The 576,716-nt window shown below is 40.6% G+C and overlaps 3 protein-coding genes across 4 annotated transcripts; 1 reads left to right on the top strand and 2 right to left on the bottom strand.

Moving 5' to 3' along the window:
* Positions 1–106,313: 106,313 nt before the first annotated feature.
* On the bottom strand, positions 106,314–441,858 carry LOC137256621 (autophagy-related protein 9A-like). The gene is made up of 21 exons (XM_067794505.1): positions 441,603–441,858; positions 402,702–402,855; positions 389,501–389,609; positions 377,943–378,086; positions 369,699–369,834; positions 362,632–362,734; positions 360,837–360,936; positions 333,193–333,242; positions 308,365–308,449; positions 300,112–300,211; positions 266,081–266,121; positions 261,789–261,851; positions 235,387–235,461; positions 212,546–212,655; positions 203,090–203,130; positions 199,890–200,024; positions 142,615–142,794; positions 132,439–132,522; positions 125,179–125,245; positions 124,324–124,427; positions 106,314–107,198 (listed from the first exon to the last, which is right to left on the bottom strand). The coding sequence occupies exons 2-21, from the start codon at positions 402,823–402,825 to the stop codon at positions 106,728–106,730; spliced, it is 2,322 nt and encodes a 773-aa protein (XP_067650606.1). The 5' UTR covers positions 402,826–402,855; positions 441,603–441,858; the 3' UTR covers positions 106,314–106,727.
* A 6,700-nt stretch (positions 441,859–448,558) lies between these two features.
* LOC137255360 (uncharacterized) lies at positions 448,559–452,384 on the bottom strand. The gene is given in 11 exon segments (XM_067792803.1): positions 448,559–448,601; positions 448,603–448,717; positions 448,720–448,985; positions 449,230–449,299; positions 449,864–450,265; positions 450,268–450,390; positions 450,393–450,545; positions 450,548–450,774; positions 450,776–450,841; positions 450,843–450,937; positions 452,373–452,384. Coding segments are annotated over 11 exon segments (1,572 nt in total).
* A 109-nt stretch (positions 452,385–452,493) lies between these two features.
* LOC137256620 (CCR4-NOT transcription complex subunit 9-like) lies at positions 452,494–562,938 on the top strand. Of its 2 annotated transcripts, XM_067794502.1 has the most exons (10): positions 452,494–452,628; positions 469,076–469,138; positions 475,756–475,877; positions 513,470–513,590; positions 527,605–527,692; positions 531,399–531,505; positions 534,423–534,518; positions 537,471–537,569; positions 543,569–543,660; positions 561,808–562,932. In XM_067794502.1, exons 1-10 carry the CDS (start codon positions 452,596–452,598, stop codon positions 561,986–561,988), a joined length of 1,002 nt encoding a protein of 333 aa, XP_067650603.1. In that variant the 5' UTR covers positions 452,494–452,595; the 3' UTR covers positions 561,989–562,932. The 2 variants fall into 2 exon arrangements, with proteins under 2 accessions (XP_067650603.1, XP_067650604.1); XM_067794503.1 differs by lacking the exon at positions 469,076–469,138 and having other exon boundaries at positions 452,498–452,628; positions 561,808–562,938.
* Positions 562,939–576,716: the final 13,778 nt, after the last annotated feature.

Here is a 576,716-nt window from a genome sequence, read left to right as displayed (position 1 = left end):
GTGTGTTAATGTGTTTGTTGTGTGTAGGTGTGTTGATGTGCGTTGGTGTGTTTCTGTTAAGGTGTGTGTGTTGGTGTGTTTGTGTCAATGTGTGTGTGTTATGTGTCTTTTGTTTTTGTGCAGGATTGTGTGTGTTGGTGTGTGTTGCTGTGGGGCTTTTTGTGTTTTTTGTGCGAGTTGGCGTGGGTGGGTAGCTAGGTGAGTTCGTGTCTTAGTGTTTGTGTGTTTGTGTGTGTGTGTGTGTTGGAGTGTGTTGTATGTACTGCTGAGTGTGTTGGTGGTATTGTGTGTTGTTATGTATGTGTTTTTGTTTTTTTGTGCGAGTTGGCGTGGGTGGGTAGCTAGGTGAGTTCGTGTCTTAGTGTTTGTGTGTTTGTGTGTGTGTGTGTGCTGGAGTGTGTTGTATGTACCGGTGAGTGTGTTGGTGTTATTGTGTGTTGTTATGTATGTGTTTTTGTTTTTTTGTGTGTTGGTGTGTGAGTGTGTGTGTTGTTGTGTTGGTGATTGTGTGTTGCTGTGTGCATCTCTGTGAGTGTGTGTGTGTGTGTGTGTTTCGGAGTGTATTGATGTGTGTGTTGCTGTATTTTTGTTGGTGTGTTGGTGGGTGTTGGTTTGTGTGTGTCGGTGTGTCTGTCTGTCTGTGTTAATGTGTTGCTTTGTGTGTTGGTGTGAGTGTATGTGCTTGGGTGTTGGATGTGTTTTTGTGTGCAATGGTGTGTTAGTCTGGGTTTGTTGGTGTGTGTGTTGGTGTGTTTTCGTGTGGGTGTGTGTGTTGGTTTGTGCGTGTTTGTTTGTGGATGTGTTGGTGTGTGTGTTGTGGTGTGTGTGTTGTGTGTTCTTGTGTTGGTGTGCGTGTTGGTATGTTTTTGTGTGTCTGTTGGAGTACGTATGTGTGTTTGGGTGTGTTGGAGTGTATGTGTTGGTATGCTTTCGTGTGTGTGTGTGTTGGGTTGTGTCTGTTGTGTGTGTTTGTGAGTTGGTTTGTTGGTGTGTGTGTTGTGTTGTTCCTGTGCTTCTCTGTGTTGGTGTTTAGGAGTTTATGTCTGTCTGTTGGTGTGTGTGTTGGTGTGCTTGTGTGTGTGTTGGCGTGGGTGGGTTGCTGGGTGAGTTCGTGTCTTAGTGTTTGTGTGTGTGCTGGAGTGTGTTGTATGTACCGGTGAGTGTGTTGGTGTTATTGTGTGTTATGTATGTGTTTTTGTTTTTTTGTGTGTTGGTGTGTGAGTGTCTGTGTGTTGTTGTGTTGGTGATTGTGTGTTGCTGTGTGCATCTCTGTGAGTGTGTGTGTGTGTGTGTGTTTCGGGGTGTATTGATGTGTGTGTTGCTGTATTTTTGTTGGTGTGTTGGTGGGTGTTGGTTTGTGTGTGTCGGTGTGTCTGTCTGTCTGTGTTAATGTGTTGCTTTGTGTGTTGGTGTGAGTGTATGTGCTTGGGTGTTGGATGTGTTTTTGTGTGCAATGGTGTGTTAGTCTGGGTTTGTTGGTGTGTGTGTTGGTGTGTTTTCGTGTGGGTGTGTGTGTTGGTTTGTGCGTGTTTGTTTGTGGATGTGTTGGTGTGTGTGTTGTGGTGTGTGTGTTGTGTGTTCTTGTGTTGGTGTGCGTGTTGGTATGTTTTTGTGTGTCTGTTGGAGTACGTATGTGTGTTTGGGTGTGTTGGAGTGTATGTGTTGGTATGCTTTCGTGTGTGTGTGTGTTGGGTTGTGTCTGTTGTGTGTGTTTGTGAGTTGGTTTGTTGGTGTGTGTGTTGGGTTGTTCTTGTGCTTCTCTGTGTTGGTGTTTGGGAGTTTATGTCTGTCTGTTGGTGTGTGTGTTGGTGTGCTTGTGTGTGTGTTGGAGTGTTTTGGTGTGTGTGTGTGTGTGTGTGTGTTGGAGTGTTGTTGTGTGTGTTGGTGTGTGTATTGGTTTGTCTGTGTGTCTCTGTGTTTGGGTGTTGTTTGTTTTTGTGTATGTCGTTGGGTGTGTTGGTGTGAGTGTAGGTGGGTTCTTGTGTGTCGGTGTGCGTATGTGTCTTGGGTGTGTTCGTGTGTTCGAGTATGCGTTGGTGTGTGTGCGTTAGTGTGTGTGTTGTGTTAATGTTGGTCTTTTTGTGTGTGTTAATGTGTTTGTTGTGTGTAGGTGTGTTGATGTGCGTTGGTGTGTTTCTGTTAAGGTGTGTGTGTTGGTGTGTTTGTGTCAATGTGTGTGTGTTATGTGTCTTTTGTTTTTGTGCAGGATTGTGTGTGTTGGTGTGTGTTGCTGTGGGGCTTTTTTGTGTTTTTTGTGCGAGTTGCCGTGGGTGGGTAGCTAGGTGAGTTCGTGTCTTAGTGTTTGTGTGTTTGTGTGTGTGTGTGTGTGTGTGTTGAAGTGTGTTGTATGTACTGCTGAGTGTGTTGGTGGTATTGTGTGTTGTTATGTATGTGTTTTTGTTTTTTGTGCGTGTTGGCGTGGGTGGGTTGCTGGGTGAGTTCGTGTCTTAGTGTTTGTGTGTGTGCTGGAGTGTGTTGTATGTACCGGTGAGTGTGTTGGTGTTATTGTGTGTTATGTATGTGTTTTTGTTTTTTTGTGTGTTGGTGTGTGAGTGTCTGTGTGTTGTTGTGTTGGTGATTGTGTGTTGCTGTGTGCATCTCTGTGAGTGTGTGTGTGTGTGTGTGTTTCGGGGTGTATTGATGTGTGTGTTGCTGTATTTTTGTTGGTGTGTTGGTGGGTGTTGGTTTGTGTGTGTCGGTGTGTCTGTCTGTCTGTGTTAATGTGTTGCTTTGTGTGTTGGTGTGAGTGTATGTGCTTGGGTGTTGGATGTATTTTTGTGTGCAATGGTGTGTTAGTCTGGGTTTGTTGGTGTGTGTGTTGGTGTGTTTTCGTGTGGGTGTGTGTGTTGGTTTGTGCGTGTTTGTTTGTGGATGTGTTGGTGTGTGTGTTGTGGTGTGTGTGTTGTGTGTTCTTGTGTTGGTGTGCGTGTTGGTATGTTTTTGTGTGTCTGTTGGAGTACGTATGTGTGTTTGGGTGTGTTGGAGTGTATGTGTTGGTATGCTTTCGTGTGTGTGTGTGTTGGGTTGTGTCTGTTGTGTGTGTTTGTGAGTTGGTTTGTTGGTGTGTGTGTTGTGTTGTTCCTGTGCTTCTCTGTGTTGGTGTTTAGGAGTTTATGTCTGTCTGTTGGTGTGTGTGTTGGTGTGCTTGTGTGTGTGTTGGCGTGGGTGGGTTGCTGGGTGAGTTCGTGTCTTAGTGTTTGTGTGTGTGCTGGAGTGTGTTGTATGTACCGGTGAGTGTGTTGGTGTTATTGTGTGTTATGTATGTGTTTTTGTTTTTTTGTGTGTTGGTGTGTGAGTGTCTGTGTGTTGTTGTGTTGGTGATTGTGTGTTGCTGTGTGCATCTCTGTGAGTGTGTGTGTGTGTGTGTGTTTCGGGGTGTATTGATGTGTGTGTTGCTGTATTTTTGTTGGTGTGTTGGTGGGTGTTGGTTTGTGTGTGTCGGTGTGTCTGTCTGTCTGTGTTAATGTGTTGCTTTGTGTGTTGGTGTGAGTGTATGTGCTTGGGTGTTGGATGTGTTTTTGTGTGCAATGGTGTGTTAGTCTGGGTTTGTTGGTGTGTGTGTTGGTGTGTTTTCGTGTGGGTGTGTGTGTTGGTTTGTGCGTGTTTGTTTGTGGATGTGTTGGTGTGTGTGTTGTGGTGTGTGTGTTGTGTGTTCTTGTGTTGGTGTGCGTGTTGGTATGTTTTTGTGTGTCTGTTGGAGTACGTATGTGTGTTTGGGTGTGTTGGAGTGTATGTGTTGGTATGCTTTCGTGTGTGTGTGTGTTGGGTTGTGTCTGTTGTGTGTGTTTGTGAGTTGGTTTGTTGGTGTGTGTGTTGGGTTGTTCTTGTGCTTCTCTGTGTTGGTGTTTGGGAGTTTATGTCTGTCTGTTGGTGTGTGTGTTGGTGTGCTTGTGTGTGTGTTGGAGTGTTTTGGTGTGTGTGTGTGTGTGTGTGTGTGTTGGAGTGTTGTTGTGTGTGTTGGTGTGTGTATTGGTTTGTCTGTGTGTCTCTGTGTTTGGGTGTTGTTTGTTTTTGTGTATGTCGTTGGGTGTGTTGGTGTGAGTGTAGGTGGGTTCTTGTGTGTCGGTGTGCGTATGTGTCTTGGGTGTGTTCGTGTGTTCGAGTATGCGTTGGTGTGTGTGCGTTAGTGTGTGTGTTGTGTTAATGTTGGTCTTTTTGTGTGTGTTAATGTGTTTGTTGTGTGTAGGTGTGTTGATGTGCGTTGGTGTGTTTCTGTTAAGGTGTGTGTGTTGGTGTGTTTGTGTCAATGTGTGTGTGTTATGTGTCTTTTGTTTTTGTGCAGGATTGTGTGTGTTGGTGTGTGTTGCTGTGGGGCTTTTTTGTGTTTTTTGTGCGAGTTGCCGTGGGTGGGTAGCTAGGTGAGTTCGTGTCTTAGTGTTTGTGTGTTTGTGTGTGTGTGTGTGTGTGTGTTGAAGTGTGTTGTATGTACTGCTGAGTGTGTTGGTGGTATTGTGTGTTGTTATGTATGTGTTTTTGTTTTTTGTGCGTGTTGGCGTGGGTGGGTAGCTAGGTGAGTTCGTGTCTTAGTGTTTGTGTGTTTGTGTGTGTGTGTGTTGGAGTGTGTTGTATGTACTGCTGAGTGTGTTGGTGGTATTGTGTGTTGTTATGTATGTGTTTTTGTTTTTTGTGCGTGTTGGCGTGGGTGGGTTGCTGGGTGAGTTCGTGTCTTAGTGTTTGTGTGTGTGCTGGAGTGTGTTGTATGTACCGGTGAGTGTGTTGGTGTTATTGTGTGTTATGTATGTGTTTTTGTTTTTTTGTGTGTTGGTGTGTGAGTGTCTGTGTGTTGTTGTGTTGGTGATTGTGTGTTGCTGTGTGCATCTCTGTGAGTGTGTGTGTGTGTGTGTGTTTCGGGGTGTATTGATGTGTGTGTTGCTGTATTTTTGTTGGTGTGTTGGTGGGTGTTGGTTTGTGTGTGTCGGTGTGTCTGTCTGTCTGTGTTCATGTGTTGCTTTGTGTGTTGGTGTGAGTGTATGTGCTTGGGTGTTGGATGTGTTTTTGTGTGCAATGGTGTGTTAGTCTGGGTTTGTTGGTGTGTGTGTTGGTGTGTTTTCGTGTGGGTGTGTGTGTTGGTTTGTGCGTGTTTGTTTGTGGATGTGTTGGTGTGTGTGTTGTGGTGTGTGTGTTGTGTGTTCTTGTGTTGGTGTGCGTGTTGGTATGTTTTTGTGTGTCTGTTGGAGTACGTATGTGTGTTTGGGTGTGTTGGAGTGTATGTGTTGGTATGCTTTCGTGTGTGTGTGTGTTGGGTTGTGTCTGTTGTGTGTGTTTGTGAGTTGGTTTGTTGGTGTGTGTGTTGGGTTGTTCCTGTGCTTCTCTGTGTTGGTGTTTAGGAGTTTATGTCTGTCTGTTGGTGTGTGTGTTGGTGTGCTTGTGTGTGTGTTGGAGTGTTTTGGTGTGTGTGTGTGTGTGTGTGTGTGTGTTGGAGTGTTGTTGTGTGTGTTGGTGTTGGTGTGTGTATTGGTTTGTCTGTTGTCTCTGTGTTTGGGTGTTGTTTGTTTTGGTGTCTGTCGTTGGGTGTGTTGGTGTGAGTGTAGGTGGGTTCTTGTGTGTTGGTGTGCGTATGTGTCTTGGGTGTGTTCGTGTGTGTGTTCGTGTGTTCGAGTATGCGTTGGTGTGTGTGCGTTGGTGTGTGTGTTGTGTTAATGTTGGTCTTTTTGTGTGTGTGTTAATGTGTTTGTTGTGTGTAGGTGTGTTGATGTGCGTTGGTGTGTTTCTGTTAAGGTGTGTGTGTTGGTGTGTTTGTGTCAATGTGTGTGTGTTATGTGTCTTTTGTTTTTGTGCAGGATTGTGTGTGTTGGTGTGTGTTGCTGTGGGGCTTTTTGTGTTTTTTGTGCGAGTTGGCGTGGGTGGGTAGCTAGGTGAGTTCGTGTCTTAGTGTTTGTGTGTGTGTGTGTGTGTGTGTGTTGGAGTGTGTTGTATGTACTGCTGAGTGTGTTGGTGGTATTGTGTGTTGTTATGTATGTGTTTTTGTTTTTTTGTGCGAGTTGGCGTGGGTGGGTAGCTAGGTGAGTTCGTGTCTTAGTGTTTGTGTGTTTGTGTGTGTGTGTGTGCTGGAGTGTGTTGTATGTACTGCTGAGTGTGTTGGTGGTATTGTGTGTTGTTATGTATGTGTTTTTGTTTTTTGTGCGTGTTGGCGTGGGTGGGTTGCTGGGTGAGTTCGTGTCTTAGTGTTTGTGTGTTTGCTGGAGTGTGTTGTATGTACCGGTGAGTGTGTTGGTGTTATTGTGTGTTGTTATGTATGTGTTTTTGTTTTTTTGTGTGTTGGTGTGTGAGTGTCTGTGTGTTGTTGTGTTGGTGATTGTGTGTTGCTGTGTGCATCTCTGTGAGTGTGTGTGTGTGTGTGTGTGTGTTTCGGAGTGTATTGATGTGTGTGTTGCTGTATTTTTGTTGGTGTGTTGGTGGGTGTTGGTTTGTGTGTGTCGGTGTGTCTGTCTGTCTGTGTTAATGTGTTGCTTTGTGTGTTGGTGTGAGTGTATGTGCTTGGGTGTTGGATGTGTTTTTGTGTGCAATGGTGTGTTAGTCTGGGTTTGTTGGAGTGTGTGTTGGTGTGTTTTCGTGTGGGTGTGTGTGTTGGTTTGTGCGTGTTTGTTTGTGGATGTGTTGGTGTGTGTGTTGTGGTGTGTGTGTTGTGTGTTCTTGTGTTGGTGTGCGTGTTGGTATGTTTTTGTGTGTCTGTTGGAGTACGTATGTGTGTTTGGGTGTGTTGGAGTGTATGTGTTGGTATGCTTTCGTGTGTGTGTGTGTGTTGGGTTGTGTCTTTTGTGTGTGTTTGTGAGTTGGTTTGTTGGTGTGTGTGTTGGGTTGTTCTTGTGCTTCTCTGTGTTGGTGTTTGGGAGTTTATGTCTGTCTGTTGGTGTGTGTGTTGGTGTGCTTGTGTGTGTGTTCGAGTGTTTTGGTACGTGTGTGTGTGTGTGTGTTGGAGTGTTGTTGTGTGTGTTGGTGTTGGTGTGTGTATTGGTTTGTCTGTGTGTCTCTGTGTTTGGGTGTTGTTTGTTTTGGTGTCTGTCGTTGGGTGTGTTGGTGTGAGTGTAGGTGGGTTCTTGTGTGTTGGTGTGCGTATGTGTCTTGGGTGTGTTCGTGTGTGTGTTCGTGTGTTCGAGTATGCGTTGGTGTGTGTGCGTTAGTGTGTGTGTTGTGTTAATGTTGGTCTTTTTGTGTGTGTTAATGTGTTTGTTGTGTGTAGGTGTGTTGATGTGCGTTGGTGTGTTTCTGTTAAGGTGTGTGTGTTGGTGTGTTTGTGTCAATGTGTGTGTGTTATGTGTCTTTTGTTTTTGTGCAGGATTGTGTGTTGGTGTGTGTTGCTGTGGGGCTTTTTGTGTTTTTTGTGCGAGTTGGCGTGGGTGGGTAGCTAGGTGAGTTCGTGTCTTAGTGTTTGTGTGTTTGTGTGTGTGTGTGTGTGTGTGTGTTGAAGTGTGTTGTATGTACTGCTGAGTGTGTTGGTGGTATTGTGTGTTGTTATGTATGTGTTTTTGTTTTTTGTGCGTGTTGGCGTGGGTGGGTTGCTGGGTGAGTTCGTGTCTTAGTGTTTGTGTGTGTGCTGGAGTGTGTTGTATGTACCGGTGAGTGTGTTGGTGTTATTGTGTGTTGTTATGTATGTGTTTTTGTTTTTTTGTGTGTTGGTGTGTGAGTGTCTGTGTGTTGTTGTGTTGGTGATTGTGTGTTGCTGTGTGCATCTCTCTGAGTGTGTGTGTGTGTGTGTGTTTCGGAGTGTATTGATGTGTGTGTTGCTGTATTTTTGTTGGTGTGTTGGTGGGTGTTGGTTTGTGTGTGTCGGTGTGTCTGTCTGTCTGTGTTAATGTGTTGCTTTGTGTGTTGGTGTGAGTGTATGTGCTTGGGTGTTGGATGTGTTTTTGTGTGCAATAGTGTGTTAGTCTGGGTTTGTTGGTGTGTGTGTTGGTGTGTTTTCGTGTGGGTGTGTGTGTTGGTTTGTGCGTGTTTGTTTGTGGATGTGTTGGTGTGTGTGTTGTGGTGTGTGCGTTGTGTGTTCTTGTGTTGGTGTGCGTGTTGGTATGTTTTTGTGTGTCTGTTGGAGTACGTATGTGTGTTTGGGTGTGTTGGAGTGTATGTGTTGGTATGCTTTCGTGTGTGTGTGTGTTGGGTTGTGTCTTTTGTGTGTGTTTGTGAGTTGGTTTGTTGGTGTGTGTGTTGGGTTGTTCTTGTGCTTCTCTGTGTTGGTGTTTGGGAGTTTATGTCTGTCTGTTGGTGTGTGTGTTGGTGTGCTTGTGTGTGTGATCGAGTGTTTTGGTGTGTGTGTGTGTGTGTTGGAGTGTTGTTGTGTGTGTTGGTGTTGGTGTGTGTATTGGTTTGTCTGTGTGTCTCTGTGTTAGGGTGTTGTTTGTTTTGGTGTCTGTCGTTGGGTGTGTTGGTGTGAGTGTAGGTGGGTTCTTTTGTGTTGGTGTGCGTATGTGTCTTGGGTGTGTTCGTGTGTGTGTTCGTGTGTTCGAGTATGCGTTGGTGTGTGTGCGTTGGTGTGTGTGTTGTGTTAATGTTGGTCTTTTTGTGTGTGTTAATGTGTTTGTTGTGTGTAGGTGTGTTGATGTGCGTTGGTGTGTTTCTGTTAAGGTGTGTGTGTTGGTGTGTTTGTGTCAATGTGTGTGTGTTATGTGTCTTTTGTTTTTGTGCAGGATTGTGTGTGTTGGTGTGTGTTGCTGTGGGGCTTTTTTGTGTTTTTTGTGCGAGTTGGCGTGGGTGGGTAGCTAGGTGAGTTCGTGTCTTAGTGTTTGTGTGTTTGTGTGTGTGTGTGTGTGTGTGTTGAAGTGTGTTGTATGTACTGCTGAGTGTGTTGGTGGTATTGTGTGTTGTTATGTATGTGTTTTTGTTTTTGTGCGTGTTGGCGTGGGTGGGTAGCTAGGTGAGTTCGTGTCTTAGTGTTTGTGTGTTTGTGTGTGTGTGTGTTGGAGTGTGTTGTATGTACTGCTGAGTGTGTTGGTGGTATTGTGTGTTGTTATGTATGTGTTTTTGTTTTTTGTGCGTGTTGGCGTGGGTGGGTTGCTGGGTGAGTTCGTGTCTTAGTGTTTGTGTGTGTGCTGGAGTGTGTTGTATGTACCGGTGAGTGTGTTGGTGTTATTGTGTGTTATGTATGTGTTTTTGTTTTTTTGTGTGTTGGTGTGTGAGTGTCTGTGTGTTGTTGTGTTGGTGATTGTGTGTTGCTGTGTGCATCTCTGTGAGTGTGTGTGTGTGTGTGTGTTTCGGGGTGTATTGATGTGTGTGTTGCTGTATTTTTGTTGGTGTGTTGGTGGGTGTTGGTTTGTGTGTGTCGGTGTGTCTGTCTGTCTGTGTTAATGTGTTGCTTTGTGTGTTGGTGTGAGTGTATGTGCTTGGGTGTTGGATGTATTTTTGTGTGCAATGGTGTGTTAGTCTGGGTTTGTTGGTGTGTGTGTTGGTGTGTTTTCGTGTGGGTGTGTGTGTTGGTTTGTGCGTGTTTGTTTGTGGATGTGTTGGTGTGTGTGTTGTGGTGTGTGTGTTGTGTGTTCTTGTGTTGGTGTGCGTGTTGGTATGTTTTTGTGTGTCTGTTGGAGTACGTATGTGTGTTTGGGTGTGTTGGAGTGTATGTGTTGGTATGCTTTCGTGTGTGTGTGTGTTGGGTTGTGTCTGTTGTGTGTGTTTGTGAGTTGGTTTGTTGGTGTGTGTGTTGGGTTGTTCCTGTGCTTCTCTGTGTTGGTGTTTAGGAGTTTATGTCTGTCTGTTGGTGTGTGTGTTGGTGTGCTTGTGTGTGTGTTGGAGTGTTTTGGTGTGTGTGTGTGTGTGTGTGTGTTGGAGTGTTGTTGTGTGTGTTGGTGTTGGTGTGTGTATTGGTTTGTCTGTTGTCTCTGTGTTTGGGTGTTGTTTGTTTTGGTGTCTGTCGTTGGGTGTGTTGGTGTGAGTGTAGGTGGGTTCTTGTGTGTTGGTGTGCGTATGTGTCTTGGGTGTGTTCGTGTGTGTGTTCGTGTGTTCGAGTATGCGTTGGTGTGTGTGCGTTGGTGTGTGTGTTGTGTTAATGTTGGTCTTTTTGTGTGTGTGTTAATGTGTTTGTTGTGTGTAGGTGTGTTGATGTGCGTTGGTGTGTTTCTGTTAAGGTGTGTGTGTTGGTGTGTTTGTGTCAATGTGTGTGTGTTATGTGTCTTTTGTTTTTGTGCAGGATTGTGTGTGTTGGTGTGTGTTGCTGTGGGGCTTTTTGTGTTTTTTGTGCGAGTTGGCGTGGGTGGGTAGCTAGGTGAGTTCGTGTCTTAGTGTTTGTGTGTTTGTGTGTGTGTGTGTGTTGGAGTGTGTTGTATGTACTGCTGAGTGTGTTGGTGGTATTGTGTGTTGTTATGTATGTGTTTTTGTTTTTTTGTGCGAGTTGGCGTGGGTGGGTAGCTAGGTGAGTTCGTGTCTTAGTGTTTGTGTGTTTGTGTGTGTGTGTGTGCTGGAGTGTGTTGTATGTACCGGTGAGTGTGTTGGTGTTATTGTGTGTTGTTATGTATGTGTTTTTGTTTTTTTGTGTGTTGGTGTGTGAGTGTGTGTGTTGTTGTGTTGGTGATTGTGTGTTGCTGTGTGCATCTCTGTGAGTGTGTGTGTGTGTGTGTGTTTCGGAGTGTATTGATGTGTGTGTTGCTGTATTTTTGTTGGTGTGTTGGTGGGTGTTGGTTTGTGTGTGTCGGTGTGTCTGTCTGTCTGTGTTAATGTGTTGCTTTGTGTGTTGGTGTGAGTGTATGTGCTTGGGTGTTGGATGTGTTTTTGTGTGCAATGGTGTGTTAGTCTGGGTTTGTTGGTGTGTGTGTTGGTGTGTTTTCGTGTGGGTGTGTGTGTTGGTTTGTGCGTGTTTGTTTGTGGATGTGTTGGTGTGTGTGTTGTGGTGTGTGTGTTGTGTGTTCTTGTGTTGGTGTGCGTGTTGGTATGTTTTTGTGTGTCTGTTGGAGTACGTATGTGTGTTTGGGTGTGTTGGAGTGTATGTGTTGGTATGCTTTCGTGTGTGTGTGTGTTGGGTTGTGTCTGTTGTGTGTGTTTGTGAGTTGGTTTGTTGGTGTGTGTGTTGTGTTGTTCCTGTGCTTCTCTGTGTTGGTGTTTAGGAGTTTATGTCTGTCTGTTGGTGTGTGTGTTGGTGTGCTTGTGTGTGTGTTGGCGTGGGTGGGTTGCTGGGTGAGTTCGTGTCTTAGTGTTTGTGTGTGTGCTGGAGTGTGTTGTATGTACCGGTGAGTGTGTTGGTGTTATTGTGTGTTATGTATGTGTTTTTGTTTTTTTGTGTGTTGGTGTGTGAGTGTCTGTGTGTTGTTGTGTTGGTGATTGTGTGTTGCTGTGTGCATCTCTGTGAGTGTGTGTGTGTGTGTGTGTTTCGGGGTGTATTGATGTGTGTGTTGCTGTATTTTTGTTGGTGTGTTGGTGGGTGTTGGTTTGTGTGTGTCGGTGTGTCTGTCTGTCTGTGTTAATGTGTTGCTTTGTGTGTTGGTGTGAGTGTATGTGCTTGGGTGTTGGATGTGTTTTTGTGTGCAATGGTGTGTTAGTCTGGGTTTGTTGGTGTGTGTGTTGGTGTGTTTTCGTGTGGGTGTGTGTGTTGGTTTGTGCGTGTTTGTTTGTGGATGTGTTGGTGTGTGTGTTGTGGTGTGTGTGTTGTGTGTTCTTGTGTTGGTGTGCGTGTTGGTATGTTTTTGTGTGTCTGTTGGAGTACGTATGTGTGTTTGGGTGTGTTGGAGTGTATGTGTTGGTATGCTTTCGTGTGTGTGTGTGTTGGGTTGTGTCTGTTGTGTGTGTTTGTGAGTTGGTTTGTTGGTGTGTGTGTTGGGTTGTTCTTGTGCTTCTCTGTGTTGGTGTTTGGGAGTTTATGTCTGTCTGTTGGTGTGTGTGTTGGTGTGCTTGTGTGTGTGTTGGAGTGTTTTGGTGTGTGTGTGTGTGTGTGTGTGTTGGAGTGTTGTTGTGTGTGTTGGTGTGTGTATTGGTTTGTCTGTGTGTCTCTGTGTTTGGGTGTTGTTTGTTTTTGTGTATGTCGTTGGGTGTGTTGGTGTGAGTGTAGGTGGGTTCTTGTGTGTCGGTGTGCGTATGTGTCTTGGGTGTGTTCGTGTGTTCGAGTATGCGTTGGTGTGTGTGCGTTAGTGTGTGTGTTGTGTTAATGTTGGTCTTTTTGTGTGTGTTAATGTGTTTGTTGTGTGTAGGTGTGTTGATGTGCGTTGGTGTGTTTCTGTTAAGGTGTGTGTGTTGGTGTGTTTGTGTCAATGTGTGTGTGTTATGTGTCTTTTGTTTTTGTGCAGGATTGTGTGTGTTGGTGTGTGTTGCTGTGGGGCTTTTTTGTGTTTTTTGTGCGAGTTGCCGTGGGTGGGTAGCTAGGTGAGTTCGTGTCTTAGTGTTTGTGTGTTTGTGTGTGTGTGTGTGTGTGTGTTGAAGTGTGTTGTATGTACTGCTGAGTGTGTTGGTGGTATTGTGTGTTGTTATGTATGTGTTTTTGTTTTTTGTGCGTGTTGGCGTGGGTGGGTTGCTGGGTGAGTTCGTGTCTTAGTGTTTGTGTGTGTGCTGGAGTGTGTTGTATGTACCGGTGAGTGTGTTGGTGTTATTGTGTGTTATGTATGTGTTTTTGTTTTTTTGTGTGTTGGTGTGTGAGTGTCTGTGTGTTGTTGTGTTGGTGATTGTGTGTTGCTGTGTGCATCTCTGTGAGTGTGTGTGTGTGTGTGTGTTTCGGGGTGTATTGATGTGTGTGTTGCTGTATTTTTGTTGGTGTGTTGGTGGGTGTTGGTTTGTGTGTGTCGGTGTGTCTGTCTGTCTGTGTTAATGTGTTGCTTTGTGTGTTGGTGTGAGTGTATGTGCTTGGGTGTTGGATGTATTTTTGTGTGCAATGGTGTGTTAGTCTGGGTTTGTTGGTGTGTGTGTTGGTGTGTTTTCGTGTGGGTGTGTGTGTTGGTTTGTGCGTGTTTGTTTGTGGATGTGTTGGTGTGTGTGTTGTGGTGTGTGTGTTGTGTGTTCTTGTGTTGGTGTGCGTGTTGGTATGTTTTTGTGTGTCTGTTGGAGTACGTATGTGTGTTTGGGTGTGTTGGAGTGTATGTGTTGGTATGCTTTCGTGTGTGTGTGTGTTGGGTTGTGTCTGTTGTGTGTGTTTGTGAGTTGGTTTGTTGGTGTGTGTGTTGTGTTGTTCCTGTGCTTCTCTGTGTTGGTGTTTAGGAGTTTATGTCTGTCTGTTGGTGTGTGTGTTGGTGTGCTTGTGTGTGTGTTGGCGTGGGTGGGTTGCTGGGTGAGTTCGTGTCTTAGTGTTTGTGTGTGTGCTGGAGTGTGTTGTATGTACCGGTGAGTGTGTTGGTGTTATTGTGTGTTATGTATGTGTTTTTGTTTTTTTGTGTGTTGGTGTGTGAGTGTCTGTGTGTTGTTGTGTTGGTGATTGTGTGTTGCTGTGTGCATCTCTGTGAGTGTGTGTGTGTGTGTGTGTTTCGGGGTGTATTGATGTGTGTGTTGCTGTATTTTTGTTGGTGTGTTGGTGGGTGTTGGTTTGTGTGTGTCGGTGTGTCTGTCTGTCTGTGTTAATGTGTTGCTTTGTGTGTTGGTGTGAGTGTATGTGCTTGGGTGTTGGATGTGTTTTTGTGTGCAATGGTGTGTTAGTCTGGGTTTGTTGGTGTGTGTGTTGGTGTGTTTTCGTGTGGGTGTGTGTGTTGGTTTGTGCGTGTTTGTTTGTGGATGTGTTGGTGTGTGTGTTGTGGTGTGTGTGTTGTGTGTTCTTGTGTTGGTGTGCGTGTTGGTATGTTTTTGTGTGTCTGTTGGAGTACGTATGTGTGTTTGGGTGTGTTGGAGTGTATGTGTTGGTATGCTTTCGTGTGTGTGTGTGTTGGGTTGTGTCTGTTGTGTGTGTTTGTGAGTTGGTTTGTTGGTGTGTGTGTTGGGTTGTTCTTGTGCTTCTCTGTGTTGGTGTTTGGGAGTTTATGTCTGTCTGTTGGTGTGTGTGTTGGTGTGCTTGTGTGTGTGTTGGAGTGTTTTGGTGTGTGTGTGTGTGTGTGTGTGTGTTGGAGTGTTGTTGTGTGTGTTGGTGTGTGTATTGGTTTGTCTGTGTGTCTCTGTGTTTGGGTGTTGTTTGTTTTTGTGTATGTCGTTGGGTGTGTTGGTGTGAGTGTAGGTGGGTTCTTGTGTGTCGGTGTGCGTATGTGTCTTGGGTGTGTTCGTGTGTTCGAGTATGCGTTGGTGTGTGTGCGTTAGTGTGTGTGTTGTGTTAATGTTGGTCTTTTTGTGTGTGTTAATGTGTTTGTTGTGTGTAGGTGTGTTGATGTGCGTTGGTGTGTTTCTGTTAAGGTGTGTGTGTTGGTGTGTTTGTGTCAATGTGTGTGTGTTATGTGTCTTTTGTTTTTGTGCAGGATTGTGTGTGTTGGTGTGTGTTGCTGTGGGGCTTTTTTGTGTTTTTTGTGCGAGTTGCCGTGGGTGGGTAGCTAGGTGAGTTCGTGTCTTAGTGTTTGTGTGTTTGTGTGTGTGTGTGTGTGTGTGTTGAAGTGTGTTGTATGTACTGCTGAGTGTGTTGGTGGTATTGTGTGTTGTTATGTATGTGTTTTTGTTTTTTGTGCGTGTTGGCGTGGGTGGGTAGCTAGGTGAGTTCGTGTCTTAGTGTTTGTGTGTTTGTGTGTGTGTGTGTTGGAGTGTGTTGTATGTACTGCTGAGTGTGTTGGTGGTATTGTGTGTTGTTATGTATGTGTTTTTGTTTTTTGTGCGTGTTGGCGTGGGTGGGTTGCTGGGTGAGTTCGTGTCTTAGTGTTTGTGTGTGTGCTGGAGTGTGTTGTATGTACCGGTGAGTGTGTTGGTGTTATTGTGTGTTATGTATGTGTTTTTGTTTTTTTGTGTGTTGGTGTGTGAGTGTCTGTGTGTTGTTGTGTTGGTGATTGTGTGTTGCTGTGTGCATCTCTGTGAGTGTGTGTGTGTGTGTGTGTTTCGGGGTGTATTGATGTGTGTGTTGCTGTATTTTTGTTGGTGTGTTGGTGGGTGTTGGTTTGTGTGTGTCGGTGTGTCTGTCTGTCTGTGTTCATGTGTTGCTTTGTGTGTTGGTGTGAGTGTATGTGCTTGGGTGTTGGATGTGTTTTTGTGTGCAATGGTGTGTTAGTCTGGGTTTGTTGGTGTGTGTGTTGGTGTGTTTTCGTGTGGGTGTGTGTGTTGGTTTGTGCGTGTTTGTTTGTGGATGTGTTGGTGTGTGTGTTGTGGTGTGTGTGTTGTGTGTTCTTGTGTTGGTGTGCGTGTTGGTATGTTTTTGTGTGTCTGTTGGAGTACGTATGTGTGTTTGGGTGTGTTGGAGTGTATGTGTTGGTATGCTTTCGTGTGTGTGTGTGTTGGGTTGTGTCTGTTGTGTGTGTTTGTGAGTTGGTTTGTTGGTGTGTGTGTTGGGTTGTTCCTGTGCTTCTCTGTGTTGGTGTTTAGGAGTTTATGTCTGTCTGTTGGTGTGTGTGTTGGTGTGCTTGTGTGTGTGTTGGAGTGTTTTGGTGTGTGTGTGTGTGTGTGTGTGTGTGTTGGAGTGTTGTTGTGTGTGTTGGTGTTGGTGTGTGTATTGGTTTGTCTGTTGTCTCTGTGTTTGGGTGTTGTTTGTTTTGGTGTCTGTCGTTGGGTGTGTTGGTGTGAGTGTAGGTGGGTTCTTGTGTGTTGGTGTGCGTATGTGTCTTGGGTGTGTTCGTGTGTGTGTTCGTGTGTTCGAGTATGCGTTGGTGTGTGTGCGTTGGTGTGTGTGTTGTGTTAATGTTGGTCTTTTTGTGTGTGTGTTAATGTGTTTGTTGTGTGTAGGTGTGTTGATGTGCGTTGGTGTGTTTCTGTTAAGGTGTGTGTGTTGGTGTGTTTGTGTCAATGTGTGTGTGTTATGTGTCTTTTGTTTTTGTGCAGGATTGTGTGTGTTGGTGTGTGTTGCTGTGGGGCTTTTTGTGTTTTTTGTGCGAGTTGGCGTGGGTGGGTAGCTAGGTGAGTTCGTGTCTTAGTGTTTGTGTGTTTGTGTGTGTGTGTGTGTTGGAGTGTGTTGTATGTACTGCTGAGTGTGTTGGTGGTATTGTGTGTTGTTATGTATGTGTTTTTGTTTTTTGTGCGAGTTGGCGTGGGTGGGTAGCTAGGTGAGTTCGTGTCTTAGTGTTTGTGTGTTTGTGTGTGTGTGTGTGCTGGAGTGTGTTGTATGTACCGGTGAGTGTGTTGGTGTTATTGTGTGTTGTTATGTATGTGTTTTTGTTTTTTTGTGTGTTGGTGTGTGAGTGTGTGTGTTGTTGTGTTGGTGATTGTGTGTTGCTGTGTGCATCTCTGTGAGTGTGTGTGTGTGTGTGTGTTTCGGAGTGTATTGATGTGTGTGTTGCTGTATTTTTGTTGGTGTGTTGGTGGGTGTTGGTTTGTGTGTGTCGGTGTGTCTGTCTGTCTGTGTTAATGTGTTGCTTTGTGTGTTGGTGTGAGTGTATGTGCTTGGGTGTTGGATGTGTTTTTGTGTGCAATGGTGTGTTAGTCTGGGTTTGTTGGTGTGTGTGTTGGTGTGTTTTCGTGTGGGTGTGTGTGTTGGTTTGTGCGTGTTTGTTTGTGGATGTGTTGGTGTGTGTGTTGTGGTGTGTGTGTTGTGTGTTCTTGTGTTGGTGTGCGTGTTGGTATGTTTTTGTGTGTCTGTTGGAGTACGTATGTGTGTTTGGGTGTGTTGGAGTGTATGTGTTGGTATGCTTTCGTGTGTGTGTGTGTTGGGTTGTGTCTGTTGTGTGTGTTTGTGAGTTGGTTTGTTGGTGTGTGTGTTGGGTTGTTCTTGTGCTTCTCTGTGTTGGTGTTTGGGAGTTTATGTCTGTCTGTTGGTGTGTGTGTTGGTGTGCTTGTGTGTGTGTTGGAGTGTTTTGGTGTGTGTGTGTGTGTGTGTGTGTTGGAGTGTTGTTGTGTGTGTTGGTGTGTGTATTGGTTTGTCTGTGTGTCTCTGTGTTTGGGTGTTGTTTGTTTTGGTGTCTGTCGTTGGGTGTGTTGGTGTGAGTGTAGGTGGGTTCTTGTGTGTCGGTGTGCGTATGTGTCTTGGGTGTGTTCGTGTGTTCGAGTATGCGTTGGTGTGTGTGCGTTAGTGTGTGTGTTGTGTTAATGTTGGTCTTTTTGTGTGTGTTAATGTGTTTGTTGTGTGTAGGTGTGTTGATGTGCGTTGGTGTGTTTCTGTTAAGGTGTGTGTTTTGGTGTGTTTGTGTCAATGTGTGTGTGTTATGTGTCTTTTGTTTTTGTGCAGGATTGTGTGTGTTGGTGTGTGTTGCTGTGTGGCTTTTTTGTGTTTTTTGTGCGAGTTGGCGTGGGTGGGTAGCTAGGTGAGTTCGTGTCTTAGTGTTTGTGTGTTTGTGTGTGTGTGTGTGTGTGTGTTGAAGTGTGTTGTATGTACTGCTGAGTGTGTTGGTGGTATTGTGTGTTGTTATGTATGTGTTTTTGTTTTTGTGCGTGTTGGCGTGGGTGGGTAGCTAGGTGAGTTCGTGTCTTAGTGTTTGTGTGTTTGTGTGTGTGTGTGTTGGAGTGTGTTGTATGTACTGCTGAGTGTGTTGGTGGTATTGTGTGTTGTTATGTATGTGTTTTTGTTTTTTGTGCGTGTTGGCGTGGGTGGGTTGCTGGGTGAGTTCGTGTCTTAGTGTTTGTGTGTGTGCTGGAGTGTGTTGTATGTACCGGTGAGTGTGTTGGTGTTATTGTGTGTTATGTATGTGTTTTTGTTTTTTTGTGTGTTGGTGTGTGAGTGTCTGTGTGTTGTTGTGTTGGTGATTGTGTGTTGCTGTGTGCATCTCTGTGAGTGTGTGTGTGTGTGTGTGTTTCGGGGTGTATTGATGTGTGTGTTGCTGTATTTTTGTTGGTGTGTTGGTGGGTGTTGGTTTGTGTGTGTCGGTGTGTCTGTCTGTCTGTGTTAATGTGTTGCTTTGTGTGTTGGTGTGAGTGTATGTGCTTGGGTGTTGGATGTGTTTTTGTGTGCAATGGTGTGTTAGTCTGGGTTTGTTGGTGTGTGTGTTGGTGTGTTTTCGTGTGGGTGTGTGTGTTGGTTTGTGCGTGTTTGTTTGTGGATGTGTTGGTGTGTGTGTTGTGGTGTGTGTGTTGTGTGTTCTTGTGTTGGTGTGCGTGTTGGTATGTTTTTGTGTGTCTGTTGGAGTACGTATGTGTGTTTGGGTGTGTTGGAGTGTATGTGTTGGTATGCTTTCGTGTGTGTGTGTGTTGGGTTGTGTCTGTTGTGTGTGTTTGTGAGTTGGTTTGTTGGTGTGTGTGTTGGGTTGTTCCTGTGCTTCTCTGTGTTGGTGTTTAGGAGTTTATGTCTGTCTGTTGGTGTGTGTGTTGGTGTGCTTGTGTGTGTGTTGGAGTGTTTTGGTGTGTGTGTGTGTGTGTGTGTGTGTGTTGGAGTGTTGTTGTGTGTGTTGGTGTTGGTGTGTGTATTGGTTTGTCTGTTGTCTCTGTGTTTGGGTGTTGTTTGTTTTGGTGTCTGTCGTTGGGTGTGTTGGTGTGAGTGTAGGTGGGTTCTTGTGTGTTGGTGTGCGTATGTGTCTTGGGTGTGTTCGTGTGTGTGTTCGTGTGTTCGAGTATGCGTTGGTGTGTGTGCGTTGCTGTGTGTGTTGTGTTAATGTTGGTCTTTTTGTGTGTGTGTTAATGTGTTTGTTGTGTGTAGGTGTGTTGATGTGCGTTGGTGTGTTTCTGTTAAGGTGTGTGTGTTGGTGTGTTTGTGTCAATGTGTGTGTGTTATGTGTCTTTTGTTTTTGTGCAGGATTGTGTGTGTTGGTGTGTGTTGCTGTGGGGCTTTTTGTGTTTTTTGTGCGAGTTGGCGTGGGTGGGTAGCTAGGTGAGTTCGTGTCTTAGTGTTTGTGTGTTTGTGTGTGTGTGTGTGTTGGAGTGTGTTGTATGTACTGCTGAGTGTGTTGGTGGTATTGTGTGTTGTTATGTATGTGTTTTTGTTTTTTGTGCGAGTTGGCGTGGGTGGGTAGCTAGGTGAGTTCGTGTCTTAGTGTTTGTGTGTTTGTGTGTGTGTGTGTGCTGGAGTGTGTTGTATGTACCGGTGAGTGTGTTGGTGTTATTGTGTGTTGTTATGTATGTGTTTTTGTTTTTTTGTGTGTTGGTGTGTGAGTGTGTGTGTTGTTGTGTTGGTGATTGTGTGTTGCTGTGTGCATCTCTGTGAGTGTGTGTGTGTGTGTGTGTGTTTCGGAGTGTATTGATGTGTGTGTTGCTGTATTTTTGTTGGTGTGTTGGTGGGTGTTGGTTTGTGTGTTTCGGTGTGTCTGTCTGTCTGTGTTAATGTGTTGCTTTGTGTGTTGGTGTGAGTGTATGTGCTTGGGTGTTGGATGTGTTTTTGTGTGCAATGGTGTGTTAGTCTGGGTTTGTTGGTGTGTGTGTTGGTGTGTTTTCGTGTGGGTGTGTGTGTTGGTTTGTGCGTGTTTGTTTGTGGATGTGTTGGTGTGTGTGTTGTGGTGTGTGTGTTGTGTGTTCTTGTGTTGGTGTGCGTGTTGGTATGTTTTTGTGTGTCTGTTGGAGTACGTATGTGTGTTTGGGTGTGTTGGAGTGTATGTGTTGGTATGCTTTCGTGTGTGTGTGTGTTGGGTTGTGTCTGTTGTGTGTGTTTGTGAGTTGGTTTGTTGGTGTGTGTGTTGGGTTGTTCTTGTGCTTCTCTGTGTTGGTGTTTGGGAGTTTATGTCTGTCTGTTGGTGTGTGTGTTGGTGTGCTTGTGTGTGTGTTGGAGTGTTTTGGTGTGTGTGTGTGTGTGTGTGTTGGAGTGTTGTTGTGTGTGTTGGTGTGTGTATTGGTTTGTCTGTGTGTCTCTGTGTTTGGGTGTTGTTTGTTTTGGTGTCTGTCGTTGGGTGTGTTGGTGTGAGTGTAGGTGGGTTCTTGTGTGTCGGTGTGCGTATGTGTCTTGGGTGTGTTCGTGTGTTCGAGTATGCGTTGGTGTGTGTGCGTTAGTGTGTGTGTTGTGTTAATGTTGGTCTTTTTGTGTGTGTTAATGTGTTTGTTGTGTGTAGGTGTGTTGATGTGCGTTGGTGTGTTTCTGTTAAGGTGTGTGTGTTGGTGTGTTTGTGTCAATGTGTGTGTGTTATGTGTCTTTTGTTTTTGTGCAGGATTGTGTGTGTTGGTGTGTGTTGCTGTGGGGCTTTTTTGTGTTTTTTGTGCGAGTTGCCGTGGGTGGGTAGCTAGGTGAGTTCGTGTCTTAGTGTTTGTGTGTTTGTGTGTGTGTGTGTGTGTGTGTTGAAGTGTGTTGTATGTACTGCTGAGTGTGTTGGTGGTATTGTGTGTTGTTATGTATGTGTTTTTGTTTTTGTGCGTGTTGGCGTGGGTGGGTAGCTAGGTGAGTTCGTGTCTTAGTGTTTGTGTGTTTGTGTGTGTGTGTGTTGGAGTGTGTTGTATGTACTGCTGAGTGTGTTGGTGGTATTGTGTGTTGTTATGTATGTGTTTTTGTTTTTTGTGCGTGTTGGCGTGGGTGGGTTGCTGGGTGAGTTCGTGTCTTAGTGTTTGTGTGTGTGCTGGAGTGTGTTGTATGTACCGGTGAGTGTGTTGGTGTTATTGTGTGTTATGTATGTGTTTTTGTTTTTTTGTGTGTTGGTGTGTGAGTGTCTGTGTGTTGTTGTGTTGGTGATTGTGTGTTGCTGTGTGCATCTCTGTGAGTGTGTGTGTGTGTGTGTGTTTCGGGGTGTATTGATGTGTGTGTTGCTGTATTTTTGTTGGTGTGTTGGTGGGTGTTGGTTTGTGTGTGTCGGTGTGTCTGTCTGTCTGTGTTAATGTGTTGCTTTGTGTGTTGGTGTGAGTGTATGTGCTTGGGTGTTGGATGTGTTTTTGTGTGCAATGGTGTGTTAGTCTGGGTTTGTTGGTGTGTGTGTTGGTGTGTTTTCGTGTGGGTGTGTGTGTTGGTTTGTGCGTGTTTGTTTGTGGATGTGTTGGTGTGTGTGTTGTGGTGTGTGTGTTGTGTGTTCTTGTGTTGGTGTGCGTGTTGGTATGTTTTTGTGTGTCTGTTGGAGTACGTATGTGTGTTTGGGTGTGTTGGAGTGTATGTGTTGGTATGCTTTCGTGTGTGTGTGTGTTGGGTTGTGTCTGTTGTGTGTGTTTGTTAGTTGGTTTGTTGGTGTGTGTGTTGGGTTGTTCCTGTGCTTCTCTGTGTTGGTGTTTAGGAGTTTATGTCTGTCTGTTGGTGTGTGTGTTGGTGTGCTTGTGTGTGTGTTGGAGTGTTTTGGTGTGTGTGTGTGTGTGTGTGTGTGTGTTGGAGTGTTGTTGTGTGTGTTGGTGTTGGTGTGTGTATTGGTTTGTCTGTTGTCTCTGTGTTTGGGTGTTGTTTGTTTTGGTGTCTGTCGTTGGGTGTGTTGGTGTGAGTGTAGGTGGGTTCTTGTGTGTTGGTGTGCGTATGTGTCTTGGGTGTGTTCGTGTGTGTGTTCGTGTGTTCGAGTATGCGTTGGTGTGTGTGCGTTGGTGTGTGTGTTGTGTTAATGTTGGTCTTTTTGTGTGTGTGTTAATGTGTTTGTTGTGTGTAGGTGTGTTGATGTGCGTTGGTGTGTTTCTGTTAAGGTGTGTGTGTTGGTGTGTTTGTGTCAATGTGTGTGTGTTATGTGTCTTTTGTTTTTGTGCAGGATTGTGTGTGTTGGTGTGTGTTGCTGTGGGGCTTTTTGTGTTTTTTGTGCGAGTTGGCGTGGGTGGGTAGCTAGGTGAGTTCGTGTCTTAGTGTTTGTGTGTTTGTGTGTGTGTGTGTGTGTTGGAGTGTGTTGTATGTACTGCTGAGTGTGTTGGTGGTATTGTGTGTTGTTATGTATGTGTTTTTGTTTTTTGTGCGAGTTGGCGTGGGTGGGTAGCTAGGTGAGTTCGTGTCTTAGTGTTTGTGTGTTTGTGTGTGTGTGTGTGCTGGAGTGTGTTGTATGTACCGGTGAGTGTGTTGGTGTTATTGTGTGTTGTTATGTATGTGTTTTTGTTTTTTTGTGTGTTGGTGTGTGAGTGTGTGTGTTGTTGTGTTGGTGATTGTGTGTTGCTGTGTGCATCTCTGTGAGTGTGTGTGTGTGTGTGTGTTTCGGAGTGTATTGATGTGTGTGTTGCTGTATTTTTGTTGGTGTGTTGGTGGGTGTTGGTTTGTGTGTGTCGGTGTGTCTGTCTGTCTGTGTTCATGTGTTGCTTTGTGTGTTGGTGTGAGTGTATGTGCTTGGGTGTTGGATGTGTTTTTGTGTGCAATGGTGTGTTAGTCTGGGTTTGTTGGTGTGTGTGTTGGTGTGTTTTCGTGTGGGTGTGTGTGTTGGTTTGTGCGTGTTTGTTTGTGGATGTGTTGGTGTGTGTGTTGTGGTGTGTGTGTTGTGTGTTCTTGTGTTGGTGTGCGTGTTGGTATGTTTTTGTGTGTCTGTTGGAGTACGTATGTGTGTTTGGGTGTGTTGGAGTGTATGTGTTGGTATGCTTTCGTGTGTGTGTGTGTTGGGTTGTGTCTGTTGTGTGTGTTTGTGAGTTGGTTTGTTGGTGTGTGTGTTGGGTTGTTCTTGTGCTTCTCTGTGTTGGTGTTTGGGAGTTTATGTCTGTCTGTTGGTGTGTGTGTTGGTGTGCTTGTGTGTGTGTTGGAGTGTTTTGGTGTGTGTGTGTGTGTGTGTGTGTTGGAGTGTTGTTGTGTGTGTTGGTGTGTGTATTGGTTTGTCTGTGTGTCTCTGTGTTTGGGTGTTGTTTGTTTTGGTGTCTGTCGTTGGGTGTGTTGGTGTGAGTGTAGGTGGGTTCTTGTGTGTCGGTGTGCGTATGTGTCTTGGGTGTGTTCGTGTGTTCGAGTGTGCGTTGGTGTGTGTGCGTTAGTGTGTGTGTTGTGTTAATGTTGGTCTTTTTGTGTGTGTTAATGTGTTTGTTGTGTGTAGGTGTGTTGATGTGCGTTGGTGTGTTTCTGTTAAGGTGTGTGTGTTGGTGTGTTTGTGTCAATGTGTGTGTGTTATGTGTCTTTTGTTTTTGTGCAGGATTGTGTGTGTTGGTGTGTGTTGCTGTGGGGCTTTTTTGTGTTTTTTGTGCGAGTTGCCGTGGGTGGGTAGCTAGGTGAGTTCGTGTCTTAGTGTTTGTGTGTTTGTGTGTGTGTGTGTGTGTGTGTTGAAGTGTGTTGTATGTACTGCTGAGTGTGTTGGTGGTATTGTGTGTTGTTATGTATGTGTTTTTGTTTTTTGTGCGTGTTGGCGTGGGTGGGTAGCTAGGTGAGTTCGTGTCTTAGTGTTTGTGTGTTTGTGTGTGTGTGTGTTGGAGTGTGTTGTATGTACTGCTGAGTGTGTTGGTGGTATTGTGTGTTGTTATGTATGTGTTTTTGTTTTTTGTGCGTGTTGGCGTGGGTGGGTTGCTGGGTGAGTTCGTGTCTTAGTGTTTGTGTGTGTGCTGGAGTGTGTTGTATGTACCGGTGAGTGTGTTGGTGTTATTGTGTGTTATGTATGTGTTTTTGTTTTTTTGTGTGTTGGTGTGTGAGTGTCTGTGTGTTGTTGTGTTGGTGATTGTGTGTTGCTGTGTGCATCTCTGTGAGTGTGTGTGTGTGTGTGTGTTTCGGGGTGTATTGATGTGTGTGTTGCTGTATTTTTGTTGGTGTGTTGGTGGGTGTTGGTTTGTGTGTGTCGGTGTGTCTGTCTGTCTGTGTTAATGTGTTGCTTTGTGTGTTGGTGTGAGTGTATGTGCTTGGGTGTTGGATGTGTTTTTGTGTGCAATGGTGTGTTAGTCTGGGTTTGTTGGTGTGTGTGTTGGTGTGTTTTCGTGTGGGTGTGTGTGTTGGTTTGTGCGTGTTTGTTTGTGGATGTGTTGGTGTGTGTGTTGTGGTGTGTGTGTTGTGTGTTCTTGTGTTGGTGTGCGTGTTGGTATGTTTTTGTGTGTCTGTTGGAGTACGTATGTGTGTTTGGGTGTGTTGGAGTGTATGTGTTGGTATGCTTTCGTGTGTGTGTGTGTTGGGTTGTGTCTGTTGTGTGTGTTTGTGAGTTGGTTTGTTGGTGTGTGTGTTGGGTTGTTCTTGTGCTTCTCTGTGTTGGTGTTTGGGAGTTTATGTCTGTCTGTTGGTGTGTGTGTTGGTGTGCTTGTGTGTGTGTTGGAGTGTTTTGGTGTGTGTGTGTGTGTGTGTGTGTTGGAGTGTTGTTGTGTGTGTTGGTGTGTGTATTGGTTTGTCTGTGTGTCTCTGTGTTTGGGTGTTGTTTGTTTTGGTGTCTGTCGTTGGGTGTGTTGGTGTGAGTGTAGGTGGGTTCTTGTGTGTCGGTGTGCGTATGTGTCTTGGGTGTGTTCGTGTGTTCGAGTGTGCGTTGGTGTGTGTGCGTTAGTGTGTGTGTTGTGTTAATGTTGGTCTTTTTGTGTGTGTTAATGTGTTTGTTGTGTGTAGGTGTGTTGATGTGCGTTGGTGTGTTTCTGTTAAGGTGTGTGTGTTGGTGTGTTTGTGTCAATGTGTGTGTGTTATGTGTCTTTTGTTTTTGTGCAGGATTGTGTGTGTTGGTGTGTGTTGCTGTGGGGCTTTTTTGTGTTTTTTGTGCGAGTTGCCGTGGGTGGGTAGCTAGGTGAGTTCGTGTCTTAGTGTTTGTGTGTTTGTGTGTGTGTGTGTGTGTGTGTTGAAGTGTGTTGTATGTACTGCTGAGTGTGTTGGTGGTATTGTGTGTTGTTATGTATGTGTTTTTGTTTTTTGTGCGTGTTGGCGTGGGTGGGTAGCTAGGTGAGTTCGTGTCTTAGTGTTTGTGTGTTTGTGTGTGTGTGTGTTGGAGTGTGTTGTATGTACTGCTGAGTGTGTTGGTGGTATTGTGTGTTGTTATGTATGTGTTTTTGTTTTTTGTGCGTGTTGGCGTGGGTGGGTTGCTGGGTGAGTTCGTGTCTTAGTGTTTGTGTGTGTGCTGGAGTGTGTTGTATGTACCGGTGAGTGTGTTGGTGTTATTGTGTGTTATGTATGTGTTTTTGTTTTTTTGTGTGTTGGTGTGTGAGTGTCTGTGTGTTGTTGTGTTGGTGATTGTGTGTTGCTGTGTGCATCTCTGTGAGTGTGTGTGTGTGTGTGTGTTTCGGGGTGTATTGATGTGTGTGTTGCTGTATTTTTGTTGGTGTGTTGGTGGGTGTTGGTTTGTGTGTGTCGGTGTGTCTGTCTGTCTGTGTTAATGTGTTGCTTTGTGTGTTGGTGTGAGTGTATGTGCTTGGGTGTTGGATGTGTTTTTGTGTGCAATGGTGTGTTAGTCTGGGTTTGTTGGTGTGTGTGTTGGTGTGTTTTCGTGTGGGTGTGTGTGTTGGTTTGTGCGTGTTTGTTTGTGGATGTGTTGGTGTGTGTGTTGTGGTGTGTGTGTTGTGTGTTCTTGTGTTGGTGTGCGTGTTGGTATGTTTTTGTGTGTCTGTTGGAGTACGTATGTGTGTTTGGGTGTGTTGGAGTGTATGTGTTGGTATGCTTTCGTGTGTGTGTGTGTGTTGGGTTGTGTCTGTTGTGTGTGTTTGTGAGTTGGTTTGTTGGTGTGTGTGTTGGGTTGTTCCTGTGCTTCTCTGTGTTGGTGTTTAGGAGTTTATGTCTGTCTGTTGGTGTGTGTGTTGGTGTGCTTGTGTGTGTGTTGGAGTGTTTTGGTGTGTGTGTGTGTGTGTGTGTGTGTGTGTGTTGGAGTGTTGTTGTGTGTGTTGGTGTTGGTGTGTGTATTGGTTTGTCTGTTGTCTCTGTGTTTGGGTGTTGTTTGTTTTGGTGTCTGTCGTTGGGTGTGTTGGTGTGAGTGTAGGTGGGTTCTTGTGTGTTGGTGTGCGTATGTGTCTTGGGTGTGTTCGTGTGTGTGTTCGTGTGTTCGAGTATGCGTTGGTGTGTGTGCGTTGGTGTGTGTGTTGTGTTAATGTTGGTCTTTTTGTGTGTGTGTTAATGTGTTTGTTGTGTGTAGGTGTGTTGATGTGCGTTGGTGTGTTTCTGTTAAGGTGTGTGTGTTGGTGTGTTTGTGTCAATGTGTGTGTGTTATGTGTCTTTTGTTTTTGTGCAGGATTGTGTGTGTTGGTGTGTGTTGCTGTGGGGCTTTTTGTGTTTTTTGTGCGAGTTGGCGTGGGTGGGTAGCTAGGTGAGTTCGTGTCTTAGTGTTTGTGTGTTTGTGTGTGTGTGTGTGTTGGAGTGTGTTGTATGTACTGCTGAGTGTGTTGGTGGTATTGTGTGTTGTTATGTATGTGTTTTTGTTTTTTGTGCGAGTTGGCGTGGGTGGGTAGCTAGGTGAGTTCGTGTCTTAGTGTTTGTGTGTTTGTGTGTGTGTGTGTGCTGGAGTGTGTTGTATGTACCGGTGAGTGTGTTGGTGTTATTGTGTGTTGTTATGTATGTGTTTTTGTTTTTTTGTGTGTTGGTGTGTGAGTGTGTGTGTTGTTATGTTGGTGATTGTGTGTTGCTGTGTGCATCTCTGTGAGTGTGTGTGTGTGTGTGTGTGTTTCGGAGTGTATTGATGTGTGTGTTGCTGTATTTTTGTTGGTGTGTTGGTGGGTGTTGGTTTGTGTGTGTCGGTGTGTCTGTCTGTCTGTGTTAATGTGTTGCTTTGTGTGTTGGTGTGAGTGTATGTGCTTGGGTGTTGGATGTGTTTTTGTGTGCAATGGTGTGTTAGTCTGGGTTTGTTGGTGTGTGTGTTGGTGTGTTTTCGTGTGGGTGTGTGTGTTGGTTTGTGCGTGTTTGTTTGTGGATGTGTTGGTGTGTGTGTTGTGGTGTGTGTGTTGTGTGTTCTTGTGTTGGTGTGCGTGTTGGTATGTTTTTGTGTGTCTGTTGGAGTACGTATGTGTGTTTGGGTGTGTTGGAGTGTATGTGTTGGTATGCTTTCGTGTGTGTGTGTGTTGGGTTGTGTCTGTTGTGTGTGTTTGTGAGTTGGTTTGTTGGTGTGTGTGTTGGGTTGTTCTTGTGCTTCTCTGTGTTGGTGTTTGGGAGTTTATGTCTGTCTGTTGGTGTGTGTGTTGGTGTGCTTGTGTGTGTGTTGGAGTGTTTTGGTGTGTGTGTGTGTGTGTGTGTGTTGGAGTGTTGTTGTGTGTGTTGGTGTGTGTATTGGTTTGTCTGTGTGTCTCTGTGTTTGGGTGTTGTTTGTTTTGGTGTCTGTCGTTGGGTGTGTTGGTGTGAGTGTAGGTGGGTTCTTGTGTGTTGGTGTGCGTATGTGTCTTGGGTGTGTTCGTGTGTTCGAGTATGCGTTGGTGTGTGTGCGTTAGTGTGTGTGTTGTGTTAATGTTGGTCTTTTTGTGTGTGTTAATGTGTTTGTTGTGTGTAGGTGTGTTGATGTGCGCTGGTGTGTTTCTGTTAAGGTGTGTGTGTTGGTGTGTTTGTGTCAATGTGTGTGTGTTATGTGTCTTTTGTTTTTGTGCAGGATTGTGTGTGTTGGTGTGTGTTGCTGTGGGGCTTTTTTGTGTTTTTTGTGCGAGTTGCCGTGGGTGGGTAGCTAGGTGAGTTCGTGTCTTAGTGTTTGTGTGTTTGTGTGTGTGTGTGTGTGTGTGTTGAAGTGTGTTGTATGTACTGCTGAGTGTGTTGGTGGTATTGTGTGTTGTTATGTATGTGTTTTTGTTTTTTGTGCGTGTTGGCGTGGGTGGGTAGCTAGGTGAGTTCGTGTCTTAGTGTTTGTGTGTTTGTGTGTGTGTGTGTTGGAGTGTGTTGTATGTACTGCTGAGTGTGTTGGTGGTATTGTGTGTTGTTATGTATGTGTTTTTGTTTTTTGTGCGTGTTGGCGTGGGTGGGTTGCTGGGTGAGTTCGTGTCTTAGTGTTTGTGTGTGTGCTGGAGTGTGTTGTATGTACCGGTGAGTGTGTTGGTGTTATTGTGTGTTATGTATGTGTTTTTGTTTTTTTGTGTGTTGGTGTGTGAGTGTCTGTGTGTTGTTGTGTTGGTGATTGTGTGTTGCTGTGTGCATCTCTGTGAGTGTGTGTGTGTGTGTGTGTTTCGGGGTGTATTGATGTGTGTGTTGCTGTATTTTTGTTGGTGTGTTGGTGGGTGTTGGTTTGTGTGTGTCGGTGTGTCTGTTTGTCTGTGTTAATGTGTTGCTTTGTGTGTTGGTGTGAGTGTATGTGCTTGGGTGTTGGATGTGTTTTTGTGTGCAATGGTGTGTTAGTCTGGGTTTGTTGGTGTGTGTGTTGGTGTGTTTTCGTGTGGGTGTGTGTGTTGGTTTGTGCGTGTTTGTTTGTGGATGTGTTGGTGTGTGTGTTGTGGTGTGTGTGTTGTGTGTTCTTGTGTTGGTGTGCGTGTTGGTATGTTTTTGTGTGTCTGTTGGAGTACGTATGTGTGTTTGGGTGTGTTGGAGTGTATGTGTTGGTATGCTTTCGTGTGTGTGTGTGTTGGGTTGTGTCTGTTGTGTGTGTTTGTGAGTTGGTTTGTTGGTGTGTGTGTTGGGTTGTTCCTGTGCTTCTCTGTGTTGGTGTTTAGGAGTTTATGTCTGTCTGTTGGTGTGTGTGTTGGTGTGCTTGTGTGTGTGTTGGAGTGTTTTGGTGTGTGTGTGTGTGTGTGTGTGTGTTGGAGTGTTGTTGTGTGTGTTGGTGTTGGTGTGTGTATTGGTTTGTCTGTTGTCTCTGTGTTTGGGTGTTGTTTGTTTTGGTGTCTGTCGTTGGGTGTGTTGGTGTGAGTGTAGGTGGGTTCTTGTGTGTTGGTGTGCGTATGTGTCTTGGGTGTGTTCGTGTGTGTGTTCGTGTGTTCGAGTATGCGTTGGTGTGTGTGCGTTGGTGTGTGTGTTGTGTTAATGTTGGTCTTTTTGTGTGTGTGTTAATGTGTTTGTTGTGTGTAGGTGTGTTGATGTGCGTTGGTGTGTTTCTGTTAAGGTGTGTGTGTTGGTGTGTTTGTGTCAATGTGTGTGTGTTATGTGTCTTTTGTTTTTGTGCAGGATTGTGTGTGTTGGTGTGTGTTGCTGTGGGGCTTTTTGTGTTTTTTGTGCGAGTTGGCGTGGGTGGGTAGCTAGGTGAGTTCGTGTCTTAGTGTTTGTGTGTTTGTGTGTGTGTGTGTGTGTTGGAGTGTGTTGTATGTACTGCTGAGTGTGTTGGTGGTATTGTGTGTTGTTATGTATGTGTTTTTGTTTTTTGTGCGAGTTGGCGTGGGTGGGTAGCTAGGTGAGTTCGTGTCTTAGTGTTTGTGTGTTTGTGTGTGTGTGTGTGCTGGAGTGTGTTGTATGTACCGGTGAGTGTGTTGGTGTTATTGTGTGTTGTTATGTATGTGTTTTTGTTTTTTTGTGTGTTGGTGTGTGAGTGTGTGTGTTGTTGTGTTGGTGATTGTGTGTTGCTGTGTGCATCTCTGTGAGTGTGTGTGTGTGTGTGTGTGTGTTTCGGAGTGTATTGATGTGTGTGTTGCTGTATTTTTGTTGGTGTGTTGGTGGGTGTTGGTTTGTGTGTGTCGGTGTGTCTGTCTGTCTGTGTTCATGTGTTGCTTTGTGTGTTGGTGTGAGTGTATGTGCTTGGGTGTTGGATGTGTTTTTGTGTGCAATGGTGTGTTAGTCTGGGTTTGTTGGTGTGTGTGTTGGTGTGTTTTCGTGTGGGTGTGTGTGTTGGTTTGTGCGTGTTTGTTTGTGGATGTGTTGGTGTGTGTGTTGTGGTGTGTGTGTTGTGTGTTCTTGTGTTGGTGTGCGTGTTGGTATGTTTTTGTGTGTCTGTTGGAGTACGTATGTGTGTTTGGGTGTGTTGGAGTGTATGTGTTGGTATGCTTTCGTGTGTGTGTGTGTTGGGTTGTGTCTGTTGTGTGTGTTTGTGAGTTGGTTTGTTGGTGTGTGTGTTGGGTTGTTCTTGTGCTTCTCTGTGTTGGTGTTTGGGAGTTTATGTCTGTCTGTTGGTGTGTGTGTTGGTGTGCTTGTGTGTGTGTTGGAGTGTTTTGGTGTGTGTGTGTGTGTGTGTGTGTTGGAGTGTTGTTGTGTGTGTTGGTGTGTGTATTGGTTTGTCTGTGTGTCTCTGTGTTTGGGTGTTGTTTGTTTTGGTGTCTGTCGTTGGGTGTGTTGGTGTGAGTGTAGGTGGGTTCTTGTGTGTCGGTGTGCGTATGTGTCTTGGGTGTGTTCGTGTGTTCGAGTATGCGTTGGTGTGTGTGCGTTAGTGTGTGTGTTGTGTTAATGTTGGTCTTTTTGTGTGTGTTAATGTGTTTGTTGTGTGTAGGTGTGTTGATGTGCGTTGGTGTGTTTCTGTTAAGGTGTGTGTGTTGGTGTGTTTGTGTCAATGTGTGTGTGTTATGTGTCTTTTGTTTTTGTGCAGGATTGTGTGTGTTGGTGTGTGTTGCTGTGTGGCTTTTTTGTGTTTTTTGTGCGAGTTGGCGTGGGTGGGTAGCTAGGTGAGTTCGTGTCTTAGTGTTTGTGTGTTTGTGTGTGTGTGTGTGTGTGTGTGTTGAAGTGTGTTGTATGTACTGCTGAGTGTGTTGGTGGTATTGTGTGTTGTTATGTATGTGTTTTTGTTTTTGTGCGTGTTGGCGTGGGTGGGTAGCTAGGTGAGTTCGTGTCTTAGTGTTTGTGTGTTTGTGTGTGTGTGTGTTGGAGTGTGTTGTATGTACTGCTGAGTGTGTTGGTGGTATTGTGTGTTGTTATGTATGTGTTTTTGTTTTTTGTGCGTGTTGGCGTGGGTGGGTTGCTGGGTGAGTTCGTGTCTTAGTGTTTGTGTGTGTGCTGGAGTGTGTTGTATGTACCGGTGAGTGTGTTGGTGTTATTGTGTGTTATGTATGTGTTTTTGTTTTTTTGTGTGTTGGTGTGTGAGTGTCTGTGTGTTGTTGTGTTGGTGATTGTGTGTTGCTGTGTGCATCTCTGTGAGTGTGTGTGTGTTTGTGTGTTTCGGGGTTTGTTGATGTGTGTGTTGCTGTATTTTTGTTGGTGTGTTGGTGGGTGTTGGTTTGTGTGTGTCGGTGTGTCTGTCTGTCTGTGTTAATGTGTTGCTTTGTGTGTTGGTGTGAGTGTATGTGCTTGGGTGTTGGATGTGTTTTTGTGTGCAATGGTGTGTTAGTCTGGGTTTGTTGGTGTGTGTGTTGGTGTGTTTTCGTGTGGGTGTGTGTGTTGGTTTGTGCGTGTTTGTTTGTGGATGTGTTGGTGTGTGTGTTGTGGTGTGTGTGTTGTGTGTTCTTGTGTTGGTGTGCGTGTTGGTATGTTTTTGTGTGTCTGTTGGAGTACGTATGTGTGTTTGGGTGTGTTGGAGTGTATGTGTTGGTATGCTTTCGTGTGTGTGTGTGTTGGGTTGTGTCTGTTGTGTGTGTTTGTGAGTTGGTTTGTTGGTGTGTGTGTTGGGTTGTTCCTGTGCTTCTCTGTGTTGGTGTTTAGGAGTTTATGTCTGTCTGTTGGTGTGTGTGTTGGTGTGCTTGTGTGTGTGTTGGAGTGTTTTGGTGTGTGTGTGTGTGTGTGTGTGTGTGTGTTGGAGTGTTGTTGTGTGTGTTGGTGTTGGTGTGTGTATTGGTTTGTCTGTTGTCTCTGTGTTTGGGTGTTGTTTGTTTTGGTGTCTGTCGTTGGGTGTGTTGGTGTGAGTGTAGGTGGGTTCTTGTGTGTTGGTGTGCGTATGTGTCTTGGGTGTGTTCGTGTGTGTGTTCGTGTGTTCGAGCATGCGTTGGTGTGTGTGCGTTGGTGTGTGTGTTGTGTTAATGTTGGTCTTTTTGTGTGTGTGTTAATGTGTTTGTTGTGTGTAGGTGTGTTGATGTGCGTTGGTGTGTTTCTGTTAAGGTGTGTGTGTTGGTGTGTTTGTGTCAATGTGTGTGTGTTATGTGTCTTTTGTTTTTGTGCAGGATTGTGTGTGTTGGTGTGTGTTGCTGTGGGGCTTTTTGTGTTTTTTGTGCGAGTTGGCGTGGGTGGGTAGCTAGGTGAGTTCGTGTCTTAGTGTTTGTGTGTTTGTGTGTGTGTGTGTGTTGGAGTGTGTTGTATGTACTGCTGAGTGTGTTGGTGGTATTGTGTGTTGTTATGTATGTGTTTTTGTTTTTTGTGCGAGTTGGCGTGGGTGGGTAGCTAGGTGAGTTCGTGTCTTAGTGTTTGTGTGTTTGTGTGTGTGTGTGTGCTGGAGTGTGTTGTATGTACCGGTGAGTGTGTTGGTGTTATTGTGTGTTGTTATGTATGTGTTTTTGTTTTTTTGTGTGTTGGTGTGTGAGTGTGTGTGTTGTTGTGTTGGTGATTGTGTGTTGCTGTGTGCATCTCTGTGAGTGTGTGTGTGTGTGTGTGTTTCGGAGTGTATTGATGTGTGTGTTGCTGTATTTTTGTTGGTGTGTTGGTGGGTGTTGGTTTGTGTGTGTCGGTGTGTCTGTCTGTCTGTGTTAATGTGTTGCTTTGTGTGTTGGTGTGAGTGTATGTGCTTGGGTGTTGGATGTGTTTTTGTGTGCAATGGTGTGTTAGTCTGGGTTTGTTGGTGTGTGTGTTGGTGTGTTTTCGTGTGGGTGTGTGTGTTGGTTTGTGCGTGTTTGTTTGTGGATGTGTTGGTGTGTGTGTTGTGGTGTGTGTGTTGTGTGTTCTTGTGTTGGTGTGCGTGTTGGTATGTTTTTGTGTGTCTGTTGGAGTACGTATGTGTGTTTGGGTGTGTTGGAGTGTATGTGTTGGTATGCTTTCGTGTGTGTGTGTGTTGGGTTGTGTCTGTTGTGTGTGTTTGTGAGTTGGTTTGTTGGTGTGTGTGTTGGGTTGTTCTTGTGCTTCTCTGTGTTGGTGTTTGGGAGTTTATGTCTGTCTGTTGGTGTGTGTGTTGGTGTGCTTGTGTGTGTGTTGGAGTGTTTTGGTGTGTGTGTGTGTGTGTGTGTGTTGGAGTGTTGTTGTGTGTGTTGGTGTGTGTATTGGTTTGTCTGTGTGTCTCTGTGTTTGGGTGTTGTTTGTTTTGGTGTCTGTCGTTGGGTGTGTTGGTGTGAGTGTAGGTGGGTTCTTGTGTGTCGGCGTGCGTATGTGTCTTGGGTGTGTTCGTGTGTTCGAGTATGCGTTGGTGTGTGTGCGTTAGTGTGTGTGTTGTGTTAATGTTGGTCTTTTTGTGTGTGTTAATGTGTTTGTTGTGTGTAGGTGTGTTGATGTGCGTTGGTGTGTTTCTGTTAAGGTGTGTGTGTTGGTGTGTTTGTGTCAATGTGTGTGTGTTATGTGTCTTTTGTTTTTGTGCAGGATTGTGTGTGTTGGTGTGTGTTGCTGTGGGGCTTTTTTGTGTTTTTTGTGCGACTTGCCGTGGGTGGGTAGCTAGGTGAGTTCGTGTCTTAGTGTTTGTGTGTTTGTGTGTGTGTGTGTGTGTGTGTTGAAGTGTGTTGTATGTACTGCTGAGTGTGTTGGTGGTATTGTGTGTTGTTATGTATGTGTTTTTGTTTTTTGTGCGTGTTGGCGTGGGTGGGTAGCTAGGTGAGTTCGTGTCTTAGTGTTTGTGTGTTTGTGTGTGTGTGTGTTGGAGTGTGTTGTATGTACTGCTGAGTGTGTTGGTGGTATTGTGTGTTGTTATGTATGTGTTTTTGTTTTTTGTGCGTGTTGGCGTGGGTGGGTTGCTGGGTGAGTTCGTGTCTTAGTGTTTGTGTGTGTGCTGGAGTGTGTTGTATGTACCGGTGAGTGTGTTGGTGTTATTGTGTGTTATGTATGTGTTTTTGTTTTTTTGTGTGTTGGTGTGTGAGTGTCTGTGTGTTGTTGTGTTGGTGATTGTGTGTTGCTGTGTGCATCTCTGTGAGTGTGTGTGTGTGTGTGTGTTTCGGGGTGTATTGATGTGTGTGTTGCTGTATTTTTGTTGGTGTGTTGGTGGGTGTTGGTTTGTGTGTGTCGGTGTGTCTGTCTGTCTGTGTTAATGTGTTGCTTTGTGTGTTGGTGTGAGTGTATGTGCTTGGGTGTTGGATGTGTTTTTGTGTGCAATGGTGTGTTAGTCTGGGTTTGTTGGTGTGTGTGTTGGTGTGTTTTCGTGTGGGTGTGTGTGTTGGTTTGTGCGTGTTTGTTTGTGGATGTGTTGGTGTGTGTGTTGTGGTGTGTGTGTTGTGTGTTCTTGTGTTGGTGTGCGTGTTGGTATGTTTTTGTGTGTCTGTTGGAGTACGTATGTGTGTTTGGGTGTGTTGGAGTGTATGTGTTGGTATGCTTTCGTGTGTGTGTGTGTTGGGTTGTGTCTGTTGTGTGTGTTTGTGAGTTGGTTTGTTGGTGTGTGTGTTGGGTTGTTCCTGTGCTTCTCTGTGTTGGTGTTTAGGAGTTTATGTCTGTCTGTTGGTGTGTGTGTTGGTGTGCTTGTGTGTGTGTTGGAGTGTTTTGGTGTGTGTGTGTGTGTGTGTGTGTGTGTTGGAGTGTTGTTGTGTGTGTTGGTGTTGGTGTGTGTATTGGTTTGTCTGTTGTCTCTGTGTTTGGGTGTTGTTTGTTTTGGTGTCTGTCGTTGGGTGTGTTGGTGTGAGTGTAGGTGGGTTCTTGTGTGTTGGTGTGCGTATGTGTCTTGGGTGTGTTCGTGTGTGTGTTCGTGTGTTCGAGTATGCGTTGGTGTGTGTGCGTTGGTGTGTGTGTTGTGTTAATGTTGGTCTTTTTGTGTGTGTGTTAATGTGTTTGTTGTGTGTAGGTGTGTTGATGTGCGTTGGTGTGTTTCTGTTAAGGTGTGTGTGTTGGTGTGTTTGTGTCAATGTGTGTGTGTTATGTGTCTTTTGTTTTTGTGCAGGATTGTGTGTGTTGGTGTGTGTTGCTGTGGGGCTTTTTGTGTTTTTTGTGCGAGTTGCCGTGGGTGGGTAGCTAGGTGAGTTCGTGTCTTAGTGTTTGTGTGTTTGTGTGTGTGTGTGTGTTGGAGTGTGTTGTATGTACTGCTGAGTGTGTTGGTGGTATTGTGTGTTGTTATGTATGTGTTTTTGTTTTTTGTGCGAGTTGGCGTGGGTGGGTAGCTAGGTGAGTTCGTGTCTTAGTGTTTGTGTGTTTGTGTGTGTGTGTGTGCTGGAGTGTGTTGTATGTACCGGTGAGTGTGTTGGTGTTATTGTGTGTTATGTATGTGTTTTTGTTTTTTTGTGTGTTGGTGTGTGAGTGTCTGTGTGTTGTTGTGTTGGTGATTGTGTGTTGCTGTGTGCATCTCTGTGAGTGTGTGTGTGTGTGTGTGTTTCGGGGTGTATTGATGTGTGTGTTGCTGTATTTTTGTTGGTGTGTTGGTGGGTGTTGGTTTGTGTGTGTCGGTGTGTCTGTCTGTCTGTGTTAATGTGTTGCTTTGTGTGTTGGTGTGAGTGTATGTGCTTGGGTGTTGGATGTGTTTTTGTGTGCAATGGTGTGTTAGTCTGGGTTTGTTGGTGTGTGTGTTGGTGTGTTTTCGTGTGGGTGTGTGTGTTGGTTTGTGCGTGTTTGTTTGTGGATGTGTTGGTGTGTGTGTTGTGGTGTGTGTGTTGTGTGTTCTTGTGTTGGTGTGCGTGTTGGTATGTTTTTGTGTGTCTGTTGGAGTACGTATGTGTGTTTGGGTGTGTTGGAGTGTATGTGTTGGTATGCTTTCGTGTGTGTGTGTGTTGGGTTGTGTCTGTTGTGTGTGTTTGTGAGTTGGTTTGTTGGTGTGTGTGTTGGGTTGTTCCTGTGCTTCTCTGTGTTGGTGTTTAGGAGTTTATGTCTGTCTGTTGGTGTGTGTGTTGGTGTGCTTGTGTGTGTGTTGGAGTGTTTTGGTGTGTGTGTGTGTGTGTGTGTGTGTTGGAGTGTTGTTGTGTGTGTTGGTGTGTGTATTGGTTTGTCTGTGTGTCTCTGTGTTTGGGTGTTGTTTGTTTTGGTGTCTGTCGTTGGGTGTGTTGGTGTGAGTGTAGGTGGGTTCTTGTGTGTCGGCGTGCGTATGTGTCTTGGGTGTGTTCGTGTGTTCGAGTATGCGTTGGTGTGTGTGCGTTAGTGTGTGTGTTGTGTTAATGTTGGTCTTTTTGTGTGTGTTAATGTGTTTGTTGTGTGTAGGTGTGTTGATGTGCGTTGGTGTGTTTCTGTTAAGGTGTGTGTGTTGGTGTGTTTGTGTCAATGTGTGTGTGTTATGTGTCTTTTGTTTTTGTGCAGGATTGTGTGTGTTGGTGTGTGTTGCTGTGGGGCTTTTTTGTGTTTTTTGTGCGACTTGCCGTGGGTGGGTAGCTAGGTGAGTTCGTGTCTTAGTGTTTGTGTGTTTGTGTGTGTGTGTGTGTGTGTGTTGAAGTGTGTTGTATGTACTGCTGAGTGTGTTGGTGGTATTGTGTGTTGTTATGTATGTGTTTTTGTTTTTTGTGCGTGTTGGCGTGGGTGGGTAGCTAGGTGAGTTCGTGTCTTAGTGTTTGTGTGTTTGTGTGTGTGTGTGTTGGAGTGTGTTGTATGTACTGCTGAGTGTGTTGGTGGTATTGTGTGTTGTTATGTATGTGTTTTTGTTTTTTGTGCGTGTTGGCGTGGGTGGGTTGCTGGGTGAGTTCGTGTCTTAGTGTTTGTGTGTGTGCTGGAGTGTGTTGTATGTACCGGTGAGTGTGTTGGTGTTATTGTGTGTTATGTATGTGTTTTTGTTTTTTTGTGTGTTGGTGTGTGAGTGTCTGTGTGTTGTTGTGTTGGTGATTGTGTGTTGCTGTGTGCATCTCTGTGAGTGTGTGTGTGTGTGTGTGTTTCGGGGTGTATTGATGTGTGTGTTGCTGTATTTTTGTTGGTGTGTTGGTGGGTGTTGGTTTGTGTGTGTCGGTGTGTCTGTCTGTCTGTGTTAATGTGTTGCTTTGTGTGTTGGTGTGAGTGTATGTGCTTGGGTGTTGGATGTGTTTTTGTGTGCAATGGTGTGTTAGTCTGGGTTTGTTGGTGTGTGTGTTGGTGTGTTTTCGTGTGGGTGTGTGTGTTGGTTTGTGCGTGTTTGTTTGTGGATGTGTTGGTGTGTGTGTTGTGGTGTGTGTGTTGTGTGTTCTTGTGTTGGTGTGCGTGTTGGTATGTTTTTGTGTGTCTGTTGGAGTACGTATGTGTGTTTGGGTGTGTTGGAGTGTATGTGTTGGTATGCTTTCGTGTGTGTGTGTGTTGGGTTGTGTCTGTTGTGTGTGTTTGTGAGTTGGTTTGTTGGTGTGTGTGTTGGGTTGTTCCTGTGCTTCTCTGTGTTGGTGTTTAGGAGTTTATGTCTGTCTGTTGGTGTGTGTGTTGGTGTGCTTGTGTGTGTGTTGGAGTGTTTTGGTGTGGGTGTGTGTGTTGGTTTGTGCGTGTTTGTTTGTGGATGTGTTGGTGTGTGTGTTGTGGTGTGTGTGTTGTGTGTTCTTGTGTTGGTGTGCGTGTTGGTATGTTTTTGTGTGTCTGTTGGAGTACGTATGTGTGTTTGGGTGTGTTGGAGTGTATGTGTTGGTATGCTTTCGTGTGTGTGTGTGTTGGGTTGTGTCTGTTGTGTGTGTTTGTGAGTTGGTTTGTTGGTGTGTGTGTTGGGTTGTTCCTGTGCTTCTCTGTGTTGGTGTTTAGGAGTTTATGTCTGTCTGTTGGTGTGTGTGTTGGTGTGCTTGTGTGTGTGTTGGAGTGTTTTGGTGTGTGTGTGTGTGTGTGTGTGTGTGTTGGAGTGTTGTTGTGTGTGTTGGTGTTGGTGTGTGTATTGGTTTGTCTGTTGTCTCTGTGTTTGGGTGTTGTTTGTTTTGGTGTCTGTCGTTGGGTGTGTTGGTGTGAGTGTAGGTGGGTTCTTGTGTGTTGGTGTGCGTATGTGTCTTGGGTGTGTTCGTGTGTGTGTTCGTGTGTTCGAGTATGCGTTGGTGTGTGTGCGTTGGTGTGTGTGTTGTGTTAATGTTGGTCTTTTTGTGTGTGTGTTAATGTGTTTGTTGTGTGTAGGTGTGTTGATGTGCGTTGGTGTGTTTCTGTTAAGGTGTGTGTGTTGGTGTGTTTGTGTCAATGTGTGTGTGTTATGTGTCTTTTGTTTTTGTGCAGGATTGTGTGTGTTGGTGTGTGTTGCTGTGGGGCTTTTTGTGTTTTTTGTGCGAGTTGCCGTGGGTGGGTAGCTAGGTGAGTTCGTGTCTTAGTGTTTGTGTGTTTGTGTGTGTGTGTGTGTTGGAGTGTGTTGTATGTACTGCTGAGTGTGTTGGTGGTATTGTGTGTTGTTATGTATGTGTTTTTGTTTTTTGTGCGAGTTGGCGTGGGTGGGTAGCTAGGTGAGTTCGTGTCTTAGTGTTTGTGTGTTTGTGTGTGTGTGTGTGCTGGAGTGTGTTGTATGTACCGGTGAGTGTGTTGGTGTTATTGTGTGTTATGTATGTGTTTTTGTTTTTTTGTGTGTTGGTGTGTGAGTGTCTGTGTGTTGTTGTGTTGGTGATTGTGTGTTGCTGTGTGCATCTCTGTGAGTGTGTGTGTGTGTGTGTGTTTCGGGGTGCATTGATGTGTGTGTTGCTGTATTTTTGTTGGTGTGTTGGTGGGTGTTGGTTTGTGTGTGTCGGTGTGTCTGTCTGTCTGTGTTAATGTGTTGCTTTGTGTGTTGGTGTGAGTGTATGTGCTTGGGTGTTGGATGTGTTTTTGTGTGCAATGGTGTGTTAGTCTGGGTTTGTTGGTGTGTGTGTTGGTGTGTTTTCGTGTGGGTGTGTGTGTTGGTTTGTGCGTGTTTGTTTGTGGATGTGTTGGTGTGTGTGTTGTGGTGTGTGTGTTGTGTGTTCTTGTGTTGGTGTGCGTGTTGGTATGTTTTTGTGTGTCTGTTGGAGTACGTATGTGTGTTTGGGTGTGTTGGAGTGTATGTGTTGGTATGCTTTCGTGTGTGTGTGTGTTGGGTTGTGTCTGTTGTGTGTGTTTGTGAGTTGGTTTGTTGGTGTGTGTGTTGGGTTGTTCCTGTGCTTCTCTGTGTTGGTGTTTAGGAGTTTATGTCTGTCTGTTGGTGTGTGTGTTGGTGTGCTTGTGTGTGTGTTGGAGTGTTTTGGTGTGTGTGTGTGTGTGTGTGTGTGTTGGAGTGTTGTTGTGTGTGTTGGTGTTGGTGTGTGTATTGGTTTGTCTGTTGTCTCTGTGTTTGGGTGTTGTTTGTTTTGGTGTCTGTCGTTGGGTGTGTTGGTGTGAGTGTAGGTGGGTTCTTGTGTGTTGGTGTGCGTATGTGTCTTGGGTGTGTTCGTGTGTGTGTTCGTGTGTTCGAGTATGCGTTGGTGTGTGTGCGTTGGTGTGTGTGTTGTGTTAATGTTGGTCTTTTTGTGTGTGTGTTAATGTGTTTGTTGTGTGTAGGTGTGTTGATGTGCGTTGGTGTGTTTCTGTTAAGGTGTGTGTGTTGGTGTGTTTGTGTCAATGTGTGTGTGTTATGTGTCTTTTGTTTTTGTGCAGGATTGTGTGTGTTGGTGTGTGTTGCTGTGGGGCTTTTTGTGTTTTTTGTGCGAGTTGCCGTGGGTGGGTAGCTAGGTGAGTTCGTGTCTTAGTGTTTGTGTGTTTGTGTGTGTGTGTGTGTGTTGGAGTGTGTTGTATGTACTGCTGAGTGTGTTGGTGGTATTGTGTGTTGTTATGTATGTGTTTTTGTTTTTTGTGCGAGTTGGCGTGGGTGGGTAGCTAGGTGAGTTCGTGTCTTAGTGTTTGTGTGTTTGTGTGTGTGTGTGTGCTGGAGTGTGTTGTATGTACCGGTGAGTGTGTTGGTGTTATTGTGTGTTGTTATGTATGTGTTTTTGTTTTTTTGTGTGTTGGTGTGTGAGTGTGTGTGTTGTTGTGTTGGTGATTGTGTGTTGCTGTGTGCATCTCTGTGAGTGTGTGTGTGTGTGTGTGTGTTTCGGAGTGTATTGATGTGTGTGTTGCTGTATTTTTGTTGGTGTGTTGGTGGGTGTTGGTTTGTGTGTGTCGGTGTGTCTGTCTGTCTGTGTTAATGTGTTGCTTTGTGTGTTGGTGTGAGTGTATGTGCTTGGGTGTTGGATGTGTTTTTGTGTGCAATGGTGTGTTAGTCTGGGTTTGTTGGTGTGTGTGTTGGTGTGTTTTCGTGTGGGTGTGTGTGTTGGTTTGTGCGTGTTTGTTTGTGGATGTGTTGGTGTGTGTGTTGTGGTGTGTGTGTTGTGTGTTCTTGTGTTGGTGTGCGTGTTGGTATGTTTTTGTGTGTCTGTTGGAGTACGTATGTGTGTTTGGGTGTGTTGGAGTGTATGTGTTGGTATGCTTTCGTGTGTGTGTGTGTTGGGTTGTGTCTGTTGTGTGTGTTTGTGAGTTGGTTTGTTGGTGTGTGTGTTGGGTTGTTCTTGTGCTTCTCTGTGTTGGTGTTTGGGAGTTTATGTCTGTCTGTTGGTGTGTGTGTTGGTGTGCTTGTGTGTGTGTTGGAGTGTTTTGGTGTGTGTGTGTGTGTGTGTGTGTGTTGGAGTGTTGTTGTGTGTGTTGGTGTGTGTATTGGTTTGTCTGTGTGTCTCTGTGTTTGGGTGTTGTTTGTTTTGGTGTCTGTCGTTGGGTGTGTTGGTGTGAGTGTAGGTGGGTTCATGTGTGTCGGTGTGCGTATGTGTCTTGGGTGTGTTCGTGTGTTCGAGTATGCGTTGGTGTGTGTGCGTTAGTGTGTGTGTTGTGTTAATGTTGGTCTTTTTGTGTGTGTTAATGTGTTTGTTGTGTGTAGGTGTGTTGATGTGCGTTGGTGTGTTTCTGTTAAGGTGTGTGTGTTGGTGTGTTTGTGTCAATGTGTGTGTGTTATGTGTCTTTTGTTTTTGTGCAGGATTGTGTGTGTTGGTGTGTGTTGCTGTGGGGCTTTTTTGTGTTTTTTGTGCGAGTTGCCGTGGGTGGGTAGCTAGGTGAGTTCGTGTCTTAGTGTTTGTGTGTTTGTGTGTGTGTGTGTGTGTGTGTGTTGAAGTGTGTTGTATGTACTGCTGAGTGTGTTGGTGGTATTGTGTGTTGTTATGTATGTGTTTTTGTTTTTTGTGCGTGTTGGCGTGGGTGGGTAGCTAGGTGAGTTCGTGTCTTAGTGTTTGTGTGTTTGTGTGTGTGTGTGTTGGAGTGTGTTGTATGTACTGCTGAGTGTGTTGGTGGTATTGTGTGTTGTTATGTATGTGTTTTTGTTTTTTGTGCGTGTTGGCGTGGGTGGGTTGCTGGGTGAGTTCGTGTCTTAGTGTTTGTGTGTGTGCTGGAGTGTGTTGTATGTACCGGTGAGTGTGTTGGTGTTATTGTGTGTTATGTATGTGTTTTTGTTTTTTTGTGTGTTGGTGTGTGAGTGTCTGTGTGTTGTTGTGTTGGTGATTGTGTGTTGCTGTGTGCATCTCTGTGAGTGTGTGTGTGTGTGTGTGTTTCGGGGTGTATTGATGTGTGTGTTGCTGTATTTTTGTTGGTGTGTTGGTGGGTGTTGGTTTGTGTGTGTCGGTGTGTCTGTCTGTCTGTGTTAATGTGTTGCTTTGTGTGTTGGTGTGAGTGTATGTGCTTGGGTGTTGGATGTGTTTTTGTGTGCAATGGTGTGTTAGTCTGGGTTTGTTGGTGTGTGTGTTGGTGTGTTTTCGTGTGGGTGTGTGTGTTGGTTTGTGCGTGTTTGTTTGTGGATGTGTTGGTGTGTGTGTTGTGGTGTGTGTGTTGTGTGTTCTTGTGTTGGTGTGCGTGTTGGTATGTTTTTGTGTGTCTGTTGGAGTACGTATGTGTGTTTGGGTGTGTTGGAGTGTATGTGTTGGTATGCTTTCGTGTGTGTGTGTGTTGGGTTGTGTCTGTTGTGTGTGTTTGTGAGTTGGTTTGTTGGTGTGTGTGTTGGGTTGTTCCTGTGCTTCTCTGTGTTGGTGTTTAGGAGTTTATGTCTGTCTGTTGGTGTGTGTGTTGGTGTGCTTGTGTGTGTGTTGGAGTGTTTTGGTGTGTGTGTGTGTGTGTGTGTGTGTGTTGGAGTGTTGTTGTGTGTGTTGGTGTTGGTGTGTGTATTGGTTTGTCTGTTGTCTCTGTGTTTGGGTGTTGTTTGTTTTGGTGTCTGTCGTTGGGTGTGTTGGTGTGAGTGTAGGTGGGTTCTTGTGTGTTGGTGTGCGTATGTGTCTTGGGTGTGTTCGTGTGTGTGTTCGTGTGTTCGAGTATGCGTTGGTGTGTGTGCGTTGGTGTGTGTGTTGTGTTAATGTTGGTCTTTTTGTGTGTGTGTTAATGTGTTTGTTGTGTGTAGGTGTGTTGATGTGCGTTGGTGTGTTTCTGTTAAGGTGTGTGTGTTGGTGTGTTTGTGTCAATGTGTGTGTGTTATGTGTCTTTTGTTTTTGTGCAGGATTGTGTGTGTTGGTGTGTGTTGCTGTGGGGCTTTTTGTGTTTTTTGTGCGAGTTGCCGTGGGTGGGTAGCTAGGTGAGTTCGTGTCTTAGTGTTTGTGTGTTTGTGTGTGTGTGTGTGTTGGAGTGTGTTGTATGTACTGCTGAGTGTGTTGGTGGTATTGTGTGTTGTTATGTATGTGTTTTTGTTTTTTGTGCGAGTTGGCGTGGGTGGGTAGCTAGGTGAGTTCGTGTCTTAGTGTTTGTGTGTTTGTGTGTGTGTGTGTGCTGGAGTGTGTTGTATGTACCGGTGAGTGTGTTGGTGTTATTGTGTGTTGTTATGTATGTGTTTTTGTTTTTTTGTGTGTTGGTGTGTGAGTGTGTGTGTTGTTGTGTTGGTGATTGTGTGTTGCTGTGAGCATCTCTGTGAGTGTGTGTGTGTGTGTGTGTGTTTCGGAGTGTATTGATGTGTGTGTTGCTGTATTTTTGTTGGTGTGTTGGTGGGTGTTGGTTTGTGTGTGTCGGTGTGTCTGTCTGTCTGTGTTAATGTGTTGCTTTGTGTGTTGGTGTGAGTGTATGTGCTTGGGTGTTGGATGTGTTTTTGTGTGCAATGGTGTGTTAGTCTGGGTTTGTTGGTGTGTGTGTTGGTGTGTTTTCGTGTGGGTGTGTGTGTTGGTTTGTGCGTGTTTGTTTGTGGATGTGTTGGTGTGTGTGTTGTGGTGTGTGTGTTGTGTGTTCTTGTGTTGGTGTGCGTGTTGGTATGTTTTTGTGTGTCTGTTGGAGTACGTATGTGTGTTTGGGTGTGTTGGAGTGTATGTGTTGGTATGCTTTCGTGTGTGTGTGTGTTGGGTTGTGTCTGTTGTGTGTGTTTGTGAGTTGGTTTGTTGGTGTGTGTGTTGGGTTGTTCCTGTGCTTCTCTGTGTTGGTGTTTAGGAGTTTATGTCTGTCTGTTGGTGTGTGTGTTGGTGTGCTTGTGTGTGTGTTGGAGTGTTTTGGTGTGTGTGTGTGTGTGTGTGTGTTGGAGTGTTGTTGTGTGTGTTGGTGTGTGTATTGGTTTGTCTGTGTGTCTCTGTGTTTGGGTGTTGTTTGTTTTGGTGTCTGTCGTTGGGTGTGTTGGTGTGAGTGTAGGTGGGTTCATGTGTGTCGGTGTGCGTATGTGTCTTGGGTGTGTTCGTGTGTTCGAGTATGCGTTGGTGTGTGTGCGTTAGTGTGTGTGTTGTGTTAATGTTGGTCTTTTTGTGTGTGTTAATGTGTTTGTTGTGTGTAGGTGTGTTGATGTGCGTTGGTGTGTTTCTGTTAAGGTGTGTGTGTTGGTGTGTTTGTGTCAATGTGTGTGTGTTATGTGTCTTTTGTTTTTGTGCAGGATTGTGTGTGTTGGTGTGTGTTGCTGTGGGGCTTTTTTGTGTTTTTTGTGCGAGTTGCCGTGGGTGGGTAGCTAGGTGAGTTCGTGTCTTAGTGTTTGTGTGTTTGTGTGTGTGTGTGTGTGTGTGTTGAAGTGTGTTGTATGTACTGCTGAGTGTGTTGGTGGTATTGTGTGTTGTTATGTATGTGTTTTTGTTTTTTGTGCGAGTTGGCGTGGGTGGGTAGCTAGGTGAGTTCGTGTCTTAGTGTTTGTGTGTTTGTGTGTGTGTGTGTTGGAGTGTGTTGTATGTACTGCTGAGTGTGTTGGTGGTATTGTGTGTTGTTATGTATGTGTTTTTGTTTTTTGTGCGTGTTGGCGTGGGTGGGTTGCTGGGTGAGTTCGTGTCTTAGTGTTTGTGTGTGTGCTGGAGTGTGTTGTATGTACCGGTGAGTGTGTTGGTGTTATTGTGTGTTATGTATGTGTTTTTGTTTTTTTGTGTGTTGGTGTGTGAGTGTCTGTGTGTTGTTGTGTTGGTGATTGTGTGTTGCTGTGTGCATCTCTGTGAGTGTGTGTGTGTGTGTGTGTTTCGGGGTGTATTGATGTGTGTATTGCTGTATTTTTGTTGGTGTGTTGGTGGGTGTTGGTTTGTGTGTGTCGGTGTGTCTGTCTGTCTGTGTTAATGTGTTGCTTTGTGTGTTGGTGTGAGTGTATGTGCTTGGGTGTTGGATGTGTTTTTGTGTGCAATGGTGTGTTAGTCTGGGTTTGTTGGTGTGTGTGTTGGTGTGTTTTCGTGTGGGTGTGTGTGTTGGTTTGTGCGTGTTTGTTTGTGGATGTGTTGGTGTGTGTGTTGTGGTGTGTGTGTTGTGTGTTCTTGTGTTGGTGTGCGTGTTGGTATGTTTTTGTGTGTCTGTTGGAGTACGTATGTGTGTTTGGGTGTGTTGGAGTGTATGTGTTGGTATGCTTTCGTGTGTGTGTGTGTTGGGTTGTGTCTGTTGTGTGTGTTTGTGAGTTGGTTTGTTGGTGTGTGTGTTGGGTTGTTCTTGTGCTTCTCTGTGTTGGTGTTTGGGAGTTTATGTCTGTCTGTTGGTGTGTGTGTTGGTGTGCTTGTGTGTGTGTTGGAGTGTTTTGGTGTGTGTGTGTGTGTGTGTGTGTTGGAGTGTTGTTGTGTGTGTTGGTGTGTGTATTGGTTTGTCTGTGTGTCTCTGTGTTTGGGTGTTGTTTGTTTTGGTGTCTGTCGTTGGGTGTGTTGGTGTGAGTGTAGGTGGGTTCATGTGTGTCGGTGTGCGTATGTGTCTTGGGTGTGTTCGTGTGTTCGAGTATGCGTTGGTGTGTGTGCGTTAGTGTGTGTGTTGTGTTAATGTTGGTCTTTTTGTGTGTGTTAATGTGTTTGTTGTGTGTAGGTGTGTTGATGTGCGTTGGTGTGTTTCTGTTAAGGTGTGTGTGTTGGTGTGTTTGTGTCAATGTGTGTGTGTTATGTGTCTTTTGTTTTTGTGCAGGATTGTGTGTGTTGGTGTGTGTTGCTGTGGGGCTTTTTTGTGTTTTTTGTGCGAGTTGCCGTGGGTGGGTAGCTAGGTGAGTTCGTGTCTTAGTGTTTGTGTGTTTGTGTGTGTGTGTGTGTGTGTGTTGAAGTGTGTTGTATGTACTGCTGAGTGTGTTGGTGGTATTGTGTGTTGTTATGTATGTGTTTTTGTTTTTTGTGCGTGTTGGCGTGGGTGGGTAGCTAGGTGAGTTCGTGTCTTAGTGTTTGTGTGTTTGTGTGTGTGTGTGTTGGAGTGTGTTGTATGTACTGCTGAGTGTGTTGGTGGTATTGTGTGTTGTTATGTATGTGTTTTTGTTTTTTGTGCGTGTTGGCGTGGGTGGGTTGCTGGGTGAGTTCGTGTCTTAGTGTTTGTGTGTGTGCTGGAGTGTGTTGTATGTACCGGTGAGTGTGTTGGTGTTATTGTGTGTTATGTATGTGTTTTTGTTTTTTTGTGTGTTGGTGTGTGAGTGTCTGTGTGTTGTTGTGTTGGTGATTGTGTGTTGCTGTGTGCATCTCTGTGAGTGTGTGTGTGTGTGTGTGTTTCGGGGTGTATTGATGTGTGTATTGCTGTATTTTTGTTGGTGTGTTGGTGGGTGTTGGTTTGTGTGTGTCGGTGTGTCTGTCTGTCTGTGTTAATGTGTTGCTTTGTGTGTTGGTGTGAGTGTATGTGCTTGGGTGTTGGATGTGTTTTTGTGTGCAATGGTGTGTTAGTCTGGGTTTGTTGGTGTGTGTGTTGGTGTGTTTTCGTGTGGGTGTGTGTGTTGGTTTGTGCGTGTTTGTTTGTGGATGTGTTGGTGTGTGTGTTGTGGTGTGTGTGTTGTGTGTTCTTGTGTTGGTGTGCGTGTTGGTATGTTTTTGTGTGTCTGTTGGAGTACGTATGTGTGTTTGGGTGTGTTGGAGTGTATGTGTTGGTATGCTTTCGTGTGTGTGTGTGTTGGGTTGTGTCTGTTGTGTGTGTTTGTGAGTTGGTTTGTTGGTGTGTGTGTTGGGTTGTTCCTGTGCTTCTCTGTGTTGGTGTTTAGGAGTTTATGTCTGTCTGTTGGTGTGTGTGTTGGTGTGCTTGTGTGTGTGTTGGAGTGTTTTGGTGTGTGTGTGTGTGTGTGTGTGTTGGAGTGTTGGTGTGTGTGTTGGTGTTGGTGTGTGTATTGGTTTGTCTGTTGTCTCTGTGTTTGGGTGTTGTTTGTTTTGGTGTCTGTCGTTGGGTGTGTTGGTGTGAGTGTAAGTGGGTTCTTGTGTGTTGGTGTGCGTATGTGTCTTGGGTGTGTTCGTGTGTGTGTTCGTGTGTTCCAGTATGCGTTGGTGTGTGTGCGTTGGTGTGTGTGTTGTGTTAATGTTGGTCTTTTTGTGTGTGTGTTAATGTGTTTGTTGTGTGTAGGTGTGTTGATGTGCGTTGGTGTGTTTCTGTTAAGGTGTGTGTGTTGGTGTGTTTGTGTCAATGTGTGTGTGTTATGTGTCTTTTGTTTTTGTGCAGGATTGTGTGTGTTGGTGTGTGTTGCTGTGGGGCTTTTTGTGTTTTTTGTGCGAGTTGGCGTGGGTGGGTAGCTAGGTGAGTTCGTGTCTTAGTGTTTGTGTGTTTGTGTGTGTGTGTGTGTTGGAGTGTGTTGTATGTACTGCTGAGTGTGTTGGTGGTATTGTGTGTTGTTATGTATGTGTTTTTGTTTTTTGTGCGTGTTGGCGTGGGTGGGTTGCTGGGTGAGTTCGTGTCTTAGTGTTTGTGTGTGTGCTGGAGTGTGTTGTATGTACCGGTGAGTGTGTTGGTGTTATTGTGTGTTATGTATGTGTTTTTGTTTTTTTGTGTGTTGGTGTGTGAGTGTCTGTGTGTTGTTGTGTTGGTGATTGTGTGTTGCTGTGTGCATCTCTGTGAGTGTGTGTGTGTGTGTGTGTTTCGGGGTGTATTGATGTGTGTATTGCTGTATTTTTGTTGGTGTGTTGGTGGGTGTTGGTTTGTGTGTGTCGGTGTGTCTGTCTGTCTGTGTTAATGTGTTGCTTTGTGTGTTGGTGTGAGTGTATGTGCTTGGGTGTTGGATGTGTTTTTGTGTGCAATGGTGTGTTAGTCTGGGTTTGTTGGTGTGTGTGTTGGTGTGTTTTCGTGTGGGTGTGTGTGTTGGTTTGTGCGTGTTTGTTTGTGGATGTGTTGGTGTGTGTGTTGTGGTGTGTGTGTTGTGTGTTCTTGTGTTGGTGTGCGTGTTGGTATGTTTTTGTGTGTCTGTTGGAGTACGTATGTGTGTTTGGGTGTGTTGGAGTGTATGTGTTGGTATGCTTTCGTGTGTGTGTGTGTTGGGTTGTGTCTGTTGTGTGTGTTTGTGAGTTGGTTTGTTGGTGTGTGTGTTGGGTTGTTCTTGTGCTTCTCTGTGTTGGTGTTTGGGAGTTTATGTCTGTCTGTTGGTGTGTGTGTTGGTGTGCTTGTGTGTGTGTTGGAGTGTTTTGGTGTGTGTGTGTGTGTGTGTGTGTTGGAGTGTTGTTGTGTGTGTTGGTGTGTGTATTGGTTTGTCTGTGTGTCTCTGTGTTTGGGTGTTGTTTGTTTTGGTGTCTGTCGTTGGGTGTGTTGGTGTGAGTGTAGGTGGGTTCATGTGTGTCGGTGTGCGTATGTGTCTTGGGTGTGTTCGTGTGTTCGAGTATGCGTTGGTGTGTGTGCGTTAGTGTGTGTGTTGTGTTAATGTTGGTCTTTTTGTGTGTGTTAATGTGTTTGTTGTGTGTAGGTGTGTTGATGTGCGTTGGTGTGTTTCTGTTAAGGTGTGTGTGTTGGTGTGTTTGTGTCAATGTGTGTGTGTTATGTGTCTTTTGTTTTTGTGCAGGATTGTGTGTGTTGGTGTGTGTTGCTGTGGGGCTTTTTGTGTTTTTTGTGCGAGTTGCCGTGGGTGGGTAGCTAGGTGAGTTCGTGTCTTAGTGTTTGTGTGTTTGTGTGTGTGTGTGTGTGTGTGTTGAAGTGTGTTGTATGTACTGCTGAGTGTGTTGGTGGTATTGTGTGTTGTTATGTATGTGTTTTTGTTTTTTGTGCGAGTTGGCGTGGGTGGGTAGCTAGGTGAGTTCGTGTCTTAGTGTTTGTGTGTTTGTGTGTGTGTGTGTTGGAGTGTGTTGTATGTACTGCTGAGTGTGTTGGTGGTATTGTGTGTTGTTATGTATGTGTTTTTGTTTTTTGTGCGTGTTGGCGTGGGTGGGTTGCTGGGTGAGTTCGTGTCTTAGTGTTTGTGTGTGTGCTGGAGTGTGTTGTATGTACCGGTGAGTGTGTTGGTGTTATTGTGTGTTATGTATGTGTTTTTGTTTTTTTGTGTGTTGGTGTGTGAGTGTCTGTGTGTTGTTGTGTTGGTGATTGTGTGTTGCTGTGTGCATCTCTGTGAGTGTGTGTGTGTGTGTGTGTGTTTCGGGGTGTATTGATGTGTGTATTGCTGTATTTTTGTTGGTGTGTTGGTGGGTGTTGGTTTGTGTGTGTCGGTGTGTCTGTCTGTCTGTGTTAATGTGTTGCTTTGTGTGTTGGTGTGAGTGTATGTGCTTGGGTGTTGGATGTGTTTTTGTGTGCAATGGTGTGTTAGTCTGGGTTTGTTGGTGTGTGTGTTGGTGTGTTTTCGTGTGGGTGTGTGTGTTGGTTTGTGCGTGTTTGTTTGTGGATGTGTTGGTGTGTGTGTTGTGGTGTGTGTGTTGTGTGTTCTTGTGTTGGTGTGCGTGTTGGTATGTTTTTGTGTGTCTGTTGGAGTACGTATGTGTGTTTGGGTGTGTTGGAGTGTATGTGTTGGTATGCTTTCGTGTGTGTGTGTGTTGGGTTGTGTCTGTTGTGTGTGTTTGTGAGTTGGTTTGTTGGTGTGTGTGTTGGGTTGTTCTTGTGCTTCTCTGTGTTGGTGTTTGGGAGTTTATGTCTGTCTGTTGGTGTGTGTGTTGGTGTGCTTGTGTGTGTGTTGGAGTGTTTTGGTGTGTGTGTGTGTGTGTGTGTGTTGGAGTGTTGTTGTGTGTGTTGGTGTGTGTATTGGTTTGTCTGTGTGTCTCTGTGTTTGGGTGTTGTTTGTTTTGGTGTCTGTCGTTGGGTGTGTTGGTGTGAGTGTAGGTGGGTTCATGTGTGTCGGTGTGCGTATGTGTCTTGGGTGTGTTCGTGTGTTCGAGTATGCGTTGGTGTGTGTGCGTTAGTGTGTGTGTTGTGTTAATGTTGGTCTTTTTGTGTGTGTTAATGTGTTTGTTGTGTGTAGGTGTGTTGATGTGCGTTGGTGTGTTTCTGTTAAGGTGTGTGTGTTGGTGTGTTTGTGTCAATGTGTGTGTGTTATGTGTCTTTTGTTTTTGTGCAGGATTGTGTGTGTTGGTGTGTGTTGCTGTGGGGCTTTTTTGTGTTTTTTGTGCGAGTTGCCGTGGGTGGGTAGCTAGGTGAGTTCGTGTCTTAGTGTTTGTGTGTTTGTGTGTGTGTGTGTGTGTGTGTTGAAGTGTGTTGTATGTACTGCTGAGTGTGTTGGTGGTATTGTGTGTTGTTATGTATGTGTTTTTGTTTTTTGTGCGAGTTGGCGTGGGTGGGTAGCTAGGTGAGTTCGTGTCTTAGTGTTTGTGTGTTTGTGTGTGTGTGTGTTGGAGTGTGTTGTATGTACTGCTGAGTGTGTTGGTGGTATTGTGTGTTGTTATGTATGTGTTTTTGTTTTTTGTGCGTGTTGGCGTGGGTGGGTTGCTGGGTGAGTTCGTGTCTTAGTGTTTGTGTGTGTGCTGGAGTGTGTTGTATGTACCGGTGAGTGTGTTGGTGTTATTGTGTGTTATGTATGTGTTTTTGTTTTTTTGTGTGTTGGTGTGTGAGTGTCTGTGTGTTGTTGTGTTGGTGATTGTGTGTTGCTGTGTGCATCTCTGTGAGTGTGTGTGTGTGTGTGTGTTTCGGGGTGTATTGATGTGTGTATTGCTGTATTTTTGTTGGTGTGTTGGTGGGTGTTGGTTTGTGTGTGTCGGTGTGTCTGTCTGTCTGTGTTAATGTGTTGCTTTGTGTGTTGGTGTGAGTGTATGTGCTTGGGTGTTGGATGTGTTTTTGTGTGCAATGGTGTGTTAGTCTGGGTTTGTTGGTGTGTGTGTTGGTGTGTTTTCGTGTGGGTGTGTGTGTTGGTTTGTGCGTGTTTGTTTGTGGATGTGTTGGTGTGTGTGTTGTGGTGTGTGTGTTGTGTGTTCTTGTGTTGGTGTGCGTGTTGGTATGTTTTTGTGTGTCTGTTGGAGTACGTATGTGTGTTTGGGTGTGTTGGAGTGTATGTGTTGGTATGCTTTCGTGTGTGTGTGTGTTGGGTTGTGTCTGTTGTGTGTGTTTGTGAGTTGGTTTGTTGGTGTGTGTGTTGGGTTGTTCTTGTGCTTCTCTGTGTTGGTGTTTGGGAGTTTATGTCTGTCTGTTGGTGTGTGTGTTGGTGTGCTTGTGTGTGTGTTGGAGTGTTTTGGTGTGTGTGTGTGTGTGTGTGTTGGAGTGTTGTTGTGTGTGTTGGTGTGTGTATTGGTTTGTCTGTGTGTCTCTGTGTTTGGGTGTTGTTTGTTTTGGTGTCTGTCGTTGGGTGTGTTGGTGTGAGTGTAGGTGGGTTCATGTGTGTCGGTGTGCGTATGTGTCTTGGGTGTGTTCGTGTGTTCGAGTATGCGTTGGTGTGTGTGCGTTAGTGTGTGTGTTGTGTTAATGTTGGTCTTTTTGTGTGTGTTAATGTGTTTGTTGTGTGTAGGTGTGTTGATGTGCGTTGGTGTGTTTCTGTTAAGGTGTGTGTGTTGGTGTGTTTGTGTCAATGTGTGTGTGTTATGTGTCTTTTGTTTTTGTGCAGGATTGTGTGTGTTGGTGTGTGTTGCTGTGGGGCTTTTTTGTGTTTTTTGTGCGAGTTGCCGTGGGTGGGTAGCTAGGTGAGTTCGTGTCTTAGTGTTTGTGTGTTTGTGTGTGTGTGTGTGTGTGTGTTGAAGTGTGTTGTATGTACTGCTGAGTGTGTTGGTGGTATTGTGTGTTGTTATGTATGTGTTTTTGTTTTTTGTGCGTGTTGGCGTGGGTGGGTAGCTAGGTGAGTTCGTGTCTTAGTGTTTGTGTGTTTGTGTGTGTGTGTGTTGGAGTGTGTTGTATGTACTGCTGAGTGTGTTGGTGGTATTGTGTGTTGTTATGTATGTGTTTTTGTTTTTTGTGCGTGTTGGCGTGGGTGGGTTGCTGGGTGAGTTCGTGTCTTAGTGTTTGTGTGTGTGCTGGAGTGTGTTGTATGTACCGGTGAGTGTGTTGGTGTTATTGTGTGTTATGTATGTGTTTTTGTTTTTTTGTGTGTTGGTGTGTGAGTGTCTGTGTGTTGTTGTGTTGGTGATTGTGTGTTGCTGTGTGCATCTCTGTGAGTGTGTGTGTGTGTGTGTGTTTCGGGGTGTATTGATGTGTGTATTGCTGTATTTTTGTTGGTGTGTTGGTGGGTGTTGGTTTGTGTGTGTCGGTGTGTCTGTCTGTCTGTGTTAATGTGTTGCTTTGTGTGTTGGTGTGAGTGTATGTGCTTGGGTGTTGGATGTGTTTTTGTGTGCAATGGTGTGTTAGTCTGGGTTTGTTGGTGTGTGTGTTGGTGTGTTTTCGTGTGGGTGTGTGTGTTGGTTTGTGCGTGTTTGTTTGTGGATGTGTTGGTGTGTGTGTTGTGGTGTGTGTGTTGTGTGTTCTTGTGTTGGTGTGCGTGTTGGTATGTTTTTGTGTGTCTGTTGGAGTACGTATGTGTGTTTGGGTGTGTTGGAGTGTATGTGTTGGTATGCTTTCGTGTGTGTGTGTGTTGGGTTGTGTCTGTTGTGTGTGTTTGTGAGTTGGTTTGTTGGTGTGTGTGTTGGGTTGTTCCTGTGCTTCTCTGTGTTGGTGTTTAGGAGTTTATGTCTGTCTGTTGGTGTGTGTGTTGGTGTGCTTGTGTGTGTGTTGGAGTGTTTTGGTGTGTGTGTGTGTGTGTGTGTGTTGGAGTGTTGTTGTGTGTGTTGGTGTGTGTATTGGTTTGTCTGTGTGTCTCTGTGTTTGGGTGTTGTTTGTTTTGGTGTCTGTCGTTGGGTGTGTTGGTGTGAGTGTAGGTGGGTTCATGTGTGTCGGTGTGCGTATGTGTCTTGGGTGTGTTCGTGTGTTCGAGTATGCGTTGGTGTGTGTGCGTTAGTGTGTGTGTTGTGTTAATGTTGGTCTTTTTGTGTGTGTTAATGTGTTTGTTGTGTGTAGGTGTGTTGATGTGCGTTGGTGTGTTTCTGTTAAGGTGTGTGTGTTGGTGTGTTTGTGTCAATGTGTGTGTGTTATGTGTCTTTTGTTTTTGTGCAGGATTGTGTGTGTTGGTGTGTGTTGCTGTGGGGCTTTTTTGTGTTTTTTGTGCGAGTTGCCGTGGGTGGGTAGCTAGGTGAGTTCGTGTCTTAGTGTTTGTGTGTTTGTGTGTGTGTGTGTGTGTGTGTTGAAGTGTGTTGTATGTACTGCTGAGTGTGTTGGTGGTATTGTGTGTTGTTATGTATGTGTTTTTGTTTTTTGTGCGTGTTGGCGTGGGTGGGTAGCTAGGTGAGTTCGTGTCTTAGTGTTTGTGTGTTTGTGTGTGTGTGTGTTGGAGTGTGTTGTATGTACTGCTGAGTGTGTTGGTGGTATTGTGTGTTGTTATGTATGTGTTTTTGTTTTTTGTGCGTGTTGGCGTGGGTGGGTTGCTGGGTGAGTTCGTGTCTTAGTGTTTGTGTGTGTGCTGGAGTGTGTTGTATGTACCGGTGAGTGTGTTGGTGTTATTGTGTGTTATGTATGTGTTTTTGTTTTTTTGTGTGTTGGTTTGTGAGTGTCTGTGTGTTGTTGTGTTGGTGATTGTGTGTTGCTGTGTGCATCTCTGTGAGTGTGTGTGTGTGTGTGTGTTTCGGGGTGTATTGATGTGTGTATTGCTGTATTTTTGTTGGTGTGTTGGTGGGTGTTGGTTTGTGTGTGTCGGTGTGTCTGTCTGTCTGTGTTAATGTGTTGCTTTGTGTGTTGGTGTGAGTGTATGTGCTTGGGTGTTGGATGTGTTTTTGTGTGCAATGGTGTGTTAGTCTGGGTTTGTTGGTGTGTGTGTTGGTGTGTTTTCGTGTGGGTGTGTGTGTTGGTTTGTGCGTGTTTGTTTGTGGATGTGTTGGTGTGTGTGTTGTGGTGTGTGTGTTGTGTGTTCTTGTGTTGGTGTGCGTGTTGGTATGTTTTTGTGTGTCTGTTGGAGTACGTATGTGTGTTTGGGTGTGTTGGAGTGTATGTGTTGGTATGCTTTCGTGTGTGTGTGTGTTGGGTTGTGTCTGTTGTGTGTGTTTGTGAGTTGGTTTGTTGGTGTGTGTGTTGGGTTGTTCCTGTGCTTCTCTGTGTTGGTGTTTAGGAGTTTATGTCTGTCTGTTGGTGTGTGTGTTGGTGTGCTTGTGTGTGTGTTGGAGTGTTTTGGTGTGTGTGTGTGTGTGTGTGTGTGTTGGAGTGTTGGTGTGTGTGTTGGTGTTGGTGTGTGTATTGGTTTGTCTGTTGTCTCTGTGTTTGGGTGTTGTTTGTTTTGGTGTCTGTCGTTGGGTGTGTTGGTGTGAGTGTAGGTGGGTTCTTGTGTGTTGGTGTGCGTATGTGTCTTGGGTGTGTTCGTGTGTGTGTTCGTGTGTTCCAGTATGCGTTGGTGTGTGTGCGTTGGTGTGTGTGTTGTGTTAATGTTGGTCTTTTTGTGTGTGTGTTAATGTGTTTGTTGTGTGTAGGTGTGTTGATGTGCGTTGGTGTGTTTCTGTTAAGGTGTGTGTGTTGGTGTGTTTGTGTCAATGTGTGTGTGTTATGTGTCTTTTGTTTTTGTGCAGGATTGTGTGTGTTGGTGTGTGTTGCTGTGGGGCTTTTTGTGTTTTTTGTGCGAGTTGGCGTGGGTGGGTAGCTAGGTGAGTTCGTGTCTTAGTGTTTGTGTGTTTGTGTGTGTGTGTGTGTGTTGGAGTGTGTTGTATGTACTGCTGAGTGTGTTGGTGGTATTGTGTGTTGTTATGTATGTGTTTTTGTTTTTTGTGCGAGTTGGCGTGGGTGGGTAGCTAGGTGAGTTCGTGTCTTAGTGTTTGTGTGTTTGTGTGTGTGTGTGTGCTGGAGTGTGTTGTATGTACCGGTGAGTGTGTTGGTGTTATTGTGTGTTGTTATGTATGTGTTTTTGTTTTTTTGTGTGTTGGTGTGTGAGTGTGTGTGTTGTTGTGTTGGTGATTGTGTGTTGCTGTGTGCATCTCTGTGAGTGTGTGTGTGTGTGTGTGTTTCGGAGTGTATTGATGTGTGTGTTGCTGTATTTTTGTTGGTGTGTTGGTGGGTGTTGGTTTGTGTGTGTCGGTGTGTCTGTCTGTCTGTGTTAATGTGTTGCTTTGTGTGTTGGTGTGAGTGTATGTGCTTGGGTGTTGGATGTGTTTTTGTGTGCAATGGTGTGTTAGTCTGGGTTTGTTGGTGTGTGTGTTGGTGTGTTTTCGTGTGGGTGTGTGTGTTGGTTTGTGCGTGTTTGTTTGTGGATGTGTTGGTGTGTGTGTTGTGGTGTGTGTGTTGTGTGTTCTTGTGTTGGTGTGCGTGTTGGTATGTTTTTGTGTGTCTGTTGGAGTACGTATGTGTGTTTGGGTGTGTTGGAGTGTATGTGTTGGTATGCTTTCGTGTGTGTGTGTGTTGGGTTGTGTCTGTTGTGTGTGTTTGTGAGTTGGTTTGTTGGTGTGTGTGTTGGGTTGTTCTTGTGCTTCTCTGTGTTGGTGTTTGGGAGTTTATGTCTGTCTGTTGGTGTGTGTGTTGGTGTGCTTGTGTGTGTGTTGGAGTGTTTTGGTGTGTGTGTGTGTGTGTGTGTGTGTTGGAGTGTTGTTGTGTGTGTTGGTGTGTGTATTGGTTTGTCTGTGTGTCTCTGTGTTTGGGTGTTGTTTGTTTTGGTGTCTGTCGTTGGGTGTGTTGGTGTGAGTGTAGGTGGGTTCATGTGTGTCGGTGTGCGTATGTGTCTTGGGTGTGTTCGTGTGTTCGAGTATGCGTTGGTGTGTGTGCGTTAGTGTGTGTGTTGTGTTAATGTTGGTCTTTTTGTGTGTGTTAATGTGTTTGTTGTGTGTAGGTGTGTTGATGTGCGTTGGTGTGTTTCTGTTAAGGTGTGTGTGTTGGTGTGTTTGTGTCAATGTGTGTGTGTTATGTGTCTTTTGTTTTTGTGCAGGATTGTGTGTGTTGGTGTGTGTTGCTGTGGGGCTTTTTTGTGTTTTTTGTGCGAGTTGCCGTGGGTGGGTAGCTAGGTGAGTTCGTGTCTTAGTGTTTGTGTGTTTGTGTGTGTGTGTGTGTGTGTGTTGAAGTGTGTTGTATGTACTGCTGAGTGTGTTGGTGGTATTGTGTGTTGTTATGTATGTGTTTTTGTTTTTTGTGCGTGTTGGCGTGGGTGGGTAGCTAGGTGAGTTCGTGTCTTAGTGTTTGTGTGTTTGTGTGTGTGTGTGTTGGAGTGTGTTGTATGTACTGCTGAGTGTGTTGGTGGTATTGTGTGTTGTTATGTATGTGTTTTTGTTTTTTGTGCGTGTTGGCGTGGGTGGGTTGCTGGGTGAGTTCGTGTCTTAGTGTTTGTGTGTGTGCTGGAGTGTGTTGTATGTACCGGTGAGTGTGTTGGTGTTATTGTGTGTTATGTATGTGTTTTTGTTTTTTTGTGTGTTGGTGTGTGAGTGTCTGTGTGTTGTTGTGTTGGTGATTGTGTGTTGCTGTGTGCATCTCTGTGAGTGTGTGTGTGTGTGTGTGTTTCGGGGTGTATTGATGTGTGTATTGCTGTATTTTTGTTGGTGTGTTGGTGGGTGTTGGTTTGTGTGTGTCGGTGTGTCTGTCTGTCTGTGTTAATGTGTTGCTTTGTGTGTTGGTGTGAGTGTATGTGCTTGGGTGTTGGATGTGTTTTTGTGTGCAATGGTGTGTTAGTCTGGGTTTGTTGGTGTGTGTGTTGGTGTGTTTTCGTGTGGGTGTGTGTGTTGGTTTGTGCGTGTTTGTTTGTGGATGTGTTGGTGTGTGTGTTGTGGTGTGTGTGTTGTGTGTTCTTGTGTTGGTGTGCGTGTTGGTATGTTTTTGTGTGTCTGTTGGAGTACGTATGTGTGTTTGGGTGTGTTGGAGTGTATGTGTTGGTATGCTTTCGTGTGTGTGTGTGTTGGGTTGTGTCTGTTGTGTGTGTTTGTGAGTTGGTTTGTTGGTGTGTGTGTTGGGTTGTTCCTGTGCTTCTCTGTGTTGGTGTTTAGGAGTTTATGTCTGTCTGTTGGTGTGTGTGTTGGTGTGCTTGTGTGTGTGTTGGAGTGTTTTGGTGTGTGTGTGTGTGTGTGTGTGTTGGAGTGTTGGTGTGTGTGTTGGTGTTGGTGTGTGTATTGGTTTGTCTGTTGTCTCTGTGTTTGGGTGTTGTTTGTTTTGGTGTCTGTCGTTGGGTGTGTTGGTGTGAGTGTAGGTGGGTTCTTGTGTGTTGGTGTGCGTATGTGTCTTGGGTGTGTTCGTGTGTGTGTTCGTGTGTTCCAGTATGCGTTGGTGTGTGTGCGTTGGTGTGTGTGTTGTGTTAATGTTGGTCTTTTTGTGTGTGTGTTAATGTGTTTGTTGTGTGTAGGTGTGTTGATGTGCGTTGGTGTGTTTCTGTTAAGGTGTGTGTGTTGGTGTGTTTGTGTCAATGTGTGTGTGTTATGTGTCTTTTGTTTTTGTGCAGGATTGTGTGTGTTGGTGTGTGTTGCTGTGGGGCTTTTTGTGTTTTTTGTGCGAGTTGGCGTGGGTGGGTAGCTAGGTGAGTTCGTGTCTTAGTGTTTGTGTGTTTGTGTGTGTGTGTGTGTTGGAGTGTGTTGTATGTACTGCTGAGTGTGTTGGTGGTATTGTGTGTTGTTATGTATGTGTTTTTGTTTTTTGTGCGAGTTGGCGTGGGTGGGTAGCTAGGTGAGTTCGTGTCTTAGTGTTTGTGTGTTTGTGTGTGTGTGTGTGCTGGAGTGTGTTGTATGTACCGGTGAGTGTGTTGGTGTTATTGTGTGTTGTTATGTATGTGTTTTTGTTTTTTTGTGTGTTGGTGTGTGAGTGTGTGTGTTGTTGTGTTGGTGATTGTGTGTTGCTGTGTGCATCTCTGTGAGTGTGTGTGTGTGTGTGTGTTTCGGAGTGTATTGATGTGTGTGTTGCTGTATTTTTGTTGGTGTGTTGGTGGGTGTTGGTTTGTGTGTGTCGGTGTGTCTGTCTGTCTGTGTTAATGTGTTGCTTTGTGTGTTGGTGTGAGTGTATGTGCTTGGGTGTTGGATGTGTTTTTGTGTGCAATGGTGTGTTAGTCTGGGTTTGTTGGTGTGTGTGTTGGTGTGTTTTCGTGTGGGTGTGTGTGTTGGTTTGTGGATGTGTTGGTGTGTGTGTTGTGGTGTGTGTGTTGTGTGTTCTTGTGTTGGTGTGCGTGTTGGTATGTTTTTGTGTGTCTGTTGGAGTACGTATGTGTGTTTGGGTGTGTTGGAGTGTATGTGTTGGTATGCTTTCGTGTGTGTGTGTGTTGGGTTGTGTCTGTTGTGTGTGTTTGTGAGTTGGTTTGTTGGTGTGTGTGTTGGGTTGTTCTTGTGCTTCTCTGTGTTGGTGTTTGGGAGTTTATGTCTGTCTGTTGGTGTGTGTGTTGGTGTGCTTGTGTGTGTGTTGGAGTGTTTTGGTGTGTGTGTGTGTGTGTGTGTGTTGGAGTGTTGTTGTGTGTGTTGGTGTGTGTATTGGTTTGTCTGTGTGTCTCTGTGTTTGGGTGTTGTTTGTTTTGGTGTCTGTCGTTGGGTGTGTTGGTGTGAGTGTAGGTGGGTTCATGTGTGTCGGTGTGCGTATGTGTCTTGGGTGTGTTCGTGTGTTCGAGTATGCGTTGGTGTGTGTGCGTTAGTGTGTGTGTTGTGTTAATGTTGGTCTTTTTGTGTGTGTTAATGTGTTTGTTGTGTGTAGGTGTGTTGATGTGCGTTGGTGTGTTTCTGTTAAGGTGTGTGTGTTGGTGTGTTTGTGTCAATGTGTGTGTGTTATGTGTCTTTTGTTTTTGTGCAGGATTGTGTGTGTTGGTGTGTGTTGCTGTGGGGCTTTTTTGTGTTTTTTGTGCGAGTTGCCGTGGGTGGGTAGCTAGGTGAGTTCGTGTCTTAGTGTTTGTGTGTTTGTGTGTGTGTGTGTGTGTGTGTGTTGAAGTGTGTTGTATGTACTGCTGAGTGTGTTGGTGGTATTGTGTGTTGTTATGTATGTGTTTTTGTTTTTTGTGCGTGTTGGCGTGGGTGGGTAGCTAGGTGAGTTCGTGTCTTAGTGTTTGTGTGTTTGTGTGTGTGTGTGTTGGAGTGTGTTGTATGTACTGCTGAGTGTGTTGGTGGTATTGTGTGTTGTTATGTATGTGTTTTTGTTTTTTGTGTGTGTTGGCGTGGGTGGGTTGCTGGGTGAGTTCGTGTCTTAGTGTTTGTGTGTGTGCTGGAGTGTGTTGTATGTACCGGTGAGTGTGTTGGTGTTATTGTGTGTTATGTATGTGTTTTTGTTTTTTTGTGTGTTGGTGTGTGAGTGTCTGTGTGTTGTTGTGTTGGTGATTGTGTGTTGCTGTGTGCATCTCTGTGAGTGTGTGTGTGTGTGTGTGTTTCGGGGTGTATTGATGTGTGTGTTGCTGTATTTTTGTTGGTGTGTTGGTGGGTGTTGGTTTGTGTGTGTCGGTGTGTCTGTCTGTCTGTGTTAATGTGTTGCTTTGTGTGTTGGTGTGAGTGTATGTGCTTGGGTGTTGGATGTGTTTTTGTGTGCAATGGTGTGTTAGTCTGGGTTTGTTGGTGTGTGTGTTGGTGTGTTTTCGTGTGGGTGTGTGTGTTGGTTTGTGCGTGTTTGTTTGTGGATGTGTTGGTGTGTGTGTTGTGGTGTGTGTGTTGTGTGTTCTTGTGTTGGTGTGCGTGTTGGTATGTTTTTGTGTGTCTGTTGGAGTACGTATGTGTGTTTGGGTGTGTTGGAGTGTATGTGTTGGTATGCTTTCGTGTGTGTGTGTGTTGGGTTGTGTCTGTTGTGTGTGTTTGTGAGTTGGTTTGTTGGTGTGTGTGTTGGGTTGTTCCTGTGCTTCTCTGTGTTGGTGTTTAGGAGTTTATGTCTGTCTGTTGGTGTGTGTGTTGGTGTGCTTGTGTGTGTGTTGGAGTGTTTTGGTGTGTGTGTGTGTGTGTGTGTGTGTGTTGGAGTGTTGGTGTGTGTGTTGGTGTTGGTGTGTGTATTGGTTTGTCTGTTGTCTCTGTGTTTGGGTGTTGTTTGTTTTGGTGTCTGTCGTTGGGTGTGTTGGTGTGAGTGTAGGTGGGTTCTTGTGTGTTGGTGTGCGTATGTGTCTTGGGTGTGTTCGTGTGTGTGTTCGTGTGTTCCAGTATGCGTTGGTGTGTGTGCGTTGGTGTGTGTGTTGTGTTAATGTTGGTCTTTTTGTGTGTGTGTTAATGTGTTTGTTGTGTGTAGGTGTGTTGATGTGCGTTGGTGTGTTTCTGTTAAGGTGTGTGTGTTGGTGTGTTTGTGTCAATGTGTGTGTGTTATGTGTCTTTTGTTTTTGTGCAGGATTGTGTGTGTTGGTGTGTGTTGCTGTGGGGCTTTTTGTGTTTTTTGTGCGAGTTGGCGTGGGTGGGTAGCTAGGTGAGTTCGTGTCTTAGTGTTTGTGTGTTTGTGTGTGTGTGTGTGTGTTGGAGTGTGTTGTATGTACTGCTGAGTGTGTTGGTGGTATTGTGTGTTGTTATGTATGTGTTTTTGTTTTTTGTGCGAGTTGGCGTGGGTGGGTAGCTAGGTGAGTTCGTGTCTTAGTGTTTGTGTGTTTGTGTGTGTGTGTGTGCTGGAGTGTGTTGTATGTACCGGTGAGTGTGTTGGTGTTATTGTGTGTTGTTATGTATGTGTTTTTGTTTTTTTGTGTGTTGGTGTGTGAGTGTGTGTGTTGTTGTGTTGGTGATTGTGTGTTGCTGTGTGCATCTCTGTGAGTGTGTGTGTGTGTGTGTGTTTCGGAGTGTATTGATGTGTGTGTTGCTGTATTTTTGTTGGTGTGTTGGTGGGTGTTGGTTTGTGTGTGTCGGTGTGTCTGTCTGTCTGTGTTAATGTGTTGCTTTGTGTGTTGGTGTGAGTGTATGTGCTTGGGTGTTGGATGTGTTTTTGTGTGCAATGGTGTGTTAGTCTGGGTTTGTTGGTGTGTGTGTTGGTGTGTTTTCGTGTGGGTGTGTGTGTTGGTTTGTGCGTGTTTGTTTGTGGATGTGTTGGTGTGTGTGTTGTGGTGTGTGTGTTGTGTGTTCTTGTGTTGGTGTGCGTGTTGGTATGTTTTTGTGTGTCTGTTGGAGTACGTATGTGTGTTTGGGTGTGTTGGAGTGTATGTGTTGGTATGCTTTCGTGTGTGTGTGTGTTGGGTTGTGTCTGTTGTGTGTGTTTGTGAGTTGGTTTGTTGGTGTGTGTGTTGGGTTGTTCTTGTGCTTCTCTGTGTTGGTGTTTGGGAGTTTATGTCTGTCTGTTGGTGTGTGTGTTGGTGTGCTTGTGTGTGTGTTGGAGTGTTTTGGTGTGTGTGTGTGTGTGTGTGTGTGTTGGAGTGTTGTTGTGTGTGTTGGTGTGTGTATTGGTTTGTCTGTGTGTCTCTGTGTTTGGGTGTTGTTTGTTTTGGTGTCTGTCGTTGGGTGTGTTGGTGTGAGTGTAGGTGGGTTCATGTGTGTCGGTGTGCGTATGTGTCTTGGGTGTGTTCGTGTGTTCGAGTATGCGTTGGTGTGTGTGCGTTAGTGTGTGTGTTGTGTTAATGTTGGTCTTTTTGTGTGTGTTAATGTGTTTGTTGTGTGTAGGTGTGTTGATGTGCGTTGGTGTGTTTCTGTTAAGGTGTGTGTGTTGGTGTGTTTGTGTCAATGTGTGTGTGTTATGTGTCTTTTGTTTTTGTGCAGGATTGTGTGTGTTGGTGTGTGTTGCTGTGGGGCTTTTTTGTGTTTTTTGTGCGAGTTGCCGTGGGTGGGTAGCTAGGTGAGTTCGTGTCTTAGTGTTTGTGTGTTTGTGTGTGTGTGTGTGTGTGTGTTGAAGTGTGTTGTATGTACTGCTGAGTGTGTTGGTGGTATTGTGTGTTGTTATGTATGTGTTTTTGTTTTTTGTGCGTGTTGGCGTGGGTGGGTAGCTAGGTGAGTTCGTGTCTTAGTGTTTGTGTGTTTGTGTGTGTGTGTGTTGGAGTGTGTTGTATGTACTGCTGAGTGTGTTGGTGGTATTGTGTGTTGTTATGTATGTGTTTTTGTTTTTTGTGCGTGTTGGCGTGGGTGGGTTGCTGGGTGAGTTCGTGTCTTAGTGTTTGTGTGTGTGCTGGAGTGTGTTGTATGTACCGGTGAGTGTGTTGGTGTTATTGTGTGTTATGTATGTGTTTTTGTTTTTTTGTGTGTTGGTGTGTGAGTGTCTGTGTGTTGTTGTGTTGGTGATTGTGTGTTGCTGTGTGCATCTCTGTGAGTGTGTGTGTGTGTGTGTGTTTCGGGGTGTATTGATGTGTGTATTGCTGTATTTTTGTTGGTGTGTTGGTGGGTGTTGGTTTGTGTGTGTCGGTGTGTCTGTCTGTCTGTGTTAATGTGTTGCTTTGTGTGTTGGTGTGAGTGTATGTGCTTGGGTGTTGGATGTGTTTTTGTGTGCAATGGTGTGTTAGTCTGGGTTTGTTGGTGTGTGTGTTGGTGTGTTTTCGTGTGGGTGTGTGTGTTGGTTTGTGCGTGTTTGTTTGTGGATGTGTTGGTGTGTGTGTTGTGGTGTGTGTGTTGTGTGTTCTTGTGTTGGTGTGCGTGTTGGTATGTTTTTGTGTGTCTGTTGGAGTACGTATGTGTGTTTGGGTGTGTTGGAGTGTATGTGTTGGTATGCTTTCGTGTGTGTGTGTGTTGGGTTGTGTCTGTTGTGTGTGTTTGTGAGTTGGTTTGTTGGTGTGTGTGTTGGGTTGTTCCTGTGCTTCTCTGTGTTGGTGTTTAGGAGTTTATGTCTGTCTGTTGGTGTGTGTGTTGGTGTGCTTGTGTGTGTGTTGGAGTGTTTTGGTGTGTGTGTGTGTGTGTGTGTGTTGGAGTGTTGGTGTGTGTGTTGGTGTTGGTGTGTGTATTGGTTTGTCTGTTGTCTCTGTGTTTGGGTGTTGTTTGTTTTGGTGTCTGTCGTTGGGTGTGTTGGTGTGAGTGTAGGTGGGTTCTTGTGTGTTGGTGTGCGTATGTGTCTTGGGTGTGTTCGTGTGTGTGTTCGTGTGTTCCAGTATGCGTTGGTGTGTGTGCGTTGGTGTGTGTGTTGTGTTAATGTTGGTCTTTTTGTGTGTGTGTTAATGTGTTTGTTGTGTGTAGGTGTGTTGATGTGCGTTGGTGTGTTTCTGTTAAGGTGTGTGTGTTGGTGTGTTTGTGTCAATGTGTGTGTGTTATGTGTCTTTTGTTTTTGTGCAGGATTGTGTGTGTTGGTGTGTGTTGCTGTGGGGCTTTTTGTGTTTTTTGTGCGAGTTGGCGTGGGTGGGTAGCTAGGTGAGTTCGTGTCTTAGTGTTTGTGTGTTTGTGTGTGTGTGTGTGTTGGAGTGTGTTGTATGTACTGCTGAGTGTGTTGGTGGTATTGTGTGTTGTTATGTATGTGTTTTTGTTTTTTGTGCGAGTTGGCGTGGGTGGGTAGCTAGGTGAGTTCGTGTCTTAGTGTTTGTGTGTTTGTGTGTGTGTGTGTGCTGGAGTGTGTTGTATGTACCGGTGAGTGTGTTGGTGTTATTGTGTGTTGTTATGTATGTGTTTTTGTTTTTTTGTGTGTTGGTGTGTGAGTGTGTGTGTTGTTGTGTTGGTGATTGTGTGTTGCTGTGTGCATCTCTGTGAGTGTGTGTGTGTGTGTGTGTTTCGGAGTGTATTGATGTGTGTGTTGCTGTATTTTTGTTGGTGTGTTGGTGGGTGTTGGTTTGTGTGTGTCGGTGTGTCTGTCTGTCTGTGTTAATGTGTTGCTTTGTGTGTTGGTGTGAGTGTATGTGCTTGGGTGTTGGATGTGTTTTTGTGTGCAATGGTGTGTTAGTCTGGGTTTGTTGGTGTGTGTGTTGGTGTGTTTTCGTGTGGGTGTGTGTGTTGGTTTGTGGATGTGTTGGTGTGTGTGTTGTGGTGTGTGTGTTGTGTGTTCTTGTGTTGGTGTGCGTGTTGGTATGTTTTTGTGTGTCTGTTGGAGTACGTATGTGTGTTTGGGTGTGTTGGAGTGTATGTGTTGGTATGCTTTCGTGTGTGTGTGTGTTGGGTTGTGTCTGTTGTGTGTGTTTGTGAGTTGGTTTGTTGGTGTGTGTGTTGGGTTGTTCTTGTGCTTCTCTGTGTTGGTGTTTGGGAGTTTATGTCTGTCTGTTGGTGTGTGTGTTGGTGTGCTTGTGTGTGTGTTGGAGTGTTTTGGTGTGTGTGTGTGTGTGTGTGTGTTGGAGTGTTGTTGTGTGTGTTGGTGTGTGTATTGGTTTGTCTGTGTGTCTCTGTGTTTGGGTGTTGTTTGTTTTGGTGTCTGTCGTTGGGTGTGTTGGTGTGAGTGTAGGTGGGTTCATGTGTGTCGGTGTGCGTATGTGTCTTGGGTGTGTTCGTGTGTTCGAGTATGCGTTGGTGTGTGTGCGTTAGTGTGTGTGTTGTGTTAATGTTGGTCTTTTTGTGTGTGTTAATGTGTTTGTTGTGTGTAGGTGTATTGATGTGCGTTGGTGTGTTTCTGTTAAGGTGTGTGTGTTGGTGTGTTTGTGTCAATGTGTGTGTGTTATGTGTCTTTTGTTTTTGTGCAGGATTGTGTGTGTTGGTGTGTGTTGCTGTGGGGCTTTTTTGTGTTTTTTGTGCGAGTTGCCGTGGGTGGGTAGCTAGGTGAGTTCGTGTCTTAGTGTTTGTGTGTTTGTGTGTGTGTGTGTGTGTGTGTTGAAGTGTGTTGTATGTACTGCTGAGTGTGTTGGTGGTATTGTGTGTTGTTATGTATGTGTTTTTGTTTTTTGTGCGTGTTGGCGTGGGTGGGTAGCTAGGTGAGTTCGTGTCTTAGTGTTTGTGTGTTTGTGTGTGTGTGTGTTGGAGTGTGTTGTATGTACTGCTGAGTGTGTTGGTGGTATTGTGTGTTGTTATGTATGTGTTTTTGTTTTTTGTGCGTGTTGGCGTGGGTGGGTTGCTGGGTGAGTTCGTGTCTTAGTGTTTGTGTGTGTGCTGGAGTGTGTTGTATGTACCGGTGAGTGTGTTGGTGTTATTGTGTGTTATGTATGTGTTTTTGTTTTTTTGTGTGTTGGTGTGTGAGTGTCTGTGTGTTGTTGTGTTGGTGATTGTGTGTTGCTGTGTGCATCTCTGTGAGTGTGTGTGTGTGTGTGTGTTTCGGGGTGTATTGATGTGTGTGTTGCTGTATTTTTGTTGGTGTGTTGGTGGGTGTTGGTTTGTGTGTGTCGGTGTGTCTGTCTGTCTGTGTTAATGTGTTGCTTTGTGTGTTGGTGTGAGTGTATGTGCTTGGGTGTTGGATGTGTTTTTGTGTGCAATGGTGTGTTAGTCTGGGTTTGTTGGTGTGTGTGTTGGTGTGTTTTCGTGTGGGTGTGTGTGTTGGTTTGTGCGTGTTTGTTTGTGGATGTGTTGGTGTGTGTGTTGTGGTGTGTGTGTTGTGTGTTCTTGTGTTGGTGTGCGTGTTGGTATGTTTTTGTGTGTCTGTTGGAGTACGTATGTGTGTTTGGGTGTGTTGGAGTGTATGTGTTGGTATGCTTTCGTGTGTGTGTGTGTTGGGTTGTGTCTGTTGTGTGTGTTTGTGAGTTGGTTTGTTGGTGTGTGTGTTGGGTTGTTCCTGTGCTTCTCTGTGTTGGTGTTTAGGAGTTTATGTCTGTCTGTTGGTGTGTGTGTTGGTGTGCTTGTGTGTGTGTTGGAGTGTTTTGGTGTGTGTGTGTGTGTGTGTGTGTTGGAGTGTTGGTGTGTGTGTTGGTGTTGGTGTGTGTATTGGTTTGTCTGTTGTCTCTGTGTTTGGGTGTTGTTTGTTTTGGTGTCTGTCGTTGGGTGTGTTGGTGTGAGTGTAGGTGGGTTCTTGTGTGTTGGTGTGCGTATGTGTCTTGGGTGTGTTCGTGTGTGTGTTCGTGTGTTCCAGTATGCGTTGGTGTGTGTGCGTTGGTGTGTGTGTTGTGTTAATGTTGGTCTTTTTGTGTGTGTGTTAATGTGTTTGTTGTGTGTAGGTGTGTTGATGTGCGTTGGTGTGTTTCTGTTAAGGTGTGTGTGTTGGTGTGTTTGTGTCAATGTGTGTGTGTTATGTGTCTTTTGTTTTTGTGCAGGATTGTGTGTGTTGGTGTGTGTTGCTGTGGGGCTTTTTGTGTTTTTTGTGCGAGTTGGCGTGGGTGGGTAGCTAGGTGAGTTCGTGTCTTAGTGTTTGTGTGTTTGTGTGTGTGTGTGTGTTGGAGTGTGTTGTATGTACTGCTGAGTGTGTTGGTGGTATTGTGTGTTGTTATGTATGTGTTTTTGTTTTTTGTGCGAGTTGGCGTGGGTGGGTAGCTAGGTGAGTTCGTGTCTTAGTGTTTGTGTGTTTGTGTGTGTGTGTGTGCTGGAGTGTGTTGTATGTACCGGTGAGTGTGTTGGTGTTATTGTGTGTTGTTATGTATGTGTTTTTGTTTTTTTGTGTGTTGGTGTGTGAGTGTGTGTGTTGTTGTGTTGGTGATTGTGTGTTGCTGTGTGCATCTCTGTGAGTGTGTGTGTGTGTGTGTGTTTCGGAGTGTATTGATGTGTGTGTTGCTGTATTTTTGTTGGTGTGTTGGTGGGTGTTGGTTTGTGTGTGTCGGTGTGTCTGTCTGTCTGTGTTAATGTGTTGCTTTGTGTGTTGGTGTGAGTGTATGTGCTTGGGTGTTGGATGTGTTTTTGTGTGCAATGGTGTGTTAGTCTGGGTTTGTTGGTGTGTGTGTTGGTGTGTTTTCGTGTGGGTGTGTGTGTTGGTTTGTGCGTGTTTGTTTGTGGATGTGTTGGTGTGTGTGTTGTGGTGTGTGTGTTGTGTGTTCTTGTGTTGGTGTGCGTGTTGGTATGTTTTTGTGTGTCTGTTGGAGTACGTATGTGTGTTTGGGTGTGTTGGAGTGTATGTGTTGGTATGCTTTCGTGTGTGTGTGTGTTGGGTTGTGTCTGTTGTGTGTGTTTGTGAGTTGGTTTGTTGGTGTGTGTGTTGGGTTGTTCTTGTGCTTCTCTGTGTTGGTGTTTGGGAGTTTATGTCTGTCTGTTGGTGTGTGTGTTGGTGTGCTTGTGTGTGTGTTGGAGTGTTTTGGTGTGTGTGTGTGTGTGTGTGTGTTGGAGTGTTGTTGTGTGTGTTGGTGTGTGTATTGGTTTGTCTGTGTGTCTCTGTGTTTGGGTGTTGTTTGTTTTGGTGTCTGTCGTTGGGTGTGTTGGTGTGAGTGTAGGTGGGTTCATGTGTGTCGGTGTGCGTATGTGTCTTGGGTGTGTTCGTGTGTTCGAGTATGCGTTGGTGTGTGTGCGTTAGTGTGTGTGTTGTGTTAATGTTGGTCTTTTTGTGTGTGTTAATGTGTTTGTTGTGTGTAGGTGTGTTGATGTGCGTTGGTGTGTTTCTGTTAAGGTGTGTGTGTTGGTGTGTTTGTGTCAATGTGTGTGTGTTATGTGTCTTTTGTTTTTGTGCAGGATTGTGTGTGTTGGTGTGTGTTGCTGTGGGGCTTTTTTGTGTTTTTTGTGCGAGTTGCCGTGGGTGGGTAGCTAGGTGAGTTCGTGTCTTAGTGTTTGTGTGTTTGTGTGTGTGTGTGTGTGTGTGTTGAAGTGTGTTGTATGTACTGCTGAGTGTGTTGGTGGTATTGTGTGTTGTTATGTATGTGTTTTTGTTTTTTGTGCGTGTTGGCGTGGGTGGGTAGCTAGGTGAGTTCGTGTCTTAGTGTTTGTGTGTTTGTGTGTGTGTGTGTTGGAGTGTGTTGTATGTACTGCTGAGTGTGTTGGTGGTATTGTGTGTTGTTATGTATGTGTTTTTGTTTTTTGTGTGTGTTGGCGTGGGTGGGTTGCTGGGTGAGTTCGTGTCTTAGTGTTTGTGTGTGTGCTGGAGTGTGTTGTATGTACCGGTGAGTGTGTTGGTGTTATTGTGTGTTATGTATGTGTTTTTGTTTTTTTGTGTGTTGGTGTGTGAGTGTCTGTGTGTTGTTGTGTTGGTGATTGTGTGTTGCTGTGTGCATCTCTGTGAGTGTGTGTGTGTGTGTGTGTTTCGGGGTGTATTGATGTGTGTGTTGCTGTATTTTTGTTGGTGTGTTGGTGGGTGTTGGTTTGTGTGTGTCGGTGTGTCTGTCTGTCTGTGTTAATGTGTTGCTTTGTGTGTTGGTGTGAGTGTATGTGCTTGGGTGTTGGATGTGTTTTTGTGTGCAATGGTGTGTTAGTCTGGGTTTGTTGGTGTGTGTGTTGGTGTGTTTTCGTGTGGGTGTGTGTGTTGGTTTGTGCGTGTTTGTTTGTGGATGTGTTGGTGTGTGTGTTGTGGTGTGTGTGTTGTGTGTTCTTGTGTTGGTGTGCGTGTTGGTATGTTTTTGTGTGTCTGTTGGAGTACGTATGTGTGTTTGGGTGTGTTGGAGTGTATGTGTTGGTATGCTTTCGTGTGTGTGTGTGTTGGGTTGTGTCTGTTGTGTGTGTTTGTGAGTTGGTTTGTTGGTGTGTGTGTTGGGTTGTTCCTGTGCTTCTCTGTGTTGGTGTTTAGGAGTTTATGTCTGTCTGTTGGTGTGTGTGTTGGTGTGCTTGTGTGTGTGTTGGAGTGTTTTGGTGTGTGTGTGTGTGTGTGTGTGTGTGTTGGAGTGTTGTTGTGTGTGTTGGTGTTGGTGTGTGTATTGGTTTGTCTGTTGTCTCTGTGTTTGGGTGTTGTTTGTTTTGGTGTCTGTCGTTGGGTGTGTTGGTGTGAGTGTAGGTGGGTTCTTGTGTGTTGGTGTGCGTATGTGTCTTGGGTGTGTTCGTGTGTGTGTTCGTGTGTTCGAGTATGCGTTGGTGTGTGTGCGTTGGTGTGTGTGTTGTGTTAATGTTGGTCTTTTTGTGTGTGTGTTAATGTGTTTGTTGTGTGTAGGTGTGTTGATGTGCGTTGGTGTGTTTCTGTTAAGGTGTGTGTGTTGGTGTGTTTGTGTCAATGTGTGTGTGTTATGTGTCTTTTGTTTTTGTGCAGGATTGTGTGTGTTGGTGTGTGTTGCTGTGGGGCTTTTTGTGTTTTTTGTGCGAGTTGGCGTGGGTGGGTAGCTAGGTGAGTTCGTGTCTTAGTGTTTGTGTGTTTGTGTGTGTGTGTGTGTTGGAGTGTGTTGTATGTACTGCTGAGTGTGTTGGTGGTATTGTGTGTTGTTATGTATGTGTTTTTGTTTTTTGTGCGAGTTGGCGTGGGTGGGTAGCTAGGTGAGTTCGTGTCTTAGTGTTTGTGTGTTTGTGTGTGTGTGTGTGCTGGAGTGTGTTGTATGTACCGGTGAGTGTGTTGGTGTTATTGTGTGTTGTTATGTATGTGTTTTTGTTTTTTTGTGTGTTGGTGTGTGAGTGTGTGTGTTGTTGTGTTGGTGATTGTGTGTTGCTGTGTGCATCTCTGTGAGTGTGTGTGTGTGTGTGTGTTTCGGAGTGTATTGATGTGTGTGTTGCTGTATTTTTGTTGGTGTGTTGGTGGGTGTTGGTTTGTGTGTGTCGGTGTGTCTGTCTGTCTGTGTTAATGTGTTGCTTTGTGTGTTGGTGTGAGTGTATGTGCTTGGGTGTTGGATGTGTTTTTGTGTGCAATGGTGTGTTAGTCTGGGTTTGTTGGTGTGTGTGTTGGTGTGTTTTCGTGTGGGTGTGTGTGTTGGTTTGTGCGTGTTTGTTTGTGGATGTGTTGGTGTGTGTGTTGTGGTGTGTGTGTTGTGTGTTCTTGTGTTGGTGTGCGTGTTGGTATGTTTTTGTGTGTCTGTTGGAGTACGTATGTGTGTTTGGGTGTGTTGGAGTGTATGTGTTGGTATGCTTTCGTGTGTGTGTGTGTTGGGTTGTGTCTGTTGTGTGTGTTTGTGAGTTGGTTTGTTGGTGTGTGTGTTGGGTTGTTCCTGTGCTTCTCTGTGTTGGTGTTTAGGAGTTTATGTCTGTCTGTTGGTGTGTGTGTTGGTGTGCTTGTGTGTGTGTTGGAGTGTTTTGGTGTGTGTGTGTGTGTGTGTGTGTGTGTGTTGGAGTGTTGTTGTGTGTGTTGGTGTTGGTGTGTGTATTGGTTTGTCTGTTGTCTCTGTGTTTGGGTGTTGTTTGTTTTGGTGTCTGTCGTTGGGTGTGTTGGTGTGAGTGTAGGTGGGTTCTTGTGTGTTGGTGTGCGTATGTGTCTTGGGTGTGTTCGTGTGTGTGTTCGTGTGTTCGAGTATGCGTTGGTGTGTGTGCGTTGGTGTGTGTGTTGTGTTAATGTTGGTCTTTTTGTGTGTGTGTTAATGTGTTTGTTGTGTGTAGGTGTGTTGATGTGCGTTGGTGTGTTTCTGTTAAGGTGTGTGTGTTGGTGTGTTTGTGTCAATGTGTGTGTGTTATGTGTCTTTTGTTTTTGTGCAGGATTGTGTGTGTTGGTGTGTGTTGCTGTGGGGCTTTTTGTGTTTTTTGTGCGAGTTGGCGTGGGTGGGTAGCTAGGTGAGTTCGTGTCTTAGTGTTTGTGTGTTTGTGTGTGTGTGTGTGTTGGAGTGTGTTGTATGTACTGCTGAGTGTGTTGGTGGTATTGTGTGTTGTTATGTATGTGTTTTTGTTTTTTGTGCGAGTTGGCGTGGGTGGGTAGCTAGGTGAGTTCGTGTCTTAGTGTTTGTGTGTTTGTGTGTGTGTGTGTGCTGGAGTGTGTTGTATGTACCGGTGAGTGTGTTGGTGTTATTGTGTGTTGTTATGTATGTGTTTTTGTTTTTTTGTGTGTTGGTGTGTGAGTGTGTGTGTTGTTGTGTTGGTGATTGTGTGTTGCTGTGTGCATCTCTGTGAGTGTGTGTGTGTGTGTGTGTTTCGGAGTGTATTGATGTGTGTGTTGCTGTATTTTTGTTGGTGTGTTGGTGGGTGTTGGTTTGTGTGTGTCGGTGTGTCTGTCTGTCTGTGTTAATGTGTTGCTTTGTGTGTTGGTGTGAGTGTATGTGCTTGGGTGTTGGATGTGTTTTTGTGTGCAATGGTGTGTTAGTCTGGGTTTGTTGGTGTGTGTGTTGGTGTGTTTTCGTGTGGGTGTGTGTGTTGGTTTGTGCGTGTTTGTTTGTGGATGTGTTGGTGTGTGTGTTGTGGTGTGTGTGTTGTGTGTTCTTGTGTTGGTGTGCGTGTTGGTATGTTTTTGTGTGTCTGTTGGAGTACGTATGTGTGTTTGGGTGTGTTGGAGTGTATGTGTTGGTATGCTTTCGTGTGTGTGTGTGTTGGGTTGTGTCTGTTGTGTGTGTTTGTGAGTTGGTTTGTTGGTGTGTGTGTTGGGTTGTTCTTGTGCTTCTCTGTGTTGGTGTTTGGGAGTTTATGTCTGTCTGTTGGTGTGTGTGTTGGTGTGCTTGTGTGTGTGTTGGAGTGTTTTGGTGTGTGTGTGTGTGTGTGTGTGTGTTGGAGTGTTGTTGTGTGTGTTGGTGTGTGTATTGGTTTGTCTGTGTGTCTCTGTGTTTGGGTGTTGTTTGTTTTGGTGTCTGTCGTTGGGTGTGTTGGTGTGAGTGTAGGTGGGTTCATGTGTGTCGGTGTGCGTATGTGTCTTGGGTGTGTTCGTGTGTTCGAGTATGCGTTGGTGTGTGTGCGTTAGTGTGTGTGTTGTGTTAATGTTGGTCTTTTTGTGTGTGTTAATGTGTTTGTTGTGTGTAGGTGTGTTGATGTGCGTTGGTGTGTTTCTGTTAAGGTGTGTGTGTTGGTGTGTTTGTGTCAATGTGTGTGTGTTATGTGTCTTTTGTTTTTGTGCAGGATTGTGTGTGTTGGTGTGTGTTGCTGTGGGGCTTTTTTGTGTTTTTTGTGCGAGTTGCCGTGGGTGGGTAGCTAGGTGAGTTCGTGTCTTAGTGTTTGTGTGTTTGTGTGTGTGTGTGTGTGTGTGTGTTGAAGTGTGTTGTATGTACTGCTGAGTGTGTTGGTGGTATTGTGTGTTGTTATGTATGTGTTTTTGTTTTTTGTGCGTGTTGGCGTGGGTGGGTAGCTAGGTGAGTTCGTGTCTTAGTGTTTGTGTGTTTGTGTGTGTGTGTGTTGGAGTGTGTTGTATGTACTGCTGAGTGTGTTGGTGGTATTGTGTGTTGTTATGTATGTGTTTTTGTTTTTTGTGCGTGTTGGCGTGGGTGGGTTGCTGGGTGAGTTCGTGTCTTAGTGTTTGTGTGTGTGCTGGAGTGTGTTGTATGTACCGGTGAGTGTGTTGGTGTTATTGTGTGTTATGTATGTGTTTTTGTTTTTTTGTGTGTTGGTGTGTGAGTGTCTGTGTGTTGTTGTGTTGGTGATTGTGTGTTGCTGTGTGCATCTCTGTGAGTGTGTGTGTGTGTGTGTGTTTCGGGGTGTATTGATGTGTGTGTTGCTGTATTTTTGTTGGTGTGTTGGTGGGTGTTGGTTTGTGTGTGTCGGTGTGTCTGTCTGTCTGTGTTAATGTGTTGCTTTGTGTGTTGGTGTGAGTGTATGTGCTTGGGTGTTGGATGTGTTTTTGTGTGCAATGGTGTGTTAGTCTGGGTTTGTTGGTGTGTGTGTTGGTGTGTTTTCGTGTGGGTGTGTGTGTTGGTTTGTGCGTGTTTGTTTGTGGATGTGTTGGTGTGTGTGTTGTGGTGTGTGTGTTGTGTGTTCTTGTGTTGGTGTGCGTGTTGGTATGTTTTTGTGTGTCTGTTGGAGTACGTATGTGTGTTTGGGTGTGTTGGAGTGTATGTGTTGGTATGCTTTCGTGTGTGTGTGTGTTGGGTTGTGTCTGTTGTGTGTGTTTGTGAGTTGGTTTGTTGGTGTGTGTGTTGGGTTGTTCCTGTGCTTCTCTGTGTTGGTGTTTAGGAGTTTATGTCTGTCTGTTGGTGTGTGTGTTGGTGTGCTTGTGTGTGTGTTGGAGTGTTTTGGTGTGTGTGTGTGTGTGTGTGTGTGTGTGTGTGTTGGAGTGTTGTTGTGTGTGTTGGTGTTGGTGTTGGTGTGTGTATTGGTTTGTCTGTTGTCTCTGTGTTTGGGTGTTGTTTGTTTTGGTGTCTGTCGTTGGGTGTGTTGGTGTGAGTGTAGGTGGGTTCTTGTGTGTTGGTGTGCGTATGTGTCTTGGGTGTGTTCGTGTGTGTGTTCGTGTGTTCGAGTATGCGTTGGTGTGTGTGCGTTGGTGTGTGTGTTGTGTTAATGTTGGTCTTTTTGTGTGTGTGTTAATGTGTTTGTTGTGTGTAGGTGTGTTGATGTGCGTTGGTGTGTTTCTGTTAAGGTGTGTGTGTTGGTGTGTTTGTGTCAATGTGTGTGTGTTATGTGTCTTTTGTTTTTGTGCAGGATTGTGTGTGTTGGTGTGTGTTGCTGTGGGGCTTTTTGTGTTTTTTGTGCGAGTTGGCGTGGGTGGGTAGCTAGGTGAGTTCGTGTCTTAGTGTTTGTGTGTTTGTGTGTGTGTGTGTGTTGGAGTGTGTTGTATGTACTGCTGAGTGTGTTGGTGGTATTGTGTGTTGTTATGTATGTGTTTTTGTTTTTTGTGCGAGTTGGCGTGGGTGGGTAGCTAGGTGAGTTCGTGTCTTAGTGTTTGTGTGTTTGTGTGTGTGTGTGTGTGCTGGAGTGTGTTGTATGTACCGGTGAGTGTGTTGGTGTTATTGTGTGTTGTTATGTATGTGTTTTTGTTTTTTTGTGTGTTGGTGTGTGAGTGTGTGTGTTGTTGTGTTGGTGATTGTGTGTTGCTGTGTGCATCTCTGTGAGTGTGTGTGTGTGTGTGTGTGTTTCGGAGTGTATTGATGTGTGTGTTGCTGTATTTTTGTTGGTGTGTTGGTGGGTGTTGGTTTGTGTGTGTCGGTGTGTCTGTCTGTCTGTGTTAATGTGTTGCTTTGTGTGTTGGTGTGAGTGTATGTGCTTGGGTGTTGGATGTGTTTTTGTGTGCAATGGTGTGTTAGTCTGGGTTTGTTGGTGTGTGTGTTGGTGTGTTTTCGTGTGGGTGTGTGTGTTGGTTTGTGCGTGTTTGTTTGTGGATGTGTTGGTGTGTGTGTTGTGGTGTGTGTGTTGTGTGTTCTTGTGTTGGTATGTTTTTGTGTGTCTGTTGGAGTACGTATGTGTGTTTGGGTGTGTTGGAGTGTATGTGTTGGTATGCTTTCGTGTGTGTGTGTGTTGGGTTGTGTCTGTTGTGTGTGTTTGTGAGTTGGTTTGTTGGTGTGTGTGTTGGGTTGTTCTTGTGCTTCTCTGTGTTGGTGTTTGGGAGTTTATGTCTGTCTGTTGGTGTGTGTGTTGGTGTGCTTGTGTGTGTGTTGGAGTGTTTTGGTGTGTGTGTGTGTGTGTGTGTGTGTTGGAGTGTTGTTGTGTGTGTTGGTGTGTGTATTGGTTTGTCTGTGTGTCTCTGTGTTTGGGTGTTGTTTGTTTTGGTGTCTGTCGTTGGGTGTGTTGGTGTGAGTGTAGGTGGGTTCATGTGTGTCGGTGTGCGTATGTGTCTTGGGTGTGTTCGTGTGTTCGAGTATGCGTTGGTGTGTGTGCGTTAGTGTGTGTGTTGTGTTAATGCTGGTCTTTTTGTGTGTGTTAATGTGTTTGTTGTGTGTAGGTGTGTTGATGTGCGTTGGTGTGTTTCTGTTAAGGTGTGTGTGTTGGTGTGTTTGTGTCAATGTGTGTGTGTTATGTGTCTTTTGTTTTTGTGCAGGATTGTGTGTGTTGGTGTGTGTTGCTGTGGGGCTTTTTTGTGTTTTTTGTGCGAGTTGCCGTGGGTGGGTAGCTAGGTGAGTTCGTGTCTTAGTGTTTGTGTGTTTGTGTGTGTGTGTGTGTGTGTGTTGAAGTGTGTTGTATGTACTGCTGAGTGTGTTGGTGGTATTGTGTGTTGTTATGTATGTGTTTTTGTTTTTTGTGCGTGTTGGCGTGGGTGGGTAGCTAGGTGAGTTCGTGTCTTAGTGTTTGTGTGTTTGTGTGTGTGTGTGTTGGAGTGTGTTGTATGTACTGCTGAGTGTGTTGGTGGTATTGTGTGTTGTTATGTATGTGTTTTTGTTTTTTGTGCGTGTTGGCGTGGGTGGGTTGCTGGGTGAGTTCGTGTCTTAGTGTTTGTGTGTGTGCTGGAGTGTGTTGTATGTACCGGTGAGTGTGTTGGTGTTATTGTGTGTTATGTATGTGTTTTTGTTTTTTTGTGTGTTGGTGTGTGAGTGTCTGTGTGTTGTTGTGTTGGTGATTGTGTGTTGCTGTGTGCATCTCTGTGAGTGTGTGTGTGTGTGTGTGTTTCGGGGTGTATTGATGTGTGTGTTGCTGTATTTTTGTTGGTGTGTTGGTGGGTGTTGGTTTGTGTGTGTCGGTGTGTCTGTCTGTCTGTGTTAATGTGTTGCTTTGTGTGTTGGTGTGAGTGTATGTGCTTGGGTGTTGGATGTGTTTTTGTGTGCAATGGTGTGTTAGTCTGGGTTTGTTGGTGTGTGTGTTGGTGTGTTTTCGTGTGGGTGTGTGTGTTGGTTTGTGCGTGTTTGTTTGTGGATGTGTTGGTGTGTGTGTTGTGGTGTGTGTGTTGTGTGTTCTTGTGTTGGTGTGCGTGTTGGTATGTTTTTGTGTGTCTGTTGGAGTACGTATGTGTGTTTGGGTGTGTTGGAGTGTATGTGTTGGTATGCTTTCGTGTGTGTGTGTGTTGGGTTGTGTCTGTTGTGTGTGTTTGTGAGTTAGTTTGTTGGTGTGTGTGTTGGGTTGTTCCTGTGCTTCTCTGTGTTGGTGTTTAGGAGTTTATGTCTGTCTGTTGGTGTGTGTGTTGGTGTGCTTGTGTGTGTGTTGGAGTGTTTTGGTGTGTGTGTGTGTGTGTGTGTATGTTGGAGTGTTGTTTTTTGTGTTGGTGTTGGTGTGTGTATTGGTTTGTCTGTTGTCTCTGTGTTTGGGTGTTGTTTGTTTTGGTGTCTGTCGTTGGGTGTGTTGGTGTGAGTGTAGGTGGGTTCTTGTGTGTTGGTGTGCGTATGTGTCTTGGGTGTGTTCGTGTGTGTGTTCGTGTGTTCGAGTATGCGTTGGTGTGTGTGCGTTGGTGTGTGTGTTGTGTTAATGTTGGTCTTTTTGTGTGTGTGTTAATGTGTTTGTTGTGTGTAGGTGTGTTGATGTGCGTTGGTGTGTTTCTGTTAAGGTGTGTGTGTTGGTGTGTTTGTGTCAATGTGTGTGTGTTATGTGTCTTTTGTTTTTGTGCAGGATTGTGTGTGTTGGTGTGTGTTGCTGTGGGGCTTTTTGTGTTTTTTGTGCGAGTTGCCGTGGGTGGGTAGCTAGGTGAGTTCGTGTCTTAGTGTTTGTGTGTTTGTGTGTGTGTGTGTGTTGGAGTGTGTTGTATGTACTGCTGAGTGTGTTGGTGGTATTGTGTGTTGTTATGTATGTGTTTTTGTTTTTTGTGCGAGTTGGCGTGGGTGGGTAGCTAGGTGAGTTCGTGTCTTAGTGTTTGTGTGTTTGTGTGTGTGTGTGTGCTGGAGTGTGTTGTATGTACCGGTGAGTGTGTTGGTGTTATTGTGTGTTGTCATGTATGTGTTTTTGTTTTTTTGTGTGTTGGTGTGTGAGTGTGTGTGTTGTTGTGTTGGTGATTGTGTGTTGCTGTGTGCATCTCTGTGAGTGTGTGTGTGTGTGTGTGTTTCGGAGTGTATTGATGTGTGTGTTGCTGTATTTTTGTTGGTGTGTTGGTGGGTGTTGGTTTGTGTGTGTCGGTGTGTCTGTCTGTCTGTGTTAATGTGTTGCTTTGTGTGTTGGTGTGAGTGTATGTGCTTGGGTGTTGGATGTGTTTTTGTGTGCAATGGTGTGTTAGTCTGGGTTTGTTGGTGTGTGTGTTGGTGTGTTTTCGTGTGGGTGTGTGTGTTGGTTTGTGCGTGTTTGTTTGTGGATGTGTTGGTGTGTGTGTTGTGGTGTGTGTGTTGTGTGTTCTTGTGTTGGTGTGCGTGTTGGTATGTTTTTGTGTGTCTGTTGGAGTACGTATGTGTGTTTGGGTGTGTTGGAGTGTATGTGTTGGTATGCTTTCGTGTGTGTGTGTGTTGGGTTGTGTCTGTTGTGTGTGTTTGTGAGTTGGTTTGTTGGTGTGTGTGTTGGGTTGTTCTTGTGCTTCTCTGTGTTGGTGTTTGGGAGTTTATGTCTGTCTGTTGGTGTGTGTGTTGGTGTGCTTGTGTGTGTGTTGGAGTGTTTTGGTGTGTGTGTGTGTGTGTGTGTGTGTTGGAGTGTTGTTGTGTGTGTTGGTGTGTGTATTGGTTTGTCTGTGTGTCTCTGTGTTTGGGTGTTGTTTGTTTTGGTGTCTGTCGTTGGGTGTGTTGGTGTGAGTGTAGGTGGGTTCTTGTGTGTCGGTGTGCGTATGTGTCTTGGGTGTGTTCGTGTGTTCGAGTATGCGTTGGTGTGTGTGCGTTAGTGTGTGTGTTGTGTTAATGTTGGTCTTTTTGTGTGTGTTAATGTGTTTGTTGTGTGTAGGTGTGTTGATGTGCGTTGGTGTGTTTCTGTTAAGGTGTGTGTGTTGGTGTGTTTGTGTCAATGTGTGTGTGTTATGTGTCTTTTGTTTTTGTGCAGGATTGTGTGTGTTGGTGTGTGTTGCTGTGGGGCTTTTTTGTGTTTTTTGTGCGAGTTGCCGTGGGTGGGTAGCTAGGTGAGTTCGTGTCTTAGTGTTTGTGTGTTTGTGTGTGTGTGTGTGTGTGTGTGTGTGTGTTGAAGTGTGTTGTATGTACTGCTGAGTGTGTTGGTGGTATTTTGTGTTGTTATGTATGTGTTTTTGTTTTTTGTGCGTGTTGGCGTGGGTGGGTAGCTAGGTGAGTTCGTGTCTTAGTGTTTGTGTGTTTGTGTGTGTGTGTGTTGGAGTGTGTTGTATGTACTGCTGAGTGTGTTGGTGGTATTGTGTGTTGTTATGTATGTGTTTTTGTTTTTTGTGCGTGTTGGCGTGGGTGGGTTGCTGGGTGAGTTCGTGTCTTAGTGTTTGTGTGTGTGCTGGAGTGTGTTGTATGTACCGGTGAGTGTTTTGGTGTTATTGTGTGTTATGTATGTGTTTTTGTTTTTTTGTGTGTTGGTGTGTGAGTGTCTGTGTGTTGTTGTGTTGGTGATTGTGTGTTGCTGTGTGCATCTCTGTGAGTGTGTGTGTGTGTGTGTGTTTCGGGGTGTATTGATGTGTGTGTTGCTGTATTTTTGTTGGTGTGTTGGTGGGTGTTGGTTTGTGTGTGTCGGTGTGTCTGTCTGTCTGTGTTAATGTGTTGCTTTGTGTGTTGGTGTGAGTGTATGTGCTTGGGTGTTGGATGTGTTTTTGTGTGCAATGGTGTGTTAGTCTGGGTTTGTTGGTGTGTGTGTTGGTGTGTTTTCGTGTGGGTGTGTGTGTTGGTTTGTGCGTGTTTGTTTGTGGATGTGTTGGTGTGTGTGTTGTGGTGTGTGTGTTGTGTGTTCTTGTGTTGGTGTGCGTGTTGGTATGTTTTTGTGTGTCTGTTGGAGTACGTATGTGTGTTTGGGTGTGTTGGAGTGTATGTGTTGGTATGCTTTCGTGTGTGTGTGTGTTGGGTTGTGTCTGTTGTGTGTGTTTGTGAGTTGGTTTGTTGGTGTGTGTGTTGGGTTGTTCCTGTGCTTCTCTGTGTTGGTGTTTAGGAGTTTATGTCTGTCTGTTGGTGTGTGTGTTGGTGTGCTTGTGTGTGTGTTGGAGTGTTTTGGTGTGTGTGTGTGTGTGTGTGTTGGAGTGTTGTTTTTTGTGTTGGTGTTGGTGTGTGTATTGGTTTGTCTGTTGTCTCTGTGTTTGGGTGTTGTTTGTTTTGGTGTCTGTCGTTGGGTGTGTTGGTGTGAGTGTAGGTGGGTTCTTGTGTGTTGGTGTGCGTATGTGTCTTGGGTGTGTTCGTGTGTGTGTTCGTGTGTTCGAGTATGCGTTGGTGTGTGTGCGTTAGTGTGTGTGTTGTGTTAATGTTGGTCTTTTTGTGTGTGTTAATGTGTTTGTTGTGTGTAGGTGTGTTGATGTGCGTTGGTGTGTTTCTGTTAAGGTGTGTGTGTTGGTGTGTTTGTGTCAATGTGTGTGTGTTATGTGTCTTTTGTTTTTGTGCAGGATTGTGTGTGTTGGTGTGTGTTGCTGTGGGGCTTTTTTGTGTTTTTTGTGCGAGTTGCCGTGGGTGGGTAGCTAGGTGAGTTCGTGTCTTAGTGTTTGTGTGTTTGTGTGTGTGTGTGTGTGTGTGTTGAAGTGTGTTGTATGTACTGCTGAGTGTGTTGGTGGTATTGTGTGTTGTTATGTATGTGTTTTTGTTTTTTGTGCGTGTTGGCGTGGGTGGGTAGCTAGGTGAGTTCGTGTCTTAGTGTTTGTGTGTTTGTGTGTGTGTGTGTTGGAGTGTGTTGTATGTACTGCTGAGTGTGTTGGTGGTATTGTGTGTTGTTATGTATGTGTTTTTGTTTTTTGTGCGTGTTGGCGTGGGTGGGTTGCTGGGTGAGTTCGTGTCTTAGTGTTTGTGTGTGTGCTGGAGTGTGTTGTATGTACCGGTGAGTGTGTTGGTGTTATTGTGTGTTATGTATGTGTTTTTGTTTTTTTGTGTGTTGGTGTGTGAGTGTCTGTGTGTTGTTGTGTTGGTGATTGTGTGTTGCTGTGTGCATCTCTGTGAGTGTGTGTGTGTGTGTGTGTTTCGGGGTGTATTGATGTGTGTGTTGCTGTATTTTTGTTGGTGTGTTGGTGGGTGTTGGTTTGTGTGTGTCGGTGTGTCTGTCTGTCTGTGTTAATGTGTTGCTTTGTGTGTTGGTGTGAGTGTATGTGCTTGGGTGTTGGATGTGTTTTTGTGTGCAATGGTGTGTTAGTCTGGGTTTGTTGGTGTGTGTGTTGGTGTGTTTTCGTGTGGGTGTGTGTGTTGGTTTGTGCGTGTTTGTTTGTGGATGTGTTGGTGTGTGTGTTGTGGTGTGTGTGTTGTGTGTTCTTGTGTTGGTGTGCGTGTTGGTATGTTTTTGTGTGTCTGTTGGAGTACGTATGTGTGTTTGGGTGTGTTGGAGTGTATGTGTTGGTATGCTTTCGTGTGTGTGTGTGTTGGGTTGTGTCTGTTGTGTGTGTTTGTGAGTTGGTTTGTTGGTGTGTGTGTTGGGTTGTTCCTGTGCTTCTCTGTGTTGGTGTTTAGGAGTTTATGTCTGTCTGTTGGTGTGTGTGTTGGTGTGCTTGTGTGTGTGTTGGAGTGTTTTGGTGTGTGTGTGTGTGTGTGTGTGTTGGAGTGTTGTTTTTTGTGTTGGTGTTGGTGTGTGTATTGGTTTGTCTGTTGTCTCTGTGTTTGGGTGTTGTTTGTTTTGGTGTCTGTCGTTGGGTGTGTTGGTGTGAGTGTAGGTGGGTTCTTGTGTGTTGGTGTGCGTATGTGTCTTGGGTGTGTTCGTGTGTGTGTTCGTGTGTTCGAGTATGCGTTGGTGTGTGTGCGTTGGTGTGTGTGTTGTGTTAATGTTGGTCTTTTTGTGTGTGTGTTAATGTGTTTGTTGTGTGTAGGTGTGTTGATGTGCGTTGGTGTGTTTCTGTTAAGGTGTGTGTGTTGGTGTGTTTGTGTCAATGTGTGTGTGTTATGTGTCTTTTGTTTTTGTGCAGGATTGTGTGTGTTGGTGTGTGTTGCTGTAGGGCTTTTTGTGTTTTTGTGCGAGTTGGCGTGGGTGGGTAGCTAGGTGAGTTCGTGTCTTAGTGTTTGTGTGTTTGTGTGTGTGTGTGTGTTGGAGTGTGTTGTATGTACTGCTGAGTGTGTTGGTGGTATTGTGTGTTGTTATGTATGTGTTTTTGTTTTTTGTGCGAGTTGGCGTGGGTGGGTAGCTAGGTGAGTTCGTGTCTTAGTGTTTGTGTGTTTGTGTGTGCTGGAGTGTGTTGTATGTACCGGTGAGTGTGTTGGTGTTATTGTGTGTTGTTATGTATGTGTTTTTGTTTTTTTTTGTGTTGGTGTGTGAGTGTGTGTGTTGTTGTGTTGTTGATTGTGTGTTGCTGTGTGCATCTCTGTGAGTGTGTGTGTGTGTGTGTGTGTTTCGGAGTGTATTGATGTGTGTGTTGCTGTATTTTTGTTGGTGTGTTGGTGGGTGTTGGTTTGTGTGTGTCGGTGTGTCTGTCTGTCTGTGTTAATGTGTTGCTTTGTGTGTTGGTGTGAGTGTATGTGCTTGGGTGTTGGATGTGTTTTTGTGTGCAATGGTGTGTTAGTCTGGGTTTGTTGGTGTGTGTGTTGGTGTGTTTTCGTGTGGGTGTGTGTGTTGGTTTGTGCGTGTTTGTTTGTGGATGTGTTGGTGTGTGTGTTGTGGTGTGTGTGTTGTGTGTTCTTGTGTTGGTGTGCGTGTTGGTATGTTTTTGTGTGTCTGTTGGAGTACGTATGTGTGTTTGGGTGTGTTGGAGTGTATGTGTTGGTATGCTTTCGTGTGTGTGTGTGTTGGGTTGTGTCTGTTTGTGAGTTGGTTTGTTGGTGTGTGTGTTGGGTTGTTCTTGTGCTTCTCTGTGTTGGTGTTTGGGAGTTTATGTCTGTCTGTTGGTGTGTGTGTTGGTGTGCTTGTGTGTGTGTTGGAGTGTTTTGGTGTGTGTGTGTGTGTGTGTGTGTTGGAGTGTTGTTGTGTGTGTTGGTGTGTGTATTGGTTTGTCTGTGTGTCTCTGTGTTTGGGTGTTGTTTGTTTTGGTGTCTGTCGTTGGGTGTGTTGGTGTGAGTGTAGGTGGGTTCTTGTGTGTCGGTGTGCGTATGTGTCTTGGGTGTGTTCGTGTGTTCGAGTATGCGTTGGTGTGTGTGCGTTAGTGTGTGTGTTGTGTTAATGTTGGTCTTTTTGTGTGTGTTAATGTGTTTGTTGTGTGTAGGTGTGTTGATGTGCGTTGGTGTGTTTCTGTTAAGGTGTGTGTGTTGGTGTGTGAGTTGGCGTGGGTGGGTAGCTAGGTGAGTTCGTGTCTTAGTGTTTGTGTGTTTGTGTGTGTGTGTGTGTTGGAGTGTGTTGTATGTACTGCTGAGTGTGTTGGTGGTATTGTGTGTTGTTATGGATGTGTTTTTGTTTTTTGTGCGTGTTGGCGTGGGTGGGTTGCTGGGTGAGTTCGTGTCTTAGTGTTTGTGTGTGTGCTGGAGTGTGTTGTATGTACCGGTGAGTGTGTTGGTGTTATTGTGTGTTGTTATGTATGTGTTTTTGTTTTTTTGTGTCTTGGGTGTGTTCGTGTGTGTGTTCGTGTGTTCGAGTATGCGTTGGTGTGTGTCCGTTTGTGTGTGTGTTGTGTTAATGTTGGTCTTTTTGTGTGTGTTAATGTGTGTGCTGTGTGTAGGTGTGTTGATGTGCGTTGGTGTGTTTCTGTTAAGGTGTGTGTGTTGGTGTGTTTGTGTCAATGTGTGTGTGTTATGTGTCTTTTGTTTTTGTGCAGGATTGTGTGTGTTGGTGTGTGTTGCTGTGGGGCTTTTTTGTGTTTTTTGTGCGTGTTGGCGTGGGTGGCTTGCTGGGTGAGTTCGTGTCTTAGTGTTTGTGTGTTTGTGTGTGTGTGTGTGTGTTGGAGTGTGTTGTATGTACTGCTGGGTGTGTTGGTGGTATTGTGTGTTGTTATGTATGTGTTTTTGTTTTTTGTGCGTGTTGGCGTGGGTGGGTTGCTGGGTGAGTTCGTGTCTTAGTGTTTGTGTGTGTGTTGTATGTACCGGTGAGTGTGTTCGTGTTATTGTGTGTTGTTATGTATGTGTTTTTTTTTTTGTGTGTGTGTTGGTGTGTTGGTGTGTTGGTGTCTGTGTGTTGTTGTGTTGGTGTGTTGTGTTTATGTTGGTCTTTTTGTGTGTGTTAATGTGTGTGTTGTGTGTAGGTGTGTTGATGTGCGTTGGTGTGTTTCTGTTTAGGTGTGTGTGTTGGTGTTGATGCGTTGGTGTGTGTGTGTTCGTGTTTTGGTGTTTTGGTGTGTTTATGTGTTGCTGTTGGTGCTTTGGTGGGTCTTGGTGGGTGTTGGTGAATGGGTGTTGCTGCGTCTGTCTGTGTGTGTTTGCTTGTTGTGTGTGTATCGGTGTGTGGGGGTGTGTTGGTGTGAGTATATTGGTGTGTTGGTGTGTGTATGTTTTTGTGTTTTGTTGCGTAGATTTGTCTGTTGGTGTGTGTGTCTTCGTCTGTTGAAGTGTACTGAAGTGTGTGTGTTGCTATGTTGGTGTGTGTGTTGGTATGCGTGTGTTGGTTTTTTGGTGGGTGTTGGTGCTTGTTGCTGTGTGTGGTGGTGTTTGTTTTGGTGTGTGTGTTGGTGTATTTGTGTGTGTTTTGGTGTGTATGTGTTAGTGTCTTAGTTTCTGTGTGTTTGTGTTTGTGTCTCTGTGTATGTGTTGGTATGTTGGAGTGTAGTGGTGTGGGTGTTTGTGTTGGTATGTTGGTGTGTGGGTGTGTTGGTGTGAATATGTTGTGTTTTGATGTTGGTGGGTGGGTGTGTTGGTGTGAATATGTGGTGTATGTGTTTTGGAGTGTGTGTCTCTTTATGTGTGTATGTGTTATGTGTGTCGGTATGTGTGTGTGTGTGTGTGTGTGTTGGAGTGTTGTTGTGTGTGTTGGTGTGTGTATTGGTTTGTCTGTGTGTCTCTGTGTTTGGGTGTTGTTTGTTTTGGTGTCTGTCGTTGGGTGTGTTGGTGTGAGTGTAGGTGGGTTCTTGTGTGTCGGTGTGCGTATGTGTCTTGGGTGTGTTCGTGTGTTCGAGTATGCGTTGGTGTGTGTGCGTTAGTGTGTGTGTTGTGTTAATGTTGGTCTTTTTGTGTGTGTTAATGTGTTTGTTGTGTGTAGGTGTGTTGATGTGCGTTGGTGTGTTTCTGTTAAGGTGTGTGTGTTGGTGTGTGAGTTGGCGTGGGTGGGTAGCTAGGTGAGTTCGTGTCTTAGTGTTTGTGTGTTTGTGTGTGTGTGTGTGTTGGAGTGTGTTGTATGTACTGCTGAGTGTGTTGGTGGTATTGTGTGTTGTTATGTATGTGTTTTTGTTTTTTGTGCGTGTTGGCGTGGGTGGGTTGCTGGGTGAGTTCGTGTCTTAGTGTTTGTGTGTGTGCTGGAGTGTGTTGTATGTACCGGTGAGTGTGTTGGTGTTATTGTGTGTTGTTATGTATGTGTTTTTGTTTTTTTGTGTCTTGGGTGTGTTCGTGTGTGTGTTCGTGTGTTCGAGTATGCGTTGGTGTGTGTGCGTTTGTGTGTGTGTTGTGTTAATGTTGGTCTTTTTGTGTGTGTTAATGTGTGTGCTGTGTGTAGGTGTGTTGATGTGCGTTGGTGTGTTTCTGTTAAGGTGTGTGTGTTGGTGTGTTTGTGTCAATGTGTGTGTGTTGTGTGTCTTTTGTTTTTGTGCAGGATTGTGTGTGTTGGTGTGTGTTGCTGTGGGGCTTTTTTGTGTTTTTTGTGCGTGTTGGCGTGGGTGGCTTGCTGGGTGAGTTCGTGTCTTAGTGTTTGTGTGTTTGTGTGTGTGTGTGTGTGTTGGAGTGTGTTGTATGTACTGCTGGGTGTGTTGGTGGTATTGTGTGTTGTTATGTATGTGTTTTTGTTTTTTGTGCGTGTTGGCGTGGGTGGGTTGCTGGGTGAGTTCGTGTCTTAGTGTTTGTGTGTGTGTTGTATGTACCGGTGAGTGTGTTCGTGTTATTGTGTGTTGTTATGTATGTGTTTTTTTTTTTGTGTGTGTGTTGGTGTGTTGGTGTGTTGGTGTCTGTGTGTTGTTGTGTTGGTGTGTTGTGTTTATGTTGGTCTTTTTGTGTGTGTTAATGTGTGTGTTGTGTGTAGGTGTGTTGATGTGCGTTGGTGTGTTTCTGTTTAGGTGTGTGTGTTGGTGTTGATGCGTTGGTGTGTGTGTGTTCGTGTTTTGGTGTTTTGGTGTGTTTATGTGTTGCTGTTGGTGCTTTGGTGGGTCTTGGTGAATGGGTGTTGCTGCGTCTGTCTGTGTGTGTTTGCTTGTTGTGTGTGTATCGGTGTGTGGGGGTGTGTTGGTGTGAGTATATTGGTGTGTTGGTGTGTGTATGTTTTTGTGTTTTGTTGCGTAGATTTGTCTGTTGGTGTGTGTGTCTTCGTCTGTTGAAGTGTACTGAAGTGTGTGTGTTGCTATGTTGGTGTGTGTGTTGGTATGCGTGTGTTGGTTTTTTGGTGGGTGTTGGTGCTTGTTGCTGTGTGTGGTGGTGTTTGTTTTGGTGTGTGTGTTGGTGTATTTGTGTGTGTTTTGGTGTGTATGTGTTAGTGTCTTAGTTTCTGTGTGTTTGTGTTTGTGTCTCTGTGTATGTGTTGGTATGTTGGAGTGTAGTGGTGTGGGTGTTTGTGTTGGTATGTTGGTGTGTGGGTGTGTTGGTGTGAATATGTTGTGTTTTGATGTTGGTGGGTGGGTGTGTTGGTGTGAATATGTGGTGTATGTGTTTTGGAGTGTGTGTCTCTTTATGTGTGTATGTGTTATGTGTGTCGGTATGTGTGTTTGGGTTTTGTGTGATGATATGTGTGTTGGTGTGGTAGTATGGGTGTGTTGGTGTGTTTGCGTTTGTGTTGTGTGTGTGTTGGTGTGTGTAATTGAGTGGTTTTGTTTGTGTTTGAATGTCTGTCTTGGAATGTTTGTGTTGTGTGTTGGTGTGTTTGAGTGTGTTTTAGCGTGTTCTGTGTTTTTGGTGTGTGTGGGTGGATTTGTTGGTGTATGTGTGTTCGTGTGTATGTCTGTGCTGTGTGTTTTTTTTTCTTTTGTTGGTGTGTGTATGTTGGTGTGTGTGTTGATTGTTTTTGTGTGTGTTGGTGTCCGTATGTGTGTTCAGGTGTGTGTGTGTGTGTTCGTGTGTTGGTTTGAGTATATGTGTGTGTGTGTGTGTGTTGTTATGTGTGTTGCTGTCTTAGTTTGTGTTGATGTGTTGTGTTTTTGTGTTTGGGTGTGTTGGTTTGTTGGTATGCGTGTGTGTGTTGGTGTGTCTGTGTTGGTGTTTTGTGTGTTTTGGTGTGTGTGTGTGTGTGTTGGTGTGCAAATGACTTGCTCACTTTGTTCATTGATTTTATTAGGGTGGGGGTGGGGTCATTCACATTGTACATGCAACTCCATAAATATAACCATCACACACCCTTAATTAACAATTTAATAATTGATTAATTATCACATCCACAAGGACACAAAAAATGTCGAAAGTTTTTATCAAGTAACAATAGGTTCCAGGATATAGTATCATTTGCAATTAAATTGCTGTAATAATGTGATGATCATGAGTATTTTGAGTATACGTCTCAGGAAACCTCAAATACAGGACCAAGGTAAATCCCTGTGGATGTGGAATGATCATGCAGCTACCATTGATAACACGCTCTATATTCTTGGAGATATATGGACAAACCTGTGGCCTATAGTATTGTGGGGCAATTAAACTAATGATTCTGGATGTGTTTAAAATCACGCATGAAATAATTTCCAATAGTGGCATCACAATGTGCACAACATGCACACTTTAATTCTCAAGCCAGAGCATTAGAGCTTTGCATACTGTTTTCATTGGTTGTCGGGTGATCATGCTGTAACCAAAGCTGTTAGGAGACCTACAGTAAGTGAGTAGAGATTAAGGTGCTTTCAGAAATATTCCATGAATATGATGGCACAGGACACCAGATATGAACTTCAAATATTGTACACATGTGGGGAAGAGAAACCGGATCTTCAGTGTGATGAGGGAACCATAGCCATAAAATTGCCAATAAGGTCACTCGTTGATAAGCTACAGTCCTTTGCACCACACCGTCTCGTTTGAAGTGGTGCATCTACCTAATTTTGCAAAACGATATATGGGCTTGACCAACAGACTTGCAGTAGGCCCGTCCGTTCCTAATTCAATAGACAGGATTTAGTTTACAAACAAAGAGACCTGATTGGTCAGATGAAGAGCCCTCACCTATGGTATGGTTACAGGAGCAGTAGCAAGTAAGCTTTGGTGACTATTGCTGGCCAGCAGTACTCTGAACAATGGAGGCATATGCACAGTAAACATCAATATTTTGTTACAGGCTTGCCAGCAAGCTAGCAGTTGGTGCTGGTGCAGTGTATGTGAGCATGCATGGTAACCGATCTATTTCATTCAGGAAGAATCAAGAATATCCTCTGTTAAATTATTTTCTTCTTTAGTTTCAGATTCCATCTTTAGATGATATCAACAATGCAGTGTTAAGTGGCTGGAACTCAGGTACGCTTGTTACTTTTTGGTACTGATGGATAGTAACTCTCACATCAGTGTCACGTGTTGTATTTGGGATTACACTTTCTCAGTAAAGTACAAATTGTAGTACCTTTGGTTGTGTTGAGGCATATCTGGGATTTGAACCCACAGCCTCAGAGTGGGGCAAGTCATTGCAAGCACATAAGTCAGAAGCTTAACCCCAAATATAATGTGTTGCATTTGACCACTTTCTAAATGCCATTGTGTACCCTCATGTTAGTGTACTATGAATTGTAATCTTTTCTTGTGTTGCTTAACTGTTGATGACCACAAAGTCTAAGGATGTGTATGTATGGTCATCTATGAGGTATGTGGAGAGGGTCAAATGGAGAGATTACTAAGCTGTCCTGCCTTTCATTCATATGTATACATTTAGGATCATTTCTGTAGTATGCATCACCATGATTTCAGTTTCTGGAACTTTCTATCTTGGACTGACTGTTAGTGCCAAAAGATCCTTTGATTTGGGAGGTCTGTTGGAAAAAGGGTCAAGGCAGGAACGTCCAACACTTACATATGGTGACTTAGCTCTGTTTAGTCCTGTGACCTTTTCACTGATGTTGATTATATGACGTGTTTCAGGGGTGAAGACTGTGTGTCATCAGCACCAGATACACTCGGGGAGTACAGCAAGAAGGCCGTGTCATCATCCGTCAACTTCGTACATGGAAACTGATGAGGACTTGTTATTGTGTGGCAGATAGCTGAATGACTGGGACTAGAAGCATGTGTAAACAAAGGACATTGATCAGTGTATATAGCAGGGTGTGTTCTCCTTCAAACCAACACTAAACTGTTTGGTTTGTGCTCATTACCTAAACTGTAGAGTGATGTAATGGACAGTTCTCCATACCATCATATCCTAAGGTATAAAATCCTGTATATTTAGGACACCTGTGATCTGGTGAAGCAAGGATGACTTTGTTTTCGGTAAACACTTGCAAAACCAGTTGTTTTTGTTTTGTTCTTCTTTAGAGTGGTTACGTGTAAACCATCCATCTCAGTGAATGGCAGTTCACTATCGAAGTCTAGTTACCATTCTTGCAGGACCAGGTTAGAATATCATAGCTTCATTGTAGTATGACAATATATTTCATTGCCTTGTTGACAGCATACCTTTTTCGAATTCTGCGAACCATGTTGTTTGTTGATTCCTTTGGCTGGACAATATATAGACCCTTCCGGCAAGACATTTTTCTCAGAAATGCCATCCTTCTCCTACAAGGGTGGAAACTGTACTTCAGCTAATTCCACCTGGGGAAGATGTTCTTCGTCACTGTGATACAGTCACACTTCATATTATCTAAACAAACTTTTCATGTCATTACCATGACTTTTGCATGTTCAGCTCACTTTGACATTGTCAAATATCCATTTACAAACAACAGTCTAACCTGTCCTACATGTCACTTGCTTCACAACAAAAGTGACCAGCTTCGGCAGCAATACTGAAAAAGAACTTCACTGTGTCTTTATTAAAATGAACCACAGGCACAACCAAAGGCACCAATACAAGGGACACCACAACCACTACTACATACGACATCACAATCACTGCCACCAATACTGGGACATCACAACGACATCCATCACTACATGAAACACAACAGCCACAACCACCACTCCATGAGACATTAGAACTACAGTCACCACTACAGAGGACACAAGAAACACAGCCACCACTACATGGGACATCAGAACCACAGCCATCACTACATAGCATACCAAAAGCACAAACGTCACTAGATGGGACATTACAACTACAGCCACAAATACATGTTACACCACAATCAGAGCCACCACTAAATTTCACATCACAACGACATCAATCACTACATGGGACATCAAATCCACAGCCAACACTCATCACAACCACAGACACTACCATGTGGGACACAAGAACCACAGCCACAACTACATGGGACACCACAACCACAGCCAATACTCCTTGGGACATCACAACCACAGCCGCCACTACATCGGACACCAGAACCACAGACACAACTACATAGGAGATCACAAACATAGACAGTCAATATATGGGACATTACAACATCAGCCACCACTACATGGAACAACAGAAACACAGTCACCACTACACAGGACATCACAATCACAGACAAAAACTAAATCGGACATCAAACCACATCCACCACAACATAGGAAATTACAACAACAGCCAACAAAACATAGGACATCACAACCACATCCACCACTACACGGGATATAACCAACACATCCACCACTACATGGGACATCAGAACTACAGTAACCACTACATGAGACACCACAATCACAGCCACCGATGCATGGGACATTGCAACCACATCTACCACTACAATGGCAATCACTACCACAGCCATTACTACATGGGACATCACAATCACAGAAACCACTACATGGGACACCAGAAGTACACCCACCACTACATGGGACACCAGAAGTACACCCACCACTACATGGGACATCACAACCACCTACACCACTACATGGGACACCGGAAGTACACCTACCACTACATGGGACATCACAACCACCTACACCTCTACATGGGACACCACAATCACATCCACCACTACATGGGACACCGGAACCACAGCCACCAGTACATAGGACATTACAATCACGGTAACCAGTGCACGTGACATCAGAATCACAGCCACCACTACATGAGACACCACAACCACAGGAACCACTCCATGAGACTTCAGAACCAGAGCCATCACTACATAACACACCAGAAGTACTGACGCCACTACATGGGACATTACAACTGCAGCCACAAATACATGGAACATCACAATCAGAGGCACCACTAAATTTCAAATCACAACGACATCCATCACTACATGGGACACCAAAACCACAGCCAACACTCCATGAGACATCACAGCCACATCCACCACTACACGGGACACCAGAACCACAGACACAAATACATAGGAGATCACAAACACAGACGACCACTATATGGGACATAACAACCACATCCACCACTACATACGACATTACAACCACAACCACAACCACTACTACATGGGACACCACAACTACATGGGACATCACAACCACAGCCACCACTACATGGGTTTACCACTACAGCCACCACTACATAGGACACCAGAACAAAAGCAAACACTACATGGGACAATTCAACCATAGCCACCACTACATGGGGCACAAACAGCCACCACTACAAGGGACACCAGAACTACAGCCAAAAGTACATGAGACATCATAACCACAGCCACTGCTATATGGGATATAAGAACCACAGCCACTACTACATTAGACATCACAATCACAGCTACCACTGCATGGGACATCACAACCACAGCACCCAATATATGGGACACCACAACCACAGCCACCACTAAATAGGACATCACAACCACTGACGCCACTACATGGGACACCACAGGCATATCTACAAGTAGACATGCTTTAACGTTACATATAGAGATGCTTGAACATTCAACTAGATATCATGGAACGTTACATGTAGACATGCTGAAAAGTTACATTTAGACATTGTGGAATGTTACATGTAGACTTGCTATAACGTTACATGTAGACATCTTTGAATGTACCTGTAGACAAGCTAGAATGTCCATGTAGACATGCTGGAGTGTTCATGGAGATATGCTGGAAAACACAAGTAGACATACTGGAATCTACAATAAGACAAGCTGGATGGTTACAAGTAGACATTCCGGACAATTCTTGTAGACATGCTGCAAAGAAAATGTAGACATACTGGAAAGATAAATGTACACATCTTGGAGCATACATGTAGACATTGTTGAACGTTACATGTAGACATACTGGAATGTTCATGTAAACATACTGGAATGTTACATGTAGACATCCTTGAATGTACATGAAGACATACTGGAAAGTTAATAGTAAAAATGCTGGAATCTATATATAGACATTCTGGTGTGTTCATGTAGACATGATGTATTTTATACTTGTAAACATGCTGGAGTGTTCAGGAAGACATGCTGCTATGTACATCTGGACATGATAGAAAGTTGCATATAGACATGTTGTAACAATACTAGTATGCATATTAAAAGGTTACATGGAGACATTCTGGAAAACTACATGTAGAAAGGCTAGGACGTTCATGTAGACATGAACACATGGAATCTACATGTACACATGCTAAAATGCTAAATGTAGACATGTACACATGCTAAAACGTTACATGTAGACATGTTGGAACGTTACATATAGACATGCCTGAACGTTACATGGATACATGCTGAAACGTTACATGTAGACATTCTGGAACCTTACTCGTAGACATGCTGGAAAACTACATGTAGAAAGCCTGGAACGTTACATGAAGACATCCTGGAGCGTTACATGTTGACATGCTGGAAAACTACATGTAGAAAGGCTGGAACGTTCATGTAGACATCCTGGAGTGGACACGTAGACATACTGGAGCATTCATGTAGACATGCAGAAACGTTTCATGGAGACATGGTGGAACGTCACATGGAGTCAAGCTGCAATGTTCATGTAGACATGCTGGACCATTCACGTAGACATGCTGCAAAGTACATGTAGACATCCTCGAACGCTGGAGACATCTTGGAGTATCCATGTAGATATTGTTGAACGTTACATGTAGATAGACTGGATTGTTCATATAGACATGCTTGAACGTTACATGTAGCCATCCTGGAACGTTACATGTATACATGCTAAAATGTTACATGTAGACATTCCAAAACGTTACATGTAGACATGCTGAAACGTTACATGTAGACTTTCTGGAATGTTGTGTGTAGCCATGCTTGAATTACATGAAGACATACTGGAAAGTTAATTGTAAAAATGCTGGAATCTATACATAGACATGCTGGAACGCTACATGTAGATATGTCGGGGTGTACCTATATACATTCTGCAACGGTAGATGTAACTATACTTTGTCGTTACAAGTACACAAGCTGGAATTTTCATGCAGACATTCTGGAACGTTACATGTAGATATGCTGTAACGTTACACGCAGAAATCCTGGAAAGTTACATGTAGACATTCTGGAATGTGCATGTAGACATGTTGGAGTGTTCATGTAGACATGCTGGAACGCTACATGTAGACTTGCTAGAGAGTTGCATGTAAACATGCTTGAACATTACTTGTGTTCATGCTGAAACGTTACATGTAGTCATGTTGAAACGTTACGTTACATGTGGACAGTCTGGGCATTGCTGAAACGTTACATGTAGACGATTTATTATGTCAAGACATTCTGGAACGTTACATGTAGACATCCTGGAACGTTCATGTAGACATGCTGGAGCGTTACATGTAAACATTCTGGAACGTTACATGTAGACATGTTGGAACATTCACGTAGACAGTCTGGATGGCTATAAGTAGACATGCTCAAAAGGTTACATGCAGAAATTCCTGAACGTCACATGTAGACATGCTTAATTGTACATTTAGACATGCTGGAGGGTTCAGGTAGACATGCTAAAATGTATCATGCAGACATTCTAGAGCGTTTATATACCCATGCTGGAACGTTACATGTAGACATGCTGGAATGTTACATTTAGACATGACCTGACCTTACATGTACACATCTTTGAGCGTACATGTAGACATTGTGGAACGTTACATGCACACTTGCTGGAACGTTACATGTAGACATGTTGAAGCGTAAATGTAGACATTCTAGAACGTTACATGTACGTATACTGGAACGTTACATCTAGACGTGCTGGAACTTCCATGTGGAAATGCTGGATGGTTTCAAGTAGACATGCTAAAACGTTACATGTAGACATTCTGGAACACTACATGTTCACATGTTTCAATAATCATGAAGACATACTATAACGTTACATGCAGACATCTTGGAATGTACCTGGAGACATGCTGGACCGTCAATGTAGACATGAAGGAATGTAGATGCAGGCATGAGACTTTACATGTGGACATGCTTGAACGTTAGACCTAGAGATTCTGGAAAGTTACAGATCGAAATGCTGCAAATTACATGTAGGCATGTTGAAACGTTACATGTAGACATTCTCGAGAGCTACATGTAAACATGCTGAAACGTTACACGTACACATTCTGGAACCTTCTATAAAGACATGCAATGGAATGTACATGTAGACATACTTGAAACTTAGATGCTGCAGCACGTCTACATGTCTAAAAGTGCTGTATGTCTACATGTACTTTGCTGCATGAACGATCCAGCATGTCTACATGTAACCATTCAGCTTGTCTAATTGTACATTCCAGTATGTATACATGTACATTCCAGCATGTCTCCATGAACGTTCCAGCATGTCTACATGGACGTTCAAGCTTGTCTACAGGTACATTCTACATGTAACGTTTCCGCATGTCTACATGTAACTTTCCATGATATCTACTTGAATGTTGAAGGATGTCTACATGTAACTTTAAAGCATGTCTACTTGAAACGTTAAAGCATCTCTACATGTAGTGTTCCAGCATGTCTGTATGTACATTCCAGCATGTCTACATGCACATTCCAGTATGTCTACATGAACGTTCCAGAATGTCTACATGTAACGTTCCAGAATGTTTTTGGATAATGATCCATCATGTCTACATGAAATTTCCAGCATGACTACATGTAACGTTCCAGAATGTCTACAAGTACCGTTTCAGCATGTCTACTTCTAATGATCCAGCTTATCTACATGAAAGTTCCAGCTTCTCTACTTGTAACAACAAAGTATAGTTACATCTACCGTTGCAGGTTGTATATATGTACACCCAATCATATCTACATGTAACGTTCTAGTATATCTACATGAACCCTCCAGCATGTCTATGTATAGATTCCGACATTTTTACAATTAACTTTCCAGTATGTCTTCATGTAATTCAAGTATGTCTACATGCAACATTCCAGAAAGTCTATATGTAACGTTTCAGCATGTCTACATGTGACGTTCAATGATGTCTACATGTAACGTTTTGGAATGTCTACATGTAACATTTTAGCATGTATACATGCAATGTTCCAGCATGTTTACATGTAACGTTTCAGCATGGCTACATGTAACGTTCAAGCATGTCTACATGAACAATCCAATCTATCTACATGAAACGTTCAACAATGTCTACATGGATACTCCAAGATGTCTCCAACGTTCCAGGATGTCTACATGTACTTTGCAGCATGCCTTCGTGAATGGTCCAGCATGTCTACATGAACATTGCAGCTTGACTAGATGTACATTCAAACATGTCTACGTGTAACGTCTCCGCATTTCTACAAGTAACATTCCGCAATGTCTAAATGTAACGTTTCAGCATGTCTACATGTAACGTTTTAGGATATCTACTTGAATGTTCAAGAATGTCTACATCTAACGTTGCAGCTTGTCTACATGAAACGTTAAAGCATGTCTACATGCAACGTTTCAGCATAACTGCATGTAACTTTTTTTCACATGTATCCATGTAACGTTCCAGCATGTCTACATGAATGTTCCAACATTTCTACATGTAAATTTCCAGGATGTCGACGTGTAACGTTTTAGCATATATGCATGTGAAGTTCCGCCATGTCTACATGTAACGTTTCGGGATGAATACATATACTTTGCAGCATGTCTACATGTAACGTTCCAGGATGTTTATATGTAGCGTTTTAGAATGTCCACATGCAACGTTTTAGCATGTATCCATGTAACGTTCCAGCATGTCTATATGTAACGTTCCAGCATGTCTACATGTAACGTTCCAGCATGTGTACATATACATCTCCAGAATGTCTCCATGAAACGTTTAAGCATGTATCCATGTGACGTTCCACCATGTCTCCATGTAACGTTTCACCAGGTCTACATGAATGCTACAGTATGTCTACATGTACATTCCAGCATGTCTACATGAACGTTCCAGCCTCTCTACATGTAGTTTTCCAGCATGTCTACAAGTAAGGTTCCAGAATGTCTATATGTAACGTTCCATCATGTCTGCATGTAACGTTTTAGCATGTGTAAAAGTAGATTCCAGCATGTCTACATGAACGTCCTAGCCTTTCTACAAGTAGTCTTGCAGCATGTCTACATGTAATGTTACAGGATATCGACATGTAACGTTCCGGAATGTCTACTTGTAACCTTTATGCATGTACCCATGTAACGTCTACATATAACCTTTTTAACATGTACACGTGTACAGTGTTCCAAAAAATTATTGAGAAAATCTTTGTTTTTTTCTAATGATGCTAAGATTGGAAAAAGGGCTTTCACTATGCAGTAAGCATACTAAATAAGGGAGACAACTCTTGAAGGCTTAGAAGGCAGCTCATTACGTCAAGAGTTATCTCCCTTGTCTGAGCAGACGGCTTCCTGTGATGACATGGCAGAATTTACAGCAAGAGAGAAAAGAAAGCTCATTCTAGATGATTTTGAAAGGGGTGAGGCTGATGCTAAAGTGTTAGCTTGTAGACATGGTATTCCTCTGTCTACAGTATACAGAACTTTGAAGAATATTCAAACAGGAACCGGGATAGAGCACAAAGCAGGGGCAGGTCGGCCTAGGAAATTCAGTGTTGTGGATCGCCCAAGACTTGGGCAGATTGTGAGTAGGGGCAAATTGAAAAGTGTTGAGAACATCAGAAATGAAATGATTAGCAGAGGAAGTCCTCAGGTATGCAGTGAAACAGTTAGGCAGGAATTACAGAGACTTAATTGGGTGAAAAAACGTGGAATTCCCTCGCCGTTGATGAAAGATGCACAAAAGGAAAAACGTTTAAACTGGTGTCGGGCTCATGAAAATCAAGATTGGGATAATGATTTCTTTTCGGATGAAAGTTCTGTTTGGCTTTTCCCTAATTGTGTGAAAATTTGGACGAGAGATACTGTCAAACCTATCTACCAGCGACCAAAACATAGCCCGAAGTTTCACATGTGGGGTGGCATATCGTCTCGCGGAGTGACGCCATTGTGTGTTTTCACGGGAAACTTGACAAAAGAAAGATACGTTGACTTTCTAAATGGTCACCTTCTTTCGGCAGCACAAACATTGTATGAAGATGATTGGATTTTCCAGCATGATAATGACCCAAAACACACTGCGCGCTACACAAAACAGTGGTTGTCGGGCGAAAATGTTCAAGTTTTAGACTGGCCCAGTTACAGCCCAGACCTAAACCCAATTGAGAATGTGTGGGGAGTTATGAAGGACAGAATAAACCAAAAGGGACTGAGAAATATTGAAGATATGAAGGCCGAGGTGGTCCAGTATTGGGATACCCTGTCACACGATTACCTACAACCAACTTTGATGGGTAGTGTGCCTAGGCGTATTCAGGCATGCATTGCTGAGCGAGGAGGTCTAACAAAGTACTAAAACAAGACTGAGACTGTAAAAGGATGATGTTTTAACATGTTTATGTAAGTAAAACGACAGAAGTTAATAAACGTAATGAGTTACATGACGCAACATGATTCTCAATAATTTCTGGGAATACTATACATTCCAGCATGTCTACATAAATCGTCCAGCATATCTACATGTACATTTCAGCATGTCTACATGAACGTTCCATCATGTCTACATGTAACGCTCAAGCATGTCTACATGAATATTCCAATATGTCTACATGTAACGTTCAACAATACCTACATGTATACTACAAGATGTCTACATGTAACGTTCCAGTATCTCTACATGTACTTTGCGGCATGTTTAAATGAACGGTCCGGCATGTCTACATGAACAATGCAGCTTGTCTACATGTACATTCAAACATGTCCGCGCGTAACGTTCCATCATGTCTAGAAGTAATATTCCACAATGTCTAAATGTAACTTTTCAGCATGTCTACATGTAACGTTTTAGGATATCTACTTGAATGTTCAAGCATGTCTACATGAAACGTTAAAGCATGTCTACATGCAACGTTTCAGCATGAGTACATGTAACGTTTTAGCATGTATCCATGTAACGTTCCAGCATGTCTACATGAAGGTTCCAACATGTCTACGTGTAAATTTCCAGCATGTCGACGTGTAACGTTTCAGCATATATCGATGTGAAGTTACGCCATGTCTCCATGTAACGTTTTATCATGTCTACATATAACTCTCCAGAATGTCTACATGTAACGTTTTAGAATGAATACATGTACTTTGCAGCATGTCTACATGTAACGTTCCTGCATGTCCACGTTTTAGCGTGGATCCATGTAACGTTCCAGCATGTATCCACGTGACGTTCCACCATGTCTCCATGTAAAGTTTCAGCATGTCTACATGAACGTTCCAGCCTCTCTACATGTAGTGTTCCAGCAAGTCTACATGTAACGTTACAGCATATCTACATGTAACGCTCCAGGATGTCTACAGGTAACGTTCCAGCATGTCTACAAGTAAGGTTTCAGAATGTGTACATGTAACGTTTTAGCATGTGTTCATGTAACTTTCAGGAATGTCTAAATGTAACGTTTTAGCATGTGTACATGTCTACATATAGCATTTTAGCATATGTAGATGCATATTCCAGCATGTTTAAAACCTGTAGCTCCGATTCACCTTTTTGCCTATTTGCAAACCAGGATGTATCCACTATTACCCTTTCACGGGATTACCCTTCCTGGGGTGCCAAAGTTGACTTTCACAAAACTGTGTTTTGACCCTCTAGCACTCCACCAGGAACCCTCCTCTATCATTTGAGCTGATTTTAAAACCTGTAGCTCCGATTCACCTTTTTGCCTATTTGCAAACCATGATGTATCCACAATTACCCTTCCTGCCCAGCGCTGGGGGAAAAGTGGTGTCAACAGCTGTGTCTGTCTGCTAAAGACAATATATAATACACAGCTTCAATCATTGACCACATACAGTTTGAGCTTAACACCAAAGAGGCTGTACTCCATTAACAAAACAAATTGATTTATGACTCGTGCACCCGAGTCCTGTCTCTGCTACGTTGTGTAATTAGGCAGGTGTGATACTTGTACACATGACATATTTTTATGTCTGTGGGTTGGAAACAAACTACATCCATTTTTGTGGGATGACTGGATCTGGCGGGAACTGGAGCAAATTATTGTCAGTTTCAAGTCCTGCTTTGTACTTAGACGAATGCCAGTTTCCAGCCACGCAGTAGTTCACCATCTCTACTGAGATGATTTTTTATTGGATCGAACGCAAATTCAGACATGTATTTGCAAACCCAACATCTCTATATACATTCTTTATGGATAACAACTTCTTCTAGTGTATATGATTTTGTTTGGCAACGGTATATGAATCCATACTGAAAGGACGCATCAAGTACAGTAAAAGAAGCTGTTATCCATAAAGAATATTACTCTCTTGTGACCCACACTTCTAAAATGCCCATCAAACAGATCATCTTTCAGAACACACAAGGAGCCCTCAGCGTTATCAGCAATTAAACCAACCAATCGGAAGCCGCCATTACACTTGAGTGCCCACCCTCCCGCCATGACTTGTTTCAGTCTCCGAGGGATGTAAAAACCCAAGAACAAAATATTGCACCTTTGAATCACGATTGTACGCTTATAAATTTGTTTGTTTTTCACAAGCAGCAATGTACATTATATGTCATGAATAAGTGATAATTGTGTTTTAAATATGTCTGATTTTTCGGTTACATGTGACTTTAAAAGGGGCACTGATGCGGAGCAATTTCCGTGGACTGGTAGTTTCTTTTGTTATTGTTTTTCTCCCGTGAGTACCCGAATGATATCCCAGATTTCGTGACTGACTGGTTCGTGATCTCTGCTGCGCCTCCCATATGCGCAATTGATAGTTTATGTGTAGACTGATCCACAAAAATGAAGTCATTTTACTTCGTTATTATCAAAACAAATCCAACACCTTGAAGTTTACTCATCTGCCAGTGAATTTCAGTGAATTTCAAACATACATTTAATATCTAAACATTGTATAGATTGCCAATGTGAATCATATTTCACACACACCCTATTCGCGACCTAGTGCATGTTTTCTGTAATACAGATTCTGCTGAATGCTACAAGAAATAAATTAAAACAAAATGCAAATATTAAATTTAAGACAGACGAAAGTTACAGCAACAGTGTCAGGCTATTACCTCGTTCAGGAATGTATCCATCAATATCCACATAAAAGAACGATATTCCATTCATCTGCAGCTGGTAAATAATCCTGCTTTATGTCTTGCGTCTTTCAACAGTCTAATATGCGAAAAAGTGACACATCGTTTGAGAAATGTTCGCACTGGTGTATACATAATCTCACTGGTCACCCAGGACAGCTCACCTGGCAACTAACTGTTGTATGTCCGCCATTAGTTGGTCAATAATGAGCAACAATCAATCAATCAATCAAGGCAGTGGCGGTTAATTCTTTGTAGGAAGGATGTTGTTTATACACTCGTACTTTACGTATTCAGTATAGATTGCGTAAATCTACACTCATAAACACTACCTTCTTGACAGATTCGCTGTGGAAGTAATTAATCAATCAGTGTGTTATCGGTTAATCCTTTGATCAATGTTTGTTTTTGTAACTAAGCTGATACACCCTCTTGCATCACTTACATGCACATACATGTATTACATAACATGCAATACCTTTGCCACTACAAACCTTAATATACTGAACATCATTGAAAACGCACCACCTGTAAATTTTGAAATAAGGCAATAGAATCTTTTGGAAATGGAAAATTAATGGTGGGAATTTTGATAATAACACACTAGATCGTAAATTACGCTCTACAGTAAAAAACGGATCGTTCGAACACATCATCGAACACATCACATGAAAACAACAAAATTCATGCACATCACACACGAAGGGCACAAATTGCATGCAGAAAGCATGCTGTTCAGGGGTATAAATCACCTTCGGCACAAAACCGTTCTCATTTTCGCAGTACTTTCGTAAGTAAAGTTTTTTCGCCATGCCAAGATTGTCACCAGAGGAACGAGAACAGGCCTTGGGTATGTTGCAGGTCGGCGCTTCAAGCAGAAACATTGCACGACGATTTGGGTGTCATCATTCGACCATTCTGAGGCTTGCTAACAGATACCAACAAACACGTGGTACCACCCCTCGTCAAGATCGAGACATTGTACGGCGCCATATTCGGGATCGAACCTTGCCCGCTGCCAGAACCGCCAACGCTGTCCAGGGTCGACGTGGTTTGATCAGCGCTTCCACCGTCCGACGCCGTCTCCGTGCGGCAGGGTTACGTTGTCGACGCCCTTACGTTGGACCCATCCTGACTGACAGGCATCGCCGTGAACGCCGACAATGGGCTGAAGAGCATCGTGTGTGGTTGTTACGACGTTGGCATGGTGTGGTGTTCTCCGACGAGTCGCGTTTTCACTTGCGAAATGCTGACGGGCGTCTACGGGTATGGCGTCGACGGGGTGAACGTTATCATCAGGATTGTGTTGTGCAAACCGATCGGTGGGGTGGGGGCAGCATTATGGTGTGGGGAGGGATAAGTTATCACCACAGAACCGCTCTGATTGTTTGTCGTGGCAGAGTGAATGCCGTTTACTACCGTGACAACATTCTTCAGAATAACGTCGTTCCCTTCTTTCACCAGCATCAAGATCTGCACACATTTCAACATGACAATGCACGAGCCCACACTGCACGTGTTTCGATACAGTATCTGGCTAACAACAACATTCCTCTACTTCATTGGCCTGCATTGTCACCAGATTTGTCACCCATCGAACACTTGTGGGATTACATCGGCCAACGCCTCGCACGTCGTCCGCAGATCAACAACCTTGGGGAACTCGACAATGCCTTGCAGCAAGAGTGGAATGCAGTGCCTCAGGACTTTATTCAGAGACTTATCCGTTCAATGAGGAGACGTTGCATAGCTTGTGTTGCTGCTAACGGGGGTCATACACGCTACTGACTTTCCATTTTGACCCCATCTTTATTTCATTGTCAGCTGCATTAAATCTTCACTGTTTTGCTTGATTGTTTTTTGCTTCTTTTCTTTATCAAACATTGGTCTACACAAATATGTAAAATTTACATAGATTGCTCACTTCTGCTCTTAGAAATCCACAATTTTAGGGGTGGTGCGTTTTCAATGATGTTCAGTATATATAATGTTGAGTATTTACTCCAGACATGAGAAATGCCAAACGGGAACCTATGTCGAGTAATTTTAGTGGTGTTACCTCTATTTATACCCGTTATAAATTCATTAACTGACCATCAAGTGAATGATGACAAATAACACGTGTAGGTTTATACAATCAAGCGCGAGATACAGCAAGGAAGTTGCAATCTCTGTGTTGCATGCAGCCTGAAGACCCTTTTGGGCCGAAACTGTTTTGAGGATGCCAGCGTAACTTCGTTGTTAAATGAGAAATGCACATAGATATTTGCTGTGTACTTGGGTAAAAGGGTATAATCAGGTTTTTCACGTAAGAAAATTTTCAGATTTCTCTACCAATGGTAAAGTCGTTGTTATTAGTTTACAAATAAATCAGCTGTGTTTTTTTTATTATCATAGATAACAAACCAAGATCGTCGTGCTAGTGGTGGAAGTCGCGGTGGCTGAGCGGGTTAGGCGGCTGACTTTGTGTGCTGGCGATTAGGTGCCTGACTCTGAGGGTGCGGGTTCGAATCCCGGATGCGACTCAACCAAAAAAGTACTAGAATTTGTACTTTACTATGAGCGTGAAATCCAAAATATGACATATGTTGCATTTGACCACTTTCTAAATGGCATCGTGTAATCATTGCTCTCTCTTTGCTAAATAATACAAAAATTGAATATTTTAGACTTGCCTTCGTTCTGTTTTGCTGGTTCACAAGGGATTTCTTACACCTTTTGTCAGGGCCAATTCTTAACCGTAACACCTTAAATATACTTTCTACATAACCAGCGTTGGACACGATTTCGGCCAAGTTCGAGGGCGCTCAAAAACAATGAAATGCCTAATCTTTTTATAAAAGCCTTTTTCTGTGCGTACATACCAATGTTTCTTACCTAAATATCAATTTCTGTCACTTTCGAATAGTGCTTAAAAGAAGCAGACGGCTCATTTTGTAAGTCGCTTCCCCAAAATTTAAACACTTTCTACTTGACCAGCGTTCGGCACAATTTCATCCAGTTTCGAGGACGTTCAAAAACAATGAAATGCCACTTTTGGTGTGAAAAGCTACTTGTGTGAGTACATTGCAGTGCTTCGTAACTAAATATCAATTTCTGCCACTTTTGAATACTGTTTCAAAGAAGCAGACGGCTTGGAGTGTAAGACCCTCGCCCATCATTAAACTATTTTCTCCTTGACCAGCAATCGGCACGATTTCGCCCAGGTTCGAGGGACGCTCAAAAACTATTAAATATTAAATGTGTTGTACCCAAATGTCAATTTCTTCCACTTTGGAACAGTATTTAAACGAAGCAGACGGTTCGGAGTGTAGGTCGCTCGCTCATCACTTAAGTATACTTTCTACATGAGCAGCGTTTGCTCAAGTTCGCCCCATTTTGAGGATGGTCAAACACAAAGGCCGTCTTACATGCGTACACAGTAATGTTTTCTACGTAATTTTGCTCTTTTAAATGGTATTTAAAAGAATCAGACGGCTCGGGGTGTAGGTCTAACTTGCCACTAATTAGTCACGACAGTGGAAGGCGTGGTGGCTGAGCGGGTTAGGCGGCTGACTTTGTGTGCTGGCGATTGGGTGCCTGACTCTGAGGTGCGGGTTCAAATCCCGGATGGGACTCAACCAAAACAGTACTAGAATTTGTACTTTACTATGAGCGTGAAATCCCAAATATGACATATGTTGCATTTGACCACTTTCTAAATGGCATCGTGCAATCACAGATAAGGAATACCATGGATATTTTTAAATAGCAGCATGTGATGGGCATCCGGCCTCCTCACTTTTTAGGGTGAAGATATTCTGCTAATGTGGACAGGAGTCCAGTCCCTTTGTCCGTCACGGTCGAGGGAGCGGGTGCTGACAAATTCGCTGCTTGGTTTCGTAATTAGACCGCCGGCGAGAAACGTTATTAGCTCCGCATCAGTGCCCCTTTAAGAGGTAAAGATCGAAATGAGAAATTTTAATGGCGGGGTTTCATTTCTGACGACCCCAATGAGTGATTTATGTATCTGCACCCCTTAGAGTATATATGATCTTGGATGAATAGGATGAACAAGGTATGAGCTGCGCACCTGTCCCAAAGAAATCATATAGATGCTCAATCAATCATATATTGCACTCAGCAATATACCAGCTACATGGTGGCGGTATGCAAATAATCGAGTCTGGACCAGACAATCCAGTGATCAACAGCATGAGCATTGATCTGCGCAATTGGGAACCGATGACATGTTTCAACCCAAGTCAGCGAGCCTGACCACCCGATCCTGTTAGTTGCCACAAGCACAGTCGCCTTTTATGGCAAGCATGGGTTGCTGAAGGCTTATTCTACCCCGGGACCTTCGTATATGTAACCCAGACTTGATGTAATACTTCTTTGAAATCACTGAGGAGGTGATCAATGTTTGAAGACTTAGTCGTCGCAGTATTTATCAAGATGTTGGTTTTGGACAAATTGCTCAAGGTAAGTTGATTGTTATTTGGAAAATTGTCAGACACTCTCAGCAGCAGGCCTGAGACAATTATTCATCGGGCATGTAACTCAGTTTTACTCGCCAATTATAATGTGTCAACTAAGATATATTAAAAATAAAATATACATAGTTTTCCTCCTTATACATCATTCACAAACGATGGATACCAAAGTATCACAAGCAGAATTCACGAACACTGTTCTCACCTCTCACGTTTCGCCTGTAGCGATGCCATAGTGACTTGTCAGTACTTGTCCCCTCTAACCTCAAAAACTGGAATTGGAAGGGATTTATCGACCGGGACTGGCTCGGTCTATTCATCGCTCTCACATGGAATAAAACGGACTGTTCATCCCAATCAGTCACAATACGTATTGCAACACAGGTACCTAAACCACGTGCACAATGTATAGCAATATGAAATATAGCTGCGAGCAGCGATGAGGGCTTCTTGGATGTTATGCAATACAGCTATTTGCATCTGTGATGTACTTCCAAAAGTAGTCTTTGCTACAGATAATATAGATACATACTACTGTCAGTAATGGAAATGTGTCATTCTTTAACTTTGAATTGATATTGGCTTTAAATACAGATGGTACCTGTATTGGGATATCAAATGAACAAAGATAATGCCTGTCGCTTTGAATTATTTTTTTTTTAAACAGATGCTACTTGTAAAAGAACATAAAAAGAGAAAAAAAACCTTAGTGGTTGTCCATTCAGTAATCAAAGAATGCATACGGTACAACGATCTGTTCATAATGCCTAAAACATGGTAGCCGAAGCTGAATGTGATTAAGTAATATTAAGTAAATCTATCTCAAGCAGCATAGCAAACATTTCCACTGATCTAAATTCAAAAACATACAGGAAAAATTACCATTGTCTTAATGACATATGTGAACTTGAATTGTTCCTGAGCTTGCGATGAATCTTGTAAATTCGCTCTACTAGCACAAACATAGAACCAGTCCAGATGGATTCAGTGTGTTCATTTTCGTGGTTCAACTGATGTAATTTTGACTTAAAATATTCATACCATCATACAAGTATCATCTGAATGCTCAATACCATAGGATGATAGTACATTACTATAGTCCAATTCAAATTGGCTGTGACTTTATAAATTTAAAAAACAAATTAACAGCAGCTTTTCCTGCTTCTATGACAACATTTCGCTAGATCATCAGCACGAGATACATCAGGTGCTAGATATAATAAATCACACAGAGTATTTTAAATGACTAATAAAACCTGAACAGAATGACTATTTAAAGGGGCACTGATGCGGGTATAACAGGTATAATTGGTGGTGACACCACTCAGATTCCTCAACAAAGGTTTCCATTTGGCATTTGTTCTATATGGAGTAAGTACTCAACATTAATTATTAATCAAGGTCTGATGTGGCAAATGTATTACATGTTATATAATATGTGCATGTAAGGGTTTATCAGCTGAGTTACAAAACCTAACATCGATCAAAGGATTAACCGATAACACGCTGATTGATTAATTACATTTATCTTCAACAGCGGATTTGTCAAAAGGCAGTGTGTATAAGTTGTTGTCACTTCACCTGAAGAAGAGACTAGAATCTGTCTCGAAACGTTGTGACCTTGTAGAATAAAGAAGTTGAACCATAAAGCACTTTTAGTGTAGTTAGCAGTGTGTATAGATGTACTAGTCTATGCTGACTACACTCTGTCATAAAGTGCGAGTGTAAAAACAACATCCTCCCTTCAAAGAATTAACCCCCATTGCGTTGACGGATTGATTGCTCATTATTGGTTAACTAAATTACTTAGAATGGCGGATATCATACAGTTAGTTGCCAAGTGTGCTATCTTGGGTGACCTATGTGAAAGACCTGAAACGATGTGTCACTTATCGAAAATTAGACTGTCGTAAGACACACGACATAGAGCAGGATTATTTACCAGCTACAGTTGAATGGAATATCGTTCTTTCGTGTGGATATTGATGGATACATTCCTGAACAAGGTAGTAGCCTGACATTGTTGCCATAACATTAGTCTGTTTTAAATTCATTATTTGCATTTTGTTTTAATTTAGTTGTTGTAGCATTCAGCAGAATCTATGTGACAGAAAACTCACACAAGATCGCGCATAGGGTGGGTGTGAAATAGGATCCACACTGGCAGTCTATACAATGTTCAAATGTTACAGTCATGCTAGAAATTTACTACAAGTATAAGCAGACGGTGTGTTCTTTTATTAATTTCAGTGACAACAAAATGCCATTTGTGATTAATTACTTCAAATGACACCAGCAAGTCAGCCTATCGCACCGGTGCCTGGCGAGACGCTCCCGATTTGTTTACTCGCGGCCTGGAATGAATTTCACGTGCATTACATGTTCAAGCAGAGATGATGAGGGTGAAAAAGAGAGAGGTGCAAGGAAATGGATTTTTAATTGATCTTGATCTTGAAATCCATTCAGATGCACGTAAAATTATTTATGATACTGAAAGAATACGAAAGTTCGACCGAAAATATAGCATAAGTAATTATAAGTTAAATTCATGGTTTCCTCGCTGCATCGGTAAATATCCACACTGTTTTAGGCAAGAAAACTCATCGGAGGCCGCACGCCTAGAACAGAAAGAATATTGACCGATACACTTCGGCCTTTGCTTGTTGATGAATTTACTTGTATGAATCCACGTATGCACTACAAAACACACACAAAAACCTTTAACTTTTTCGCATTTTCAGTTAGTTGTTAGATATATTCATAGGCCTATAAAAGGAGTTATAGCAAATTACTCTAATTAATTTCAACTGAAGCTGACATCAAATGTATCTGGTAAGCGTTAGTACTTTTGACATGCACAAAGGCACGTCATACTTATTATATACACAGAACTCATACATATCGCCAACTTTGAACGAAACGACTGAACTTACAGACAATAGTGAGTGCTGGTGTGCGATCCTGTGAGACAGATGTTTGAAGGAGCGGCCGTAATTGTCCTCCCGCTTTCCTTCAGATTTTCGTGCTATTTCCAAGGGTTAAACGTTAAATGCTGCACCAACTTTTGGCACATTCCGCCGTGTATTCCTGTGCCGTCGGCGATAAAAAGAAGTGCCTATTTTCTTAATATGCAGAAACTTCGGGATTTTAAAGGCTAGTATTGTTTATGGTCATATGTACATAGAGGCACGCACTTTCGATAGATATTTTACAAGGTACGAGTACAAGTATTAGTGACTTTGCTGCGTACTCCTTCCTTTCTTTCGGGGCACGTCTCAAACCTTTTCTCCTCTTTTAAAAGGTAATGCAGTCTCTATCACCGTCAAAACAGTGCAATGATGTAAGTGCGTAGGGAGGTGCCTAGAGGTAGCTGTTGTAGTTGTAGTGCAGTAGATTTTGGGAGCAAAGTAGTCAGAATTTAGCTGAAAAACAGCAGCAAAAACTTCAACCCCAAATAGCAGCCAAACGGTGCATTTGAGCGACTCGGCCCATGCAGATGAAATTGTAGACATTTGATCAGTAATTACAATTGGTCTTCTGCCTCATGGCAAGAAGATCTAAATTCTTTGCCAATACATAGCCATGAAGACCACAAGTGGCAGGTCAACATTCTGAAGTACATACGTTACTTCAGTTTCTACACAATCCCGTGATAGCAAGTGTTGATTGTATTTCCTACCAAATGTGGTTATTTTTTAAAGCCAAGTCATCAAAGGGAGATATCAAAACATCAAAGGTAATTTTGCTCAGGTCTTGATCTTTTAATCTATGAAACAATGTCACTGTGCATTATTGACAAAATTAAATGTTACAAGCATTATCTTCCCATTCAAACTGAGAGGATATATATTTAATCACTTCTAATTTTGGGAAAAAATTCTGCCACTGGTGATCTGAGAAGGCTTAGAATGTGTATCCTATTGCATAAAACTTCTGTCATATAGTTAGGAAAACAATACATGTTGCTTTCCAAGGATGACTGTCCTAACCACTGAATGTGTCAAGTTCAGTCATATTTCAGCTTATATTTGAAAGCATCACTGCACAAAATAGAATAAGTATGTTAAACACAAACATACCTGTAAACGAAAAGTACAGTTTGATCTTAAACATGTCTACCTCATCAAAGTAATATTACAACTGATATGGTTATGGAAGAGCATCAAGATTTGGCAACCTGTCTTATGGTATAAAAAATGTTTGGAGCATCTAGTAAGAAGTCATGATCATCTAGATACTATCCAAGCTGAAAACCAAAACAAATACACAAAGCCATCCATGGAGTATTTGCTGATCTGAAGTCAAAGAGATACTGATAGTTTGTTGCATTCAATGTATTCTTCCAGTGATCTGCATCCATAAGGATAAATCAAAGTGTAAATAACAATACCGAACACTGACAAGTTTTCATCAGATATAATTGGTCGAAACATGCACAAAAGAATATGGTAAAATACATGTACATCAGTTCTTTCAAAGCAGGTAGAATATAACACACCACACAATATCTGACATTAACAATTCTTGGCCAAAGGGGCAAAATAAATAATATCTTTTTACTTATCATTATGAAACCTGCAGACAGTTCTTCAACTTTGACCGAACATGGTACAGTGCTCTTCTGTGTGGACCATATTATTTTTTATACTGTTATATTTCTTCCTATCAACATCAAGTCAGGGTTTTGATACTGTTCATCAAACTTATCTCCCTACGGAGGTACATCAATGAATAAATACATGTAATGACAAGTGCCAATAAACTGGCTTCTCATCTTTCTGTAAGACTCACATCTTCTCAATGTTGATAATGTTTTCAGCATGACTTGGTAATCCTGTGCTGCTCATTAAGAGCACTTGTATCAATTTCCTTTTCTTCCTCCACTGGCCTTTCCACTATTTCAGGCATAGAAGGTGTATGGGGGGAATTATGGGGTGTATGGCTGTCCTGCCGCTGCCACTGAACACGGGTACGAATATCTTCCAAATTTTCACTAGTCCTTGTACGTCTATTTCTCATTTCATGCATATATAATGCACTGAAACTCATATCAGCTGACATCAACTCCCGTGTACCTTCATCAATAAAACGGGATGAGGCAATTGTACTTAGCCCACTACAGAGAAGATCTGAAGAGCTCTGTAAGCTGCCCATACTTGAAGTATACAGAGGTCCATCTATGCTGGTGAGCGCTCCCCGCAGACGAGCAGGAAGTTGTACTGGGTGTGAAGGTCCAGGAGTGGTCACTGTGCTCTGAGTAGCATTACTTGTCACCATGTTGCTGAACTGAAACAGTTTTACAACAGAAATCTCATCAACATCAATAATATCTTTTTGACCATAACACTACAACATAGAACTATGCCATTGCAGTCAACCAGGTACATTAATAATCCAAGCAGTTTATTTTGAAAGTTGCCATATATGAAGTAATATAAAATATGTTCCTTCACAGTGGTAGAAAGTGAGGAGCTTCAACTATACTTTCTATTTCATAGTAAACCTGCAAACAATCAGCTTTTCAAGAAGAGAGCTAACTCTACTTTCCTCATCAAAAGTGCAAGTGTGACCCACATTCAAAAATACTTGTTGTATAGAATATACTCTAGCTAAGCTTAGCAAAATCTAGATATTTTTTCATGTTTGTATACTTATCCTGCATTACTTGTTAATGCATTTAATGATCTCCCTTGACAATCTGTGTGATGGAAACATCAAACAGAAGTTGATCCAACTACGTGAGTCACCATGTCATCAGACTGCACCCACAAGACATGGAAAGTGCTGACATCACAAATCTTCACATTACTGCTGGAATGTAACATTGAAATCCATCATGGGGAGGTAGCACAGTAATGGGCAGGTGCAAAGACTGAATAATGCAGGATAAGTATACAAATATAAGAAAATACCTAGATTTTACTTGATTTTTACCTCATCATGCATTACTCCTTAATGCATATATCTGACAGAAAGGAGATGGGCAAACCTTAAGATGAGATACTCTTTGAGGAAAAGAGATAAAATGTCAGTGCCCCCGACCCTCCCGAATCCCAGAGACCAACCTACTGGCAAAATGACAACAAATGTGACATGGAAGGCGTCCAGGGCTTGCAGCTCACTCACCCTTGTGCCATGGCCAATGCAAGCATCTTCTTCGTAAAGTTGTAAAAAGATATGGCATGAAGTGGCTCAAATGGCGACTTCCATAAGAGCCGAAGCACCACATTCAGGTCCCACGCGGGTGGCCTGAACTTGGTCCTCAAGACAAAAAGAATGCAACAAAGCTTGCAACTCCAGAACTTTGGTCATCTTCCTGTCCCCAGGAACTGCCAAAACTCAGTCCAAAGCCACCAAATATGACATAATAATGCTACCTCTGAGGCAGGGTGATTATGCAGAAAAAGGAGAAATTCAGTCAGGATGCAGGCACAGGATCCTGGTGTTTGGCGTCACAAAAACTCTCAAAAGAGCTCCATTTCTTGACATACAAACCTCCAGTGGAGGGTCTGTGTGTCAAAGTTATGACCCTGTAGCTCTAGTTGAATAACCCTTGCCACTTAAAGCCCTTTGCAAATGTACCAAGCATGCAGAGGAAATCGAAAGGGAGCCAGGTGTGGGAGCCTCCTGTGAGGGTGTATCAATAGACTTGGCCACTCTGGCAGCTTTAGTGGATCGTGGGAGACAAGCTTTCAAAGATCCACGAATCAACTCTTGGTTGACCATCAAGGCACTATCAAAATCAGAGAGAGGTGGTGGGTTGCTCTGACCTTTTGAAGGACCCTGGGCAGAAGGGACTTGCAGTGGAAAAGCATACATGCTTAGGTTTTCCCAAGAAATGCTGAGCATGGTCCCTCGCTCAAACTTGTGGATCTGGAACTGGAGAAATGTAAGTTTGGATCTGGAAGTTCTTGCTGCAAACAAATGTTTGCTGGGATAGGCAAAAAGGCGACATGCAATGTTGATATCTTCTGGGGGAGCTTCCACTCCCTGGGTGCCATCTTTTCCGGTCTGGACATATCATCCACAAGAATGTTCCTGCAGCCGGGAATATGCTGGACGTTGAACTTCAAGATGAAAAAATTGAAATGCCTGATGTAACAGTGATGGAGAATAAGTCATTACCTGGTTGCGAAGACATCAACTACACTGGTGTTGTCTGTTGATATGATGAGCTCGGCATTCTGAAGACGTGACTGCCAATGAGACATGGCCAGAATGCTAGTCTCCAACTCCAGACTATGGATATGCCACAGCCGTTGGTCAGTGGACCTCATCCTGAGATGACCTTGCCCTCAGGATAGGCTCCCAAACCCTTGAAAGACACACTGATGAAGAGGCATAGAGATGGTGTTAGCTCAGTCAAGGAGAAGCCTCCTAAGATGTTCACCTTGATTGTCTGCCATTGTAGGTACACCGCAAGGTGAGATGGGAGAGAAATGGAGATTGACTGATCCTGCAGTTGAAGGCGATCCCTGGTCATCAGGTCCTGGGCTGACTGACGTTAGCTACCCTGGAAGTACCTGCCATTGGCACAGAGTACAAGGCTGGTGGAGAGCTGGGTAAAGATGTTGCAGAATCTTGAGCCAGCGGTCCCTTGGCACAGATAAAAGGTCCAGATTTGTCTGGAATAATCCCTCATGAACTGCAGTGTGCAAGATAGAATGAGTGCCAATTTCTGCCTGTTGACAATCCATCCCACTTGATGAAGCAGATGTCTGGTGAAGTCCATGTCACAGACCAGAGTTGATGGATCCTGCCTCCTGAGGAGACAGCCATCGACGCAAGACTCTAACTGAATGTTCCTCAGGTGTAGAAAGGCTGCTATGGACTTGGTTATTCATGTTAAAAGCCACGGGGCTGGAGATATTATGAATGGGAGTAGCGACCACTGGTAATAGATGCCATTGAAAATACACCTGAGGAAACACCTGTTGCTGGGGTGGATTGGCACATGCAAATAAGCGTCCTGCAAGTTGGGACTGATCAGGCAATCATGAACGCTGATCCTGAAGCAGTCTCAGCATTGTCATTTGAAAGTGAGCCTGGAGTTCAAGATAACATTCGTTGGATCCAACAAGATTGTGGCTCACTCTGAACTTGTTGGAGTCCTTTTGGGGAACCAAAAACACTGGGGAGTAAAAACCTGCTATTAGTGTCGGCCCCTGAACAATCTCTATGGCTTTCATGTGCGACAAAGAAAATGTCAAATAAAATGTGATGTTTGTTGGGCGAGTGGACATCCATTGGAGGTGTGATTGTTAATGGTGGATTGTCTATCAGAGAGAGGTGATCACCCCAACGATGGATGCTGGTGATGAATGGGTCCCTAGTATGCGCCAGTTCTTCCAATAACGACCCAGTTTAACACCTACAGGGGTGTCTGTGACCTGAACAATGGGGGATGGGAATTCCCAGTCATCCTGGTCCAACGCTTCATGGCTTGCCCCTCTGGTTCTTGCCTGTACCAGAGCCCTTGTAATGGTGGTGGGGTGGGGGGTGGGCCTCTACCCTGTAAGGGCTGGCTGGGTTGATAGTTTCCTACCCAAAGAGTTTATAACCCTGAATTCCTCAAAACCTGTTCCAGGGATCTCAAATGATTACTCATATGTTCAATATTTCCCCTGTTGAAATGTCATCACAGTGTTGAGATGGTCTATACGATTTGAACTGTCTTCAGACAAGTCCAGAGTAATCGCCCTTAAAAAGGAAGCCAGTGCTGACAAAGGTTTAAGGGACTGTCAAATTTCTGTCTCAATAAAGGTCAATCGAGTGTTTAGCATCCAAAGCGTTGCCCCTCATGCAGGATGTAAGTTCTCATTCAATGTAGGAGGCAAACATCAAGTGCATGAACAGGAATTATATATATGTGTGTGTGTGTGTGTGTTTATATATATATATGTGTGTGTGTGTATGTACCATCCTGTCTTATCTGCCTCTTACTTGCTTGACAACGATACAAGAAGCTGTATCAAAACGTTGCTCCACCTGATCAAAGAAGTTGCTCATCCATAAAGTTTTGTCCTTATCTGATAGCTTGGCTGTTATCAAAACCTTAATCACGTGGTCTGAGGAAGAGATGTTGGGTCTGACCAAATAGTATCCCTCTTGTCAGTGTCTGGACCTGGGGAAGGAGCCCCCATGGGAAGTCCTTCCACTATTGAATCTGGGACCTGTCAAAGTCCCAGTGAGTGTCCTCATAAGAGAAGAAGTCCTCATCATCCAGAACTTAAGCGCCTTCCAAGGAATCCAGATGCTAATAATATAACACCTCCAAATAGGAAAAAGACTCCTAGATCTTTGTCTCTGCTTAGTGGATTTCCTGCTATGGCGTGGACTGATCCCTGGTGAAGCCGAATTACAATAACTGGAAGCGCTAGACGTAGAGGCACTACCTGTAACTGTAGGCGGCACTACAAGTTTTGACGGAGACGGAGGAGGCGCCGGGTGCTGATTGTGTAGTTGGCAACAGAAGTAACGCATTTGCTGGACAAAGTGATTGTAGGGAGAGGCCAAGTGGCTGTAGTTGCTGCAAAAGCTGTCTGTCCTGGAAGGGTGGAGAAAACCAACAGTGGAGGGGGAAAGTCTAAGACAATGTTAACACTTTGATATTAGGGAACACTGCCAAGTACAATTTAAACACCTCAGATGGGGGTTATCCTTGACTTGCAACCATTGAAGGCAATACAATGAGGCATAAATCTGCAATACAAGCAGATGTCTAAATCAGTTAAGTGTGTAAGAAAAAACACGCGCACAACATAAATAAACATAGATTTCCACTTACCAAATTATGGTTAAGGGAAAAAACTATACCCTGGTAACAATATACTAAACAAAGCATAAAAGCCAAAAGGAATTTACCAAAGAATAATACATGAACAACAGAGTGAAACCTGATCCTGTGTTCAGGTGTATTGAAACCAGCATGGCTTAATAGAATAAAAAACCTGCATGGACATAGCGCATACCCGATAAATAATGTGCAGACCAGGCAAATACACAAAATACTTCTCTTCAAATAAATGTAAAAGGAAAAAAACACAAACAGTTCCTAAAGAATGAAAACAACAAAACCCATAAAAAGAAAACCAATATAAAGCTGCAAGTTTAATCCCAGAGCAAATCGCACTGTCTGTTAGGCAGATTGACAAGCAGTAATGAGAAGATTCATGATGTCAGCACATTCTGGGTCACATCGAAGTGCGATGGAAATATGGCGGCTCGTGTAGTTAGATCAACTTATGTTCGATGTTTCCTTCGCACAGCTTTGTCTTGTCAAGGGACAACAGTAAATGCATTAAGGAGCAATGAAGGATAAGGCAAAAATAAATATATTACATTCTTTTTTTACAGAGTAAGATGCAATGCAACAGAGAGGATTCGGGTGATCCTGGCACATTCAGGCCGGTAAGGCTCATCATCAGCTCAGGGCCCTTGCCCCCTCTACACGCAGCCCAGACAGCGAATGGGACTTCTCCCAGGAAACACTGCCTAGTCGAACCCACCAAGAAATTTCCGGAGAATATGGAGGCTCTCCAACACTGCAGCCTTCTGCATTACCCAGATTGTCAGAAGGACTGTGCTCCCGGTGGAGAACCCGGGCACTCTCCTGAGTACTAAACCAAGGGCACTGAGAACAATGGGGAGCCTGACAACTGTACTTGGGATGCAAGCGAGACATTTCAAAGGTCCGCATATTTATCATGCTTTTCCTGAATCTTGCCAATCACATTGCTGTCAAAAGGGACAGAAAATTCAATGATATAAATAATTTCATTGGTTTTATCAAAAAGAACAAGATCAGGTTTGTTGACTGGAATTGGTCTCAGGCTGTATATTGGCCTATTCCAGAGAAGTTTGAAAGAATCATTTTCCAGAACGCCCTGGACATGTTCAGGGTCGTACCATGGATGGACCTTGGGGTCAAAGCCACAGGCATGGCAGAGACAATAGTAAAAGCAGCGACCCATGCCATCATGCCTTTTAAGATATGTTGTTTGTGCCAAGGAAGGGCATCCACTGACAAGGTGTTGGACAGTCTCTGTGAATTCATTGCAAAGACGACAGGCATGGCAGAGACGATAGTAAAAGCAGCGACCCATGCCATCATGCCTTTTAAGATAGGTCATGTTCAGATTTTGATTAAGAATCACATTTTGACGATTGCGAGTGGGAAGTGACTGGTTCTGAGCAGCAAAAAGGAAGCCTTCAGTTTCACATTTGAGACCAGCCGACTTCATCCAGGCGAAGGAGTCAGTTGGATTGCTGTTCTGTTCCACACACTGCATGTACACACGATGCAATGGCTTCTCAGACAGCTTCTCCACAAAGGACCGACTCTGGACAGACTTGGTAAAGGACTTCACCTGGTTTACTCCCATTGTTGTACCGTCCCGCAGTACATCGCCATGAACAAAATCAACTTCAAATTTCAGATTGTGTCCAACAACCTTGGCACGCTTTAAATAGCTGTGGAATTCCTTGCTTTCATCATGAGTCTTGACGTGCATCACCAGAGGATCATCTGACAAATAAATGTGTGCAAAAGTATACAATAAACTTATTATTACTATTATTTTGTAAATATGAAGTAAGTTTCCTACATGTTGATTTCATGATGATGTACAAATGGGTAGAATTTTCTCGTAACTCATTTCTACAAACGTGCATCAAAACTAGGATAGCATCAGCAATGACAATGCTGTGTTTTAGATGCTATGTAAAAATGAGACACTATTGAAGGGCAACAATCTCCAGCTTTGAGAGCATCAAAATATGGATTGGCTGTGCCTACGGGGAATAGAAAGTTGATTATTCAAGACACAGGTTTGCCTTGGGTTCTTACAGTGTTGCACAAAGTGACACCGTAAACTGTAACCTAGCAAACTCTAAGTTCATTTTTGAAAAATCTATCTGTGATTTGGTAAAATATAGTACCCCAAATATAAAAACAATGAATTTTGGTGCAGTGATTGAATGAAAGCGTTATTTCATCAGACATTTTATATCCCAATAGTGAGTCATGTAAGTTGCCCCTTCTACTAAATATATTTTACAGAATGATAGCACTTTGGAATAACTGATTGCTACAGCCAGATAATTTGTTCAATTGGAACAATTTTATCAGGTAGTTTTCTAATTTGAGAAATATATGTGTCAATATCAATAACATCTAAAGTTGTACAACAAAACTTGTTTGATGTCCTTGTAACCATCTAATATTTAGAATTATCTACTTAGATGACTAATCGGACCTCAAACCAATGAAAGACAAGCTGAAACAAACTTAAGTCATCAACTGAGAGATGAACATGGGATGTAATAGAAACACTTTGTGAGGAGAGGTCTGTTCATCTCTCCACTCATGACTTAAGTTTGATTCAGCTTGTTTCTCATCAGTTTGAGGTCTGATTAGTCAACTGATACAGCACACTGATAAGGTCTATGTTCACGATATCCATAGTTCTTGACAATGTTTTTAATTTTGTAAAACCACAGTGAACATTATACCTTAACAAGTGAGTCAGCAAGTGTGCGAGTAAATATTTTTGTCACATCTGTAATATTTAAGCCATAGTGATGACAAAAAGTCACATACTGAGAACAAATAAGTTCATATTTCATCAACCTCTCAGCTAAGAACAATGTAACAACTAGATTATCACAAATAAATTAAAACTAGTTTGAGTTTAATGTAAAAGCTTATTAATCTCAAAACAACACAATACAAGACTGGGATATGGATTGCCAGTAACTGAAGGTAGATCACCTTGCTAGGGACCATTATTCATTCGATCAGCTTTAAAAAGAACTTATTAATAATAAAAGCACATGATAAAAAATTATGAATCAAATCAATTTCCTAAAAGAAAACCTAAGAAATTAATGAGAACTTAAATTAAAAAAAATCCTTTAATGCTGAAACTGTGAAACATAAATCTCATGTACCTTAATGGAAAATTCAATAAAGCAGGACATGCCTGACTGTGATTACTTCTTAGTGCACTGTAGCCATTTTCTACTTATCAGTCTGGGCCCCGTTTCACAAAACTCTCGTAAGCTTAAGATCTCGTAACTTCTCTCGCAGCATTCCCACTACCTATGTTACAGTATAGGCAGTAGGAATGCTACGAGAAAAGTTACGAGATCTTAGGCTTACGAGAGTTTTGTGAAACGGGACCCTGTTTAAACAATGGGTAATAACGTAATGCAACACTGTGTGGCGATTGCTGTCTTCAATTGAGTCCAATGTTGCAAACAACTGTGCATAAATGTAAAACATGATTTTTTTTTTTTCATGATTGGCAAACCATTCAAGGTTCATTTTTTCGCTGAATTTTCCTGTATGTATACTATCTTAATACTTCATGTAATTCAAGCTGTGTGCTAGTTGCTCTTTGTCTGTTGCAGTCACAAGTTGTCAATATCAATGTAGTATTGCATTTGCTATTGTTAATTCAGATTGCAGGAGACGTTGAGTTAAATCCAGGGCCATGTTCACGTGCAGACTATGACAAATCCCTTTCAGTCTTCCATCTCAGTGTGAGAAGAGTACACATTAAACTGAAATACCCGTCTCAATAATTATCTGAATGTGACATTTTATGCCTAATAGAAACCCATTCCAATGTTGATATTGATACACTCAAAAGGGTGAATTTTAATGATCCTTTACAGAGAAATGCTTTCGGGAGTTACAATGTATTTTAATTACATTCTCGGTGTTATGAGATTATGTCATCATGAAAACAACTGTGATGGATCTATACCAGTCAAATTATTTATCCCATAAAATTTGCTGGTGTTATGTGTAACTTACAGACCACAATACCATGGTTTGGAATACTGGTGTCGGCTTGATAGTAGCAATGAGACTGCATCAGATGGCATAGTTTGTTTACACTGATGAGTTCTACAAGTGGCTAAACACACAAGCTATGAAACAAATTAACAAATTTAACATTGATGAACAACAGCACACCCTGGAACAATGATTTGTGACCTTTCTGTCATCTGTATCAATGCCCGCTTTCCTAATCATAGTAGACAAATACTCAAAGTGTTCACACCTATCGATTGCTGAGAATATTTTGGAGTGTTGTCAACCCTTGAAAGGGATTGGTGGTATTCAAGGCCCACAGTAGGAACTAATTTAAAGTAGGTTTCAAACAGGTTAACATCATCATGAGTGATAGAAACATCACTATACTGCACTACATGTTTCGGCTCTTCTTTTTCGTGATTGAGACTCCCTTGATTTTACTCCCATCTTCATGGTAGATAGGCTGAATACTCATCATAATGTTGTACAATGTTTCAGGCAGGTAATCACTCCTATCCTTGCAACAAACTTCCATAACAAAACATGTCTGCCTGTAGGTAATTTCTATTTCCTCAGTGTTTGCCAAATTAGATGGAACAGAATAATAATCCTTGATAACGGCTTGCATCTTTTGATTCAGAGGGCTTGCTCACTTGCCAAAATTGTTTACTGCAAATTTGTTCTTGGTCAGCATTTTCTTTGATGTCTGATCTTTTTAGGCATTCTGTCATTTCATCACTCAAAATAGCTGGACCAAAACAATCACTATTATCTTGGTCTTAGAGTAGATCTTCTCTCTTAAACAACAGGGGCTGTGACATCCAAAATATCTGCAGTATCAAGATCTTATGTGATTATTTTGTTCAGATGTCTTCAGCAATTTCCATTTCAGCAGTGAACTGTCAACATGTCATTACCTTAGAAAAGCTCTAATTTGAATGAAATTTGCAAGATATCACAGTTTGACGTTAATATTTTATAGTGCACTAAATTAGATGGTTTACAGGTTCCTGACACCAAGCACTTTGCTGGATCAAATTGCTTGTTGTCTTGAACCCTTGAACCATCCATTACTTACAAACCTCCAGGGATGTCACTTTTTTTCTTGCCTGGTTCTCCTTTTACCAGGTAAAACCTTTACAGGCAATTTCACACGCATTCTCCAGAGGATTTTTTACAGAATTGCCCAGTCTCAAGGATTTTCTTCCAAATTGCCCAGTGATTTTCTGAGTAACTGTCCCCGTCTTTGAATTATACTACTTGGACAAGTTTTGCATACGATCATAAAATATCTCATTTATGAAAAATTTACATGTAATGTGGTGGTCCTTGGTTTCGAACATGCAACCCTTCACTTACTAGCATGGCAGGTATATCTAAGGGCACAAAGTAACGCTGTGAAGAATGTGATTTTTTTTGTTTGTCACAATGAACCAGGTGTTCCTCAGAAGACTGGTAGAGCATGCAGTTGCAGGAATCAGCTGGAGGTCACATCCCAAGTTTATTTCAACAGTAAATGCCTAACATAAAAATTACATCTATACTATATCTTCGGGAGACCTTGTGAAATTAGTTCAGACCTATCAGTCCTCTGTAATTTCACTCTGCAAAGGGCTTACTTTCTAAAGAGAACCTTGGAGTCAGAACTACTTTTTCACATCACAAGGGATAAAGAATGGAGGATCTTCACCTATTAACAAATATCAATGTGTACTTCTTGCATGGCTAAAGTGACATCATTGCAGAATGACCTCTTCAAATCTGGACTTACAACCCAGTAGGTATAACCAGTAATTGGTTTTATTTGATGTAACTTATTGACATTATTAGGCTACTTCGGGCGTCGAACTTCTTTTGCATTAGATCGCATATACAGTCGTGTTGTGTCACCCCAGTCCCGAGAAAAATCCATCAAAATATACCATTTGTCAAGCTCTTTTAACTTGATTCAGGAGTGTTGATATTTTGGATGTCTTGATATAATTTCATGTCCCAACAAGCAAAATTACGCTCTTTAATTTAATATTTGCAAAGAAATGCGATATTAGCCTACCTTTCATGGGCCAGTATCCCTCTGAACTGAGGCTGTTTCCACACCTTTACACTTGATGCATCTTGAATATGAGGGATGTGGTAGTGCAAATTAATTAGGGCTAATTGAAATTGATGGTGTTACTTGTTTGTTAATTAATTAGCACTACTTAAGAAGGAAGTACTCACTGTATGACTAAACATGACTGATAACGGATTATCATTTCGATTCAAAACATACTGAGAAGGAGGACTTTGTGTAATCATGTGACTAGCATGTTGTTACGAAAGTCTGCTTTCTGTAATTTATTTTGTATTGATTAAGTTATATTTATTAATGGATCACAATGTGATTTCTTATACCTTTTGTCAAGGCAAATTATTAACCATAACAAAATTGGAGGCTCGTCTGGAATAGAATTCATTTGACATTTGAGACCTATTGTGAAAATTTATATAAAATTTTTTAACTTTAGCAAAATGGTTAATTGTGGAACCAGCAAAATGATGTCTGAACTTGAGAAGTCTGTATTGTCCCTTGACACAAATTGCACAAATCAGATTTATTGCAAATTTTTTACATCTCAAACTTGATGCCAAATCTGCAATGAGGAAATTTCAGATTTTGAAAATTGTGTTGAATCACCATATTGATGAGGGAGTTTTCGAACAAGATGTTTTGGAAATGGTTCAAGAGGAATGTTCAGACCAGTTGGAAATTAAAAAATTAGAACTGAAAATGGATGGAAATGGAAAAAGTAAAGGAAATGGAAATGAAAAAGTTTGAGATGGAGAAAGAAACAGAAATAGAAATGGGACTGAGAAAATTGGAAGTTTACAAAGAAACTGAACAACTGAACTCAAAAACGTAGAAAATTCATCTCAGCCCTCACTTTTTTTACTCTTTTGTCATTCCAAGGCATGCTAGATTTGTACTCCCTTTTAATGAGGAAGAAGCAGACAACAATTTTCTGCATATTGAAATAGTTGCTGAAAATCTCAAGTGGCCTATTCTAGGAAGTCATGGATTATGCTACTGCAAACTGTTTTGAAGGGTAAAGCTCAGGATGCATATTTAGCCTTGCCAATACAGCAAAGCTCAGACTATGATCTTGTCAAGAGTGCATGTTTGAAGGCTTATGAGTCAGTTAAGTTCAGATATGCTCACAAATTGGGCAATGAGACTTTTGTAGAGTTCATGTGATAGGTGGTGTGGGTCTAAGGATGTCACAGATTTTGATGGCTTGAGACAGTTTTGATGGAAGACTTATTTGGATGAACAAAAGATTGATGACTTAATGAGGGAGCAATGCTGGTAGATGATTATTGTTTGACTCACAAGTTCTTTTAGGTCTCTGGGTAATGCAAAGTTTTCTGGCTACCAAATGGGCTTTTCCCCGCATAAGACCTCAGGACATGCAGGTTACAATGGTGTTAGAGCAGGTTCAAATTCTAGTGGTAAGCAGTCACATTATTTTCAGTCTAAGCCTAAGACTACCAGTGGTTCTAATCCTGTTTGTGTATATTGTAAGAAACCCGGTCATTTGATTTCTGCATGTTGCAAACTCCAGTTTAAAAATCAGGCTACAGGTTCGCCAAATGCTTTTGTGTCCCTCGCACCTAAGCCTTCCTTTCCAGGTGGTTCTGAGGAGAGTTTCATTCGACAGAGTAAGTCCCCAGATTCTGTAGTTCGGAAGGAGTTTTGGCCCTTTGTTTCTAAGGCTTTTGTGTGGAGATAATTCCACCCCATTGCCTTCTTGAGGGATACTGGTGCTCTTCAAACTTTGATTTTGCTTTTTTCGGATGTGTCTTCAGCTAACTCGGAAGTTTTGCTTCAGGGTATAGGTGGCAGCTCTTCTGTTCCTCTCCATTTTGTGAAACTGACGTCAAATATGATTTCAGGTGAGGTGAAAGTTGGTGTTCTTGACTCTCTCCCACTTCGGGGTGTTGATTTGTTGATCGGTAGTGATCTTATGGGGGTCAAAGTTGGTGCTGATCCAACTGTCACTTCTTCACCAGAGAGTTCAGTTAATACAGAAAAGTTGGAGGATGAATTTACAGGTATTTTTCCTTCTTCTGCAGTGACTCCTTCAATGTCAAAAGGCATTTCTTCCAAGACTTCTTTGCTGAATGATTCCATTTATGATTTGTCAGGTACTTTCATGAATCGTTCTTTGTGTGAGGTAGAAACAGATGACTTACCTTCAAAGAGTAGTAGCTCTTCAGGTCCTTTTGGTAAGTCTGATAGTTTGTTAGGTGGGGATCACATTCTTTCCAGAGAGCAGCATATTAGTGTGCAGAGTGAGGATGTTGAAGTACAGAAGTGGGCTAGTAAGGCTGTTTCTTTAGAGGAGGTTAGCAAGGTTCTAGTTTGTTATTACTACAAGGATGGTGTTCTGAAATATAGGTTGCCGAATGTGTCTTCAGAGGATGAATGGATAAATTGTGGTACCAAAATTATTTTGAAAACATGTACTTTCATTGGCACTTGAAAATCCCATGGCAGGTCATCTCGGGGTAAACAAAATTAGGGAGAAAGTTTTGGCACATTATTTTGGCCCAGTTTGGGACAAGATGTGGCTGAATTTTGCAAGACCTGTCATGCATGCCATATTGTTATAAAACCAAATCAGAAAATTCCTTCTGCTCCTTTAAATCCTCTACCGTCTTTAGGAACCTTTCCGTAGAGTTCTTATTGACTGTGCTGGTCCACTACCTAAGACAAAGTCTGGTAATCAGCATCTACTCACTATCATGTGAGCTTCTACCAGATTTCCTGAAGCAATTCCACTTTGTAGGATTGTCGCGGCTTTGATCAAGTTTATCACCTTAGTTGGTTTGCCAGATGTTGTTCAGTCTGATTAGGGCTCAAACTTTATGTCTAAGGTGTTTCAACAAGCTATGTACTAGTTGGGTATTACGCAAGTTAAGTCTAGTGCTCATCATCCGGAGTTGTAGGGAGCTTTAGAGAGGCTTCATCAAACATTGAAGAATATGATCAAGACTTATTGTTTCAGACAGAGAAAGATTGAGATGAGGGTGTGCATTTGTTGTTGTTTGCTGTCAGAGAGTCAGTTCAGGAAAGTTGCGGGTTTATCCTCCTTAAGCTTGTATTTGGTCACAGTGTGCATGGGCCACCAAAACATTTCAAAGAACAATGGCTCAATGACAGACCTCAGATCAATCTTTTAGACTATGTGTCAATATTTCAGGACAGACTTTCAAGAGCATGTGAGTTGGCCAGTGACGTTGTTGATTGGACATTTTCCGATTAAGTTATCCACAGACATTCATTTAACACATATCTGCCAGTTTACATCTATATATGTTGACATTTGTGTGAATAAAGAAAGTATGAATGTCAAATTGCGTTTTTAATGGCTTTCACTATATTATTATTAAGTTACAATTACTGGGTCACAATGTTTAGAGCTTTGAGTGATAGTTTTTTGGGTCACATTTTGTATGATCGGTAATAGTGTTTTCACGGCATGTCTTTAAGGTTGTGCTTGAGAGTTACCTCCCTTTGGTGTGTTTTGACTGTTGCCGATTGCGAAGGTACCATACTTCGCTGGAATGCTCGAGAATCAGTGACCGTGTATATAAGGCTGGTTGTTGTGTTGACCACACACACTCAGACTTACACGCAGTTATACCGGACTTGTGTCATTATTCGGCCTATCTACATCTGTCTGGCTCTTTGTCAACTTTCAACCTACATTCAACACCGCCTGCTGCAAAAAGATTTTTTTGTGAGACTTTGATGAGTTACTATACTATGCTATACTATACCACTAGATATTTGTATAGTGCCAGTATCCAGATGGTTCAACTGCTCAAGGGCGCTTTGTTTTTCCCTCGATCATTGGATGTCCATCACGGCACATAGTATTTCTAACCTCAACTCCTTGGGGAGTGTTTCAAGAGTAGATATTATATTTGTGACCAATTACTTCAGATTTAATTCATTTGCATTCTACTAGAAACCTCAACTGGGAATCGCTATATCTTGCTCTTTGGTCAATATATTTTATGGAATATAATAGACTAATGTCTGTGTTATATTTTGCTGCTTCTGAGGGGACTTCATATACCTTTTGTCATGGCAAATTCTTAACCGTAACACTGATTGTTGAGTTGTTTCTAAATTTCCAAAGACTCGTCAGTCAAAAGTTTCAGAATTTATTTGTTTCATTTGTCTGAATAAATCAAACTTTCCTGTGATTAATACTGTACTTGGAATCTACCTTTTCGTTGTTTTTTTTATTCTTGAGTATATATATTCTAATGACAGCTTTACAGTTGGAGTATGGGATAAGAAGTGGTGTGACAGACCTGTTGAGTGCTGCCTGAATTGGCTACTGTATTACCAGAAATTCCAACATGGCTGGGTAACCAGCAGAGTACAATGTCTTAGTGGCCATTAGCAAGATCATTACATAATTCATTCATTTCAATTAAAAATTCATATTGAGAAGACAAACTTTTAACACTCTGAAGGCAAGAAAGAGTGTCTGAATTGTTCATATTTACAGTGTTTACAGTGTTTATTAATATATTTAAGAGGATATTGCTCTAGATCCAGAGACAATAGCACAAGAAACTGTGTCACCTTCCTTGGATCCATCAGTAAATAAAGATATGTATGTATTAAAATTATTTCTTAACTGATTTCTTCCTGTCTATATTGTAATACATTTGTGTCTGACTTTTTGAATGTGGCAAATGAAAGGTTGACTTGGGGCCTTACTAAATGCCATGGAGAAGAAAGAAAATAGGAATTAAGTATGTTGCAGGAATTTAGATCTGCGTGTATTCAGTTTGCTTTTCACATGTCTGATTAATCAATCAATATATTTTCAATATATTTTTCAAATCCTTTGACTGAAGGATTTTTTTAAAACTCTGGCTGCACAAATTACACAAGGTGTCATGAATTGACCACATCAAAGCTTCTTATCTGATTAATCTTAGATAGACTAATTTCTTCAGTGATAGGAAATGATAAATGCTAATAACTGATTGCTCTGTAACCATGATATTTTCAGACTGGGATGAACTTTTGTGAGTTATTTTGCACTTACAACTAAGTACATAATTGTACATATGCACTGATAAATGCTTAAGAATTTGCAAATCAAAAGGTTTCGGTAAACAGATCAATTATGGTAACTCAAGGGTATTTCCATGGCAAGGAGGCATGCCTTTGCTGGTTTGTTGTATAGCTGGCACCTGATGCTTACATGGGCTAATCAACTCTGCTGAAACTAGAGCTAATGTCTCTATTTGGAGAAAAGTGATGTGCTAGTAGCTTATAATTAAGTAAGAAGTTGTAATGATCAGACTCCAGGAAAATATTTCAGAGCTCAATGGTCAAACACCACAATTGTTATAATTGGGTGTCTTTTCTCTTCAGTCTTTAATCCCAATCAATTTTGAACAAGCATTGTCACCGAGGTGACATAATCCACTGCCACAAATCAAACTTAAAAGGAAATGAAAGTGAAGCTTGTAGTTCAAGATGTCAACAAAAGGTTAAGAAACTGAAACATTCAATGTGTCAATGTGAGTTTGAAGAATACATGAAGGTCACAAAAAAAGCAACTGGGCCCTGTACCTAACCCTAGGTGAAGACTGGTGTCACATATGAAGAAATTCCAATTAATGGTTCTTGAGGTACCTTGCTGATAAGCTTAACATGCAGGGTAACATGCTGAAATCTTCAAAGTATCGCTTTGACCTTGAAAATTAAGTGAAGGTCATCAAAATCGACTGGGCCCCTCGTCCTTCCCTAGTTGAAGCTTGGTGTTGAATATGACGAAAATCAAGTGAATGATTATTGTGTTATCTTGCTGACAAGCCAAACATGGGTTATATGCTGAAACTTTCTTCAGTGTCGCTGTGACCTTGAAAACTATGTGAAGGTCTCCAAAATGAACTGGCCCCTCAGCCATGCCTGGATGACCCTTGGTGTCAACTATGAAGAAAATCAAGTGAATGCGTGAGATATCTTATTGCCAAGGGTAAAATGTTAAAGTACCATTGTGACCTTGAAATGAAGGTCAATATCACCAAACCTGACAACAACCTTTCTGATACTACGGATGAACCTAGGTACTAAATATGAAAAGAATCTGGTCAATGGTTCTGATTCGCATATACTCATAACACTATATCCAAAACTTCACCCTAAAAGCTTGGCTGGGGTTAAAAATATTTGATTGTAACATTTTTAATGAACCTATTAATGAACAGCATAGAGTTGTATTTTATGTCAGGTATGTATAATTTCCCTTGTATCTGCTTTAAAATGTCATTAAAACTGAAAAAAATAAATAATATATACATGCAAGATCTATTGAACATTTCTTAAAAGTATATAATAATAATAGACCAGTGAACAGAAAAGAGGAAATGAGAACTACATTCTGTAACTGCGAACAAAGTCCTTGGAGGCATGTTTTCAGAAGTCTTTAGGAAGCTGCTATTATACCAGAAAATATCTGCAATGTGCATTACAATGATAAAACTTTACTTTCATTGGCAGATTCTTACCCCATATCCGACACCAATCCCAAGACTTGGCATTGGACTGTACAATGAGGAAAATGCTGCATTTTCCTGCTGCATTACACTGAGTGAAGCCACATCCTTCTGGGCTGAAATGCAAAATAGTATTAGCATATATGGCAAGTGTATATACAAGCTTTGGTGTTGACAGGGTGAGGTGTATGCCCTTGGGTATGTCTTAGAAATTGATAAATTCTTCAGGAAATACTTGTATCAGATTTACAAAAAGACTTACAAAAAGAAACTTTATTAACAATGGTTAATTGGCATCCTGATTGTCCAGAAAATAAAGAACATTTTGGGCTAATCTTTTCAGAGAAAGTAATAACCAAGATGTTCTGTCCTTTAGAAATTCCAGATTGCAAAAGAACATTCCATTCAAAGCCCAAAGTGTGCTGGGTCAAGTTGCTGGTGGGAAAAAACAACAACAATCAATAAACTCAAAGCTAAAATGTGCAAATATGATAGAATGTTTATCAAAATCAGTTGGCACAAATGAAACAACAATTTAATCTCATATGAAACTTAGTCAGTTACATATAGTCATGTACATTCAAGAACATTTACGAACCATCTACACTTCATTTTAGATTTTTTAAGGTTTGAAAATGTGACATATTTCTTTAAATGATATCTGTTTTTCAATATTTATAAGATGGTAAGTATTTGAGTGATAGTCTTTTGATCAAAGAAACCCTAACATTTGAAATCAGATACAGTGCCTTGTGCTTAAATTGATTTGGCACTTATGAAGCTAGAATGGAAAAGACTGAAAGTTGAAATACCAACTTTTTACAGGTGAATATACATAGATAAGGGACTAAAAAAAATCCCACATACCTTGTTCTTTTATTGTGTTTACAAACACACTGCAGTTGTCTGGAAGTTTCCATTCAGGATTTGTAAGCTGAAGCAGAGTGACAACAAGTCAAGTTCTAAAACCAAACATACCTTATTTAGATGGCTAACAAATAAATACATGTTATTGAAGCTGAATATGTAGCCAAAAGAATATTCAATGTTGTTTTCTTAACATGTAAAAAAATTGCATCTGGAGTATTCTTTTACTGATAATTTGCTCCTTGTATACTTCTAATGCAGAATGTTAGCAGTATACTATTAGATGTCAGTTCTTCAGCATATAATGGATGGCTGTCAGTCTACCGTATTTGCAGCTTTGTGACTGAAATAAACTGGGTTTATCTAGAAACCTCAACAATCATACACCATGAATGAACCCCTTAGAGGTCACTGCAGTACATATGCATTGAAACTACACATGATCAAAGTTGAAATAATTTCCAGGAAAAAATATACCCATCTGGTTCCATGCAATGACATCATCTATCTCTATACATACCTTATGGTGCTAGGATTTCCATGTGTCATTTACATAAAAAATATGTTCAAGTCTGGGACACTTTTCAGAAAGCAATTTTGGCAGAAAGCAACACCTTTATTTCCTGAAACATTCATTTAATCGCAAAGGTATTGCCAAGAAAGTTTATACTGAAACATAATATTTTGTTCAGTTTTAAAAGAATTGTTTATTGCATTTGAATGGATGTCTTGCAATTCAAATGCTTAAACGGGTGGGGATGGTAGTTAATTCCTTGTTACATTGTTTACTCTACCATGACTCAACAAAATACTGGATTCTGATTGGTTGTTCAGAGAAATCAGACGGCATCAATTCTGGATTGATGCTATCTGGTTTTAGGCCATTTCACCGTTCATTAACAAGTCTTATTGTGAGAACTACTTCCATTTGACCACAATGATGGTAGGTCATAACAACAACTCCATGGATTTAGATGCTGACTCAGGAATTGCCCCATATGCAGTTCGAAATTTTTGGATTGAACATGCGTCTGATTTCACTGCGCTTCACTATGCACAACATTGCTGCACTACTGGCGAAACACCAAATTTATGCTACTCATACTCCATCATGTCACTCGTAGTTCGTAAAAATCAACATTTTTTGATGAGTTACAGATCATAGGTCCATCAGACACGGATCTATTCTTCGATTCTGGGGAGGTTCTGATTCGAAAGCAAGTCAAGTATTTTCCACATGCATGTCAAATTTCAAATTTTCGCAAAATGTGATCACGGTCGTCTCGTCCACCATTTAGAGTTGTTGCACAACTCTACTTCCACGAAAGTAAGTGGGTCAGACAATTCCATTATTGTGTAACCAAGGGGGTATAGTATCATGCCAAACAAAACAACAGGCTGGTTTCAGTTGTATAGAGTTGTATAAAAACAAGCTCTTAGGCATTATATATTGCATTGAATAATATATTTTTTGTTGAAATGTTTAAACAATATGAAAGGCACCAACCACTTCCTTCACAGATGAGTTTAACTTGCCTTTCATCCCTTGTCGGAACACGCAGCATCTTCCGCGGAGTGAGGAAGTTCAATTCTAAATGGGTCATGGTAGAATGGAGATAAACATACTGTGTTTGAAAATCAGAGACATGCTGTACTGAATTGATGGCGAATAAATATTACAATTGAAACCTCACACCACATATTTGGTTCCAATTGAAACTGAGTCACCATCAATTCAGTACAGCATGTCTCTGATTTTCAAACACACAAGGTTTATCTCCAAAATTTTGTGTGTTTGATCGTACATTTGAGATGGTTTTTAAGGCTCTCTTTCATGTGGATATAAAACAGAAAGATGCTGGTGTGGAGTATGCCAGAGTTAGGCTTCGAGGAAAAACTCAACTTTGAAATATTGCAAATAAGAATAGTGCCACAGCAATATGTGCCTACTTCAAGGATGGCAGCTATGTAAAACATTCATTTTTATATTGAAACTGGAAGGAGAGACAAAACCTTGAACTGAAAGGGTTTTATCATTGTTGAGAAAATTATGAATCAAAACTGTCAAATTTGTTGCATACATGTCAGGAAACTACATATAAAACTCATGAAGATAGCCAGTTCAAAATAATTGCCATCCAGGCCATGAATTATAATTTCCTTAGTTTTAATACATACTGACATATAATACCGCTACACAGAAGCAAACTTGGATTTTCAAATTCATAAAATAAATAATACAGTAAATATCATATTGCAAGGTATAAAACAGATCTGCGAACTGTTTACGCAAAAATTCTTTTTTTTTTTAAATGTAGGTATCAGGAAATAATTGAGGCTGTCGAAGTGACAATAATACTGTAAACAGTGTTAAGAGAGTGTATTTTCTGTAAATTGTATTATTAATTAAGTAATAATTATCATTACTTAACTCTTAGGGTTTTGAATAATACTTATTATTATTCACATATGAGTACTTTTTATATATTCGGAGCAGGCTTTTCCAGTAGTGCTTTAGAGTTACCTCCCCTTTACCTTTATGTTTAATTATTTGTGTTATTTCCAGGAGAGTGTTCTAGAGCTTTCCCCGTTAGTGGTGACGGTGGTAAGTGTTCGAAAGTTCCAGAATGAATGACTTTATACATATTAAGGCTGGTTTCTGTGTTGTTGGACACAAAAATATGTGCAAATACATACAGATAGCTTCAGTATATTTGCCTATATCCGTCAACGTCTGATCTACATAACTGCTGCCTGACTGCTCGCCATGTTACATACTGCATATCTGATTATCACTCTTACATCAAGACTTCGGTGAGTTGACATTATAATTGTGACCCATTACTGTAGATTTCACTTATTTGCATTGTATATGAAACCTCTCTTGTGAATTTTTGTATCTTGGTTTTACTTTACTACCAGTAGAAAGTAGCTCAGATTTTTTAACTCCATGAAAACAATCCTAAATAGCATTTATTCTCAGACTGGCAGATGCTTGTGACAGGGTGCCGCCATTATTAACAAGAGTCATCAGAAGATGACATATCCCACCGGCCCCCACATATTTGAAAGGACAAATTATCTGACAGTTACTTATTGTGTTTTTAAACCAAGTCTGAATTGTTTCCATAGAATTCATGAAAAATATAAATGCCATATATCTGTAATCAGAAAAAGTCACCATTTCAAGATCTGTCTCATATATATGCCAAGATCTTTTGAAAGATATGAAATGGTTTTGGAGTTGTGCTCTGGAAACGAATTCAGCAACGTGTTCATGGAACCGAGAAAATAATACATCATAAAAACCTGCAAATAGCAAAAGGCACCACTTTGGGGTCTGCCACACATATCTACCAAGTTTTACTGACAGATATTAAGAAGTTTTTGAGTTCTGCTCCTGAAACGGAACACACCTCTCACTTTTGAGAGTAAGTGCGAAACATTTCCATGGAAACCGAGAAAATAATAAATCACAAAAAACCTGTAAGTAGCAAAAGGCACCACTTTAGGTTCCGACAGATATATCTACCAAGTTTTGCAGAAAAATATTGAACGGTTTTTCAGTTCTGCTCCAGAAACGAAACCCACCCCACCATAAGACAAACACTAAAATATAAATGCCAAAACTCTGTAAATAGCAAAATCCACAACCATAGGCTGAGATTACTATATCTATCAAGTTTGGTCTAAACATATTGAACGGTTTCTGAGTTATGCTCTGGAAACAAAATGATTACGGATGGACGGACAGACGAGACGTCGATTATATCCCTCCACATTACATGCCTGGGGGATAATAACTCACAAAAACATGTACATAGGAAAAGGCACCACTTCAGCTTCTGACTGACATATCTACCAAGTTTCGTAGAAAAATATTGAACGGCTTTTGAGTTCTGCTCCAGAAACGAAACACACCTCTCAATTTTGAGACTATGTCCGAAACGTTTCCATGGAAACCGAGCAAATAATAAATCACAAAAACCTGTACATAGCAAAAGGCACCACTACAGGTTCAGATTGATATATCTACCAAGTTTTGCAGAAACATATTGTACGGCTTTTGAGTTCTGCTTCGGAAACGAAACCCACCCCACCATAAGACTAACACCAAAATGTTCCATGGAAAAACAAAAAAAAATATAAATGCCAAAAGTCTGTAAATAGCAAAAGGCACAACCATAGGCTATATCTATCAAGTTTGGTAAAAAAATATTGAACAGTTTCTGAGATATGCTGCACAAACAAAATGATTACGGATGGACGGACGGAATGTTATGCCATTATGAGGCCTCTGTTTGCCAAGCTAAACAGGCCACAGTTACCACCCCTTGATTATGACGTAATTGGTGCCCGCTGATTTAGACTAATTTTCAGTCGTAAGATGTAAATACTGACATTAATCATGTGAAAACACAGATGTAAAAACCCGAATAAACTGTAAGCAGCAAGAGAGAATGATTGTGTGTATTTTCATTCACAACCTCACCTCAATGAAAATGTCAAATATGAATAAAAACGCTGACGCACGTATGAAATCACTATTGGTAAGCGACTTTCTCAAAATGGCCTGTTCATCGACACACATATGCAGGATGTTTAGAAGGAAACATCCGTCATTTCAAGCAACGTATAACCATAAATGTGACATGTAAGTAGTCTGACATACTGTAAACCAGGAAATTTTTGCATCGATAAAATTTTGCAATTGAACAGTCAATACCATAAATGCGACAATAAAATTTGCAAGTTGTAAGATTTTGATCAGTATACTCGCTCTGCTAGTTTTTGTTATAGAAGTAACAACACCGAGGCATCACTTCACATAATCGAAAAATTATTATTAAAAGATTATTAAAAAATGATATCTATGGTCGTCTTTTCCCCAATATAAATGGCTTTCCGCTCTGTAACTGGATACAACAGGGGCAAATACCTCCGTTTTCGAAGCTCTGTACAAATAACGTGAGCCGATTCGTTTGATGGCGAGTATCGTTTGAAAGCTCTGAACATCAACCTTGCCAAGGGTATATTACGATTTGTAAGGAGCAATCTTCTTGAATAAAAACTAGTTTCTAATGACACTTATTTGCTAAAGTCTGCTCTAACGATCATGAATGGTCAAAATCATGAATGACCCACTTAGGCAGCCAATCAGATAACAATAACAGATAATGTTCCTGTAAACACAGATTCAGACGAAAGTGTTTGGTAAAATTATGTTATTTTGAACGTGTTACACAACACACCACCACCTATACACTATGGACCTTAGTGCATGTATCGTGCTAGGTTATGGCCTGTGACAAAAATGCTTTATGCATATTTTTTAGCATTAAACATCGGGTCCGAGCGTCAAGTTTGAGGTGACGAGCCGAGATGTCACTTGAATTACGGCACACAATCGCTCAAAAAAGATGGAAGTAGAAAGTTATTATGTTCATTTGACAAATTTTACGAGTACTGTTGCTGATTGTGTACTTCAGCTTATTCACTCGATTAATTATCTCCCCGAAACACCGTTACTCTCTCTTTGACAACTTGATGATATGGACCCGTTTATGAAGCACGTGTACGAGAAACATACATCTTGTTTGTTGTTTGAATCAGGAAAACTATTGATCGTCGACATGAGAAAGCAGCTTTAAATAAATGCAACAATTTATTAATGCGACACAATAAACATTGCATTTTTTGCATTAATTTATTGCTCGCAAACAGTTCCTCGTTTACAGTATTCCGACAATCTGATGGTTGTTATTTTCGTTTTGTGATCAAGGGCAATAATCAGAAATGCGGAGAAGTGCCAGTTTGCATCAGTCATGGCGTCACACTTAGAGAAACGATACATATTGTGTTGAATAGTGGAAATAATTGGAATACACCTAGTTTTATTTAACTATCTCTTGCTTTGATGGTCTTCAGATGCATGTTCTAAAATGCATGAGCTACTGTATGCAATGAGTAGATGAATACTTAGGTCACAGAGGGTGAAAACAATACATGGTGTAAAGGTTCTTTTACATTTCAAATGAGTGGTCCTTTCACAGTTCGACACTGATATAGTTTACTACTTAGTTTTGGTGACAGAGACCATTTGTCATTGCATTTTGAATGGTATGAGGGATTCAAGGATTCATATAAGGAAGATGGTTTTGAACCATAGTTCGGACATACATATGAAGTCATTTTGAAAACACAACTGCTGAGAGAAGACTACAGTGTTCGTGTAGTCGCCTAGACATTCTAAGTGATTCTGTGATTCCTCCAAAAAAGAAAAATACTGGAGATCACAATGATACAGTTTTCTTTTCTCTCTTTTTTTACATTGATTTTTCATGTGAAATTCAACATTTCAATCAAGACATAATATAAATTACAAAAGATGCAATGAATGGTGATTTTGTGATTTAAGACTGCCTAGATTTATGAGCCATGTAATTTTCCTTTAATTTGCCACACAGTGAGTGGAGGAAATCATAGAAAATTGAATTTTTCAGACAGAATTCAAATCTTCAGGATGTGTTCGGACATGGTTTCGAACAAAGGGAAGGTTGGAAAGGAGGGACATATATTGTACGATTTATGTAGTATTGTACCAAACATAGAATGCCTTTGCATTCACTGATGGCAAACTAGACGTAGTGCATAGATATGTTCGAGTTTGGTGAAAGAATATTAAGTTACTGTTGGTTGGAAACATAACTGAATGTTACACAATTTGGTTATGAGGTGACACTTTAGGCACAGTATAACAGTGTGGGCCTGGCCACATTGCCAGTAGCCTGTGCATCAAGACATGAGAACCACCTCTATAACTGCACCGCATAAAATGGGTCTAATAAGGTGTAACAAAGTCATTCATTTATTATTTGGGCACCAATGACATCATTTCCAAGGGATGTAAGCCATGGTGTGTGCACTGCAGACATAGAACTCTTGGTTAAAGTAGAAACTTTGACTCGATATAATGCAAAAAATAAATTAGTTACTTCTGATATCTGTTTTGTTTTGGCTGTAAAACTACTTGATTATCATTTCTTTTGATGAAAAAGTGGAAGGCAAATATGTTAATTTTTTTTGTAAACTTGCCGAATAAATCTGATTCTTCATGCTACTTGAAAAGCACTTTGGTGGCTAAATAAAATATTTCAATAAAGTTCAATAAAAACAGTAATATATGGAGGAACTTTTGTGACAGACTCAGAATTCTTTTACCATGGATGAATGTGGATCACATTTAGATACTGTACTCACATGAAAATGCATCAGGCTAAGTTCTGTCTTGCCATCCTCTGCTTGCTGGTACTTGCTGACAGGTGTCTCAGTCTCAGCAACCCACTTAAAACACAACAAATGAATTACAAAGAGATAATTTTGTCAAAGTCGCAGTTACTAAACATGGATGGGGATGCTTAATCCTCTCAATGCAACTGTCAAACCCATTCGTCAGGAGAGCAGGATAATGACATCTCCAAATAAAACTTTCAATAGTTATTCAGCAAGTCAGATTTATGTGTCATTTCAATTATGGATGGAATGCACTAATTCTCAGCTTTGTAAATATATAATCTTCAATTAGTTTATATACTTAAAAAATGAATTGCTCCCTAATTGAATATTTCTCAGCAGAAAGTTGCAAATAACGGCCATTATTGACTTCAGGCACATAACCTCGAGTGGTACCCAGTCTAATGTTTCCTTCATAATGAAATATTTTTCTATAATTTGATCAATATATTTTGTTCTTTGGTGAAGAGAAAACACTGAAGTTTTCTGTTTTCTAAAAATGAGTAACTTTCAGTTCAATTAGTTAAAAACAAAAACAATCTCAGTGTACATCGCCAGCTACAAGAATACAAACAATCGTGACAGTGGTGGTAAACAAACAACTCTGTAGTGTTTTATTCCTCCAGGCAACATAAATTCAAGCTTAAAGATCACATATACTCCAGAGGGTGCAAATGCATAATCACTCATTGACATAGTTATAAATGAAACTCCGTCATTAAAAGTGCTCATTTTGATCTTTAATTACCTTAAATCAACCTTTTGACAATGGTTCTCAACCGCAAACAAAATTTCAACCAATCAGAGTGGCGCATCTCCATGACGTAATAGTAGGTATACATATGAGGGTCTATGCAGAATTCATCTACATTTCAGGGGTAAACTATTTCGTTTACAGGTTTGTACAAACCTGAAATCGTGACAATTGTGAAAAATTAAAGCTATATGTTCTTACAATCTACTATCATTTAGCTTTGCCTCCTGCTTTGCTCCGTTTCTGAGTTATAACCCTTGTTTTAATAGACAATTCTGTCAAAATCACTTGGTGTCGCTAGGTTGTAATCCATGTTAGGTGGTATAAAAGAACACATAATTTGTCATCATTCACTTGATGCTCAATTAATGAATTCATAACAGGTATAATTAATGGCAATGCCACGTAGACAACCAACAAAGGTCCCCATTTGGCATATCTTGTGTCTGGATTGATCAATTACTTTTATGCGGATTTAAATGGGGATTTGTCAAAAGGTAGTGTTTATGTATGTACATTTACTAATCTATACTGAATACACTCTGTCGTGTCTGTGTCTATGTAAAAATAACACCTTTCTTTCAAAGGATTAACCGCCAATACATTGATTGATTGTTCATTATTGGCTAACTAAATTACTTTCATAACAGAATGGCGCATATTATGCAATTAGTTGCCAGGTGTGCTATCTTGGTTGACCAATGACACTATACAGCAACGTGAAAAACCTGAAACGATACATCATGTTTTCGTATATTAGACTGTTAAAAGACACATCACTTGGGAAATCTGCAGATGTATGAATGAATGAATCATCTGCATTGTGGATATTGTTGGATACACTCCTCAAGCAAGGTAATAACCTGACATTGCTCCTATAACTATAGTTTGTTTTAATTTTAATATTTGCATTTTGTTTCTATAACGTTTTCGTAGCTTTCAATAGAATCAATTTTCATCATGAAGTGTAATGATACAGACAACATACACTAGGGCTTGAGTGCGAATTATGATTCATATAGGCAAACTATAAAATACCTAGATATTACATTCCTGTTACATATTCGCAGATCGCTTCTTTTTATTAAGTTTCAAAATGCATACAAGTATGATTATAAAGTAATTAGGATTATGAGACCAAATGTAAAGACGTATATGGACAAGTGTCCATATACTGGTGAGTAAATGTTACAAACCAAGTAAATTTAGCGAGTGAAGAAATTTATCATGCAGTATTTTCACTTTGACCCCGACCTTAGTTATGTTACAGGCTGTGTCATGCAAACTCCTCTTCGTCATGATTCAAATACATATTTAACTACTTGAAGAAAGTAGTTTTGATTTTCTAACTTGATGAAAACAAACCATAATCTCATTACTTGAGACTTTAGTCCGTGACTTCATGATTTTCAAAAATTACTTTCTACTGGTATGGACAATAGGATTTTGCATGACATTGCTTATAACATAACAATTTCACTCTTGGAAACGAGGTGGCAGTCAACATAATGTTGCTTGCAATATTAATGTCACTGCGACCCCCACCTTGCTTCCGTAGAAGTCGTTATGTTACAAGTTGTGTCATGCAAAAGCCTTTTGGCCATGATTCAAATGCAAAGTAGTTTCGATTTTCTAACATGAAGAAAACAAACCATAGTCTAAATAATTCTAATGGTCTTCAGCCTGTGACTTCACAATTTTCAAAAATGGCAGCGCCCTGTCTGAGGATAAATGCCATTTAAGTCTGTTTTCACCAAAATCAAAATTGGAAATTTTAACTGTAACTTGTATTTATATACTTATCCTATCTCACGTTATGCATCTCTCTTCATCACTTCGACCATGTGTGGAAACGTGCTGTCAGCTAAGTTGAATCAAACCTTGGCTTACATGGCACAAAAACTCTAGGGAGTGGGCGTTCCCGAATTAATGTAGTTTTCAGCTGCAACTTTTGCTAAAGTAAAAGGATGCGGTTTGGCAAGAAGGCCTCTCCGCCCCATGATTTATCAGGTGACCCCAGTGATCTGGCATGTCCATGCTTCGGTATACCCTCTACAGTCACCCGCCCGGAGGGCCATGAAAGAAGGAGTGGCCTGGTTGCTTAACTAGTTTAACATTCAGTACCGCTCTCCCCAACTTGCCAAAGGTGAGAAAGGACCTAGGAGCGGAACGCTTCAAAATCCATTAGGTAATTGGAAATTAAACACTTCACTGACGTAATTGCTCAGAGAGTAGAGGTCAGTAAGCACAGTGTCGATCATCTCTGCCTTTCTGCCATTGTTAATAACTTTGGAAACGAGACCATTTTGATTAAAAATGATGTAAGAGTTGGTTAGTGTTATTTTAATTACCCATTCAAGTTCTGTAAAATCTGCTAGTGGAGTTCGTTTGTATACACTATCTTAAAGTATAAGACGTATGGGTCTTCCTCACCAGGTAAATCAAATTCATTTGTGTCTCCTAGATCACTGAGTGTTATATTGGATACCATTGTTTAAATAATACTGTATCAAAGCGTTTCAGATTGTTTTTCTGATAATGCCTCGAGTATGAACTTCAAACCAATAAAACTGATGTGCTCTGTTAGAAAAATCACCGGGTTTCCCACTATAACTGTGACACCTCGCAAAGTGTGTGAAACACCATCCACTCATATGTAAACTGAGCAAGCAAATGTGACCCTGGTGTTTTTTAACCTCCAGAGTTTGATTCCTTTCACGATCTCAATATCGCTCTGCAGTGGCTCACCTAGGATATCTTGTATGGCCAGTGTGGTATTATCTGAGAGGCTTTCTAGGAGGGTGGTTACACCAGTAAATTCAGTAACCAAATTCAGTTCTCTCTGGGTTTACACGACAACATGTGGACTGCTCTAGTAGAGGCTGACGTGATGATTACACTGTGTCTCTGTGATGGGACGTAAGCCACAAGCAGGGTTCCGTTGTTTATGACTTTGTTTGGGTAGTGGTCTTTGTTTTCCATGAAAACATATGGGGAGATTAGTGTTATGTTGAGAAGCCAGTTGATTTGAGCTGGTAACATCGTCCACTTGACTTCGTCAGTGCATATTAGATGGTATGGTTTGTTTTGTTAAAGGACTGTTGGCCTATCAAAGTCTTCTAAATCAAACAATTTACCGCCGAACGATGGGTATATTAACCATTCATCCGCATTGTTGCGAACTATATTATATCGTGTGTTGATGTCAGATCCTGATGTATCCAGGTTAAAATTACAACCAGATCCACGGGCGGCTGTAAATGTTGTTCATGAGCTTAAAAGCTTATATTTTACCATCTATTCCTGCATCATCAAACCCTCTAGTATCAACTATATCTGATAACCAACATTAAGACAGCTTTCTATCCGCATTCCTGGTCCTTGATTACTAGCCATTATTGTATATGCAGTGTTATGCTTAGGTAACCTATATTTATAGTATTATTTCTTGCATCTAAAATTGATACTCTTAATTCGAAAATGTTACTTGTCAATTATTTATACTGATGAAAATGACTGCGACCCTCATTGTATTTTTCTGTTTTAACCGGGACAGCTCTCAACAACGTGGAAGAGCGCTCACTTTGTATATTATCCCTTGTGCTATGCTGGTTGAGATGAATGCGTAACTCGTGGTATGGAATTAGATCTGGTAATTTCGAACCACTGATGCTCTGGCCAGGGTCTATTGAACATTTTTGCAGCCCTAGCGTCTCCACCAACGGTTTAGTGATTATCAGTCTGTTTTTCCCCTTGTTTTCTGCCACTGTTCCGTACGAGTCATTTATTTTAAGCTCAGCTCGTAAGGGTTTGAAAATTTCATTGTTGAGAGAACACACGCTGTAGTAACCATCTTCTATTGTGTTTTGTGAACCATTGACGTAATTAACAGATTATATTTTTTATTGATTGTTTGTCCATTGTGGGTAGTAGGTTATATAGCATAGCGCTATTTCGAGTTGCCCAGATGTGTTATCAATGGCATGTGTAAGTTGAACGGACTCCCCATCTGTTATATCAGGAAGCGTAATATACATATTATAATATCAAAAGGGTACACTCGCACCGGCATTATTCGTTTAAACAATTCGATTAGAAGTAAGTGTGGGCTATTGTTGGCGCTGAATCGCAGACACGCTCCGGCATCAAAGCTGAGGGAATTGCTTATGACGCTCAGAGATAGTTCATGGTTAATATTGAGGATGCTATTGCATCACCGGTAGATCTACCTAGTTCTATAAAACGATACCAGGACACCTTACAATATGCCAAGTCAAAGGCTGACTACGTGTTTGGTGTGGGATTGTACATGGCTCCTAGTGACGTGCGTCTGAGAATCAATAACATAATGGGCTACAACAATGAAATAATCATTGCAACAGCAGATAAATACCAAAGAAAATATCTCCCACGTACCTCACTGTGCAGGCATCAAATCAACAGCATATCAATTATAAAACAGCGGTGACTGTTGGAGGTGTTGCGTTAATGTTTTATATGGCTAATTATGTGACCCTAAGTTTATTTATTAGTCTCCCCGTGTCAGAACATTCTTTGAAAAAAATAGACCGTGAATATCATCGACTTCGGATTTGCTAAACTAAAGATCAACACATCAATGGCTAACTTGAGGAGAAATACTACAACACAAGCAACAAATGACAACTATTGAACACAACTAACAGTAAATAACTGAGGATGACTGAAAGGTAATTCTGGTGTATAGTATGGATCTTACGCAGGAATTTAAATCAGTTTTGAAAATGTATCAATGGTCATTTTCCAACTCGTTCAAATCTTACTTCCACGAGTGCCATGCCGTGTACGTGCTTCCGGTTTCATCAAGGGTGGGTACAATTACAAATATTGTGATATTGTTTCATGATCTGCATTATACAGGTATTGAGTCGTTTTCTTTCAATGTATATGTGTTCAGATTCTGCTTATGAACGCGTATTTTCAAACGTCCTTCGTATCTTGTCACTTAGACCGCGAGTGTGGCCACGCCCTTTCAGGTCACCTACGGCTGTCAACTTTGTGAATGTTGGAAGGTTTATCAAACAAAATCAAAATAAACTCGCTAAATCTGGTAATTTCTGTACAGAGACAATAACATTTACCTATTCACACCGTGTAATTAATTCCAGATAAAATAGTTGGATATGTCAAAAGGATGGCACATTTTCTTCGGCATCACGATACATGTAGAGTTGTTTGTTTACCGTCGTTGCCATGATCGTTCCTGTTCGTCCAATCGATGATGTAAAATTGAGATTGGTTTTGTTTATAATTATTTGAGCCGAAAGTTACTAATTTTTATACAATAGGAAACTTATGGGCTTTCTCTTCGTCAAGGAACAAAAAATATTGATTAAACTATCAAAAAATATTTCATTATGAAGAAAATATTAGACTGGGTACCACACAACGTGGTGCGATGGAAGTCAACAATGGCCATTATTTTCGACTGTGTGCCGAGAAATTCGGCATTCTCATTTTTATTTCGCGGGCGTTTTGTTTTAAGGTATATAAACGTATTGAACATTATATATTTTAAAAGGTGAGGATTAGTACATTCCATACATAATTCATATGACACGTAAATCCGACTCGTTGAATAATTATTGCAAGTTTTATTTGGAGATGTCATTATCCTGCACTCCTGTCGAATGGGTTCGATGGCAGCATTGAGATGATTAAAGGCACTGTATCACACCTGGTGATGTGTCAATGAACAGTGGTGACTGGGATTGTGAACTCATGAAGAAGAGACTCCTGCCTAAACAGTCAGTTCACAGAGTCACCAACAAAGATACTGCTGGATCAACAAAGGTAAATGAATCTAAGTCTTCAGAAATGGAACTAGAAACCTCTGGATTGGTTGTAGTTGGAGTAGACCTCTGTACCTAAGGGCTTGGGCTGACGTTAACAAGCCAAGGAGTCCCAGCCACTGCCATAGTGATCTCTCTTGCGCAGCACTAGAGGTACCAAGCATTTCATCTTGGCTCATCTGTCTAGGGAAATGAACATCTTTCCCATATGGTTGTCGAACATGGAACTGATGAACTGAAGTTGTTGGGTTCGGATCCACTCTGACTTCTTTTAGATTGACGACCCATCCTAACTGGTGAAGAAGATTGGTGATGATCTGCATATGCTGAAGAACATCTGCTGGACTTGAATGTAATCATTGATGTAGGCCTTGAACATGATGAATGTGTGGTAGGCTTCGTCCTTTGGGTGAATTATATAACCACTGCAGAAATGCAAAACGGGATGACTTTCCAGTGGTAGTGGATGCCCTGAAAGATGACCTGCAGATACCTGGGATGATCTGGATAAATCGAGATGCATAGATACACATGCTGGAAGTCAAAGCTGATCATGCCATCACCTGGTTTGAGAATGGTTCATAAAAGGTTAATGAATATCATTCTGAAGTGTGGAGATGACTGTAGGTACATGGCATTGTAGAGATTTATGTTGAAAATCAATCAAAGCTTGTCCACTTCCTTCTTCAGTACAAGAAAAATTAAGCAGTAAAAGACCAGAGAATCTGATGAAGGCCTGAGAAACTTGACTGCTATCTCCTCTATGAGTGTACCTAGGATTGTTCGTAAGAAGTTGTCATTCAGAAAACTGATCGGAGACTCTAATATAGGCAGATTGTTGCCCAAGCTAAAGTATGGATAAGATGAAAGGTCCAACGTATTGCAGTATCTATGCGCAAAAGTTCTCTGTCCTGCAAATTATTCAACTTAGGACACAGTGTAAACATGTCTCCATCAGCAGTAGGTGCAGTGACAGGGTGAACCTTGGAGAGGAAATCCCATTATGAACCCTCTTTAACTTCCTAAAGGCCTTATCTAATTGAGCCGCCATCTGAGTGATACACCGATATGATGATAAAGTAATGGAAGACAAAGGTACAAGAGGTGAGACATTAAAACTGATACACTGTCCCTGACTATTGTTTTCAAGGCACAATTATACAAAAAAAAATCAATTCCCACCTCTTATATATTACACATGCAACATTTATGTTAAGATAGTAGACAGGTTATGTTGTTTCTGTCATTCTCTAAGATTGGCAATAATTTCACCTGAAAAAACTGCCAACATATAAATATCTTAACCATTTATGTTAAGATGGTAGACAGGTTATGTTGTTTTTGTAATCCTCTCAGATTGGCAATAATCTCACCTGAGAAAATTGCCAATATATTGGGGAGTTTTTATTGCAAATCAACAGATGTTGTAATACTCAGATACTGTTTTATCAAAATTTGGGGGAAAAAATCATGTGATTTCATGTGATTTTATCTATCCAAAGGTTCCTCAGAAAAATATGGCACCTTAGATGATTGGACTACCCCTGCCTTTAAAACGCCTCATAATTAGCAGAGATGCCACTCACAGAGTGTTGCAAAGAGTAATTTCATGGATAAAATGAGTAGTTTGACCATAAAATTAGTAAACAACTAAAATCTTGATGGAAATCATGATGGATTCTGAGAGAGAAATATGACACTAATCAAGAGTAAGCTAAAATTTCACATACCTCCAACAGCACATTTCCAAATTATTAGCATTACATTACAAAAATGGACTTAACTCATTAAGCCCGAGAGCCACTTCACTGCTCAACACCTGGAACCAAGTGCTGATTGCCTGGCCGGCTGTGGCGAGACTAATTAGGGCTAATCACACCTGATATCCCTGACTGGTTTCGTAGATTACAGGAAACTGTCTCGTCATACGAGCAAGTCCTGATTGTTTAATTGTTTAATTGCGTTGTAAAGGTATATGTTGAAAGAAAGCAGGAGTGAATACAAGTCATATATGTAACGTTTTACGTAATTTTATTACACATTCTCTTGTAGACTTTTCTTAACACATGTTTGCAGTCTTTGTATGTAAGACACACTTAAACAAATAGTCCCTCTCATATCATTGTGTGAGGTTAAATTGTTCAAAACATCTATGTCAATGGCAGTACAGAAGAATTTAAGCACGTGCCCAATAATCTTCTATGACAGAAGCATTTTCCCTGATGCGTTCCTAGTATATACTGAATATTTTAAGATAAGTACTTATAAGCTAATTCGTGACTTACATGGAACAGATTCACAGTTTGTCACTTTGGTTCATCTAGATTTAACACAGAAAATATACATTATCACACGAACATGCATGTATGCATATTGTATAATGCTATTCCTTGCACATACATAAGACAAAGGGTCACGGGATGGGCATCATCAAAGTTCCCAAATAGGACGTTTTGTATCTCAACTGTTCAATATAGTGGCTGATTTCTTTTCTATGACCAATTGTATCATGAGATACCTGTCATAGAGGAAATGACAGGTGATGGGGCGTGGGCTAAATTTCTGAAGAGCATGTTCAGTCACTAGACAGCTTGGATACAGATTGACTTATCATTGGTTAGATCGTTGACCAATCGATATGCTGGATTTCGGTTTTATCAACTCTAGCTATCATGAAAAAGTTTGTGTATCGTGAACATGCACAATCGTAAGGATGCCTGAAATGTACACGTAGGACTAAGAAGCACTTTGACGAGTTTATTTTTCTTTAAAGCGCTCAAATCGCCACAATCCAATTGTTTTTACCCTGGATAACCCAATCCAACCATTGAGTAGGGATAGTTTTTATTTGGATATGCATTTTGCGCACACTACTTGTACATCAAACATAATGGCTTGCTGAACATTTCAATTTAATCTGCACATTGTTACGAATAAATATCACAATTCAAGTACATGTATTATAGAATTAAAATAAGTTACACGATACTGATTTATTGTGATGTATACACTTGCAGTTGAATCTCCCCAAATATTTATGAAGATGGGCATACTTATATTTGTTTTGAAAGCAAACGAATTTCAGAAGATTGACAATGGACTCCTCAAAATGAATGAATGAATGATTTAATTTAGAAGAAGGTTTTGTAACCTTGTCACCGTTAATTCAATGTGCAAACAGGGTATCTTAGTATTCACTCGAGTGACGAGTAACAAACACTTACCTCCTGTAACAACATCTCATAATCCCCTTTCTTGCAGACGTGTTCATTTGCCTGTATAAACCCCCGACATTGCAAGCAATTGTTATCAAAACACATTAATAGCTCTTCTGATTAACACAGAAAGTAACCTCTCTCGTAAGAAAAGCTAATCTTTGATCATTACTGCTAAATTGAATGAAATAATAGGTACAATACGAATTTAGAATTTATAACTTATAACTGACGTACAGATAAGAAATGACAGTCCAGCGATTACCCTGAAAGGAAACACTTTCGAAATACTTAACTGCTAATATGTTGCTGAGGTTGTTACACAAATTCCACGCATTCTCACCTGTGGGTTTCCATGTTTCCTAATGTCCATCTGAGCAAAGGAACAAACATCACCAACCCCAACAACCTCCACTGTGAAGTTCCGAAAAAAATCAACAATTTCAAGTGATTTTTTCCTCAGACAAAAGCAAAGGATGAATGGCGTAATGATGGGGCTCAGGAGCTCTTCCACAAGGTATACCTGTAAAATAAAATGTATACACATGTACCTTGACATATGACAGAATCAAGGTAGCCTGGTGTTGACTGATTTGGAAAGTGCTTTGATCTTTCAGACGTGAATAAGGAATATCTTCTTGTATAGGCTAATAAAATCGAAATGCACCATTACAATTAAACATTTTTAATACAGCTAAACGAGTCAACTCCTTCATTAATACAGCACATCTACTACAATCATCAAGTTAAAACCGAAAATGTTTAACACTGGCAGTGGCACTAAATGAGACACCAAAACTCCCAACATTACAATCAGTGAAAAAGCACATAATTTAGCCCAGCATTTCTTCAGTGTTACAGTATGACCAGAAATTACTGACAATTTAAAGATTGTATTGTATTTTTTTCATTTTTTTAAACTCATTACTCATGTATTAAATGTGAATATAAGCAGAGTATAACTCCAGATTAAAAGACCAGTGAACAGTTAGTAACTTGTCAAGTCACCATGGGGAGTAATGCAAAGACTTCAAAGAAGTCGGGCATACCACTGATAAAAAAGTTAGAAAGTCATGGTCCATGCTGTCCCAATATCAGACGACCTCTTCTTTCAAGACATTTTGTTTATCACTGAGTCTTGGCTAAAGGCTTGTGGTAACGAGGCAGTCATGGCAGAGATGACCCCTCCTGGATACTCACTCCTACATGCCCCCCCGGACTAACTCCACTGGCGGAGGTATAGCAATCATCCACAGGAACTCTGTTCAAGTCAGTGTAACGAAGTCGGCAGACAACGTGTACAGTTCCTTTGAGTGTATGGATATTCTAATGTCATGTTCAGATATTAGCCTACGCACAGTTTGTATATATAGACCTCCACCCTCTAAGACTAATCGGATTCTTAAAGCAGATTTTCTTCAGGACTTTGCTCTTATTCTTGACAGACATTTACAGAAGAATTTCCTTCTTCTTGGTGATTTCAATATCCACTATGAGTGTTGTGATAATGCAGACGTCAAGAAGTTTCTCAAACTTCTAGATAGTCATTCCTTGACCCAACATGTAGATACCGCAACTCACAGAAATGGTCATGTTATTGACTGGGTCGTATCTAGAGGTCTGAGTGATCTTGTTACTGATGTAGCGGTCCAAGATAAACAAATGTCAGATCACTTCTTTGTAACGTTCAAATTATCTTTAACAATACCTCCCCATCGAAGCTCGTGTCCAGTATAAAATCTTGACTCTAACATATCAGTGCTTCCATCAGACTGCACCAGAATACCTGACAGAGTTAGTTGAGCAGTATGTCCCATCTCGTGCATTGAGATCAGCGGATCAGCTCCTCCTTAAAGTGCCTAAAGTAAACCTAAAAAAGTTTGGACATAGGTCATTTTCATTTCTCGCCCCATCACTCTGGAATGATCTACCTTTTCAACTGAGGGCGTCTACATCATTGCCTATCTTCAAAACCAGCTTGAAGACATATCTCTTCAAAAGACTCTACAATGTATAATACATCCAATGACAATGCATTTGTACATATTCTGTAACGCATAGAGCAGGCACTTAGTGCCTGGAGATTCTGCGCATTATAAATTTACTTTACTATTATTATTATTATTATTATTATTATTTCAGCAATATTTCTCAGATTTTCCTTATTGACACATTCCTTCGTAAGTCCCCAAACATTTTCTATTGGAATTAGGTCAGGGCTATAGCTTGGCCAATCTAATAATGTCATATTTTGGGTCCCAAACCAGGCTTGTGAATGCGTCTTTTGGGTCATCCAGCTGGAAAAAGCAAAAGTTTCCATAGAACACTTGAACAGATGGTAGAAAATGTCTCTCAAGAATATCTATGTACCACTCACTGTTCATATTCCATTCAAATACAAAGAGTGGCACTGCCCCTAACACAGATATGCTACCCCACATGTTAAATTTCAGACTGTACTATGGGTGCTGATACAAAGGTTTTTCAGTTTGTTTGTCCAGAATTTCAGTGTATTAGGAAACAGCTACATAGAACTGTGAGAAAATCACATTGTCCCAGTAAAAATTTATATGCTGCAAGAACCAGATCAACTTTCGCTCCTTTTGTTCAGGTGTCAAGATCTATGTTTGTCAATCATTAATTGTTTGGGTGTGAGTAGGTAACGGGTGCAATTCTTGGGGGTACTCCAGGGCAACTTTGAGTATGCTGCCTTTCTTTGGGCCCAACGTAATACTGCTGATACCCATGTCGGGGGAAACCCATGCAAACCCCCCAGTGGGTAAAGATTATTAGTGCAGAGATTATTAGCATCGAGATACAGCATATGATTCACCGGTTTAATCAGGTCATAGCCTTCTGTGTATTTATTGTTGGCTCCTATTGTATTGTTTAGCAGCCATAAAAATTTCATCTTGCAGCCCTTTCTTGATAAACAGGTGCATATTGTAATCCGAGAACAGTTTCAACTATAAAGCATTTTTTTAAACAAGGAATCCCAAGAGAGATCCGGGGTGGAGAAATACAATGCTGGGTCTAGACTGTACTGCTTCAGATGTTTTTCTGAAAATCTCAAATACATCAGCTAGCTGCAGTATGTCGTTCTTAAAATAGAGATTGTGATAACTGCCAAAATTCTTACAGCCTAGTTTATCCCACACATTGAGGGTGTGCTCATAATCATCCTGTGATATGTTCGAGTCAGTTAAGTGGCTATAAAATGATTCAGTGGGGGGTAATTGCATGTCCTTTCCCAAAACCAAAAGTTAAGTTGATGTGTTGGTGTATCCATTCATGTTAGCGAAGGCATCTGGGTTGACTAAACCATCGAGTGACGATAGTAGAAACAGAACACTGTTGATGAATATCAGACCGTCTAAAGATAACAATATGTCCATAGTTTCCATTGTTCGAGTGACTTCATCCATGGTCAGATACAATTCCATCTCGAGCATAAAATAGGTTATGAAATAAGCTTTAATTGGTTTTCCGACAATTTTAATGAATATACTTTAAGCTGATAAGGTCCCTCATTATTTCTAAGTTCGTTGACATTACACTCGGCATCTGTGACAAGATAGGGGTAGGTAAGGATAATACTGATTATCCAGTTTCATTGAAATTTGGTTATCACTTCTTGTCAGCTGTCATTTATATATGCAATACTCATAAGGCAAGGATTGAATCCTTGTGTGTCCCGGAGAGTGGGAAACCTGATGGTAGTACATAGACTCAAATTCTGCATGTTTGAAACGTCAACCATGATTATACTAAAAATATGGAAGTCTTCAATGAAGACAAATTCTCTGACAAATTCTTGTGTGTAAACTTTAAGCTGATGGGATTGATTTTTATATTTAAAAATATCTTTGTGAACCCGATTTTTTTCGAGAAGTTAATCATGACTCCTTTGTGACTGACAAGACGTTGGACGCCCTTCTGTGTATAAATTGCGCAAACAGGATGTTGATGTTTTCGAGGCCAACGAGGTTTGAAATAATTTCAACATATTGGTTGGACGACGCCTCATTTGCAAAGACTTTGATAAAAAGAGTACAACTGTTTGGAATCCCATGTATGATATGTCTTTATTCAAGCATCAACTGTTAACTTGCGTTTTGGCTATCTGGTCAACAGGCTAACAAAAGACACACTTTTCTTGAGATGAGGTTCACGAACACACTCCTTTTTTGTGATGGAACATAAGGTATGATTAGAATCCCTTTTTTGAGGACTTTCATTAAATAAAGATCCTTTGTCTCCACAAACAGATAGGGAGAAATGAAGATGATATTTAGGAGCTAATCTGGTTTGAGTGAGTTCAACATCTACTGGTTATCATCAGCAGGATTTGTATAACTATGATTTGCTGGTTTGCCATCAGGACCTACAGCTGCCTGCAGGTTTTAAAACCTACAGGTCCAGAATGAAATCTACAAGCCCACTTCATTAAATTCAAACCAATGAAAGCAAACATTGTCACTATGGTGACATAATCCCTCGCTGCAAAACATCATATCAAACTTATAAAAGTAATGACAGTGAAGGTCATAATTCAACATGAAGCTAACCCCTGGATGCCACAGGGACATATGTGTCCCTCGTCTTCACCCCTCACTTTGAAGTCCATTAAAATTCTAAATATACCACGCACATATATACACTTCACAGTTTTGAATTCTGCGAAAAAAATCCCTTTTTCGTGATGCCATCCACTATTATCTCAGACCAAGCTAAAGTGCTTAAAATCGCCTTTCAAAATAGGCTTCATCGTAAATGTCGCCATTTTTCACACTATACAGAATCACAATTCCAAGCGCTATTTGCTGTATATTTTGAAATGTGAAAAACAGATAATTACTGGGAGTGTTGAATTTCAAAAATAGTATAGTAATGATGACTGATATCAAGTTTTTATGTAACAACAATGATAATTCTGAAACGTCGCCGATGAACCCAGAATCAGTTGGGATGTTTACGAAAATACACTTACACAAACGCCGAAGTGCGCTTTCCGCCATATTGGATAGTGTTTACAAAATCACGCCAATTACATCATGTATATTTCATATTCGGCTGTGACAAATGCAACATTGAATTCCCCACACATCTTAGAATCAAATTACAAATGGTCTTTGTTACCAATACCAACTGTCTTGATAAATGAAACGAAAGATACATGGCATGAAAACGAACGCTGTGCTCGAAAGACAGCCCTTGACTGAAATGTAAACAAAGAAAAATTCTGATTTGACACCACATAGCATTTTAGGAAAATTTCTAGCATCCAGCCGTGTAATGATTGCTTACAATGGCTCAATACGCTTAGAATATTCAGGGGAACAGCATCGCAGCAAGAAATAGCAAATTAAATAGAGACACAATGCAATCATTTGATAATTCATAAGAAACTGTCAAACTTTTAGTGCAGCGTGACGCCATGACTGATGCAAAATCACGCAGAACGACAACGGTACTTATCGGCATTTCTGGCTTCTTCTGTCATTTACAATGTAAACGATAAAAACATATAACAATACACGGATAGTCGGAATAATTCTGATTACTTACATCTCACATTTATGCACAAAAGATCCCTAATCAAGGAAAGAGTCCTCAAAAAAGCCTGTGTACCCTTGTCAGCGAAGCCGCCATTTTGAAAGAAATCAGTCATCGGTAGTGATGTCACACATCAACATTGTTGCACATATTAGGCAATTTTTTTAGGTGAAGGTCGGTGGAACATGAGTGTACACAATGGCCATATCATTCCGATTGCACTTTTAGTATTCTGATGTATATTTATGTATCGATCAGATATTTTTTTCATGAAACTGATTTCAGTATCTATATATATCCATGTTCAACACCATGTCATATGTGGATATAAGGTATGCGTTTGTATTCTTTGAAAGCTTCTGATTGTTTGAATGATACTTACATGGGAAATTGACTCAGTAAGTGTATTATATCACATTGTAAGCCTTTAAACAAGTATTGGAAGATCACACGTTCCCATTATGGCAACGTGTGCTTTAGTTAACTTTGATGTACAATATTCAATACGTTGGGATAAATATTGAATTTTCATATGAACAGGTTAATAAACAGTGACTTAATTCAACCTTGCAGGTAAAACTGATAATATTAATGCAAATGATTTGTACATTTTATGAAATGTAGAGGCACACATATTTAAAGGAATTGTCTTGTTCATTGCATTGGTCTGTGTCGTTTTTATAGACAAAACAATTATGAATATTGATTGACCAGGTGCGAGTTTGTCAAAAACGTTTTATAATTCATTATCATTTTGTAGATAATGAAGTCAATTCAAATTTGATTAAAACATATCTGATGGCAGAATATCTAACTCAAACAATACTTAAAAATATATAAAACAGGTCATGTCCTAATTCGGACAAACCTTACGTCCATATTCTAATAGTTCGATACTGGAAAAACAATCTCTTTGTACCTTTCATTGCATACTTATGAAGTGAAATAATTACATAATCATAAGAAGAAAAGTTTGTATCTTAAATGAATATTCAAGGAATATTCAGGTGTTGTGAAATTTTCATTTACGCTAAATTGATGCCAGACAGGTGTGCGGGTTACTCACAATAAGGTACGTAGTAAAACCGTCTTAATTGTAGACATATTCAGGGCAATGTTTCAGTGGCAAAACCATTCATTGTATGTTTTGTCTAAAAAGTGTTGAATTCTGTCACTGAAGTCGAGACCTTTTACACATTCAGTGTGAATTAGGTTAGATATGTCCTTATCAGCAAACCAGTGTCTTCTTTTTCCGATGTCACAAAATGCACAAAACATGCCATGACGTCAACTAAAATGTCACATTAGTTTCAGTTATTTCATTACATTTCAAAATGTGTCTGTTACTCCGTTAATGATGCAAAATTAATCAAAATACATCCATACATAACAGGAGAATATGGGAATCTCAGATCTAAATTATGTATCGGATAGGGTCATCCACATCACTATTGTCTGCTTTCTGATGTAGTGCATTGGCATCTTTTCTGTCAAATTGTGAAACTACCAAAAGATATCCTTTCACACTGGAGGACTTTGTATTGGAATACTTTCGTCATTGTGAACAAAACATAACGAAACTATACTGTCCGTATCTACACCAAATTCTCTCCGTGTGATCAAAATTACATTGACCTAATGTAAACCATAGCGGAGTATTGCCCCCTTGTCTTTATATGTGCATGACCTCTCTGTCGACGTTTGACGTCATAGAAGAAAATCGACAACTTTTAGCAATTTCTCAAACCCCTGAGGTAGCAGTTATATTTATACCAATAGGAAATTAAATATTCTACATTTCTGTGCAATTGTATAGCCGTACGCAGATCCAATACCACGCGAGCCCAAATCTCGCACGTTCACTTTTCAAACCTTACGAAAATGTACACCTGAAAAAAAAACTCGGCATCTAGGGGGTTAAAACAACCAACACCACATGTATCATGATGCCGAAGAAAATGTGCCATCCCTTAGACATATCCAACTATTTTATCTGGAATTAATTACATGATGTGAATAGGTAAATGTTATTGTCTCTGCACAGACATTACCAGATTTAGCGATTTTATTTTGATTTTGTTTCATAAACCTTCCAACATTCACAATGTTGACAGCCGTAGGTGACCAAAAAGGGCGTGGCCAAACTCGTGGTATTTCTAAGTGACAAGATACGAAGCATGTTTGAAAATACACGTTCATTAGCAGAATCTGAACACATATATATTTTAAGAAAACGACTCAATACCTATATAATGCAGATCATGAAACAATATCACAATATTTGTAATTGTACCCACCCTTGATGAAACCGGAAGCACATACACAGCACTCGTGGAAGTAAAATATGAACGAGTTGGAAAACGACCATTGATACATTTTCTAAACTGATTCAAATTCCCGTAAGATCCATACTATAACACCAGAATTACCTTTCAATCATCTTCAATTGTTTGCTGGTAGTTGTGTTCAATACCAGTTGTCATTTGTTGCTTGTGTTGTAGTGTTTTTCCTCCTCAAGTTAGCGGCTGATGCGTTGATCTTTAGCAAATCCGAAGTCGATGATATTTGCCGTCGATTTTTTTCCAAAAATGTTCTGACACTGGGAGACTTATAAATTGTCAGTGTGTCATAGTAATAACATTATATTGTTTTGTGTATGTCGTCACAAGAAGTATAATTTTGATGATCGAAGATGTCATGAATGAAATCTTGTTTCCTTTTGCAGAATCTAACGAAACCAGAGCTAGTGTGAGAGTGTAACGTAAATGGATTTCATAAAAAAATTAATGACTGGTTAGAAAACAACTGTCATCGTCTGTGTGAATCAGTATTTTGTTTAGGCATTAAAACAGCTAAACAAAACATCTTTTGTTCACGAATTTGGAGCAAAATATAAATATTTCTATTACTTCAAAAAACAAAGCTTTCTGAGTTAAAATCTACCTACTGTACTGCAGGTAATGTTTCAGATCAAATTGTTCAACGTGTGTGCATATTTGTATATAAAAAAATAATGTCATGTGACGCCATGGCTCCATACAGCTTTAGATATTGCACTAGTGCAACCTGTACTGCAAAATGTAACGTCATATTTATGGCCATACTTTTACCTACTTGCACACTGTCTATATTCATATTTTACCGTAAAACAGACTTCATGTTGGAAACAGACTGATGATCCAAACTCATGGAACAATGATTACACTGACAGTGATTGAAAGAGAGACTTTTTTTCAGGTGATGAAATTTTATGAAGTAATATGAAATTTTCATTCCAGACCCAGAATAATTTTGTTGTGATGTTGTGAATATGGAATATCAAAACTACCAGTGACAGATGATTAACTGTTGAGCAGAAGGCGCAACCTGTGTTAGTCTGTGGCATCAAGGGAATCATGTAAGGTGGCACCAGGGACAAATAGATTTCTTTTTCCTAATGCTGAGCTCTGCAGTGAGTGTGTTTTGTTGGAGCTATTTCATTAAGATTTCAATTTGGAATTTTTCATCTCTATATGTATGTGGCAAAGACATATATCTAATGCTTCCAGATTCTAAAGGAAAGGCTGCTCAGTCCTTGGCATTTGGTTATTCAAAGAAGACTGTTCTTGACATTTCTTGTTTTATGATGGTTTAGGCTATTGAACACTAAATAATTGAAGTATATCATTATCAGACACTTCAGCAAACAGAAACCATCCTTGAAAGGTCAGCAGATTCACTTCATATTGTGACATTGCTCCAAAACCCAGGAAAAGGTAAGGTAGGATAATTTCTATTTACAGAATATGAGGCCTGTTTACTTTCACCACAGACAATATAACTTATTACATGTATATAGTGTAATTTTTCATCAAACGATAACATTTTCTGATAAATATACTTTTACTTCAACAGCATAAATGACATTAGCCATGTGTGATTCAAAATAATTCGGAAAAATTTCCGCCCATAACCCACGTTTTCGGTTTTTAAATTCATTCTATGTCTTGTAATAGATGGTTTTATAGACGGACTATCCTTAACCTGATCCTAATCCTAACATTAAACCTAACATAATGATAAATCTAAACCCTAAACCCTATCCCCTAGAAATAATCCTATTACATTTCAAGCGGGGGTTACGGGTGGAACTCTTGCCAACAATTCACGAAACAAAGATGTACTGTTGAAAACAAAAATAATTCATCACCCATTTGTATTTGATGTACATTTTAGCAAGATATTATAAAGAAATAGAATACACACAATAACATGTATCCATATATTTTATGGTATACATGTAGTTGCATTAAAGAATTGTGTAAAATTGTCAGTTTTCCACATAACTGAAAGACATTAATCAAAATTTGCTTTTTTACACGTTGCTAATGCATTGACAGATCCTGAGTGTCTATGCCCATGATTATTTAGGAGAGAAAAATACTTGTCATATTATTAATATCAATTAGCATATGAGAATATACGAAATATATAGTATTGACAAATGTATCATAATCATTCAGCAAGAACGTTAATTTATTGTATAGAATTATGGCTGTAATTCAACTTCTTCTGAAGTGGGACATATCATTTTTGCATACATCATATGAACGCAATATTTATTAAATCATCCCCCATTTCATGTGAAACTACAGCTGAAAATATATTTTATTTTATGAAACATGTATAAAGCATGAATGTTATTTTGAAACAAAAATGCCATACCCATATCCGCGCACCTGTTTTTGAGGCTGATGTTTGTAAACATGTCACAAAAAACAAGGCTGGATCAACATGCATCACAACTATATCTTTGCTATCTTTGTATTCAGTGGCCAATAAAGTAATGTGCCTAATATGAACAAAAATTCAAATAAAAGATACTGAAAAACTTGCATCTGTAGTGTTGATCGACTGGTGTTTCCGGGTCACGGGTGCATACAAGGTCAAACTGGTTCGGCTATGTGCGAATTATATAGTCAAAAATACACCAAGAAATTGCTATGAGCGCTGATTAATCATTTTTAACAGTTATTTGTGCTAAATTTGGGTTTGCCAAACGAAATCTATCCAACCTTTCTGTTAATATTCAATAACGAATGAATTTCACTTGGCAGTACCTGTCTGTGACATCACATCTGGTGACCTTTGCATTTACTGGAAAACAAGTTAGACTTCATGATCTTAATTTTCGTCTGTCTCTAGTAATACTAAACGGAAAATGATACATGGAACACTTGTAGAATGAAAAATTCTCCCTCTTTCGCCAGGTCGTACACAGAAGAGTTCTGTAATCTTTCTTTTGACCAAAAAAGCTATATTTTATGTAGGAGTTGGACGAAGCGTGCCATGTTTGTTTGTCGTATCTAACACCGGCTTTTTGTGGGTTTGTGCAAGAGTTAATGAACCATAGATCTAACACTGGAAACTTGCACTCATGAATGTTTATATATCATGTATTTTATTCGGCTGTTTTCATGACATGACACGTTTAAATAAACGTAATAGTGCCATTTCAGTGAGACCTGTCCTGACATCGAAAATATGACTTGTTTATGATGAACATTTTTCATACAAGACACTATTATGGATGACAACTTCTTTAATTCTTTTAACACGACGTTTCAAGGCTTATTCTTGCCCCTTCGTCAGGTGGATAATGAACATAGGTAACATAGCAGAATATATACAGGTATACATGAAGCCAGAGAGGTAAGATGTATATACAAGCACATAAATGTAATTAGGTATGTACAATCACAGAGGAGAGATGAAAGGAGGGAAGTTTTAACAGTACATAGTTGTTTACACAGCTGATAGATTGAGAGTCTACGAGTCCTTGTTGACACACCAGGCAGAGGGTAGGTACACGCCTTGATCTCTATTGATCTGAGGTTCTAATCTTCTGATGTTGATTGCTTCCCAAAGCTTCCTTCTCCGCCAATCACTGATGTTGGAAGCCAGGATCTCGGTGTTTTTCCAGTTGATGGAGTGGTTTGGATAGTTGACAATGTGTTCAGAGAGGGCCGATTTCAGATCTAATTTTCTTACTGAAGTTTGGTGCTCTTTGAGTCTGATGTTGAATGGTCTGCAGGTTTCACCTATGTAGCTGCTGCCGCAATCACAGTTTATCTTGTAGATGCAGCCTTTGGGGTTGGGGTTGGTTTGATCACTGCCTCTTCTTCCATTTGCTCTAAGGATGTTTTTCAATGTCTTATCAGAATAAAAGGTCACATCAACACTGGCAGTTTTTTTTAGGAGTCGGCTGATTTGATGACTTATCTTTCCTTGGTATGGAATGTTGACTCGGATGGGTGCAGGCTCAGGTTTAGGAAGGTGGTCGTTTTGATGCTGGAGAGTTGTGGCTATAGTCTGGTCAACGAGTTGGTTTGGGTATCCATTGAGGGTGATGAATAGGTACCCTCTTGAGGTGGTCAATTTCGTCTTGGAGGTGGGCTGGGTCACAGATGGCTTTGGCACGTCTGGCTAGGGTGGAGACTATGGCTTGCTTTATTTGTGGATGGTGGTTGGATAAGTAGTGGATATACTGGTCAGTGTGGGTGGGCTTTCGATAGACAGTGGGAACGATTTTTTCAGATGAGTTGTCAAGGGATACGTCAAGGAATGGCAGCTTGTGTTGGGCTTCTACTTCCATCGTGAACTGGATGCGGGCGTGTTGTTTGTTAAGGTGGTGAAGGAGTTCTGCAGGGCTGTGGTTGGGATCTAGGATAGTGAAAGTGTCATCAACTTTCCTATACCAACATAACGGTTGGAATGGCGATGTAGATAGGGCAGATTCTTCAAAGCTGGTCATGAAGATTTCAGTTATCAGTGGAGAGAGAGGTGAGCCCATGGGTAGGCCATGGATCTGCTGGTAGATGCTGTTCTGCCATGTGAAGTACGAGGTCTGGAAACAGCTAGACACAAGGTTGATGATACTGTCAATGGTGAGTTTGGTGTCAAGGGTGTCAATACAACTAGTTAACTTAGCACGGAGGACATCAAGAGCTTCAGGTAGAGGGATGTTAGTGAACAAATCAACAACATCATAGCTGACCATACGGCCAGATAACTTAGCGTCCAAGAGTTTTTTCACAAAGGATGAGGAGTCACTGATGAAGGATTTACCTTCCTTCCCCAAAGGGGCAAGCAATCTGGCAAAGATTTGGGCAGTGTTATAGAAGACTGACCCTCTGGAACACACAAGGATTCTAGTTTTTACAGGTTGTTTGTGAATCTTAACGGTAGCACGAGCATATGGAGATTGGTAGTTGATGGGATTTAACTTATTATACATACTGTCATTAATCTGGTTGCTGTCATGGAGATTTCGGATCTAATATTTTTTTTTTTTTTTGGCTGCATCTACAAGATAAACTGTGATTGCGGCAGCAGCTACATAGGTGAAACCTGCAGACCATTCAACATCAGACTCAAAGAGCACCAAACTTCAGTAAGAAAATTAGATCTGAAATCGGCCCTCTCTGAACACATTGTCAACTATCCAAACCACTCCATCAACTGGAAAAACACCGAGATCCTGGCTTCCAACATCAGTGATTGGCGGAGAAGGAAGCTTTGGGAAGCAATCAACATCAGAAGATTAGAACCTCAGATCAATAGAGATCAAGGCGTGTACCTACCCTCTGCCTGGTGTGTCAACAAGGACTCGTAGACTCTCAATCTATCAGCTGTGTAAACAACTATGTACTGTTAAAACTTCCCTCCTTTCATCTCTCCTCTGTGATTGTACATACCTAATTACATTTATGTGCTTGTATATACATCTTACCTCTCTGGCTTCATGTATACCTGTATATATTCTGCTATGTTACCTATGTTCATTATCCACCTGACGAAGGGGCAAGAATTAGCCTTGAAACGTCGTGTTAAAAGAATTAAAGAAGTTGTCATCCATAATAGTGTCTTGTATTACCTCACCAACTTCTAAATGCCTTCGAAGAATCTCAACATTTTTCATTATTTTTTTTCAGAATTAATTTTTAATTTGTCGTCGCATGGATATTTGCCGATACAAATATACAAAATTAAAGTCAGATACTTATGAAATATCAGTAGTAAGAATATTGAAATCGGTTTGCAACAATTGGACAATTTATACGTTCCTAATATAAAACGCATCTGGCTGTCAATCGAGTAACTCAGGTAAATTCAGGAAAATTTACTCTATTTATTTTTGTCTTGTAATTAATATCTGTACGTTTGAAATTATCTGGATATTTTTTTATGATAATGTTTATTTTTCTATCTAGTATTAATGAGCTGAATACTTTTTCAGTTGTTTCTTTACTTAGTGACACACCGACTGTTTGAAATCACCCACCCTCTTATCAGCGCCTTATGCTGAAATTCTTAAGGTATCTCACTGACAATATTTACATGCAGTTTAACATGCTGAAATCTTCAAAGTGTTGCCATGACCCTGAAAATTAAGAGAAGTTCAGCATAGTCGATTGGGCTCTGCGCCTTCCCATGACAAAGCTAGGTCTTGAATGTGAAGCAAATCCTGCAACCGGTTCTTAACAAAGTGTGTCCCCTTGTGACCTTGAAATGAAGGTCAAGGTCTCCAAATCTGATTGGGACCTTTCTTATACTGGGTTCCTAGGTAAAAAATATGAAAAGGATGTAGTCAACGGTTCTTGAAATATTACAATTCGTAAGTACACTCGGAAGGACATACGGAGCGAGCCTAATCTATATTTCCCACTTCTCGTGAAATGCAGAGCAGGGGGTAACAAATAGACTACACTGTACACAGTTTCACTTTGTTTCTACAAGTTCAATTAGCGAAGTCCATTACACACAGAGAAGTTTTTTATTTGCTAAAGACTGGTATTGACATCCCTACATGCATTTTAGCACTGAATTAACAAGAAGTGAAACTGTAAGTTATCAAAACATGATGGATCATGCATGATTCCCATACTGCTGAAGGTCTATTCCAAAATACATGCCAGGAGTGATTTATCTTAACCGCTACTGAACTCACACAAATGAAGATTATGGTGAATGTGGATGGTTCAAACTTTCAACACCTCTGTTTAGCAATGTATCTAAAAAGTATCAGGAGGCTTTCAGTTACAAGTGTTGAGGCTATACATGCATGGTTGATGATCCTGATGCAGTCCTGTGAAAATCAATTCAATTTTGATGTGTGGTGTATGACAAACGGATGTGGTGTGACACTGAACGACACTCATCGGCATACACTGAGTCGGTCCGTGTTCTCATTTCACACATACTACCAGATCAGACATATTTAGACAGACACTAGTGCCCCGATTCCGCAGGACAAGTGATGATTTACTGAATAAAGGTTTAGTTCATAGGGGCTTTGCTGTGTCTAGTAATGAATGGAGAGATAATCTTTAACATCTGAACATTAAAGGCGGTGTTGCTTTCACCCTTCAAAAGGTTGAGTAGCCTTGATACGTCGATGATGAGTGGAAAAAGGATTTACTCGCGTGTAGTGCGCTTGGACGATTTGATTCAAATGTACATGTTGGCCTTGCTGGGCACGCAAGCGCCTATGCATTCCAGCTTCATAGGTAAAGGAACGGAAACAGTCTATGTTTAACATCAAGGATGCCATTGTGCCTCCAATCGATCTGCCAGTGCCATTGAGCACTATCAAAACATGCTGGAATGTGCCCGGTTGAAAGTTGACATGTCCGGTGTAGGGTTGTACATGGCTATGAGCGGCATGCAACTGAAGAACCACAAAGTGGTGGGCTACAATAACAAAATCATCATCGCTACCATCAATCAGAAACTAGGGGTCAACCCCAATATCAACGTGAGTCACATCTCACTACCCACAAGTACAGGTGAAACGAGGATAGTGACACCATCATCACTGGAGTCAGCTGTTAACCCTGCACCACTTCTATCAACACATGAAGTGGTCAAAATTCCTTTCAGCTGACATGGTGTTTTCAGGCAGGAGTTGCTTCTAAACAGCTTGATATTTTGCCTTGCAAGTGTCATAGCCTTTCCTTGATAAGCTGGTCTTGAAATTTTCATCATCCGCTTGTTCGAGGTTTGTTTCCTCGTAAGTGATACGATTATCATGGAATAATAACTTATAGGCAAATTCATTATTAATTATAACTACTACAAGTGATACATTAGGAATCGGATATTAGGAAAATATAAATATAGAATGAGAAGACAAAGTCATCAATATCCCCTGCAATGGCAAAATATCCGGATAGTAGAGTGTTGGGTTAAAAAATGGAGTTACATCCCTTACCTTGACAGATATATGTACATGTGACAAATACAACAGGAACACAGATAAACAATTCATTTCTTTTTATTGACATACATGTACTACTTAAAGAAATCTGTCAGCAAGGATTGAGACCTGGTTGTCAACTTTTGTTTGATGACCATATTTTCAATGACAGATTCTAGATGTGCGACATTATGAAGCAGATGTTGTCCATTTTTCACCATGGCAAAATGTTTGATCTCTCGGAACATTTTCTATACTTGTGCGTATGTTAGGTCTTTGACTGGTGGCTCATCATGATCACCTGCATCATCACAATCCTGAATACATTTTGCATCATCAGTAAAACTTGACAAAATGTCATTTTCCCATTTCTTGTCATCTGGGTCTTCCGTTGGAATATCTGCGTCGCAGTCAACAAAGTCTTGAGCTGTACAGGCTGTGTTTGCCATGTTTGCAACAAGCATTGCCAACCGAATGTCATCATCCTCACTGTAACTATCAAGGTTAGAACCACGATCAATGGAAAATCCCCTGCACTGAAACAGTTGGTGATGGTCAAACTCGTAGTTTCCTGCCACGAAGTAGGAATCCATTGCACAGCATCCAACACGGTGATTGATTTCAAAAGTTCAGTAGCACTCTCACAATCATCAATATGTGACAGCAAAGATTTCATTAACAGCTTCCTATAACGATGCTTGAAAGCACGGATAATGCCTTGGTCAAGCGGCTGAAGCACAGATGTGGTTTTTGGTGGGAGATACTTCACGTGATGAGGGTGTGATGGTGCATTGTCAATAAAAAGTAGGATCCGCCTCTTTTGTTTCTTCATCTGTCTGTTAATTTGGTTCAACCAATCAGTGAAGAGATAGGATGTCATCCACACCTTTTTATTGGCTCTCCAAAAAACTGGGAGTGCCTCTTTCTTGACATTCTTAAAACAAAGTGGATTGTCTGATTTTCCAAATACGAGAGGTTTCAGTTTTTCACCCCTTGCACTGCAACACAATAACACTGTCAGTGTTTCCAGATTGTCAGATGGACTGAGCTCCTGGTGGAGAACACGGTCACTCTCCTGATCTGTGCCAAGAGTTCACAAGGTACCAAACCAAGGGCACCGAGAACAATGGGGAACCTGACAACAGTGTACTTGGAAAGCAAGTGAGACATTTCAAAGGCGAGGTCCGCACATTTATCATGCTTTTCCTAAATCTTGCCAATCACATTGCAGTCAAATGGGATAGAAAATTCAATGATAAAAATAATTTTATTGGCTTCAGCGAAAAGGACAAGATCAGCTTATTAAGCCTCCTTTCTTGGGGAGAAGTATTGTGCAACCTATGCAGAACCATGGAGGAACATCACCTGTGTCCATAAGAGTTTTGAAACAATGAATTAATGGTGTTTGGACATGGGAACACTGTTTCAAATACCTGTTTCGAAGGCCATTAGGCCTTGGAACTGTTCTAGATTTGGACTTTTTAACCTTTAGCCTGCTGAATTAATTTCAGCACAAAGCGTTGTTAAGAGAGTGGGTGATTTCAAACAGTAAATACTTAAGACAGACATATGAACATTATTATCTAAAAATATCCTGATAATTTCAAATATAGAGAGGTTAAGAACAAGGCAAAACATGACAAATGTAAATTTTCCTGAATTACCTGAATTACTTGACCAACAGTTGAGTGCATTTCATATTAGGAACTGAATAAATTGTCAAATTAGTGGAAAATGATTTTAACATTCTTATTAGCGATATCTCCTAATTATCTGACCTTAACTTCATGTTTTTGTATTGTGGCCGATATTTGATATTGTATTTTTACAATTATGTACATATTAGTTTTAACTCATTTAGCAATTTTATGAATGTTTGTATATTAAGAGTTTATTGCAATTGCAGAGATATTACTTCACATTTGTATAGTTATTCACAATTGTATAACAATCACTTTGCATTCCAGGTATAACGTTCCGTATTTAGAGTAATGAATGCGTTACTATCAACAGGTATAACATTTTGAAACAGACTATACTCAGTATTGTCAGTCAGAAACATATCTATTAATAGCCATGAGGTCAGTGTTATTCTAGTTTCATTAAGGGTGGTTAGGTACGGTCATTACATTATTATGTGCGCTTAATTGATCCAATCTGATTGGATCATTTAAACTCTTGTCCTCTTTCACTAACCCAAGTCTTCACTCCACTCTCTTTGCCTGCACTGACAAGACATTTATAACGTGCTGGAGAATACCATCTTAGAACATCACCAAAGGTCAGTTTAATATTTATATCAATTAATTAGTGTGTATACCTTTAAATGCTATATTGTTGATGTTTATGTGTTAATAAAAGCTGTAATTTATGTGTAAATATAAACTGCAACTTGTATGTATTTGTACAAGTTAGTCTCGGCGTGTTAGGGTTACAAAGCTTACTAATAATTCAATAATGTTTTAGTGTGTAATATTTAATATGAATTCAAATAAGTTATCCATTTCATTGAAGGGTTTTCAGTCTTCCATGAGTAAAGGTTGCACTTTTGGATGGTTGATTGATTGATTTTATATACGAGAGAAAGTATGGTGTGTGTGTGTGTGTGCATGTATGTATGAATGTGATAGAAATTTGAACTAGTTATATTATGTCCTAGGCGTTGAAATGGTAGAGTGTATATGTATAGTTTACGTTATCTTAACTTTAACGATGATCATTGTTTATACAGATTATACGTGCGATTGACTGGCTTGGCGGCTTGACAGGGCTGTACTGTGTACCCTAGTGCCATACACCGGGTAGGAATGTATATTTATGTTGTATTGCGTAGTGTATATACTTTATCGGGGCATGTTTACTGTATTTATATGTCTCACTAACTTAATATTCATGGCAGTTACGATCACCCTTGTAGTTTATATGTAACGATAGTATTTCACCTAAACAACTCCTTTTACAACTCCTGTATATATTATGACTTATGTATTTCTTGAATCGTGTTCTTTCAGGGTGATGTTATTAGAACGGGAATAAATATTCTCACACCCGTAACCAGTGTCCTGGAGTCATTATCATCCACTCACAAACCCGGTTACAGTATCAGCAAATATCAGCGTGCACGACAAATTAACAAACATTTCTGAAAAAAATCAATTGAAAATATCTGTCGTAAACAAATCATATTTCCAATGTCACATGTTTTATTTAAATGGCACTATTACTTTTATTCCAAAGTGTCATTTAATGAAAACTGCAGAGTAAAATACCTGGTGTTGCATCATGTTTCACATATGAAAAACAAATAGGGCGCGCTTCGTCCAACCACTTCATTAAATATAGCCATTGTGATCAGAACAGTTTATAAGACTTTCCTGTTTGTTTCTGGTAAGTGCAAAGGTCACCAGATGTGATGTCAGTGACTGGAATTACCTGCTAAAATTCATTCATTATTGAATAGCAACATTAAATTTGAAGATATTTCGTCTGGCAAACCCAAACTTGACACAAATCACAGTTTAGAATGATTAATCATAACTCATATAGCTCATATGAATATTTTGATGACTTATAATAGGCACTGAACCAGTTTGACCTTGTATGCTATGGTGACCCAGAAAGAGTAGTCGATCAGCACACCACATTCAAGTTTCTTAGTATCTTTTATTTGAACTTTTGTTAATATTAGGGCCATCACTTTATTTCAACCTGAATATGCAAATAAACATGTAATTGTGAAACACATTCATGCTAGCTAGCTTCCTTGACTATTTCACAAGGTCTGATGAAACAACTTTTACAAACACCAGCCTCAACAACAGCGAGGAAATGGGCGTCACATGTTTCAAAATAACCTTTATGGTTTTCTTATTGAGGCGATATATTAGCAACTGCATGAGGCATAGGTATAATAAACTAAAATAATGCATTATTTATAGTTTCATGATGATTTAATAAATATTACATGTATGCCAAAATTATAGGTTTCACTTCACAACAATATGATTTACATTTAAAAATTTATGCAATATATCAAAATTCTTGGTGAACAGTGATGACAGATTTGTCAATGTTTAATGTTTCAGAGCTGGTTGGAACTTTAAACATTTAAATGTGTTAACTTTTGTTAAGAACTAAAGTATTTTTCTCGCCCAAATAGTCATGGATAAACACACTGAAGATCTACCAAAGTGTAATTAACCAGTTTTCAATCTGCCTTTCAGTGATGAAGTAAACTGACATTTTACATAATTCTTTAATACAACTCTATCATAAAATAAAGGGTAGATGTTTCATATTATTTCGTCTATTTTGTTTCTGTGCAACATCTTCCTAAAATATACATCAACTACAGAGAGATGATGAACTATTTTTGTTTCAACAGCACATCTCTTTACTCACATATAACTAATGCCATTTCTGCTGTTGGAGTAATAGCATATTTATCAGAAAATATTGTTATTTGATTAAAATAGAGACCATATACATGTAATAAATAATACTGCCTGTGGTGTAAGTAAACATACCTCATATTCTGTTAAATACTGCCTGTGGTGTAAGTAAACATACCTCTTATTCTGGTAAAGTTGAAATAAGAAATTATCTTACCTTTGTATCTTTTCCTGGATGTTTGAGGAATGACATAACATGAAATTAATTGGCAACAAAAATAAATTATTCATTGCAGAGCTGGATTTAGGGAAAAGAAATCTTTTTGCCCCTGGTGCCATCTTACATGATAACCTTGATGCCTTAGACAAAGACAGGTTGCAACTCCTGCTCAACCTATTATTATCTATTACTTCTGGTTTTGATGTTCTATATTCACAACATAACTACAACAAAATTATTCTTGGTCTGGTATGTAATTTTATATTTCTTCATAAAATTTCACGACATGAAAACAATGAGACACTCTTTCAATAACTGTCCCTATAATCATTGCTCCAAACCAGTTTCCCAGATGAAGTCTACTGATTTTAACACTAAAATATAAACATGGACATTGTGCAAGTAGGTATAAATATGACCATAGATATAGGAGGTTTCATTTTGCAGGTTTAGCATGCCCCAGAGCAATTTCTAATGGCTAAATCAATTGACCAGTACTTATTTTAAAAAAGAAAAAAAAATACAAACATGTCAAACAATGTAAAAAACGAATTGGTAGAATTGAATCACCAACAGCTCTGCTTTTTGAAGAAATAGAATTTTTTCAACTTTGCTCTCACCTCGAGAACAAAAGATGTGCTGTTAAGCTGTTTTAAGTCTGAAATAAATACCAATTTTGAGTAAAATACAAAATCACACTGATGATGACTATTTATTTAAACCATCATTCAGGTTTTTAAGAAATCCATTTACATTAGATTCTTACACCAGCTCTGGTTTCATTCGTTTCTGAGGCAGGACCAAAAGATTTCATTCATGGCATTTTCAGTCATGAATATTGTCCTTCTGATGATGATATACACAGAGCAATATTATGTTACTGTTATGGCATGCTAACATTTTATTGTTATGACATGTGATGTTGAGTGCATCAGTGAGCCAGGACCTCTCCAGCATGAGTAACCTCCCCTTTGTACATTAATGACTAGGATGTCACGGGTCCATGTGTATCCGCCATTATGTCAGAATGTAGCCTTATGTTTTGCACAGCTGATTAAACTGGTCGAAGAAACTACCATTCATTCTTCACTGACAAAATGACATACTAACATTTCATGATATCTCCATGTGTCAGAACATTCTTTGAAAATCATTTGTGAAAATTTGTGAAAGTAAAGGCCGATGCAATGGCAGCTAAACTGAGAGGGGAAAATATGAACCACGAATAAATAAAGGCAACTGATGTTTAAAACAACTAACAGTAACCAGCTGAAGGTGATTAAAAGGTTAACTCTGGTATATGGTATGGACTCTATGGGAATTTAAATCAATTTAGAAAATGTATCAATGGTTGTTTTACAACCCATACGTATTTTACCTCAAGAGTGCCATGGCGTGTTCGTTATTCTGGTTTCATCAGAAGTGGGTACGATTACAAATACGGTGATAATTTTCCACCATCTGCATTATTTAGGTATTGAGTCATTTTCTTTCAGTGGATATGAGTTCAGATTCTGCTTATGAATACATATTTTCAAGCATCCCCCGTGTCTTGTCACCTAAACAAACCATGAATTTGGCCATGCCTGTATTGGTCACCTAGGGCTGTAAACACTGTCAATGTTGGAAGGTTTATCTAACAAAATCAAAATAAGCTGGCTTGATATGATAATTTTTGAGCAAAGACAATAACATTTACCTAATCAGACCTGATGCAATTAATTCCAGCAATAGTTGGATCTATTGACAGGATGCCACATACTTTTCGGTAATTACGATGCATGAGGACTTGTTTGTTTCCCGCCGTTGCCATGATCATTCTGAGTCATCCAATCGGTGATGTAACACTGAGATTGGATTTGCACATAATTAATGAAACTAAAAGCTACTAATTTTTAGAAAAAAAATTGATCAAATTATAAAAAGAAATATTTCATTTTGAATAAAATATTAGACTGGGTACCACTTGACGTGATGTGCCTGAAGTGAACAATGGCCATTATCTGTGGCTGTTAAAATGCTACTATCTTGTTGAATGGGTTCCACAGTAGCATTGAAAGGATGAATGACACTTTTCAGCCAATCTGGTGAGATGTAACAGACGAACGACCTAGTTACTTTCTCATGCATTGCATGGTTATGATCACTGACCCATATTGCCTCAAGGTTACAATTGCAGGGTACAGACCACAGCTGTTTCCATAACTTTTCATTGGCATCCATGCCGTTTATGAAGCTCAGCATCACCATTTGGTTTAAGTTGCCTGTAAAAGTGTTTTCCATAATTCCTAAAAAGTTTATTATGTTTGATGAATTTGTTTTTCTCTTTCCATTTTTTCTTTCATTCAGTCCAAACATTTACTTGATAATTTGGAGAAGTATCTCTTCTTTAACAGTCTTATACTGGAATTTAATTCTCACCAAACTGCCTTTTGGCATTTAAACATGTGTCTGACATATGTTCGTAATTTCAGGCACAGCTCTTTCCAGGAAATGTACTTATTAGTTTCCGTTCATTTTACTTGAAACCATTTTTTCTTACGTGTATTCTTTGTAGTATTTGTAGTATTATTTTTCTTTTGAAAGTGTGTAAAGTTCCTGCAAGGTTTGGGTGGCAAAATAGATACAGCAATTAACTTCTAGTTGTGAACAGTCTCAAAGTTTCATAGAAATAATGCCATTCAATACATTAATTTCATGTTTGGGAAAAGATGCACTTGTTTGATATTTCATCATAAACAGAATGAAAGAATATGTGCACAGGATTTTCAGAAAGATCTGTGACTGACGAAGAGAAAGAGTGAGGGTTCAGATTTTTGGGGACAAATGGCTCAATGCCAGGAGAATTTGTTTCAGAATGACGAAAGATGTCACACGGATGTCAGTTTGAAGTTTTGGGTCTGCTGCCACTTCAGCATTCTGCTCATGCAAAGGTTCCTGGATCACAGCGTCTGAGATTTTTAAGACCCCGAAGTTGGTCTCTGAGATTTTGCTTCATCAGGCTATTATTCTTCTAAAATATTTATTTAGTGGGTATATCCAGGTAATTAGCGCTTTCTCAAGACACTGGCAGATATTTCCCTCAATCAACGGATGTCAATCTCAATGGACCATTGTATTATCAATCTCAACATGCTTGGGAGCATACAACTCTTGCTGCCTCTAGGTGCACTGAGTTATATGTGGCTTACTCATCCTAACGAGCTTCCCATTCACAACTGGGTGGACTGGAACACAATAGTCACAGTACTTTGTCCAAGTTCACTGCACGCTGCTGTACCCACAACTTGGTGTGGTGATGGTAGGTGCCTTCCATCTTGTCATATGCCAATGGATTTGTGGATTCTTTTAAGTACACAGGGTTGAGTACTGTACACTTGGGGTTGTGATAACACAGAAAGTGTCTGCACACAAAGTTGACTCAAAGGTTTTTACACACGGTCACAGGTAGGCTCATCCAGACACCTCAACCTCACTGGATCACTAGTCTGGCACTTTAGTCAGCTCGCCCACAGCGCGAGCACATAACTTCAAGACACAAAAGTCCACTTTTAACCCCAATATACCATGTAAAGCAAACCTCATAACTGATCACCGCCTAAATAAAGTTGAATAAAACCCTAATCCATGCAGTATCTTCACACCTAAACAAAAACCCTAAAATCTCTTCTGAAATTAGTAAACAAACAAACCCAAACATTGCCAAAACACCAACTAGCTAACATACATAAACAATGGCCAAATTGTTATCACATTAACATCAACAATAATAATAATAAATATAGCTGCTAGCAGCGATGAGGGCTTCTTGGATGTTATGCAATACAGCCACTTGCATCTGTGACGTACTTCCAGTAGTAGTCATGGCTACAGATAATATAGACACATACTACTGCCAGTAATGGGAAATTTGTAATTCTTTATGTTTGAATTTATGTTGGGTTTGCAACAGATGCTACCTGCATTAGAACATCAAAAGAAAAAATAACTTGGTGGTTGTCCATTCAGTAATCAAAGAATGCATACGGCACAGCGAATTTCACGTGCATTTCATGCTCATGCAGTGACAATGAGGGTGAAAAGGAGAGAGATGCAAGTAAACTGATTTTCAATAAGTCTTGATCTTCAAATTCATTCAAATGCACGTAAAAGTATTTATAATATTGATAGAATACGGAAGCTCGACCGAAAATATTGTATAAGTAATCATAAGTTACATTCATGGTTTCCTCGCTGCATCGTTAAATATCCACACTGTTTTAGGCAAGGAGACTCATCGGAGGCCCCACGTTTAGAACAGATGGGATATTGACCGATACGCGTCGGCCTTTGCTTGTTGATGTATTTACTTGTATGAATCCACGTATGCACTACAGAACACACAAAACCTTTATCTTTTTCGCATTTTCAGATAGTTTTCAGATATATTCATAGGCCTATAAAAGGCGTTTCAGCAAATAACTCTAACTGATTTCAATTGAAGCTCAGATCAAATGCATCTGCTAAGCGTTAGTACTTTTGACGTACACAAAGGCAGGTTATACTTATATACACAGAACTCATACATATCGCCAACTTTGAACGGAACGACTGAAATGACAGACAAGAGTGAGTGCTGCTGTGCGGTCTTGTGAGACAGATGTTTAAAGGAGCAGCCGTAATTGTCCTCCCGCTTTCCTTCAGATTTTCGTGCTCTTTCCAAGGGTTAAACGTTAAATGCTGCGCCAACTTTTGGCACATTCCGCCGCGTATTCATGGGCCGTCGGTGATAAAAAGAAGTGCCTATTTTCTTAATATGCAGAAATTAGGGGATTTTGATGGCTAGTATTGTTTATGGTGATGTGTACATAGAGGCAAGCACTTTCGATAGATATTTAACGCGGTCTAATCAGAAATATTAGAATATTTCCACCACACTCTTTCCTTTCATTAGGGGGCACGTCTCAAACGTTTTGTCTTCCTTTTAGCTAATGCAGTCTGCATAGCCGTCAAAACAGTGCATTTTAACAATGATGTCTTTGCGTAGGGAGGTGCCTAGAGACAAAGTATGGCAAGTTTGAAAGCGGTAGCTGTTGTAGTTGTAGTGCAGCAGATTTTGGGAGCAAAGTAGTCAGAATTGGGCTGAAAAACAGCAGCAAAAACTTCAATCCCAAATAGCGGCCAAACGGTGCATTTTAGCGACTCGGCGCAATAGATGAAATTGTAGACATTTTGATTGCGCATCTGCTCAAGAAGTTTGGTAGTCATTGCAGCAGTAGTTTTGGAGATAATTGCATTTCAAATTGAAAATTTTGAATTAATTTTGATTTATCTGCCCTTTGCTATTGGACCCACAGCCTAGAGATTTTAATGGGGAATATCTACACCTCGGTGCGCATCTGCCTGATTTTTTTCAAGCGATTCTGTCCACTGGTGCTCTTTGTATCGCTGGCACAAAATACGGCGGAAAAATAAATAATAGTAGTATATACAATGGGGGTTTTAAAACACTTTCAAGAAAAGTCTCTACAAAGCCTTATTTAGTAAATAAGGCTTTGGTTGGGCCCTTAGCTCTTGCTACTATTACCCCTACTACTTAACGTGTGTTGGAGGTAACACTGTGCCTATGTCACGTTTATATCGATGAAACAGTTTAACGTGAACCGCCTATGATCTCTTTGGTGTTCATAATAAAGGCTTGTTGGGCTTTTTGTATCCCCTGTTCTATGTACTTTTTTTTCTCGTCCTCACTGATAGCAGACTTACGAGATTTGGACCGAATATCTTGTTTCATTCCGTTATATATTGTGAGTTCAGAGAGGATTGAACGAAACTCCTCTTCTGAGATCTTACTATCAGAGAGTGCCGTGGAAATACGCCCACTTACTGTGTTGAGCTTTGCTTCGGCCAGAACCCTGATCTCGTCGTGTTTCAATGCCTTACGATGCAGTCTGCGTGATACTAACTTAAGCGCCAACCCTAACACCCCTGCCACCCCAGCTGTTATTTCAATACCTAGCACTATAGGTGCAGCCACGATGGTAGCCAACAACCCAACACCTGCCGCCCCTAGTCCCATGCTGGTTGCCATAAGGGTAGTGTCAGCCCCATCCACGATATTGAAAGCTCTATGGTACTTTTTATATAGTGCTTTCCGCGTGTCACGGTCTTGTTCTAGTTGGCGTTTCACATCACATAACTGCCTCAAGCGGAACCCATCTACGGTTTCCAGCGTCTTCGCTACTTCCTCTACGACTGGGTACAGACCCATCCTATAATATATATTATGAAAGATATTTTAATTGGGTTTCAGTTAAAAATCTATTAATGAATTTGAAGTCTACAAGATCTAGATTATTAGTCAGGGTAATAGGTGAGAGTCTAATAGAATTTCCTGTTGTAATAAAAACCCCACTGAGGCTTATTAAGCGGTTTATAGGGTCCGCGTGGGTATCCTGTTGTATAACAATACGACAATATTGGTCTCGGTGTTCGTCAAACCAGTGTATTGACACCCCGGGTAAAATTTGGTGTGCTCTTGAGGTGTTTTCATTGTCTAAATAAAAGAAGACTTCTATGATGAGTGTGAAAGGGACTAATATTCTATCAAGATATCTGCTATAAGCATTATTGCTAAATGTTAATTTATTTTTTTTTACAGACTTTAACCTATTTTTTTCGATACCAATAGTTATCATGTATAATTCACTCTCCGGAATGAAATCCCCGGGCCAGATACCGTTATTCCTAATCTTAGAGACCAACTCCAATTCTTCCACCCCATCTTTTAATGTGATATAAGGTGAGGCGAATGTTAAGTTGATCAGCCATTTGGGCTCTTTTAAATCTGATAACGACACCCGTCTGTACACGTTGTCTTTGAAGTGCAGGATATATAAGGTGTCTTCCTCACCAGGCTGATCGAATCCCTCCGTATCTCCTAGGTCGTTAAGCGTAGTGTTGGGATGACTGGTCATTATTATACTATTACGATATAATTTCCAACTGGTTTTCTGATAATAATTCAGGGGTGAACTTCATACCCATGAAGTGTATGTTGTCAGGCAGGAAGATCTTGGTTAGTGATATCTTGTTTTCCACGATCACGTTGACCCCCTGCAGACTGGTGTTGGAGCCGACACTCACCCGCACGTAAACGTTGCAAACTTGATACTGGTGTCGTTTCACCCACCCGAGTTTGATCCCCTTCACGATCTCGACATCATTCCCCGATGGTTCCCCTAGGTAGACTTTGATGATCAGTGTTGAGTTTGCCGGTAGACTCTCTAGTATACTGACCACGCCTTCGAATTCAGACACCAACTGCAATGTCACGTTTTGTATGGCCGGTTTACTCGATAGCATGTGGGCTGCCATAGTGTTGAGTGGGCTGACGACTACGCTACGTCTCTGAGTTGGGACGTAAGCCACGAGCAGGGTTCCATTGTTCACGACTTTGTTTAGGTGGTTGTCTTTATTATCCGTGAACACGTAGGGGGAGCCGAGTCTAATATTGAGAAACCAGTCGTTATCGGGTAACAACACCCACTTATCATCTTCGGTGAAGACGAGCATATATGGCTTGTTTCGGGCGACGGTAGTGCTCTCAACATCGTCTAAGTCGAACAGTTTACCCCCGAACGATGGGTATATTATCCAGTTATTATTACCGGTGTTGACAAGGGCGTACTTAGTGTTGACTGTTGCTCTTGTGGTATCTACTATATCACTTAGGGTTCCACCGGAGGGGACTTCAACGCGTTTGTAAATGTTGTTTTTCAGTTGCAAGGCATACGATTTACCATCTACTCCGGGAGCGTCGAAACCGCGCGTGTCTCCGAGGTCGGAGATCCCGATATTAACGCATTTTTTCACTCCGGGCCCTTGTGCGCTGGTCATTTTACATGAAGCGTTAAGCTGAGGTATCCTATATTTACAGGATTATGATTTATATCTAACACCGATATTATCAGCTCAGGTATGTTGCCCTGGGTTAATCTCTTATACTGCCGTGGTGAAAACGACTCGGTTCTACCGTCGTTGTATTTCTCAGTTTTCACCGGCACTGCTCTCAGTATAGTGGAAGGGTGACCTCCTTGAATGTTGTACGTTGTGCTCACCTGACCGAGATGAATGTACAGCTCTCGGTACGGTACTAGGTCGGGTAACTTCGTGCCTGTGACGGTTGTTGTTGGTTTTATCTCGTCAGGAGACATACCGAGTATCCTCGCTAATGGTCGGCCGAGCCTCAAGGAGGTTCTTCCGTTGTTGATTAACACCACTGTGCCGTTTGAGTCGTTCATCTTGAGTTCGGCTCCCAGGGGTTTGAAGACCTCGTCGTTTAGAGAGCACACGCTGTAGTAGCCGTCAGTTATCTGACTGCGAGTTCCACTGACGAACAGCTTATTGTTGCTGGCGTTGATGTTAGTCCATTGCGGTAGGTAGGTGATATCGCAGAGTGCGACTTCGAGTTGGCCTGACGTGTTATCGATCGCGTGCGTCAGCTGAACGGCCTCACCGCTCGTTATTCCTGGAAGTGTTATGTACATATTATAATATATGAATTATATATTATAATATGGACTTAGCACACTTGAAAATCGTGGTGGTAGGTAGTACGGGGTTTAAAGCAACCTTTATTAATATCTTTGAAAACTATATCGTGACCGTTAATAACGCGCAGGCGGTGGTAAACTGGAATCAAAACCCAATGCAGTTTGGGCAGAACCAACTCAACTTTGCTGTGTGGTGTGCGACGACAGGGTCGGGTGTGACACTAGACTACAGTATAGACGAACTGAGTAAGGCAGTCATTTTGTTTCATATTTATTATCAAACGAGACGAATATTGAAGGAAATAAGTGCTCCTCTTCCCCAAGATAAAGCGTGGAGTATGACGAATAACCCCTATGATAAACGCGCTTATGAACGTGTTTGTGGGGAGTTTGAGATTCCAACGAATAAAGACTTTCGCCTTCCTGGTGTGAACCATGGTCTCGGTATAGTTCTCGTGTACTTCTACAGGTCCGGAACATATAGGGCCGGTTCTAAAGATGGTTCATACAACCCAAACCGTCATACATTTACAGGCCCCACAACGAATGAAAAGATCCATGTCAGCTGTATAAAGCAAACCAATCCTGATGCAGCCACAGCCTGGACTAAAATGATCTCAAAAACATCGAAAGAATTCACTCGTGCTGGTACAATACGCTTGAACGACTCGATTCGAACGTACGTGTGGGCGCTGTTGGGTGCGCAGTCGATGACGCGTTCCAACATCCTCGGTAAGGGAACTGCTTACGACGCTCAGAAACAGTTCGTTGCCAACGTTGAGGATGCTATCAATTCTCCAGTTGATCTCCCGCGGGCCATCGACCGTTACCAAAACGTGTTAGAATACGCCAGATCGAAAGTCAATTACGTGTTCGGCGTGGGGCTGTACATGGCTCCGAGTGATATGCAACTGAGAGTAAAAAAAGTGGTGGGTTATGACAACAAAATAGTCATAGCCACGGCGGATCAAAAGTTGGGTATCAACCCCGATATTAACACCCCCTATATCCCACACATCCCACCACGTGAAACGGGTATAGTGGCGCCACCCCCAGAGTCTAAAGTTCATGTGGAGGTACCCCCCACACACCCCCACATTCAGGCCTCCAATCACATCGATAATAAAACGGCCCTGGTGGTTGGTGGGGTAGCTTTGGGACTTATTTGGTTAAAAATTTCTTAGCCGCTATGTACACCAGACCCGCCACGACGACGATGGCTGCCCACAGGTTTTGACTGAGCCACGTGGCAGTTTTAGCCAGAGCGCCCAACAACCACGAGACGATGCTACCCAGGATGCCGGGAAGGGCTTCGGCGGCTTTACCAGCCAGTTTAGCTAGGCCTTCCCCGAGTTTTTTTATCCAGTCTTTAACACCACCGCCACTTGGGGTTCCGCCGCCGGCAGGCCCTGTCAGTGACACCACCAAGGTTGATATGATGAAACCCAATGCAGTCAGAATGCTGGCGATGGTGATCCCTTGCTCCCGGAACAATATCCGAATCCTGTCTGCTAACGTGGTGCCTCGGTGGAGGACTTGATTGATGGTTTCCCGCACACGGCTGACCTGGGATCGAAGCTTTTCTTTGAAGCCGGACGCTGTCTCCAGCCAGGTCTGCCTTTCATCTTCCAAATTACGTATTCGTTCCTCGATGGTGGCTTTCATAGACTCGTCCTCAGTTTCACCGAGTTTGGTCTTTTCATGGGCGATGTGGTCGTCTATCTCACCAATTTTGGCCGTGCTTTTCCAGAGCTGTCCATGAAATGTTTGCATCAAACGGTCCAACCCCCGCAGTTCCCGAACGGTAAATTCGAGACCCGGGAAGGGCTCGTTCTCGTAGTCGACCAACAACTTATTAATATCATAAGTCATGTTTTGATCCGATGTGGCATCCCTGATGCCTTCCAGACTTTGAACTAACTTCGGAGGAATCTTAGGTCGCGCGCCACCGTAATCTCCGAAGTCTAGTTCATCGCTGACAAACTTACTCCCATGTTTACCGGCCAATGTTGATAAGGCAAGCGGTTCTCTCGTGCGTTTATTCATGAGATCGATCTCCGGGCGAGCCTTCAAACGCAGCGTGCCATTGCTATCGAGGGTAAACCTGGAATAGTACATTCCCGACGGCTTGAGTTTGGATTTATTTTCAACTGCGTTGTAATAACCGTCGACGGCGTCCTTAATGAGTGTGCCACCTAGCGAGAATGAGGTCTCCTGGTCATCATTGGATGCCTGGACACTATCGCCCGGCATCTCATCCATAGGTATGTCTTCATCCATTAGTATTAAAAATATATTTCATTTATATAACAATGTACGGCAGAAAATTAGATCCTTTCAGAAGATTGAGAGAGCCATTAGGCGCCAGAGCCGTGCGCCAGTCGGTGACCATCACCAACAACCCCAGCAAGATAGACCAGAATCAAACTCTGCTGGTTAGATTTCCAAACCTTGGTGAGAATGACCTCATTGTACCAGGCACTGTTCGACTGGCGTTCAATATCACGTTGACCTCCGACAACGACAAACGCGAGCTAGTGCGGAACGTGGGTCGAGCTATCATCAAGAAAACGACCGTCAAGATCAGCGGTAACGAGGTGCTGAGTATCGACGACAGCGACGTGTTTCACTGCTACGGGGATCTCTGGAAAAGCGAGGGAGAACGAGTCAATGATGTGTACCAGGGTATCAGCAAATCAACCCGGTCGCGCATAGGGTATGCCTTCACGACAGACCAGCTAGACAAGCTATCGGATGGTGAAAAGGCCATCGCTCGAGCATACGGGAATCGATTCTGCGTGCCGCTCGACTTCGAGTTGCTCACGGGACACGCGCCGTTTTACCAGGCCGCGCTGGGTGATAGGCTCGAATACGAGCTCACGTTTAACGACTATAGCAAAATAGTGCGTACGCCGAACGGTGATGAGGCCAGTTATGCCATAGACAACATCTCTTTGGAGTTCGACATGGTCACTAGCCCGGAGCTGGCCAGGCAGGTTCGAAGCCAGTACTCTGGGAAGATGGCTATCCTGTACGATCGCGTACTGAGGCATAGATCAGTCGTGCGAGATAAGAGCGACACTGTGTGGAATATCAACCTGAACGTGCCGGCGCGATCGATGAAAGGTATCCTGGTCGTCCCCGTGGAGGATTACGAGCCATTCCGGAGGGACAGCGAGAAGTTTTTCAACCCCGAGATTAAAAAGGTGGAAGTGACCATCGAGGGCGTGCCCAACCAGCTGTTCAGTCATGGTATGAGACCACACCAGCAGTGGGATGAGATAAAAAAGCTACCAGGGACAGTGGGGGGGACCCCACATTATATAACAAAGGACCTGGACCTCGGCTCCGTGCAGATCGGTGAATACCTGACCACCAAGTACGCCCTATGGTTGGACATGCGATCCACGGATGATGATAAACTGCACGGTAGCGGGCGCCGTATAGATAACGGCAGCGAAGGGATAACCATCCAGATTACTAAGAAGGCTCAACCCGCTGGTAAGTTGAAATTATATCTGTACGTTATTATGGACGCGCAACTTAATATAGACAATGGGAGATTCGTGCAAGCCATCTACTGATGGGGGGTACCCCCCACTGCCCACTGACCCACACTGCGCCATAGTGTGCGGGCAGACTGGCTGTGGGAAGACCGTTTTCGTCTTGGATATGTTGGAGGGTTACTACAAGGATGTGTTCGATAACATCGTTATCATGTGCCCTACTCTGAGCATGAATAAAACGTACGCGCGACCTTGGGTGATGACGGACCCGGACGTACACAAAATCGACCCTGGAACACGCCTGCAGGACTGGTTGAAAGCTCTTCATGAGAAATTTAAAGGGGAACCGACGCTGTTCATACTGGACGACTGCAGCGCTAATCGCGAGATAACAAAAAAGAGAGACATGCTATCGTACCTGGCCTTCTCCGGCCGGCATGCAAACCACAGCGTCTGGGTGCTAACGCAGAAGTTCAACTCGGTGTTGAAAGACCTCAGGGAGCAGACGCGATGGGTAGCCTTATTTCACTGCAAGGACAGGGATTCGTTCGAGGAGTGTTTGAGAGAGAACGATGTGATGAGCAAATTAGAACAGGAACGGGTGAAGAAACAGCTCGCTGAAACTAAACACGCTAAGCTCGTGCTCAAGACCGACCAACCAGTAGCATATAGAGTGTGCTAAAGTTAAGCAAAGCTAAGCAAAGCTAAGCTAAAGCTAAGCAAATGCTAAGTATAGCTATGATATTTGAAGTGTTTGTCGTGTGCAACTTAACCTTCATTTCTCTGTGTTTTGTCTGTATCGGGTATTATATAGTTAAAACTAAATCTTACTTGTTATATTATAAGATGGAGTGTGAGGAATTGCTCGAACAATTGTCTGGGGATGATGATAAGCGAGAGAAACTGGTGGCGTTGGCTGTTGGCGGCAAAGCCAAACATTACTTTGGAGACTACACTCCGGATAAAATTCACAAAATGTCAGCCGAAGAAATCAATAAGCTGTATGCCAGATACGAGTCCCGGCTCGGAGCAGAAATGACAAAGACAATAGGATCGGCTATGACCAAGATATACACCGGTATTGTATCATACTTCCTTCCCATTCCACCAGAGCGCCGACTTTACCTGTGGGAGGACCTCGAGAAAGACCCTTTTATCGAACACGCCGTGAGTTCTATCAGCTGCGGGCTGTACCACAAATATGGTATGTTGTTGGCTCCAGTGACGGCGGCGATTATCACGGCAAAGCATTGTCAATTTGAGAGAAAAAATAATAATAATGGTATAGATGGATGCTGCTCCCGAGGTGACGGTGGGGGTACCCCCCACACCCCCAACAGTGAGGGAAACCCCCACAGTGAGGGAAACTCCAGACAGAAGAATCCTAAGAGAGTAGCTGCCGGTAAAAAACGGTGGTGTAACCAACATAAAATTATTACAGTGACCAACCCAACCCGACTGTTGTTGGCTGTAGGCGTAACTGCTGCCTTGGCTATCTCGTGGTTATATAGTGAGGGAAACCCTCACCGTGAGGGAAACGTGGGGGTACCCCCCAACAGTGAGGTGGTAACCCCCACTGTCGACCCGCATATCATGTTATAATTTAAAATATTTTTATATATACATAATGTCTGAGGGGAAAACGTTCGTCAACGACGCATACCACGCCACAGTGGTCGCCAGTCTAGCAGTAGGGTACGCTCGGTTGACTAAAATGGTGCTTAAACAACCAACTATCAAGCTAGATTTCAACCTGCAGGATATGGGTATGCTCATAATGAACCTTGGTATGGCGATGGCCACAAAAGACATCCTAGTAAAACAAGGGATAATACCTGATAATATAATGAAATGAATATAGGATGGCCACGATAGCTATGATGGTCGGTGGGGCGTTAGTGAATGCCCTGGCATTTTCCGGGAGTAATTTCCTCTTCTCGAAACTACGAGATGATCATGCGGCTGAAATACAGGAAGAAAGGAAGCGGCACGATCTCGCTACTGAGAACTTACAAAAGGCACAGGCCGAGTACGCTAAAAAACGCCTCCAGAGGATCGATTTTATTAACGAACAACTCCAGCGTGAAAACCATGCCGTTCAAACATTCAACGATGTCGATGAAGCAATGAAAGAATACTACCTACTAACTGGTAAACGATTGGAACCGCTCAATAAACCCACACTCGCTCAGTACTACACACCATCCAAGGGACAAATGAATCGTGAACTGGGCTTCATAGTGTTGGGTATAGCAGCTACTGCGTTGGTTGCGAAGCAATTAAATTAAATACCTATATAAGTAAACATGAGACCCGCTCCATACCGATGCGAATACATACTTATGGGGAAGACCGAGGCCTGTGGTAGGAAATGCAGGAATCAGGGGTTCTGTTGTTTCCATATGGGAAGTCCTAACTACACGTGTTCTGTGTGTGGTATCGGGGTTAAAGGGCACTACTGTCTATGTAAAGCTCACGGAGCGAACGTAGTCAGACATCAACTCATCTACGAGAATAAAAAAGGCTACATAAAAGAACGTAGGCGACTGCTCAAGATAGACTCCAATTAGACATTGGTTATGTTAGGTGTAAACACATTGACTACTGTACGCGAGCTTAAGCGGGTCGCAAAACAGAGAGGTGTGATCGGGTATTCTCGAATGCGGAAGTCAGCATTGTTGAGATTACTAGGTTTAGAAGCCCCTCCTACGGTAAAACAATTAAAAGCTCAAGCAAAACAGCTTGGATACACGGGTTATTCAAACCTGGGGAGAGCCGGGTTAACCGCATTGTTATCACATGCCCCCGTTCCCACTGTAAAACAACTGAAAGCCGAGGCACACGATTTGGGTTTAGGCGGGTATTCCCGTATGAGAAAACCACAGCTTGTAGAATTATTACGACAGAATAGAGCTATTGACCTACAGTTCGTGCGCACTGAGCGCGCTGTAGGCAACTATTTGAGAGGTTGGCGTATGCACGTTGATAGAAACATAGACATTACAGATATCAAGCCTCTGATAGCTGATAAGGTCAACCAGGAACTAAATAACCTAGGAAGTATCAAGTTTCAGATCACAGTGAAAATGTCGCTCGATAAGCAGGATGAGTATGTTCAGCCTTACTTCCGAGGTAAACAAGAGGTCGTCACACATACAGAGACCATTGACACATCAATCGATACCAGTTTTCAGCAGATACGAGAATACCTAGAACGCTACACACACTTGGGGTCCGGGTGGGCTGTAGATAAAATCGATAATGTCTATCTAGACATAGCTAACTACGTGCCGTTCAGAGGCGGGTCATACCTAGCCTTGCCCCCCTACTATAGAAACAAACATGCCATAGTAAACGTTAAGAATAGAGGAAACGATTGCCTGAGGTTAGCTATCAGGTCAGCCTTATTTCCAGCTGACACTAATCCGAACAGGTCTTCTAATTATCCTCAGGATGATGGGCTCAACTGGGATGGTATAGATGAACCCACCCCCATATCCCAGATCACTAAAGCAGAAAAACAGAATAATCTGGCTATAAATGTCTTTGGGCACGAAGGTAACACAACAATAGTACACAGGGTCAGCGAAGTGAAGGATCGCCAAGTTATCAATATATTCATGATCCAGCGAGGTGACAAGTATCACTACACATGGATAAAACACTTTAGCAGGCTGTTGTATGACCAATCGGCACACAGAGAAAAGACCCACTTCTGTGAACGATGCCTACATGGCTTCACATGAGCTGATTTATTAGAATCCCACCGGGATGATTGTCAAGGTGTGGGGCAGACGGCCATACGAGTCAACATGCCTAAGGAAGGTGATAATATCCTAAAATTCAGTAACCACAAGAACCAAATGTCTGTGCCTTATATCATATACGCCGACTTCGAAGCCTTGGTGGTGGGGGATACCCCCAGTGGTGCCGCCGGCGAGGCTCCCATCACCCACAAAACACAAGAGCATAAAGCCTGTGGGTTTGGATACATTGTCGTCCGTTGTGACGGGGAAACGAAAGCTCCGGTAGTGTATAGGGGCCCTGACGCGGCTGAAAGGTTTCTAAAGTGTTTGCAGGAGGAAGAAAAAATTATTAGGAATGCATTGTATAGAATCGCTCCTATGCGTATGACCCGAGTCGACAGGCTAGCTCACGCTAGTAGCACTAACTGTCACGTGTGTGACTCACCACTTAACGGTGATTCGGTGAGAGATCACTGCCACATAACTGGTAAGTATAGAGGCGCCGCTCACAGCGCGTGCAACCTCAAGCTTAAAATCAACCCTAAGACAATAAACATCCCCGTTGTCTTTCACAACTTGAGAGGGTACGACTCACACTTGATCATGCAGGCCATCGCGAAAATCGATGGTAATATAACGTGCATCCCCAACAACATGGAGAGATACATCTCCTTCAGCTTAAACGGACTTAGGTTCATTGACTCGTTTCAGTTCCTCCTGTCGTCACTCGACAGTCTGGTCAAGGCCAACAATACCTTCCCTATCACCGATCGATACACAGACGCCGAGACTAGACCCCTGCTTATGAGGAAGGGTGTGTACCCCTATGAGTACATGGATAGTTGGGTCAAGTTCACCGAGACCAGACTACCCCCTATTGACTGCTTTTATAGCAAGCTGAATGAGGCGTCCGTCTCACGAGATGATTACTCGCACGCGACTAACGTATGGAATAAACTGGGTTGTAAGAACCCTGGGTGATTATCACGACCTGTACTTGAGGACAGATGTACTGCTGTTAGCCGACGTGTTTGAGACGTTTAGGCGAACGTGTTTCAAGCAGTATAAACTCGACCCCGCATGGTATTACACCAGCCCAGGTCTGTCGTGGGACGCCTTGCTTAAAAAGACCGGAGTTAATTTGGAATTGCTCACAGATTACGACATGCACCTATTCATTGAGAAAGGCTTGCGAGGTGGGATTTCCATGGCATCCAAACGATACGCGAAAGCAAATAATCAATACGTGAAAGGTTACGATCCTAACAAGCCAACCAATCACATTCTCTACCTCGACGCAAACAACCTGTACGGCTGGGCCATGAGCCAGTATCTACCTACAGGGGGATTCGAATGGGTACCCCACGTTGATGTTATGGGGGTTGCACCAGATTCGAACAAAGGTTATATCCTCGAGGTTGACTTAGAGTATACCAAGGAATTACACACATCGCACAACAGCTACCCCCTGGCCCCCGAACGTATGAGGGTTAACCCAGACTGGATGTCTGAGTACCAACATAACTTGTTAGGTGGGCGTGTGACAGACGTTGAAAAACTCGTGCCTAACTTAATGAATAAGACCAAGTACATCGTTCACTATCGCAACCTACAGCTGTACCTGTCGTTGGGTATGAGGCTGACCAAAATACACAGGGTGCTCATGTTCGACCAGAGCCCATGGATGGAGCCCTACATCAGAATGAACACAGACCTACGAAAAAAAGCCACCAGTGATTTTGAGAAAAATCTCTACAAGCTCATGAACAACTCGGTGTTTGGTAAGACTATGGAGAACCTGAGGAAACGCGTGACCGTGAAGCTGGTTCAGTCGAGTGAGGAAGACAAGCTCAGGAGATTGATAGCCAGTCCGGCATTCAACCGTAGTAAGATATTCACAGACAACCTGGTTGCCCTACACATGAAAAAAAGCCACATAAAATTCAACCGGCCTGTTTACGTGGGGATGAGCATCCTCGATTTATCCAAACACCTGATGTACGACTTTTACTACAACGAGCTCAAGAAACAGTACGGTGACAGGTGTGAAGTGCTGTACACTGACACGGATTCCCTGCTGATGGAGATTCGAACCGAGGACGTGTACGAGGACATGAAAAAACACCTCGATTTATACGACACCAGCGACTACCCTAAGACCCATGCCATACACAGTACGGTAAATAAAAAGGTCCTAGGTAAGATGAAGGACGAGTGTGCTGGCACGCCCATAGCCGAGTACACAGGTTTGAGACCTAAGATGTACTCCATACTGAAAGCCGACAATAGTGAGATCCGGAAGGCTAAGGGGGTTAAGAAGTATGTGGTGAAACAACACATCAAACACGCCAGATTCAAGGAAGCCCTGTTCAAGACCCGTACCTTTAAGCATAAAATGAACACACTTAGAAGTGATGGACATAAGATATACGGACTGACTATAAACAAGACGTCCCTGTCGCCTATGGACACGAAACGTTGGATAGCTATTGATGGGATAAACACATACGCGTATGGACATGAAAAAATTTGAGGCTATTTACTACAGCCCGCGTGGGTACTGGAAAGGAGCTAGCGCAGTAGATAAGCTAGCTAAAATAGCGCGAGTACCCCCGGAGGAAGCCAAAGCGTGGCTTGAAAAACAAGCCCTGTGGCAGATCTATTTGCCGGCACCACGCTACGTGCCTAGAAGGAGGTTCGGTATTAACATACCTAATAGCGTTCACCAGGCAGACCTACTGTTCCTACCCCACGACAAGAGGTACAAGTATACCTTAACCGTAGTGGACGTAGCCAGTCGTTACAAGGAAGCCGAACCCTTGACCACGAAAGATTCGGCCCAGGTAGCCAGAGGATTCGAACGCATATACAAACGCAGTCCGCTGACGTGGCCAACAGAGCTGCAAGTTGACCCTGGACGGGAGTTCATGGGTGCCGTGTCACAACTGCTAGCCAAACACGATACAAAGGTCAGGCGTGGCACGGCCGGAGCCCATCGCAGCCAAGCCATAGTTGAGAGATTTAATAGGACTTTGGCTGAGCGCTTGTTCGGCCATCAGTATGCTAGGGAGATGGTCACCCCTGGAAAACGATCGACTGAATGGGTCACGAGGTTACCCAAGGTGGTGTCGGCAATCAACCATGAAGTCACCCGTCTCATCGGTAAGAAACCGGCAGACGCTATCAAACTAAAATCAATAGTTGCAGAGTCGGCCGCTCCATTGCGTGGGAAGGAGAAACAGATACCAGATAGGGCCCTAGTGAGGTATCTATACCAGCCGGGGGAACACGAGGGTGATAGCCGTAAGCGGGCCACCGATCCTATATGGTCAGTCAAAACTTACAACATAGATAAAGTGGATATAAAAGCCGACGAACCTAACTTGTACTACTTGAGGGATGGGCCGGGTAGGGGGTTTGTAAGAGAAGAATTATTGATCGTACCTTACGGCACAGTGTTACCTCCAACACACGTTAAGTAGTAGGGGTAATAGTAGCAAGAGCTAAGGACCCAACCAAAGCCTTATTTAGTAAATAAGGCTTTGCAGAGACTTTTCTTGAAAGTGTTTTAAAACCCCCATTGTATATACTACTATAATAATAAAAACATCAGTAATTACAATAGGTCTTCTGCCTTATGGCAAGAAGCCCTAATAAGAAAAATCGTTATTTTTGAGTTTTTCGGGGTTTTGACACTTGCATTTGATAGCATGCCAAACAAACATTTTTTTAGTCAAGGTCACCAAGGTCACGTGTCAAGGTCATTTAACTGGTTAGACACAACAAAAAGCACTTTTTTTCGCGAGCTAAGGCGACATTGTTATGGCATCTAGGCTGAAAGGAATTAGTGTTTCTGCTTTGCCCGGACCCGCTGTATCATATGCGCTGGTTAGATTTGCTGACAAACTTGTCCGTTGTCTGTTCATATGTCTGTCCGTCAAAATACTGTATCTCCATTATCTCGGACACTATTCAATGTACGGAGTTGAGATTTTGCACACTGCATCCCCTTGACTGTGTGTATCAATGCTGTAAAAATCAAGTCATTCGGATTTCAACTTTTGTTTCTATGGCAACCCCGATAAACGAAAAACTTCAATCCAAGATGGCGGCCAAACGGTTAGAGATATTGAATTTTGACCCCGCCCAAAAATGTTCGGATTCACATGACCAAGCAAAATATGGAAGCGATTGGATTAATAGTAATGGAGTTACATGCTGTTTTATGCCGTTTTAGACGCATATTAGATTTCTCCAATTTTCAAAGCCATATGACCGCCAAATGATGAAACTTTTGATATACATGTAAGAACAGGAAATTCTTCAAGTTAAGCATCTCATGCTGATGCACTATGCCGATTTTCACGTCATTCTGTGTAGAACTCTAGTAGCTACAGCGTTTCAAATGTAGTGTCACCAGAATCTGCTGAAATCCAATATGGCGGCCAAACAATTCACATTTTGACATGCATCAAAGAACAAAAAATGTTCAACACATCAAGTTACAGCACACTGCAAGATTTTAGCTGCATAGCTGTAATAGTAATGGTGCTGCGATTTTTTGAAAATACATCTGAGTTGAAAATAAACAACAAAAGTAAACATCTGAATATGCGTAACTAAGCAAGATATCGCAATATACTTCCACTTGGTACATATATCAGGCACCTGTTCTATATCTGCAAAATCACAATGTTCTGCAGTAAATATTTTCAGAGTTATGGATTGCGGAAAATGCGTACTTCACAAAATCTGCAAATTTCCTTTCAACAGCTTCAATCCAATATGGCCGCCGCATCACGTGAGTTTTGATATATGACTAAGAACAAAAATTGTTCACCAGCCAAAAACATCTTCAGAACATGTATTTGAAGTGTTGTAGCTGCTAAGTTTGCCTTGCAAAAAAAATCACAGAGAAGCCTGTATACGTTTTTGAAGACAACTTTTGCCCCGAAGTAGTATTCAATATGGCGGCCATCAAATCCACACTGTCACATTTGACGATGTCGTTGCGTAGGGAGGTGCCTAGAGACAAAGTATGGCAAGTTTGAAAGCGGTAGCTGTTGTAGTTGTAGTGCAGCAGATTTTGGGAGCAAAGTAGTCAGAATTGGGCTGAAAAACAGCAGCAAAAACTTCAATCCCAAATAGCGGCCAAACGGTGCATTTTAGCGACTCGGCGCAACAGATGAAATTGTAGACATTTTGATTGCGCATCTGCTCAAGAAGTTTGGTAGTCATTGCAGCAGTAGTTTTGGAGATAATTGCATTTCAAATTGAAAATTTTGAATTAATTTTGATTTATCTGCCCTTTGCTATTGGACCCACAGCCTAGAGATTTTAATGGGGAATATCTACACCTCGGTGCGCATCTGCCTGATTTTTTTCAAGCGATTCTGTCCACTGGTGCTCTTTGTATCGCTGGCACAAAATACGGCGGAAAAATAAATAATAATAAAAACATCAGTAATTACAATAGGTCTTCTGCCTTATGGCAAGAAGCCCTAATAACAATAGGTCTTTTGCCTTATGGCAAGAAGCCCTAATAAGACAAAATCGTTATTTTTGAGTTTTTCGGGGTTTTGACGCTTGCATTTGATAGCATGGCAAAAAACATTTTTTTTTAGTCAAGGTCACCAAGGTCACGTGTCAAGGTCATTTAACTGGTTAGACACAAGAAAACACACTTTTTTTCGCAAGCTAAGACGACATTGTTATTGCATCTAGGTTGAAAGCAATTAGTGTTTCTGATTTGCCCGGACCCGCTGTATCATATGCGCTGGTTAGATTTGCTGACAAACTTGTCCGTTGTCTGTTCGTATGTCTGTCCGTCAAAATACTGTATCTCCATTATCTCGGAAACTATTCAACGTACAGAGTTGAGATTTTGCACACCGCATTCCCTTGACTGTGCGTAACATTGCTGTAAAAATCAAGTCATTTGAATTTCAACTTTCGTTGCTATGGATACCCCGATAAACGAAAAACTTCAATCCAAGATGGCGGCCAAACGGTTAGAGATATCGAATTTTGACCCCCGCCCAAAAATGTTCGCATTCACATGACCAAGCCACATGCAAAATAAGGAAGCGATTGGATCAATAGTAAGGGAGTTATATGCTGTTTTATGCCGTTTTAGACGCATATTAGATTTCTCCAATTTTCAAAGCCATATGGCCGCCAAACGATGCAACTTTTGATATACAGGTAAGAACACGAAATGTTAAGCATCTCATGCTGATGCACTATGCCGATTTTCACGTCATTCTGTGTAAAACTCTAGTAGCTACAGCGTTTCAAATGTAGTGTCATAAGAATCTGAGGAAATCCAATATGGCGGCCAAACAATTCACATTTTGACATGCATCAAAGAACAAAAAATGTTCAACACATCAAGTTACTGCACACTCCACGATTTTAGCTGCGTAGCTGTAATAGTCATGGTGCAGGGATTTTTTGAAAATACATCTGAGTTGAAAATAAACAACAAAAGTAAACATCTCCATATGCGTAACTAAGAAAGATATCGCAACAAACTTACACTTGCTACATATTTTAGGTAGGTATTCTATATCTGCAAAATTTCAATGTTCTGCTTGCAAAACTTTCAGAGTTATGGATTGCGGAAAATGCGTACTTCACAAAATCTGCAAATTTCCTTTCAACAGCTTCAATCCAATATGGCGGCCGCATCACGTGACTTTTGATATATGACTAAGAACAAAAATTGTTCACCAGCCAAAAGCAACTTCAGAACATGTATTTCAAGTGTTGTATCTGCTACGTGTGGCTTGCAAAAAAATTCACAGAGAAGCCTGTATACGTTTTTGTAGACAACTTTTGCCCCGAAGTAGCATCCAATATGGCGGCCATCGAATCCACATTGTCGCATTTGACGATGTCGTTGCGTAGGGAGGTGCCTAGAGACAAAGTATGGCAAGTTTGAAGCGGTAGCTGTTGTAGTTGTAGTGCAGCAGATTTTGGGAGCAAAGTAGTCAGAATTGGGCTGAAAAACAGCAGCAAAAACTTCAATCCCAAATAGCGGCCAAACGGTGCATTTTAGCGACTCGACCCGTCCAGGCGAAATTGTAGACATTTTGATTGCGCATCTGCTCAAGAAGTTTGGTAGTAATTGCAGCAGTAGTTTTGGAGATAATTGCATTAATTTTGATTTATCTGCCCTTTGCTATTGGACCCACAGCCTAGAGATTTTAATGGGGAATATCTACACCTCGGTGCGCATCTGCCTGATTTTTTTCAAGCGATTCTGTCCACTGGTGCTCTTTGTAGGGCTGGAACAAAATACGGCAGAAAAATAAATAATAATAATAATAATAATAATAATAATAATGGGAAAAGAGAAACAAATTTATCAAACAAAATAAACTTTTCAAAAATAATGAAAAGCAATTTTACAGGCAACTCAAGACAAGTGGTGTTGATGAGCATGATAAACGGCCTCCCATGGCTGCCAGTGAAAGGTTCTGGAAACAGTTGTGGTCTGTACCCAGCGACTGTAACCTGGAGGCACCATGGGTCAGTGATTATGACCATGCAATGCATGAGAAAGTAACTAGGTCATTTCTCTGTTACATCTCACCAGATTGCCTGAAGACTGTTATAAAGAAGTCCAAATCTAATACAGCTCCAGGGCCTGATGGCATTCGAAACCGGTACTGGAAACTGTTTCCCTGTGTCCAAGCACCACTCCGTCACTGTTTCAATTCTCTTGTGGATACAGGTGATGTTCCTCCATGGTTCTGCAAAGGTCGCACAATACTCCTTCCCAAAAAAGGAGACTTGACTGATCCAAAAAACTTCCGCCCTATCACATGTCTAAATACTCAATATAAATTATTCACAGGGTGTTTGTCAAACCTCGTGTCATGTTACTGCTCTTCCAATGAGATAATTTACAGAGAGCAGAAGGGGGCGAGAAAGGGATGTTGGGGGTGCAAGGATCAACTTCTTGTACAGAAAATGATTTTGGAAGAGGCTAAAACATACCACCGCAACCTCTCCATGTGCTGGATAGACTACAAAAAGGCATACGACTCTGTCCCTCACGAATGGATTCTGAAGTCTCTTCAGTGTATTGACCTCCCTGAGCGACTACTTCATTTACTCAAGTCTTTAATGAGTTGCTGGTCGACTCAACTTGAGATGTACTCGCAAGGAGAGGTGCAGACATCGGAATCTATTCCAATCAGAAGGGGAATATTTCAGGGGGACTCCTTTAGTCCTTTGCTTTTTTGTCTGTCTCTAAACCCGTTGAGTTTCCTGCTCAACGGGGAGGAAGGGTACCATGCCGGACCTCCTCAGCACAGATCCCCAACACCTCTCACTCATCTCCTCTATATGGATGACATCGAGCTCCTTGCCAAAGGAGAGACCAATTTGAAAGAACAGGTTCTCCTTGTCGAGTCCTTCTCTAATGATATTGGCATGACATTTGGACTCGACAAATGTAATACTCTTCATCTGAAACGTGGCAAGGTAACTAATGATGGATCGGTCGAGTTACAAGGGGGAGGAGTTATTGAGCATCTTGTGGAAGATCAGGCCTACACCTATCTTGGAATGCAAGTTCGAGACAAGCTCCAGAATGCCTTGATTCAAGATAAACTTCGGGCCGAGTATAAATCTCGTTTAAAGAAAATCTGGAGTTCAGAGCTAAATGCTCGAAACAAAGTCAAAGCCACCAATACTTTTGCTGTGCCAGTCCTCTCCTACTCCTTTGGAGTAGTTGATTGGACAAAACAAGACATTCAGAGTCTTGACCGCCTGACCAGAAGGATCATGTCTGATAACAGAGCACACCACCCTCGCTCCTCTCTTAATCGTTTATATATGCCAATCAATTCGGGAGGTCGGGGTTTGATTAATGTGGAAGCTCTTCATGACAGAATTTTATTGTGTACTTTTGCACATATTTATTTGTCAGATGATCCTCTGGTGATGCACGTCAAGATTCATGATGAAAGCAAGGAATTCCACAACTACTTTAAGCGTGCCAAGGTTGTTGGACACAATTTGAAATTTGAAGTTGATTTTGTTGATGGCGATGTACTGCTGGACGGTACAGTGATGGGAGTAAACCAGGTGAAGTCTTTCACCAAGTCTGCCCAGAGTCGGTCCTTTGTGGAGAAGTTGTCTGAGAAGCCATTGCATCGTGTGTATATGCAGTGTGTGGAACAGAACAGCAATCCAACCGACTCCTTCGCCTGGATGAAGTCGGCTGGTCTCAAATGTGAAACTGAGGGCTTCCTTTTTGCTGCTCAGGACCAGTCACTTCCCACTCGCAATCGCCAGAATGTGATTCTTAAAGAAAATATCAATATGAAATGTCGTCTTTGCAATCAATTTACAGAGACTGTCCAACACCTTGTCAGTGGATGCCCTTCCTTGGCACAAACAGCATATCTTAAAAGACATGATGGCATGGCTCGCTGCTTTTATTATCGTCTCCGCCATGCCTGTGGCTTTGACTCCGAGGTCCATCCATGGTACGACCCTGAGCATGTCCAGGGCGTCCTGGAAAATGACAGCTACAAACTTCTCTGGAATAGGCCAATATACAGCCTGAGACGAATTCCAGCCAACAAACCTGATCTTGTCCTTTTTGATAAAACCAATGAAATTATTTATATCATTGAATTTTCTGTCCCTTTTGACAGCAATGTGATTGGCAAGATTCAGGAAAAGCATGATAAATATGCGGACCTCGCCTTTGAAATGTCTCGCTTGCATCCCAAGTACACTGTCGTCAGGCTCCCCATTGTTCTCGGTGCCCTTGGTTTGGTACCTCCTGATCTCTTGGCGCAGATGAGGAGAGTGCCCGGGTTCTCCACCGGGAGCACAGCCCTTCTGACAATCTGGGTAATGCAGAAGGCTGCAGTGTTGGGGAGCCTCCATATTCTCCGAAAAGTTCTTGGTGGGTTCGACTAGGCAGTGTTTCCTGGGAGAAGTCCCATTCGCTGTCTGGGCTGCGTGTAGAGGGGGCGAGGGCCCTGAGCTGATGATGAGCTTGACCAGCCTGACTGTGCCAGGATCACCCGAACCCTCTCTGCTGCATTTCAATTTTTAATCTGTAAAACATAATAATAATAATAATAATAATAATAATAAGGGCCTGATGATGTACGCCTCTCCGTGGTGGGCCTAGATAGGGGAATTTTATTCCCTGAACCAAACGTACATCACCCAGTTAGGGCTGACCCCCCCAAGCTGGTTTCACACTGGGTTACCAACAGACAAGAAGAATATAATCTTTCAACTCCGCAGCCCAGTCAGCCTTCCTCCGGTAATGCCACAAACCATACTGGAGATGGGACTTGCCCCAGGGGAAGGCACAGAACCCGACCAAGAATATCTTGGTCAAACCATCTCAAATCCACACTACTAGAGTGTGCGACAGCGACAGGATGGCCTGATAATCCACGCATAAATGGCAAGTCGCTTAAGCTGCATTGGGACAATGCCATGCCCATGTATGCTTACCTGACGGATCAAAATCTCCGAGATCAACTCCGGCGGCTAAAACATCTTATGCCCAGTGAGCCAGTTCAACCCACAACTGGTGCCCGTCAGGAACCTTTGCATGAGCAGGATGCTCAAGTGGCAGCAGATCCCAAACTTCTTATGGACGTCCGCGTGAACCTCTTTCCTCTTCCCGAAATAAACTCTTCCGGCGTAGAGCCAACTGGCCCCGTAATTTTGGACCCTCACTCTTCCTCTTCCTCAATTGCTGACCTTTCAGAAAACCCTGTGTATATTTTGTTTCACTCTATTTATGATGAAATATCTGTTGTACCTTTGGAAAAACGGAGGCCAATCAAACAAACCAGTCAGTCTTTTCCCAAAACTGAAATTGATTTATTAAATGACATTATTTCTATGAAACTTTCTGCGGACTGTTCATTACATGAAGTAAATTGTTGTGTCTATGCTGCTGCTCGAACCTTGGAGGAACTTCACACAGTTTCCAAAGAAAAGTCTTCTAATACTAAAAACAATAAACCAAGAAAAAACCGGTTTCAAGTAAAATTAAGAGAAACTAGAAAATATATTTCCTGGATAGAGCTGTGCCTGAAATTAAGATCATCAGGGAATCCCATGTCTTAACGACAAAAGGCAATTTGGAGAAAATTAAAATTACAGTACAAAACAACAAAAGAAAAGGTACTTCTCCAAATTGTCGATTCCCTTTAGGCAAAAATAAAAATCTGGACTGAAAGAAAGAAAAAATGGGAAAAGAGAAACAAATTTATCAAAGAAAATAAACAATTTAGAAATAATGAAAAGCAATTTTACAGGCAACTCAAGACAAGTGGTGTTGATGAGCATGATAAACGGCCTCCCATGGCTGCCAATGAAAGGTTCTGGAAACAGTTGTGGTCTGTACCCAGCGACTGTAACCTGGAGGCACCATGGGTCAGTGATTATGACCATGCAATGCATGAGAAATTAATCAGGTCGTTTGTCTGTTACATCTCACCAGATTGCCTGAAGACTGTTATAAAGAAGTCCAAATCTAATACAGCTCCAGGGCCTGATGGCATTCGAAACCGGTATTGGAAACTGTTTCCCTGTGTCCAAGCACCATTACTTCACTGTTTCAATTCTCTTGTGGACACAGGTGATGTTCCTCCATGGTTCTGCAAAGGTCGCACAATACTCCTCCCCAAAAAGGGAGACTTGACTGATCCCAAAAACTTCCGCCCTATCACGTGTTTGAATACTCAATATAAATCATTCACAGGGTGTTTGTCAAACCTCGTGTCATCTTACTGCTCGTCCAATGAGATAATTTACAGAGAGCAGAAGGGGGCGAGAAAGGGATGTTGGGGGTGCAAGGATCAACTTCTTGTACAGAAAATGATTTTGGAAGAGGCTAAAACATACCACCGCAACCTCTCCATGTGCTGGATAGACTACAAAAAGGCATACGACTCTGTCCCTCACGAATGGATTCTGAAGTCTCTTCAGTGTATTGACCTCCCTGAGCGACTACTTGATTTACTCAAGTCTTTAATGAGTTGCTGGTCGACTCAACTTGAGATGTACTCGCAAGGAGAGGTGCAGACTTCGGAATCTATTCCAATCAGAAGGGGAATTTTCCAGGGGGACTCCTTCAGTCCTTTGCTTTTTTGTCTGTCTCTAAATCCTTTGAGTTTCCTGCTCAATAGGGAGGAAGGTTACCATCCCGGACCTCCTCAGCACAGATCCCCAACACCTCTTACTCATCTCCTCTACATGGATGACATCGAGCTCCTTGCCAAAGGAGAGACCAATTTGAAAGAACAGGTTCTCCTTGTCGAGTCCTTCTCTAATGATATTGGCATGACATTTGGACTCGACAAATGTAATACTCTTCATTTGAAACGTGGCAAGGTAACTAATGATGGATCGGTCAAGTTACAAGGGGGAGGAGTTATTGAGCATCTCGTGGAAGATCAGGCCTACACCTATCTTGGAATGCAAGTTCGAGACAAGCTCCAGAATGCCCTGATTCAAGATAAACTTCGGGCCGAGTATAAATCTCGTTTAAAGAAAATCTGGAGCTCCGAGTTAAATGCTCGAAACAAGATCAAAGCCACCAATACTTTTGCTGTGCCAGTCCTCTCCTACTCCTTTGGAGTAGTTGATTGGACAAAACAAGACATCCAGAGTCTTGACCGCCTGACCAGAAGGATCATGTCAGATAACAGAGCACACCACCCTCGTTCCTCTCTTAATCGTTTATACATGCCAATCAATTCAGGAGGTCGGGGTTTGATTAATGTGGAAGCTCTTCATGACAGAATTTTATTGTGTACTTTTGCACATATTTATTTATCGGATGATCCTCTGGTGATGCACGTGAAGACTCATGATGAAAGCAAGGAATTCCACAGCTATTTTAAGCGTGCCAAGGTTGTTGGACACAATCTGAAATTTGAAGTTGATTTTGTTGATGGCGATGTACTGCTGGACGGTACAGTGATGGGAGTAAACCAGGTAAAGTCATTCACCAAATCTGCCCAGAGTCGGTCCTTTGTGGAGAAGCTTTCTGAGAAATCATTGCATCGAGTGTACATGCAGTGTGTGGAACAGAACAGCAATCCAACCGACTCCTTCGCCTGGATGAAGTCGGCTGGTCTCAAATGTGAAACTGAGGGCTTCCTTTTTGCTGCTCAGGACCAGTCACTTCCCACTCGCAATCGCCAGAATGTGATTCTTAAAGAGAATATCAATATGAAATGTCGTCTTTGCAATAAATTTACAGAGACTGTCCAACACCTTGTCAGTGGATGCCCTTCCTTGGCACAAACAGCATATCTTAAAAGACATGATGGCTTGGCTCGCTGCTTTTATTATCGTCTCCGCCATGCCTGTGGCTTTGACTCCGAGGTCCATCCATGGTACGACCCTGAACATGTCCAGGGCGTCCTGGAAAATTCCAGCTACAAACTTCTCTGGAATAGGCCAATATACAGCCTGAGACGAATTCCAGCCAACAAACCTGATCTTGTCCTTTTTGATAAAGCCAATGAAATTATTTATATCATAGAATTTTCTGTCCCTTTTGACAGCAATGTGATTGGCAAGATTCAGGAAAAGCATGATAAATATGCGGACCTCGCCTTTGAAATGTCTCGCTTGCATCCCAAGTACAATGTCGTCAGGCTCCCCATTGTTCTCGGTGCCCTTGGTTTGGTACCTCCTGATCTCTTAGCGCAGATGAGGAGAGTGCCCGGGTTCTCCACCGGGAGCACAGCCCTTCTGACAATCTGGGTAATGCAGAAGGCTGCAGTGTTGGGGAGCCTCCATATTCTCCGGAAAGTTCTTGGTGGGTTCGACTAGGCAGTGTTTCCTGGGAGAAGTCCCATTCGCTGCCTGGGCTGCGTGTAGAGGGGGCGAGGGCCCTGAGCTGATGATGAGCTTGACCAGCCTGACTGTGCCAGGATCACCCGAACCCTCTCTGCTGCATTTTAATTCTAATCTGTAAAATATAATAATAATAATAATAATAATAATAATCTGTAAAAAATAATAATAATAAAAACATCAGTAATTACAATAGGTCTTCTGCCTTATGGTTAGACACAAGAAAAAGCACTTTTTTTTGCGAGCTAAGACGACATTGTTATGGCATTTAGACTGAAAGGAATTAGTGTTTCTGCTTTGCCCGGGTCCACTGTATCATATGCGCTGGTTAGATTTGCTGACAAACTTCGTTGTCTGTTCGTATGTCTGTCCGTCAAAATACTGTATCTCCATTATCTCGGAAACTATTCAACGTACGGAGTTGATATTTTGCACACCGCATCCCCTTGACTGTGCGTAACAATGCTGTAAAAATCAAGTCATTCGGATTTCAACTTTTGTTGCTATGGATACCCAGATAAACGAAAAACTTCAATCCAAGATGGCGGCCAAACGGTCAGAGATATCGAATTTTGACCCCGCCCAAAAATGTTCGGCATCGCATGACCAAGCCACATGCAAAATATGGAAGCGATTGGATCAATAGTAAGGGAGTTATATGCTGTTTTATGCCGTTTTAGACGCATATTAGATTTCTCCCATTTTCAAAGCCACATGGCCGCCAAACGATGCAACTTTTGATATAAATGTAAGAATACGAAATGTTAAGCATCTCATGTTGATGCACTATGCCGATTTTCCATCATTCTGTGTAAAACTCTAGTAGCTACAGCGTTTCAAATGCAGTGTCATAAGAATCTGAGGAAATCCAATATGGCGGCCAAACAATTCACATTTTGACATGCATCAAAGAACAAAAAATGTTCAACACATCAAGTTACTGCACACTGCAAGATTTTAGCTGCGTAGCTGTAATAGTCATGGTGCAGCGATTTTTTGAAAATACATCTGAGTTGAAAATAAACAACAAAAGTAAACATCTCCATATGCGTAACTAAGCAAGATATCGCAACAAACTTTCACTTGCTACATATTTTAGGTAGGTATTCTATATCTGCAAAATTTCAATGTTCTGCTGCCAAAACTTTCAGAGTTATGGATTGCGGAAAATGCGTACTTCGCAAAATCTGCAAATTTCCTTTCAACAGCTTCAATCCAATATGGCGGCCGCATCACGTGACTTTTGATATATGACTAAGAACAAAAATTGTTCACCAACCAAAAGCAACTTCAGAACATGTATTTCAAGTGTTGTATCTGCTACGTGTGGCTTGCAAAGAAATTCACAGAGAAGCCTGTATACGTTTTTGTAGACAACTTTTGTCCCGAAGTAGCATCCAATATGGCGGCCATCAAATCCACATTGTCGCATTTGACGATGTCGTTGCGTAGGGAGGTGCCTAGAGACAAAGTATGGCAAGTTTGAAAGCGGTAGCTGTTGTAGTTGTAGTGCAGCAGATTTTGGGAGCAAAGTAGTCAGAATTGGGCTGAAAAACAGCAGCAAAAACTTCAATCGCAAATAGCGGCCAAACGGTGCATTTTAGCGACTCGACCCGTCCAGGCGAAATTGTAGACATTTTGATTGCGCATCTGCTCAAGAAGTTTGGTAGTCATTGCAGCAGTAGTTTCGGAGATATTTGCATTTCAAATTGAAAATTTTGAATTAATTTTGATTTATCTGCCCTTTGCTATTGGACCCACAGCCTAGAGATTTTAATGGGGTATATCTACACCTCGGTGCGCATCTGCCTGATTTTTTTCAAGCGATTCTGTCCACTGGTGCTCTTTGTAGCGCTGGAACAAAATCCGGCGGAAAAATAAATAATAATAATAATAAAAACATCAGTAATTACAATAGGTCTTTTGCCTTATGGCAAGAAGCCCTAATAAACCATACTGGATATGGGATTTACCCCAGGGTAAGGCACAGAACCCGGCCAAGAATATCTTTGTCGAAACATCTCAAATCCACACTTCTTGAGTGTGTGACGGCGACTGGATGGCCTAATAATCCATATATCAATGGCAAGTTGCTTAAGCTCCATTGGAATGATGCCATACTCATGTTTGTTTACCTGATGAAGCAAAATTTCAGACATCAACTTTCTTTTTTGTCATATATGTTCTCGTCACGATATGGCTGCGATATTGCCTATGTGACGTTAAATATTAACTCACTCACTCACTCGCTCAGACATCAACTCTGGCAGCTTAAACATCTCATACTCCATTAGCCAGTTCAACCTACAACTGGTGCCGGTCACGAACATTTGCAGGAGCAAAATGTTCAAGTGGCAGCAGATCCAAAATTTCTGATGGATGTCCACGTCAACCTCATTCCTGTTCCTGATAAAAACTCTCCTGGTACAGAGCCAACTGGCCCCGAAATTTTGGACCCTCATTCTTCCTCTTTATCAGTTTCTGAAAATCCTGTGTATTTTTTGCTTCAATCTATTTGTGATGAAATATCTACTATACCGTTTGAAAAAGGGATGCCAATCAAACTAACCAGTCACTCTTATCCTAAAAGTGAAATTGATTTATTAAATGATATTTTTTCTGTGAAACTTTCTGAAAACTGTTAATTGCTGTGTAATCTTTGATTACTAAGACCAATAAACCAAAGAAAAACTGGTTTCAAGTAAAATTAACAGAAATTAGGATTGCCTCAAAGGCAATACTGATGGCCTTCAGACTTCCCTATACACCCATCGTGGTTATCTTCACTTGAACAGATTTTTTACGCCAGCTGGACCATCCATTACAGTGTTTTTCACATTAATCTGGCACTGATTCAACGCTGCTGACACACACACAAAATTGACAAACTGCAGAAAAACAAAGATGAAGGCACAGTCAAACATACAAACTACTGGAAAGATTAGGGCCTGACATTTCCAGAACACTAATTGTTTTGATTGCAGACCTAAGAACAGCGGAGGTACAACCTGTCATGGGTTCCCAATTCCTCTGATTGATGCTCATGCTGTTGATCACTGGATTTTCTGGTCCAGACTGCAGCCATATAGCTGGAATATTGCTGAGTGTGGCGTAAAACTCCAATCACTCTGTTACAAAATTGACAATTTCCTTAACACTCATATATTTCTGTGAACATTCAGCGCTAACCCAGTGTAACGCAGGTGAAGAGAAACTTGAGTTCTAATTAGACTGTGCCATAGCGGTGTTAAAAATAGAAATCTCTTTGTCAGTGCGGGCGCGGGAACATTTTGTTAAAACTGAGTTGATTCTTGCTGCAAAAGTGAAAATTTTGTTTCCGGCATAAATATAATTCCCCAATGAATTATATACAGTTTGGTACCTTAACGAATGAAATCCAGTGTGTTTTAGCAGAGTTATGACATTCTTATGAACCCTATGAAAACATGTCTTCGAAAGTTTGACCAAATTTCAAGGGCGGATAACTCTGAAACTATTTAAGATATCAAGATGCCTTGAACAAATTAAGCTTTCCAGGGTATGGGCTTTCTATTGGTGTATCAAACGCAATTGTACTATATGTCATTCTGGAGAAGAAGATTTTCAAAGACAGGCACCATGCAAACGCAAAAATCAGCGAAAATTGCTGTTTTTTTTTAAAATAGCCAAAAATGTAACATACCGGCTAACTTTTTTGGCATGTTGAATCGATGGGGAATTGGGTTGTCTGCACTGAGTGAAAATTTGGTGAATTTATCTCTTATAGTTTTCGAGATATTCAGGGTGAAAGAATATCACATTTTCGGTTATCTGCCCTTGCTGGAAGTCGGGATTTTTTGTTTTGTTCATTGTGTACCTTTCAGCATACAGGCTATCATCCCTGAAAGTTTCACTGAAATCCATCCAGCGGTTAGGTCATGAGAGCTGGCACAAAATTTGTACAAATAATGTTATCTAGCCTCATGTAAGAATGTCAAGTTTTGATTGGTCCACGTGACTAAAACACCACATACATCCATCTTGATTTGCGAGTGGGAGTATAAAAGTCAAACAGTGGCATCTCACGTATACAAACACAAGTCGATTCAATGCGTGTTGTTTTGTTTTGATTTCATAAAAACATTCGGCTAGATAAATGCGTTATCCCATCGTGTCTAGGGAAATACAGGATTTTATATCAGCATCTCGTAAGGTTGTATTCCCCGAGTCGTCCCTTACTTGGGACTGATAAAACCCTGTATTTCCCTCGACACGATGTGATAACTTCTAATAATAATTCTGATAATAACAGGTCTTCCAGACTTTCGACGTCTTAAAAATCTCATACGCCGTGAGCCTCAACAAACAACTAGTGCCCATCAGGAACCCTTGCAAGAGCAGAATGCTCATGTGGCAGCTAACCCCAAACTCCTTATGGACGTCCGCGTCAACCTCTTTCCTCTTCCTGATGGAAACTCTTCCGAGAAAGAGCCAATTGGCCCCAAAATTTTGGACCCTCACTCTTCCTCTTCTTCGGTTGCAGACCTTTCCAAAAATCATGTGTACATTTTGTTTACTTCTATTTATGAAGAAATTTGTGATTTACCTTTAGAGAAACGGAGGCCAATTAAACAACTAAACGTGTCTTTTCCCAAAAATGAAGTTGATTTACTCAATGAAATTATCTCTCTAAAACTTTCTGCGGATTGTTCATTACATGAAGTAAATTGTTGTGGCTATGCTGCCACTCCAAATTTGGAGGAACTTCACATGGTTTCCAAAGAAAGTCTTCTACTACTAAGAACAATAAACCAAGGAAAACCCGGTTTCAAGTGAAATTAACAGAAACTAGAAAACATATTTCCTGGATAGAGCTGTGCCTGAAATTAAGATCATCAGGGAATCCCATGTCTAAACGACAAAAGGCAATTTGGAGAAAATTAAAATTACAGTACAAGACAACAAAAGAAAAGGTACCTCTCCAAATTGTCGATTCCCTTTAGGCAAAATAAAAGTTTGGAGAGAAAGAAAGAAAAAAGGGAAAAGAGAAAAAAATTTATCAAACAAAATAAAATGTTTAGGAATAATGAAAAACAATTCTACAGGCAACTTAAATCAAGTGGTGATGGTGAGCATGATAAACGGCCTCCCATGGATGCCAGTGAAAGGTTTTGGAAACAGTTGTGGTCTATACCCAGCGACTGTAACCTGGAGGCACCATGGGTCAGTGATTATGACCATGCGATTCATGAGAAAGTAACTAGGTCGTTTGTCTGTTATATCTCACAAGATTTCCTGAAAAGTGTCATTAAAAAGTCCAAATCTAATATAGCTCCTGGGCCTGGTGGCATTCGAAATCGCAATTGGAAACTGTTACCCTGTGTCCAAACACCATTACTTCACTGTTTTAACTCTCTTGTGGACACATGTAATGTTCCTTCATGGTTCTGCAAAGGTCGTACAATACTCCTTCCCAAAAAAAGGAGACTTGACTGATTCCAAAAACTTCCGCCCTATTTCATGACCACAACATGAAGGAGGGACAAAAAGAGACATTACCGAGATGTTCTGCCTTTTACCAACTGCTGACAATTTCACAGACAGAGGACAGAGCATTAAGTGATTTACTACCATAACAGTGTGTTTGGCAAGGTGTGAAAAGAAGCTGAAATATTTGTTTCGGGTTGTCTCCAATATACAGAAGAACAAGAATAGGAAAGTGTATATAATAAGTACAAAAAATAAACTCTATAGTTAAGATTTTCAATATTGCTAACAAACATCAATTGTGTACTAAACTGGAACTGGGGTAATCATTGCTGGTCATGTCATACGATTTCATATGAATTCCTTCCTTGATATGTGAGGTTGTGCCTGGCGAAAAAACCCGGCCATCTAAACATAAAGCCAAATTCCCCTTAATGTCATGGCATCCCTATGACTGACCAAACCTTGCCTCATATTATGTTGTTTTGTTTGGAATGCTAGTGATCATTGTGCATGAGTTGTGAATGCTCACCTCAAATAGCACATCTATAGCTTGCCTTGGGCTTTTCCCAACTGAACACTTCTGATGCATGATAATGAGGTTAGTGCTGGAGCTTTTGATAGAATAAGTGGTCAATTGATTGACTTTGCCTGCTTCGATGGTTATTGATGACCTCAGGAGATTACTCAATATTCAGGAAATATCAAACATCAAACTGAACTTAATAAGATAGGTCTCTTATTGTTATGTTCTTAGAGAGTGTGTTAGTTTAGTTTTATGCCTCACTCAGCCATATTCCAGCTATATGGCGGCGAGCTGTAAATATTGGAGTCAACATGAGCAACGATCTGCGCAGTTGGGAACCAATAACATGTGTCAACCACGTCAGCGAGCCTGACCACTGGATTCCGCTAGTTGCCTCTTATGACAAGCATAGTCGCCTCTTATGGCAAGCATGGGTTGAAGGCCTATTCTACCTAGTCCTAGGCCAAATGTTAGAAAAGTCCCTATCTTTTAGGATCTCTCAGCAGCAGTAAACGTGTTATTCAGTAATTAGTATGACACCTCCCACCCGCCAAAAATTCTTGTTGATGTGGAACTAGCAACAGGAGGTATCAGGTTACTAAAAACTAACTGGGTTCAGTCCACTGTTGAAACAGTGTCCACATGTTCATAAACAAACTGCTTGAGAATTGATCACATTGTCTAATGTGTGGTGACAAGCACTGGTGTTCAACATGGTCAAGATATGCCGTATGGGTGATAAGGCTAGGTGTATCATACTACCTGATTTTCATGATATCTCTACATTTGGCCTAGGAGTATACCCTGGGACCTTCATGGATCTGTTAGGTTCTAAACTTGTGTGCATGGCTGAACAGTAAGTATCCTCGATTATGTGGTAATAAATAATCAAAGCTTGTTTTATCATTTGCATAATGTTACGATTGCGTCCTGATATTGTTTTGTGGCAGGGTATGTGATTACAATCAACTGTTGAATGATTGTAGAGTTCTCATTATCGATCTCCATATTATAACGCCACTACCACTTAAGCTGAACTTGGGCATGTGCTGCAAGAACAGTGGGTCAGACTCCCTCAAATTGCCATTTGGCAACTTATTCGAACCATTCGTTCTTGAGTGAATGAATGCTTGCACCCACTTGCAGAACATAAGACTACTGACAAAAAAGGATAAGATGAGCATAAACCTGACAATTAGCATGTATTAACATGTTTGAGTGCCGAACTCTGGCACTTGCCATTGTGAGCAAACAGACCCCTGGATAAAGAGTAGTGTATATCAGCCAGGTGAAGGTCTTATGAGCAAGGCACAGAATCAGTTTCATCATCATGCACTACATGTCCTTTGTTAGCAGTAATCCCAAATAACAACTTTGAAATTTCCTATGTATGTTATACTTATCAGATTGTAATGTGTCTGATGATAATGTAACTGTCAACTGTACCCATTTTCTATGCATGTTTAAACAAGAGATCACTGATGCCATTATAGAAGATTTGATACACCATACTACAGACTGTGTTATGGACATAAAACCAACTAATGTCATAAAACTATTATATACTCACAGCTTTATACTGGAAGAGCAGAGCAAATTCATCGCGCACCTTGTATGTGTGTGCATTGCCATTCCAATGACTTGGCATGTAGTGAATATGAGCTAGAATGTTCTTCATCAGCCTTTCCGGTGAGTACACAGCATGCTGTAAGAAGATGTTCAAAAGTAATACCATGTTCTTTCCAGGAATAATTTACTCAGCAGAGAATATGCTGTAAGAAGATGGCATTTGTTCCCTGTTGAACACATCATCAGTGGAGGAACCCTGTTCATAGAAACTGCAGTTTTTGTTATAAGCATTCATATGTATGACAAAATAAGATCTAGTTATTGTCAATATCTATGTCCAAAATAAGGAAATTTGGGCTGGGTACCACAAATATTTCTATACCACTATATCATTATGGTTAAAGGTTTGCCCTGACAAAAGGTACAAGAAATCCCCTCAGAACCATCAAAATATAACAAAGACAAGTCTCAAATATTGATTAGTATGTACTGAGCACACAAAAGAATGATACTAAGATTCACAACAGAGGTTTCATGAACAATGCAACTGAGTCAAATTTAAAGTAATGGGTCACAAATATACTATTTACTCACCGAAGTTTTAGTTTGAAAGTGAGAAACAGTAATACTGAAAGTAACGTAGTGAGTGGTCAGGCAGCGGTTATGTAGGTCAAGTGTTGATGGAGAGGCAGGCAGGTTGATGTAGGACAAATGATGTACTCCAGTTATAAGTGTGTGTCTGTCACCAACACAACAACCAACCTTTATATACACAGTCAGTGTATATAAAGTGATTCACTGATCCTTCGCCATGTTTTGTGATCGACACAAAGGGAGGTAACTCTAAAGTGCCATCTAAAAGCCTGCCGTTAAAATACTGAACATTTATGATATGAAATGTGACCCACAAAACTTCTCATTCAGAACTCTAAACAATGTGACCCATAATAATTATCACTTAATCAACAAGAGTCATCAGAAGATGACATATCCCCCCGGCCCCCACATATTTGAAAGGACAAATCATCTCACAGTTACTTATTGTGTTTTCAGACCAAGTCTGAATTGTTTCCATGGAATTCATGAAAAATATAAATGCCATATATCTGTAATCAATAAAAGTCACCATTTCAAGATCTGTCTCGTATAGATATGATATGATATGAAATGGTTTTTGAGTTCTGCTCCAGAAACAAAGTCAGCAATGTGTTCATGGAAAAGAGAAAGTAATAAATCAGAAAAACCTGTAAATAGGAAAAGGCACCACTTTGGGGTCTGCCACACATATCTACCAAGTAACACTGACAGACATTAAGAAGTTTTTGAGTTCTGCTCCGGAAACGAAGCCCATCCCTCCATTTTGAGACTAAGTCTGAAACGTTTCCATGGAAACAGAGAAAATATTAAATCAGAAAAACATGTACATAGCAAAAGGCACCACTTTGGGGTCTGCCACACATATCTACCAAGTAACACTGACAGATATTAAGAAGTTTTTGAGTTCTGCTCCAGAAACGAAACACACCTCTCACTTTTGAGACTATGTCCGAAACGTTTCCATGGAAACCGAGAAAATAATAAATCACAAAAACCTGTACATAGCAAAAGGCACCACTTGAGGTTCTGACTGATATATCTACCAAGTTTTGCAGAAAAATATTGAACGGCTTTTGAGTTGTGCTCCAGAAACGAAGCTCATCCCACCATAAGCCTAATACCAAAATGTTCCATGATGAAGGTGTGAAGTGCATATTTACAAGGTCGCTCAAGTTCCAAATTCCAAATATGTAAGACAAATACATCTGTTCACAGATGTCATTTGTAACTTCATGTTGCTGAATGATGATGTACTAGGTCAATTAAGCTGGTGTAAAACAATTCCTGCTTGGGGTGTGACAAGCCCCCAGTGCAGAAAAATGATGTAATCTTCATTAGCAAACTGCTTGTAAAAGCAGTTCTTCAAGTTTGGGAACTTTAAGCCTTGATCTTCTTACAACTTAATTTGTAATATGCTTAAACAACTATGTAAGTAAGTGAGTGAGTGAGTGAGTGAGTTTAACGCACTCAGCAATATTCCAGCTATATGGCGGCGATCTGTAAATAATGGAGTCTGGACCAGACAATCCAGTGATCAGCAACGTGAGCATCGATCTGCGCAATTGGGAACTGATGACATGCGTCAAATATTTCAGCAAGCCTGACCACCTGATCCTGTTAGTCACCTCTTACGACAAGCACAGTCACCTTTTATGACTTGGTTGATGCATGTCATCGGTTCCCAATTTTTCAGATCGATGCTCATGTTGGAATATTGCTGAGTGCGGTGTAAGCGTAAATCTAAACTCACTCACTTACTCACTCACTTAAATAGTCGTTTAAGCATACTCTCAATGTTTGTTTATATTCCCTGAAGAGGAAGAGTAAGGGAACATAAACAAACATCAAGCGTACATCAGCCCATGGGCCCCAAGGGACCAGCGAATGATGCATTTAACATACCAAAACAACTCAATGTTAATTTTGAACTGTTTGAGGCATGGGTAATCCTACACTTCAGCCAACCTGTGTGAATCAAACAATTTGAATTTGAACAATTTGTTTTTCCTGCAGGTATTATCTCAGTAAAATCGCTGCTGTGTAATTCCCCTTTTCACAGAGACTACCATTTTATCAAAATTTATTTAATGATATGCGAGGCAAATCTTTTTGTAGGCATTGCTAGATTTTGCAGATGACAAAAGAAAAATACACTTAAAGTCTCCCCTCCTTCGACTTGCATTTGCAACACATCAGTAATTTCAGTGCATCGTGCGTGATTCAATGCTATTCAAGATAAAGAAGTACTACCACTAAGTACTGAATGAGTTGCCATTGGCAGCAGGGTACATTACAATGCACCTCACTTGCAAGTGGAATACACTGATATTAAGAAAAAACAATGTTTATGTGTGAGGTTACATAAAATAACATAATAGTGGCCTTTTCTTCTTCTGAGATGTTAGATGTTTCCACTTATAATGTTGTTTGTTGTCCATGGTCATACCGAGCTACCAATATCTGCACTATCTCATGAGAGATATATAGCCATAGTGACATGAGTCATCAATCATCCAGAATTCATAATGTATTTCAACATAATTTTTCTCAATGGTGGCAGATGAAGCTACTTACATTTAATCCACTTTCAGTTATCTAACTCACCTCATCAGGAATAAGGGCACTGCAAACTGTCACAATGAGACCTGAAAAACGAATTAAAGCAATTTGAATGTCAACAGGTAATGAATTACCATAGCAATATACACAAAAACTCACATAAATGCAGAAAACTATTGTTATAAACAAGACAAAATTGTGTGTGGAGACAAATTGAGTGTGCTCTGGTGATTAACTTTTAGTAAACAAGTTCAATAAACATCTATGCAACTATGAGATGCACATCTCTCGAGTCTCAATGAAACACATGAACATGCTTTAACAATTCTGTTCAGCAGTTCTCGTGCAGAAGTGGATAGACTAAATCCCCTATTTCACTATCACCAGAGAGAAATTCCACAATTTTTTTCAAATGTTTCTAAACATACAAAACATTATAAAACACAAAAACAAAACATGAGATGCATGCCTTTGGAGTCTCTATAAAATACATGTGTAAACTAAGTGAGTTTTCTGCAGTGACTTTTCAGGAGAAGTGGATAAAGTACACCCTCTGTTGTGTTCAAACATCTGTAGAAGTGACAAAATTAAGAAATTGGATGAACAAGGTATAAGAAGCACACAATTAGATTCTCAGTGAAACTCAAAATAAACAATTCAAACGGTACTGTCGTGTTAATCAACAACCGAGTAAACACCCTGAGACTCAGCCGGCTATTGCCGGAATACTTGGAATACTTGGGTTGCCGCCGGAAGAAATAAAACCTGCAACCAGCGTCACAGGTCCTAAATTACCAGGCCTCTTTCTGTATCGCAAACTGTGCATTCGTCTCGATCAGCTAAGCACGATGGACAACATTCAAGGCGAACGCCCTTCCATGCTGCCAAGAGCCATATTGGTGAAAACGGCAAAGCATACTGAAGGCAGAACCGAATCATTTTCAGCGCAGCAGTACAAGAAATTAATCCGAGGCACCATCTCAGAGTTTAAAATATCACTTTTAGATATAAAACATAATCCTGTGAATATAGGATACCTCAGTGTGACGCTGCACATACGATAATGACAAAAGCTTAAGGTCTCAAAATGCGACAAAAAATGTGTCAACCTAGCGATCTCCAACCTCGGGGACATTCGTGGGTTTGATAAACCAGAAATAGATGGTAAACTGTACGTTTTAAAACTGAAATATAATACTTATAAATGGTGGTGAAGGCAGTAATTTATGTGATATCGTTGATACCACAGAAGTGATAGACAACACCCAGTATGCTTTAGTTCATACTGGTGATGAATGGAGGATATACCCAGCATTCGGTGGTAAACTGTTAATTTTAAATGATCTTGTTCCCGTGGCTGTCACTCAAAACAAGTTATACAGCCATGTATTAACCGATGACAAGCGTTTTTTGGGAAAATCTGTCGATTGGTTAAAAAACAAAGACCACCTCTAGACAAGGTCATAAACAATGGAACGCTGCTTGTGGCTTACATCCCTAACTTGCAACAGTCTGTAATAGTCAGCGTACACTAAAGTTTAACAGCCCACATGTTATCAAGCAAACCTTGGGAGAACAATGTGGAACTGGAACTGATATCTGAATTCAACAACATATTTAAATATTCTGCTGTAGTTATTAAAGTTTTCCTCAGTGAATCACCCGCACGCGAAGTCGAAATGGTGAAAGGGATTAAACTTTGGTGAGCCAAAGAACAATATCACATTTGTTCTGTTTCAGTCTGCAGGGGATCAACATCACCATAGAAGACATGATATCTCTTACCAAAATTTTCCTATCCAACACATATTTTATGGGGTTGAAATGTACTCCTGATAAATTAACAGAAAAACAACTGGAAACTATTTTATAACATTTTATATATAGACGATGACCAATCATCATCCCAATGTCATGCTTGGTGATCTAGGAGACATAGAAGGATTCGATCTGCCCAGTGAAGAAAACATCTTGTATGTCATTCACTTGAAAGACAATGTGTACGAGCAGGTGCTGCTGGCAGACTTTAAAGAACCCGAAAGGTTGATCAACATGACTCTCACTGCACTGTGTATCTCATTTAATAAAGATGGTTATGTGTCCGAAATCAAAAACAATAGGATCATTCTCACATCTTTCCTTCCCATTCATGATAACATACAAGTAATAAAAATACCAGGTATCAGGGGAAACATGTAAGCTCCAAACACCGATATTTCAATTTCAAGGGCCAAATTCAGTAACCCGATTACCAACAGGATTTTATGAATATCAAAACAGACTCGGCACTTATTACAAAGTTCTATCTCCGAGATGCTTTTAACAGTTCAGAACCCTTAAGTGGGTTGTCAATATACTGGAACAACAGACACAATATAAACACTGTCATATCATCATACAACTAGGATTGGCACCCTTAGTAAGCCTCAAAGGGGTAATTGTTTTACCCTAAAGTTATCTTGGTTTCTCATATATTAACGTGTCTGAAAATTTAAACATAATAAGCCTCAAATACACTGATCAAAAATCAACAAAACAAACCAATTTAACTTCTTATAAAATATACATCAAATACAAACACAGAATGGGTAACAGCTAGAGTGTCACCGTTGGTGTTTTAAGTTTGCACCTCAAAAATGAAATTGTAAAGCACTGAAACATGACAAAATTAGAATTCTAGGCAAGTTAAACACAAGACGAGCATATTTCAATGCACTCATGGACTTATTGTGTACAGTTGCGCAGCTGTGCATCATGAGTTTGTATCCCGCCATTGCCTCCTGTGATCCCTTGCAACTTTCCTGAAGCAAAGGTACTTGATGACCCTGGCACTTTTGTGAAGTAAGGGATCAAGATGACATCAGTTGGGTCTCTGTAAAGGGCCTTTCTGAGCAGGGGCCTCTCAAGGTAAGAGAAGGCACTGACGCAATCCCCCAATGGGTGAAGTGCGCAAAAGATCTTTCAATACTTTACCCTTGGGGGACAGTGGCTACCGAACCCTTTCAATAATTTTATAACCCTTCTATCTTTCTGACACAGCAAAAATAACTTTTTTTCCGTTTTTGCATAAACACAATGGATACTGGGTAATGTAGGTTTCCGCTGGATTTCAGTATATGGAACCAAGCAATGAGAGTTTCCGTAGAGTTTACAAAACTGAAACTAACAAGTCTTAGCTTCCATCATATTTCTGCGACCGAAACTGTCTTTATGAGTTTCCACTTGGTTTCAGTTCGTTGAAACATTCATAGTAAGAAGAACTTGGTTTCTACAACACAGAAACCTAGTGGATACTGGGTAATCTAGGTTTCCACTAGGTTTCTGTACCGGGAAACTGAAAAAAAAGGACATTTCCACTTATCTGAACCGACAAGCTTGACTTGGTGCTGTTCCATTGGGGACTATATTTATGTACTGTTACATTTGCAAAATAGTTTCGATTATTTCTTATGATGCAACCATAATATCTAGTAGAATACACGTAGCACACTAAGGCTTGTGTTTCGCATAATTTCTACTTGATCATGTTGATCATGTTAATATATATTAATAGAAATCTTATGTTACCCTTTTAGTAATGCATATACCATAGTTACTTATTACTTTGTTTGATGCATGGTGAATATGATAATAAGGGTTGTGGGATTGTAATAATATATTATTGGAAAAATCAAAATGAACGCATATGCTTTTCTTAACAGAAACCTTCAGGGGAATATGGAGGAGCAAGAGGGACCATCGACATGAGAGAAGGCAGGAAAGAATGGAAATCAAACGGCAGATGTGAAAATAAAAGAAAGAATCTGTAAGTTCCTGAAACTGGACTGCTTAATACCACTTGTGCCAGTTGATATACACTACCTGACACTAGGGTTTGAAACACCGAGAGTCATTTTTCTGACATGTGCTGCGTATTGTCACATCACAACATAACTGTAATAAGATAACTTTTCTTATCTCAAGTCATTACCCATCATCATAATGTGTCATGATCTAATTAGACCAAGTTAGAATATATGATGGACATAACTTATGCATTAGCTGTATTTTTTTCCAGAAACTCCAACAGCGCATGAAGAATCTAGCTACTATTAAAAGAAAGGAAACAGAAGGTGGCTGTAGTCATAACCCCAGAACTGACATCACCTGTGGAGTTTGACACAGAGGATTGTAACGTTGTCTTCTCTGTTGGAGTTTTCATGAATTGCTACATTGTAAGACGTTACTAGACAATGAAGAATGGCTCCAGCGTGTTCCAGAGCCAGGGCAAAAGTGAAGACCTTCCAACGCCACCCAACAAGATGCATTCAGTCCCTGCCACTTAAAGATCTTCCAGTCTGGTCATTGAGAATATGACTCAGGATAGTTAACTCATTAAGGCCGAGGCCGCGTATATGCGGCAAATTAATTAGCTTCTCACAGCTAATTGTAGACATAAATAGCAATACTGTATTACACTCATGTTCGTGTTGATTTGAAATAAACCAAGTTACTAATTTAGACCTATTTCATTTGCGACTATTGATTTTTAAAGTTGACAATAATACATAATCGAATATGAAGTGATAACTCTTGCATCTACTCATAATATACATATATGGTACACATAAACCATACAAAGGTAACTGGGGTATTTTGTTCAAGCTGTTTCATGCTTGTTTGAAATGTGATTTTTCAATGCAATTTACATAAGCATTGTGTAAGAAACGTTTGTATTTGATCTCTGTAATTATCTTATCCCGTGTAATGATCACGTGTATCAGATCCATCGTCAATAAAAGGAGGATAATATATCAGTTACGGAATTGATGTGTCTAATCATTCAATCAGACAACACTAAATGAGATATGTGAACACCTCTTTCAACCTCAAATAACAGCCTCTGGCTGAATGCATGTCCAGGTAAACTTTTGTCACGTGACAAGTGTAAAACAAACTAAGGCGTTGTTACATCATTGGACAACCTGTTTTGTGGAGTCACGCCCATTGTCAATCTTCTGAACATCGTTTGCTTTCAAAACAAATATAAGTATGTCCATCTTCATAAATATTTGGGGAGATTCAACTTCAAGTGTATACATCACAATAAATCAGTATCGTGTTACTTTTTTAAATTCTATAATACATGTACTTGAATTATGGTATTTACTCGTAACAATGTGCAGATTAAGTTGAAATGTTCAGCGAACCATTATGTTTGATGTACAAGTAGTGTACGCAAAAAGTATATGCAAATAAATACCACCTCTACTCAATAGTTGGATTGGGTTATCCGGGGTAAAAATAATCGGATTGTAGCGTACTGAGTGCTCAAAGAAAAATATACTCGTCAAAGTGCTTGTTAGTTCTACGTGTACATTTCAGGCATCCTTACGATTATATATGTTCACGATACACAAACGTTTCATGATAGCTAGAGTTGATAAAGCCAAAATCTAGCATATCGATTGGTCAACGATCTAACCAATAGTCAATTTGTATCCAAGCTGTCTAGTGACCGAACGTACTCTTCGGAAATTTAGCCCACGCCCCATCACCTGTCATTTCCAATGTGACAGGTATCTCATGATACGATTGGTCATAGATAACAAATCAGGGAGTATATTGAACAGTTAAGATACAAAACGACCTATTCAGGAACTTTGATGACGCCCACCCTATGACCCTTTGTCTTATGTATGTGCAAGGAATAGCATTATACAATATGCATACATGTATGTTCGTGCGATAACATATATTTTCTGCGTTATATCTAGATGAACTAAAGCGACAAACTGTGAATCTGTTATATGTAAGTCACAGACTAGTTTATTAGTACTTTCCTTAAAATATTCAGTAAACAGTAGCAATGTATCAGCGAAAACGCTTCTTTCATAGATTATTAGGCATGTGCGTAAATTCGTCTTTACTGCCATTGACATAGATGTTTCGAACAATTTAATCTCACACAATGATATGAGTGGGACATAATTTGGTTTAAGTATGTCTTACATACAAAGATTCCAAACATGTGTGAAGAAAGGCACAGTTATATAATCCCTTACTTTATGTGCTATTGAAAGTTTCTTGACACTTCTCTGTAATTATCACATATAGCAACAAATCCGTTGATCCATCATCAGTAAAAGCAGGATAGCATATTAGTCATGGTATTGATACCCTTGCGTATCATCATTCAGACTACAGTAATAAGATTATTTAACGCTACTATTGGTCTTGAAACAACAGTTTCCGGTAAAATTTATACGTAGCCACGCCCCTACTCCCTTATTGAACGGACTGTCCCGGGACAAGCTTAAAATAAACATGTGTTGTTATTTTGTCGGACAACCCACTTGATGGTGCTACATACGCTTCATTCTCCTTACTGTATATGCACACATGGGTGCAGTCTGGTGAACCTTGATAGCGATACGATATCAGACAATACACAAATTGTTACATGATAGTTAGAATATACAACCAAAACACAACATATCCACTTGTCAACAATACAATAAAAAATCAATGTATCCAATCTGAATGACCAAACGTGCCCTTCAGAAATTTAGGCCACGCCCCATCACCTTGCCCTTCCTATGTGACAGGTTCTCACGATACGATTGGTCAAAGTATCAGCCAATATAATGAGTAAGTGAGATATAATGCGTTACATTCGTGATATTTTCTCCCATCACATGACAGGAAGCTTTGTTTAGCATCGAGTAATGATAAATGTATCATGCAGTATGTATGTGTATGAATGGTGATGTATGTTTACAGTGTTAAGTTAAGATGAACAAAGTTACTTACACACCTATTGATACTTTCCTTGAAATAGTCAGTAAGCACGAGCAATGTATTGGCAAAAAAATCTAGACGATTATAATGCAAACCCCCCTCTTTTTAAACTCTATTATAAATAATATATTATAATTCAGTCCATACGATGAGAGAGACAGGAGGAATTTGTATATTTGTTCATCTCGTACGTACAAAGACCGCGTAGGTGTTGATAAAAATACAGCACACACTGGCAAAGGGGTATAAGGGACACATGTAATAAATTACATGAAATGCTGTAATATATGTATTCACATCAGCCTCTTTTCCATCTTTACGACACAATTAAATAATCAGTACTTGTTTGTGAGACTAGACAGTTTCCTGTCATATCCGAGACCTGCCAGGGAAATCAGGCATGATTAGCACTAATTAGCCTCGTGGCAGCAATCAGTCAGCAGTCAGCGAGGGGTGCCAGGTGTTGGGCAGTGGAGCGGCTCCAGGGCTTAATGAGTTAAGGATAGGACAGAATGTCTAAATGTACATTTGATTAGGAAAGCAGCAACTAAAGATTCTGTTTCTGAGTCACCATTCTGTCACACATTCCAAACATGTAACTTTTGAAAGCACTTAACTGTTCCTAGAAAAATGATAAATAATGACTATAAATATGCATGTGTATAAGTGGTTTATGTGCTTGTGAGTGGGCAAGTCATTCCTCTCTGAATAAAGAGAAATCTACTGACAGGATTTTGTGATTTGTGACAATGTATATTTTCAACACTGAAACACAGACACTCTATGAAGACAATGTGATGTAAATATAGGTGGTATTGTTTTTGTTATGTGTGTGTATTCCTACATGTTAATACTATTGTACAAATTTTGAGATAGTTTCTAAATCAATCTTTATGATGAATAAAGAGGAATCAACTGACTGACTGATTTTTGTTTTATGTCCAGGTGGTGTTGAGATAACTGAAGTGAACATGTATTTGAATGTTTTGTCATATTATTTACACAATCATCGATCATGTAATCACTGCATGCTAATAAGCAATTATAAAACCAAATATAGCCACACAAATTCTGATTTACTGAAACATACGGAATATGGTTAATGTATTTAATAGATACAGAAATAGTGGGGAAACCCCATTGAATTAAGTAACTGTAACTATCTGGAATTTGGGTAACGGAAACCAAATTGCAACTGGAGCCTTACAGGAATATGGGTAATGGAAACTCACTTACTAAGCCTGTAGCCCTTCTGGATTGTGGGTACCTTGTGAGTTTCCATTTTCCGGAGACTTGATGGAAACGTAAAGAAACGATCCGGAAACCTACATGAAACTTAAGTTTCCATTTTGTTTCAGTTAGGTTTCCGGTAATGGAAACGCACTGGAGCCTATACTGGAACCTGGTTAACGGAAACACACTGGAGCCCATACTGGAATCTGGGTAATGGAAACCCACTGAAGCCTACCGGATTGTGGGTAATTTGTGAGTTTCCATTTAACGGAAACTTGAGGGAAACATACAGAAACAATCGGGAAACCTACCTGAAACTTTAGTTTCCATTTTGTTTCAGTTAGGTTTCCGGTGTCCGGAAACGAAGTTATTTTTGCTGTGTGAGTGGTATACACACAGGGGTGACTAAAGCTTTATTTACGAAAATATCATATATACTACTGTTGCAATACTTTTTCCAAATGTGTAGAAGCTGGGGGGTTTTGGTGAGGAACCTGATGACTCTATCAATAAGTTCTAATGGACATAAGGTGGTTGAAAGCATCGACTTGGCCACATGGCTGAATCCCTCCCCTGCATGGGCTTGCCAAGAGTGACAGTCCTAGAACTGGTGGAAGATGTTCTAGGTTGTCACCGGAATGGAACCTGTATCCTTTCATCGCATGAAAAGGTCTCAACTGGCTGGTGTGTATTGTACCAGAAGTCTACAAGAAGAAAAGTCCTTTATCTGCATCTTTGGAAGTGCCAAGTTTTCTTATACTAACAAATGAGCAGTAAGGAATGGCCACTGGAAAGTTGCACGAGGTAGCTCTGCAACCGCTGTAGCTAGACAATTAGGCTGTCATCTTACTACTATTACATGGAGCTCAATGTCATCAGCAAACTAGGACTGTTGCTGATTGTCCCTGTACCGGACAGTCACAAGTGACATCAAGTGCAACATCGGTTCAACAGCAGCCTTAGTTCATGGGTCAAGGGGAACAGTGTCCAGCAATATGGTATGAATAGGCATAGTCTTCTGGCTGCTGGAATCCACTGACGACAGACATATGTGGGACCAATTTTGATAAGTCAACAATGCCAACAGCAAGGGTGTTGATGGATTGTCTGGCTCAGAAGATCATCAACATTCTTCCATGGCTGTCTCTTTCCCCACATATTGCTCTCATTGAATATTCTGGGACATTGGACGTAAGATTGCTGCAGGTACACAGACACTCATACTGTCACAGTTGGAACAGAGACTGGTGTTTGAGTGGAACCACTTGCCCCAGGCACTCTTTCAGACTCATGTGAACTCAATGAGGTGATGTTGCACAGCATGTGTACAAGCTCAAGGGGGCCATATCTGCTACTGAAGAGACTTTCTGCGATCAGGGGTATCTGCTATTGACGGACTGTGATCAGTTTTAACGTACTGCAATTAAACGTCAACAGAGAAATGCCAGGCTCGCATTTCTTCTGCTGGTCAGTATATTTCACACATACCTGCTACTGTCATGGTGGTAAGGATGTGCTCCACACTGAGGACATCTTCATCAATAACAGTCAACAATGCCAAAACTGCTAAGACAGACCCAGCAAAGAATGCAACATTTCTGAAAGAAAATGACAATACAACAAACTGAATTCTTGCAGGAACTGATTCATTGGCATTACTTGTGTAAGGACATATTGAATTCACCATAGTGGACATAAGAAAAAGATATTACTATATTTATTATAAAAAACCCCAACCACCAAATTTTACTCAATTTTCCTTGTTCACAACTCCAGATGGCAGATGTGGTTCTGTGCATATGCCAATCACATGGGATTGATGTTACAGGAGAGGTATAAGAAGGTAACCCAGTTGGGGGAGTGAATATACATTTGCTTAAGGGAGCTAAGGAATTCAAGATTCCTCGCATGAGAAATAAGCATATAGAATAAGCATATAGCATGAGTGAGCATAATGAAAAATTAAACTGCTATAATGATTACACATTTGACTGTCTGTTGTCTGTAAATTCTACTTCCTGTTTGCAAGGTATGGCATTGAGGAAACATAGCTGTCAAAGCCTGACACAGAAGCTTCAAGTTTCTGATTTTTTTCACAGACAACATGATGTCTGAGATTTTTGCATGACCTAACTGTTACTGTAGCTGTTGCTGAAACCAATGCATTTTGTGAAGCCAAACAATGCAAAGTACCTTAGACAGTAGGGTAAATCATCTGAAACCATGTGTTTGGTAAACTTTGAGAACTGGTTAATATTATGAAACTGATTTTGTTAGTGGTTGTCGTTATGATTGGTTTTGTTACAGTAACAGGGCAGGACATATTTTGTGACAGCAGTGACATTTATTCAAGTTTATTGTTATCTGTATCTAAATTTTCAATTCAAAGATATCAAATGTTTTGGAATCTTATTCTACATAAACATTTTGTATCAAATGAATAAAATCAATAAGCATATAAGTATGAGTAGTCTAAGTAATAAGGGGACGAGACCAGCTCAAACAAATAAGTAATTAAAATCAGTAACATAGATCTAGACCCCCTTTCAAAATCCTTCCACACAAGGCCACTGCAGACAGGTGAGCTGACCTAATAACTAGACTACTCCAAATGTCTAAATGCCGGCAGAAATAGAAAGATTAGGAAGAATAAAAAAAGAGCAAAAGGGTCCGTTTGTAGCGACGGTCCTCCAAGGGAGAATTAAGAAAGATGGTGGTTGCGCGTTCTCCCAAGAGGGACTGTCTTCTCTCGCCATGAGAGTGCCCCACTCGGAAAGGCCCTTTTCACAGACCCAACTGACATGATCGTGATCCCCTTGCCCATGAAAGTTGCAAGGGCATCTTGACCCTTGCATAGATCCTCTTGACCTTCTTGACCGTTGCATCACGAAATTTCTGCAAGGGAGTCAAACTGAGGCAACAGCGGGATACGAACTCACAATGAACAGCTGCACAACTGAACACAAAAAGCCCGCACCTCAACCGCTTGAGCTACTCAGGACCGAGAGCAATAATCTAAGTTTAATGGGTCTCTCCTGTGCTACTAACACTGTAATCATGTGACAGCTCTATGGCAATGGCGAGACTCGATCAATAAAGTGCGCGCCTAGCTGAGCACTAATGTGCTTTATTTAGAGTAACTTTAATGATTATGGGCTCAGTGTCATACTGACTTTTTATTAAGTCTAGGATGTAACCTACATACCAAATTAAACGATTATCCCGGATTTCAGCCGTAAAAGGAAATATGGTTATCTCTTTATTACTAACAATTCCATTATTATACACAGGTGTGAACAAATCTCTAAGCAGGTGGTGGTGCGGTGGGTTGCAGGACCTGCGGTCGGCTGGGGGTCTCCACTCGGCTATCAGGGGTGTGGTAACTTTCAGTCGGCTGTCCACAGGGGTGTGGGGCATCCCCCACTACTATATTGATTTCAGCGAAGCAGTATAACATGTATCTTCTATTATGCTGTTGGTTTTCATGATAAATGCCTGTTGAGCTTGTTGTATCCCTTGTTTTATATACTTCTCGTCCTTGCTTATAGAGGTTTTATGAACCTTTGATCTAATTTCATTCTTCAAGTTGTAGTATTTTCCCAGTTCGCTTATGATCAAATGAAACTCATCTTCTGAGATTTTGTTATCATTGAGTGCAGTGGAAACGTGATCTTCTATCGCGTTTAACTTTGATACAGCAAGTATTCTAATTTCATTGCGTTTCTTTGCTTTACAGTTCAATTTGCAGGATACAAATTTAAACACCCACCCAATTATTCCTGTCACTTCGGCTGCTAATTCAAGTCCTAACACCACCGGTGCGGCTACGACTGTTGTCAACAACCCAGCTCCTACTGCTCCTAATCCCATGTTAGTTGCCATTAGGGTGGTATCAGCGCTATCTATGTAGTTTAAGGCTCTATTGTATTTTTTATGTAATGATGTCTGAATATTGCGCTCTTGTTCTAGCTGGCGTCTTATTTCACATATCTGTTTCAGTTGAAATCCATCTGTGCTACCTTTAATATTTCCTTCATCATCTACAGCCTGATACAGCCCCATTCTGTTTGTCTATGATATAGTTTATAAATTAGTTTTTAATTATATGTTATCTAATTTTTGACTGATATATTTTAAGCTTATAAGGTTTAAATTATCGTATAGGTAAATGGGAAAGATATTAATAGGTGTGTTTTCAACCATAATACGAACACCATCGAGGCTTATTGATGGTGGGTAGCCCTGCTTTATAAATGACAATTCAGCAACGTTTATTCTCATGGTTTTTAAACCAAAATATTCTCAGACCATCTAAAAGTATTCTTGGCTCGGAAATCTCTGTGAGATATATATCTATAATTATTAGTGTTGTGTATCGTTTCACACCATATGAATCCAGAAAAAAATCACGTTGGTAATCATATATACTAAACTGGCATTCGAGTCGACTGGTGCTAGCATGTTTACAGTGTGACCTGGAATTCGTAACACTTATATAGAGTTATCTTTTAAGGGATTAAAGGATGTGAGAAGTATGTCATTGTTAGTAATTTTGGAAATGAGGTCATTTTGATTAAAAACGATTGAAGGGTTTGTTAGTGTTATTTTAATTAACCATTCAAGCTCTGTAAAATCTCCCAATGGCATTCGTTTGTATACGTTATCTTTAAAGTATAAGAGGTATTGGGTGGCTTCCTCACCGGGTAAATTGAATCTCTTTGTGTCTCCTAGATCACCGAGTGTTACATTAGAGCTTACCATCGTTTACAACTGTTAGAAAAGTTTCCAACTGTTTTTCTGATAATGTCTCAAGCGTGAACTTTAAACTAATAAAATTGATGTGCTCGGTTAGAAAAATCTTGGTTGGAGATAAAGTGTCTTCTACCAAAACTGTGACACCTTGTAAACTGTAAACTTGTAAACCCCCCAACAACACTTAATTTGAGCAAACGCGACCTTGGTGTTTTTTAGCCCACCAGAGTTCATCAGCATCGTTGCGAACTATATCATATCGCGTGTTGATGTCAGATCCTGATGTATCTAGGTTAAAATTACTACCAGATCCACCGACAACGGGGACTTCAACGCGTCTGTAAATGTTCATAAGCTTAAAAGCGTATATTTTGCCATCTATTCCTGTGTCATCAAACCCTCTAGTATCACCTAGGTCTGATAAACTTGTATTAACACATCTTTTTATTCGCATTCCTGGTCCTTGAATACTAGCCATTTCGTATGTGTAGTGTTATGCTTAAGTACCCTATATCTATATATCTACTTTTTGTATCTAAAATTGATACTTTTAATTCGGGAATATTACCACTTGTCAATTTTTTATACTGTGTTTTATACTGTTGTAAAACGTCACTCTTCCGTTTGAGTCACTTATTATAAGTTCAGTTCCTACCGGTTTAAAAACTTCATCGCTGAGAGAACACACACTATAGTAAGCATCAGTTATTTTGTGTCACACTCCATCAACGAACAACACATGATTTTTGTGGTTGACGTTTATCCATCGCGGGTAGTAGGTGATATCGCATAGTGTTATTTTGAGTTGGCCTGACTTGTTATCAATCTCATCGATCGATATATCTGTAAGCGTAATGTACATATTATAATAAAAATATATATATAATAACATAATGTACAACATGAAGGCCTCCGATTTCACACACACGCGTTTTGACATCATAGGTAATAAGGGAACCGCTTAATATTGAGGTTAATATTGAGGATGCTATTGCATCACCGGTAGATCTACCTAGCGTTATAAAACGATACCAGGACACCTTACAATATGCCAGGTCAAAGGTTGACTACGTGTTTGGTGTGGGATTGTACGTGGCTCCAAGTGACATGCTTCTGAGAATAAATAAAATAAGTGGCTACAACAATGAAATAATCATCGCCACACCATTGGGTGTTAATGCTGACATAAACATCTCCAACGTACCACCCACACATACTGGTGAAATGGGTATAGTGCAATCACCACCAGAGCCAGCGTACAGCTGACTGCAAGTCACAGGGCAGCTCCATCCCACTGTGTAGGCGTCAAATCAACAGCATATCGATAATAAAACAGCGCTGGCTGTTGGAGGTGTCGCGGTCGGCTTGTGCTTTATTTGGTTAAGTGGGTGAACTCCCTAGCTGACTGCAGGTCTCCACAGGACCTTCCTAGGTCAACGTACACTAGTCCAGAAACGGTGACAATGAATGCCCACAGATTCTGACCGAGCCACGCAGCAGTTTTACCCAGCGTACTAAGCAACCATGATACGATACTACCTATGATACCAGACTGGGCTTCTGCGGCCTTACCAGGGAGTTTAGCCAAGGCTTCCCCGAGCGATTTCAGATATTTTTTTATCCAGTCTCTGATGTCACTGCTTCATGTGGGGACCTGCAGTCAGCTTGGGGATCCCCCTCTCGTCAGCGATAGGACTAGAGATGATATGATGAAGCCTAATGCCATCAGAAGGCTGACAATGGTGATGCTTTGCTCTTGGAACAATATTCGTATCCTGCTGGCTAAAGTTGTATTCTCGTTCAATATTCTGTCGAGTGTTTCCCGAATGCGACTGATCTGTGATCGCAGCTGGTCACGATTCGAGGAAGCAGATTCCAATCTCGCGCGTCTCTCGTCTTCTAAATTACTAATTCATTCTGTGATACGACGCTTCATATCCTTGTCTTCTGTTTCGGTGAGTTTGGTTTTTTCACGAGCTTGTTGGGTTCGTTCAGTTTTCCTATGTTGTTCACGAGTTCTCCGCGTATGTGTTTCAAAGGCTTCGTCTAGACAGTACAGTTCCCTCATTGGAAATTCAAATCCCGGCAATGGTTTGTCCCAGTATTTACTCAATAGTTTTTAGACGCTGTCTGACACTTCTGTAGCATGCTGTATAATGGTGGAGGGTTCCCCCATACCCTCTGAGCTGTCTGCAGCACCTGAAGAAGTTCGGATCTGGTAGCTTGAAGATCTTGAACAACTTTTGGGGGTAAGCCGTCCGCAGGACATTTTGGTTTTGCACCACCGTAATCCGGCATGTTTAGTTTTTCACGAATAAAAAGAGCTTGATGGAGACCGGCTAGAGTTGACAAGAGTGTGTTTTCTAGTGCGTTTGTTAAAGAGGTCAACCTCCGGGTTATCCTTAAGACACAGAATGCCACTATCATCTATGGTAAAGTTCGAATAATCTCGGTACATAGGCTCGACGTAGTTTTTATCTCTTTTTAATATGTCGTAATAATCAGCTACTGCTGTTTCTAACATTGTGGCTCTTACTTGTGAACCAATAAACAAAGTATCTTCATTGTAATCAACATCAGGAGTGTGGGGTTCCCCCACTCCAAAATCATCCATCTCAAAATCATCCATAGTTTTAAAATTATATTACACTAAATATTAAATATGTATAATGTCTTATGGTAGAAAGCTAAATCCTTTTCGAAGATTGAGAGAACCGCTAGGCGTCAAAGCCAAGCGTCAGTTGGGTACCATAATGAACAACCCAAGCATTACAGACCAAAACCAAACATTGTTGGTTCGTTTCCCAAACTTGGGTGAGAACGACGTCATAGTTCCAGGGACGGCACGATTGGTGTTTAACATCAAGTTGACTACAGTTGGTGATACAAGACCCCTCTGCGAAACTCAGTTCATGAGTTCATGAAGTCTTCATGAAGACTTCATGAAGAGTTCATGAAGTGTTCATCAACTTTCGCTTTAATCTTCATGAACTTACTTCATGAAGACACACTTCATGAAGACTTCGTCAACTTCATGAAGTGATTTCACACTTCATGAAGTTTTGTTACTTCATGAAGACATATTTCATGAAGAGTTCTTCAACTTCATGAAGTTATTTTACACTTCATGAAGTTATATGTTACTTCATGAAGTTTTTGTTCATGAAGTAAGTCTAGTCTTATTCACTACAAATTTCCAGAGTAAACTACATTAAAAAGAAAATACAGAATAAATATTACAAGCTACAATACTTTTATTCATGTTACATAAGTTGTTATGTAAATGATTACAGATGAGGCATAAACATACTTTCCACATATTTAATTAAGTTTAAATTATCTGTAAATCCAATCTCTCGTGGCATTACTAGTTTTTGTCTAGTAATTTTTGTTGTTGTTTCATAATTTATACAACAAACAATGCATGAAAGAACGCTAAACGATTCTGTGCCTAACAGGAGTTGTTTTAGTAACATAGGGACAGTTCAAGTTAAAACTTACCTTCCTAAAATAGCTGCGTAACCAGTTGGTACTGTGGAAGTTTTCTACTTGTCTTCCTTATTCATATTTACTCCATAAAGTAAAGTTTTCCTGTCAAAATCGTCTCATTTCTTTGAATTTCTCCCGTGATTGCTCACGATCGGACATGCATGCAGATACTTTACTATCGCAAGAACGTCTTCCGCAAAGTTCATAACGAAGCAAAAACATAAAACTGTCAAAAACATTAACAGTCGACTCGGTACTAGAAAAAAAAGAAACGTGGAAAAATATTTTGATATCGCCATGCTTCTGACAGCTTTCATAACCCGCAAGTTGATCTTTTCGTTGAAAACATTCAATGCTCTCGATTTTAGAACACATTCCACTGTCACTCCCTGTCCAGCACGATATGACCCTAAAACTACGTCAGTTTAGACTAATGAAATAAAATTTACGACCAGGGACATGTGCATTATCAACTATTCTTCCAAGTTATGATCGACAACGGAACGTGAACTCAGAACATGTTTTTACGGGATCCCCGCCGTTGACAATAATACGACATGTATATTGACAAGTTCTAATTTCGATATTGATACCTAAATATTGTAATTCTTGCCATTATTTGTTCATAAGATGAGAAATTATACACTGTCGGTATGATGGAGTAACTTTCGCGCCAAAACTGCCCCGCCCTTCGTTCTTCCGAAATCTATTGCGACTTTAAGAACGGATAACAATAATCATACATCTTATTTTATTTATAGACACGATTTACTCCTGATCTAAGCTTTATATTTACACTTAATTTTTCTTTTCTATCAAAAAATGTCTTTACTTCAAACTTGCAACATTCTATACAGAAAGACGCGACCGTTTCCCGGCATGACGCCATTGCTGCTGTCTTCGAGCGCGAGAGCGAGGCAGAAGGCGTCAAATGCAACTTCGCCAACAGACAACGCTTAAGGCGATGAATATCGCCTTAAGTGAATGTGCCACAATGTTTAGTCATCTATTTGAGTTGGAAATAGGTTCAGTTACATGAAGATACGTTTTTCTATTTTATGATGTGCTGATTATTTTAAGTGTTGGGAAATGCAGATATTTCAGAATATATTTGATTATGAATGTAGACTAGTGATTTAGAAGCCAGTTTTGTTACTTGATATGCACTCTTTGTATTAAAAAAAATAATTTAAGGTCATCAGTGTAAAATTAAATTATTAAATTATTTAAAATAGTTTAATTAATCAGGTGAAAAATTATCTGAAACAAGTTATATATACTTAACATTTTGAGCAATTTTTTTTTAAAACAACAAAGTTTCAGTATTTGCTTTAGACTCTTTGAAATGGAAAGACTATGATTAAATGTTGTTGGTTGCAATGTTTTTCAGATTTCCACTGGGCGATTCTGAGGAAATGGGGGCGATTCTGCAAATGTTGAAACACAAAGATGAAGTTCTCGATGATTATATTCCTGAGCCAAAGTGGTCACTCTTCGCACTGAAGACTTCGGTTTGATTCGTAACATGAGTACAATGTATGTAGCCCTTCTCTTGGGTTCCTTGTCGTGATATTGCTGGAACTCAACTCACTCAGTCACTAACCATTCTTAAACCAATGTGGGCATCTTCAGTGATGTTACCACTGCTCTTCCTGAAGGTTCTTCCATCCTGTGTCTTCTGAGATAAATTGTGATGCCCCATGTACAACTTCCAGGTAGATGATTAAAGGCCCTGTTGTAAATTCTCTTTTGGTTGTGACTCTCATTGTCTACTTAAAAAACATATAGTCTGAAGGGATTACACTTTCTGAAATTGTATATTACAATCTACTGCATGAAATGGTGTTCCTAATGAGTTCATTTTCCTGGATACAGACTGATTGACATCCAAGCTGTAGTAAAGATAGAACAAGTATATATGGATGACAGCTTCTTTAATTCTAGAGCACAATGTTTGGATACAGGTTTTTGTGTTGTTTTTAAATAATTAATCAGAATTTTCTGCTGAAGATTTGAATAAAAAGGAAATCCCATCAAAATCTAGTTTTCTGTTTGTGTCCTCTTTGCTGCTTGATATTTAATTTATGTTACATCTATTGGTGATGAATTTATATGTTGCCTGCCAGCTTGCATGGCATGGTCAGATTATGTGACTTGTGTTGCAGAAAAAGGCCGAAAAAGCTCTTCAGGAAGTCTTCACGAACAGTTCAGGGGGGTCTTCATGAACTCTTCAGGAAGTATCTTTATGAACTCTTCAGGAAGTATCTTCATGAATTCTTCATGAACTCTTCAGGAAGTATCTTCATGAACTCTTCAGGGAGTATCTTCATGAATTCTTCATGAAGTATTTCATGAATTCTTCATGAAGTATTTCATGAATTCTTCATGAAGTATCTTCATGAAGTATCTTCATGAATTCTTCATGAACTCTTCATGAAGTAGATGTCTCATTTAATGTTCATGAATTCTTCATGAAGTTTTCATGAACTCTTCATGAAGAAACTTCATGAAGTCTTCATGAAGAATTCATGATCTTTTCGCAAGGGACCAGCTCGTGAATAATGTGGGTCGTGCTACAGTCAAGAAGACCACCATAAAAATTAGCGGCAACGAGGTGCTTAGCACAGACGACAGCGATATATTACTGTTACACAGACCTGTGGAAAAGTGAGTTAGAACGAGAAAGCAGATCAAAACAGGGTCTTGGCAGCAAAAAAGCAAATATGTTATGTGCTGGGTTCGCCTTCACGCAAGATGAGTTAAGAAATATACCAAAAAGTGCAAAAGCAATCGCTGAAGCGTACGGGAATAGGTTTTGTATCCCGTTTGACTTCGAGTTGCTAACCTCACATGCGCCGTTTTACCAAGCTGTATTAGGTGACAGAATACGAACTCAAGATCAATGAACACTACAAAGTTGTGTACCAAGGTGATAATTCAACAAGTTCTCACAAGATTGAAAACATCTCGTTGGAGTTCGATATGGTGACTAGTCCGGATCTTGCCTGGCAGATTAGAAATCATTACTCTGGAAAAATGACCATCCTCTACGATACGATACTGCAGCACAGAATAAAAAAATGTGATAAAAGTGACACCATTTGGAATATAAATATGAACGTGCTGGCGCGATTGATGAAAGGAATACTGATCATACCCGTGGAGGATTACAACCTATTTGACAGAGACAGTGAGAAATTCTTCAACCCAGAAATCACCGAGGTAGAAGTGACCATAGAGGGAATGCCTAATCAGTTATTTAGCCATGGGATGAGACCGCACCAGCAGTGGGGTGAAATAAAGAAACTACCAGCAATCAAATGAAACTCAATAGTCAGTGAACACTTAAACAAAAAGTATGCGATTGGATATGAGATCGATGGATGATAACAGTCTGCACGGTAGTGGGCGATGTATTGAAAATGGAAGCGAGGGGATAACCATTCAAATAACGAAGAAGGCTCAAAGTGATGGGGAGTTGAATTTATATATATATATAATTATGGATGCGCAAGTTAATATAGACAATGGAAGATTCGTGCAGGCCATCTACTGACCGTGGGGGGGACCCCCCACCCCCCTGGGGGTAAGCCGTCTGCAAGACCCCCAATTCTCCCCCACAGTCCACAATGCATTATTATATGAGTGCAAATGGGTTGTGGTAAGACCATTTTCATGCTGGATTTGTTGGTGGAGGTATTATAAGGAAGTATTTGATAAAATCGTTATATTGTGCCCTATTATAAACATGAATAAGTCATACAAGGAAAGAGCTTGGGTTATGATGGACCCAGACGTACACAGAGTCACCCGGGGATACGGTTGCAAAAGTTTTTAACGTTGTTTCACTACCGATTGAAAGGAATAGCGATGTTGTTCATACTTGATGACTGTAGCGCTAACAGAGAAATATTAAGGAAGAGAGGCAGAGATGAATTTAGCCTTCTCTGGCCGACACGCAAATCACGGCATATGGTTGCTGACACAGAAATTTAACTTGGTGTTGCAAGATTTGAGGGAGCAGACACGTTGGGTGGCATTATTTCACTGCAAGGACAGGGATTTGTTCGAGGAGTGTTTGAGAGAGAATGACTTGATGAGTAAATCAGAGCGGGAACGGGTAAAAAAACAGCTCACTGAAAATAAACATGCCAAGCTAGTGTTGAAAACTGGCCAGCCAGTTGATTGGGGGCTCATGCGGTGACCTGCCGTCGGCTTTTCTTTTAATAAAATGTTAGCAATGACCTGCGGTCGGCCAAGTAATTACCTAGTAAATTTTAGTAATGACCTGCGGTCTGCCTTTATTTTTAATAAAATTTTAGTAAATGTTAGTAAAATGCCTGTTTTTGAAGTTCTTAATCGTGTGTAATCTAACCTTTATTTCTATGTATTTAGCGTATGTTGGTTATTATTTTTTAAAAATAAATACTAGAGTACTGTATTATAAAATGGAGACGGATGAATTATTGGAGCTGTTGTTGGTTCCAGAGGACAACAAGCAGCGAGATAGACTGATAACGCTAGTTGTGGGTGGTAAGGGAAAGCAATATTTAGGTGACAACATTACTGCTGATAAGATTCAGAAAATATCAAATAAGGAAATCAATAAATTATATGCTAGATGCCAGGCACAACTCAGGGGCAAGATGACAAAAGTCATAGGTTCTACTATTACCCAGATTTACACCGGCATAGCATCACACTTTTTACCGATCCCACTGGAACATCGTCTCTACTTGTCGGAGGACTTAGAGAAGGACCCGTTTATCGATAATGCCCTGAGTTATATCAGTTGTGCATTGTACCTCAAAAATGGCATGTATCTGGTCCTAATGATGGCAGCGATCATCACGGCAAAGCATTGTAAATTTAATAAAACAAATAATAACAATAATATTGGGGAGTCTTCATATTCTCCGGAAAGTTCTTGGTGGGTTCGACTAGGTAGTGTTTTCTGGGAGAAGTCCCATTCTCTGTCTGGGCTGCGTGTAAAGGGGGTGAGGGCCCTGAGCTGATGATGAGCCTTACCGGCCTGACTGTGCCAGGATCACACAAACCCTGTCTGCTGCATATCAATCTTAATTTGTAAAACATATAATATTATAAAAGAAGGACGGTCCTGTGGACAACCATGTGATGGAGAGCCAGACGGTGGAGAGCCAGATGGACAGCTGACTGCAAGTCTCCCTTGTGGAACCAGTGACACAAGTCACCAAGAAGAAGAACCCCAAAAGAGTTGAGGCTGGTAGAAAAAACGCCTTAGCCAGGCACAATAAACATAATTATAAAATATAGCCACGAGCATCGATGAGGGCTTCTTGGATGTTATGCAATTCAGCTCTTTGCATCTGTGACGTACCTCCAATTGTGGTCATGGCTACAGATAATATAAATGCATAGTACTAATAGTAATGGGAAATGTGTCATTCTTTAACTTTGAATTTTGATTGGCTTTGAAACAGATGCTACCTGTATTAGAACATGAAAGAAACAAACATTATGGTTGTCTATTCAGTAATCAAATAATGCATACGGTACAACGATCTGTTCAAAATGCCTAAAACATAACACTTGGTAGCCGAAGGTGAATGTGATTCACGTAATGTGAGTCACTTAAATATGTATATTAAGTAAATCTATCTCACGCAGCATAACAAACATTTCCACTGATATAAAGTCAAAAACATACAGGAAAATTTACCATTGATCTCAATGACATACGTGAACTTGAATTGTTCCTGAGCTTGCGATGAATCTTGTAAATTCACTCTACTAGCACAAACATAGAACCAGTCCAGATGGATTCAGTGTGTTCACTTTCGTGGTTCAACTGATATAAATTTGACTTGAAATATTCATACCATCATACCAGTATCATCTGAATGCTCCATACCATAGGACGATAGTACATTACTATAGTCCAAATCATATTGGTTGTGACTGTATGAATTTAAAAACAAATTAACAGCAGCTTTTCCTGCTGGACAAATTAGACTGTTGTAAGACACATGACATAGAGCAGGATTATTTACCAGCTACAGATGAATGGAATATCGTTCTTTCGTGTGGATATTGATGGATACATTCCTGAACAAGGTAGTAGCCTGACATTGTTGCTATAACATCATACCAGTATCATCTGAATGCTCCATACCATAGGACGATAGTACATTACTATAGTCCAAATCATATTGGTTGTGACTGTATGAATTTAAAAACAAATTAACAGCAGCTTTTCCTGCTGGACAAATTAGACTGTTGTAAGACACATGACATAGAGCAGGATTATTTACCAGCTACAGATGAATGGAATATCGTTCTTTCGTGTGGATATTGATGGATACATTCCTGAACAAGGTAGTAGCCTGACATTGTTGCTATAACATTAGTCCGTTGTAAATTCATTATTTGAATTTTGCAATGTATTTGTTGTAGCATTCAGCAGAATCTGTATGACAGAAAATACACAGTAGGACGCGCAAAGGGCGTGTGTGAAACGGGATCCACATTGACAGTCTATACAATGTTTAAATGTTACAGTCATGTTAGAAATTTACTATAAGTATAAGCAGACCGTGTGTTCTTTTATTTATTTCAGTGTCAACACAATGCCATTTGTCATTAATTACTTCAAATGACACCAGCAAGTCAGCCTATCGCACCGGTGCCTGGCGAGACGCTCCCGATTTGTTTACTCGCGGCCTGGAATGAATTTCACATGCAATTTACATGCTCAAGCAGAGATAATGAGGGTGAAACGGAGAGAGATGCAAGGAAATGGATTTTTAATTAGTCTTGATCTTGAAATCCATTCAAATGCATGTAAAATTATTTATAATATTGAAAGAATATGGAAGCTCAACCGAAAATATAGAAAAATAGTTATAAGTTACATTCATGGTTTCCTTGTTGCATCGGTAAATATCCACACTGTTTTAGGCAAGGAGACTCATCGGAGGCACCACACCTAGAACAGAAGGGATACGGACTGATACACTTCCGCCTTTGCTTGTTGATGAATTTACTAGTATGAATCCACGTATACACTACGGAACACACAAAAACCTTTAACTTTTTCGCGTTTTGAGTTAGTTGTCAGATATATTCATAGGCCTATAAAAGGAGTTTCAGCAAATAACTCTAATTAATTTCAATTGAAGCTCAGATCAAATGTATCTGGTAAGCGTTAGTACTCTTGTCATACACAAAGGCACGTTATATTTATATGCGCAGAACTCATACATATCGCCAACTTTGAACGGAACGACTGAACTTACAGACAAAAATGAGTGCTGGTGTGCGGTCCTGTGAGACAGGTGTTTTAAGGAGCGGCCGTAATCGTCTTCCCGCTTTCCTTCAGATTTTCGTGCTCTTTCCAAGGGTTAAATGTTAAATGCTGCACCAACTTTTGGCACATTCTGCCGTGTATTCCTGTGCCGTCGGTGATAAAAAGAAGTGCCTATTTTCTTAATATGCAGAAACTTCGGGATTTTGAAGACTAGTATTATTTATGGTGATGTGTACATAGAGGCAAGCACTTTCGATAAATAATTAAAGCGATCTGAGCAGAAATATTAGTAAATTTGATGCGCACTTTTTCCTTTTATTTGGGGCACATCTCAAATGTTTTGTCTTCTTTTTAGCTAATGCAGTGTGCATCACCGTCAAAACGGAACATTTTAACAATGATGTAAGTGCGTAGGGAGGTGCCTAGAGACATGTTTGAAAGCTGTTGTAGTTGTAGTGCAGCAGATTTTGGGAGCAAAGTAGTCAGAATGTGGCTGAAAAACAGCAGCAAAAACTTCAATCCCTAATAGCGGCCAAATGGTGCAATCTAGTGACTTGGTTTCACAGATGAAATTGTAGACATTTTGATTGCGCATCTGCTCAAGAAGTTTGGTAGTCATTGCAGCAGTAGTTTTGGAGATATCTGCATTTCAAAATGAAAATTTTGAATTTATTTTGATTTACTGTAAAATCATTTATTTTCGCGCGGCTTAATTTTCGCAGAAACAGAAAAATTGACTAATTCGCGCGGTTTAATTTTTGCGCATCATCAAAGTACAGAAATCACGAGAGTATAACACAGGTAACTGTAAACTGTAAAGAAAACACTGACCCTAGCTGTCGTCCTGTCACCTGCCTAATTAGCTGTGGAAACATGGGCCTTCCGCTACGTTGAAACACGCAACGGAGCACTGAAGAATCCATGTTGAGATTTGTGTAAGAAATCATTGACCTATATGTGACCTTGACCCGTGACGCGCTCGGCCAATCAGCTACTCAGAAAGCTCTGTGCATGTGTACCAGTATTGTCAAACCACTACATGCGCAAAGGATTATCCAGACCTACGACAACATATCCAAGAGGAAGGATTTAATCCAAAGTGGATTCCGCCAAGCTGGACTTTGGGACTAATTCACTAGTAGCAGGTGACCTGACATTTTTAATTTAGTAAAGTCGTGTGTATCGTGTCAATCAGAGACACTGAAAATGACATGTGTTGTATCAACTATTTAATTTGTTTTTATGTATCTTTTTGTTTCACTGAGTCATGAATGAATGAAGTGTACTTGTAGTCAAATTACTAGCAATACATAACTAAAACTCAAAGCTCTTTGTTTGTTTTTATTTACACAATTTATCATAATTATTCGCGGAGGTTTTATTTTCGCGGATAATTTTTTTGCGCGAAAAGCGCGAAAATTAACCCCCCGCGAATAATAATGATTTTACAGTATCTGCCCTCTGCTATTGGGCCTACAGCCTAGAGATTTTAATGGGGAATATCTACACCTCGGTGGGCATCTGCCTGATTTTTTTCAAGCGATTCTGTCCACTGGTGCTCTTTGTAGCGCTGGAACAAAATACGGCGGAAAAATAAATAATAAAAACATCAGTAATAACAATAGGTCTTCTGCCTATTGGCAAGAAGAGAAGACCTAATATGAAAAATCGTTATTTTTGAGTTTTTAGGGGTTTTGACATTTGCATTTGATAGCATGGCAAAAAACATTTTCTTTTAGTCAAGGTCACCGAGGTCACGTGTCAAGGTCATTTGACTGGTTAGCCACAAGAAAAAAACCTTTTCTTCGCGAGCTAAGACGACATTTTTATTGCATCTAGGTTAAAAAGAATGAGTGTTTCTGCTTTACCCGGACCCGCTGTATCATATGCGCTGGTTAGATTTGCTGACAAACTTGTCCGTTGTCTGTCTGCATGTCTGTCTGTCAAAATACTGTATATCCATTATCTCAAAAACTATTAGACGTACAGAGTTGAGATTTTGCACAGAGCATTCCCCTGCTAAATGAAAAACTTCAAGCCAAGATGGCGGCCAAACGGTTAGAGATGTCGAATTTTGACCCCGCCCAAAAATGTTCGACATGACCAAGCCACATGCAAAATATGGAAGCGATTGGATTAATAGTAATGGAGTTACATGCTGTTTTATGCCGTTTTAGACGCATATTAGATTTTTCCAATTTTCAAAGTCATATGGTCGCCAAATGATAAAACTTTTGTCATACATGCAAGAAGACGAAATGTTTAGCATCTCATGCTGATACACTATGCCGATTTCCACGTTGTTCTGTGCAGAAATGTAGTAACTACAGCGTTTCAAATGTAGTGTGGCTAGAATCTGCTGAAATCCAATATGGCCGCCAAACAATTCACATTTTGACATGCATCAAAGAACAAAAAATGCTCAACACATCAAGTTACAGCACACTGCACACTGTAGCTATAATAGTAGTGGTGCTGCGTTTTTTTTAAAATACATGTTAGTTGAAAATAAACAACAAAAGTAAACATCTGAATATGCGTAACTAAGCAAGATATCGCAACATACTTCGACTTGGTACATCTATCTGGTACCTATTCTATATCTGCAAAATTACAATGTTCTGCTGGCAAAACTTTCAGAGTTATGGATTGCGGAAAATGCGTACTTCACAATATCTGCAAATTTCCCTTCAACAGCTTCAATCCAATATGGCGGCCGCATCACGTGACTTTTGATATATGACTAAGAACAAAAATTGTTCACCAGCCAAAAGCAACTTCAGAACAAGTATTTCAAGTGTTGTAGAAGCCTGTGTACGTTTTTGAAGACAACTTTTGCCCTGAAGTAGCATCCAATATGGCGGCCATCAAATCCACATAGTCACATTTGACGATGTCGTTGCGTAGGGAGGTGCCTAGAGGCACTTAGAGGTGCCTAAGTATGGCAAGTTTGAAAGCGGTAGCTGTTGTAGTTGTAGTGCAGCAGATTTTGGGAGCAAAGTAGTCAGAATGTGGCTGAAAAACAGCAGCAAAAACTTCAATCCCAAATAGCGGCCAAACGGTGCAATTTAGTGAGTCGGTTTCTACAGATGAAATTGTAGACATTTTGATTGCGCATCTGCTCAAGAAGTTTGGTAGTCATTGCAGCAGTAGTTTTGGAGATATCTGCATTTCAAAATGAAAATTTTGAATTAATTTTGATTTATCTGCCCTTTGCTATTGGGCCTACAGCCTTGAGATTTTAATGGGGAATATCTACACCTCGGTGGGCATCTGTCTGATTTTTTTCAAGCGATTCTGTCCACTGGTGCTCTTTGTAGCGCTGGAAAAAAATACGGCAGAAAAATAAATAATAAAAACATCAGTAATAACAATAGGTCTTCTGCCTATTGGCAAGAAGCCCTAATTATGGTTGGGTGTAGGTGGTGTAGTAGCTAGCTGTTTGATTATATATTATCCTGTGAACATCCAACCGCAAGTCACCCCAAACACAGCCAGTTGCAGACGTTGGGAGTATGGGGTCCTACGGACAGCCGACTGCAAGTCCCCCAATCGACCCTCATATTATAATTTAATATTATATCTTTATTATTATATATTATGTCTGAGGGGAAAATATTTCTTAACAACGCGCACCATGCTCTGGTGGTTTCCGGGTTGGCAGCAGGGTACGCTCGGTGGACTAAAATGATTATAAAACAACCGACTATAAAACTCAATTTCGACATGCAAGACATGTTAATGCTTATTATGAACATTGGCAAGGCGATGGCCAACAAGGACGTTCTGGTAAAGCAAGGTATTATACCTGAAAATATTTAAAGTAATATATAACACATGGCCACGGTAGCAATGATGGTTAGTGGGGCTCTCGTGAATGCACTAGCATTTTCTGGGAGTAATTTCCTGTTTTCACAATTGAGAGAGTCAAACGAGGCTGAGACAGAGGCGGAACGTAAATGACACAATATAGCCACAGAGAAACTAATACTGCACAGGCTGAATATGCTGAGAGACGTTTGAAGAGACTAGATTTTATCAATAATCAGCTCCAGCGTGAAAACTATGCAGTCATAACTTTCACAGACATCGACGAAGCTATGAAAGAATACTACCTATTAACGGTTAAGCAACTAGACCTATTAAATGAACCAACTATGACACATTATTACACTTCTTCAGAGGGTCAGAAAGATCGCAAATTGATCTTCATCATACTTGGTTTAGCAGTGACAGTGTTAATCGTGAAACAATTAGACTAATCACACAAATTTGTATATCACAAAGTGAGACGCGTTTGCAAATGGGTATTTATGGGAAAAACGAACATTTGTGGTAAAATGAGCCACAGTCAGGGTTATTGTTCTTATCACCGTAAAGATAGTATTAATTACACTTGTTCAGTGTGTGGTATTGGGGTTAAGGATCATTATTGTTTATGTAAAGCGCATGGTGCTGATAGAAAGCGGTTTCAGCTTATTTATGAGAAGAAAAAGGACTACATCAAAGAAGTTAAATGCCTGTTTAAGATGAAGGCATGATTTGTAATTCCTCACACACGAACCCTCTACATTTACAAGGAAGTACAGTTTAGGCCCCACGTCTCAATCAATATTGTACATTTTCATAGACCAGACAGGATCTGTAGCACGTTTCCGGGTGTCTCCCTTGTATTCACCTGGTTGATATAAATATCTAACAATTGCGCGATCTGGAATTTTTTTTCTTTCCCCTGACAAGGTGCTGTTGACTCTACCACAACAGATTTCATATGGATTGCTTTGACCGGCTTCTTATTGAGTAGTCTAGTTGTTTCACGATTCATTGAGTCAACCACACGAGGAAGTCGTACCACCCATTTTCTGTTGCGGTCGGCTGTCTGCAGCTCACGTGAGTATTGGTGTGAAAACAAACGTTCGGCTAAGGAGCGATTGAATCTCTCGACTATAGCTTGACTTCGATGTTCACCAGCCGCACCCCTCCTTATCTCTACACTGTGTTTGGCTAACAGTTGTGACGAGGCACCCATGGATTCTCTACCTGGGTCAACTTGCAACTCGGAAGGCCAGGTCAGTGGACTGCGAACCACGTGTAACTTGTGTCGCGCCCCTGGTGGTTAAGGGTTCTGCTTCCTTGTAGCGACTCGTTACATCTACAATGGTCAGGGCATACTTATAGGTCTTACCTCTGACCCTATCATGTGGAAGAAACAACAGGTCAGCTTGGTGAACTTGATTAGGGATATGAACACCAAATTTTCTCCTGAGTATACATCTTGGTGGTGGTGAGTATACTTGCAATATAGCTTGTTTTTCTAACCAGGCTTTAGCCTTTTCTCCTGAAACGTGCGGCTTTAGCTAATTTTTTGACAGCGTCTGCCTCTTTCCAATATCTGCGCAGGCTGTAGTAAACTGTCTCCAATATATTTCCAAGGAGCTTAGATATTACTTAAATATCTTTATGTGTTGGGGGACACCACCACACCCCCTCCAATCAAAGAGTGATTGTAAGCGTAGGTACTGACACCATCCGGGGATATCCGACGTTTTGTGTCCAGCGGTGATAGAGATGTCTTGTGTAATGTCAACCTGTGTATCTTATGCCCGTCACTATGGAGTGTGTTCATCTGGTGTTTAAACATTTTTTCTCGAATAGGGCCTGTTTGTACAGGGTATGCTTGATATGTCGTTTGACCACATTCTTTTTCACACCCTTAGCCTTTCTTATTTCAGCGTCCTCTGCTTTCTTGATAGAATACATCTCAGGTCTCAACCCCACGTATTCAGCAATTGGTATGCCTGCACATTCAGTGATTCAGTATCCATGTGCAACACCTCACACCTGTCACCATACTGTTTATTATAACTCATTATAGTAGAAGTCATACATCAGACGTTTAGAAAGGTCTAGAATGCTCATGCCAACATAGACCTGTCAATTAAGTTTATTGTGGCTCTTTTTCATATATTGTAGCCGCCAGGTCATCACCGAATATAGTACTTCTATTGTACGCTGGGCTCGCAATCAGTTTCCTGATCTTGTTTTCCTCGCTCGACCTAGCTTCACGCTGACACCTTTTCGTAAATTCTCCATCATTTTATTGAATACAGAGTTTGTACAGGTTTTTCTCAAAGTCGTTAGTGGCCAGCTTTCTCAAGTCTGTGTTCATCCTGATGTAGGGTTCCATCCATGGGTTTTGATTGAACTTCAGTATTCTATGCACTTTAGTCAGCTTCATACCCAGCAACAGATATAGCTGTAAATTACGATGGTGAACGATATACTTTGTTTTATTCATCAAATTCGGTACCAATTTCTCTACATTCGTTAGCAGCCCATTCAACAGGTTATGCTGGTATTCAGACATCAAGTCTGGGTTAACCCTTAAACGTTCAGGTGCCAGGGGGTAACTGCTATGAGACTGATATAATTCCGCTGGATATTCAGTCCACTTCTAGGATATAACCCTCATAACATCCAGCTGTCCGCAGGACTCCCATTCGAATCCCCGTTGGTAGATATTGACTCATACCCCAGCCGTACCATAAGGGTAACGCTATTTTTCAGCATCCGTTTTCAAATATAAATCATGGTAATCACCTAGATTCTTACAGCCTAGTTGATCCCATACATTTTTAGCGTGTTTGTAATCGTCTTGCGAGACAGACATGTCTGACAGCTTGCTATAGAAGTAGTCAATGGGAGGTAACTCTGTCTCATTAAACCTAGACCAGTCATCTATGTATTCATACGGGTAAATACCCTTACATAGCAGCAAGGCTCAAGTTTTCTCTTCTGTGCATCGATCAGTTATAGCCAAGTCGTCTGGGTTATTAGCCTTTACGAAGTTGTCTAGAGACGACAACAGAAACTGAACATTATCTATAAATCTCAACCCATTTAGTGAAAATGATAAATATCTCTCCATGTTGTTTGGGATACAGGATATCTTGCCTTTAACCTTTGAAATAGACTACATAATCAAGTGTGAATCATACGCTCATAAATTGTGAAACACCACCGGAATATGAATAAGCTTGGAATTTATTCGAAGCTTTAAGATACACTCACTGTGAGCTGCACCTCTGTACTTCCCTGTCACGTGACAGTGGTCTCTCGCTGATTCACCATTCAGGGGTGTACAGCATACATGACAATGAGTGTTTTTGATATAGGCCTCCCTATCTGCTTGGGTCATATGCATTGGTGTTATGTTGTGCAATTTTTCCCTGATCTCTCTCTCCCCATGCTGTACATATTGGAGAAATTTCTCAGCCGCGTCTGGGCCTCTATAAATGACAGGAGGGTTAGTTTGACCATCACAACGAACAACCACATACCCAAAACCAGATGCCTTGTGCTCTTGATTCTTTTGAGTGTAACTTTGATTAGGGGATGGAGCCACTGTATCGATTGGTTTAATAATGGCTTCAATGTCTGCGTATATAATGTATGGTACTGACATCTGATTTTTACGGTTGATGAATTTCAAGATATTGTTGTTTTCAGTCGGCATATCTACCCATGGTATCTAAATGTTATGCTAAAGCTAACAACAAGTAAGTATGTGAAAGGCTATAACCCTAATAGACCTTCAGCTCATCTACTCTATCTCGATGCTAACAACCTGTACGGCTGGGGTATGGGTCAATATCTACCAACTGGGGGATTCGAATGGGAGTCCTGCGGACAGTCAACTGAAATACTTTTTCCATGTGTAGTGATATTTTTCACCTTGTTGTATCATAAATATATTGATTGTTTTATGACCATCCCTATACTATAAAGGACTTATCCTGTGCACTATTACATTTTTACCTTCGTGTCCGAATATGTTTATGGCTAAGTCTGGATTCTGTTTTTCTATTTTTATACCCTGAGAGATTGGTGTTGGTGCATCTATACCTTCCCAATTTGATCCCATCATCTTCTGGATAACTTGAAAGTCTGTCAGAATGTGTTTGAGCTGGAAATTTAGCAGATTTTATCGCTATCCTCAAACAATCATCACCACAATTTTTAACGTTAACCATAGCTTGTTCATTCTTAAAATGCTGAGGCAGGGGTAGGTACGATCCACCTCTCAAAGGCTTATAGTTTGCTATATCCAGGTAGATCATATTAATCATATCAACGACCCAACCAGATCCCATTTTAGTGTAATGTTCTAATGTTTCTTGAATTTTCCCGAATGATCTGTCTATAGAAGTGTTGATAGTATCTGGTTGTGTTGTAACTTCCTGAATACCTCTGGAGTAAACAATGGTGTGCTCAACTGTTTCATTTAGCTGTTGTTTCTCTTGTGTCATCTTTAATGTGAGTTGAAATTTGATACCTTTTAAATCATTCAGTTCTTCATTCACTTTATCAAATACCAACTGCCTTATACCTTCAATGTCTATGTTTCTTTGAACTTCCATCTTCCACCCTCTCAAATATTTCCCTATTATCCCTAATAAAGTTAACAATTCAGACTTCCTCATATGAGAGTACCCCCCGCAAACCAAGCTCCCTCACCCTTTTTTTCAGTTCACGTATCGTAGGCATATTGCAAGGTTCATACCGTACATAAATCATTTCCCTAAGTGGTTGTCAGACAACGCGACAGCGACTGCTTTGGCCTAGTTATCGATCGATTTCCATTTAGACATTTGGAGTAGTCTAGAGAGGTCAGCTCACCTGTCTGCAGTGGCCTCTTCATTTGTAGTCACTCTAGGCAGTCTTCTTCTGACAGAATTATTTGTAGCATAACATGAACATCAACCCACCCCCACCAACAAAAAAATTTAATTTCACTTACTTTGCTATGATTACTAAAATAGGAGTTGTGAATATAGTCATGTAGTACGAAGCAGGACCATATCCTCGATTTAACCTGAAAAATAAAGAGAATGGAGTTACAACTTGCATTTTACTCTGCAATATTTGAGAGTTTACACATGCATCAGAAACAAACATCACCTAACTTTGTTATAATCATTTCATAATCAAGGAAAACAGTTACAAGAAGATTATTAAGGAAAACCAAGTTCCATGGATAGTCAACTCCTTCACAGCAATGAGTGTGACATTTCGGTGTAGTTACAAACCCCATTATCACTGGTTGGGAACTTGGTTACAGTGATAGTGGAGCCTTTGTAATTTTCACAATGGAAACTTCGCGATATGTCAGAGTCTTTGATAAATAATCACTTTATTGTGACAATTGATCCCATAAAAAAAGTGCAAAAATAATACAGTGTGTTCCAGTGAAGGTTTATCCTCTTTCATCATAAAGCATGTGCTGTTTTATCTGTGAAAAGATCCATATGTATCAGTTTCAACGAACTGGTCAAATATCACAGACACTTTGTGATTACGAAATTGATAAAACAGAAAATTCATTCACTGTCACAGATAATTCCCAATCCCAAAACATAGCTGACAGGGTATGATTTGTACGGTGCGGTCAGTGAACCAGATTTGGACCAAATGTTAATAAACTGTAATTCAACTCTCTTGTAATATTCATTTTCTAGGTATACAGGCCAATTATTACCATACCCTTCCCTAAAATCATGGCTCTGTGACATATAGGAAAGATTCTATAATAAAAATCACAAAGACTCCACTCTCACTGTAACCAAGTTCCCTACCAGTGATAATGGGGTTTGTAACTACACCATAACGTCACACTCATTTCAATCAAGATTTTGACTATCCATAAAAGTTGGTTTTCCATCATCTTCACAATATTCACACCAAAATTCATTATTAATTATACCCAGGTTAATAAACTGTTTAGACATAACCCTTGTCTTACTGATTAGTTTGTCTTACAGTGTCCTGAATACCACAGGCTAGGATTTATCTAGAACATCTGTAAAATTGTGTAGTCATAACTTATACCTTTTTCAATAGTAAGTCTTTGAGATGAGTTTACTAGTTTTGACCTGAGTTTTTCTTAAAGTTATTACTGATACATGAAGACTCTTATATTCTATATTTGTATTTTCTTAATATCTAAATGCCAAAGTATTGCTTGTACTGATTATGATAATTACTGAATTTTGGTATGAATTATTACTTCATGATAACTTCCTAGCTGTCAACACTGTATATGATGTGCGATTTACCAGAGAATACTTTGACGAAATGATGAATGAATATATTGATGGAGACGAAGGCATGGTTGAGTTCAAACTTCTTTAGCTGCTTACACAAGACATGACAAACAAGTATACATGAATGTATACCTGCTCATGGTCATCCCTTCACTCCACACTCAATATAGATGTGAGCATGCATATATATACAGTTTTGAACAACAATGAACTGGCAAAGATTCAACAATGGACAGACAGAGAAACATCAGCACTTCCTTCTACAGTAGATGTGATGACAGACGCAGCCAAAGGAGATGACCAAAAAGGCCATAAATGTCATATACAGTAATGAATGGAAATAACAAAAAGGAACAAGGTAGCTGACAAGACACGGTATGCTGTGGTAGTGATAAAGATTAAGAATGCAGATTCAATGATGAGAAAAAAGTCCTATATGGCTTGGTTACATTGTTTGGGGTTTTTAGAAATAATTGGACAATGGCTGTCCTGAATTAGACACTATAACAACTTCCCAATGTTCCATAAAGCTTGGGACCCCAAGTTTAAATAAATTGAGTCCAAATTGACAGGAATGAATCTATGTAAATACCAAAAATGCAAATCACTACATATCATTGAAAAACAATTCTTGATGTTGTCATCCTGTGCAGCAAATACAGTCAGTCTACATGACGGAAACAGTTCTGAATGGTGGAGCTTTTTACTTCGGACCAGGCAGTTTTCTCTGTGCTTCACGGAGATTGTGCGTTTGTGGCCGGTCGGCACACTGGATGAAATGCTTGACGAGATATTACTTGTAGTGGGCCTTGAAAGTTTTCATGATGCCAGTATCCATTGGCTGAATGTGCGATGTGGTGTTTGGGGGAGTAGTATAGGGAATGGGGGTTCTGGACCACTTTCAAAAAAAGTCTCTACAACGCCTTATTTACTAACTAAGGCTTTGGTTGGGCCCTTAGCTCTTGCTACTCTTAACGTGTGTTGGTAGGAGGTAACACTGTGCCGTACGGTACGGTCAATAATTCTTCTCTTACAAACCCCCTACCCGGCCCATCCCTCAAGTAGTATAAGTTAGGTTCGTCGGCTTTCATATCCACTTTATCTATGTTGTAAGTTTTGACTGACCATATAGGATCGGTGGCCCGCTTACGGCTATCACCCTCGTGTTCCCCCGGCTGGTATAGATACCTCACTAGGGCCCTATCTGGTATCTGTTTCTCCTTCCCACGCAATGGAGCGGCCGACTCTGCAACTATTGATTTTAGTTTGATAGCGTCTGCCGGTTTCTTACCGGTGAGACGGGTGACTTCATGGTTGATTGCCGACACCACCTTGGGTAACCTCGTGACCCATTCAGTCGATCGTTTTCCAGGGGTGGCCATCTCCCTAGCATACTGATGGCCGAACAAGCGCTCAGCCAAAGTCCTATTAAATCTCTCAACTATGGCTTGGCTGCGATGGGCTCCGGCCGTGCCACGCCTGACCTTTGTATCGTGTTTGGCTAGCAGTTGTGACACGGCACCCATGAACTCCCGTCCGGGGTCAACTTGCAGCTCTGTTGGCCACGTCAGCAGGCTGCGTTTGTATATGCGTTCGAATCCTCTGGCTACCTGGGCCGAATCTTTCGTGGTCAAGGGTTCGGCTTCCTTGTAACGACTGACTACGTCCACTACGGTTAAGGCATACTTGTACCTCTTGTCGTGGGGTAGGAACAGTAGGTCTGCCTGGTGAACGCTATTAGGTATGTTAATACCGAACCTCCTTCTAGGCACGTAGCGTGGTGCCGGCAAATAGATCTGCCACAGGGCTTGTTTTTCAAGCCACGCTTTGGCTTCCTCCGGGGGTACTCGCGCTATTTTAGCTAGCTTATCTACTGCGCTAGCTCCTTTCCAGTACCCACGCGGGCTGTAGTAAATAGCCTCAAATTTTTTCATGTCCATACACGTATGTGTTTATCCCATCAATAGCTATCCAACGTTTCGTGTCCATAGGCGACAGGGACGTCTTGTTTATAGTCAGTCCGTATATCTTATGTCCATCACTTCTAAGTGTGTTCATTTTATGCCTAAAGGTACGGGTCTTGAACAGGGCTTCCTTGAATCTGGCGTGTTTGATGTGTTGTTTCACCACATACTTCTTAACCCCCTTAGCCTTCCGGATCTCACTATTGTCGGCTTTCAGTATGGAGTACATCTTAGGTCTCAAACCTATGTACTCGGCTATGGGCGTGCCAGCACACTCGTCCTTCATCTTACCTAGGACCTTTTTATTTACCGTACTGTGTATGGTATGGGTCTTAGGGTAGTCGCTGGTGTCGTATAAATCGAGGTGTTTTTTCATGTCCTCGTACACGTCCTCGGTTCGAATTTCTAACAGCAGGGAATCCGTGTCAGTGTACAGCACTTCACACCTGTCGCCGTACTGTTTCTTGAGCTCGTTGTAGTAAAAGTCGTACATCAGGTGTTTGGATAAATCGAGGATGCTCATCCCCACGTAAACAGGCCGGTTGAATTTTATGTGGCTTTTCTTCATGTGTAGGGCAACCAGGTTGTCTGTGAATATCTTACTACGGTTGAATGCCGGACTGACTATCAATCTCCTGAGCTTGTCTTCCTCACTCGACCGAACCAGCTTCACGGTCACGCGTTTCCTCAGGTTCTCCATAGTCTTACCAAACACCGAGTTGTTCATGAGCTTGTAGAGATTTTTCTCAAAATCACTGGTGGCTTTTTTTCGTAGGTCTGTGTTCATTCTGATGTAGGGCTCCATCCATGGGCTCTGGTCGAACATGAGCACCCTGTGTATTTTGGTCAGCCTCATACCCAACGACAGGTACAGCTGTAGGTTGCGATAGTGAACGATGTACTTGGTCTTATTCATTAAGTTAGGCACGAGTTTTTCAACGTCTGTCACACGCCCACCTAACAAGTTATGTTGGTACTCAGACATCCAGTCTGGGTTAACCCTCATACGTTCGGGGGCCAGGGGGTAGCTGTTGTGTGATGTGTGTAATTCCTTGGTATACTCTAAGTCAACCTCGAGGATATACCCTTTGTTCGAATCTGGTGCAACCCCCATAACATCAACGTGGGGTACCCATTCGAATCCCCCTGTAGGTAGATACTGGCTCATGGCCCAGCCGTACAGGTTGTTTGCGTCGAGGTAGAGAATGTGATTGGTTGGCTTGTTAGGATCGTAACCTTTCACGTATTGATTATTTGCTTTCGCGTATCGTTTGGATGCCATGGAAATCCCACCTCGCAAGCCTTTCTCAATGAATAGGTGCATGTCGTAATCTGTGAGCAATTCCAAATTAACTCCGGTCTTTTTAAGCAAGGCGTCCCACGACAGACCTGGGCTGGTGTAATACCATGTGGGGTCGAGTTTATACTGCTTGAAACACGTTCGCCTAAACGTCTCAAACACGTCGGCTAACAGCAGTACATCTGTCCTCAAGTACAGGTCGTGATAATCACCCAGGTTCTTACAACCCAGTTTATTCCATACGTTAGTCGCGTGCGAGTAATCATCTCGTGAGACGGACGCCTCATTCAGCTTGCTATAAAAGCAGTCAATAGGGGGTAGTCTGGTCTCGGTGAACTTGACCCAACTATCCATGTACTCATAGGGGTACACACCCTTCCTCATAAGCAGGGGTCTAGTCTCGGCGTCTGTGTATCGATCGGTGATAGGGAAGGTATTGTTGGCCTTGACCAGACTGTCGAGTGACGACAGGAGGAACTGAAACGAGTCAATGAACCTAAGTCCTTTTAAGCTGAAGGAGATGTATCTCTCCATGTTGTTGGGGATGCACGTTATATTACCATCGATTTTCGCGATGGCCTGCATGATCAAGTGTGAGTCGTACCCTCTCAAGTTGTGAAAGACAACGGGGATGTTTATTGTCTTAGGGTTGATTTTAAGCTTGAGGTTGCACGCGCTGTGAGCGGCGCCTCTATACTTACCAGTTATGTGGCAGTGATCTCTCACCGAATCACCGTTAAGTGGTGAGTCACACACGTGACAGTTAGTGCTACTAGCGTGAGCTAGCCTGTCGACTCGGGTCATACGTATGGGAGTGATTCTATACAATGCATTCCTAATAATTTTTTCTTCCTCCTGCAAACACTTTAGAAACCTTTCAGCCGCGTCAGGGCCCCTATACACTACCGGAGCTTTCGTTTCCCCGTCACAACGGACGACAATGTATCCAAACCCACAGGCTTTATGCTCTTGTGTTTTGTGGGTAACCAAGGCTTCGAAGTCGGCGTATATGATATAAGGCACAGACATTTGGTTCTTGTGGTTACCGAATTTTAGGATATTATCACCTTCCTTAGGCATGTCGACTCGTATGGCCGTCTGCCCCACACCTTGACAATCCTCCCGGTGGGATTCTAATAAATCAGCTCGTGTGAAGCCATGTAGGCATCGTTCACAGAAGTGGGTCTTTCCTCTGTGTGCCGATTGGTCATACAACAGCCTGCTAAAGTGTTTTATCCATGTGTAGTGATACTTGTCACCTCGCTGGATCATGAATATATTGATAACTTGGCGATCCTTCACCCCGCTGACCCTGTGTACTATTGTTGTGTTACCTTCGTGCCCAAAGATATTTATAGCCAGATTATTCTGTTTTTCTACTTTAGTGATCTGGGATATGGGGGTGGGTTCATCTATACCATCCCAGTTGAGCCCATCGTCTTGGGGATAGCTAGAAAGCCTATCTGAATGAGTGTCAGCTGGAAATAAGGCTGACCTGATAGCTAACCTCAGGCAATCGTTTCCTCTATTCTTAACGTTTACTATGGCATGTTTGTTCCTATAGTAGGGGGGCAAGGCTAGGTATGACCCGCCTCTGAACGGCACGTAGTTAGCTATATCTAGATAGACATTATCGATTTTATTTACAGCCCACCCGGACCCCAAGTGTGTGTAGCGTTCTAGGTATTCTCGTATCTGCTGAAAACTGGTATCGATTGATGTGTCAATGGTCTCTGTATGTGTGACGACCTCTTGTTTACCTCGGAAGTAAGGCTGAACATACTCAGTGAGGTCCCCAACCTGCTTATCGAGCGACATTTTCACTGTGATCTGAAACTTGATACTTCCTAGGTTATTTAGTTCCTGGTTGACCTTATCAGCTATCAGAGGCTTGATATCTGTAATGTCTATGTTTCTGTCAACGTGCATGTGCCAACCTCTCAAATAGTTGCCTACAGCGCGCTCAGTGCGCACGAACTGTAGGTCAATAGCTCTATTCTGTCGTAATAATTCTAAAAGTTGTGGTTTCCTCATACGGGAATACCCGCCTAAACCCAAATCGTGTGCCTCGGCTTTCAGTTGTTTTACAGTGGGACGTGCTACGGGGGGATGTGATAACAATTCGACTAACCCGGCTCTCCCCAGTTTTGAATAACCCGTGTATCCAAGCTGTTTTGCTTGAGCTTTTAATTGTTTTACCGTAGCGGCTTCTAAACCTAGTAATCTCAACAATGCTGACTTCCGCATTCGAGAATACCCGATCACACCTCTCTGTTTTGCGACCCGCTTAAGCTCGCGTACAGTAGTCAATGTGTTTACACCTAACATAACCAATGTCTAATTGGAGTCTATCTTGAGCAGTCGCCTACGTTCTTTTATGTAGCCCTTTTTATTCTCGTAGATGAGTTGATGTCTGACTATGTTCGCTCCGTGAGCTTTACATAGACAGTAGTGCCCTTTAACCCCGATACCACACACAGAACACGTGTAGTTAGGACTTCCCATATGGAAACAACAGAACCTAGTCCTGCATTTCCTACCACAGGCCTCGGTCTTCCCCATAAGTATGTATTCGCATCGGTATGGAGCGGGTCTCATGTTTACTTATATGGGTATTTAATTTAATTGCTTCGCAACCAACGCAGTAGCTGCTATACCCAACACTATGAAGCCCAGTTCACGATTCATTTGTCCCTTGGATGGTGTGTAGTACTGAGCGAGTGTGGGTTTATTGAGCGGTTCCAATCGTTTACCAGTTAGTAGGTAGTATTCTTTCATTGCTTCATCGACATCGTTGAATGTTTGAACGGCATGGTTTTCACGCTGGAGTTGTTCGTTAATAAAATCGATCCTCTGGAGGCGTTTTTTAGCGTACTCGGCCTGTGCCTTTTGTAATTTCTCAGTAGCGAGATCGTGCCGCTTCCTTTCTTCCTGTATTTCAGCCGCGTGATCATCTCGTAGTTTCGAGAAGAGGAAATTACTCCCGGAAAATGCCAGGGCATTCACTAACGCCCCACCGACCATCATAGCTATCGTGGCCATCCTATATTTATTTCATTATATTTTCAGGTATTATCCCTTGTTTTACTAGGATGTCTTTTGTGGCCATCGCCATACCAAGGTTCATTATGAGCATACCCATATCCTGCAGGTTGAAATCTAGCTTGATAGTTGGTTGTTTAAGCACCATTTTAGTCAACCGAGCGTACCCTACGGCTAGACTGGCGACCACTGTGGCGTGGTATGCGTCGTTGACGAACGTTTTCCCCTCAGACATTATGTATATGATATAAAAATATTTAAATTATAACATGATATGCGGGTCGACAGTGGGGGGTACCACCTCACTGTTGGGGGGGTACCACCTCACTGTGTGAGGGTACCCCCACGTATAACCATGTTATAACCACGGCAGCGCCTACAGCCAACAACAGTCGGGGGTTGATAATTTTATGTTGGTTACACCACCGTTTTTTACCGGCAGCTACTGTAACGCAGTGGAAATTAAACTAAAATATAAATTTCGACTTACCTTTCAAACCAAATCTTTTAACTAACTAAACATGAACTCCCCTTTAAACAACTAAACGTGAAATCCCCTTGTAATCAACTAAAAGTGAAATTCCCTTGTAATGTAATGAAATGTAAAATATATGCAATGAAAATTAAACTAAATATGCAAACCTGTCTATTTAGTTAATCCTGCTCTATCTATCTATCTGTCTCTCTAAATCTTATTCCTATTTCTATTTTACTGTTTTGTGTCACAAACTACTGGAGAGCTACTCGTCTATTCTGTCTCCAGCGCTCAACACTCAAAATCTGCCACATGTTCAAGATGCCCAGATGAACGGTGCACAAAATCCCGTGCAGCACGAAAAAGTCAATGACATGCTCCGAAACGGCTGCGTTTATGCCATCAAACCACAACCCCCGTGAACACAATCACAAACCCTTCAGAACATGCCCCCTTCCATGATAGACTCCTGTCTATCATCATCTATTAACAGCAATGCAATCTCAAACCAACGAAATAAATGCTAAAATATTCAACCTATTTACAACAAACACTGTTCTAAACTTGAACATTCTACTTTATTTACACTGGTAACTTGTTCTTTCTGGTTCAATTGCTATATTCCAGAGGACAAACCTTAGTCACTGGCCTAGTGAACCTCGATTGTCCAACTTGTACTTCAACCACCCTGACGTGGCCATCCTTTCCTGGGTATGTTTTTACTACCCTTCCCAGAGGCCAAGTTCCTCGTGGGTTATCTTGTGACACGTGAATAACAACATCATCAACTTTGAAATCTCTTGAGGGTGTGACCCACTTTTTTCTGACATTCAAAGTTGGAAGCCACTCTCTCATCCATCTCCTCCATACATGCCTGATGAGTTCCTGTATCCGTCGCCAACGCTTTTGAGGGGCATAAGAAGTGGAGTCTATTTCTGGAGCAAAGTCTCCCCCTAGTTGTCCATGAAGAAAATGGTTTGGAGTAAGAGGAACATCATCTTGAACGTGTGCACTCTGATATGTGAGTGGTCTAGAATTTAACAGAGCTTCAACACCCGTAAAGGCTGTCATCAATTCTTCATCAGTGACATCACTTGACCCAAGTATCACATAAATCGCACGCTTAGCTGACTTGATCATGGATTCAAAAATTCCTCCAAAGTGAGGAGCATTTGGCGGATTAAACCTCCAAACTATGCCTCTGTTTGACAACTTTGATTTCATGGTGTCTGAATCTAAAGATTTCACCAACTGTTTAAGCTCTTTTACGGATCCAACGAAATTTGTGCCGTTGTCAGATACCATCTCCTTGGGCCATCCTCGTCTATGTGCCATACGGAAAAGAGCATTTAAGAATGAATTTGTGTCTAGTCCGTAAGCAATCTCTAGGTGTACAGCTCGAGTAGCTAGACACGTGAAGAGACACAAATACCTCTTATGACGGCTTTTTCCTCGGCCCTGTACCGTAAGAAACGGACCAGCAAAGTCCACTCCAGTTTGAACAAATGCTCTCATTGAACTTACTACTCTACTTTTCGGAAGACTTCCCATGAGCTGTTCTGCTGGTTTTGCCTTTTGTTTTTTGCACCAAGCACATTCATTCTCCCATTCACGGATCTCCTCTCTTGAGGATACAATCCAGAACTTTGACGACAATGAGGCCAGTGTGGTGTTGGTTCCCATATGAAGACACTTTTCATGGTGGTGTTTCACTATGAGTTTCGTCACCCAGCTTTTCCTGGGAATGATTATTGGAAACCTAGCCTCCCAAGAGAGCACATCTGCAAATCTCAATCTGCCATTTAACCTCATCACTCCCGTTTCATCCAGAAAAGGCTGCAATCCAATGAGTTTACTCTTGGATGCTACTCTCTTGCTCTGTTTCAGTGCCATATACTCAGTTGGAAATGCTTCCTTTTGTTCATTTGCTATTATTTTTCTTTCAGCCTCCTCAAGTTCTTCTGGAACAAGACTGTTTTTCTGTCTGACATTTTTTGCTGTCCGACAGTTGTTTAGAAACCTGTAGACCCATGCAAAGATCCTACAAAGTCTATTCCAGTCAGAAAACCTACATGGATCTAAACGCCATGGCGTATCATCATGTTGAACATTCATAGTGACTTTGAAGTTTGATCTAGTTTTCTTTTCCAGATCTACCTTATCGAAATCATTTTTCTGCTCTGGCCATTGACTTTCATCGTGCGCTAAGAACTCAGGACCATGGTGCCATGCTGTTGTGCCCAGAGTTTCAGGTTTACTTCCTTTGGTAAGTATGTCAGCTGCATTCAGCTTTGTTGGTACGTGCATCCACTGACAAGGTTTTGTCATCTCCTGAATGTAACCCACACGATTAGCCACAAATGGCTTAAAACTTCTGCTGTGGTTCTTAATCCACCATAAAACATTCATGCTATCAGACCACAGCTTTGCATCATGAACTGACATTTCCAGACCTTTTGCAACAATCAGAAGGAGTTTCACTCCAAGAACAGCAGCCATTAATTCAAGCCGTGGAACACTTACAGCTTTAATTGGAGCAACATGGCTTTTTGAAGCAACAAGCTGACTAACTATTCTCTCTCCATGACCACTCACCAAGTATATCACAGCACCAAAAGCATCTTGCGATGCATCAACAAACACATGCAGACATGGAATGGCAATCTCTGAGCTAAATTCTATCCACCTTGGAAAACGTAATGACTTCAAATCTGCCAGTTCCATATACCACTGTAAGACCTTTTCCTCTAAGTCAGGACTCATCTTGTCATCCCATCCTACACCAGACAACCACACCTGTTGCAAAATAATCTTTGCCCTAATTGTAAATGGAGCTAGAAGCCCTAGAGGGTCAAATATCTTTGCAATTTCTCTCAAGAAAGCTCTTTTTGACACATTGAAGTGGCCATTAGTAACTTTGTAGCAGAACTGAAATTTATCATTCTCTGCATTCCAAAGTAATCCTAGAGCTTTCACAGATGGCAGCTCGGACATCTGAATATTAATTTCAGATAGTCTGTCTGCAACTGGAATGCATTCAAGCACCTTCACGGAATTGGAGACCCACTTCCTGGCATGCATACCAGCTGTTGTCCACAGTTCATTTATTTGATCATAAAGCTGTAGTGCTTTGTCTTCTGTCTCCACAGAATCCATTGTGTCATCCATGTATGTTGATTTCGCTACTGTTTCTGCTGCTAAAGGAAGATGACTCTCACATGACTTAGCATGTTCCTGTGTAACATACTGTGCAAGAAAGGGCGAACAATTCATTCCAAAGACTACCCGTGAAAATTCATACACATCTGGTTCTTTCTCCGTATTCATTGACCTCCAAAGAAATCTGAAGAAAGGCTGATCATGTTTAGGAATCTGAATTTGTAAGTACATTTCTGCAATGTCGCATATGATTGCAATAGGATGTTTTCTAAATCTTAGAAGTATTTCAACCAAATTGTTCTGCAGCTTTGGTCCTTGTTGCACAACATCATTTAAGGACACGCTGTCACATTTCGCTGAGGCATCAAAAACCATCCTAACCTTAGTTGTATTTCTTTCCGGCCGGACAACAGGAAAGTGTGGTAAGTACCAGGATTTTTTTGTTTTAATTTCTTTTTCAGGTACTTTTCTTATGTATCCCTTTTTCTCATACTGTGTTATCACATCCTCATATGCTGTTTGAATTGTCACATCTTTTGTTAACTTTTTCTCAATTTGTTTCAGGCGATTGAAAGCAATATCATAATTACTTTCAGGAAGTTTTGAACCTTCCTTCCATGGAACACCAACTGTGTACCTCTGTGAATCATGGGTAAGTGATTCTTTTACAGCATTCACAGCCATTTCCTCATCTCTTGTCAGCACAGGTTTGTATACCGAAATGGATTCAACCTCCCAGAACCTATCTACCAATGCCTCAAGTTCTTTATCATCACTTGTTGTTTTACCACCATGAATAAAGAATGAATCTGTCAATTGTCTGTTATCTGTCCCTGGGTCATGCACTTTACCAATGCACGTCCAACCCAATGGTGTTAACCTTGCTATTGGGTCACCAGGCTGACCGCAAACATCTGTTTGAGAACAATGGAGTTCCAAATAGTCCATGCCGATCAATATGTCCACAATTGGTCTGGAACTCAATTTTGGAAACTCAATGTCATGTAAGTGTTTCCAATCACGTGCATGTTTTTGCCAGTCAATAACCTTCATCATTCCTGTGACCTTTGTTGTAGTTAGCGCAGATATGTTTATGTCCACCGAACCATCAACACTTTCTAAACCTACTTCAACAGTCATGCTATTAAAGGTTTCCTGCTTGCTGTTCAGAACATTAACAGATACTGTCTGTCTTTGACCATGTACCCCTAACTCTGATACTACGTCTTCATTAATGTATGTCTGAGTGCTAGCATCATCAAGAAGAGCATTGACCTTTATTCTTCGCGAGCCATTCTTTAGAATAACTGGAACTGTTCTGAGGGAAGATACATAATATCCATTTGTTGTTGATGACATTGTGGTTGTTTGTTTATTTTCTGTTTTACATTTTTCAGAGTTGTTGCTACTGTTTCCACAGTTCCTTGTCTGTGATTTTACCCAGTTACTGTCATGTAGTAATCTATTATGTGTCGACCGACATCCTTCAATACCACATGGGATGTTTGTGCGACATAATTTCCCAACATGACGCGTACCTAAACACCGAAAGCACAGTTTCAGTTCTTTAGCTTTAGTCCATCGGTTTTGGATATCTAACTCTCTGAAACGTTTACAAATTCCTATTTGATGACCCTTCTCATGACAGAAGTTACAGAACTGTACCTGTGGCCTGCCAAAGAATGACCCTGACTTTTGACTGTACCTATGTTCCTTCTCTTTAGGCTTTTCAGTGATGCCTAGTTTTACCTCAGATGCAACTGTTTGAAATTCAGATTCTTTAAGCACCCATTCTCTTAAACATTCCACTGATTCCTGACGTTGGATTTCAAACAACCATCTTTGATAATTTGTTATCATTGATCCTGTCATTTTTCGCATCAGCTGGGAATACAGACAACCGTCACCCAGTTCTTCTATTTTATCAGCTTCTCTGAGACTGACAACAGTGATGTCTAAAAGGTCTGCGAAGTTCTCTAGATCTTTGGCGTTACCTGGACGAATTGGTCTGAAGTTATAAACTTCTTCCATTTTCAAAGCGATTTGCCTTCTCTTACCTCCATATTTTCTCTCCAGTCGTTCTAAAGCTACATCATAAGCTGCTGCAGTGTGCCCTAACCTTGAAATGACCTCAGAAGCCTCTCCAGCTAAGTATTGTTTTAGCTGTAACAACTTGTATTCATTAGTAGCATTGGCTTTGTCCACACATGCAATGAAGGCAGTCTTCCAGCTTTCATATTCTTTGATGTTGCCATGAAACACAGGAATTGAAACGCGTTTGAGTTTAGTCCGCATATCATCACCTATTCTGTCATCTTGTGATGCTGTATTAATTCCCTTCCAAGCATCATCTCTCTGATCTACATATGGAACACCTTGTTTATTAGATTCATTAACACCTGTAGCTTCATGTGTAACAGTGATGTGTTTCTTTGTGTCATTTGTGCGAAACAGTCTTGACATCCCTGATCTTAAACTAGTAGATGAACCTTCATCTGACCTGCCGCTCAAATGAATTCTTGCGGTTTGTATAGTCTCATCACTAACTTCCAGTACATCATCTATTTCTTTACTGGTTTTCTTAGCTTGATCACAATCATTACCTTGGTCGTATGCCTTGGAGAGTTCATACAATAAGCTAACAACCTTATCCTGCAGTGAACTCACCTTATCTATCTCATCCCTAACTGCTTTCTTTGTGGGAAGATGCTCTCCATCAATTAAACTCAGCATCGTGTTCTGAGCTTTTGTCAGTGCAGACTTAGCTGCTGTCTTTTGTTTTTTAAGCTGGGCAATTCTTAACTCCAGCTTGTTAACATCACAAGTAACCTTTACAGACTTCTTCACTTTATCTTCTGATTTGTCTATATCAGACATGTTTGTTGATTTATCAACCAATGTAATGAAACAACTACCAAAATAAAAGCATGTGTCTATGAAACCTATAAAAAAACTATTACTATCCCTAAGTGTAGCTAGTGCAGAGTCAGAGCAACCACGCTCTGCTACCAATGTAACGCAGTGGAAATTAAACTAAAATATAAATTTCGACTTACCTTTCAAACCAAATCTTTTAACTAACTAAACATGAACTCCCCTTTAAACAACTAAACGTGAAATCCCCTTGTAATCAACTAAAAGTGAAATTCCCTTGTAATGTAATGAAATGTAAAATATATGCAATGAAAATTAAACTAAATATGCAAACCTGTCTATTTAGTTAATCCTACTCTATCTATCTATCTGTCTCTCTAAATCTTATTCCTATTTCTATTTTACTGTTTTGTGTCACAAACTACTGGAGAGCTACTCGTCTATTCTGTCTCCAGCGCTCAACACTCAAAATCTGCCACATGTTCAAGATGCCCAGATGAACGGTGCACAAAATCCCGTGCAGCACGAAAAAGTCAATGACATGCTCCGAAACGGCTGCGTTTATGCCATCAAACCACAACGCCCGTGAACACAATCACAAACCCTTCAGAACAGCTACTCTCTTAGGATTCTTCTGCCTGGTTACTGTTGGGGGTTCCTGTGAAGGGGTCACTTCCCCCACTGGTTCCTGTGAAGGGGTCACTTCCCTCACCTCGGGAGGGGTCTCCTGTGCAGCATCCATCTATACTATTATTATTATTTTTTCTCTCAAATTGACAATGCTTTGCCGTGATAATCGCCGCCGTCACTGGAGCCAACAACATACCATATTTGTGGTACAGCTCGCAGCTGATAGAGCTCACGGCGTGTTCGATAAAAGGGTCTTTCTCGAGGTCTTCCCACAGGTAAAGTCGGCGCTCTGGTGGAATGGGAAGGAAGTATGACACAATACCGGTGTATATCTGGGTCATAGCCGATCCTATTGTCTTTGTCATTTCTGCTCCGAGCCGGGACTCGTATCTAGCGTACAGCTTATCGATTTCTTCGGCTGACATTTTGTGAATTTTATCCGGAGTGTAGTCTCCAAAGTAATGTTTGGCTTTGCCGCCAACAGCCAACGCCACCAGTTTCTCTCGCTTGTCATCATCCACTACCCCAGACAATTGTTCGAGCAATTCCTCACACTCCATCTTATAATATAACAAGTAAGATTTAGTTTTAACTATATAATACCCGATGCAGACAAAACACAGAGAAATGAAGGTTAAGTTGCACACGACAAACACTTCAAATATCATAGCTATACTTAGTATTTGCTTAGCTTTAGCTTAGCTTTGCTTAGCTTTGCTTAGCTTTAGTACACTCTATATGCTACTGGTTGGTCGGTCTTGAGCACGAGCTTAGCGTGTTTAGTTTCAGCGAGCTGTTTCTTCACCCGTTCCCATTCTAATTTGCTCATCACATCGTTCTCTCTCAAACACTCCTCGAACGAATCCCTGTCCTTGCAGTGAAATAAGGCCACCCATCGCGTCTGCTCCCTGAGGTCTTTCAACACCGAGTTGAACTTCTGCGTTAGCACCCAGACGCTGTGATTTGCATGCCGGCCGGAGAAGGCCAGGTACGATAGCATGTCTCTCTTTTTTGTTATCTCGCGATTAGCGCTGCAGTCGTCCAGTATAAACAGCGTCGGTTCCCCTTTAAATTTCTCGTGAAGAGCTTTCAACCAGTCCTGCAGGCGTGTTCCAGGGTCGATTTTGTGTACGTCCGGGTCCGTCATCACCCAAGGTCGCGCGTACGTTTTATTCATGCTCAGAGTAGGGCACATGATAACGATGTTATCGAACACATCCTTGTAGTAACCCTCCAACATATCCAACACGAAAACGGTCTTCCCACAGCCAGTCTGCCCGCACACTATGGCGCAGTGTGGGTCAGTGGGGAGGTGGAGGTCAGTAGATGGCTTGCACGAATCTCCCATTGTCTATATTAAGTTGCGCGTCCATAATAACGTACAGATATAATTTCAACTTACCAGCGGGTTGAGCCTTCTTAGTAATCTGGATGGTTATCCCTTCGCTGCCGTTATCTATACGGCGCCCGCTACCGTGCAGTTTATCATCATCCGTGGATCGCATGTCCAACCATAGGGCGTACTTGGTGGTCAGGTATTCACCAATCTGCACGGAGCCGAGGTCCAGGTCCTTTGTTATGTAATCCCCCACTGGTAGCTTTTTTATCTCATCCCACTGCTGGTGTGGTCTCATACCATGACTGAACAGCTGGTTGGGCACGCCCTCGATGGTCACTTCCACCTTTTCAATCTCGGGGTTGAAAAACTTCTCGCTGTCCCTCCGGAATGGCTCGTAATCCTCCACGGGGACGACCAGGATACCTTTCATCGATCGCGCCGGCACGTTCAGGTTGATATTCCACACAGTGTCGCTCTTATCTCGCACGACTGATCTATGCCTCAGTACGCGATCGTACAGGATAGCCATCTTCCCAGAGTACTGGCTTCGAACCTGCCTGGCCAGCTCCGGGCTAGTGACCATGTCGAACTCCAGAGAGATGTTGTCTATGGCATAACTGGCCTCATCACCGTTCGGCGTACGCACTACTTTGCTATAGTCGTTAAACGTGAGCTCGTATTCGAGCCTATCACCCAGCGCGGCCTGGTAAAACGGCGCGTGTCCCGTGAGCAACTCGAAGTCGAGCGGCACGCAGAATCGATTCCCGTATGCTCGAGTGATGGCCTTTTCACCGTCCGATAGCTTGTCTAGCTGGTCTGGCGTGAAGGCATACCCTATGCGCGACCGGGTTGATTTGCTGATGCCCTGGTACACATCATTGACTCGTTCTCCCTCGCTTTTCCAGAGATCCCCGTAGCAGTGAAACACGTCGCTGTCGTCGATGCTCAGCACCTCGTTACCGCTGATCTTGACGGTCGTTTTCTTGATGATAGCTCGACCCACGTTCCAAACTAGCTCGCGTTTGTCGATGTTGGAGGTCAACGTGATATTGAACGCCAGTCGAACAGTGCCTGGTACAATGAGGTCATTCTCACCAAGGTTTGGAAATCTAACCAGCAGAGTTTGATTCTGGTCTATCTTGCTGGGATTGTTGGTGATGGTCACCGACTGGCGCACGGCTCTGGCTCCTAATGGCTCTCTCAATCTTCTGAAAGGATCTAATTTTCTGCCGTACATTGTTATATATAAATGAAATATATTTTTAATACTAAATAATGGCTGAAGACATACCTATGATGGAGATGTGGGATGATACTATGGATGATACAGGGGCCGAGCAGGAGACCTCATTCTCAGGTGACGCACTCATGGAGGACGCCGTCGACGATTATTACAACGCAGTTGAAAATAAATCCAAACTCAAGCCGTTGGGAAGGGACTATTCCAGGTTTACCCTCGATAGCAATGGCACGCTGCGTTTGAAGGCTCACCCGGAGATCGATCTCGTGAATAAATGCACGAGAGAACCGCTTGCTTTATCAACACTGGGCAGTCGACATGGGAGTGACTTGATCCGCGATGAACTAGGTTTCATAGATTACGGTGGCGCGCGACCTAAGCTTCCTCCGAAGGTCCGTCAAGATCTGCAAGCTTATGATATTAAAAAGGTGTTGGCCGACTACGAGAACAAGCCCTTCCCGGGTTTCGAACTTACCTTTCGGGAACTGCGGGGGTTGGACCTGTTGATGCAAACCATTCGTGGTCAGCTCTGGAAAAGCACAGCCAAAGTGGGCGAGATAGACGGCCACATCGACTATGAAAAGGGCAAACTCGGTGAAACTGAGGACGAGTCTATGAAAGCCACCATCGAGGAACGAATACGTAATTTGGAAGAGGAAAGGCAGGTCTGGTTGGAGACAGCGTCCGGCTACAAAGAAAAGCTTCGATCCCAGACCAACCATGTGCGGGAAACCATCAATCAAGTCCTCTACCGAGACACCACGTTAGCAGACAGGATTCGGATATTGTTCCGGGAGCAAGGGATCACCATCGCCAGCATTCTGACTGCACTGGGTTTCATCATATCAACCCTGGTGGTGTCACTGACAGGGGGTACTGTGGGAGTTCCCCCCACACCCCCCGGCGGTGGTGTTAAAGACTGGATAAAAAAACTCGGGGAAGGCCTAGCTAAACTGGCTGGTAAAGCCGCCGAAGCCCTTCCCGGCATCCTGGGTAGCATCGTCTCGTGGTTGTTGGGCGCTCTGGCTAAAACTGCCACGTGGCTCAGTCAAAACCTGTGGGCAGCCATCGTTGCCGTGGCGGGTCTGGTGTACGTAGCGGCTAAGAAATTTTTAACCAAATAAGTCCCAAAGCTATCCCACCAACCACCAGGGCCGTTTTACTATCAATATGCTGCTGATTGGAGGCCTGAATATGAGGGGCCACCTCCTGTGGTGTTGGTTGAACTTTAGACTCCGGGGGTGGCGCCACTATACCCGTTTCACGTGGTGGGATGTGTGGGATATAGGTGGTGTTAATATCGGGGTTGATGCCCAACTTTTGATCCGCCGTGGCTATGACTATTTTGTTGTTATAACCCACCACTTTTTTTACTCTCAGTTGCATATCACTCGGAGCCATGTACAGCCCCACGCCGAACACGTAATTGACTTTCGATCTGGCGTATTCTAACACGTTTTGGTAACGGTCAATGGCCCGCGGGAGATCAACTGGAGAATTGATAGCATCCTCAACGTTGGCAACGAACTGTTTCTGAGCGTCGTAAGCAGTTCCCTTACCGAGGATGTTGGAACGCGTCATCGACTGCGCACCCAACCGCGCCCACACGTACGTTCGAATCGAGTCGTTCAAGCGTATTGTACCAGCACGAGTGAATTCTTTCGATGTTTTTGAGATCATTTTAGTCCAGGCTGTGGCTGCATCAGGATTGGTTTGCTTTATGTAGCTGACATGGATCTGTTCATTCGTTGTGGGGCCTGTAAATGTATGACGGTGTGGGTTGTATGTACCATCTGCAGAACCGGCTATATATGTTCCGGACCTGTAGAAGTACACGTAAACTATACCGAGACCATGGTTCACACCAGGAAGGCGAAAGTCTTTATTCGTTGGAATCTCAAACTCCCCACAAACACGTTCATAAGCGCGTTTATCATAGGGGTTATTCGTCATACTCCACGCTTTATCTTGGGGAAGAGGAGCACTTATTTCCTTCAATATTCGTCTCGTTTGATAATAAATATGAAACAAAATGACTGCCTTACTCAGTTCGTCTATACCGTAGTCTAGTGTCACACCCGACCCTGTCGTCGCACACCACACAGCAAAGTTGAGTTGGTTCTGCCAAAACTGCATTGGGTTTTGATTCCAGTTTACCACCGCCTGCGCGTTATTAACGGTCACGATATAGTTTTCAAAGATATTAATAAAGGTTGTTTTAAACCCCGTACTACCTACCACCACGATTTTCAAGTGTGCTAAGTCCATATTATAATATATAATTTATATATTATAATATGTACATAACACTTCCAGGAATAACGAGCGGTGAGGCCGTTCAGCTGACGCACGCGATCGATAACACGTCAGGCCAACTCGAAGTCGCACTCTGCGATATCACCTACCTACCGCAATGGACTAACATCAACGCCAGCAACAATAAGCTGTTCATCAGTGGAACTCGCAGTCAGATAACTGACGGCTACTACAGCGTGTGCTCTCTAAACGACGAGGTCTTCAAACCCCTGGGAGCCGAACTCAAGGTGAACGACTCAAACGGTACAGTGGTGTTAATCAACAACGGAAGAAACCCCTTGAGGCTCGGCCGACCATTAGCGAGGATACTCGGTATGTCTCCTGATGAGATAAAACCAACAACAACCGTCACAGGCACGAAGTTACCCGATCTAGTACCGTACCGAGAGCTGTACATTCATCTCGGTCAGGTGAGCACAACGTACAACATTCAAGGAGGTCACCCTTCCACTATACTGAGAGCAGTGCCGGTGAAAACTGAGAAATACGACGACGGTAGAACCGAGTCGTTTTCACCACGGCAGTATAAGAGATTAACCCTAGGCAACATACCTGAGCTGATAATATCGGTGTTAGATATAAATCATAATCCTGTAAATATAGGATACCTCAGCTTAACGCTTCATGTAAAATGACCAGCGCACAAGGGCCCGGAGTGAAAAAATGCGTCAATATCGGGATCTCCGACCTCGGAGACACGCGCGGTTTCGACGCTCCCGGAGTAGATGGTAAATCGTACGCCTTGCAACTGAAAAACAACATTTACAAACGCGTTGAAGTCCCCTCCGGTGGAACCCTAAGTGATATAGTAGATACCACAAGAGCAACAGTCAACACTAAGTACGCCCTTGTCAACACCGGTAATAACTGGATAATATACCCATCGTTCGGGGGTAAACTGTTCGACTTAGACGATGTTGAGAGCACTACCGTCGCCCAAAACAAGCCATATATGCTCGTCTTCACCGAAGATGACAAGTGGGTGTTGTTACCCGATAACGACTGGTTTCTCAATATTAGACTCGGCTCCCCCTACGTGTTCACGAATAACAAAGACAACCACCTAAACAAAGTCGTGAACAATGGAACCCTGCTCGTGGCTTACGTCCCAACTCAGAGACGTAGCGTAGTCGTCAGCCCACTCGACACTATGGCAGCCCACATGCTATCGAGTAAACCGGCCATACAAAACGTGACATTGCAGTTGGTGTCTGAATTCGAAGGCGTGGTCAGTATACTAGAGAGTCTACCGGCAAACTCAACACTGATCATCAAAGTCTACCTAGGGGAACCATCGGGGAATGATGTCGAGATCGTGAAGGGGATCAAACTCGGGTGGGGGAAACGACACCAGTATCAAGTTTGCAACGTTTACGTGCGGGTGGGTGTCGGCTCCAACACCAGTCTGCAGGGGGTCAACGTGATCGTGGAAAACAAGATATCACTAACCAAGATCTTCCTGCCTGACAACATACACTTCATGGGTATAAAGTTCACCCCTGAACTATTATCAGAAAACCAGTTGGAAATTATATCGTAATAGTATAATAATGACCAGTCATCGTCCCAACACTACGCTTAACGACCTAGGAGATACGGAGGGATTCGATCAGCCTGGTGAGGAAGACACCTTATATATCCTGCACTTCAAAGACAACGTGTACAGACGGGTGTCGTTATCAGATTTTAAAGAGCCCAAATGGCTGATCAACTTAACACTCGCCTCACCTTATATCACAATAGACGAAAATGCGTGGATCTCTAAGATTAGGAACAACGGTATCTGGGTCGGGGATTTCATTCCGGAGAGGATACCCATGATAACTACTGATACCGAAAAAAATAGGTTAAAGACTGGAGTAAAAAATAAATTAACATTTAGCAATTATTCTTTTAACATAATAAGTCTTGATATATTCTCCCCTTTCACACTCATCATAGAAGTCTTCTTTAATGATTTAGACAATGAAAACACCTCAAGAGTACACCAAATTTTACCCGGGGTGTCAATACACTGGTTTGACGAACACCAAGGCCAATATTGTCGTATTGTTATGCAACGGGATACCCACGGGGGTTCTATAAACCGCTTAATAAACCTCAGTGGGGTTTTTATTACAACAGGAAAGTCTATTAGATTCTCACCTATTACCCTGACTACTAGTCTAGAACTTATAGACTTCAAATTAATTTATAGAGTATTAACTGAAACCCAATTAAAATATCTTTCAAAATATATATTATAGGATGGGTCTGTACCCAGTCGTAGAGGAAGTAGCGAAGACGCTGGAAACCGTAGATGGGTTCCGCTTGAGGCAGTTATGTGATGTGAAACGCCAACTAGAACAAGACCGTGACACGCGGAAAGCACTATGTAAAAAGTACCATAGAGCTTTCAATATCTTGGACGGGGCTGACACTACCCTTATGACAACCAGCATGGGACTAGGGGCGGCAGGTGTTGGATTGTTAGCTACCATCGTGGCTACACCTATAGTGCTAGGTATTGAAATAACAGCTGGGGTGGCAGGGGTGTTAGGGTTGGCACTTAAGTTGATATCACGCAGACTGCATCGTAAGGCATTGAAACACGACGAGATCAGGGTTCTGGCCGAAGCAAAGCTCAACACAGTAAGTGGGCGTATTTCCACGGCACTCTCTGATAGTAAGATCTCAGAAGAGGAGTTTCGTTCAATCCTCTCTGAACTCACAAAATATAACGGAATGAAACAAGATATTCGGTCCAAGTCTCGTAAGTCTGCTATCAGCGAAGACGAGAAAAAAAAGTACATAGAACAAGGGATACAAAAAGCCCAGCAAGCCTTTATTACGAACACCAAAGAGATCATAGGCGGTTCACGTTAAACTGTTTCATCGATATAAACGTGACATAGGCCGGGTAGGGGGTTTGTAAGAGAAGAATTATTGATCGTACCGTACGGCACAGTGTTACCTCCTACCAACACACGTTAAGAGTAGCAAGAGCTAAGGGCCCAACCAAAGCCTTAGTTAGTAAATAAGGCGTTGTAGAGACTTTTTTTGAAAGTGGTCCAGAACCCCCATTCCCTATACTACTGGGGGCAAGAAATTAACTTCCACGTTGGTCAGTTTGACACTGGCACCCTTGTGACTGGCAGCATTGTCACGAAGTAAGATCACGTGTCAACCATGTGATTGCATCTGTCTGTCAAATGATCATAGCCAATCACAAAACATATCCGATGTCCGAAATTGTGCTCTTGCTGATAGAATGTCCGAATTCTTGACCAAAATGTTTACACATAAGATCAAATTTGGCTTTAGGGTTTTCTCTTTTTTGTGCGGCAGTAATTTCACATCTTTTACGCCTAGGGGCGGGACTTGTCATTATGACTGACAAGTGTCAGCTGACCTCATTTTGACACGATCAGTGTTTTATACAGGAAGTAAGTATGACAGGTATTACTCCAACTAACCAAAAGTGAGACCTACTAATTGATCAAAATCACAAACTAACGACATCTTCAACTCGCAAGTGTCAATTAACAATTACCACTGAATGGGGCTCATGGTGTGAAGGGATTATCCGAACCTTTTTGATGTTACGCCGGATTAATGAAGCAAAACTATGTGTAATTAGCTAATCTGTTACCGCTGATTAACGTTCGGATACGGAGAGTGAAGCACCGGATTACTGAATCAACAGGTAATGAGTTTACATAGTAAACAAGATTGGTTGCAGCTAGCTATTGTTCGGATATCGCGGGAATCGGATTGTCGGGGTCCGGACTAACGCGGCCTGACTGTATATCTATGTAATGACAGTATGAGAGCGATCATCTTGTCAATCTGACATCAGAAAAATAATCAAATGATCTTTGTTATGTACATTTCACATTTAGGTATTGGTTACTTCAGACAGTCAATAAATATTTGAGAGAAGGGTATTCAAATCTAAAGTCTGGCTTCGTGGTGATAATAATGATAATAATCAGCGTCATAAAAAGTATGCATTAATCATCTCAGCAAATATTTCACATTAAGAAATTAGAAACCCGGAGTCCAACTTTACCATGTAACTCAGATAGTAATTGTGGGTACAGTTGTCCTTTTAAGTATGATGGGTGCTCTTCTCGTGTCTGTGACGGAGCTTGCCCATATAGTGTGGGTGCTATGCCCAATAAAAAATATTGATAATAACCTTACTCTGACTTCAAAATTCTAAAATACTGAACACTGCCTTGCTGTTAATGTCTTAGTACTGACACATGATAACAAGAGTCATCAGAAGATGACATATCCCACCGGCCCCCACATATTTGAAAGGACAAATCATCTGACAGTCACTTGATGTTTTCTTAGATTAAGTTTGAATTGTTTCCATGGAAGTCATGAACAGTATAAATGCCATATATCTGTAAACAGCAAAAGGCACCACTTCAAGATCTGTCTCATATATCTGCCAAAATCTGTTGAAAGATATGAAATGGTTTTCGAGTTGTGGTCTGGAAACGAGGCCTATCCCTCCATTCTGAGACTTAAGTCAGAATTGTTTCATTTTATGGAAACCAGGCAAAAATAAAAATGCCAAAACATGTAAATAGCAAAAGGAACCACTTTGTGGTCTGCCTCAAATATCTGCCATGTTTTGCTGTACGATAGTGAATAGTTTTCCAGTTGTGCTCTGGAAACGAAGCCCATCCCTCCATTTTGAGACTAAGTCTGAAACGTTTCCATGGAAACTGGAACAAGAGTCATCAGAAGATGACATATCCCTCCGGCCCCCACATATTTGAAAGGACAAATCATCCGACAGTTACGTATTGTGTTTATAGACCAAGTCTTATTGTTTCCATGCAATTCTTGAAAAATATAAATGCCATATATCTGTAATCAGAAAAAGTCACCATTTCAAGATCTGTCTCATATATCTGCCAAGATCTTTTGAAAGATATGAAATATTTTTCGAGTTGTGCTCTGGAAACGAAGTCAGCAACGTGTTCATGGAACCAAGAAAATAATACATCATAAAAACCTGCAAATAGCAAAAGGCACTACTTTAGGTTCCGATTGATATATCTACCAAGTTTTGCAGAAAAATATTGAACGGTTTTGAGTTATGCTCAGGAAATGAAGCCCATCCCTCCATTTTGAGACTACGTCTGCAATGTTTTCATAGAAAAGGAAAAAATTATAAATCAGAAAAACAAACAAACAGCAAAAGGCACCACTTTGGGGTCTGCCACACATATCTACCAAATTACACTGACTGATATTAAGAAGTTTTTGAGTTCTGCTCCGGAAATGAAACATACCTCTCACTTTTGAGACAAAGTCTGAATCATTTCCATGGAAACCAAGAAACTAAGAAATCACAAAAACCTGTAAGTAGCAAAAGGCATAACTGCAGCTTACATGCCGGGGGAATAAAAATAATAAATCACAAAAACATGTAAATAGCAAAAGGCACCATGTTGGGTCTGCCACATATATCTACCAAGTTTTGCTGACACCTCTCGCTTTTGAGACAAAGTCTGTATCGTTTCCATGGAAACCGAGAAACCAAAAAATCACAAAAACCTGTAAATAGCAAAATGCACCATTTCAGCTTTTGATTGATATATCTACCAAGTTTTGCAGAAAAATAAAGAACGGATTTTGAGTTCTGCTCCGGCAACAAAGCCACCCCCTCCATTCTGAGACAATGTCTGAAACGTTTCCATTGAAACTGAGAAAATAATATATCACGAAAACCTGCAAGTACCAAAAGGCACCACTTAAGGTTCTGACTGATGTATGTCACAAGTTTTGCAGAAAAATATTGAAAGGCTTTTGAATTCTGCTCCGGAAACGAAGCCCATACCTCCATTTTGAGACAAAGTCCGAAACATTTCCATGGAAACCGAGAAAACGATAAATCATGAAAACCTGTAAATAGCAAAAGGCACCACTTTAGCTTCTGATTGATATATCTACCAAGTTTTGCAGAAAAGTATAGAACAGTTTTTAAGTTCTGCTCCGGAAACGAAGCCTGCCCCACCATTAGACTAACACCAAAATGTTCCATGGAAAAACTAAAAAAATAAAAATGCCAAAACTCTGTAAATAGCAAAAGGCACAGCTATAGGTTGAAATTATTATATCTATTAAGTTTGGTCTAAAAATGTTGAATGTTTCTGAGTTATGCTCTGGAAACAAAATGATTACGGACAGACGGACAGACAGACGAGACGTTGACTATATCATGTAATGCTGGGGTGGGGAATGTCGTTGTGGGTAGCTGGAGAAAAGAACATCCCTAGCCTCACTTCATTCTATAGAACTAAGAAGTAATTTGGAGCACATCGTTCAAATGTACAAAATGCATTATGGCATAGACATAAGAAGGTAGTAATGTACTGGTCTATGATCAAACATACCTGGTTACACTTATCAACTGTAATACACAGTATATCCTGAACTGAGTCCATTTAAGTACACACAGATAAGTAAGTCCTGATGAGGTGTTTTGTACACAATGTCCATCTCGAAGAGATCCGTGATGTGTTTTCTGCATGAATACAGGGTCTCCATATTCATACTCATATGCAAAAAGGTGAAATGTTCTCATAAGCATAAACTGATCAAATAAGAAAAATCGAGAGGATATCCCTGGTTTTCAGCATCGTACATCGCTTGTCCAACACCCAGTTTGTTAGTTGGCTACACCATCAGGCATTCGGTAATTAGAATGCAGGCTAATAAAAATGGAGGTTTGAAGCTCAATGACAGATTTCCTCACCTGGCAATAAAGGCATGGTCCACCTCATTGAAGTGTCGTAGGTAGAGTCGAGCATAGTTTGACCTAAAACATGAAAAAGAGTTCCAAATAACAGAACAGCATGTGTCATGAAAATATGAAGACAGGAAAGAAAGGTCATTCAGACAAAACCTAAAGGAGGGGGTATCAATACATGACAAATTACAGTTCTATTATCAAGGTCACTGATGAAGAGTCTGTGTACAATATTTAAAAATGTGTTTTTAGACATAATTTCCTTTGTGGATTCCTAAATTATAGCATTGAAAAATGGGCCTCATTTAGTTCCTGGCTTCAAATAAATCAAATGTGTGTTCTTGATATATCAGATCAATTGACGTAACATCATTAAATGACATGATTAAAGAGACACTTATTCCGAGCAATTCCCCATGACTGATTGTTGCCATTGTTATTATGTTTTTTCTCATGACTATCCAGATGATATCGCAGAGTTTTTGACTGGGTTCCGATCTCAGCGATCCATCTGATACTTTAAGTATAACATATGTATATCTTTACATTGCTCAGAAAATATTCAATCTGTTTTACTCATAAATATATATGTCTGTGGTAAATTTGTTTGGACTGAAAAAAAATAAAAATGTTTTGTCAATTTATGTCATTATATTTTTGTCTTACAATCCTAAAGAATCAATTATTTTTTGAGCATTTTGTAACTTCATAAAAATCACACAATCTTTTTTCAGTGAATTTATAACACAACTGTAATATATCAATATATTATAGATTGCCAACGTGAATCATATTTCACACAAACAAACACACACCTGTAACATATGTCATATTTGGGATTTCACTTTCTCAGTAAAGTACAAATTCTAGTACTTTTTTAGTAGAGTCCATCCGGGAATCGAACCTGCACCCTCAGATTCAAGCACCTAATCGCCAGCACACGATGTCAGCCGCCTAGCCTGCTCAGCCACTGCGACTTCCCCAAAAATGAATGTCGGACAACTGGTAGTCTAGACTGCGTACTTTGTGTACACCTCTGATAAGTGTGAATTGGCATGGCTCCCACAGCCGAAAGCTATGATTACACGATGCCATTTAGAAAGTGGTCAAATGCAACATATGTCATATTTGGGATTTCACTTTCTCAGTAAAGTACAAATTCTAGTACTTTTTTGGTTTATGCAGTCCCAGTCTAGACTACCAGTTGTCCGACTTTCATTTTTGTGGAAGTCACGGTGGCTGAGCGAGCGAGGCGGATGACTTTGTGTGCTGGCGATTAGGTGCCTGACTCTGAGGGTGCGGGTTCGAATACCGGATTGGACTCAACCAAACAAGAGTCATCAGAAGATGACATATCCCCCCGGTCCCCACATATTTGAGAGGACAAATCATCCAACAGCTACTTATTGTGTTCTTAGACCAAGTCTGAATTGTTTCCATGGAATTCATGAAATGTATAAATGCCATATATCTGTAATCAGAAAAAGTCACCATTTCAAGATCTGTCTCATATATCTGCCAAGATCTTTTGAAAGATATGAAATGGTTTTTGAGTTGTGCTCTGGAAACAAAATCAGCAACATGTTCATGGAACTGACAAAATAATACATAAAAAAAAAAAGGAAATAGCAAAAGGCACCACTTTGGGGTCTGCCACACATATCTACCAAGTTTTACTGACAGATATTAAGAAGTTTTTGAGTTCTGCTCCGGAGATGAAACACACCTCTCACTTTTGAGAGTAAGTAAAAAATGTTTCCATGGGAACTGAGAAAATGATAAATCACTAAAACCTGGAAATACTAAAAGGCACCGTTTTAGGTTCCGATTGATATATATATACCAAGTTTTGCTGAAAAATATTGAAAGGAAGCCCATACCTCCAGTTTGGGACTAAGTCCAAAACGTTTCCATGGAAACCGAGCAAATAATAAATTACAAAAACCTGTTAATAGCAAAAGGCACCACTTCAGGTTCTGACTGATATATCTACCAAGTTTTCAGCAAAATATTGAACAGATTTTGAGTTCTGCTCTGGAAACGAAGCACATCCCTTCAGTTTGAGACCGAAACATTTCCATGGAAACTGAGAAAATAATAAATCACAAAAACCTTTAAATATCAAAAGGCACCACTTGAGAGTCTGCCACACATATCTACATATCTAAGTTTTGCTGAAAGATATTTAGAAGTTTTTGAGTTCTGCTCCGGAAAAGTAACACACCTCTCACTTTTGATACAAAGTCTGAATCGTTTCCATGGAAACTGAGAAACTAAGAAATGACAAAATCCTGTAACTAGCAAAAGGCACCATTTCAGCTTCTGATTGGTATATCTACCAAGTTTTGCAGAAAAATATTAGACAGTTTTTGAGTTCTGCTCTGAAAACGAAGCCCATTCCTCCATTTTGAGACTAAGTCCAAAACATTTCCATGGAAACCGAGAAAATAATAAATCACAAAAACCTGTACACAGAAAAGGCACCACTTCAGGGTCTGTCACATATATCTACCAAGTTTTGCAAAAATATATTGAATGGTTTTTGAGTTATGCTCTGGAAACGAAGCCTGCCCCACCACTAGACTAACACCAAAATGTTTCATGGAAAAACACAAAAAAATAAAAATGCCAAAACTCTGTAAAGGCACAAGTATAGGTTGAGATCATTATATCTATGAAGTTTGGTCTAAAAATATTGAAAGGTTCCTGATTTATGCTCCAGAAACAAAATGATTACGGACGGACGGACGGACGGACGGATGAAGCGCCGACTATATCCCCCCGTATTACATGCCGGGGGGATAAAAAGTACTAGAATTTGTACTTTACTGAGAAAGTGAAATCCCAAATATGACATATGTTGCATTTGGCCACTTTCTAAATGGCATCGTGTAATCAAAACACTCACCTGCATTGTGACCAAGTGTATGTCTCATCGAATACCATGGCAAAACAAAATGACGAGGAATGATCATGTTGAAAGCAAATGAACTAAAACTAAATATAACCTCTGAACTTAAAACTGGCTAAAGTTATAGCAATAATATCAGGCTACAGCCTTGTTTGAGAAATGTATCCATCAATATCACAGAAAGGAAGAATGAAATGCCATTCATCTGCAGCTGACAAAGAAACTTGTGTCTTTTAACAGTCTAACATACAAAACGTATGCATGTACCTGGATATAATGTGATAGTTTCTCATCTGGTCACATAGCACACATGACTACTATCTGTATGATGTCCACCATGCTTTAAAAAAGTAACTCAGTTTGCTAATATGATTAATCAATCAATGTACTGGTGGTCTGGTTGATTTCATTTCAATACTTTATCACACTCAGTGTCAATATTTCTTAGTTCAGTCACAATCTTGGAGGTCTGCGTTTTGAGAGGGGTCTGCATTACGGTTGTAAACCAGTTTGCCAGATAAAAGTAATTAATCAGTCGGAGTGTCACTGGTTTCATCCTTTGATTGCTGTTTGTTTTTTAACATCTGATAACTCTTGCTTCACTTTCAAGCACATATTACATAACATGTAATACATTTGCCACATCAGACCTTAATTCATAATGTTGAATGTTTACTCAAGATGCGAGAAATGCTTAAGTGGGAACTTTTTTCCGGTTAAACTGAATGCTGTTTCCATTAATTATACAAGAAATAATTCACAAAATGACCATCACCTGAATGATGACAAATGAACAGGCGTAGGTTCATGCAACCAAATGCAGGTTATAGTAAAGGACTAACAATTTCAATTGCCTAAAACTACTTAGGGTCTCATGGCAGTTAAAGACAGCTGGGTGACTGAGCTTATTTTGCCTGGTTGAAGACACATATCAGTGCGTTTTTAACCCCAATAAGGGTGCATGTGGACTGTTATAAAAACTGTAAGGCACCAGACACCATTTCAGTTCAATGTATGGATGGCTTGCTATGAAAACTCAACACAATTTTCATCAGTTCCAGATGATATGACAATGACTGATAAGCATCGACTAATGTTGTGACACTTTGGTTCATAGGTAAGGTATGGTTAACAGAATGATAATGTAATGGTTATGCCATTTAGAAAGTGGCTCAGTGTAACACTTTTACACTTTCTCCATAAAGTATGGCTGACACTAAGGGTGTGGGTTTGAATTCCGGATAGGATCTAACTAACCCAACAAAAGTACTAGAATCTGTACACTATGGTAAGTGTGTAATTACAAATATAACAATGAGGGAATGTTTTCAGAAATTTATCAAACTAAAGATTCAAAACCTTTAAGGCACTGAATGAATTATCTTACCATCGTCTGGCACCCAGAGCACTTGGTTGCTTCTTGATAAGCTGAAATTAAACAGGTATGCATGAGTTACTGAAAGACAAATGAGATCATACTGCTGAAAAGTTTACTAAAATCTTGAAACTAGAATATGATAGCATATAATCAAAGTGTATGTAAGTATATGACTAAACATTCATCCTGCAAGTATTTTTCGTAAAAACTTCAAGGGATGATTTTAAAGAACTTGAATACTTAACTGTATGTCAAGGCAAATACTTTTGAGTCAGGACAATGTTTACATTTTCATCAAACAATTACATAAAAATTAAAAGGTATTCATGCTCATATGGCAGAGTGGATGACATGCACACAAAGTAACTGGGACTCTATGCCTCCATTATTATCTAATTATTTTGTTATATTCAGATATTTTGAGTGCCAGTCATATAATGAATGCTGTACTCAAGTACCAGTATCCAGAAGCTCTTTACAAGTCATTTTGCCAGGGTAGCACTGAAGGTAACAATCAGTTGTCTTCAAAATTCTCATGTAGCGGAATGAGACTCCAAACAATTTTTCTTGTATCATTTAGCAGTCACATAATTCTAGCTTTTGGTTAGGGTTTTCATTATTTTTCAGAGTACTTTTCTGTTTAAATTTACTTGCATCAAACCTTTAGTTCAAACGTTTCTACACTTTGCAGCCATGCCTCTTACTCATAAGTCTTTAATTGGGCCTATTTGTACTCCTATATCTGGACCAAAGTTATGTTCAAAAGTGTTTGTTACGTTTCTATGTGGAAACATATCATCTGTAACATATCATCGTGTCATCTAAAAGACCACTAGGTGTACTATTGTATATTTAGAGTGGACAAATATTAGCGCCCATCCTCTAAAAATCCAGAACATGAACTTGTTTTGTCCAAAGAACAATGGACCTACAGTGTGTTAGAGAAGAAACTCTTTCTTCAAGCAGATTGCTTAAAAGGGCCATACTCTGATAACTCGTGGTTATGAGTCACCAATTCCCCATGATCTCAAAAAACATGTTCTTGTTTCTCAACACATTTAGTCTGAAACAAAGAGTTTATATCTCAGAGATACTCTGTTATGAACCTCTTTCAACTTGATTTTCACAGCATGTAATGCAAGCATGAGGATTATGATTATTAATCGTAATCTCCCATTGCAGCATAATATTTGTGGAAACTACGAGGGTTGGCTGAAAAGTTCTCAGCCTGAGTGGTTTTTCCCCACCAGGTAGAGACATGTGTTTGCCACCAATGAGGACAATCATTTAGTGAATCATAGACACAAGAACTACAAACGTACTAATAGTTTTATCTCAACTACAGCTCTTTTGATAAACCTACCCTCTGAAATCATCAGAAATGGACAAAACTGAATACAGGGCAGTTATCAAGTACTTGCAAAAGAAAGGGATGTCCCCAACACAGATACATGCTGACATGGTCCCCACTCTAGGGGATGATGCTCCTTCATTTTCCACAGTAAAGAAGTGGGCTGCAGAATTTAAGTGTGGCAGACAAAGCCTTGATGATGATCCACGCTCAGGAAGGCCTTCAACAGCAACCACTCCAGAAAACATCACGCGAGTGCTCAATATGTTGATGGATGATCGACGATTGACTACTCGACATATTGCTAGTGTAGTGGGCATCTCTCATGAGGGGAATGACTAAAGTTTCTGCAAGATGGGTGCCAAAGCTCTTGAGAGCAGAACAGAAACGTGACAGGTTCCAGACGTCCCTTGACAATTTGCGTCGTTTTGAAGCAGATCCCGATGATTTTGTGGCACGATTTGTAACCATGGATGAGACCTGGATACATCACTTTCAACCAAAAACAAAACTACAGTCAAAACAGTGGAAGCATCCTGATTCACCAGCTCCGAAGAAAGCCAAGTCTGTTCCTTCAGCTGGAAAGGTGATGTCATCAGTCTTTTGGGATTCCAGGGGTATTCTGCTCATTGATTATCTTGAAAAAGGTCAAACTATCAACGGCAGATACTATGCTGATCTACTGAACCAGTTGCGAGAAGCAATCAAAGCCAAACAACGAGGGATGATCGCTAAAGGTGTCCTCTTCCACCAAGACAATGCGCCTGTTCACAAATCGGTGGTGGCCATGTCAACAATCCGCGATTGTGGCTTTGAACTCATTGACCATCCTCCTTATTCACTTGATTTGGCTCCTTCTGACTTCCACCTGTTCCCCAAAATGAAAAAGGAACTCGCCGGTCGCCATTTTGCAAGTAATGATGACGTCATTTCCGCTGTGACTGATTTTTTTAGGGTAGCTGAAGAAGATTTCGGGATTCGGGCCTTGCAGCATCGCTGGCAAAAGTGTGTGAACTTGGAAGGGGACTATGTAGAAAATAAATTACAAACGTGGCCTTTGTAACTTTTTTTCACAGTAAGGCTTAGAACTTTTCAGCCAACACTCGTACGAGGTGAAAGACATTGCTCTTGATGATGTAAGATAATTAAATTTGTTAAGGTTAAAAAATTGCTGTGACAAAAGGTGTAAGAAATCCCCTCAGAACCAGCAAACTACAACACAATATAAGATTTTCAATAATTTTGTATGGAAAAAAAGGTAAGATTCAAAAGATTCACGAGAGAGGTTTCACATACAATAAACCGAGTCAATTCTAAAGTAATGGGCCACAAATATAATGTCACCTCACCAAAGTCTTGATGTGAGAGTGAGAAACAGTTATGCAGAATGTAACACAGCAAGTGGGCAGGCAGCAGTTATGTAGGTCAAATGTTGACGGAGAGGCAGAGTTATGTACTCCATTTAATCTGTGTATCCGTGTTGACAACACAGCAACTAGCCTTTATACATACATTCAGCATTTCCTGAATGTTTGAGCACATACAACCATCGCCATCAACGTAAAATTCTCACGGCCAGCATCATGTTTACTTCAAAACATCATTTTCAAAGGGAGGTAACTGTAGAGAACTACCTTAAAGCCCTGCCAGTAAAATACTAATACCACTGAACATTTATGATACGAAAAGTGACCCATAATAACAATCACTCAAAACTTTAAACATTGTGACACAAATAATAATTATTACTTAATTAACACAGTTGGACCCCGTTTATCCAGACATTTTGTTTTCACTCGAAAATCGTCCGGATAGCAAGACGTCCGGTTAACTGGATGAAATAAGCAAAATGTGAAAATTTAATGAAAGCAAAAAAATTTCATGTATGTATATCAGTAAGTAATATTACAGTCAATAGTAATAACAGCAAATCATCATAACATATAAGTATTGATAATGCATGGAAGGCGGAAGGCAGGTTACCATTTGTCAGGTTGTCTCGTACGTAATCATGTAGTGCGAGGAGCTTCAGGTGGCAAGTTAGATGAAATCGATGACAAAAAGTCTCCATTTTGCCACTTGCATATTCTTTTTCTTTAATGTTAAAGGCCCTTAAACATATGACATCGCGTCGAACTTATGCTGTCTGCAGAAATTAAACTTCCGGATCATGATCATGTGGCAGGCTATTTTTAACTAAGATAATAGGGGTCCATTTATAAGTGTTATATACAGTACAATTACAGTGTAGTTTATTTTCATCCTACTTAACATGTGTTTTCGTTACTGATAAGATGTTCTCACATGTGCCAAATCCTAATGAACAACTCGAGTGACATGCGTCACTAGTGTTTTGATGGCTGATTAATTAATTCACATCAAATGCCTTCTGATAGTTTAAAAGTAAATTCACCTTGTCGTGCGGTAAACGATAGTGACGTGTCACATACACATGCATGTTGCACATATCTCCCCATATGGATAACTGGATCATTTTTCAATGGAAATCTATAGGAATGGTTTGAAAATTCATCGTCCGGGTCCGGAAGCGCAGGGTATGGTTAAGCGAGTACAATTAATGAACGTAAGTTTCACTTTACATAAAAATTGTCCGGAAGGTGGGGTTTCCGGAAGGTCCATTGTAAACTGAATTCGATGGAAGAAGAGACACACCAACAGCTTCCCTTCCTGGACATTCTTCTCCACCGACGCCAACAATCCATAGCCACCTGTGTTTACCGTAAACCAACACATATGAATCAGTATATTCATCACCAGTCCAACCATTATCCAATGATCAAGAAAGGCATAGTAGCTACCCTGGCACGAAGAGCAAAAGCGGTCTGCAGCCCAGACAGCCTCCACAGCGAATTAAAACACCTGAAATCAACATCCAAGACCTTAACGAGAACCCACCCCATCTAGTCAGCAACACCATCACCAAGACCCTGAAAGAAACTCCCAAGTCAACTAAACCAGAACCTTCCCCCATCAGGATTAACATACCATACCATGGCCAGATAAGTCATCGCATCAGCCGTCTCATCAAGAAAACAACAGGAATAGACGTCACCTTCCGTAGTGACACCAACCTGAAAACGCTACTATCAGCTAATGGACATGGGCCAACAACACCTAAATGCAACAATCCAGCAGGATGCATCTACCAGATCCAATTGGTGATCCAGATATTGGTGAAACTGGTCCACCACTGGCTATCAGGTTAAAAGAACACAAAACATCAGTTCAAAATTTGGATCAGAAGTCTGCTGTATGTGAACACATCATGCACAACCCCAATCACAAGATTGTTTGGGACAACACTAGGACATTAGTTAGGAACGCCAATGATGTAAAAAAAACGGAATCATCAGAATCAGCAGAATCCCTCAATCAACAGAGACGGAGGTGTTTACTTACCCAATGCATCGAACCACCTTTTCCTCAGTGACTAATCTTTCTCAAAACATTTTTACCTGTAACTCGTTAACCTAATCAACACAAGCCTGCACCCCAATCAGTTGAAGCCTGTACATAAGTTGAAGCCTGTACGTTAATCAATCGAAGCCTGTACATCAATTAATAGAAACCTGTATATCTTGTTACCCATTGTTATCAGTCTACTGTTATGTGTATATATACTACAACCCTTTAGTTTTACCCTCACTTCACCTGAAGAAGAGACTAGAATCTGTCTCGAAATATTGTGACCTTGTATAATGAAGAAGTTGAACCATAAAGCACTTTTAGTTAATAAATAGGATACAAAACTCATTCCCCTTTCATATCAAGTTTATGTCCTGAGTGAAATAATTTTGGTTTGTCACGAGCTTTATATGAAAGGGGATATGAAAGGGGAAGCTCGTTTAATATCCTATAATTATAATCTTTTCCGAACACTGAAATTGATTCATTAAAAGGCATTATTTCTATGGAACTTTCTGCAGACTGTTCATGACATGAAGTAAATTGTTTTGTTTATGCTGCCGCATGAACCGTGGAGGAAATTCACACGGTTTCCAAAGAAAAGTCTTCTAATAGTAAGAACAATAAACCAAGGAAAAATCGGTTTCAAGTAAAATTAACAGAAACTAGAAAATATCTTTCCTGGATAGAGCTGTGCCTGAAATTAAGATCATCAGGGAATCCCATGTCAAAACGGCAAAAGGCAATTTGGAGAAAATGAAAATTACAGTACAAGACAACAAAAGAAAAGGTACTTCTCCAAACTGTCGATTCCCTTTAAGCAAAAAAAAAAATTTGGACTGAAGCAAAAAATGGGAAAAGAGAACAAATTTATCAAACAAATTATTAAAATCTAAATATTTTAGATATTTAAATACTTACCTTACCATAGGGCTTACACATATTACCTCAAGCATCCCTTAGAGGAGATCAGACAGTTGTTGATACGCCATTCTACCGAATGGCTACCTCATGTATCGACGAGTGTACAGGAACGGAAGTGATGTGATCTCACCATTCGCACATGCGCGAACGATCCAAAAACTTCAATTTTACTGAAAAGAAATAAGTCCGACAAAATCCAGAGTGGGGAGGAAAAAACATCCATCGTTGGGTGGGCGTAACCTCCCTATGGTAAGGTAAGTATTTAAATGTCTAAAATATTTAGATTTTAATAAATTTTTAATTCACCTTACCATAGGGCTTATGCATACGAATTCGACAGACATGATGGTAACTGGAATAAAGACAGATAGTAATCCTCCGTAAGATCAACTCCGAACAAACAGCCACAGAAAAAAGTTTCACCAACACAAACACTTCCTTAAAACCCCCAGGGTAATAAAACTATAATTACCTAGTGGGTGGAAGGCCGAGAGAGTTGCTGAGCTACCACCAATGGACTGAAGGACTGGAGGCCCTCCACATCTTCCACTGCTACATCCCAAAGATAATGGCTTGCGAATACTGTGGAAGATCACCCAAAACAGCCTTCCATGATCACTAGAACAGAGCAGTTCCTCTGCAATGCCATGGTGGATGCTAAGGCCCAAATCTCATGCGGGTTGCTGGCTGACAGGTGTAGTAGATGCCTCGCATCATAGGCCGTGAAAATAGTTGACCGTAGCCATAACACCACAGTATTCCTGGACACCTCCGCTTTCACTGAAGCAGAGAATGGGATGAAAAATCTTTTCCTGGTCCGTCTTCTCGTTGGTGACTTGGAAATGTATAATTTCAAGCTGGTTTTTGGTGACAAAATCCCATAATAAGCCTAAATAAACCCGACCATGAGGAGTTTGATCAAACTTGACACAGGTCACATCCAGGGCCTGTATCTCACTGACCCTTGCTGCACTGGTCGACGAAACGTATATGCGTCCAGCCCCTCCCATAACCAGGACATAGCATCGATTGCCCAAGAAGGCGGATCCGGTACGGGAGACACGTACAATGGAAGGTGATTGTTGAGGCGTGTCGCAAACAGATCGACGAGTGGCTGACCGTGTTGTTGACACAGTAGGCGAAAAGCCTCCGGGTGTAACATCCACCCTGTTGGCAACGGTCTGCCGGGTCCGGAGAGGGCATCTGCCAGTACGTTCTTGCATCCTGGAATGTGACGAACCTGAACTCGAATGTTGCCGTAGTCGAGTATGTTGGCCAGCTGAAACATTTGATCCAACAGCTGCTGGGATCTTGTGGTGCCCTGATTCCGTATTACCTAGACGACTGTGGAATTGTAGGATGCTATGAGGAGACACGAGTCTCCAATGCTGCACAGCGAGAATCACTGCTTGAAACTCCAAGCTGTTTATGTGCCACCCGTGTTTGGCGTCAGACCACAGCCCCGAGACTCTCTGACCGTTGAGGTGAGCGCCCAAACCTTGAAGGGAGGCGTCAACTAAAAGTTCATGGTCGTGTCTCAAGTCTGTCAAAGAGACGCTGATGCAAACGTTCAACTCTTGAGTCCACCATCGCAGATACTAGTGAAGATGGTCTGGTAGAGGGAATTTGACTCGAAGGTTGTCGGCTTGTATGTGCGGGAGAAGAAAGTGCTGCAACAGTCGAAGCATCAGCCGTCCTCTTACCGTCAGGTACTGAGCCGATATGAGAAGGCCTAGCAGCGACTGCCACTCCCTGAGGGACATCGGCTGAGAGAGTCCACGATTGGCAAAGGTAGCTAGCTATCTTTTCCCATCGCGCCGGCGGGATTCTGACATGGTTGGAGCGTGTCAGAAACAGGCCTCCAATGAAAGTCAACTCCTGGTATGGTTCCAGATGGGATTTCTTGCTGTGACAATCCATCCTAGTTGCTCTAGAAGACGTGTGGTAAACACCAGCTGTTTGCATAGCCACTGACGATCAGAATGATTGAGAAGACAGTCGTCGATGTATGGGTCGAAATCTATATTCCGAAGATGGAGAAACTGTGATTGGCATTGTGATATGAGTGGAAATCGGTGAGTAAACCCCGGCTACTGTTGGGGGTCACGCACATCTCCAGAGCATTCTTGTCTAATAAAACCTGAATGCTTACACTTTGGGCTGGAGAGTATTCGCGTGACTGGGGCATCATTGTCAGAGGGGGCAACTCGGTAATGGGGAGCTTGTAACCAGTTCGAAGGATGTTGGTGTCAAATGAATATTCTAGAATTGTCCAGTTTCTCCAAAAGATCCCTAGTCTCCCGCCTACAGGAGTCTGTCGTATCGGGACGACTGGGGGAGGGAGGTCCCAGTAGCACTGGACCAAACTTTCAACGCACTGAGGAGGGGCACTTGCCCCTGCTCCTACTAGGCGTGGTAGGAGGCTCCCGGGAGCGCTCAGGCGCATGGCGCTGTCCATCACTGTCAGGTCTGCCATGGCCGCGTCCCCTGCCAAACGCTTCACGAACTGAGTCTCTTCTCGGAATGTAGCAGTGCTTCCCTTTTCCTCTTGATGCTGCACGGCCTCAAAAAGCACATCTGAGGGCCTCGAAGGTTGATAGCGACACCTCCATGTTGGTCTACTCTGCATGTTGCTTGTGTACCACTGGTATCATGTCATCAAAAAGATAACAGGATGAAAAAGGTGCCCTGAACAGCTTACACTTAAACTCCTCTTGCCGGTTACAGGGGTTGAGGAAACCGGAAAGCCGAACAGCTGTCATCATCGCCAGTGCCGCTTTCAAATGTGCCAGTAGGTCATACAGTACTTTACCCTGCCACTGGAACAACGCCGAGAGATGATCCACGCGAGAGGTGTTCTCTTCAGTAAGGTCCCAGACGGCTGCCAATGCTGCTGATGCTAAAGCTGAAATAGGTTTAAGCATCCTCTTCAACTTGGAGTCAATGGCCAACATTCTGGAGTCTTGGACTCTGTATGAATTCTGTGGAGAACTCGTTAGACGTTTCAACGAATGATCATGAGCTGATCCATTATCAGCGAAGTCCAAACTATGTATTTTATAATCTCCCTTCCTAGATTTCGGAGCCTTGATTGTGGATTGAAGAGGGAGAACTTGGCGAAATCTGCATCCAAGGAAGCAATTGCGTCTGCCACCATCAGATGCGGAGGGATAAGAAGCTCTGGAGAATAATGAATAGCTTTCTCGTCGTCCATACCAGGAGACGGGGAGGGACAGTCGGGAAGTCTGTCAGCAATCCAATCGTACACTGCTGATGAGGGTAGATAAGTATCCCCATCATCCCAGTCAGGAGCATCCTCATTACAGTCTGGTGAGAAAAATCTTTCCTCCATGTCGTCCCAAGAAACACAGTGACTGTGATGATGATGACCAGATGTAGATGTAGACAACCGAGGCTCCATACCAGCACACAAACAAGCATCAGGGGAGCGCGACCTGAGACGCTGCAGTGAACAATGAGTCAGCGGTGAACGATGAGTCAGTGGTGTTCGCGAGCGCGACCGGCGTGGGCGTCTGGCATAAGCCGGTGACCTGGAATGCCTATCCTTATCTGGTGAATGCCAAGGGGAGAGAGATCTGGAGCGTGAGCGATGACGACGACCGCGACGAAGGGCTTCTTAAACGACGATGGGTTCTCGGAGTAGTCAAGCGAGAGCGTCTGTCATGCCGTGAGTGTTCAGCTTCAACACGCCTAGCCTGCTCCTCCATAAGCTGCTGCTGAAGTATCTCTTCCCTAGAGAGTGTAGCAATATATAGACGAACGCTTGGGAACTCTATAGGTTGATAAAGGTGCCAGTATAGGCGTAGGCGCTGACAAAGGAACGGTGGATGAAGGTGTCAACATCAGAATAGGCGTAGGCGTAGGTGCTGTGGACAACAAATCATCCAAGGGCACAGCCACAGGCATCGGCGTCGGATGAGTAGAGCATAGTGTAGCAGTCAACGCCGATGGTGACGCTGGATCAGTACTTGGGTGCAGGAGGGTTCGTAACAACTTCTTGACCTCCAGATGAGCAAGGGCGTCCAGATGAGAAAGGTCGACAAAGGAGTCCGAACAAGGCACCGGGTCCGAGGAGGGCAAAGGAAGCGTCAGCGAAGGTGCTGACATCGGTGCTGGTGAAGGATGGTTATCCGGCGTCCGTGCGAGTGACGATCGTGAACCCAAAGACGAAGCAGGAGAAGACATTTTCCATTTCTTCTTTGCCGACAAGTAGGCCTTGAAATCCTGCACATTAAGAGATGAGCAATGATGGCACTGATCATCAAAAGTACAATTAACTACTGCACAGTCCGGACACCAGGCGTGGGGATCCTTTGCAGACTTCTGCACTTTACAGAGGGTGCAAAACTGCTGAGTCATAATCAAGCTGCAACATGCTGAGAAAACACGTAACTTAAAGATAACCACACCATAAAGCAACTTGTTAGCAAAAAAAACCCCCTAAAGCAGAAAATGGAGTAACACCCCTGCAGAAGAAAATGAACACGCCCTAGCGACGAGACAGCAGAGAGAAACAACCAACATGGCAGCCCCCACTGAAACACAAAAAGCATACAAAAAGCAGCGATAAAAAGGATATAAAGACAAATTACGCAAACAACAACGCACACGGGCAAGGAATAATGGTTAGACACCAAACTAAGCCCATGTGTGCCGGAAGAAACGGGGTAACAACATGTAAAACAGAATATAACATATACACTCGTCAATACATGAGGTAGCCATTCGGTAGAGTGGCGTATCAACGACTGTCTGATCTCTTCTCAGCGATGCTTGAGGTAATATACATAAGCCCTATGGTAAGGTTAGTTAAAAATATAAACTATTTAGAAATAAGGAAAAGCAGTTCTACAGGCAACTCAAGACAAATGGTGTTGATGAGCATGATAAACAGCCTCCCATGGCTGCCAATGAAAGGTTCTGGAAACAGTGTGGTCTATACCCACCGACTGTAACCTGGAGGAACCATGGGTCATTGATTATGACCATGCAATGGATGAGAAATTAACCAGGTCATTTGTTACATCTCACCAGATTGCCTGAAGACTGTTATAAAGAAGTCCAAATCTAATACAGCTCTCGGGCCTGATGGCATTCGAAACCGGTACTGGAAACAGTTTCCCTGTGTCCAAGCACCGCTCCTTCACTGTTTCAATTCTCTTATGGATACAGGTGATGTTCCTCCATGGTTCTGCAAAGGTTGCACAATACTTCTCCCCAAGAAGGGAGGTTTGACAGATCCCAAAAACTTCCGCCCTGTCACATGTTTGAATACTCAATACAAATTATTCCCAGGGTGTTTGATGAACCTTGTGTCATCTTATTGCTCGTCCAATGACATAATTTACAGACAGCAGAAGGGGGCGAGAAAGGAATGTTGGGGGTGCAAAGATCAACTTCTTGTACAGAAAATGATTTTGGAAGAGGCTAAAACGTACCACCGCAACCTCCCCATGTGCTGGAGTGACTACAAAAAGGCATATGACTCTGTCCCTCACGAATGGATTCTGAAGTCTCTTCAGTGTATTGACCTCCCTGAGCTACTACATGATTTACTCAAGTCTTTAATGAGTTGCAACTTGAGATGTATTCGCAAGGGCAGGTGCAGACTTCGGAATCTATTCCAATCAGAAGGGGAATAATTCAGGGGGACTCCTTCAGTCCTTTGCTTGTTTGTCTGTATTTAAATCCTTTGAGTTTTCTGTTCAACAAGGAGGAGGGATAACATCCCAGACCTCCACAGCACTGATACCTAACACCTCTTCCCCATCTTCTCTACATGGATGACATCAAGCTCCTTGTCAAAGGAGATATCAATTTGAAAGAACAGGTTCTCCTTGTAGAGTCCTTTTCTAATGATATTGGCATGACATTTGGACTTGACAAATGTAATACTCTCCATATGAAACATGGCAAGGTAACTAATGACGGATCAGTCAGGTTACAAGGGGGAGGAGTTATTGAGCATCTCATGGAAGATCAGGCCTACACCTATCTTGGAATGCAAGTTCGACAAGCTCCAGAATGCCCAGATTCAAGATAAACTTCGGGCCAAGTATACATCTTGTTTGAAGAAAATCTGGAGCTCCAAGCTAAATGCTCCAAACAAGGTCAAAGCCACTATTTTTGCTGTGCCAGTCCTCTCCTATTCCTTTGGAGTAGTTGATTGGACAAAACAAGACATCCAGAGTCTTGACCGCATGACCAGAAGGATCATGTCTGATAACAGAGCACAAGACCCTTGTTCCCCTCTTGATCGTTTATATATGCCAATCAATTCTGGAGGTCAGGGTTTGATTAATGTGAAAGCCCTTCATGATAGAATTTTATTTTTGTACTTTTGCATATATTTATTTATCAGATGATTCTCTGGTGATGCATGTCAAGACTCATGATGAAAGCAAGGAATTCCACAGCTATTTAAACATGCCTTGAGTCAGTCCTTGGTGGAGAAGCCATCGCATCATGTGTATATGCAGTGTGTGGAACAGAACAGCAATCCAACTGACTCCTTCGCCTGGATGAAGTCGGCTGGTCTCAAATGTGAAACTGAGGGCCTCCTTTTTGCTGCCCAGGACCAGTCACTTCCCACTCGCAATCGCCAGAATGTTATTCTTAAAGAAAATATCAATATGAAATGTCGCCTTTGCAATGAATTTACAGAGACTGTCCAACACCTTGTCAGTGGATGCCCTTCCTTGACAGAAACGGTGTACCTTAAACGACATGATGGCATGGGTCGCTGCTTTTATTATCGTCTCCGCCATGCCTGTGGCTTTGACCCCGAGGTCCATCCATGGTATGACCCTGAACATGTCCAGGGCGTCCTGGATAATGATGCTCTCAAACTTACCTGAAATAGGCCAATATACAGCCTTAGACGAATTCCAGCCAATAAACCTGATCTTGTTCTTTTTGATAAAACCAATGAAATTATTTATATCATTGAATTTTCTGTCCCTTTTGACAGCAATGTGATTGGCAAGATTCAGGAAAAGCATGATAAATATGCGGACCTCGCCTTTAAAATGTCTCGCTTGCATCCCAAGTACACTGTTGTCAGGCTCCCCATTGTTCTCGGTGCCATTGGTTTGGTACCACCTGATCTCTTGGCGAAGATCAGGAGAGTGCCTGGGTTCTCCACTGGGAGCACAGCCCTTCTGACAATCTGGGTAATGCATAATGCAGAAGGCTGCAGTGTTGGGGAGCCTTCATTTTCTCCAGAAAGTCCTTGGTGGGTTTGACTAGGCAGTGTTTCCTGGGAGAAGTCTCATTCGCTGTCTAGGCTGCGTGTAGGGGGGGAGGGGGGGGGAGTGAAGGCCCTGAGCTGATGATGAGCTTTACCAGCCTGACTGTACCGGGATCACCTGAACCCTTTCTGCTGCATTTCTATCTTAATGTGTAAAACATAATAATATGTGCATTTATATTGTGCCAAACTCATAGCACAAACAGTGAAAGCAAGCATATTTGCTTTTAATGTGTTTGATCACAAGATTGAAGCTTTGCAAGGTATAACATCTCCACCTCATAAGTCTTCGGTTCTTGTTCTTCAAGGGATTGTGATCAGTAAACACTTTAGTTGGCAAAGTAGTGGTATCTAGGTACACTTCAAAATGCTGTAAAGCTAACAACCCCCTGCGAAACTCAGTTCATGAGTTCATGAAGTCTTCATGAAGTTCATGAAGACTTCATGAAGAGTTCATGAAGTGTTCATCAACTTTCGCTTTAATCTTCATGAACTTACTTTATGAAGACATACTTCATGAAGACTTCGTCAACTTCATGAAGTAATTTCACACTTCATGAAGTTTTGTTACTTCATGAAGACATATTTCATGAAGAGTTCTTCAACTTCATGAAGTTATTTCACACTTCATGAAGTTATATGTTACTTCATGAAGTTTTTGTTCATGAAGTAAGTCTAATCTTATTCACTACAAATTGCCAGAGTAAACTACATTAAAAAGAAAATACAGAATAAATATTACAAGCTGCAATACTTTTATTCATGTTACATAAGTTGTTATGTAAATGATTACAGATGAGGCATAAACATACTTTCCACATATTTAATTAAGTTGAAATTATCTGTAAATCCTATCTCTCGTGGCATTACTAGTGTTTGTCTAGTAATTTTCGTTGTTGTTTCATAATTTATACAACAAACAATGCATGAAAGAACGCTAAACGATTCTGTGCCTAACAGGAGTTGTTTTAGTAACATAGGGACAGTTCAAGTTAAAACTTACCTTCCTAAAATAGCTGCGTAACCAGTTGGTACTGTGGAAGTTTTCTACTTGTCTTCCTTATTCATATTTACTCCATAAAGTAAAGTTTTCCTGTCAAAATCGTCTCATTTCTTTGAATTTCTCCCGTGATTGCTCACGATCGAACATGCATGCAGATACTTTACTATCGCAAGAACGTCTTCCGCAAAGTTCATAACGAAGCAAAAACATAAAACTGTCAAAAACATTAACAGTCGACTCAGTACTAGAAAAAAAAGAAACGTGGAAAAATATTTTGATATCGCCATGCTTCTGACAGCTTTCATAACCCGCAAGTTGATCTTTTCGTTGAAAACATTCAATGCTCTCGATTTTAGAACACATTCCACTGTCACTCCCTGTCCAGCACGATATGACCCTAAAACTACGTCAGTTTAGACTAATGAAATAAAATTTATGACCAGGGACATGTGCATAATAAACTATTCTTCCAAGTTATGATCGACAACGGAACGTGAACTCAGAACATGTTTTTATGGGATCCCCGCTATTGACAATAATACGACATGTATATTGACAAGTTCTAATTTCGATATTGATACCTAAATATTGTAATTCTTGCCATTATTTGTTCATAAGACGAGAAATTATACACTGTCGGTATGATGGAGTAACTTTCGCGCCAAAACTGCTCCGCCCTTCGTTCTTCCGAAATCTATTGCGACTTTAAGAACGGATAACAATAATCATCCATCTTATTTTATTTATAGACACGATTTATTCCTGATCTAAGCTTTATATTTACACTTAATTTTTCTTTTCTATCAAAAAATGTCTTTACTTCAAACTTGCAACATTCTATACGGAAAGACGCGACCGTTTCCCGGCATGACGCCATTGCTGCTGTCTTCGAGCGCGAGAGCGAGGCAGAAGGCGCCAAATGCAACTTCGCCAACAGACAACGATTCAGGCGATGAATATCACTAATGAATTTGCGATTCGCGCATTTCGTGGATAATACAACGATGGATATGTCAAGAACTGACTCAAGATAAAGGAAACGACTAGATTAACTGCCTATGGATGCATCCCAAGGTGATTTCCATGAGCGGTACGTAAATAACAACAATTTTGAAATTATTTTGAGTGCCGGAATATGCATAAACAAACATTGGTGAAGGGATAAGTAACTCTCTTTGAGGAGAATGACAGAAACATTTATTAAACATATAGCAGTGTATCAAGTGTTGTTTTTACACAGTGTATGTCTCTTAGTCTCAGAAGGAAAATCAGTAATGTGTACGGAATGATAATGTGAACTTTGTGTACGATGGGACTTACACAGGGGCATGTAACGCTGGTGACTTAAATCTGAGCACATGCAGATGGTGTCAGAGTTCAAGGTGCTAGTTTGGTGCTAAGTTTGTTTGGTTTAGATTATAAACAACAAAATAAATTCAAATGAAAAGGGAGATAATTGCTATAGGCACTTTCAGGGATGTTTCATTTTCTCTCTGTCGTTTTTGTATTCAGTTTTGGAATAATTACCGATTGTAAATTAAAAGTGAATGTGCCACAATGTTTAGTCATCTATTTGAGTTGGAAATAGGTTCAGTTACATGAAGATACGTTTTTCTATGCACATATTTCAGAATATGTTTGATTATGAATGTAGACTAGTGATTTAGAAGCCAGTTTTGTTACTTGATATGCACTCTTTGTATTAAAAAAATAATTTAAGGTCATCAGTGTAAAATTAAATTATTAAATTATTTAAAATAGTTTAATCAATCAGGTGAAAAATTATCTGAAACAAGTTATACATACTTAACATTTTGAGCAATTTTTTTTTTTTTAAACAACAAAGTTTCAGTATTTGCTTTAGACTCTTTGAAATGGAAAGACTATGATTAAATGTTGTTGGTTGCAATGTTTTTCAGATTTCCACTGGGCAATTCTGAGGAAATGGGGGCGATTCTGCAAATTTTGAAACACAAAGATGAAGTTCTCCTCGATGATTATATTCCTGAGCCAAAGTGTTCACTCTCGCACTGAAGACTTGGGTTTGATTCGTAACATGAGTACAATGTATGTAGCCCTTCTCTTGGGTTCCTTGTTGTGATATTGCTGGAACTCAACTCACTCAGTCACTAACCATTCTTAAACCAATGTGGGCATCTTCAGTGATGTTACCGCTGCTCTTCCTGAAGGTTCTTCCATCCTGTGTCTTCTGAGATAAATTGTGATGCCCCATGTACAACTTCCAGGTAGATGATTATAGGCCCTGTTGTAAATTCTCTGTTGGTTGTGACTCTCATTGTCTACTTAAAAACATATAGTCTGAAGGGATTACACTTTCTGAAATTGTATATTACAATCTACTGCATGAAATGGTGTTCCTAATGAGTTCATTTTCCTGGATACAGACTGATTGACATCCAAGCTGTAGTAAAGATAGAACAAGTAAATATGGATGACAGCTTCTTTAATTCTAGAGCACAATGTTTGGATACAGGTTCTTGTGTTGTTTTTAAATAATTAATTAGAATTTTCTGCTGAAGATTTGAATAAAAAGGAAATCCCATCAAAATCTAGTTTTCTGTTTGTGTCCTCTTTGCTGCTTGATATTTAATTTATGTTACATCTATTGGTGATGAATTTATATGTTGCCTGCCAGCTTGCATGGCATGGTCAGATTATGTGACTTGTGTTGCAGAAAAAGGCCGAAAAAGCTCTTCAGGAAGTCTTCATGAACAGTTCAGGGGGGTCTTAATGAACTCTTCAGGAAGTATCTTCATGAACTCTTCAGGAAGTATCTTCATGAACTCTTCATGAAGTATCTTCATGAAGTATCTTCATGAACTCTTCATGAAGTATCTTCATGAAGTATCTTCATGAAGTATCTTCATGAATTCTTCATGAAGTAGATGTCTCATTTAATGTTCATGAATTCTTCATGAAGTTTTCATGAATTCTTCATGAAGAAACTTCATGAAGTCTTCATGAAGAATTCATGATCCTTACGCAAGGGAAAAGACCCAATGTCTCTTTCTCAATGGTTGAATAATTTCTTTGGTGCTTGTCAAATTTCTTTGACAAACAACAAACTTGATGTTCAAACAGGACTGTCAATGAGCCATTGTTCTTCTAAATGTTTCAGTGGCCCATGCACACTGTTACGAAATACAAGCTCAAAGGGGCTAAACCCTAAACTTTCTTTAACTGACTCCATGATAGCAAATAACAACAAATGCTCACCCTCATCCCAATCTTTCTCTGTCTCAAAACAATAAGTCTTGATCATACTCTTCAAAGTTAGATGAAATCTCTGTAAAGCTCCCTGAGAGTCTGGATGATGAGCACTAGACTAAACTTGCTTAATACCTACCTGGTACATGACTTGTTGAAACACCTCAGACATAAAGTTTGAGCCCTGAATCAGACTGAACAACATCTGACAAAGCAACTAAGGTGAAAAACTTGATCAAACCTGTGACTATCACAGGAGCAACAATCCTACATAGTGGAATTGCTTCAGGAAATCTGGTAGAAGCACACGATTGTGAGCAAATACTGATTACCAGACTCAGTCTTAGGTAGAAGACCAACAGAATCAATAATGACTCTACTGAAAGGTTCCTCAAAAGCCGGTATAGGTTTCAAGGGAGAAGAAGGAATTTTCTGATTTGGTTTTTCAACAATCTGGCATGCATGGCAGGTATGCCAAAATTTTCTCCAACATTTTGTTTACACCCATATGACATGGGACTTTCATGTGCCAATGAAAGTACATGCTTTCGAAATACTTTTGGTACAATTTGATGATACAATTTCCACTCATCCTCCTATATTTCCTCATCAGAACACCATCCTTGTAGTAATAACAAACTGGAACCTTGGTAAACTCCTCAAAAGAAACAGCCTTACTAGCCAACTTCTGTACTTCAACATCCGCACCCTGCACACAAATACTGCTATCTGGAAAGAATGTAATCCCCACCTGACAAACTATCAGACTTACCAAAAGGACCTGAAGAGCTACTACTCTTTGAAGGTAAGTCATCTGTTTCTACCTCACACAAAGAATGATTCATGAAAGAACCTGACAAATCATAAATGGAATCATTCAGCAAAGAAGTCTTGGAAGAAATGCCTTTCGACATTTGAATTGTCACTGCACAAGAAGGAAAAAATACCTGGAAATTCATCCTCCAACTTTTCTGTACTAACTGAACTCTCTGGCGAAACAGTGACAATTGGATCAGCACTAACTGAGGCCCCAATAAGATCATTACAGATAAACAAATCGACATCCGGAACTTTGAAAGAGTCAAGAACACCAACTTTCAAATCACCTGAAATCATATTTGAGTGAGTGAGTTTAGTTTTATGCCACACTCAGCAATATTCCAGCTAATCGAGTCTGGACCAGAAAATCCAGTGATCAACAACATGAGCATCGATCTGCGCAACTGGGAACCGATGAAAAGTGTCAACCAAGTCAGCGAGCTTGACCACCCAATCCCGTTAGTCGTCATTTATGGCAAGCATGTGTTGCTGAAGGCCTATCCTACCCCAGGACCTTCACAGGTCTGAAATCATATTTGAAGTCAAATTCACAAATTGGAGAGAAGCAGAAGAACTGCCACCTTACACCCTGAAACGAAACATCTGACTTTGCTGAAGACTCATCAGAAAAAGGCAAAATATCCTTCAAAATCAGAGACTGAAGAGCATCAGTATCCCTCAAGATAATAACGGCCCATGGGGTAGAACTATCTCCCATAAGAGACACAGAACCCATAGAAACAGTAGGCAAAAACCCCCTCCATCATACAGAATCTGGGGACTTACTCTCACAATCAAAACTCTCCTCAGAACCATCTGGAAAGAAAGGCTTAGGTGCAATGGATACAAAAGCAATTTGGGGAACCTGTAGCCTGCTTTCTGCACTGGAGTTTGTAACATGCAGAAATCACATGACCTGGCTCATTACAATATGCACAAACAGGATCAGAACTACTCTTAGGCTTAGACTGAAGAGCATTTGACTGCTTGTACTAGAATTTTGAACCTGTTCTAACACCACTGTAATCTGAATGTCCTGAAGTCTTACCCGAGTAAAAGCCCTTTTGGCCAGAAACCTTTGTATTACACACAGATCTAAAAGAGCTCTTGTGAGACAAACAATAATCATCTGCCAACATTGCTGCCTTATGTAAGTCATCAGCCTTTTGTTCATCCAAATAAGTCTAAGTCACTGCATGAAATCTTCCATGAAAACTGTCTCAAACCATCAAAATCTGTGACATACTTAGACCCACACCACCTATCAAACAATGTTTCCTTTTCGCTAGCAAACTCTACTAAAGTCTCATTGTCCCTTTTGTGAGCATTTCTGGACTTTCTGATGCTAAGCCTCATTCACTAACTCATAAGCTTTCAAAAGTGTACTCTTAACAAGATCATAATCTGAGCCTTGCTGTACCGACAAGGCTGAATAAGCATCCTGAGCTTTTACCCTTCAAAACAGTCTGCAATAGCATAGTCCATGACTCCCTAGGTCACTTGAGATTTTCAGCAACCTTTTCAAAATGTAGAAATATAATATTTGTAATATAATATTTGTAATATAATATTTGTAATATAATATTTGTAATATAAAATAATGTAATATTTGTCTACTTCTTTCTCATTACCTGTCTTGGGGGTACCAGTCTAGCATGCCTTGCCACATCAAAAGAAGAAGAATCCGAGGGTTGAGATGACTTTTTCTAGCTTTTTCAGTTCAATTTCTAATCTTTCTAATTGTATGTCCTTTCTTTCTCTTTTTCTTTCAATTTCTTTCTCCATTTTAAACTTTCTCATTTCCATCGTTTCAGTTCCAATTTGTTCATCTCCAACTGGTCTGAACATTCCTCCTTAACCATTTCTAAAACGTCATGTCCAAAAACTCCCTCGTCAACAAAGTGATTCAAAACAACTTTCAAAATCTGAGATTTCCTCATTACACATTTGACATCAAGTTTGAAATGTGACGAAATTTTCAATAAATCTGACTTTCACAATTCACTGAATGTCTCAGGGTCAGGGGACTTAAGAAACTTTTCAAGTTTAAATACCATCTTGCTGGTTCCACAATTAACTTGTTGCAAAATTGCAAGAATTTGGAAAAAGTTTCACAAATGGTCTCAATTGTCAAATGATTTCTAACCTCTTTTGAAGTTAAAAATTTGCTGTAAGAAATCCCCTCAGAACCAGCAAAATATAACACTGACAAGTCTAAAATTTTCAATAATTTTGCATGGAGCTAAAACAAGGGTAAGTTACAAAAAGGTTCACAAGAATGGTTTCACATACAACACAACTGATTCAATTCTAAAGCAATGGGTCAAAATATATTGTCAACTCACTCTTGATGTGAGAGTGAGAAACAGTTATGCAGAATGTAACATAGCGAGCGGGCAGGCAGTGGTTATGTCTCGTTGAGTTTTGCTTTTAGTTCCTACTATTACATTTTTATACTTATCCATCTTTGACCACCCATGTTGAATGCGTTTAGGTATGAGGTGTTGTCGGAGCAATAGCTTATGTTTTTAGTAAAAGATTGTCACTGCAGAAAAGTGTCACAAGTCATGCCCCTGGAGGTTGTTTACATCTGAACATCGAAGTCGTGCCGATGAATCTTTTTTAAGTATCAAAATGTAATAGTAAGAACTAAAAACAAAACTCAGTGAGATGGGTGCTTCTTCCAACGACGCCATGTTTTGCTGTGTGAGTTTCGCTCGCGACTGAAAAATCTCCGAAGATGTCCGAGTGTGTTTCCAGTATTACTGACATTGCTTCCGATAGGGGCGTTTTGTTTCTGTTATTACCGCTAAACTACCAATATCGCTGCAATTGTTTCAGACAGACAGGCAGACATGAAGGTGTCCTCATTTTATGATGGTGTGGGGAATTGTTCTGCCAGTTACAAAACAAGTGTGGGGAAATGTCAAGATAGGGAAATGTCATGTGGGGTATTATCCTGATGGGGAGATGTCTGCACACCTGTAATGTTTGTGCATGCATTCACATCTGTACTCTTATGAACCTCATTTGCCTTCAGAATATATATTGGCATGCCTATCTTTTGGGGGCCAAGCGTCTGTGGTGATTCAACTGCAAGTTGATATAATACAATAAATAATTCATTATCATCTCACTTCGTGAATTCCTGTAATATACATGTAGTTTGATTTGGATATTCATTTATATAAAGGTGAAGATTATAATTTCAAGTACAGCAAACCATTATGCTGTGTGCGTAAATCGTATATGAAAATGAACACTGTGTCTACTCTATGGTTGGATTTCAATTGCTTTGTTTTACTTAGCGAAAAACACTAAAATGTGTTTTTGATTTCTGAGGAAAAATCTACTCCTATCTGTCTCATGTGTATATTTCATGCATCATTTCCTCTGCTTGTGTGTGTGTGTTTTTATGGTACACTTCCTGTTACATGATAGCTAGAGTTGATAAAGTCCACACCCAGCATATTGACTGATCAAAAATATAGTCAATATTCAATCCAAATATTGTTACCTTGTTACCTTGTTCAAGGGAAGTATCCATCAATAGCCACAAAAACAAGTGACATATAATTTATCTGCAGATTTCCCAAGTGATGTGTCTTTTAACTGTATAATATATGAAAACGTGATGTATCGTTTCAGGTTTTTCACATTGCTGTATAGTTTCATTGGTCACTCAAGATAGCACACCTGGCAACTAACTGCATAATGTGTGTCACTCTTTTCAAAAGTAATTTAGTTAGCCAATAATAATCAACGTACTGGTGGTTAATCCTTTGAAAGAAGGGTGTTGTTTATACATAGACACAATAATAACAGAGTGTATTCAGAATAGATTAGTAAATGTACTTACGTAAACACCATCTTTTGACAAATTCTCATTTAAATCCGCATAAAAGTAATTAATCAATCAGTGTGTTATCGGTTAATCCTTTGATCGATCAAGACACAAGAAATGCCAAATGGGCACATTTGTCGGGTAATCTAAGTGGCGTTACCACTAATCATACCTGTTATAAATTCATTAACTGAGCATCAAGTGAATGATGACAAATAACGTGTAGGTTTATATTACCTAACATGGATTACAACCTAGTGACACCAAGTGATTTTGACAGAATCGTCTATGATAACAAGGGTTGAAACTAGGCAAAGCAGGAGAAAAAATATATGATAGTAGATTGTGAGAACATATAGCTTTCATTTTTCACAACAGCTGTCGCGATTTCAGGTTTGTGCAAACCTGTAAATGAAATAGTTTACCACCTGAAATGTAGATGAATTCTGCTACCTACTATTACGTCATGGAGTTGCGCCGCTCTGATTCGTTGAAATTTGGTTGAGAATTGGGCACTGTTGTCAAAAAGGTTGCTTTTAAGGTAATTAAAGATTGAAATGAGCGGTTTGAATGACAGGGTTTCATTTATAACAATGTCAATGAGTGATTTATGTATTTGCACCCCCTAGTGTATATGTGATCCTTAAAGAGTTTGGAGAGGTATGTTTTTACATGGTTGATACAAGTCAAAATCATTTCTATAGTCAGCGCACCAGATAATTTTTCAAGATTTGGATATTTATTCCCATGTTTGTTTATGTTTGAGTAGTTGCATTTTTTTAGGAGTAACTTGCATTTTGTATACTCACACTAGTAAAAGGAACTGAGTACTGTTACACAAAGTTTCTTATGCTTATTGGGTACTTAACTCTTCTAAATATGTAAATTGGGTCCTTAACTCTTCTAAACATATACAGTCGTGCCTTGTTTATCCGAACACTAGTCCTTTTACTGAAATTTTCCGGGTAAGCAAATTTTCGGATATCTGAATCACGGACCATATGTACAAAGAAACGTACAAAGAAACGAACATAGTAGGCATCAGACATAATCTTTATTGATTACACATAAACAAATATCAGTGCATACAATGCCTCATACCTGTTCACGCAGTTATGCTCGCTTGAAGAAATCAGTCATAGCTTTTAGCACTGGCTGTGTAGTAAAGCGAGAGGACTTCCGCCGGTCAGTTCTCCACTGTCAACATTCACAAGCTCATTGGCATAGTTGCATCTTGTGCATAGGATCGTAGTGCATTGAGAAGTTTCGACAAGGCCATGTCTTCTTGTGGGTCCTCATTTGATTGGACAATATCCTCATGATGAAAGCAGTTAGCAATTGTCTTTTTCCTCACATCTGTCCAGGCTTACTTGATCATCCAGATTAATTAATTATAGTGACCCACAAATTGACACCCCTCAAAATTAACACCTTGTTACTCAGAGGTAGTTAATCTTCTCACGCTGCAAAGACTGCCAACTTCATTGTTATGGCGCGTGAGGCCCCCAGTAATTATGTGTGTAAACATGCAGGTGCTCAACCATCTGGATATGCGAGACAAAAAATGCACATAATTTAGTGTTTTGTATGTGAAAATGACCGTATGGTTACAGAAACTGGATTTCCGGAATTTTCGTTTGGAAGGTGATATCTGAGGTTTGGATAAACGTGGCATGACTGTAAATATAAATGCATCTCAATAGACTAAAAGTTTTTAGTAACTGTCATATTGCCAAACATTTGCCCGCCATTTCTAAATAGGAAGGAAGTCATGTGACTATTAGGGTAAGTCTGGACAGTGGCTTTGGCTATAATAGCATATGTATATATAAGTATCACATACCATTAGATAATGTAGAGCTTGTGCGCCATGACGAATCAGTGGCGCAGGGGCAGGTCTAACTTAGACTCTGTTAACCACTAGGCTACCATACTGCCCCTTGATCCTCATAAACAGGGTAACAAAAGTTGTCACGCCATTTCACACAAATATTCAGCTGATGGCATGTTTCCATGATGAACTTATCTTCTATAGGCTAGAATGATGTTCGTATGATTAATCAAGAAAAAGAGTCATCAGAAGATGACATATACCCCCCATCCTGGGCCCCATATATTTGAAAGAACAAATCATCTGAAGTTACTTCAAGTCCAGCCTGATAGTTTTTGACACTAATTCCAAATTGTTTCCATGGAAATCACGAAAAATATAAATGTTAAAAATCTGTAAAATGCACAAAAAAGGCAGTTCTTAAAGAAGTGCATAAATCTGCCAAGTTCTGTTGAAAGATACTGAATGGTTTTCGAGTTGTCCTCCAGAAACAAAAGCAAACTCTAGCTCTTGTGACTAAGTCTGAAACGTTTCCATGGAAACCAAGAAAAGTAACACGATTCATCAGAAATAGACGGCAAAAAGGGTATCTCAGCCAACAATCCTGTCATTGAGTCCTTGCGGTTGGAAAGTATGGAGCTCAAAAATCCACAATAATTTAAGAGACCATCTTTTCTTGAGTCTGAACTTTCTCTGAGTTGTGTGATGATGTCAAATTTTAGATCACTCTTGCCATGATGTTCCTGTTTGTCACCCTGTGAGTGATATCAGCATACTGTTCTTTTTGTTTCACCAATGTATTGTTTCTTGCAGCGTTTGCAAGTGAGGTATACTAAATTCTGAGACTGGCATGTGTAGCTACTTTTATTGGAGACCTTTTTTGTGACTGAACTTGTGAAAGTGTACATTGCAAATTTTGCAGTTTTCTCTGTCACACGCGTTATCAACAAAGTTGATGATTTGGCCTTTGATCTGTGATGATTGTCTGCGATAGGTCAGATTGTCTCTAACTAAGTGATCCTTTAGGGTTTTATTTCTCCAGTAGGAAGCAATATGTGGTGAAGTAAAAATGGCTTGACAGATGTCTGAGACAACAGGTGCCAATGTTTTTTGACAAAGGCATCCAGTTCCATGTTCATGGGATTATAGTTGCTAACTAGAACTAATCTATTGTTTTTGTTTGGTTCTACCATTTTAGTAGATAACACAGAGTTTCTGTCTTCTGAGTCAGACCTGCTTTTGTTTTGTTGCATATATTTCCTTGAATAACCTCGTTTGAGGTATTGGTTAATGAGGTTGAGGCTATGTTTCTCAAATTCCTCTGGTATTAAAGAAATGCATTTCAGTCTCTGGATTTGACTGAAAGGGCCTTTCAGTCTGATATGTCTAGGGTGACATGATGTATACAACAGATATGAGTATTTCGGTGGGTTTATATTTGCAGATCTTTATTGAATGATACCCATGTGTCTAAGGACGAGACTCTCTCTCTAGAGAATTCAGCTGTGAATTTAATAGTGGAGTGTGAACTATTAAGGTAATTAAGGAAGGATTCTAGTCATTGTTGCTCCAGTGTCTTTATCATGAAGATATCACCAATAAACCATACATAGATGTAGGGTTTGTTGGTGTGTTGTGCTGGTCTTTTTCTTCTAGTTCACTCATAAATCTGTTGGTGTATGAGGGTGCTAGTTTAGTTCCCACTGCAGTACCGCCAACTTGAAGGTAGTGAGTACCATTAAAGATAAAATTGTTTTTGTGCAGGACCATTCTTAAAATGAAGAATGCCTGTAAGGCTGATTAGTCAGTCAGGTTTGAACCATCTCATCACTTGGGCTACTGCCTTGCAGTTCTTTACCATTTGGAATGTTTGTGTCAAGAGAAGTGACACCCACAGTAACCAAGAGGGTGCCTGGGTTGGCCGGAAGATTAGAGGATTATCTCTGAAAGAAATGTGTTATGAGGGGATGTCAACAAGTTTTGAGCCTTGATCATTTTTCATACCCAGGTGTCACAGCCTATGGTACGACATTGAACCTTGGGGTGTAGCTGATGTGATATATAAGCTTTGGTATTCTACTCACAGAAGTTATTGAACAGCTCACATTGACAGAAAGAGATCCCCCTCACGGCAATGAAAATGAATAAAATTGAGTATAGAGCAGTAATTAAGGTTTTAGTTCTTGAAGGAAACTCGGTGAAGAACACTGAAGAAAGGCTTTCAGCAGTTTATGGGAAATCTTCCCCTTCATCTGCTACCATCAAACGATGGGTCAATGAATTTAAGCATGGTAGAGAGAGTCTTGAAGATGACCCCCGTCCAGGTCTCCCAACAACAAGCACTAGTCAGGAAAACATTGACAGAGTGCATAGACTAGTGCTGGAAAATCGTCAAATCACACTCCACGAGTTAGAGGAGACCAAAGGCATTTCACACGGATCCATCGAGACAATTCTTCATGAACATCTCATCATGTCTAAGGTGTGCGCAAGATGGGTGCCAAGAATGCTTACAGATGAAATGAAGCAAACAAGGGTCACCATAAGCAACTCCATGCTATCCAGATACAACAAGAATCCAGAAGATTTTCACTTTAGGCTAGTAACCTGTGATGAAACCTGGATCCACCAGAGCAAACAAGAATCCATGGAATGGAAACATGTCACTTCTCCCAGGACCAAAAAGTTCAAAACCTCCAGATCAGTGCAGAAGGTAATGGCGACAGTCTTCTGGGATAGCAAAGGCGTCAATCACATAGATTACTTACCAAAAGGAAGAACAATGATTGGGGAATATTACGCTAACTTGTTGAGGCAAGTTCGACAGTCAATCAAGGAGAAGCGCAGGGGCAAGATCAGACGTGGTATTCTTCTACATCAAGACAATGCTCCAGTACACACCTCTCGCGTTGCAGCCGCTGCTGTCCAGGAATGCGGGTGCGAAATCTTGCCGCATCCCCCCTACTCTCCAGACCTGGCACCAAGTGATTACCATCTGTTCCCAAATCTCAAGAAACACTTGCGTGGTCGTAGATTTCAGGATGATAATGAGCTTATTGCTGCTACTTAGGCTTGGTTTGAGGACCAAAATGGCACCTTCTACAGAGATGGTATCAGCGACTGGCAGAAAAGATGGAACAAGTGTCTTGACTCACAAATGGACTATGTTGAAAAATAAATGTGGTTCATATCAATATTTTGTGTTTTTCTATGCAAGGCTCAAAACTTATTGACATCCCCTCGTAAGTACCTGATGAACCTGCTATACTCTTTGGCGAAATGTTTGATGTGTTTGTTCACAAAACTACTGATTTTTCCGATAGGTAGATATTTCCTACTTCAGGAAATGACAGGGTAGGGTCATTGTATAACTTGCAATACAACTTGATGTCAGTAAGTTGTCTTTAAGCTTCCTTGATATAGTCCTCTGTGTTTTGTATTACTACAGCTGAGTCTTTGTCAGCCTCTTTAATGATAATCACATTATTGTTTTCAAGCCGTTCCATGGCAGTGAGTCATTCCATGTGAAATTCTGGTGTTTGAATTTTGTATCTTTGAGTTTAATGAAATCATTTGTGACTGCTTTAACTCATTAAACCCGAGAGCCACTTCACTGCTCAATACCTGGAACCCCATGCTGATTGCCTGACTGGCTGTGGTGAGACTAATTAGGGCTATTCATGCCTGATATCCCTGGCAGGTTTCGGAGATTACAGGAAACTGTCTCATCATACGAGCAAGTCCTGATTGTTTAATTGTTTAATTGCGATGTAAAGGTATATGTTGAAAGAAAGCAGGAGGGAACACATGTCATATATGTAACGTTTTACATATTTTAATAGACTTTCTCTTGTAGACTTTTGGTGGCATGTACATACAAATTTTCTTAACATATGTATGGTTTTTGTTAATGTAAGACATGAGACATACTTAAACAAATTGTCCCTCTCATATCATTGTGTGAGGTGAAATTGTTCGAAATATCTATGTCAATGGCAGTGAAAAAGAATTTACGCACATGCCTACTAAGCTTCTATGAAAGAAGCGTTTTCGCAGATATGTTGCTAGTGTATACTGAATATTTTAAGGTAAGTACTAATAAGCTAGTGTGTGACTTACATGGAGCAGATTCACAGTTTGTCAATTTGATTCATCTAGATTTAACGCAGAAAATATATGTTATCACATGAACATACATGTATACATATTGTATAATGCTATTCCTTGCACATACATAAGACAAAGGGTCGTGGGATCGGAATCATCAAAGTTCCCGAATATGAAGTTTTGTATCTCAACTGTTCAATATTGTGGCTGATTTGCTATCTATGACCAATCGTATCATGAGATACCTGTCACATAGGAAATGACAGGTGATGGGGCATGGGCTAAATTTCAGAAGAGCACTTTGGTCACTAGACAGCTTGGATACAGATTGACTATTGGTTAGATCGTTGACCAATCTATAAGCTGGATTTCGGCTTTATCAACTCTAGCTATCATGAAAAAGTTTGTGTATCGTGAACATACACAATCGTAAGGATGCCTGCAATGTACACGTAGGACTTACAAGCACTTTGACAAGTTGATTTTTCTTGTAGCTCTCAATGCGCTACAATCCGACTATTTTTACCCCGGATAACCCAATCCAGACCACTGAGCAGAGATAGCATTTATTTGCATATACATTTTGCGCACACTACTTGTACATCAAAAACATAATGGCTTGCTGAACATTTCATTACATAATCTGCACATTGTTATGAATAAATATCATAATTCAAGTACATATATTACAGAATTCAAAAAAGTTACACGATATGTGTTTATTGTGATGTAAACATTTGTAGTTGAATCTCTCCAATTATTTATGAAGATGGGCATACTTACATTTGTTTTGAAAGCAAACAAGGTTCAGAGGAGAACGGGCATGATTTTGAGGTTGAAAGAGGTGTTCATATATCTCATTTAGTGCTGTCTGACTGAATGATTATACACATCAATTCCATAACTGATAATTATTGTCCTCCTTTTATTAATGATGGATCTGATACACGTGATCATTACACTGGATAAGATAATTACAGAGATCAAATACAAACGTTTCTTACACAATGCTTATGTAAATTGCATTGAAAAATCACATTTCAAATCGACATGAAACAACTTGAACAAAATGCTCCAATTACCATGGTATGGTTTATGTGTACTATATATGTATATTATCAGTAGATGCAAGAGTTATCACTTCATATTTGATTATATATTATTGTCAATAGTCGCAAATGAGTTAGGTCTAAATTAGTAACTTGGTTTATTTCAAATCTACACAAACATGGGTGTAATACTGTATTGCTATTTATGTCTACGATTCATTATATGAACTATGACAATGAATGAATGAATGATTCAATTTAGAAGAAGGTTTTGTAACCTTGTCATCGTTAATTCAATCAATGTGCAAACACAGTATCGTAGTATTTACTCCCAATGACGAGTAACAAACGCTCAGCTTCTGTAACAACATCTCATAATCCCCTTTCTCGCACACGTGTTCATTTGCCTGATTAAGAACCTGACATTGCAAGCAATTGTTATCAAAACACATTAATACCGTATATTACCACGTATAAGCCGAATTTTGAGGACAAAAAAGGGCAGTCTGTAGAAGGGGTTCGGCTTATCAATAAGATATAATTTTAAGAAAGTATTTTTCAGGTCGTCAGGTCCCTGTCACGAAGAGCGGACAGATTAGCGGTACTTCCCTTTTCGTTTAAAGCTTCGTCAACATGGTGTATCTGATTCATGGAGAGGAGGGATTTGACCCTGAGACAAAGGACACACATTGCTCAGAAACTGCCAGACCAAGTGAGCACAAAAGTGGACCTATTTCACGCTTTTGTGATCAAGGAAAGGAAGCCTGTCAATTATGATATGTCACAGACGGAAACATGGATGAGACGCCTCTTAGTTTCGATATGCCAGGTTCAAGGACTGTCGATGTCAAGGGATCAAGGACAGTGTCTGTGAAGATGACAGGGAATGAGAAACAACATTTCACGGTGGTGCTCTCCTGTATGGCAGATGAGACAACGTTGAAACCAATGATTGTGTTCAAGTGGAAGACATTGCCAAAGGAAAAGTTTCCTACAGGTGTCATAGTCACAGTTCACCCCAAGGGATGGATGGACGAGTCTCTTGTTAACAAATGGATAGAAGATGTGTGGTGTACGAGACCAGGGGCACTGATGAGGTGCAACTCGTTACTTGTTTGGGACATGTTTAGGGCGCATTTGTGTCCTTCTATGAAGAAGAAGTTAGTCGAGAAAAAAAGACCAGGCCGTTATTCCGGGTGGCTGCACGTCTCTGCTCCAACCACTAGATGTTTCTCTGAACAAGCCATTCGAAGTGAATGCAAGAAAGAAGTGGTTTGATTGGATGATCAATGGAGAACACACCAACACCAAGTCAAATGCAATGAGGAGGGCTCCCCTAAGCGAAGTGGTGAGGTGGGTTAAATAATCGTGGCAGGAAATACCAACAGCCATGATTGTAAATTCCTTTTTGAAGTGTGGAATCTCAAATAAGATGGACGGATCAGAGGATGATGCATTATTTGACGAGTTCCTGACGCCCGAACAGAGAAAGGAAGATGAAGATGTGCTTGTGTGTGACAGTCTGCAGGACTATTACGATGACTTGACAAATGAGTCAGCATGGAAAGAACTGGCTGGCGAGGACAGCGAAACCGAATTCGAGGGTTTCACAGCCAATGATTTGTAAATATTGTGGACTTACATGATGATTTGTGAATATTGTGGACTTATATGAATTGATACATGGACACAACGGCTAAAAATGTTTATAATTGTGCATAATTGCAATACATATTATTTATTTATGTAAATATGCTTCACTAAATGCAATTTGAGACAGAAATAATAAGTTTAGAATCCAAAATTGACTTCAGTGTTTATTTCCTGTGGGTACTTTTAGTCTTGGGTTCACATTTCTATACTCATCGATTTGACAAAATGGCGTCCTGTCGTAAATGCATGCAGCGATCGTAGGGATATAAAAGGAAAACAAACACAGGTTTTCAGAATATACCGGTAATCTCTATTGTGTATGGCAGTACTTTCACTAAACTTACTTACGTTTTTATGCCCAAGATTTCGCAGCTCTGGTCTCTGTTGATGCAAGCAGTGATCGTTGGGATCGTTGGGATCGTTGACATATAAAGTAAAACAAACAAAGGTTTCCAATCTTTATTCCCATCAAACACACCGGGTGTGTCCCGATGTCCAAGATGTCTCTGGTCGTGGTCTCTGGCCATAGTGGGGGCTCGGCTTATGTATGAGAGATATGATCTTGGCATTGATTTTGAAGGTCAAGTTGGGGGGTAGGCTTATTCACGGGGTCGGCTTATACGCTGAATGAGAGGTGCTTTTTATTACCCTCAATACACGGCTCTTGCTGTGAGAAGCTAATTAATTTGCTGCACATACGCGTCTCTTGGCCTTAATGAGTTAAAGAATGATTCCAGACTGTGGTTGTTACTATATGGTGGGTTCCAGTTGCTTTTTGGTCCGAATTTTCTGTCAAGTTCAGAAAATGTGTAGACATCTTGTGAGTCATGAAAGAAATGCTCTTTTCTCATTTTCCTGAAGAAGGCCTTCAGGTCTGAGAATCTTTAATGTCTGCTGCCATGTAATGGTGTGGAACAAATGGTTAAACCTTTATTGAGTAGGCTTAACTCATCAGGGCTTAGCTGGTAATCAGATAGATTAACAACAAAGTTGTCTTTATACAGCTTATGCAGTTAATTTACACGACAACTGTTATTCAAATGGAGTTTTGAAATCCTATAACAAAGGTTAGTGTTCAGAGAAGCAGCATCAGTGGTTGACGGAATCCTTGACTGGATTTCCTTGACAGATTTTTCAATACTATCCAGTTGGGAGTTTTGGTGTTGAATGCGTGCTTAGTGAATTAAGTGCACATGCTTTTAGAACTTGGGCTCTGGCCATTGCAAGCTCAAAAGGGTAGGTGGCTTGAATATGTGCACGCTGGTCACAAATTAGGAATTATGACTCCTTGGAGACACGTTTCCAGAAAGTCAATATGCAGGCTGCTCTGGTGTTGGTGTTTCTCAGGTCCCTATAGATTAACATAAGGGAGTCTGGTAATTTGACTGCTTTTCACTTGGTCGTTCTGTGGAGGCGGCCGCCTCAAACTCGAAAGTTGGTTGTCTTCATTTGGCCTCAGGCTGGTTAGGTTGCCATACCTATTCCTCGATGGAGATACAAGAGAATGAACTCTCCGATATGATCAGTGTACATCTTGCTTGTGTAGCAGGGAGGGAAAAATGACAATAACAAGGACTACACAAGACCTGATCAGCATTGAGTGTCCCTTGGTGACCCATTTTGTACAGGTTGTACTCATCAGACAAAGATCCTGTGAGTAAGTGTGCCTTTATATAGGATAAATCTCGGTGGCAGTGGTTGTTTGTGATGTCACAAGGCGTTTCCGGATTTACTACCATATTTGGTTTAAAACTATCATGGACTGGGGAGGTACCACCAGACCGGAAACCGAGTTAACTGGCATGAAGTATTAGTGAATTTGGATTATCTGAATGTATTAATCCTTCCAGATGTATTTTGAATTGCTTGGATGTGAGTTATTAGTCCTTTTATTACACTGGCTTTAAGAGGCTAAATCATTATTTAGATATGGCTGTAGCTTTCCAATATTATGGAGTTGGTAAGTGGCTGTTTGGCACATTAAGGCCATTTCAAGTTTCACTCAAGAATGCAGGTGAACCTTGTTTGATGACCTTGAGGTCAAACCTTAGAGCTCTAATTAAGCTTTTTTGTTTATTCATTAAAGGGACATATCGGGGTGGAAGTTGAATGTCTATGGAATGAGTGATCCACTGACCCTGAACCTGATCCAGAAGAATGAATCACAACAAATGCTTGTCTGGCAGAGTACTGACTGTTCATGTTCAATATAAGGAACAAATCTGACTTCTCCAGTATGTGGGACGGGGGCAGATCCAATTAGCCTGTGTGTTGCACCTGAGAAGAGTGCACCTGGGAAGACTGGTAATTTGTAGAAAAGTAGTTTTGGACCTAAGATATAAAAACACACATCTCTGTCAACTGTGTCAGTCAAACATGTTGCTATGAAAATGGAAAAAATAAAATTTCTAGCAATCTCTATATAGATAAAGATACCATCAGACAATCTGGTGTCTTTGTATGCAAAGTTTAGTGGACGAGTTCCTATATCTTTCGAAGAAATCATTATGGACAGAAGAAAATAGACAGATAGACTGATTACTCTATCATCCCCCCATACATCAATATGGGTGGTAACAGAAACAGTTGTTGTATACCTTCCTGCAGAATGTGACCACAGAATACACCAAAAACCCAACCAGACATCTTGGTTGGTAACTTCAAAATGCTACCAGCCCCAAAATGGATTTAATCAGACCAGACAGCAATAATTCACTCAGATGTATAAAAAATCTAAAATTTGGACTAGTTGTAAATTTAGACCATCCATCAGAATCTAGCCACGTCTAAGGCAGTTTTGGGGCCTTATATATATATACCTGAAGTGTGCTTCTCAGTATATATCAGGTCATCTCTTGTTTTCCCAAAATAACCGCATTTCAGGTTTTAGCTTTGGAGGGACAGGTTTTACTTTTCGCTAGAAAGACCACTTCCCAGGTTTTACTTTTCCTAGCTATTTTTTAACATAAACAGTAAAATGTTACATAAGTGTTTGAAATTAATTGAAAAATATCATTCATGATTAATCTCAAAGTTCAAACGCTTTCCCAAGCGAGATTGGAATGGCAAATCTCAGATTTGCAGGCAGACCCTCTACCACACGGCCACTGGGCCGCTGAAGGTGGTGGGGTTAAATTATTTACTTATAGTTACTGTCATTAAATTGACTTTACATGCGCTTCACTTATGTAGCTTCATAAAATTATCATCTACATTGTAATTACCCATCACTGAAGGTATATATATGTTAGAGAAAACACTTCTCCTCAGTTTTGGTAGACAATGTAAAACCATTGGGGTTGGGAAATCCCTCCCCCTCTGGTTTTACATTGTCAACCTAAACCTCGGAGGCAGATTTCTCCCATACTTCATATGCTGGTTGAACCTTACATTTACACATTGCATGTATGAAACATAACAGATTCCAAAATAAATCAAGATGACATTTCAACCTTTTTAACGATTGTTTTCATTTGTTTAGTATGAAAAGTCTGTGTGAGGTGCAAAAATTTCAAAAGGCTACAATATGGCTCACCTCAGCATATCTGAAGAAGAGGTAAAGGATCTGCCACAGGAAAATGACTGGACACAACAGAAAGTTACACACACCAAGCCACAGAATCTTTGAAGCCAAGCTGGAACATAACATAAAGACAACATGAATAACACATGATTAGGAAACTGACAAATTCATGGAAATACCAATTGATAACATTTTCTGCATGAACATTCATCTTACTGGCACATACTGATACTCATAACAATAAATGTCATTTCCTGCAATTACAGAGTTTCGACTAATCTCTGCAAGTAGACATGAGAATTTCACATCTGGCATCTGGCATGAGACATCCGCCAGTTACAGTCTTGGATGTAAAAGGTAAGCATGGTCACAGTCAGTCCACACCACAAGACATCTCGCAGTTACAGTCTTGGATGTAAAACAGAAGTATGCAAAGTGAGAATAGTTTCTAATAAAGATTATACTGACCACTGAGTCGACCCCCCCGACATCAGACATCTGCCAGTTACAGTCTTGGATGTAAAACGTAAGTATGCAAAGTGAGAATAGTATCTAATAAAGATTATACTGACCACTGAGTTGACCCCCGCCCCCCCCACATCAGACATCTCGCAGTTACAGTCTTGGATGTAAAACGTAAGTATGCAAAGTGAGAATGACAGTGTTGGCTCAAGAGAGGGTTTTGGAGTGTTTTGACTCATCAAATTCAGTGAGGACCCCCTCTGTTTTACATCTGCCCATCTCTTTCACATTGGAGGGGGTCCAGAAACATTATTTTCATCAATTTGGACCCACTCAAACTTTCTGATTGTGTGCCATACTTCAATTGACATCTCGGCATTCGTCACCTCAAACTTGATGCTTGGGCATGATGTTTAATGATAAAAAAAAATGTGCATAAAGCATTTTTGTCAAAGGTCATAACCTAGCACAATACATGCACTAAGGTCCGTAATGTATGTACAGGTGGTGGTATGTTGTCTAACACATTTAGAATAGCAGACTGTGGCAAATAGCGTCATTAGAAACTACTTTTTATCCAATAAGATTGCTTCTTACAAATCAGAAAATACTCTTGGCAAGGTTGATGTTCAGAGCTTTCAAACGATACCTGCCATCAAATGAATCACTGCCTCACATGTTATTTGAACGGAATTTCAAAAACAGAGGTATTTGCCCCAGTTGTATCCCGTTACCGAGCGGAAAGCCATTGATATTGGGGAAAATATGACTATAGATATTATTTGAGAAATCTATAGTAATGATTTTACAATTACGCGAAATGGAAAATATAAAAGGGTAAAGGGAAACTTAGCGGTATCGCATCGTGGCTCTCAGCAGGGGGATGTAATGACATGTTACAAATGAATGCCCCCACTCCAATAATTGCTCACTTCTTTAAAGTGCTTGTGCAACCAACAAAACAATAGCAATCAGGTCCTCTATCAAAACAACAGGAAGCAATCACCATATGTGAAGTGACAGGAAACAGCTGATCTGATTGACAGGTCAAATGGCGACTGGACATGATTATAACTTTTTAAAAATTAAGGTGTACCACTAACCTGTAAGATCGTCCTCACAGGGCCAGAAAAATACTTTCGTGAAATTGTGCCTTATAGATAAGCCAACTCCTTTCTACAGACGTTTAGATTCTTTGGTCCTCAAAATTCAGCTTATATACGGTAATATAAGGTAATATATGGTAATTAAAGACAACTGCCATTAACTCACTCATCCCTCACTTGTCCATCTGACTGTACAAAAGGGTACAGTGTAATCACAACCAATTACAACGTATATCAACCTCCTCTCAACTTAGTAAATACCATCACAGTGCACACCAACCTCATCAATCATAAAATCTCACGTTACACATGTATACCAAACTGTAATCACTATCAATCACTGAACATTTAACTTACCCTGCTAAATCACTAATCAGCAATCCAATATTTATCAACCTTGTCAATAGTATATACTCACTATGCAGCTAGGTATGTGTATCACCCGCTTTATAACAGTGTTGGTATCCACAGCAAAACGTTGCATTAATTAATAATTATTTCTTGTATAAAAAAAAATGTGTCTAAGAGATGAGTCCTCGTGACCTTAGGCTCAGGATTGATCTAGAAACATCTTTCTTACTAACTAATCTGAGACAAAATCTTCCTAATTAATTGCACGCTAACTCGAAAACAAATAATCGAAAATGACTCAAACTAATGCCAAAGACAAAAGGAAAAACACACCAACTCTGCAGAAATTTGTTATAATTTTTGTCAATAAAATATACACGTTTAATAAACCATCATTAATTTCGTGTGATACTGCAAGATTTGTTACATGGGTGTAGCAATAGCTGAAGTAAGTGCGAGGCACAGGCAAATCTGTCATGTGATGGATTATCCTACCGAATGAACGATTGGCTCATCTCACACAAAGAAGTTTACTGCTGATGTTAAAGCTTTGATTTACAAGGTCTAAGTCTTCTTCTTGGCTGAAACTCATTGGGAAAGACCATTTAATGCACATGATAAATTTCTTAAACGTGTATCTTGAGCTGTTGGGGTTCCACAGCAGTAAGTGAAAACATTATTAAAACAATGACGAAATCCATCAAACACGAGTGCCCAGGAGAGTCACATATCAAAATCCATGACATTTGAAAAACTTGATTCGTTTCAAAAAGAACTTGTCCAGAGCAAAATCCGAAGGTTATATAGCAAGAATAGACACTTATCATTACGCATATTAAAAAAAGAAATGGAAACTCCATGTTCCCTCTCAATATCTAAGTACAGTCGTGCCCCGTTTATCCGAACCTCAGATACCCGGGAAACTAGCCTTTCGAACGAAAATTCCTTAACACGAATTCACAACGTTGTAAATTTACTCACCTATCGGGAAATCCAGTTTCTGTAACCGTACAGTTATTTTCACATAATAAACCACTAAATTATGTGCATTTTTTGTCTCGCATATCCAGATGGTTGAGCACCTGCATGTTTACACATGCAATTACCGAGGGCCTCGCATGCCAGAACATGAAAGAAGTCGGCAGTCTTTGCAGCGTGAGAAGATTAACTACCTCTGAGTAACAAGGTGTTAATTTTGAGGGGTGTCAATTTGTGGGTCACCATAAACCATAATGATATTTGTTTATGTGCAATCAATAAAGATTATGTCTGATGCCTTTGTACATTTCTTTGTACATATGGCCCGCGGTTCAGACATCCAAAATTTCACTTATCTGAACAATTTCAATGCTTAATAAGTACGAATTTCGGCGCACCAATGTTAGCAGGGAAGTGAGACATATTCTTCGTGAAAGATTAGATATTGTGTGAATGTGAAATACTTATTCACGCACCATACGTCCAAAGAGGGAAGAGAGTTTGAGCCTGTTTATCTTGGTAAGACTTGGGTGAATGCAAGCCACACTGCAAAAACACAATGGGTTGCTAGCACTGAAGAGGCATGTTACAGAAGACTGCCTATAAGCAAAGGGGAGCAACTCATAGTGCTTCATGGAGGTTGTAAATCTGTGGGATTCTTACCTGGGTGTTTTCTTGTGTTTAGGGCTAAAGTGAGTGAGTGAGTGAGTTTAGTTTTACGCCGCTTTTAGCAATATTCCAGCAATATCACGGCGGGGGACACCAGAAAATGGGCTTCACTTTAGGGCTAAAGCCAAAGATTACCACACCAAAATGAATGGACAGGTTTTCATGGAATGGGTCCAAAAATAACTGGTACTGGCATTGCCATCAAAGAGCTTAATTGTCATTTAACAATGCTCCATACCACAGTGTCAAGAATCCTGATACGAAAAGCCCCAACTTCAAATTCAAGGAAGTCATACATGGTAACACGGATAGAAAACCATAATGTACCATTTCCACATAACACAAGCCTTTCAGAAAGAACACTTTTTACAGAGGTAAAGGCATTCTAAAAGTTACCTTCCATGATTAAAACTGGACAAATCGCAATAAAGATACAAAAAGTACTCATAGTTCCGCCTATTACAACACACTCAACAGCTAATGTGCCGAGGGGTTATGTGACAAAATGTTATATGTGCCGATAGCTGATGGCGTCCTCTTTGATTTTACCTCACAACTTAAGTGACAATGGCCAGCAATTAAAAATGTTCCTGATGTCATTTCTGAAATGGATGTTTGGCCACATCCATACGATACAGTTTTACATCTTTCATGACAAACTTCTAGTGAAAATGAAGAAGAATCAACAGAAATGGAGGCACCTCTTGATTTCCAAATAATTTTCAAAACAGTCCACATAATGTATCTGGAATATTATTTCTCAGCAAAATGTGATACAGTTGCAGCTAGCACACCCATCCCTATTAATAAATGTTCAGTCACTAAGATAATATATATTTTTTAAAAATGTGATTGCATCCTTTTGTCTAATGGGCAACTGCTAGGGAGTCTGGGATTTTAAAAAGCTGACCATGCTTCAGATTGGGACAAAATAGAAACTTTCTGTTACAAAACATACACTTTTGCGAGGAATTATTTTCTTGAAAAAAAAAAAATAGTATCCTAGTTCTCACTACTGACATATCAAGTCTCCAAAACAGGATCCCAGCCTGGTCAAGCAGACATAATAAATATATTACTGATGCAAATATGTAATTGCCCAAAAACTCGGAAATATAAAATACAAGTCAGGACAATGCTATTTCCCTTGTGCTGTTTATGTAAATAGCTGTGGTGCTGTGTCACAGCCTTAGAATGACATCATGTGAGCCAATGAGAATACAGAACAACTTCTTTGGTACCTACTACTGACGAGTAGGGCGTTTGATGCTGATGTGTGTAAATGGACAAAATGGAAAGCAGTGCATGTAACAATTACTTCATCATTTGGAGTTCTCTTTAGCAATTTTCCTGAACAAACGCTATAGCAAAACACTATGTGAAATCTCTTTTGATAACCTGGTTTTGATAATAAGTATGTATATTTCACCACAATCAGACTTGATTTAATGTATGTTATTCTCTTTTACATACCACTGACAGCAAGTTGTAACATGGAATGATGTAGTATGCATGAATCTTGTGGGTACTGCTTTCTTCATCAGTCTTGCTGTTGATTTTCATGCCTCATATGTGCATGTCACTTTCAAATGCATCTGACTCGTATTGATGGGAACATTTTTCCTGTTTAAATCTGTCTGTATGTATTTAGCAATATGTATGTAAATGGTTGGAAGTGTTGTTGCTTGTACTAGTAGTATAGACCAATGCAAACATTCAGTCTGTGCATATGAATTAACATGCATATGCAAACTGTGAACTATGACCTTAAAGTAGAGGAGAAGTCTTTAACTATTACATACAATGCACTTGATTTCAAAATTAATTTATTTTTACTGAACTTAGTGTCAAACATATGTTATTTTATTCCCTTAGCAAATATCAATATTTGTAAACTTATCCTATCTCATGACTGGCACCTCTCTCTTGCTTCGAGCTGAACAAATGAAAACTCTCCCTTTAGGGAGATCATAAGTTTTGTGCTCAGTATTAAACAATATATTTTACTTCGGACTGACACATTGTGGGTGTTGTGTGGGTCAATACACATGGGAGAAACAGGGTTATCTGCTGAGGGTTTCAAGGCTCATAAATGTGTCTGTGCTCAAAGAACTGCAGATAGGGCTGGGAACACCCATGTTTACCAAGGCCACTCCCTGATCAAGAAACCATGCCTGGAGTGTAACACCATCAAGGCTCGTTGTTTGAAATCCCCACCCTCTGAGGCAAAGGATTTGGGGGATGCATCTTTGGATTCATATATCTCGCAAGACATAAAGAAACTTTTGGGAATGCTTGCTTCATCTGGTTTAACATCTCTGGGCAGTTCTAGGGTAGATAAACCTCTAGTGTCTACAGCCTCTTCTGACCTGCGATCTACACTCTTGGTTTATAGGGCCTCTGGTTCGTCTCAGACCATCACTACAGTCACTTCAGTTCATGGATCTTCATGACCTGCATTACCAAAAGAGTCTGTTTCTCCAAGTCATTCTAAACAATCCTGTTCAAGTCGTTAGTCTATCTCTTCGGAACGTTCCAGTTCTTCTAGTCATTTGAGATCACCTCATGGGTTTGTTTCTAATCCATCTTGTAGATCGAATGAGCTGTTCACCTGAACAGAGTGGTGCTATCATCAATCTGTTTCTGTTGATCATACTGAATCACGTGTTGATTTGCATGGTGGTTTTCACACTCCCTCCAAATCAATTCACCAGACTGAATCAACTCACTAGTTCGGATCAATTCACTAGGTCAAATCAATGCACCAATCAATGGTTGTAGAGATTCGCTTGAATGGGTAGGTTCTTCTTTTCACGATGGCTTAAGTCGCCGAACCAGTTCAGTTCTCCGTTTGGTTTCACCTTATCATTCAGAGGCGTTTCCACGAACCACAGCTTCTGGATCAAATCAATTCGCCTACCTGAACCGTTTCACCTCCACGATCTGGTTCGTCTGCTCATCCTTGTCCATGTCACTTGAATGCTCCATCAGACTGCAATGGTTCACATATTCACTCTGGGAGGTCTTACTCTAATGAATCACTACAACGTTCAGATTCACCTATCTGCTCTTGGCCATCCTGATGGGATGGTGTTTAAGACTCTTCCAATTGATCTAGATCTCCAGATCAAGTTAGGTCATCCCATCCTTCTGCCTCCCCAAAAAGATATATTCCAGTTTGATTTCACCTACTGGCTCCCCGCTTAGGTGCCAGTATGGTTCCTTGGATCGTCAATCGCCTTCACATCATACTGATTCTTTAGTACATACTACTAGAGCCACTATTTTACCTGAATTGTTGAACTCTACCCAGGATTCCTCTCAGGGGCCAGATTTGAATACAATACTTTGGCATATTCCGGTAGCATGGAATCAATGTCAACCTTTGACTACTTCAAATTCAGTTCCCATTGCATCCAATGGGATCCAGTCTTCCTCTGGTGTTTCTTATCAGCCTTCCTTCTTCACCAAATAATTCGGATAATTTTAACTCAGAGGGAAGTTTCCATTTGGTTGAGCTATTCACCCGCCGTCTACTACATCCACGGTCTCACTGACAACTTCGTCCTTTTGGATGCACGCCATTGTACTAAGGGCATGTGCCTTTGTTGGACTGCTACCCCTAACAGTATCCAATCTGCACAAGACCAAGATGTTAGCCTCTACGAAGACTTTACACAGCAACTATTCCTTGACAGCCATCATGAAGGTTGCTTCTGATGCTCAGATACAGTGTTTTCATCACATTATCTCATCAGCCACTGAAGTACAAGGTTGCACCATTTTGGACCTCTTGTCTTGGCACAGCAGCTATCATTGGTCCGCGCTTGTGTACATACTGAGTGAAATTCTGAATTTTATTTCTGATTATTGTTCGCAATTCTTCTGGGATTAGAACTCTTCACTCAATTTTACCAACAGAGATCATATCTCATATTTGCAATGTAGGAGTGCTGAACAATCTCACTAACTGACCTCTACTCAATGGAGCAAATCATGTCAGTGTTGTGAGTACTTCCAGATTTCCTTTGTGAATTTTGTAGTGTTATAGCTCCTGAGTGCCTTAGACCATTGTGGTCTAATATTCTAATAAATTGTGACAAAGTAAGGTGACTTGCCTATTTGCACCCTAATGCATATGCTAGGGTTGTGCAAACACCACATCACCTGGGAGCGATTGTGCCTAGTAAGCCAAGGGGTTCAGGAGAACCCATCACTAGCATAGGTACTATGATAGTTGGATCTGGCCTCTCTTGTTCACTGCTATCTACGGTTGTCATTAGCCTATACATAGTATACAGGCAGTGCTTTCTGACCTAGGGTAGTCTGTAACCCGCCATCCAATGGTGGGATAAGACCCAATCATGAGACAGGGTTAGTTTCAAAATCTGAAAATTTAACTATAAATTGCATATTTATATACTTATCCTATCTCACACAAAATATGCCAGCCCTGTCTCCCCGCTACACAGATTAGGGCCATTGCAATTACAACTGTCATTATCTACGTCGGTAGATAGGGGAGTGTGCTGCTTGCTCAGTATGGGACTGGGGACCTGTCCTATGAGGAGAGCAGCCTGGGGAACACAGACGTAAGGACAAGAGATTCCTACAGCGAAAGTTCTCATTCGTTCCACTCAGCGTCGAAGCAAAAGGGAAAAGTGCAAATTGTGACATTACTAACTTTATGTAGCCCTACCTGTCTGCAAGTACTTGTCTCTTGTGGCCTTGCTTGAAATCATCTCGTAGGTGCCAGTTGTTTGCGAATGGTGACCATGGACCCCCTACAAAATGAAAAGAGATGCATAAACCTTATTTTCATGTTCCAACATCAAACCAAATCCATACAGTCATTAATCTTAGCAGTTACTTAACTACCAACCCTGACAAACAACCTGAACACACGAAAACAAAAGAGTAGAAATGTTGAGTTGAAATTGTCAAAAATATAATCAGCTGTGTCTGCAACCTCTTGGATGCACAAGAGTGAAAACAAATTGTCCACTCTCTGCTATATTCAAGTTTCTGACACAATCGACTACATAAAAAACAGTCAGAGATTGACTGCATGCACTATGAATACAATGTCACATTGGGAGTACAATTTTATTATGCTGAAAATAAATTGTACCAGAATTACCTCACTAGAATTAGGTCAAATATCCTTAAGGAAGCAGTCTGAACATGCCCTACTTACAAAGTTCCCTTTCAAAGATTATATTGTTAAACAGTGTTTCAATAGAACTACAAATTCGATTTCAAATGAATTATTGTAAAACAGTGTTTCAACAGTACTACATGTTCTCTTTCAAATTATGTTGTAAAACAGTGTTTTAATAGCACTACAAATTCCCTTTCAAATGATTCATTGTAAAACAGTGTTTCAATAGTACTACAAGTTCCCTTTCAAATAAATCACTGTAAAACAGTGTTTCAGTAGCACAAGTTCCCTTTCAAATGAATGTAAAACAGTATTTCAATGGCACAGCATCCTTTCAAAAACTTATGTCTGCTCAAATTTGCATGAATTTCCAAACTTTCGCACATGTGCAAAATCATTACCAATTAGATGACAACATAGAGCAGTTTAAGACTGCGCAAATGTAATAAACACAGACAATTTTTGTAACTGCAATAGTGATTTTGCTTAATCTGATTTGGGTTAGTGTCTACCAAAATAGCAAAACATTAAGGAACAATGTGGTGGATACTGTTGCCTTAGCTTGAAGATATTCTTAAATTTGTCACACGTTTTACAATGTTTTCAAGTTTACAAAGCATAAACTGAAGGCCTACTGTGCAGTATGGTATCTGTAATTTAGCATAAAATTTCAGAGGTAACAACACCTTTTCATTCAAATGGACAGTGTCAGCAGATGCCTGGTATGGAATATCCAAAATATCAAAATTATTTCCAACGAGTGTCAATAAAACCAACACTTTCGAAATATAATTCGGAACTTCTTTAAAGACATGGGACCTTGTTGAACTGAATTACCATACTCTTTGTGGATTCAGAAAACTATGCGAGAAGAATAGTTACTTTCTGGAATATTGGGCAGAATAATATAAAATTGTATTTCTTAACTAAGAGAACATTAATTGTTTTGAATTTTGTTACAACCTAATTTATTTACAGGTATGAGAGGTACATTGGTGTATTATAGGAATAATATAGTAATTAAAACTGCCAATATAATTAAATCATTGGAAATAATAGCAAGGTATGTTTTTTAAAGAATCTTGTGTCCTTTGGTAAATGTAGAAAAGTAAAATTTATGTGGTTTTCATGTAGAGCTAGGCATTCAAAAACTATATAGATATCATGGCAGAGCAATCACTTGGTTTTGTTTTGAACATATTTTTTTGAAAATGAAATGGATTGGGCACAAGTTATAAAACTTAGGAATGCTTGCTCCAAGAAGTTGCATATGTCATATTTACAATATACAATATTCACAACACTGACAACAGGGATTTGTGGCAATAATATGTACAACAACAAACGACAAAAATCTTGAAGTAGATAAATGATTCCTGAAGGTAAGATGGTCCAATATTGTGAAGAATTTTATAAAACAAGCAAAGTTTTCTAATTCACCTACGTTCACTTACAGTTTCCCAACCAGTTTCAAAATACAGATGATCACAGGAAGTATATTTTGGAAGTCCTGTCATTATATCAGCTGCTTCTAACAGTACCTGTTCTAGAGAGTTTGTTCAGTTGCACAACCATCCCACAATTTACATAATGAGGATGAATGAAAACAGTGTAGACCATTGATGATCTTGTGATGTGATGAGACCAGCTTCCATTAGAAGATAATGTTACACCAAGATGTTTATGAAAAGGTGCAGTTTTAATGTTACAGCTGTCAAGATGTAAACTGTCTAGCTTGTCACTTGCTATTGTTGAGAACAATACAGCTTCAGTCTCATCAAGGTTCTATTTGAGTAACTCGTTCTTAGCCCAATCACTTAACACGCTTTAGTTTTCGTTCATAATTATTTGTAATGATTGCATGTTATTGGAAGGTAAACCAAGTGATGTATCATCAACAAACACTCTTGTTGAACAGTTTAATACATTGGCAATTTTGTTCACTTACACAGTGAAAAGAAAGGGACCCAACACTGAACCCTGTGGGACTCTGACTTGTAGTGTTCTCGAATGAGATAATGTGCCATTCACAAAACTGATTGGGTATGTTTGCTTATGTAGCTAGCAAGCCAAGTTAGTAAGTTACCTTTAAAGGTCACATATACTCTAATAGGGTACAAATGCCAAATCACCTGCTGACATAGTTATAAATGAAAACCCGTCATTAAAACTGCTCATTTCGATCTTTGATTACCTTAAATCGACCTTTCTGTCAACAGTGCACAATTCTCAACAGCAAACGAAATTTCAACCAATCAAGAGTGGTGCGTCTCCGTGACGTAACAGCGGGTATAGAAATGAGGGTCTGTGCAGTATTCATCTACATTTCAGGAGTTAAACTATTTCGTTTACAGGTTTGTACAAACCTGAAATCACGAAAGCTGTTGAGAAAAATGAAAGCTATTTGTTCTCACAATCTACTATCATTTAGTTTTGTCTCCTGTTCGCCTAGTTTTCGAGTTACAACCCTTGTTTTCATAGATGAATCTGTCAAAATCACTCGGTGTCATTAGGTTGTAATCCGTGTTAGGTGGTATAAACCTACACGTTATTTGTCATCATTCACTTGATGCTCAGTTAATGAATTTATAACAGGTATAATTAGTGGTAACGCCACTTAGATTACCCGACAAAGGCCCCCATTTGGCATTTCTTTTGTCTGGATCGATCAAAGGATGAACCGATAACACGCTGATTGATAATTAGTTTTATGGGGATTTAAATGGGGGATTTGTCAAAAGGTAGTGTTTATGTATATACATTTACTAATCTATACTGAATACACTCTGTCGTGTTTGTGTCTATGTAAAACAACACCCTTCTTTCAAAGGATTAACCGCCAATACATTGATTGATTGCTCATTATTGGCTAACTAAATAACTTTTTAAAAAGAATGGCGCACATTATGCAGTTAGTTGCCAGGTGTGCTATCTTGGGTAACCAATGAAACTATACAGCAATGTGAAAAACCTGAAACGATACATCACGTTTTCGTATATTAGACTGTTAAAAGACACATCACTTGGGAAATCTGCAGATGAATTATATATCACTTGTTTTTGTGGATATTGATGGATACATTCCTCAAAGAAGGTAATAGCCTGACATTGCTCCTATAACTTTAATTTTAATATTTGCATTTTTGTTTTTAATAAGTTGTCGTAGCTTTCAACAGAGTCATTGTTTTCGTCGTTAAGTGTAATGATACAGACGACATACACTAGGGCGTGCGTGCAAATTATGATTCATATAGGAAAACTATGAAATGTCTACATATTACATTCATGTTATACATTCGCAGATCGCTTCTTTTGATTAAGTTTCAAACTGCATACAGGTATGATTATAAAGTAATTAGGATTATGAGACCAAGTATAAAGACGTATAATGACAAGTATCTACATACTGGTGAGTGAATGTTACAAACCAAGTAAATTTAGCAAGTGAAGAAATTTATCGCGCAGTATTTACACTTTGACCCCGACCACGTTTAGGTTATGTTACAGGTTGTGTCATGCAAACTCCTTTTGGTAATGATTCAAATACATATTTATGTAGTTTTGATTTTCTAACTTGATGAGAACAAACCATACATAATCTCATTAATTCAAATGTATTTGACGATTTTCAAAAATGGTGGCACCCTGTCTTGGGATGAATGCTACTTAAGTTTGTTTTCACCGACCTACAAAAATACAATTACTTTCTGCTGGTAGTAAAATATGTATTTTATTGTTGGACAATAGGATTTTGCATGACACTGCTTATAACATAACAATTTCACTCTTGGAATCGGTCAATATAAGGGGTCAATATAATACTACTTACGATAATATTGTCACTTCGACCACAACCTCGTTTCCGAGGAAGAAAGCGTTATATCCATGCAAAATGCTTTTGGTCAGCAATGTGTAGTAAGCAGTCTTTATTGTATAAACTCGATGAAACTTGAACTCCATTTTCTATCCTGGAAGCGTGGTAGGGGGGCGAACCATCCGATTTAGTATATACCACAGGCTTCCACAAAGCTCACTTCACACACATTAACAACCAATTTAAGCACAAACTACGGAGTCTGGTGGAAATCTGTACATAGTGACACCATCACCCAACCCCAAGGAACAACTGACGGCAACACAACAATTCGGCATGTCTTTGGTGACATCGAGAAATCAGCAAAATGACGAGCATCCTACATATTTTCTATACATTTAATTGGATATTGTTCCATCTTATATAATGACGTCACTGTAGGGCTCTGGCGAAAAAGTTACATAACCTGTCTGCGGTTTCGTTTGCGGGAAGAGAGAAGCAGACGGCTTTTTAGCAACTCTTAAGCGCTTGGTATTAATTAACCACAAGTTTTTTTTTTAAAAAAATGGTGTTTCGTTTATGACTAACCAAAAGTCTTTCATAAGCACTGATAAAAAAGAATACCCAAAAATTGAGTTCAGTGGTCCTTTAACACCATACATATCCAATTTCAATAATAGCCCTCTATGCCAGACATGATCAAAAGCTTTGGAAAGATAACAAAATACCATACAGTAGTTTTCTTTGTTATCAAGCAATGTACAATTGACATTGTGGTAAATTTCTATAAGTTGGAGTACAGTACAGTGGCCATGCTGAAAACCAGACTGATATTTATATAATAATTTGTTATCAAGAAAGTAGTTAAGATGTTTAAAAACAAAACATTCAAATATTTTACCAACACAACTGATGAGTGATACTGGCCTATAATTAGATACAACTGAATCGTCACCTTCGTAAATAGCGGCATAACATGGGCCTTTTTCCAAACATTTGGGAAAGTACTCAATTGAAGAGAAAGACTGAATAATAAACAAAGAACTCTGCTTATGGACATGACAGTCTTCTTCAACAATTGATGACTAATTTTATCTGGCCCAGATGCTTTCTTGGAAGGAACTGAATTAATGACATCAGAAATTTCCCTCACTGTTATAGTTATCATATCAAGTGATGCACCCGAGTCATTTTTCTGGCATGATATGTGCTACGAATTGATACATCACAAGATAACTGTAATAAAACAACTTTTCTTTTATCAAATCAGTACCCATCATTGTTATGTGTCATCATCTAATTAGACAAAGTACCCTTCCCTAGAATATATATTCATGGAAAAATTTAAGGGAACGCATGAAATAGCCGTGACTTTTAATCTTTGAAACAGTAAGAGAAAAATTCATACAGATGAAAAGGCTTATGTCAAGTGATGAAAATCAATATCGAGTGTGTTCCCCATGTCTCTGGAGAACTGCTTGGCATCGTCGTGGCATGCTGCGAATGAGTGTACGGATGGTACCAATCGGAATTCTACACCATTCTTCCTGGAGAGCCACGAAAAGTTGTTGGGTTGAACAGGTCTGTCCCGAACATTGCGGCCAAGAACATCCCAAAGATGTTCGATGGGGTTAAGATCAGGACTTTTACCTGGCCATTGCAACACCTGGACACCTGCAGCCCTCAGTCTGTCCCGACAAACATGAGCAATGTGAGGGCGGGCATTGTCATGCTGGAACTCGAACATTCGACCTGCTGTACGCGCAAAAGGGATCACAGTCGGGTTCAAGATCTCATCACGATATTGTACACCTGTTATCCTGCCATCAAGACGCACAAGATCTGGTTTGTGGTTAAAGGGAAACCCGCCCCACACCATAACAGAGCCCCTCCAAAATGATCATGCTGTTTAATGGTGCAGGCACTGTGACGTTCCCCAACGCGTCTCCAAACTCGAATTTGACCGTCATTATGGTCAAGTGTGTACCTGCTCTCATCACTAAACATGGTGTTTCTCCATTGACGAACGGTTCTTCCTCCACGGTTCCGTGCCCACTGCAGTCTCAAGCGCTTGTGTTGCTCAGTCATGTTGATTCTAGCCAATGGACTGCGGCTTTTTAGACCAGCTGATTTAAGACGATTACGCACTGTACATGAACAAATTCTGACGTTTGTTCTTCGCCTGAATTCCGTATTGATTTTGGAGGAGGATTTGAACCTGTCTCACAGAGCAATAAGGAGTAGGGTCCGGTCATCCCGTGGGGTGGTTTTCTTTTTCCGTCCCCAACCACGCCTCATTTTGACGTCACCAGTCGCTCTATAGAGCTTCCAAAGTCTGGATATCATGCTAACAGATTTGTGAAAAGTTGTTGCAACCTGTCCTATTGAGCTTCCACCATTAACCATGCCAGTTGCCTCCCATTTCTGTGCCAAAGTTAAGTACTGTCTCGCCATGTTAACAATGTTTTTAACCGTTGTGTTTGACAGTGCACATACACGTCACGTGTAAATCTAAGTGCATGTAACTTTAGAAGCATGTAGTGCACATGCATGGAAAGCATTATGGTGAGTTTGAGTGAACTGTTCTTCACGAAAACGACAATACATGACGCTGAAGTTAGTAAACAGAAATATTGAATTGCCCAAAGAAACATGCGTTCCCTTAAATTTTTCCATGAGTATATGTTGGGCATAACTTTCAGAATGCATGAGTTGTATTTTTTTCACTAGCAACTCCTAACTGCGCATGAAGAATCTAGCTACTATTAACTGGACAGTGAAAGAAAACAGAAGGTGGCTTCAGTCATAACCCCAGAACTGACATCGCTTCTGGAGTCTGACAAAGAGGATTGTAACCTTGTCTACTCTGTTGGAGTTTCATGGGAAACACTAGCTGCTACACTATCCACTACACATGATCGGGGCCCAGGTGGTGTTGAGATAACTGATAATGTAGTGGAAATGTATTTGAATGTATTATGTCACATGATTTATTTAATCATCATTTGTGCGGACATTTTGTAATCACTGCATGCTAATAACTAAAACCAAATATAGCCACAAAGATTCTGATTTGCTGAAACTTGGGGAATATGGTTTACGTGATTAGTACAAATGTAAATCAGTGGGAAACCTAGCTGAATTAAGTAACTGAAACCAACTGAAAGTAGAGGATATGGGAAACCCAATCGAACCTCTTTGGAGTCTGGGTAACTGAAACCCAGTGAAAACCTACCGGAATAATGGAAACCCACTGGAGCCTTACAGGAGTCTGGGTAATAGATACACACTGGAGCATTACAAGAATCTGACTAATGGAAACCCACTGCAGCCTTACAGGAATCTGGATAATGGAAAAACACTGGAGCCCCTACTGGAATCTGGGTAACGGAAACTCACTGGAGCTATACGAGATTGTAGGTAACTTGTGAATTTCTGTTTTCCGGAAACTTGAAGGAAATGTAAATAAAACGATCTGGAAAGCTGTCAGTTAGGTTTCCGGTGACCACAATTGAAGTTATTTTTGCTGTGAAACACGTTTCCTTCCTACAGACTTGCAGTTCACGAGGCCGAGTGTCAGTGAGGGATTAGTCTCATGAGTCTGTCAAGTTGTCGTCTCTGCCTGATGGACCTGTTGAAGAGCTGTCATCATGGCTTGCTAAAGTCAACGTTCAGATGAGTTTGTACATCCTGAGTGTGGTCCCAAGAGACCAGTAGAATCTGACGTGACTGCATAGTAGGAATGATGATTGCAACACATGAGAAGTAATCACAAAGGTTGCAGAAGTGGGAGAGTTTGCAAAACCTGAGGGATGAGTCACCGAAAAGAATCATCGGTTGAGGGTCAGGGAATGCTCTATATACAGAAGACAGATCGTAATTGCTGAAGGATGGACTAGCCAACAGTCATAACTGACAAAGACGTCAGGGGCTCCCAAGCTGTCCATAAATGGGGGCAGTAGGAAGTATTCAGGTGAAAGGTTCAGAAGAGGCCACAAACTTTGTTTTCAGTTCATTTCCAGTAAACAGTCAATTAAAAGATTGAGAGTACACTCCATGAGATGGGATGTTTAAAAACTGATGGAAACAAGTACACTGGATATAAGGAAGGAGACATTCATTGATTCAGTAACTGTAAATGCATAAATGTGACATGTAATCTTCTTGTTATTTGCTTATTGTTTTCACTGTAACTATGAAAAGAATAAGAAATGGGGAAACTCCAAGAAGCCTTTCACATCAAAAGGCTTCAGCCATCAATCAACTGTGACCAAGGTTATTACATACCTCCTGCATATTTATCAGCTCAATAAAGCTGCTCATTGACGATATCGCTTATGTATACCACAGGTTTCACTACCCCTATTAGTGTTTACAGGCTTCATTTGTCAAAGCCCATGTGTTGTTATTGTGTCTGGCTTCCTACCCCAATCAAGCTGTACAAACATATCCACTACCTGTACATATGCTCCCCTTCCTCATACTGTTAATCACTTCCTTGATAACTGTGTTAGAACCTACAACAAAACGTCGCTCTCATAGCAATAAAGAAGTTGTTCATCCATATATTGTCATCCTTCCTTACTATTCCAACTCCTAAAAAAGAAAGTAATGCCTCTCAAAGAAAATATTGTTAAGTCTTATCAATTTACTGAAATTTGATATTTGCATAATGATGTGTACACATACTGCCTTGGATCATGGATATCAAAGACAATGTATATTGTGTCCAAAGTATCAAGATAACCTTTCAAACAATATTGAAACCGCTATGTGGCAGACAAAATTGTAAGAGCGGAATACTTTTTCCATAAGTATATTCTTAGAGGTAAAACCTTCATACACTCAACCATGAATGATTTATAAATTGTGTATGACAAATGGTGAAAAATACAGAATGCACAAAATTTCATGAATCAATTCATGCAAGGCTAACATATATAATGAGAATCGACCATCAGAATACAAAAGTTTTCTTATAGTATGAGCTTGTTATATCACAAAATCCTCCATTATCCAGTGTATCTATCATGATATATACCTTGGACACTGGGAATAACACTTGATCAGCTAGCAAACTGATCCATCCTTTGTTTCTATTTCCATGTTCCTTTTGAATGATTCTAAGAGAAGGACGGTGGTACACTGGTCTAGGATATTTAATCCCAGCAAAATAACTTCTTTGATTGGCATTTTAACTCATCAAGCCCAAGGGACACTTCAGTGCACAACACCTGAAACCCCATACTGATTGCCTGGCTTGCTGTGGCGAGACTAATTAGGGCTATTCACGCCTTGTCAGTTTCAAAAGTCAACAATAGTCGATTCTGCCAGGCTCATAAACACTGCTTTATTCTGTGACAGTTACGTAGTGCACATTAGTAGATTTGCGCTGTACAGTAAATCACATGTAGCAGGTTCAAGCTGAAACCATTCAAAACAGACGCTTATTTGGATGATACCCTTATGTACAAAATAATGCCTTTTTACCTTACTAACTTAGTTATTACCTTATTATTACATGTCATTCAAGATGCAGTAAAAACATGCACGTCTCACATCATAATGGTGGTAGCTATCAACATTTTGGCTATTAAGTGTACTTTTATAAATAATATTTCTTAAGTACATATACCATGCATGCATATGAAAATAAATATATTACTTACAAATTTCGTGGCAGAATCAATGCACCCCAAACAACCAAACCGTTCATCTTTTTCTCCTCCAGCGATGCACATGTTCGTCCCCCGCACCCCACTGCACGTTTTTTCGCCTCATACCCGCCACCAGCAGTTACCGCCCCTGAACAAAACTAAGCTATTCAACAGCCTACCGCTAAATATAGAAAAGTGACTTCCTGTCATTTACATACTGGCCCCTAAAGTAAACCCAGCATAAATATTGTACATATAGTGAGTGAGTACCACCCGCCTTCAGCAGATATTTCATCGATACTCTAGGCACATCACAGTGATCTACACACACCACATCTATGCAGGAATCGAACCTGGGTTCTAGGTGTGACAAGCTAACACCGTAACCATTAAGCCATCCATACTGTTATTACATTTCTGAACACAAATACTGATCATTCATATGTCATCAAAGTTTGCTTCCCAAAGCATGTACATAGTTAATCATAGTCTCCCTCCAAAAGACACAACTTGTCAATAGGTCTGGTAAATGTAGAACTTCCTGTGCGAACCATAGCACTGCGTAAGAGTCCACCTTTCCCAGGATATGTTTCAACGACTCTTGCTAAAGGCCAACTTCTCCGAGGACAATTTTCATTCAGAATTAGCACAATATCACCCACCCTGATGTTTCTCTTTGGTATTATCCACTTCTGGCATAATTGTAGTGAAGGCAAGTATTCCTTTGTCCAGCGTTTCCAAAATATATCCGCCAGGAACTGAACATGTTTCCAGCGTCTTCTGAATGCATCTGCAACTTGGAAAGTTCCCAAGGGTATATCTGGGCCTGCTCTGAGTAACAGCAGATGATTTGGAGTTTGAGGTTCAGCATCTCTGTAATCATTTGATACCAATGTAATTGGTCGGCCATTCACAATAAACTCAACCTCACAAAAGAGAGTGTGGAGACCATCATCATTCAGTGGACTATGTGTTTTCAACAAAGCATTTATCACTGTACGAACTGTCCTAATAAGTCTCTCCCATGCACTGCCCATATGAGAAGCGGCAGGGGGGGGTTGAACATCCAACATATTTCCTTCTTACTCATGAAGTCTCCAATTCTCTTTAAATTCCAGGCATCTATAGCTCGTCTCAATTCAATTTCTGCACCACGGAAATTTGTTCCATTGTCAGAGCGTACTCTCTTGGGACATCCTCGACGTGCTATGAATCTCACAAATCTATTCAAGAAAGAATCTGTATCCAGTCCATCTAACTTCTCTAGATGTATTGCCCTTGTTGTCAAACATGTGAAAATACATCCATAACGTTTGATCTCACACCGGCCCCATTTCACCATGAATGGCCCAAAGCAGTCTAAGCCAATACTTGTAAATGCAGGATCACCTGCACTCACTCTGTCTTTAGGCAGATCCGCCATTCTTTGGGTATTGGGCAGCTTCTGTCGTTTGTTGCAATCAACACAGCTCTTTAGAAGTTTGCTCTCCAACTTCCTTCCTTTACGAATCCAAAATCTTTGCCTGATGAGAGACAACACATACTCTTTGCCTGAATGTCCACTAACCTCATGGTAATGTCTAATAATTAGAGTAGTTACATGACTATCCCTTGGCAGTATCATGCTGTGCTTGCTTTCAACAGGTAGAGGTGCTGCTTGCAGCCTTCCGCCAACACACAAGATGCCCGCTGTACTCAGCATTGGTTCAAGTCGATAAAGGGAACTACTTCTTGCAACTGGCTTCCCTGCTTCAAGTGCCTTAAACTCTGGTTCATATGTTCTCCTCTGCATCACTTGAACTATTGCAGTCTCAGCACTTTTCAGTTCCCCAACACTGAGCACATTATCGGGTATTTCAGGCTGATATTTTCTTTGAGTCTTATTAAAGAGAATTGTTCTTAATCTCAAATCCATGCTACAGTACGTTTCAAGGTATGCCATGAGGAGTATTTCTCAAATAAGTTAACCACTAGATTACTACAGTTACTCATCCCAGATGTGTAACTCGTTGCAGTCTTTTTAACTTCCCCGTCACCCTCAGGAATGTCTAGATTGTGAGTTACATTTGTTGGCCATTCAGACTGACTGAAGCAGAAATTCAGAACCATGTTTCCACCTCTAAGAAGACACCATTTTTTCTGCATCCAAACCTTGTGACACATCATCAGCAGGATTCTCTGCACTGCTCACGTCTCCATTGATGTGGCTCTGAACTCTCGTGGATAAGAGCAACCCTGTTGACTATGAACACATGGAAATGTTCATTTTCATTCCTAATGTATTGTATCACAATTGTACTGTCAGTCCAAAACACTGATCTGCTAATCTTCATCCTGAGCTCCTGACGAAGCATCACATCCAACTTTACTGCAATGACTGCCGCTGACAATTCCAGACATGGTATGGTCATTTTCTTCAATGGTGCTAACCTGGACTTGCTGATTAACAAAAAACATTGGAATGGTCCATCACATTTCAGTACTCTCAGGTAGGATGCAGCACCATATCCCTCAGAGGAAGCATCTGAGAAATGATGCAATTCATAGTCAACATCTTCTGATGCCTGAGTGATTACATTTCGTGAGAACTTAAAGTTCTCCAGCTTTGGCAAGCTTTTCTATCCACTTTCTCCATTTGTCAATGTTTGCTGGATTCAGGATTTCATCCCAACCTTTATGCAGTCTTGATTCACTTTGGAATACCTTCTTTGCTTTCAGGATGTATGGACTAATGAACCCTAGTGGGTCATACACTGACGCAGTCATACTCATTAATCCTCTTCATGTGTTTGGTTTATTCTTTATGCTAAATCTGAAACTAAACTCATCATTCTCAGTGTCCCAAAGAACCCTTAGTGCTCTTTCCTTAGGTAATCTGCCTTCAGCTAGGTGAACTCCTTTAACCCCTTTTGCTCTCTGTTCTTCAGGAATGGACTGAAGCACTACTCTGCTGTTGCTGATCCACTTGTTCAAGTTGAATCCACCATGTGATACAAGAGCACACAAATCTTGAACGTGTTTAATTGTTTCAGTATCTGTCATTAATGACTTGAGACAATCATCTACGTAGAAGTTTTAAAGGACAGTTTGCACAACCTTAGGGTCATAGGTTGCACAGTTATCCTCTGCAGTGCGCCTAAGTACATAACTCGCACAACTTGGGCTCCACACCCCTCCAAACAAGTGCACAGTCATGCGGTAAACATCTGGCTGAATGTTTCCACTATCTAAGAACCACAGAAACCTTAGATAATCTCGATCACTCTCTGGTACCCTCACCTGATGGAACATCTGGTCTATGTCCCCCGTAACACCTATGGGGCCTTCACGAAATCGCAATAACACGCCTATCCAGTTGTTCGTGAGATCTGGGCCCTGATAAACTTGATCATTCAAACTGGTTAAACAATACGTAGCTGCACAATCAAAAACAATTCTTAATTTGTCTGGTTTATGCTCATTTATAACTGCGTGATGGGGAATATACCATGCTCCTTTACCTGGTTTATTGATATCTTCCTTCTTCACTTTTTCTGCATACCCTCTGTTGATTAATTCCTTGATTCCGAACTGATATTTTGCAAACAACCTCTCATCCTTTAACAACCATTTGCCAAGTGACTCAAGACGACTCTCAGCAACAATGTAGTTATTCTTTACATTAAGTGGCCTGCTCTTGAATGGTATTTTCATTTCATAGTGACCATCCACAACCTCTGCAGACTCATCCCATATCTTGATCGCCTGCCTGTCTTCCTGAGACATTTCACATGTATTGTTTGTCAATGATTCACACATTTCTAATTTCCAGAATTTCTCAACTGGAGTATCAAGTCTTTGATCAACATGCACAAAATGTGAGATGACTTTATCATTTCTGATATCTCTTAGTGGACCATTCAGAACCCTGCCCAGGGCAGTTTTCACAGCATAAGGTTCATTGTGTTTTCCTTTTTGCACATCAATTGGTCTAAGTGCCACTGGAACATCTTGACCGATGATTAAACCTACATTCTTTCTGTCCACTTTAGGAAAGACCATACCCTTTAAATGCTGCCATTCATCGACATTCTGTTGATGCACAGAATCATATTTACAAATGGACAGATTTGAGGTTCCAAATACATGTGACAGTTCCATGGTTGTTCTGTTACCTGCGTCTGTTATCAACAAAGAACCCATCCTAGTATTTGTTTTGCTGGGCACTTTCTCCAATGTTGTCAATAAGAGAGCTGTTTCAGAAGCATCCACTCCAAGTTCATCAAAGAGGTCATTACTGCAGAATGAGTTAGTACTTCCACTGTCGAGTAAGGCATATGTCCATATCTTTCTCGTACCAGACTTCGCAGAGACTTGGACTCTTTTCACAGGTAGAGCAACCCTTGGTCCTAGAGCAGATGCAATATTGCAAGCGGAACTTCCAGCCTCCAGTGGTTTGTCTTGTTTAAGATCAGTCGACCTCTGGCGTGTCTGCTTAAGGTATGGTTGAGAATCAATTTCAGGTTTCAACAGAAGATGTATTAATCTTGAGTGCTTTCTCATACAACCCTGCACCTGACATTTGCTTGGCTTACGACAGTCCCTTGACCTGTGATTATTTGAAAAACAGTTGAAGCATAGTCTCTTTTCAACGACAAATGCATGTCTCTTCTCAGGTGTCATGTCCCTGAACTTTACACACATGAAAAGTGCATGTTCTCCATTACATAGTGGCCACTTGGGCACTGGTAAACCTGAACCAGGTATGGATAGGTGATCATTGTTCGTATTAGCTTGAACACTGTAGTTGACACCTTTCTTCTCAAAGAATCTTATTCTATTCAGTGTAGTTTCATCCTTCGGTCTGTTTCCAGTCACACCACCAAATACTGGATCATTGGCTTCTTCAGCAGCCCGTAAAACAAAATCTACCAGCTGTTCTATACCAGGGTATTCTCATGTTGCTTTGAGGTGTTCAACTGCTTTCTTCCTCCATCTTCCTTGAAGATAGGTTGGTAACCATGATACAATCTTTACCATGCGCATCTGGTTATGCAGTTCATTAACCTTGCCCATAGCCTTTAGTGTCAACATACCACTTCTGAGATCATCGGCATAGTTGCGCAATCCTTCAACATCAGTAGGCCGCAACCATGGGCCTTCACTGATCTTCTTAACCCAGGCATTTGCTATGACATGTTGACTTCTGAATCTTGTCTTGAGAAGTCTCAGGGCTTCTAAATATCCTTCATTAGGATCCATGACTGAACAGCATTCTATTACAGACAAAGCCTTGTCTGTACAATAGTTCAGTAATTGATTCAACTTTGCACCACTGCTAACTGAAGTTTGTGCAACATTAGTCTCAAATGACCTCATAAACATCCAGTATCTCAATGGGTCACCATCAAATTTGACGAGCTCGTTTTTGGGTAGTTGCACTACTTCCAACATCTTCTGTTGCACAAGCACTGCATTTGATTCGGACTGATTTGACTGACATAATTCACCAGTGGTAGGGTTTACGTTATGCACATGTCCTGATTTATCTGAGCCATCATGTTTATCTGTATGAGCTCTGCCAACACATGATCCAGCTGATGGGTTTAGATATGTATGCTGTGGTCGTTGTTCATAAGTCCTATTTTGTAATCTCCTCCCATCAGTGTTCCTCAATGACCCGTCCCCTTTCTTAGCATACAACCCTTTAGGTTAGTTCAGTTTCAAACTCCTCATGTATCTTCTCTTCATCCTCTGTTGCCTGTATTTCACATTCTAAGTCTAGTTTCTCTTGTGCTAACTGTATCTCAGCTTGCTGTCTCTTTAGTGAATGTTGTTTCTCTAACATACCAGCCTTCGCTAGCAAGGCAGCCCTTTTCGCTTTTAGTTTCACTTTGGAACGTAAAGTTAACACAGAACTTCTACCTGTTTGGCTTATTGAATCACCTGGTTGAATGTCATCAAGCTTTCCAGCCTGTGTATCCAGCCAAACCTTCACGTTTTTTGCTAGCAAGGCAGCCCTTTTCGCTTTTAGTTTCACTTTGGAACGTAAAGTTAACACAGAACTTCTACCTGTTTGGCTTATTGAATCACCTGGTTGAATGTCATCAAGCTTTCCAGCCTGTGTATCCAGCCAAACCTTCACCTTTTTTCAGTTCATCATAATTACCCTGAACCTCGGCTATGTATCTTTTAGCATCAACAATCTCATCTGGATTATTTACAACAGCTTAGAGCAAATCATTACTCTTGATCCATAACCTGTTCAAAGTTTGTCTTATTACCCCGAAAGTAGATTCACCTTCACTGACATTCTCCGAGTTCATCAATTCACTAATTTTTCTCATTTTACTTGTTAGAGCAGCTTTTATGCCTCCTCTTTCCTGACAATGATGCTTTATTGCTTCAGCAATATCACTATCTGTGTCATCCCCTCTTAATGCCATTATTAAGCACTTAAATCACAGTTGTGGAAATTTCTTGAACTTAATGTCAGTTTCAAAAGTCAACAATAGTCGATTCTGCCAGGCTCATAAACACTGCTTTATTCTGTGACAGTTACGTAGTGCACATTAGTAGATTTGCGCTGTACAGTAAATCACATGTAGCAGGTTCAAGCTGAAACCATTCAAAACAGACGCTTATTTGGATGATACTCTTATGTACAAAATAATGCCTTTTTACCTTACTAACTTAGTTATTACCTTATTATTACATGTCATTCAAGATGCAGTAAAAACATGCACGTCTCACATCATAATGGTGGTAGCTATCAACATTTTGGCTATTAAGTGTACTTTTATAAATAATATTTCTTAAGTACATATACCATGCATGCATATGAAAATAAATATATTACTTACAAATTTCATGGCAGAATCAATGCACCCCAAACAACCAAACCGTTCATCTTTTTCTCCTCCAGCGATGCACATGTTCGTCCCCCCGCGCCCCACTGCACGCTTTTCTCGCCTCATACCCGCCACCCGCAGTTACCGCCTCTGAACAAAACTAAGCTATTCAACAGCTTACCACTAAATAAAGAAAAGTGACTTCCTGTCATTTACACGCCTGATATCCCTGACAGGTTTTGGAGATTACAGAAAACTGTCTCATCATATGAGCAAGTCCTGATTGTTTAATTGTGTGGTAAAAATATATGTTGAAAGAAAGCAGTTGTGAATACATATCATATATGTAACGTTTTACATAATTTTATTTCACTTTCTCTTGTAGACCTTTGGTGGCATAACACTTAACATATGTATGTTTTTTGTGCATGTAAGAGATGAGACATACTTCAACAAATTGTCCCTCTCATATCATTGTGTGAGGTTAAATTGTACAAAACATCTATATCAATGGCAGTAAAGTACAAGCTTAATAATCTTCTATGAAAGAAGTGTTTTTGCTGACTCAAGGAGAGGCGGTAGCTGTTCATGTATGAGAAAACATCTACTTGAAACATATGGAAGATCTCTCAATAATGGGCTTAGAATCAGTGTGGGTAAAAATTACTTGTAGAAATCACCATACCTTGATTGGAACATTCTACCGTGCTGATAAGTGTAATTGTTACTGGGATCTCATTGATGTGTCAATTGGAAATGCATCTGACTTAGACATAGACATGGTAATTGCGGGAGACTTTAATATCGACTATCTTAGCAATGAAAAGCAGCATTTAGATGAACTTCAAGCATGATATGGCCGGAGACAGATTATAAGTAACCCTATAAGAATTACCGAATATTCTCAGACACTGACTGATCTTATTTTTGTCTCAAATTTTGTAAGTGTAACTTCATCAGGAGTCCTTGATCCGGTGTGTAGTGACCACTCTCCAGTCTTTCACAGCATGAACCATCCATAACCTGGAAATCTTACCTTTAAAAGACAGATATATAATTATTCCCAGTTAGACACTGAAAGCCTAATTTCATATCTTGATGACTTTAACTGGGACTCACTTTTAGATATTGATGAATTGGATTCGCTCATTGATAATTTTATGGATATCGTTGTAAGCGTATGTGATAAATTTATTCCAAACAAGATCATTACGGTTAGAAATGAAGACAAGCGATGGATGAATTCAGAAATACGCAGATTTATTAGAAAACACAACCGTAAACACAGACTTGCAAAAAGATGTAATTTAGCCTCTGACTGGCAAGTTTTCAGAACCACAAGGAATAAGGTAGTGTCAGAAATCAAAAAAGTGAAAGAAGAGTATCTCAAAATTAGATAGTATGATAAATGAACAATATCACAATAAGAAGTGGTGGCAGTTAATTAAACACTATCTAAAGAAAAAAGAGAAATCAACATCATTTCCATCCATAGTGGAAGCTGTCTAATTCGGACTCGACTGGGACCAACTTTTGTGTCCGAATTGGATTGGTCAGTCAAGAGCTAGCTCCCTTGACCAGGAGATACGCATGCACAGTACTTTTACCATGGTGTAATGTGTTTTTGAGGTAATAGCGCAAAAGATGATCATGGACATGATTGCGTATCACTAGAGTATCAAAACTGTAATTCTGTCAATAAATATCACCTCACCTTTTATAAATAATTTATTGTTAGAATGCTCTGTCGTCCAGTGGTTTCCAATGCAACACTCATTTCATGTCTTGTCCGTAAGCACAAGCTCCAGAAGTGATGTACCATGTTTCGTGTTACTCGCTAATTTGTGGGGTAACGCCCTTGTATGGAAGCGCATGTGATTCAATCTTCTCCACAGAAATCAACATATACAACGTATAATTGGTTCAGGCATTTGTCACTGATGAGAAATTACTGGAGTATCATCTTTTTATAACAAAATCACATAACATCAAAATGACAGTGAGTGAGTTGTGTCAGCTTGCTGAACTTCTTTGTTAATTCCTTTTGTTAATTGGTTATCATCACACCTGATAATCCGTTTGAAGTCGGTAATCAGCTAACTACAAAGCACTTCTGCCTCAGGCAGTCCTGCCAGTCCGAGTTAATTAGAGATGTTTTCATAGTAAATTACCTTGAAGGGCGGAGATTTCAGTCCGAAATCCAAGTTACATGAAGTCCGAATTAGTTAGCCTATATGTAACTTAGTAAACTTCTGCCGGGACCAACAATTCAGTCCGAATTATATAGAAAACCGAGTTAGTTAGGGTCCGGGTAAGACAGCTTCCACTGTATCTCACATGATAATATAATTCATGATGATCCTACCTCTATAGTAAATATTTTTAATGATTTTTTTGTTGCTCAGTCCATGGTTGAAACCCAGAAAGTTCCCTCCCACCCTTATGTAATAAATCGTCTGACTGTTTAGTATACATTACATTAACCCAGAGAAATGTAGAAGATATACTTCTTTCCCCAGATACACGCAAAGCAACGGGCCCTGACAGTACTGGCAACAGATTCATAAGGATTACAGCCATAAGTGCTGTCTTATCTCCTAACTTTAATATTAAATTAGTCTTAAGATTCATCAATTGTTCCCAGATCATGGAAACGTGCCTCTGTAATACCTATCCATAATATCATGAAATGATAATTCATACCAAAATTCATTATTAATTGTAACCAGTACAAACAATACATTAGTATTCAAATATAAATATAGAATATTAGTTTGATGATGCATCAGTAATAGCTTATACTCCTGTCGAAAGTAGTAAAGCTTATCTCACAGACATTCAATTGAAAAAGGTATAAGTTATGACCACACAATTTCACAGATGTTCTAGAGTTAAAATCCTAGCCTGAGCTTATCAGAACTTCACTGTAAGACAAACCATTCACTAAGACAAGGGTTATGTCGTGACAGGTTAATAAACTGCTTTGAAGAGGTAAACATGCCATCACCTACAGTAAAATAATATTATGCAAACACCAGTTAATCCAGCCCACAGTAAACAATCAAGCATCCAGTAAATGTGCCAAAAAGATTAATGCCACTTAGAATAGGATTAAAAGATTAAGTACTCGCCTTGTCTGGTCACTGAAGTTGTTCTGCTAGGACACACCCCATTTTGTTTATTCTCCATTTCATTGGCTATTGCAGGTTACACCCATTTTTGTATCAGTCAGCAAATCATAATCTTTGTATTGTTTTAATTGTAGTTAAATAGTCTCCACCTCCATCTGTCCATCAGTAGAGTTTAAACTCCCAACACAAGTCAGCTCTAGCCCTCAGCCCAGGGGGTTGTACCGACTCTCTGTGGCCACCCTTGTTATTGTATCTCTTGTAAATAGCTTCTTGTGACTTCGGACTCTTTACTGAGTTAATTCCCCCAAGCAAACCAGCACGCCAGTTAGATAAGGGGTTTCACTGGAACCTTCACTTGGACCCATGACCCATATCATAACAATAAGAAAGAATGTGTCAGTGAATGTAGCAACTACAGACTGGTGTCTCTCACATGCTCACATTCTGTTTTAAAGTTTTTTGAGAAATGTGTTCACAAATATGTGTTTAATTTTTTTAAAGACAATGGTATCATAAATAGATTACAGTCAGGTTTTATTCCTCATGATTCAATGACTTATGAACTATTATGATTTGTATAACTTCATTTCAAGTCCTGTGGATAAAGGTAAAGAAGTAAGAGCAGTCTTTTGTTATATAAGCAAGGTCTTTGATAAATTACAGTCGTATGGAATATGTGGTAAATTACTTGACTGGTTCGATAGTTATCTCCATGAAAGAGTCCAGAAAGTTGTGATAAATGGTTACAATTCCAAGTATAAACCTGCATTAGCTGGTGTCCCCCAAGGATCTGTGCTTGGGCCACTATTATTTCTTGACTATATAAATGATCTTGTTGAAAATATAGATTGCCATATAAGACTCTTTGCTGATGATATAATAGAAGATCCTACTGAAGATGCTAAGTGCCTCAATAAAGGCGAACAAGTCATAATAAATTACATTCAGAAACTAATCTTTTGCCTCTAGTAGAAAGAAGGCGCATCCAGAAATTGACTCTTTTCCATAAAATGATACATATAATAACCACAGGCTACCTAAATAATCTCGTGCCAGAATCTGTCTCTGCTACAAATCCACCTAACTTAAGAAACTCTTCTAATTTACAACAAATCTGAATAAGAACGACTTCATATGCTAAATCATTTTTCACAGTACCATTGAGCTTGAGAATCCCTTACCCGAAGAACTCAGACTTATACAATCACCAAGCGAATTCAAAAACAAAATTACACCATATTGTAATACTTCATTAGGTTTTGATATCAAAACTGGAAACAGGTTCTGTCAAATAATTCACTGCAGACCTAGACTAGAATGCAGCAATTTAAATGCCCATAAAGTAAGTGGATTCATATCTGGCAGCCCAACATGTACATGCGGTGCTGTCTCCGAGGACACCTTTCATTATCTTTTTGTATGTCCAAATTATGATGCCATAAGAAAGAATTTATCCTATTTCAAACATGGTTGTAACATAAGTGACACCCTATATGGCAATTTAGTGTTATCTAGTGATATAAATCATGACATTATTAAATCTGTCCATGCCAGTTCAAAAGTTTCTAAGTATAACTCTTTACCTAGCCCTTTGAAAAACTACAAGTATTTGACGAACTATAAGTGTTTTACATGTGTTTTGGTTGTATGGATGTTTATATTCATGTAGGTTGTATGCTTATTGTTATTATATCATGTACCTTTGAAATACTACTATGAAATGTAAGTTACATAATATTTGATTTCTTTCTGAAGAGGCATTAGTATAAGCGGGTTGCTATGTTTAAACCAAGTGTTTTTGCTGATACATTGCTAGTGTATACTGAACCACTATGAACCATAATACGCTAATCTGTGTCTGACATGGAGCAGACTTCACAGTTTGTCACTTTGGTTCATCTAGATTCAACGCAGAAAACATACGTTATCATCTGAACATACATGTATACATATTGTATAAGACTATTCCTTGCACATACATAAGACAAAGGGTCATGGAACTACCTCAACTACTTAATATAGTGGTTGATTTGTTATCTGTGACCAATCGTATCATGAGATACCTGTCACAGAGGAAATGACAGGTGATGGGTCATGGTCTAAATTTCTGAAGAGCACATTTGGTCACTAGACAGCTTGGATAGATTGATTATTTGCTTGATCGTCGACAATCAATATGCTGGATTTTGGCTTTATCAACTCTAGCTATCATGAAAATGTTTGTGTATCATGCACATACATAATCATAAGGATACATGAAAAGTACACACAGGACAAACAAGCCCTTTGGTGGGTTTATTTTTCCTTAAAGTGCTCAAAGCGCTACAATTCAATTATTATTACCCCGGATAACCCAATCCAACCATTAAGCAGAGATATTATTTGTTTTGCATGTATATTTTGTGCACACTACTAGTACATCATACATAATGGCTTGCTGAACATTTAAATATAATCTGCACGTTGTTATGAATGAATATCCTAATTCAAGTACATGTATTATAGAATTCAAAAAGTGACACAATACTGATTTATTATAATGCATACTCTTACAGTTGAACTTCCCAAATATTTATGAAGATGGGCATGCCTATATATATATTGAATGCAAATGTGGTTCAGGAGATTGATAATGTTCGTGACTCCATAAAACAGGTTGTCCAATGATTTAACAGCGCATTATTTAGTTTTACACTTGTCAAGAGACAAAACTTTCATCAAAGGTGTAACTGGACATGCATTCTGCCAGAGGCTGTCATTTCGAGGTTGAAAGAGAGGTTCAAATATCTTATTACTGTTGTCTGATTGAATGATTATATGTGCATCAATTCCGTAACTGATATATTATCCTGCTTTTACTGACGATGGATCAATAGAGACTTAGTTTATTGATACATGTGATAATTACTGAGATCAAATACAAACGTTTCTTACACCATGCTTATGTAAATTGCATTGAAAATCAAAATCAAATCAACATGAAACTTTCAACAGCCTGAACAAAATGCTTCAGTTACCTTTGTATGGTTTACATGAAATATAAACTACTCCAAAAAAGAAACGCACAGGTAGTATTTTTCCATGTAACTTTTGAATTTGACTCAGTGGTGTCTATGTAATCAGTATATCTATGGTGAACGCTGTCTACAAACATTTCCAAGTTTGAATCCATTGTCATTGAGGACAACTTGCCAAAATGCACCAAAATCTGTTTTCCTCAATAAATGCAATAAATTGTGAACGGGAAGAAATTCATGTTTCCGTTTGCATGCACATTCCATATATCATATCCAACAAAAGTCAGTGGGTTTCAATGCTTTTGTGATAGTTGACAATCTTAAATTAAATGGGGAGTCTCAGTCTGCAATTGCAAGGCAACTGAATGTGTCACATACTACCATAGCATCTCTACCAGCAGCAAGGGTCAACATGTGATCGCCCCAGGTCAGGTTGACCCGTGTGACCATGCCCGTTCAGGACAGGCTTATTTGGCTTCGACATTTGCGGAACAGGTTCACCACAGCATCCTCCACAACATTGGTAGTGGCAGCACTCAGAACAATTTCTGATCAGACTGTGAGGAACTGTTTAGGTGAGGCTGTATTCATTCCAGAAGACCTTTGCGAGGACCTGTCCTTACACATCAACATTGGCAACAGTACAGACTGTGGTGTCTCTAAAATCTCCCATGCCCATTGCAAAGGTTGAGAACTGTTGTCTTCAATGGTGAGTCACTTTACATGCTAAGATGTCCCGAAGGAAGAGCATCTCTATATCAACGTCGTAACGAACGCTGCGCTGCAAATTGTGTACAGGAAGTGGACAGATTTGGTGATGAAAGTGTCATGGTTTGGGCTGGCATTTCATACAGTGGCAGGACAGATCTCATTCAGGTCCAGGGCAGTTTGACAGCTCAATGTTACCACGATGAAATCATCAGGCTCCATGTCCTTCCTTTCATGAACCACCAGAGCATCATATATTAAGCATGATAACACTCGGCCGCATCTGCAAGAATAATCTGGGTTTTCCTTGCCCAGGACAATGTTCAGGTTCTTGACTGGCCCTCATGATCACCTGATCTTGGCCCTATGAACATTTGTGAGATGAACTGGGTCGTTGTGTAGTACAGTGTGACCCTCAGCCACAGTCGTTACCTATTCTGTTTGTGGCCTTAAAGGAGGAGTACCAACTCATTCCCAGGCACATCATCTGGAATCTGGTCCAGTCCATGGGACGCCGATGCCAAGCAACCATTGATGCTAATGGTGGCCACACAAGATACTGACTGCTCTGCAACACTTGGAACACTTGTCATTTGTGATGTACAGTTTCTTGCAGCATTGGACCATTAATGTTCATTCAGGTTTTCTTCATGACTGCCCTGTATTACTGAATCTTAAGTGTATAAATTGACAACAATTTTCAGCTTTATGTTTCTTGTTTTTGAGTAGTATATATACTATGAGTCAGTGCAAGAGTCATCACTTCATATTTTATTAAGTAACTATGTACGAAATTGATTGAAATAATAGGTACAGTAGGAATTTAAAATGTAAAACGCACAAGTGAGGCTCTCGCTAATTAATTTCCTGCACATATGCGTCTCTCAGCCTTAACGAGTTAATAGATGTGAATAGCAATATTGAAGAAACTTCATGGATAACAACTTCTTAGACCGGTGTCAAGCAGGAATGAAAACAAGAAGGGGAGGGGAGTCGTATACATGCTGAATGTAACAAAGAAAACAACATAACTGCTAGGCAGTAAGCTGATAAATTCTGTGAGCTGACAAAGGGAAAGGTGTTGAGGTCTGAGATGTACATCCGTTGTCACCTGAATCTGTTGTCCGTAAAGTTTCTTCAATACTGTTCCCGATACAATAATCAAAATACACTGGATTATCAATAATGGTATTATAAACAGATACTTACAGAACAGGATAAACTCCAGGTTATATTTCAGGCCAGTGCTCAGAAATGTGCTGTCAAAACAAATGAAAAATGAACATTCACCTCTTGCTTGACAATGTCTTCAAAGAAAACAAACTCTGGATCTCACCTTGAACAATGATACACCTGTTATCACATCCATATCCACAAAGACATTATTTGCAAAGTATGGTCCTTGCACATATGTTCAAACATATTTTTTCTACAATTACTCTAGGAGGAGAATCTCAAAATGGGCCTAGAAATAGGATTTCATAACATCCCCAGAACTGATTTTGTTTGACACTATTTTCAGTTAGTATGATGTCTTGGGCTCATGGAAAGGCCTGTAACATGCTCAGATGGTGGTATCAGTCACATTTGATTTGCCGCCCAACCACACTCAAAGCTAAATTAAAGATACTTTTACTACTATCAATCTGATTAAATTTCATTTAGACTTCTGTGTATTGTTAAAGGATGTACAAATTATTCAACATATTTTTGGTTTTGAAAAAAATACAATAAAATAAAAATGGCCTCCATTTTGGTCGCCATCTTGTTTTATTGTGAGTTGCCTTCTCAGCACTTACATTTACATAAAAATGAACAGCAAATGTTTACATTTACATCCAAGTTGATATTTTTGAATAAACTTTAAACTGTTAAACATTAAACTGTAGACTAAGCCTTGTATTGTTATGTTTCTTCTATAAGTGTTAGCTTGGGTTGGGGAAAAATTATGAGTAGGAAATGAACTATACTACCGACAAGAAATAAGGGAACTAATGAAATAATAGCAAATTTGAAACTGCTTTAAATATCCACTAAATCAATTTTAGGCGTCAAGTTCAATATCTGGTGTGTCCACCATGTTGGGTAACACATTCACGGCACCTTGATGGCATGCTGTTAATCAATTTCCGGATGGTTGCCTGTGGTATTGCCCGCCATTCCTCTTGGAGAGCTGCACCAAGCTGGGCCAGGTTGGCGGGTCCTGGGTCCCTAGCGTACACCCGTCGACCAAGAACGTCCCAGAGATGTTCAATTGGGGACAGGTCTGGGGACTTAGAGGGCCAGTCCAATGTCTGGATACCTTCTTGTCGGAGATAAGCGGAGACAATTCGGGCCCGATGTGGTCTGGCATTATCATCTTGGAATACAAAATTTCGGCCGATAACTCTAGCCAATGGAGCCACAACAGGACGCAATATTTGGTCAACGTATCGCTGACCAGTCATGGCTCCGTTAATGATGACCAAATCTGATCGTCTGTCATGTGTAATCCATACCCCACACCATGACACTACCACCTCCATATCGATCATGGTCAAGAATTGCTGCTCTGGCATATCGCTCCCCGCTCCGACGGCAACAACGTTTTCTGCCATCTGTGAATCGTAGGCAAAACCTTGACTCATCAGAGAACATGGTGTAATGCCAGTGGCGCATAGCCCGTCCCTGATGCTGCCTAGACCATGCCAATCTTTGGCGCTTATGGTGAGCTGAAAGGGTGACACCCTTAAAAGGCCGTCTTGCTTTCAAACGAGCTTGATAGAGTCGGTTTGTAACGGTTGAGGTTGAAATGCGTCTTCCAGTGAGTGTGCGGAATTCTCTATTGATGGCAGGGGCCGATTTAAACCTATCGCGTAGAGCAATTAACGTAATGAGACGATCCTGTCGTGGTGTCGTTGATTTTGGTCTACCACGCCCAGGTCTCGTTGCACCCCCACCCGTTTGACGGTACTTATCCCACAGGCGTGAAATTACACTTTTTGATTTACCTATCTGCCGGGCAACTTCTCATAATGATGTCCCCATCTCTATCATCCCCACAATTCTCCATTTTGTTGCTCCACCGAGATACTGCCTCGGAGGCATTTCTGTCAGGAAGTGTCAATCTCTATTGCATTAGTGATTGCGACTTCTCCAGTACATTTACAGGAGTTAACTTCTGTATGCACGTGTAGCACGTGCTGGGCATGCATTATCCGAAATTCCATTGTCATTGGATGTTGCGTTTGGGAGATACGCCACGATAACGGACCCTGTCACAGTCAGTCATCTACATTCAATTTCTTGGTTCCCTTATTTTCTGTCGGTAGTATTGGATCTATGGCTTTTGGGTAATGTTTGTATAAGTACAGGGTTGGTTTAGGGGTGGCTTAAAAGTACAAGTTTAACTGATCTGGAATCAACCAGTTGATGCGATAGTGTTTCATTAATCAGTTGTTAAGTTTTTGTTTGTATATTTCTACGTATTCTGTTTTGTAATTATTGTCAGTTGTTTGCTTGTTTCTGTTATTTTCCCTACTTGCCCGATTAATGAACAGGTTACTGTGTTTAGAAGTAGAGAACACATCAGCCTGAAACACTACATTTTCAAAAACGCAAAGTCCAACGAATGTTGATTAACATCTTGTTTCTACCTAATTATTTCTCAAACTCAGCTGTCACGCCTATTTCAGATTTGGTGCCGTGACCAGGATCGGGATTCAGTCAAATGAGGGAAAGAATTACAGTTGGAGCCTGAAAATACTAATTATGTGAATCAGACGCATGTTATTCCTCCTGTGTCAGTAGCTACAGGTCCAATGAAATTTGTTACGTCCACACCAAATGTTCATCAAGTGAATAGAGAGGAGGATGGTTGGGAGATTGGAGTAGATATTGATGGAGTAGCTGGGTCACAGAGTGCAACAGTGACTGGTTCAGTTCAATCGCCATTGCAAGCGTTGTGTTTTGGTAGGCTGGGGGATAGTGCAGTGTTTGATAATGGAAGGATAAATACAGGAAACGTTGGTCGGGAAATGTTGAATATCCCATCAGCTAGTCCGGGTTTGAATCCAAGACCGCATTCATCACAAGGTTTGGGTTTGGATTCGGCTTGAAATGAGGTTCATCATGGGGATCCAGTGAGATCTATGTATACTGGTGGGACATCTCAAGTTGCACACCGGGAAGTTGTACCCAACTGCTTTGATGGAAACTCTTGTGATTGGCAGGATTATGTGGTACACTTTGAACAAGTCGCTAATTGGAATGGGTGGTCTGATAGTGAGAAAGTTTAACAATTGACATTTTGTGTCTGACAGGTGATGCTCAGAGATTACTCAGTAGTTTAACTATGGGTCAGCTGAACAAGTATTCTGCTGTTAATAATGTACTAACACAAAGGTTTAATTTGTCATTTAACTGATCATTTTCTGAGTGGTTTAACCAACTTCAATATGAAAAAGCATATTGCCTTTTCTCATCCCAGGACTCCAGATCAAGCCGAGGCATATGGTATAGAATTTGAAGCAGTAGATGGTAGTTGAACTCGGAAGCCAGATCAAGTTGAACGGGTAGCTGGTAATACTTCTGCTTCAGAACCGGGTAGGGAACAGCTGCTTCAGAGTGAAAGTCTCCTTACTTTAGCAGTAGTAAGTCAGCTTATAGATGAGAAATTGAACAAACTTAGATCAGTGAAAAAGACTAGACGTTGTTACATGTCAGAAAACTACACACTTTAGAAACCACTGCCCTTTGTTGGGGAAGTTAGCTTTGACACCTTCACAAGTTTTTAAGGAACTGGGTCATGAAAACTAGTTCAGACTGAAACTGAGACCGAAGTTTCAGTCATGGATTCTGTGGTTGGTAGGCCATCAATTGCATGTGAACAGGCAGTCATCTTTGCTAGATGTAGATGTACATTCACATCCTGTAGGTGAGGACAAGTCTAGTAAATCAGGGGAAAAGGTCTTTATTCACATAGTCCCTAATGGGAAGTGTCTTTATCTGGACATAGGTATAGGAAGAGGCACAGTACGTATGTTAGTTGAAACTGGTTCATCTGTGTCCATCATATCTCACACTGATGCTTACAGGATTGGGTTGATACATGGACCCTTGCAGGAGGTCATTACCCTGTCGAAAAGATCATGAATTCTTCATGAATTCTTCATGAAGAGTTCATGAAGAATTCATGAACATTAAATGAGACATCTACTTCATGAAGAGTTCATGAAGATACTTCATGAGGAGTTCATGAAAAGACTTCATGAAGACTTCATGAAGACTTCATGAAGATACTTCATGAAGAATTCATGAAGAGTTCATGAAGATACTTCATGGAGAGTTCATGAAGAATTCATGAACATTAAATGAGACATCTACTTCATGAAGACTTCCTGAAGAGTTCATGAAGATACTTCCTGAAGAGTTCATGAAGACCCCCTGAACTGTTCATGAAGACTTCCTGAAGAGCCTTTTCAGCGTTTTTCTGCAACACAAGTCACATAATGTGACCATGCCATGCAAGCTGGCAGGCAACATATAAATTCATCACCAATAGATGTAACATAAATTAAATATCAAGCAGCAAAGAGGACACAAACAGAAAACTAGATTTTGATGGGATTTCCTTTTTATTCAAATCTTCAGCAGAAAATTCTGATTAATTATTTAAAAACAACACAAGAACCTGTATCCAAACATTGTGCTCTAGAATTAAAGAAGCTGTCATCCATATTTACTTGTTCTATCTTTACTACAGCTTGGATGTCAATCAGTCTGTAGCCAGGAAAATGAACTTATTCAGGAACACCATTTCATGCAGTAGATTGTAATATACAATTTCAGAAAGTGTAATCCCTTCAGACTATATGTTTTTTAAGTAGACAATGAGAGTCACAACCAACAGAGAATTTACAACAGGGCCTATAATCATCTACCTGGAAGTTGTACATGGGGCATCACAGTTAATCTCAGAAGAAACAGGATGGAAGAACCTTCAGGAAGAGCAGTGGTAACATCACTGAAGATGCCCACATTGGTTTAAGAATGGTTAGTGACTGAGTGAGTTGAGTTCCAGCAATACCACGACAAGGAACCCAAGAGAAGGGCTACATACATTGTACTCATGTGACGAATCAAACCCAAGTCTTCAGTGTGAAGAGTGAACACTTTGGCTCAGGAATATAATCATTGAGCAGAACTTCATATTTGTGTCTCAACATTTGCATGATTAGGACCATTTCCTCAGAATCGCCCCCATTTCCTCAGAATCGCCCAGTGGAAATCTGAAAAACATTGTAACCAACAGCATTTAATCATAGTCTTTCCATTTCAAAGAGTCTAAAGCAAATACTGAAACTTTGTTGTTAAAAAAAAATAATTGCTCAAAATGTTAAGTATATATAACTTATTTCAGATAATTTTTCATCTGATTAATTAAACTATTTTAAATAATTTAATAATTTTTTTTTCATACAAAGAGTGCATATCAAGTAACAAAACTGGCTTCTAAATCACTAGTCTACATTCATGATCAAATATATTTTGAAATATCTGCATTTCCCAACACTTAAAATAATCAGCACATCATAAAATTGAAAAACGTATCTTCATGTAACTGAACATATTTCCAACTCTAATAGATGACTAAACATTGTGGCACATTCACTTTTAATTGACAATCGGTAATTATTCCAAAACTGAATACAAAAACGACGAGAAAATGAAACATCCCTGAAAGTGCCTATAGCAATTATCTCCCTTTTCATTTGAATTTATTTTGTTGTTTATAATCTAAGCCAAACAAACTTAGCACCAAACTAGCACCTTGAACTCTGACACCATCTGTATGTGCTCAGATTTAAGTCACCAGCGTTACATGCCCCTGTGTAAGTCCCATTGTACACAAAGTTCGCATTATCATTCAGTACACATTACTGATTTTCCTTCTGAGACTAAGAGACATACACTGAGTAAAAACAACACTTGATACACTGCTATATGTTTAAAAAATGTTTCTGCCATTCTCCTCAAAGAGAGCTGCTTATCCCTTCACCAATGTTTATATATGCATATTCCGGCACTCAAAATAATTTCAAAATTGTTGTTATTTACGTACCGCTCATGGAAATCAACTTGGGATGCATCCATAGGCAGTTCTTGACATATCCATTGTTGTATTATCCACGAAATGCGCGAATCGCAAATTCATTAGTGATATTCATCGCCTGAATCGTTGTCTGTTGGCGAAGTTGCATTTGGCGCCTTCTGCGTCGCTCTCGTGCTCGAAGACAGCAGCAATGGCGTCATGTCGGGAAACGGTTGCGTCTTTCCGTATCGAATGTTGCAAGGTTGAAGTAAAGACATTTTTTGATAGAAAAGAAAAATTAAGTGTAAATATAAACGTTAGATCAGGAATAAATCGTGTCTATAAATAAAATAAGATGTATGATTATTGTTATCCGTTCTTAAAGTCGCAATAGATTTCGGAAGCACGAAGGGCGGGGCAGTTTTGGCGCGAAAGTTACTCCATCATACCGACAGTGTATAATTTCTCATCTTATGAACAAATAATGGCAAGAATTACAATGTTTAGGTATCAATATCGAAATTAGAACTTGTCAATATACATGTCGTATTATTGTCAACGGCGGGGATCCCGTAAAAACATGTTCTGAGTTCACGTTCCGTTGTCGATCATGACTTGGAAGAATAGTTTATAATGCACATGTCCCTGGTCATAAATTTTATTTCATTAGTCTAAACTGACGTAGTTTTGGGGTCATATCATGCTGGACAGGGAGTGACAGTGGAATGTGTTCTAAAATCAAGAGCATTGAATGTTTTCAATGAGAAGATAAACTTGCGGGTTATGAAAGCTGTCAGAAGCATGGCGATATCAAAATATTTTTCCACATTTCTTTTTTTTCTAGTACCGAGTCGACTGTTAATGTTTTTTGACTGTTTTATGTTTTTGCTTCGTTATGAACTTTGCGGAAGACGTTCTTGTGATAGTAAAGTATCTGCATGCATCGTGAGCAATCACGGGAGAAATTCAAAGAAATGAGACGATTTTGACAGGAAAACTTTACCTTATGGAGTAAATATGAATAAGGAAGACAAGTAGAAAACTTCCACAGTACCAAGTGGTTACGCAGCTATTTTAAGAAGGTAAGTTTTAACTTGAACTGTCCCTATGTTACTAAAACAATTCCTGTTAGGCACAGAATCGTTTAGCGTTCTTTTATGCATTGTTTGTTGTATATATTATGAAACAACAACAAAAGTTACTAGACAAACACTAGTAATGCCACAAGAGATAGGATTTACAGATAATTCAAACTTAATTAAATATGTTGAAAGTATGTTTATGCCTCATCTGTAATCGTTTACATAACAACTTATCTAACATGAATAAAAGTATTGTAGCTTGTAATATTTATTCCGTATTTTCTTTTTAATGCAGTTTACTCTGGAAATTTGTAGTGAATAAGATTAAACTTACTTCATGAACAAAAACTTCATGAAGTAACATATAACTTCATGAAGTGTGAAATAACTTCATGAAGTTGAAGAAGTCTTCATGAAATATGTCTTCATGAAGTAACAAAACTTCATGTAGTGTGAAATAACTTCATGAAGTTGAAGAAGTCTTCATGAAATATGTCTTCATGAAGTAACAAAACTTCATGAAGTTGACGAAGTCTTCATGAAGTGTGTCTTCATGAAGTAAGTTCATGAAGATTTAAGCTAAAGTTGATGAACACTTCATGAACTCTTCATGAACTTCATGAACTCATGAACTGAATTTTGCAGTATAGGGAGGTTTTCACTGCCAACAATGCACCCATAGCACATGGATACTTCTCCTTTGATATGAAAATCAAGAATGCTGTGTTTGAGCAAACATTAGTGGTTGCTGAGTTGAATTCTATGTGTAGCATTCTTGGCATGGACTTCCTAGAAAGATATTTTGGTGTTGTGGATGTGATGGGGAGAATTCTTAACACTTCCAAAGGGAAATTTACTTTGTACCAGCTCAAAACATCTAACTGTGCTAGAATCAGAGTGGTTGACAAAGTTGTTATTCCTGAGAATACCGAGAAGCTGATTGAGCGTAAAATGGATAATCGTCTATGTTCTAGTTCAGGTTTAGTTGAACCCAACACATACTGGCACAAAAAAGGTTTATTCATTGCAAAGAGCTTAGTTCAAGCTACATCTGACAAAGTCGTGGTGTCAGTGGTGAATATGAGCAACAAGGGGGTTACATAGCAGGATTCCTCAGTAGTAGGTACTCTTAGCTCACCTGATCAAATTGTTGAACTTGAGCATTTTAAGGACAGTTATATTGATTCCCAGGAATTGCCATCACATCTTAGAACCATGGTTGATGAATGCTCTGATGAGTTGTCATAAGGACAAACAAAGATGGTGGAGAAACTTATCACAGAAATTCAGGAGGTTTTTGTGGGGAAAGATGGGCTCTTAAGGCAAACAGATGCAATAACTCACAAAATAGACACAGGTGACTAAACCCATCAAGCTTCCAACTCGTAGAGTTCCATTAGCTAGGAAGCCATTGAGGAAATGTCAATTTCCAGAGTGTCCAGATTGTATCACAAACTATAAGGTTAATAATTGTCAACAGTCTACCATCTCCATGGAACATCTTAGTACCAGTGCTCAACTTCTGAAGTTCAGCAAGGGGAAAATCCAACAATGCGAAGGTAACGCACATCAAAACCACGCCAATTACAATATATTAATGTTTTACAGCTTATTCTTTTGAGATGGGGTATTTTAGTGATTCTCTGACTTTTCAAGGAAATGTGTGGTGATTATTTATTCACTGAAAGTTAACATTATTTTTAGAACGAGAACAAATTGTTTTTGTTTCCTCTTTACTTCTAGAGTGATGGCATGCATATTACCGCAAAACTGGAACATTTGGACCTCAGCAAAACGAAGATACTTCTGAAAGTGGGGTGAATAGGCACATAAAGATAAGCATCTTTCAAGTCTATGCTGCTGAACTTGGAGTCCCATTGTATGAGAGTTCTCAAGTTGGCCTGGGATTCCATCTTGAACTTGGGTGGCCTCCTTAAAGGTCAGATGCAACGTAAAACACAACTTTGCATATTCTGATACCTTTCATTATGCACTTACCAAAACAAATCATCAAAAATGCCAATTCAACCTATAAAGTTGAAAAAAAAAGTTCAAACGTTTCACTAAATTTCCACCAGCACTGGGGGAAAATGTGGTTGTTTCAACAGCTGTGCTACGCTGCGCCCATAACGCATGTGCAGTTAATAGGTTCGCGGAGCTTGAAACAGTATCTGCCCGTGAGCAGTAGACTAATCTTGGTTGTGTACACAAACAAGTAAATAATCTACTCTTAACATAAAAAAAAAATTGTTGATTGTGGTAAGCAGCCTCTGTCACAGAGAAAGCTCAGTGTCTGGTTTACTGACACCTATTTTCTGCATGTCTGTCTGCTGAAGACAGTATGCAATACACAGCCTCAATCATTGACCACATGCAATTTGAACTTAACACCTATCAGGTTATATCCCATAAACAAAATAAATTGATTTATGACTCATGCACCCGAGTCCTGTCTCTGCCACATTACGTAATTAGGCAGGTGTGATACATGTACACATGCCATGTTTTTGGGTTGTAAACAAACTACATCCATTTTTTCCTGATGACTGGATCTGACGGAAACTGGTGCAAACTCTTGTCAGTTTCAAGTCCTGCTTTGCACTTGGATGAATGACAGTTTCCAGCCACACAGTAGTTCACCATCTCTACCGAGATGATTTTTGACAGGATTGAACGAACACGTATTTACAAAACCCAGCATCTCTATATACATTCTTTATGGATAACAACTAGTTCTTCTAGTGTATATGATTTTGTTTGACAACGGTATATGAATCCATACTGAAACGACGCATCAAGTACAATAAAAGAAGTTATCTGTAAAGAATCTTACTCTCTTGTGACTCGCCATACTTCTAAAATGCAGATCATCTTTCTTAACACAAAATGAGCCCTCAGTGTATCAGCAAATGAACCAGGTAATCAGAAGCAGTCTGCACTTTTGCATCGCGATTGTACGCTTATAAGTTTGTTTATATGTTTTTTCACAAGCGTCACTGTATACTACATGTCATGAATAAGTGATAATTGTGTTTTAATTATGTTTGATTTTTGGGTTGCAGCTGACTTTTAAGTAGCTCTTGTTCAATACTTTTAGGTCTATTATCATCCTCATTCCATCCGTATCTTTCTTAGGCACAAGGAATTCCAGGGAGTAAAACCTACTAGACTGATCCTCCTGAGGTATTACCACTATAGTTTGTTTGTCTAGCAACTGCTGAATGGTTCCTGATGCTTCCATTAGACAATCTCCTTGCAGGAAAATTCTCCTTCCTCATCAGCTGATGAAGATGGAGAAACTTGTCCCATGGTAGTACAAATCCCCTCTCTATCATGCACTGACAAAATCCAGCTGTCTGATTTAGTTTGATTCCAACTGTCTATGTATTGAGTGAGATGACTCCCCACTAGGGATTGAGCTACTGGATGAATAAATAACGAAATCTGTCAGTGGACATATCCAAATCAACAGGCCTTGTAAACTGAGTTGTTGGATCTAAGTCAGAATTTCCTTGAACCTTCTCTTGATCCACAAAAGGAACCCCTGCCTCTGCCCCTAGTGGAAGGTAATCATTGGGAACTTGAAGACACTGATGCAGATTGTGACTTAGAATAAGCTGCTCTTATCAAAGGCTGGGCATTGGAATGATTGCTCCCAGCTAGACAAAGACTACCGAGTAATATGAGCTGGCGGATCCCTCCTAGTTCTAGTCTGAGTCTTCCTATGTTCTGTGACAGTAAGGCCGACACTAATCTCTGATTCAAGTCACGTGAAGTAACAGCATCTTTAGCCTGAATCGCTTCACTACATTGCCCATTAAAAAGTGACTCTGAATTAAGGGACTGTTGAAGAAGCAATTCCTTGGTGAACTCCAGCAGACTCTTGACTGAATTCAACCTAGATATTCTCTCCATAGCTGCAATCCTTCCGATATTACAGGATCAGAAATGCAAGCATCAGTGAGTCAGTCCTTGAAGGGAAAAATGGAAATGAGAATTTAGGTGAAAGGGAGGGGATTGATAATGGCAACATGGACAACTACAATACTGACTACTTGCGAGGTCCAATTGTCAGTACCGTTAAAGCTGTAGGTGCTCTGCCTGGGAAAGCGGGGTATCACCTGCTGTCCCAACTGGAGAGCCATTCCCTGCATGGGGAGAAGCCTTGGGCTTTAAGTGATGTCAACATGTTCGGCTTGCCTGACCCAAGCCATGGTTTGGTTACTGATCGGGTAACCCAAGCCAGACCTATTGTCTCTGGGAGCAATGATCCTGCATTTTCCTGTTGTGGAGTTGAGTTGGGTTTCATATCACATAGGTATCATTCCAGCCATATAGTGAAGATGTCAAGTTTGCACCCATTATTTTCATGTTGTACTGTGTTTTCTTAGATTTGCAACATTCTTAGAAAGAAATTTTTGCATCAATAAGTAGTACATAAAATGGCGGTATGGGACTGCAAGCCAAAATTGAATGCAAATTTGCTTTCTCTTATCTTATAGCTGTAGACTGGAATTGTTTCTCCACTCAGTGAATCGAGAAGCAGCAACAGCCTATTGTTCCCTTCATATTTAACTATGGCAAACCTTTTGGATGTGTCAACTCCTTCCGGAACTTTGGCAGCTTTTCGATGCTCGCTACATAGAGGGGTTGCTACTGCCATGTACCCATAATTGGGTAATGGTGTGTGTTGAATATTGTTCCGATATCCTTGTGGTGGCTCTTTCCCCGTTAGCTGTTGGAAGATACAAGAATCTTTCTCCTTGTATGGACAATTACCTGCCAATTTGTCGAGGAAGAGTGCGTATTGAATACTCCACTGGAGGCAGCCGTGGTCGTACATGTTCTCTATGTTCACAAAACAGCCATTGATCACAATTTCCTGTGGAACCTCGAGTGGGAGGCATTCCTGAGGTGTGTAGTCCATGTCTTTGTTTCTCCATAGAATGCATTTCTTGCTGCTGACGCAGTGGTCGATAGCACCACACTTGCAAGTCGAGTTGTCACTGTCTAAGATGGCAGCGACTTTTGGTAGGGTGGAGAGACAGTCGGTGCCTTGGCTGTGTCTGTCCTTGGGTTCAGGCAGTCTGTGAACTTAATTCGTAGTTTGCCTGCTGCAGGTCAAAATTGGTGTGGTGGGTAGAGGTACACAAAATCGACTATTATCTACGAACTCACGAAAGAGCAGCAAATAGAGTTCAAGAAATTGTCCAGGAATCTGGTATCACTCATAGAAGATGTAGCCCATTCGCTCCAGGATTTGTTTCTCTCGGTTGGAAAGGAGTTATCCAGCAGGGTTTTTAAGTCAGAAGTAGTCTTTGTTTGTAGCTCACCTTGGATTCTTGTATATCTGGCTTGCGATATGTGATATCTCCTCTTCACTTCCCGAAGTCACATGACAGTTTGGTTCCTGGCATTTTGGTTATTCCATATACAGTAAAGTTCACTTATAACCTACACGCTTACAACGAATTGCCGGTTACAACGAACAAATTCAGAAGTCCCGACTGATTTCCTGTATATTGTTATGAATTAACTACCGTATACACCGAATACAGCCTAGCTTACGTTCTGATTGACCAACAATGGGAGACTCTGATGAACTTCACAGCACTCAGCCTAGCGGCGACGACCAAGACACACAAATCTATCTGGAAATCAAGCGGAAATTTGGACAGAGTGACAAGCAATGCTTTGAAGAGAGACTTGTCAAAATATACGAAAACAATGTTGCTCAAATTAACCACATAAGAGAGAGTCTTTACGATTACGCCAAAGACACATGCAGTAATTTTCCCCCGGGTGCACTTGTCAGACGGAGAAATAACAATAATGGAGGACCTCAGAGTGTTCTGGAAAAATATGCACAGGATATCTACTATCTATTCCACTTCATTGAGGGAGGTATCCAGGACCATGTGTTACAGTGCAAGGTGCTCAGCAAGGCGAGCATCAGGAACCAATCTCTATCTACCACACTCACAGAGGAGGATCCTGCACAAGTACAGAATACAACACTACCGCAAGGTGAGTTAGACAATACAGCATATGTGATGAGTCACCTAGTACAGCTGAAGCAGTGCGTAGTGAATGGGAATGAATCTTTACGAAATCAAATTAGCGCCATCGAAACTAAATTGAACACTGACATTACATTGAAAAACTCGATGATTGACTCCAAGACAAAGGAAATCCAACATCTGACTGTAAAACTAGAGGAATCTGACGCACGACGTGCAGAACTCAGTGCACAGTTGAAACTAGAACGACAGGCAATTAAGTCACTAAAGGATCGGATAACAGAACTGGAACATGAATTATTACGTGCTAACTACCAAATTGATGCGAAACTGAAAAGTCTGGATAACAAAATTTCTAGCCTTCCTTCCAAGGTAACCCTATCAAACACTCATGATGTATCAAAAGCTAGCACTCAGACACGTGATACAAATCCTGAAGCCAAATCGACAGATGACTCTGACATCATTGACGACAGAACTTCGACCACCAATGTCCTCATAAATGTTCCTGCGAGTCATAATGATGGACAGTCGAACCTCAGTATGGAGACCACATATGCTGACTCTGCCATTGAAGTGCCTGTGTCTGACACAGGACCTTCGAAAACTCTTAGGAACGCTAGTCACCAAGGACCGAGTAATATTGTAGATCTCTCTGACAAAGAATATATATGGAAACTACACACAGAGAATTCCCATGGCCTTGAGTTTAATGGAGATATTAATGAGACCACAAAGTACGACACACGTGGATTAATGAAGGAATCTACCCAACGAAATAAAGTGAGTAACCCACAGAATAAAGGCTATCCCATACGATCCCTCAGTAAATCCTATAACACCCTGGAGGGTGTATCGCATGTTCGAACAAAGCGAATTGTTCTGTCTAACATCAAGGCAGACAAGTCCTTCGAGGAACTAAAGAACGTCATATCCCAATATGCCCAAGAACGTCACGTCCGTGTAACTTACGTCCGTCTCATGAAGAAACGGATCCACTTCGATAAATCGGAAACATATACTGTACAAGTCAACTTGCCACTAAATGATTATGACGTCATGATCAATGACGAATACTTCTGGCCTGAGGACATTGTGTGTCGGGACTATGTGCCGAGGTATCGTCAAAATGAACAGAAACAGCAACAATACAGAGAAAACAGCTATTAACAAAATGGATCTGTACGCACTAACTCTTTTATCTGTGATGGTTGCGCTAAGTGTGTTGACCTGGAATGTGCGCGGTGTTTTGCACCAGACACACAAAATCAACTCTGTTTTACCGGATTATGTCGACATCATTGCTATACAAGAACACTGGTTGAAGACAAGCAATATTCAATGTCTGAATGATTTGAAATGCTATAAACTTCTGTCCTACATATGTGATGATGCAACTACCAGCACACGAGGGTCTGGTGGTATTGCTCTATTGCAGAACACTCATTCCAGTTGGAAAGCACAGTGTGTAAGTTCGTCTGGGAACAGTTGTGTTGCTGTTAAGTTAACTCACCCATGTTCCACTGACATATACGTAATTGCATGTCGCCTTCCATCCACCAATGCCCTTCATTCTACGTACAGCACGGCCCTTGACGAACTTTGTGACCTATATGATGAGCTGTGTGTCAAGGGCGAGACAATTATCCTTGGTGATCTCAACTCGGATATATGTAAGCGATCTATGTCATCACGCGACAAACTTCTGTCTCACTTTGTTAGTACTCGTTACTTAGTCAATGTTATTAATTATACTAGTTCACATACCTTCAGAAGCAAGGACAACGTGAACAAATCTCTCATTGATTAAATTCTGATTCCCTCTTATTTACATAATAATGTCACATCAAGTGAAGTGTTTTTCACTCATTATGATATATCTGATCACTTTCCATGTATAGCTACCATTCAAATAAGTGATAATACAAAGGCAAAGGTTAAAGAAGCTCATTTTATTAAATGGGACAAAGCCTCCAGTATTGAGATCTCTTCATACAGGAACTGCCTCGATAATCTGCTTAACAATGCAGAGATTTGTTCACCAATTTGTTCACCAATTCATACACGGGATGCTATTGAATCATTTAGTACAGTGATAAGCGAATGTATGATCCATGCCAGTAGTGAGTGTCTACCAGTTGGTAGCTTTAAAGCGCATTTAAAACCTTACTGGAAGCAGGATGGGCTGCACAAAGATCATTTTAACATGCGCGTTGCTAGGAGGCGATGGTTGTACGAAGATAAGCCAAGGGGAGATAATTTCGATTCGTATAAAACGTATAAGCAGGCCAAGCGAGAATTCCGACGACGCCATAGACAGTCAAAGCGGGCCTATACTAAGAATCTGTACTCAGACCTAGAAAATACCTGTGAGACCGATGTGAATACATTCTATAAGTCTGTGCGGAAGCTACGTAAGCACAAAATCGGGGTTGATAAACTAACATATGATAACTCCAGCGCAACATCTCCCACTGACATCTGTCAGCTATGGGGTAAATACTATGCAGATTTAGCCAAACCGTACCATTCCGATACATTTGACCAAGATTTCAAACATCGAATTGACTGCGATATTGACAAGATAGCCTCTAGCAATGAAACCAATTCATGTGTTGATAGTGCACTATGTGCAGACATATCCGTCCATGACATCACAAGATATGTACAGAAACTGGGTAGAAACAAATCGCCTGGCCCTGACAAAATTAATAATGAACATGTGATGTTTGGTGGTGAGCTTTTGGTAAAGAAATTAGCACTACTATTCAGTGCTATTCTTAGACTGCAGTACACACCCACTGCGTATAGACACGGTATGATTATACCCATCTACAAGGGTAAAAAGGATAAATCAAACCCTGCCAATTATAGAGGCATTACGCTGACATCTTGTTTAAGTAAACTTTTTGAGAAAATTCTTTTAGAAAGACTAGAAAAGTGGACCTCCCAAAATACTTGTAATTTTCCCGATGTGCTACAATTCGGATTTAGGAAAGAACATGGCGCAGTCATGGCGCTATTTACCCTTATTGAATGTGTGCAAACCTATCTTAATAGGGGGTCGTGTATCTACACCGCATTCCTAGATAATGAGAAGGCCTTTGACCGAATATGGCAATCAGGTCTCTTTGTTAAACTCTATCACCTAGGTATAAGAGGTAAAATGTGGTCTCTGTTACGTCACTGCTATACTTCCATGTATGCGTGCGTTCAGTATAAGGGTGAACAGTCAAACACTTTTGCTATTAGACAAGGCATCGGTCAGGGTAGAGTCATTTCAGCTTGGTTATTTCTTGTGTATATAAATGACCTCATAACTGAACTCAGGCAGCTAGACACTGGAATATGCTTATATAATATCAGGTTGCCATGTGTATTACTTGCTGATGATACTGCACTTATTAGTTACAGTCCTAAAAGTCTACAATTAGCTCTAAACACAGTTGCTAATTATGCATCCAAATGGCGACTAACCTATAATGCATCAAAAAGTAACATTGTGGTGTTTCATAAAAAGAAGCAACTAATCCGTACGCATGCTTATCACCTTGGAGATCATGACATACCTATGTCTGATCGTGTAAAATACGCGGGTGTCCTTCTCCAAAGTAATCTTTCTTTTAAGCTTTATATTGAGGACAGCTGTACTAAAGCAAGGCGCACTGTTAGTTCCCTCATCTCTGTTGGTCTAAACAGCAGGGATCTACATCAGTATGCAAGTGTTAAGATATGGAAAAGAATGATATTAACAACGAGTTTCTATGGCTGTGAATTATTACCCACTCTTTATGGTAAAGATCTTGAACTAACTGAAAGTATACAGCGCTACTTTGCCAGAATTGTACAAGGTTTTGATAAACGCTCTCCCACTGATGCCACTATTGCTGATCTAGGACTCTGGACAATGGTTGGCTACATCGATAAATGCAGACTACAGCTGCTTGGGCGTCTTTGTAATATATCATGTGTCCCAATCTGTAAAACAATATTTTGTGCATCTACCTCACTCTATTACTCTCATTCTAAGAACTTAGACAGTTTATGTGGCGTGTTGCTATCAACAGCTAAGAAATATAACCTAATGCACCATGTATTTCACTATATCTGCACCGGACAATTCCCGACGAAAAATAACTGGAGAAAGATTGTAGTAAATGAAATAAGTATCCACGAGGAAAAAGCATGGAAATACAAACTATCATGCAGAGCTGACCTGTCTCGATATTTTAAAATACACACAGCACTTTCACCTCATATGTTATACAGCATGACATTGTTATATCCAGAACTGAGAGAAGAACTGCAGTATGTAATAAGAATTGGATCCGGAACCAAAATATCAAAAGAATGTAAAAACTGTAACACTTTTGCTAATGATTACTATCTCCATGTTATCCTAAACTGTGGATGCTTGCTTTCAGAGAGGGATGTATTCTTCTCAACTCTAATAGATAATCTTGATGTTGAAATGTATGTCAAAATAGAGATGATGGAAGAGAATGACATGCTAGCATTCTTTCTAGGGGCCAATAACAGTGATATTGATGAAACAACACGGCATTTTACTATTATAGAGTTCTCAAAATATTTGTATAAACTAAAAGATATCCTCAATCACTTGTGGTAATAATCTAGCCAAGACCTGACGGTTGGTGACCTGTATATATTTGGAGAAATATTCCCATATCCTATGCTTGTACATATATGTATATATATATGCGTGTGTGTGTGTATGTACGCTTGTTGAATACTCTGTTACCTAGTTATATAATTGCATGACCATGTTTTCTGGATCTTCGGACCTATCTGGAGGAAATAAAGACATTCATTCATTCATTCATTCATTCATTCATGCTACAATGTCCCGAAGGAAGAACACTATGCTGCAAATTGTATACAGGAAGTGGACCGATTTGGTGATGAAAGTGTCATGGTTTGGGCTGGCATCTCATACAGTGGCAGGACTGATCTCATTCAGGTCCAGGGCAATTTGATAGCTGGACATTACCGTGATGAAATCATCAGACCTCATGTCCTTCCTTGAAAAACCAGAACGTCATTTTTCAGCTTGAAAATACAGCAAGAATGACCAAGGTTTTCCTTGCCCAGAACAATGTTCAGGTTCTTTGATTGGCCTTCACGATCCCCGGATCTTAGCCCTTTTGAACATTTGTGGGACGAATTGGATCGTCGTGTGCTGCAGAATTGGTTCTTAAATTGTCTCCAAAATTCATTACAGTTTCCGGCTGCTGCTGCAGCAGTGATTTAATATGCATTTTCCTGTTGTGGAGTTGAGTTGGGTTTCATATCACATAGGTATCATTCCAGCCATATAGTGAAGATGTCAAGTTTGCACCCATTATTTTCATGTTGTACTGTGTTTTCTTAGATTTGCAACATTCTTAGAAAGAAATTTTTGCATCAATAAGTAGTACATAAAATGGCGGTATGGGACTGCAAGCCAAAATTGAATGCAAATTTGCTTTCTCTTATCTTATAGCTGTAGACTGGAATTGTTTCTCCACTCAGTGAATCGAGAAGCAGCAACAGCCTATTGTTCCCTTCATATTTAACTATGGCAAACCTTTTGGATGTGTCAACTCCTTCCGGAACTTTGGCAGCTTTTCGATGCTCGCTACATAGAGGGGTTGCTACTGCCATGTACCCATAATTGGGTAATGGTGTGTGTTGAATATTGTTCCGATATCCTTGTGGTGGCTCTTTCCCCGTTAGCTGTTGGAAGATACAAGAATCTTTCTCCTTGTATGGACAATTACCTGCCAATTTGTCGAGGAAGAGTGCGTATTGAATACTCCACTGGAGGCAGCCGTGGTCGTACATGTTCTCTATGTTCACAAAACAGCCATTGATCACAATTTCCTGTGGAACCTCGAGTGGGAGGCATTCCTGAGGTGTGTAGTCCATGTCTTTGTTTCTCCATAGAATGCATTTCTTGCTGCTGACGCAGTGGTCGATAGCACCACACTTGCAAGTCGAGTTGTCACTGTCTAAGATGGCAGCGACTTTTGGTAGGGTGGAGAGACAGTCGGTGCCTTGGCTGTGTCTGTCCTTGGGTTCAGGCAGTCTGTGAACTTAATTCGTAGTTTGCCTGCTGCAGGTCAAAATTGGTGTGGTGGGTAGAGGTACACAAAATCGACTATTATCTACGAACTCACGAAAGAGCAGCAAATAGAGTTCAAGAAATTGTCCAGGAATCTGGTATCACTCATAGAAGATGTAGCCCATTCGCTCCAGGATTTGTTTCTCTCGGTTGGAAAGGAGTTATCCAGCAGGGTTTTTAAGTCAGAAGTAGTCTTTGTTTGTAGCTCACCTTGGATTCTTGTATATCTGGCTTGCGATATGTGATATCTCCTCTTCACTTCCCGAAGTCACATGACAGTTTGGTTCCTGGCATTTTGGTTATTCCATATACAGTAAAGTTCACTTATAACCTACACGCTTACAACGAATTGCCGGTTACAACGAACAAATTCAGAAGTCCCGACTGATTTCCTGTATATTGTTATGAATTAACTACCGTATACACCGAACACTGTTAGTACGAATTATCTGTTACAACGAACAAATTGATGGGCCCTCAGTGCTATTTCACACGTTAATTGACGTTTTTATAACGAACAGCTGATCCGAATCCACTGGTGTGTCATCTCACGTGTCACCAATTAGCTTGTGAAAAGAAACATGCTTCCTCACAGGGGATCAAGGGGATAATAAAATAAACTTACCTGTGAAATGTTATCATTTATTTAATCTTGTGAATCTTGTTGACATTGTCAAGGCATAAATAGCGATCTGGGAAATCTTTCTTTCAAGTCAGCATGGAAGGGCTTGTCACGGAAACGTAAAGCTCTAATGCAACATGTCATATTTGGGATTTCACTTTCTTAGTAAAGTACAAATTCTAGTACTTTTTTCGGTTGAGTCCCATCCGGGATTCGAACCCGCACCCTCAGAGTCAGGCACCTAATCGCCAGCACACAAAGTCAGCCGCCTAGCCCGCTCAGCCACCACGACTTCCACTAAAAATGAAAGTCAGATAACTGGTAGTCTTGACTGCGTACTTTGTGTACCCCTCTGATGAGTGAAATCCCAAATATGACATATGTTGCATTTGACCACTTTCTAAAATGGCATCGTGTAATCATAGCTTTCGGCCGTGGGAGCCATGCCAATTTACAGTGGAAGTCGCGGTGGCTGAGCGGGCTAGGCGGCTGACTTTGTGTGCTGGCGATTAGGTGCCTGACTCTGAGTGAGTGAGTGAGTGAGTTTAGTTTTACGTCGCACTTAGCAATATTCCAGCTATATGGCGACGGTCTGTAAATAATCGAGTCTGGACCAGACAATCCAGTGATCAACAACATGAGCATCGATCTGCGCAATTGGGAACCAATGACATGTGTCAACCAAGTCAGCTAGTCTGACCACCCGATCCCGTTAGTCGCCTCTTACGACAAGCATAGTCACCTTTTATGGCAAGCATGGGTTGCTGAGCCTGACTCTGAGGGTGCGGGTTCGAATCCCGGATGGGACTCAACCGAAAAAGGTACTAGAATTTGTACTTTATTAAGAAAGTGAAATCCCAAATATGACATATGTTGCATTTGACCACTTTCTAAAATGGCATCGTGTAAATCATAGCTTTTGGCCGTGGGAGCCGTGCCAATTTACAGTGGAAGTCGCGGTGGCTGAGCGGGCAAGGCGGCTGACTTTGAGTGCTGGCGATTAGGTGCCTGACTCTGAGGGTGCGGGTTCGAATCCCGGATGGGACTCAACCGAAAAAAGTACTAGAATTTGTACTTTACTAAGAAAGTGAAATCCCAAATATGACAGATGTTGCATTTGACCACTTTCTAAAATGGCATCGTGTAATCGTAAAGCTCTAGATCTCGACACAAAATACCAAATCATCCAAGCTGTAGATGCAGGCGGTAAATCCAAGACTGACATGACAGCAGACTTGGACATACAGATTTCAAGGCCAATCAGTCGTGGTTAGAGAGATTTAAGAAGCGACGAGGGATATGTTCAGCCATGACACACGGAGAAAGCTTGTCTGTTGACAGCAAGTCAGTTGATGATTGGCTGACGTCACAGAAGCACAAAATTACCAATTTTGTTAAAGATGCATAATAAAATACATGATCGATGATGAAGTGAATGATCCATGACAATTATATGGTCGTTGGTTTTGTCTTATTTTATTTTCTGTGAGAACATGATCTTGTCTCAAACCAGTGGCGTGGTGACCATTCTTGGTAATTTCTGAATATTCACGAACATTCCCGAATCGCTTAGAACGAACTTCGCTTACAACGAACAGAAAACAACTGTCCCTTTGAGTTCGTTATAAACGAATATTACTGTACCTACAATATCTCTAATTGGGGTGCACTTTTACCTACATTTCTGCTAGACGATAAACATGCGCCTCAAATGAAAATCAAAGTTACTGCACCTCTTTTTCCCCTGCAAATTTGCAGGTGATTTTGGCTTGCTGTCCCATACCGCCATTTTATACACTACTCCATATATTGGTTCCGATTTTTGTCACATCTGAAATTCATGAAGGTATCTGTATTTCTCAGATTTTAACAGATTTTCACAATCTTTATCAAATGTGGGTGGTTGCTTAAGTTATTGCTGTAACTTCGGGGAGCCGGGTTTAAGCTGTCCAATAGCAACAACAATATCAATGAGTTTACCAATAGCATGCTTGACATCAGTGTGTGAATGTTTGTTGGTGATTTTTTTAGGAGGACTTCAGTAAGACAATTCCCCATGTCCATCATTCTTCTGCTGACGATCCTATTTTGATTTGCACCTCTGCCTTGACTGACTTACATACAAGTGCCAAACATCATCAGCTTTAATGCTGTCTGTTCAATTCCGAATTTGTCCTAATGCATATCAGCCAGGTCTTCAAATGTGTCTGCACATTCCATCAACTATACAAGCTGCCAACATTCTCCCTTCTGCTAATTTAAGCAGTGAAGGACACAAAATTCCCTCACATAGCTCCTCTAAAATGAACCACTTTTGAGGTTCTTTCCTAATGTTCCATCTGAATGGGCCAGTGTAAAAGGAGCACCACAAATGGATGTTTGAACTCTTCCAAGACAAACCTTTGGTCAGCTTTACATCAACTGAACCTGAAAACCTTTTCTAAATTGATTCCCAAAAAGGTTATAAAGCCCAGGGATAACAAGCTTCAGACAACAAATCTCTGGATGTTCAAGAAATAGTGATTACATCTTGTTGCCAGTAGATGACTCCAATTCTGACATGAAGTAACATATGATACGAAAGAATGTGAAGGGGAGGGTTAATTGTAAGCTTCTGAATGTATCAAAAGTGATTAACAGTGATCACATTAAACACTTTAAATAGCTACAACCAGTCTAGACACAGTTATCAGCTATGAAGCATAGTTTTCTAACACTTTTGGATAATGTTATTTCATAAAATATTTTAGTACTGCGAAGCTTTCATTGACCATATCATTGAAACTTTGTTCTATTCCTATATTGCATAAAACATTCGACACCAAATGAATTTTCGGTTTTTATATCAGTATAAATTTAGTCCTCTGCTATGTATATGCATGTATATGGAGTGAAACTACAATAGTGGCCATTTTGGAAGCCATTTTGAATTCTGGGTAATATGCAAAAATTCCTAATAGCATGGCATCATTCTAGAAGTAAAGAGGAAACAAAAAACAACTTGCTCTAGTTACAAAAATGTTAACTTTTAATGAATAAATCATCGCAACACATTTCCATGAAAAGCTGGAGAATCGCAAAATACTCCTTTCTTAAAAGAATAAGATGTAAAACATTATATTACCACGATATGACCACAGAAAACAACTTGTTGACAGGTGTCAAAAAAACATCAAAAGTCCACTTTTGGATGTAAATGGAAACATTCAGTGCTCATTTTTATGTAAATGTAAGTGCTGAGCAGGCATCACAACCATAAAACAAGATGGCAGCCAAACTGGCATCATCTGGATTTTTCTCTCAAAAACCAAAAATATGTAAAATAATTTCTATATCCTTTAGCAATACACAGAAGTGAAATGAAAGTGATCAGATTGATAGTAGTAAAATTATCTATAATTAACTGTGAAGAGTTGTCAGGCAGCGAACCAAATGAGACGAAAATGCTCACAGATTCACACCACAAATAATGGTAAAAAGAACAAATACCACAATCTGAGCTTATTACTGGCCTTTTCATGAGTCCAAGACACCATACTTCCTGAAAATTGTGTCAAACAAAATAAGTTCTGGGAAGGCTACAATTTCAAATTTTTCAGCTGCCTCCTCTTGATCTGAATAATTATATTGCTACAGGTCACCACACAGTTGATCTCAGAGATGCTAATTGCCTGTATCATAAAACTGAGTCTGACCTTGCAATTCACAAACATCCAAGCGGAATCCCTTACACTTTAACCAAGTACAATGTCTAATGACATTTCTGGTCAGTAACAAAACATGTACAGCATGTACATGCCTGTAAAGGCTTAGTCTGTTTTACAGTCCCTGAACCACAGTACTTTCCCTACTGCACAAACCTCCCTGCAATGCTAATGCCTTAAAGAAGCAAGTCCAGATTTCCCCTGAATCTTCCAAATCACTGGGGTTCCTTTTAAATTTCAATGGACATGAGTTCAGAAGCTACCTTCAGAACGAAGTTGCAATTACTCCAAGCAAGCATAACACATTTAGGATTTTATATTTCCAAAGGATGTACACAACATTCTTTTGATACAAGTAAACTAACCACTACATTATGAGAGGGTTCTTCTACCGTGAAGAAAGAAGGTTACAAACGATGTTCAGCAACCTATGCTTGTCATAAGGGGAAAATAACGGGATCGGGTGGTCAGATTTGCTGACTTGGCAGATGCTTTTCTTTGTACCCCAATTGCATAAGCAAATGCTCATGATGTCAATCACTAGGTTGTCTGGTCCAGACTTGATTACTGTAAATCACGAAATTTTTGCGTCATGATATTTTTGCGAGCGGCAACCAACATACTTTTTTGCGTTGCGATACTTTTGCGACTTGCCTAATTCTCAAAACATAGTTTAGTTTGACAGCTTCAAAGCTCACTTGCATCTGAAAGTTTTATCTGAAGTAAATCCAATCACATATTAAAGTTTGCCGCTAATCTTGAACACCATTTAGTGGAGTACTTCCGCATGTATGCAATCAGTGATGTTTTCCTAAAAACACTTGCTGCATAGGCCACATAAGCTTAAAACAGTTCAAAGGGATTAAATTAAATGGACTGACTCTAATAAACTGGCACTGATTAAGGACCAGTTTAGTCAGTGTCGGCGAAGCTGTTGATCTCCAGATAAGTGTCATGAAAGCTCTCTACGCCCTCTGGATGATCTCGACCTTTCAAACAGTCTCGAAGAAATGTGTGTTGCATGGTTGGCGCCTGTCTGGAGTATCAGACGTACTGATTGAGTGACTTTTGTTCTGGTATCCATTGTTTGACATGTGACACGTGAGTACGAGTAATGCTAGTAATTAGTCATTCTCCGCCTTGTTGACATTGCTTAATATAGGTGTTGTCTAGATCTATTGTCAATTTATATGAAGTGGTAAACAACAAAGCGAAATCAGGACAGATTGTTTGCTGATTATTCATTGCATTCTACCTGCAAATTGCCTCATGATATTTTTGCGAGCTTAAGTCATTCGCAATTTTCGCAAAAATATCATGCTCACAAAAATTTAATGGTTTACAGTATATACAGACTGACGTCATATAATTGGACCAATGTTGATAAATAATAACAAACAAATAAACAAAAAGGCTTCAAAACAGAAAGAAAGTCAATAAAAACAACACATTTGTTTTGTATAAGACAAGTATATGGATGGCAACTTCTTCTTTATTGTATCACACGTTTCTGGGCTACTTCTTGTCCCTTCCTCAGGTGATTAAAGTACAAAACACACTACATATACCAGAATTTACAAAAGTAACAGATGTACATGTATATAAAATCAATCGCAGGGGTCCAATCAAACACAGTTATGAAAACAATCATAAGGTAAAGCCAGTTGACATGAACAATGAGGACAAGGAGAAGTGAGCATAGCAGAGTGATATAAAGTAATGAAATTATAATTAGCTTTACATGAAATCGGAGACACACAAGTATATACAATCAATCAATGGTGATAGATCAACAGAGATAATAAAACAATGATGAAAAGGAGAGGTGAATATAGCAGGGTGGATGTACAGCTAATTAGGCGACAATAGAGGCATCTTTTGTGATGTTCCAGCACTAGGGACGTATACACTTTGATCTATATTAATCACAGGGGTTAATCTCTGTATGTTGCTGGCTTCTAGCATTTTCCAATAGTGCAAATCATGAAGCAGGTTCCAGCAACCAGACTATGCACAACTCCCAAGGCTGCATATACCAACTAAACTGCAACTGTGGCAATAACTACATTGGAAAGACATCATGCCCCTTTAATATAAGCCATCCTTGTAAATTCTGGTATACTTAGTATATTTTGTACATCTGTCTACACCTGAAGAATGGGCAAGACTTCGCCCAGAAACAACATTATACAATAAAGACAAAGTTGTCATCTATGTACTCGTTTTATTCAACTTCTACATACCTGTCAAGAATCTCGCAATTTTTCTGATTACATGACTAATAAAGTAAATTGCTTCTGACCTTATGGTGTTGCTTCACTGATAATTAACTTGACTAATGTTCGCTGATTGGTTTTCCTTATCACCATTTTTAAAATTGGGTCATGAAATAATACTTATCATCAGTTGTCTTTCAAGGTGTCCCTGCACACAGGCAAACTGTAGTGGAAATGGGTTGCACAGCATAGAAAAAATGACCAGTCTTCTTACATGCAAGCGAAGGGAGCATTTTTAAGGTTGGCAATGTACTCTCCTCGCTTTGGTTTGAAAAATATTTTTCATGTCAAAAGAAAACATTGCCACTATCAAAAGTATACACCCATTTCTTCACCGGGTTGTGTTCTCACATTTCCAACCTTATGCTGAACAATTACTCACGTGAAATATTTTATGCGCAACTCTTGGTATATGAGACCGTTCTTCACCTCCATTCTCCCTTCCAGCTTGTGTGTCAACGGAGTGAAGGAACAGGAGGGTATTATTCCATATGGAATACTTACAGTTATCTCCCCTACATCATTCAACAGGTTCACTTTAAAATAAGGCAGTATGGTACTTCTTTTTAATCTCTGCTTATTCTTGTTCTGTCACTGTTTAAGTGGAAGCTGGCAGGGGTAATGGAGATGAAGAACGATCTGAATACCACAAGTGGAGCTTAAAATGTTGAATAAAACATATTTCACGTGAGTAATTACTAAATGTAGGGTAAGAAATGTGAGAGCATAACCAAGTGAGGAAATGGGAGTGTACCTTTGATGGTGGCGATATTTCATTTTGCCATGAAAAATATTTTTCGATCCAAAGCAAAGAAAGTACGTTGCCAACCTTTGCTCGCTTCACTCACATATAAGAAGACTTGTCTTTTTCTCTATGCTGTGCAACCCCATTTGCGCTACAGTTTGCCTGTGCCCTGCAACAACAGGGCAAGGAGGAGTCAGTTACACTATATGATTTTTGTTTGTGCAGTGTAGTCAGTTAATGAACTTCTGCAATGAGAAGACTAAAGACTTTACTTAAAATCATGACCAAGCGCTTTCTATCTCAGCACAGCAAAATAATGACTATTGCTGAAAGTTGCACATCAAAATCCCTACCCATGTGCGTGCGTGCTGAATAAAAATATTTTTACCAAGGCCTTATATAACATGGTAAGAAATAACTGAACTTTCAATACAATACAGTGAATGTTTTTCAAGTTAAATAGCTGTGTTCTGGACATGATCTTGAATATTTGAGGATGACATTTACACTGGCTGCAAGAGATTTGTGTATCACCTCAAATGGAATTAAGAGAGGAGTAAAAGACACCTTTGGATGAGATATCACTGATATGTACAAGCACTAATCTAAGAAACCTGTAGATATAGGCAATGGGCAATAAACTCTCTCAATATCATAAATACTCAGGATTACAATTCATATTAAACAACAAAAAGATGTGTCAATTACATAATGAATCTCTGGTATTTGGCTTGTGTGGTTTGTCGTTTAATGATGCACTCTACAATACTAAAGCTATTTGCAAGAGATCTGTAAGTAATCAAGTCTGGACAACACAATCTCGTGATCAACAATATGTGCATCTATCTACACAACTGGGATAGAATGACATGTGTTAACTAAGTCAGCGAGTCTTGTCTTTCGACATGCATGCTTTGCTGAAAACCAATTCTAACCTGGATCTCCAGGGGCGCATCTTCAATAACTCATACTAATCGTATGAAATGTCTTACAGGAATGAGTGTCCAGGTTCTCTGACTTGTGTACCGTTTGTCATCTTATCCCAACTGTGCAGATTTGTGGCTTATAATATTAGTCACTAGATTGTCTAGTCCAGACTTGATTATCTCAATAACACCACCACATAGCTTGGAAATTCCTGTGTGACACTGATCAACAATATAGAATCCATGTAAATGGTAACAGACCAAATTTTTAACTTAACATACCATTCTCCTAGTAGCGGGATGAGGAACTTCAGGGGAAGAACTGACTTGTTCACCATAGCTATCATGTAGTTCTTGAATCTCAGAATGCGATGATTAATATCTGAAAGCATAATGACATCTTAAATCTTCCAAGTTCAAAGTAAATCTGAGATATGAAAAAAAAATCACTATCAACTATAGCTTTTGAAATTATAGTGCAGCTGGATGTCTTTTTAGGAGGTTGCTCAACCTATAATGTAAATAAATACATGGTTGTACCAGCTAATTTCCAAGCACAAACATTGTCACTAAGGTAACATAATCCCCTGCTGCAAATTATCAAATCAAACTTAAAAAGTAATGAAAGTGCAGGTTGTAGTTTAAGAAGAAATTAAATGTCAACAAAAGCATGAACAGTTAACCTCTACCTTCCCAAGATGATGCTTTGTGTCAAAGATGAAGAAAATCCAGTGAATCATTTGTGAGACTTAGGTAACCTTCGTGCAGTGTTAAAGAATGAGAGTTAAGGTTAACCATAGTAAAGGTTGTTTTGTGAAAGGAGCTTAAGGTGAACATGTATAGTCCATTTGGCTAAAAAACAGACCAATGAATTGCAGACTAGCTAGAAAATGAATGAACATTACATACTCAATGAAACGCTGATCATAATCAGAACATCACACCAACTCTGTGAAGTTTTTGCAGAATAATTTTCCTTAAAATAAAAAAGTAGTTTAACAAACTATCATTAAAATATTGACACAGTTCACTATTTGTTATGAGAGAGGAGTGCAGAGAAAGGGACATCCAGGTGTGTGAGAAAGCATGGAGACAGCACAGCACAGGTATGTGAATAAATAACTTTCTCAGCACTTGTGCACATGCTTCTCGAACACTTATTATTAGGACAAAATTTCTGCAAAAATCTCACAGAGTTGGTATGATGTTTTGATTATGATCAGCACTTCATTGAGTATATTATGCTTATTAGTTTTCAAGTTACATAGCAATTCATCGGTCTGCTTTTGAGCCAAATGGACTATGGGTTACAAATTGAAATATGCTTTTTGTCGCTGTAACAATGAAAAATACATGAAGGTCACCAAAATCAACTAGATCTTGCACTTTCCCTAGATGAGGCTTGGTGTTGAATATGAGGAAAATCCAGTGAACGGTTCTTGAGATATCTTGATGACAAGAGCAAAATGTTAAAGTCCCCTTGTGACCTTGAAATGAATGTCAAGTCACCCAAACTGCAACCTTTCTCATACAGTGATGAACCTAGGTACCAAATATGAAAGAATCTGGTCATCAGTTGTTAAGATACTCCAGTTCATATGTACGAACAGACAGAAATGAAGGGCACAGCCTAATATTATATCTCCCACTTTTAAGAATTAGGATCAATCAACTCTGATACAGATGAAAACAGTACTGTATAAGCTTAGAACTATCATTCCTTGAAATTCGAAACTAAGAAAAATTCAACACCAGCATCAACATTTACAGACCAACAAGTACCATTACGGTAATGTTTCTGTAATGTTTTATGTCGCTGAAAATGTAATGATGCAAACGGAAATGAAATGGGAACAACAAAGTCTTTGTTGAGGAAGAACTCTATATTGACCATGACAAATTGTTCACAACATAACCTCACTTGGCTGAAGTCAGGCAAAGAGAGTTAAAAGGTTAAAAAGTAATAAACTTTCATGAGAAGTAAACTCTCCATAAACTGATTTATAATGTTTTTCTCTATAGGCTCTCAAAAATTCTGAAAATTGTTATTGATGTATTTTTTTTAGTGCATACCTACCAAGTTCATTAAGCTCCTGTTTGTGGATACACAGATGCTGCTCCTTCTGAACTTCCAGCAAACATCTCTGTACTTCATGCCATGTCATATTTGGAAGGTCTGTCTGAAACCAGTCAAGACAAATGTCACATGCAAATGGTTGACTCCACCTCTCCAAAAGGATCCATATCAATAAACTCTGAAACTAGTTTTTCTTTATTTTCTTTAAGTACGAAAGAAACCATCTGCTATTATAGCTGACCTTTTTGACTAATATCATATTTAACAGCTTTGAAAATGTATACAAATGTATGAACATGAAAGTTTTCTGTACAGATAACGATCTGATACTACAGTCCGTCTGAGTCAGAAACAGACTGATGCATTGCATGTATTATCATTGTACAAAACTGCCACACATATATAAATCATATACATGTTTATCATTTACTAATACCCAACAGCTGTCTTATATTTGAACATTTTATTTAGTTGTTTAAGAAACTATCATCACTGAAAACGCCAAAGTTATTATCTGTTGCAGCGGGGTGAAACCGCATAAACGGAACAGCCACTATCTCACGGTGCATGGGATACACATGCGTGATGAAAAATGAAGTTGAATTCTGACGTGAAACGGTTGATGATTAAAGCTTTACAAGTATCAGCAGGGTTACTGACAAATGTTCTGGAACACAAACACTATGAGGGTGATGCGAAGGAGGTAGGGGTCGTGTCAGAAATCACACAAATTAAAACATTTCGACAACTTTCAAAAGAACCTTGTAAGGCAGTCTATCAACTAGCTCTATTCTGAAAACAAATATATGTCACTCAAAATTTCAAAAAAGCATTTAAATCAAGAACAACACCTCAGAGCATCAAAGTACACTCTTTGGCGACTCTTACACTCTTATGGGTATTGCTGTAAGAAAATTTTGGGGGAGAATAGGCCAGTACTTTGTGAACACCTGATATTGTTGGCTTGATAAATAATTTTCTCAGGGTAATAAAGAAGTGAGAGGAAGGGTTCGGGTAGGTGTACTTGGATGAGACCTGGTCAATGCCTCGCACACTGCCAGCAGTCAGTGGGTACCCAATGGGGGTGATAAGGGGTCACATATAAGTTGCCTCTAGGGTAAGGCGAAAGACTATTCATTCTCAATGCTGGTTGCTCCAGCAAAGGCTTCCTCCCAGGCAGCAACTTGGTATTCAGGGCAAAGTCCACAGATAACAGAGACTACCATTTCGAAATGAATGATGTGGTTTTTCTAGATTCGGTTAAAAACAAGTTGGTACCAGCTCTGCCAGAGAAGTCTTTTATCATATTGGACAATGCCCCATACCTCATTGTGCAGGACCCTGACAGTAAAGCCCAGGCATTGAACAATCGAAAACGTGATATTATATCATGGCTTGACAAATTTCAGATCACACAGCCTTCAAAAGCAATAAAGCCTCAGCTATGTGAGATCATAAAAAGCCACAAAGGTGAACCTTTCTACAAAGCTGACAGTTACATAAAAAGTAATGGTCACCATATTCTGCGACTTCCACCCTATCACTGTGACCTTAGCCCCATTGAGATGATATGGGGTATTGTCAAAGAAGATGTTGCCAGATATAACACAACTTTTAGCTTATGTGATGTATAGGTTTTGGTTAAGGAATCCTTCATCAAAATCATGACTTAAACTTGGAAAAAATGTGCTAACAAGGTACCTAATGTCATTGAACACTGGTCTCGGGATGGCTTTCAACAGGCAACTGTGGCACCACTTGTCATCCCTTTAAGTTGTGACTATGACACTACGACAGATGAGGAACCAACAGGTCTCTAAGAATAGATTTTGAGATTTCCCCTACAACGACTGGTTGTTCCATTTCTGCGGTTTCAACCAGCCGTGACAGATAATAACTTTTGCGTTTTTAATGATGATAGTTTCTTTAACAAGTTTTTTGGTGGAGTCAAATATCAGACAGCTGTTGGGTATTAGTAAATGATAAACATGCATACTATTTATATTTTGTGGCAATTTTGTACAATCATAAAATTTGCAGTTCGTCAGTCTGTTTCTGACTCAAACAGACTGTAGTTGTAGCCATTTCAAGGTAACCATTCACCAGTTCATACTGAGTAATCACATAGCCGTTCATAAGTTGAAATATTCATAAAACAAACATGAACATCTGACCAGATGATTATCTAAAAAAGGTTGAGCCTAAAATACATGTTCAAACCAGAAAGTTGAGTGAAAGTACACGTTTGAAAGTATAATGGATGAGGAAAGTACACTTTTCCAAAGTGAAAATCATATTCATTTCTTAAACTTTTGACCAAAAGATATTCCATGTTACCCTGGCAATGGAGGTAGTAGCAAGAAGAGCAATTTCTGATTTTTTAACACAAATGTTAAAATGTGTCATTTGTCCTGATTAAACACTATGACAGAATAACAAGATAATTAGTGTTCCCAATAGTGATGGTTTCAACTCCCATCAGTTCTGCTCATACACCTTTCACTCAGTCCTTGATGCAACATTTCAAAATCCCTAAGACACTTACAATGCATATTTTGTCAATTTTCATATATAGTTTAGAATCATCAGAAGAAAAGTTACTTCACTGCTAATAATAAAGGAATCCCCTTGAAATATTCCCCTTCTGACTGGAAGAAATTCCGAAGTCTGCAGCAGCCCTTGCAAGTACATATCAAGTTGAGTCGTCCACGAACTCATTAAAGACTTGAGTAAATGAAGTAGTTGCTCAGGGAGGTCAAGACACTTTAGAATCCATTCAGGATGGACAGTCGTAAGATTTAAGATTTTCGTACACATGGAGAAGTTGCAGTGGTGTGTTTTAGATTCTTTCAAAATCATTTTCTGTACAAGAAGTTGATCCTTACACTCCCAACATCTCTTTTTCGCCCCCTTCTGCTCTCTATAAATTATATATCATTGGAAGTGCAGTAAGATGACACAAGGTTTGTCAAGCACCCTGTAAATATTGTGCATTGTGTATTTAAACATGTGAAAGGGATCAGTCAAGTCTCCTTTCTTGGGAAGGAGTATTGTGCGACCTTTGCAGAACCATGGAGGAACATCACCTGTGTCCACAGGAGAATTGAAACAGTGACGGAATGGTGTTTGGACATAGGGAAACAGTTTCCACTATCAGTTTCGAATACCATCAGGCCCGAGAACTGTATTAGATTTGGACTTCATAATGACACTTCTTAGGCAATCTGGTGAGGTGTAACAGAAAAATACCTAGTTATTTCCTCCTGCATTGCATTATGATAATCACCGACCCATGGTGTCTCAAGGTTGCAGTCGCTGGGTACAGACCACAACTGTTTCCAGAAACATTCATTGGCATCCATGGGAGGCCATTTATCATGCTCACAATCACCACTTGTTTTAATCTGCCTGTAGAAGAGCTTTTCATTGCTTCTAAAAAGTTTAATTTGTTTGATGAATTTGTTTTTCTTATCCCAATTTTTCTTTCTTTCAGTCCAAACTTCTAATTCTGCCTTAGGCCCGGAATCGACAATTTGGAGAAGAAACTTTTCTTTTGTTGTCTTGTACTGTAATTTTAATTTTCTCCTTAATTGCCTTTTGTCGTTTAGACATGAGATTCCCTGATGATCACACCAGTAAGTCAAATCCATGTGCAGTGTATCTCAGGAATGATCTCAGGACACAGGTAGGTTCGACTGCATCTCTCTAGTAGTCTGTGATGAATAGCTGTAGATGAACAGGAACACTAATACTGTAGGGATTGCCGAATCTATTGTCAAGCTCAAACGCTGAGACGCAGTGGCTGAGACAAAGGTTTGTTGAACGCAGATTCACCAAACGTGAGTCATAATCGCTCGAGAAGAGGTGCAGCCATCCAGAGAAATAGATTCATGAGAGATCATGAAATCTTGAGTGATCACTGAAAGCTGTCACATGGGAGATTGGCACTCCTCATGTAGCAGAGTGAGTGAGCGAGTTTAGTTTTATGCCGCACTCAGTTATATTCCAGCCATATGGCGGTGGTCTGTAAATAATGGAGTCTGGACCAGACAATCCAGTGACCAACAACATGAAAATCGATCTGCGCAATTGGGAACCGATGACATGTGTCAACAAAGTCAGTGTGCCTGGCCACCCAATCCCATTGGTTGCCTCTCAGGCAAGGGAGATAGCATACAATGTTATCATGTGTATGGACAAAAATTGTGCAACCAAAGCAGATTCTCTTTTCCAAAGTAGCCTTGCTATTGGACTCTCAACAGCAACTTTAAAGCGCATTAAGGCAGAAGGTGGTAGTAGTGCAAGTGGACCTACATTTATCAGTCCCACCAGGTTGCACAAACCCAAAACTTGCAGTTACAAACTGAGAGGCGTAATATGGCGTAAAGTTTATATGGCGTAAAAAAACACTCTGGATACGATGTATGATATGGCAAAGTGCCAGTTGAACTACAAGGGTTCTAAGGAAAGTTTTTGAAAAAATCTCAAAGACATGGGGTTTAGGTGGTGAAAAACGCAGTCAAAACGTAAACTTTTAATGGAACGTAAAGACATTGTTTCCAAGCGTTTGCAATACTTGCGTGCAATAAAGAAATACAGAGAAGAAAATCGAACACTCATCTTTATCAATGAAACATGGTTGCATGTACACCACATTGTCCCAAAGTGTTGGCAACTTGAGGGTGAAGTCGTAATAAATGGGGTTCAACCTCCACCTGGCACCGGACCTCGACTTATTGTGGTTCATACAGGGGGTGAAAACGGTTTTGTTCCAAATGCTTTGCTTGTTTTTGATTCCAAACTCAAATCAACAGACTATCATGACGAGATGAACTTCGATAATTTTTCCAAATGGCTCCAGGAAAAGTTGATCCCAAACCTTCCACTGCACTCTGTCATCGTTATGGATAATGCACCATATCAGAGCAAGCAAGCCGACAAATGTCCGACTACCACCAACAGAAAAGATGACATAAAAGCGTGGCTACAAAGGCACAATATCTCATTAGATGAGAAAATGCTTGAAGCCGAACTATTGTTTCTTGCAAAATCCAACAAATCGGGCCCTGTCTACAGAGTAGACACGATGTTGAAGCAACATGGTCATGATGTACTACGTCTCCCTCCATACCACACAGAACTAAACCCGATTCAGTTAATTTGGGCAAATGTGAAAAATTATGTCGTTTCACAAAACTTGCAGTTCACAAAAAGTTCCTTAAGAGCTGCCATAAATGAAAGGATGTCTGCATTCGGTGCAAAAGAATGGTCGGAATGTTGTAAACATGTTAAAACAATTGAAGATGGTTACTGGCAACGCAAAATAGCAGTAGAAAGGGAAATTGGCAGACTAGTGATTGACTTAGGACTTGCAAGTGATTCAGACACCGAGACTGATTCAGAGAGTGATAATTAAAGCATAAATCAGTAAGTCCGCCTAATTTTCCAGCATTGTTGTGTCTTGTATAATAACTGACACATACCATATCAGGTTTTTACTGTTCTCATACTTTGTCATAAAAAAAGAGTAATCTTTGGTGAGTTGTCTGTATTTTATATTTTTTTAGTCACTGATAAATCTACCGAGTCTGGTACTAAGTAATCCCCAAACCGACAAATTTGTGTACAAAGATATTTCTCACTGACCTATCAATGTCAAAAGGTATTTTCAGTTTTCTGTACACAATTTTGGTGACCATAATAAGAATATGACAGAAATTTGGAAATACTGTTTGAATACTAACCATTTCTCTGGAACTGGTTATATAAATGTCCAAGACATGTATTCCCGGTTGATTACAAGTGGAATTATGGACGAAAATCAGCCCGTACAGAGAAATAGGAACAAAATTATGGGATAAAAATATTTCCCCCTTGCTACTCTAATTTAGCCACCACCATTCGGTAACAGATAACTTTTAACATATTAAAAAGTTAAATGAAACACAATTAACTATATGTAATTATTATCTATTTAATATTTAGCAGACAAAAAGTCAACTTTACCCATTAAAACAACACCGCATATTCCTTCGAATGATATGACTGCAATTTCAGGCATAAGATACTGATATTCCACGCTAACCTTCAGGTAAGACGAAGACAAATAGATGATTGGGCCATTGACAAGCATTTTAGATATTCAACAATTTTGTTAAAAAAAAACCCAGGAAAATGTCATTTGCTTCGTGAAATGGATCGGTGGTCCTAAACACATTTGCTCAGTATATTGTGTTGATTCAATTCGCTGGGATTGTACCTGTTCCCAAATTGAGTGTGCTATAACAATTCATGCATGAAACACACGGGGAAAATGAACTTCTTTATATTTATCAGACAACCTGTCTCCCTGTTGTTTCAAGTGGATCGTTCTGTGGGGCATACCCAAGTATGCAAATTGCGGTCATTTGTCAGGTCGTGGATCATCTTATATGTGTTTACCAGTAGTATCCAGTACTTTCGATCTTCAGGTCATCATGCCATCTGTATATTTTGAGACACTTAATACGTCTGATTTATGCTTTTCTATGGGTATCATACTCTTTTACATGCATCAACATGAACCTTATGAAAGAAAGACATGATAGGTGTTGATCAATAGAGATGACCCCAACATGAGATGACCCCTTTTGCTGGCATTTCATGCCAAGTGTCGATGATATATCGTTGTACCTGGCTGAGTGGTTTAATTGCCAACTATAGTTTCTAACTTTTTCGCGGGGTCTAAAGTGGGAAAGAAGAAGCCTTTAAATTGATTTTAGGGTGGGCAAAGTTTGGCTTACGACAAACTTTCCCAGAGGAAGATCTGGCCAGGGGAAAGTTTGGGACTCGAGGAGGCCTTGAACCTTCTTCAACTTAAAAAGCGTGTTCACTCTCTGTGGTCAACATAAGAGAGAGAGTACAATACTTGCGATAGGATAATTTTTAAGAATTAAATGTTTATGTAAAATTTTACTATTATTATTAAGTTTGTTTAAGTAGAAATGATATTCATGGCAATATCATTCAATAGATAAGTTGTTAGATATAACATATGATATGTTGGATCAACATCTGAATCTACTCACTGTTGATATTTTGAGTGCTGACAGATAAAAAGACCGAATCTCCAGATACTTAAAGATGTTGTACACCACTTTGATCAGCCTGAATACCCAGAAAATGGATGCAATGACCAGACACACTATGATGAAAAAGTCAAACCTGAAACAGAACAGAAGAAAATTGAAGTATCAACTTCTTCAATACAAGGCCTACAATAGTTTGCTGCAACTGTCAAATTTACAAAGCATTACTACAAATGACTTCAAAAACAAAGATGCAGGAACACACACACATTGTCCTGTTTTATTAGTGTTGGATACATATGTCTCTGGTTAAAAGTTAAAGAAAAATGTTTTGCAGGTCTGTATCTTTAATTCTAAAACAAATTTTATACAAATAAGGTGCTGACATCACATCCAAAACCAAAGTCAGATGAACCACTACCATTTCCTGAATGCCCTAAAAAGGCAATACATCAACAATTTAAATTTCAGTAAGCATTTGTCAGCTGACCTCACCAATACATATTTTTAAACTTATCCTATCTCACGATTTGCACTTCTCTCTCTTGCTTCGACGCTGAGTGGAACGAATTAGAACTTTCCTGTAGGCCTCTCTTGTCCATATGCCCGTGTTCCCTAGGCTGCTCTCCTTACAGGACGGGTCCCTTAGCCCATGCAGAGCATGCAGCATGCTCCCCTATCTACCCACGTGACTACCTCAGAGAGATCATTCTTCTTCTTGTCGCACGACAGAGTGGACGTATCTTAGTTCTTGTATAGAGTTTGAGTTGTTTTGTATTATGAGGAAAACAGATCCTCCGAACAAGAAGCGTAAGTTTTGCGCTCAGTGTAAAACTATTTTTTCTACTTTGGACCCACACATATCGTGTGTTGATTGTGTGGGTCAATGTTCTTGGGAGAAACGTTGTGAGAAGTGTGCAGGTTTATCAACTGAAGATTTCAAGGCTTATAAGCGGGTTTGTGCTCGTAGGATTGCAGATAGAGCTAGGAATGCATCTGCTGACCAAGGCCCCACTCCTACCAAGAAACCACGCCTGGATTGTCCTACCCTCACCCCTCGTCGTTTGAAATCCCCGCTCTCCGAGGCGGAGGATTTTTTGGACACTTCTTCAGATTCTTACCTTTCGGAAGATGTTCGGAAGCTTTTGGGGACGCATTCTTCACCTGGATCAACGTCTCAGGCCGGCTCTAGGGTAGTTGTTATGGATAATCCTTTAGTATCTACTGTCTCCTCTGATCTGCGGTCTACTCTCTTGGTTTCTAGGGCCTCTGGTTCGTCTCAAAACGTGACAACAGCCGCTTTGGTTCACCGATCACCTGCATTACAAAATAATTCCGTTTCTCCAAGTCATTCAAGGCGATCACGTTCGATTCATCGATCTCTTTCGTTGGAACGTTCAAGTTCTAGTAGGTCTAGATCGTCTGATAGGTTTGTCGCGAATCCATCTCGTAGATCGACTGAACGGTCATGTTCACCCCAGCAGAGTGGCGTTGGTCGTCAGTCTGTTTCTATTGATCATACTAAAACACGTATTGATTCAAATGGTGGTATCGGCACTTCCTCCCGTTTGGATTCACGTCGCCAAACTGATTCACCAGGCCGAATCAATTCACCAGATCGAATCAATTCACCAGGCCGAATCAATTCACCACATCGAATCAGTTCACATGGTCGAATCAATTCACCAGATAGAATCAATTCACATGGCCGTTTCAATTCACCATGTACAGGTTTGGGTGAACGGGTTGGGTCTCAAACCACGGCTTCTAGACAAAGTGAGTCATGGAATCGAATTGATTCAAGTACACGAACTGGTTTGCCTCATCAATTTGATTCGTCAGCTCATCCCAATTCACGCCACTTATGTGATTCGCATCAGCGTTCTGGGGGTGTTTCCCGGACTGGATCACTTCAGCGTTCAGGTTCACCTGCTCGCTCAAGATCATCCCATCGGGATGGTAGGTCAGGCTCTACTAATCGATCCAAATCGCCAGATCGGGTTAGGTCATCCCATCCTTCTGTCTCCCCGACTAGTCAACATGCTATGGTTCGTTTGATTTCACCAGTTCGCTCCCCATCCAGATGCCGGTATAGTTCCAGGGACCGTCGCTCTCCTTCACGTCAAACTGATTCGGATCATATGACGGGGGCGACAATTCTGCCTGAATCATGGAATCCTAATCAGGATTCCTCTCAAGGGCCAGATCTAAATACAATGCTTCGGGCTATTACAGTAGCTTGAAATCAATGTCAACCTTCGACTACGTCAAGTTCAGTTCCAGTTGCATCATCTGGTAACCAGTCTTCCACTGGTGTATCTCATCAACCCTCTCCAAATAATTCGGATATTTCTACCCCAGAGGGTAGTTTTGATTTAGTAGAACCTTTGCATGTACTTGCCTGGATTGTTGAAAAGCTTCAGCTGTCGGTGAGCAGATCTCCGGATGACCTTAGTGTGTCTTATGCTCTGAAGAATAGAGACCTATCGACCATTACCTTGCCACCACGACGGTGCATTCTGCAAATGAAAAGTTCATTAGATGATGCGTATAAGAAATTGAAACGCGTGAAGGATGGTTTGTCTTCACCCAAGTTTATGCCATCCATTGCTCACGGCCATGGGTTTTCTGTGTTGGCTTCATCTCCATCAGTTGACGAGGATATTTCTACACTATGTGGCAAACGCGCTGCTTCACCTTTCTTTGTGGAAGATAGGGAATTGGCACATATGGATATGACTATTCGTCGCACACTACCCTTTATCAATTGTGCTATTTCGGCAGTGGATGCTGTTGCTGTAGCTGTTGATCACGCATATACTGACCAAGATGCTTATATCAGGGGATGCATGGCATTGGTCTTAGACCAGTTTCAGGTCATTCTAGACCAATTATCCCATTTTTTCGGGTACGTACTTGCAGTGCGCAGGAGAGGCCCCCTCAACATTTCATCTTGGGATGAACGCTTCAAGGCTGAATTGTTTAGACAGCCTTTTTCCTCAGATATGCTGTTTGGTGGTAACATTGGAGAAGTTTCAAACAAGGTGCATCAGGACACTCATTTTCAGGTCTCTGTTGAATTACTGAAAATACAGAAATCTCAGCTGCAAAGTTCATTGAAACAACGCAGAACGCCTCGTTTCTCTCCAACCAACCCAGATTTGAAAGACTGCTTTCGTGACAGACCCTTTATCCAAACACGGAACAGGAGTAGAAAACCTTCCCGGGGTGGCGCCTCTCGTCGTCCCACCAAGACAGGTCCCGACATTGGAAGTGGCACCTCTAAGCAGTGACTCACAGAGATTGCTGCCCGACTTGGTCCTACCGTCCCCAATAGTCCCGATCTTCGACTCACCGGTGGGCGGAAGATTAGGAAAGTTTGCACCCAACTGGGAGATTCTCAGAGATCCATATGTTTCGGCGATTCTCACTCACGGATATCCAATGCCGCTTGTCGGGAATCCCCCTCTCACAGTCATTCCTCTTCAACGCACTTATCCTCCGGATCAAAGTTTGCTTCTTCAGGCCACCATAGAGACACTTCTGGACAAGCATGCTGTAGAACAGCTCGACCCACTCATTGTTACTCCAGGGTTCTACTCCCCAATATTTCTGGTGCCAAAAAAGAATTCAAACAAACTTCGTTTGATATTCAACATGAAACAGTTCAATGCCCGGTTTCTGTCACCACCACCCCACTTTCGGATGGTGTCAGTCAACCTGCTACGCACCATTTTGAAGAAAGGGGACTATCTGATTTCCCTCGACCTGCAAGATGCCTATTTTCACATACCAATACATCCAGATCACCGGAAGTATCTTCGGTTCACGTTCCAAGGACGTCATTACCAGTGGATGGTACTACCATTTGGAATATCTACGGCCCCATGGCTTTTTACTCGGGTAACCAAACCGATAACAAGCTACCTGCATTGTCGGGGAATCACTTTCGAGAGCTACATCGACGACTGTGTTCAAGCTCAGCAGGATCCAGTTGTCCTTCATCTCCACAGGCAGTTCACCATCAAGTTGCTAACGCAATTAGGGTGGCTCCTGAATTACGAGAAGTCGGAATTAATACCGACTCGGAGATTACAATTCATAGGGGCGATATTCGACACGCATCAGGGCATGTTATTTGTACCTCAGGACAGATGGGACAAGATTCAGCGCATTCTACCCCTAGCATTGAATTCACCCAGAACCCTCCGCCAATGGCAAGAGTTACTAGGGTTGTTAACGTCGGCACAAGCACTGACTTACAGGGGCCAACTACAACTTCGCCCTCTCCAAATGTTTTTGTGCCCATACATCCGGAACGACAACCCCAGGGAGATGATTCGTCTTCCAGAGCAGCTACGGCCAGTTCTTTGTTGGTGGCTCAACGAACAGAATGTTTGCGCCGGAGTCTCTATGGCGCCATTCACACCGACTCTTCACCTGTTCGTCAACGCATCCCTCGAGGGTTGGGGTGCCCACTTTCTTCATCATCGAGTGGCCGGGCAGTGGTCATCCGCAGAAAAGACCCTTCACATCAACGAGTTGGAATTCAGTGCGGTCATTCTAGCCATTCAACATTGGGCAACAGAACTCCAGTCGTCCCATCTACTGATTCAATCGGACAATTCAACAGTGGTATGGTACATCAACCATCAAGGCTCGACAGGGTCAGCAGCTCTGCTTCGGTGGACGTTTCGGTTTTACCACCTAATCGATTCTCTTCACATTGTGGCAAGAGCCCAACCAGAAGTAGATCTATTCGCCACTCGGTACAACCATCAGCTTCCAAGGTTCGTATCACCTATTCCGGATCCTCAGGCGTGGGACCACGATGCGATAGCAATATCTTGGGAGGGACTGAACGCCTACGCGTTTCCTCCCCCGGCTCTACTTCCCAAGGTTGTTCAGAAGTTACTTACAACCAGCCAGATTCGTCTGGTCTTGGTTGCACCCTATTGGCCAGCAAGAAGTTGGTTCGTCGATCTAAAGCAATTAGCAGAACCGAATCCAGTACCGCTACCCGCCCGCAACGACTTACTTCGTCATCCTCATTTAGACGTGTACCACGGGTCACCACAGACCCTGAATCTGCACGTATGGTGCATTTACAGAAATCTCTGAGAGCCAAGGGTTACTCTCAGAGAGTAGCTGCAGCTATAACTTCTGCACACAGGACTTCAACTCGATCATTGTATGACAATAAATGGAAGAAATTTGAACATTATTGTGGTATTAGGGGAATTATGTCTCCCATCACTGCATCACCTCAAGTCGTTGCAGAATTTCTACAGCATTTACGAACTACGAGGAAGCTTAAAGGTACTACATTGTCAACCTATTTGGCTGCCATTAATTCGGTTCTTGCTACAACTACTGGAACAAAGGTGTCTACTACTCCCGAGCTCCAGTCTCTGCTTCGCTCGTGCAGGCTTGCTGACCAGTCCAGGAAGTTCAGACCTCCTGCATGGGATTTGTCAGCTGTCCTCCGTCATTTAGTGTCCACTGACTATGAACCATTACATGATAAGGAGTTTGAACAGATAACGTTCAAAACTTTCTTTTTAGTAGCATTGGCTACTGCGGCTCGTATTTCAGAGTTGCATGCACTTGATGTGAATCGCGTGCAGTTTGAACGAAAACGGCATGGCAGAGTATTTCTGGGATTGCGTTGGGACTTTGTCGCAAAAAAACAGTTACCAGGACAACCAGATAGACGTTTTACTATCCCTCCTTTGTCAACGATTCTTGGGCCTGATGATGTGGAAGATTCATCTCTCTGCCCTGTCAGAGCTCTACGGATCTTCCTAGCTGCCTCCCTAGATCGCCGTCGTCTTCGTAAGAGGCTATTCATCCAGCTGTCATCTACATCCAAGGCTGAGGTTTCACAAACAACCTTATCTTTTTGGATGCGTGCAACTATACTGAGGGCGTATGCTTTTGCTGGACTGCCACCCCCAGCAGCATCCAATCCTCATGAGACCCGTGCGTTAGCGTCTACGATGGCTCTACACAGCAACTGTTCCTTGACGTCCATCATGGAGGGTTGCTTTTGGCGCTCTGATACAGTGTTTTCTTCGCATTATCTGAGGGATTTGTCGGTCACTGATGTCCAAGGTCTTCACCAGTTCGGACCCCTTGTCTTGGCCCAGCAGCTGTCATCGGCCCGTCAACGCAGATGAGGAAGAGTGCGTTTATGCTTTCTTTCTCGTGTACATACTGAATAAAATTTTGAACTTTGTTTCTGAGTTTTGTTCTGAATTCTTCTGGGAATTGAACTCTTTACTCAATTTATTGGGTGATTGCTATTAGTGTCTATACGGATCTACAGTAGCTAGATCCTGTGTTTTCGATGTAGAAGAGTTCAACAATCTCGCTTGCTGACCTCTACTCCTCGAAGCAATCACGTCAGTGTAGTGAGTCCTTCCCGATTTCCTTTACGGATTTCGTAGCGTTCATAGCTCCTAAGTTCCTTAGCACACCTTTGTGGTCTTACTGTGGTAAGTAGTGGAAGCCATTTGGTGTTGTTTTGGTACTGAACGTTAAACTTGTGAGCTTTCCGATTCAGTTTCCTTTTCCCCTCTTTGTGATGGGGTCTGGGGGGCTGTCTCGAAGCAGGTACGGGCCCGATTACTAGTCATAAGACTTTAATTACGGGGGTACTCTGATAAATCGCAACGAAGTGACATGACTCGCCTAGTTGCGTCTCCTTGCATTTGCGAGGGTTGCGGCCGAACACCACATTGCTCAGGAGTACCCACTCCTTGGGAGCGATGGCGCCTAGTAAGCCAAGGGGTTCAGGAGAACCCACCACTAGTATAGGTTCTATGCTAGTTGAATGCGACCTCTCTTGTTCATTGCTACCTACGGTTGTCTTTAGCCTACACAGTAATACTGTCAGTGCTTTGAGACATAGGGTAATCTGTTACCCGCCGTCCAACCGTGGGATAAGTGCAAATCGTGAGATAGGATAAGTTTAAAAATTTGGAAATTTTAACTATAAATTGTATATTTATATACTTATCCAATCTCACGCGATGTATGCCCACCCAGCCTCCCCACTACACAGATTTAGACGTGGGCTCCAAGAAAGAATGATCTCTCTGAGGTAGTCACGTGGGTAGATAGGGGAGCATGCTGCATGCTCTGCATGGGCTAAGGGACCCGTCCTGTAAGGAGAGCAGCCTAGGGAACACGGGCATATGGACAAGAGAGGCCTACAGGAAAGTTCTAATTCGTTCCACTCAGCATCGAAGCAAGAGAGAGAAGTGCAAATCGTGAGATAGGATAAGTATATAAATATACAAATTATAGTTAAAATTTCCAAAATCATTATCAAAGTCATCTCATAAAGTATGCATTTGTATATCACTTTAAGCTCCAAAAGAAAGTTTTCGTTACTGAATTCCATTACAGTAGTGAGGATCATTGTACAGTGGAAGCTGTCTAAACCAGCACTCATTAAGACAGCTTAGCCACAGGAGGGACTGAGATGTTATGCAAATGTTCAACTTGCAGGACTGGACAGATGTCGGTTTTGACAGCTTCATATGTAAATCAATATGAGGTCCATTTGAAAAAATAACTTTGGATGGTGTAAGATGGTCCAGTGATTTAATCTTATGTAGTTAACATTATTGTTTAAATGTAGCTGACACAAGTGAAAAAGCCTCAGCCATATCATTGAAATGCATCCAGACTATTTTTCATAAAAGAATCAGATGTGACAGACAGGTATCCCATCCCAGTTTGCACATATATCATAATACAGGTTTATGAATGTGGTTGGGGTTCACGTTGGGTTCATGGCATTACAAAGGTACGAAGACATTTCAACCATAAAGCAGCAAAGTGATTAGTGCAGATTTCTCTGTGGAGAATACAACATATCTTCTGCCAGAGTCAATTTTCATTCTGTCTGTGATTATCGAGGAAAACATTTGGACACTGTTGTAGCAGGATAGATATAAAATCAAAGTCTTAATAGTCTCAGTTTACTATGCCTTGTGGATTCTGAGATAATGTTTCTAAATTTTCTTATTAGTTTCATCACTGTCTTTATGATTCTACATGTAATTCCCAGGGCTTGTTGTTACTAAAACAGTTTAACTAAGAGTTTTCTTTTATTTTTAGAATTCTCTGATTCTTTCTCCAGGTCTGGAAAGGAGGCCAAATATTAAAAGATGGGTAATTTCAAACCAGAAGCCATCTTATACCTTTTCTAAAATAGACTAGGTACAGTCCTACCTCTGGAAGCACTGGTGGACTGGGTAGATCGCTTCAGGTATCGTCACCTTGTGAGTATGGTTGTATGCGATGTTTGCAAACAAAACATCATAGTTTACGCACTCAATCAGGAATGTTGAAAACACAACCACAAACACAAACTGCCTGAAAAAGCAAAAGGGGAAAGAATTTATAATTATTTATCATGACTAGACAAAGTATAAAGCATAAACACTTACTGTTACAAAATAAAATCTGAAAGTAACTACAGTCAGATCTCGTCTATTCAAACACTTTGGGTTTTCTTATTGAATTGTTTGGACAAATGAATAATTCAGATATCTGAATCAGGACCTTGGTAGTCAGCTAAATATGAAACAAAACAACTAAAAATAACATTCAAACATAACTGCATCTTTATTTAATATAAGATCTTGCATAGCGTAGCATACTGATGATAGTTACGAGGTTAGGCTGAAATGTGAGTTACATCCCCTTGTATCACTCTTGTGAAGTAATTCAGTAAAGATTCAGGACGTGTTCTGTAGTTTCTGTTCTGCCAAAGTAAGAACACAACGTAATTGGTGAGGAGGAGTTTTCTGGTCTATGTGCATCCAAATATTCAAAGATGGCTGCTATCAGCAATATTGAGCCATTCAACAGAGTAAACAGTTTGTGGTACGTCTACTCTGGGCGGCTGATAGCGTACCTCAGTGTAAACATCATTGACGAAGATAATCGAGTAAATGCTTTCCAAGCGATTGTTGTGGGGAAAACTTTTGGATTACTCAGGAGTTTAAATTTATTGTCCCTAGTGAAACCCTTTACAAATACTTTGCCTGAATTAGTTGCTGTTTTGACAGCACATTTCGCAACAAAAACAGTGGTAATTTCACAACACAGATTACTTAACTGACTTCAAGGGCCAAATGGAACTATTTCAGACTATCTAGCTACACTTCGACAACTCACAAAGCCCTGTGATTTCGAACAGGGGCTCAATGATCAGCTCAGAGATCAGTTTGTGGGGGTTATCATCTAACTCAATTCAAAAACGTTTGTTATCAGAGGTAAGTGTTGATTTGGACTAAGTGGTTAAAATTGCTGTATCTTCATTGTATGTAAAAATATTCACAGTAATAAAAAGCAATAACAATACATCCTTGTTATCATAACATATATATAACATCATATAATCAATCAGGTTCATATCTACATGCACATGTACATCATAACTATACTAAGGACAAAAATTAAGGGAACCCATGGTTTTGTTCAACATGTTTAATTTCATTATTGGTCACAATTTGAAAGCTGCTTCGATAGACTTAGTAGCGAGTGTGTCCATCTCGTGCAGCCACACAAGCTTGACACCATGACGGCATGTTGGACACCAATCGCCAAATTGTCGCCCTTGGAATCAAGCCCCACTCTCGCTGTAATGACAAGATTGGCTGGTGCGGGATCCATGCAACAGACTCTTCACCCTAAAATGTCCCACAAATGTTCAATAGGGGACAGATCTGGGGATTTGGCAGGCTATGGCAACATTGCAATGGCTTGGTGTTGCAGAAAGTCAACTGCAACTCTAGCCCTGTGAGGACAAGCATTATTGTCCTTGAAGACGAAGTTTCAACCAGCTCTTTGAGCAAATGGAACAACATGGGGCAGCAAAATTTCATCAACATAGCGTTGACCTGTCAGATTTCCATGGACAATGACCAAATCTGTCCTCCTGTTGAATGAGATTCCATGACAGACCCCCCACCGTAAGAATTGTGTTCTTGTACAGTGTTACCACAATAACACTCCCCTCGACGTCACCATACACGGATAGGTCCGTCTGTGAACCTTAAACAAAAGCGGGACTCATTGCTGAACATCAAATTTCTCCGGTAACGGTGACCAAGCCTGTGACGTTCTTCAGCCTACTGTAAACGGATACACCCGTGATTAGCTGCCATGGCCACGCCTTTGAATGGACGTCTTGATTTGAGACCTCTGTCACGGAGCCTACTGCGTACCTTAGAGTTGGAATTCTGCACACCTGTGGCTCTAAAGAACTCAGTTTTCAGTGCTGGAGCAGTGACAAATCTGTTCCTCAGAGCAGTAGTCCTCAGGAGTGTGTCTTGTCTTGGTATGGTTTTACGACGTCGTACATGACCAGGTCTGACTTTCACATTACCCATTTGACAGTAGACATTGATGAGACGTGAAATGACGCTCTTTGATTGCCTGAAAAACTGTGCTACACGATTCTAGGACTGCCCGCCCTCTGTCATGCTTACTGCTTGCCATTTCTGTGCATTTGTCATGTAAAGTTTTGGTGGCATTTTTTCCAGTGAGAGAGACTCAATGACGCCATGAATTTTATATGCTTACTCGCACGTGCAAAAAGCAATGCACGTGCATCATGTACAGTTGACCTTGAAGTTAAACATGACTCAGTTTCCAGTGGATAATGTTCTGAGTTCAGATACAGTAGTCATGTTTACTATATATTGAATCCGGGGTTCCCTTAATTTTTGTATTTAGTATACACTGGCACAGAACTCATGGTGTTCTCACGCATCAGCTGCCATTTTTACCTGGATGTTGAATGTGTTCCTGTTTTCATACAACTGCTTCTACACTAACATACAGATTTCTGGTAAACAATAATTTATAACTTAAAAAAGTCTTTAACGTTTTTTTGTTGTTAATTTTTTTTGTGGAGGTCTTCAGCAATTTATCTTTCAAACTGCCAAGGAAGTCGAGGTCACTAACATCAAACACATCTAAGTGGTGTGTTAGAAAAGTTTGCAATGTGTTCAACGATGCTTTGGCCTCAGATAGCTAGGGAACTGCTGGATCAGGTGTCTGGTCTATTTCAGTGCTTATTTCTTCATCTACAGTACACGTAGGCTGGACAATCTTGTTGATATATCTTCAGTCAAGGCTTCCTCACATGGTAGGTTTGAGTCATATTCCATGAATTCTCTGACAGTACATGTGCGTCTGGGTAGAGCTTGTCAAGCATGTCTTGTAGATCATGGACATCTTCAAGTGGTTCATTTTCAGGGATGATCTGGCTGTCCCTAGGTGACAGGATTTTCGTGTGGTGCTAGCAGTTGATAACTGTTGATTGCTCCACAGCTCTCCACGCTGATCAAATGAACAGTTGGGCTTGTTTAATGTTCTGTGGTAAAGGCGTAAAGGCGTGTATGTGCTGGCGCTGTCATGATGAAATTTCATCTGTTGCTTCTTTATTATTCCGGCATCTAGGGGCCGAAAATGGGATGTTGTATTGGGAGGCAGATAATCAAGCTTGATGTTGGTTGGATCCACAGGGGCAAGGGAAGGGACATTGTCTAACTATACTATCATATGTCGACGCTGTGTGCGCACATGCCTGTCAGACTTCACAAGCTAGTCTTTGAAGGTCAGTGCAGTCATCCAAGCCTTCCCGTTTGCATACCAGTGACACACTGAATTAGGATCACATGTTTGTCAGAAGTCACACAGTTTGTATTCTGATAGGATTTTCTGCAATTTTTCTCCTCCTGCATCAACAGCGATCACCATCTTAATTCCATATCTCTGCCTGAATCTGGTCACCCATCCACTAGTGTAGGCAAAGTGAGTAACTCCTAATTTCCCTAGAATCTTAGCCTGTTCTCTTGACAGTTCATCGTTCACTGAATGGACCTACTCCTAACATCAGCAAACCGTAAAAATCACACCTTTTCAACATCCTCCTGCAGGGGTTTTCTAGCTCTTGTAGCATTGAAATCAGTCGTAGAGACGCTCAACCTCTTTGCAGACTGCTTCAGGATATCAGATGGGGTTGATCGTCCAATCTTCACATCAAACTTCTGCTTGGCAAAGGTGATGACTTGTGTTGTCTGGGGTTTGTCTTTCTTCAAAAGGCATATTTCTTTCTTCATCAATGGCATAATTTCTACTTGGGCTCTTAGCTGGTGGGGTACTCATGACAAACATCTTATGATGAAAACTCAGGTCAGTTGTAAGCATTTAATACACTTCATCCTATTGTATTTCTTGATTGAATTGTCTCAATTAATTATCTTGTGTTTGTAATTAACCTATGTGAAGTTCACTGACATTGGTGTCAAGCAGCCAGTAAGATACATGGTAATTACCACCCATGAGTGATTGTTTACAGTCGCATTATCCAACCAACTCTCTTGACTGTCAAATTACCAAATGTTTTTACACTGTATTTACAATAATCACTGGCTACATTGGTACGTCGGAGTGAGAAAGTAGTATACACAATGGAGGCAGAGGACCAGGTCCTCCTAGGGTCTTAATGTAAAACTTTAAGGCCCTGGTTGTCGTCCCTTATCTTCCCTTGTCCCCAATGTGTATACCACTTACCAAGGTGCATGCAAAATCTGAGTAAAATTGGTGGAATAGTTTTTGAAATGTGGACTTCAAAGTGATCATAGGCATCCAGTCCAGGTTCAATGTCAATCAATCTTGAGCCAGGAGATAGCTGTTGTGCGAGTCATGTAATTCTCAGGGGAACTCCAAGTCCAATTTGAGCATGTAGCCATATCACTACGCATGGATAAAAAATTTTGATTGTGTCGGGCCAGGAGACTCATTCGAATCTTCCTGTGGGGAGATACTGGCTCATGGCAGAGCCGTACAGGCTGTTGGCATTGAGGTATAGGTGTTTGGTCGGTTTCCACTTACTTGTTGGCTTTGGCATGTTGTTTGGAGGCCATGGAAAACCTGCCTTGCATGCCTTTCTCTACAAAAGGGTAAACGTCGTAATCCGTCAGTAGTTTCAGTTCCTTGCTGACTAAACGTCTCGAACATGTCGGCCTACAGCAGCATGTCCGTTTTCAAGTACAGGTCATGCTAATCGCCCAGAGTCTTGCAGCCCAGTTTGTTTCGTGTGCACATAATCAATCGTCTGGAGTGATGGTTGAGTCGGTCAAGGTGCTCTGAAAGTGATGAATGGGAGGCAATTGCATCTTGTCAAACTTGGACCAATCATTCATGTAATCATAAGGGTAGACACACTTCCAGAGCAGCAGACACCAAGTCTCTGTGTCTGTGTATCAATTGGTGATGTCAAAATCATTGGGATTGTTGGCTTTCACCAGATTGTCTAGAGATGACTGCATGAACTGAATGCTGTCAATGAATATTAGACCGTTCAAGGAGAACGAGATGTATTTTCCATGTTGTTTGGGATGCACATTATTTTGCCAGAACTTCACGATGGCCTGTGTGATCAAGTGGGAATCATACCCATGAGGGATTGTGAAACACACCAGGATTTTTTATGGTGTTGGGATCGATTCTGACCTTCAGGTTGCATGCGTTATGAGTGGCACGTCTGTACTTGGCAGTGATGTGGCAATGATCTCTCGTGACATTCTCGTTCAGGGGTCAGTTACACACATGGCAATTCTTGGGCTTCTTGTGAGCAAGTTTATCCTCTGACATCATTATTAAGGAAGCAGGATCCCATAACTCTTCCCTGATTTTTCCCTCTTTGTAAGAATGTAAGAACTGTTTTGGCCATGCCAGGATCTCGGTAGATGACGGGAGTGTTTGTTTGTTTGTTACATCGGATGACCACATAACCGAACCTGCAAGCCTAGTGTTCCTGAGTTTTGTGCATGATGCTTTTGTCAGAGGACGGAGTGACAGTGTCAGCATTTTTTATAAGGGCTTCGGGGTTGGCATAGATTGCATAAGGCATGTACATCTGATGTTTGTGGTTGACAAATTTTAAGATTTTCTGTCGTTTTCTGCTCACATGCCGAATCTAAGGGCCATCTGTCTCACACCTCGGCAATCCTCCCAGTGCGATTCCAGCAGGTCGGCTCACATGAAGCCATGCAGGCACCATTTGCAAAAGTGTTTCTTTTCCTTGTGGTTCAATTGGTTGTACAACAGTCTGCTGAAATTTTTTATCCATGTATAGTGATACTTGTCTCCTCGCTGGATCATGAGTACTTTGATGGTCTTGCATCCATGTTCATTTGCGAGTTTGCTGAGCCTGTGCATGGGTGTTTTGTTCTCTTCATATCCGAGGACGTTGATGGCCTTTGTGGTCATTCTGTTTTTCCATTTTGGGTACCTGGGAGGTCGTCGTCTTTGGGATAGCTGGAATGTCTGTCCGAAATCTAGTTGGTCAGAAACATTGCAGATCAAAATCGATACCCTCAGGAAATTGCTGTCATAGTTTTTCACGTTGACCATGGCTTTTTCTTGTAGTGCAGATCAACACGATCAACAGTGTTTACAGCAAAGCCCCATTGCTCGCCCATGAAGTGTTCCAGAGATTCTTGTGTTTTCACAAACGAGGTGTCAATGGATGCTTCGGTGGTTTTGGGCCAAGTTGTGATTTGTTCATAGCTTCCGTACACAGTGGTGCCGTCCATCTGCTGTTTTTCCAGTAACACTTACACTAAAATTCAAAATTTGAGGCTTCCCAGATCATTCAGTTCCTCGCCAACTTTGGCGGTGATCAGGGGTTTGAGGTTTTGGATGTCCATGTTCTTGTTAATGGCCAGCTTCTCAGCACAAACCAAAATTCAACGGGTTTCTGCTCCTCCAGCAGTTCAAAGAGCTTGGAGCTGGGCTTAGTAGCTCGCGACGAATAACCTCTGAGACCATGTTGAGTTGTTTCACCGTGGAAAGTGGTTTGTGAGGAGGAATGTCAAGCAACCTCAACAGATGAGGTTTCCTCAAATGTGAGTAACTGAGTTCTCAAACAGTTGGCATTTGCTGCTATGTTCAGATAAGTCAAATCTCTAATAGGGTTTTGAGTTTGCTATGTTCAGAAGCAAAGACAAAAATAGGGTTTTGAGTTTTTCACATGTCAAGTCAAATCTCTAGTACACTGTTGGTGTGCAGTATGTCTTGCTGTTGAGTATTAGCAACCCACCAATGCATTGAGAGGTTAACTTTGAGACCGATAACTTTTAAAAAAAAAAAGATGAATTGTTTGTTAGATTTACATCAGATTTTGATCCTCAGCAGTCAGTTGCATTCTTTGAGGTAGTCTCTTTTCATCAAGTAGATAAGATGGCCTCAGACCATGTCTGCTCTGTGGGCCTTCAAATGGAGATAATGGCATTTCACACCTTTGCCGCACACTTTGCACAGTTGTTGATGAATCTTTTCGGATGGACATCATGTGCATGCCGCAGTATTTGGCAGTGAATTTCTTGCCACAGGTTTCGGTTTTGCTGAGAAGCATGTACTTGCAGGTGCTCATCGTTAACAATACGTTACAGTTTAAATGTTTGGCGACAAACACGATTGCGGCCAAACCCAGCCCCATGAAGATCAGCAACCAGTTTTGCTGTGCCTTGAAAGGCGTGTAATACTGACATAGGGTGGGTGTGTTGCTGAGAGGTTCAAACCATTCGCCGATGGACAGGTAGTACTCTCAGATGGCTTCTTTGACGATGCTGAAACTTTTCACTGCGTGGTTTTCGGGCATTAATGAGTCGGACGTTAATGAAATCAATTCTCAGAATGCGTTTCTCAGTGTACTCGGGTTGCACAGTCTGCGGTTTCAGGGTGGGCATGGCCATTACATATGACAATCAAATTTAAGGCCTTTTTAGGGCTTTTTTAAGGCCACTTCAGCCAAATTTAAGGCCCACTGAGGATGATTAAATTTACTAATAACCATGTACTGGATAACAGATTTGTATTGAATTTCTGAATGGCATTGTCTGCTACAAATTTTGAGATGGTGTTTGTTGCCGATTTTGCAGAAGTTGTACTTTCCAATTCTGGTGGGACTGGAATAGTGAGAGTCAGCAATTCACTGGGAGAATTAATTTCACCGCTCGATTTATCATCATTGCTCGTTGTTGGCACTTGCAAGAACAAAGGCATGGATGACCGTACGCTTGAGCCATGTGCTCATTCGTTTACTTGATGCGAATTACTTTGCGCGTGCGAGTTTAAAGCTGACTCGCCCATCTTCCCAAGATTGATCGTCTTGTAGCAGACATTGCATAATGCCTTGTGGCGATCCCCTTTGAATGTATCCACCCAAGAATATTTCTTCTTCCAGTTGACATTAAAAACAGTGTGACCCATCTTGCACTGGATCAGTGGTCGTCCCTAGGCCTAATGCATGAAGCACCCTTGCTGCCAAATATGGCATTAACCTACAACCCCTGTACATGGCAGTGCCCGACAATGCCAGCTGGACACGCGACAAGTGTTAGAACGGCCATTATAGAGCACTAGATTAATAAGTATTCCCAATATGTATATTCTTGAATTAAAAGATCAAAATTTTCTGCTGGAATCATTTTGTGGATACATAATGTTCCACTTAAAACAACTCACCTTTTATTTAATTGAAGTATTATTTAACTACAAGATATTTTCTTAATTTGTACATAAGCTGCCCATCTTACCTATATTCAGCAATAGATTGATCCAATACAGGTCATGAAGTCAAAAAATGGAATGGCCCATGTTCTTGACAGGTAATGCCAATACAACATCCCTGTTCAAAAATCCCATTAGCCCCGAACATGCATAACGTAATTTCATGACGGTTTCGTGGCACACAAATATTAATGTTTCTCAACACTATCCCATCAGTGAATGAAATTTATCAAAATTTATTTAAAAATTGTAACTTAAAGGCTGTGTAACTCTGCATGAATCTTCTAATTTGAGAAAACACTGATAGTTTTTTCGTAAACAGACAGTTTTAGATGCCAGGAACCCACATTTACCCTTGAGCTTACTTGGCCATGAATATGCCACATGAGCATCTATTTTTTGCAATGACCTACGTCTGATTGGTTGATAAGAAGGTCACCAACGATGATTGGCGGTTGTGAGTGAGCATTTTGAATAATGTATTTCCGTGAATGTTCATGGTTTCCCGAACTGTGACGAAGCAAACTGTGATTAGTCAATGCATACATGTAAACTGTGACCCGAGTTTACTTATGCTGATGTAGGGGCGCGAAACAAGCAGGAAGTAGACTATGGTTCTTGTTCAGCTTCCGATCTTTTACGTTTCAATAACATATTGTAATAGATCTGTTTTTTTTAAATATCTTTAAGATCAAATTTAAGGCCTTTTCAAGGCAATCTTTTAATATTCAAGGTCTTGTTAAGTCAATACTAAATTTAAGGTCTTTTTACGGCAACTGTCAAATTTAAGGCCATTTCCAGGCTTTCCCCTGGGTTTCCCCATGGCCTCATCAAGACATTTCTGTTCGGCTTCCACTTCAGCCATGTCTGACGTTCACAATTGGGAAAAAAGGTAATTGCTGCTGGAAAAGACCAGATCATTGACTAATGCCCTGCTCATCAGATACACTGAGGAAGAGAAACTCAAGAAACTCATCGCCAGCCCCACGTTACACAGGGGCAAGATATTCAACACCAGCTTGACATGAAGAAAAGCCTCATCAAATGCAACCGGCCCGTTTACGTGGGATTTGAGTGTCCTCGACTTATCCAAACACTTGATATATGATCTCTACTACAATGGGCAGTATTGGAACTGGTGCAAAGTGCTGTACACAAACACAGATTCCATGCTCATGGAAAGTCACACTGAGGATGTGTGTGAGGATATAAAAAACACTTACACCTGTACAACATCAGCAACTACCCCAAAGACCAGTGACAACAAAAAAGTGCTCAACAAGATGCAGGACAAATGCATGGGCACGCCGATCACCTTGTATGTCAGCTTGAGTCCCAAGAAGTATTCCATCAAGAAAGCCATTGCCAATGCAATCAGGAAGGTGAAAGACATGAAAAATGTGGTGAAAAAGCACATCAAGCACGTCAAATTCAAAGAAGCCCTGTTCAAAAACAAAATGTTCAAACACCAAATGAACATGCTTAGAAGCAATGGACACAGGATATACAGACTGACAATCACAAGATCTCGCTGTCACTGTAACTAATATGTACAGACACAAGCACATATCGATTACTTCATTGAACGCATACACACATGCATACATACATACATCAATAGAGAAAATCTATTACACCCCGTACAGGTACTGGAAAGGGACAGACACCATCACAAAGCCCATCAAAACTGTGTGAGTCTTGGAAGAGAAAGTCATAGCATGGCTAAAAAACAAGCCATCTGGCAAGTCCACATGCCGGTGCCTTGGTCTATCCAAAGAAGAAAATTTGATGTTTTGATGCAAAACAGTGTTCACCAAACTGACCTATTGTTTCTCATGCACAATTGGGTGGGGCAACAAACATACAAGTACACAAAGATCGTTGTCAACGTTGTCAGTCGAAAGAAAGAAGCCGAACCGCTGACGACCAAAGATTCGAAAGAAGTTCCTAAAGCCTGGGAACGCATCTACAAACGCAGTCACTTGACCTGGCAAGCTAGGTGAGACGAGACGAGCTCACCGTAGCCAAGCCATCATTGAGAGATTCAATCGAACTCTAGCCAAACACCTGTTCTCAGAGTAGTACTTGTGGGACTTACTCGATCCTTGAAACAGAAACACGGAATGGGTCAAATGCTTGAGAGCTTGAGACCTGGGCAAGAGACCTGTCTAAGCTATCAAAATGAAATCTGTCAAATCATCACCAGAGGCACCTCACAATAAAACAGAAGAGGATCCAATACCAGACCATGTCAGCATTAGGGACTTTTACCAGGCAAATATGACGGAGACAGCAGAAAATGCGCCACACATTCAACATGGTCCATGAAAACGTACAACATCGACCTGCTCAACATCAAAGATGGTGACCCCAACTTGTACTACTTGAAAGATGGACCACCAAGAGCATTCTTCAGTGAGGAGTTGATGATCGTACTTCATGACACAGTCCACAACATGTGAACGGGAAGCCCCTAATGAATTGTGTATGTGGTGACTCTTATATCTGCAGAATAGAACACTAAGCCTCAAAAGCCAAAGTTGACAGCAAATCAGCCCTCTCCAATTACGAACAGAAATTACCAACCCATCAAATCAACTTTGACAAGTTTAAAATCATATCAGCCAAGAATCAGGATTTCATAAAAAGGAAGCTTCTGTCGAAATCCACCCCCACAAACCTTTGACAAACAGGGGCCAAGGATACTACACACCATCGGCCTTATCAAACTATCGACTCCTTAACACACACCCAATCAGCTTTTATTACAACTTTATCCCCTTGTTAATTGGCTTCATCACTAATCTCATTTGTTGTTCCTTTGTCTTCCACCATTTCATGTTGTTGGTAATTTCACACACACAAACTCTCCCTCTCTTATAATATGTTATGATAAAAGAAAGGATGAAAGAAAGGTCTGATAGGAAATCTCCCCTCTAGAAATACATCATAAAGCCCATCAGCTTTCATGTTATATTGTTATGTCTGTATATTAATCTTACTCACAATAAACACTTTCAGGCTATGAGAGTGACCCTGATGAAGGCATAAAGAAAGACACATGCATGCTATGAAAGCCCTCAGTTGTCTAAGCACAGCATGGGTTAAAAAAAAGGATACAGTGTGATGGAAAGTAGATTCTATCAATGGCCATCAAAATACAAAATGATATGAAAATGGACTATCATTCTTACACAAGTTGTAGGATTTCTTCCAGTACCATACACAAGAAGCCATGTCGCTGATGATAATGGTAAACCCGATTGAAGAAGTCATCCAAGTTTTCAATGTGATTCCATCGAGCTGAAATGAATGAAAACAAAACTGTCAAAGAATGAAAAATATAGAAAGTCTAGACATTCATTGAAATAACAGACACATCCTTAAGTATGTTATTTACTGAATAAACTTGATATTTAATACTTCTGACTCATGGTTATTCTGTTTCTCTCCTCCATCTATGGGAATGATAGTGGAGCACTTGAAATCCCTTGAAGTACCCTTTCCTGAAGAGAACATAAATTCACACTCACCAACGACTAGCCTCCCTTTATAGTTTGGTGCCCTTATTGGTCACATGACTTGCCATACATGTCACGCTGTCCGAATATAGACTGATACATGAATTTACAGGGAAATGCAACATGCCATAAGTGGGAAGGTTGGGAGGGCTTGACATCATGAATCAGGACATGTATAAAATATAAATTTTATTCAGAAAATTACATATTTTTCCTTATCCTGACCCATTCATTTTATGCTTACAGAATCCGACGGAATCAGTGGTGAGTCTTGCCACGACCTGGATTCTCTGGGTGTCTTTAATTCATCCGGTATTTCCCTACATGGAAACTATAATGGCTGTATGTTGATCCTTTTCTTCCATCTTTCTTGTGTTAACTCGGGGAGACCTCATTGCGTTAGACGTTTCTTGTGGAGTGACTACTGGAATCTTCATGAGAATATATAGACCTACTACCATCCTGTTACCTGTCCAGTGAAACTCTAAGTCTAGGTTTCCTTATCAAGATGAGTTGCGATCCTTCTTCATCTGTGAGTAACTTCTGTTTACAGGTACAGGGTCCACACATTGTCAGACTTCTTTATGACAAGATTTTTATCCAAGATTTGTGTCGATTTTAGAGATACTAGTTTCTTCTTCCACATAGTTATCTATAGTAACTCTTTTCGGTGTCCTCATCCATAGAGTTGATACTCTTCTTCATGTGTGAGTATCTTCCTTACAAGAACAGGGTCGTAATCACCAGGTTGGTCTAGTCTTAGACATACGCATGAACTGTCAACTGCTTGATCCTCAGAGTGCAGGTTATCAACAAGTGATCTCCACAGACCATCAAGTCTCCCAAAACAAAATAATACAATAATTCCACAGTTTACCATTTTAAAAATTGTCATATCTATGTACATATGTTTGTTTAGCTTTTCAAATCAGTTTTCTTTTATTATCAACTTCATTTTTTAAAGTTTTATATGATCATCATTATTCACTTCATAACTGGTTTTAAACACACACAAAAAAACAATCAAATTAAACAAGTTCCTGTTCTCAAACAGTAATAATCACAATAACCATATATTATACTACATCTATATAAAATTCCAAATCTCTATTATCGTTGTGCGTGTGACACTAAATAAACCAAAGAACTAACTACAAACTTTGATGATATATCAGCATGGCTGGGTTACTCACTGTCAAAAATATCACATCGCAGAGAGGCACTAAACAAATACTTCAAAATTTTGTATTATGCAGTAATATAAATGAAATGCATCAACAGATTTCTTTAAACGACACCAAGACCAATGCTAGGAGTCATATTGAGTGAAAGATAACTTTTAAGGGGTATACCTTGTCTGGCAGGGCTATCATATCCGAGCTGTCCAGATGAACAATCAAAACTCACTGTCGTGGGCACAACGGTAGTCTTCCCTTATAGGTCATATCCTGAGCTAAGGCGAGTAGACCAAGAAGATTTTGCCAAGTTCATAGCATTAACAGAGAGAGTATAGCTTGAGATATCATTGCTTGAATCTGGACTCAATGATCTCTGAAATAACAATACAATGTAGTAGTGTGATGAACTGTATTGCCAGGGATGCAGAACTTGCTTCGGTACCTGTTGACTTCATAAACAACTTTCCAGTAGTACAATACCGTTCTGTTGAAACCACACTTGTTGCTGCTGAGACGCTTCAGTCATCTGAATATTCATGTAGACAGTTGTATTGGTGAAGTAATACCAAACAGGTACACCCTTCATCTGTAAAGAAGATCAATGATAAGCAGTCACGATGAATCATTCTTCCTCTTCAAATCGCCCACACTCTATGTTGAGAAATGAGCTGTCCTCAATATGAAGTCTATTTTTATCTGGCTGGTTGTGGCTGCAGAAACTGTCCTCTGTTGTTGCAAGCCTCCAGATATACAATGTTCAATCTGCTGTCAAGAGAATGCCTCTATGACCCATGAAGACAATCGAAAGATGCTGTCGACTTCTATCTGGGCTGTAAATGAAGCTTTCCCATGTTGGAAAGGTTGTTTACATCTGTAGATGACTTCTGTTCTGTCTGTTGACTCTGCTGCTTTATAAAAGGCTGAGCTGAGACTGTCACAGACCCCAGAGATAGATGGGTGGGAAGGTGACCAAGTCAAAGTCATCATCAACCATCCTGTATGATTCCTTAGATGGATATTCCAGATCAAATCCATTAGTGATCCAAGAAGTTACTACCATGTTCAAGAAGACATCACCTTCTTCATCCTAAAACGGTCTATTAAATATCTCTCAATCTAAAGAGCCACATCTGTCTGTATCCATGCATGAATCCTTTCACAAATGCTCTGGGTGAGAGTCTCTGCAGGTGTCGTCCCAGGTGTCGGCGAACATCTCAGGTTTTACTTTCTGCTTTCTTTTCCTAACTCTGTATGAACATCAACAATCAAATGATATATGAATGTTTGAAATCAACTGAAAAATATTGTTTAGAAATAAGCTCAAAGTGCAAATGTTATCCCTAACTACATTGGAACTGCAACTCGCTGATTTGTAGGCAGATGCTCTACCACACAGCCACCACGCCGACGAAAGAAATGGGGTTGAGTGAGTGAGTGAGTTTAGTTTTATGCTGCACTCAGCAATATTCCAGCTATATGGCGGCAACCTGTAAATAATCGAGTCTGGACCAGACAATCCAGTGATCAACAACATGAGCATCGATCTGCGCAATTGGGAACCAATGACATGTGCCAACCAAGTCAGCAAGCCTGACAACCCGATCCCGTTTGTCGCCTCTTACGGCAAGCATGGGTTGCTGAAGGCCTATTCTACCCCGCGACCTTCACGGGTAAAATGGGGTTGAATTATCTACTTGTACTTACTGTCATATATGTTGGTATATATGTTAGAGAAAACATTTCTCCTTGATTTGGTAGACAGTGCAAAACCATCAAGGTCGTGAAATCCCTCAGGGCTCCGCCCCTCCAGACTTCCCTCCCCTGCCAGTTTTACATTGTCTACCAAAACCTCGGAGGTGTGTTCTGATCTATACATAAAGCGTACCATTGCGATGAGGGGTAAGCAGGGTTTTATGAGGATGCATAAAACCCTGTACATCCTGAATCATAATGCTACTGTGAACCTTACCAAATGTATAAATCTCTCATTATGTGATTCTAAACAAACTAAAATTGAATCCTGTATTTTACTAATATGGTACTCTCAAGTCAACCCGAACCACTGGGTTACTGACTAACATGGATGCATGTTTTTTCCCTTGGGGCAGGGTAAAAATGATTTGATCTCCCTCACAAACATTTATTCCCCGTTTCAGCAGGTCACACGTGTAAGTGAGTTTAGTTTTACGCCGCTTTTATCTAAGCAATATCACAGCAGGGGACACCACAAAATGGGCTTCACACACTGTACCCATGTGGGGAATCGAAAGATATATTTTCTGTTCTTTCTCAAAACTTCAGTGTTTAAACATGCTGTGTCAGCTTACAAATTTATGCAAAAAAGACAAATTCACTACCATGGTTACCATCACCAACAATCAATGGTGCTTTCCCTCAAAAGATCAGCTGAATGGTTGCAAAGATTTTCAAGACTGCCTTATACAATCTTTTGACTTGACATAAGCTTGACATAAGACTTGATGTAGCCTTTTCGTAGAGACTTAATCAACAACCAGAGTGGCTAAGTACACCAGAATGACATAATGACATATCCATTAGAACCCACCCTATGAACAAGAGAGAGCAAATCATTCTGTCCTAGGGTCAGTAGACTTCTGGAAGTAACACCCATAAGCTTCCTCCCTTTCAACAGGAGGAGGACCTTCACATGCAAATGTTTTCCCTTCAGTAGGTATATATGTACATGCACAATATGACAAGCGATGCACCGGATAATGTATCAGTTGTTTATCATTTGTGTTTGCCAGCTGCTGTCAGTTCTTGAGCCAATACAAGTGGTCCAAGTGGTACAGTCATAAAAAAATCACAGTTAAAGATGTCCCTCAGATATCTAAGCAAATATTAGCAAGCAAATGTTATTTTCATAAAATCAGCCCTCCAGTGTCACTGACAGAGTACAGCAGCATATGCTGTGGTTACAATATGTTCCCGGCGACTACAGCAGCCATGTTTCTCTGAAACAGTGCACAGTGGGATTTTGCCCTTTCTTTTTCCCTCCAAAGCAAAGTTCTGTTTGGTCCTGCTAAGTTACCACACAGCCTATCACAGTATCTCTGATGGGCCATTGGGAAAATGGGATACTGAGTCTCACAAGCTCTGATCAAGGTTTAAAACATTTTGAACATTACATCAAGAGCTTCTACAAATGAAACATGGGCGAGAACAGTGACAAAACACCAAACGACAAAACTTGAAAGGACCATGAGATGCCAGGTAACATACATGCCTCCTGTTCCATTCAGGACCCACTACTTCTTGTTTTGGTCTATTATGTACTGTCACGTTTTCTTGTTATCCTCTGTTTTACTATGGCCTACTAGGTGACTCATTACAAATTTTTGAATAATTTAAAAATCTGGCACAGAACCCAAAGACCATAAAGTTTGCTCATTTAGTCCCCCAACATTGTCTCATGCCCATCAACCTCCTACACAGTCACTGAAGAATTTTAAAAGCTGGATGAGAGATCTTTCAGGCATTGGGCACAGTGAGTTGTTGGCATGGTCATCTTGCCTTGCAGTTGATAAGGGTGGAGGTACACAGAGTATTCTGTCCTGAAGTCCTGAGAGCTGGTTCTTTACAATTCAGTCTCATAAAAGGCCCAAGTACACTTTCCCATTACTGCAGAAGTAAAAACATAGTCAGGCCTTTATCTTGACCTTGTTTATTGTCCGCAGACTCTTACTTGATGCCACAGCATTGACTTTAACTTCATACAGTTCAAACTGTTTAAATAAAACAAAACATTATTCAGACACAGCTAAATAGTTTTGAATCCTGCATGAGTATCTTACTTGCTTGCTTTAACTCCATGTACAACAGCAACATATACCTGACACGAGAATGCCGAATGCGTTCCGAACTAATATAACTTCAAACTTTACACATTTTGTGGCCCTATGAAAAATGACCAGCAATATAATGAATATTCATCAACCACACACAAATTTTCTTGGCCTCTTGCACCTCCACAAGACAATAATTGCAATGACAGCAGCCATGTGTTTTCCACCTCAGTCAACCGGATAAACTACCAGCCACTTAAAATCCGGATCATCACCAGCAGGAACAAAAACAAACCCCGGATCAGACTACCAGTAAAAACCAAATTATATATTATTGTCAACACCTATGTCTGTGTCTCTCAAAATGTACCCTATAAATATTGTGGATCTTGCTGACATTACATGCTTTTAAAGGTGTCTGCAAATGGTTCAAAAGGAACCTGAGACTGTTCATGGCATCAAGACTAGTGTTGAAGGTATTTTGCTTTCTGTTATGTTTGGGATGGACGTTCTGAGCATTTTAGGGCATCTCTGCTCACATTGTGACCAAAAAAGGGTTTGTGCTGCCCCTTTTAAACAGTTCTATTGTTATCATTCTCATCTTGCTGATGCACCATACAATTACTGTGTAATCCAATAGACCCATCAGTTGGGATGCTCCCTGAATTTCTGCTTTTGTTCTATTTCTAACCCCATCATCTTGAAAATCAAATTGTTGATGAGCAGCTTTCTATTTTTATGCTGTCAATGCTGTGTCAGCCCTAGAGCTTGCTGATGGGTTCCAGAGCGACTGTAAAGAAGATGAAGATGACACTTTGGGGTGAGGATATGATCAGAGGTCAGAATGCAAATGAATATTTTAGTCCCTTTGGAAAAAAAGTTTTGCATTGCTTGGTGTTGAAAAGAGCTCTGAACTGAAGTTTTGAATGGGGATCAACTCATAGTCAATATAATAACCTCTGAGCAATGGACATTTCTCCAGATCATTTTCATCTGAGTAAACCATAACCGTCTATGTATCTGTAGGTTGTCACTGGTAGAGTCTTTTTTCCACACTTATTTTAAGCATATGAAGGTTGTTGGACAGACTGTGACATTTCAGATTGAGTTTATTGATGGTGATTTACTGCTGGATAGTACAGAGATAGGATTAAACCAGGTGAAGCATAAGTCTCCCAGTACCAAGTGATTGCTCAAAGCACTTTATCCCACCAGGTACCCATTTCTTTAACAGAGTCAATTTTGACCAAGCTGACTTGCTAATGGTGAGACCACATGAATCACATGTGCTTGATGTACATGCAGTGGAACAGAAAAGCAATCCCATCGACTCCTTCACCTTGATGAAATCAGCTGGTCTCAAATGTGGAACTGAGGTCTTCTTTTTCGCTGCCCAGAAACAGTTACTTCCCATTCGCAAGCACCAAAATGTGATTCTTAAACAAAATATCAACATGAAATGTTGACTTTCCAAAGACTTTACAGAGACTGTCCAACACAAACAGCATATCTTGAACTGCTCAATGCTTCTACAAAGTACTGTCTTTGGAATGCCTGTTGCTTTGATTCAGAGGTCCATCCATAGTACGACCCTGTACATAGACTCATATACAGGCTATGAAGAATTGAAGCCAATAAACCTGATCTCAGTGTTTGCAATACCTTAATTTGTCACCGTTTTCTTTTTCAATATATATAACTGAACTCATAAATGAAATGGATTCAGTTCACTGCAGAGGATTTTTTTTTATCACAAGAATACCCCAATCTCATATCACTTCTGTTTGCAGATGTAGCAAACTCCTCAGATTCAGTAGGTCGAATTCAAGAGCAGTAAAAATGTGTTTCAACGTTTTGTAGGAACTGGGGTCTTAGACTGAACCTCCAAAAGTCGGAAAGTCCATTAAAAAGGAGGTCCATTAAGAAGAAATGACAAGTGGCTAAACAAAGGAAAAGAAATATCAAGAGTTTCCTGTTATAAATATATATTTACACTTCAGCTCATTTAGACCAAAAATATATTAAATCTAAATGAAGTCGATCATGCATCATGGGTAACTCATGTGAAGAATATAATATTTGAAAACAGATTTGGATACTGTTGGATAGCTCAAAATATTGGGAATATTGACCTTTTTTCTTTCTGAATTCAAACAATGCCAGATTGATAGCAATTTTCAACGTTGGCACAGCTCTGTAAATGCCCTTTCGCAATTAACTGTTTATGCCACTTATAAAATGTATTTGAGGTTGCACTTTACCTACTTCACATTGAAAACGTAATGTTTCGTTGAGCAGTCACAAGATTCAGATGTTCATGTCATGACCTACAGATTGGAACAGGAAGACACATTGGGGTAGAAATCCAGAAAGGCAACTGTGTAAATACTGTTTACATGGAAATAATTATGTGGAAAATGAATTCTTATTGGTATGCCCAGCATATCTATAACTCCAAATTAGATACCCCAGGGATTGGAAAAGGCAGGGACCATGGGCCATTTTGCACATTAGGATAAAAAATCCTAGCAGTATCTTCATAATAACAGTATGTCTATTTACTACCATTTACATAAGTATTACATTGTATAGCATGTAAGTGTGCTATATGTAACTATGTTAGGTTTCCAATCTTCGGCTACAATCATAAATAAGTACCACTAATATATTCTTATGTTTACTATCCTTTCACTTTATATGTGAGATGAGAGAATGTGTTTTGATATAAGCTGCTGCCTTTTTAACTATGATAAATATAAGAGTAATTATCCATGTGTGGAAGTCGTTTTATGTTCCTGAATGTATCCCTAGCTCTACTCCACATTACATTGTATATTACTTATCATTTAATAATATTTATAACAGATAAGTCCCTGTTCATAATACAGGTGCCGTGCATCCTTGTACCACCAACAGGGTATGTGCACAGTGAAGCCTCGTTAATCTGGACGGTTGTGTTTTTCAGCAAATTCGTCCAGATTGCGAATAATCCAGACTACTGAATCAAGACCCATGTTTCAGCAAGAGTTGCTTCCCTTTATTATTACAAACACAAGTCATCAGAAGATGACATATCCCCCGACCCCCACATATTTGAAAGGACAAATCATCTGACAGTTACTTGGTGTTTTCTTAGATTAAGTTTGAATGCTTTCCATGGAAGTCATGAAAAATATAAACACTGTAAACAGCAAAAGGCACCGCTTCAACATCTGTCTCATATATCTGCCAAGAACAGTTGAAAGATATCAAATGGTTTTCCAGTTGTGCTCTGAAAACAACACCTATCACTCCATTTTGAGACTAAGTCTGAATTGTTTCCATGGAAACCTGGAAAAATAAAAATACCGAAACACTGTAAATAGCAAAAGGCACCACTTTGTGGTCTTCCTCAAATATCTGACAAGTTTTGTTTATAGTTGTGCTCCGGAAACGAAGTCCATCCCTCCATTTTGAGAATGAAAATTACAAATGCCATATATCTGTAATCAGAAAAAATCACAATTTCAAGATCTGTCTCATATATCTGCCACGATCTGTTGAATGATATGAAATGGTTTTCAAGTTGTGCTCTGGGAACGAAGCCCATCCCTCCATTTTGAGACTAATTCCGAAACGTTTCCATGGAAACCATGAAAAAAAATACATCACAAAAACCTTTAAAAATCAAAAAGCACCACTTTTGGGTCTGCCACACATATCTAGAATGTTTTACTAACAGATATTAAGATGTTTTTGAGTTCTGCTCTCAGAATGAAACACACCTCTCACTTTTCAGACTAAGTCTAAAACATTTCCATGGAAACCGAGAAAATAATAAATCACAAGATCCTGTACATAGCAAAAGGCACCACTATAGGTTCTGATTGATATATCTACCAAGTTTAGCAGAAAAATATTGAATGGGTTTTGAGCTGTGCTTTGGAAACGAAGCCCATCCCTCAGAAACGTTTCCATGGAAACTAAACAAATTTGAAATCACAAAAACCTGTAAATAGCAAAAGGCGCCACTTCAGCTTCTGACTGATATATCGACCCAGTTTTGCAGAAAAATATTGAATGGTTTTTGAGTTGTGCTCCGGAAATGAAGCCCATCCCTCCATTTTGAAACTAAGTCCGAAACGTTTCCATGAAAACCGAGAAATAATATATCAGAAAAACCTGTAAATAGCAAAAGGCACAACTTCAACTTCTGACTGATATATCTACCAAGTTTTGCACAAAAACATTGAACGGTTTTGAGTTCTGCTCTGGAAACAAACCCGACCCCACCATTAGACTAACACCAAAATGTTCCATGGAAAAACAAAAAAAATATAAATGCCAAAAATCTGTTAATAGCAAAAGGCACAACCATAGGCTGAGATTACTATATCTATCAAGTTTGGTCTAAAAAATATTGAACGGTTTCTGAGTTATGCTCCGGAAACAAAATGATTACGGACAGACGGACTGACGAGGCATCGACTATATCCCCCCGCATTACATGCCGGGGGGATAAAAAGGCACGACTCTGGATAAAACAAATAAGCATTTAATGTATGTAAAGCTTATAAAATGATCCATCATTTAATGTATGTAAAGCTTATAAAATCATCCATAGCATGCATAACCATAAATAAATTAAAGACATTGCAAAGTCTTCCGTGGTTGATTTTCCAAGTACATTGTAGAATGTCACAGTCATACCAAAAGTATTTAACGGTTGTTTGTGTTTGATTTACCTCCTGCATTGAATGCATGACATCAATGATTTTCCCGAGTTACATCTCATCTCCGACTGCCTCGAAATAGCTCACCAGACTTTCTAGATATTTTGTTCCCTCTGCTGAACTTGGTGGCACAGGGGCTGGATCACTTTCCTCCTCTTCTTCCTGACAATCGTCATTTGGTTGAACTATGTCAATGATTTCACTGTCCTTGAGTGGCTCACATGTTGTTTCACTGTCTTCTTCGGCAACATATTCTTCTGCACTCACAACATCCGATGAAGGAAATTCGTTCAGGATGAGTCTCAGTTCTGACAATGCAATGTCATCTTCATTAAAAAAATCTGAATCACCATCATGAGATATTATGTCCACATGCCTGTAGCAGTTCCTAATTGTTTACGCACTGACTTCATCCCAACTGGTTTTCACAAAGTGAAGTGCCTGTCTCAGAGTCAGTATCTCATCAAGTCCTTCCTCAGCACAGGTGATGTAATGACTGACAAGCGATCTCTTGCAGTATGCCTTGAATGAGCGAATTATTCCTGCATCCATTGGTTGAATGTGAGATGTGGTATTTGGTGGCAAGAAATGTATCTTCACATTTTGTAAGGTGAGCAAAGCACATGCAGCATTGTCTAGTAGCACAATCGCTTTAAGTCCAGGTGACCGCATCTGCCTGTCAAAATACTTCAGCCAATCACAAAAGAGGTCCCTGGTCAACCGTGCCTTTGAGTTATGTCGGTATCTCACATGGACTTCTGGGTTAAAATCACATCCTAAACATCATCTCCTTGCTTTACCGATCACAAATGGCTTAACTTTCACAGTTCCACTTGCATTCGCACACAATGCCACAGTTATTCTGTCCTTTGAACGTTTCACGCCAGACGTGGCTTTAGGTGTAATTTGGGCTTTAAGGTGTAATTTGGTCCTAATCTGTAAAAAAGTCCCATTTCATCTATGTTGAAAATTGTTTCGGCATCATACTCGCTCAAAACTTTCTTCAGTTCCTCTCTCCCTGCAATGACTGCAGTCTTGTCGGCGCTTCCTGCTTCTCCCTGGGGCACTTGCTTCGATATCGAGTGTAGAGATTTGAATCTGGTCAGCCATCCATGACAGTATGTGAAATCCTTAATTGACAACTTGTCACCGAAGTCTTTCGCATGTAAAATTAACATCTCGTCATTAACAGCTGCATTCTTACTGGTCATTTCATTCATCCATAAAAAGGGCACCTACTTCATTTTCTGATGTTTGGCGTTTCTTGCTCGAGACAGGACTGTAGAGTCTTCAGGAATGGTAAGCCATTTCTCCTTGCTCTTCAAGATGTCACTGATTGTACATCTCCCCACTGAGTGTCCAAATATTTCACCAAAGTGTTTACTTAGGAAATCTAAACTTGCTTTAGGGTGTTCTTCTTTATACCTTGCAATCTCTCTCTTTTCAAATGCTGTTATCTCGTTTCGTTTTCTCTTGGTAGGTTGACTCGCCATGTTTGCTGATAGCTGTCAAACAAACTGTGAATGTACAGCATCTTCAGTCAGGAACTTTTAATGTCTAATTAAAACAACAACCGTTAATTGACATTTTTCAACAGTTAACAACAGTTCATCATGTCAACTCAATGTTTATTGTTCCCAATGACTGAGGGCAGTTAACCTCGCCCGGGAGGCGCTGTCATGGTTTGTGAACATGTGTTTGTGTCCAGACAGTGAAGCAATTTACTCTTTGTTTTACTGATTGGTTACAGCTATTTAGCGTCCGGTTCCGGAAACCAAATTTCCGGATTATCAAGGCAAATTACATAGGCATTAATTGGTAACAAGCTAAAATCGTCCAGGAGACGAGACATCCGGATTATCGGTGTCCAGACTAAAGAGGCTGCACTGTATATGCTTATTTTATATCCCCATTGCATACAGTATTATCATGAAATGAATGAACAATCATGCATATGTCATTATCACTACATTATGCATAATGAGGTAATATATAATTCAAGTATTCTACATGTGCAATAAGTAATGTTTCTAATGTATTCCTGGTAATTATCGCTATGCATTTACCTTTGTAAGGAATAATATATTCCTGTATGAATTATGTGTGATATACTGTATACTATTGTGTTTAATGTTACAGGGTGATGCTTAATAATCTTACTAATCTTATTTCATGCCGAAATAAACAACCTCGCACCCACCAAATTTGAAGTTTTGGGGTAGAACAGTGCATGAGACATCAGTTGAACAAAAACTTGAAAAGTGGCCTAAATGAAGGCGTGACCTTGAAAATCAGATCAAGGTCACCAAATTCAACAGGTATCTGTGTAATCCTTCGTGTAGGCTGTCACCAAATTTGAACACCTGGGGACAACAGTTCACGAGATATCTGAACAAGAGTTTACAAGAGTTTGAAAGGTGTTCAGAGAGTCTTGGTGACCTTGAATAATAAGGTTAAGGTCACCAAAATCACCTGGTGTAATCCTCCAAGCTGTAACTAAATTTGAAGACATTGAGTAAAACAGTTCATGACATGTCCCACTACAAAGAGCTTGAAAAGCAGTCAAGAATTGTGGTGACCTTGAAAATAAGGTTAAAGTCTTCAAAATAAACTGGTGCCTGTGCAGTCTCCCAATGTATGATGTCACCAAATTTGATGACATTGGGTACAACAGAACATGAGATGTCGCGTTAACAAGAGTTAATATCAAGTGGGTGGGTGAGTGAGTGAGTGAGTATGTGAGGTTTTGCGTCGCTTATACCAATACTCCAGCAATATCATGGCGAGGGACACCAGAAACGGGCTCCCATGTTGGGAATCAAGCTCAGGTCTTCAGCTTGAAGAGCCAACACTTTAACCACTAGGCTACCCCTACGTAAACCTGACTTCAAATAACCTTCTGTTTGGCAACAATTTTGGGAGTCCAGTTATGTAGTAAAACACTAATTTAAACAGTTAAATATTGTGTTCCTTTCCCACAAGGAAGCTGACAAAGCTATTACTTGGGTTCAACAGTATTTCCATAGGACCACATGGGGTTTGGCTGAGAAATATGAAGCATTTGCACCATGAAACAATCATAAATATGAGTTATTATTTCTTCTTTAGGAAAGTAACATAAAAATATATGGTAAAGTAATCATGAAAGTAATCATGAAAAATAAATACTCTTACAAACCTTTGCTACTCTCTGGAGCCACATGTATCATAACATCGTGGTCATTTATTGGAAGGTCATTATCATCAGTATCCTCTTCATCAAAGGAGGTTAGAGCCTGGTATGCTGTATGGTACTCTGCCATTTTCTACGGCAAATATTCCTTGATGTTATACTGCAATAAAATGTACAGATTTCAAATAGGTAAGAGACAAACATGAATCGACTTAAAGTGTTTAAGATCGAAGGCACTGATCAGGTTCAGACAAATGTAACACTTACACCAGTAGTATTTACAGAGAGACAAACAGACAGAGTCAGACAGATATTGTATTCAGTAACAGGCCTCTGGTTCAGAATAAAATCATAATAATATGTAACACATCAGTGCATTTTACATTATTTACAGTTTGCGGCTCTTGTTTACAAGGTATAAGAATAAACATACATTTTTCATCACATCCATATGTTCGTTATGTAGAACAGATATAATATTTATAATTGTGTGGAAGTTAAATAATGTTTCTTAATATATTTATTCCTGATATTAGAGTATGCATCACACACATAAAATAAAATAATATAAAATGCACGCCATTCATCTTCAATTAATAAATTCCATTAGATGTACAATATAGACAGCACCTTTCATTATAGCTAATATCAGAGTATCTGGTCCTTTCCGCAGCAAGTCTAAAATTCCAACAACTGAATCTATATTTTTTCAATATCTTTTAAAGATCGAGGAAGCCAAATACATAACAATTTTTTTCGACAGTTAAAAGAGATTTAAAATGTTTATAATAAGTACACTTACTATTATCTTGTAAAGATGATTGCCATGACTTGAATACATTGTCAGATAATCTTTGCTTTTAAATCCACTTGTAGTTTCATAAAGACTTTTAGATAACCAATCTTCTGACATATCCAAGCAAAACCCAAACCAAATTGGAAAAGAATATTTTGGATTCTAGATGCCCGAGTAGTGCAATCTACACTGCCTAACAATGGTAACATAAAACAACACTGTAAAATCTATAATCATGTTGACTTTCCAACTTTTAACACATATTTACAAAACTTGATATGAACAAGTTAAATTGTACTGCAATAAGATGTGCCCCAAATTCCAGAACCATAACAAAGAATGGGTGTTATCATACTATTCAATATCTTAAAAAGATCTTCACAATTAATATTACCAAGTTTCCTTTCAAAGTTTTTAACAGAGAATAAAGTCTAATTTGCTTGTGACACCAGACAAGATTTAGCTTTAGTACAAACTAATTTAGGAGTGAACAAAATTCCTCATTACTTATTATAGGATACAGTATCTACTGCTTGACACATGTTAGATGAGCATGCGCAGTAAATGCATTTGTGGGCAGGGAATGTAGACAAATACACTTGGTTGCTACAGGTACATGAAATAGACTGGGGACTAAGCACATGAAATACATGCTGAATGTGATGTGAACTCAGTGCCACCTCTGTTTAAGACATGTCCAGTAGTATGACTTAAACAATCAAAACCCGATTTGCACAAGGAAATTGAACTTTTCAATACTTAGATGACAACCTGTTTCCCTCGTTTCATGATGGGGCGTACCCATATATGCAAATTGGGGTCATTTATCATGTCGTGGTCCATCTACTAATTTAGACTAACTTATATCAGGAAGGTGTCCATTTAGTTGTCTGAATTGTGGCTTACGGATGCAACTCGAGTATCCGAAGTTTATAAGTTTATTTGAAAATAATGACATCTTATGTTTTCAGGCAACAAAGACTAACTCACTTGATGACTTAAAGCTGGATGGATATGAAATATTTCTGCAACATCACTCTAAAGCAATGAGGCATTCTGGTGGCATTGCACTCGCAGTGAGAAATAGCCTTGTACAATATATTACATTATTACATCACGATAACGAGTATAGTCTCTGGTTCAAAATCTTCTGAAGCCTGCTCAAGATTGCACAGGATATAGAAGCTGGTGTAGTGTACTTCACACCCCCCCCCCCCTCCAAAGGATAGAAATATGCTTCTGATGACATGTTTTATCAGGCTGAATAGTTTGTTTTACAGGCACAGATTATGTCATGTTATGCAATGTTAACCGTTGCTTTTAATGCGATGACTTCAACTATGAATGATTATATTGTTATTGATAACTTTGTCTGGAAGGAATTTGGTCTTGATTGTGATGAAATAGAGAAAGCATCTTGATCCAGACAAAGTACTGCTAAACAATGGTGAACCAAAACATAGGCATAGTATGGACATAGGTAAAATGAATAATTATGGTAAACAGCTGATCGCTCTGTGTAGAAGCGTTAATTTATATATATGTAATGGGCACATACATGGGCAATGCTTCTAATATTGGAAGAAACACCTGTAATAATAAGAGATTAAATGATTACATCATTGTTTCTGCTCCATGTTTGTCTCTGACTAATAACTTTGATGTTCTTGATTTCTCCCCCTTGTTATCAGATGTACACTGCCCTGTTACTTTCTCTCTGTCAAGTTGAGTTAAAACTGAAGATGACTCATCTCTGCAAAACCCTAGAATCTACTGAAACTGATATTGAAAAGGGACCAAGGCAATACGAGATAGAAAGAGCAAGGGTATTCCGCAATAACATCGATGTTGAAGTTATCAACAAACTGAAGGACAAGTGATGCAATTTGTCATGACAGTGTTGACGTTAATACTGAAGTCAGCAGGTTGGCTGAGGACGTAACGCTCGTGCTAGTTGATGCTGCACATAATATCAGTATCAAATGTACAACAGCTCCCAGTAAAAAGCGTAAACACGTTAAAACAAACAAGCCCTGGTTTAGTAAAGAATGTAGGGAAATTGACAACTTTATCGTAAATCAAAACGCTCGTACAAAAAAAATCTTAATCATGTAAATTATGTGATGTACCAGCATCATGGCAAGCTGTATAAAAAATGTATGAACAAACATATTAGACCACATAAATATGAAACTAGCACTGTACTACATAACAAATTTCAGAATTTGCCGAAAGGGTTTTGGAAAATTCTCAATTCTCAAGTAAATGATGACAATTCTTTACCACCAAAACTAGAAATATTTCATTATTTTTTCAAATCTTTAAACGACTCATATGTTGGTGGCAATGATGATGCAAAGGATGATCTTAACCCGCGCTCATATGACAACTCCATGCTTAATATAGACATTACTTCAGAGGAAATATGTTCGGCTATTTTGCGCTTGAAACGTAAAATATCTTCAGGGCTGAATTTGATTGAAAATGACTATCTGATTGATTCATTTGATATCCTTGGCGACTCATTTTTCAATCTGATTTTTTCATCTGGTGTTATCCCTGACTCATGGCTGACAGGGGTGATTCGACCAATATGTAAGAAAAAAGGTGATTTTGCTGACCCAACTCTTACCATCCCATCACAATTCTTAAATGTTTAGGAAAGTTATTCATTTCTCTTTCAAACTCCAGATTACACAGTTACCTAGAATTAAACAACATTCTTAGTCCATCACAGGCTGGCTTCCAAGAAAACATTGATAATATATTCATTTTAAATATGTTAAACCAGAATTTCAAAACCTGTAAATGAAAGTTTTTTTGTGCTTTTATTGATTTTACAGAGGCATTCGATAGCGTGTTTAGAGTAGGTCTCTGGCACAAAATGTTACCATACAACACAGATGGTAAATTCTTCAAGTTAATTCAAAGTATGTATAATAATATAAAATCCTGTGTTATGTTTGACAACCAAATTTCAAACTTCTTTACTTATTCTGGTGTCCGACAGGGGGAAAATCTCTCACTATTATTATTTTCGATTGATCTCAGTAAATTGGATGTTTTTCTTGAGAGCAAAGGGTGTAAGGGTGTCGATGTCAGTTCTGTGCATGAAGATTTTGGGTACGTGTGTATCAAATTTATTATTATTTTGTTGTATACGGACGATGAGGTACTTCTTGGCGAAACCCAGTAACTCCAGAATTCCCTTGATGTATTCAAAACATATTGTGATACATGTAAACATATCAAAAACTAAGATAATTATATTAGTAGATGGTGTAATAAATCCAAACTATCTTTCAATTTGACTCTAAACCAACTGAAATTGTAAATACTTATACGTACCTTGGCATCAACCTTCACAATCACTAAAGGATTATCACATTTTGGAATAATCTAGAAACCACATCTTCCACGTATAGCTTGTCATCGCATGTATTTCAACTCTTCAAATTAGACAACTATCTTAATCTCTGTAACAATAACATACGGATATCTCACATAAAAACATATTTTAAGCAGTGGTGGCCTATATTATGTATTTGATAACCCCTGTTGTGTTTGTAAACAGTGGCTCGCCTCAATGGTTGAAACAACTCTTAAAGATCATTTTATACAGAAATGGAGGGAAGATATACATGTAAGTTCATGGGGTAATTATTATAAATTGTTCAAAGATCTGCCATTGTTTGAAAAATACCTTCTTACCAACAGAGACTGACCACTGGAAAAATACACCTAGAAAAAAAACCCTGTTATCTTTGTAACTCACTGGCAATAGCCGCTGAATTTCACTATTTAAATGTTCGTTTTTTGACAGCATAAGATCCCACTATATCCCTACTTATTACAGCAAATGTCTGACTGTCGCAAAAATGGAACTACCGTTTACCATAGATGATTATTCACTTGTTAAGAATTTTTCAACATTTATAAGAACTATCAACAACACCATAAAAGGATAACACACTCATATATTAATTGTTTCCAAGTGATCATAACAATTTATCATTTATATGATGACTTTATTTGCACTGTTCCTGTACCACTATTAGTGGTTTGTCGGAATAAATATTGAAATGAATTGAATAGAATCTAACACTTGTCAAGCAGTATGACATTTCCTCCATAAAACCATTTTTCAAATAATGAAGAGGACCACCTTTGTCTGACTTTTACTTTCTTGCCTGTGTTACAGTTAACAACATGCCATAACATAAGGTATAAGAAATCCCCTATGAACCAGGCAAATATAACACTGACAAGTTTTAAAATATTAAATGTGTGTATTGACCATTAAAGGGCAAGATACAATGATTCACAATAGAGGTTTCTAGTACAATGCTACTGAGTCAAATCTAAAGTAATGGGTCACAAAAATAATATCAACTCAACATAAAAAAGTCTTGGTTTTCAGTGAAACGGTTATATTATATGTTAGGTAGCAAGCAGTCTTGAACGTAGGTTGAATGTCCATGAAGAGGCAGACAGATGTAGGTAGGCTGTATGATGACACAACTCCAGTTTAACGCTGAGTGTAAATCTGTGAGTGTGTCCCATCAACAAAACAACCAGCCTTATATATGCAGTCACAGATTCTTGAACATTCAAGCTCACTACCACCTCATCACCATTAACCATTAGCCTGCTGAATTAACTTCAGCATTAGGCGTTGATAAGAGGGTGGGTGATTTCAAACAGTCGGTGTCACTAAATAAGGAACAACTGAAAAATATTCGGCTCATTAATACTAGACAGAAAAATAAACATTATCATAAAAAATATCCAGATAATTTCAAACGTATAGAGGTTGATTACAAGACAAGCATAAATGATGTAAATTTTCCTGAATTTACCTGAATTAGTCACTTGACAGCTGGATGTGTTTATATTAGGAACCGAATAATTTGTCCAATTAGCGCAAACCGATTTCGATATTCTTATTACTGATATTTCATAAGTATCTGACTTTATTTTCATACACTTGTATCGGTAAATATCCACGCGATGACAAATTATAAATTAATTCCGAAAAAAAATAATCGAAACCATTCGTTATACACAAATCACATTTTCGATGTCACAACAGGTCTTACTGAAATGGCACTATTACGTTTATTTACGTATTTTGTCATGTAATGTAAATAGCAGAATAATATTACATGATTTATAAACATTCATGAGTGCTAATGTCAAGTGTTATGGTTCATCAATTTTTGCACAAACCCGCAAAAAGCCGGTGTCAGATTGTGTTACACGTACGAAAAACAAACATGGCGCGCCTCGTTCAACTCCTACATAAAATATAGCTATAATGGTCTGACGAAAGTATACAGAACTCTTCTGAGTAAGACATGGCGAAAGAGGGAGATTTTCTCATTCTACAAGTGTTTCATTTATAACTTTCCGTTTAGTATGACGAGAGACAGACGAAAATTAAGATCGTGAAATCCAACTTGTTTTCTAGTAAGTGCAAAGGTCACCGGATGTGATGTCACAGACAGGGATTGCCTGATGAAAACCATTCGTTATTGAATATTAACTCGTCTGGCAAACCCAAATTTAGCACAAATAACTGTTTGAAATGATTAATAAGAGCTCATAGCAATTTCTCGGTGTATTTTTTACTATATAATTAATTATATAAGCTGAACCAGTTTGACCTTGTATGCTCCCATGACCTGGAAACAGTAGTCGATCAACACTGCAGGTTTTTCAGGATCTTTAATTTGAATTTTTCTTCATATTAGGCACATTACTTTATTGTCATCTGAATGTAAAGACAGCAAAGATATAATTGTGATGCATGTTGATCCTAGCTCATTCTTTTTTTTCACAAGGTCTGACACAAACACTTTTACCATCATCATTCTCAACAACAGGTGCACGGATATGGGCATGGCATTTGTGTTACAAAATAACATTCACGCTTTTCTTTTTGTGATGATGTAGTGTAGTAGCAACTGCTACTGAACAAAAGTTACTCAGTCATTACGTCTGACAGTCCAGACAGTCGCCAACCACGCAACACATTTCTTAGAGACTGTTTGAAAAGCCGAGACCATCCAGCGGGCGTGGATAGGTTTCATGACACTTATCTGGAGATCAACAGCTTCGCTGACTAAACTGGTCCTTCATCAGTGTCAATTTATTAGAGTCACTCCATTTAATTTAATTCCTTTGAACTGTTCTAAGCTTATCTTGCCTATGCAGCAAGTGTTGTTTTTAGGAAAACATCACTGACTGCATACATGCGGAAGTACTTCACTGAATGATTAGCGGTAAACTTTAATATGTGATTGGATTTACTTCAGATAAAACTTTCAGTTGCAAGTAAGCTTTGAAACTGTCAAACTAAACTATATATTTGAGAATTAGGCAAATCGCAAAAATATTGTGACGCAAAAACGTCTGTTGATCGCCACTTGCAAAAATATGATGCAAAATTTCGTGATTTACAATACGTTTTATAAATTAAAGTATATTTTTTGTTATAGTTTCACATGAAATCGGGGATGATTTGATAAATATTGCGTTCATATTACATGACTGCAAAAATTACATGTCTTACTTCAGAACAAGTTGAATTACATTCATAATTTTACGTAATAAATTAACGTTCTTGCTGAATACTTATGATAGATTTGTCAATGCTTTATGTTTCATAACTGGTTACAACTTAAATCTTTTCATATATTTTCATATGTTAATTGATATTAATAGTATGACAATTATTTTTCTCTCCCAAATAGTCATGGGCAAAGACACTCAGGATCTGTTGATGCATTAGCAATGTGTAAATAAGCAAATTTTAATTAATGATGTAGGAAAACCGACAATTTTACACAATTCTTTAATAGAACTACATGTATGCCATAAAATATATGGATAGATGTTTCATATTATTTTGTGTATTTTATTTCTTTATAGTATCGTGCCAAAACGTACATCAAATACAAATGGGTGATGAGCTATTTTTGTTTTCAACAGTACCTCTTTGATTGGTGAATTATTTTGAATCACTCATGACTAATGTCATTTATGTTGTTGCAGTAACATTATATTTATCAGAAAATGTTATCATTTGATAAAAAAAGAAACCATATACAGAATATTTTACATATTAAGCTGTTATTGTAACAGATTATTTTACATTGCTGCTTTCTGGCTAGTATATAATGCGAGTTTTCTGCAGACATATTTAACATAACAATGAACACAGGCCGTTACCTGTCTTGATACAATTTACGTAGGAGACAGTTTGACAAGTCACTGCTGACTTCCCGCGACTGGTAACTTTGATTGTGAAAATACAAAATTTTGCCCATTTTATTGTTGAAACTGACTTCAATGAGTCAATAACGCTGGTCTCGGAGTCCATGGATTATGAGACTGTAATCCGTTGGTGACTGCTAACAATAAAATGAAATTGGTGCTATCGGGGTAGGTGCGAAAAACGGACCCTCACGAATGAGGTAAGCGGAAGTTGTACGCGTATGGAATGAGGTAATGCTCTCACAGTGTTTCTGTTGTTTCTGTCAAGTTTTAATAAATAAAACTGGGATTGAATTTAATCAAATAAAATGTGGTTTCTGATACCATACATCCTGAGATGACTGTCTCTTACCGCGCTAAAGCGTAGTGTGTTGCATCACAGCAAACATTGTAAGTACTCGTAACTCAGCATGTCTTATCTTTCATAAGTTACTGCTACGATGTTGATGCGATTATTATTGAGAAAACCCTGCATGTTTTAAGCATGTGAAACACAATGGATATGTACGATAAACACTGTCAGTTGCCATCCTCACTGAATTTCACTAGTTTACGTAAGTTATAAGAGCGCAGCAGCAGATTTGTTGATGAGCTATTTTCAATTTTGTGAAGGGGTGTGATCGCAGTACAACATTTTTATGGGAGCCACCGATTACCCCGTGGTTTAACCGAATTTGCGGTATCGCAAGGCGCGTTGTTGCGAGGCATGACTGTACATGTAATAAGTTATAATATTGTCTTTGGTGAAAGTAAACTGGCCTCATATTCTGTAAATAGAAATTATTCCACCTTATTGTTTTTTCCTGGGTTTAGGAGCAATGTCACAGTATGAAATGAGTCTGTTGAACTTTCAAGGCTTGTTTCTGTTCGCTGAAGTGTCTGATGATGATATGCTCCAATTATTTAATGTTCAATAGCCTAAACCATCATGAAACAAGAAATATCAAGAACAGTCTTCTTTGAATAACAAAATGCCATGGACTGAGCAGGCTTTCGTTTAAGATCTGGAAGCATTTGATATATATCTTTGCCATATATGAGGGGATGTCAATAAGTTTTGAGTCTTCAGCATTTTTCATACCCAGGTGTCACAGCCTATGGTACGACATTGAACCTTGGGGTGTAGCTGATGTGATATATAAATTTTGGTATCCTACTCTCAGAAGTTATTGAACAGCTCATATTTACAGAAAGAGACCCCCCTCACGGCAGTGAAAATGAATAAAATTGAGTATAGAGCAGTAATTAAGTTTTTAGTTCTTAAGGAAACTCGGCGAAGAACATTGAAGAAAGGCTTTCAGCAGTTTATGGGAAGTCTTCCCCTTGATCTGCTACCATCAAACGATCGGTCAATGAATTTAAGCATGGTAGAGAGAGTCTTGAAGATGACCCCCGTCCAGGTCTCCCAACAACAAGCACTAGTCAGGAAAACATTGACAGAGTGCATAGACTAGTGCTGGAAAATCGTCAAATCACACTCCACAAGTTAGAGGAGACCACAGGCATTTCACACGGATCCATCGAGACAATTCTTCATGAACATCTCATCATGTCTAAGGTGTGCGCAAGATGGGTGCCAAGAATGCTTACAGATGAAATGAAGCAAACGAGGGTCACCATAAGCAACTCCATGCTATCCTGATACAACAAGAATCCAGAAGATTTTCACTTGAGGCTAGCAAACTGTGATAAAACCTGAATCCACCACTACGATCCTGAGAGCAAACAAGAATCCATGGAATGGAAACATGCCACTTCTCCCAGGACCAAAAAGTCCAGATCAGTGTAGAAGGTACACACAGGCGTCATCCACATAGATTACTTACCAAAAGGAAGAACAATGAATGGGGAATATTACGCTAACTTGTTGAGGCAAGTTCGACAGTCAATCAAGGAGAAGTGCCGGGGCAAGATCAGACGTGGTATTCTTCTACATCAAGACAATGCTCCAGTACACACCTCTCGCGTTGCAGCCGCTGCTGTCCAGGAATGCGGGTACCAAATTTTGCCGCATCCCCCCTACTCTCCAGACCTGGCACCAAGTGATTACCAACTGTTCCCAAATCTCAAGAAACACTTGCGTGGTCATAAATTTCAGGATGATAATGAGCTTATTGCTGCTACTTAGGCTTGGGTTGAGGACCAAAATGGCCCCTTCTACAGAGATGGCATCAGTGCCTGGCAGAAAGAATATGTTGAAAAATATATGTGGTTCATACCAATATTTTGTGTTTTTCTATGCAAGGCTCAAAACTTAATGACATCCCCTCGTACATAAGGCAATGAAAAAAAATCCAAATTGAAATCTTAATGAAATAGCTCCAAACTGGACAACAAAAACCACTCACTGTAGAGCTCAGTATTAGGAAAAAGAAATCTACTTGTCCCTGGTGCCACCTCACATGATTACCTTGATGCCGCAGACTAACACAGGTTGCACCTCCTTCTCAACAACTATTTATTTGTCACTTGTAGTTTTGATATTCCATATTCAAAACATCACTACAACAAAATTATTCCAGGTCTGGTATGATAATTTCATATTACTTCATGTAAAAAAAATGAGTCTGTATTTAAATCACAGTCTGTTTCCCAGATGAAGTCTGTTTTAACAGTAAAATATGAACATAGTGTGCAAGAACGTAAAAAGTATGGCTATAAATAGGAGATACATTTTGCAGTTCAGGTTGCACTATCTAAAATCTGTATGGAGCCAAGGTTGAGCCACATGACATGATTTTTTTTATACAAGTAGTATAATTAATGGGGTTTTGGACACAACCCATCTCCCATTCACACAAGCTCACAGTGGACACAGTGAGCCGGGCTATTACCTTTACTGTCTAAATGCCAGCTGAAATAGAAAGATTAGAAAGAATAAAAAATGAGTAAAAGGGTCCGTTTGTAGGCACACTCCCCCAAGGGAGAATTAAGAAAGATGGTGGTTGCACGTTCTCCCAAGGGAAACTGTGTCGGTGCCCTCTCTCTGTGAGAATGCCCCCCTCAGAGAGGCCCTTTTCAGAGACTCAACTGATATTATCGTGATCCCCTTGCCCACGAAATTTGTGCGAGGGAGTCAAACTGAGGCAACGGCGGGATACGAACTCACAATGAACAGCTGCGCAACTGAACACAATAAGCCCGCACCTCAAGGACCAGAACCCAGGACTGAGAGCTATAATCTCAGTTTAACAGGTCTTTCCTGAGTTATCAACACCGCGATCACGTGATAGCTGTATGGCAACGAGACTCTGTGTAAAGCACGATCGATGTTGTCTGGCAGGGTCACAGCAGTGTGTGCGATCGATAAAGTATTCACTGTTGCATCTGCCCCCACTGTGGGCTTATGGACCACTCCCAACAAAATAAGTTATATAATATTAATAACGTGATCTTGACTTCTTTTTCGCATCTGGGTATTCATACAGAACAACTTTATAAATCAAGGGATTAGTGCTATATTTTCTTCTAACTTCGTTTAGGAAGACTCTAACAAATATATGTAACTTATCTTCAATGAAATCAAGCAGGAAATCCTCCCTGAAGATATCTTCTTCAATAGCAACACAGTTAATAGATAGGCAGTATACCTTAATTGTTTGATTTTCTTAACAATCAGAGGCTCAACATCAGTCAGAGATATGAGTTCAGCTCGCCACAATTCCAAATCCATTATTATACATAGGTGTGAACAAATCTCTAATAGGGTGAATAAGCAGGTGGTGGCTTGCAGTCGGCTGTCTGCAGGGACTTGCAGCTGGCTAGGGGGTGTGGGGCCTCCCTCACTATATTGATTTCAGCGAAGCAGTTTAATGTGTATCTTCTATTACGCTGTTGGTTTTCGTGATATATGCCTGTTGAGCTTGTTGTATCCCTTGTTTTTATGTACTTTTTTTTCTCATCCTCGCTTATAGCAGTTTTGTGAACCTTTGATCTAATCTCATTTTTCATTTTGTTAATTTTTTCTAGTTCGCCTATGATGAAACGAAACTCCTCTTCTGAGATTTTGTTATCATTGAGCGCGGTGGAAATGCGATCTTCTATCGTGTTTAACTTTGATACAGCAAGTATTCTAATTTCTTTGCTTTACAATTCAATTTGTGGGATACACCGACCCAACTGTTCCCATCACTACAGCCACTAATTCCAAGTCCTAACACCATCGGCGCAGTACGATTGTTGTCAACAACCCAACTCCTACTGTAGGGTGGTGTCAGCGCCATCTATGTAGTTTAAGACTCTATTTTTACTTTTTATGTATTGATGCCCAAGTATCGCGCTCTTGTTCAAATTGATGTTATATTTCACATATCTGTTTCAGTCGAAATCCGTCTGCACTTCCTTTAATGTTTCCTTCTTTATCTATGGCCGGATACAGCCCCATTCTGTTTGTCTATAATTTGTTTATAAATTAGTTTTTAATTATATGTCATTTAATTTTGGATTGATATATTTTGAGCCTATAAGGTTTACTTTATCAGATATGTATATATGTTTTAAATTAAAAGATCGGAAACATTCAACGTTAACACCATGGAGGCTTGTTGATGGTGGATAGCCTTTTCTTATTATGATTCGGCAAGTTTTATTCTCATGTCTTTTTTCCCCAAGATATTAAACAACCAAATAAAAATTCTTTTGTATTGGTGTTACTCTTAGTGAGATATACATCTATAATTAATGTTGTGTCAGGTTTTATACCATAATCTTTATCTAAAAAATAATGTGGTTGGTAATTGTATAATTTAATGTCTAACCTAGTTACAAAGGTGACTGGTGCTGATATGTTGCCATTATGACCCGGTATTCGTAACACTTGTATCGGTCTATCTTCAAAGGGAATAAAGGATGCAAAAAGATGCTGTTGTTAATAATTTTGTAAACGAAGCCATTTTAATCAAAATGATGTAAGGGTTGGTTAATGTTGTTTTAATTACCCATTCAAGCTCTGTAAAATCTGCTAGTGGCATTCATTTGTATACTCTATCTTTAAAGTATAAAATGTATGGGGTGTCTTCCTCACCAGGTAAATTGTAATCGTCTATATTTCCTAGATCACCGAGTGTTACATCGTATGCCATCGTTTATATATCTGTTAGAAAAAAGTTTCCAACAGTTTTTCTTGTAATGCCTCATGTATGAACTTCATACCAATAAAACTGATGTGCTCGGTCAGGAAAATCTTGGTTAGAGATATAGTGTCTTATTATCCCTTGTATATTATCCGTTGTGCTAAGCTGGTGAAGATGAATGTATAGCTCGTGGTATGGAATTAGATCTGCTGAACTCGTACCATTGATGCTCTGGCCAGGATCTGCTGCCAGTGATGACAACACTAACTAACGTCTCCGCTAACTTGTTAGTAAGTATCAGTTCGTTTTTCCCCTTGCTATCTAACATCACTGTTCTGTTTGAGTCGTTTATTTTAAGTTCAGCTCCTAAGGGTTTGAAAGTTTCATCGCTGAGAGAACACACGCTGTAGTAACCATCTTCTATTGCGTTTTGTGAATTATTGACAATCAACACATAATTATTTTTTTTATTTCCAATGTTTATCCATCGCAAGTAGAAGGTGATATTGCATAATGCTATTTCAAGTTGGCCAGACATGTTATCAATGGCATGCATAAGCTGAATGGGCTCATCATTTGTTATATCCAGAAGCGTAATGTACATATTACAATATAAATTACATATAATAATATGTATAAACCTGAAGAAAGCTACCCAAAAAACACAACATAAATGCCTCAGACTTCACACACATGAAAATCGTTGTGTCCTGCGGAGAGCCGGCTGCACCCAGGGGTGTGGGGGGACCCCACTTCAGAGCCAGATTTGTTGGATGTGTTTGAACATTATGGGTTTTCTGTCACAAACGTGAAAACGGTACACACATGGTATAACAACCCGATGAAATTCTGGCAGAATCAATTCAGTTTCGCTGTGTAGAGCGCGATGACTGGAAGTGGCTTGACATTGACAGACACTAAGTGAGATGAACTGAGTAAATTTACATTTCACGTGTACTTCCATATCAGACGTGTTCTCAAAGAAATAAGCGCACCAATACCACAGGATAAGGCATGGAATGCAATAAACAACCTGTACGATGGACGAGTTTGTATTGAGTTCGGTGTAGATCCTAATACAGATTGGCGTTTGCCAGGACCAAATCATGGATTAGGAATTCCTATCGTTCACAATTAGTCACTTGCGGAAGCCAGCTATGATGTGGTTAAAAAATGGGGATATAAGTCGTATCACTACTTTAAAACAAACGAGTGGGACGACCGCTACTTGGCTTTTGACGACAGCAAGGATTACCACGTTTGGAGGTTCAAACAGGGGGAAGGTGATTGGAAAAATTCATGCTGGATACATCAAAAGGATACACTCACACTGGTAATATTCGTTTAAACGATTCGATTAGAACGTGTGGGCTATTCTTGGCGCTCAATCACAGAAGCGCTCCAACATCATAGGAAAGGGAACAGAAACAATTCGTGGTTAATATTGAGGATGCTATTGCATCACCGGTAGATCTGCCTAGTGCTATAAAACGATACCAGGACACGTTGCAATACGCCTGGTCCACCCCACAGTGCAGGCAGTTCAAACAGGGGGAAGGTGATGATTGGAAAAAATTCATGCTGGATACATCAAAAGGATACACTCACACTGGTAATATTCGTTTAAACGATTCGATTAGAACGTACGTGTGGGCTATTCTTGGCGCTCAATCACAGAAGCGCTCCAACATCATAGGAAAGGGAACAGAAACAATTCGTGGTTAATATTGAGGATGCTATTGCATCACCGGTAGATCTGCCTAGTGCTATAAAACGATACCAGGACACGTTGCAATACGCCTGGTCCACCCCACAGTGCAGGCAGTCCACCAGTAACATATCGATTATACAACAGTGCTGGTTGTCGGAGGTGTCACGACTACGATGAATGCCTACAGATTTTGACCAAGCCATGTGACTGTTTTACCAAGCGTACTAAGCTACCACAAAACGATACTACCTATGATACCAGGCATGGCTTCTGTGGCCGTACCAGCGAGTTTAGCCAGGACCTCTCTGAGCGATTTAAGATGTTTTTTATCCAGCCTCTGACGTCATCACCACTTGGGGGTGTGGGGACCTGTGGTCGGCTTGGGGTGCCTCTAGGAACAGATACTACAACGGTTGATATGATGAAACCTAATGCCGTCAGAAGACAGGCAATGTGATACCTTGCTCAAGGAACAATATTCGTATCTGTTTTGTCCAAATACATAATCAACAGTTTGTCGACGCTGTCAGATGCTTTTGTGGTATGCTGTGTAATGTCATCATTGTCCACAGCCAAATGCAAGTCACTCAGTTCAGATCGTGCGGTTTGCAGATCTTGAATGACCTTTTGGGGTAATTTAGGTTTTGCACCGGCGTAATCTGACATGTTTAGTTTTTCACGTATAAATTCGGCACCATGGCGACTGGCTAGAGTTGACAAGGCGAGTGGTTTTCTAGTACGCTTGCTCATGATGTCAATCTCAGGGTTATCCTTAAGACATAGAACACAATAATCATCTAACGTAAACTTTGAATACTCTCGGCCTAGAGGCTCAACGTAGTTTCTATTGTTTTTCAATCCATCATAATAATCGTCTATTGTTGTTTTCAAAAGTTGGTTGCTCAATGACGAACTAGTGAACAAAGTATCTTCATCGCAATCAACATCATGAGAAGCAGTAGCTCCAAAATCATCCATATCAAAATCATAGTTTTGAAATTATATTATATTAAATATTAATAATATTTAATGTCATACGGTAGAAAGCTCATTCCTTTCCTAAGAGTAAGAGAGCCACTAGGCGTCAAAGCCGTGCGCAAGTCAGTTTCTATTACAAACAAACCCAGTAAGACAGAACAGAACCAAACACTATTGGTCAGACTCCCAAACTTGGGTGAGAATGACATCATAGTACCTGGTATGGCACGATTGGCGTTTAGCGTCACTTTGACTTTGACTAACGACAAACGCGAGCTAGTGAATAATGTGGGTTTTGCTATAGTCAAGAAAATCATTATAAAACTTAGCGGCAACGAGGTGCTTAGCATAGATGACAGCAATATATATTACTGTTATGTAGACCTCTGGATGAGTGAGGTAGAAAGCGAAAACAGCATATACCAGGGATTAGGCAGCAAAAGATCGAATAGGTTATGTATCGGGTACGCCTTCACACCAGATGAAACAACTAGACTGCCAAATAGTGAAAAGGCAATCACCGAAGCATACAGGAACAGGTTTTGCGCTATTATTTGAGGGCAGACAGGTTGTGGAAAGACCGTTTTTCTATTGGATTTGTTGGAGGGGTATTATAGGGAAGTATTTGATAAAATCGTTATATTGTGTCCTTCTATAAACATGAATAAAACGTATAAGGAAAGAGCTTGGTTGATGATAGACCGACCTGCGGACACGACTGCAGGAGTATTTAACCTTATTTCACAACAAATTTAAAGGAATACCGACGTCATTCATCCGTGATGATTGCAGCGCTAACAGAGAAATAACAAACAAGAGTTATCAGAAGATGACATATCTCCCTGGCCCCCACATATTTGAAAGGACAAAACATCTGACAGTTACTTATTGTGTTTTTAGACAAAGTCAAAATTGTTTCCATAGAATTCATGAAAAATATAAATGCCATATATTTGTAATCAGAAGATCTGTCTCATATATCTGCCAAGAACTTTTGAAAGATATGAAATGGTTTTCGAGTTGTGCTCCGGAAACGATGTCAGCAAGGTGTTCATGGAACTGAGAAAATAATACATCATGAAAACCTGTAAATAGCAGAAAAATATTGAATGGTTTTTGAGTTTTGCTCCAGGAACGAAGCCCATCCCTCCATTTTGAGACTAAGTCCAAAACGTTTCCATAGAAACGGAGAAAATTATAAATAACAACAAGAGTCATCAGAAGATGACATATCCCCCTGGCCCCCACATGTTTGAAAGGACAAATAATCTGAGATTACTCATTGTCTTCTTTTAGACTAAGTTTGAATTGTTTCCATGGAATTCATGAAAACTATGAATGCCATATATCTGTGACCAGCAAAATCACAATTTCAAGATCTGTCTCATATATCTGCCACGATCTGTTGAATGATATGAAATGGTTTTCAAGTTGTGCCCTGGGAACAAAGCCCACCCCTATATTTTGAGACTAAGTCCGAAACGTTTCCATGGAAACCAAGAAAATAATACATCACAAAAACCTGTAAAAACCAAAAGGCACCGCTTTGGCGTCTGCCACACATATCTAGAAAGTTTTACTAACAGATATTAAGAAGTTTTTGAGTTCTGCTCCGTAAACGGAACACAACTCTCACCTTTGAGACTAGGTCCAAAACGTTTCCCATGGAAACCGACAAACTAAGAAATCACAAGATCCTGCACATAGCAAAAGGCACCACTATAGGTTCTGGTTGATATATATACCAAGTTATTCAGAAAAATATTGAACGGTTTTTGAGTTTTGCTCCAGGAACGAAGCCCATCCCTCCATTTTGAGACTAAGTCCGAAACGTTTCCATAGAAACAGAGAAAATAATAAATCAGAAAAACATGTAAATAGCAAAAGGCACCACTTTGGGGTCTGCCACACATATCTACCACGTAACACTGACGGATATTAAGACGTTTTTGAGTTCTGCTCCGGAAACAAAACACACCTCTCACTTTTCAGTACAAAACGCTTCTATGGAAACCGAGAAACTAAGAAATCTCAAAAACCTGTACATAGCAAAAGGCACCATTGCAACTTCTGATTGGTATACCTACAAAGTTTTGCACAAAAATATTGAACAGTTTTTTAGTTCTGCTCTGGAAACAAACCCCACCCCACCATGAGACTAACACCAAAATGTTCCATGGAAAAACAAAAAAAATATAAATGACAAAAAATATAAATAGCAAAAGGCACAACCATAGGCTGAGATTACTATATCTATCAAGTTTGGTCTAAAAATATTGAACGGTTTCTGAGTTATGCTCCGGAAACAAAATGATTACAGACGGACGGACGGACAGACGAGGCGTCGACTGTATCCCCCCCCCCCCCCCCCCATTACATGCCGGGGGGGATGAAAAGAGAGACATGCTGTTGTATTTAGCCTTCTCTGGCCATCACAGCATATGGGTGCCGACACAGAAATTCAACTCGGTGTTGAAAGACTTCAACGAACAGACTCGTTGGGTGGCATTGCAAGGACAGGGATTCATTCAAGGAGTGTTTGAGAGAGAATGATGTGATGAGTAAACCTGAACGGGAATGGGTGAAACAACAGCTCGCTGAAACTAAATATGCCAAGCTAGTATTGAAAACTGACCAGCCAGTGGGTTACCAAGTGGTGGGGTGACCCCACGCCCCCGTTAGCCTTAGGTCTTAGTAAATTTTAGTAGTTACCTAGTAATTTTTAGTAATGTTTTAGTAATTTTTAGTAATGTTTCAGTAAATGTTAGTAAAATGTCTGTTTTTGAAGTTCTAGTCTCATGTAATCTAACCTTTATCTCTATGTACTTAGCTAATGTAGTGGGTGGTAAGGGTAAGCAATATTTAGGTGACAACATAACCGCTGATAAGATTCACAAAAATCAATAAATTATACTTTAATTATAGAGAAGGAGAGAAGGACCCGTTTATCGATAATGTCTCGAGTTATATCAGTTGTGCTCTATACCACAAATATGGCATGTATCTAGCCCTGATGACGGCAGCAATCATTACGGCAAAGCATTGTAAAGGACAAGGTATGATAGAGGCCCTTACTGGCCCACAGCATGTCATGATTATCAAAATTTTACAACATGATAATTTTAGCATAAAAGGAGCTAAATTAATTGTCGAAGTTACCTCCATTTGCATTTTTATGTTTCTAGTGTTGTTAGTTTTCCTCTTTGAAGACCTCAAAGTTAACATATTTTACAATATCTTCTAGAAACCTACATTTTCTGATTTTCAGAGTGATAGAAAAGTGTGAGCAAAAGCGTGACCCATCCCAATTTTTTCACCACATATGAAGAAAGTAAATTAGAATGTACACCTAAAAAATTGTGGTGGGTCACGCTTTTGCTCACATCAAAATCTTTAAAAAAGTACATTTTTTCGGTTTATGAAATTGCCCCATACAACATCTCAAAAAGTAAACATTGACATAAACTAACATCTTTAAAAACAATCCATCACATTTACACATCTGTGCTATGATACGTTATATTTTGAATGGTTTTGTGCTCTAAAATACACATATCAAACATCGTTATTAAACTTTTCAATATCATAAGGGAATCACAAAGCAGATTTATGAGAGGTAAACATTGGTGTTTGTTGTTGGTGTCTGCTAGAAAAGTAAGAAGATGTCTGAAGATTTTCAGAATATGATCAAGCAGTACTGTAAAGGTGAAAATCTTTGTTATTGTGTAAGAATTTGATCATAGTTTTTCTATCATCTGTGTATCAAACACCTTTGAGTCACCTGTCACTGTCAAAATAACACTGTCATTCAACAGGATTGCCATGTATAAACATATGCATTTTCCAAGAACTTATGTACCTTGATGTTTCCAATGACATATTACATTTCAATTAACCCAAATGACTACACTTAACTGTATGAAAAGGATGTTTTAGCTATAATAAGAACATTGTATCAAGGTCTAGCAGGTGATGAACACAAGCAGATGTCACGTCATACATAGTTGTAAAGTGTAATATATAAGCTTAAATTCACACTGGGAGGCAAAGGAATATGTAGCCTAATGGTTGCAATAGTGGACTGTTGGTTTCTTTTGTTATCAGACATGCAGGTTCAAATCCATGTAACCTTTCTTTCTTTTTTTCAAAGTTTGTTTATCAAGCCTACAATGTTTAACTAAACTGTTTCACATCAAATCCAAATATTGTAATTTTTTTCTTAAGTTTGGTAATCTATGTTACAACACTGGTGAAACAATTAAATAGCATCATGTAAATCTTTTCTTAAGACACTGACCATTCACCTTTTCAAGTTGGTCTAGTTGCGTTTGTACCCAATATTTTAAATTCATATTTTATACATTTTGATCTACTTTAGGTTTATACACTTTTGAATACTGCATTTCTTGAGAGTGAATCAGATTATGAGATTGATGACTGTGTGAATGAAGAGCAATAATGGATTTTTTATATCTTTAAAGTGGATAAGTTGTGAATAATTACTCTGTGAAGTCTTTTGAATACCGACTTTAACATGTGCATGGTGTTAATATGAACCTGCACTGACAATGAAATTTCACCCGAAATGGGCCCCTTTGAGGTCAAGACCTGTGATTTTTAGTGCAACATGGTTGGCTATTGAAATAACATATGATGATTGAGATGTTAACTGTATATTTGCTAAAACTGGTTGTAAATGCTGACCTGTACCACGTATTAGTTAGAATGAAGCTGTGCCCAAAATGAAGCTTCACCCAAAACAGGCCCCTGTGATTCTTAGTGATTGTTTATCATGCTTACATGTTGTTCAATGGACCCATGGATTACATTTGCAAAGATTGCTGTGAATAATGACTGAGTTTTGGGGACACAATTGGCAAGTAATTGAATCAACAATGTTTTGCAACCCTAATTGGGCCCCTTGAAGTTAAAACATTATGACTGATATTGACATGTTTTTCAGCATGACTACCTGTCGTAAAACTGCTGTAATATGTATGTAAATAAAATAACAGTTGTAAATAAGCCATTATGGCACACTGATATTTCAGACTTCTTGTTATTTTTCATGGGAATTGATAAAACCCATTTGGGCCCCTCTGCAGAAAAATTACACCTCAGAACATATAAAATATAGCATTTTTATGCAAAGCTAACTTGTCTCTAAACAAATAACATGTTTTCAGCCAATTCTGTTAGTGGGCCAAAAACCACCCCTATCATACTTGTCCTTTTATAAGATAAATAATAAAAATATTATACAAGACAGATGCTGCAGAGATGGGGACACCCCACACCACGGTGGACAACAGCTTAGTGGAGACAACCCAAGTGGGGACAGCCCTGTGGACGACAGCCAACCAGTGGGGACAACCCACACCCCTGTGACGCAAGTCACCAAGAAGGAGGACCCAAAAAGAGTTGAGACTGGCAGAAGAAATGCCTTGCTGAGTAACAATAAACAAATTAAATATAGCTGCGAGCAGCGATGAGGGCTTCTTGGATGTTATGCAATACAGCCATTTGCATCTGTGACGTACTTCCAATAGTAGTCATGGCTAGAGATAATATAGATACATACTACTGTCAGTAATGGGAAATGTGTCATTCTTTAACTTTGAATTCATATTGGCTTTAAGTACAAATGGTACCTGTATTAGGATATCAAATGAACAAACATAATGGTTGTCGCTTTGAATTCTTAGTGGTGTTGAAACAGATGCTATTTGTAAAAGAACATCAAAAGAGAAAAAAAAGTTAGTGGTGGTCCATTCAGTAATCAAAGAATGCATACGGTACAACGATCTGTTCAGAATGCCTAAAACATAAAACGTGGTAGCCGAAGCTGAATGTGATTAATAAACATTAAGTAAATCTATCTCAAGCAACATAACAAACATTTCCACTGATCTAAGTTCAAAAACATACAGGAAAAATAACCATTGATCTTAATGACATACGTGAACTTGAATTGTTCCTTTGCTTGCGATGAATCTTGTAAATGCACTCTACTAGCACAAACAGAACCAGTCCAGATGGATTCAGTGTGTTGACTTTCGTGGTTCAACTGATGTAAATTTGACTTAAAATATTCATGCCGTCATACCAGTATCATCTGAATGGTCAATACAAGAGGACGATAGTACATTACTATAATCCAAATCAAATTGGTTGTGACTTTATGAATTTAAAAACAAATTAACAGCAGCTTTTCCTGCTTCAATGACAACATTTCGCTAGATCATCAGCACGAGATACAACAGGTGCTAGATATAATAAATCACTCAGAGTATTTTAAATGACTAACAAAACCTGAACAGAATGACTATTTAAATGGGTTCTGATGTGGGTATAACAGGTATAATTGGTGGTGACACCACTCACATTCCTCAACAAAGGTTTCATTTGGCATTTCTTCTATATGGAGTAAGTACTCAACATTAATTAGTAATTAAGGTCTGATGTGGCAAATGTATTACATGTTATATAATATGTGCATGTAAGGGTTTATCAGCTGAGTTACAAAACCAAACATCAATCAAAGGATTAACCGATAACACGCTGATTGATTAATTACATTTATCTTCAACAGCGGATTTGTCAAAAGGCAATGTGTATAGATGTACTAGTCTATGCTGACTACAACCTGTCATAAAGTGCGAGTGTAAAAACAACATCCTCCCTTCAAAGAATTAACCACCACTGCGTTGACTGATTGATTGCTCATTATTGGTTAACTACATTACTTAGAATGGCGGATATCATACAATTAGTTGCCAACTGTGCTATCTGGGGTGACCTATGTAAAAGACCTGAAACGATGTGTCACTTTTTCGCAAATTAGACATTTGTAAGACACACGACATAGAGCAGGATTATTTACCAGCTACAGATGAAAGAAATATCGTTCTTTCGTGTGGATATTGATGGATACATTCCTGAACAAGGTAGTAGCCCGCCATTGTTGCTATAACATTAGTCTGTTTTAAATTCATTATTTGCATTTTGTTTTAATTTAGTTGTAGCATTCAGCAGAATCTATATGACAGAAAACACACGCAAGATCGCGCATAGGGTGGGTGTGAAATAGGATCCACATTGGCAGTCTATACAATGTCTAAATGTTACAGTAATGTTAGAAATTTACTATAAGTATAAGCAGACGGTGTGTTCTTTTATTAATTTCAGTGTCAACAAAATGCCATTTGTGATTAATTACTTCAAATGACACCAGCAAGTCAGCCTATCACACCGGTGCCTGGCGAGACGCTCCCGATTTCTTTACTCACGGCCTGGAATGAATTTCACGTGCATTACATGCTCAATCAGAGATAATGAGGGTGAAAAGGAGAGAGGTGCAAGGAAATGGATTTTTAATTGATCTTGACCTTTAAATCCATTCAAATGTATGTAAAATTGTTGATAATATTGAAAGAATACGGAAGGTCGACCGAAAATATAGCATAAGTAATTATGAGTTACATTCATGGTTTCCTCGCGGCATCGGTAAATATCCACACTGTTTTAAGCAAGGAGACTCATCAGAGGCCCCACGCCAAGAACAGAAGGGATATTGACCGATATACTTCGGCCTTAACTTGTTGATGAATTTACTTGTTTGAATCCACGTATCCACTACAAAACAGACAAAACACTTTAACTTTTTCGCATTTTCAGTTAGTTGTTAGATACATTCATAGGCCTATAAAAGGCATTTCAACAAAAAACTCTACTTAATTTTAATTGAAGCTCAGATCAAATGTATTTGGTAAGCGCTAGCACTTTTGACATACACAAAGACACGTTATATTTATATCAACAGAACTCATACATATCGCCAACTTTGAACGAAACGACTGAACTGACAGGCAAGAGTGAGTGCTGGTGCATGAGACAGATGTTTGAAGGCGCGGCCGTCATTGTCCTCCCGCTTTCCTTCAGATTTTCGTGCTCTTTCCAAGGGTTAAACGTTAAATGCTGCGCCAACTTTTGGCACATTCCGCCGCGTATTCATGGGCCGTCGGTGATAAAAAGAAGTGCCTATTTCCTTAATAAGCAGAAACTTGGGGATTTTGATGGCTAGTATTGTTTATGGTGATGTGTGCATAGAAGCAAGCACTTTCGATAGATATTTAAAGCGGTCTAAGCAGAAATATTAGTAAATTTGCTTCGCACTCTTTCCTTTCACTAGGGGGCACGTGTCAAACGTTGTGTCTTCTTTTTAGCTAATGCAGTGTGTATCACCGTCAAAACAAAGCATTTTAACAATGATGTCGTTGCGTAGGGAGGTGCCTAGAGACAAAGTATGGCAAGTTTGAAAGCGGTAGCTGTTGTAGTTGTAGTGCAGCAGATTTTGGGAGCAAAGTAGTCAGAATTGGGCTGAAAAACAGCAGCAAAAACTTCAATCGCAAATAGCGGCCAAACGGTGCATTTTAGCGACTCGACCCGTCCAGGCGAAATTGTAGCCATTTTGATTGCGCATCTGCTCAAGAAGTTTGGTAGTCATTGCAGCAGTAGTTTTCGAGATATTTGCATTTCAAATTGAAAATTTCGAATTAATTTTGATTTATCTCCCCTTTGTTATTGGGCCCACAGCCTAGAGATTTTAATGGGGAATATCTACACCTCGGTGCGCATCTGCCTGATTTTTTTCAAGTGATTCTGTCCACTGGTGCTCTTTGTAGCGCTGGAACAAAATACGGCGGAAAAATAAATAATAATAATAAAAACATCAGTAATTACAATAGGTCTTTTGCCTTATGGCAAGAAGCCCTAATTACATGTAGGTAGTGTAGTTACTGCTGCTGTTTCATTATATGTCCTGTGGGGACGTCCTGCGGAACTGCAAGTCCCTCCAGACAGTCAACTGCAAGTCACCCCTAGACGACAGTAGGTCGACCCTCATATTATGTCATAATTAAAATTATATATTATGATATATATTATGTCTGAGGGGAAAATGTTAACGACACCTACCACACATTATTGGTTTCCGGGTTAGCAGTAGGGTACACCCGCTTGACTAATATGATTTTAAAACAACCGAGCATAAAACTCGACTTTGACATGCAAGATTTGTTTATGCTTACTATGAACATTGGTATGGCAATGGCCACCAAGGATGTGTTGGTAAAGCTAGGTATTATACCTGAAAAGTAATATATATAACATGGCTACGGTAGCAATGATGGTGGGGCTCTCGTGAATACACTAGCATTTTCCGGGAGTAATTTCTGGTTTTCACAATAGAGAGTTGAAACAAGGCTCAGATAGAGGCAGAGAGAAAGCAACATAATATAGCCACAGAGAAACTACAAGCCGCACAGGCTGAATACGCTAAGAGGTGTTTGAATAGACTAGATTTTATCAATAATCAACTGCGGCGAAAACCATACAGTCAGAGCTTTCACAGATGTCAACAAAGCTAGGAAAGAATACTACTTATTAACTGGTAAGCAACTGGAACCATTAAATGAACCAACCATGACACAGTATTACACTCCTTCAGAGGGTCAGAAAGATCGCGAATTGATCTTTGTGATGCTTGGTTTAGTGTTAATCGTAAAACAATTAGACTAATCATACATATTCGTATATCACAAAATGAGACACGTTTGCAACTGGGTACTTACGGGGAAAACGTAAAATGAGCCACAGCCAGGGTTATTGTTCTTATCACCGTAAAGATAGTGTCAACTACACATGTTCAGTGTGTGGTAGAGGGGTTAAATGTCATTATCATTTATGCAAAGAGCATGGCGCACATAGAAAGCGGTTTCAGCTTATTTATGAGAAGAAAAAAGACTACATTAAAGAAGTTAAACGCCTTTTAAGATCAAGGTATAATTTGTAATTCCTAACGTACGAACCCTCTACGCGACCCATTTACCAGGAAATACAGGTTAGGCTCCCCAGCTTTAACATCCCCTCGATCGATACTATACGTTTTCATAGACCAGATAGGATCTGTAGCACGTTTACGGGTGTCTCCGCCGTATTCACCTGGTTGATATATATAGTTACTTCAGGATTCATTGAGTCAACCACCCGAGGAAGTCGCACTACCCATTCAGTATTAGGTGGGGAGATTTGGAGTCGGCTGTCCACAGGACCCCCCACTAAACCACGTGAGTATTGGTGTGCAAACAAACATTCACCTAATGAGACATTGAATCTCTCGACTATAGCTTGACTTCAATGTTTACCAGCTGCACCACGCTGTATCTCGACATTGTGTTTGGCAAACGGTTGTGTCAAGGCACCCATTTTCTACCCAGGTCAACTTGCAACTAAGAAGGCCAGGTCAGCGGACTGCATTTGTATATGCGCTCAAACCCATGTGCAACTTGCACCGCATCCTTGGTGATTATTGGTTCAGCTTCCTTGTAGCGACTGGTTACATCTACAATGGTCAGTGCATACTTATAGGTTTTACCTCTGACCCTATCATGTGGAAGAAACAACAGTTCAGCTTGGTGAACTTGATTAGGGATATGAATACCGAATTTTCACCTGGGTATATATCTCGGTGTTGGTAAGTATACTTGCCATACAGCTTGGTTTTTTTTAACCAAACTTTAGCCTTTTCCTCTAAAACATGTGTGGCTTTAGTTAATTTTTTGATAGCGTCTGCCCCTTTTCAATATCCCCGCGGGCTGTAGTATACTCTCTCCATTATATGTTACTTACTTAAATATCCTTATGGACCTGTGGTCGGCTAAGGGGAACCCCACAGTGGCCGTAAGCATAGGTATTGACACCATCCGCGGCTATACATCGTTTTGTGTCCAGTGGTGATAGAGATGTCTTATTCAAAGTCAACCCGTATATCTTACGCCCGTCACTACGAAGTATGTTCATCTGCTGTTTGAATGTTTTTTTCTCAAATAGGGCCTGTTTGTATAGGGTATGCTTGATATGTCTTTTCACCACATTCTTTTTCACACCCTTAGCCTTTCTTATTTCTGCGTCGTCTGCTTTCTTGATAGAATACATCTTAGGCCTCAACCCCACGTATTTAGTAGTTGGTGTCCCAGCACATTCGTCTTTCATCCTGCCTATGACTTTTTTATTGATTTGACTGTGCATAGGGTGGTCTCTCGGGTAGTCACTGGTGTCGTGCAGGTGTATATTGGTTTTCATATCCTCATACACATCCTCAGTTTGAATCTCCATCAACATTGAATCCGTAGCCGTGTACAGCACCTCACATGTGGGGGATCCTGTGGATAGCTGACTGCAAGTCCCCACACCCGGATACTGTTTCTTAAGCTTGTTGTAGTAGAAGTCATACATCAGATGTTTAGACAGGTCTAGAATATTCATGCCGACATAGACCGGACAATTAAGTTTAATGTGGCTCTTTTTCACATGGATGGCTGCCAGGTCATTTATCGAATATAATACTTCTATTGTATGCTGGGCTGGCTATCAGTTTCCTGGTCTTTTTTCCCTCACTCAACCTGACTAGCATCACACTGACACGTTTTCGTAAATTCTGCATCGTTTTACAGAATAATGAACCAAATTGTTCATGAGTTTGTACAGGTTTTTCTCAAAGTCGCTAGTGGCCAGCTTTCTCAAGTCCGTGTTCATCCTGATATAGGGTTCCATCCATGGGCTTTGATCGAACTTCAGTATTCTATGCACTTTAGTAAGCTTCATACCCAGCGATAGATACAGCTGTAAATTACGGTAGTGAATGATATACTTTCTTTTATTCATCAAATTCAGTACCAATTTCTCTCCATTTACTAGCAGCCCATTCATCAGGTTATGTTGGTATTCAGACATCCAGTCTGGGTTAACACCCAACCGTTCGGGTGCCAGGGGCTAACTGTTGTGTCATGTACGCAATTCCTTTGGGTATTCTCTGAAAGCTCTGCTGTTTGGAGTAACAGAATAATTTCAATATTGCTCCAAATTCGTAAACAAAAGATCTGATGTTTAACTGTTTTAATGTCGAAAATAAATACTGATTCACAAAGACGATGACAGTGGTTTTCTAAGCACTCATTAATTTTGATGAAATCCATTTACGTTACATTCTCACACTAGCTCTGGTTTCGTTCGTTTCTGCGAAAGGAAAAATGATTTCATTCATGACATCTTCAATCATCAAAACTGTACTTCTTGTGACAATATACACAGAACAATATAATGTTATTATTATGACACACTGACAATTTATAAGTCTCCCCGTGTCAGAGCATTCTTTGAAAAAAAAAGACTGTGAAAATCATCAACTTTGGATTTACTAAACTTAAGATCAACACATCGACGGCTAGCTTGAGGGAAAATACTACAACACAAGCAAAAAATGACAACTGCTATTGAACACAACCAACAGTAACTAATTGAGGAAGACTGAAAGGTAATTCTGGTGCATAGTATGGATCTTACGGGAATTTGAATCAATTTAGAAAATGTATCAATGGTCGTTTTCCAACTCATTTATATTTTACCTCCACGAGTGCCATGCTGTGTACGCGCTTCCGGTTTCATCAAGGATGGGTACAATTACAAATATTGTGATACTGTTTCATGATCTGCATTATATACATATTGAGTCGTTTTCTTTCAATGTATATGAGTTCAGATTCTGCTTATGAACACATATTTTCAAACATCCTTAGTGTCTTGTCACTGAGAAAAAACGGCAAGGTTGACCACACCCTTTCGGGTCACCTACAGCTGTCAATATTGTGAATGTTGGAAGGTTTACCAAACAAAATCAAAATAACTCGCTAAATATGGTAATTTCTGTGCAGTGACAATTATATTCACCTATTCACACCATGTAATTAATTCGAGATAAAATAGTTGGATATATCAAAAGGATGGCACATTTTCTTCGGCATCACGATGCATGTGGACTTCTTTGTTTACCGCCATTGCCATGATCGTTCCTGTTTGTCCAATCGATGATGTAACATTGAGATTGGTTTTGTTTATAATTATTTAAGCCATAAGTTACCAATTTTTAGAAAATGGGAAATTTGGGAGCTTTCTCTTCGTCAAAGACCAAAAATATTGATTAAACTATCAAAAAATATTTCACTATGAAGAAAATACTACACTGGGTACCACTCGACGTGGTGTGCTTGAAAGTCAACGATGGTCATTATTTTCGACTACATGCCGAGAAATTTGGCAATCACATTTCTAATTCGCAGGCATTCTGTTTTAAGGTACATATACATGCTAAAGATTATATATTTATAAAGCTGAGAATTAGTGCATTCCATTCATAATTCATATGACACGTACATCTGACCCGCTGAATAATTATTGCAAGTTTTATTTGCAGATGTCATTATCCGGCACTCCTGTCGTATGAGTTCGACAGTAGCATTGAGAGGATTAACTTAAAACATTCTTGTTCGGCCTCGTGTTTAGCAACAGTTAAAACACATACTCATATACAGCAGAGTGCCTTGGAGGGAGGCAACTCTAAAGCGCTACCTTAAAAGACATGCTGCTAAAATACTACTACCGTGATACGAATTGTCACCAAAAATAACTATCACTCAAAACTCTAAACACTGTGACCCAATAACTAACATTTAATCAATGATAATACAAACTACAGAAAACACACTCTCGTAAGACTCTCAGAAACTCACAGAAACTTTCTGTTACAATCAAACTAAACCTCATATGTCTCTGGGACTGTGATCAGTAGACACTTCAACTGGCAAAGTTGTGGTACCTAGGTACACTTCTAAATGCTGTAAAGCTAGGAAATGACGAAATGTCTCTTTCTCACTGTTAGAAGAACTTTATGATGCTTCTAAAACCTCTTGGAAAAATAACAAACTGGGTTTTGAATTCCTGAATCGTCTTGAATCAGGACACAACCTGCACCTACATTACTTGCATCGATTTGCAATTTAAATGCTTTCTCAAAATTTGGTTACTGCAATACTGGTGAATTCATAAGTATGGCTCTGACTTTTCCAAATGCAGTCTGACAACTGCTATCCCACTGAAATTATACCTCTTTCCCCAAAAGGTTGGTAAGTGGTGATACAACATCTTAGAAATTTTGACAAAATTGTTTTTAACAGCCAGCCATATCCAAGAATCTCATCAGTTCTCTCTTAGACTGAGGTACTGGAAAATGTACCTGGCTGTACCTGGCCATGCCTTACACCATGCCCTAAAAATTCAACTTGTGCCTTTCCAAATTCACACTTGACTGGATTCACTGTCAATTTTGCTTCAGGCTGTCTTTCGAAGAAAGCACGAGTACCCATCAGATGGTGTTCCCACTCTATGTCATAACTGATGACATCATCAATGTAAGCTTTGACACTATCAAGACCAGATGTAACAGTGTTGACAAATCTCTGGAACATCGATGGAGCATTCTTCAGTCCAAACGACATCCTTTGTATTGATACAGTCCATCTGGTGTAGCGAATGCCAATATTTTCTTTGCAAGGTCTGTGAAAGGAATCTGCCAGAAGCCCTTCCGTAAGTCAAACATACTTATATATCGAGCTTGACCAATGTGATCAATGCAATCGTCCACTGTTGGAATTGGATATAAATCAGTTTGTGAGAATGCATGGACAACTTTGATGTCAGCACAGCAACATCAACCCCCTCCACCACTCTTCAGCACAAGAACACATAGTCCACTCTACAGTCTGTCACTGGGTTCAATAATGTCATTGTCCAACATGTATTTCACTTCCTTTTGCAAAATTTCACATTTCACAGGATTCATATGTGATATGGGTGTTGTTTCACCGCAGCCACAGCATTACCTACATCTATATCATGGCTAACAGTATTAGTTCAACCAGGCACATCAGGAAACAAGTGAGAACTCATGAATCAAATCTGACATTTGAACTTTCTGCTCAAGGAATAAATGTGTTAGTTTCTCATCAAGGTGAACTAACACATCAGAATTTCGTAACTTTGAAGAAACATTTATCACTTAGGTCATCAAATTTCACATTGCAAACACCATCATCAATGTTGTCAACATGTTCACCATTGACTTCAATACAAAGCTGTAAATGGGGAGAGTGTGGCAATACAATTGACCTGTTTGGTTTTTAACCTGTCATGATAAATTTTTCAATCATGTTTATGTGACACAACTTCTTTTCTTTACGATGGCCAGGGGTCAGGACCACATAGTCTGTGTCGCTAACCTTTTTGTCAACAATATATGGACCCTGATATTTGCTTTCATTGGCTGACCAGGAATGGCAGGTAAAACTAACATCTTCTCACCACAAATTAAATTTCTCTCTTTTGACTTTCTGTAATAGTTTTGTTTCATTTTTGCATGTGAAACTTTAAAGTTTTGTCACACCAACTCACTTGCATTTGAAAGTCTGTCTCAAAATGTAAACTTATAGTTTAAAAGGTTGATCTCAGGATTGTTATTGGGCCATTGTTCGGCCTACCTTTAGAACACAGCACCACAAACTTTACAAACACGTCATAATACTCTTTTACGTAATTGCAGGTTATTTTGTTCAAACGCACTTTCTTGAAACAATGCCCTATGATGCTGGCATAGCAACAAGGTCGTCAAGCTCAATGAGTGGGTATAAGCTGCACTCACTGATGTTTCATCTCTACCAGCCATGTCATTGCAGAAATCCAACAATGCAAGTTTCCAGTAGTGGTTCACCGGCAGATGCACAATTTTTCACAAGCACCAGTTTTATATTTTTTCTTTTTTGACTAATATGCTCATATTTCTTTGTATAAAGAGGTGCTGAGGTGTTATATTTTGCGTATATTTATATTTTGTATTTTTTAAATTTAGTAAGAATGCCTTACACTGGTCACATTCTGCCATATTCTATTATTCACAGTTTTGGTCTATTTAAATAATCTAAATATATTTTACATTTCGGTTTCAGATGTAACTATTTGGATCAAATGAATTATAAATGTAAACTAATATACATATATATCTTTGCCATTCAATAATTTGTACTATTACACTAAAATGAAGGTTATTCGAATTTATTTTCAAAGTGGTAAGAATTCATTACACAAGACACATCAGCATTTTCGTGCCGGTTTGGTAAATGTATTCTATTTATTACAATTATTTCAAGGGTTAGGGTTAAGGTTTAGGGTTAGGGTTAGGGTTAGGGTTTAGGGTTAAGGGTAAGGGCAGTGTTTACGAATGGTGTTTCAAAATAACAGGACAGTGGGTCCTGTAAGTATCAGATGTCTGTGTGACCCACTGAAACTTCACAGGACCATTGGCAAATCTGGCAGATTTGTCAGAGGGTCAGACACTATTCGTGAACACTGTAAGGGGCCTAATCCAATATAGTAGGTAGATGCATGAGTACCATTTGTTTTTTTTTTGCATTTTTAACACTTTGTTCACACAAAATTGGGGGACCAAAAACGTCATAAGTTAAATAAACAATGAAATGTTTTAATGTAGAATTTTGGGTTAATAGAAATCAAACTCGAACTTGCACTCCAGCCACTTTCACCTCTAGATCTCCATATTTTCAGTAATGATTCGAAGTCTAACTCACCCTTGTGCCATCACTAGACATGCCCATGTCTCACTCATACCTTAGCGAGATCCACATTATCTTCTCTGTGTTCCCTACAACATCTTTCTGTCACGAAAGCCTTGGGTCGTTACGTAACCAGTGTAGCCAATATGGTGGCAGCGTAGTATTTAAGATTGAGCCCGGTTTATTTTCAACAGCTGATAAAGTTCGCTGAGTATTGTAACAACTGAAACCCTACATGTACAAGATAGGTTAACTATTTTATCAATTCAGTTTAAGTCAAATAATTGGTATTTGTGTCGTATTAGGACAGTAGATTTGTAGTAAAGTTTCAAGTCGGTATGTTACAACTAGCTCACTGGCTTCTATTCTCGATTCACCGTGAAGATAGACTAAATTGTGCCGATAAAAACTTCTTTCACACATTTGTTTAATTTTTAGAAGGAAAACATACCTTTAGTTGAAAGGTATTTGGAACTAATAGTGACAGTTTTATGACTTATAGAATTGTTAGGGTGTAACTGTGGTGTGTGGAAAATATGACATTTCACCATTCTGTCCTGATCCGCCATTGAAATGCTGCAAGCCATTGTTTGAGTATTCCTAGTTACTTCCTCAAAAACATACACCTGTAATTCATATGAGGGGAATATACTATCAGGTGAAATGTGGTTGCAAGTAATAGTGATAGTTTCATAATCTAAGAGAGAATGTTAGGTGTATCTGAGGTGTGTGAAAAATGTGACATATCGGCAATCTGCTCTGATTCACCATTGAAATACTACATGCCATTGTTTGAGTGTTTCTAGCAATTACTTCAAAAACATCTTTCACGTACACCTTTAATTATTATGAGGGCAATATACTATCAGGTGAAATGTGTTTGCAAGTAATAGTGATAGTTTCATAATCTAAAACAAAATGTTAGGGTGTATTTGAGGTGTGTGAAAGATATGACATATTGCCGATCTGATCTGATTCGCCATTGAGGGTTATAGTTCCATACCTTCTTGTTCTCTAGTTGATCTTATTATTTGACAAAACTGGAAACGTGTTTTAAAATGCTTTGTGACAGTTTTACACTATATTTCTTAAAGGTCACATGCAACGTAAAACACAACTTTGCAGATTCTGGTACCTTTCGGTATGCACTTACCGAAACTAATCATAAAAAATGCCAATTCAACCTATAAAGTTGAAAAAAATGTGATGAAAGAAAAGCCCGCGAAATTGGAGTTCAAACGTTTCACAAAATTCCCCCCAGCGCTGGGGGGAAAACCGGTTTCAACAGCTGTGCTCCGCTGCGTCCATAATGCATGCGCAGTGAATAGGTTCGTGGAGCTTGAAACAGTATGCATGCCCAGCGTCATAAGTCGTGAGCAGTAGTCTAATCTTGGTTGTGCACACAAACAAGTAAATAATCTACTCGTTACGTAAAAAAAACTTGTTGATTGTGGTAAGCAGTCTCTGTCACAGAGAAAGCTCAGTGTCTGGTTTATTCACACCTATATGTCTGTCTGCCTGTCTACTTAATGACAACATGCACTACACAGCTTCAATCATTGACCACTTGCAATTTGAACTTAGCACCTATCAGACTATACGACGAAAAGAAAATAGGTTGATTTATGACTCGTGCACCCGAGTCCCGTGTCTGCCACATAATGTAATTAGGCACGTGTGATACACATGACATGTTTTATATCTGTGGGTTGCAAACAAACTACATTCATTTTTTCCTGATGACTGGATCTGACAGAAACTGGTACAAGTTCCTGCTTTGTACTTGGACAGATTCCAGCCGCGCACTAGTTTACCATCCCTACCGACATGATATTTGAATGGATCGAGCGCAAATTCAGAGAACATGTATTTTCCAAACCCAACATCTCTACAGTCAGGCCGCGTTAATCCAAACACTTCTGTTTTTCATAAAAAATGTTCGGATAGTGAAACGTACGGCCTACTGAAACAAACTTTTATGAACACAACTACAGTAGGGTTACTTCCCTTTGACATGGCAATACAAAAACATACGAACGTATACAAGTTGGCTGAATGTGCGATGTGGTGTTTGGGGGCAAGGAATCACCTTTCACGTTGGTTAGTTTGACTTTGGCATACTTGTGACTGGCAGCATTGTTACGAAGTAAGATCACATGTCAACCACGTGATTGCATCTGTCTGTCAAATGATCATAGCCAATCACAAAACATATCCGATGTCCGAAATGTTTACACATAAGATCAAAATTGGCTTTAGGGTTTTCTCCTTTTTTGTGTGCGGCAGTAATTTCACATCTTTTACGCCTAGGGGCGGGACTTGCCATTATGACTAACAAGCGTCAGGTGATCTCATTTTGACACGATCAGTGTTTTATACAGGAAGTAAGCATGACAGGTATTACTCCAACTAACCAAAAGTGAGACCTACTAATTGATCAAAATCACAAACTAAAGACATCTTCAACTCGCAAGTGTCACTTAACAATTACCACTGAATGGGGCTCATGGTGTGAAGGGATTATCCGAACCTTTCTGATGTACCGCTGGATTAATGAAGCAAAACTATGTGTAATTAGCTAATCTGTTACCGCTGATTAACGTTCGGATACAGAGAGTGAAGCACCGGATTACTGAATCAACAGGTAATGAGTTTACATAGTAAACAAGATTGGTTGCAGCTAGCTATTGTTCGGATATCGCGGGAATCGGATTGTCGGGGTCCGGACTAACGTGGCCTGACTGTATATACATTCTTCATGGATAACGACTTCTTTTAGTGTATATGATTTTGTTTGACAACAGTATATGAATCCATACTGAAACGACGCATCAAGTACACAAAAAGAAGATGTTATCCATAGAGAATCTTACTTTCTTGTGACTGGCTATACTTCTAAAATGCCCATCAAACAGATCATCTTTCTGTACACACAATGAACCCTCAGCATGTCAGCAAATGAAACAGCCAATCGGAAGCCGTTGTTACACTTGAGTGCATATCCACCCGCTATGACTGGGTTCAGTCTCCCGAGGGCTTCGTTTTGGGAGAAGTGAGCTGAAGTACAAAATATTGCACTTTTGAATCGCTATTGTACGCTTATAATTTTGTTCATTTGTTTTTTTAAAAGCAACAATGTATATTACATGTCATGAATAAGTGATAAATGTGTTTTAATTATGTTTGATTTTTTGGTTGCATGTGACCTTTTAGGGCAGTGTGACAGTGTCAGTTAACATTTTGTTAATGCCCATTCCATTCCCCACATGCAATAAGATATCTGAATTAATTATTAAAGTAAACAAAAATGTCTCAAAGTAGATTTTATAAAAGGACAGCTGATGTTACCACGTGTTCTCACGTTACTTTTGCGTTCTTTAACATGTTTTGGGAGGGAAGGCCGCGGTGTAGCATATTTTCTTTCATTCATTCAAATATTACTTCTTTCATTTATTCTTTTTCTTTATTTCTTTCATTCATTCACATAATTCTTGCTCTTAATTCCCACTAAACTTCATTCATTCATTCATTGTAAAATTCCGAGTGATACAATAAACTGGCTGAAGTTCTGTTTACCACAACTGAAGTTGTGCTGGGAACGAGCCGAGTCACTGTGTGTGTAGGAGCATGATGAGGCACATGTTAATTAGTACAAATGGTAAAGAAAGCAAGCGAGTGACCTATCCCTGTTGTAGAGTATCCGTGCTAAAAACAAACAAATGCACACCCTCATCCAAATCTTACTCTGTCTCAAAACAATAAGTCTTGATCATTTTCTTAAAAGTTTGATGACACCTCACTAAAGCTCCTAGTCCAGCATATAACTAGATGACTTCGCACTATACTAAGGTGTGCTCGACGTCTAGCCGGCGAGTGAATTTTCTTTGACGCACAGTGCGCTGTACAGATATGTACAGCGGTTTAAGGCAAAAATCCAGCCTATCAACTAGAACAGGTGCACGGATTGCTAAAACAAACACTCATTTTCAAAACGGCATACTTACATCCACCAACATCCATTCACTTTATTTTATATCAGCCCTGATACAGAACCACCCCCGTTTTTCACCACTTGACGGACATTTTGATTGGTTAAGCAAAAAGTGGAATCGCACTAAAACGGTTTGCGATAAATTGACTGTGGTTGCGGGGAAACGAACTTAAGGCATTTCTTCATCGTTTGTAGACATTTCAGGATCCCACACATCATCGCACCATTCACTGAACTCCCAAAATTACATTGATTACTCTAAAACGAAATGAATCACTGTAAGTAATTATAATTCTACACCATTATCATAATGGCAGTGTGCATGTAGTATACATAGTGGGTCTTACGAGACGACAGTTTTCACTTTCATGCACTTTGTAAAGTTGACATATTTCCAAATTAGGATTTCTTCACTGATTCATTCAAATGTTTCATTTCCTCTACGTTCTACATGTCTACACCATACAATATCCTATCCTTCAGTAATAAAGTGGCGCCATTACATGACGCCGAAAGAAGCCATATTCAACAAATCGGTGAATGTATTTCCAAGATAAGAAAAACTGTATGACACACGCTCTTGGGATTGTATTTCATCAAGAATAATTTGATAGTGTTTCATATGCGGGCACATTCACTTCAAATCCCTCTCCCAGAAGGTTAACAGGGGAGGCCCAACAATTGACTTAACAAAACCAACACAACGAAAAACATTTTTAATTACGCTTCAGTAAATGCAAGTCGGAGGTGGTTAAGCGGGGACATGGTACATGCAAGATGTCTCCTAAAGACCACACCTACAGTTTCACGAAACGACGTAAACATCATACGTTCACATCCACACTTATATAGCTCTATAAACATAACATCAAGTACCGAGAATTATTTGAGTACTAATTACGCATAACATTCTTAGATTCATATCCATACATATAACTATATAAACATAATAACTAATTATACGCATCACTGTTTAATGGAGGAAGGGTCGTATATTTACACTTAACTTGGGGCTAGCTTATCGCTAGTGGGGAGGGACATTATAGACGTTAGGGCAGGACGTCCACCAAATATTTAATAAAGTCAACTGAAATAATACGGCTCTTCCCCATACAAGAGACAGAAGTCTTCCTAAAATGTTGCATATTAGAAAGCTTGGCAGTTGGTGAATAACTCTCCGAAAATATGTGTCAAACGTGTAAATGGCACACATTCTAATACGTTACCAATAACACGCGTGTGTACCTTACGTATTCGAAGTGTGTGAGTGATAGAGGTCCGTTTCACTCCCCGATGTTCAGCGATATTCCAGGACTATCGAGACGGGCGACACCAGAAATGGACTTCACAAATTGGAATTCGAACCCTGATTTTCACCACCGACTTAATCCCTAGGCTTCCAACGTTATAGGAACTTCAGTCTTTATCAAGGTAGTAGCATGAGACATGTGACACCATGGTAATGTCATGTCTGAAAAAAATCCTTTCCCATTTGGATAATAAGAACACTATGCACACCTATCCAACACCAAAAACATCTAGAAATGACATTGTAGGTCTCAAGACATCTCGGAACCTGAAATGTACCATTCACAAATTGATATAAACCAATAACGGTTCGTTTCCCCTCCCGCCTACTGCAGAGCGTCATAGTCCGTTTTCATGGATTCCGTTTTTAAGCAACCTCTCATTTACATATCCACAATGGCCGGCGGTCAAGGGGGGTATAAATGTTTCAAGACTTGTCAGAAACAAAATGAGTGTATTTTGTTGGAGGTAAGTGTCCCGCTTTTACGATGAATGTTTGTTTTAGCAAAACCTGCAAAAATATCAGTTGATAGGTTGAGTTTTCAGTCTTGGTTTTGCCTTAAACCGTTCCGCTCAAATTTCTTGCGGAAAGGTGCGTCAAAGAAAATACACTCGCCGTATAAACTCGATGTAGGCCTTGGCTGGAGTACGAGTTTATTCATATGAACTATAAAGCTCCCTGCTGCCTATCCCAATCCCTGTAAGCCTAAACACTAAAACTAACACTGACCATTACTTTAATTTCTTGATAAACCATTTTACCAGTAAATAAATTAAACATACCTTTTTCACAACGTTAATATTTTGAGGGGATACGGGTGGAAGTCTTACCAAACTTTTTGTGAATTTCATCTTACTCACCACAATACATAATTGAAAGTAAGAATCAATCGTATCCTCGGACCTGGCAGTTTCCAAAGCCTGTAATCGGGTATAACTATCCCAATCCCTGTAAGCCTAAACACTAAAACTAACACTGACCATTACTTTAATTTCTTGATAAACCATTTTACCAGTAAATAAATTAAACATACCTTTTTCACAACGTTAATATTTTGAGGGGATACGGGTGGAAGTCTTACCAAACTTTTTGTGAATTTCATCTTACTCACCACAATACATAATTGAAAGTAAGAATCAATCGTATCCTCGGACCTGGCAGTTTCCAAAGCCTGTAATCGGGTATAACAATCGTTTCACGTTCATACTGAAGTTACGAACAATATAAGGATATTGATATACATAATATTACTTACCGTATTCGACGCTAAGTATTCCCAACAGTTCTCAGATCCAAATGACAGTTTTCTCTGCTGTTTCACCTCAGTTGCAGAATCAAAACAAAGTATTACAACTTCCGTCAACAAGATGTTACTATTTTCATTGGATGAAAATTGGAGAAAAATAATTTCACGAACAAAGGGACAAAGGGACTTCGCTGAGTTATAAATGTCATATTATTTCCATATACAATTTTCGGTATGTAACCATTTGTAATTCAATATCGATTACGAAAGCGACAGAAACACGGGCCGTATTTGCGCGATATGTTTTTCCCGAACGATTGATCACGTTCCTTCACTATGCCGACCGACGTTTCATTGTTGTAATCTGTCAGAAAGCATAATCCAATGAAATTTATCGTCTGTTTATGTAACAAAAAAGATAATGAGGCGTATGAAGTAATGTATTCGTTGGTTTCATATTAATGTAAGACTCGCTGTGCGCATGCGCAGAGCGTGTAAAAAAATATCTACTGGCTTATTTCCGTATTGGTCGTACGTTTACCGATAGTGTAAACACACTCTGAAGAAAACGAAAAATCAAAGCAAACACATACATACATACACATAGTTTTATGTCGATTTCAACATATTTTATACTTGTATGCACTAAAGACAGGGAATAGTGAAATCAATAGCATAATGTATGTCAATAAGTTCTTTGTACAAACACATCTCACCACCACCGTTTTTCTCGCACCCCCCTTCTCACAACTAACAAAACACACATTTCTGATGCAGCTGCAACCAAAATAGGACATCAATAACTGAAAAGCATATGCAAATCGATATATTTAGTGAGATATGAACAGTTGTCACTCGTAAATAATTATTATTGTATCATTTTGTTTTGAGCTAGTGTATTTACACTTAAAAAAACAAACTAAAATAGCCAGTCTGAAATTAATGTGAAACCAACGAGTATTTAGAAATAGGTGTTGGAGTAAGGGTGCCAGTCAAATCGCCCCAGCGACAAAACGCCCCAGATGTTTGGTCAAATGGCTACAGGTTTGGTCAAATCGCTCCAACGGGGTAGTCAAAATGCCCCAGTTTACTTAATATGGTTTAATATACGCCATACATGCATAGTTTTTGTCAACTTCTATATGAAAAGTTTCAAATAATATTATGTATTATTGTTATATTATTTTGTTGGGTTTTTTGTTTTGTTTGTTTGGGTTTTTTTTTTCAACAAATGGCATTGAGTAATCATAACAATTTAAGTATGGTATAATACGTATAAAACAACGTAGAGTTTTCGGTTGTCAACTGGGATATTATAACCCTCATACAGAAGTTCCTCATTCAGGAAATCACATGTCTTTCTTTCAGTTTTAACTTTTTAACTTTTGCCTGTATGGTGGACAGGTCCATGAATGCAGCTGCTGAACTGAACTGAAATTTGGCCTTCCATGAACCCTGTTCAGTGGGCAAAAATCTCCATCTCGGCTGTGGTTGATCGGTCCCAGATTCTTGCTCTCACTTTGTTCTTTTTCATCAAGAGGACCTTGATTGGGAGTAGGGATGCCTAACGATGCAGGGCTTTGATAAGTCGGTCTAGTCCAAGCTGTTGCTCCCCGACTTCTGCATTTAGGCGCTGGTGCCAACCTGAAAACAGAAAGGGAAATTTTGAAAGAAATGTTGTCATCCTCAACATGATTAACTCACATTAAATTCGTTATCGATTGACTATCTGTAAATTAAACACAGCCTAAATAACTGATAGAAACACTATTTAAAAGGTATTTACCTTCAATGTGATTGTTTGTTCTTGTTGTCTGTCGGAAGCGGAATAGACTTGAATGGGGACAGCTAGGTTGTTTTGAAGACCCATTTAGTCCTCGTGTAACCAAAGACCATATAATCTGATGTAACCCGCAAGGTGGCGAAGCTTGTTGCCAAGGGTGACGGTCTCTGTCATCTCTTCAAACGTCTGACGGATCTCTGAAGCAGCGATGAAGGGCAAGGCCATCGGTTTCCGAATAAATCGAAAAACTGGGTTCTTTCTGCATGCCACCTGTTATAACCACATCGTCCACAACAGTTGCAGATGACTTGAATAACTCCTGATCGTAGTTGGGATTAACTAGCAGAAGCTCTTGATTTGATTAATTAATTAAAGAAACAATTAATATGCCAAAGCTTAAGAGGCTTACCTGGACCTTTACATGTGGTGCTTGTAACTTGCCACGGTTAGCAGTATGGTTGTGAGGCGTATCACTGTGTGTAAAGTTAGTTCCTTTCTGAGTGACAGTAGCAGGGCAGCTGTGCTTCTTGATGCGGAGTGAGTGAGTTAGGTTTTACGCCGCTTTTAGCAATGTTCCAGCGATATCACGGCGGGGACACCAGAAAATGGGCCTCACACATTGTACCCATGTGGGGAATCAAACCCGGATCTTCGGTGTGACGAGCGAACGCTTTAACCATTAGGCTATCCCCCACCCCTCTTGATGCGGACACTACATCTTGTTCCTCGTGTTTAGTGAATATGTTTCAACAGTACGTTTTTATCCACACGTTTTGACAAGAGAAAAAACAAGACCTCGAGGTAGTTTTGATACTCATTTACCACACTTGTTTACAAAACCTATGAATTTACAGCCTCACTTTTTGACAAGAGTATTTTAAAAAAAAACTTTAAATTGTTTTGATACGTATTTTACCATACTTGTTAAGATTACACAATGCCATTTGTTGACAAAAAGCTATGCATTTACGCCATGTACAATAAACATACCATGAAAACCTTTAATGTATTCTTGTAATTCTTTACCAAATATTTGGAATTGCAATGTTGTCTATACATGAATATTACTTTTACTCTTATCAGTTTACGAATGGGAAATTATTAGAAATATTACTACATAATATTATGTAAAAAATATCACTTGGAAGTTGACAAAACTATGCATTTATGGCTTATATTAAACCATAATAAGTAAACTGGGACATTCTGAATACGGACTTGGGGCGATTTGACCCAAAATCTGGGGCATTTTGACCAAATTTGCTGGGGCGTTTTGACGCTGAGGCGATTTGACTGGCTCTCATAGTAAGGACCATAATGGCTTTACCTCGAAACGACCATGAGAAAAACAACGTAGCTCCATGTAACGTAGACTATTAGACGTAGACGTAGGAATATGACCCGGACAACATGCCTTACTTTTTTTTGCGTGGAACTCATTTAATTTGAAACTGGTGGGTAAGTGGATGGGGGCGCTGTTAGAAACGAAATTAGGCAAACTAGAGTTGAATGTTATCAATAATACCACCGCTGACGTGTTGTGTAATCTGTGCGACAGTTCATGCGTGGGCGAGCTTTTTCTGCCTTTGTTGAGACGGATCGATCAGAGAGATGGGCCAAATTATTGTTTTCATCAGTCTTGGCACTTACCCATCATTGTGAGAGACACCTCAGAAATCGAAGTGTAAAGTGTGCAGAAGGAACCCCTCATTCATTTCTGAAAGAGACTGTATCACGACAGTATCCCTTTCTGAGCTAAGCATAATGAAACAGAAACTGTACATTCCCGACACAAAGAAATTTGTGCACTTTTTAGAAGATCGTGGAAGTAAGCATGTGGGAAAACAGCTTATCAAAGGTCGACCCAGTTCACGTATTATTCACATCACACCCATAACCAAAGTACCTCTTAGCCGCGGCTGTAACTTGAACATTACAATGACGTCACCCAATCAGAACATGGTCGAGGGAGCCGCTCGAGGGGGCTCAGAAGACAATGAAGGATCTAAAATGCAAAGCAGGAGACATAATTGTCACTTCAAAGAAATACGTCGTGAGTGTAATAGCACTAACCGATTCTTCATCGAGTTTAAAGATACTGCCGCTATCGACCCCAGAGACTTCTTCAACCGGTAACCATGTCAGTACTGACGGAGAAAGCGTTTACCGAAGCCCTGCCAAATAGTTTAGATTTATTTGACTTGCCTCCCTATCAAACCAACATCTTGCAATATTACTACAAAAACATAAGGCCCCTGTCTGTCATCACCAATTCCAGTCCGTTGGAATTTCATATTCCCAAATGGAGGGAAAGACTACATCAACATGAGCAAGACCTGACTTCACGTCAAACACAAACTCACTCACAGCAACAAAACGTCATCACCCAATAAAGAAAAAGTAGGGCTTGTCAGTCGCACTATCCAAAGCTTGTGGAGTCAGGTGAGCGTGTTCCTACGGGGTCAACAGGTTAAAGCCCTCGTGGATACTCGACTACAGAGCCAATGCCAAGAGTGAGTGAGTGAGCTAATATTTAAATTTAACGTCACATCGGCAATATCTCTGCCATATCGTGACGAGAACATTTAAATGAAATATATGCATATTGTAAAAATCTGTCAACGAAGGACAGTAAAACAACAAGCATATCACAATTTCAATTAAAACTAGCATGAAAAGTTAAAACTAATATCACTATTTAGACAATACAATATGAAAACAGGCTATAGATCGCCAACCAATGCCAAGAGCAGCCAGCTTACCACTCAGCTGTATTACAAAGATACGGGTGGTCGCGTGGATGATTTTAACTCTGGTGATCTCCATGTAGGTGGGACTGACGGCCTCCTCAACCGCGGAAGCTTCCTCGCCGGAAGCAACTCATCCTAACGGGACCCCTCATGGAAGACATGTTCAGTTTCGACCGTCATCTGGCGAATGGCGTGGATGTGGGCCTCAAACTATTTCACACCTTTGTCTTAATGTCCGCAGACTGATAGATATTACAACGTCGAGCAGCAAGACATGTGTCTGAGAGTATGCAAACCGGCTCAGGATCAACGACGCCCTCGTCGTGGCTCACAACAAACAGTTTGAAAGCCCTGTCCCTTTAGAAATGATCCATGGTCAAGATGGCGTCGGTTTCAGTTGGGACGCCATGTTTCACGACATAGCCCAGTCGACTGATTCTCACCTTGGTGAGGTCAATCCCTTCTGTTTCCAAGGAGACATCGTTAAGAGCATGGGGCAGTATTTGAATGGTACCAGTGTACCTGGGCGTTCTTTAGGGTCAGAAGACTTACGCCAGCCTGTACGACTAGAATAACGAATGGCACAAAGACAAGTCACTCAACTTGAACTTGGACCGCACAGAATTTCCCTTAGGTCATGCCTTGCATGTGTTTTAACTTGCAACACACTGAAGCCGACAGAGGGAAATATTTGAATCTGATCGCGTCGGGCAATCTCAAACTTGAAATCCATTTTGCTCAAGCCCTCGCCCACACCTTCAAAACATCATTGACTTGGCCAAATTTCCGGCCCTCATCGAAATCGACCAAAGTCACAATGTGTTTCTGAAGTAGCCAATGTACGAAAAAATAACAGTTACAATGTGCCATTCGTAGCGATCCAGGCCTTCATACACACATGGTGGGTGTGTATGCAAGAGATACTAATTGTTTATATCACACGTTACAGGAATGTAGAAACAGAGCTAGTTTACGCTATGTTGTACAGATGTTTTGTACAAACAAAACATGCAATGATGCTTTTGTGGCTCGCTTTATCTGTGACTATTTCAAGTACTGTTTGCCTGTTCTATGATATAGCATGAATTTTCTTCCCATAGAGTGCTGGAGTAGTCAATAAAACAGAGACAATGTCTATTGTGCTTCAGCTCTGTCTATACGATGGATGTATGGATAGTTGTATGAAAGGAGGGCTGTATGGTTTCATGATAGACTAACAGCTAGTCTCTGAAATGAACATATTTTACTGAAAAAACGTTCATAGTGAAAAAAAAAATAATATAATGAAATGGAGCCCTGAGACTTTCTTCATTTTCAGAAGCTAAGGAAATCTAGACTTGCCACATTTTCTAGACTTGCGTGGGCTTTCTTGGATATATATACTTTTCATGATTATTTAAGACTGAAGTGTCAAGAGACTGTATCAGTGTCGAGAGGTTACACCGTATGAAGGAGTTACGGCGAGATTTGTCCTGAGACATTACACGTTTTACAGACAACTGCTTTCACTGAATGATTATGAAGAAAACTTGCGCGATATTCACAGCATGAATGACGGACAAATCAAGGGAACTAAAGCCTTTGTAAAAGCGATGGCTCAATGCTCGCATCCCGATGACACTCGCCGAGAATCGTTGTTTCTTACAGCCTAACTGCCACAACCATTATTTGAAAATGTTGCGTCGTTTTCTCGACCTGAAGCGACAAAATAAAACATTAAGCAAGTCCTATTAAACCATACTCCCTTGATTCATTTTATATTCTAAACACGTCAGACAAGTCAGAGGCGAAGCCCGAAGAGCTCTCCAAAGGCTCGCTAGACGTCGACAAGAGCAACGGACACTTGTACCGATAGTTGCATAAATATCCCGCACCAGTGACAGAATGTATCAGTTCAGACAGACTCTTCTTGAGCAAAGACTATGTCTGAGAAATGTTTGTTCCCTTTCATCACACTTACTACCATATCCGTGAGTGGAGGCACATATAGCGTGAAAACCTATTGGATGAATAGGTTGTTAGAGCATGCCAGTACTGTGTACTGTACAAGCTACCCAACCTCATCGTCTACTGTTATTTATTTCCAACATTCAGTTTCACGAGTCTTTGCCTAGCAGAAACATGATTCCCGTGTTAGACGATTTTATGATCGGCATATGCACTAGCAACCTCATGTTCAATGTGTACACCACTTTGTCACATCATCTAAGTATTACCGTAATCAATCTGCTTCAGTCCGTCTACGCTAAAAGCCTCTGTTCACGCATGGTTCGGCTTGATTAGCAATCCCTCATGAATACAAGATTTTGGCTTCGCAAATATTTCCAGGTCAAAGCGAGTATTTTTCAGAATCCTAGAAGGAAGCCACAAAAGGAATGAAATACACTTGACGACCTCGGATAAAGGAGGAATTGGTTAGTTAGGCGCAATAGTTACATTTCTACGACCGTGTAACCCAGATCATGAATACACGCACGCTCTGGTTGTCTTAAATATTTATTCTAAATGTTCTCGTATTTTTTTCTGAGCATGCCCTTTCGCCGTGAGGTGACAACGGTGGCCTTGGAAATGGCATCCATGAAACTTGAAATTGTCATGGACCCGGGAATGAATCAATCCACCAAGTATGGCCCGACTCGTTTTCCCTGCCCCCAGTTTAACTTGTTAACAGTTTAACGATCCATCCAGTCGTACATGCACGCATACCTGTTCCTGCGCTCTGGCTTGAATCGGTTTTCGCCTTTCCTGATCGGCTGATCTACAACTCACAGGTGTAACGCGTTCGCGTCATACCCAACCACCCTTTTACACCGTTTATCGGGATGGCCTCTAATCAATGTTTAATCGGCTTTGTCGTACCTAACCCGTGAAGGTGCGGGGTAGAATAGGCCTTCAGCAACCCATGTTTGCCAGAAAAGGCGACTATGCTTGTCGTAAGAGGCGATCAACATGATCATTGACTTGATTGACACGTCATCGGTTCCCAATTGCATAGATCGATGCTCATGGTGTTGATCACTGGATTGTCTGGCCGAGACCGCTGCCATATAGCTGGAATATTGCTGAGTGCGACGTAAAACTCAACTCACTCACTTTGTGGTACCACGTGAATACAATAGATGGACCACCAACCACATTACTCTTCATGATGTGATAAATAAACCCAAAGTGTGCTTCTCTCTATGGACTAGGTCATCTGTTGTTTTCCCAGAATAATCGCATTTGAGGTTTTCGTTTTGGAAGGACGGGTTTTACTTTTTGCTAGAAAGACCTCTTCCCAGGTTTTACTGTTCGTCAGTAAGACCGCTTCACAGATTTTACTTTTCTCAACTTTATATGAAAATCAACATTCAAATGATGTATCGACAAATATTGTTCAAGATTAAACTCACAATACAAATATTTTCCCAAGCTGAATAGATCCGCAGATTTCACATCCGAAGGCAGACGCTCTACCACACGGCCACCGGGCCGACGATAGCAGCGGGGTTAAGTTATCTACTTACAGTTACTGTCATTAAATTGATTTTACTCGCGCTTCAGTTATTGTTATGCAGCGTCATTACATGATCATCTACATTGTAATTACTCATCGTTGACGGTATATATGTTAGAGAAAGCACTTCTCGGTTTTGGTAGATAGTTTAAAACCACTGGGGTCGGAAAATCCCTCCCTATCCTGTTTTACATTGTCTACCAAAACATCGGATGCGTGTTTTCTCCTGTACTTATCAAACAGACCCCTTTCTTTTGACTCTCATGGAACAGTTTCTGTCGGGCCAAACTCGGTACCAACATAGTGGTTTTAAAGGAGTCGATACCTTCCTCAAAATAAAACTACTGCATGGCTTGTACAGCTTCCATAAAGAGAACCACATCAAGACTGTTATATCACTTGAGGAAATCTTGAAACGTGGACACGACTTTCCATCTCCAAACCTCCTCGAGATCGGCATGATTCGCCTCGATAAATTTCACATCATCGTCGAGGGCAGACTTCTGTTTGAAACTGGAATATCATGCCCTTCCCAGAGAAGGAAGAGCTTCGTTTAGCTCTTGCAGAGAGTCGAGAGACTCACACTGGAAAATCCCTTTTCTCTTGCACGTCAATGCTTTCCGAAACTGAGCATAACTCGTGAGAGATATTGTGTGACAGCAAGAAAATTGAAACTTTGATTACTTTTGACACAAGTAAGCATTGTTTTAATGATATTTAGGTAGTAACGAGGTTTGCCTTGGGCAGGGTGGTTGTCTCCTTCCCGACGTTGACATCATCACCATAATCATCGTCGTCAACAGTCAACAGTCATGTCCACTCTCGCAAGCTTTCTAACACCTCTTTATATTTTTCTTCAAGTAGCTCGGTTACGGCCTTGCCTATTTCCATCATGTATGCCAACGTGACGGAAATCAATCGATGATGCAGAGTGGTCAAGTAAACCCTTCCACCTCGGTACAAACGCTGACCAAGATGGGGCGGTGTTCTTGTGTTCATCTCAGTTTCTGGGTTCCGGCATTCATTGGTGTCAAAAAACATTCAAAATCGAACACCAAAAACCACGGAAAATATCTGTCTCTAGCCTTGATGACTAAGTCGAACTCTTCCAGCTCATCAAACAAGGTCTTTGGGGTGTAGTGGAAACCACCCAGTTGTTTGACCCGTGCAACAACGTTGGTGTTCGTTGCATTTGCTACCATGCCAGAACAGACGTTCTGGTGAGACACTGGTAGCGTTTACAATAGATATTCATATTGGTAATGAGGGAGATGTGCTTTTTAATTGATTTAAATACATGTGTTCCGGAAAACGTCTGGAAGATTTATACACAGGTTGAGCTACCCTGATCTTATCAAGAGTGAATACATTCGCGTTCACACAGAAAGAGGTTCCAAAGTCAGGTACGAGAACTGGATCGAGACCTTTATATCGCATGTGCCAGAGGGATGAAGTGGTATAGGCTGAGGCTGGTGAATTTTATGTGTAGTTTTGCTGTGTGGGTGTTTTTCTTGTGTGTACTCCAACACTGGTACCAGACCCAGATTCTGTGACTAACTCGTTTATTCTCCATTTTGCGTTGGTGACAACACTGTCTTGTTACACTGCTCCATTGCCGGACGATCGTATAGGTACCTATCTAATATCTCCTCCAGAGGCGTTCGGTGGGAATTTCCTTAAGCCCAGAAAGAAGCATGTTGCTCTGTGCTGAACGGTTTCTATACACGAATAACACGAGTGTCTTATTGATGCCCATATACTGGATTCCAAGAAATATGTGTGTTAAAACCGTTAATGCGCACATAACTTTTCATATTTTCATACCAAGATAAAACTCCCTCCATGATAATGTCCATTAATGTTGAAGCCAGTCATCTTTTTTCCCATAACACTCCGCGATCCGTACTGTCCTGATCCGAAACTTTTCCTGGTTTCTATAATCGATGTGATTCTTGATACGTGGTCTGTGGTTGATCTCTCTTTCAGAAAAAAACTCTTTTTGGTAGTCTCTCAACAAATTATTGTCTTCAAAGTAGTTGGTCAATTGAGTGTTTATTATTCCCAGATAAAAGGTTTACACCAAACAGATCGATGCCCCTATATGACATATAGGGTCGCTTGTAGATGACTTGGCCATAGGGCTTATCATACTCCAACCCCAGAGTTTCAGGTACAGTGCTCTTCTTGAAGCAATCATGGTTAAACAGATCATACAAGTACACATGCAGTTGCGTTCTTATTACTCAGTACTTCGACTGGTAATCCGTAGAATCCAGGTGGTTTTCCATTCTTCTCCCTTTGTACAGCTTGGTGGATTTCTTTGGTTATAGCGTCATATAGGGGGCTGTCAGTGACACTTAAATCTACCGGGATAAAATCTGACATTCATTGCAGTTGAATACGTGTTTATAGGCTTTCCTTCATGTGTCTGTGTCTGCATGTGCTGATAGATTCATACTGTGCATGATTTTCCGTAAAAATCATCATCACGTCCACTCTCCTTAATGTATTTACATGGAAGTTTAATTTTCAAGCATCATGCGTCATAACTCTTGTGAAAATTCAGTGTGAAATCCAATACACGGCGAACGAATTTGCTTTGGTTAACTCTCTTTTGCAATATGGTCGCAAGAGTTGTGCCGTTTTGATCATGTGCCGTTTTAGCGTGAAACTGAGACCGACAATTTGAAAAAGAATTCAGTTAAAAAATGATCCTATGTACAATTGATTTGAGTAAAACTCGAACTTACTTCTTGACGCATATTTATTCACAAATAGATCTCCATTTGCTCAACGCATCATTATTTTTCGTCATCCCATTTGTCCTCCGTTCCTGGCCATGTCTTATCTGCGCACCCGAACACATCCAGAATTGAAACTGCGGTCCGAAAATCATTTGCCGGCTTCCGGTTAATGTAGCGACCTCTTGAGTTCAATACGCTTAGAAGAGTTTATGTCCGAACATCGGGAGAAATGACAATGAATGCGCTCGGTCAACAACAACAGGTATTTTTTTCATCAAATGATATATGAAAATCCAAACAGTTCTCAGTTAATCTTGCATGACACGCCCATTCTTTGTTAGTTACTATGAACAATCTCACGCTTTGCTTAGTCAGTATACATGCACGATGCATCACAAAGCCCAAGGCCTTATGTTTGGTATGACTTTTTTGCACCAAAAGGGGTTAAAGGAGCCATACAAACTACGGTTAAATAGGTTAATAGGAAAACAGTATATTCCTTCCATTTGATTTATTTCAAGTACTAAATATAGTCACAAAATTACAAACTGACATGCATACGTCACCCTAAATATGCATTCAGTAAACTAGAACAGGTATAAAAAACAATCTATGAACTTATTTCAGTGAATATTACACCGGGGAAGGTGGAAATATTGTACTTTAAAAGAGTGGGGTACAGGCGGAACACTGTCATTTTATTTTTATAATTTGCAGACATCTTGGAAATAATCTTTAGGAGTGTGTTCATAATTTTCTTTCATCTCTCCGTTGATTAGTTATTGAATGACACCTGATTGAGAAAAATAAGTACAACTTAATTTTAATCTGTCCCATAGACAGCCATGTTAAACCTGACTGGTATGTCCAATACATCTGAACAATCGTGACAGTTATCATGATTATCATTCCAAAATTGAATGGAAATTGTGTGTTTGTAGCTGAGATGATTTCCCAGCTGGTAGATAAGTATTGAAAACAGTTCGACTGAAACTAAATTTTTGAAAATTATCCTTGCATTGCAAGGGTTAATATGCAAGTCTATGGGAATTTTTACTATTGACTTTTGGGCAGATAAAAATAGGGTGATGGGTGTATGATCTATTTGTCCAGTGCTAGATAGCGGGTATTACATATAGTTTAAGGGGAATTCCATATGCAAATGAAAATATGGAGCTTTCAGTCAACTCTATTATAATAATATAAAGTTTAACCACAAGTTGTGTGTAATGGATTACCAGTTATCATGATTCAAACATATATTTAAAGGGGCATTGAGGCAGAGCAATTTCTGTGGACTGGTTGTTTCTTTTGTTATTGTTTAACTCCCGTGATGATATCCCAGAATTCGTGACGGGTTCGTGATCTCTGATGCGCCTCGCATATGCACAGTTGATAGTTTATGTGTAGACTGATCAACAAAGATGAGATCACTTTATTTCGTTATTATGAAAACAAATGAAACACCTTGAAGTTTACTCATCTGCCAGTAGTATAAAAAAAAGCCGTTAGGACTGAAAAATAACGAAGTCAGTGTACGTCTTCATATTTTGTCTTATAAACCTAATTAGTTCCTTGTCACATTGTATGCATTTTGAAAGTCAATAACATGGTGTGCTTATACTTACAGTGAATTTCTAACATGATTTTAATATCTTGTAACAGGACTATCCTGTTTTGCGTTCTCAGGTTCGAAGGATTCAGCGGTTCAAGTCCACAATGATACCAAACATAAGATTTTGTAAACAAAATAAGTTTATTTCCAGCTCAAAAAACTAAAATCAACAATCAATAAAATCAATATTTCCTTCAAAGATCTTAAATAAAAATAAATAGATATCTAAACCCTATTGGAAAAACCTATCCTACTGCCCCTTATTTTTATCCTAACTCATTACCCCCCAAATAATGTTCCCTTGCAAAAGAAAACAAAAACTTAACAACTTAATATTATTTAAACAAACTTTAATTCTTCCTAAAACTAAACTGTTAAACTAAAAGAAACCTAAAACTCTGCTTTCTGAGTCCATGCAAACAAGTGAATCCCTCACCTTTGGCTGTCAGACCCCAGAGGCCACAGAAAAAAATATTATGCCCTTTCATATCCCTTACCTTTAACTCTAGCCCAATAAAAACCATGCTCAGAAAATTACCCAATAAGTGCCTACAAAAGGAAAGTTCAGTGGACTGATCCCTCTGCCCGTGAGAATCCCATGCACCTGCCCATCCCATAACCTGACATTGTGGAAGAAGCATGCCTGATGGATCCTCACCCCTCAAGAGCCCACTGAAGCCTAAACCTAATATATTATTTGTAGCCAAGCCTATCCCTGTCCCAATAAATCTACTCTCCACCAAAAAGTTAAACCTCCCATTACACTCTAAACATTGTATAGATTGCCAACATTAATCATATTTCATGCACGCCATATTTTGTCACGAACACTAGCTAGTATGAGAGTAAATGCTATCTAAAACTGCTTTCTACCAGTAGTGAAATATGTGTATTTGATTGATGGACAATAGGATTTTGCATGACATAACTCATAATGTAACAATATCACTCCTGGAAGCAAGATGGATGTCATCATAATACAACTTACAATATTGTTATCACTTCGACCACAGCCGTGCTTCCGAGGAAGAAATTTTTGTGTTACAAGTATTGTCATTCAAAATCCTTTTGGTCATCAATCACTTTCTACAACTAGGAAGTAGTTTTGATTTCTAAAAGTTTATGAAAACAAATCTAAATAGCATTTTCTATCTTGGAAGCAAGGTAGGGGTGGACCTATCAGATTTATTATATACTACAGGATGTCTTTGTTGACACCAAGAAATCAGCAACATGACTAGCGTGTTGCACACTCTATAGACAACTGACAGAAAATCCTTCCTCACATTATGTCATGGTCATGTCTGGTTTGCTGCAGTGCTCTGGTGACAGGAGTTACATATCCTGTGTGTGGTTTTATTGGCATGTTAGAGGACAGCAGACAACTTTTGGCAACTTATAATTACTCATTATTATTTAAAGTTTTTAAAGAATGAATTTGGTCGTTCACTTCCACATGTCTTTCATATGTAATGGTTAAGACAGTTTAATAAATAAAGTTTATTATTACTCACGTGGCACTTCGTAAAGGTGTTTCATAACAAAGTGTTATGACATATGTGTCATAACACCTTCGAGTGATTTGATTGGCTAATACATGAACTTTGACATTACTGGTAGTACTTTCATCACTCCATGATTCCATTCATGATTTTCATTCAAGTTTCCACACCTGAGAGTATGTAAAACGAAAACACTTCTATGGAATTAGATAAAATTTATTTCGTTTAGAGTGGTTGCTAGCATTATTTTCAATTCTATAATAACTCAAGTGTCTGTAATAAAAACGAAAATAATTCAATCTATAAAAATAAGTGAACAAATGTGTCTAGTAAGTCTCTCATGCGTGTAAACAAATATGGTGTCGCCTGTAAAAGTTTAAAATGACGGACAGTTGGTTGGAAGAATTGTGAATGTAATCAAGAGATTGAATACCTTCTGCGTACCGACTGCACAGTAACCCACAATATCAAAAGGCAAGCAGCGCTCTTGTATCTCTATCACTGTCACTGTCAGCCGCATCCATTTCTATCCTCCAAACATACTGTCACTGCCATGCCTCCATGGTTTCTTATGTAGGGGTCAAAAGCACTTGCCAGAATCTGAACACAATAGGCTTGAAATTGTCTTTGTTCGAGGTTGTAGGCTGTGTTTTCAGACCCAATTTTCGATGGAGTCTTCAACATGAACATCGAATGTCGACAAGTGTGAATTCCAAGCCGAGATGAGAAGGCGTCACTGGCACTGGCATCCTGTGCAAAGCTTTATTTACAGTAAATCGTCCTCCGATGAAGAACATTAAGCTCAACTATCTGAGACATACAGTTCCCTGTTATTCACATTCATCTTTGCTATTGAGTTTGCGGATCCTAATTAAATGCTCCCTATAATCTTCTTCTTTGTGAACACCCCTCACCATGACGACTAGCCCGACAGTGATGGCCAACTGACGTTCAGGCAAGATTTAGGTCACGTAGTCAAGTTCAAAATATTTACACTTCACAAGTGTTGTGATGAATTACATTATTGCTTTTGAAAACAAATCCTCAGCTGAAAAGAATTAAATTTTGATTACAACTTGATTCTGTCTTAATTTGTTTATTTTCTTGTGATTAGGCGCCGAATTCCAATCACCAATATGATGTATTAATCCGTGTTACAAAATGTTGCTTTATTTTAATGATATTTTCACTTTTAGACCACGTTCTACGTGTATAATAAATACTCTTTCCCCTCGCTAAAGCTTGTGACAAACCAAAATTATTTCACTCGGGACATAAACTTGATATGAAAGAGGAAGCTCGTTTAATATTCAATAATTCTTTCTTTCACCCCTTGAATGCCAAGTTGTTTTTTTATGCACATTTATTCAAAGTGAAAAATGAGCAAACAATGCTCTTATATGGCCTTGATCTACATTCAGCAATGATTATTACACAAAAATGCACTAGCTGTTACAGTTATTGAACAACTCAACCTGCAGTATTTGACACTGAAGGACACAAAGGAAAATTTCTTCATAGTAAGTAACATAAGCGAAAAAGTAACGTTATGAACCATATAAGAAAATGTTTGCAATAGTTTGATTTGCCAGTTGTCCATATGTGCCTGTTGCCACCTTCAGGCTTTAAAATGTACAGGCCCTGAATTTAGTCTGCAGACCCATTTGTCTTAGTCAAGCCAATGAAAACAAAATAGACTACATTGTACTCAGTTTCATGCCATTCTTACAAAATGAATTAGAGAACCTATGTGTAATGTGTTGATTTGTTAAATAGTTGAGGTTATTCACATGCATGGGCTTAAACATGTTAAAGCATGGCTGGGTTAGACAATAATTCATTAGATACTATCAGGGATTTACAGGACGCAAATTCTGCATTCTATGTGCATAAAAACTGACAATGGAGATAGACTAGCGTGTCACCAAGGTCGCAGAAAAAGTCCAAATACTTTTTTTAAATATGTTGATCAAGTCACACTAAGTTATCACTGAGGCTGCTACTTGGTTATGATATTGTGTGCTGTTTAATTATTGTGATCATCATGATAGACAATACTGTAACAGTGACTGAATTGCAACAATATTATAACATAGTAGAATATTTATTCAAGTGTCAATGCCCCCCAATTTGTAGTCCTGGACTACAAAATAAAAATTATGAGTATAAGTCCCAGGAGCCTCAAATACAGGACTCAAGGTAAACCCCTGAAGTACATATGCAAGCAAGTGCTATGTGACATCCCTTTGCATCCATCTTTCTACCACGATGTATCTCTACTTCTTTTGGTGTAATTAAAAGTGTGTGAAACAAGATGTTGTTGTGTGGTGATATGAGAAGGTGATACAGTATACTATGGCACACGGAAACGTTTTTGTGTGTTAAAGACTGGTGTTGACATTCCTGCTCACAAGGCTGTCAAATACCAGAAAGGGAAGTAAGTTATTGTAAAATTCAGTGTCAAATGGCAACAGAGTCTTCATACATGCATAAAGATAAGGAGACATGACCTGTAGTGGCATAGACAATGATGGAATTGGCTGGGTCTTCCCAGAGCCTCAGTTAAAAAAAATTAAGGCTCTGGGAAGGTCCTAATCCCGTGTTATCTTCATCTACACTACTGTGTGTGTGTCCCTTGATTGCTGGCAAAACTGATAAAATTCATGGTAAGAACCATCATACAGTGGGTGACAAACGCTCTTCGCAGTCCGTCCTTCAAGTAGTGCAAGTTTGGTTCGCCGAATGATAGGACTTCTTTTTCTAACCGCTATTTCCATGTATGAGTTTGTTTTTCCCTGTGAAAAAGTTCAAAGGCCGCATTCACCCATGTGCCAAAATCGCTTGTAGCAGAAAGAGACTAAATTACATATTTTCAGTATCTCATATTCTGATCATATTTTTTTTTAAATGTTTTGTTGGCTTGTAAACCCATTGTCATTCTGCAACACTGAAATGTCTTGTTCTGGATCCATTGAATATAAATGATTTGTTAAGTATTTATGGAGACTTGCGCCTGTTAGGAGGCTTCACTGCTTTTCACGATCCCAAATGAGTGATTTTAGATCCGAGTTTGGTTTCTTTGTCATGATAATTCCTTTGGGGCGATTTCTATCAAGATTCACAATGAACATCAACATTTTGTTATGGTATTCTCGATGAACAGTGATAATCGTCCACTGTGTTGAACCCCATATGAACTGTGTTTCACCTGAAATGTTACCCACTGGGGCATCTACATCAATGGATGTTGGTTCGTTATTATCAATATCTGATGGGGTTGTCATATTCAACTGAATGACCGCCAATTAAAGAAAAACTCACCTCAGCCGACAGTGTACAAGCTCCGAGTGGTGTCTCTCTCAGTTGCCTGAATGTACGGGAAAACTTAAGTGGGCAATGGTGATTGGCAGGGCAGCCTTTATTCATCCTTGTTACCAGGCCTTTTCATTATTTAATATAGACCAGGAAGCAGGACTTTTAATTGAGGGAGAGCGGTATGTATGTCAGAATTGGCAGTTCACATTTGCTTTTCCTAGCCTGTGTTGAGCGAGCCACATGTTTGTGTTGGTTTGGCCGTATATTTACAGCTGTCAGAGCAAGCTAGCTGGTTGTTGGCTACGCTATGTTGATGTCCGCAAAACTATTTATCGTGAATATTCTTTGATAGTAATTTGTTTGTTTATCATGAGGAATGCCTGTTGGGACTGTTGCCTCCGTTGATGTGTTAGGGCTTTTTTTCTCATCTTTGCTGAAGATGGTGCTTTTGTGAGTCTTGGTTTGAATCTCTTGCTTCATTCTGTGATATTTTGCGATTCCTGAGAGAACTAAACGAAACTCCTCCTCGCTAGATTTTACTATCAGTGAGCATGGTGGAAATATGATCTTCTATCATGTTGAGCTTCGCTTCAGCTAGAACTCTAATTTTGCTGTGTTTCATGGCTTTGTGTTGCAATCTGCAAGATACTCATTTCAGCACCAATCTCGCCACCCCTGTCACTCTGTCCTCTATTTCAATGCGCAGCACTGATGGTGGACAAAAACACAACGCTCATCGCACCCAATTCCTTGTCGGTTCTCATCAGGGCAGTGTTGTCACTGTCCATGTAATTGACGGCCTGTGATATTTTTTATGTAATGCTCTCCACATATCCCGGTTTTCCTGTATTTGTCATTAGATTTCACATAACTGTGGCAAACAAAACCCATCATGGTTTCCAGTGTTTTTGCCATGTCATCCCAGACTGGGTAGAGTCTCCCTCTCTCTCTCTCTGTATATATACTCTTTTTATGAAATGATATTCAATTTGGCATTCTGTAAATTGTTGGTGAATATACTTTAAACGAATAAACTGAAAAGTCTTCTGATAAAGGAATGGCATTGAATGAAATGGTGTAATCATCCTGAATAACCTTGACTCTATCAATGTTTGTGATGAGGGCTGTTGTCTCTGATTGTACATAAATATGACAGCATTGATCTTCATGGCCCTTATACCAGCGTATGTATAACGCATCCAGAAGTTGCACCTTTTGTATGGGGGCATCTTCAATGATAAGAGGAATCTTGGGTTCTGAGAAAATTTCTTGAATACATCCATTATTTTCCAAATTCCATATGGGCAACTATCATGTAACCAGTTTGATCTGGTAATGGTGTTACGTAAATTCCATTTTTCTCAGACCAAACAAAACTGTCCAGTAGAACCCCTTTGCTTTTTAGTTCGAAGACATTACCAAACTCATGTGCCATGTTTAGATTAATAATCCAGTTCAACTGAGATTTGACAATGACTTCTCGTCACGTGTATGTGTTATTTTTTAAGTGCAACACATACAAGGCATTTTCCATACTGGGTTTGTCGAATACTCGCATGTACCTGGGTTTGGAGAATACAAGGGTGATTTGCAGAGTCACTTTTGCATTGGCACTCACAGTTTTATCTGTATGTTAGGAACTAATTTTCAGTTTGTTTTCAGATGTTTTCTAGGCCTTGCAATTCAAGCCCATGAAATGTATGTTGTCAAATAGGAAAATTCTAGTTATAGATATCGCTTCTTCCATGGTCACGGTCACTCCCTGCAGACTGGTGTAAGCATTTGCATTCACCCGCACGTTAATGGAGCAATCATGGTGTTGATTGGACCGCTGAAGTTTGATCCTTTTCATGATTTCGCAGTCACTTCTGTCCGGTGATTCGCCGAGGTAGACTTGAATAACCAGTGTGGAATTCAATGGCAGTTCTTCAAGTTTAAGGATGGTGTCCACACCATCAAATTCAGACACCACCTGCAATCTCATGTTTTGCATCCCAGGTTTTTTTCATTAATGTGTTCTGTTTATGTATCACTGGGATGTGGATCACACTGTGTCTTTGTGTTGGCAAGAGCAGCATTGCATTGTTGACAACTTTGGTCAGGTAGTGGTGTTTGTTTTTCTTCAACATGTAGGAAGACCTGAGTGTAATGTCGATTATCCAGTCACTTAGAGATGGCACAAACATCCATTTGTCATCGTCGGTGAACAGGAGAGTGTACAATGTGTTTCGGTCTCTATATTGGTGGCTGCTCCGTCTGTGTCGATGATGTTGGCCGTGGGCAGTTTGACGCATTTGTAACCGCTGTTCTTCAGTTGCAAGGTATACATTTTGCCATTGATGCCAGACTCATCAAATTCACGTGTGTCCCTGGGGTCAGAGATAGCTATGTTGGCATATTTTCTCAGTCACATGGTTGTTCCCAGACCCGAAGCATTACAGCATCATGCTGAGGTGTCCTATATCCATGGGTTCATGTTTAATGTCTAAAACTGACGTTTTTTATTCTGTGATGTTTCCTCGCGTTAATTTCCTGTACTGCAAAGTTGAAAATGATTTGGCTCTGCCATTGTAATTTTCCATTTTCTCTCGTTCGCCTTGTCCGTCATGCTTACCTAATTGAGATGAATGCTCAGCTTGTAGTAATGACGAGGCTCATGGAGGATGCCAAGTATGGTTCCACTTTCAAGCACGAGGATAGGCTTTTGGTCACGACTGTAAAAATGGTGCACACTTGGTAATTCTGGCAAAATCATTTCAATTTTGCTGTGTGATGCACAATGACATGGTGCGACAATACCTGTAGTGACATTTGTCTCGATGAACTCAGTCAGTCACTGTTTTCACAAACAATTAGACTAGAAGATTTTCATGTATGTATAAAACCATGGGACGACCAGCTTCTTTTAACTGTCAGTGCGTGCTTCTTTTCAAAGCCAAGACCTGTGACAGGAAATGAACCAATGACTATTGTGGCAAGTAGGTGCTATCCATCCAAAAAGGTTTCTGCAACTACATGTGCCATCTCATCTACTTGACGAAAAGACAAATGCAACCGACTGCTGAGAATAGAAATCTGATGCGAAACATTTCACGAAAGTCCTATTAGAGATTTGACTTTGTATTTGAAACTCAAAACCTTATTAGAGATTCGACTTTGTATGTGAAAATCAATCCTATTACAGTATTAGAGATTTTGACTTTGTATGTGAAACAAGTACATGTCGATCCAGGAGCTGTATCGTTGAGTTTGAAGTTGCAGCTACTTCCCGTTGGAACGAAACTCAGACCCTTAGACAATGCTCACTGAACTGACAAGGATTGCCAAAGAAAGTGGAGTGATCGTTTATCCCGTTTGAAGGAACCTCTGCTGCTAAATTTGCTTGGCATGAAAGACTAACGCCAACTCATGCTGAAATAACTCAAACTCCAAGCAAAGGAGCATGGGCTTAGAGGTTATTTGGATGCAAGGACAGCTGAACTTCAATTGCTGAAGGAATACAAACCCAATAAACTACGATTCGCGTGGATGAAGCACACCTTAGGTAAGTATCTGAGAGGCTGGAGGACATAGCCACAGACGTTGATGACATCAAACTACTTATAGCCAACAAAGTTCGTGAGGAACTAAACGATCAGGGAATCCTCAAATTTCAAGTCACAGTGAAGATGTCACTGTACAGTCAGTAGACTGACGGCACCACCGAGCAGATCCAGCCTTACTTTGGAGGCAAACGAGAAGTCATGACCCAATGCAAGACCATCGACGTGTCCATCAACACCTCAAGATACAAGAATACAAGAATACCTGTAATACACATGAGCTCGGGCCGGGTGGTGGACGCGATCAAACCGTCTATCTGGACATAGCCAAGTACAAACTTTCAAAGGAGGATTGTACCTAGACCTGCCACCGTCTAGTAAATGCAAACTATGGTCAAGATCAAAAACAAAGGCGACGATTGTCTGCCACATGCAGACAGACTTTCAAGCTGTCACTAAAATTTCTTGCGTGTCTGCAATGCGAATGAAAGCCATCAGGAAAAAGTTGCACACCGTCATCCCCAGGTGCATAATGAAGGACGACAGGATGAACTCACAAGAAGGCTAAGAATTGCCACCTGTGTGACCAACCGGGGAATGGTGATTCCGTGAGAGATCATTGCCACATGACAGGCACCTGTACAGTGGCGCCGCTCACAGCGCATGCAACCTGAAGCTCAAAATTGATCCGCAAACCTTACAAATCCCCATCTTGTTTCACAGCCTTTACAGTTATAATTCTCACTTGATCATGCAGGTCATCGCGAAGGTCTATGGCAAATTAATGTGAATCCCAAACAACATGGAAAAATACATCTTCTTCTCATAGGACAGATTAAAATTTGTCAATAGCATTCAGTTCCTGCTGTTGTTTCTAGACACACTAGTGAAAGCCAACGACCTTGATGACTTTGACATCACCAAATGATACACTGTGACTGATACCCAGACTCTAGTCTACCCTTATGAATACATCGACTGCTTTCACAGCAACTTGACAGACTTGACCATCACCCCGACAATTACTAGCATGCGATTGACATGTGAAACAAAGTGGGCTGCAAGACTTTTGGGCGATTACCATGACCTGTACTTGAAAACGGACGTGTTGCTGTTGGCTGATGTTTTCAAAATATTCAGAAAAACATTCTTGAAACAGTATGGCCTGGAGCTCATGTGTTATTTCCTCTCCTGGTCTCTCTTGGATGACTTGTTGAAAAATACAGGCATGGAGTTGAAATTGTTGACGGATTATGACATGCACCTGTTTGTGGAGGAAGGCCTGTGAAGCGGGATTTCCATGGTCTCCAAATGGTACACCAAAGCCAACAAGAAATAATTTCCAGGCCATGACCTGGCAAACCTACCAAGCACATTCTTCATCTCAGCTACAACAATCTGTATGGCATGGCCGTGGGCCAGTATCTCCCCACTAGGGGATTTGAATGGTCTCCTCACCCATCGATCATCATGCTGGATTCGAACAAAGGCTTCCTTTGTGAAGTAGCGTTGAGTATTTAGCTGAATTACACAAAGCGCACAACAGCTTTCCCCTTGCTCCCAAACGTTTAGTGATAAAACCGGAATGGATGTCCAGTATCAACTAAACTTGTTCAGAGACAAAAAGCAGGCTGACATGGAAAACCTTGTGTCTAAATTAATGGATAAAACCAAATACATCATACTTTACCGTTACCTGCAACTCTACCTGTCACTGGGGATGAAGCTGAAACAAATACATTGAGCGCTCGAGTTAGACCAGAGTCCTTGGATGGAACCTTACATTTGGTTGAACATGGAGCTGAGAGAACAAGCCAATGAGCGACTTCGAGAGAAACCTGCACAAGCTCATGAACTACTCAGTGTTCAGCAAGATAATGGAAAATTTGAGAACCCACGAAAACTGAAAATTCAGCAAACTCACTGTGAGTCAGGTGTTCAACTGGAACAAGATATTCAACGACAACCTAGCAGTGCTGCACGTGAACAAAAGCCATATCAAATTCAACTGGCCTGATTACGTGGGAATGAGCGTCCATGACCTGTCCAGACACCTGATGTACAGTTTCTCCTTCAGCAAGATGAAAAAGCAATATGGAGAGGTGCTGTACATGGACACAGACACCCTGCTGATGCAAATTCGCACTGAGGATGTGTATGAGGACATGAAAAACAACATGCCCCTGTACAACACCAGCGACTACCCCAAAGATCACCTGTTGCACAGCTAAGTCAACGAAAAAGTGCTCGGCAAGATGAAAGACGAATGCACGGGCATGCCGATCCCTGAGTATGTTGGTTTGAGACCCAAGATATATGCCATCTTGAAAGCCGACAGTGCCGAAATCAAGAAAGCGAAAGGCGTGAAAAAAAACATGAAAAAAACATCAGGTATGCCATATTCAAGGAAGCCCTGTTTGAAAATAAAACTTTCAAACCCCAAATTGACTTGCTGAGAAACGACGGACACAGGATATACGGACTAATGATCAACAAGACATTGCTGTCTCACATGGACACGAAATGATGGATCACCATCAATGGAGTCACCACTTTCAATTACAGATCAAATAATTGAAAGCTCATATGCACATGTGTACATACATCATGGAGAACATATATTACAGCCAGTGCAGGTACTGAAAACGCATGGAAGCTGTCCCAAATTTGGCCAAAGCCACTTGAGTCTTAGAAGCCAAAGATAAAGTCTGGCTAAAAGCAAGCCATCTGGTAAATCTACCTGCAGGCGCCTTTGGTACATTTCAAGATGAAAATTTGACATTTCTACGCCGAATTGTGTCCACCAAGGTGACCTCTTTGTTCTGCATGACAGAATGGGGCACAAAACCTACAAGTACGCCCTAACCGTTGTTGACGCTACAAGGAAGCCGAACTGTTGACGACCAAAGATTCGAATGAAGTTGCCAAAGCCTTAAACCGCATCTATAAACACAGTTGTTTGACTTGGCCTGCCGCATTGCAAGTCAATCCCGCATTCAAGTTCATGGGAGCTGTGTCATAGCTGCTGGCCAATCACTATGTCCAGGTGAGACGAGGTTTCGCGGGAGCTTACCGCCGCAGCCAAACCATTGTTGCGAGATTCAATTGCACTGTAGCTGTACGTCGGTTCTCGCACCAGTACTCACAGGATTTAAGTGATCCCAGAAACAGAAATGTGGAATGAGTCGCACACTAGCTGAGAGCGGTGGATGCCATCAGCCATGACACCAGACTTGTGGGCAAGAGGCCCGTCGAAGCCATGAAAATGAAATTGGTTTAATCATCACTGGCGGCGGCACATTGCAATAAAACAGTGGAACCATTAACTGACCATGTCAGCCTTAGGTACATATACCAGTTGGGCGAATACAAGGGAGACAGCAGAAAACGCACCACTATTCCTATATGGTCCATGAAAGCATGTAACGTCGACTTGGTTGACATCAGAGACCGCGAACAGAACTTGTACTACCTAAAATTCGGGCGGCCGAGAGGAGTTGATGATCATACCTTATGACATGGTCTCTTTAAACATCACCCACTGTATGATTGTTTTGCCATAAATGAATAGCCAGCCGAGGGATGGACACACACACACACACAGTAGTATAGACAATGACAGCACAGGATTAGGGCCTTCCCAGAGCCTTAATTTTAAAAAAAATTAAAGAACTGTTTAAGCTTTACTAATTGAAACTCAAGTCACCTTCAGAGAATTAGCTGTGGATAAGGGCTGTACCTTTTGTGAGATTTTGTTCGCAATGAACTAAACTATTCAAATACAATGATCCACATGGTAACCGATAGTATGATTTAGCATCACAGCATTAAAAGTAATTTTGAAATCATACAACATGAAAAAATGTGTAAAAGCAAACTGTATGGCCGAATCCAATTTGGAGATTTGATCTGATATTCCCATATTCTGCTGCTTGCATTGATGAATTGTTATAAGTCTGACCAGAAATTTTGAAAATTTAGAGATTGTAATTTTTTTTTTTTATTTCACTCATTACGCAGGTATTAAATGTGAATATTAGCAGAAGATTCAAAGACTTGTGAACAGTTAGTATTTTGTCAAGTCACCATGGGCAGCTAATGCATCCTACTCATCAAAGAAGTTAGAAAGTTATCCATGCTCTCCCAGGTGCTGATACAGAGGTTTTTCAGTTTGTTTGGTCTAGAATTTCTGTGTATTAGGAAACAGCTACACTTTTATCTAAGAAAATCACATTGTCCTGTTTAAACTTTATAGGCTGTAAGCATCAGTTCAACCTTTCGTTCAGGTTTCATGATAGGTGATAAAATTCCTTGACTTTTCTGCTAACCCATTGCATGTAGCTCATTTCTAAGTGTCTCCTTACAGACAGCCACAGTTCCTCTGTCAGTGATATCCAGCCTTAAGTTTTCTAAACTCCTTCATGTGTTTTTAGAAACAAGAATACCAAGCTGCTTCCTGTCACTGACAGTCATTTTTCTTGGCCTGCCTGTGCCCCCTTGGTACTCAGTGCAATATCTGTTTGCAATATTTTTCAAACCATGATAAACAGTGGACAAAGGGATGGCTGTTCTACTTGAAATTACTTAACTGATCTGATGTCCTTGTTTTAATACACTAGAATCAACTTCTCTTCTCTAAATCATGCATACTGAGGATCACTGAAAATATCGTCTGTTAGCAAGTAAACAAAGGGAATAACTCTTCACAAACTAATGAAAAAGGATTAATGGAGTTGTCTCTTTTGAATGAAACCAAGCACTTGAAAGCTGATCAAGATTGTTTATACTATCCATCCCATTAAACATATTCCTAAAATTCTCAATAATTTCTGGTCGTATTATATTTTGACTAATTTTGTACAGTTATTAGCAGAATACTGGCCATATCTTCAAATGAAATTACTGAAAAAATACACTAGCATTTGAAAGACACAACTGAACTAAACCATTTTAGTTACATACACACATGAGCCCACAACTTTTGACAGCAAAAAATACAACTGTAGTGAACAAATACTGTGAATGATTCTGAGATAACATTTCCTGCTGGACTATTACCAAAGGAAAATACCATTTATCTGGAAAAATAACAGATCATCAACAGGCATCAGTTGCCTTGTCTGAACCAAGCCAGAATAAAAAAAAAAGAGAGATGGACTGGGCCTCTTTGGAGTTGTGTTTTTGAAACAATACAACATATAGCATGAATGACATCAGTGCCATCAAATACACAGAATTCTGCAGATTCACGGAAAATTCTTATCCCTGTATGGGGAAATGTTGGCTATTCCAGGTTTGCAGTTGATGATCAGTCCACAAGCTTCATGACAGTTCCTGCCATTTCCATGGATTCCTCAGCATTATCACATTGTGATCCAGGCCAAAGTCAGTTCCACAGGATCCAGCAATCTGAGACACTGTATCTTGCAACAGCACAAACACTTGCTCAGCGGTTTCATCTTCTGATACCATGAGTTCTTGATATTCTATTACCTTTCATGAGACTATTTTCTTTGTTGTCACTTCTTTTATCATTTGATGTTCAAACACTGGCATTGACACATGTGGCAAAAGCACATGCTGCAAGTATCTTCTGAGATCCTTTGCCATCGTCCTGTTGCAATGCAAACTACGATGTCCTGATTTGGTTGTCCACAACATGGGACACCTGCAGTCCCCATTTATCAGCAAGCTTGTGTTTCCATTCACAAGAGACAAATGAGAACATGGTAAGATGCATATCCATGGCAAGGTTCAGTCTTTTTTCTCAGTTTGTTGAAATATTCATAAGTTGCAGTGTGGTCATCCACAATTATTTCACACCAAGGAAATCATAAACAGAAGGGCATGGATGTCAACAAAACATATGATAGAAATGTCACTGTCCTGTATTGTCATGTTTGTAGCATTGCATTGTTGTCATTGACTAGAGCAGAAAACTAAAGTCTTCCAGTCAGCTTTCTTTCCTTCCTCAAGGTGTTTATAAGACAAGAGATGTTTTGAAAAGTCTATTATTATCTCTCTTAAAGGGCTATCTTCTTGGTTGTGTGCGGTCTTTTGAGTCTTCTGGATTTCTTTCAGTTGACATTACTCTTTGATGACATATTCCTCAAAGTTTTTACCTTGGTCATTGGAGTTTGCCTGTAAATGCAAGTGTACAGTGAAATTATCAACAAGAACTCTTGTTGTCCTGGCAGGTTCACTCTTTATTCTTATGGCAAAAGCATATGGTGTAAAATGACCTTTGATAACATGGATTTTGCCATGAGACTTTATTCCACTTAATGCAAGTAGTCCATAATTGGTTTGATAATCAGAATGCTTGATCAGAACAGTTGATTTCCCTTTTATAGGGTTTTCTGATGAAGTTCGCAAATTCACAAATTTGCAAATATATTTCTCTTCGTACTCATGCATGCCAGACCAGAAATCAACCCTCTTTCCAAATTAAGTCAAGAGTGTGGTATCTACCTTGATGTCCTCAGTTAACATGGATGATCTTGAGAATGTTTCCTTGTGAATGGTTGGTAACACAACTTGATGCACAGCCTATCTGGACTATTGAAACCCCAGTAGAGAACTTCATTATTTAGAATCAACTTGTCCAATTCAGAAGAAGTTTCCTGTTGGATTGATCATCAAGAGAACACTGGCGAGCATATGGCTTGTGTCCTAGGTTGAAGAGTGATATTGACAAGGTTAGTGTTTTATGCGGTGACTGTTCTTTTTTTCCAGTTGTGGGCTTTTGATGCTAAAGACAAGGATGGTTCCTCTGGGCATAAGGCATCCTCGTCAAAGGTAAGACTTTCAGCCATAGTACATGTCATCTGGTGATGTTGACAGATACTCAATTTGTTTAACATCCAGTTTGGTAAAATCCTGGACAGTCCATGTGCATCGTGGTTCTGGATTCCCAAGCAGTAAATTTTGCTGACGTCCTTGGGACTATCTAGGGAGTGATGATAGAAATTATTGTTAAAGAGTCGGGAGGATGTGTGTCACAGGGTTTTCTGTCTTCAGTTCAGACTTGGTTCCAGAAGGGATATTTGTGGAACTTACCAGTGCCAAGAATTCAAAAGTTTGAGCTTTTAACTTGTCTCTCTCTTCCATATAACTCAACTGGCATAGACTAAAACCTTTAAAAATCCTTCTTGTTTCTGAGATAAAGTTGCTCCAAGTACAGATGTGCTGTGTGTACCTCAAAAGGCTGGGAATAGTCAGTATGGGTGAGAATTGGTGGTTCAGTTAAATGTTTCATGAGAGTATCAAATACTGTTTGGTGTTCTTGACCAGATACAGTTGTTCACTCCAGTAGTTCACATGCTTTTCTTTGGTTGAGCAAATCATTCAATGACTTGGTAAGATTGTTCACAAAATGCTTGTAGGGGCTATTAAATCTAGGACATTTGTTGGCAACATCTGTATTATGTGGTACTGCTGGGTCTTCAGCGCTCTGACTTTTTCCGCGTCAGTCTCGGTTCCATACACAGATACAATGTGACACAAGCTACTGAACCCTTTCTCTGAAAGGCTCACATTTTGATTGTTTGAGTTTGAGTTCAATGCTTCTGAGCTTTTGATACATTGCTTCCAGTCTTTCCAAGTGCTGATCAATGTGTTGGAGAATACATCATCAAGATTAGATATTCTCTAAGTTTCAGATCAAATACATTTCTCAATAACCCTTTGAAATGTTGATGGGGCATTTTTAGGCTGAATGGCATTCTGTTAACATTCTGAAAATGTGGTTTTCTCTTTGTCCTTTGTCCTTTGAAAAGTTGATGGTGTGTCAGTTAGGCCAAATTGCATTCTGTTAACATTCTGAAAATGTGGTTATCTCTTTGTCCTTTCCCTCAACCCCATGTCTCCGCTATCCTGAACCATCTCCACTGGACAGACAATATAATGTTTCAGCAGTTTTTGGTAATGAGTAAGAACCCTGAACTGTCCATGTATTCAGCATTGTCATTTCAAGACAGAAATGGAGAAGCTAATATTTTTTCAAGTTAAGACCATTATATCAGATGAATATGCTCTGTGAGATTCTCTGTTAGCTCCACATGGAATCATCTCATGTAAGTATTACCATATGTCCTAAAATATGTCGGGGGGATTCTTTGATATAGCTGTTGTAGGGGAGTCAGGGTAGCAGCAGCCTTAGACCCAGATATGTGAGGAAAGGATGCAATCTCAGTGTTTTGGCATGTCAGATACAATTTGCCCCTGTGGATAAAGATGGCTTTTTGAGAGATCAGTCTTTGTGTTGCTGTTTTTAGAAAGGTATCTGTTGTGTAGCACGGGACATCCATCTACTCAAGTCTCTTGGTCCTGACTCCACATACTTGAAGCTGAAAATCTAAAAGTGCAGAAAATCAACACCAGCTATGACTACTTAAGTTTTATTGGCATCTCCATTCATTCTGTTGTGAAGATCTGTTGGACATGGGCAGTCTTTTCCATTGGCCTCTACTAGCCCTTCAGAAGTAGGCCATGCTAGATTGAAGTTCCTCCATCCAGTTTCCCCAAGGACCTTGGCCTTGAAGTGGAATAACAGTATAGCATGATCTAGTTTTGGTGCTTTTCAGATTGACAGCCGATCCAAGATGTGCTTCAGTGGTTTCTTAGTAGTATTTTACTTTTCCTTTGGCTGTTCAAGTTCCATCTCTTCAATTCTGTATCTGGTGTGATGTTTCTATCCACAATCTGTGATTGCTTTGGGACAGTTGGTCCTAACTTTGGTTATAGATCTTCTTGCATTCATTGTTCAATTTCTCCTGTGTGTAACATGTCATAATATCCCCTTACCTTTTTTGTGTTGATATTTTCTTTTTTATGTAACTGGAAAATTATTATAAAAAGATTTATGAAATAATATGTGTTGTTGTCTATTTCATGATGTCAGTGGCTCTCTGCTCACTAATGTAATGCAATAGCGGAAAATACCACCTTTTTGGACGCTTTGTACAAATGATATGTCAGCAAATTCGTTGGCATTTATCATTTTGAAAGCTCTGAACAACAAGAACAATATCACTGTACCCTTGAAAAGAGTATTTTCACAGTTATAAGTAATGATTTTATTGTATAAAGACTGGTTTCTAATGACACTTTTCTGCCACAGTCTCATAGTGGTCAAAATCATGCATGTGACCTACAGCCAATCAAATTGCAGCAATGGATACCATCCTGGTAATACAAAACTTTTACATTCAGATGAACATTTTGGGTAAAATCATGCTATTGTGAACATGTTATGCAAAAAATCTCCACATGTATGTGTATTATGGAATTTAGTGGATGTACAATCTATCGTGTTAGGTTATGACCAGTGACAAAAATGATTTGTGCATATATTTTTAACCTTAAACATCTTGTCCAAGTGCGAAGTTTCAGGTGGGGAAAGCCGAGATTTCACTTGAAATACAATACACAATCGCTCCAAAAAGATGGAAATAGTAAGTTATAATGTATGTATGACAACCTTTATGAGTACTGTTGTTGATTTTATTCTATCATTTATTCAATTTGTTTAATTATTTGCTCGAAACATCAGTATTGTACCCTTTGATTTTGATGCGACTACTGCCTGGCCAGTTTACCAGCCCTCAGTGTCTGGGAACTGTTGACGTGTTGGCCGGAAATGGCTGGTTTTCTGACCCATGGTGTTGAATGGCTTAATAAGATTCAGGTCAGATTGCTTGCTTTAATGTTTCACCAGAGAATCTGTTCAAGAATGTATGTTTCTATCTGTAGTATCAATATGGCTTCCTCTATGTATCTCTGTGTAGTTGGGTTTCACCATGATGTGACAGATTCAGCTGTGTTGGTGAGTGGTGTGGAAAGATTGCACTAATTATTCTGGATTATCCACAGTGGCATATAGTCCTTACAATTTCCTCACAATGGTGCCAACTCCAGCCTTCTCACACAGCAACAATAAAACACTTCATCAATCACTTTTGAAAAATTTCCTCACAACCTGAAAGAATAGCAGGTGGGTAGGCATGATTCCAGATGAGACATCTCACAGCCCATTTCTGAGTTTCAAAAGAATGATCCCATTTTACAGGGTTTCTCCAGAAAAATGTGAATTCCTAAGCAGCTGAAATTAGTACAGCAGCTGAGAAATAGAACTATCTATACAGAAGCACAATCATTAGCTGCAACAAGTATGTGAAGTAGACAACAAAAACACCAAACTTGAGTCGACACAATGCCTGCAGACAACACATGGATATCAGACAAACCTTCAGAAACCACCGATGAAAAGAAATCAGTGTTGCCAGATCGAATGAAAATGATACATAAGGTGATAGTCATTACAATGTATACTACCGACAAGAAATAAGGGAACTAATGAAATAATAGCGAATTTGAAACTGCTTTAAATATCCACTAAGTCAATTTTAGGCATCAAGTTCAATATCTGGTGTGTCCACCATGTTAGGCAACACATTCACGGCACCTTGATGGCATGCTGTTAATCAATTTCCAGATGGTTGCCCGTGGTATTGCCCGCCATTCCTCTTGGAAAGCTGCACCAAGCTAGGCCAGGTTGGCGGGTCCTGGGTACACTCTTCGACCAAGAACGTCCCAGAGATGTTCAATTGGGGACAGGTCTGGGGACTTAGAGGGCCAGTCCAATGTCTGGATACCATCTTGTCAGAGATAAGTGGAGACAATTCGGGCCCGATGTGGTCTGGCATTATCATCTTGGAATACAAAATTTCGGCCGATAACTCTAGCCAATGGAGCCACAACAGGACGCAATATTTGGTCAACGTATCGCTGACCAGTCATGGCTCCGTTAATGATGACCAAATCTGATCGTCTGTCATGTGTAATCCATACCCCACACCATGACACTATACCTCCATATCGATCATGGTCAAGAATTGCTGCTCTGGCATATTGCTCCCCGCTCCGACGCCAACAACGTTTTCTGCCATCTATGAATCGTAGGCAAAACCTTGACTCTTCAGAGAACATGGTGTAACGCCAGTGGCGCATAGCCCGTCCCTGATGCTGCCTAGACCATGCCAATCTTTGACGCTTATGGTGAGCTGAAAGGGTGACACCCTTAAAAGGCCGTCTTGCTTTCAGACGAGCTTGATAGAGTAGGTTTATAACGGTTGAGGTTGAAATGCGTCTTCCAGTGAGTGTGCGGAATTCTCTATTGATGGCAGGGACCGATTTAAACCTATCGCATAGAGTAATTAACGTAATGAGACGATCCTGTCGTGGTGTCATTGATTTTGGTCTACCACGCCCAGGTCTCGTTGCAACCCCACCCGTTTGACGGTATTTATCCCACAGGCATGAAATTACACTTTTTGATTTACCCATCTGCCGGGCAACTTCACATAATGATGTCCCCCCCTCTATCATCCCCACAATTCTCCATTTTGTTGCTTCACCGAGATACTGCCTCGGAGGCATTTCTGTCAGTAAGTGTCAATCTCTATTGCATTAGTGATTGCGACTTCGCCAGTACATTTATAGGAGTTAACTTCTGTATGCACGTGTAGCACGTGCTGGGCATGCATTATGCGAAATTCCATTGTCATTGGATGTTGCGTTTGGGAGATACGCCACGATAATGGACCCTGTCACAGTCAAAGTCATCTACATTCAATTTGGTTCCCTTATTTTCTGTCGGTAGTATAAATGTAAAGCATATGGCAGAGTATAACAAATGTAAAGACGTCAAACATCTACTGCAAAGGGAGGTAATTCAGAATGACAATCAAAAATTGAAAGAAAACACAATCAGAACCAGGATATTTTTCCTTATTCTGACTCATGCTTATTATACTTGTCTTCTATGCGAATGATAGTAGAACATTTCTAGTTCCCTGCAGAGCTTCAACCATGGGGCATTAATGAAACAGATCACAGAACAGATGATGTCCTTGATAGAACGCCGGTTTGCAAACATCTCCGGATCTGCTATACTCCACAGACGGGCATCCACACATCATCGTTCCAGCAGGAGGGAGTCTCTGCCTCGGATGAGTCGCTCTGCCTCAGAATCCCGCAGATAGCACAGGTACAGATCAGCGTCACCTATGAGCAGAGAGCATCATTCTCAAGGGGGGCATTTGCGAAAAGAGCACTCTTGAAAGGAGGAGCATTTGCAAAATGAGGATTCACGAAAGGTGCATTGATACCCGAAGACACAACTCATCAGATCAGAAAGCAGTAGACAGAACATTTACAGATGAAGAGGGCGACATTGTCTTCTCTGATGCTGAGGTCACGTCATGAATCGCCACTGAAGATGTCTCTGGCATTCACCAGTTTGGGACACTTGTAGCAAAACAACTAACAGTTCCAGAAAGGCACTGAGCAGAAATGTCACCCTGTATCATGTCAATAACCCGTGCTCCAAGGAGCAAACCGTTGAGAGTCCATGCTCGTACATCTAAGACAGGCCAGCAAGAGTCATTACAATCCTGTATTTGTGAGGAAGATTTTCTTACATGATGAAGAGACACAAGTCTATGATGCGGACATCATAAGACAGAGTTGCTCTAGAGAACTATTTGGAAGAAGACACTAATATAGCTAAAATCCACATGAATTTGATAGATTCGCAATAAGCAAGAGTCAGGATAAGGCAAAAAATGATATTTTATACTTATCCTGACTCACTATGTCAAGCCCCCCCAACCTCCCCTCCAGAAGGCACATCAGATTTCAAAGCAGATCCATGTGTTGAGCATGTTATAGAGTGACAAACATGGTTGGTCATGTGACTGTTTAGGTTGGAAAATATGCAAGGGTGGCAATTCTTGGGTGAGTTTACTTTAATGTCTTCTTCAAAGGGAGCTACAAGGGATTCACATATTCACTATCATTCACTTAGAAGAAGGAGACAAGCATAATAAGCATGAGTCAGGATAAGTACAAAATATCAATTTTACTGAAAAGAGCTGATGTACAACTGTGAAAGAATATGTATGGAAACATCACACTCACAAAATGAAGAAGTTGTCATCTATAATGTGTGTCTATATTGTACTTCCCAACTTTTAAAATGTGACTCAAAGCTTAAGAAGTCTGAAACAAGAATTGATGACATTGTGCTCAATGTAATGTGCATCAAGTAAGGCACTGTTCTTGGCACTACCCCTGCTTTTCCAAGTACAGATGAACAATCTTCCTAATCCTATATTATTTAATCTGTTTTAAGGTGAGCATTAGGTACCAATGTTTTGGATTATTTTTATCATGTGTACATGTTTATTGTTGTTGATATGTTATTGGTAGTGGTGATATTCGTCCATGCATAAGTTCAGCCTTCTTTACCATCTTTGTATCATTATATTAAGTCCTTTGTCTTTTGAAAAGAGGTTACATGATGCTTCTTTTACATAATGTGCAGATTTCCAGACAGTTTTGTTTTGTTTCAGCCGAGACTCTTGACCCCGCAGCAACCAACTGTGCTGCCTCAAGTGGACAGAGAACGTATATATCAGTGGATCAATGAGCTAACCAGTCCAGACAGCCGTGAAAATGCCCTGCTAGAACTCAGGTCTGGTTCCTTTCTCACATATTTGTACATATGGTTTTACGTTGGGTTATGAGTTCTTGGCCCATTTTTCTGTCCATAGGTCATTGATTGAAAGTTGTTTCTTTTTAACAGTACACAATATTCCTTTTCACATCATAGAACTGATTTGGCAGTGGAGAACATACCACAACCACCTTGCTGCATCCATCATAGATCTGCTCCTCCGTTACCCATATTGAACAGACATGTTATTGCTGTTTGCAACTTATGTGTAGTATTAGACTTAGTTTGTCTTTTATTTCCAAATCTCAGTAGAACTGTGGAGGTTCAGTATAATTGGTAGCTTAACTGTATTTTACCTAAATATCTGATCAACAAGTAATACATTTCATCAGTATTTTTTTCCATTCTCTCCTCCATCCTCTGTTATGGTGACCTTTTTTATGCCGTTTATTTTGTTGGTTTGAAGAAACAACCCTTAGATTCTCACTTCCCAGAATTCCACTGATGCCAAGCACCAGGACCAGTGGGTTGAAATTGGAAACACAAAGCATGTCCAGTCTGCCAACTGGATTTTAAAGGTTGTTCTATTAGGAAACAACCTATTCTGTCAAAACTGACCAATGTTCATTCTGATGGAATGAACAAAGTGGTCATTTGGCAAATGCGTTTTATGTAAATTGGACTAAAACCTAGGATATGGGCATGATCAGTGGTCTGAAAGTTTTCATTAACAAATAACTGTCATTCTCTTGGCACATGTGTCCATGTTGCCCAAGGTGCATTCCTTGGGCAAGCCTCAAACAGTTATTGGTTCTGTTCCCCTCCTTCACCCGGGTCATGTTTTTGGTTTTATTGGAACCATAGCCAAGCATTTGGATTTGACCAAAGTGGTGTAGGTCTGTGACATCACTTAAGGATTTCCTTCCATATTAAGATTATCTGTCATGATAACTGGAATACTATCAAAAGTGGTGTAGGAAAAACCCCACTCACTCGCATTTTTGCCCACATCCGTTTTCATATTGTTTCTAGATGGAAACAATATGAAAACTTCACACTGTACTCAGTAGTGCAGAATGAAGAATCAGCCTAGACCCTAAGCATGCATGCATCTGGTGATCCTGGATCCATGATTCAATTTCAAATCCAAAAGCCAAAGTTACCAGTTTCTGCTATCATAGTTCTTGCCATGTCTGTTGTTCACATTTGACTGCCATTTGGATTGTAGAGATGTAGAGACATGTATATGCTGAGCCCTGCAAATCTTTATTCTTGTATATTGACATAACATTAAAATTCTGAATTTTCATTCACAGAAATGTTTGCGATAGATATGTTTGTTTTGTTAATTAATTAATGACCATCCACGTTCTACTGGATTCAAATAGTATATCGCAGTGTATACATCAACAACTTTCTGTTGCCCATTTGGGACAAGATAGAGCTTCACCAAAATGTGGTTTGCACGAACCAATGATTAGTTTTTCATCTTGGAATACTCCTTTACGTATCCAACCCAGAACTGAATATTACATTTACATTTGAATACCATAGAATGTAATGACCTCAAGAGCATTACCACCCGAAATTAAGACCAGAAAATGTTCTTTGAATTTCAACCAGCCAGACTCCCAGGTGCATGTGGTTTCTTTGGAATCTGTTGTCTCTACTGCAAGACTTCATACATCAGAAAGGCATTATAGTTAATGGATGATGGCACTCCCAAAAGATTTCTTAATGAAATTACAGCCCGTTTGAACAGTGTTGTTTGATTTTGTAGTTAACACCAGTGAACACAGACTGCCTTTCTTCATGTTCTGTAAACATAAGAAGCACTGTAAATATGTGATGCCATATTCCTTATTTTTACTTACCTTACCATAGGTATATAGCATATTACCTCAAGTTTCGCTTAGTAGGATATGTGACGGAGTTGCTATTTAATCTTGAATGGCTACCTCGCAATCGACCACTGTCATGAAACGTAAGTATCTGCATCTCCCCACTGCGCATGGGCACAGACTCCACGAGAACTTCACTTTTACTTCAAGCATCGTCTGATCGAGAGTTTGGGTTGCTAGATTTATTTTTCCAGCTAATAAAGTTTGATGCTACGCTTTTGCACTGATTCCTTTCAGGTTCTTAGTGTGTGGTATGTATGTTTTTCAATCTTTGTGTCGATTATAAAGTATCTTTTCGTTATTGTACACTTGTCGGCTACCTCGTAACAGACAAGGTAGCATGTCTCCTATTTTCGTTGTTGCCTCCGTAAGGTTTACCGGATTGGTTTCATTTGTCAGCGGATTGTTTCTATTGATAGTTATGTCCGCTGTATTTAAGCTTTGGATTACTTAGAGCGGTATTGAGTGTAAATTTTGCTGTCATTTTCGAAGTAGCAGCTATTTCACTTGCCTGTTGCAAGCATGCTACTGCACGTGTTAGTGGAGCAGTCCGTTATGTGGTAAGGGGTATTGTTTCTTTATCCTTATTATCACATTATTTTTTTTTATTTCAGTCTGTTGCAGTAGTTGTGCATGACACGTTACTTCTGTGAGGTTTGCAAAGGCCTGAAATCGGGCAAGGACCCGCACCCTTATTGTCCGTACTGTGCTAAGGTATCCTGCACCCTTCGGCAGCATTGTACAGCATGTTCGGGATTGTCAATTGCTGAGTTCAAGGCGTTTTCGGCGGTGGTTAGGATGAGGAAGACTCAGAGACTGCAAAAGATGTCACATTCTCCTGCATCCTCTTCAGGATCGAGATTATCTCTACCCTATACGCTGGAGATGCACACAGCGTTGGAGATACCTACTTGTACCTGACCCATCAATGACGCCAGGCGTATCTCAGAGACAGACGGTGCCTTCAACTAGGGCTCCTCAGCTGTCACAGATGTTACAGACGTGATGCCGAGTGAGGAGCGCATCCGATTACCGGTGCTTGTGGGCGCATCTCAAGCTACAGATACGCTGGATGTAGAAAAATCGGCGCCAGGGTCGGGCGCACTGGTGTTTGACGCGTTGCGGGGTGCCACTGCTTTTACCAGTAAAAGAGTGAGAACAATATGACCGGGTGTCATTAGACTAAGATCCAGAAGTCCCCAGAGCAGCTTGTCCAGCTTATGTCAGCGCTGCCGTTCGTTGTCCAGATCACAGGATCGTCGGGGCAGATCCCTCCACCGCAGAAGAAGGTGTTGGCGTTCGCGGTCCTGGTCAGCCTCACCTGCTTGTGCCAGACACTCAGCGCACGTGAAGCAGGCTCCGGAGCGCAAGTCGACCATTTCTTTGGAATACTGACGAAGAATAATACTTGTTCCCTTGACTATGAGGCGGACCCCGCTCATATGGAGGAGGAAGAGGGGATCGTACCTGCCATTGTCTGCTATGTATGACTGGATAGCTGATAGGCCCTTGGATTGCCCCTCCCGGCGTCAGGGGTAGACAGGGCCAGGGCTATCAGGGTGGACCCGGAACTGATGATCCAGCCACATCCCATGGTGGCTGACACCATATCTTCCCTGAATGAAGACTTTGCTAAGCTATCGTTGAATGCCACAATTAGAGCGCCCAAGTCAAAGAAGCAGGACTGCAAGGTGCATAGTCTCAACTTTGTGGACTCCGGGGCTGTGTTGGATGAGGCCATCAGAAGACTATTTTCCTCTACCACGTATAAGGTACAGGACTCCAGATTACAGGCCATTGACACGGAGCTGCGACGCATCCTATAGCCTGTCTCAGCGCTACCATCAGCTACTTCAGAGGCGGCTGTGGATTTGATTGAGCCTAATGAGTCCAGATTAGAACATGTATCGTCGCTATTCCTATGGCAAGGCAAAGTGCTACATGACCTAGAGTTTAAATGACGTCTTATTAGAACTCCTTTCTCCTCACAGGCCCTCTACGGGAATGCCATTCCAGAAGTTGACAAGGAACATGCTGAGTCAATGAACACTGAGGTGTCTTTGTCAGCATTTGAAGCCCTCTCATATGCTTTTCATGACAAAACTGGAACACGCTGCAGAGGGAAGAGACGTTACATCCGGTGGAGAGAATCCGTCAGATCTGCCTTTACAAGAGGTCGCGGCCAAGGCTTCGCAACAGCCGATCGTCGCAAGCCATCAGACACAACCAGGGATGCCCCTGCCACCCCCAGCAGAGGGACGGGGAAGGGCCCCTATTCAAGACTTTGCGGGTGTCACCTGTCACGACTGGGACCTCCCACCCCCAGCCATGCCAGTTTTCCCAACACCAGTAGGTAGGAGAACTGGTCCATCCTCAAAGATCCCTATGTTACCTTCTTTCTAAAGAAGGCCTTTAAACTATTGGTCATACAATCTCCACCGTTGACATCTCAGCCGTTGACACGGGTGTATCCAAAGGCGCAGCGTCAGTTGTTGGCAGACAACATCGAAGTGTTGTTAGGGAAGAAGTGGAAGTGCTGAACCCACACCACTCACCAGAGTTCTATTCTCCGGTCTTCCTCATTCCCAAGAAGGACTCCGACAAACTGTGCATGATTCACAACATGGTGGCGTTCAACGATCATTACTTGATGGAGCCTCCTCACTTCAAGATGGTATCTTTGGAACAGCTGCGCCTCATGTTGGTACCGGGAATGTGGCTGTGCAGTCTCGACATACAGGATGCGTATCTGCATGTCCCCATCTCCCAGTTTCTGAGGAATCATGACACCTATCAGTCGATTTCTTCATCTCATGCAGATAGAGTTCGGCCCATAGGGTGCGCACCTAAACAATCAGACAGCCTCAGGGCTCTGGTCCGACATAGAGGCACATCAACAATCTCGATCTGGAAGCAGTGATTCTAGCTGTAAGCCACTGGGCGTTCTTGCTACGCCACTCCAACCTACTGATTCTTTCAGACAATGCGACGGTGGTATGGTTGATTTTGAGACAAGGGAACACCAGGTCCAAGTCCCTACTGGATCAGATGTTCTGCCTAGCCAGCGTCCTAGACACAAACGACATCAAAGCAAGAGCTTGTCATATCACAGGTTGCAGAAACATTCTAGCCGATGCACTCTCTCGAGCAGGGAAGCCGTCCCCGACCGAGTGAACGATTCACCCGGAGATATTTCGGCTCATATGTCAAGATCACGGGCGCCCGCTGATGGACCTGTTTGCCACGAAGTTCAACGCTCAGCTTCCAGTGTACATGTCTCCGATACCATACACGGCAGATTGGGCGATCGATGTCTTGTGAAGGACTGGATGCACATGCCTTCCCACCGCCAGTACTATTTCCAGCGGTAGTGGCAAAACTCACGTGCACGGTGAGGATCTGTTTGCTTTTGGTCACACCCTGGTGGCCAGCAAGGATGTGGTTCCCAGATTTGTGCCGCCTCGCAGAAAGAAATCCGTTCCGGCTTCCAGAGTGGGGTCAGTTGCTGTGCCATCCCCACAGTCAGACACTGCACCTGGACTCAGCGCGGTTTCATCTATGCGCCTGGGCCATTTGCAAAGGATTTTGAGGGCCAAAGGGTACTCATCTCAAGTGGCAAAGATCATTGCCCGGGCGCACAGAGCTTCCACCCGATCACTGTATGATGACAAGTGGGCTACATTTGAGAAGTTCTGTGCCCAAGACCCGCTGTTAGCGTCACCCAAATTCCTGGTGGAGTTTTTACGTTAATTGCGGTGCTCGAGGAAGCTCAGTAGCAGTACTATTGGGACTTAACTGTCGGCACTGATTTCAGTATTAGTTGTCAGAGGAGATAGAAAGTTCTTGAAGATCCCCGAATTAATCGCTATGATGAAGGCGTTCAAGCTGGAGGACCAATAGGTTAAGTTCCGGCCGCCAGCTTGAGACCTGAATGTTGTGCTACAGCACTTGAGAGGTCACCCCAGCAAGCCACTGAACAGGATATCGTTTGACAACTTAACAAGGAAGACTGTGTTTCTGCTGGCGTTAGCTACAGCGGCAAGAGTTAGCGAAATTCATGCGCTGGATGTGACTAGGGTCCAGTTTCAACAGACCAGACATGAGGCTGCACACTTGGGCCTCCTCTGGGATTTCCTGGCAAAGAACCAGCTGCCAGGTCAACCAGACAGGTTATTCACAATCCCGCCTCTTCACAAGTCCTCTCCTTGTCGGGGAACTAGGAAGAGGTTGTTCTTGCCTTTTTCTGCTAGAGGGGAAGTCACCAGGAACACAGTAGCCTTATGGTTGAGGCAGACCATCCTGGCGGCTTACAAGGCACAGAATCTTCCACACCCATCATCTAACAACCCGCACAAGATTTGGGCATTCGCCTCAACTATGGCCCTGCACAGGAACTGTAAAGTTCCTGACATTATGGCTAGATGCTTCTGGCGGTCAACTCCAGTATTTGCTAGCCATTACTTGCGAGACTTAGCGGTAGAAGATATGGAGGGGCTGCAGTCTTTCGGACCATTAGTAATTGTGCAGCAACTCGCGCATCCTTCTGCCCTATAAGGTACAATCTTACTTACCTTGGTCTAAGTGGGTCTTGTACTTACATGAGATAATGTACCATACCCCGCTGGTGGTGAGTACGTGATCTGCTACTCTGATTCTGGTTCCAGTGACCTTCACGAGAGATTGTTGCGGCAGACCGACGTACAGTGAATCAGTTGTGGTCCGACTGCCCCGAGGCATATGTGGGATCTTAAAATGCTGACGGTCCTCTGGAGTCCTACATCACCGTCCGGTCTGTTGTATCCATATACTATAGATCTATGGTAAGGTAAGTAAAAAATTTGTTAAAATCTAAATATTTTAGATAGTTGAATACTTACCTTACCGTAGGATGTTCAGTCCCTCCCAACACTGGATGCTTCCCCCACTACAGACTCTTCGGACCAAGAAATATAAGTGAAGTTCTCATGGAGTCTGCGCGCATGCGCAGTGGGGAGATCCAGATACTTCTGTATCATGACATATCTGTATGGCGAGGTAGCCATTCAAGATTGAATAGCAATTCAACTCTGCCACATCTCCTACTAAGCAAAGCTTGAGGTAATATGCTATAGACCTATGGTAAGGTAAGTATTTAAATATCTAAAATATTTAGATTTTAACAAGTTTGTTTACATATGGAACTTCTTTAAACCAAGCTATACTCTGTCTCAACCACTAAACTCTTTCCTGACTTCACCAGTATGTATCTACACCACTCAACATGAGATGTGCTGTAGATAAAGAGAGGATGGCAAACAGACTGAGGTTTAGCTTTTCCGCATTGTTTAGGAGTTTCATACACTGCCCATAGTGAGTTCACACTGTCTTGAAGTCAGGACAGCTTGCTGAATCTCAAAACACACAAAAAAATGAGAGATCATAACTTCAAATTAAAAAATACTTATACAAAATTTTCAGTACTTGGTGATATGACCTCTTACTCTCAAAACCTGTCGGATGCGGGCAGGTAGACTGTGATAAAGACTTCTTACATAGACAAGAGAAAAGTGTCTCCAGATTTGCCCAACGATCCTTCATCTTTGGTGTGAAGGTCTTGCACTCGTCGCATTAAGTGATATATTTCAACTCTTTCCAGACATTTACTATAATATTTAAGTCTGGACTTGGAAGTGTTCTGATATCACTTTCTGTTTTCCACTGATTGGACTTTGCAGAGACCTGACAGGGGGCATTGTCTTCCTGGAATATCCAGGGTCGGTTTGTAAAGTGCAGGGTGATGACAGGCCAGAGATTTTCATCCAAAACATTACATATTTGTCAGTTTTCACATTTCTATCCACATATGTCAGTGCGACAAAATTGTAAACAGCATTCCCTGTTAACCGGTGATACTTGTCTCTGTCTGTAGCCCCCAGTGAACAATTCTGTGTGAATAGTTCTTGTAGACACTATGTAAGTTAATTGTGCATAAATTTAGTTGAGATGAAATAATTATCCATGTCTCCTCCGTGTAGATTTTCTTGGTCTTCCGCTTCTTGATCTGTTTTAGTTCGATCTGACTTGATTATAACGTTTGATACATTTTTCTACAGTTCTTGGATTAATTTCAAGTTAATCTGAGAATTTGTAACTTGATTTACCTTGCTGTGATAAAGTTATGATAACTTCTTTCTGATCAGGGGTAAGTTCACAGCAGTGATACAGCATCTTCAAGCAGATGATATGTCAAAGGTAAACAAAGGGAAGTAACTGTAAAAACATACACCTAAAAAGCAACTACTGTATTGCTTCAGATGCAGTAAAATTGCTAATCAAAACCACTCGGTTCACTGCTATAGTAGCTAATAAATGTAACTAAATTAATTTCTGCACCATATTAAGTAGTTTGTAATTACTTTAGCTTGATGGTTGGTCAAACACATCATGATCTGTCCTAAACTAAAAATATTCTATCGACAGAAAATAAGGGAACTGAGAAATTGAATGCAGCAAACGTTAAGTGAAAGGGTGCGTTACAATAGCGTTGCACTCAAAAGCAACATCCAATGACAATGAAATTCCACCTGATACAAACATGTGATGCACTTGAACAGAAGTTAACCTCTGTATACGTGTTGGAGAACTCACAATCACTTACACAATAGAGTTGAACACATGCTGAAAGTGCCTTCAAGGCAGTATCTCAGTGAGCAAACAAAATGAAGAATTGTGGGAATGATAGAGGGGGACATCATTGTGTCAAGTTGCCTGAATGCTGGATAAATGAAAAAGTGTAATTTGATGCCTGTGAGACAAATCAGCACCTGCCATCAATACGAATTCTGTATACTCACTGGGCGACAACTTTCACACTCAGCCATTAGCTCATTAAGCTGGAGAGCCACTTCACTGCTCAACACCTGGAACCCATGCTGATTGCCTGGCTGGCTGTGGCGAGACTAATTAGGGCTATTCACGCCTGATATCCCTGGCAAGTTTCGGAGATTACAGGAAACTGTCTCATCATACGAGCAAGTCCTGATTGTTTAATTGTTTAATTGTTTAATTGCGTTGTAAAAATAGATGTTGAAAGAAAGCAGGTGTGAATACATGTCATATATGTAATGTTTTACATAATTTTATTGTACTTTCTCTTGTAGACTTTTGGTGTTGTGTACATATGTATTTTCTTAACACAGGTGTGTATTCTTTGTATGTGAGACATTCTTAAACAAATTGTCCTCTCATATCATTGTGTGAGGTTAAATTGTTCAAAACATCTATGTCAGTGGCAGTAAAGAAGCACATGCTTAATAATCTTCTATGAAAGAAGCGTTTTCGCTGATACATTGCGAGTGTATACTGAACCATTTAAGGAAAGTACTAATAAGCTAGTTTGTGACTTACATGGAGCAGATTCACAGTTTGACACTTTGGTTCATCTAGGTTTAACGCAGAAAATATACATTATCATACGAATATACATGTATATGCATTTTATTATACTATTCCTTGCACATATGTAAGACAAAGGGTCATGGATGGGACATCATCAAAGTTCCCGAATACACCGTTTTGTATCTCAACTGTTCAATATAGTCACTGATTTGTTGTCTATGACCAATCGTATCGTGAGATACCTGTCACATAGGAAATGACAGGTGATGGGGCATGGGCTAAATTTCTGAAGAGCATGTTTGGTCACTAGGCAACATGGATACAGACTGAATAATGGCTAGATCGTTGACCAATCGATATGCTGGATTTTGACTTTATCAACTCTAGCTATCATGAAAAAGTTTGTGTATCGTGAACATACATAATCATAAGGATAGATGAAATGTACATACAGGACTAACAAGGACTTTGACGGGTTTATTTTTCCTTAAAGCACTCAAAGTGCTACAATCCAATTATTATTACCCCGGCCAACCCAATCCAACCATTGAGTAGAGATAGCATTTATTTGCATATACATTTTGCGCACACTTAACTAGTACATCAGTAGTATAGGGAATAGTGATTCTGGCTCACTTTTCAAAAAACCCCTCTAAAAAGCCTCATTTACTAAATGAGGCTTTGGTGGGACCCTTAGCTCTTGCTACTATTGCCCCTACTACAAAGCCACGCCATCACGTTTACCGTGACTTGGCAGGCGGTAACACTGTGCCGTACGGTACGATCAATAATTCTTCTCTTACAAACCCCCTACCCGGCCCACCCCTCAAGTAGTATAAGTTAGGTTCGTCGGCTTTCATATCCACTTTATCTATGTTGTAAGTTTTGACCGACCATATAGGATCGGTGGCTCGCTTACGGCTATCACCCTCGTGTTCCCCCGGTTGGTATAGATACCTCACTAGGGCCCTATCTGGTATCTGTTTCTCCTTCCCACGCAATGGAGCGGCCGACTCTGCAACTATTGATTTTAGTTTGATAGCGTCTGCCGGTTTCTTACCGGTGAGACGGGTGACTTCATGGTTGATTGCCGACACCACCTTGGGTAACCTCGTGACCCATTCAGTCGATCGTTTTCCAGGGGTGGTCATCTCCCTAGCATACTGATAGCCGAACAAGCGCTCAGCCAAAGTCCTATTAAATCTCTCAACTATGGCTTGGCTGCGATGGGCTCCGGCCGTGCCACGCCTGACCTTTGTATCGTGTTTGGCTAGCAGTTGTGACACGGCACCCATGAACTCCCGTCCGGGGTCAACTTGCAGCTCTGTTGGCCACGTCAGCGGGCTGCGTTTGTATATACGTTCAAATCCTCTGGCTACCTGGGCCGAATCTTTCGTGGTCAAGGGTTCGGCTTCCTTGTAACGACTGGCTACGTCCACTACGGTTAAGGCATACTTGTACCTCTTATCGTGGGGTAGGAACAGTAGGTCTGCCTGGTGAATGCTATTAGGTATGTTAATACCGAACCTCCTTCTAGGTACGTAGCGTGGTGCAGGCAAATAGATCTGCCACAGGGCTTGTTTTTCAAGCCACGCTTTGGCTTCCTCCGGGGGTACTCGCGCTAGTTTAGCTAGCTTATCTACTGCGCTAGCTCCTTTCCAGTACCCACGCGGGCTGTAGTAAATAGACTCAAATTTTTTCATGTCCATACGCGTATGTGTTTATCCCATCAATAGCTATCCAACGTTTCGTGTCCATAGGCGATAGGGACGTCTTGTTTATAGTCAGTCCGTATATCTTGTGCCCATCACTTCTAAGTGTGTTCATTTTATGTCTAAAGGTACGGGTCTTGAACAGGGCTTCCTTGAATCTGGCGTGTTTGATGTGTTGTTTCACCACATACTTCTTAACCCCCTTAGCCTTCCGGATCTCGCTATTGTCGGCTTTCAGTATGGAGTACATCTTAGGCCTCAAACCTATGTACTCGGCTATGGGCGTGCCAGCACACTCGTCCTTCATCTTACCTAGGACCTTTTTATTTACCGTACTGTGCATGGCATGGGTCTTAGGGTAGTCGCTGGTGTCGTATAAATCGATGTGTTTTTTCATGTCCTCGTACACGTCCTCGGTTCGAATCTCCATCAGCAGGGAATCCGTGTCAGTGTACAGCACTTCGCACCTGTCGCCGTACTGTTTCTTGAGCTCGTTGTAGTAAAAGTCGTACATCAGGTGTTTGGATAAATCGAGGATGCTCATCCCCACGTAAACAGGTCGGTTGAATTTTATGTGGCTTTTCTTCATGTGTAGGGCAGCCAGGTCGTCTGTGAATATCTTGCTACGGTTGAATGCCGGACTGGCTATCAATTTCCTGAGCTTGTCTTCCTCACTAGATCTAACCAGCTTCACGGTCACGCGTTTCCTCAGGTTCTCCATAGTCTTACCAAACACCGAGTTGTTCATGAGCTTGTAGAGATTTTTCTCGAAATCACTGGTGGCTTTTTTTCGTAGGTCTGTGTTCATTCTGATGTAGGGCTCCATCCATGGGCTCTGGTCAAACATGAGCACCCTGTGTATTTTGGCCAGCCTCATACCCAACGACAGGTACAGCTGTAGGTTGCGATAGTGAACGATGTACTTGGTCTTATTCATTAAGTTAGGCACGAGTTTTTCAACGTCTGTCACACGACCACCTGACAAGTTATGTTGGTACTCAGACATCCAGTCTGGGTTAACCCTCATACGTTCGGGTGCAAGGGGATAGCTGTTGTGCGATGCGTGTAATGCCTTGGGATACTCTAAGTCAACCTCGAGGATATAACCTTTGTTCGAATCTGGTGCAATGCTCATAACATCAACGTGGGGTACCCATTCGAATCCCCCTGTAGGTAGATACTGGCTCATGGCCCAGCCGTACAGGTTATTTGCGTCGAGGTAGAGAATGTGATTGGTTGGTTTGTTAGGATCGTAACCTTTCACGTATTGATTATTTGCTTTAGCGTATCGTTTGGATGCCATGGAAATCCCACCTCGCAAGCCTTTCTCAATGAATAGGTGCATGTCGTAATCTGTGAGCAATTCTAAATTAACTCCGGTCTTTTTAAGCAAGGCGTCCCACGACAGACCTGGGCTGGTGTAATACCATGCGGGGTCGAGTTTATACTGCTTGAAACATGTCCGCCGAAACGTCTCGAACACGTCGGCTAACAGCAGTACATCTGTCCTCAAGTACAGGTCGTGATAATCGCCCAGGTTCTTACAACCCAGTTTATTCCATACGTTAATCGCGTGCGAGTAATCGTCTCGTGAGACGGACGCCTCATTCAGCTTGCTACAAAAGCAGTCGATAGGAGGTAGTCTGGTCTCGGTGAACTTGACCCAACTATCCATGTACTCATATGGGTACACACCCTTCCTCATAAGCAGGGGTCTAGTCTCGGCGTCTGTGTATCGATCGGTGATAGGGAAGGTATTGTTGGCCTTGACCAGACTGTCGAGTGACGACAGGAGGAACTGAAACGAGTCAATGAACCTAAGTCCGTTTAAACTGAAGGAGATGTATCTCTCCATGTTGTTGGGGATGCACGTTATATTACCATCGATTTTCGCGATGGCCTGCATGATCAAGTGTGAGTCGTACCCTCTCAAGTTGTGAAAGACAACGGGGATGTTTATTGTCTTAGGGTTGATTTTAAGCTTGAGGTTGCACGCGTTGTGAGCGGCGCCTCTATACTTACCAGTTATGTGACAGTGATCTCTCACCGAATCACCGTTAAGCGGTGAGTCACACACGTGACACTTAGTGCTACTAGCGTGAGCTAGCCTGTCGGCTCGGGTCATACGTATGGGAGCGATTTTATACAATGCATTCCTAATAATTTTTTCTTCCTCCTGCAAGCACTTTAGAAACCTTTCAGCCGCGTCAGGACCCCTATACACTACCGGAGCTTTCGTTTCCCCGTCACAACGGACGACAATGTACCCAAAACCGCAGGCCTTATGTTCCTGGGTTTTGTGGGTGAAGGCACCACTGGGGGAATCCCCACCCACAACCAAGGCTTCGAAGTCGGCGTATATGATATAAGGCACAGACATTTGGTTCTTGTGGTTGTCGAATTTTAGGATATTTTCACCTTCCTTAGGCATGTCGACTCGTATGGCCGTCTGCCCAACACCTTGGCAATCCTCCCGGTGGGATTCTAATAAATCAGCTCGTGTGAAGCCGTGTAGGCATCGCTCACAGAAGTGTTTTTTCCCTCTGTATGCCGATTGGTCACACAACAGCCTGCTAAAGTGTTTTATCCATGTGTAGTGATACTTTTCACCTCGCTGGATCATGAATATATTGATAACTTGGCGATCCTTCACCGGGCTGACCCTGTGTACTATTGTTGTGTTACCTTCGTGCCCAAAGACATTTATAGCCAGATTATTCTGTTTTTCTACTTTAGTGATCTGGGATATTGGGGTTGGTTCATCTATACCATCCCAATTAAGCCCATCATCTTGGGGATAGCTAGAAAGCCTATCTGAATTCTTGCCAGCTGGAAATAAGGCTGACCTGATAGCTAACCTCAGGCAATCGTTTCCTGTATTCTTAACGTTTACTATGGCTTTTTTGTTCTTATAGTAGGGAGGCAAGGCTAGGTATGACCCGCCTCTGAACGGCACGTAGTTAGCTATGTCTAGATAGACGTTATCGATTTTATCCACAGCCCACCCGGACCCCATGTGCGTGTAGCGTTCTAGGTATTCTCGTATCTGCTGAAAACTGGTATCGATTGATGCGTCAATGGTCTCTGTATGTGTGGCGACCTCTTGTTTGCCTCGGAAGTAAGGTTGAACATACTCAGTGACCCCTGTGGTGCCCTCCTTATCGAGCGACATTTTCACCGTGATCTGAAACTTGATACTTCCTAGGTTATTTAGTTCCTGGTTGACCTTATCAGCTATCAGAGGCTTGATATCTGTAATGTCTATGTTTCTATCGACGAGCATGCGCCAACCTCTCAAATAGTTGCCTACAGCGCGCTCAGTGCGAACGAACTGCAGGTCAACAGCTCTATTCTGTTGTAATAATTCTACGAGCTGTGGTTTTCTCATACGGGAATACCCGCCTAAACCCAAATCGTGTGCCTCGGTTTTCAGTTGTTTTACAGTGGGGCGTGCTACGGGGGCATGTGATAACAATGCGGTTAACCCGGCTCTCCCCAGGTGTGAATAACCCGTGTGTCCAAGCTGTTTCGCTTGAGCTTTTAACTGTTTTACCGTAGGAGGGACTTCTAAACCTAGTAATCTCAACAATGCTGGCTTCCGCATTCTAGAATACCCGATCACACCTCTCTGCTTTGCGACCCGCTTGAGCTCGCGCACAGTAGACATCGTGTTTACACCTAAGAGAACTAATGTCTAATTGGTTGACAGTAAGGGGAGGTAACTCTTAAGTGGCTATCTTGAGCAGTCGCCTACGTTCTTTTATGTAGCCTTTTTTATTCTCGTATATGAGTTGATGTCTGACTACGTTCGCTCCGTGAGCTTTACATAAACAGTAGTGCCCTTTAACCCCGATACCACACACAGAACACGTGTAGTTAGGACTTCCCATATGGAAACAACAGAACCCCTGATTCCTGCATTTCCTACCACAGGCCTCGGTCTTCCCCATAAGTATATATTCGCATCGGTATGGAGCGGGTCTCATGTTTACTTATATAGGTATTTTAGTTTAATTGCTTCGCAACCAACGCAGTAGCTGCTATACCCAACACTATGAAGCCCAGTTCACGATTCATTTGTCCCTTGGATGGTGTGTAGTACTGAGCGAGTGTGGGTTTATTGAGCGGTTCCAATTGTTTACCAGTTAGTAGATAGTATTCTTTCATTGCTTCATCGACATCGTAGAATGTTTTAATGGCATGGTTTTCACGCTTGAGTTGTTCGTTAATAAAATCGATCCTCTGGAGGCGTTTTTTAACGTACTCGTCCTGTGCTCTTTGTAATTTCTCAGTAGCGAGATCGTGTCGCTTCCTTTCTTCCTGTATTTCAGCCGCGTGATCATCTCGTAGTTTCGAGAAGAGGAAATTACTCCCGGAAAATGCCAGGGCATTCACTAACGCCCCACCGACCATCATAGCTATCGTGGCCATCCCTATATTTATTTCATTATATTATCAGGTATTATTCCTTGTTTTACTAGGATGTCTTTTGTGGCCATAGCCATACCAAGGTTCATTATGAGCATACCCATATCCTGCAGGTTGAAATCTAGCTTGATAGTTGGTTGTTTAAGCACCATTTTAGTTAACCGAGCGTACCCTACTGCTAGGCTAGCTACCACTGTGGCGTGGTATGCGTCGTTGACGAACGTTTTCCCCTCAGACATTATGTATATGATATAAAATATTTTAAATTATAACATGATATGCGGGTCGACGGTGGGGGTACCCCCCACAGTGGGGGTTACCACCTCAGGTACCACCTCACGTCCCTCACGTGTATATAACCACGAGATAGCCAAGGCAGCAGTTACACCTACAGCCAACAACAGTCGGGTTGGGTTGGTCACTTTATGTTGGTTACACCACCGTTTTTTACCGGCAGCTACTCTCTTAGGATTCTTCTGTCTGGTCACTTCCCTCACTGGTTCCTGTGAAGGGGTCTCCTCCACTGTTGGGGGTACCTCCACTGGGGTTTCCTGTGCAGCATCCATCTATACTATTATTATTATTCTTTCTCTCAAATTGACAATGTTTTGCCGTGATAATCGCCGCCGTCACTGGAGCCAACAACATACCATATTTGTGGTACAGCCCGCAGCTGATAGAGCTCACGGCGTGTTCGATAAAAGGGTCTTTCTCGAGGTCCTCCCATAGGTAAAGTCGGCGCTCTGGTGGAATGGGAAGGAAGTGTGATACAATACCGGTGTATATCTGGGTCATAGCCGATCCTATTGTCTTTGTCATTTCTGCTCCGAGCCGGGACTCGTATCTAGCGTACAGCTTATCGATTTCTTCGGCTGACATTTTGTTAATTTTATCTGGAGTGTAGTCCCCAAAGTAATGTTTGGCTTTGCCGCCAACAGCCAATGCCACCAGTTTCTCTCGCTTGGGGGAATCCCCCACACCCCCACTGGGGGAACCCTCCAACGACAATTGTTCGAGTAATTCCTCACACTCCATCTTATAATATAACAAGTAAGATTTAGTTTTAACTATATAATACCCGATGCAGACAAAACACAGTGAAATGAAGGTTAAGTTGCACACGACAAACACTTCAAATATCATAGCTATATGCTTAGCTTTGCTTAGCTTTGCTTAGCTTTGCTTAGCTATGCTTAGCAAACTATATATGCTACTGGTTGGTCGGTCTTTAGTACGAGCTTAGCGTGTTTAGTTTCAGCGAGCTGTTTCTTCACCCGTTCCCGTTCTAATTTACTCATCACATCGTTCTCTCTCAAACACTCCTCGAACGAATCCCTGTCCTTGCAGTGAAATAAGGCCACCCATCGCGTCTGCTCCCTGAGGTCTTTCAACACCGAGTTGAACTTCTGCGTTAGCACCCAGACGCTGTGATTTGCATGCCGGCCGGAGAAGGCCAGGTACGATAGCATGTCTCTCTTTTTTGTTATCTCGCGATTAGCGCTGCAGTCGTCCAGTATAAACAGCGTCGGTTCCCCTTTAAATTTCTCGTGAAGAGCTTTCAACCAGTCCTGCAGGCGTGTTCCAGGGTCGATTTTGTGTACGTCCGGGTCCATCATCACCCAAGGTCGCGCGTACGATTTATTCATACTCAGAGTAGGGCATATGATAACGATGTTATCGAACACATCCTTGTAGTAACCCTCCAACATATCCAACACGAAAACGGTCTTCCCACAGCCAGTCTGCCCGCATATGATAGCGCAGTGTGGGTCAGTGGGTAACCCCAGGGGGTCTCCCCCACTAGTAGATGGCTTGCACGAATCTCCCATTGTCTATATTAAGTTGCGCGTCCATAATAACGTACAGATATAATTTCAACTTACCAGCGGTTTGAGCCTTCTTAGTAATCTGGATGGTTATCCCTTCGCTGCCGTTATCTATACGGCGCCCGCTACCGTGCAGTTTATCATCATCCGTGGATCGCATGTCCAACCATAGGGCGTACTTGGTGGTCAGGTATTCACCGATCTGCACGGAGCTTAGGTCCAGGTCCTTTGTTATGTAATCCCCCACTGGTAGCTTTTTTATCTCATCCCACTGCTGGTGTGGTCTCATACCATGACTGAACAGCTGGTTGGGCACACCCTCGATGGTCACTTCCACCTTTTCAATCTCGGGGTTGAAAAACTTCTCGCTGTCCCTCTGGAATGGCTCATAATCCTCCACGGGGACGACCAGGATACCTTTCATCGATCTCGCCGGCACGTTCAGGTTGATATTCCACACAGTGTCGCTCTTATCTCGCATGATTGATCTATGCCTCAGTACGCGATCGTACAGAATTGCCATCTTCCCAGAGTACTGGCTTCGAACCTGCCTGGCCAGCTCCGGGCTAGTGACCATGTCGAACTCCAGAGAGATGTTGTCTATGGCATAACTGGCCTCATCACCGTTCGGTGTACGCACTACTTTGCTATAGTCGTTAAACGTGAGCTCGTATTCGAGCCTATCACCCAGCGCGGCCTGGTAAAACGGCGCGTGTCCCGTGAGCAACTCGAAGTCGAGCGGCACGCAGAATCGATTCCCGTATGCTAGAGCGATGGCCTTTTCACCGGCCGATAGCTTGTCTTGTTGGTCTTGCGTGAAGACATACCCTATGCGCGCCCGGGTTGATTTGCTGATACCCTGGTACACATCATTGACTCGTTCTCCATCGCTTTTCCAGAGATCCTTGTAGCAGTGAAACACGTCGCTGTCGTCGATGCTCAGCACCTCGTTACCGCTGATCTTGACGGTCGTTTTCTTGATGATAGCTCGACCCACGTTCCGCACTAGCTCGCGTTTGTCGTTGTCGGAGGTCAACGTGATATTAAACGCCAGTCGAACAGTGCCTGGTACAATGAGGTCATTCTCACCAAGGTTTGGAAATCTAACCAGCAGAGTTTGGTTCTGGTCTATCTTGCTGGGATTGTTGGTGATAGTCACCGACTGGCGCACGGCTCTGGCACCTAATGGCTCTCTCAATCTTCTGAAAGGATCTAATTTTCTACCGTACATTGTTATATAAAAGAAATATATTTTTAATACTAATGGATGAAGACATACCTATGGATGATATGTGGGACGATAGTGCCCAGGCATTCAATGATGACCAGGAGACCTCATTCTCGCAAGGTGACGAGCTCCTTAAAGGCGCCGTCGACGATTATTACAACGCAGTTGAAAATAAATCCAAACTCAAGCCGTTGGGAAGGAACTATTCCGATTTTACCCTCAGCAATGGCACGCTGCGTTTGAAGTCTCGCCCGGAGATCGATCTCATGAATAAACGCACTAGAGAACCGCTTGCTTTATCAACATTAGCTGGTAAACATGGAAGTCAGTTGGTCCAAGATGAACTAGGTTTCATAGATTACGGTGGCGCGCGACCTAAGCAGTATCCTCCGAAGTTAGTTCAAGGTCTGGAAGGCATCAGGGACGCCACATCAGATCAAAACATGACTTATGATATTAAAAAGATGTTGGCCGACTACGAGAACGAGCCCTTCCCGGGGCTCGAATTTACCGTTCGGGAACTGAGGGGGTTGGACCTGTTGATGCAAACCATTCGTGGTCAGCTCTGGAAAAGCACAGCCAAAATAAGTGAGATAGACGACCACATCGCCTATGAAAAGAAAAAACTCGGTGAAACTGAGGACGAGTCTATGAAAGCCACCATTGAGGAACGAATACGTAATTTGGAAGATGAAAGGCAGACCTGGTTGGAGACAGCGTCCGGCTACAAAGAAAAGCTTAGATCCCAGGTCAGCCGTATACGGGAAACCATCAATCAAGTCCTCCACCGAGACACCACGTTAGCAGACAGGATTCGGATATTATTCCGGGAGCAAGGGATCACCATCGCCAGCATTCTGACTGCATTGGGTTTCATTATATCAACCCTGGTGGTGTCACTAACAGGGGGTACTATGGGAGTTCCCTCCACACCTGGCGGCGGAACTCCAAGTGGCGGTGGGGGTGTTAAAGACTGGATTAAAAAACTCGGGGAAGGCCTAGCTAAACTGGCTGGTAAAGCCGCCGAAGCCCTTCCCGGCATCCTGGGTAGCATCGTCTCGTGGTTGTTGAGCGCTCTGTCTAAAACTGCCATGTGGCTCAGTCAAAACCTGTGGGCAGCCATCGTCGCCGTGGCGGGTCTGGTGTACGTAGCGGCTAAGAAATCTTTAACCAAATAAGTCCCAAAGTTACCCCACCAACCACTAGGGCCGTTTTATTATCAATATGCTGCTGATAGGGGGGTAACCCCACATGCATATGGGTGTGTGTGGGGGGCACATGAACTTTAGGCTCCGGGGGTGGCGCCACTATACCTTTTTCACGTGGTGGGATGTGTGGGATATAGGGGGTGTTAATATCGGGGTTGATACCCAACTTTTGGTCCGCCGTGGCTATGACTATTTTGTTGTTATAACCCACCACTTTTTTTATTCTCAGTTGCATATCACTCGGAGCCATGTACAACCCCACGCCGAACACGTAATTGACTTTCGATTTGGCGTATTCTAACACGTTTTGGTAACGGTCGATGGCCCTCGGGAGATCAACTGGAGAATTGATAGCATCCTCAACGTTGGAAACGAATTGTGTCTGAGCGTCGTAAGCAGTTCCCTTACCGAGGATGTTAGAACGCGTCATCGACTGCGCACCCAACAGCGCCCACACGTACGTTCGAATCGAGTCGTTCAAGCGTATTGTACCAGCACGAGTGAATCCTTTCGATGTTTTTGAGATCATTTTAGTCCAGGCTGTGGCTGCATCAGGACTGGTTTGCTTTATACAGCTGACATGGATCTTTTCATTCGTTGTGGGGCCTGTAAATGTATGCCGGTTTGGGTTGTATGAACCATCTTTAGAACCGGCATAATATTTTCCGGACCTGTAGAAGTACACGAGAACTATACCGAGACCATGGTTCACACCAGGAAGGCGAAAGTCTTTATTCGTTGGAATCTCAAACTCCCCACAAACACGTTCATAAGCGCGTCTATCATAGGGGTTATTCGTCATACTCCACGCTTTATCTTGGGGAAGAGGAGCACTTATTTCCTTCAATATTCGTCTCGTTTGATAATAAATATGAAACAAAATAACCGCCTTACTCAGTTCGTCTATACCGTAGTCTGGTTTCACACCCGACCCTGTCGTCGCACACCACACAGCAAAGTTGAGTTGGTTCTGCCAAAACTGCATTGGGGTTTGATTCCAGTTTACCACCGCCTGCGCGTTATTAACGGACACGACATACTTTTCAAAGATATCAATAAAGGTTGTTTTAAACCCCGTACCATCTGCATTCACCACGATTTTCAAGTGTGCTAAATCCATATTATAATTTATAATTCATATATTATAATATGTACATAACACTTCCAGGAATAACGAGCGGTGAGGCCGTTCAGCTGACGCACGCGATCGATAACACGTCAGGTCAACTCGAAGTCGCACTCTGCGATATCACCTACCTACCGCAATGGACTAACATTAATATCAGCAACAATAAGCTGTTCGTCAGTGGAACTCGCAGCCAGATAACTGACGGCTACTACAGCGTGTGCTCTCTAAACGACGAGGTCTTCAAACCCCTGGGAGCCGAACTCAAGATGAACGACTCAAACGGTACAGTGGTGTTAATCAACAATGGAATAAACCCTTTGAGGCTCGGCCGACCATTAGCAAGGATGCTCGGTATGTCTCCTGACGAGATAAAACCAACAACAACCGTCACAGGCACGAAGTTACCCGACCTAGTACCGTACCGAGAGCTATACATTCATCTCGGTCAGGTGAGCACAACGTATAACATTCAAGGAGGCCACCCTTCCACTATACTGAGAGCAGTGCCGGTGAAAACTGAGAAATTCAACGACGGTAGAACCGAGTCATTTTCACCACGGCAGTATAAGAGATTAACCCAGGGCAACATACCTGAGCTGACAATATCGGTGTTAGATATAAATCATAATCCTGTAAATATAGGATACCTCAGCTTAACGCTTCACGTAACATGACCAGCGCACAAGGGCCCGGAGTGAAAAAATGTGTCAATATCGGGATCTCCGACCTCGGAGACACACGCGGTTTCGACGCTCCCGGAGTAGATGGTAAATCGTATGCCTTGCAACTAAAAAACAACATTTACAAACGCGTTGAAATCCCCTCCGGTGGAACCCTAAGTGATATGATAGATACCACAAGAGCAACAGTAAACACTAAGTACTCCCTTGTCAACACCGGTGATAATAGTTGGGTAATATACCCATCGTTCGGAGGTAAACTGTTCGACTTAGACGATGTTGAGAGCACTACCGTCGTCAAAAACAAACCATATATGCTCGTCTTCACCGAAGATGACAAGTGGGTGTTGTTACCCGATAACAAATGGTTTCTCAATATTAGACTCGTCTCCCCTTACGTGTTCACGGATAACAAAGACAACCACCTAAACAAAGTCGTGAACAATGGAACCCTGCTCGTGGCTTACGTCCCAACTCAGAGACGTAGCATAGTCGTCAGCCCAGTCAACACTATAGCAGCCCACATGCTATCGAGTAAACCGGCCATACAAAACGTGAAATTGCAGTTGGTGTCTGAATTCGAAGGCGTGGTCAAGATACTAGAGAGTCTACCGGCAAACTCAACACTGTTCATCAAAGTCTACCTAGGGGAACCATCGGTGAATGATGTCGAGATCGTGAAGGGGATCAAACTCGGGTGGGTGAAACGACACCAGTATCAAGTTTGCAACGTTTACGTGCGGGTGGGTGTCGACTCCAAGACCAGTCTGCAGGGGGTCAACGTGATCGTGGAAAATAAGATATCACTAATCAATATCTTCCTGCCTGACAACATACACTTCATGGGTATTAAGTTAACCCCTGAATTATTATCAGAAAACCAGTTGGAAATTATGTCATAATAGTATAATAATGACTAGTCATCATCCCAACACTACGCTTAATGACCTGGGAGATACGGAGGGATTCGATCAGCCTGGTGAGGAAGATGAATTATACATCCTACACTTCAAAGACAACGTGTACAGACGGGTGCCGTTACCAGATTTTACAAAGCCTAAATGGCTGATCAACTTAACACTCACCTCACCTTATATCACAATAGACGAAAATAATTGGATCACTAAGATTAGGAACAACGGTATCTGGGCCGGGGATTTCATTCCGGAGAGGGGATTAACAAAAACTTACAAAAATGGGTTATCAGCTTTCTTCGAAAATAAATTAACATTTAGTAATCCTGAAATAATAACCCCCCCTTTCACACTCATCATAGAAGTCTTCTTTGAGTATTCAGACAATGGAGACCACCCAATAAGGCACCAAATTTTACCCGGGGTGGCAATAGGCTGGTTTAGCATACACAAAGGCAAATATTGTCGTATTGTTATACAACAGGATACCACGGGTCCTATAAACCGCTTAATAAGCCTCAGTGGGGTTCATTCTATGCCAATAAATCCTATTAGCCTCTCACCTATTACCCTGACTAATAGTCTAGAACTTATAGGCTTCAAATACATTGATAGATTTTTAACTGAACCCCAATTAAAATATCTTTCAAAATATATATTATAGGATGGGTCTGTACCCAGTCGTAGAGGAAGTAGCTAAGACGTTGGAAACCGTAGATGGGTTCCGCTTGAGGCAGTTATGTGATGTAAAACGTCAACTAGAACAAGACCGTGACACGCGGAAAGCACTATGTAAAAAATACAATAGAGCTTTCAATATCGTGGATGGGGCTGACACTACCCTTATGGCAACCAGCATGGGACTAGGGGCGGCAGGTGTTGGGTTGTTAACCACCATCGTGGCTGCACCTATAGTGCTAGGTATTGAAATAACGGCTGGGGTGACAGGGTTGGTAGGGTTGGCGCTTAAGTTAGTATCACGCAGACTTAATCGTAAGGTATTGAAACACGACGAGATCAGGGTTCTGGCCGAAGCAAAGCTGAACACAGTGAGTGAGCGAATTTCCACGGCACTCTCTGACAGTAAGATCTCAGAAGAGGAGTTTAGTTCAATCCTCTCTGAACTCAAAAAATATAACGGAATGAAACAAGATATTCGATCCAAGTCTCGTAAGTCTGCTATCAGCGAGGATGAGAAAAAAAAGTACATAGCACAGGGAATACAAAAAGCCCAGCAAGCCTTTATTATGAACACCAAAGAGATCGTAGGCGGTTCACGTTAAACTGTTTCATCGATATAAACATAACATAGGGGCGATAGCCGTAAGCGAGCCACCGATCCTATATGGTCAGTCAAAACTTACAACATAGATAAAGTGGATATGAAAGCCGACGAACCTAACTTATACTACTTGAGGGGTGGGCCGGGTAGGGGGTTTGTAAGAGAAGAATTATTGATCGTACCGTACGGCACAGTGTTACCGCCTGCCAAGTCACGGTAAACGTGATGGCGTGGCTTTGTAGTAGGGGCAATAGTATCAAGAGCTAAGGGTCCCACCAAAGCCTCATTTAGTAAATGAGGCTTTTTAGAGGGGTTTTTTGAAAAGTGAGCCAGAATCACTATTCCCTATACTACTACATCAAACATAATGGCTTGCTGAACATTTCAATAAAATCTGCACATTGTTACGAATGAATATCATAATTCAAGTACATGTATTATAGAATTAAAAAAGTGACACAATACTGATTTATTATAATGCATACTCTTACAGTTGAATCTCCCAAATATTTATGAAGATGAGCATGCCTACATTTGTTTTGAATGCAAACACGATTCAGAAGATATATAATGGGCGTGACTCCGTAAAACATGTTGTCCAGTGTGCATTAGTTTGTTTTACACTTGTCACGGGACAAATCTTTACCTGGACATGCATCCTGCGAGAGGCTGTTATTTCGAGGTTGAAAGAGGTGTTCAGATATCTCATTAATGTTGTCTGATTGAATGACATGTGTATTGAATGATTATACGCATGTGTATCAATTACGTAACTGATATATTATCCTCCTTTTATTGACGATGGATCTGACACACATGATAATTACATAATAAGACATATGTTATCAAAACACTTTAATACTTTTTCTGATTAACATAGAAAGTAACCTCTCTCGTAAGAAAAGCTAATCTTTTATCAGTACTGCTGAATTGATTGAAATAACAGGTACAGTATGAATTTAAAATGTAAAACACACATGTGAGTCTGTCGCTGAATGAGAGTTGCCTTCTGCTTTCTGCGGCTTTTTATTACCGCCCATACGTGGCTCTCGCTGTGATAAGCTAATTAATTGGCCACAGATACGCGTCTCTCGGCCTTAATGAGTTAAAAACCGGCTCTATCAAGCATGTCTGAAAGCAAGGCGGCCTTTCAAGGGTGGTACCCTTACAGCTCACCATAGGCGCCAAAGATTGGCATGGGCTAGGCAGCATCAGGGACGAACTTTGCGCCATTGGGGTTACACCATGTTCTGAGATGAGTCAAGGTTTTGCCTCAGTTTCACAGAAGGCAGAAAATGTTAGGGGTGGTAGTGTCATGGTTTGGGTCAAGGTTAAACATGACAGGCAATCAGGTCTGGTTATCATTAATAGATCTTGACTGGTCACCGTTGCAGACATTGGACTGTCCCCAATTGAACATCTATGGGACATTCTCGGTCGAAGGGTGTACGCCAAGGACCCCACACCTGTCAACCTGGTTGACAGGTGTTCACATTCACTATCATTTCATCAGTTCCCTTATTTCTTGTTGGTGTTATTGCCTGTCACACAAATGGTATATATCAGACCAAGGTAACAGCACAAACAATATACAGAAGTGCTGTGACACAGCCTTAGTTATTATTATTTTGCATTGATAGAGTAAAACCTGCAATTAGAAAGTGCTAGAATATATTTCTCTTGATAAAATATCAGTTTCACATGCTATATTTTTTTCGACCACTGCATCAGAATTCATCTCAAACATCCCCTGTAAATCACTGGGACGTGCACAGCTGATAGCTATTTCTGGCGTTCAATGTGAGTAAAATAAACGTGGTAATCTTAATCAGTGCATCTAATACAATGCAAAGTAAAAACAAAAAAACAACTGACATGCTAAACAGTCTGGTGATGTTCAATTACAAGCACACTGTCTTTGCTGACAAAGTCATCTTCTCTTTTTCGTTCACACTAAAGGATATGTTGTGTTGCTGTCATACCACTGGAAAAAAAGTTTCATGGAAGTGAACACAATTTGATAATGACTAGATAAGCCCAGATCTAAGGAAGTTCCCTATGCTGCTGAGTTGAGTGCCCCAGGTATCTGTAAGTTGGCTCCAATCTTACCTATACATTGAAACAACGTCATGAAATTCCCATTGAGATTATTTGTCATTCACATTGTTGACTGTTTAAGCAATTTTCTCAATCACTTGGCCTTGGATTAGTAGTTGAATAAATGAATACATGAAATCTTAGCTGTTGTGTAATCTTTATTTAAAATTAGTGAACTTGAGTAGTATAATTAATGTGGGTTTTGGACCCCCCATTAATTATTCTACTATTTATTACCAATAACAAAGACCTAGACCCCCATTCTAAACACTAGACCCAAAATGACACAGCCTGTCTCCCATTCACACAAGCTCAAATTGGACACAGTGAGCCGGCCTATTCCCTTTACTACGCGAATGTTAAAATGGAGAACTGGGTCACAACAGTGTGCGTGATCGATAAAGTAATTAAAAAAGTCACCACCCGTCTGTATTCACTGTTGTGTCTGTCCCCGCTGTGGGCTTCTGGACCACTCACAACAAATAAGTTATATAATATTAATAACGTGATCTAGACTTCTTTTTGCATCTGGGTATTTATACAGAACAACCCTATAAATTAAGGGATTAGTGCCGTATTTTCTTCTAACTTCCTTTAGGAAGACTTTAACAAATATATGTCACTCATTTTCAATGAAATCAAGCAGGAAATCCTCCCTGGAGATAACTTCTTCAATAGCAACAGTTAATAGATAGGCGTTATACCTAAATTGTTTGATTTTCTTAACAATCAGAGGCTCAACATCAGTCAGAGATATGAGTTCAGCTCGCCACAATTCCAAATCCATTATTATACATAGGTGTGAACAAATCTCTAATAGGGTGAATAAGCAGGTGGTGGCTTGCAGTCGGCTGTCTGCAGGGACTTGCAGCTGGCTAGGGGGTGTGGGGCCTCCCTCACTATATTGATTTCAGCGAAGCAGTTTAATGTGTATCTTCTATTACGCTGTTGGTTTTCGTGATAAATGCCTGTTGAGCTTGTTGTATCCCTTGTTTTATGTACTTTTTTTTTTCGTTCTCGCTTATAGCAGTTTTGTGAACCTTTGATCTAATCTCATTCTTCATTTTGTTGTATTTTCCTAGTTCGCCTATGATCAAACGAAACTCCTCTTCTGAGATTTTATTGTCATTGAGCACAGTGGAAACGTGATCTATCGTGTTTAACTTTGATCCAGCAAGTATTCTAATTTCATCGTGTTTCTTTGCTTTATAATTCAATTTGAGGGATACAAATTTAAACACCAACCCAACTGTTCCTGTCACTAAGGCTGCTAATTGAAGTCCTAACACTACCGGTGCGGCTACGACTGTTGTCAACAACCCAACTCCTACTGCTCCTAACCCCATAGCTGCCATTAGGGTGGTATCAGCACCATCTATGTAGTTTAAGGCTCTATTGTATGTTTTATGTAGTTATGCCCGTGTATCGCACTCTTCTTCTAGATGACGTTTTATTTCACATATCTGTTTCATTCGAAATCCATCTGCGCTTCCTTTTATAATTCTTTCTTCATCTATGGCTGGATACAGCCCCATTCTGTTTGTCTGTAATATATTTTGTAAATTAGTTTTTGATTATATGTCATTTAATTTTTGATTGATATATTTTAAGCCTATAAAGTTCAAATTATTATATAGCTAAATGGGTGAGATAAGAAAATCTCCGCGATTAAAAATACGAATCCCATCGAGGCTTGTTGATAGTGAAATGCCTTGTCTTATTGTGATTCAACAACGTTTATTTTCATGTTTTTTATACCAAATTATTTTAAAATCATTTAAAAGTTTTATTGGGTCGGTGGGTCTCTCAGCGAGATATACGTCTATAATTAGTGTTGTGTGTGGATTTATACAAAATGGACCTGCATCACAAGCTGAAAAATAATAACCACGTTGGAATTCAATTAGGTGGTTAATTTTTAAAATGGCTACTGAGTTGGCTGGGGCTAACAGGTTGCCACCAATGTAATCTGATATTTGTAACATTTGTATAGAAAATTCTATTTCAGAGAAAAAGTATGTGAGAAGGATGCCGTTGTTAATAACTTTGGAAACGTCCCCAACTTGATTATAAATGATGTAAGGGTTGGTTAGTGTTGTTTTAGTTACCCATTCAAGCTCTGTAAACTCTGCTATTGGCATTCATTTGTATACTCTATCTTTAAAATGTAAGATGTACAGGGTGTCTTCCTCGCCAGGTAAATTGAAATCGTCTATATCTCCTAGATCACCGAGTGTTACATCGTATGCCATTGTTTATATATCTGTTAGAAAAAAGTTTCCAACAGTTTTTCTTATAATGCCTCATGTATGAACTTCATACCAATAAAACTAACGTGCTCGGTCAGGAAAATCTTGGTTAGAGATATAGTGTCTTATTATCCCTTGTATATTATCCGTTGTGCTAAGCTGGTCGAGATGAATGCATAGCTCGTGGTATGGAATTAGATCTGCTGAACTCATACCATTGATGCTCTGGCCAGGATCTGCTGCCAGTGATGACAACCCTAACGTCTCCACTAAATTGTTACTAAGTATCAGTCTGTTTTTCCCCTTGTTATCTAACATCACTGTTCTGTTTGAGTTGTTTATTTTAAGTTCAGCTCCTAAGGGTTTGAAAATTTCATCACTGAGAGAACACACGCTGTAGTAACCATCTTCTATTGCGTTTTGTGAATTATTGACAATCAACACATTATTAATTTTTTTATTTCCGATGTTTATCCTTCACGGGTAGAAGGTGATATTGCATAATGCTGTTTCGAGTTGGCCAGACGTATTATCAATGGCATGCATAAGTTGAATGGGCTCATCGTTCGTTATATCCAGAAGCGTAATGTACATATTATAATATAAATTATATATAATAATGATATGTATAAACCAGAAGTACGCTACCCAAAAAACAACGGCATAACTGCCTCAGACTTCACACACATGAAAATCGTGGTGTCTTGCGGAGAGCCGGCTGCACCCAGTACCACAGGATAAGGCATGGAATGCAATACACAACCCGTACAATGGACAGGCATATGAACGAGTTTCTAATGAGTTCGGTATTGATCCTAATACGGACTGGCGTTTGCCGGGACCAAATCATGGATTAGGAATTCCTACAGTTCACAATCAGTCACTCGCGGAGGATTACCGCGTTTGGAGGTTCAAACAGGGGCCAGGTGATGATTGGAAAAAATTCATGCTGGATACATCAAAAGGATACACTCACACTGGTAATATTTGTTTAAACAATTTGATTAGAACGTACGTGTGGGCTATTCTTGGTGCTCAGTCACAGACGTGCTCCAGCATCATAGGTAATAAGGGAACTGCTTACGACGCGCAGAAACAATTCGTGGTTAATATTGAGGATGCTATTGCATCACCAGTAGATCTGGCTAGCACTATAAAATGATAGCAGGACACATTACAATATGCCAGGTCAAAAGCAGACTACGTGTTCAGTGTAGGATTGTACATGGCTCCGAGCGACATGCGACTGAGAATCAATAAAATAACTGGCTACAACAATGAAATAATCATCGCCACAGCAGATAAAAAATTGAATGTTAATGCTGATATAAACGTCTCCCACATACCACCCACACACACTGGTGAAACTGGTATAGTGCAACCAAAACCAGAGCCAGCGTACAGACAATCACAAGTACACACGGTCTCCCCTACAGTGCAGGCAGTCAACCAGCAACATATCAATTATAAAACAGCGCTGGCTGTCATAGGTGTCGCGGTCGGCTTATGCCTTATTTGGTGAAGTGGGTGAAACCCCAAACCGCAGGACGACCCTTTTAGCCGTAACATATACTAGTGCAGCCTCTGCGATGATGAATGCATACAGATTTTGACCAAGCCACGTGATGGTTTTACCCCGGGATGTAAAGCGGGGGGGATATAGTCAACGCCTCGTCCGCCCATCCGTAATCATTTTGTTTCCGGAGCATAAATCAGAAACCGTTCAATATTTTTAGGCCAAACTTGATAGATATAGTAATTTCAGCCTATGGTTGTGCCTTTTGCTATTTACAGATTTTGGGCATTTATATTTTTTTGGCTTTTCCATGGATCATTTTGGTGTTAGTCTTATGGTGAGGTTTGCTTCATTTCCGGGGCAGAACTCAAAAACCGTTCAATATTTTCCTACAAAACATGGAAGATACAGCAATCAGAACCCAAAGTGGTGCCTTTTGCTATGTACAGGTTTTTGTAATTTATTATTTTCTTGGTATCCATGGAAACATTTCAGACCTGGTCTGAAAAGTGAGAGGTGTGTTTCGTTTCCAGAGCAGAACTCAAAAACTTCTTAATATCTGTCCATAAAACTTGGCTGATATGTGTTGCAGACCCCAAAGTGGTTCCTTTTGCTCTCTACAGGTTTTTCTGATTTATTATTTTCTCAGTTTCCATGGAAACATTTCAGACTTAGTCTCAAAATGGAGGGATGGGCTTCGTTTCCAGAGCACAACTCTAAAACTGTTCAATATTTTTCTGCAAAACTTGGTAGATATATCAATCAGAACCTATAGCTGTGCCTTTGGCTATATACAGAATCTTGTGAAGTATTATTTTCTTGGTTTCCATGGGAACATTTTGGAAAAGTGAGAGGTGTGTTTCATTTCCAGCGCAGAACTCAAAAACTTCTTAATATCTGTTAGTAAAACTTTCTAGATATGTGTCGCAGGCCGAAAAATGGTGCCTTTAGGTTTTTAAAGGTTTTTGTGATTTATTATTTTCTTGGTTTCCATGGAAACGTTTCGGACTTAGTCTCATAATGGAGGGCTTCGTTCCCAGAGCACAACTCAAAAGCCATTTCATATCTTTCAACAGATCAAGGCAGATATGTGAGACAGATCTTGAAATTGTGACTTTGCTGGTTACAGATATATGGCACTTATAATTTTCATGAATTCCATGGAAACAATTCAAACTTAGTCTAAAAAAAAGTAACTCTGAGATTATTTGTCCTTTCAAACGTGGGGGCCAGGGGGATGTGTCATCTTCTGATGACTCTTGTTAGAAGTTGCTGAACTAAAGGTGAAGGAACAAGTTTTATGGATGATCAACTTCTTTATTTTCACAATGGCGATGTTTCGGTATGGATACCTATACCATTTTCAAATATATGGGAGGACAAGGTGTAACAGTTTATATACAGGTACATGAGCTATAGCTGAGGAGATTAACAATAACAACAACATAATTGAGGAGATGAGATAACAAACAAAAACATCAAAAACATTAAAGCGTGCTGAGCAACCATGATACGATACTTCCTATGAAGGGCACGGCTTCTGCGGCCTTACCAACGAGTTTAGCCAAGACTTCCCCGAGTGATTTCAGATATTTTTTTATCCAGCCTCTGACATCACCACCACTCGTATCTGTAACAGATACTACAATGGTTGATATGATGAAACCCAATGCTGTTAGAACGCTAGCAATGTTGATGCCTTGCTCTCGGAACAATATTCGTATTTTGTTGGCTATAGTTGTACCCTCGTTCAGTATTCAATCGATTGTTTCTCGTATGCGGCTGATCTGGCTTCAAAGCTGTTCATGATTCAAAGAAGCGGATTCCAATCGTGCGTGTGTCTCTCATCTTCTGAATTACTAATTCGTTCCATGATACGGCGTTTATCACCCTCGTCTTCCATTTTGCTGAGTTTGTTTTTTTCACGAGCTATGTGCTCTTTGAGTTTGTTTAGTTTTCCCATGTTGTTCACAAGTTCTCCGCGTACACGTTTCAAGGCTTCATCTAGGCCGTACATTTGCCTCATTGGAAATTTAAACCCCGGCAACGGTTTGTCCCAGTATTTACTCAACAGTTTTTCGATACTATCCGACGCTTCTGTAGCACCAGTGGGGGTGACTTGCAGTCGGTTGTCCACAAGTTCGGATCTGGTAGCTTGCAGATCTTGAACAACTTTTGGGGGTAAGCCGTCCACAGGACCCTTTGGTTTTACACCACAGTAATCATGGATGTTTAGTTTTTCACGGATAAACTCAGCACCATGGCGACTGGCTAGAGTTGACAAGGTGAGTGGTTTTCTAGTGCGCTTGGTCATGTTGTCAACCTCAGGGTTATCCTTAAGACGCAGAGTGCTCTAATCATCTAAGGTAAACTTTGAATAGTCTCGGTATGATGGCTCGACATAGTTTTTATCTATTTTTAATGCATCATAATAATCGTCTACTGCTGTAATCAAAAGTTGCTTGCTCAGTGGTGAACTAGTGAACAATGTTTCACCATCGTAATCAACATCATAATCCGCAGGACCATCCATCTCAAAATCATCCATAGTTTTAAAATTATATTATATTAAATCCTGGATATTTTGTGCTGGATTTGTTGGAGTGGTATTATAGGGAAGTATTTGATAAAATTGTTATATTGTGCCCTACTATAAATATGAATAAAACGTAAAAGGAAAGAGCTTGGGTGATGATGGACCCAAACATACTCAGAGTCGAAGCGTGAAACATGCCAAGCTCGTGTTGAAAACCAACCAGCCAGTGGAGTGGGAAGTATGGGGGACACCCCCACACCCCCACACCCCCGATGACCAAGCAGTCAGCCACAGAGAAACTACAAGCTGCACAGGCTGAATACGCTAAGAGGTGTTTGAATAGACTAGATTTTATTAATAATCAGCGTGAAAATCATGCAGTCAGAACTTTCACAGACGTTGACGAAGCTATGAAACTTTGAAAGAATACTACGTATTAACGGGTAAGCAACTGGAACCATAAAATCAACCAACCATGACACAGTATTACACTCCTTCGGAGGGTCAGAAAGATCGTGAATTGATCTTCGTCATACTTGGTTCAGCGGTGACAGTGTTAATCGTAAAGCAATTAGACTAATCACACATATTAGTATATCACAAAATGAGACACGTTTGCAACTGGGTACTTACAGGGACATTTGTGGTAAATTGAGCCAGGGTTATTGTTCTCATCACCGTAAAGATAGTACTAGTTACACATGTTCAGTGTGTGGTAGAGGGGTGAAAGGTCATTATCGTTCGTGCAAAGAGCATGGTGCAAAGAGCATGATGACTACATCAAAGAAGTTAAACGCCTATTTGAGATCAGGTATGATTTGTAATTCCTCATGTACGAACCCTCTACGCGTCCCATTTACAAGGAAGTACAGGTTAGGCTCCCCGGCTTTAACATCCACTCGATCGATACTATACGTTTTCATAGACCAGACAGGATCTGTAGCACGTTTACGGGTGTCTCCCTCGTATTCACCTGGTTGATCTAAATATCTAACGAGTGCGCGATCTGGAATTTTTTTTTCTTATCCCGTGGGATTCCCCCAAACCCAAGGAGGTGCTCCAGACAGAGATACAGGAGATTGCATACGGATTGCTTTGATGGGGGGATACCCTCACACCCCCCTGTGGTCACTCACGAGTAGTCTAGTTGTGTCACGATTCATTGAGTCAACCACATGAGCAAGTCATACTACCCATTCTCAGTTGTGAGCTGTTTGCAGCTCACGTGAATATTGGTGTGCAAACAAACGTTAGGCTAAGGAGAGATTGAATATATCGACTATAGCTTGGCTTCGATGTTCACTGGTTGCACCATGCCTTATCTCGACATTGTGTTTGGGAAACAGCTGTGTCACAACACCCATGAATTCAGTCGGCCTGGGTCGACTTGCAACTCGGAAGGCCAGGTCAGTGGACTGTGTTTGTATATGCGCTCGAAACCACATGCAACTTGTGTCGTATCCTTGGCGGTTAATGGTTCAGCTTCCTTGTAGTGACTGGCTACATCTACAGCCGTCCACAGGACCCCCATGTGGCCATAAGCTTAGGTATTGACACCGTCCGCAGCTATCCATCGTTTTGTGTCCAGTGGTGATAGAGATGTCTTGTTAAATGTCAACCCGTATATCTTATGCCCGTCACTATGCAGTATGTTCATTTTGGTGTTTAAACGTTTTATTCTCGAATAGGACCTGTTTGTACAGGGTATGCTTGATATGTCTTTTCACATTTTTTTTTGTATGTCTTTTTTATTGATTTGACTGTGCATAGGGGTAGTCACTGGTGTCGTATAGGTGTATATTGGTTTTCATATCCTCATACACATCCTCGGTTTGAATCTCCATCAAAGGTGAATCCGTAGCCATGTACAGCACCTCACACGTGGGGGCACCCCCCACACCCAGATACTGTTTCTTAAGCTTCTTGTTGTAGAAGTCATACATCAGATGTTTAGACAGGTCTAGAATACTCATGCCGACATAGACCGGACGATTAAGCTTAATGTGGCTCTTTTTCATATGTATGGCAACCAGGTCATCATCGAATATAATACTTCTATTGTACGCCTGGCTGGCTATCAGTTTCCTGGTCTTTTTTTCCTCACTCAACCTGACTAGCTTCACAATGACATGTTTTTGTAAATTCCCCATCGTTTTACCAAATACAGAGTTGTTCATGAGTTTGTACAGGTTTTTTTCAAAGTCGCCAGTGGCCAGCTTTCTCAAGTCCGTGTTCATCCTGATATAGGGTTCCATCCATGGGCTTTGATCGAACTTCAGTATTCTATGCACTTTAGTAAGCTTTAGTGTGGGGAGTCCCACTGGACAGCCATTCGAATCCCCCTGTTGGTAGATATTGACTCATACCCCAGGCGTACAGGTTGTTAGCATCAAGACAGAGTAGATGAGTCAAAGGTTTATTTGGGTTATAGCCTTTCACATACTTACTTGTTGTTAGCTTTAGCACAATGTTTAGATACCATGGAAATACCACCATGTATACCCTTACTCAACAAACAGATGCATATCATAATCAGTGAATAACTCCACACCTGTTTTCTTTAGTAAGGCATCCCACGATAGCCCAGGGCTAGAATAATACCATGCCGGGTTCAGCCCATATTACTTCAAACACATTTTTCTGAATATCTCAAACACATCTGCCAGAAGCAACACGTCCGTTTTCAAATATAAATCGTAATCACCTAGCATCTTACAGCCTAGTTGTTTCCATTCAGTTTTAGTGTGTTTGTAATCATCTTGTGAGACAGACGCATCTGTCAGCTTGCTGTAGAAGCAGTCAATGGGAGGTAACTCTGTTTCCTTAAACCTAGACCAGTCATCCATATATTCATACGGGTAAATACCCTTATGTAACAGCAAGGCTCTAGTTTTCTCTACTGTTGGCGATTAGTTATAGCCGAGTCGTCTGGGTTATTAGCCTTTACCAAGCTGTCTAGAGACAACAACAGAAACTGAACACTATCAATGAATCCTTTAACGAAAAGGATATAAATCTCTCCATATTGTTTGGGATACAAGATATCTTGCCTTTTACCTTTGAAATAGCCTGCATAATCAAATGTGAATCATACCCTCATAAATTGTGAAACACCACCGGAATATGAATAAGCTTGGAATTTATTCGAAGCTTTAAGTTACACTCACTGTGAGACGCACCTCTGTATTTCCCTGTTACGTGACAGTGGTTTCTCACTGAATCACTATTCAGGGGTTTACAGCACACATGACAATGCGTGCTTTTGATATAGGCCTCCCTATCTGCTTGGGTCATATGCATTGGTGGTGTGGTATACAATTTTTTCCTGATCTCTCCCTCCTCATGCTGTAAATATTGGAGAAATTTCTCAGCTGTGTCTGGCCCTCTGTAAATAACGGGAGGGTTAGCTTGGCCATCACAACGAACGACCACATAACCAAACCCGCATGCTTCGTGTTGTTGATATCTTTGCATGAAACTTTTCTGAGGGGATGGAGCCACCATATTGATTGGTTTATTGATAGCTTTGATGTCGGCGTAGATAATGTATGGTACTGGCGTCTGATTTTCATAGTAAATTTCAAAATATTGTTGTTTTCGGTTTGCAAATCTACCCATATGGCTGTCTCCCCTACACCTCGACAATCATCCCTGTGTGAATTAAGTAGATCAGCCCTAGAAAACCTTTCACAAAAGTGTTTCTTTTCCTTGTGTTTCCATGTGTTTCAATTGATCGTACAATGCTTAATCCATATGTAGTGACATTTTACACCTTGTTGTGTCATAAATAAATTGATTGTTTTACAACCATCCTTATGCATAAAAGGGCTTATCCTGTGCACTATTACGTTATTACCTTCATGTCCAAATGTGTTTATGGCTAAGTCTGGATTCTGTTTTTCAACTTTTGCCCAATGAGAGATAGGGGTGGGTTCATCTATACCTTCCCAATTTATCCCATCATCCGAATAAGTGGAAAGTCTGTCAGAATGATGTTCAGCAGGAAATTTAACAGATCTTACCGCTCTCCTCTTACAATCATTACCACAAGTTTTAACGTTAACCATAGCGTGCTTGTTCTTAAAATACTTAGGCAGGGCTAAGTACGTTCCACCTCTCAACGGCTTATAGTTTGCGATATCCAGGTAGACCATATTAATCATAACAATAACCCAACCAGACCCCATATTAGTGAAACGTTCCAGTGATTCACAAATTTTTTCAATTGACCTGTGAATAGAAGAGTTGATAGTATCAGGTTGTGTTGTAGCTTCCTGATTACCTCTGAAGTAAACTATTGTCTGGTCAATAGCATCATTCCCCTGTTGTTTCTCTGGTGTCATCCTTAACGTGAGTTGAAATTTAATACCTTTTAAATCATTCAGTTCTTCATTCACTTTTTCAAATACCAATTGCCTTACATCTTCAACGTCTATGTTTCTTTGAACTTCCACCTTCCACCCTCTCAAATATTTCCCCAAAGCTCGCTCAGTAGGAGTGAATTGTAATTGTATAGGGACTCATTCCCTTAGTAATTCAAAGAGCTCAGACTTCCTCACAGTAGGAGGTTTTTGATACGTTATACCTAATAAAGTTTGTAATTCAGCCTTTTTCATACAAGCGTAACCCTGCCCTCATTCTTAGTTCACGCACTGTCGGCATATTGCAGGTTTCATACCTTATGTAAATCATTTTTCTAATAGGTTGTCAGCCAACAGGACCCTCGACTGCTGTGACCCAGTTCTCCATTGAGACATTTGCATAGTAAAGGGAATAGGCCGGCTCACTGTGTCCACTGTGAGCTTGTATGAATGGGAGACAGGTTGTGTCATTTTGGGTCTAGTGTTTTGAATGGGGATCTAGATCTTTGTTATTGGTATCAAATAGTAGAATAATTAATGGGGGCTCCAAAACCCCCATTAATTATACGACTACTTGTTTGCATTGTTTAATTTGAACGCTATCATTTAACAAACTGTTGAAGGGAGATAATTCTTTATAATTCACAGACTTAAAGGCATACACCTGGAAAAATTATTTTTGTAGAAAATCCATTATCTCTGTAAATTGTTTGACCCACAATTTTTTATTCTGGCTCCACAAGATTTTGGAGAGTAAACCTAACCCCCAAATAAAACTGCGTAGGAGGAACCCTGTTAGGGTAGAGTTTTCGGTGTTAAGATTAGGGTAAGGTTTTGGGTTAGCCTTTCTGTCTTTTTCTACCTGGATGGTGAACATATCCTACAGCTGTATTGCCAATGTGGCTTAAAATGCTATGTCACTCACTCACTCAAATGAATCAACAAAAAGATAATCATGTTCTGACTCTGACTGTAAGTGACTCTTTTCTAATTATGTATGTTGGTAGGTATATAATGATTATGTAAGTCAAGTTTGGGAAAATAATTTATAGATAAATTTTTCATCTGATAAATTCATCATAATTGGTAAACCACTGAAGAGTACAGTCCTTAAATGTCATATATCATATGCATATCTGATCATCAGTCAAGCTTTTATTTTGCAGTAAGAAGAGAGAGGTGGTTCCTGACTTGGCACCAATGCTGTGGCATTCATTTGGCACAATAGCAGCTCTCCTGCAAGAAATAGTAAATATATACCCGGCCATTAATCCTCCAAATCTTACGGTAAGTGACAACTGAACAATTAATATTTTGAAGCTTCAGACTCACAGGCTAACATAGAGAGATTTTACAGATATTATGTGTATTGTTCAATATCAGTAGCCTTACCATTTGAGTGGCTTTGTTCATTCAAGATCTGAGTCAGAACAAATGAGATTCATTACAGAACATACCGTGGTATACCCGCGTATAATGCCACCACCCCACCCCCCCCACCCCCCACCCCCCTCTACACCCCTTCAAAATTGAGGATAAATCATATACCCTGTGTATGATGCAACCATGCATGAAGCACACCACTGGCGCCAATAAAAAAAGTGTTTTGTCATGCATTGTTGTATACGAAACTTTGTGGAGCGTATTACTCCTAAACAACCTAGAATGAAGCACATTACCAGCACACATCCAGTAAATACATGTTTATCTTGCGTTGTTTTTTTTTCTACGAAGCTTTGTTGAGTGTATAGCTCCAAAAGAGTCGCAAGGTCACGTGTGCTTTAGGGACCATAACCAGCAAACGAAATGTTTTTTCATTACTGGTTATACGTTTGTCTATTTTGGCATGTATTTCAGTATAGACATGTAACCATATACTTTTCTGAAGGAAAGTGATTGCAGTGATAATTTAAGTTAAATATATAAAAATATAGAAGTAATATACTAAAAAGATAAATGAAATATGAGATGATCCCACTCGTGAAACACGGAAGTGTTTCCTAACTATGTGCGAAGTTTGTATTGCTAATGTGAAGAGCCAACCAGCGATGTGTCAAGTTTCTGAACCCCAGTTCAGTATACAGCACAATCAGTAACCTATTCTGGTGGTAATTTATAAGGAGTCAGTTGCCATACCTTTGCGTCAATGGTAAACTGGATTTCAGGGGAAAATGGCTACCATTATCAAGCAAGGTGAAAATGACGATCATCCAACAGACCTTGACTCGTCTGTAAAGAACAAATTTCATTGGGAATGGCTGGAAAGAGCGGCCCCCTTGACCTAGCTTGATTTTTCAGTGTTTTTTACAATTTGTTATTGTCATGTCTGTTTACCGTGTCAGCTTGTAGATCTGAGTCGATGGTTATTTCAACTTTATTTACAGAGAATATACGTTAAAAACAAGGAAATAAGATACAAATGGTCTTTATTTTGGATATTAACAGTTATTTCAGATGAAATGCGAAGTTTTCTTTTGAAGTGCTGGGATGGCTATCAAACGGTGGTTGACATCGTCAGTGGAAACTGAAAGTGAAACAGCTGGGAAAAACGTAAGATCTTATACCCCATGCGACCCCCCTTCCTGACCCTCCCATTCTAGGTACTGTTATAGTGTCTACTTCAGGACAGCCATGTCCAAATATTTCTACAGACCAAAAACTAAGTAGCCAGGCTATATGATATTTAGTTATTTTTATTCAATCTACAATCTTGAGCTTTATTACTACCGCAGAATACATGTCATATACAGTAATTAAGGGAAGTGACAAGAGGAAAAAGGTAGCTGACAAAACAATGTACTCTGCGGTAGTGATAAAGATCAAGATTGTAGATTGAATAAAAATAACTAAATATCATATAGCCTGGCTACATAGTTTTTGGTCTGTAGAAATATTTGGACATGGCTGTCCTGAAGTAGACACTATAACAGTACGAAAAACTCGCATTATACACAGGTATATACGGTAACACCCACATGTAACGAGAGCAGTTCTTTGAAGAGGCTTGAGTTTGCAAGAGCCTTGTTCTTTCTGTTGTGAAGAAGATAGACCTAATTAAAAAAGATGTTTGATTTGAAAATGAAGAGCATCAGTATTTATGATGAAGCACAAGTTGTGATTAGAAATCACAGCACATATTTTTGGAGAAAGTCTAGTAAGGTTTGGACAAAATATTCTCTTGTACTGGGTTGGTTTTGTGTGGTATTGATGATAGTCATTTAGTGGTCATTTTATTTCAGTAGTAGAAAGAGAATTGAATTCTGTTAGATCTTAGACTTCTGGACATATATCTATGCTTTTGTGGCTGGCTTGTGCTGTTCTATGATATTGTTAACAATGTTAGGCCATGCACAGCACCAAACATTGGACTCTTGCCACAGTGGGTAAGTGAGTAGGCAGCACTGGGACAGGATTGCTAGAGTGATAGGGGATCCATTTTTCACAGTACCAAACTGTAGATAATTGAATGGGGAACATTTTTGTCGGTAAAATCTAGCGACAATCCCCGCTTCCTGGAAATAGTTCCTTTTTTAACAAGCCATAGCTCCTTTGTTCCTAGGTCTAAAGTCAAAACATATAGTGTTCTGGAATCTCTCTTTAAGCATAAGTCTGGAGGTATTGCTGAATTTCTTTGCTCTATTGGACTGTGCCTTCCTGGTAGTCTTCATGCAGTTGGGTGTATTTTCCATTAGTGTCAGCTGCATTGAATCAGTGACAGATTAATCTGAAAAACACTGTAATGTATGCTCCCGCTGGCGTCCAAAGAAACTGTACAAATTAAGCCACATGGAGAATGGGGAAATCTGAAGATAGATAGTCTTGTTATTGCAGGTTTTCAGACAAAAGTCAGAAAGACCAGTTATTATTAATCCAAATATTCTTCTTATTATTATTAGGTCTTCAGACGAAAGTTATTATCCAAATATTGTCCCATTTCCTTCAGACGAAAGGTATACAATGAACAAAAATTCTGACTTCTGACTTCCGTTAAGGGCAGATATCCCAAAATGTGAAAATCATTCAACCTGAATATCTGCAAAACAATAAGAGATAAATTGACCAAATTTGTGCACAATTGAGACAACGCCATTGTGGATCCATTCAACGCATACTGGTAGTTGGCTGCCATGATAGATTTTCCGTTGCTTGGAAAAAAACTGAAGTTTTTGTCGATTTTCAGGTTTTGAAGGTCCCTGTATTTGAAAATCTTCTTCTCAAGAATTACCCATAGCACAATGGTGTACGATACATTTTTCTAAAGCCAGTACTCTGGACCGTTCAACTTGCTCATAGCTTGTCAATATCTTGAATAGTTTTTGAGTTACCACCTTGGAAGTTAGTGAATTTTTCTAAGCTGCATTTTCAAAGGGCTCATGAAAATATCATAGCTCCACTAAAACACAATGGATTCGTGGTGATAGGTGCCAAAGTGTAGATAACTGAATGGGAAACATTTTTGTGCAAAAATCAATACTTACCTCACAATTATGACACAGAGACAAACTTTTCACATTTCTGCACATTTTGACAGTGCCTGTGTTTAACAGTCTAAGTAAACTTATCCTCAGTACTTTTCGTTACACTCCACTACTGAGTCTAACAAAACCTTATTGGAGGTCGCGTCAGGTAACCTTTGAGATTGACCAATCAGAACACAGCTTACCAAATCGTGAAAGTGGACATTCGCACATACCTTTTGAACTTTTTATATCGAAAAGGTTCGTACCTGAACGATTCCGAATGCTATTTAGCGTACACTTGCCTCCAGGTGATGCACACGGCGTACGTACAACCGTGACAACGGTGAGCAAACAGTCGCTGAAAATAGTGTTTTGGGCAATATTCAAGGATGTCATTTTGTGGAAACATTAGCTAATGGTAACCATGTCAACAGAAACCCCAAAGCGTATATACTGCTGTGTTTGTGTTTGTGGAGAGATCTGTGTCAGTGACCTGAATATTTTGAAAGTCCCTCCGATCCCTAAATAGTAGCCGTTGTCTGATTGGTTAAATCTATTTAAACGTCTCGCGTTTGATTGGACTGTGATTTGATCGCTCAAAGGTTACCTGACGCAACCTTCTACTAGGTTTTGTTAGACTCAGTGGTGGAGTGTAACGAAATGTTATAATTACGCCACAATTTCGACACAAACAGGGAGGGACATTCATATTTTCGCATTTTGCCACTGTCAGCTGACGGAAGCACTAGTAAAATCTAGCAACAGTGCCCACTTCTTGATTTTCCAATGGCCAAGGAAATAGTTGATACTTTAACAGATGGTAGCTCTGTTGTTCTTAGGTCTACAGTCAAAACAATTTGGTAATATTTGTTTTAGTAATATATGGATCTAATCTTTCCCGTACAGTGGAAGCTGTCAAAACCGGCATCTGTCCAATCCGGCAAGTTGTCAGCACTGGCATAAAATCTCAGGCCCAACCGTGGCTTGTACATTTATCATCAACTCTACAATCCAGCACATTGTCTAAACCGGATTATTTCTTCAGCCCCAATGAGTGCCGCTTTATTCTATTGTATATTTGATTATGCCTTCCTGTCTGTTTTTCTGCAGTTTGTGAATTTTGCGTTTTTGTCAGCAGCAGTGAATCAGTGCCAAATTAATCTCAAAAACCCTGTAATTACTGGTGTCCAAAGAAACTGTTCAAGTAAAGACAGCCAGAGTGGCTGTTTGGGAGATGTCTGAAGACTGTCAGTATTGACAAGGAGGCAATTCTAGTTATTGTTATTATTTGTACTGATATTGACTTAAGCGCAGAGACGATTTCAATGAAACTTTCAAAGGTTATTCAAAGCCTGTATTCTGACAGGTATACAAAGAACAAAAAATCCTGGCTTCAGGTAAGGGCAGATAACCCCAAATGTGAAAATCTTTCAACCCAAGTATATGCAAAACAACAAGAGATGTATGGATCAAATTTTTACTCAGTGTAGACAACATATTTCTTCATCGATTTAATGCATGGCAGAAGTTGGTCACTGTGATTGATTACCGCCATTTTGAAAAAACTGAAATTTTTGCTGACTTTCTCATTTTGAAGGTGACTGTTTTTGGGAAATCTTCTCTTTAGCACAAATCGTGTTTGATATGCCATTGAAAAACCCATGCTCTGGAAAGCTTGATTTGTGATTTTGATGAAACTTTGAGGGATGATAGCCTGTAGGCTGAAATTTATACAATGAACAAAAAATCCTAACTTCTGGCTTCCTGTAAGGACAGATAACCTAAAATGTCAAAATCTTTCAGCCCCAATTTAGTAGAGGCAAATTGACCAAATTTTCACTCAATGTAGACATCATCATCCTTTAGTGATTTGATGCATCAAATAAGTTGACTGGCAGAATAACTTTTCCACAAATTTGGGAAATCTAAATGTTTTTGCTGTTTTTCGCGATTTGATGGTGCCTATTTTTAAGAATCTTCTCCAGAATGGCATATACTACAGTCCTGTTCGATATACCGTTGGAAAATCCATACCCTGGAATGCTTAAGTTGGTCCAAGGACCTTGATATCTTGAACAGTTTTAGAGTCACTGCCCTTGAGATTTGGACAGTTTTTCCAGTGTTCTTAACAATGTCACAGCTCTGTGAAAACACAGTACATTTCAGTGTTCAAGGTACCAAACCATAGATAAGTAAATGGGGAACAATTTTACTTCTTTTTATGGTTTTGTAATAATCAATAGTTACATCACAATTATGACACAAACACAAAGTTTACAATTTTTCACATTTCTGCAAGTTTTGACTATGCCTCTGTTTAAAAATCTTCTCCTCCTGAACACAAATGGTGTTTGATATATTGTTGTAAAGCCCACACTCCAGACTACTTAGATTGCTCAAGGCATGTCGATATCTTAAATAGTTTCAGAGTTATTGCCCTTGGGAGTTTTTGTCAAAACGCAATTACATAGGGTCCAAAAAAATATCTAGCTCTGCGAAAACTCAATCAGTTTCATTTTTCAAGATCTCAAACTGTTGATTAGTCAGTGGGAAACATTTTTACTTCACATTATTCAAATGTAAACGTTAACAATTCAGCCACAATTATGACACAGACGGGAAGGGACACACAATCACAGTACTTTGTCTAAGTTTACTGCATGTTGCTGTACCTGCAGTTAATTATTCATATGTATTCATGTGGCCACCATCTGGTCATATACCAGTGGGTTCTTTTAAGTGCACAGGGTTGTGTCCTGTACACTCGGTTGTAACAACATGGAGGAGTCTGCACACAATGTTGACAGGCCAGAGACCCCTGTCCCACACTATACCCGGCATTAAACTGGGCTAGCCCAGATTATAATTCAGGAATAATCTGAGCCAGTATCCCAGATCATGTCCCTACAGAAAACAAGTGATTAAGGTTGCTACTATAATTTTATTGTGCTTCTCTCACAATTAAAATGCTGGTTACAGTGTTAAAATGGTCCGATACATTTACTAGGTACAAAGCATACAAGTGACACCACTCTTTCAAAATTTCTATTTTTCATTCCCCCTCATTTCCTAATAAGTGTACTCCTCTGTTGCCGAAATACCTTAGTTTTGCGTGTGACACTAAATGTTCAGGAGAAGGAACGGTGTTTGTGAACGTAGAGTATTCGCCTGCGTTTTGTTTCTGAAATACGAACATTCGCGTAAACACTCTTGACTTCGTGAAACGTGGAGTTGAGCCTGCACGAGTTTTTTCCCCGATAGCAGTTTTCAAGACAGTTTTGGTAGAACTTCCGACGGGAGCGGTAGTGTTTTTGACGACCCCTTCCATGTTGTATCTGTTAGATTGGCGAGCAGTTTAGTTTTGATAGAACACTGCGTAACAAAAATGGTAGCAGAGCGTGGTTGTTTAGTTTAGTGTTGTGTTATATCTGGGAATAGGGTTCAGTTCGCAAGTTAGTGGTTGTTGTTGTGCGGACACTTATTAAGGTAAGTTTAATTGAAGTTAGGTAGTAAACAATTGTACTGTGTGATTAGATCACTATTAGTTAGTGAATCATACACACTGAAACATGTCACAAACAGGACCAAAACAGATTAACCATGACGGCCGTGACTATGTAACCGAGATAGCAGAACTTAAACGCAAAAAGGCTACAGCGAAATCTGCATTTACTAAAGCAACCAATAGACTTGAGAGACTTATTGATGAACAGAATGTTCAGAACTGGAGAGAAATCAGAAATGCAATTGACATAGTTAATGAGTATCAGCTTCGGGCTATCAAAATATGTGTGTCGTTGTCTGTAACATTTCAAAGAATAGGAGATAGAGATAACATGACAAAAGTTACAGACGAGATTACCCAAATGGAAGTAATTGGGAATGGAGTACAAGAACGAGCTCAAGAGTGTTTGAGAGCTAGGTCAGATGCGAGCTCATTTAGCAGTGGTAGAACTGGAATATCTAGATTGTTTAGGGTTGAAAAAGGAAAGTATATTCCTGTTGTCAATTCTCACACACATCAAGTGGAACCACAGTCTAGGTTAATTGATGCTAACTCAGGTCAGACGTCACAAGTCAATGCAATTGATTTAGGTCAATTGAATAGGCCGGAAACCCCTACACAAGAACATGTTAGGCACACAGCTTCCCAAGAAAATGTAGCGACAAGCAGTTATAATTTGGGAAATGATATGTGGAGGCAATTGAGACGCGTTTCCATTCCTACTTTTTCGGGTGATGTCAAACAGTATGAAGGTTTTAAAGCGGCTTTCATGGCTTGTGTCCACAAGGCTCCAGCTACATCGGAATATAAGCTCTTACAGTTACATCAGTACATCACTGGGGACGCAATGAAAGTCATTCAAGACTTGGATCATAGTGCGGCTGCATATGACGTACCACTGGATAGATTGGAGAGGAAATATGGTGGCAAAAGACGCCAAGTTACCTTGCAGTTGGAAGAAGTGTCAAACTTTAGGCCCATTCGTCCTGCCAATGTTAGGGATATTGAGAGGTTTGCAGACATGTTGGACATAGTTGTGATCAATCTTAGAGATACTGACAGGCTAGAAGAGTTAGGCAGTGGAGCATTATACAATCAGTTACTAAAGAAAATGACAGAGTCCATGTTAACTGATTATCAGAGATGGGTATTTGATCGAGAACGCCAAGAGTCAGTGGAAACACTGCATGAATGGGTGTTGCAAGAGGCTGAATTTAGTGTTATGGCATCAGAAACATTGCATGGTCTATCCCAGAAGGGAAATACTATAGCTAGAGGTCAGAGCAAATCAGGTTCGTTCTTTGGTGATCAACAGACTGACATGAGAGTTCAGTGTGCTCTCTGTAAAAACAGTCATCACATTTGGAAGTGTAAACGATTCAAGTTGATGAGTGTTCCCGATAGATGGGAAACAGCTAAAAAATTAAACCTTTGCTTCAGATGTCTTGGCACTAACCACCAGGCTAAAAGTTGTAATCGTAGAAAAACATGTGGAATAGATAACTGTACTGCATCACACAACAGGTTCCTTCACTCGACTAAACGAACTGAAGCCACAGAAACTGAAAATGAAAAACAGCATGACACACAGTCTCCACCTTTAGTTACAATGTCCTCATCTGAATCCAGCAGGTCAACGTTGTTGTCACTGAGGACAGTGCCAGTAGTTCTTAAGAATGGAAACAAAAGAATTATTGTTAATGCACTATTAGATGATGCCAGTACACAGACTTATATCAACAGGGATGCAGCCTTAGAATTAGGCTTATCTGGTCCTTCACAAAAAGTTTCTGTTAATGTCCTCAATGGGCAACATGAAATGTTGGACACCATGTCAGTTCAGGTTGGCTTAGAGAGTTTGGATGGATCAGTTAATACTACAATATATGCCTTGACAACAACTAGGGTTACTGGACAGATGCAAGTTGTTGATTGGCGCAAGTATGCAGGAAGGTGGAAACATATTGAAAACATTGATTTTCCTAAGGTTAAGTCTCTTCATATCATAGATCTCCTTATTGGCATGGACTATCTTGAACTACATAGGTCCTATCAGGATATCGTTGGTAAAGAAGGTGATCCAATAGCACGACTGACTCCCTTAGGGTGGACCTGTGTTGGTAGAATACCAGGATTCAGAGATGTTCGTCACAGTGCAGGCACATATTTCACTGACAATACGGAAATTGAGTTGAGTTCAATGTTACAGAAACTCTGGGAAGTTGATGACGTTCCGTCTGTCACATCAACCCTTACCAAGGATGATGAATCTGTCTTAGAATCTGTGAAAGATACAGTCAAGTTTGAAAATAGCCGATATCAAATTGGCATTCTTTGGAAGGAGAGTGTGAGTCCTTTACCAGACAACTGGGATATAGCTTACAAACGCCTCTGTAACACAGAGAAGAAGTTATCAAAGAATGAACAGGTTGCTGTAACCTATGATGGTATCATATCTCAGTATGTTGAGAAAGGTTACATTGAAAAGGTGTCTCTTGATGAAAACAATTCATCACGTGGATGGTATTTACCCCATTTTCCTGTCGTGCGTCCAGATAGGGAAACCACGAAAGTCTGAATTGTCTTTGATGCATCCTTAAAATGTGAAGGCGTATCACTGAATGACACTATTCACCAAGGTCCCAAACTACAAGGTGATCTCTTTCAGATATTGCTTCGCTTTAGAAGATACCCAGTAGCCATAGTGTGCGACATTGCAGAAATGTATCTTCAAATAGAAATGTTGCCAAAAGACAAGTCATTCTTTCGATTTCTTTGGAGATCAAACAATCAGAATGAGAGACCAGATATTTACCAGTTCTTGCGAGTAGTATTTGGAGTCAATGCTTCTCCGTTTTTAGCTCAGTACATCACACAAGAACATGCCAGACGATTTCAAGACACTTTACCAAAGGCTGCTGAAACTGTGTTAAAATCGACGTACATGGATGACAACATAGACTCTGTTAGAAATGAGTTGGAAGCCATTGAGCTGTATGAACAACTTTCGGAGTTGTGGGGAAATGCAGGAATGTGTGCAAGAAAGTGGCTAAGCAATTCTCCTGAAGTCTTGCAGAAAGTTCCAATAGAAAACAGAGCTACTGAAGTTGATCTTGGTAGAAACGAGTTGCCTACTGCTAAAACACTTGGTCTGACGTGGGTTGCTAAAGATGACGAGTTCAGCTTTCATAATACCAATGCACAAAACAATTGGATACTTACAAAGAGAGGTTTCCTAAGAGAATTGGCTTAGGTTTTCGATCCATTGGGATTTGTGGCACCATTCATCAACACAGCAAAAATCTTAATGCAGGAAATCTGGCTTAAAGGCTTAGATTGGGATGAAGAGCTTCAAACTGATTTGAAACAAAAAGCATTGCTTTGGCACAGCCAAGTGAAAGAATTAGAAAGTGTTACCATTCCAAGGTGCTTGCAATTCAGTTTGGACATTGAAAACAGGAGATTGCATGTGTTCGTTGATGCATCCGAAAAAACATAAGGGGCAGTTGTATATAGTGTGACTACCTATCAAAATGGGACAAAGACCAGACGATTAACAGCATCAAAAAGTCGGGTGGCACCTCTAAAATCAGTCAGCATTCCTCGAATGGAGTTGGTGGCGGCATTATTAGGAGTCAAGTTGATCTTGCCTGTTCTTAAAGCTCTTGAAATGAATATTGCTGCTGTGACACTTTGGACAGATAGTCAAAATGTGTTGTGTTGGATGAAAAACCACAGCCGCAAGTTCAAAACATTTGTAGCCAATCGTGTAGCTTTCATCCAAGAATACACCACTCCTAGTCAATGGAAGTATATTCCTTCCCTTCAAAATCCATCAGATGTTCTGTCTAGGGGTGCAACAATTGCTGATCTTAAAGGCAAAGGATGGATGTCAGGGCCTGACTTTCTGGAAGAAGATGTAGCTGAAGAACCAACACAAACTGTGATGACACCAGCATCAGATGATTGTGAAGTGAAAATGCCTAGAGAAATGAAAAGGCAGTCATATACAATAGTGACATCTGACTGGTGTTGGCAGCTTGATGCAAGGAGATATTCAGATTGGCAAAAACTCCTAAGGATTACTGCATGGGTTTGTAGATTCGTGAACAACAGTAAGTCTGAACTAAGTTTGAGAGTCTCTGGAGAACTTACTTATGAGGAGCTTCTTGATGCAGAGATCTATCACATAAGCCGTGCACAAAGGGAAGAATTTAACAAGGAAGTCTCAGCTCTGGAAAATAGAAACCAGTTGTCGACAAGCAGTAAACTCATTGGACTGGATCCCATGCTTGATGAAGATGGGTTGATCAGATGTAGAGGTAGACTGCAACATGCCAAGTTTTTACCATTTGATGCAAAGTTCCCTATAGTATTACCAAGGAGAAACTGGGTAACAAAATTGATAGTGAAAAAATGTCATGAAGATGGAAAGCACATCATTGGTACAAACCAGATTCTTGCATTACTATCTGCACGTTACTGGATCATATCTGCTCGCGAAGAAATCCGTGAATATGAAAAGGAATGTCCATGGTGTCGCAGACTCAAGGCAAAGCCTATTGTGCAGATTATGGCTCCACTTCCACAGGTTAGACTGAAGTACTCGTTACGGGCGTTTGATCAAACTGGTGTTGATTTTGCAGGACCTTTCATGACAATACAAGGTAGAGGAAAACAAAGAGTTAAACGCTATCTTTGTCTTTTCACATGCCTGGCAACGAGAGCTGTGCACTTGGAAATGGCATATTGTCTTGACAGCGACTCATTCCTAAATGCCTTTTACAGGATGATAAACTGCAGAGGCTTGCCTAGTGTTGTGGTGTCAGATAAAGGAACAAATTTTACAGGAGCTGTCAAAGAGTTGAAACTACTTGTAGACCAACTTGATAGAAATCATATCCAAAGTTCATTGGCAAATCGTGGGATTGTTGTTTGGTGGCATTTTTGAAGCAATGATCAAGGCCTCAAAAAGAGCTATATATGCAATCCTAGGCAATAGTGACATTACTGATGAAGAACTTATCACTGCCTTTACTGGCGCTGAATCATTGATCAATTCAAGGCCTTTAACTTACCAAAGCACACACCCAAATGATGACGTTCCACTTACACCAAATCATTTTCTTCACGGTCAGTGTGGTGGAAACTTTGCTCCAGAGTCAGTTGATTATGCAGAATTCAGCCCAAGGAGACGGTGGCGAAGAGTCCAAGAACTTGTACACCACTTTTGGAAACGGTGGATGTCTGAATGGCTTCCTTCTCTACAAGTAAGGAAGAAATGGTTTACACCAAGTTCCTGATCTTGAGGTTGACGATGTCGTTGTGGTTGTTTCCCCGCAATCACCAAGAGAGAGCTGGATCACAGGACGAATCATAAAGACACATCCAGACAGAGATGGGCACATTCGAGTTGTCGACATACAGACGAATCAAGGCGTTATGACAAGACCAGTGACAAAGGTGTGTCCACTTGAATGGAATGTGTCAGAAACCAACACCGAAGAATGCTTCAGGAAACGGACAGGAGGTCAACAGGAGGATTCAAGGAGCGGATAGAGGAGCGTAAGAAGGATTCAAGCAGCAGAAGAATTCATAGAGGAGCAGCAGAAGGATTCAAGAAACAGGATTCATGGAATTAAGTGAAACATAATTTGTGTGGAATATTCAAGCATTAAGGACTATTGATGGAAGAATTCAAGATTTCATGGATGGAGGATTCAAAGATCAATTCAGAGATAGACGATTCGATGGAATCTAAGCCAGGACATAATCATTAAAGGGAAGTATTCAAGTGACTGTATATTGACATGTTTTTTCGTTTCAGGAGATAAACTGTGTTTTGTGACATTGAACATTATACTTACCGAAGTGTTATGAACAGATTTGCATTTTTTCCATTTCCAGGACTGGATATTACAAGAACTTTCTTTCAGGATGTGTTTCTTTGTATTTAAGGAAATGTGTGGACTTTCTGAAGTTTAGTTGCGTCATTGTCAAATATGTTTATATATTATGTACTGTTTTTGTGATTGATTCGTTCATTTGAATTGGACCCGTGAAGGTCCCGGGGTAGAATAGGCCTTCAGCAACCCATGCTTGCCGTAAGAGGTGACTAATGGGAGGATCGGGTGGTCAGGCTCGCTGACTTGGTTGACACACGTCATCGGTTCCCCATTGCGCAGATCGATGCTCATGTTGTTGATCACTGGATTGTCTGGTCCAGACTCGATTATTTACAGAGCGCCGCCTTATAGCTGGAATATTGCTGAATGCGACGTAAAAGTAAACTCACTCATTTGAAATGATAGACTTGGATCTATCATTTGTAGGGGGGAATGTTCAGGAGAAGGAACGGTGTTTGTGAATGTAGAGTATTCGCCTGCGTTTTGTTTCTGAAATACGAACATTCGCGAAAACACTCTTGACTTCATGAAAAACGTGGAGTTGAGCCTGCATGAGTTTTTTCCCCGATAGCAGTTTTCAAGACAGTTTTGGTAGAACTTCGGATGGGAGCGGTAGTGTTTTTGACGACCCCTTCCATGTTGTATCTGTTAGATTGGCGAGCAGTTTAGTTTTGATAGAACACTGCGTAACACTAAATAAAGCAAACAACGAACTACTAACCTCGATGATATATCAGCATGGCTGGGTTACACAAAGTCAAAATGTCACATCGCAAAGACACCTAACAAATACTTCATAATTTTTGCATTATGCAGTAATATAAATGAAATGCACCGACAGTTTCCTTTAAGGAACACCAAGACCATTGCCCGGAGTCACAACCTCATATTGAGTGAATTGTCAACATGATATTTTTAGGGATATAGTCTTGGCTGGAGGGGTATACTTTGACCTGGCCCAGAATATACCCTGGGGTATCAACTGGGCTAAAGTATAGTTTACCCACAGTATAATATGGTGGGGTGTGTGTGGTCTGGGCTACTACACCAGATCACTACCCTTGCGCTGGATGGATCACTACCTTTGCGCTCTAGCCAGCTCACTCACTGCTTTTTGTGAATTTTCCATTTGTGTCAGCAGCATTGAATCAGTGCCAATTTAAATTCAGAAACATTGTAATGGATGCTCCTGCTGGCATCCAAAGAAACTGTACAAATGAAGTTCACCACGAGGATCATGTGGGCAAGTCATATTATGATTATTATTATTTCATGAGGGAAGCCTTTGTTTTCCCTATCTGTTGACAGTGTTGATTAGATACACCTGTGTATTGATGTTGTTCATCAAACAAACAAACCATAGCTGTTTGCCAAAGTAGTAACAAGCACTCATGATGTATATTGAGAAACATTTATTGTCATTATTTCAGGCATCTCAGTCCAACAGAGTGTGTAATGCTCTTGCATTGCTGCAGTGTGTTGCTTCTCATCCAGAGACAAGGTCAGCTTTTCTGCAAGGTTTGTTAAGTATCTTTTATATCACTTTTTTGGCATATAGGACTGAAAGTCAATTTAGCTTTTATCTTGTCCTTCTTGTCTGGTTCCTGATGTCAACGATGTCTGAAACATGTTCTTCCCAGAAACCACACTTTCACACAGGAGTATAATTTGTTTGCTGCCACCTTGACTAAACCTTGACTGCCATATTGAAACCCTAGTGAAGCTGTTACTCAGACATTTTTGTGTCAATTGTAATGGAATTTGTGTGGACAATTTGTTCAGTGGCCTCTATTCCCAAAGGCATCACAATATGCTACTTGATAATCTGCCTGGTGCTTAGGCATTAAGAGGAAATAAAGAGGATTGTCCACCTCGGGTGCTGTATATAGTGTCTGAATGGAGTATCCATTAAAACCTGTGGCATAGTAACCTAGTTTACTGCAGCCTTTTCAACAAGGGACCTAAATGGCATGGTTGGGCCTTCTGGATGCCAAGTTCATGTTGACTGGGTTCATATGCTTTGGTATCAACAACACTGGACACACTTTCTGGCAGAGATGCCTCAATACATCGATGCATTCATACATTATCTAAGATGATCCAATTATTCATACATTCTAAACTGTGTCAGTATTTAGTTCTTAAACTATCGGTTTAAATATGTTTTTGTATCATTTATATTTAGGAGATAACCAACTATAATCACCTCCAAAATGTAAACACAATAGTATTATCTCCATTCTACCATAACATATTCACCATGAACAAAACTCGTTTTAAATATGCATTCATCTACCCTTGCGTAGTGTTTAGGTTGCACTGTGGAGAGTGCCTTCTGGATGGTTTTGCCCATAGTCGGTGTGAAACAGGAAAAAGAAACAATTTACACAGCATCAAATGTTTTAATTATTTCCGCAACAAAGTTTTCTTCAAATACATTGCAAGAAATACATTGCAAGTTGAAACATATTTTACTGGCACTCTACTTCTTATGTTGTGGACTACTTTAATGGAATGAGTTATGTAATAAAGAACACCCCTCTAACATCCAAAATAGATTCCTCTGGTTTGACCTTCATTTAGACGTCATTGGTGCATGCCATTTTAAAAACAAGGCTGTCATGGATCCGTGTCAATGCTTTGCCTGGTTCTGAAAGTAGTTTATGACAACCTGACTGTTGTTAATTTTGAAAAGATCTGACATCAAAGACAAAGAAGCAGTGAACGTGTCATTCAACTTACATATTGAATCTACCACATTTTGAAACTGACCGCCTTGAAAATTGTCGAATACTGACGTTTTTTGAGCACTCGACAGATCAAGCTACATGATGACAATTGTTGGGGAAGCTCAGTAGCATATTATATTATTATAATACACAGCCCTAAACATAAACAAACAACATCTAACATATAAATCAGAAAGCCTTGTGAAAATTCATCCCTACCTATACAAAATGTGCAGCAAATTGTTAGTAAATATTTTTACCTCCCTGGTAACTGGTATATTTGTTTCATCTTAGAATCATAAGAATGAGAAATTTGCAAGATAATGGTTAGTCGAAACACCAAATTTTTGCTACTCATACTCCATCATGTCCCATTGCATCATTCAAAACATTCATGTGATAACTGTCTCTGTCGCCTTCCCCGAAAAGCTGCCACTGCTAGTCATCTATGTTTGTACATTTCGAAAAAAAAGCTTGGCCACAATCCAGTCCCAAATGATAAAAGAACAATGTTCCAAGAAATCCCAGTCATGTCGTGTATACATACATAAAGCAGCACTGTCACTATTTTGTCGCATGCTGAGATGGAGGCACCATGATCCACACTCGTCGGTCATAAAAATCTTTGAATACCGGTAGTTATTCAGAAAAGTATCTCTTCTTTGATTCTGCAGGGTTCAGATTCGACAGTCAGTCAGGAAATTTCCACTATCACTTCAAATTTTCTCTGTATCCAATCGAAACAAATCAAAGAAATTGCCAAGGTCAAATGTAACAGTTTCAGACGACATGTGCGTTTTCATTTGTGAGGGTTAATGAGTGCAAAATATTCCAACGCACAGTGAACCGGCTCTTAGAATTGGTTATTGAAAATTTTCCACTTCTAATGTTTTTGTAACAGCCAGTCAAAATCGAAAAAACTTAAATGTCAAGGTAGAGTTTGCAACTGTATTATGCTTTTGGATGTCATGACACCCTTTAATGACAAAGATAGGAATTTAAAACTCTTTAATTTCTGCGAATCAAAAATGTTTATCTTTTCATGGACAGTTATTAAATATGAAATGTTAATGTTCAAAACTAAATTTATGCAATAATGCCGAGAAAATAGATATCATGAATCATGACATGGTTATCGTGATACATATTGATTCATGCACAGGCAAACTGTAGCGCAAGTGGGGTTGCGCAGCGCAGAGAATATGACCAGTCTTCATATATGTGGGCGAAGCAAGCAAAGTTTGGCAACACACTTCCCTCACTTCGGTTCAAGAAGTATTTTTCGTGTCAAAATAAAATATCACCACCATCTAAGGTACACTCCAAATTCCTGACTGGGTTGTGATGTCAGATTTCCAACGCTATATTTAACAATTACTCACGGGAAATATGTTTTATTCAACATTTTAAACGTGATACATATTGATTCATGCACAGGCAAACTGTAGCGCAAGTGGGGTTGCACAGCGTAGAGAATATGACCAGTCTTCATATATGCGGGCGAAGCAAGCAAAGGTTGGCAACACACTTCCCTCACTTCGGTTCAAGAAGTATTTTTCGTGTCAAAATAAAAAATCGCCACCATCAAAGGTACACTCCAAATTCCTGACTAGGTTGTGATCTCAGATTTCCAACGCCATATTTAACAATTACTCACGTGAAATATGTTTTATTCAACATTTTAAGCGCCACTCGTGGTACATCAGACCGTTCTTTGCCTCCATTACCTCTGCCAGCTTCTGGTTCAAAGCAGTGGCGATATTTTATTTTGACACGATAAATACTTTTTGAACCGAAGTAAGGGAAATGTGTTGCCAACCTTTCCTTGCTTCGCCCGCATATATGAAGACTGATCATTTTCTCTACGCTGTGCAACCACATTTGCGCTACAGTTTGCCTGTGATTCATGACACTTATGTCTTGTGACATCCCTATTTACATGTGATGTCTTTTTTCATTTTTCTCATTTTGGGGGGGCTTTGGTCATGGATTTTGGTTATTTATGGGTATGTGAACAGTGAGTATGACACATGCCTTCCTGTATCACCACTCTAAAACAGGACTTAAATTTTCAATTTCAACAATTGTATGTGGAGACATATAAGTTTAATGGCAGGAACCCGGTGACTTTGTTCCCAAACAGTACCTAAGGAAAAGTGCAATAATTTGTAATTCCAAATGTTAGATTATAAAACATTGAGGCATTAGGCTGTTGGATGATGTTTTGAGACTGATATCATTGTTGTCTGAAAGGTTTGTCTAAGTTAGTGTGATTTAGGAATAATTTTCATCTGGAACATACTTCAAGTAGTCGAGAGCCTTGTATAAGCCATCTAAGCATAATACCCTTTTTAGCAATCTCTTCTAACATGTTTGGGAACATGTTTTATCTCAAACATCTGAGTAAAACAATAGTGCTGTGAAATATTACTTATTATGTCAATAAGGACATTTCATGCAGATTCAAATCTTCAGGATTTGTTGTTTTTTTTCAGCTCATATACCACTTTTCCTGTACCCATTCCTGCACACTGTCAGTAAGACCAGACCTTTCGAATATCTCAGACTTACCAGTCTTGGTGTTATTGGGGCTTTAGTCAAGGTAAGTGGATTTTATGCTTTAGTGGTGGCCAAAATTCATCCAATGCTCAACCTTTATTACATCAAGGCCATAATCCTGTATTAAGCTTCCTCTTGCCACAAGAAATGCGATAAGTTTACAGATGTCCTGTTTACTGCTAGTCAGTGATTTTCACCTTAAGTTAAGAATTTTTCTCATCTTACACATATCTAGTTTCTGGTTACCTTCAGTCGTTATTCTGCGTACAAAGAGAAACATTTACATAGGCAGATTTTCTGAACTTCTGTAAATATATAGCGTCATACTTAAAGTTCCTGATGCATGAAGGTCCGGGGTACAAGAGGCCTTCAGCAACCCATCCTTGCCATAAAAGGTGACAGTGCTTACCATAATGGGTGACTAACGGGATTGGGTGGTCAGGCTCGCTGACATGGTTGAGACATGTTATCGGTTCCCAGTTGTGTAGATCGATGCTCAAGCAGTTGATCCCAGGATTGTCTGGTTACAAGTTGCTGCTTTAGCTGGAAAATTGCTAAGTGTGGCGTAAAATAAAACTCACTTATTCACCCCAAAGTTCTCGATAGTATGACCCTCAATAGTTATTTACTTCCCTCAGGTTCCCTATAGCATCACCTCTCAGGTTCCCAGTAGCATCACCCCTCAGGTTCTTGATAATATGACCCCTCAGGTTTCTGATAGCAACACCCCACAGGTTCTCTATAGCATCACACACCACCACACAGGTTACCGATAGCATCACCTCTCAGGTTCCCTATAGCATCCACTCTCAGGCTCCCTATAACATCTCCTCTCAAGTTCCTGACAGGGTCACCCCTGATATTCCCATATCTCCGATAACATCACCCCTCAGATTTCCAATAACATCACCCCTCAGGTTCCCTCTGGCATCACCCCTCAGCTTCTCTACAGCATCACACCTTGGGTTCCCCATAGTATCACTACTGAGATTTCCTATAGCGTCAACCCTCAGGTTCACTATAGCGTCAACCCTCAGGTTCCCTATTGCATCAACACCCAGGTTCCCGATAACGTCAGTCCACGGGTTCTGATAACTTCAACCCTCAGGTTCCCTATAGCATCACCCCGCACGTTTCCTATAGCATATAAACCTGAAGTGCACATCTCACTTTATATTAGGTCATCGTTTGTTTTCCAGAGTAACCGCACTTGAGTAAGTAAGACCTCTTCCCAGGTTTCACTTTTAATCAGAAAGACTTCCTCCCAGGTTTTACTTTTTTGTAGTTATCTTTACTTAGCTCTGTATGAACATCAACATTCAAATGATATATGAGTTTTTGAAATCAGCTGAAAAATATTGTCCAAGGTTAAGTTCAAAGTGCAAAGGTTTTCACAAGCAAAATTGGAACTGCATCTCTCAGATTTGTAGGCAGACGCTCTACCACACAACCACCAGGTCAACGATGGAAGTGGGGTTGAATTATCTAATTATAGTTACTGTCATTAAATTGATTTTACTAGTGCTTCAGTTATTGTTATGTAGCTTCATTAAATGATCATCTAATTATCCATCACTGACTATATATATGTTAGAGAAACACTTCTTCTTGGTTTTGGTAGACTATGTAAAACCATCGGCATTGGGAAATCACTCCCAACCCCCAACCCCCAACCCCCAACCCCCACCCCCTTCTGTTTTAATATTGTCTACCAAATCGTGGAGGTGTGTTTTCTCCTATACATTACCCCTCAAGCTCCCTATACCATCATGTCTAAGGTTCCCAATAGCTTCCCTGTAGTGACCTATACCATCAGTCCTCAGCATTACATCTCAAGTTCCCCATAGTATCACGCTTCATGTTTCCTATAGTATCACCTCTGTTCTGGGAACCTTATCCCTATAGGATAATCCCTCAGGTTCCTTGTAGCATGACTCCTCAGGCTCTCAATAGTATGATCCTTCAGGTTTCTGATAGCAACACCCCACAGGTTCCCTCTAGCATCACACATCAGCACGCAGGTTACTGATGGCATCACCTCTCATGTTCCCTATAGTATCAACACTCCAGTTCCCCGTAGCATTACCCCTCAGGTTCTCTACAGCATCGCCTCTCAGGTTCCAGTTATTTTCTCCAGTCAGGTTCCCTATGACATCAATGCTCAGGTTCCCTATAGCATCACCCCTCAGGTTACGAAGAACATCCCCAGACAGTTTCCCGATAATATCACCCCTCATATTCCCATATTTTCAATAACATCACCCCTCAGGTTCCTTGGAACATCACTCTTCAGGTTTTTGAATGACATTTTGATACACTGTGTCATGGTGAAGAGAGTTTTGTGGATGTCAAGTTCTTTATTGTGATGAACACACCCTTGTAAGAGTACATCCTTACTCCTTCATCAATGTATTTTGCATTGTTAATTGATTTTATCAGGGCTTTTTTTTTATCCTCCTATCTTATGCATCGGGATATGGTCAACACCTTGTCTTTGTCTGTAATCATTTTTTCCAAGGCATAACTCAAAAAAGATATTGGAACAGAAATTGGTAGATACATCAAACAGAACTGAAAGTGGTGCAGTTTGCTTTTTACTAATGTCAATCGTATTGTCGTTTTCTTGATTTCCATGGAAACAATTAAACTTAGTTTCAAAAGGGCAGGAGGTTCGTGGTTTCCAGAGCATAGAACTCGATAAACCATTCAATATCTTTCAACAAAACGTGGCAGATGTATCCAAAGTGTTCCAAAGTGGTGCCTTTTGCTATTAGCAGATTTTTTATCATTGTTATTTTTCAAGATTTCCATGGAAACAATTTGGACTTCATCTAAAAATGTCAAGTTGAACTAATTATTCACCAGAATATCAAAGTAGCTAAAGACACGTGAGACTGATTAGATGTCAGTATACTTCTTTCATGGCATGAGTGATGGTGCACTGTTGTTTTTGTTTTCAGACTGATGAGCAAGAAGTTATCAACTTTCTGCTGAACACTGAAATTATACCTCTGTGTCTGAGAATCATGGAATCAGGCAGTGAACTGTCAAAAACAGTAAGGCATTCTGATAGTTTGTTATGATCCAGCACCAAACCCTTGTCATGAGATTCTGTTGAGTTTTAAGTAGTCATAAGTAATTTGTAGCAATATGTTGAATGGTCACCAAATCTGGAAGATGTTACACTTTTTTGATGATTAAACTAGCAAGACATTCAGATATCTTCAGTAATTTGTTGCACAAGGTCCAGTAAACCTGATGAGTTGTCTCCCTTCTGTCTGTCCCTTTCTGTAACATTAAACTTCTCTGACCTCACTGAAATCATTAACCTGAAATTTGAGGCAGTCAGGAAGCTATTTGGATTAAAGCAATAAACAATTTGTGGACAATCAGAAGGGCTCTATTTGATGAGGGTTAAAGCATACATGCAACCAAATAAAGTAAATATGACTTAGACAGAATTATTATTTATTCATGAAATGAAGTATACACTCCCAATCATAAAAAACAAATAAATAAAATTACAAGCATACAATCACAAATCAAAAGTGCAAATATTTTGTACTTTGGTTTACTACCCTTGAAATGAAGCACCCAGGATACGGAACCCCGTCAGAGCGTTTGGATGTCCACCTAAGTGTAATGAAGACTCATTGGCTGGTTCATTTGCTGATATCCTCAGGTGTGATACAGCTTTTTGAGTTTGCAAATACGTGCTCATTTTTGCTGCATTTGTGTTCGATCCAATCAACAAATACTGAGAAGATGACCTACTGAGTGGCTGGAACTGTTGTTTGTCCAAGTACAAAGCAGGACTCAGAACTGACAATCTGAATTTACTCTGGTTTCTGCTTCAGTCATTTGAGAAAAATGGATGCAGTTTGTTGGCAATCAACAGACATCTTAACATCTCATGTGTACACATATCACATTTGCCTGTCTGTGTAATTACATAACATGACAGACACAGAACTGGAGTGCATAAGCTATTTATGGTGTATAGTCTGATAAGTGTTTTAAGCCTAAATTGCATGTGGTCAGTAATTGAAGTTGTATGTTGCATACTGTATTAGCATACAGACAGGCAGACTTATACGTGTCAATACCACTGACATTGTGTTTTGTCTGTGACTGGGGATGCTTATCACAATCAACATGTTTTTTTTTCTATGTTTCCTTAGACATGAGTTGAAACATTTAAGTTTTCAAGATGAGCATTTATTAACAATGATATGAGTATTTCTAATGCAGCTTTCTTGAAAACCTGGTTTGCAAGTCTGCCAACACCGAAAAAGTAAGATGTGAAAAAATTAAGAAAAACTATGGAACCATTGTATTTTTCACTGGCGACCCAGGATGCTTGTAATCACAAGAAACAACTTTTCTCCAGCTTCGACCACAGTGATGATCCTTGCATGAATCCCTTGCAGCAGTCACTGAACAGCGGCCAATGAAACGGCAATTTATGCCTTACTTACCGCCATCATCCAGGGCAGTCGCATTACCCCTTTCAAGCATGGCCAACAGCCACTGGATATGTCACCATACAGTTCACTCCTGACCTGACCCATGAAGGTCCCGGGGTAGAATAGGCCTTCAGCAACCCATGCTTGCCATAAAAGGCGACTCAGCTTGTCGTAAGAGGCGACTAACGGGATCGGGTGGTCAGACTCGCTGTCTTGGTTGACACATGTCATCGGTTCCCAATTGCGCAGATCGATGCTCATGTTGTTGATCACTGGATTGTCTGGTCCAGACTCAATTATTTACAGACTGCCGCCATATAGCTGTAATATTGCTGAGTGCGGCGTAAAACTAAACTCACTCACTCACTCACTCCTGACCTTGTTAGCATAGCAGTCCAACCTCTGCTTTTTATACCTTCAATGCCAAATGTTCTCCTGCTGTCTCAAAAAAAATGATGGCACAGGAGCCTTCTGTGCCATTGCTTTCTATGGCATCAGTGTCTCATCTGCTTGTGTTTTGCTTACTGGCAGTTCTTTGTTCTGCCTCTGTAGTCTTTTCTTGACACTGAGGATGACGAGTGCCTCTTGAGTCTGGTTCATCCACCTAGTTGCACATTGCATGAACCCAAGACAAAATAGGTTCTAGGAAAAACAGATTTCTCTCTTTTCCCTAAAGTGTCACAGGTGGACTACCATTCTTCATGCGTGTAATATTGCTCAACTGGATCCTCCTGTGTCCTCCTATTGTCATGAAATTCAGGCACTTACCTTAGCTGTCACACTTTACAGTAATTGTACAGTGTTGTCGATAATGCATGATTTTTTCTGGAGGTCGGACACAGTCTTTACTGATCATCATCTACTTGACATGGCATTGAAAGATGTTAGCAATACTCAGCACCTCACCCTTGCCCCTTGTGCTGTTCAAAGAAAGCTGTTCTGAGGAAACAAATGGGTTTGTCAGTCATAGAGTAACCCTTTGTGAAAATCATGTCTGTTCTTTAAAAGCATTGCCCTAAAGCTGATAACGCATGTAAAATCATTGGATATTTCCATTCTAGCTCTTAAGTCTAACTGAATTACTATTAAGAGATTGCCACTCAGTGTCACGTTGCTCGCATTACATCAAAACATTGTTTACTAAGTAAGGTGATCCCACATACTACAAACCCACCATTCTTCCTGTCTGTTAATTTGCAAGAAGTAAGTGGTGTAGGATTACATGGAGCTTTAGTTAAATCTTTTCTTTTCTTTTTTTCACTTTTGTATGCTTATCCTGCACTGCTGCAGATAAGGGCTTGTCCCACTGAATCTTAATCTGCTGGATATACGGCAATAAACAGAAGTAGCTGATGTCATCTTCCAGGAAGTAGGCCAGGAAGTAATTGTAGTTCTGTGTCTCAACATCATCAGGTAGCCATGTTTTGAGTCATACACATTATAACAAATATTTAGATTTTACTGATATTGTGACATTGTACAATATGCAAAATTGTTAACTTTTTACTTTACTTGTACTAAGGTCTTTTTGTCTAATTTCAGGTCGCAACTTTCATACTGCAAAAGATACTCTTGGACGAAACGGGTCTTGCCTATATCTGCCAAACTTATGAGAGGTTTTCACATGTTGCAATGATTTTGGTATGTACCGTTTCCATACTTAACGTTCATATTTTCTGGGCTGCCAGGATGATACATCACAAAGGAAACTAATTATAATGGAATTGCATATGAATGTGATGGTTTAGAGTTGCTTGAATATGACCACAATGGCAGTGTTTGGACAACTCAAGGATATTATATCTTGTTTATCTTCTGAACTCACTGATTTGTAATGTCAAGTCATTTTCTAAATGTCATTGCTTACCTTCACCTGAGTAGTGCATGCTTACTGTCATTGTTACAGACAATTTATTAGATTTCTTTTCAGTTCTTTTCCAACTCATACTATTAGCTTGTCTCTTCATTCTCCCAAACAGAATAGGAAACTTCCTGAACTTTGTTCTCCAAGAGCCGAAAAACAATATCACTTCAACGAGCATCTCACATCTATTTTTGTAGAAAATACGATCAACATACATGTACATACATTTAGTGTCAGTTATTACCAAACACTTAAGCTCCAAATACTTTGCAATATGTATCACAATACGGGTACCTGAGTTGCAATATGTTCCAATATAGTTTATTTGCCAATTCACAGCCTTAGTACCCAGGAACCTCAAGCTTCATGTCAGACTTTGGCCTTTCAAGTCATCATCCAGGTTATGTCAGTTATTCCAACTTTGTCACCACGACTTGAATCATTGATCTCTCTTTATTTCCATGACCTCTACTTCATACCAGTTGGTTGATCCTGATACTGACTACCCTCAGGTCAGAGTCCTAAAATTATCTGATGCCGTCCCCATGGTCAATTTAGAGTCAATCTTCTTTGTTTGAACTGCCATCGTTTCTAACTATTTCTATAGAGTTTTGCTCTAGATATCATTCATCAACTTCAGTCTCCAGTTTGTTGAACTGAACCATCCTCAGCCATCTATACCTACTTTTGGGGATCGCTGGACCCTCTATCATCATATCAGTCTTTGGTCTTTAAACCATCCAAGCCAAACTTAGCAACCACTTCTTGGATTGTCAATCCATCTTCATTTCAGTGATCCCTCTTTCATACCATTTCGTCCTGACATTGACTATCTCTAGGTCAGAGTATTACAGTTCTCTGACGTTGTCCTTATGATTAGTCTCAAATGGTAGTTGTGAGAGGTTTGCTGTCCCCACCTGATTTTTCTTTCCCTCAACAATGGTACATCGATCACTCAAAATGAGATCATGATTTTGTTATCCATCTTTTTCAAATGATAGAATCTCTTTACATCTAGGTCAGGTACAGACGTGTACAGAACATATCGCCAAGACCATTTATCACTAATCAAATGGAGACAATCTAGACATCTTTTTCAGTGAATTGATTCAACCCCCACCTCCCAACATTTGTATCTCACGAGGATCTGGTGATATCCTGAAAGGGCTTAAATGTTTAGGGGTTTCATCCAATCAGGGAGCCTATATAGAGGGGGAGAAGAAACTCATCAAAAGCCGCTGAACGTATGTCTTGGGTCGTTACGTAACCAGTGTAGCCAATATGGTGGCAGCGTAGTGACCTGGTTTATTTTCAACAGCTGATTAAGTTTGCTGAGTGTTGTAACAACTGAAATCCTACATGTAGAAGATAGGTTAACTATTTTGTCACTTCAGTTTAAGTCAAATAATTGGTATTAGTGTCCATATTACGATAGTAGATTTGTAGTAAAGTTTCAAGTCCATATGTTGTAGCTCACTGGCTTCTATTCTCAATTCACCGCAAAGATAGACTAAATTGTGCTGATGAAAACTTCTTTCACACATTCGTTTAATTTTTAGAAGGAAAACATACCTTTAGTTGAAAGGTATTTGCAAGTAATAATGACAGTTTTATGACTAAAAAAATTGTTAGCATGTAATTGAGGTGTGTGAAAAATATGACATTTCGCCGATCTGTTCTGATCAACCATTAAAATGCTATACGCCGTTGTTTGAGTATTCCTGGTTACTTCCTCAAAAACATCTTTCACATACACCTTTAATTCATATGAGGGGAATATACTATCAGGTGAAATGTGTTTGCAAGTAACAGTGATAGTTTCATAATCTAAAACAAAATGTTAGGGTGTATTTGAGGTGTGTGATGTATCGCCGATCTGATCTGATTCGCCATTGATGCTAGAACGGTTATAGTTCCATAAGTTCTTTCTTTCTTGATAATCTTGTTATTTGACAAAACTGGAAAGGTGTTTTAGAACGCTTTGTGACAGTTTTACACATTATTTTTGAGGGCAGTGTGACAGTGCCAGTTAACATTTTTTTAATGTCCGTTCCATTCACCGCATGCAATAAGATACCTGGATTAATTATTAATGTAAACAAAAATGTCTCAAAGTAGATTTTTTAAAAGGACAGCTGATGTTAACACGTGTTCTCGCGATACTTTTGCGTTCTCTAACATGTTTTGGAAGGGAAGGCCGCGGTGTATCATTTATTCTTTCATTCATTCACATATGTACGTATTTCTTCTATTCTTTTTCTTCATTTCTTTCATTTATTCACATAATTCTTGGTCTTAATTCTTACTATAATTCATTCATTCATTGTAAAATTCCGACTGATACAATAAACTGGCTGAAGTTCTGTTAAACACAGCTGAAGTTGCACTGGGAATGAGCCAAGCCACTGTGTGCACTGAAGCATGACGAGGCACACGTTAAATAGTACAAATGGTAAAGAAAGCAAGCGAGTGACCTATCCCAGTTGTAGAGTATCTCTGATCCAAATGGCCTCCTTTCTGAAGTTCTAAACATGTCATCTAATTTTAGTCTGGCACTTCTGTTTGTTTGTCGCTCTCTCACACCTTGCAGACCAAAACCTTCTGTCCTTTCCACAAAAAGACAACTCCTTGGCCAACTCCATTGGTCTCCACAGCCACGACATCTTCACACTCGGTGCATTTTCAGAGATCCAAAGGTGTTGCGAAAGTGATCATATCAGTGACAATAACAAATGGGAGCTGTTTGAAGATATTTGCAAGGAGCATAGTATCTTCACCTACTACTCTTTCAGCCAAGTATATTTTTGAAAGCATTTATCTTTGCGAGACCTACATCCTCATGCCTCTCACTTGGGATGAGTCAACAAAGTCCTTGCACTGGCAATCATCTTGTGGCCTATCCATCATATTTGCAATGCCACACTTGAGAATGCTGTGTTGCATCATCATTTCGCCCATCTATGCTGACACTACCAGTAGTATACACAGTAGTGGAACGGGCACATGTTCTTCTCAAATCATAATTTTACCGGGCTTTGATAAGGCCCTGATCCCTTTCCCCCATCACATGTATTAATTTCACGAGAATCAGTGGAATAGTGTTAGAAATGTTCATGTTTAGTGAGAATGGAGTCTGTCGAAAGGCTAACTATCAAACGTATTGCCGCACTTCTCAGTAGTGAGGCTGAAAATTTCTTTTTGAAAAATGTCAGCTGCAGTCACAACACCACAAGCTAGAAATAAAATAGATGCGATGTGCAAGCTTCCTCATGGAATTACATCCAACTGTGTACTCTCAACAAAAGACACCTCGTTCCAGATAACCTTACTGAAATGTTTGCGAGTTGGAAGGAAATTGTAGAAGCCTGATGGGATATGAACTCACTGTCGCCAGGTAATACTACACGTGCCCCTCAGACAACGTGCAAGCTAGTCTTGCATGAATCTGGACCCCATGCACAACCAAATCGCTTACACAGTTACAGTTAGTTATACAGATGCCTTGATACACCATGTTCGGCCTGAGTTCTGAAGAGATCCATGTAAGAGTAAAACACGTGGCTGTCATCGATGCCCAGCACCTCATTCCCGCTGATGTTGATGGTGTTCATGACGATGGAGTGACCATTTGCAATTGTCTTTGTCAGAAGTCAGAGCAAAATTTGGCGCCAGTTGAACCATGCAGGGGACAATGACTTGTTCACACCCTGGTTGGGGAGTCAAACAAACAGCTGTTGGTTTTGATAGATTGTGCATGGATTGTTGGTGAAAAATGCTTCTCACATTGTTCTTGTGAATGTCTGCTCAGGAAAACCCCTCGCTTTGTCATTGCTGGCAAGACTTCATGGCATTGGCGTCGGCTTTGCAGTGTTTACGAATAGTGTTTCAAAGTAACCGGATATTGGGTCCTGTAAGTTTGAGATGTCTGTCAGACCCACTGAAAATTCACAGGACCCATGGAACAAAATTAAACACACATTTCTGATTTGACATTTCTTATAATTGGCATTGAAATTATTAACATTATATAATGATGAACATTATAAACATCAATTTATAGACAGAGAACAAGTGTCACATGCCACAAATTACAACTTCAGACAAAGTGATTGTAATATATTCAGTCAGACACTGGGGCCAGCAGGTTGGGGACTTCCGTCTGACCATTGGCAACTTTGCCGGATTTGTCAGAGGGTCAGACACTATTCGTGAACACTGGCTTTGTCCAAGATTGATTATATTTCAAAGATTACCAATGACTTACCACGAAGACCACCGATGCTCAACAAACCACACGGTCCGAACTCAGTGCTACTGCCAACGCATTGGATCAAGATGATTTGAGAGACGTGCTGCAACATGTCAAGGAAGCATCAGACAAACTAGACAGAATATTGTCCACAAGGAGGGAAAACCCTTTCACGGTATGTGAACTGCAAGGGTTATGAAAAGTCGTGTAAATCATGCCTGGAGTGCTGGTTGATAACATCGCCAAACTGAATGTGCTTTACGACCGTATTGCACATGAGAAAACAAAACTTGAACAAGCGGATGACAACTTGGAGATTAGTAGAAATCGTATTTGAGGAGGAAAGAGACTTTCAAGAGGAAATATTGCCTTGAATGGAAGCTGCTTACACTGTCCAAGAAACCCATTAATCCCAAATCATTTGCATGCTCGAAATCATAGACTGTGTCTTGAACGAGGACACCACATTGACTGACAGGATCCAATCTCTGTACTGATTGCAAGGCATCACCATCGCAAGCATTCTGACATGTACATGTAACAAATTTTTAGAATAAAATCTTTATTTATACATAATTTATTCTTTTAATTATGTATGTATACAGTGTATGATGATTATGATGATTACTGCGAAACAAACAAAAAATGACACTAGATCTTTTTTTGTTTGCAATGTTGCCATATACAAGTTCAGTGTACCGGTATATGCAGTAATATGTACACAATGTGCATATTTACAATGTATTTTAATCTCGAATCTCATGATATCTCGAACCTGTCTGGATGGTCCCTTGGGGTTCGAGATCCATAGAGTTTACTGTATTGAGTTTATTGTATTGATCTCAGGAGATCAATTTGGTTGCAGCTTGCCAAATTGTAAATGCTAAATTGTAACTACAGTTCATAAACGATATTTGATGACTACCTGCTGGGCGTTTCATGTGAAGTAATTCCACAATTGGAGTTGTTAATACATTTGCAACATCTACCGAAGCTGAAATCTTGCATGAATTTTCTCATCAGTGTTGTCTCAAAAAAATCTTGCCAGAACAATGGCCCAAATTGTAAAATAAAATCTTATACTAACAGGGAATAACTGTCCACTGGAAATTGGCTCAGGTACAGTAAGAAGTTTGACCTAATGCATATTTTCAGTTATTTACAATATTATTATTTTCTACCCCGACTTACAGCATTCATGGAACCAAAGTAGAAATGCAGATATCTATTGGTAATAGAATGTACAAATCTTCCAAAACACATTTCAGGCACATTCTACATGCTAGACATCAAGTTGTTTGATCAAAACCAATTGAAACCAATTTGACTTCTTTGAAAAGAAATCATTTGAATGTGTAGGGATGATAGATATTGATAACAATATGGGATTGAAAGGGATGAAAAAATACCTTCAAGCAGGCTCACTGGTTTGAAGTCTCATTACATTTTTTCTAGGTCAGATGAGCTCCATAACCTTGTTTTTGTTTTCTTTTAGAAATAACTGACAGATTGTTTCAATCTTTTCAGGGTAAAATGGTGCTACACTTGTCTAAAGAACCATCAGCAAGGTTACTCAAGCATGTGGTTAGATGCTACCTGAGATTGTCAGACAACCCAAGGTAAGTTTTCAGTACTGGGATGTGTCTGACAAAAAAACACAGACAGATCAATAGTTTGTTGTTATAGACTACATACTAACAAAGTTTGCTGGGGATCAACATTTTATATTGTACTAAGTCAAACTGATAATATTGCATAAAGACATGTTTTGTTCAATGGTGTTTGTTGCCATGCCACTGTCATGCTCAGTGCTCAAACCGCAACAGTAAGGTCATAGAATTATGAAAACCAGTTTCATTCTGATAAGAAAATATGACTTCATTCTATCATCCATGTGATGCAACAATTGCCAGGCACCATTATAAGTGTCTGGATGGCTCCTCCGGGAAGATCATAGCCAAATGAATCTGGCCCTGATTTCTGGAAACAAACTTAAAGATCTCACATAATCAAGGGGATTGCAAATAAATAAATCATTTACTGACATCACTAAAAATGAAAGTACGTATTTTGAAATTTATTAACCTTAAAACAACCTGTTTGACAATGGTGCACAGTTCTCTCCAGCAAACAAAATTTAAACCAATCAGAGGGGCGTACTTCCGTGACGTAATATGATGTACAGTCATGCCCCATTTATCTGAACCATTGTGTTTTTATTGAAATTGTCTGGGTAGGCGTATTTTCAGATATCTGAACCTCGGGCCATATGTACAAACAAAAGTACATAGTAGGCATCAGAAATAATCTTTATTGATTACACATAAACAAATATCTGTGCATACATGTATCAGTCTCATACCTGTTCATGCAGTTACGCTTGCCTGAAGAAATCACTGCCTGTGTAGAAAAGCGAGAAGACTTTCAGCGGTCAGTTCGTCACTGTCGACATTCGCAAGATCATCGGCAGTAACAGTCACAGTTGCAACTTGTGCAAAGGATCGTAGTACATTGCGAAGTTCCGACAAGGCCATGTCTTCTTGTGGGTCCTCATTTAATTGGATAATATCCACATGACAAAAGCAGTTAGCAATTGTCTTTTCGCTCACAGCTGTCCAGGCTTGATGGATCATCCGGATTAATTAATTATAGTGACCCACAAATTGACACGCCTCCAAATTAGTCACCTTGTCAGTGTCACCTTGCTACTCAGAGGTAGTTAATCTTCTCATGCTTCAAAGACTATGTTATGGCACGTGAGGCCCTCTGTAATTGCATTTGTAAACATACAGGTGCTCAACCATCCAGATATACATGACAAAAATTACACATAATTTAGTGTTTTGTATGTGAAAATGGCCATACGGTTACGGAAGCCAGATTTCCGGATAGGTGAGTAATTTTACAACGCTGTGAATTCGTTTTTTCGAGTTTTCCGGATACCTGAGGTTTGGATAAACGGATAAACGGTGCATGACTGTATGCCTATGTGAGTCGCTATAGTATTCATGTATTTTTCCGGGGTTATATTATCTTGTTCATACGTTAGTCTAAACCTGCTATCATGACAATTGTTTTGAAAAATAGAGGGGCTAGGTTTTGTACTGTCATTTAATTTTGTCACCTCCTTTGCTATTTTCCAAGAAACAACTTGTTTCAATTGACGATTCTGTAAAAATCGCTTGTTGTCATAATGAGTATAAATTGTTATGTCACAATTGCTGCCATGCAAAATCATTTTGGTCATGATTCAAAAACATATTTACCTACGAGTAGGAAGTAGTTTTGATCTTTTATCTTGATGAAAAGAAACCATAATCTAATTGATTCTCAAACAGACATTAGATTTTAACGCCACGATTTTAAATAATGGCTGAACCCTGTCTCAAACATCTGCCAGTCTGAGAATAAATACTATTTAGGTTTGTTTTCACAGAGGTACAAAATCTAAATTACTTTCTCCTGGTAGTAGAGACCGGTATAGGCGAGGGAGGCTAAGATGCTAGCACTGGGTAACTAGTTTCGTCCTGGATTGGAGTCATCAGACAAAGAAGCTAGCAGTGACTGGGTTATTATATGCTTTACGTGACCCGGAGGTGGTGGCTGGTGGTCCGCAGGTGGAGCCGGTGGTCTGCAGAAACATAAACTCTTCCCGGTACTTTCACAGTACCCACACTGGCTTTAAATACACGACTCGTGAACATCACTGCCAAAGCCGCCACTTGCAGAAAACAATATGTAGGTGAAACCAAAAGGGCTTTCAGAACAAGACTGTCTGTCTGAACATTTTGCGGATATTACACATAAGAGAGACAAGTCAGTCGCTCATCATTTCAATCTCCCCAATCACCAAAAGAATGATCTCCGTTACACTATCATCACTCAACTCAAGGCAAGCCCTGAGCGGGAGACGACCACTAAACTCCGCTGCTCCACGGAACTAATGTGGATCTTTGAGCTCCACACGTTCAATCCGCACGGATTCAACAATAAAATTGTTGGTTGAAATTCACCCTGTCCTTTTCAATCAAAATACTTCCCCCTGGTAGTAAAATGGATATTTGATTGATAGACAGTAGGATTTTGCCTGATATTGCTTATAACATAACAGTTTCAGTCTTGGAAGTGAAGGGGTTGTTAATATAATACTACTTACAATATTATTGTCTCCTCGACTAACACCTCGTTTGCTTCCAAGGAAGAAATCCTGATACTACAAGTTGTGCCATGCCAAATCCTTTTGGTTATCAATCATTTAGTAGTAAGTAGTTTCAATTTTGTAACTCGATGAATCTTAATAATAGCATCGTTTTGGGTTGAAGCGAGGTAGGTGTCCAACCACCCAGTCGAATTAGTACAAGCGTCCACATTGCTCGCTTTGCATTCAAAAACATCATATTTAGCATGAACTGGCACCATCACCTGACACCTGGGAGCATTTGACAGCAACCTTATGATTTGTCATGTCTTTGTTGATGTCAAGAAATCAGCAAATTTGTTACACATTTTATATACAACTAACTGAAAATCCTTCCTCACATGACATCACTTCAGGGCTCTGGTGAGTTATGTAACCTGTCTGTGGTTTCGTTTGAGGGCGCGAGTGAAGGTGGCAACTTTTTGGCTATTGCTCGGTATTACGTTTTTTAGGAAAACAATTGGTGTTCTGCTTAAAGGGACACTAAACTCAATTTTTTGGTACTCTTTTTATCACTGCATATGAAAGATTTTTGGTTAGTCATAAACTAAACACCATTTTATTTTAAAAAAAACTTGTGGTTTATTAATACCAAGCGCTCAAAGGTTGCTAAAAAGCCATCTGCTTATCTCTCGCTCGCAAACGAAATCGCAGACAGGTTACGTAACTCTGTCGCCAGAGCCCAACAGTGACGACCCTGTCGAAAAATCATGAATTCTTCATGAAGTTTCTTCATGAAGAGTTCATGAAAACTTCATGAAGAATTCATGAACATTAAATGAGACATCTACTTCATGAAGAGTTAATGAAGATACTTCATGAAGAATTCATGAAGAATTCATGAAGATACTTCAAGAAGAGTTCATGAAGAATTCATGAAGAGTTCATGAAGATACTTCATGAAGAGTTCATGAACATTAAATGAGACATCTACTTCATGAAGACTTCCTGAAGAGTTCATGAAGATACTTCCTGAAGAGTTCATGAAGACCCCCTGAACTGTTCATGAAGACTTCCTGAAGAGCCTTTTCAGCCTTTTTCTGCAACACAAGTCACATAATCTGACCATGCCATGCAAGCTGGCAGGCAACATATAAATTCATCACCAATAGATGTAACATAAATTAAATATCAAGCAGCAAAGAGGACACAAACAGAAAACTAGATTTTCATGGGAATTCCTTTTTATTCAAATCTTCAGCAGAAAATTCTGATTAATTATTTAAAAACAACACAAGAACCTGTATCCAAACATTGTGATCTAGAATTAAAGAAGCTGTCATCCATATATACTTGTTCTATCTTTACTACAGCTTGGATGTCAATCTGTATCCAGGAAAATGAACTCATTAGGAACACCATTTCATGCAGTAGATTGTAATATGCAATTTCAGAAAGTGTAATCCCTTCAGACTATATGTTTTTTAAGTAGACAATGAGAGTCACAACCAACAGAGAATTTACAACAGGGCCTATAATCATCTACCCGGAAGTTGTACATGGGGCATCACAATTAACATTAAACAATGATTAATCTCAGAGGAAACAGGATGGAAGAACCTTCAGGAAGAGCAGTGGTAACATCACTGAAGATGCCCACATTGGTTTAAGAATGGTTAGTGACTGAGTGAGTTGAGTTCCAGCAATACCACGACAAGGAACCCAAGAGAAGGGCTACATACATTGTACTCATGTGACGAATCAAACCCAAGTCTTCAGTGTGAAGAGTGAACACTAAGGCTCAGGTATATAATCATCGGGCAGAACTTCATCTTTGTGTTTCAACATTTGCATGATTAGGACCATTTCCTCAGAATCGCCCCCATTTCCTCAGAATCACCCAGTGGAAATCTGAAAAACATTGCAACCAACAACATTTAATCATAGTCTTTCCATTTCAAAGAGTCTAAAGCAAATACTGAAACTTTGTTGTTTAAAAAAAAATAATTGCTCAAAATGTTAAATATATATATAACTTGTTTCAGATAATTTTTCACCTGATTAATTAAACTATTTTAAATAATTTAATAATTTACTTTTACACTGATGACCTTAAATTATTTTTTTTAATACAAAGAGTGCATATCAAGTAAAAAAACTGGCTTCTAAATCACTGTCTACATTCATAATCAGATATATTCTGAAATATCTGCATTTCCCAACACTTAAAATAATCAGCACATCATAAAATAGAAAAACGTATCTTCATGTAACTGAACTTGGTGGTACATTCACTTTTAATTTACAATCGGTAATTATTCCAAAACTGAATACAAAAACGAGAGAGAGAGAAAATGAAACATCCCTGAAAGTGCCTATAGCAATTATCTCCCTTTTCATTTGAATTTATTTTGTTGTTTTTAATCTAAGCCAAACAAACTTAGCACTAAACTAGCACCTTGAACTCTGACACCATCTGCATGTGCTCAGATTTAAGTCACCAGCGTTACATGCCCGTGTAAGTCCCATCGTACACAAAGTTCACATTATCATTCTGTACACATTACTGATTTTCCTTCCCAGGCCCCCCTAAGTAATTGAAGGAATTACAGCATATTTGAAGGAATTGCATCTCAAATGTAAACAAACGCAGCCCACTCGCGAAACAATTACAGCGATATCGGTAGTTTAGCTGTAATAACAGAAACACATCGGCCCTATCGGAAGCAATGTCGGTAATACTGGAAACACGCTCGGCCATCTTCGGAGATTTTTCGGTCACGAGCGGAAACTCATTAGCAAAACATGGCGTCGTTGGAAGAAACACCCGTCTCGGTGAGTTGTATTTTTAGTTCCTACTATTACATTTTTATACTTATCCATCTTTGACCACCCGTGTTGAATGCGTTTAGGTATGAGGTGTTGTCGGGACAATAGCTTATGTTTTTAGGAAAAGATTGTCACTGCAGAACAGTGTCACAAGTCATACCCCTGGAGATTGTTTACACCTGAACATCGAAGTCGTGCCGATGATTACGAATTCTCATGAACGTGCGCCTTGAAGAAGTTTATGAGCCATAATTTTTCTTTCTTTGAAGTGCAATTGACAAATTTAAACACATTTTACAAAAAAAAATGATGTTATATCTAGCGCACGTTCGTAATCATCGGCACGACTTCGATGTTCAGATGTAAACAACCTCCAGTGGCATGACTTGTGACACTCTTCTAGAGTGACTGTCTTTTCCTAAAAACATAAGCTATTGCCCCGACAACACCTCAAACCTAAACGCATTCAACACGGGTGGTCAAAGATGGATAAGTATATAAATGTAATAGTAGGAACTAAAAACAAAACTCACCGAGACGGGTGTTTTGCTGCGTGAGTTTCCGCTCGCGACCGAAAAATCTCTGAAAATGGCCGAGAGTGTTTCCAGTATTAACAACATTGCTTCTGATAGGGCCGATGTGTTTCTGTTATTACCGCTAAACTACCGATATCGCTGTAATTGTTTCGCGAGTGGGCTGCGTTTGTTTACATTTGAGATGCAATTCCTTCAAATTTGCTGTAATTCCTTCAGTTATTTAGGGGGGCCTGCTTCTGAGACTAAGAGACATACACTGTGTAAAAACAACACTTGATACACTGCTTTATGTTTAAAAAATGTTTCTGTCATTCTCCTCAAAGAGAGTTGCTTATTCGGGAGTAGTGCACTTTACCGGGTGCGCTTTTTCAGATTTTTTTCGCTGAGCTGGTGGGGCTCGAACGCTTTCAGCAGGGGTCGTGGGATTTCAACTGGCTAATTAGACTAATTAGCGGACACGCTACCTCGGGACCACCGGTGCGATCACAATTAGTTAGTGCTCGTTTAACGGGTCATTACCCCACTAGCTCTGCGCATGCGCAGTGAATGAAAACAAACTATTATGGTTTGTTTTCATTTACTGCGCATGCGCAGAGTTAGGCCACGCCTACCCATTCATCAAAGCGAGAAGCCACACCTAGGCATTGTTTTCAAGGTGTTGTGCAACCAATGATATGATATATTCGATTCGTGGATGGATATATGGATATAATCGCATCTAAGGTAAGCCAACCCTAACCTTTACTCCCTAACCCTAAGGATCTAGAAGAGGGGGTCCCTAACCCTAAGGATCTAGAAGAGGGGGTCCCTAACCCTAAGGATCTAGAAGGGGGGGGGCCCTAACCCTAAGGATCTAGAAGGGGGTCCCTAACCCGGGAGTAGTGCACTTTACCGGGCGCGCTTTTTCCGATTTTTTTCGCTGTGCTGGCGGGGCTCGAACGCTGTCAGCAGGGGTCGTGGGATTCTAATTAGACTAATTAGCGGACACGCTACCTCGGGACCACCGGTGCGATCACAGTTAGTTAGTGCTCGTTTAACGGGTCTTTACCCCACTAGCTCTGCGCATGCGCAGTGAATGAAAACAAACTATTATGGTTTGTTTTCATTCACTGCGCATGCGCAGAGCTAGGCCCCGCCTACCCATTCATCAAAGCGAGAAGCCACACCTAGGCATTGTTTTCAAGATGTTGTGCAGCCAATCCAGCGAAGCTATGATATACGATGACGTTTATCGTTTGACTTTCGATTCGTGGATGGATATATGGATATAATCGCATCTAAGGTTTGCCAACCCTAACCTTTACTCACTAACCCTAAGGATCTAGAAGGGGGGGTCCCTAACCCTAAAGATCTAGAAGGGGGGTCCCTAACCCTAAGGATCTAGAAGGGGGGATCCCTAACCCTAAGGATCTAGAAGGGGGGTGTCCCTAACCCTAAGGATCTAGAAGGGGGGGTCCCTAACCCTAAGGATCTAGAAGCGGGGGTCCCTAACCCTAAGGATCTAGAAGTGGGGTCCCTAACCCTAAGGATACATCAGCGCGGTAAAGTGAGACAGTTCAGTAGCTCTACAGCGCGCTATCACTATAGCGCGCTCATTAGCGAGCGCTGAGCAGTCCCGGGTCGCGCGCCCAGTAAACTGCACTCTAGCCGCTTATTCCTTCACCAATGTTTGTATATGCATATTCCGGCACTCAAAATAATTTCAAAATTGTTGTTATTTACGTACCGCTCATGGAAATCAACTTGGGATGCATCCATGGGCAGTTAATCTAGTCGATTCCTTTATCTTGAGTCAGTTCTTGACATATCCATCGTTGTATTATCCACGAAATGCGCGAATCGCAAATTCATTAGTGATATTCATTGCCTGAATCGATGTCTGTTGGCAAAGTTGCATTTGGCGCCTTCTGCCTCGCTCTCGCTCTCGCGCTCGAAGACAGCAGCAATGGCGTCATGCCGGGAAACGGTTGCGTCTTTCCATATCGAATGTTGCAAGTTTGAAGTAAAGACATTTTTTGATAGAAAAGAAAAATTAAGTGTAAATATAAACGTTAGATCAGGAATAAATCGTGTCTATAAATAAAATAATATGTATGATTATTGTTATCCGTTCTTAAAGTCGCAATAGATTTCGGAAGAAGGGCGGGGCAGTTTTGGCGCGAAAGTTACTCGATCATACCAACAGTGTATAATTTCTCATCTTATGAACAGTTAATGGCAAGAATTACAATATTTAGATATCAATATCGAAATTAGAACTTGTCAATATACATGTCGTATTATTGTCAACGGCGGGGATCCCGTAAAAACAAGTTCTGAGTTCACGTTCCGTTGTCGATCATAACTTGGAAGAATAGTTTATAATGCACATGTCCCTGGTCGTAAATTTTATTTCATTAGTCTGAACTGACGTAGTTTTAGGGTCATATCTTGCTGGACAGGGAGTGACAGTGGAATGTGTTCTAAAATCGAGAGCATTGAATGTTTTCAACGAAGAAGATCAACTTGCGGGTTATGAAAGCTGTCAGAATATATATATCAAAATATTTTTCCACATTTCTTTTTTCTAGTACCGAGTCGACTGTTAATGTTTCTGACTGTTTTATGTTTTTGCTTCGTTATGAACTTTGCGGAAGACGTTCTTGCAATAGTAAAGTATCTGCATGCATGTCCGATCGTGAGCAATCACGGGAGAAATTCAAAGAAATGAGACGATTTTGACAGGAAAACTTTACCTTATGGAGTAAATATGAATAAGGAAGACAAGTAGAAAACTTCCACAGTACCAAGTGGTTACGCAGCTATTTTAAGAAGGTAAGTTTTAACTTGAACAGTCCCTGTGTTACTAAAACAACTGTTAGGCACAGAATCGTTTAGCGTTCTTTTATGCATTGTTTGTTGTATATATTATGAAACAACAACAAAAGTTACTAGAAAAACACTAGTAATGCCACAAGAGATAGGATTTACAGATAATTTAAACTTAATTAAATATGTGGAAAGTATGTTTATGCCTCATCTGTAATCGTTTACATAACAACTTATCTAACATGAATAAAAGTATTGTAGCTTGTAATATTTATTCTGTATTTTCTTTTTAATGTAGTTTACTCTGGCAATTTGTAGTGAATAAGATTAAACTTACTTCATGAACAAAAACGTCATGAAGTAACATATAACTTCATGCAGTGTGAAATAACTTCATGAAGTTGAAGAAGTCTTCATGAAATATGTCTTCATGAAGTAACAAAACTTCATGAAGTGTGAAATTACTTCATGAAGTTGACAAAGTCTTCATGAAGTGTGTCTTCATGAAGTAAGTTCATGAAGATTTAAGCTAAAGTTGATGAACACTTCATGAACTCTTCATGAAGTCTTCATGAACTTCATGAAGACTCCATGAACTCATGAACTGAATTTCGCAGGGCGTCATAGAAGGAACGGTTTCCTGTTAAATGTATAGAAAATGTGTAGGAAGCTCGTCATGTTGCTGATTTCTCGACGTCACCAAAGACATGCCGAATTGTTGTGTTGCCGTCAATTGTTCCTTGGGGTCGGGTGATGGTGTCACTATGCACAGATTTCCACCAGACTCCGTAGTTTGTGCTTAAATTGGTTGTTGGTGTGTGCGAAGTGAGCTTTGTGGAAGCCTGTGGTATATACTAAATTGGATGGTTCGCCCCCTACCACGCTTCCAGGACAGAAAATGGAGTTCAAGTTTCATCGAGTTTATAAAATCAAGACTGCTTACTACACATTGCTGACCAAATGGATTTTGCATGGATATAATGCTTTCTTCCTCGGAAATGAGGTTGTGGTCGAAGTGACAATGTTATCGTAAGTAATCTTATATTGACCCCTTATATTGACCGATTCCAAGAGTGAAATTGTTATGTCATAAGCAATGTCATGTAAAATCCTAATGTCCATCAAGAAAATATATATTTTACTACCAGTGAAAACAAACTTAAAGAGCATTCATCCTCAGATAGGGCGCCGCCATTTTAGAAAATCGTGAAGTCCGTTTATTGAGTTTATTGAATTGTTGAGGATATGATTTGTTCTCATCAAGTTAGAAAATCAAAACTACTTTTTACTGATAGTTAAATATGCATTTGAATCATGGCCTAAAAGATTTTGCATGACACAACTTTTAACAAGGAAGCAAGGTGGGGGTCGAAGTGACATTTATATTGCAAGCAATGTTATATTGACCTCCAGCTCACTTCCAAGAGTGAAATTGTTATGTTATAAGCAATGTCGTGTAAAATCCTAATGTCCATCAATAAAATACATATTTTACTACCAGTAGAAAGTAATTGTCCTTTTGTAAGTCGATGAAAGCGAAAACAAACTTAAATAGTATTCATCCCAAGACCAGGCGCCACCATTTTTGAAAGTCTTGAAGTCAAATCCATTTGAATTAATGAGATTATGTATGGTTTGTTCTCATCAAGTTAGAAAATCATAAATATGTATTTGAATCATTACCAAAAGGAGTTTGCATGACAAAACCTGTAACATAACCTAAGCGAGGTCGGGGTCGCTCACCAGTATGTACACACTTGTCAGTATACATCTTTACATTTGGTTTCATAATCCTAATTACTTTATAATCATGCTTGTATGCATTTTGAAACTTAATTACAAGAAGCGATCTGTAAATGTATAACAGGAATGTAATATGTAGACATTTCATAGTTTTCCTATATGAATAATAATTCGCACCCACACCCCAGTGTATGTCGTCTGCATCATTACACTTAACAACAAAAACAATGATTCTGTGATTCAATGAAGCTACAACAACGTATTAAAAACAAAATTGCAAACATTAAAATTAAAGTTCTAGGAGCAATGTCGGGCTATTACCTTCTTCGAGGAATGTATCCATCAATATCCACAAAAACAAGTGACATATAATTCATCTAAAGATTTCCCAAGTGATGTGTCTAATATACAAAAATGTTTCAGGTTTTTCACATTGCTGTATAGTTTCATTGGTTACCCAAGATAGCACACATGGCAACTAATTGCATAATGTGCATCATTCTTTTTAAAAAGTTCTTTAGTTAGCCAATAATGAGCAATCAATCAATGTATTGGCGGTTAATCCTTTGAAAGAAGGGCGTTGTTTTACATAGACACAGACATGACAGAGTGTATTCAGTATAGATTAGTAAATGTACATACATAAACACTACCTTTTGACAAATCCCCCATTTAAATCCCCATAAAACTAATTAATCAATCAGCGTGTTATCGGTCAATCCTTTGATCGATCCAGACAAAAGAAATGCCAAATGGGGGCCTTTGTCGGGTAATCTAAGTGGCGTTACCACTAATTATACCTGTTATAAATTCATTAATTGAGCATCAAGTGAATGATGACAAATAACGGGTAGGTTTATACCACCTAACACGGATTACAACCTAGCGACACCAAGTGACTTTGACAGAATCGTCTATGAAAACAAGGGTTGTAACTCGAAAACTAGGCAAAGCAGGAGACAAAACTAAATGATAGTAGATTGTGAGAACATATAGCTTTCATTTTTCTCAACAGTTTTCACAATTTCAGGTTTGTACAAACCTGTAAACGAAATAGTTTAACCCCTGATATGTAGATGAATACTGCACAGACCCTCATTTCTATACCCACTATTACGTCATGGAGACGCGGCGCTCTGATTGGTTGAAATTTTGTTTGCGGTTGAGAATTGTGCACTGTTGACAAAAAGGTCGATTTAAGGTAATTAAAGATCGAAATGAGCATTTGTAATGACGGGGTTTCATTTATAACAATGCCAGCAAGTGATTTTGTGTTTATACCCTATTAGAGCATATGTGACCTTTAAGACTAACCTGAAGTCTTTCATATGTAATGGTTAAAAGATTACAAAAAATGTGACTTTATTTGTTTTCAAGTCTGAGTTTTGACTTTTGAGTTTTTGAGTTTTTTTGCTCAAATTTGAGAAAACGCAGGAACATGCATTTTCCAGAATGAACAGAAATCGGTATTAAACTCAAATTTAGTAGAGAATCTGAGTTTGGTAAACAGATTTTCAAACTCTTGGCAAAGTCAATGTTGTTATTAGTTTCCGGATGCAAATAAATCAAATGTGTATGTTGTTATAAAACTGGGGACATATCTCTCAAATTTACACATGATTTTTTACTATGAAAGTGGGTCCAACCCTTACTTGGATCTAAATGTAAAGCTTTGCAATCTATCAGACTTGTACAAAACAAATTTCTTGCCTGTAGACATCATATTTTTACATGACATGGTTATATTGAGGCAAAAACACAGAAATAGGATCAAATTGGATCAGTCAGTATACCATCCACGCATAAGAAATGCTTAATTAATCTCAAAAACACAGTACTGGATGTGGCCTGTGAAGGTCCTGGGTAGAATAGGCCTTCAGCTGCCCATGCTTGCTTTGAAGGGCAACTATACTTGTTGTAAGAGGTGCCTAACGGGATCAGGAAGTCAGGCATGCTGACTTGGTTTGACATGTCATTGTTTCCTAATTGCGTAGATCGATGCTCATGTTGTTGATCACTAGATTGTCTAGTCCAGAGTCGATTATTTACAGACACCGCCATGTAGCTGGAATTTTGCTGAGTATGGCATAAAACTTAACTCCTTCACTAATTAATAGTCTGACTTTAAGTTTTGAGTCAATAGTTATGTTGCAGAATACAACATGTTGCATTTTATGGTTGCATTGCTTGTTTGTTTGTTTGTTTGGGTTTGGACTGTAGTGACCTTATTGTTGATGAGGTTGCTGTTTTTCCCCTTTTGGCCAATTCTTCATATTATAATGTTTCAGTTAATCAACTCGGAGCAGCATTGTTGCTGTTTCAGTTAGAATGCAAATTTTCAAAGTTATCCTGTCTCATGTGTTGTACTGTCTCTCTTTTATCTGAGAAAGAGTGGAAACAAAAAAACCTTTTGAACTTATCCCAGCCTCTGGTCCAAGCACCCACCCTCCTTCTTCCTGGACATCTTGCTGTCTCTCGCGAGAGGCATACATCACACTTCACTGCCTAGTCACATGACCATTCCTTGGTGATCATTCTCCCTTTGTCTCCAATCAGTACAGACAGATGCTACGTGGTGAACTAGAAATTTTCTGAACAAAAATATGGGAAAGAAAGAAACATCTAACTCTAGGAAGACAAAATGTGTGAGTGTTTGCTCCTCTTCATAATTGTTGTTCTTATTGTAAGCCTTTGACTGAGGAAGCTTTCACTGAATATTACGCAAGTTTGGTCCTGCTGGTATGCGGACAGACACTATTGGAAGACATCAGGAGAGCATGACCCATCTTCAAGAAACTTGAAAGTAGATCATCCTAAGAAAGTAGAAAAAAGGAGATCCCACACACGAGCATCAGAACCAAGGATGATTTTCTGGATGCTTCTTTAGAGTCCTATTTATCAGAGAATTGTCACCTTTTATTATTGAACAGAAATGTAGATTCATTGCATTGATCATCTCCATCTTTGAGAGTCGTCACAGATAAGACGAAGCAGACCCAAAATTTGTTGGACCTACATTCAATGTTGTTGTGATTAACAAACAACATTAGGTACGACTAGGCGACTCAGCTTGTAAGAGGTGACTAAAGGGATCGGGTGGTCAGGCTTGCTGACTTGGTTGACACATGTCATCTGTTCCCAACTGCGCAGATCGATGCTCATGTTGTTGATCACTGGATTGTCTGGTCCAGACCCGATTATTTACAGACCGCCGCCATATAGCTGGAATATTGCTGAGTGAGGCGTAAAACTAAACTCACTCACTCACTCAGGTACAACTAACCTACCTGTCAGTGATCCTATGATGATTCAATCGGTTGATCGATCTTATATCATGTCAAAAGTGCTGAGGTATGCGTTGAATCTTTCACCACCTGTACCATCGATCACTTCAGTGCTAGTGCCTTTGAAATATCCATTTACTTTGGTACTTTTGCCATATACACACCAAAACATTGACATACTGTTATCATAATTAGTAATCGCATTCATGAAGGGTATTCACAACTGACACCAACCCAGAGACCAAAACTATTTCACATCAGCTCAAGCACTCACTTAAGAGGTCAATTACAACACTGACCGATTCAACAGCTGTACCTGCAAGCTCAATATAAAAATGTATTGATTCATCTTCCACCATCACTCCACCTCAACCTACATTGATAGCTCAAAGAGCAGAATGTTTGTAGAGGAGTCTGTTTGCAGCTGTTTGTTCCAATGCATCACTCCCTACTAGGTTGGGGAGCACATCTGGGCGATCATCAGCAGGCAGAGCAGTGGTCATCTGTAGAACGGACCAGCAAATCAACAAGTTAGAATTCAAAGCAGCAGTTGTAGCAATAGAACATTGATTGAATCATCTACAGTCTACCAATCTATTTTTTGTATGAATAGAGGCAGTTCTTCGCCAAGATTCAGTCAGACAGTGCAACAGTGGTCTTTTACATCAACCATCTCTGATCAACAGACTCATCACATCTCGATTTAGTGCTATGGTTCATCATCTTAAGAGCAAGACCCATTCCAGGGATCAAGAACTTCATTGCAAACTTTCTCTCCCGGTCCAGTTAACCATCTCCCACAGTAAGGAAGTTGCTCCCATCAGTATTCCAGACGATGTGTTACTGACTAACCAGACCACAGGTGGACTTATTCGCAGCGAGATTTAACTTCCCAAGTTCTTACCTCCCATTCCGGACAAACCTTCTTGGGATCAGGATGCTTTAGCAATCTCGTAGAAAGGTCTAAATGCCTGCGCCTTCCCTGCAACAGCTCATCTACCCAGAGCAACAATAAAACACATAACATTTATTTTGGTCACGCCCTACTAGGCTGTGAGAAGTTGGTTCGTTGAACTACTTAGTCTCACAGAACCAATGCATCCCCTCAACCCAATCGAAATGACCTATACTTCATTCTCCATTGGAGCAGCTCCTGACTTCACTTTAAGTGCTAAATCTTCAAGCATGGTCCATCTTCAGAAATCACTGTTACCGGTAGCTAACAGATATTCGCAACAAGTAGCTTTGGCTATTACGATTGCTTATCTCACTTCTACTCGCTTGTTGTATGATGATAAATGGAAAAGATTTGAAGTGTTTTGTATGAATAGAGGTGGTTATTCACCTACTTCTGCTTGTTTCCAGGTCATTGCAGAGTTTTTACAACATCTTTGTTCTACTAAGAAGCTGAAGGGTACGATGCTGGCCACTTGTCTGGCTTCTGTTAACACTGTCTTGGCAACCTCTACTAGGGTAAAGGTTTCGTCAACTTCGGTACCTTTTGTGTTCTTATAGACTCATTGACCAATATTGGAAGTTCCAACCACCAGCATGGTGTCTATCTGTTGTTTTACATCATTTGGTCTCCGGTAAGTATGAGCCTTTACAAGACAAAGACTTTGAACGCACATCATTCGAAACCTTCTTCCTGATTGCCTTGGCAGCTGCCACTCATATATCAGAGCTGAATGCACTAGATGTTTCTAGGGTGAAGTTCAAACAGGAGCATGGCAGGGTTTTTCTTTGGCTTCGGTGGAATTTCGTCTCTAAAAACCAGTTGCCCAGACAGACAGATGGTATGTTTACCATCCTACTACTACTACTGAAGATTTGCTCAGTTAAAGCAGTTTGAATCTGCTTGGCTGCATCACTGAACCAACTCAGATTAAGGAAACAGCTGTTCATCCATCTATCTACTGCATCTAAAGTCCAACTACCTCATACCACCTTATCATTTTGGATGCTATCAACCATTCTGCAGGCTCACATGTTCCCCGAATTACCACCATTAGCAAGATCAGATTCCCAGGAGACAAGGACATTAGCCTTCACTATGGCGTTATATAGTAACTGTTCCCTTACAATGATTATGGGGGGATGCTTTTGGAAGTCCAACATGTTTATTTTTTTGTCACCCTACCTAGACGTATCAGTCACCGATGTGGAAGGTTTACACCAATTTGGCCCATTGGTTTTGGCTCAAATATCAGCCCGTCAACGCAGAACACTCAAGGGACGGGCTCAGCATGCAGTTTGCTGATTTCTTGTATGCTAGGCACATAAAGAAACTGTACATACAAAAATTTAAAATCTAAATTTATCAAGCAATGATATAAGGATTTAAACTTAGAGATTAGTGACATATATCCCACATGCATGCACATGCCACATTCCGTAAGGTTTTGTCCTTGAGATGTTGTTGCAAGTGCATTCTGGGAAAGAGAGTAAATGAATGTCACGCAATACCGTCACTTTGGAAAGCTCAACCCCTGCCCTTGCAATCATTAAAAAAATTAAATGGCTTTTGAAACGCATGGCATGCCAAGGCTAACGTCTGCATGACGAGGCCATTGGATGGTCTGTTGGGGAATGTCTCAATAGCAAGGGACTGCACATATCCACAACACAACACAACGTCATCGGCAAGCTTGCCGAATGTGGTGCAGAAATCATGTCTTCAGACCTTGTTTAGGTGGAGAAATGTTTTTGCAGATGAGTCTTGGTTTAACATTTTCCATTGTGATGGATGACAACGTGACAATGGACGTGTGGGAGAACACACCGGCCTTTGTCCTGGAGAGGAATCGCTTTTGTGGCGGTTCTGTGGTGATTAGGGTGGAATAACAAATTGCTAAAAAACTCTTTAGGTGATTGTTCAGGGCAACTTAACTGGTGTGGGCTACAGGGATCAGATTCTTTGACCTGTGGCAATTCCTTTTCTGCAACGTCATGGCCCTGGGTTAACATTCTAACAGGACAATGCCCGCTTCATACAGCTAGGGTTGCTATGGATTTTTTGCAACACTACAACATTGACCTACTGCCCTGTCCCGCAAATTCACTGGACCTTTCCCCGAGATGGATCTTCTGTCTACTCCGTTTTCCTCATCCGACAGATAACATCTTTGACCTTGCAACAGAACTTGAGAGAATCTGGTTTGACATCCCACAAGCCTTCCGTACATGTTTGATAGGCTCTATGTGTCATCTGTGCACTGCTGTTTTCTATGCTGATGGTGGACATACCCATTACTGAGCTTGTGACATGGTCGTTTAATCCCTGTTCCACTTGTGGACTCGTGATGTCATTGTGATTGACTTTTCAATTGAAATTCTCCCAACTTGTTATGGTCTCATGATCCCTTCCATATGTACCATTGACATTGTTATCGTAGTTATCAACTGGGATAACATTTTGACACAGCAGTTTCTTTATGTGGCTAGTATGCATTCAGAATAAATTATTGAACCTTACTTCAGTCTTTTGTTCTACTTTATGGGACTAAACGTATCTCACTTCGTCTGGCACTAAGGCATGAATGGTAGTCTAGGGGGAGACTACTTGACATACAATGTGGAGTTTTTATGCTCAGAAACACAGACATGCATGCTTACTGACCTCTACTTACCGAGTATGTCCACGAGTACATTCTTGAAACAGGAGATGGTCAGACCAAGATCTTAGATCTTAGTTGACTGGTGCTTTCTTTAAATCCATTGCAAAACGGGGTTTACATCCCTTTACAAGTTAAAGATTAAGGCAGAAAAACACACACCTCTCAGTAAGGTGCTTAGTTCGCTAAGGGGTTCCATGGATTACACAGAAACCTGGCTCCCTTGTGCATACAACTTACCTCGGTAGTTAAACTGTATGAGACTTTGCCATCTGCTGTGTGAAATAGGGTAATTAAGTGGGATAAGTACAATATGTGAGATAGAATAGGTTTAAATATTTGAAAATTTTAACAAAAAATTGTATATTTATATACTTATCCTGTCTCAATGGTGGATGTCGACCCAACCTTCTCACTACCTTGATACACATTTACTCCAAGAGCAAGAAGGATCCTTTAGGAATGGTCATGTGAGTGTGATGCATCACTCTCACAAGAGACCGTGAAATGTGCAGAAAGGAGTACAAGATGGAGGATGGAATCTTTGACTGGAGGTCAAGAAAAGTTCTTTCAAGTTTTTTCATTTCCACTAATTCTTTGACTTAAAGAGAAAGTACAATACTTGAGATAGAATAAGTATACAAATATACAGTTTATGACTATTCTTTTGAATTTATAAATCATTGCCTGGTTTGCTGTATAATTTTATTCAATAATGACAAGTTTGTAAAATTCCTTCAGAAAATGTGGTGGAACATAAAGTATTTATTGTTTTGAAATGTTATTTACTGAAACATCCGTTGTCTTTTGACAGGGCATGTGAAGCTTTGCGCCAGTGCCTACCAGACCAGCTAAAAGACAGCACATTTGCCACATGTCTTAAAGATGATAACTCTACGAAAAGATGGCTTTCTCAGCTGCAAGTTAACCTTGAAGCTCCCACTGGCCCTGGACCTGACCCTCGTGGCATGACAACACCTCTTCATCAACAGTGACTAAAACAAACTACCTATGTCAGCCAAGTTCCTGTTAATTTGTTCTTTCATTAGTCATAACAAAGTCCAAGTACCATTTTGTTGATTCCACCCTCCAGGCTAAACAGGCACAAAGCGATGTCAGCACTACAACTATCTTAAGCCTATGTTGGAGAATGGGAGTGAGTCACTAAAATTGCTTTGTGCATGTGAGCCCTGATCAGTAATTGATGTAATTTATTAATTCAAGACAACATTATGCATAAAGTTAAAGTTTTAAAGAGTTATAATTTCTTGTCTTTAAGGTGTTTAATTCCTGAAATGTTCTGCAGTAAAAAAAATGACAGTAATTATGGTTAGGCACTTATTTCACTTCTGGAACAAGTTGAAAGTACACTATATTGTGTTATGATTTTTTGGCAAGTTAGTTGTTTTAGTAGAGTCAGTCACATGGTTACATATTTATATCTCAATCACCAGCAGGGGTCCAGGTGAGCTTATGGCATGGCATGCTGTATGTTATTTGCCCATTTGTAACCTTTTGACTTTATTGTCACACTACTCAAATGTATTTATGGCACTAAAGTAACGAATATATTAACTTTTCCTCAAAGTTTGTATATATGAAAGGTACTCCTGTTGTTTGTGCCAGCCACTTTCACTTGGGGATGTGTTTTCCTGTATTGCATTACATCAAATATGACAATAAACTGATTCCATCATACATATCATGTCAGTTTGTGCATTTGATATCTTAGAATAGTAAATTGCATGAAGTGTGTGTTCAAAATGCCATGGATTTCAGTTTCCTGTCCATACCCATAGGCACAGTCTGGTGATTTCAATAATTTAAGACAGTTAATGCTACATGTTTGTGACAGAAACACATGAACAATAGATGTGAAGGATCTTACAAAATAGTTGCTGGCAGGAGATAGATTCAAAGCTACTCACTTATTATGAAAAAAAAATACTTTGATGGTTTTAAGTGCCACATGATTCATAACATACAATGTACATTATGTATGTAACAGCTTATGAGAAAGCGATATCTTGCAGTTCATGAGCTCATATTATTAATCCATTGCTGAGGATGTGATGTGATATTCCTTGAAATACTTCAAAGCATTGTTTTTAAGCAGTGACATAAAGGGTTTTGTTTAATACCATATTTAGAAGAAACAAACAGCTCATGTAAGATTTGTGTGGCATCAAATTTTTTGTGAGGTCATTATTCAGATTGAACATGTAAAAAGATAATGAGTGTTGCTGTGGCTGGAATATTTTACATTGTAAAACAAATGCTTTGCAAACCAATCACAGAAATGTATTTAATAACTTAATCATTGATGATCCTCTGTATGAATTTTAGAAAATATGAATGATTATAAAGAAAAACAGGAATTCTGGAAAACAATAACATTTGCAATACATTTTTGCTGTCAATTAGGATCCCATTTGGATAGAAATATATTGAAATATTTAAGAAAGAATTAGGCATGTAAGTTTTTGTAAAGCATGATAATCTTTGATTGTTGCTGAGGAATTAGCGAAAATGAAATATGTTTAGAAATATCAGAAAAACTTTAACAAATGTATTGACACTTAACATAAATTTCTGTCTCCATCTCCATGCATGCTTACTGACCTCTACTTACCGAGTATGTCCACGAGTACATTCTTGAAACAGGAGATGGTCAGACCAAGATCTTAGATCTTAGTTGACTGGTGCTTTCTTTAAATCCATTGCAAAACGGGGTTTACATCCCTTTACAAGTTAAAGATTAAGGCAGAAAAACACACACCTCTCAGTAAGGTGCTTAGTTCGCTAAGGGGTTCCATGGATTACACAGAAACCTGGCTCCCTTGTGCATACAACTTACCTCGGTAGTTAAACTGTATGAGACTTTGCCATCTGCTGTGTGAAATAGGGTAATTAAGTGGGATAAGTACAATATGTGAGATAGAATAGGTTTAAATATTTGAAAATTTTAACAAAAAATTGTATATTTATATACTTATCCTGTCTCAATGGTGGATGTCGACCCAACCTTCTCACTACCTTGATACACATTTACTCCAAGAGCAAGAAGGATCCTTTAGGAATGGTCATGTGAGTGTGATGCATCACTCTCACAAGAGACCGTGAAATGTGCAGAAAGGAGTACAAGATGGAGGATGGAATCTTTGACTGGAGGTCAAGAAAAGTTCTTTCAAGTTTTTTCATTTCCACTAATTCTTTGACTTAAAGAGAAAGTACAATACTTGAGATAGAATAAGTATACAAATATACAGTTTATGACTATTCTTTTGAATTTATAAATCATTGCCTGGTTTGCTGTATAATTTTATTCAATAATGACAAGTTTGTAAAATTCCTTCAGAAAATGTGGTGGAACATAAAGTATTTATTGTTTTGAAATGTTATTTACTGAAACATCCGTTGTCTTTTGACAGGGCATGTGAAGCTTTGCGCCAGTGCCTACCAGACCAGCTAAAAGACAGCACATTTGCCACATGTCTTAAAGATGATAACTCTACGAAAAGATGGCTTTCTCAGCTGCAAGTTAACCTTGAAGCTCCCACTGGCCCTGGACCTGACCCTCGTGGCATGACAACACCTCTTCATCAACAGTGACTAAAACAAACTACCTATGTCAGCCAAGTTCCTGTTAATTTGTTCTTTCATTAGTCATAACAAAGTCCAAGTACCATTTTGTTGATTCCACCCTCCAGGCTAAACAGGCACAAAGCGATGTCAGCACTACAACTATCTTAAGCCTATGTTGGAGAATGGGAGTGAGTCACTAAAATTGCTTTGTGCATGTGAGCCCTGATCAGTAATTGATGTAATTTATTAATTCAAGACAACATTATGCATAAAGTTAAAGTTTTAAAGAGTTATAATTTCTTGTCTTTAAGGTGTTTAATTCCTGAAATGTTCTGCAGTAAAAAAAATGACAGTAATTATGGTTAGGCACTTATTTCACTTCTGGAACAAGTTGAAAGTACACTATATTGTGTTATGATTTTTTGGCAAGTTAGTTGTTTTAGTAGAGTCAGTCACATGGTTACATATTTATATCTCAATCACCAGCAGGGGTCCAGGTGAGCTTATGGCATGGCATGCTGTATGTTATTTGCCCATTTGTAACCTTTTGACTTTATTGTCACACTACTCAAATGTATTTATGGCACTAAAGTAACGAATATATTAACTTTTCCTCAAAGTTTGTATATATGAAAGGTACTCCTGTTGTTTGTGCCAGCCACTTTCACTTGGGGATGTGTTTTCCTGTATTGCATTACATCAAATATGACAATAAACTGATTCCATCATACATATCATGTCAGTTTGTGCATTTGATATCTTAGAATAGTAAATTGCATGAAGTGTGTGTTCAAAATGCCATGGATTTCAGTTTCCTGTCCATACCCATAGGCACAGTCTGGTGATTTCAATAATTTAAGACAGTTAATGCTACATGTTTGTGACAGAAACACATGAACAATAGATGTGAAGGATCTTACAAAATAGTTGCTGGCAGGAGATAGATTCAAAGCTACTCACTTATTATGAAAAAAAAATACTTTGATGGTTTTAAGTGCCACATGATTCATAACATACAATGTACATTATGTATGTAACAGCTTATGAGAAAGCGATATCTTGCAGTTCATGAGCTCATATTATTAATCCATTGCTGAGGATGTGATGTGATATTCCTTGAAATACTTCAAAGCATTGTTTTTAAGCAGTGACATAAAGGGTTTTGTTTAATACCATATTTAGAAGAAACAAACAGCTCATGTAAGATTTGTGTGGCATCAAATTTTTTGTGAGGTCATTATTCAGATTGAACATGTAAAAAGATAATGAGTGTTGCTGTGGCTGGAATATTTTACATTGTAAAACAAATGCTTTGCAAACCAATCACAGAAATGTATTTAATAACTTAATCATTGATGATCCTCTGTATGAATTTTAGAAAATATGAATGATTATAAAGAAAAACAGGAATTCTGGAAAACAATAACATTTGCAATACATTTTTGCTGTCAATTAGGATCCCATTTGGATAGAAATATATTGAAATATTTAAGAAAGAATTAGGCATGTAAGTTTTTGTAAAGCATGATAATCTTTGATTGTTGCTGAGGAATTAGCGAAAATGAAATATGTTTAGAAATATCAGAAAAACTTTAACAAATGTATTGACACTTAACATAAATTTCTGTCTCCATCTCATGTTGCTTACAGTTTGTTGAATGTTACACAGGGTACATACTGTGTTGAATCAGAACAAGTCCACATTAAAGCCAGATCCAGGTATAACATTTCACACGCTTTGAACAAACCTGGTGAAGAAATGTGCCTTGATAATATTATCAAACCTAGGCTCTTCATTCACTTCGTTTGCTGTGCATGCCTGGAATCATCCCATTGAGGCATAATGGGTATGTGTATGTTCATTCATGAGCAGTATTAAAGATGTTTTCAGTTAACATGTTCTGTGTATTGTATTTGTCTATTTCTAAGTCGAAAAAATGTCAGCAAACATTTCATCTATTAATTGTCAAGCAGTTACCAATTGTGGTATTACATCAAATGGATGTTTGCTATTGACAAAAAATATGGGAACTAAGAAATTGAATGCAGCAAACATTAAGGTGAAAGGGTGCACCCGAAAGCAACATCCAATGACAATGAAATTCCACATGATGCATTTCAAACACGTGATGCACGTACAAAAAGTGGAGAAGTCACAATCACTAATGCAATAGATTTGAACACATGCTGAAAAATAGTAGTATCTCACTGTACAAAGAAAATGGAGCATTGTGGGGATAATAGAGGCACTCTACCTAAGGTGGTGCTGGCAATGTGCATTACTGTTGTGGGTGATTCAATGATGGTCATGTAGCACTGGTGGTTGGGTTCCAAGAACTCTCTTCAGATCTTGCAGTCACAATTCATACCGCACTTGTGGTTTGTCATCCCCTGGATTTTTCTCATGCTGACTTTGGACATGCATCGAAGACAGATATGGATGGTGGAACAAGTGCTGGGATGCTTTGCAGAAACTGCTTGATGGCATTAAAAACAATACTGGTTTCGGAACCACAGCAACCATGCAGGGCGAAACTTCAGCTTAAAGCGATGGTTGGCAGTACAGAACTTCTTGGTTGTTATTTGAGACGCGGGCATGGGCGCCTCAGATATGAGCCGGGGCAAAAGTGAAGCACCAATAAATATGTTGACAAATGACAGAACAATGTTCAAATTTAGCGTGTGTATGGTGATACATCTGATACATAATTGCAAGTCTACTTGATGGAAAGTGTCTCCAAAACACACCCTGTGAGGCATATCCAGAAGCAAATCCACAAATTGTCACAAATGAAATTTCTGACACTGTGGTACGAATAAGATTACCAGATACCCAGGGATGGTAGGTATGTATAACTCCGGCATGTCCTTTAAAGGCGTTGGTCTGGAAATGGATATCCACAACACGGGGGACTTCTTTGAGAGGCATTCAGAAGTTGGAGTAGTAGGGAAGGATGGCAATATATGGATGAACAACTTCAGGTGTGATATGAATTTTGCCCCATTTCTGTGACATGTCAAAGCTCCACTCTCTCGTTGGACTGCTGTTTATTTTGCATAATTCGTGTGTTCTTCTCACTTCAATAAACTACAAGTAACTCGATCGATCAACTTTTATGGCAGTCATACACCAAATGGACAAACGACGAAAATCGTTTTTTCGAGATTGTCACTCGTAGTCGCTTTGAGGTGAATTTGAGCGATACCTATACGTTAGTATTCAAGAGAATCAGTTTTGCTTGGGTACGAGAAGCACTTTCCAATCATTGTCGACAGAGTAGACGCATTTGGGCATCTTACCTGATATATTCCTAATATATTATTTATTTATATTTATATTTATATCAATCCAAAGTTCACAATCCAATAACGTCTACTTACCTAATATATCTGTTTTTATTTCACAAAGTCTATTTACGAAACACTAAATGTTTATCCAAAGTTCACAATACAATAAAGTCATCATATCAATGTTAATCCTTTTTAAAATTGTATATGGTGACGTTTTCGCCATAACATTTGTAGCCGTTTTCGCCAAGGGAAGGTTCCGTTCTGTCCAAACTGTGACAGGTGCCGTTTTGCTGTGGTGACGTTTTAGCCTGCACCCGAACTAAGCATGGTTACAGTTTCGGGTACAACCAGGGATGATCTACAACATCTCTATATGGTCTCCCTGCTACAACATATACCCATTTCCATAGCTGTCAGGTTTCTTTTGTACATAAAATCAGCTGACAAAAGTCTTTTGTGTAATAGTCTTCCGATTTTACGTCTCTTCTTTCACCTTTTTGGCCTACAATTTTGTGAGTAAACGTAGTTTGGCTCAAAAGCGGACCGGTGAATTGCAGTCTAGATCGAAAACTAATAAACATGATATACTCAGTGAAACGCTGATCATAATCAGTTCACCATATGTGACGAGGGAGGAGTGAAAAGAAACTTGTGCACGTGCTTCTTGAACATCTGGCTGTGCTATTCTCTACACTCCTCCCTCGTAATAAACAGTGAACTATGTCAATATATTAATGAGAGTTTGTTAAAGGACTTTTATGTTATTAGTACAAACATTCTGCCAAAACCTCAACGCAATGTGAATACAATGTTGCAGAGACGCTAGATTAAATCAACAAAGTTAACCTACATACACGTCCATACATGTATGTCACACAAGTAGTATATACAATGGGGGTTTTAAAACACTTTCAAGAAAAGTCTCTACAAAGCCTTATTTACTAAATAAGGCTTTGGTTGGGTCCTTAGCTCTTGCTACTATTACCCCTACTACTTAACGTGTGTTGGAGGTAACACTGTGCCGTACGGTACGATCAATAATTCTTCTCTTACAAACCCCCTACCCGGCCCATCCCTCAAGTAGTATAAGTTAGGTTCGTCGGCTTTCATATCCACTTTATCTATGTTGTAAGTTTTGACTGACCATATAGGATCGGTGGCCCGCTTACGGCTATCACCCTCGTGTTCCCCCGGCTGGTATAGATACCTCACTAGGGCCCTATCTGGTATCTGTTTCTCCTTCCCACGCAATGGAGCGGCCGACTCTGCAACTATTGATTTTAGTTTGATAGCGTCTGCCGGTTTCTTACCGGTGAGACGGGTGACTTCATGGTTGATTGCCGACACCACCTTGGGTAACCTCGTGACCCATTCAGTCGATCGTTTTCCAGGGGTGGCCATCTCCCTAGCATACTGATGGCCGAACAAGCGCTCAGCCAAAGTCCTATTAAATCTCTCAACTATGGCTTGGCTGCGATGGGCTCCGGCCGTGCCACGCCTGACCTTTGTATCGTGTTTGGCTAGCAGTTGTGACACGGCACCCATGAACTCCCGTCCGGGGTCAACTTGCAGCTCTGTTGGCCACGTCAGCGGGCTGCGTTTGTATATGCGTTCGAATCCTCTGGCTACCTGGGCCGAATCTTTCGTGGTCAAGGGTTCGGCTTCCTTGTAACGACTGGCTACGTCCACTACGGTTAAGGCATACTTGTACCTCTTGTCGTGGGGTAGGAACAGTAGGTCTGCCTGGTGAACGCTATTAGGTATGTTAATACCGAACCTCCTTCTAGGCACGTAGCGTGGTGCCGGCAAAGAGATCTGCCACAGGGCTTGTTTTTCAAGCCACGCTTTGGCTTCCTCCGGGGGTACTCGCGCTATTTTAGCTAGCTTATCTACTGCGCTAGCTCCTTTCCAGTACCCACGCGGGCTGTAGTAAATAGCCTCAAATTTTTTCATGTCCATACGCGTATGTGTTTATCCCATCAATAGCTATCCAACGTTTCGTGTCCATAGGCGACAGGGACGTCTTGTTTATAGTCAGTCCGTATATCTTATGTCCATCACTTCTAAGTGTGTTCATTTTATGCCTAAAGGTACGGGTCTTGAACAGGGCTTCCTTGAATCTGGCGTGTTTGATGTGTTGTTTCACCACATACTTCTTAACCCCCTTAGCCTTCCGGATCTCACTATTGTCGGCTTTCAGTATGGAGTACATCTTAGGTCTCAAACCTATGTACTCGGCTATGGGCGTGCCAGCACACTCGTCCTTCATCTTACCTAGGACCTTTTTATTTACCGTACTGTGTATGGCATGGGTCTTAGGGTAGTCGCTGGTGTCGTATAAATCGAGGTGTTTTTTCATGTCCTCGTACACGTCCTCGGTTCGAATCTCCATCAGCAGGGAATCCGTGTCAGTGTACAGCACTTCACACCTGTCGCCGTACTGTTTCTTGAGCTCGTTGTAGTAAAAGTCGTACATCAGGTGTTTGGATAAATCGAGGATGCTCATCCCCACGTAAACAGGCCGGTTGAATTTTATGTGACTTTTCTTCATGTGTAGGGCAACCAGGTTGTCTGTGAATATCTTACTACGGTTGAATGCCGGACTGGCTATCAATCTCCTGAGCTTGTCTTCCTCACTCGACCGAACCAGCTTCACGGTCACGCGTTTCCTCAGGTTCTCCATAGTCTTACCAAACACCGAGTTGTTCATGAGCTTGTAGAGATTTTTCTCAAAATCACTGGTGGCTTTTTTTCGTAGGTCTGTGTTCATTCTGATGTAGGGCTCCATCCATGGGCTCTGGTCGAACATGAGCACCCTGTGTATTTTGGTCAGCCTCATACCCAACGACAGGTACAGCTGTAGGTTGCGATAGTGAACGATGTACTTGGTCTTATTCATTAAGTTAGGCACGAGTTTTTCAACGTCTGTCACACGCCCACCTAACAAGTTATGTTGGTATTCAGACATCCAGTCTGGGTTAACCCTCATACGTTCGGGGGCCAGGGGGTAGCTGTTGTGTGATGTGTGTAATTCCTTGGTATACTCTAAGTCAACCTCGAGGATATAACCTTTGTTCGAATCTGGTGCAACCCCCATAACATAAACGTGGGGTACCCATTCGAATCCCCCTGTAGGTAGATACTGGCTCATGGCCCAGCCGTACAGGTTGTTTGCGTCGAGGTAGAGAATGTGATTGGTTGGCTTGTTAGGATCGTAACCTTTCACGTATTGATTATTTGCTTTCGCGTATCGTTTGGATGCCATGGAAATCCCACCTCGCAAGCCTTTCTCAATGAATAGGTGCATGTCGTAATCTGTGAGCAATTCCAAATTAACTCTGGTCTTTTTAAGCAAGGCGTCCCACGACAGACCTGGGCTGGTGTAATACCATGCGGGGTCGAGTTTATACTGCTTGAAACACGTTCGCCTAAACGTCTCAAACACGTCGGCTAACAGCAGTACATCTGTCCTCAAGTACAGGTCGTGATAATCACCCAGGTTCTTACAACCCAGTTTATTCCATACGTTAGTCGCGTGCGAGTAATCATCTCGTGAGACGGACGCCTCATTCAGCTTGCTATAAAAGCAGTCAATAGGGGGTAGTCTGGTCTCGGTGAACTTGACCCAACTATCCATGTACTCATAGGGGTACACACCCTTCCTCATAAGCAGGGGTCTAGTCTCGGCGTCTGTGTATCGATCGGTGATAGGGAAGGTATTGTTGGCCTTGACCAGACTGTCGAGTGACGACAGGAGGAACTGAAACGAGTCAATGAACCTAAGTCCGTTTAAGCTGAAGGAGATGTATCTCTCCATGTTGTTGGGGATGCACGTTATATTACCATCGATTTTCGCGATGGCCTGCATGATCAAGTGTGAGTCGTACCCTCTCAAGTTGTGAAAGACAACGGGGATGTTTATTGTCTTAGGGTTGATTTTAAGCTTGAGGTTGCACGCGCTGTGAGCGGCGCCTCTATACTTACCAGTTATGTGGCAGTGATCTCTCACCGAATCACCGTTAAGTGGTGAGTCACACACGTGACAGTTAGTGCTACTAGCGTGAGCTAGCCTGTCGACTCGGGTCATACGCATGGGAGCGATTCTATACAATGCATTCCTAATAATTTTTTCTTCCTCCTGCAAACACTTTAGAAACCTTTCAGCCGCGTCAGGGCCCCTATGCACTACCGGAGCTTTCGTTTCCCCGTCACAACGGACGACAATGTATCCAAACCCACAGGCTTTATGCTCTTGTGTTTTGTGGGTGATGGGAGCCTCGCCGGCGGCACCACTGGGGGAATCCCCCACCACCAAGGCTTCGAAGTCGGCGTATATGATATAAGGCACAGACATTTGGTTCTTGTGGTTACCGAATTTTAGGATATTATCACCTTCCTTAGGCATGTCGACTCGTATGGCCGTCTGCCCCACACCTTGGCAATCCTCCCGGTGGGATTCTAATAAATCAGCTCGTGTGAAGCCATGTAGGCATCGTTCACAGAAGTGGGTCTTTTCTCTGTGTGCCGATTGGTCATACAACAGCCTGCTAAAGTGTTTTATCCATGTGTAGTGATACTTGTCACCTCGCTGGATCATGAATATATTGATAACTTGGCGATCCTTCACTTCGCTGACCCTGTGTACTATTGTTGTGTTACCTTCGTGTCCAAAGACATTTATAGCCAGATTATTCTGTTTTTCTACTTTAGTGATCTGGGATATGGGGGTGGGTTCATCTATACCATCCCAGTTGAGCCCATCATCCTGAGGATAATTAGAAGGCCTGTTCAGATTAGTGTCAGCTGGAAATAAGGCTGACCTGATAGCTAACCTCAGGCAATCGTTTCCTCTATTCTTAACGTTTACTATGGCATGTTTGTTCCTATAGTAGGGGGGCAAGGCTAGGTATGACCCGCCTCTGAATGGCACGTAGTTAGCTATGTCTAGATAGACATTATCGATTTTATCTACAGCCCACCCGGACCCCAAGTGTGTGTAGCGTTCTAGGTATTCTCGTATCTGCTGAAAACTGGTATCGATTGATGCGTCAATGGTCTCTGTATGTGTGACAACCTCTTGTTTACCTCGGAAGTAAGGCTGAACATACTCATCCTGCTTATCGAGCGACATTTTCACTGTGATCTGAAACTTGATACTTCCTAGGTTATTTAGTTCCTGGTTGACCTTATCAGCTATCAGAGGCTTGATATCTGTAATGTCTATGTTTCTGTCAACGTGCATGCGCCAACCTCTCAAATAGTTGCCTACAGCGCGCTCAGTGCGCACGAACTGTAGGTCAATAGCTCTATTCTGTCGTAATAATTCTACAAGCTGTGGTTTTCTCATACGGGAATACCCGCCTAAACCCAAATCGTGTGCCTCGGCTTTCAGTTGTTTTACAGTGGGTACGGGGGCATGTGATAACAATGCGGTTAACCCGGCTCTCCCCAGGTTTGAATAACCCGTGTATCCAAGCTGTTTTGCTTGAGCTTTTAATTGTTTTACCGTGGGAGGGGCTTCTAAAAATAGTAATCTCAACAATGCTGACTTCCGCATTCGAGAATACCCGATCACACCTCTCTGTTTTGCGACCCGCTTAAGCTCGCGTACAGTAGTCATAGTGTTTACACCTAACATAACCAATGTCTAATTGGAGTCTATCTTGAGCAGTCGCCTACGTTCTTTTATGTAGCCCTTTTTATTCTCGTAGATGAGTTGATGTCTGACTACGTTCGCTCCGTGAGCTTTACATAGACAGTAGTGCCCTTTAACCCCGATACCACACACAGAACACGTGTAGTTAGGACTTCCCATATGGAAACAACAGAACCCCTGATTCCTACATTTCCTACCACAGGCCTCGGTCTTCCCCATAAGTATGTATTCGCATTGGTATGGAGCGGGTCTCATGTTTACTTATATAGGTATTTAATTTAATTGCTTCGCAACCAACGCAGTAGCTGCTATACCCAACACTATGAAGCCCAGTTCACGATTCATTTGTCCCTTGGATGGTGTGTAGTACTGAGCGAGTGTGGGTTTATTGAGCGGTTCCAATCGTTTACCAGTTAGTAGGTAGTATTCTTTCATTGCTTCATCGACATCGTTGAATGTTTGAACGGCATGGTTTTCACGCTGGAGTTGTTCGTTAATAAAATCGATCCTCTGGAGGCGTTTTTTAGCGTACTCGGCCTGTGCCTTTTGTAAGTTCTCAGTAGCGAGATCGTGTCGCTTCCTTTCTTCCTGTATTTCAGCCGCGTGATCATCTCTTAGTTTCGAGAAGAGGAAATTACTCCCGGAAAATGCCAGGGCATTCACTAACGCCCCACCGACCATCATAGCTATCGTGGCCATCCTATATTTATTTCATTATATTATCAGGTATTATCCCTTGTTTTACTAGGATGTCTTTTGTGGCCATCGCCATACCAAGGTTCATTATGAGCATACCCATATCCTGCAGGTTGAAATCTAGCTTGATAGTTGGTTGTTTAAGCACCATTTTAGTCAACCGAGCGTACCCTACGGCTAGACTGGCGACCACTGTGGCGTGGTATGCGTCGTTGACGAACGTTTTCCCCTCAGACATTATGTATATGATATAAAATATTAAAATTATAACATGATATGCGGGTCGACAGTGGGGGTTACCTCACTGTTGGGGGGTACCACCTCACTGTGGGAGGGTACTCCCACGTATAACCATGTTATAACAACGGCAGCACCTACAGCCAACAACAGTCGGGGGTTGATAATTTTATGTTGGTTACACCACCGTTTTTTACCGGCAGCTACTCTCTTAGGATTCTTCTGTCTGGTTACTGTTGGGGGTACCCCCACTGAAGGGGTCTCCTCCAGTGGAGTTTTCCCTCACTGTGGGGGTTTCCCTCACTGTTGGGGGTGTGGGGGGTACCCCCACCGTCACCTCGGGAGCAGCATCCATCTATACCATTATTATTTTTTCTCTCAAATTGACAATGCTTTGCCGTGATAATCGCCGCCGTCACTGGAGCCAACAATATACCATATTTGTGGTACAGCCCGCAGCTGATAGAACTCACGGCGTGTTCGATAAAAGGGTCTTTCTCAAGGTCCTCCCACAGGTAAAGTCGGCGCTCTGGTGGAATGGGAAGGAAGTATGATACAATACCGGTGTATATCTGGGTCATAGCCGATCCTATTGTCTTTGTCATTTCTGCTCCGAGCCGGGACTCGTATCTAGCGTACAGCTTATCGATTTCTTCGGCTGACATTTTGTGAATTTTATCCGGAGTGTAGTCTCCAAAGTAATGTTTGGCTTTGCCGCCAACAGCCAACGCCACCAGTTTCTCTCGCTTATCATCAGTGGGGGAGACCCCAGGTACCAACAATTGTTCGAGCAATTCCTCACACTCCATCTTATAATATAACAAGTAAGATTTAGTTTTAACTATATAATACCCGATGCAGACAAAACACAGAGAAATGAAGGTTAAGTTGCACACGACAAACACTTCAAATATCATAGCTATACTTAGCATTTGCTTAGCTTTAGCTTAGCTTTGCTTAGCTTTGCTTAGCTTTAGCACACCCTATATGCTACTGGTTGGTCGGTCTTGAGCACGAGCTTAGCGTGTTTAGTTTCAGCGAGCTGTTTCTTCACCCGTTCCCTTTCTAATTTGCTCATCACATCGTTCTCTCTCAAACACTCCTCGAACGAATCCCTGTCCTTGCAGTGAAATAAGGCTACCCATCGCGTCTGCTCCCTGAGGTCTTTCAACACCGAGTTGAACTTCTGCGTTAGCACCCAGACGCTGTGATTTGCATGCCGGCCGGAGAAGGCCAGGTACGATAGCATGTCTCTCTTTTTTGTTATCTCGCGATTAGCGCTGCAGTCGTCCAGTATGAACAGCGTCGGTTCCCCTTTAAATTTCTCGTGAAGAGCTTTCAACCAGTCCTGCAGGCGTGTTCCAGGGTCGATTTTGTGTACGTCCGGGTCCGTCATCACCCAAGGTCGCGAGTACGTTTTATTCATGCTCAGAGTAGGGCACATGATAACGATGTTATCGAACACATCCTTGTAGTAACCCTCCAACACATCCAAGACGAAAACGGTCTTCCCACAGCCAGTCTGCCCGCAGACTATGGCGCAGTGTGGGTCAGTGGGGAGGTCAATAGATGGCTTGCACGAATCTCCCATTGTCTATATTAAGTTGCGCGTCCATAATAACGTACAGATATAATTTCAACTTACCAGCGGGTTGAGCCTTCTTAGTAATCTGGATGGTTATCCCTTCGCTGCCGTTATCTATACGGCGCCCGCTACCGTGCAGTTTATCATCATCCGTGGATCGCATGTCCAACCATAGGGCGTACTTGGTGGTCAGGTATTCACCGATCTGCACGGAGCCTAGGTCCAGGTCCTTTGTTATGTAATCCCCCACTGGTAGCTTTTTTATCTCATCCCACTGCTGGTGTGGTCTCATACCATGACTGAACAGCTGGTTGGGCACGCCCTCGATGGTCACTTCCACCTTTTCAATCTCGGGGTTGAAAAACTTCTCGCTGTCCCTCCGGAATGGCTCGTAATCCTCCATGGGGACGACCAGGATACCTTTCATCGATCGCGCCGGCACGTTCAGGTTGATATTCCACACAGTGTCGCTCTTATCTCGCACGACTGATCTATGCCTCAGTACGCGATCGTACAGGATAGCCATCTTCCCAGAGTACTGGCTTCGAACCTGCCTGGCCAGCTCCGGGCTAGTGACCATGTCGAACTCCAGAGAGATGTTGTCTATGGCATAACTGGCCTCATCACCGTTCGGCGTACGCACTACTTTGCTATAGTCGTTAAACGTGAGCTC

The sequence above is a fragment of the Haliotis asinina genome, chromosome 11 (genome assembly GCF_037392515.1).
Source record: "Haliotis asinina isolate JCU_RB_2024 chromosome 11, JCU_Hal_asi_v2, whole genome shotgun sequence".
Lineage (NCBI taxonomy): Eukaryota > Metazoa > Mollusca > Gastropoda > Lepetellida > Haliotidae > Haliotis > Haliotis asinina.
The sequence above is the reverse complement of the archived record's forward strand: the minus strand, read 5'-3'. Positions and strand labels throughout refer to the sequence as shown.

Excerpts from the sequence above, each read along its gene's own strand:
- LOC137256620 (XM_067794502.1), top strand. The coding sequence starts at position 452,596 with ATGACAATGAATGCGCTCGGTCAACAACAACAG. Across the intron at positions 469,139-475,755 it reads ATAAGGCATCCTCGTCAAAG|CCGAGACTCTTGACCCCGCA; the intron begins GTAAGACTTTCA and ends GTTTTGTTTCAG. Across the intron at positions 537,570-543,568 it reads CACATGTTGCAATGATTTTG|GGTAAAATGGTGCTACACTT; the intron begins GTATGTACCGTT and ends CAATCTTTTCAG.
- LOC137256621 (XM_067794505.1), bottom strand. The coding sequence starts at position 402,825 with ATGGCAGAGTACCATACAGCATACCAGGCTCTAACCTCCTTTGATGAA. Across the intron at positions 389,610-402,701 it reads GGCTCCAGAGAGTAGCAAAG|CTCGATGGAATCACATTGAA; the intron begins GTTTGTAAGAGT and ends CATTCATTTCAG. Across the intron at positions 261,852-266,080 it reads GCTCTGGGTGCCAGACGATG|GTCAAACTATGCTCGACTCT; the intron begins GTAAGATAATTC and ends TTCATGTTTTAG.